General features: G+C 44.9%; 3 protein-coding genes, 1 long non-coding RNA gene and 1 other non-coding gene across 14 annotated transcripts; 3 read left to right on the forward strand and 2 right to left on the reverse strand.

The window, feature by feature from the left end:
- Window positions 1–788: 788 nt before the first annotated feature.
- On the reverse strand, window positions 789–70606 carry CCDC158 (coiled-coil domain containing 158). 3 transcript variants are annotated; one of them, XM_053587985.1, is made up of 25 exons: window positions 70562–70606; window positions 61952–62091; window positions 53787–54004; window positions 50033–50142; window positions 49599–49926; window positions 49076–49152; window positions 48679–48789; window positions 47582–47700; window positions 41518–41633; window positions 39155–39352; window positions 36950–37432; window positions 32044–32233; window positions 29562–29714; window positions 26491–26603; window positions 24702–24860; window positions 23252–23344; window positions 22931–23038; window positions 22570–22692; window positions 12594–12754; window positions 11029–11088; window positions 9906–9965; window positions 6722–6789; window positions 5315–5473; window positions 2799–2906; window positions 789–996 (listed from the first exon to the last, which is right to left on the reverse strand). In XM_053587985.1, exons 2-25 carry the CDS (start codon window positions 62016–62018, stop codon window positions 920–922), a joined length of 3459 nt encoding a protein of 1152 aa, XP_053443960.1. In that variant the 5' UTR covers window positions 62019–62091; window positions 70562–70606; the 3' UTR covers window positions 789–919. The 3 variants fall into 3 exon arrangements, with proteins under 3 accessions (XP_053443960.1, XP_053444041.1, XP_053444115.1); XM_053588066.1 differs by lacking the exon at window positions 22931–23038 and having other exon boundaries at window positions 811–996; window positions 2799–2898; XM_053588140.1 differs by lacking the exon at window positions 22931–23038 and having other exon boundaries at window positions 811–996.
- LOC128593160 (small nucleolar RNA SNORD50) lies at window positions 60704–60774 on the forward strand. The gene has a single exon (XR_008382271.1). It is a non-coding gene; the product is annotated as a small nucleolar RNA SNORD50 (small nucleolar RNA).
- A 21786-nt stretch (window positions 70607–92392) lies between the features above and the next one.
- On the forward strand, window positions 92393–421733 carry SHROOM3 (shroom family member 3). Of its 8 annotated transcripts, none has more exons than XM_053588265.1 (11): window positions 92393–93144; window positions 201372–201526; window positions 368350–368481; window positions 389372–389503; window positions 396598–399739; window positions 403128–403201; window positions 408778–409644; window positions 410639–411151; window positions 413540–413690; window positions 417849–418121; window positions 420757–421733. In XM_053588265.1, the coding sequence occupies exons 1-11, from the start codon at window positions 92980–92982 to the stop codon at window positions 421123–421125; spliced, it is 5973 nt and encodes a 1990-aa protein (XP_053444240.1). In that variant the 5' UTR covers window positions 92393–92979; the 3' UTR covers window positions 421126–421733. The 8 variants fall into 8 exon arrangements, with proteins under 8 accessions (XP_053444240.1, XP_053444324.1, XP_053444477.1 ...); XM_053588349.1 differs by having other exon boundaries at window positions 410642–411151; XM_053588734.1 differs by lacking the exons at window positions 92393–93144; window positions 201372–201526 and adding exons at window positions 295226–295389; window positions 303053–303266.
- Window positions 421734–433709: 11976 nt separating this feature from the next.
- LOC128584128 (uncharacterized) lies at window positions 433710–435169 on the forward strand. Its single transcript, XR_008379641.1, has 3 exons — window positions 433710–433903; window positions 434401–434529; window positions 435019–435169. It is a non-coding gene; the product is annotated as an uncharacterized LOC128584128 (long non-coding RNA).
- Window positions 435170–491814: 56645 nt separating this feature from the next.
- Window positions 491815–494313, reverse strand: SOWAHB (sosondowah ankyrin repeat domain family member B). Its single transcript, XM_053589138.1, has one exon. The coding sequence runs from the start codon at window positions 494302–494304 to the stop codon at window positions 491971–491973; it is 2334 nt and encodes a 777-aa protein (XP_053445113.1). The 5' UTR covers window positions 494305–494313; the 3' UTR covers window positions 491815–491970.
- Between the last annotated feature and the right edge of the window lie 24013 nt (window positions 494314–518326).

Here is a 518326-nt window from a genome sequence, read left to right on the forward strand (position 1 = left end):
GTCACATATTGTGTACTGATGTTAAATAATATTTTTGAAACAAAAAAATAAAATAAAATTGGATGCGCTGAGAGGGTTAACCTGGTGTTGAAAGCAGAAACACGAGGCTTTTCTTGTGCGAAGGCATCTGCCCTGCTTGGTTTATCGTCTGCGTGGTGAGGGTCCCAATCGCTGCTAACAGACAATGGGAGCAGCCGCGGCTCCAGAAGCCCCTTCCCTGCTCATGGAATAGCAGCGGGTCTTCTCGGCAGAGGGCAGCTCTCCCTGCCCAGATTCAGTGGCCAGGCCTCTTTTTGCCCTGTGGCTCTACCATTCATGCAAAACAAGAAATTTTTCCTCAAGTTTTAACTGGGGCCCCGATACTTGGTTATCTGACTACTTGTACTGATATTGACAGAACAAACAGTGAGTTCAGGGTCACAGAAGCAGTCCCTGTCAGTATGCTGGAGTTTGTCCTTCTGTTTGGGGCCTTATACCGCATCTTCACTTCCATGTCAAAGCAGTGTTTCCCCTAGATGTTTTTTTTAAGCTAAAAAAAAAAAAAAAGATTCTACTGTCTTGGGACCACTAACAATTAGAAAAAACAAGCAATTATTCCAATAGAATTAGCACAAATTATACCTTTTAATTACCTTATAAAGTAATAGTAATACCTCATACATAATAACTTATACTATATGCATACTTTATAGATATTAAGTATTATAATGTATGAATAGTTCCAAATCTAGCTAGTAGATGTTTGAAGTTTTACCGTAAGCGCACTCGAGAATAATTTATTTCAAAATAGAGTTTACAGGATAGGGTATCTTTTATTAAATTTTCACATAAAAAGAAAAAAGTACACAGGGCACTAATTATAAGTAACACCACAATTAATTGGGCATCATCTCTCTGTAAAGAATAGGCAAGCAATGAATCATTTTAGTAACATTTTTTCCTGGTCTTTCACTTTCTGTATCCTCTTTTCTTGATTTCTGATCATTGAAGACATTGCTGAAAATGTTGACAAAACAAAGTTAGAATAGAAAAATCTACTCAGGATTTAAATGCTGTTATGTGCTTCTTAAAAGATGAGTTAGTATAGAAAAGATATATTCTGTGATCAAGAGAAGTTGTGATGTAGCATATTTTTTAAAAAGTTGGTGTTATGGAACAGATCTGAAGGTGAGTCTATACTCTTTCAGTTGTTTTAAATGAACGTAATCATTATAAAATGATTAGTATACATTAATTAAAGATAATTTAGACACCTCAAAAGGGTACACAGAAGGCTACTTTCTTATTTTTCTTCATAAACAATGCTTATAGTAAATACTTTTGTATGCAGACTTCTGTGCATTTGTATAATCATGTCTTATAGAATAATTTGCTAGATGTGGAATTTCTTGGTCAATGGTATGTGCATTTTATGTTTTGCTAATACTCCCCAAATCCTCCCTGAAAATATTTGTTTCCAAATTTCTAAGAGACATTCCTTATAGACATTGCACCTAATGAAAAGGTCTTTTAAAATTTATTAGACAAATACAACATGTCTTCCATGTATATTATTACAAGGTGGCATAAATCAGATAAACTCAGAAATATAAACTAAAGTGTGAATGAAAATAGGGCCAGTAAGATAAGGCATTGTCCTTTAAAAAGAAAACTCACAGTAAACTTACAATGAAATGTTTTACTGATGTTTATATATAGTATACCTCAGCGATCTGGAGTTACCAAAGGGCTTTGGAATTTCCTTAACAACAATTTACTAACCTTAGTGTCTTAAAGCCTATGTGGATTTAGGAGGCAGGAGCCGCAGGGACCAAGTCCCAGCCCCGCTTTCCCTTGTGTGATTTAGCGCTGACTGACGCTGGTGCTCTGAGCTTCCGCTTGCTCATTTCCAGTGACGCAATGACACTCCCCCCTTCTCAGTGTTGTGAGGCCACATGAAGAAAATGTAAGTGAAGGTCTGAGTACAGGGCCTGGCATGGAGTCGGGAGGTGCTCACTAAATGCGAATAGTAACTGTTATTATTAATAAGGTTAAATTTATTTTATAAATATGTGTCCATAGAAAAATATTTATTTCTTTCACCTAGCAATTTATATCCTCTAGGGCTAGAAAGACAGAATAAGAGAAGAGATGTGCTCCAAATCTCTTTTCTCTCCGACGAAGTCTCCCGGATTCATAAGGTTACATCACAAAAGCATGAAATATGATAACCAGCCCATATCCCTGGTACTTAGAACTTATGGCCAACAAGCTGCCCAGCACCTTAATAGACTATAATAGTTTTTTTATTCAAAGGGCTTTAGTATTTTTAGCAGTGGCTTCTATTTTTACTTTGTGACTCATTGGATGGCAGAGTCTCCTACAGTGCTATGCTAACTTAAAGCCTGTGCATGGCTAAATACTATTCTTCTGCTTTCTGGCTACTGACTGCAATACCGTCTTGGCTACCATCATGCACACGCTTATCTGCAGACCTCACAGGGCAAGAAAGACAGCGTGTGAGAGAGGCCCACGTGAAAAGCCACTCAGAACATGTGTCCTCCTGGGGGCTAGTCAGCAGGACCGTCAATCCTGTTAGGTAGGTGAAAGGGCAGAGCAGGGCCAGAGTGACCTGCCCACAGTCACATTAACTGATTAATCCAGGAACTAGTCGTAGACTAAGACGTCATGTTTTAACAAAGCTTTCTTTATTGCTCATTCAGCGTCCTCTGGGTGGGCTGCAGAGAGGAGGCTTAACCTGAAGGGAAGGTGGCTATTCCTACGAGCGGGAAAGACTTCTCCAGAAGTGCACACTGTACCTTGGTTTTTCATCTGTAAATCTTCTACCAGAGTTTGCAAGCTTTCCAGTCTGTTCTGAAGCTTCCTGCATGTTTTTCCTGTTGTTTCTATTGGCGGAGACTGTGAATCTATTAGAAAATTGCTTAGATGTGATATTAAAAGTCTATTCGATATGTCTTTTTAGAAGCTTGTGATTGTAAGTGTAGACTATACAGCTTTTCCTTTAAAATAAAAGAACCAGAAAAACCCATACTACACGGATTCTAAAAGAGCTATAATATTTAAACCTTAAAACACTATTTTTTTTTTTTTTTTTTGAGACAGAGTCTCTGTCATCCTGGGTAGAGTGCCTGGCATTAGAGCTCACAGAAACCTCAAACTCTTGGACTCAAGTGATCCTCTTGCCTCAGCCCCCTTCCATGGTAGCTGGGACTGCAGGCGCCCACCACAACGTCTGGCTATTTTTAGAGACACGATTTCGCTTTTGCTCAGGCTGGTCTCCAACTCCTGATCTCAGGCAATCCACCCACCTCGGCCTCCCCAGTGCTGGGATTATAGGCATGAGCCCCTGCACCCAGCCCTTAAAACACTATTTTATCTAAATATTGAAATACTAGCTTATTTGATTTTGTTTCAAACCAATCAGATTTACTATTATTTAACTACATTGTACTAAGTGGTACATGGACCAGAAGACTACAGATAATGGAACCATTTCTGAATGTGCGTGAGGCCAGTGCCCACGTTAGTCGCTGCTAGTTGCTGTTAGGAGTACAGGAGTGAGCCATCATGCCTGGCTAATACTTTACATTTTAAAAATACTAAATGGGGCAGCGTCTGTGGCTCAGCAGGTAAGGCGCCGGCCCCATATACCAAGGGTGGCGGGTTCAAACCCGGCCCCGGCTGAACTGCAACCAAAAAATAGCCAGGCGTTGTGGCGGGCGCCTGTAGTCCCAGCTACTCGGGAGGCTGAGGCAAGAGAATCGCGTAAGCCCAGGAGTTGGAGGTTGCTGTGAGCTGTGTGAGGCCACGGCACTCTACCGAGGGCCATAAAGTAAGACTCTCTCTCTACAAAAAAAAAAAAAAAAAAAAAATACTAAATGGATAGGTTGGAAACATATAAGATGAAGGAGGACACAAGTACAGAAAGAAAAATAGCAAAAAAGAAAGTGGACTAATGTGTGTGATTAGGTACTTTGTCAGCATCTAGGAATGAGGAAGGCACAGTATGCTTTTATAAGAAGCATCTGTCCTATAAAACGTGGATTCAATCAAAAGGCTGCATTCAAGGACCCAGAAATCCACATGTGGCCCTACGCTGCAGGTTCCCCACCAGAAAAGACTGAGAACTGACTCGATTGTGGTGCGCTGGGCCTCGTGTCTCTGTCATGACAGGGAGTGGCGTCACAGAGCACTGGGGCTGTCAGGCCATTCTCGTACACAAGGAGAAACATTTCTGTTTAAATCAACATATACAAATTGGATACCCACTTTTGTTTTTCTTTTTTTTTTGAGACAGAGTCTCATCAAGCTGTCGCCCTGGGTACAGTGCCGTGGCATCATAGCTCACAGCAACCTCAAACTCCTGGGCTCAAGAGATTCTCTTGCCTTAGCCTCCCAAGTAGCTGGGACTACAGGTACCCACGACAACACCTGGCCATTTTTTTTATTGCAGTTGTCATTGTTACATTAGTTGGCCCAGGCCGGGTTTGAACCTGCCAGCCTCGGTGTATGTGGCTGGCGCCCCACCCACTGAGCTATGGGCGCTGTCTTGACACCCACTTGTTTACCAGGTCTGCCCTTACTTGAAATCAAACTAGTTTCCTTGTCTTATCAAATAACAAGTGAACATAAAATTTAAAAAATGGAAAAATGTTGGGCGGCACCTGTAGCTCAGGGGATAGAGCGCCAGTCCCATATACCAAGGGTAGCAGGTTCAAACCTGGCCCCGGCCAAACTGCAACAACAAAAAAATAGCTGGGCGTTGTGATGGGCATCTGTAGTCCCAGCTACTCGGGAGGCTGAGGCAAGAGAATCGCCTAAGCCCAGGAGTTAGAGGTTGCTGTGAGCTGTACGCCACAGCACTCTACCAAGGGTAATAAAGTGAGACTCTGTCTCTAAAAAAATTAAAAAATAAAATAAAATAAATGAGAAAATGTTGACGGGTTTGTATAGTAGATGCCTGTGCTCACAGAGATTGAAGGAGGCCTGTAAGTTTAAAGAATATCAGTAAGAAAGAAAAGTCACTCACAGGATTGAAACATTCAAAACCTTATAATAAAATAGAGGCAAAATCTATTATCCATGTCAGAGAAAAGGAGACAATACTTACATATAATACTCACATAAATTTACTAAATTTGCACATGTGTACACAATAGCTGTTCTATTTAAATAAGACTTAAGGAACACACTGTCAACAAGGGCTTGCATATAAAAACAGCACACAAAGTCTTATCAGTTCCGAGTAAAAAGAACTTTCGGTTCAGCAGAGTGAGAAACGAATTAATCCCGAGAGATATCAGATTATCCTTACCTTTGACAGATTCAGAGGAATGAGCAGGTTTGCCGCACCTGTACTGTGACGCGGAGCCCACCGACTCCTCCACTGAGCTGGTGAGCAGCGAGTGCACTGGGGATTTCTTAGGAGAGGAGCTGAACGAACGGCAGGGCGAGTTCTTCACGGATGGACTTGCTGAAAGTTTGCAGTGACAAAAGTAGAAGGACAAAATTAATTAATAATAGTACACTGCACCTCTTAAAAAAGTCAAACTTCCGTAAGAAAATGTTCCCAATGATAGGAGAAAGGAGGATATTCTGGTAAATGTCCCAGGTTTGGGCTAAAATTGAAAAGGCCTGTGCCTTAGGAAGGAGGAGAACAGGAAGGAGACCTGCCCTTGTGGCTCTGAGGTCTAGCTGCAGGGACGGCAGGGGCGGGCATCGGGCGGCAGTGACACAGTCGCATCTGTGCATCTAAACAAACTAAGCACAGACAAGGCAACGTGCTGCAGTGTGACTTTGTGACGGCTGTGACGTCACTAGTCAGTAGGAATTTTTCAACTCCGCTGTAAATCAGGGGACCACTACTGTGTATGTGGCCCACCACTGACCAAAAGGTTATCAAGTGGCACGTGACCTTCAGAGAAGAGACACTTCTTCTCTAAAAGAAGAAAAAACCTGGAAACACATCTTTCTCTCATCTCTTTTCACATTACCTCAATTCTTCCTACTTACATTATTTATTCTCCAGATTTATAGCTACATTTTTGTTGAATATTATTTTCAGTTTCATTCTTTCCCATTTATTTTGTTGTCTTCCATTACGTTAGATCCTTCCAAATCAAGTATATTCTCTAGAATTATTTTTTCCTTCTTATTTAAAAAATCCTTTCTGTGTAATTTTCTCTGTGACTATCATTTCAGTCGTGCCTCTTTTATTTTTCATTTTAAAAGTCTTTATTATATTTTAATTTTTCTTTTCTATTTCTAGTCTGAGTTATCCCAGTTTGTTTTTCAACAGATTCTGTTGTCTTTCAATCTCTTCCTTCAAAAGCTTGTTTTTATAGAGATCGTCTTGTCTATAATTCCTTAGAAATTACATAAAGAACCATCTGTCTTGATTCCTCTCTTTTTCTTTCATCCACTCAGTAAACACATACTGAGCGCCTCTGTGCCAATGAAGTTCTAGGGACCTGGGATCTATCAGGAAACCCAACAGTTACAGATCTGCCCTTGTGCAACTTCTGTACCCTCCTCACGTGGAAGCTGCCTGACGTTTGCAAGGAATAGTTGAAGGGTGGATATAGCAGAATGGGTGAAAAAAGGACAACTAGGAACTAAGACCCGAGAGTTCCTGGGGACTTAGAGGCTGACTCTCCTGGAAACGGGGCACCCCTGCAGGGTTGTACGCAGCCTCATTTCTGTGCTTCTGTTGGAAACTCACCTGTGGGTGGGAATGTGAAGCAGCTGGACGGATCTTCCATGTCTCCCGTGTGTAGCGTGACAGGGTCTCTGGAAGCAACAGAATGGCAAAGTGAGATCCACATCACAAATGCAGCTACAGACGGATTCACAGACGGAAGGGAACTAACACGGGCAAACTTGATGGCTTTCATATGATCAGATAGTATCAGCCATCACAGAGCCTCTGGGTAACTCCACTCTGCACTAGTGAGAGTTGGGCACAAACCAAGTAACATGTTACTATATAACGAGAATAGTTTTGTCTTCATAAGCTCCCTGGAAGGGAGCCAGCTCCCTTCTCTCCAATATCTCACAGATTGAGAACTCAGTTGTCTTTTACTAAGCCAGTCGTGAAATTGTAATGTCAAGATGGCAATGACAACCCTGAACTGCAGAAATTCTAAAATAAAATAATTTAGGAGGACGACTCAAAGTTGCATTATCTTTTGGCTTACAGTATCTATGAACATTTAGCAAAATGAAAATATTATAAGGAACAATCATGATTAGAACATTCATTTTTGTGTAATAATAGTTATAAAACCCAAATCACTTTTCTCATTGATACTAAGAGACGTAATCTTTGTAACTCATTGAAAAATACAGAACCAAAGAAACAACCACAAAAATCCTCTTAGCAATAGTAGTATCAGTTTATAAAACTGTAACCCGCACTTAGATCACTGAATTGGTGGGAACCACATTGTGGCCTCTGAGGTGGGTGCCGGGGTAAGAATGTCACAGCAGCAGCCATCAAGCTGGCTCCCTTCCAGGGGGCTTATGAAGGCAAAACTGTTCTCGTTATAATAGTAAGATGTTACTTGGTTAGCACTCCACTCTCACCGGTGCAGAGTGGACCTACCCAGAAGCTCTGTGATAGCTGATGTTATCTCATTAAATGCATGCATGGATATGAGGACCCAGTGGTCTTTTATTAAGCCGGTCACGAAATTGTAAAATTGTGAAACAATGCCTTTTCAATGACTGGTCCCTTCCCAAGTAGCCAGAGAGAGTACACAGTTATGGTCACAGCATGGGAGCCAGCTAGACCTGAGTTCAAATGTGGCGTGTCTCTGCTGTATGAGCTTGGCAAGTTGCTTAAGCAATCTGAGTCTTCATTTCTAACCTATACTATAGAGAGGAAAATAGTGCCTCCCTCATAGATTATATTATTATTATTATTTGAAGACAGTTTTACTTTGTTGCTGTGGCTAGAGTGCAGTGGTGTCATCATAGCTCACTGCAACCTCCAACACTCAGGCTCAAGCAATTTTTTTGCCTCAGCCTCTGAGTAGCTGGGACTACAGGTGTGTGCCATCACACTTGGCTAATCTTTTTCTATTTTTTTTTAATTGAGACAGAGTCTCACTTTGTTGCCCTCAGCAGAGTGCGATGATGTCATAGCTCACAGTAACATCAAACTTCTGGGCTCAAGCGATTCTCTTGTCTCAGCCTCCTTAGGCCTGGGCTGGGTTCGAATCCACCAGCCCCGGTGCATGTGGCCAGCACCATAACCACTGAGCTATGGGCACAGAGCCAATTTTTTTTTCAATTTTTAGTAGGGATGGGGGTTTTGCTCTTCTTCAGGCTGGTCTCAAACTCCTGAGCTCAAGTGATCCTCCCACCTCGGCCTCCCAGAGTGCTGGGATTACAGCCACCGTGAGACAGGGTCTCACTCTGTTCCCTGGGCTATAATGCAGTGGCATTATAATAGCTCATTGCAGCTTTGAATTCCTGTGCTCAATCAATTGATCCTCTTGCCTCAGCCTCCTGAGTAGCTAAACTATAGACACGCACCACTGTGGCCAGCTAATTTTTTTATTTTTTTGTAAGTTTCACTACATTGCCCAGGCTGGTCTTGAAATTCTGGCCTCAAGTGATCTTCTGGCTCTGGCTTCCCAAAGTGCTGGGATTACAGGCATGAGCCACTGTGTCCAACCAACCAGATTTTGTTAGTCTAAATGAGATAAGTCTAAGACAACCAGAAAATACTAATAATAAAAATATACAGGAGTTAGCTATAGTCAACAATAGGTATGAAATAGTGCCATGCACCCAGATGAGAAAGAAATCAAAACACCTTTTTTTAGGCTGAGAGAAAGATATACAGTTCCCTTCTGTATCAGTGGGCACAGCATTCATGGATTTGACCAACGGCAAATCAAAAATATTAGAGAAAAAACAAAAGGATGGCTTCATCTGCATGGAACATGCGCAGACTTTTTTGTCTTTTTTTTCCTAACCAGTACAGTTTAACAGCTACTTACATTATATTAGGTATTATAAGTAATCTAGAAATGATTTAATAAGTACACAGGAAGATGTGAGTTGGTTATATGCAAATATTACAGCATTTTATAGAAGAGATTTGAGCATTCATGGGTTTTGGTGTTCACCAGGAATCCTGGAACCAATTCCCCATGGACACGGAGGGGGCGATTGTATTCAGAAAAATTCAAGTTCTCCGTATTCTGATCAAGTAGCAGAGACAGTAAGAAAATATTTATAATACTATCTTAATTCACTCCCTAAACAAGTATCTACTGAATGGCTACCAGGTGGCAGGCATTACGCTTAGTGTTGAAGATACAGCAATGAATAAGCCCTCATCTAATTAGATTTTAACAGCAAAATGTACTTTCATATTAAGAATTAAGAGGGGGCTCAGCGCCTGTAGCTCAAGCGGCTAAGGCGCCAGCCACATACACCAGAGCTGGCGGGTTCGAATCCAGCCCGGGCCCACCAAACAACAATGACAACTACAAACAAAAAATAGCCGGGCATTGTGGTGGTGCCTGTAGTCCCAGGTACTTGGGAGACTGAAGCAAGAGAATCGCTTAAGTCCAGGAGTTGGAGGTTGCTGTGAGCTGTGATGCCATAGAACTCTACCCAGGGTGACAGCTTGAGACTGTCTCAAAAAAAAAAAAAGAAAGAAAGAAAGAAAGAAAGAAAGAGGGCTCAGATATCTCTATTTTTATAGGTGGTGAAAATAGAAAAGATAAAAATAAGTTTGTCCAGGCATTCAGTCAATAAATAGCATTGAAGATTACAAGCGACTTGCAGACAGGGCCCATACCTGGCCTGTTCATTCTTATACTCTCAGCGCCCAGCACAATGATAGAGGCACGTTTTTAAAACTGGGGGCTGATGTGACCATTTCTTACCTACTGAGAGTTTCGCTTGATTTGCTGCATTCGGTGGAATCCCTTAATGAGTTGTTGCTTCTGTTGGTAGAAGGATAAGAGAAATCAAAGCCTACATAATGTTATTTTCTTACCAAAGTAACAAAGGTTTTGAGAGAAATAATTTATTTTCTTTGTTTTGTTTTTGTTTCCTTTTAAAAATTCCAAAAATTTTATTTTTCTCTTGGGTGAAATTATATCATCTGAGAGCCAGAAGGATAGATCATAAATATAAACTAAATGATAAAACAAAATTGTTCCTCTGAACATTCCTTTCAGATACATACAGATTTAACAGAGTGAGACTGGGGCTCTGGCTCCCCCAGCTGAAGGAAACAGTAAGGAGAAAATCTTGAAGACAAAGAGAAATGAACTCTCGGGAATGAGAAGTCGCCTGGCTTGCTGAGAGCATACACTGGAGTAAAGGCAGAGTGGTGACAAGTTTCAGAGACTCTTCTGCTATCACATGCTTAACACAGCAGGCAGGGAGCACCTGCTGAAGATGTCTAAGCAATGGCCACAGTGTTTTATAAGAAAAACAAATTAATATTAGCCTTTTTTCCTTTTTGGCTAAAGTTAATGTTTGGAAGTTGTCTTTGATCAGTGTCTTATTTAGGGTTATGGATTTCATTTCTTTATGCTTATTGAATGATTTTATTTAAAAATCCAGCTATTCAATTATTGATGAAAATAAAATTGTTTTCAATAAGGTTCTTATAATTCTACATTGAGCCTTGTTACCACTTCCTTCTGGACCACCTTTTCTCACAAGTTATATAAGTCACTGTAAATATCTGTATATACAGAAAGTCATCCATTTTTGGTCTGGGATGCATACCATATAAAAATAGCTTCATATGGGTAAACATCAGAAAGATTCAAAATTGAAATATGTCTATTAAGTTGACTTCTAGAAAATGAATTACTTTAGTACATTTCATTAAAATCCTTTTTAGAGTTAGTTACACAATAGACCAGCTTCCTTCCATGAGTCAAAATGCCCATTAAGTGCCTTGTAAATTGTCACAACAGACTTCCTGAATTATAGGCCACATATAAAATTCTTGGACAATTAATATCATTCAGAATTTGGGATTCTTTTTACCTACGGCACATGTCTGATCTCAGGCTTGATTCAGTAATGCAATCTCTTACTCCATCATCTCTGTGGAGACAAAAAACTCTCAATTATATAAAGAACAACTTCCAGATTCCAAGTCTTTCTAGAATAATAAATTGTTTACATGTATTTAAGTCTTTAAGTCACAACTGTGTATTTTAACCTTCTAAGCAAATTTTGCAAAGGGCTGTCTCTGGAGTTCATTAACTCAGAAATGTGAACTCTTAGAAAAGAGTCAGGCTAAGTTTAGGCTTTAGCGCCAAGGTCGTTTGTAGGATTATAGCAAATTAACCTAAACTCTTCCGAGGCAGAGACCAAATATATTTGCATTGGATGCAGTCCAATCCAGGCTTGGCCATGGAGTGGCTGGAATGCTGGAACCTGGTCAGGGAGGCCCAGCCGCCCCTTGCAGGGAGCAGTGCTGAGGGCAGGGTCTCAAGCTCCCACTCGCTGTGCCTCTGTGCTTCCCAGGACGCTCCTCCATCAGATGAACTCACTGAAACGGGGTGTCATTCTTGCTCAGGCTGGTCTTGAACTCCTGATCTCAAGTGAACCCCCGCCCCGGCCCCTCACCTCCCAGAATGTTGGGATTACAGGCATGAGCCAGTGCCCCCAAACTAGAGATTGTTTATAGAAACAGGTACTATTTCAGAAAATATTACTGTTAGATACAGTATTTGTCTGGCATTTGTCATATAAGCACAAAATGAATATTACGGCTATGGGTTATAATATTGAAAACAGAAATACCTTAAGCTAATCTAAGTGACAATAAATTATAATGCACTATTTAAAAACATATGAGAGAGAGGTGGGTGGGGGGTCATGGTGTATGACACACCTTTTGGGGGCAGGACACAATTATAAGAGGGACTTTACATAACAAATGCAATCATTATAACCTGGGTCTTTGTACCCTCAATGAATCCCCAACAATTAAAAAAAAAGCTGCAAAAATAAATAAAATAAATAGAAATATATGAGAATCTCATTTATTTTTGCAGCTGTGTACAAGGAAGGGCTGGTGAGCTGGCTGAATCCTTTCTAACTCTGGCCTTTGATTACTTTGATGGAGGTCGCTGGCATCAACGTGGGGAGAGCCCAGACCTGTCCTATCAGCTCACACTTCGACTGGTCAGTAGTTCTCAGGGTTCTAGTTTCAGCTCCACCATTGAACTGTGTGGCTATGGAAAAGTCAACCTTTTGTATTTTTCTCATTTATAAAATGGGATAAAACCTACCCTGCCTTATCTCAAATGGTGGTTGTGACATTTAGGTAAAAGTACAGAAGCAAAATGGGTTGGAAATTATAAGTTACTACACAAATGTAACTTGTAATTACATGTAAGTTATATAATTACAACCTGGCACTGACTACTGCCTGAACAGAATGACCGTATTATTTTTTCTTGATGTCAAGCTGTTTTATTTTTGCTTAACTCCTCTATTTTCATAGTGCTTTCCCTGGTAACTCCAGATATTCGTTCAAGTTATTTAAACCTCATCCTCCCAGATAGTAACACACGGGCCCGGGGCGCACACAGCCTTACACGGCCACACACAGGCCTCCCAGGGACGGGCTGCTGGCGTCTTCCTCCGCCTTGCCGCGCGGCACAGCCGGCTCCTCGTTGATCACGCTTCTCAGCTCCTGGAGCAGCTGTTTCAAGTCTCTCGTGGGATCCTCCTTCAGGGGATTCACTTTCCCAGAGTGCTGAGTTAAAACAATTTATACAACAAAGATGCTTATTTTTCAGATTCATATGCTATCCTATTACACAGTTCAACATGCAGCGCCTGTGGCTCAAAGGGGTAGGGAACCGGCCCCATATGCCAGAGGTGGCGGGTTCAAACCCAGCCCTGGCCAGAAATTGCAAAAAAAAGTAAACGGAAAGACAGATGAGCAAGAAGAGGGACAGAAATTCACCCATCACCTTGTTACACAGGGATAAACGATAATAACCAATCAATAATCAACAGTGCACATCTAACTGATATATATCCCTGTTATACACACAAGTACACGGATACACGTGTGTACATATTTGGGATCAACTTACACACATTTAATTTTAAACTTTTTTATTTTAAAATTTTGACAACATTGTATGACCACCCTTACCATGTCATTAACTAACATCAATTACATCAGGGCAAGATAATCTCAGTGCTTTGTTTATAGCTAAACTAATTTTATAAAGCTATAGACCTTGAGAAATACACTCTTTAGAGAAAAGTTAATATACCCTCCATATATTACTGATAAGGAAAGAGAGATCCAATATTTTTAAACTGTGTTAGTTGACATTTGAGAAAGATTTTTAGATTGATAGTATTCTCCAAGGCATATTTATTCAATAAGAAGCACAGACATTCCCAATAGGCACAGCCAGAGGGGAAACAGAATTGACAGTCAGAAGTTGGCCTGGTTGGGCAGGTGGACTTGGTGGGCCCCCAAGCTATACTCTCGCCCAAGACACATCCACCCTGCTGTAGCTACACCTGTCGCACAGGCTGGCTGCTGAGGGGAAATACTGCACATTTCTGGTTATTTGGGCTTTCCTTTCCTAGGGGCCATGCTAACAAAGAGCTGACATTACTGGCCTCTTCCCATCCCCACTGAGAGGTCACAGAGAGCGTCCAGCTGAAGGCATCAAGAGTTCTGACTAGGCTCAGCGCCTGTGGCTCAAGCGGCTAAGGCGCCAGCCACATACACCTGAGCTGGCGGGTTCGAATCCAGCCGGGGCCCGCCAAACAACAATGACGGCTGCAACCAAAAAATAGCTGGGCGTTGTGGTGGGTGCCGGTAATCCCAGCTACTTGGGAGGCTGAGGCAGGAGAGTCACTTGAACCCAGGTGTTAGAGGTTGCTGTGAGCTATGATGCCATGGCACTCTACCCAGGGCGACAACTTGAGGCTCTGTCTCAAAAAAAAAAAAAAAAAGAGTTCTGACTAAGTGTGAAGTGCAAAGGGTCTTTCCAGTTTACTGATGGTCACTGTACGAGTCCATGTAAAGTTTAATAAATTAGACTTCATTAAATTATCAGATTTGACTCCATTCATTTAAAAAAAACAAAGATGAGAATCAGTGCCTTAATCATGAATAAAAACATTTGTCTCTCAGAGGATGACCCAGTTGTACCAAATACTGGCTTTATTCTTGTCTTAGTCCTGGTCACATAATATATAATGTGGAATAAAACCTGGTAAACTAGATAAATAAAACCTTATCCTACTTCAATCTTCAGTCACCTTAGTTCTAACATGGACTTTGTATCTTCTTATCTTCTGCCCACTAGAAAGTGCATTTAATAAGCTTTGGCAGGCTCGGCGTCCGTAGCACAATGGTTACGGTGCTGGTTATGGCACCGGCCATATGTACCAAGGCTGGTGGGTTCAAGCCCAGCCTGGACCAGCTAAACAATGACAACCACAACAAGAAAATAGCTGGGTGTTGTGGCAGGCGCCTGTAGTCCCAGCTACTTGGGAGGCTGAGGCAAGAGAATCGCTTAAGCCCAAGAGTTGGAGGTTGCTGTGAACTGTGATGCCACAGCATTCAACCTAGGGTGACATAATGAGACTCTGTCTCAAAAAAAAAAAAAAAAAAAAACAAGAAAGAAAGAAAGAATAAGCTTTGGCAATTATTGTCAAAATGTGTAAGCCCTTGACATTCATCATAAATGATCCAACTTCTCCCCCACCCCCCCCCGCATCATCATGGAACTCAGGTTCTCTGAGAGTGACCAGTGCTTTATAAGACAAAGTTTTTAAAAAACAGGCACTTCTATTCACTTAGCAATTAATTATAACCAGTCCAATGACACTGTTTTGTAGCCTTCATCCTAACATTTGTCTTCTAAACTTATGACATGTATGTTGCTCTTTCAGTTAAAATGCAAGCACTGCAGAGGAAGGACTCGGTTTGATCATGATGGGTTTATCCTGTAACTTGTATTTTTGGTTGTTCATTATTACAAGGGAAATGCTTCTTTGTGGTTTAATGTCTTCATCTTTAAAAATGAGGGAAATGACTCTTACTTTGCAAAGATGGTTAAAAAAATGAGAATTATTTAATGTGTGCATATTAAGTTTTCAAGAACACTCTCCCCTTAGTATAAAAACATAATGCATATGGTATGCTTCAGACTTACTGACCCAGGGCTGCCAGAAGGGGATTATGACAAAGAATAACGTGTTAGTGCCAGGGTAGAGCCACCCAAACGAAGCTGGTCAGGGTTAATCTTGTGTTCTATCTACAATGCTCCCCTTGATGTAAGTAGGAGTATTTTCTGTCTGTTTCCTTTTTCTTTCTTTTTGTAAGCTTCAGAGAAAAAAATTACATGGACACTGCCAAACTTTTTTCCCAAATAATTTTTCAACTATTCCAAATAGTTTTTCAACTTCTTGTAAGGTGGGATAAGTTTGACATTTTACCTTTTTCTGTGGAACTTACTATACAGGTAGGAAATAATTTCACTTTCTACACTGACATTCAAATAAGGGCAATGCACTGTCTCTAGAATGAACCTACCATTACCTGCAAGAAGATAATTCTTTCTCTCTTCAGTTTTCCTGAGAGGGTTAGTACAAGTGAACCACAGGAGGAATATCAGGGAAAACATAAGATGGATTCAGCAGTGGTCAAAGTTTTTAGAGGCTCTGATTAAATATTTACACGATGAGCAAAATAAACAGCCAAGAGTATAAACAGGAGCAAAAATGCAGAAACTGAAAATTACATTTCCACCAATTTTATAACTATCACTTGAAGTATGACTTTGCTATAACTATGTGCTCAAAGAAAGCATTAGTTCTAGTATTTAAAAAGTATAATTTCTATGCAAACTACATTATTATTTTCAACTAAAGGAAAGGTAAATGTGACATAACTCTAGCAAATGTTAACCATTTAGCAAATAAACATTTGTTAAGTCATACGTATATCCCTGTCTACCTGTCCTCACCTGCTCCACGTCAAGGATTTTTTGCTACATGCACAGATATGAGAACTATCTCCAGGTATTTTTCATTCAAATTTTTGGTAAACCTGAAACTGCTCTTAAAAAATTAAGTCTGATCAGCGTAAACTAATTCTTTTTTTTTGCAGTTTTGGCCAGGGCTGGGCTTGAACCCGCCAGTCCCAGTATATGGGGCTGGTTCCCTATTCCTTGAGCCACAGGCACCACCCGTAACCTAATTCTTTGTACCCTCAACAAATCCCAAACAATAAAAAAAAAAGTCTGTTGATTTTAAAAAAGAAACTGTGAATTAGGAAGGAAAACCAGAAAGTTATCAATTTGCACGTTTATTAGAAGGGTATGGTAACAAGGGTGCCCATTACACTGCACCTGTCCCATCACCATTTGATAATTTTGAATGTAAAATTGGTGGTTCATTTTCACTTTTATATGTGGTTATTATTTGTTTACAAATAAGTTTGAACATTTTTCATGTTTATTGGCTATTTGTAACCACATCTTTAGGACACATTTCTTTTTTCTTTTTTTTTTTTGAGACAGAGCCTCAAGCTGTCGCCCTGGGTAGAGTGCCGTTGCATCACAGCTCACAGCAACCTCCAACTCCTGGGCTCAAGCGACTCTTCTGCCTCTGCCTCCCAAGTAGCTGGGACTATAGGCGCCTGCCACAACGCCTGGCTATTTTTTGGTTGTAGCCATCATTGTTGTTTGGCAGGTCCAGCTGGATTTGAACCCGGCAGCTCAAATGTATGTAGCTGGCGCCTTAGCCACTTGAGCCACAGGCGCCAAGCCTGGGACACGTTTCTTTTAGAGTATATGCCAACTTCATTTGGATATATAAAAACTCTATATGTTGTAAATATTATATTGTAGATATTAGTCCTTTATCTATTGGAAATATTTTTCTGGTTATAGTTTCCTTTTAGTTTTGTTTATGGTAGTTTTGTAATGTAAGCAGTTTTATTTAGTCAAAATTAACAATCTTTCCTTTTAATGTTTGCATACCTTGGAATCATTTTGTTAATTCATTTTTAATACTTTACATTTATTGCTTTAATTCATATGGAATGCATATTGATTTATAACATCAGCAAAATACACTTTTTAAAATTAGAAAATAGCTGAGAAATAAACAATTCTAAAATATTGTCTAGATGACTGTTATTAGGTTGGCAAAGAACTAACTGAACATAAGCTCTTCCTGAAGTTACTTGAGCCCAGAAAGGATCTTGCTCTCCCTCACCCTGATCCTTAGGATAAATAGTAATATTATTATTGTTATTGTTTTTATTATCAGACAGAGACTCACTCTTTTGCTCCAGGCTAGAGTACCTTGTTGTCAGTCTAGCTCACAGCAACCTCAAACTCTTGGTCTCAAGTGATCCTCCTGCCTCGGCCTTCTGAGTAGCTGGGACGACAGGCACCCATCACAACACCCAGCTAGCTTTATACCTGGCTAGTTTTTCTATTTTTGGTAAAGATGAAGTCTCACTCTTGCATAGCTGGTCCTGAACTCCTGAGCTCAGAGGATCCCCCCACCTCAGCCTCTAGGAGTGCTGGGATTACAGATATGAGCCACTGCACCGGGCCCATTAAGGCTATTTCTAAGGGATACATATTTGCAACATAAAACTATTACAAGCTTTTGGTTTCAGGGGAAGAATATAAGCTCATACCCTAAGTTGTTAAACTTAAGGTTTATTTTGTGATTCAGTGAATTTCCTCTTACCCTTTGACTCAAATCATTTTATGTTAGATTTGTTTCCAAAATTACTCTCATATCTCTAATGTATCTCCATCTTCTCCAAATGCTTCTCTAATGGCCTTGAGTCTTATGAGTTATGATGTAAGCTAAGTAATGCCTACGGAGAGTGTGTACTTCCCAGCCGGTTCTATCTCCCTTCTCTAAAGATAGAAGATAAATGAAAAAGCTAAAAACAACAGCTCGATCTCATTCCGTTTGAATCAGACTATTTTATTTTGAGAATGTCTGCCCATATCCATCTCTTAGACTTGCATTCCTTTTAGAAAATTGTAATAGATGGAATATAAATATACTATTTAGGTAGTATATTAGAAATAGATGAGTAGGAAATAGAACAAATGTTATGAAGTGTTGCTAAAAATCTTGGTGACATGATGGATCCTTCATAGGTAAAGATCAAGCATAGCAAGTATCAATTATACAACCAAAAAAATGATACACCCTGACAATATTTTATTTTTATATGCTAAAATAGCCTTTATTTGAAATACTAACCTAAAATACTTCTACATCAAATTATTGATCATACATGTGTGAATGTGTATATACATGTATGTATACACACAGATATAGTACATACATGTTCTAGGTGTTTGACTTTTGATCAAATCACTTAATATAACTTTTCTGGTTGTCTGATTTTTTTTTTTTTTTTTTTTTTGAGACAGAGTCTCAAGCTGTTGCCCTGGGTAGAGTGCCATGGCATCACAGCTCACAGCAACCTTCAAGTCTTGGGCCCAAGTGATCCTCTTCCCTCATTTTTCCTATTTTTAGTAGAGACGGAGTCTCACTTTTGCTCAGGCTGGTCTCAAACTCGTGAGCTCAGGCTACCCACCCGCCTAGGTCTCCCAGAATGCTGGGATTACAGGCGTGATCCACCTTGCCCGGCTGGTTGTCTGATTTTTTCTTATCTATACCATAAGGAGAATCACCAGAAGAATTTTAAATGCCTTCTAAGCTTTAAAACTGTAAGATCCTCATTCACAAAGACCTAATTAAACATAGTATCAGTTCATGTACATTATAAATGCATCTCTGCACACAGCACTCAGCAGTGTGGAGAAGCAGGGCAGTGGTTAGGACAGAGGTTCAAGACTCAGGCTGTATGGGGTAAGTCTTGACTCAAGTACATTTTTGCCATGTGAGCCATTTGTAAGTCACTTAGCTTCTCTGGGCTTTGATTCTCTACCTGTAAAATAGACACAATAGGAGCTCTTATGTCAAGTTGGGTAGTTGTGAGGAATAAACTAGATAATCTACAAAAGTACTTTGCATGGTGCGTGGCACAGGAGCGCTGAGTCTTAGCTATTCCTAGAATCACAGAATAAGGGCATTAAATAATAAATGAAGATAAGTAAAGGGGCAATGTAGAAAAAGCAATTAGTGCTAGCCCACTTATAAACATACTTGGCATTTACTACTGTTCTATCCTAAGATGACACTAAGGGAATTAGGAAGGATAAAGTGGAAAAGGCAGAGGCAGCAAAACTTTGGGAGCTGGAGAGCAAATGGATACTTCATAACTGACGTAGCAGAAGAAAGTAAGTTAGAACATAAAGAACCTGCATGGAAATGACCACAAGAAGCAGGCTGCTCTGTGTCAGAGCATCCAGAAAGCCCAACACATTCTGAAGGGCCAGGGTTAGGGCCAGGGCAGCAAAATGGGTGGCCTGGTTAACAAAGCCTAGAGGAGAAGCTGTTGGAATTCCAGGCTCTCTCCTCACACACTCAGATGATTACTCTCATTTTTTACTCTTAAATGAATTCAGAGGCTTGACCCCTGGGTAAGAGTATTGGCTCAGTAAGAGTGAAGCTGCAGACTAAGAATGTGAGTCTCGAGTGAGGCCGCACAGATGGACAGTTGCCTCTCAGAATTCTGCTGAAGGATTCACACCCACATACCTCTGCAGGGGAAATAACTGGCCCAAGAATCAAGACCTGTGAATATTTTTTGGGTCCCTCAATAAAAAGTAATACCTAACCATCTACCAGTTGGCAAACCCTGACCGTCTTTCCCGGAGCTTTCAGCTGGACTTCAGGGCCTCAGCCTCAAATCTGAATGGACAGGCAAGAACCACTAAGCCCTAAAGGAAAGTCTCTGACTTAAAAGAAGCCAACAAAACAGAAACAAATGAATTCTAAGAAAAATTAATAATTCAGGCAACAGAAAAAATTATTTAAAAACTGAAGTTAATATCCTTAAACAGAAACAAGAAAATACAGCATCCATGAAAGAATAGAAAGGCATATAACAAAAACACTTTTAAAAAGGGGGTTCCTGGCAATTTTTTTTAAATAATCAGAAAATTTAATAGTTCTTTGTGAGATAGAACTGAAAAAATTTCCCAAAAGATGGGAATTAAAAATGAGGAGATGGGGGCGGTGCCTGTGGCTCAAAGGAGTAGGGCGCCTGCCCCATATACCAGAGGGGGTGGGTTCAAACCCAGCCAAAAACTGCAAAAAAAAATCAGGAGATGGAATATGGAAGTCAAAATTAAGGAAAGGCAAACAGATGATAGAGGCTTGAAAGTCAAAATGCCTTAAAAACAACAAAATTCTGAGCCTTGATCAAATGTAAATGAGGAATAACAACATTCAGACATGCAAGGTGTTAAAACTTAGAATGAAATATGCACTTTCAAGGGAAGTCACCACATCACCTCACCACCAAGAGAAAGAAACCAGAAATGGCAGGTAAGCCTAAAAAACAGGAAAAAAGATGAAGGGAATTCCCTAGATTTGGGCAGAAGGAAAATCCAAGAAGGCAGCCATTCCCCCAGCCCGGACAGCAGCCGATGCTGGCCAGACAGGGGAGGACAGGCTTTAGGACACGGTGGCAAATGAGGGGACCCTAAAATTCATTAGCTTCAAAATTCATTAGAAAAGGACTGTGACGGCTTTTTTTTTCCAGAGAATTTTGAGGGATAATCAGGTCTAGGGATCCAGAAACTAAGCAAAGAAAAAAGCAAAACAATTATGAATTCTGTGGGTAAACAGGAAATACAAACACAGTTCACTGCACAGTTCAGCTAAGGAACAGTATTTACACAGTCACAGTAATCTGAACAGTCAATGTGATTTAATCAAAATTTACAATGTGACTACATGTGAAAAAGAAATGTGTGTGTGTGGGCATGTACATGTGCAAAGTTAAAACAAAGATAAATTGTTATATTCCCCAATAGAAGTTTGTAGATAATATATAGAACTGAATAAACAAGGAATAAAAACACAAGAATCTTTTTCTAGTAATGGCAGATCAATCCTTCTGTTCAGAATTCATTAGTAGTTAGTAAAGTCTCATTTCTTTTTTTTTTTTTGCAGTTTTTGGCCAGGGCTGGGTTTGAATCCACCACCTCCGGCATATGGGGCCGGCGCCCTACTCCTTTGAGCCATAGGCACCGCCCTAAAGTCTCATTTCTTTGTAGTTGAACACTTGTTGTAAGGGATTTGTGATACTATAAATACGTATCTTCAGAGAAGGCAAAGCTTTAATTTTATATTGAATGTGTTTTTTTCCTGATCTTTAGAAATATGAAAGATTAAACTAAAAATAGCCTAGCATTATGACGGGCGCCTATAATCCCAGCTACTTGGGAGGCTGAGGCAACAGAATCGCTCAAGCCCTAGAGTTTGAGGTTGCTGTGAGCTGTGACTCCATGGCACTCTACCAAGGGTGTTGGAGTGAGACTGTCTCAACAAACAAACAAAAAAAAGGGCTGAGCGCGGTGGTTCACGCCTCTAATCCCAGCATTCTGGGAGACTGAAGCCTATGGATTGCCTGAGCTCACGAGTTCGAGACCAGCCTGAGCCAGAGCGAGACCTCTTCTCTAAAAACAGCCGGGCATTGTGGTGGGTTCCTGTAGTCCCAGCTACTTGGGAGGTTAAGGCAAGAGAATAGATTAAGCCCAAGAGTTTAAGGTTGCTGTGAGCTGTGACACCATAGCACTCTACTGAGGGCGACAAAATGAGACTCTGTCTCAAAAAAAAAAAAAGAAAAGAAAGGATTAAACTAAAAAATTTCCGAAGTTTCTAACGTTTTAATTAAAGGGCACGAAAATGTTTTATGTTTAACATCTGTGATTATAAATAAGTTCACAAAGAAACCATATATAGCAAATATTTTCATCTGGTAGAGTATTAAATATACCACCAATTTGCCTAAGGCATTTGAAGTAATATTTACCTTAGCCATGTCAGCATTTGCTTTGTAATCTGAAAATGCTTGTGATGGAAAAAACCTCAAAATTAGATATAAGCCTATTAAAAAATTTAGTAATTATTGGTAACATTGGTCCCATTAAATACCTCATTTTTTGTTTTCCCTGGAGGAAATACCCAATAGTAAAAAAAGCATTTTCATTTAGCTGGACTCCATTAGATTTGCAGGAAAATGTATAAATCTAAAATTTAGTCATTGAAAATGCCATAACTGGCCTGGCGTGGTGGCTCACGCCTGTAATCCTAGCACTTAGGGAGGCTGAAGCAAGTGGATTGCTTGAGCTCATGAGTTCAAGACCAGCCTAAGCAAGAGTGAGACCCCGACTCTACTAAAAATAGAAAAACTGAGGCAAGAGGATCGCTTGAGCCCAAGGTGGAGGTTGCTGTGAGCTATGACACCACAGCACTCTACCCAAGGCAACAGCTTGTGACTGTCTCAAAAAAAAAGAAAGAAAGAAAAGAAAATGCCATAACTACAGATATGCTATTTTTAGTGCAATTCTCTCCTTTATAAAATTACTTACATATTATGTCACTGTGTCATGCATCATGAGATTGGATACGTACATGAGACAGGAAGCTGGCTGTGGACTGGGAAGATGGCACATTCGAGTGAGAACGGGTCACAGATGCCTGCTGGAGCAGGCGTGGCTTCATCGGATTTGAGGCGTAGCCAGGGCCCTGAAGCTCCTGAAAGTCAATACAGGGTGAACAAGACAGTAGCCAGCTAACAACTACAAAGAACTGTGAGATCAAAATGTATTTGATTTCAGAGGCAAAATCCATTATTGAGACTTTACATCTACAACTTTAAAGTATGCTTCTGAAAACAGGCATGTATTTCAGTGGAAAATCACTATTTTTAAAGAACTTGTTCTGTTACATAGATTACATCCCTTTGGCTACTCCCCGACCAAGCCGGACATACTCGCACTCTGGCTTTGTGTGCTCTCTCGACTGCTGTGCGTGGAAAACTCTTCCTTTGGGTATCCCCAAGGCAGGTACTTGTGAAATTTGTTTGTGTTTCACTTGCTTGCTGTAAACCAAGGATAAAGCGTGGTGCTTCAATTTGTTACCATATATGAAAAGGACAGGTAGAGTATGTAACAATGTTTGTATAGAGCTTATCATTGCTAGTCATCAGACTATGTCTAAATACAACTGAATGTATCTCAGTTATATGAAAAAAATATATAAGCACATCTAACGAAGGCATGATTTTTACTTAAACTATTTACGATGACCTTACTTTCACATCCAAGGTGTGCTGAAGTTTCAGACGCACAGATTCTTGCTCCTGACGCTGTATTATATCTTGACATTCTGCAAACTGCAAAGACGCCTATAATCAAGCAACCATAAGTGGTTTACCCTGCATTCTTTGTGCACTTCATCAACCTACAACGGCAGAGCTGCCAGACCATCAAGGGAACTCCCCCCACACTGCAGTCACCCACCCATCTGTTTTACTAGGTACACTGTGAGCCACTGGACATCATGTCTCCGTTTCTGTACCCTTGGTGCACACACAGAATTTAGTGTGTGGAGGGCACTCAAAAGAATGAGCTAAGGGTAGAATGAGCAAACAGCGCTAGCACAGTGTACAAATTTATATAAAAATAACTGCAACTGAAATTAATTAAGTCAATATAGCATATTTTAAGAAACCAAGGTGGCAGGTGTGGAAACTCATTGCTTATCTAACCGTGAAGGCTCTGATTTCTTAGTGATCAAGGACAGGTTTTGTACAATTTGAGGCTTCCAGAGTTTTAGGTGACAGGAAGAGATACTTCTCTTGACAAATACATTGTCATGGATTCTTCTTATTCTTTAAGGTGTACTTTCTACCTTCACTTTCTGGACTCCATCCAAACTGCCAGACTTTAGCTTTACTTTATCATTTTATTGACATTATTAAGTGACCATATTCTACCTAGAGCCCAAGTCATTTTTTGGCAGCAAATTAGGTACTTGGGAAAGGATTTTTACTTATTCAGGCCACTAAAGATATCAGGAGCATCTTACATCTTTGTGACTTTGACTGTATTAGCCTTAAAAACATGATTTGGTAAAAAGTATGCATTGTGGCTATGTTTTTAAAACTCAGAAGCGCTTTCTCTCTCTCTCTTTTTTTTTTAATTGTTGGGGATTCATTAAGGGTACAAGAAACCAGGTTACACTGATTGCATTTGTTAGGTAAAGTCCCTCTTACAATTGTGCCTTGCCCCCAAAAGGTGTGTCATGCACCGAGACTCTACCCCCCCTTCCCTCTCTCTGCTCTTCCTTCCCCTCATCCCCCTTCTTACTTCTCTCTCTCTGCTCTCTCCTTCCTCTACCCCCCACTGTGTCATTAATTGTCCTCCTATCAAAATTGAATAATCGGATTCATGCTTCTCCATTCTTGTGATGCTTTACTAAGAATAATGTGTTCCACTTCCATTCAGGTTAATACAAAGTCTTTTTTTTCTTTTATTAAATCATAACTGTGTATAATGATGCATTTATGGGGTTCAGTGTACTGACTTAATATACAACCGAAGTGCTTTCTCTATAGGGTATAGTTTTTCTTTGTGCTAGGTAATTGGGGTCTAATAAAAACTGGCAAATTCGGTTCCTACCAACACAGAGCTTTTATGCCGAGAAATTCTATTTAATTAATAACTACTTAGTGGATAGTTACATATTTACTTAATAACTACCTTATCCAAAGCAACTTCCATATTAGTAACCTTTTCTTTTAAACGGCGTTCCTGAGATCTCAGGACCTCTAGTTCCCCAGCCATCTTGTTCTTTTCTGTTACAACAATACTCAATTCCTGGCCGAGTTTATTCTTTTCCTCTTTCAGAAAATGTTTCTCCTACAATTACAAAGAAGAAAAATATCAGAAATAATCTGCTAGTGTAGATCCTGAGAGGCACTGGAAACATAATTAAAGTATGCTGAACCACGTAAGTTTAAATCTGTGCCATTTAATTGCTTCTGAGTTGGGTTTGGGAGCTGCTAAAAGTATATTATTACATATTCTCTCTTATTGTCATTACTACTAGTATTATTACTTCTTTCCAGACTTAATAAATCTTTGATGATATCTAAAAAATATGAAGTAACTATATTAGAATAAAAAGACAGTATTTTGGTGAATTGGAATTGGGTAATCATATACCAAATTTTATTGAAATTTATTCTAAATGACAAAAATGATTTTAAAAAGACACATTATTTGAAATTTTTATGGATTTTAATTTTGTTTCAAGATTGAATTCCATTTCACAAACCTCCTATGACATAAGAACCCATGAGACAGGTCTTGGCCTCAAGTCGCAGTGATGAGAAGGGGTTTACTGACATCTTAGAGTCTCTTTGATATTAAACAAAAGTTCATTAAAATCAGTTCATTTCTTTAAAAGGGCACCATAGACTAGGTAGACAAAAATAATACATGTATAGTCACCAAGCTAAAATGCACACATTAGCCTGTTGAGTCTGTATTCCCCTTTTTCTTCTTTTCTCTTAGAGGCAGGATCTCACTCTGTCACCCAGGCTGGAGCGCAGTGGTGTGATCATAATTTACTGTAGCCTTGAACTCCTGCACTCAGAGATCCTCCTGCCTCAGCCTTCTGAAGAGCTGGGACTTTGGATGCACCCCACCATGCCTGGCCATTAAAAAAATTTTTTTAGAGATTAGGCCTTGCTATGTTGCCCAGACTAGTCTTGAACTACTGGCTTCAAGCAATCCTCCCATCTCTACCTCCTGAGTAGCTGAGATTACAGGAGCAAGCCACCATGTCTGGCTATATTTCTTTAAATATTTTTTTCTTTTTTGAGACAGAGTCTCACTATGACGCCCTCGGTACAGTACCATGGTGTCACAGCTCACAGCAACCTCAAACTCCTGGGCTCAAACAATTCTCTTGTCTCAGCCTCCCAAGTAGCTGGGACTACAGGTGCCCACCACAACACCTGGGTATTCTTTAGTTGTAGTTGTTGTTTGGCAGGCCCGGGCCAGGTTCGAACCTGCCAGTCCTGGGGTATGTGGTCAGCGCCCTAGCCGCTGAGCCATAGGTGCTGAGCCTGTGTTACTGTTTTTTATAAGTTCTTGTTTTTTATGTGTGACTGCTGAAATTCACTAGTGTGGTGCTCCTAATCCCACTGTTCTCATAAATCCTGAGTTTTTTATACAATTTTGCGCAGCACATTAATTTCCAGAAACATATACAACACATTAGAATGGACCTCACTGTACTTTGTTATAATCATCCTCTGCCTCTACCAGGAAGGTTCTTTTGCCTGCCTCCTGAGTCTAAAGTCCTCACTATCTTTTAAGATCCTGCTCATATGTTCTTTCAGGATCTTTTCCCTCATTCTCTCTCTGTGAAAGATAGGCTTCTCTCTTTCCCCTGCACTCTGCCTCTCTGCTATCCCACCTTCTGCCCTGCAGTGTGTAAGCAAGTTAATGTGTGGGTCCCACCCCGAGGACAGGAACTCACCTTATTTGCATTTGTCATCGCCTCTTCCAAAAACTGTATCTTGCTCTGAAGGGCGTCTATCTGACCTCTTTTGGCTGTGATTTGCTTCTGCATCCCCATTGCCACTTTCATAGCTGGGGGGAGAAAAAGGAGGCAAACTGTTTCTAAAGTCTCCCAAGTTTGAAAGGCTGCTGCTGTATTCTGATGGTTAAACTTTACAAGAAGGTGACAAGTAAGATCCTCCAAGACAGCTGGGCCATTTCAAGGAAAAGATCACAGACCAGTCTTCACTTTTTATAATTTTGGGATATAATAATTTTTTGGTACTATTAGAGATTTTGAGCTGGAAAAGACATATATATGATGATGTTCTGTGAGTTTTTTTGTTACTGAATTTTTTTTTTTTTTTTTGCAGTTTTTGGCCTGGGCTGAGTTTGAACCCACCACCTCTGGCATATGGGGCTGGTGCCCTACTCCTTTGAGCCACAGGGACCGCCCTACTGAAATTAATTTCATTGGCAATTATAAGTTATCATCATTGACAGTGTACAAACTCATACATATCCTTACACCCACAGGAAGTACATATATAAATATGTAGTCATACAATGAATGATGTATATTACATTATTATTAAAATGAATTTTCCAGAAAATTTAAATTTCACATTTAAAATGCTACTTATATGTACTATATCTTTCTTAAGAGTCCGGTGAAACCATTCAATTTTCATTCTCATGCTATTGTCATGTGCCTGGAACTCACGACTGTCTCAGTAGTCAAACTGCTAGGATGAGCATATATGTGATTATTGCTGGAAAACTGATGATGACAGGATGAGAATGTTCTAGATGGGTCAAAGGCACTGAATACTTAAGAAATGGCAGGCCGGGCGGCACCTGTGGCTCAGTCGGTAAGGCGCCGGCCCCATATACCGAGGGTGACGGGTTCAAACCCGGCCCCAGCCAAACTGCAACAAAAAAATAGCTGGGCGTTGTGGCAGGCGCCTGTGGTCCCAGCTATTCGGGAGGCTGAGGCAAAGAGAATTGCTTAGGCCCAGGAGTTGGAGGTTGCTGTGAGCTGTGTGAGGCCACGGCACTCTACTGAGGGCCATAAAGTGAGACTCTGTCTCTACAAAAAAAAAAAAAGAAAAAAAGAAATGGCAGGCCACTGAAAAGGTATATGAAGCTAATATTTACTTGGAAATTCAAAATCAGAAGACCCTATATATTTTTTCTTTTTGTAAAAATCAGGTCCAGGCAACACTTGAACTCACCAGCCATGGGTTGCAGGGCCAGCACTCTAACCACTGGACTATAGTGCCCAGCTTATTATTTTTTTTTATTATTATTTAATCTGCTGAGGAACTAAGTTTGAAAATGCCACTGCTTTGAGTCAGGTCTGGCTATAGCTTAGACTTGAAAAAAGAAAATGTGCCATTCATTAATATACCATTCTTTCTTTATTAGAAAGAAAGGTCTGACTTCTCACAACAAGATAGAGTTCTTAAATCTAAACCATCAAAAATAGAGCTAGTACAGACACAGTACATTTATTAAGAGATCAAAAGTTTGCTCAACACTTTGAAGAATTCTGGTCTAAGTTGTTTACAGTTGGCTTTGAAAAGTAATTTTCTCAAATAAATCTCTTTAATTTTAAGCTGATTTTTTTTCAATAAAAATAAGAATTTGACCACTTATTTGGAAGTTTTAGCAGCCATGGCTGCTCCTTTGACAAAACAGCCCTCCTCTGTGGGGGAAGGTTGTCCTCTTCCACCAAGCACACAGCTTCCGGGAGGCACAGAGGCACACAGGGAGCAGTGAGGGAGGATGGCCCACCTAGGCAGCCAGATCAGCCCCATCAACCCAGGTGATCAGCAAGGCAACAGATGTCATAGCTAGATTGCCCTCATATCTCAAAACAAGAATTTGAATGGGAATGCAAGGATTCCCCAGGTAACTTGATGACTGCAGCAACCCGGGGTGCTGTGGAGATGCCTGCAGGGCACTGAGACAGGGATGCCGTCTGGGGGAGGGGCTTCCAGAGTGACCTTTGTCCAGTGTTAGACAGCAACGGCCAAGCCACCAACAACCACGCCAAGGAGAATTGGCCTGTCATCCCTGTGCAAGGACTATGGCAACCTTCTCTGTGTTGTTCCAATTTTAGTGTTCCACTTTAGTGCTCCCAAAGTGAGCATAAAAAAAATCTTTTGACATTAAAAAACTGAGAAAAGGAACACCATATACTTTAATTAGATAAATATTAACTCTCCTAATCAGCAAATTTGATCATGCCAACAGTGATGTGAAAAATGTGAAATGACAGATGACTTCTTCTCCCTCTGTGTTAGTTGAACGGACGGGAGAAAGGAGGCGGGTCTAGGTGGTGACGAGGCACCCCTCACTGAGCAGTCCAATTCCCAGGGTTCCTATTTTTGTCACCAAGAAGGAATCGAGACCTGCCGATCAGCCACAGATCTATAACTTATAAAGATAATCTACATGTTGAGAAATGAGGAGTTGAACAAAAATTGGTAATTCACACTTATAGCTTTAAAAATTATTGACATTTTTAGATACTGAGATCTGCTAGAAACACTGAAATAGCTATAGGATAAAGGAAAGACTGAGATGCTTTACAGATTAAATTAAGAACCCGGTAATATCCCTTAAAAAAGCTGAATTACTGGGCAGTGCCTGTGGCTCAGTGAGTAGGGCGCCGGCCCCATATGCCGAGGGTGGCGGGTTCGAACCCAGCCCCGGCCAAACTGCAACAAAAAAATAGCCGGGCGTTGTGGCGGGCTCCTGTAGTCCCAGCTGCTTGGGAGGCTGAGGCAAGAGAATCGCGTAAACCCAAGAGTTAGAGGTTCCTGTGAGCCATGTGATGCCACGGCACTCTACCCGAGGGCGGTACAGTGAGACTCTGTCTCTACAAAAGAAAAAAAAAGCTGAATTACTGCCACGTCACACCCTTCATCTACCTCTATGTTCTCACATCCGCGAGTGTGAAGAGGCCTGGGAGGTTTGTGTTTTAATAAACTAGACCAATGGAATTAAAACAAAAGAAAAAAATTTAAACCTAATGGAACATACCGTGACCGTCAGACCCCTCCATGGACTTCAGTGTGTTTCTGGTCTGTTCCAACTCAGACTGCGCAGATTTCAGTTGCATCTTAAGCTTATTTGTAGTAGTTTCCATTTCTTCACTTTTGTTTCGAAAATTCCTTTTTAAGACTTCATAGTCCTCTGCATAGTGTGATAATCAGTGACAGTTACTTTTTTCTCTCCCATTAATATAAGTGATTTTATTTGCAATTAATAATCACAGAATTTTAGAGCTGGAAGAGAGCTCGTTTAGTTATATCTTCATTTGTTACAAAAACGAGACATCCACACACAGACCATCTGCCGCTTTCTTTGTCATCTGTTTGGGCGGATCCTCCTCCTGTGCCCAACAGCACACATGGTTGTCCCCTAGCTATTGTCATTAGTCATAGCTATTTCATACTAAACTCTCCTGTGGGATGAATTTATCTATTATAGTAGACTTCACCACCAAGTACAGGGGCATGAATCTCCAGGACACTGTGTCTTCCCCGACTTTGTATGTTCAGTACCTATCACAACCCCTGGCACAAACTCATCATTCCATACATCAGAACACACACACACGTTCACCATATGTTTATTTACATCTGCCTATTCATACATGATTAGGTTTACATATTAAAAAAAATCCATCTACCCAGACATCCATCTACCCAGGCATCTCCACGTAGATGTCTGTCCCAGCGCCACCGGAAACCAACTGCCTCACATTGACCACATCTCCCCCACACCCCGTCTCAAACTTGCCCCCTTCTGCGCCCCTCTCTTGTTGTGTCACCACCCTCCCACTACTACAAACTAAAAACGTGAAACTTTATGTAACTCTCCAGTTACTAAGTCCTGTTGCTTCAACCCCCAAAACATTCTTCATTCTTTCCTCTCTTTCCATTCTCACTGCAATTGCCTGAGTTCCCAAGTCCTCATCATATTTTCCTGGGACTACCGCGAAATCCTCTGTCTCTTTAGCCTCCATCGAATTAACCCACTAGCATGATCATTCTAAAATCTGACACAGCAGTGGCACCCATAGCTCAGCGGTTATGGCGTCGGCCGCGTACACCAAGGTTGGAACCTAGCGTGGGCCTGCCAAACGACGACAATTACAACGAATGAATAGCCGGGTGTTGTGGCAGGCGCCTGTGGTCTCAGCTACTTGGGAAGCTGAGGCAGGAGAATCGCTTAAGCCCAAGAGTTTGAGGTTATTGTGAGCTGTAATACCACGGCACTCTACCCAGGGTGACAGCTTGAGACTCTGTCTCAAAAACGAATAAATAAAATCTGACATAGCAATCCCCTACTTAACATCCTTTGCTGGCTCCCCCTGTCTACAACCTGTTTCTCAGCCCTCTTCCTTTGTACTTTGGCTCCAGTGAATATTCCAGGTCGCATTACACTACTTCACGCCTTTGGGCTTTTGCCCATCATGGTCTCTCTGCCTGGAATGTCCATCTACCTCTTCTTCACCTGCCCAATTCCTTTCTCTCTTTCCAACCCAGTGTAGATGTTACTTCCTACAAGAAGCGAATTCTGCATCCTCTGTGCTATCTCTGAACCCAACATATGTTGGCTGTAGCTCCTCCACTGGTCTGTCGCCCATTTCTATGTTGGTCTGTTTTCCTACCAGACGGTGAGCTTCACTGTGGGGTTTCTGAGAGGCAGGGACAGGGCAGGCAGGGAGAGCAATACTTGATGCTGTACACACCAATCATGAACTGGAGTGTTTCACTGTTTACTGTCAGGCCTTGTATTTTTCCTTTCAATTCATTTGCATAAGTCTGCTTACATGTTACTTCATTATTACACCTTTAATCAAGTTATTGACTCAAAGGACTCAAGGTTTCCACTTCCATGAAAACAAAACTGTGCAAACAGTATGATTGATGCTGAACACCTGCTGCCCTCCTGAGCCTGGAATCTGGACCTCAACCTTCTCTTAGAAACTCAGGACAAGGCTCGGCGCCCGTAGCTCAGTGGTCACGGCACCAGCCACATATACCGAGGCTGCAGGGTTCTAACCCAGCCCAGGCCAGCTAAATAACAATGACAACTGTCACAAAAGAAAAATAGCCAGGTGTTGTGGCAGGTGCCTGTAGTCCCAGCTACTCGGGAGGCTGAGACAAGAGAATCGTTTAAGCCCAAGAGTTAGAGGTTGCTGTGAGCTGTGATGCCACAGCACTCTACCAAGGGCAACATAATGAAACTCTGTCTTAAAAAAAAGAAAAGAAACTCAGGACAGAATTTCCTGGACTCTGAGAGTTGCCTAAAGGTTAGTGAATATAAGACACAGAGGCTCTTCCTGGAGAACTATGAGGATTTTAGGCCATGAATAATTCCACAGGGGCGGCCTAACTGTCCGCATTTATAATGTAATGAGACGCCTTTCTCTGGCAATCATGCTAAGGTCTGTTCTGGACTTCACTGATAAGCACTCCTATTTTTTAATAGGGTTTGAACCGAAGCAACATACCTGAAAGACTGTTCAATTCATTCCTGCTAGTCTTCACCTCGTTTAATAATTGATCTCTCTCTTGTTTGATGTCCTTCACTGCTCGGAGCCGCTCAGAGCCGGCGTTCACCAGCTTCACCTTTTCCAGCTCCAGGTCACTTACTCTGGCTTCAAGCTCCCGGATCTTTGCGTCTTTTTTATCTTTCAAAATCTAAATATGTTGGTAAATGCAAAGGACAGAGACAAAAGTACAAAATGTACAAATGCACAGCCACAATTGATACCACGTTAGCATTCTTCTATATTTAGTCTTTTTTCCTTTTTCCTTTGCTGATTTTGCCTATGTCCTTTCACTGTAATAAATGCAGCCCGAGTAAGACCCGGTGCTGAATCCTGTAAGTCCAGGGGATCATCAAACCCTGCCACGGGTGGTAGGAAAGGCCTCTCTGATGAGGTACATGTGAGCAGAGGCCTCGAGGAAACTGAGAAGCAAGCTGAGTGGGCAGCGGGGGAAAAGCTGTAGGTGCAGGTGAGGTGTGGGGAAGAGCCAGCTGCCAGGAGGGAGTGACCTGGGGGAGGAGGGCAGAGAAGGAACAGGGAAGGATCATGGCCGCCATGTGGCAGGAAGGCACTGGGCAGTCTGAGCACAGGTGACATTGTGTTTCACAGACATAACTCCAGCTCTAAGGTGAGGAACAAACAGTGTGTGTGTGGGGGGTGGGGGGGGAGTCAAAGTCTGTAAGTCATTACCAAAGTTCTGAGACAGACAAAAATCAAGAAACATAAAGTCTACACAGATGGAAACAAAGTAAGCCTTCCCAGCAACACCCATCAGCCGAGCAAGATGAAACTTGCAGAGGTGAATCACAAAGGATGCTATGGGCTGTGTTTTTTGGAAGTGAAATAATGGACCATAACACTGTTTCAAAACTTTCACAGTGACCCTCGGAGACCAGTGAGAAAGCAACTGGAAGAGCAAACGAGAAAGAGAGCAGCTCAGACAGGAGCGGTGTGTAGTGGTGGGTCTGGTGCTGGAATGGAGTGGGGAATATGAATATGAATTTAGCAACTTAAATTTGCTATTTCCAACTAACTGCCAGAAATGCCCAGCTTGGAATGCTTCTGTAAACTCTGCTCAAAACGCTCTTACTTTCTTCACACAGGACGTTTCCTCCGGACTCCTTCCTGCCCCTCTGTTAGGGGCACTGCCATGGTGCCAGTCTAAGTTTGAGCCCGCCAAGTGGGCTGTATCATTCCCTTTCTCTCACCCCTTCCCCCCAACCCCACCCAGGATGCTGACCGGCTCCTGCCCAATCTCCAGGTCTGGACTGCCTTCACGGCTCACATGGGCCACCACCCTTGCCTCGGCTGTGCTGGGAGGCCTCCTAGGAGGAGCCCTGCTCTTCCCAGGGCCAAGGTCTGCACTGCCCGGCACAGCAGCCACAGTGACTACTGAGCACTTGAGATGTGCCTGAGCCAAGGTGACATGCGCTGTTTGTGTAAAATACACAGTAGATTTCAAATATTTTATATAAAAAAATTCTTAGATATTTCAATAATTTATAATATTGATGATAATATAAAAATCACCATATTTTGGATATACAGTTAAATAAAATATGTTATTAAAATTAAATCACTTTTTAAAACGTGTCCACTAGAAAATTTAAAATTAAATATATGGCTCACATTATAATATTTCTAGTGGACAGAACTGGCCAACTAAATAACCATTGGAAATAAATTTATTTTCTTTTATCAACAAATTGTCTCCCCAAATTGAGGCCTATTCTTCTGGTTAGTGCAATCCAACTGAGAAAATGGCAGCTTAACATAGAGACCAGGGCTATGTTTGAATTGTAAAGACATGACAAGCTCTTAGCTGTTCAAAAACAGACCGGCGGGGCACTACAGGCTGACCACCTGTGATGGGGCTGAGCAGTAAAGGCCCTTCCCTGAGCTATCTGATCCCTGCCACTCCTGGCAACTGTCACATGAAATCCAGCTGGCCTCGCGGGGGAGGGACAGGCAGGCTCTCCTCAGGCCAGCCCGAGGCATCACCACAAGTACTGGCCCTGTCCAACCTCCCGGAGTGCAAGGAAGGACGCTTAGTCTGTCTTACAGAGAGTATCCATGCTGAGGACCCTCCGTTACTGGGGGCAGCAGCGTTCCCTGCCTCCCTGCCACCTGTGGGCAGCACCCAGCCTAGGGTGAGAGGTCACCTCTCGGGGCTACGATTTCTCTTGTTTTTTCCTCATGGGAATGTGAGGGGAAGCAGATGGGGCATTAAAGATCAACCTTCTCACTTATATTCTTTGTGTCTCAGTGAAACTGTTATGGGCAAGATGAGTTGATTAGGCTCTCTCCCTGAAGGCGCACAGGTGCCTATTATCCTAAGTGACCGTGGTCAAGAACATGACGCCATTCTCAGGCAGTCAGGTGGCTGCAGACCTCCCCCATGTGCACTTCCTGCGTTAGCTCACCTGCCGCCACCTGACCACAGCACAGTCACCCGTCAAAGCTACCCGGTTCTTCAGCACATCGGTTTTTCTCCATTCTGTCCAAATCTGGTGTGAACTTCCCTGGCCTCAACCTTCTGTACCCCATTTTCTCTTCTAGGAAATCCTTCCCTGAAGATGCTCCAGCTCTGTACTTTGAAACTGAAAATCCGTTTCTCTCTCTGCAATCCATTTTTGCACCCTGATGCCACATTAAACTTTCCATGTTGCCTTTTTGTCACCACCCATATCTCCACCCATAGAACTTTTCACAGCTCCCACATTATCTCTAAACTACATACTGAGATGCTTCCCCTTGCTCGGAATGCCTTCTTTCCTCCTTTTTGCCTCGTTTTTGCCCATTCCAAGTTCCCACATGGCCTTCAGGGCCCACTCTAGGTACAGTGACAAATGCCCCTTGCAGATCTTGGCCCACGCTCTCCGGGCCAGCAGGATCAGTGTCTCCTGGGAACTTGTTCAGGCCCCATTCTGAATCAGAGACTCTGTGGATGGCCCAGCCACCAATCAGCTTGTGTTTAACAAGCCGTCTGGTGACTCTGGCTCTCAAGGGGAACCCCGCGCTGTAAGATCTCCTCACACTGCCTAGGACCACATCCCAAAGGAATGCCACTGTCTGGCAAATTCTTTAGTCTCTCTGTGCCTCAGCTTCCTCATCTGTGTTCTGGGATAATAGTGCCTCCCTCATAAGGTTTTTGTGAGGATTAAACTGGTTTAATTTTTAGTGTATAAGAATAGGATTCTCGGGCGGCGCCTGTGGCTCAGTCGATAGGGCGCCGGCCCCATATACCGAGGGTGACGGGTTCAAGCCCGGCCCCGGCCAAACTGCAACCAAAAAAATAGCCGGGCGTTGTGGCGGGCGCCTGTAGTCCCAGCTGCTCGGGAGGCTGAGGCAAGAGAATCGCTTAAGCCCAGGAGTTGGAGATTGCTGTGAGCTGTGTGAGGCCACGGCACTCTACCGAGGGCCATAAAGTGAGACTCTGTCTCTACAAAAAAAAAAAAAAAAAAGAATAGGATTCTCCCATTTGTACCCTTAGCAACGCTAGTAACCCGTCCGCTCAGGCCAGGGGCGCAGTCGGCCTTTCTCCTCTGCTGTGCTCTGCCCCACATGACACCTATTCTAAAGTTCTTATTTTAGGCTTGACCACTGAGAATCCTTCATATGTCCCTTTCATGGCCATTTAAAAATACAAGATCAAGTGAGAATTTAAAAGAAAATTCTAATTTTCATGTAATTGACATTTATTTCCATAAGATCATCATCTATTGCTGTTCTTGGATCTAGAATGAGGAGACTGAGGCATTAAAGCTTGTGTGACTGTGTCCTGCTATTCACCAAGTCAGGGATACAGGTGACATAAAACTTTAGAAATCGATTTTTTAAAAACTCCATTTAATCATTTAAGATTTTAATAAATATTTACTCAGCACCTTCTTGGTACAAGGTACTAAGGCACGGGGCTGGGGGTAAACAGATTCATAAGACATGAACTTGGATGAGTAAGTCCGTGATGTTATAGAGAAAAAGAGACATGGCCTCAGAAACACACACAGCCTGCAATACAGAATGCAATCCAGGTTCTCACAGGTACCAAGTGTGATAAAGTTAGGAAGGAGAACAGAATGAGGGAAAGAAACTAGTATTTACTAAACACCTTACACAGGCCAAGAACTAGGCTAAGTCCTTGATTTAAGCCTCACAGTAGCCCAATGAGGTTGGTGGGGTTTGTTCTCTTTGCTTTCTGTTTTCCTCTGCTTAGCAGGTGTGGAAACCAGGATTCAGCAAAAAGCCCAGTGTTTCTCAGTCATAGATTGGTGGGAGATCAGGCTCAAAATTTGGTCTGTCTTAAGAGGGAGAAAATACTTCACCCTGTAGGCTCAGGGAGGACTTCACGGAGCAGCTGGATTTTGCAAAAATTCTTTCTTTTGTACCTGTGATTTTTCTTTTTTTTTTTTTTGAGACAGAGCCTCAAGCTGTCACCCTGAGTAGAGTGCTGTGGCATCACAGTTCACAGCAACCTCCAACTCCTGGGCTCAAACGATTCTCCTGCCTCAGCCTCCCAAGTAGCTGGGACTACAGGCACCTGCCACAACACCTGGCTATTTTTTGGTTGTAGCCGCCATTGTTTTTTGGCAGGACCAGGCTGGATTCGAACTCGCCAGCTCAGGTGTATGTGGCTGGCATACACTTGAGCCACAGGTGCCGCGCCCTGTACCTGTGATTTTGAACCACTTTGGGGCCATCTATTCCTATTGGATTGGATAAAAGTGTGTATCCCTTGTCATGGAAAAAACACATGTGCACACAAATACTTTCAGAAGCTCCACAGATACCAAGAACCCCTTTTCTAGTAAATTGGCCCTTGGTGAGAAAGGATCCTTCAGAAACTACCCCCAGATGCTTTACAGACCTTAAACTCCTGCAGCTCCAGCCTCCTGTCATTGATCTCCTTCTCCAGCTGGGCTTTCTCCACCTGCATAGCGCCGGCGGTGCGCCCATGCTGGCCCACCAGCTGCGTCATGTTCTCAATCTGCTGCCGCAGGATCTCAATCACCTTGTCCTTCTCCGTCATCTGCAGCTTGAGGGCCTCGCACTCGGTCTGCACGTTCCGCAGGTGGTCCCCCTCATTCTTCAGGTGCTGCAGCTCCTGCAGCTTCAGGTCCACTCGGGAGCGCAGCTTGGTGATCTCAGCATTGGTGGCCTCGATGGCCCTCTCCTTCTCCTGCAGGGAGGCCGTCAGGTCTGACACGGTCCGCTCTGAGCTCTCCAGGGTCATCTTCTTGGCTGTCAGCTCTTCCACCACTTTGCGCAGCATCTCTTTGGTGGATTCAAGCTGAGCAGTCAAGGAGGACACTTTTTCCAGACTTTCGTTCTTTCCCTGAATTGCTGCCATCTGTTTGTCAAAGACAAGAGAATTACGTGGATTTGGGAGGACAGACATAGGCAACCTCAGGAGATACAAGTTCACTCAAAAGAATGACATGGATAATGTCTAGTCAGATTCACACAAATCATTTTGCTGTCAGAACTCCAGCCCTCATAACATGTGTAAAACGATGTGTGCTAATCAGACTGCAGCGCAGCGCTCAATGAAACAGTGCTCCACATAATGGTTCTCCAGGACGGGGGGCTTGGGAAGCTTCCTCTGAAGACCTTTTCTGTACCCCTTTAGATTAAGGTAACCTCAGCAATAATAGGGGAGAAGGGTAGTAAGACTGACAGTAACTACCTTTAATTTTTTTTTTGCAGTTTTTGGCCGGGGCCGGGTTTGAACCCACCACCTCCATATATGGGGCCGGTGCCCTACTCAAAGTTTGAGACACAGGCACCTCCCAACAGTAACTACCTTTATTATTTCCCTCCAATCTTCTCCTTAATTTAAATGAACAATGGGTTTCGTTCCACACACTTTTACATTCTCTGGTTCTCATTTGGAAAGATGAAGATTCTAGCTTCCAGTTTCTCCTTGCGCCTCTCTGCCTGCCCAGGCAGAGAATACACTACGGACTCTGCCTGAGTCTAAGCCGAGACTGGTCCCTTGGTTTGCTGTCACATTTTGGGAAGCTTACACTTTCATGGGCTGCTTTCTATAATGTGCCTACGACAGTCATAGCATCAGAACTGTGTCTTCTTCCCAGCACTGACGTGACGCCGTTAAGAAAGCAGTCCATGGCTCAGCGCCTATAGCTCAAGCGGCTAAGGCACCAGCCACATACACCAGAGCTGGCAGGTTCTAATCCAGCCCTGGGCCTACCAAAGAACAATGACAACTACAACCAAAAAATAGCCAGGCGTTGTGGCGGGCACCTGTAATCCCTAGCTACTTGGGAGGCTGAGGCAAGAGAATCGCTTAAGCCCAAGAGTCTGACTTTGCTGTGAGCTGTGATGCGACAGCTCTCTACTCAGCACAGCAGCTTGAGATTTTGAGGAAGGAAGGGAGGGAAGGGAGGGAAGGAAGGGAAGGAAGGAAGGAAGGAAGGAAGGGAGGGAGGGAGGGAGGGAGGGAGGAAGGGAAAGCAGTCCACTTGCCCCTGGGGCAGGGGTGGGGTGGGGTTCAGGAGTGCACTCCTTAGTCCCAATAAATGGGGATGGGTGGGGGGATTTTATGTAGATTAGCCTAAGCGAGGAATGCTTTTTTTCTTTTCTGCTATTAAATAATTAAGACAAAACTCTTACTTGATTTATGTAAAGTCTCTTTCAGGGGAAAAAGACAAAACAAAAACAAATCTTTTAAAAACCCTCAGCCCTGTTGCTCCTCTTATTTCCTGATAGTTTGATGCTTTTCTGAAGCAGAAATAAACATTTATTAGGTTAACAATTTCTACATGAAAATTAAAGACAATTGGATGGGAGTTTAGTTTTTCAACATTGTACAAAGGAGATAACACATTTAGTTTAATGAGTGGTCAAAAATATACCAACAAACACCCGGTTTGGATGATTGTTCACAGGATCCACAGCTCTGTTTTAGAGCTATTTTAGACCCATATATGTTAAAAGAGAGAAGAAAAAAGAGAGAGGGGTAAAGGAAGGGAGAGAGGGAGGGAGGCTCTATGCCAACAGAGACAAACTGCACTGCCCCCGGGAGAGCACGGGCGACGCTGGTGGCCCCGACCTGCCGCTCCATCTGGCCCTGGCACTCGCTCTTCATGGCCTTGAGCAGGGCTTCCAGGCGCTGCAGCTCCATGTTGCGGTCATCCAGCTCCCGCCGCAGGTGGTCGATGGTGATGCTGTTGCCCGTGTCTCGGTCCCACAGACGCTTGTTCTGTTCCTTCTCCAAGCTCAGCTCTTTCTCTCGCTTGTGCAGGTCAGCCTGAAAGAAGCAAGGGATGCCATCAAATAAGTAAGATAGAACGCTGATTGTCTTTATATCATCTTTGGAGTTTTTATGTGATTTGAGAAACCTTTGATTTTGAAATCTGATTCCTTTACAATGGCTTGTTTAAGATTATTTCCTAGAAAAGTAAGTCAACATTTTTTACTTTACATTTTTAAAATGTAAAGACTATGTAGAAAGTAATCTCAAGGGACTAGACCTCAAATAATAGACAAAAAAATAAAAACGTAATAGATTTCAAGTCATCCTGTTTTGTTTTGTTTTCCGAGACAGAGCCTCAAGCTGTCGCCCTGGGTAGAGTGTCGTAGCATCACAGCTCATAGCAACCTCCAACTCCTGGGCTCAAGTGATTCTCCTGCCTCTGCCTCCCAAGTAGCTGGGACCACAGGTGCCCACCACAACACCTGGCTATTTTTTTTTGGTTGCAGCCGTCATTATTGTTTGGCGGGCCCCGGCTGGATTTGAACCCGCCAGCTCAGGCATATGTGGCTGGCCTTAGCCACTTGAGCCACAGGCACCAAGCCACAAGTCATCCTGTTTATTAAGTCTTTGATTTTCTAACAAAAACATTATGCTTCATATCATGTGTGCTCCTATAATAAAGAAATGCTTAAAAGCTTAACGAAATAACGACAGTTGTCAGCATGCTGCTTCAGGAATAGCAGAATAGCTGCAGGCGCTGGGCCTGGAGTAGTACAGGGGCTATGAATAGAATAGAACCACTCTCTTAAGTCAATTTAAAAAAGTACAGCAGAACCTCTGTAAGGTGACCGGCCCGGGGAATGTAACAACCTGGTCAACATGTGAAGGTGGTCAATACCAGGAACGAGACCTGCTGCACTGATACCGTACCGGTCAATTGAAGGAGGTCGTCAGGGTAGGGAGGTGGTCAGCTATGGAAGTTCTACTGTATTTACTATGACCAAAAACTCTGCAGTTGAGTAGGAGAAACAAAGATACCCTGACCTTTAGTGGTTTATCACTCAAGAGAAAGCTAACCACACATAACTACAGGTGGTTTTCCATTAAGAGACACGTAAGAAATAGGAGGGCCCACTGAGCAGATGAAAACGCTTCTGAAAAGCATTTGAGTAGGACTTTGGAAACAGCTTGGAGATGCAGAGATTAGACAGACAGCAGGGATGGGGCACAGGGTCCGTGCTGAGAGCAGGGACTGGAAAGGTGAGCAGCGGCTAGAGGGTGACAGTCTCCAAAGGGAGGGAGTCTGACTATGTAGAAAGTTAATTTTTGAGTTGAATGAAGAGTGACACCACCAGAGCTACACTACAGCAAGGTGAATATGGCAGCACTCCAGATGAAGGAGGGAAGACGGGGAAACTGGGACCAGAACACCAGCCACAAAACTGCCGTGCTCCAGAGGGGGGCAGCCAGGAGCTCGAACAAGGTCTGGTGGTGAACAAAAGAATGAAAAGGGAGGACAGGTTTGAGAATCTGTCCGACCACGTGCTCTCTAAGATTTTCAAAGTGGATACGAGAACATTGGGTAACACGCAAATAGGAAGGGAAGTGAGGAATTATGCCAAGGGTGAGGGCTTCTCCACACAGCTCAGCAAGCCCAGGACGGCCTGCAGAGGACACTGCCCCACGGCCAGCACCACGCTCCAGAGTGGGTTTGGGAGGCAAGGAAACTTACTCTACCTCACTGATATCACCCAAAGAGGCCCCAGAAGTGTCTTAGACTTCTCAGCCTGCAGTTCCTCTAACAGAGGACAGGGGCTGCTACACTGTTAGCACAATCCTGTTGTCTTTTTCTTTGTTTTTTTAATTTCACCTAAATTTCCATTCAAAATTTCTACACACATAATTTGTTATGGGTTTTGAAAATTATCTGGCTTTAAAAAAAACCATGATATTCAATTTGGTAGAATACAGCATCTAACTGAAAAATGATGGCTGTTTGAAGATGTCCTTCACCTAACGCCATTAACAGTTCTGCTTTAAAAAAAAAAAATAGATTATATTTTATTTGTAAAACTTGAATAATATCTAGGATGTTCTACTATGAGTATGCGCAAATATTTTGTAAATTTGTAATTTTATAAAGGAAAATAGTTTTGTGAAATATTTTGGTAAAAAGCTTCCAGAGTTAATTTCATTCATATTTTAGAGCATAATCTTACCAGCAACTTTTGAAGTTGGTCATCCAAATTTCCAGACTCTTGACTGAACTGATCACGTTCTGTCCGTGCCTCAGTTAGCTCTGAGTGGGCGAGGACTAACTGCTTTTCTAGCTCTTCTATCTAAAAGTACAAAGTGAACCGCTCAGTGTCTAAGTCAGTGGCTGGTATAAAATAAAGATGGTCTTTGGAAAACAAATGGCATTATTTGGGGGCAAATAAAAAGTTGGCACTGTATTGTTTTTGCAAAGTTTTCTAAAATAAAGATCTATGTTGAATTTAGTGAGGGAAATTAGCCAAAATAAAATAGTTGGTACTGCTGGATTTGGATGCTGGCTATAATACATCTCTTTCTTAATTCATATCATTTAAGATTTAACTTCTTTATTTAAGATTTAAGGTAAGTTCTGTAATGTGCCATTTAAAGAAGCCTGATGTGGCAAAAAAGCATGTTGCAGAGCCTACAGACCTGAACAGTATTGTACTTAGAAGAGCTATTTGGTTTCAAAATATTAAAGATTCAGTAATAAAAGGCATCAAATATAAAAGAATAAATGGAAATACATGCAAGTTATTACCTGTTATCATTATTTGATTGTCACTACTTTAGATAAACTTTAATAAGGAAATATTAAACTAATGAGAACATGTTTATAGCTATACAGTGATAGTATCACGTCACCCACTTTCCAGCAGTAAAAAATTTTTTGTATCTACATAAATGCTATATATTCCTTCTTATTTTTAAGGCTTCCAAATTTACTATGTTAAGAATAAAACTTGGTTCAGATGATGCACTGTGATTAAATCTTCTTAATTAGAGAACATACACACTGAGACGAACTTTTCCTTCATGACTTTCTAGTTTATTTTTACTTGAACTAAGTTAAGATCATTTATTAATTCAACACACATTTAATAATCGTATTACATACACACATACAATCTAAGCATCCATCTCTTTAATAAATAAGCATGCATACACAGAAGTTAGATACATCTACACACACGTATGGCAAGAAAGAACTGAGGACTATCAGCCTCACATTTAGATACTATACCCTAGTATCATAGCCTACCGAGATCAGAGTAGCGGTTTTAATATTTATATTGGCTATATTTCTAAATTGACTTTGTATTTGATTATGTGTTACATATAAAAAGTATTTGACAAGAATTAGGAACTCATAAAATATTACATTACTGATTGGGATGTGTTCCTAATAATAATCTTATAAAGAAGTAGTTTCACTCTTGGGTGCCTTTGGGGGCATATATAGAAAAAAAGCCCCATAAAAGTTCAACCTTTGGACCAACCTTGGCAATGGAGCAAGACCATGTCTCTATTTAAAAAAATGTTCTTTTGGCTCAGCACCTACAGTTCAGTAGCTAGGGTGCCAGCCATATACACCAGAGCTGGAGGGTTCGAATCCAGCCTGGCCCTGCCAAACGACAATGACAACTACAACCAAAAAATAGCCGGGCATTGTGGTAGATAACTGTAGTCCCAGCTACTTGGGAGGCTGAGGCAAGAGAATCGCTTAAGCCCACAAGTTTGAGGTTGCTGTGAGCTGTGATGCCACAGCACTCTACCCAGGGCAACAGCTTGAGGTTCTGTCTCAAAAAAAAAAAAAAAAAAAATTCTGTTTTTAATTAGCTGGGCTTGGCGTGGTGGCTCACGCCTGTAATTCTAGCACTCTAGGAGGCCAAGGCAGGTGGACAGGTTGACTTCACCAGTTCAAGACCAGCCTTAGCAAAAAGTGGGATCCCATCTCTACTAAAAAATAGAAAAATTGAAGCAAGAAGATTTCCTAAACCTAAGAGTTGGAGGTTGCTATGAGCTAGGATGCCATAGCACTCTACCCAGGGGAAAGCTTGAGACTCTGTCTCAAAAAAAAAAGAAATTAGCTGAGTGTGGTGGTGCACACCTGTAGCCTCAGCTACTTGGGAAGCTAAGGTGGGAGGATCACTTGAGCTAGAAGTTCAAGGTTGTAGTAAATTATGATCACACCCTTGCACTCCAGCCTGGACAAAAGAGCAAGACCTGTCTCTTTATTTAAAAAAAAAAAAAATTCAACCTCCATAGCACAGGTAACTTCCTAATAAAAAATGAATTTAAAATATCAGTTGATGTTCTCTCTTCAGTTTTATCATTATCAGGAAAGGCTAAGTCATCACATATGTGGTAAAGACACTAAATACTTTCACTGTCACACAGCTGTCACCCGTGCCTGGCAAGGAACGGGAGAGAATGGAGTCAGAGAGGGAGTATGACCAGCAGAGGGCCAAACACCTCGGTTCCCATCCAGCGTCTGTCATATAACCTCTCTGAGTTTCAGCCGTTTTATCTACAATTTGAAAAGACAATTCTATATGACCTTTCACGGTCCTTTCCAGTCTGTTTCTGATACTTTTTTACAGAAGAAGAGCAAGCAGTATTTATAAAACTGAAATTCTGTATTTTCCACCTGTCTTTTGAGCTATAAATTTAAGAAGAACACTTTCAATTTGCATTAATCATATCATCAGACAAATATTTTTCTACTCTCTGCCTGGCATAAACCCTTTCTATACTTCAGCAAAGAAAATATTTGTATACGTGCTTTAAAAGATTAAGATTTTCTATTTTATATCTATTTTCACTTTAAAAATTTGGGGGGTGAACATTTTATCACATTAAAGTTGATGGTAAAATCTAGAAGACCAAAATTTAAATTTGTTTAAAATTTCTCAGCAGTTCCTCCAGACCCCTGCAGGGACATTTCTTTTGTAGTTGTCAGTACTGACTCAGCTGCTATAGCTTTGCTTTTACCTTTCACTTTTTAGAGTAAAAAAAAAATTTGTATTAATTATTCAATCAAAAAGATGAATGGAGAGTGAAAGGGAAAACCACTGAAGTAGCAGCTGAGCTGATACAAACAGCTGTAAAAACACTGTGAAGAAAAGCCTTTTAAAATGTCCAGAGTAAATAATGACATCTGAGATATATTAAAGATTTTTTTCTTTTTCTTTTCTTTTTGGATAGCAGCACTGGTTTTCCCTTTCACCACCTATGAATCCATTATTCTGGGTCACTGGACAAATGAGTACTGCAATTTCATTGTAATCTCATGTGGATTTTAAAGAGATTTCCAATCATATCAAATCATATGGCTTTTTTGTGGTATTCTTTTTTGTTTCTTCCGTGCTCAGCAAGACACAGACACGGGTAATAGGAGGCTGCGGGTCAGCGTGGAGGTGCGTCGGCAGGGCTGTGCAAAGTGGTTTGCACAGAACCTTCCCGCACAGAACACAGCTCCAGCCAGTGCTACTAAATCGTTTCTTTCTTTTTTGGGTGGTGGTGGTGGGGGGGTGTCAGTTTTTGGCCAGGGCCGGGTTTGAACCCGCCACCTCTGGTATATGGGGCCGGCGCCCTACTCCTTGAGCCACAGGCGCCGCCCTAAATCGTTACTTTTTAAGTAGAAATTCAGTCCTGCTTTCAAACTAGGAAAAAATAAACTTATATTAAGATCATGAGATATTTTTGTTGTCAAAAAGCGAAAGTTAAGAGTAAAGCCAAATCTACAGAGCCAATAGTGACAGCTTCTACTGGTCCAAATTCGTAAAGGGGAATTCTGGAGGTTCTCCTAAAATGGAAAAAAAGAATAGAAAACAACATTACAGTAAAACACTTTTGTAAGCCACTAAAGCTACATCTAAAATTTTCTGTGAAATATAATTTCTATTCTCACCAAAATGTTCATAATCTGAAGAGCAACATTACCCTCCTAACGAGTTTCCTCTTAATTTATGCTTTCTAGTCAGGTAAGTTTTGTTCAGACCTGTCATGTCACCAATTTTTAAAACACTGAACACTTTTCTTATGAAGGAATTTGACCTCAGGAGAAAACGCTAATATTCCCCTCATAAAACGCGTTGAGGTGTAATACCAACACACCCTTGTAAATTTCTTTACATACCAATCTCACTTCTAATCACAGTTTTTATGCATTCTTATCTTTGATTTTTTTTCCCTTATTTTTATTTGGACAGTATATATGAAAATTGCACAAAAACAGAGCAAAAAAGTAGATTTGAAGGCTTTAATCGGCTTTCTCAATGTAAAGTTAAGATATGTGTAAATGAAAGAAATTATGCAGAAAAATTGTTTTAATATTTAAATTCTATATTTAATTCACAATAAAGCATTTCTATTAATATCATTTTTTGTGATCCCAAAATGAAATCCTTTTGTTTAACGTGCTGATCCTCCAGCTCAGTTATACCATTTATGCGGGGCCGTTCCAGCTGAAGTGTGCCTGACTCTGCATTACCACAGCAGGGTGGTCACCTACTGATGTGACCCTGACTAAACAGACAGCAGGCACCATCTGCTAAGGGCCAGCTCCATGTGGGTCCACAATGCTGTATTGTAAGCCTCAGTGATCTAGGTTAAAACTAACTAAGCTGATGTGCCCTCCTTATTTCTATTAACTGTTTACCATTTAACACTCAAAATTCTTGGCAATGAACTGTTTACATTACAGCAAAATAAAACAATTCTAATAATTTATGTATCTATATGACCCCAAAACATTCAGATGAAAAGTTTAAAGTCATTCAAATGGATCTTATGCTTCTACGATGCCTAAGATAAGTTTATAAAACTCAGAAACTGTTTTCATAGTCTTTGTATGGATATTTCAGTATTTGTTAAAAGCTTCCACTGTGCCCACTTTAGAGTTGACCATGTTACATATTGGACTAAATGAAAGTTAGCAAATAACGAGTGAGGCTTAGGAAGGGATAATTTTTCCAGACAACGCTATTATGGAAAGCTATAGCAATTACTACTGACGAGAGAAAACACAGGTGAGATGAGATCTACTCAATACTTTGTGGCTTTTCAAGGGGTTTAATTCGTCAATAAACAATGGTAATTTAATCTTTTCAATGACTTGGGCAACACCCCTGACTGTCCGTTACTACACTGGACTGTGCTCTAACTGCTCTCCCAGCCTCCTCCTCACAGGCGGGTTTCAGCTCTCCTTCTGCCAAGCGCCCACCTCCACTAGACCCAAGCAGCGAAGCAGCCGGCCCCCCGTGATGGACTGAAATTACGACCATCCTGCTGTTGTTTGCAGGGTGAGGTCATGAGTGGACATTCCTGCTATCAATCATTAGGGGGAAAGCTCGTCCTGAGAAAAGAAACTAAAACACAAAAAGTGGGCCTCAGAGAGGCAGAAAAGAACAAATGTTTCTCTCTTTTTGTTTCCTTTAAGCATTCTAAGGAAACTTAAGAGTTGCTTGGACCTGGTAGTGGTTGAATGACTTTGCCATAAGGATTCAGGCTAAGGGCTAAGCAAGAAGGTTTAGACAGGAGGCAGTGTTTTCAAAGCGCTCCCCACCCTGGAATCAGGAAATCAACTTGTGGAGCTTCTACAACAGCCAGCATCACACGCAACACAGGCAAATGGGTGTTCTGTGAAACTTGCATGTGTATTTTGGATGTAAGGTGACCTATATTTCTTACTGTGACTGGTGATTGAAAAATGTTTGGAAAATATTGCTGTAGAGGACCCAGATGTGTTACTGAGATCATACAGTTTCATGTCACTCTTTACTGCTTACACTTTAGTCAAGTGATGTTTAAATTGTCCCTCCCTATCTTAACTGTGCCACGGGGGTACAGGTGGAACTGTATCCCGTGCCTGAAGCTCCCTCCCATGGCCAGCACCAGAGTGACAGCGGTAGTTAGACCAAGGGGTTGCCAAAGGGCAAGGCTCTGGAAGCATCAGTCCTACAGGATTTAATTCTTCCCATACAGGTCTTTATTTTAAATTTATTTTTTTAGTACTTTAACTACGAAAAAATGTTTTCTTAAGAATTAGTTAACTTGAGCATACAATGGAAATAAAGCTTGCTTTTCTATAATTTAACATATAAAATAATTTAGCGTCCTCCTACGCTAGCTAAAAACTGCTTTTAATTTGAAATTGCTTTGATTCCTCACTTTCAAACCAATTGTTAAAACTCAGAAACTGATTCTGTACACTACAGTCTCTGGGCAGAGCAGCAGCGTCTGGACTTGCCTTGTCTTCATGCGTCCTCTTGGCTTCCCTTAGCTCAGAACGCAGCTGAGAGACGGTGGACTCCAGATCACTGAGCTGACGCATATACATGGAATTCTGGTTTCTTGCTTGCTCTCTAAAAAGGGAAATAAAAGCAAATTGTAATCTAAAAACTAGTCATTTTATACAGCCCTATTTGGCAAATAGTCTTTTATTTTCCAAAACTGATCCTTAAAATCTTCAGTTCAAAATGTTATTAAAATGTCAAAGCTGGGTGGTGGGTATATAGGAGTTCATTAGACTATTTTCCTCTACTTTTATATATGATTTAAAATGTCCATAGAAAAAGTTTAAGCACATGAGCTAAAATTATAAAATTATTTACATGCGGCTCAGCGCCAGCCACATACAATGAGGCTGGCAGGTTCGAGCCCAGCCTGGGCCAGCTTAAACAACAATGACAACTGCAACAAAAAAACAGCTGGGCGTTGTGGCGGGCTCCTATAGACCCAGCTATTTGGGAGGCTGAGGCAAAAGAATCACGTAAGCCCAAGAGCTGGAGGTTGCTGTGAGCTGTGACACCATGGCACTCTACCCAGGGTGACATAGTGAGACTCTGTCTCAAAAATAAAACAAATGAGGGGGCGCCTGTGGCTCAAGGAGTCAGGTGCCAGCCCCATATACCAGAGGTGGCAGGTTCAAACCCATACCCTGCCAAAAAGTGCAAAAAAATAAAATAATAAATAAACAAATAAATAAATAAAATTATTTACATGCATATACATACATTTTATTTACATATCTTCACATACACACACCCACAGAGAGAGCACATGTGTGTTGTTTTATCCTATCAGCTGAAGTATGGACAATACTCAAAACGGCCAATCCCCGGAGGCACCTTCTCTTGTATTAACGCTTCTCGTGTGATCCGTAATGTTATGTACATGTTAAGTAAACTCTTCTGTTCAACTAAACGTTGGAAACGTTTTATTTTCTTAGAGAGCCTTACTAATCAATTTCTATGATATCTTAGAACAGAAAATTAATCACAATGGTATCTGTAAAAGGAAGAGAGACGGCTGTGTGCTACAAACCACCAGGACACACATACTGAATGATTTCCAGCTGACTCTGGATGCTGTTGGCTTGGCTGCGAGCACTGCTAGCTTTCTCAGTAAGTCCTGCTATTTCAATTTCATGTTCACTTATCAGCTGCTCGATCCTATAAAAAGAATGTGGCGATTGTTATTAGACACAGAATATTTTGCTTCACTGTGAATTATTCCAAACATTAATGATTTTCAACATGCTCAAATTTAGTACTTTGCTTTGGCTTTGTACAGATTTAAATGTAAGAAAAAAACAATTTTTAACATGAGTTTGCCACAAACCTATGGGGAAAAAAGTTCTGTGTTTCAGGGCTTTTTCGATTTTGAAATTGCAGGTGAAAGACTGTAAAACTGTGGTAAGTTTCACTGTGACTCTCTGTGTCTCAGCCAGAGACCCACCTGTCTTGATGCTGTTGAAGAAGCAGTTCTATTTTGTTCTGTGATTCCGATTTCAGTACTTCAAGCTGATCCTCTACCTGGGTTTTTTAAAAAGACATTGATTTAGGTACTGATAAATATAAAGCTTTAAAGATGTGGTAATTTTCAACTAAAGGAATGTTTCAGAAAAATGAAAATAGAAATAATACTAAAATCAGATACATTCTATTGCTGTATTTTGTTAGATCTTTTACACAGGCTATATACTCTCATAAAGTTATACATGGAAATCAAGCAGAGAGATCACTATGGAAATAACTTCTGTTATTTCAGAGAAAAAATAAGAACTTGGCTTACTTTAAAAATTTTTAAAGTCATATGCTTAGCACTGTTCTCTTAATGCATTTAAAAAAATTATGGGTACAAAATGGTTGTATATCTTTATAGGGTACATGAGATATTTTGATACATCAAATCGGGGTAATTGGGGTATCCATTTACTGCATTTTTAACATAAAATTGAAGTAGTGTTCTCACCACTTACTGGAAATATCCTCCCTTTAAGATAAGAAATCTCTGTGTCTAAGTCTCTTAGGATTTTACTAATAGCTGAGGCCAAGTTGCGGAAGTGCATAGTAGATATGCTGTCGTGTTCATAGATTTTCTTGCCTGAGCCTTCTTCAAAGTCGGCCAGGATGGAGCGAATCTCCTGGAGCACGCCCTCGTGACTCAGCATCATTTTTCGCAGCTGCTCTATCTGTGAGTTGCTGTCTTTCAGCATGTCCTCCTTAAGGGATTTGGCAACTTCCAGTTCATGAACTGTATTTTGAAGCTGATTTCTCAGATCCTCCTGGGACTGACTTTCCCTTCGTCTATGAAATAAATGAAAGAAATAATAGTGAGAAAACTCGTATTCACACAAGTATTTTTTACTACAAAGAGGGAAATTCTGAAATGATCTCCAGGAAGGAGTCCAACCTGATGTCAGCCATGGCGTCCCTCTCCATCTGCATCTCCTGGAGTTTGGTCTGCAGATCGATGACCGACTGCCGCAGGTAAAACTTCTGTTTCTCATGCAATTCATTGCTCTGGGGTTGGGGTGGGGGGGAAGCCACGGAAATTAATCTTCATGACAGCAATATATTTCCTCGTAGCTAATAATTTCCAAAACACTATATATTATTAATGTATTTTTATAGGGACTTCCTTCCCTTGCCACTTTATGTCAGAGACCAATCACATCATTTCTCACCTAGAATACTGGAATCCCTTAAATAGCCTCCATAACTCAAGCTTGGTCCCTTTTAATCCATATTCTATAACCAAAACACTGCTTCTAACATATCTGTGTTTTAGCTCAACATAAAGATGGGAATCAATTTTGTTCCTGAAAACAGGAGAACTGGTTAAAATTTTGTATACATAAAAGTCAACCCACTTAATATACCTAGCAGCAGATACCACAAATCCAAAAATCAAGATGTTCTACTATAGAGAAATTTGCAAAAATTCCTAAAATCAGGTGCTGAAGGATATCCCAGCATAGTAACTGACGCCCTATCTAATCATCCCAAGGCAGGGCCATGAAGCTCTGCCTGTGTCCAGAGCTTGCTTTCCCTCAGCTTTAGCACTGCCTGATCCCTGAGTACAGACAGAAAAACTAAAAACACTGTTCACCTGAAGAAAGATTTTAAAATAACAAACAGACCAAGACAAATAAATAAGGAAACACCCAGAAGAAAAGCTCCAGAGGAAACAAAGATAGACATACAAGGAATGGATGAACCAGTCCAAAAACATGCATTTGCAGAGAAATTCAAGAGACATTATTACCAGAGAGCAAGAGCAGGGTGCTGTGCCAAGGAAGGGGACAGGCGAGACTGAAGACAGAGCTGCAAACTCAGAAGTTCAATCAGCAGAAATGCCACAAGGCAAGACATGTCCCCCAAAGACAGAAAAAGGAGATGCATGAAATTATGAAAGAAAAAGTAAGAGATTCAGAGGTCTCAACCCTAGGAGATATTCTGTGACTAACAGGAGCTTCAGAAAGAAACAACTGAAAAGACAGAAGAAACTGTCAAAGAAAAAACACAACTGAAATGCTCAAAGCTGAAAGGTACAAATCCACAGACCAAAGGGTCTGCTGAGTCCCTGACACAGAGAATGAAAAACAAAAACCCACATTTGAGCACATCATGTGGAAGGTTAGGGACAAAGAACGACCCTGAGGATGAAGTTCAATGAAGTAAACTCCCATCTGCAAAGGAACAAGAATCAGATAGACATCTCCTCAGCAGCGATAGCAAAAGCAAGGGCACGGCACCGTCAAAGGATCGAGAGAAAATGATCTTCAGCTTTACCCATCCATCATCAGTCAGGTGGGAGAGTAAAACGAGGTCGTTCTCAGACGTGCAAAGGTTCAGACAACGTATCTCCCATACGTTCCTTCTTATAACTTTACTAAGGACATGTTTCAACTAAATGAAGAAGGAGATAAAAAAAGAAGCAGGAAATGGATCCTGGAAACTATGGGTCCAACCAGGAAAGCCGTGGCAGGAGTCCCCAGAAACAGTTCCGTGAGGGCCCTGAGGAGAAGCTCGTCTAGACTGGGCAGAAGGTCAGAAGACACACAGAGAGTCCTGGGTCCAAGGAGCATACAAAAAAATCTATATAACAGGGTTTTTTTTCCTAATGAGGATATGATACAAGCATACAGTGTGAGAAAAAAAAGGGAAACAGCAGCCTACACAAGAGAGGAAATGTACTAGGTACTACCTGACCACGCAGTCGACGCGTAGGCGTATGTAGTTACTGTGACTCCGCCCCTTACAGTCCAGGTCAATGACTTCAGTCTTCTGAATTTACGATTGTCAATGGTGAAAATGGAAACAGATGTCATCAATATACATGAAGTACTACTGGATGGACTTGGTGATGAAGTGGAGGTCAAGAGGACAGAGGGAGGGGTGTCAGGAAGGAGTCAGGTTCCTCTGCCTTGTGTGGTTACGTAAAGGTGTTACTAAGCATGCTAGAGAAAACACTGTAGGAAGGCAGGTGTGGGGCACAGCTCGCGGATGCAGCTGTCAATGTAGAGTTGACAGAGTCTACAGCACATGTTGAGAAGAAATGAGCAGGCCCGGGGTATACCAACTGGCTTGAAGCTCAGATACAGGCCTGCACTAGAAATGTGAATTGGACCTTCTCTGGCATATATCCGGCAACAGACGCCATGGGCATCACCACGACTGTCTCTGAAGGGTTTTACTGGAACAAGAGAACAAGAGACTAAAGAAGAATGAACTAGAGGAAAAATCTACAGAGTGTGTTTCCATGAGATCCGGGCAAAGAGCACTTCAAGAGAGAAAGAACAGTCATCTGTGTCTGTATTGCTGGAAAGCCGGCGAGGGATGTGAAGCTCAGCTGGCTTCAGCCTCGCCACTCACCCCACGACAGCACAGATCTCACCATCACCGTCACTTCTATCCTGAACATCTCAGCACAGGAGTGTACATGTGTGCAAGGTCCTGTCCTTTCTCCTCATATACCCCGTACCTAGCATGCCTGTCACTCAGAAGGTACAGGGCAGATGTTACTACAAGTTCCCAAACAGCAAGGTGTGCATTCACTGAGTCGGGACTTATTTACGGGGAGCCAATAAAGCATCACATGCTCAGCCAGGGGCGCACACAGAACATAAAGTAAGACGCTGTTTCTCTTCCTCACTGGTCCTCTGTGCCTCCTTGTCTCTAGATATCTCCATTAGTGTTTTTATCACAAGTTGCTGTCACTGTTTCTATGACCAGCTCCCCACAAGACGGTGAACTTCTATGGCCCCATCTTGTTCATCTTGTGCCCGGTGTATACAATTTTAGGATTTTTCCCCTAAAAAGTGCTCACCCATCTATGAGATGGAAGAACATGTTAATGAGTAAAATAAGGTGTGCTAAATAACGCAATAGACATGCACAAATGGCCTTAACTGTGCAGAGAACACACCTAACGCCGTCCAGAGAAGGAATCATGAGAGCCTGCCGGGCACACAGGCAGAGAAGAGGCAGGGCCTGGGTCAGGCATGGAGGTCTAGAATAGCCTGGGACAGCGGGGAAGAGCAAGGGGCTCGATACTGCTGGCAAAGAGGGTGCAGAGGGAGAATAAGCAGCACATAAGGCCAAAGTGCCCCAGGGCGAGGTTAGGTCACAAAGAGCTTTGTATCTGATGGTGAGAAGTTTGACTTGTAGGCTATGGACTCCTGGGACCCAATATGCAAACAAAAAGTCAGCTTGATGCTATCTGAAATCCACTTGAGACTTTCAGCAAACAACTTCTATATGGGGCTTGCTTAGCTATCACGTAAACAGATACATCTAAAAACCTTTCTTGTACCATGGCTTCATAAAGAGAAATCAGGTATCCTGACATCAGGGCAGCAGGTCCACACCAATTAGTCATTACAACTGCAGAAAAATGTCCTGAAGTATAATTTGGAGCTATTAAAGTTTGATTATATATCACAAAACCAAGGAATTATGAATAATTATTAACAAAAAGAAAAGAGATATGTAGACTTTTCATTAGCCGAATTGTTAATAATGAAGGCACAGGTCAGATAAGCAAGTTTAACCAAAAAACCTCCGGTTAGCTTTCTCTCCCAGGAAGTCCAGGCCCCGCTACCCGGCATGCGCCTCCCTGTTCTAGGATGGCGTCAGGTGCTAGAAAGGGGAGGGCAACTCACTTCGTTTAGTCTTCTTTGCAAATCTTTGACTTGATGTGAATATTCCTCCAGAACACGTTCGATGTGATCCTTTCCAGGGTAAGGGATGATTTTTCTGTGAGAATCAAGCTCCACTTCATATTTAGGAAAAAAAGGAATTTGTGTCAAAGTCCCAGCTGAAGATGTGTTTTCGATTATTGTACCACGAACAGATGACACAAAAAAAGGACCTGAAGAACCTAAATATGAAAGATTCATCCATTAATTCACTTTTTCATAAAATAATTTTGTTGTGATAAACATTATGCTAGGTGAGTTCCTTACCGAGCCTGGGAGGAGCTTGAGGTTTCATGGGGAAAACAGACAAAGGACAGGATGGTGAGGGCTCTGAGAGGGACACAGTCCACAGGAGGCGCGGGGCCGGGGGTGGAGGGGAGGGGCAGAGGGTGCCTGAAGTTGAATGGGGCTTCAAGTATCTATGAGGAAAGTTCACCTGTCTGGAGGGCAAGAAAGAAAGAAGGACATTCCAGGCAGTCGGAGCACTGGAATCACAGGTGAGGAGGTCTCAGATATCATGGGATATTCTGGGAAGGAAGAAAGTAGTGGCCAGGGTTGGACGCGGTGGCTCATGTCTATAATCCCAGCACTCTGGAAGGCTGAGGCAGGTGGATTGCATGAGCTCACAGGTTCAAGACCAGCCTGAGCAAGAACCAGACCCTGTCTCTAAAAAATAAAAATAGCCGGGCATTGTGGCGGGTGCCTGTAGTCTCAGCTACTTGGGAGGCTGAGGCAAGAGAATCTCTTGAGCCCAAGAATTTGAGGTTGCTGTGAGCTGTGACGCCATGGCACCCTACTGAGGGTGACAAAGTGAGACTCTGTCTCAAAAAAAAAAAATAAAGAAAGAAAAGAAAGTAGTGGTCAGATATGAGAATGAAAATGTAGCACAAATCGGGAAGGGCCTTGTGGTCATGCCAAGTTCGGATTTCATCCGGACGTAGAAGAGTAACATACCCGGGTGTGTATTTCAGAAAGGCTTCTCTGGCTTTGGTGTGAAGGCTGGACGACACGAGGGTTAGCCTGAAGGAGGGTTAGGGTTTCAATGACACAGGCAAGAGATGGCAAGAATCTGCCTTCCATGAAGCAAGAGGCAGTGGTGACAGAAATAAGGACTTGGTTTGAGAAATGTATGTGGTAACTAGACAGAGGGACACATCACCAATGGCCCTTGGAGGTCACATGCCGTGGCTCATGCCTGAATTCCAGTGCTTTGGGTGGCTGAGCTGGGAGAACTGCTTGAGGCCAAGAGTTCAAGGCTGCCATTGTATTCCAGCCTGGGTGACAGAACAAGACCTCATCTCTTAAAACAAAACAAACAAACAAAAGAGTGGCTCATGGTTTGGATTTTGGCTTCAGAAACATCCATGTAATAATGTTTGATCTACAAATACTGTACATGGACTTAAAAGTACAGAAAATTTTGCTTCAGAGACTGGGACCTGGGATCATATGACTTTAAGTGGATCCCTGGAGTCAGTGGCTTCCTCCAGGAACAGTGTATAGAGTGAAACAGAAGACGATCAAGAATACCCATATTAAAAAAGGAAGACAGGGGGCAGGGCACAGTGGCTCACACCTGTAATCCTAGCACTCTGGGTGACCAAGGCAGGTGGATCGCCTGAGCTCACAGGTTTGAGATCAGCCTGAGCCAGAGCAAGACTTCATCTCTAAAAATTGCCGGGCATTGTGGTGGGCACCTGTAGTCCCAGCTACTTGGGAGGCTGAGGCAAGAGAATCACTTGAACCCAAGAGTTGGAGGTCGTTGTGAGCTATGATGCTACGGCCCTCTACCAAGGGCGACACAATGAGACTCTATCTAAATAAATTAATTAAATTAAATAAAAAAGAAGACAGGGTCAGGTGCAGTGGCTCACAACTGTAATCCCAGCACTCTGGGAGGCCCAGTCGGGACAATCCCTTGAGCTCAGGAGTTCAAGACCAGCCTGAGCAAAAGTGAGACCTCATATCTACTAAAAATAAAAAAATTAACCAGGTGTCATGGAGGGACTTTTAGTCCCAGCTAATTGCGAGGCTAAGGCAGGAGGATCACTGGAAGCCAGGAGTTGGAGGTTGCTATGAGCTAGGCTGATGCCATGGCACTCTAGCCTGCTCAACAGAATGAGATTCTGTCTAAAAAAAATAAATTAAAAGGAAGACAAAGGAAATGAAACTCAGTTAAGATTCACAGGAGATTCACAAAGATTTTTGAGAATTATGTTTAAGAATAGTGGTGACATAGATTGAAGGACAGAGATAGTGTAAGATGAAGGGGGGGAAGGAGGGGAGGGGAGCGGAGGGGAAGGGGAGAAGACCAAATTTCAAGCAGGCTGAGCCAGAAACATGCCACCTTTCATCCAAAAGGAAGAATGATTTGAAGTCAAACTCAAGACTCCTGAGGACAGAACCAAGCTCCATGGAGAATTAGTCCCAACTTTGAGTCCCCACCAAGCAATGGTCAGCCTGTGCCCAGCTAGCTCTCAGAATTACCATGGACCATGTGTTCCTGCTTTCCCCTCTTCTACCAGCAACGTTGATCATGGTTGTCCTATACCCGTCCTGCCATTGTATGTTAGGTACGCCAGCTCTTCAGATTGAGAGGGACTCCGCTTGAGGAGCTGTGCTTAAGAATTACAGCTGGGGAGCTTCATATATACTCGAATCTAATTTAGAAGCAGCAGCTTTGGCCTTTAGCTGATTCTAAAATAGACGAGACTATAAGGAGCCTTCTTGGGAGGGAGTGAGTTGAATATATTTTGCATATGAGACAAATGTAAATAATTTGTGACCACAGGGCAAACTGTGGTGGTTTTAAGGTACATCTAAAAATTCTTTGATATTCTTCCCTTGAAGAGGTGGATGTTAATCTTCCTCCTCTGTATAAGAAAGGGGACATCAGAGTACATGTGCAAATGCAGTGTGTGTGTGTCTGTGTAACATTTGCTTAATTCTGCAAAAAGAGCCTCTGGAAGAATAAACAGAAACTCATGAGAACAGTTATGTACCAGGGTACAGGGACCGGGGCAAGCGTGGAAAGCACAGAGACAGCAGCAGACTATACTGAGCACACCTCTAGAAAGCTTTTATATCTCTGAGCCATACACACGTTACACCTATGTAAATAGTAAAATTAAATAGAAATTTAATAGAAACAAGTAATCCTACATGAATAAGTAAATTGGAAACATAACCAACCAGGAAATTATTCCTTCCAATAACTTTAGAACATAGTAGCCCTAACTGTCCAGCCAGTTAGAAAACTTTGCTTAGTAGATAAGTTGTCAATGGTGGTAATATTATCACACTTGATCTTAGCCAAAAGGCCGAGAAGCGATGTGGTAATATTATCATTCTGAAATCATTTCATATGTATTATAAAAAAACAGAAAACAAATATATTGACGTTCTGGAAATCAGGGTTTTCACTGCGGGGAGACACAGTATGGGATGGGGCAGGCAGGGAAGAACTCCATGGCACTGAACCTGAATTTGAGCTCAGTGCTCACAGCTTACAGTTTAGATACCAGAGCACCTCAGGTGCACACCAGACCTGGTTCCTCACAAAAGGACCAGGGCTTCTCAGCAGACAGCTGATTCCAGGGCTGAGGGAACAGACAAAATACAAAGTAAGTCTGCAATATTTGATGTCCAAAAAACAACAGAGTCATGTGCTTTAAAGACACAGGAGCCAGCTAACCGGGTGAGTCACACTTGATACCACCAAGCTTCAGAAACAAGAGATAGCAATGCCCTGTAGCAGTTTAAATGACAAGCACGCTGTGTATCCATAATGATACAGGAAAGCTTTTTTTCTTGTAGAATGCCAGGTAATAACTATGATAAAATTAGAAAACCATCATGTAATAATTGATGGAGGCAAGGCTCTTCAGTTGATGTCAAAATCACTGGATGAGAGGTTACTTTGTACCAGGACACTTACAAGGTTTCCAAGGGCACCCACAGACTGCTTGGGTCTGTGGGGAAAGGGAAAATGTCACTTTCAGTCAGTGGGATTGTGGCATCATGTCCTCCCTGAGGTCTGCTGTAAAAAGTACATGCCATTCATGTGAAACTTGTGTCAGATGAGTTTAATACGAAAACATGAGAAACAAGAAAAATACTAGTATGAGGGACATGAAATTATAATACAACTGGTCTGAACTCTTCAAATAAAGCCAATGCTGAGAGAGAGAATGGCTATAAATTTAGAGAGTAGCAACAAAACACAACTTGTGGTCTTTGACTGGATCCCAGATAAAAAAAAACAAAACCAAATACTAAGACTTTTTGGAAGATGACTGAAGAAATTTAAATGTGAACACAATAGATGACCTGCATAGGGCGGCGCCTGTGGCTCAGCGGGTAGGGTGCCGGTCCCATATGCCGGAGGTGGCGGGTTCAAACCCAGCCCCGGCCAAATTAAAAAAAAAAAATATATAGATGACCTGCATTCACAGAGGCGGTTGCAGAGACGATGTGTGCTTGTGCAGAAAATCATCCTGTTCTTAGGAGATGCACATTCAGGTTTTGAGGCAAGAGGCATGATGTTTGCAACCTATTTTCAGATAGGTCAAGATTAAATATATGTCGCAGTAATAGAGAGATGAAGCAAAGTGGGCTAAAATGTTGACATCTGGTGGATCCGGCTGAGGAGCCACGGTCCTCACTGTCCTGTGCTTTCAGTTTTTCTACAACTGTGAAAATTTTCAAAATAAAAACCTGGGGGCAGGGGCTTCACAGGATTTAATAAAGAGGAGAAAGTGATTTAACTGGAATATGGGCCCAAAAGCCACAAGGTGGCCGCTTATGCAGTGAATGGGCAGTCGAGACATGCGGGCAGTGAATACAGACTCTTGTCTCAGAAGGCACAGCTCTGAAGCCGGACGATGGAGGCACAGGCTGAGGAAAGGCTTTGTTCTTTCTTTTGGTCTCTGTGTTGCACGCATTTGTGAGTGTTTTAGGTTGGGAGAGATGTGACCTGCTTTACTGATGGAAGAGCACAAACGGAAAGGAAGGCGTGAGCCTGAGTGGGGCCATTTCTGCAGCCAGGTCTCCAGGATGCAGAAGTGGTGACAGCGGGGGTGGGAATGAAGCTCAGGAGGGCAGGAAGAGGGGCCTTCTCCATGGAGCCACGAGGGAAGGAGGCACTGATGGTAAAAGGCTGTGAGTCTGAGGGGCAGGACACAGGGTGGGAGAGGACAACCTAAGAGCCCGACTTCCTGTAGGCGGGGTGCCTGACCTGCCGCCGGCCTGCTGATTTTCTGAGGACATTTTTGCTTATCTGTGGTGTCAGCTGTCATAAAAACTAAGCACAGACCTTTTTTTTTTTCGTACAGCTTTCCTTAGTGTTTGTGTATTTAGTGTGTGGCCCAAGACAGATCTTCTTCTTCTAATGTGGCAGAGGAGAAAAAAGGTTTGACACCCCTGCATGTGGTGCTTAGGAAATGATGTTCACCACGTTGGAGAAAGAAGGTGGTGGGGGTAGAGAATTGAGAATGGGACTATTTTACAATAAGCGTTATGGAAAATTGAAAAGCACAGGTTAATATTTCTCAGCAGTGTCCAGCTGACATAAGATACTATAACTTTGAAGTAGTGAATTGGTGGAAAATCCACATTTGCATATTTTCTCCAGCAAAATCTTGTAGCAGCCTGGTATAAAAATGGAGAAGGCAGTCAGCCTGATAAGGATTTAGGTTTTCCTTCAAAAGTGTAACAGAAGAATGAAGGGAAAAGGGAGTTGAGAAGTGATTGGCCAAAGTAATATTAGAAAGTGATATAAAACAAAGTGCAGATGGAAAGAAGTTGTTAAGTTAGGGGGAAATGACAGAATCTGGAAAAGTCAACCTGTGCTGTAAATCAGGGTCACCTGCAGAGCTGCAGCTAGCAATGCCTGAGTCCCACCCCAGACTCATCGATCAGAATCTGCAGGTATGCATCTAAGCCATTTAAATGTTTAAAATCACGAAAAGTGTTTCTGACATCAGAACATACTTGGGAATCATGACCCTCCTGAGGAAGAAAAAACAGAGGATTTCTAGGAATGAGAGAGGGAGCAAGCTGGAAGATAAGAGGTTGGATTTCAAAAGTCCAACAGTTATTTTATTTTATTTTTTTGGAGGCAGGGTCTCACTCTGTCCTCCAGACTAGAGTGCTGGCTTCATCACCTTAGTTTACTGTAACCTCAAGCCCCTGGGCTCAAGGGGATCCTCCTGCCTCAACTTTCCAGGTAGCTGGGATTACAGATGTGCACCATCATAGCTGGCTAATTTTTTTCGTTTTTCCTTTTTTTTTTTTGCAGTTTTTGACCAGGGCCAGGTTTGAACCCACCACCTCCGGTATATGGGGCTGGCGCCCTACTCCTTTGAGGCACAGGTGCCGCCCTCCCCCCCCCCCTTTTTTTTTGGTAGAAATGTGGTCTCACTCTTGCTCAAGCTTGTCTCAAACTCCTGGCCTCAAACTTGGCCTTTGTAGTACGTGCCAGGATTACAGACACGAGCCACCAGGGCCAACCAGAAGTCCAACAGTGTTTGATAATAAGATCTAAAAGAGTGAGCAGCTGGAGCATAGGGCAAGATGGTAAGAATTTAAGAGGTCAAGAAGCTGTGAGTGTCCGATCTGAGCCGGGTGTTCCATGTTGCAGGATGATGGTGGCCTGAGAAGGGAGGGGCCCTGAACTAAGCATCCCGCAGGAGCAGAAGGCAGAGCTTTGTGGGAGGGGAGCAAGTAGGTTGGAGGTGACAATAGCACTTTAGGGTAATAGGAGCATCCTGAGAAGCGGAACTTGTATGCAGTGATGGTGCTGAAATAAAGGTTTTTAAGCACAGCAGTAAAAACAACAGACCCACAAGTGAGAATAAACTCTGGGTGCACTGGGTGAGTTCTGTCTGTGATGATCCTATCCCAAACCTGAATTTCTGTTGGAAAAAACATACAGGGATGTGGCTCCTGTGATAGACTATTAAAAAGAAGAAGAAGAAAGCAAAGAATGAGTTAGATAAGAGAGCCAAAACAGGGGACACAGTCAGGGACGGGCCGCTCACTGCCTGATTGTTCCTGAGCCTTTCTCTGCCACTACCCTTCTCTGTCGAGTGTTATAAAGAACTACTTTCCCAGCTCCCTTCCCAATTTGCTTCCTGGCATTTTTGCAGTGGGATGTGCTGGAGGAAGAGCACAGGCAGAGGAGGGAGGCAGAGGAGGAGAGAAACCATGGTCTTGCCAGCCTGGCAGCCCCTGGGCAGTTCCAGCCCTGGCTGTCCCCCCAGACCTGCGGTGGCAGCAGTAGTGACCTGCAAGCTGACCTCTGGCTTGTGGCTAGCAGGGAGGTCAGTCACAATTTAACACAGGTCAGCCCCTGTGTTAAATTCCACCCATTTATTCCAGCTGTGTTTTCCTGCCTTGACTGAAATGATCTGGCTTAGAAGTGATAGGGGCTGAACCAGAACATAAGCAATGAGAATGGAGAGGAAAAATGGATTTGAGAGACGTTTCTGAGGGTAGAAAGAGCAGGGTTTGGTGCCCGGCTGGCTGTGGGAGCAGGGGAGGAAAAGAAGTAAAACTGATGGGAATTCTGACATGTGCTAGGGCGGAAGTGCCTCAATACGGAAACTCTTTTTAAACCACAAAGGTAATGTAAACATCTGCTAAAAAAACAGATATGCTAGTTTTAAAAAATGGAGTAATTTTTTCCACAAAAAGTAGAACTATAAACAATATGGTGGCGCCTGTGGCTCAGTCGGTAAGGCACTGGCCCCATATACCGAGGGTGGAGGGTTCAAACCCAGCCCCGGCTGAACTGCAACCAAAAAATAGCCGGGCGTTGTGGCAGGCGCCTGTAGTACCAGCTACTCGGGAGGCCGAGGCAGGAGAATCGCTTAAGCCCAGGAGTTGGAGGTTGCTGTGAGCTGTGTGAGGCCACGGCACTCTACTGAGGGCCATAAAGTGAGACTCTGTCTCTATAAAAAAAAGAAACAAACAAAAAAACAAACAATATGGTAGACACTGATGACCAGGGCCTGTATCCCACACAATTAAAAACAAACATATTATACTTCAAAACAAATGCGAGAATAAATATTATAAAGTTGCTAAATTCTAATTTTTTCTCGTTTTGTCTTATAGAGGGCACGCACCTCCGCTGGGTGCGACGCCACCTCCTGATAAGAGGTCTTCACTTGCTTCACTAGGTTTTGGTTCCATGTTAAGTGCTGCTGCCTCTTCTTACGGATCTTGAGATACAAATGCTTCCCTGTATGGTTCTTTGGGTTCTTGTCTGCAAAAGACAAAGATTCAAACTTCATTGATAAAGTACTGGGTGAAAAAAGTTCACAGAAGAACAGGAACAGACTTTGTTAATATTTGGAATTTAATAGTATTTTTACTCTAGAAAAATGTTTATACAGAAATACTTTAATATACATAAAATAAATAAGTAAATAGAATCTTACTTTGAAAATTGTTGATTCTATTGGCCAAGTGAGTTATTAAAGACAACCTGAAAATCAAAGACTAATATTTAAATTATTACGGTAGGCTCGGGCGCCTATAGCACAGTGGTTATGATGCCAGCCACATACGCCAAGGTTGGCGGTTTGAACCTAGCCCGGGCCCGCTAAACAACAATGACAACTGCAACAAAAAATAGCCAGGCATTGTGGCAGGTGCCTGTAGTCCCAGCTACTTGGGAGGCTGAGGCAAGAGAATCACTTAAGCCCAAGAGTTTGAGGTTGCCATGCGCTATGATGCCACAGGACTCTACCGAGGGCGACATAATGAAATTCTGTCTCAAAATAATAATTATAATAAATAAATAAATTATTATGGTAATCAGTGCTCTCATTTGGGGCAATTCTTCTCAAGTCTCTCATAAAGTTACCCTGTTGTCCCCGCCGTGGGAGCTGTGTGCACCGCGCACCATCTGTGGCCGAGGCGCAGGTGGCTGCCAGGCTGAGGTGCACTGAGCTGTCCAGTCAAAGGTTACTGGTGTTGGGCTGTGATCTGGGTCCCAGGACCATGAAGATCACCAATACCTGCCTAATGGGGTCCAGCCCCAGACTCTACCTATTATATTAAAAAAACTCCCACAGAATCCTGGTAGAGAAGAAATTATAGAAAATGGAGAGCAATAACATGTTCATCTAAAAGACGGCAATACAGTTAAGACTGAGGGAGCCGCCCTAAGAGTTACATACACACCTGTCACATTAATGATCACTCAGACCACTTTTAGAAGAGGAAAATGCTCTTTCCTGTAGATTACATAATAGGGAGAACAACTGGCTTTGAAGACATCATGACTATGTAAGTTCCCTAAAAGAATTACTGAAAATGGCTCGGTGCCTGTAGCTCAAGCAGCTAAGGCCTCAGCCACATACACCAGAGCTGGTGGGTTTGAATCCAGCCCAGGTCTGCCAAACAATAATGACAACTGCAACCAGGGCATTGTGGCAGGCGCCTGTAGTCTCATCCTACTCTGGAGTCTGAGGCAAGACAATCACTTAAGCCCAGGAGTTGGAGGTTGCTGTGAGCTATGATGTCACAGCACTCTATCCAGGGTGACGCTTGAGGCTCTGTCTCAAAAAATAAAAAAAAAGAAAGGAAATGAAAGCTGATGTTACACATCCAAGACATGGCCCAGTAATCTGTAATGCTGAAGCTAAAATTCTGCAATATATTTCTCATGGAAATACTGAGAATGGCAAATTCTTACACTATTCCATGAGAACTCTGAAAAATCATTTCTAGTAATGGAGCTTGTAAAAATTATTTACAAGAATATTCCTTAACATTGACCCAAACACAATCTCTTGCTTCATTTGAAAAATGGCTGTTGTAAATGTAACAGATACAGTCAAAGGGTATCATTTAAAACTGACAAAAAGCAAAAAGTTGAATAAGAAAAAAAGGGTTTTAAGATGTATTAGAAAAAGTGTTAATATAAAAGTAACCACTAGAGAAAATATATAAACCTTTTTAAATGACAAAGTAAGTTTTAAAAGTTAAAAAAAGGAAATAAACAGTGAATATGATATAATGCATTGGATAATCCCAAAAATAATACAATGCGAAAAATAATATGACAGTTTATGTTGATGAATATGAAGAGATTTAACTTGGCTACTGAAAGAAAAGATTTTCAAAATTGGCTCATCAAAAACAATTCTATTCTGTGTATGCTTAAAACACAAAGATTCAAAAAGACTAAAAATAAAGAGATGGACAAAAATTTGCCAGCAAACAAAAACAATCAGAAGGCACGGGAAAATCCTGATCCCAGACCAAGTATTCCTTAAGTGCAAGAGCATTAAGTAAGACGAAGGGCTTTGTATGTGAAAAGCCACATTCCCCAGCAAAGACAGAGCAATCCACTGAGAGAAAACATAAATTACAGAGACGTAGTAAGACCCAGAAACACAGTGATAATGAGCCACCCTGACAAGACAGTATGAGGCAGACTGAGTGAACAAAAAATAAATAATTGCTAAGGTAGGCCTTTGGCTACCTACCCTAAACACTGGGCTTTAGTAACAGAGAATATATTTTCCTTTCAAGTGTTTATGGAACTCTCACGCTCATACTATAGGATACAAAAAAAACCAGTCGGTTCCAAAAGCAGCAATGCTACAAACAACACCCTCTGGTCACAGAGTAATAACCAGAATTTAACAGTGACATGCCAACACTAAAAAAGACTTTCCACCTGCAAATGAAAAGGCCTTCTTAACAACTCTTGTGTGACAAGGGAAATAATAACTTCTTCTAAACAACTCTTGTATATGTATAATAAGGGAAATATAAACACAAATTAAAGAATTTCTGAAAAATGGCTAGGTGTGGTAGTTCATGCCTATAAGCCTAGCATTCTGGGAGACCAACGAGGGAGGACCCCTTGAGCTCAGGAGTTCAAGACCAGCCTGAGTAAGAGGGAGACCCTATATCTAATAAAAATAGAAAAATTAGCCAGGTGTTGTGGTAGGTGCCTGTAGTCCCAGCTACGTGGGAGGCTGAGGTAGGAGGATCATTGAGCCCAGGAGTTTGAGGTTGCTGGGAGTTGGGCTGAGGCCATAGCATTCTAGCCCAGGTGACAAAGCGAGACTTTGTCTCAAAAAAAAAAAAAAAATTCTGAAAAACAGTAATGAAAACACTATCAGAACCTGAGATATATTAAAAGTAGTGAAAAGAAGTAAATTCCTAGCCCTAAACACCAATATCAATAAAAATGAAAGAATGGAAATAAATGAGTTAAATGTCTAATATAAAAAGATGAAAAGGGAACTCTTGTACACTGTTGGTGGGAATGTAAATTAAAACAGCCACTATGGAAAACAGTATTGAGATTTTTTAAAAACTAAAAATAGAGTGGGGTGGCACCTGTGGCTCAGTGGGTAAGGTGCCGGCCCCATATACCGAGGGTGGCAGGTTCGAACCTGGCCCCGGCCAAACTGCAACAAAAAATAGCCGGGCATTGTGGTGGGTGCCTGTAGTTCCAGCTAGTTGGGAGGCTCAAGCAAGAAAATTGCCTAAGCCCAGGTTGCTGTGAGCTGTGACACCACAGCACTCTACCAAGGGTGATAAAGTGAGACTCTGTCTCTAAAAAAAATAGATTAAATAAATAAAAATAGAACTACGATGTGATCCAGCAATCTCACTACTGGGTATTTATCTAAAGGAAAATACCTCAATGTATCAAAGGGACACCTGCACCACCACTCTTCACAATGGCCGAGATACAGAGTCAATCCGAATGCCCGTGAGAGGAGGAATGGACAAAGAAGATGTGGCCGATATACACAACAAAATACTATCTGGACACAAAAAGGAACGAAATCGTGTCGTTTGCAGCAACATGGATGGAACCGGAGGTCACTATGTTGAGTGAAATCAGGCAGGCCCAGAAAGACAAAGATTACACGTTCTCGCTCATATGTGAGGGCTCAAAGAGCAGGTCACCAGGAGGCAGAGAGCAGAATGACAAGAGGCTGGAGACTGGGGAGGGTGTGCGGGGAGTGAGGAGACTGGGGAGGCTGGTGTGATGGAAGGAGCCGGTTCCAGGGTTTGATAGCTGAGGAGGGAGAGCGCAGTTAACAATGTGTTCTTTCTCAAAAGAGCTAGATCTGAAATGTACACGACACGCAGAAATGACAAATGCGTGGGCAAAGGATACCCTAAATTCTCTCACTACATGTTCTACTCATATAACAAAATCTCAGTTACCCATAAATATATAGACATACACATTTTTAATATATCAAAATATTTTTGAAATATTATTCTTATTTTCTAGCATGAAGCGTATGAAGTTACTAAGAATTTCTGGAAAAATAAATCATAAAATCATTAAAACTTTGCACTTGGTTAATTTGGTCATAATTCTAACATAAACTTAAGATGTGCTTTTTTTTTTGAGACAGAGTCTCAAGCTGTCTCCCTGGGTAGAGCGCTGTGACATTACAGCTCACAGCAACCTCAAACTCTTGGGCTCAAGTGATTCTCTTGCCTCAGCCTCCCAAGTAGCTGGGACTACAGGCACCTGCCTATTTTTGGCTATGGTTGTCATTGTTGTTTATCGGTGGGCCAGGGCTGGATTCAAACCCACTATTTCCAGGTGTGTGTGGCTGACGCCTTAGCCGATTGAGCTACAGGCGCTGAGCCAAGATGTGCTTATTTTAAATCTGTAAGTAAAATACAAGGGTGGGAGATCTTAACCTCTTCTGGTACACTCAAGATCTGTTATGTACAATCCTGGCTGCTTCACATTGAAATTAAAAAAGGTAAAAACAATTTTAAAAGGTAAACTAAAGGAAAGCACATGTAGAAAAATAAAAAAGAAGTGGGGTGCGATGGCTCATGCCTGTAATCCTAGCACTCTGGAAGCTAAGGCAGGCGGCTTGCCTGAGCTCACAGGTTCGAGACCAGCCTGAGCACCATCTAGACCCCATCTCTAAAAAAACAGCTGGGCATTGTGGCGGCCACCTGTAGTCCCATATACTTGGAAGGCTGAGGCAAGAGTCTGAGGTTGCTGTGAGCTACGATGCCACAGCACTCTACCAACGGTGACAAAGTGAGACTGTCTCAAAAAGAAAAAAAAAGAAGAAAAAAAATCCTGGTTCTCTAAAAAAATGAAGTGGATGCAGGTGAGGACCCATAAAGTCATGGGAAGAGGAAGATTTCACATATCACACCACTTATAGTTTCACATTAATTTATGATTGTAAGCATACAGTGTTAAAATTTTTTTTTAAAGCCTGTGAGCTAATTAGAGTTATTTATTAAGAAGAATTCCTTGTTATTTCACTCACATTTTTTCTTTTGATTACTGTGGTGCCATCCGTCAAAACTACAATTAAAGATAAATTCTACCTTAGTACGATTCACGCTATCATTTCTTAGGAAATAAGAAGAAAGTAGGGAGACATTCTACAAAGAATTACAACAAATGGAATGTTAGTCAAGATTGCTAGGCAATTGACAGGTTCCACCCAGAAGAGAGTGCCACTGGCAGGGAACTCCCTTCTTAGTCAAACAAGTGTTACCATGACTGTTTTTTGTATAATTTTCCCTACACACTAAGATGATGCGTTTGGGGATTCTTCAGGATGATAAACGACACTAAGAAAATTTAAGTTACTGAGCAATATTATCAGAAATGGCAGACGTATGAAAAGGACTAAGGAAGGGGAGGACAGGCAGAGGCCCGGCCAGGGCCGGGCAATCATCACTAATCCAAACTAAAACAGAACACAAGGCAAGCAGGATGGAAACCAGAAGTTGGAGGAGAAAGGACAGTTTGGGTTTAGAATATTCTGATGAGGAAACCATGCTTATTTAATATAAGTTGAAGAATGCAATAAACTCACCAATTCAGTACGACTGAACATAACGAACCATCGGAAAGTAGCAGTCCTTCAGAGCGGGATTTCTTTCTTAGACAAGTATTAGTTTAAAGAAGACACAGCTTTATTTACTAAAATAAGAGTTTTAAAATAACCATTTATTTGCAAAAAAGATGCTTAGTACCTCTACTTGCCAAAGCTGGTAGTTATTTTATGTGCCTCAGAGTAGTGAATCTGCATTTTAGAAATATCTGTAATTCAGATTATTTTGAATTGACCGTATCCTGAATTTGATCAATCCTCCACTTAAATTGAAATGTTATTTTCTGGTATAAAGCACATGAAGTTATTAAGAATTTCTGGGGCGGCGCCTGTGGCTCAGTGAGTAGGGCACCGGCCCCATATGCCAAGGGTGGCGGGTTCAAACCCAGCCCCAGCCAAACTGCAACCAAAAAATAGCCGGGTGTTGTGGTGGGCGCTTGTAGTCCCAGCTGCTTGGGAGGCTGAGGCAAGAGAATAGTGTAAGCCCAAGAGTTAGAGGTTGCTGTGAGCCGTGTGACCTCCTGGCACTCTACCTGAGGGCGGTACAGTGAGACTCTGTCTCTACAAAAAAAAAAAAAAGAATTTCTGGAAAAAAAAATCATAAAATTGCTAAAACTTTGCACTAGTTTGATTTGGTCACGATTACAACATGAACTTAAGATGTGCTTGTTTTAAATCTCTAAGTAAAATACAGAGGTGAGATCTTAATCTCTTCTGGTATACCCAAGATCTATTATGAACAATTCTACCCGATTTAAAATTATTAACAGGTTTGTACTGAAAAGGAGCCTTAAATTTCTGACAAGTAAGAGCTCTGTAAATATTCTACTCCAGTTGTTTGATTAGAATGTTGTCAAAAAGGCCTCAGAAACCACATACCACATACCACATACAGGGGACTTTTGGAGGCAAGCAGTTCATAGGCCTTATTTTTTGTTATGTAGTTTAGGTAAAGGGCTTAAAAGTTTCTCCAGGGTTCTCACCCCTTCTCGGTGGGTTCCAAACGGCCATGTGCACATGGGCTTTCACTAGTGTGGACAGTCACCTTGAGTTCTTTCCTATGGCTGCTACTTCAAGTGGGCCTCTGCCATGATGATCACGGAATGAATGCCTGTCTGCACAGCAAGATGATTTAGACCAGGGGTCCTCAAACTACGGCCCGCGGGCCACATGCGGCAGTGTGAATTGTATTTGTTCCCGTTTTGTTTTTTGCTTCAAAATAAGATATATGCAGTGTACATAGCAATTTGTTCATAGTTTTTTGTTTTTTTTAAACTATCGTCCGGCCCTCCAACAGTCTGAGGGGCAGTGAATTGGCCCCGTTTAAAAAGTTTGAGGACGCCTGATTTAGACTCTCAGCACTATTTCAATTGGGTATAGATTACGTACAATGTATGTTCTATTCAGATTCCTGGATTCATCAACTCATGACTCAGGTCCCTAGCAGGATGCCCCATCCTATCCTACACAGAAACTTGAGAGGGAATTTTATAGAACTGACCGATACTGCACCAGAACCAGCCTTCAGGTATGTTTTCGTTGGGAACTTCTGAGGTCCCCAGTGACTGATCCAAATTAATATGTTTGGCTGGCACAGCCTCAGAAGATAACAAGAACAGTTCTGCTAAACATCACTTTCCTGCCTGAGTTACCGCCAAGGCTCATTAACGTGACATCACTCTCAGTGTTGCTTTCTCAATCAGATTCCTTCTCTCCAGATGTTGTCATCAGTGACTAGGGTTCAAATCCTACTCTGTCATCTACTAGCTACGTCATGAGAACATTATTTAATCTCTGTAAGTCTGTAAGACAAAGAAATACACCCCCAAAGAATAAGAGTTAACAGAATACTCATGTGCTGGCCTTGCCTCACTGTGTATGTATAAAGGATCACATAACAGGACAGCAGTAACAGGATAATAGGATTATCTTTAGAGTTTGGGCAGTAGATACTAATCCACTTTTCCTAAACAAATTATTTATCTGGAAAGAAGACCTAAGTTTTCTGTAGATCCACCAACAGAAAAGAAATTTTCTACTCAGCACTGACCAGACCCAGACCTACAATAACGGGAGACAGAACTGAGCTATTTAAGATCATACTTCACCCAAACATAACCATCTAGCAGGGACGCAGCACAGAAGCAGCACGGAACTCAGAATCCAGAAACATGATTTTGTCATCTATTAGCTGGGGGAGCATGAGCAAACATTTTCAAATCACCGAACCTCAATTTCTACTTTTAATAACTAAAATTACAGTCATTTTAGTTATTTAGTTATGAGCCAGGCACAGTGGCTCATACCTGTAATCCCAGCACTTGGGAGGCCGAGGCAGGTGGATTGCTTGAGCTCAGGAGCTCAAGACCAGCCTGAGCAAGAGTGGGACCCTGTCTCTAAAAAATAGCTGGGGGTTGTGGCAGGCACCTGTAATCCCAGCTACTTGGGAGGCTGAGGCAAGAGAATCACTTAAGCCAAAGACTTTGAAGTTGCTGTGAGCTGTGATGCCATGGCACTGTACCAAGGGTGACATAGTGAGACTCTGTCTCCAAAAAAAAAAAAATTACAGTCATGTTTTTCAATCCGTTTTTAAGCAGTGGAAACATTTCTTGGTTACTCTTCTGAGCCCCAACGAAACACCCTCTTCTCTGCCCCGGAGACACTTCTATGGAACACCAATAACAAGGACTCCATTGAAAATAGCCTGAAAACTACAAAGAGAAAGCCCTGGTAGCTTTTATATTTTAAATATCCCAGCCTAGATAGTCATCAAGTTCAAGGATCAGGTTTTCCAAAATAAATTAGATCTAACAAATTAGATTGTCAGTTGTATGTGTTCACAATTCTTTAACTAGAAATAAAACATACCTTAATTTCTGGATTTCCTTATTTTCACTTATTCTATTAATACCTAAAAAACAAAATGTTGAAAATCTGCTTATTAATATATATATCATTGAAATTTATTATTTTCAACAAATTCAATTCACCAGTTTATTTTCATCACTTAAGATCTTGACAACACCTAACACACACACACATATATAGCAGCAGAACTATTAAATTATTTTTCCTTTCATATGAAAGTACATTTTAATTAATAACCTATAGCACTTGTCTAGGCCGTGTTTTTTACTAGAATTCAGTCCGATTCTAATTTTGTTGGCACCAATCTTATTGGCATTATCAAATAATGTACCAAGTAAGCCTCTGGGCACATATGACACCCACACAGATATTTTCAGACCTGACTGTTCTCCAGGCACACTCCAAACTGACTTCGACAGCCCAGGCAAACACCTTCTGATGATTTAAACTGATTTTCCCTTCCTGGAGAAGCTTTTGACCAGGCAACAGCTCTTATGCTTAGTTTAAGAATTCACTGGGTAACATTTTAAACAGGTGTACTGAAAATGACAATTAACCAGGATTTTCGAATCTCAATGTATCTATGTAGGGAGTTGTCACATGTTAAAAACATGAATGAATATGTTCTATATGAATTAGGACTAATGAACAGAAGCAGATTCTAGTTCCAGGTAGAGATGGACTTTCTAACTAGAGCACCCCGAGTACACACGTGGTGGGCTTCCTTGGGAGGTGTTCGAGTTAAGGGTGAAGGAGCACCTGTTGGGATGGCAATCACTACTGGTAAGCTTTCTTGGGTAAAGTGTTGGACTAGAAAATCTCCAAAATCTTGTCCAAGTTGGACATTCCATGATTTCCGGCAGACAACATTCAGCAAAAAGCTAACTAAAAATATGATGACTTCTCACAGGTGGTTTGCTGTTTCAGTCCACAGCAAAGCCAGATGGGAACAATTCCACGGCTTCCAGCAAGTTTCATGCTATTTGGTTAAAATGTGTTTGATCTGGATAAATTTTAACAAATTTCTTTTCCTTTAACATTTCTGCATATATGTGCACAGTTTTATTAAATGCATCTTATTCCAAATCTGGACTCTTCATCTTCCCACCAAACCTGCCTTCCCTAGCATTCTCAGACCTCATACACTCGAACTCCACATCAATCACCACATTCCCCTGAGTCTGTATCTTTGAATTCAGTAAAGAAGACTTAAGTTTGGTCATAAGTTATAAGGAAGGGTGAAACTATGAAATCTAGTTTATTCTATCCCCGCTGTACTGTCATGCCTTCATCACCTTGCCAGACCTTCTACAAAATGCCTCAAAATGACATTTCCAGCTTTTGTTTCTTAAAATCAGTAGAAGTTTCCTTTGAAACCATCTTGCTGTATCTTGCTCAAAGACTAAGGTTTGCACTCAGGCTACAACTCCAAGCTCCTCACCCTGTGGCCTTCCCAGCTCTACCTCCTGCCTGTCCCTGACACACACTGTCTCAGTGACATGCTCTCGGTGTGCTAAGCTCTTTTAGGACTCTATTTTCGTTTGTACCATTCTTTTTGTTATCCCTTTCCTTCCTAGAAAAAACCTCTGTAGCTCAGTTTTTAGGGATGTGGAGGAAGAGGTTCAATAGGATATTGCTAGTAAAAATGTACTGATCCGATCTTGAACATCAACATGCTAGTAAGAGAAAGGAAACTGCCCGACGCCTGTGAAAAAATAACACAGGAGATTATACTTGGAGGACATGCTCCCTGTACTCCTCCACATCAAAGATAGTAAGATTAAATAATTCATGCATATAAAACACTCAGCACAGGGCCTGGCACACAGCAAGCATTCAGTAACTATTAATTGCTGTTGATATTGGTAGTTTACAAAGTGTTGCTTCTATGAATAGTGTTTCTATAAATACTAGAGTTGTCTAAAATCAAAACCAATCAAGTTTTTACCCTCATGAATTTATATTACAATGGTGAATGAGAAACACTAAGAAAAAACTCAAAAATATTGTTTTGGAGAGTGGTTAAGAGCAATAAAGAAAATGATGCTGGGTAGTGATAGACAGACGGATGGCGCTGAGGTTACTCTAGTTAGGTAGGTCAGGGAAGGCCTTCCTGAGGTGACGCTGGACTGAATGACAAAAAGGAGTCAGTCCTAAGGAGTCCTGAGGTAACTTCTCAAAAAGAAATGCCACGGCTCGGCACCCATACCACAGTGGTTACAGCACCAACCACATACACTGAGGCTGGCGGGTTCAAACCCGGCTTGGGCCAGCTAAACAACTGCAACAAAAAAACAGCCAGGCGTTGTGGTGGGCACCTGTAGTCCCAGCTACTTGGGAGACTGAGGCAAGACAATCGCTTAAGCCCAAGAGTTGACGGTTGCTGTGGGCTGTGATGCCACAGCGCTCTACAGAGGGCAACATAATAAGACTCTGGCTCAAAAAACAAAAATAAAATATAATAAAGGTGAAGCATGCTACTGATTGCACAACTCTTAAGTGTGTTGAAAAAAATCACTGGATTATACACTTAAAATAGGCAAATTTTATGGTATGTGCTTTTTTATACCTCAAAAAGCACTTTTTAGAAGAAATGAGATTGTGAAAGTGAGAAGTGTAAATTACCTGCCTGGGTTCCAGAAGTGAATTAAACCTCAATATTGGTCTGTCTTATAACCCCAAAGACTCCAAAGCATCGTTAGCCCAGATGAGTAGACGTTGCTTTCAGCATTATTTTAACACCCTATTGTATAGAAACACTTCTGCAATCTCTGTTTTCCCAGGCAGGCTCTCCATCCCCAGGTGTCTGAAACTCATACTTGATATACAGGTAATGGGCATCCAATAACGACTTGCTACGCCTTACTCATTTACCTTTACTCTCTCCTTATCGCATTTAGCCAGAGCAAATATACAGTGATGTATTAATAGAAATACTTTATATTCTTGAAAAAAAATTAAATGCTAGACTATGTTTTTCCTATGCACCATTTAATTTATGTTCTTACCAAATTCCCCATTCAAAGCCTTTTAGGAAAATATATAGTGGTCTCCACTACTGTACTACTGTCCCAGTTGGAGAGTTTAACGTACTCATCAATACAGGATGCTGTGTGGTTTATGAGCATGGCCGTAAGTATTTGTTTCCCACAGTTACAAATTACCACAACCTTGGTGGCTTAAAATAATAGCAATTTTTTTCTCTCATGGTTCGGGGGGCATGAGAAACCTAAAATCCATGGATTATAACTTATATTTTGGCCATGCATGGTGGCTCACGCCTGTAATCCTAGCAATCTGAGAGGCTGAGGTGGATTGGATGAGCTCATGAGATCAAAACCAGCCTGAGCCAGAGCAAGACCTCATCTCTAAAAAAATAGCCGAGCATTGTGGCAGGCACCTGTAGTCCCAGCTATTTGGGAGGCTGAGGCAAGAGAATTGTTGAGCCCAAGAGTTTTAAGTTGCTGTGAGCTGTGACTCCACAGCTCTTTACCCAGGGCGACAAAGTGAGACTATGTCTCAAAAAAAAAAAAAGAACCCCATATTTCTGGGTGGTCATTATTCAGCCTATTATTTGAGATCACCTACTTTGGGAACAAGTGGATCACAAGAGGCCCTTTTAATAAATGATAGAGTTGTAAAGTGGGTCACTCTAACACAACAACAATACTGAGTCCTCACTGTAAATGCACATTAGTAAAGGCCTTGCATACCTAGCAAACAAATTGCTGTTCTCAGTTTACTTTGGGAGTATAATAATATTTCTATGGCATGAAAGCCATTTCACCCACAACACAAACAGATGGTACAGAGGTGGGAGGACCAAACCTCACCCAACACTTCCCCACTGCCCCACCGGTGACCTCATACACGGAGAAACCGTCCTGCCTCGCTAGTCTGTGGGATATGTGGAAGCCCTGCCCCATCCCCAACCACATCTGCCGCAGAGAAAAGTAGCAAAAAGCCGCTGTCAGGAGGGGTGGCTCAAGCCTGATATCGTAGCGCTCTGGGAGGAAAGAGGCAGGGGCAGGTGGATTGCTTAAACTCAGGAGTTCAAGACCAGCCTGAACAAGACCGACACCCCCAAATAGAAAAACCTAGCTAGGCATGGTGCACACGCCTATAGTGCACACGCCTCCAGCTACTCATGGAGGCTGAAGCAGGAGGATCCCCTGAGCCCAGGACTTTGAGGTTGCTGTGAGCTATTACGCTACTGCGCTCTACCCAGGGCGAGAGTGAGACTGTCTTAAAAACAAACCCTGAGAAACAGACGACCTCACCTCTCTTCTAGTTCCCTGTAACCCTGGAGCGCAGCATGATCCACCAACAGAAAGCTGGCCCTACCCGAGGGACTCAAACCAACAAAGCTGGGAGCGGAGCGGGGCAGAGTCGTGGGGACGAGGGTGGAGACCGAGGAACTCACGAGGTTTCTGCCGATGCTGATCACGAGGGAAACGCGGACGCCTCATGTCGACCCGGCACTAAACCAAGGGGGCCCCGCACGCCGGTTAGTATCAGACGGTCTCAGTAAGGCCGACAGGCTGGTGACTGTCCCAGGCAGACCCTTCCCTTTCGCGCCTGGTCTTCCCCATGTCCCACTCGCTCCCGCCAGCAGCCTCTCGGGACCGCCCCGCAGGGAGCCCCACAATTAAGTAACTTCGCGCACTTCCCCGTGGTCTTCGAGTTTTACCGCCACCGTCCCGGAGGCTCCGCCATCCCCGAAAACGGGAGCGGCGCGTTCCGGTACATAAACAATTTATCGCACATCTACTAGGTGCCAAACACAAGGCCCTGGAAGGTTCCAGAAACGAGCAGGACCCGGCCCCCCCACCCCTCCACCCCCCACCCCGGCCCTGTACCTGCGACCGACACCTAATCCTAAAACACCCGCCGCATCTCCGCGGGGCGCCGGCGGGCTGGGCGGCCGCACCTGCGTCTGCGGCGGCGGGGACCGGGCGGCTCCCCACTGTCCGCCCCGAGGCCCCGCGGCGCGGTGGCGGCTGCTCCTGGTCCGTGGCGGCGCCGGATGCCGCCCCGCCCCCACCCCCGTCCCGCGGCGCTCGGGCTCTGGCGGCTCCCGCGGGGCGCGTCGGGGTGGGCGACGGTTGGGAGGCTCCGAGGGTGGGCGCGGGAGAAGCGGAGCGAGGGCAGGAGGCGCGCTCGGCCGCTCCGGCACCCCCGACTCGCCCGCTGACGCCGTCGCCCGGAACAACCGAGCGCCCCGGGCCCCGCCGCCCGGCCCGGCCTCGGGGCTGCCAGCCCCACCCGGAGGCTCCCCGGCACCCGCTCGTCACACGCTCGGCTGCTTCCCCTGCGGGCTCCCTCCTGCCCCTGCAGAGCCCCCCAGGCCACTCGCAGCTGTCCCCAAAGTGACCTTCCCAGACACGCTGACCCGCATACATCCATTTTGGTTTGTTTGTTTTTTGAGACAGTCTCACTATGTCGCCCTGGGTAGAGTGCTTTGGCGTCACAGCTCACAGCAACCTCCAACTCCTGGGCTTAAGCGAGTCTCTTGCCTCAGCCTCCCGAGTAGCTGGGACTACAGGTGCCTGCCAGAATGCCTGGCTATTTTTTGTTGCAGTTGTCGTTGTGGTTTAGCTGGCCAGGGCCGGGTTCCAACTTGCCAGGCTGTGTGTGTGGCTGGCGCCAAGCCTACACACCCCATCTCTTACCTGTGCCCCAAGAGTCAAGCCCCACTGCGCGTCGCCCGTGCGGCCCTCACCCCGCCTCGGGGACACCCCCGTACCCCCTGCATTCCCCTCGGAGCCCCTGAGGTAGCAGGGCTCACCCCTACAGTAGCTCTGCCGGCGCTGATGGGAGTTTTCAAGGTTCCAGGGTGTTCTTAGGACAGCTGACCCTTCTTCCCCCGGTGCCCTCCGCCCAGCTCCAGTTCCCTGGGTCTTCTCTAATGCAGAATTTATCAGATTTGAGGTTACACTCCGCCTTCCAGGTGCTGCCCAAATTATGGATGGAAAGGAAGGAATCCGGACAGGCTGGAATCTGATACATGCTAACACATTATGTGGAAACTACAGCAAACAACCTTCTATGTATAAATTTATTAAAATATTAACCAATCCAGCTGGGCGCCTGTGGCACAGTGGTTAAGGCACCAGCCACATACACTGAGGGTGGCGGTGATGCAGGACAAGGCAGCAGCATGACCTGCTGCCTTAGCCCTGGAGGTGTTGATGCTCCAGTGGATGGAGGAACTAGCCTGCTGCAAGGGCAGGACACCTGAGGGGGAAAGGCTGGCGCCATGCCGTCTTCTCCAAGTGGACTTCTGAGGGGATGGAGCCTTGCTGTCTCCTCCACGTGGACTTCTGACTGGTCAGTTTCATGGATGGCTTGCTGTCCTCCACAGGCACTTCTGACTGGTGGTCCAAGACCTGAGGTTTCATTGGACAGCTGACTGTAACTGACAGGACTCATGCCCTAGCAGAACAACGCCCCTGCCACTATATAAACCCCTGAGCAGAGCGCCCAAAGGCGGACCTGGAAGAAAGAGCAGGGGAGTTTGTACCCCTCCTGGGTTCTCTCTGCCAGGAGGTTTGAATTTTGTAGTTGTTGTAATTTTTGGTTTCTGTAAATAAATACTAATTTACCACTGATCTTGTGGTCTGTCAATTTATTCTTCAAATCCCCGAGACCAAGAACCTGAAATTCCGGTATCAGCGGCTTTGAACCCAGCCAGCCAGCTAAACAATAATGGCAGCTGCAACAAAAAAATAGCTGGGCATTGTGGCAGACACCTGTAGTCTCAGCTACTTGGGAGGCTGAGGCAAGAGAATCACTTAAGCCCAAGAGTTTGAGGTTGCTATGAGCTGTGACGCCACAGCGCTCTACCGAGGGCCACATAGTGAGACTCTGTCTCAAAAATAAATTAATTAATAAACAAATTTTATGTTATATAATGTAGGTACTGTTACACCAGAGAGAATCGGGATCCCCAATGACCATATGAGAGAGCCAGACACCAATGCAAATCACACGAGGGCATTTATTCAGGCTCGAGCCAGGGCTTTCGGCTTCCCCCAGACACAGCTGGGGCCTAGAGCCCTGTGTTCTTCACCCGCGGGGGTTTTTATGCAGTGGTTATGGGGTGAGGGGTGTGGGAAACAAAACGTGGCCTTTGGGTTGGTTATCTCTTATGCTGACACTAGAATTTAAGGCTGATAGGGTCCCACCAATCTCAATGGCTGGGCGGGCAGGGGGTTTCTGATGCACTCCAGGAGATAGGGACGCATCCCGGGAGATAGGGAGCGGTGTGGTTTACTAAGAAACGAAACAAAGGATTTTCAGGTTGCTTTTAAAATGGAGGACAAAAGCCTGAAATGATGAAAAGCCCAAAATGGCATCACTGGGTCCTTCAGTACAAGTTTTAATAGAACTAGTACTGCCATTGAAGATTGCTTTTTATCATACATATAATTGAAATCAATGCATTAATGGACTGGGATTACCTATGCACTTGATTTTAGCCAAAAGGCGGAGAAGTAATGGGATTACCTACAGAATCAAGCATTTTAAAGGAAATGAAAATGTCTATATTAAATAGAAAGGTAAATGGTCTAGGTTCTGTGGTCAGACAAAAAGCAATTTTTGATTATTTTGTTTTAATCTCTTTTTCCTAGCAAAGCATGAGTGTGGGTCCTAGGGCATGAAAATACTTTTTTTAAGTAATAAGTGATTTCCATAGGTGTCTCATTTTGTGTTTGTACCCTCACACAAAAAAGAGTTTTTTGTTTTTTGTTTTTGAGTCTTATTATTTCAGATTGACATGAGGGTACAAATGTTCAGTTACATTGTTTTTGTTTCTAAGGTAAAGTTCAAGTTGTAGCTGAACCCTTTACCCAGAGGGTGTGGTGTGTACCCTAACATTGTGCACAGTAGGTCAGAACTTCTGGATCACCCTCCTTCCTATCCTTTCCCCCTTATCCCCTTTTAAATTCTTTAATGAAAAGACTGTGTGAATGAAAGTAGGATAAAATGATTTAAATCACATATGTATGAAAAGTGTGTCTGATTTTATTATAAAGTTCATTACATTTTGAAGTGTCTTACAATAATATTACTTTACAATATTTTAAAAATATTGAATTAGGGCTGGGTGTGGTGGCTCACACCTGTAATCCTAGCACTTTGGGGAGCAAAGGCAGGTGGATAACTTGAGCTCAGGAGTTGGAAATGAGCCTGAGCAAGAGTGAGACCCCATCTCTACTAAAAATAGAGAAGCTAGCGGAGCATTGTGACTGGTGTCTTTAGTCCCAGCTACTTGGGAGGCTGAAATAGGAGGATCACTTAAGCCCAAGCGTTTGAGGTTGCTGTGAGTAATGATAACACTGCAGCACTCTACCAATAGTGACAGAGAGAGACTCTTGTCTCAAAAAAAATAATAAAATAAAACATTGAATTAAAAATAGCTGCTTAGGCTCGGCTCCCGTAGCTCAGTAGTTAGGACGTTGGTCACATACACTGAGGCTGGGGGATTTGAACCCAGCCTGGACCTGCTAAAAACAATGACAACTGCAGCAACAACAAAAACAGCCAGGCACTGTGGGGGTACCTGTAGTCCCAGCTACTTGGGAGGCTGAGGCAAGAGAATCGCTTAAGTCCAAGAGTTTGAGGTTGCTATGAGCTGTGATGCCACAGCATTCTGCTAAGGGCGACATAGTGAGACTCCATTTCAAAAAAAAAATAAATAAATAAATAGCTGCTTAGCCTTTAAAAGAAATAATTTAAAGATGGGAAGAAAGGGGTCCAGAGTTCCTTTACCATTCATTCATTCCACAAATATTTATAGAGAACCTGGCAGATACCCATATAAGTTTTGAAAATAAAGCAGGGAACAAAATAAGGTTCCTGTCCTTGTGGAGCTTACATTCTTATGGAGGAAGATGAATAATGCACAGACAGACAAGTTCAAATATGTCAGTGGGGCTAAGTGTGATGGAGATAGAGTTAAGAGGTTAGGGAGTGGGGGTGCAATTTCATAGCATGTTCTGAGAAGGTCTTACGGATAAAGTGACATTCAGCAGAGACTCGTAGGACTGGAGGAAGGGATCCGTGTGAATATCATGGGGCAGAGCTTTCTAGACATGTGTTGGTGTGTTTGAGAATCAATCAAGGGCCACTGAGGCTTGAGCAAAGTAGATGAACATGTGCAGGTTGGGTGGGGTGGGGTGGGGGCGGTTCTGGTCATCCAGGGCCCAATTTCACACCAAGGTCCAAGATGATTTACATCATCTCCCTTCATTGGTTCCTACTCTGCCCCATTACAATGTGCTGGGCACTTAGGGAGATACAAAGGAGCTATAATTTTTGCCTTTAAGGGACCAGCATGTCCTCTCCAATGCTGCCTTTCTGAATGGCAGCTGGCCTATTGTGTGCATTCAGTGAAGAAGACTGACTTAATCAATTTAAGCATGGAACCCAGGCCTGGTCTGAGTTTTGGCAGCTAGCTTGGGCAAGCCAGTTAATCTTTTGGAGCATTATTATTTTCATCTGCAAAATGTTAGATGTAGTAATTACCTAAAAAGGCTTTTCTAACTGGAGGAAAAAAAAAACACTGTGATTCTACAAAATTGAACCATATAATTTTAACTTAGTACAAAAACTTTTATTAAAATAGTAGCAGAAAAAACCTTCAGACAGCATATACATTAATGTATTTGTAGGGTCACTTAAAATGTAATTCACAATTTGGTTAGTTAAAAAAACAACTGTGTTCACCCAACACAATCAGTTTTGTAAAAGAATGGTAGTTAGGAAAAAACACATTTTAATTAAATTAAAAGGACGCTGTAGATTAAAAATCTACACTAGTATACAGTGTAGATTTTTTTTTTTTGTAGAGACAGAGTTTACTTTATGGCCCTCGGTAGAGTGCCATGGCATCACACAGCTCACAGCAACCTCCAACTCCTGAGCTTAAGCGATTCTCTTGCCTCAGCCTCCCGAGTAGCTGGGACTACAGGCGCCTGCCACAATGCCCAGCTATTTTTTTGTTGCAGTTTGGCCGGGGCCGGGTTTGAACCCGCCACCCTCGGTATATGGGGCCGGCGCCTTACCAACTGAGCCACAGGCACCACCCCTTAAAAACTTTCTTTTGCTAAAGATCTTCAAAATGAAATGCAATGAGAAACCAGAGTTTCGAGTAGCCTGGATTTTTGAAATATAGCACACGTTTTTCTTTCCTAACCGTGGCTTGAAATTTTCCATTTTACATCTTATTTGGTAGCCCTGTTTCCCCAGTCCCTGATATCGACCTGAACACAGCAAAGTGACTCAGTATGTATGTAGGTCACTATGAAAGATTTGAGACTGACTGTTAGGGTCCCTTATTTCACTTCTAGGAGACAGCGTCCTTTCTGATTCCCCTGGGCAATTTGCAGCTTGCTTGGCTTATTGGTTTGCTTGGAAGGCTTCATTTGTTTCCATCTGCATGGATTTTATGTTTCTTGATTTTTGCATATCTCAGAACTTTCATGATGACCCATGTATTATGGAGGGGATAAATGCCAAATCATCTCCTATAATTTTTGCAAGTAGATAAGACATAAAATATTGAAGACCATTTAGTTAATTCTGAAATTCTTCTCTGAATATATTTAATTGGAAAACATGAATTCATTCAGCAAATATTTATTGAGCACCAATTATGTATCAGGAATACCAGTGAACAAAAGAGACCACAATCCTGGCCTCATGGAGGTTATGCTCTAGCAGAGGAAGACAGAATTAACGTGTCAGAAAAGGTAGAAAGTGCAGCGGGGGTGAATGAGGCAGGCAAGAAGAAGGGGGAGGTGTAAGGACGTATGGAAATGGAAATGGAGTAAGGAAGGACCCCTCTAGGCTGCGGCATCTGAGCAAAACCTTGAGAGAGACAGGGAGCAGCCATGAGGCTCTCAGATAAAGAGATTCCCAGGAGGGACCGTGATTAGATTTCTAGGGATGGATTAAGATGAGTAATTTCTAATTTGGAGCTCCTTTTTTTTTTTCTTCTTTGCAGTTTTTGGCCGGGGCTGGGTTTGAACCCACCACCTCCGGCATATGAGGCTGGCACCCTACTCCTGTGAGCCACAGGTGCTGCTGTGGAGCTACTTTTGAAACTAGTTTTAAAAGAAGACTTTCATGTATCACCATAAATGCAGAGATGTCCTGCAGAGCAGCTTGAAGTTTCAAAAATCAACTTTACTGAGATATATTCACTTCCAATAAAAGTTATTCATTTTAAGTACTTTTTTTTTTTTTGAGACAGAGTCTCACTCTGTCACCCTGGGTAGAGTGCTGTGGCATCAGAACTCACAGCAACCTCAGACTCTTGCTCTCAAGTGATCCTCTTGCCTTAGCCTCCTGAGTAGCTGGACTACAGCACCCATCACAGTGCCAGGGGGTCTCCTCCTGCTCAGGCTGGTCCTGAGCTCAGGCAATTCACCACCTCCCCTCCCAGAGTGCTACGATTAGAGGCATGAGCCCTGGTGCAGGCCCTAAATGTACTTTTAAAATGATGGCTTATGCCAAATGCAAGCACTTAGTCACCAACACTCCAATCAAGATTTCTGTCTTTCCAGAAGTCCCCTCGTGTTCCTTTGCAGTTAATCTCTCTCCCAACACTGATAGGAGCTTTTAAAAATATGAGGCGGGATTTTTTTTTATTGATGATAAACATTTTCTTTTACAGATGCATGAAAAAAGGGCTAGAAAATAAAGGCAAAAATGGCTCAGCGCCTGTAGCTCAGCAGTTAGGGCACTAGCCATATACACCGGATTTGGCAGGTTGGAACCCAGCCTGGGCCTGCCAAACAATAATGACAACTACAACCAAAAAAAAAAAAAAAAAAAAAATAGCTGGGCATTGTGGTGGGCACCTGGGAGGCTGAGGCAAGAGATTCGTTTAAGACCAAGAGTTTGAGGTTGCTGTGAGCTGTGACACTACAGCACTCTACCGAGGGCAACATAGTGAGACTCTGTCTCAAAAAAAATAAATAAATAGGGTGGTACCTGTGGCTCAAGGAGTAGGGTGCCAGTCCCATATGCCGGAGGTGGTGGGTTCAAACCTAGCCCCGGCCAAAATAAAAAATAAATAAATAAATAAATAAATAAACAAATAAATGCAAATTGCCTGTTCTACAGTAGGCCTTTTTTCTGTTGTTGGGGACATTCACCATTATTACTAGCATATTTTGAAGCCAACTCTTTCTTCCAAAGGAAAAAAACTTAACCTTTGTCATAACTCTTTTGTTTAGGATCTTAATCTTGTTGCTTTTGTTAAGCCATATTCTTGTTATTTATTTTTTTACAGAGACAGAGTCTCATTTTATTGCCCTCGGTAGAGTGCCGTGGCATCACAGCTTGCAGCAACCTCCAGCTCTTGGGCTTAGGCGATTCTCTTGCCTCAGCCTCCTGAGTAGCTGGGACTGTAGGTGCCCACCACAACGCCCTGCTATTTTTTTTTGTTGTTGTTGTTGCAGTTTGGCTGGGGCCGGGTTTGAACCCGCCACCCTCGGTATAAGGGGCCAGTGCCCTACTCACTGAGCCACAGGCGCCACCCATCAAGCCATATTTGTATTAAGATCTTTGACTTCTCATCTGGGAAGTAAACAATATAAAATTATGCATATATTTCTATCACCCCTTTAAAACAATAACCTACTACAATAATTCTTGTAACAGTTACGCCTTCTTCCAGAGATCTCATATTAAATATATGCTGTAAGGGATGAATAATGAACTGATTATAGCGTCATACTTTACGTTTCTTTACCTTTTACGAGTACTTTTAAAAGTATTTTAAAACTGGGCGGCGCCTGTGGCTCAGTGAGTAGGGCGCCGGCCCCATATGCCAAGGGTGGCGGGTTCAAACCCAGCCCCGGCCAAATTGCAACAAAAAAATAGCCGGGCATTGTGGCAGGCGCCTGTAGTCCCAGCTGCTCGGGAGGCTGAGGCAAGAGAATCATATAAGCCCAAGAGTTAGAGGTTGCTGTGAGCTGTGTGATGCCACGGCACTCTACCTGAGGGCGGTATGTGAGACTCTGTCTCTACAAAAAAAAAAAAAAATATTTTAAAACTGGCCAGGTGTGATGGCTCACACCCGTAATCCTAGCTCTCTGGGAGGCCAAGGTGGGCAAATTGCCTGAGCTTACAGGTTCGAGACCAGCCTGAGCAGGAGTGAGAGCCCATCTTTAAAAATAGCCGGGCACTGTGGCAGGTGCCTTTAGTTCCAGCTACTCAGGAGGCTGAGACAAGAGAATCACTTGAGCCCAAGAGTTTGAGGTTGCTGTGAGCTGTGACGCTATGGCACTCTACTGAGGGTTTCAAAGTGAGACTCTGTCATACATATATATATATATATATAACTTTTTTATTGTGGAAAATTAAACATAAAATTTATCTTTTTGACCATTTTTAATCATACAGTTCAGTGGCATTCACATGGTCACACCATCGTGCAACTATTACCATTGCCATCTCCAGAACTTTTTCTTTTTCTCAAACAGAAACTCTTTACTCATTGAACACTAACTCCCCATTCGCCTTTCTCTTGACCCTGGAACCACTCTACTTTCTGTTTCTATGAATTGACTGCTGTGGGCATCCCATTTGAGTAGAGTATCTGTCCTTTTCCGTGTGGCTTATTCATCTATGTTATAGCATATGTCAGAATTTCCTTCCTTTTTAAGGCTGAATAATATTTCATTGTGTGTTTATACTGCATTTGGGTTATCTATTCATCTGTGCGTGGAGTCCATGAGTTGTTTTTTTTTGTTGTTGTTGTTGTTGTTGGGGATTCATTGAGGGTACAATAAGCCAGGTTACACTGATTGCAATTGTTAGGTAAAGTCTCTCTTGAGTCTATGAGTTTTTAAAAAAACTAACTTTATTGAAGTATAATTTTCATTCAGTAAACTGCATTCACTTAAAGCATACCATTTGATGAGGTATTTTTAACTTTTTATTTTTGTTTCAGGTTAATGTGATGAGTTTTGACAGATAACAAACATCTGTGAAAATGCTGCCTCAGTCAAGATAGGGAACAGCATGATAATTTCTGAAAGGCTGGACTGACCATGCTTTGATGGTGTTGTGACGGCTCTTTTGACAGCTGGTGAAGCAGACGCTGGGGACTGCACATCCAGCACCCATCTTCCCTGCCTCCTTTCTCACAGAATCCCACTTTTAAAAATTTTTTTTTGAGACAGAGCCTCAAGCTGTCGCCCCAGGTAGAGTGCTGTGGCATCATAGCTCATAGCAACCTCCAACTCCTGGGCTCAAACGATTCTCCTGCCTCCGCCTCCCAAGTAGCTGGAACTACAGGCGCCCACCACAATGCCCAGCTATTTTTTGGTTGCAGCCATCACTGTTGTTTGGCGGGCCTGGGCTGGATTAGAACCCACCAGCTCAGGTGTATGTGGCTGGCGCCTTAGCCACTTGAGCGACAGGCGCCAAGCCAGAACCCCACTTTTGTTTGTGTTTTCAGTGCAACATTCTACAGATTCCTGCACTCCAGGGTAAGTTCTTCCAGGTAGATCTTGATTAGTTTAAATTAATTTTTGTGGGCTCGGCGCCCGTAGCTCAGCGGGTAGGGCACCAGCCACATACACTGAGGCAGGTGAGTTCGAACACAGCCCGGGCCTGCCGAACAACAATGACAACTGCAACCAAAAAGTAGCCGGGCATTGTAGAGGGCACCTGGAGTGCCAGCTACTTGGGGGGCTGAGGCAAGAGAATCGCTTACACCCAAGAGTTTGAGGTTGCTGTGAGCTGTGACACCACAGCACTCCATCAAGGGTGACATAGTAAGACTCAGTCTCAAAAAAATAAAAATTAATTTTTGTGCTTTCATTTCTCCTCTAAGTGAGTTTTTTCAAAGGAGGTTGTAATCCACTTCTTGCCATGCAGAAATGAGGGAAGGTCTGCGGAGAAAGCTTTCCTCAATCTTTTTATTTTTTTTTATTTTTATTTTTTTGTAGAGACAGTCTCACTGTACGGCACTCTTGGCGTCACACGGCTCACAGCAACCTCTAACTCTTGGGCTTACGCGATTCTCTTGCCTCAGCCTCCTGAGCAGCTGGGACTACAGGCGCCCGCCACAACGCCCGGCTATTTTTTTCTGTTGCAGTTTGGCCGGAGCTGGGTTTGAACCCGCCACCCTCGGCATATGGGGCCGGCGCCCTACTCACTGATCCACAGGCGCCGCCCCAGCTTTCCTCAATCTTAAAGGGATACATGAAGACATGAGTCTTTGGGCCTCTGAAAGGCCATCTAGAGAGGTTGTACACAGATTTATGTAAGGTTGATTTTGTCTGTTTAGAGTTGTTCTTACGTATTATTTCTAAGAAACACTAAATAACCTTCTAAAACTATATAATTTAACAATTTATTTTCTACAGTTATTTCAACAATTATTTACATAAAACAGAAAAGCCACTAGGTGTCGCTCTGATTTTATTTTCATAGATAAGCTAGTGACATTTTCGATCTTTTAAATATTCAAGTCAGAAGCATTAAAAAAAATTCCAGTAAATTTAAATTCATATTTAAAACGTTAGCAAAAATAAAGAAAAAAACGTTAGGGAATACTCTGAAAGATTAAAATCAACAAATGAGAATTTTGGAGAGAACCAAAGAGTGATGTTTGATTTTTTTTTTTTTTTGAGACAGTTTGAAGCTGTTGCCCTGGGTAGAATGCCCTGGCACTACAGCTCCAACTCTTGGGCTCAGGAGATCCTCTTGCCTCAGTTTTTCTATTTTTAGTAGAGATAGGGGTCTCACTCTTGCTCAGGCTGGTCTCAATTGTAAGCTCAAGCAATCCACCAGCCTTGGCCTCCCACAGTGCTAGGATTACAGGCATGGGCCACTGCACCTGGCCTGATGTGTGATTTTTAAAAAGTAAATGGTATTTTAAAAAAATGTTTGGTGGTGGGTAGTGCCTGTGGCTCAAAAGAGTAGGGTGCTGGCCCCATATGCTGGAGGTGATGGGTTCAAACTCAGCCCCGGCCAGAAACTGAAAAAAAAAAAAATGTTTGGTGGGAAAAAAATGTTTGGTGTAGGAATGCTATAGAAGTGGCAGAGTCAGTATGATGGAAGTATTTTCCTATTCTAGGGCCACATGCATAGTAACAGACCAATATGAACTCACTAACAGTGGAAATGTTTTATATCAAAACAGAAAGTAAAGTTACAAGCTTCCTTGGACCTAATTTGAAGGGAAGAATTTGATTAGGAAAGTGGGAGTAATTCTGAGTCGAGGCAGAAGGAAGGAGGGAAGTAGCAGAATGAGAGAAGGCCAGGTGTGAAGCTTCATTTGTCACACTGTGCTGAGCTTCCCTAAACTTCCTCCCAAATGAGGAAGAATTGCAAAGGGTTTCATTGTGCATAGCTCACAATTCTTTCAGTTGCAAGTAGCAGGAACCCACCTCTGGCTGGTTTAAGGAAAAAATAAACAGGTTTACACGGGCTTATAAAACTGGTAATTGTAGGAGTGGGACGGCTTCAGACACAGCTGTATCTGCTTAAGGTAGTGTTCTCAAAGTCTGGTCTGGGGACATTGGGGTGGGATTCTCAAGGCCAAAGCCATTTTCGTAATAATTCTAAGATTTTTTTAGTCTTTCTACTTGTTCTCTCACAAATGTATAGTGGCATTTTCCAGTGGCTATATGACATGTGATAGTAAACAGATTGAACACAGTAGCAGATAATAAAAGCAGTTGTTTCTAATCTAAACCAGATTAGTTTTCTACTAATCTGGCCATTAAAGAGATTTGCAAATATGTAAAACAATGCCATAATTCTCCATAATATTTTTTGAAAAAATACACTTTTCATGTTTATATGGATGGAGCTGGAACATATTCTTCTTAGTAAAGTATCTCAAGAATGGAAGAAAAAGTCTCCAATATACTCAGCCCTAGTATGAAACCAATTTATAGCTTTCATATAAAAGCTATAACCCAATTATAGCCCAAAAATATGGGGAAAGGGGAGAGGAAGGGAGGGGGAGGATGGATGGAGGGAGGGTAATTTGTGGGACCACACCTATGGTGCATCTTACAAGGGTATATGCGAAATTTACTAAACGTAGAATGTAAATGTCTTAGCACAATAACTAAGAGGGTGCTGTGAAGGCTATGTTAACCAGTTTGATGAAAATATTTCAGATTGTGTATAAAAAGAGCACATTGTACCCCATGATTGCATTAATGTATATAGCTATGATTTAATAAAAAAAATAAAAAACATATACTTTTAATTAAAATATTAACATGTTATTTTAACAGGTAAGAGATATACCATTATTTTAAGATGAAATAATGTTTTTTAAATGTTCTTTTCTGTTTTAATTGTCTTTTTCTTTCTTTCTTTTTTTTTTTTTGAGATAGAGTCTCAAGCTGATGCCTTGGGTAGAGTGCTATGGTGTCATAGCTCACAGCAACCTCCAACTCTTGGGCTCAAGCAAGCCTCTTGCCTCAATTTTACTATTTTTTAATAGAGATAAGGTCTTGCTCTTGCTCAGGCTGGTCTTGAACTTGCGAGCTCAAGCAATCCACCCACCTCGGCCTCCCAGAGTGCTCGGATTACAAGAGTGAGCCACCATGCCCTGCCTTTAATTTTCTAATATAGGAAATATTGACAGATACAATAAATAAACAAAATTTCTTTGGAGTCCTCAGTACCTTTTAAGAATGTAAAGTGTTCCTGAAATCAAAAACTTTGAGAACTGCTGGCTAAAGAAAGGTACTGTTGGGCCCAAGGCTCGAATGGTATCATCAGAACACTGATGATCAGAACTCCGCATATTGTAAATTGCTTTTGCCAGGGCTGGCTTCTTTTTTAGGCATGTGATGGCCAAGATGACTTCCAGCAACTCCAGGATTTTATCTGTGAACTTAGAAACCCTCAGGAGAGAATGTCCCTTTTTCACAGCTGTATTAAAATCTCTAGTAGAACACTGGCCACGTGTGAGTCAAATGGCCATGCATGAACCAATCCTTCCAGCCAGGGAGCATTTGGTCTGGACTATATGTCCACTCAGGAGCTGGGCCAGGGTCAGCTCACAATCACCGCAGGATAGAGGAAGGGGAAAAGAGTGGTTCCCCAGAGAGATGCTGAGCAGGCAAAAAAAGTCCTTCACCAAAATGCCTAAAGCCTATGCTAAGAGTGAGAAAGACACCTGCCCTGTTCCCAGTTAGATTTCTGCCCTTTCCACTGTGGGCACTTTGGGACACTAGCATTGTCTGTCTCTCCTTGTTGTCCAGGAGAGAGAGTCCGATTTCACTCTCTTTTGAAAAGTTTGGGTCCAAATCACACACCACAACCGAAGTTCTCCTTGGGAATTAGCAAAGCTGTCCCAGAGAAAGTTGTCTTTTTACCGTAAGCTACGCAAAAGACCTGCCTTGAGCTGAGATTCCGTCCCTAGATGTCTGACGATTTTAATTTCATGCCTGTTGATGCTGTTTACAGGATGACTCTGGCCAGATTGCTTAACCTTCTGGTGACCTCTGCGTCCTCACCTATAAAAACAGTGGGGGTGGGTGGCCTTACCCTTCTTGGAGTCTGAGCAGTGGAAGACAGAGGGAAAACGTTATCCCAGCCCTGGTCTATCAGATGCCATACTAAATATCCACGAAATGAAGTTTCACATACTTTGTTCAGAGTACATGTTAATTTTCATTGAATATTTGTTGCTTAAATGTATTTGGTGATAAGACAGAGGTTTCATCAGTCTACAAGTGCAGAGTCCATGTTCTTCACTGTGTACCGTTTTTTAATTTCCTTTGCCTTTTTTTCCACTTCATTACTTTGATATATTTTTACTTATTATTTTTTAAATTGACAAATAAACGCTGTATGTATTTATGATATGCAACGTGATGTTTTGATCTTTGCATACACTCTGGAATGGCTAAATGGAGTCCACTAATACATCCCTTACCTCTCGTCCTTACCATTTTTGTGGTGAAAGCACTAAACCTCTACTCTTAGCCATTTTCAAGTATGCAATACATTACTTATTAGCTATAGTCACCATGTTGTACAAGAGATCTCTTGAACTTATTCCTTCTGTCTAGTTAAAATTCTTTTTTTTTTGTTGCAGTTTGGCCGGGGCGGGGTTTGAACCTGCCACCCTCGGCATATGGGGCCGGCGCCCTACTCACTGAGCCACAGGCGCCGCCCTAGTTAAAATTCTATTTAGCTTCATTCCTTTTTATTTATTTATTTATTTATTTATTTTTGAGGTTTTTGTCTGGGGCTGGGTTTGAACCTGCCACCTTCGGCATATGGGGCTGGCGCCCTACTCCTTTGAGCCACAGATGCCGCCCTAGCTTCATTACTTTTTTTTTTTTTTTTTTTTTGTAGAGACAGAGTCTCACTTTATGGCCCTTGGTAGAGTACCGTGGCCTCACACAGCTCACAGCAACCTCCAGCTCCTGGGCTTAAGCAATTCTCTTGCCTCAGCCTCCCGAGTAGCTGGGACTACAGGCACCTGCCACAGCACCCGGGTATTTTTTTGTTGCAGTTTGGCCGGGGCTGGGTTTGAACCCGCCACCCTCGGCATATGGGGCCGGCACCCTACTCACTGAGCCACAGGCGCCGCCCCGCTTCATTACTTTTTAATAGTAAATGTGGACTGTATAAAAATCCCATCTTTTAAAAAACTGTTTGGAGCAGTTCATAAGAGCTTCAAAAAAAATTTCTTGATAAAAATGCTTATTTACATAGGAATTTTATTTAAAAATGCCTATGTACTTTGGTTTTTTTTTTTTTTTGTAGAGACAGAGTTTCACTTTATTGCCCTCGGTAAAGTGCCATGGCATCACACAGCTCACAGCAACCTCCAACTCCTGGGCTTAAGCGATTCTCCTGCCTCAGCCTCCCGAGTAGCTGGTACTACAGGCACCCGCCACAGCACCCGGCTTTTTTTTTGTTGCAGTTTGGCCGGGGCTGGGTTTGAACCCGCCACCCTTGGCATATGGGGCCGGCGCCCTGCTCACTGAGCCACAGGCGTCGCCCATACCTATGTACTTTGAATAATGGTGTGAAAGAAAAACCAAAGTTCTTCTTTTATTCTTATTTTATAAATTAAGCTGCAGAAGAAAACTGCGATGAAAAAAATCGCATAAATTACCCTTAAGAATCAGCCAGTCTTTGCTACTTACTTTCCTTTGGTGCACCTTAAGTTTTCACTAAAATATTATCATTACATAAAAACGACATTTTATTTATTTATTTATTTATTTATCTTTGAGCCCTCAGGTGAAGCTGCCACTGGAAACCAAATAACACGTGTCTGTGTTGTACATTAAATATCTCATAGTCTTCATTGTATATTATGCCTCCTTCTTTATATCAACTTTACATTAATTATAAGTACAAACACCAAAATCAAATTGTCATCAAACCCTACAGTCTTTTTTTTTTTTTTTTTTTTTTTGTAGAGACAGAGTCTCACTTTATGGCCCTCAGTAGAGTGCCGTGGCCTCACACAGCTCACAGCAACCTCCAACTCCTGGGCTTAAGCGATTCTCTTGCCTCAGCCTCCCGAGCAGCTGGGACTACAGGCGCCCGCCACAACGCCCGGCTAAGTCGTTTTTAACTTTAGTTTTCAACATAATCCCCCTAATCCAGGTATCCTCAAACTTTTTAAACAGGGGGCCAATTCACTGTCCCTCAGACCGTTGGAGGGCCGGACTATAGTTTAAAAAAAAAACCTATGAACAAATTCCTATGTACACTGCACATATCTTATTTTGGAGTAAAAAACAAAACGGGAACAAATACAATTCACACCGCTTCATGTGGCCCCTGGGCCGCAGTTTGAGGATGCTTTCGCCTAATCTATCATTTCAAACAAAAAAAGTTTTAGGAAACATATTCTTCAGAAATAATTTTAATCTGTCCCAATAACTTAATAGCTGTGGCTTCTGGGTAAAAGAGAACAGTTACCTTCTACTGTTTGCATTTCAAAGAAAAATTAGTAATATTAAATTTTGTATACCATTATTACAAAATCCCATGGATAACCTGGAAACAGAGCAACCTTCTACTCCAGGGGCTGAGTACTGGAGGGTTTACAGATTCCTTTTCATTTGAAGAGCAGGCAACAAATAATGTTGAAGTAGGTAACAGTTAAAATATGGAAAGAAGGAAGGCTGGCTCTGTGTTGGTGTTGAGTCAAACAAGCAGAGATTTGATGGGAGAATCTATCTCAAGATGAGAAGCTGCTCATATATCCTACTTGGTAGTAGTTTTTTCTAATTAAAAAAAAAAGCTCTTGTGCTCCTACCTTGACACTTTCCTGTTTACCTAAAGGGTTTAGATGCTGCTTCCCAAACTTGGCAGCACAGCAGAATTGCCTGGAGGGATTTTAAAAACACCAATGCCTGGTCTCACTCTCTAAAATTCTGCTTTAATTGGTTTGAGGCGGGGCTATGCTCAAAACTGTTTTCTACCCATTGGTAGTTAGCCATCTGTATGGTATTTTTAACTTTCTACGTGTTATCAACGGTGAGACTGTTTTGATTGTCAGGTCTTTGTGGTGAGCTGAAATCTGCAGAGCGGTGCTTACTGTGCGAAGGGTTGCAATGCCTCGCTTTGCCTTAATCCATCTCCCTCTCACTTGCTTCCTCTTTCTCTGGGAGGAGACCAGTGGCTGGGGCTGCAGCAGTGGTGGCGGATCATCTCTGAGAACACCAAAGAAAAGATTTGAGCTGCCTCCTTGATATTTTTTCCAGAAAGTGAGGGGTTTTCTTTTTTAACTATGCTTTTTGAATTTTCTCTACATCCTACAAAAAAACTTTTTTTTCCCTTCAAGAAACAAAGTATGGACTGAAAAAAAAGAAAAAGTTTCAGTCCAGCTTTTCTGTCTCTTAGGGACCAGTTAGAAAATTCTGAAGCAGAAGCATAGTAAGTGCTTTCTTTCTTTAAAGCTACTTCCGGGAGGGCAGAGCCTATTGTAATGGTAAATTTCACTCTGGGAGGAAGAAAGGGTTGATAATCAATCAAAAATGAGGTATGCCTTTGAGTTTTGGCAGTTTTCCTCCTGTAGTGTAAGATGCTTTCAAATATCTCTGTAAAATCGGCAGAGGAGGTTTTAGTGAGCGTATGTATGAAATAAAAGCAATCTTCAGAGTGACACTGGAGGAGATTTCTACTGAGGGAGTGACAGAGTGGAGAAAATAGACCACTGGGGGCTGCAGCCAGGACCTGGAATTCCTAGAGGAGGATTTCCATTCAGAAATGCTGAACTGAGAACGCCTTCTGGTTCAGCATCTTGGAGCTCGGCTTGGAAGAACATTTTATGTATGTGAGAGTTCATTTCTCTCTGGGCTAAGTGGATCTCCGGGAACCGACCGGTGCTGTCTGAATGTGTCGCAGGCATTTTTAATTTAACTGGCCGAGACCATGTGTTTGGCACCATGAGGACTGTGGAGAACTTTAAGGAGCCGGGTGCTGCCCTGGACCCTAACAGGACCCCTGAGGGGAGGTTCGTCTATCTGGAAGTGCTCCTGGAGGGAGGGGCTCCCTGGGGCTTCACCCTGAAAGGTGGCCTGGAGCGCGGGGAGCCGTTAATCATCTCTAAGGTATGTTTCTTTTTCTAGTATGGTCTTTTCTCAACTTTTAAACTTTTGTCAGATTTGTCAAAAATTCACCGCAATGCTGAGGGCTGCCTGAATTTTACTTGATTCGCTCTTTTGTGGGGTTCTGACTCTCTGGAGGTATTTTGGATAGCTGGGTGTCGGAAAGAGAAATGTGTCCAGCTCATTTATTCTGTGAAATCCCAGAAAAAATGTGCTCCTTTAATAGCTAATCTCCTCTTTTTGTGAATGAGTTAGTGTACAGTTACCACATGAGCTTTTCAGGTACAAATCAGATTAAAGATTAATAACATGATTAAGATGGCGGTACATGATGATGTATAGAAAAATATCAAAAATATCTATTCTGTCTCCCTTTAATGGAAAATATTTGGCGCTTAAAAATATTTTAACTTTGTTTATAATCCTGGGTAATTGCACAAATGTCATTTATTGCTTTATTACACACTCAGAGAGGGGGATTAAATCAGCTTTCAGGATAATTCAAGAGCAAAACACCATTTCTGCCTCTCTTAATTATCTGTGTATTTGAATTCCTTTTTAAATCTTGGTCATCGTGCGACATGCTTTAATTCTTCATTTCTCTTTTGGTGTGGGTAGTTACACCCATGGAATGAATCCTTTTTGTGCATTCAGATTTACATGTCTCTTTTTTCTCTTAAACTACAGAGATTAACATTACTTGTTATAATATTTCTTTAAAATTTTTGGAATAGTAACAGCCTAATGCAACATAATACAGGGCTTTTCACACGTGTGCATTCCTCAAGAAACATTTGTGATTGAAGGGGGAAAATTTTTTTAGTTTATCGGTAGGAAAAAGATAATATGCATTGCATTTGAGCTCTGCTATTGATCAAGGTTATTTTTTCATAGCTCCCAAAATAACCCGAAAAGGTTATTTTTCAGATCACTGAAGTGATTCTTACTGTGGGAACTGAGTTTCACAGCAGTAAGCCAAGGAATATGTAGATGTCACTATAAACTGTGTGACTTTTCCTTACCTTTTTTTTAAGACAGAGTCTTACCCTGTCACCCCTGGTAGACTACTCTGGCATCCTAGCTCATAGCAACCTCAAATTCTTGTGCTCAAGCAATTCTCTTGCCTCATCCTCCCAAGTAGGTGGGACTATATAGGTGCCCCCCACAACACCTGGCTATTTTTTGAGACGGGATTCTCACTCTGGCTCAGGCTGGTCTTGAACCTGTGAGCTCAGACAGTCCACCTGCCTCAGCCTCCCAGAGTGTTGGGATTACAGACATGAGCCACTGTGCCTGGCCTCCTTCACTTTCTTAAGGAAAACAAAGAAATGTGTATATTATGTGTATCAGCTAGGAGGGCTTCCAGCTATAAAAGCCCAAAAATCTGATTCACAGTGCCTCCAACTACATTGTTTGGGGTTTTTTTTAGTTTTGTTTTGTTTGCATGGCTTAAGTGATCCTCCTGCCTTGGCCTCCCACCACACCCTTGATAATGATTTCTCTGCAGCCAGGGTTTCATTATTGCCCAGGCTGGTCTCAAACTCCTGGTCTAAAGTGGTCCTTCTGCTTTAGCCTCCCAAAGTACTGGGATTACAGGTGTGAGCCATCACATCCAACCTGGGGTTTGTTCTTTATATAACAAGTCTGGAGACGAATTGTCTAGGCCGGGAGTAGCAGCTCTGGGATGTCATTGAGGGCCCGCTTCTCTCTCCACTCTGCAGTGCCGGTGTTGCTTTTGTCCTCATGGCTGCAGGATGGATGCCTTCCTTCCAGCACCGCAGCTCCATTCCGCACAGGTTTTTGGCTTTCTGCTTCAGCTTTTTGTTTCCCCATCAGACTTTTGCTTACATGAGAACTGTGTCCCATGACTAACTTTAGGCTAATCACTGGCGAAGGGTTTGAGATGAGCATGACTAGTTTAAACTGATTAAGATTATTCTCACGGCTCGGCGCCCATAGCTCAGTGGTTAGAGGGCCGGCCACATACACCAAGGCTGGCGGGTTTGAACCTGGCTGGGGCCTGCTAAAAACAACAATGACAACTGCAACAACAACAACAAAAAAAATAGCCCAGTGTTGTGGCAGGCACCTGTCATCCCAGCTACTTGGGAGGCTGAGGCAAGAGAATCTCTAAGCCCAAGAGTTTGAGGTTGCCGTGAGCTGTGACACCACAGCACTCTACCAAGGGCGACACCCTGAGACTCTGCCTCAAAAAAAAAAAAAAAAGAAAAGAAAGATTATTCTCATGAGTTCTGCTGTAAGGACCTCCTCTTACTGAAGTCAAGGAATCTTTGATCACTATTTGAACAAATTTGGTTCTTTTTGTAGGAAGAAAGGGAATGGGTGCTTCGTACACAACTGAGAATGTCTACAATACACAGAAATACCATCTCTACTATGTCTGCATTCATTTTAAAATTCTGGTTGTTTTCTTAATTTGCCTGTCCTTTGAATGATAAAATACTACGTGTTTATACATCAGAATATTGTTTTATGTCAGAAATGTCTAAGCCTGCCTCTAAAAAGCTAGGCTTTCTAAGCCTTCCATGTATCTGAAGATGGGGTATGCAGCTAACTACTTTTTTTTTTTTTTTTTTTGGCCGGGGCTGGGTTTGAACCCGCCACCTCCGGAATATGGGACCGGTGCCCTACCCGCTGAGCCACAGGCGCCGCCCGCAGCTAACTACTTTTGTGGGGTGCACAGGGACTAGTCGCACCCGTGGATTTGACATACACCTGCTCAGCAGAAACCGTCTTGGCAAATGAATGTTCTTGTGTCTCTTGTTTTCTCTCTGTGTGGGAAGAAAGTTGTATTACATCTAAAATTCAGTTAACTGAGCATCTGCCATGTGTGAGGTGAGAAGGATTTTGTGGGGAGAAGCAGAGACCCGGCAGGAGTCCAGCCCATCTGGCCTTAGGGAGATTGCGTTTCTCAGCGGGATGCCGGATGCAAACCATGTTAGAAGACAGCTTGGATAAAGGTGACGGAGAGAGAGGAGAGAGGAAGAAAGATGGGTGGAACACTGAGGGGAGAGACTAGTGACTTGAAGGACAGCAGGAGGGGAGGCTTCCTTGCTAGGACAGGCAAAAGATGTTAAAGGAAAAAGCAAGAAAGGTAAGGAGAGAAACTCAGAAAGGTCAGAAAAACAAGCTGATCTGAGTTACTACTTGGAAGGAGAGAAAACACGACTTCATAATGAATCAAACAAACCGGACAAAGGTCTGAGGGAACTGCCTAAAAATCATTTTCAAGTGGAACTCAGGGACTGTGGCTGACTGAAAAACTGGCGCAATAAGCCTTGTCTTATTATAGAAATGGGCTGGTGGGGGGGGTTGTGTGGCTGAGGATGGTGTGTCTACCAGTGCAGGAGCCCTAGGGGAGCTAGAAGGTTGGTAAGGTACAGAATCTGGGCGGTTGGCCATAGAGCACCAGAGAGAAGGCGATCTCTACAGGCTCATTGGAGAGTTCCGCCCCAAATGAGTAATTTCCTAACCATGGATTGTTTATATTTCCAAAGTTCCTCAAATTGCGGTAAAGCAGTTCATTTCACTTTAAAATGGCAGGCTGACTGGAATGTTCTAGGTGATTTTCATTATAAAGAGAACACAGGGATTAGATCACATCACCAAAGCTAGAAGGACCCAATGGAAGAATCCATTTTAAAATCTGAGTAGTGTCGGCGAACAGGATGCCTGGAGATGTCTGTTGGAGGCGTCTCTCGCTTCACAGAGCTGATACCCATAGTAGACAAGGAGTGGGGGGCTGGGGGGGAGGCTGCAAATGGGATAGCATTAGGGAGTCGAGCCTTGGTGGAAAGGCTTAGAGGAGGCTGGGATTTGGTTGACTGGAATAGGATGGTGGTGTTCCAGGAGGAGAGGAAGTTTCAAAGGAGGGAGGCTGAAGGCACGGAACCAGCAGGGTTTGTAAGGAGATGGTATGAGGAGCGTCCAGCTGGAGCAAGGACCCCGCCAGAAGAGTGGATACCAGGAAGATGAGCAGGGACAGAGGAATGCTTTGGCCAGCACATTGCTGAGTGTTGATGATGCAAGAGGTGAAAGAGACCAGTGCCGGGGCTGACCTTTAAATTCTGAAGCCTGAGTTTGAAAAGATAGAAGAACATCTCTACAAGTGAAGATAGCATGGCCACGCTGACCGAGAACAGGAAGTGGCCTCTCATGTGATGGGTCTTCAACTGCTGAGAGGGGTCATTTGAGCAGTAGTCATACCTATTTTGTGGGACTGAAAGGCTTTCTTCTAATAGATTTTATATATATTTTTTTAAATTTTTAATTGTTTTTAGAGACAGAGTTTTGCCCTTGCTCAGGCTGGTGTTGAACTCCTGAGCTCAAGCAGTCCCCTGGCTTTGGCGTCCCAGAATGTTGGGATTAAAGGCGTGAGCCACCATGCCCTGCCTTTCTCATAGATTTTAAAACATATAACATAAGATGAATGCCGTATGTCATCTAGATATAGCTCTGGAATCTAGGTAGAACTGAATGTCCAGTGGCAATAGTGATTGGATGGCATAGTGTGTTAGGGACATGGATTCTGGAACCACAATGTCTGGGTTCAAATCCTGACTGCATCACTTACTAGCTGTGAGAGCTTCAGCAAGTTACTCCAAGTCTATATCCTTGTTTCCCATGTAAAAGACTGGAATAAGAGCATTACCTTCCTCGAGAAGTTGTAGAAATCAAGTGGGTTAATAGGTATCATCTGGTGGACTGAGCCTGGCTCACAGGGGACTCTAAGCAGGTGCCCACGGTTGTTTAGTGCTGCTGCTGTTGTTACTTGATGTAGGAAGCCCGGAGCAGGTGCATTCCCACTGCAGGTGGAGCTGCTTTTCTCAGCGACAATACAGACTCAGTGAGTCAGAATGAAATCATGCTGCCAGCTTCCTGGACTATTGAATTACCTGAGCATCCACTTACAATCACAATTTTTTTTTTTTAAAGTTACCCTTTCTTTTTGAAGTCTGAAGATTACAGAGGGTTTTTCCTCAACCCCACCTTTCCTTTTTAAGGACTGTAAATCCCAAAGAAAGCAATACAAAATGATTCCTTCTATTGTCAGCCCTTTGTAAATCCTTTTCCCCCATTCATTCTCCTGCTTCATTTTTCTTCGAAGAAAAATGATACTTCATTCATTATATTGTCATCCATAACCTGGCAGTTCCCAGCTGCTTTGATGAACGCGTACATGCCTTTCCTATGTATGACTCAGTGTGTACTGACCCTTCTCTTCCCCTACAAAGGTGGTGGTGGTGGGGCAGCCTTCCTCGCCAGAATAGTAGACATTTCGTTAGCAGTCTCTGAGCTGATGTACCCCTTTTTCGTTGTCCTACAAAGGTCTTGTATATGCATAATCAGCCCCCAAATTTCCCATTAGTCTCGTCCTTGGTGCTGCCTTAATTATATGGACTTTCATCAATGCTCAGATACCCTGCAGTGGGCAAAATTATGGCCAAGGTCCTCAAAGACACCCATGTTCTAATCCCTGGAGGCTCTCAATATATAAGGCTATATGACGAAGGGGAATTAAGGTTGCAAATAGATTTCAGGCTACAAAGCAGCTGATTTTCAAACAGGGAGATTACCCGGGACTGTCCTGGTAGGCCCAGTGTAATCACAAGGGCCTTAAAAGTGATGGAGAGAGGCCGAGTTAGAGGTCAGAGTAATGCAAGGTGTGAAGGACCCAGTTTGCTGTTGCTGGTTTTGGAGACAGAGGAAGAGAACCGTGCACGGGGGTGGGGGTGGGGTGGGGAGGGGGGGCTCCAGAAGCAGGAGAGGGCAAGGAAATACTTCGCCCCTAAAGACTCCAGGAAGGAGCACAGCCTTACTAACACCTGGATTTTAGCCCAGTGAAACCTATGTTAGACTTCTGACCTACAGAACTGTAAAGTCACTTGTATTGCTTTACCCCATAAGTTCATGGTAATTTGTTATAGCAGCAGTGGGAAACTAATACGTGCCCCACGCCTGGAAGTCTGTCTGGCATCTGCATATCAAGGGACTCTGCCTCTTAAACTTCCCACTGCTCTGTTTTGCCTTTTGCTTATTCATTCAATGAAAGTTACTGAGCACTACTCTGTGCCAGGCACTGTGCTAGATCCTGGAAATGTAAGGTAAGTAAGACATAGCCATGCTCAACAAATATTTGTGTACCCTGGGACTGGGATAGACATGGTAGAGATGAGAAGAAAATAGTCCCTGCCCTAAAAAGCCTCACAAACCTCTGAGAAGGCAATCAATATAAATAAAATGTTGTGGTTCAATGTAATAAGTATTTAATACAGGAGTGTAGAAGAAAGACAACCTAACTCAATTTGGGTGAACTCAGAAAAACTTCCAAGAGTAAAAGAAATAGAGCTTGAATCAATAGGAGTTTGCTAGACAGGCAAGATGGAGGCAGATGTTCCAGAGCTTGGGAGCAACATGGCACTTGAAATGTGGCTAGTGCAAATGAGGGAAAGAATTTTAAACTTTATTTCATTTTAGTTTCCTTTAATTGAAATGGAAATAGCTGGGCGGTGCCTGTGGCTCAGTGAGGAGGGCACCAGCCCCATATACCGAGGGTGGTGGGTTCAAAGCCAGCCCTGGCCAAACTGCAACAAAAAAATAACCGGGCTTTGTGGCAGGCGCCTGTAGTCCCAGCTACTCGGGAGGCTGAGGCAAGAGAATCGCCTAAGCCCAGGAGTTGGAGGTTGCTGTGAGCTGTGTGATGCCACGGCACTGTACTGAGGGCGACAGAGTAAGACTGTCTCTCAAAAAAAAAAAAAAAGGAAATAGCCACATTTGGCTGTTGGCTACCATATTGGACAGAGCACATAGGACCCAATTGAACCCTGGAAAGAAAGGAGATTGCCTTCCATTCTGCTCCTTTCTACTTCTTACTGGCTGGAAAGCATATGTAGGGGCAAGTGACACTTGACCATGTAGACACGGAATTCCGTCCAGGACAGAAGTAAAAAAGTAGATAGAACTTGGGACCCTGACACTACAGAGCCGTCATTCAGTTTTGGCTCATGCTCAGACAGTTACGTGAGAGAAATATAAATTCCTATATTGTTTAAGCTATTATTATTTTGGATCTGTGCACAGAAGACAAACCTAACTCCTAATAACAAATCTCCTCTGGAAGCACGAAAAGCAACAACCATAATCTTTGTTAAGATTTTTTTTTAACTGCTTCTGGAAGCTAAGGACTCTTCCTTTCCCTCTTTCCCTCCCTTCCTTCATTTTCATTATTCATGGTGCTTAAACTGTACATAACAGTTAGGAAAATAAAAATGTGTTAATGAATAAAGACAAAAATAAATATTAAAAAGGATTTTCTTAGGCGGTGCCTGTAGCTCAGTGGGTAGGGCGCTGGCCACATACACCGAGGCTGGTGGGCTTGAATCCAGCCCCAGCCAGCTAAACAACAATGACAACTACAACAAAAAAAATAGCTGGGCATTGTGGCGGGCACCTGTAGTCCCAGCTACTTGGGAGTCTGAGGCAAGAGAATCACTTAAGCCCAAGAGTTTGAGGTTGCTGTGAGCTGTGACACCAGGGCACTCTACTTGGGGTGACATAGTGAGACTCTGTCTCAAAAATAAATAAATAAAAATAAAAAGCATTTTCTTAAAAATCTTTGCTAGGAAGCTGTTTAGGGCAGTGTATAAATAGGATACTAGGAAACTCCATTCAAGAAAATAAAGCAAGTTGGTTAAGCCTGACTCTCAATTCAGTGGTTTTACAAATGTCTGTTGAATTTAATTAGATTGGGGGGAAAAAAGGGGAAACTCATGTTTTTGTTTTACCTAAATTTTAGTTAAAAAGTGTTATGTGTTTCTAGACACAAGCTAAATTTATAACCCCATCAGTGTTGGAAATCATCTTTATTTAAGCAGCATGCTGATGTGCCTGTGCCAGACAGATCTTAGAAAGTAAGGCTCTGCTTTCTTTTAAAGCCAATAGGCTTTGCCAAGGCTTTGCCTCCTGCGCAGGGAACACAATTTAATTTAAGAAGTATTCGTCTTGTTTTAGTTAGCCCACAGTATGATTGGAGATGCATAATGAGAGACTTTCTATCAATTTCTGCAAAAACAAAACCTCAAAGGACATTCTGGATCTTAACAAATCTGTGGCAAGATTCTCCCACATCTCTTCCTTTGATGAAGTTCCAAACTGGGAGCATCTTGTCCAACGAGCCGCCAAACTCTCATCCTCCCCTGGGGCCCCCTCGATCTGTCGCCGGCATCCATCCATCTCTTGCGATCTGACACCCCACCATTTCTCAGCAAAACAAAATGGGGTGAAGATTCTCTGCTAAATCTGAATGCTATTTTTGCCCCTCAAATCACTTTTCCAGTTACACTGGCGCACTGTCTGTACATCCCTGTGTAAGTGGAAGTGGCGATTCTTCCTGACTGGGGGAGATGCTTTCCTGTCTTAGACGGATGTGCAAAGCGCTCTGTCCTGGGCCCTGCACCCTGAATTTGATCTTATCTTACGTTGCTCTTTCATGCCTCAATTGTTTTATCTTCCTCAATTTTTTTTTTTTTTTTGTAGAGACAGAGTTTCACTTTATGGCCCTCGATAGAGTGCCGTGGCCTCACACAGCTCACAGCAACCTCCAACTCCTGGGCTTAAGCGATTCTCTTGCCTCAGCCTCCCGAGTAGCTGGGACTACAGGCGCCCGCCACAACGCCCGGCTATTTTTTGATTGCAGTTTGTCCGGGGCAGGGTTTGAACCCACCACTGTCGGTATATGGGGCCGGCGCCTTACCAACTGAGCCACAGGCACCGCCCTTCCTCATTTTTTTTTATTGTTGGGGATTCATTGAGGTTACACAGAAGCAGGTGAAATTGATTGCTTTTGTTAGATAAGGACCCTATCCCTTGAACCCCCCCATTTTCCTCATTTTAAACTGCATTTTTTCTTAGAGATTTATGAGATTTTGTCTAAATTTTATTTCATTTATTTTCTTCTTTTTTGAGACGGAGCTTTTCTTACTCTGTGGCCCAGGCTGGGGTGCCATGATGTCAGCCTAGCTCACAGCAACCTCAAACTCCTGGGCTCAAGCGATCCTCCTGCCTCAGCCTCTTGAGTAGCTGGGACTACAGGTGCTCACTATCATGCCCCCTTAATTTTTTTTTTTTCTATTTTTAATAGAGATGGGGACTCACTCTTGCTCAGGCTGATCTGGAACTCCTGAGCTCAAGCAACCTTCCCACCTAGGCTTCCCAAGGATTACAGGCGTGAGCCATTGCACCCTAAATCTTCATTTTAAAACACTCTTCGGGGGTGGCGCCTGTGGCTCAAGGAGTAGGGCGCCGGTCCCATATGCCAGAGGTGGTGGGTTCAGCCCCGGCCAAAAAAAAAAAAACACACACACACAAAAAAACACTCTTCGGTATGTTTGTATTAATTTATTTGTAATTTCTATGTCATATATATTTTTTCATTTTAGTCAAATGAAAAAATGCACAGCACAACACACTTCCCAGACAATATAGGGCTTGGAGTAGAAATAAACAAGTTTCATTGCTGCCAGAGTCTTTACTGGCTATGTGACCATCACAAGTGACTTAGCTTTCCTGCACCTCCGTTTCCTCATCTTTAAAAACGCGACAGACTTACCTAATGGAGTTGTTTTAAGTGTCCATTGGATGAAGCTGTGCAGTGGTGCTTTGAAATGACAGAACACAATGCAGATGTTAGTTATGATATGAGGCATTACATTCTAATAGAGACTGTCCATCAGTCTGTTTGTATATGATGATTTTAGGGGCTGGTAAGCATTACTAAGGAATAAAACTCAATCTGCTCGGTTTCAGAGTGGTAGTGTCCATGAGACAGCGTTCACATTATATAGGGTGATTAGAGAAAGGTTTTCTAAGGAAATAACATTTGAGCCAAGACCTGATGAAAAAGAAATAAGAATCCAGGCTAGGTGCAGTGGCTCACACCTGTGATCCTTGCCCTTTGGGAGGCTGAGGTGGGTGGATTGCTCGAGGCCAAGAGTTTGAGACCAGCCTGAGCAACATAGTAAGACCCCATCTCTATAAAAGATAGAAAAATTAGCCAGGTGTGGTGGTGTGCACTCGTAGCTACTTGGGAGGCTGAGGTAGGAGGATTACTTGAGCCCAGGAGGTTGCAGTGAGCTATGAGGATGCCACTATACTCTAGCCTGGGCAGTAAAGCAAGACCCTGTCTCAGTCAGATTGCAAGGGGATTTGTAAGTTGGGCTGAGGCAGCAAAGTCTTGGAATGTTCCAGAAACAAAAAGAAGTTATTAAAACATAGTAAGCAGGGCGGCGCCTGTGGCTCAGTGAGTAGGGCGCCGGCCCCATATGCTGAGGGTGGCGGGTTCAAACCCAGTCCCGGCCAAACTGCAACAACAAAAAAAAATAGCTGGGCATTGTGGCGGGCGCCTGTAGTCCCAGCTGCTTGGGAGGCTGAGGCAAGAGAATCGCGTGAGCCCAAGAGTTAGAGGTTGCTGTGAGCCATGTGACGCCACGGCACTCTACCCGAGGGCGGTACAGTGAGACTCTGTCTCTACAAAAAAAAAAAAAAAAATATTTTAATAAAAAAAAAAAACATAGTAAGCAAGGGAGAGAGTAGTTGAGTTGAAAATGGAAGGGTAGGCAGAGGTCAGATTATACAGGGCCTCAGGTTGTGGAAGCAGAGGTCAGATTATACAGGGCCTCAGGTTGAGGAAAGGACCTTGACAGGATGTAAATGCGGGGAACGAGAGAATATGGCACTATGAGTCTTTTCCTACTCTGGGGTGAGACAGATCTGTTGCAGGTACTTAAACCCTGGAGAATTTTAGTACTGACTCTTAAAGTTACCTTCTTTCTGTCCCTTAGGTATGTCTCTAAGGCACTTCCTGGGTCTACAACTAGGGAGTGATTACAGTGCCTTTTGGGCAGTGCCTTCCAAAAGACAATTGTCGAAGTCGTTGTAACTTATGAAATGATATACAAATAGTAAATATATATTTTTTTGATGAGTTGAGAGAGAGTTTTCCCGCTCTGCCTTGTAACTGTTGGTCTCTTGGGTTCTTTTCACTCCGGGCTGGGGAGATTTGCTGGGTTGCTTTTGTCACAGTGCTGTGACTGACTTTCCTGAGCCCCTGCTTATTCCGGTCAGCCACACAGAGCTCTGGGAGGTCCTATGTGATGTCCAGCTCACAGATGGGGACACTGGACGCTTACTGCAGGTCATGAAACTAGTTAGGGTCCAATCTAGGACCTCTTAAACCTTAGGCCTGAACAATTCCTTTAAAAGTAAAAACTGTATCTCCATTTTGTAGTTCCCAAGACCCCTTCTATCTATGCTGCCCCACGTCACAATAAAAAACCGACAGAAAAAGTTAGATATGAACCGTGTGAAACAGCAGGCAGCCCAGTGCTGTCTGTGCAGTGGGCTGTGTGGTAAAACAGGCACATTTGGTTCCCCCAGTGTGGCATCAGCAGCGGGAGTTAAGCTCTGGCGTCTTCCTGGACCCAACTTCCTGCTGCTTTTTACCTTTTGCCAGATTCTAAACTGATTCTAACTGTGGCCTCAGTTTATCATCTGATTGGGAGGGATATATCTCCTCACATGAATGGGATATGACAAAGCCTCCACCTGGGCCTAGAGCCCCAGGAGCAACACTAACACAGTTTAAAGCCAACGGCGGAATCCAGTTACTCTAGGGAGCCAGCCTGGGCTGTAAGCAGACAGAGCGCCGATCACGCCTGCTGTCATGGCAAAGAGCAGGGGCTGAATCCAGTTAGTCCAGGGAGCCAGCCTGGGCTGTAAGCAGACAGAGCGCCAATCACGCCTCCTGTTATGGCAGAGAGACCTGGCCAAGACCACAGTAGGTGGCCCCTTTTGAAGGAGTGCTAGTTGTGCTGACTGACACCCCGTTCTGTTTGGCCCTTTCCGGCCCTCGCCTCGTTCAGAAGATGCTGCCTGTGCTCCGCTTGTGCGGTTCCCTCTGCGGCCTCGCTGACTGTTTCCACGCTCAGCCTGCCTGCTCTGCTGCCGTGACTCTCGTCAGCATTCACCTCCCCTGCACGGTGTGTTTTCTGGCTCTCCTGATAGTCCCTCACGTGGCATGAACCTGGACCAACGTCGCAGCTGCAGTCCTCAAAGCCGTCGTTGTCAGTGAGGCTCCAGCTCAGCTGGCCTCATCTCTGGCGCATTCTCGGTTCCAGGAAACCTGGTACAGACAGATCCGAGCATTCTAAAGATCTCAAAATTTAAAAATAGCTCTGACATGAATTTGGAATCGAAACATGAGCAATTTAAGTGGAAATAAGCATTCTTTAGGCTGGTGAGACAAAGTGCCTAGCTCTTTGGGTATTAAATTATATCCTGAGACACATTTGCTACAAGGTAGGAAGAAAGAGTGAATTTCTAGAGCTAATTTTCTCTTGTCCTTTGAAAAATTAAAAATTGTTAATGGAGGAAGTTGTGTGGGTATAATTTAAGCTTTTATCATCCTGTGTGTTCCCTCCAAGAAGTTCACAGTTTTTAGGCCTTGTCTCATGGAAACTGAGAATGAGCTGCTGGAATTCAGACCCAGGATTTGGCTGGATTCCAGACACAGATACACATGTTGGGTGTTGAGATAGATAATTAAAAGAATAGGAGAGTAAGTAAACTTGTGGGAATGAGAAGGCCCAAAATAGCTGACACATCTATGCCTTCTTTTTTGTTTTTGTTTGTTTTTCATACTTTTGAGTATTTGCTAATGAGTAACAGGTCAAAAACAAGGCAGCCATTGACTTATGTATAGGATGAGAGGAAGGTTGAAAGAATTTGCCTTCATCTTATTCTTTAATATTTTGCATTTGTAGTTACAGGGCCGTGCTTTTGGCTCAAAGTCTACAATTAAGTAAATTGTTGACATTCTCTTGAAAGAGTTACGATCACAGTTTCCCTTACATATGTAAGTCAATGAATTTGACCTTGAAGAAGTACAGTGGGTATAGACCCCTTCTAATAGGTCAATACATTTTGAAAATTTCCAAACTTGGGGACTTTAAGGTACTACTGTCACCTCGCTTCTTTACCAGAGCGAAGAAAATAAAGAGGGAGGATTCCGTAGTAGAAAGAAGGAAATAAAATATGTAATAACATTATTTATATTGACTCAGGCTCTGTTGTAGGTCAGTGTACTATGTTAGGTTCCTTTATTATTTCATAGAATGAGATTTGTTTTTACGTATCAGGAAAGAGGTTTTTCATAAATGACGGAACCAGGATTCACAGCTAAGTCATTTCATTCATTCACTGCCACTTTAGTCAACACATTGTGTGTCGAGTGCCTAAACTCTGACATCACTGAGAAACAACAGGGGGTGGGTCCCTGTACCCCAAGAGGGTGTTGCCTCTTTTTCTCTTCATGCAACTATAGCCGACGCTGTCGCTGTCACCTCTGAATTCCCTTACCCCTCACTTCTGTGCGCATCATTTGGACTTCCAGCTGTCAACATCTGCAATTCTTTGCTAGAAAGGCTTTGCCACCAGAATTAATGATGCCAGGAGCAACCCTCCACCTATGACTGATGGAGTCCATGTATTAAAAGCCCAGTCCTCTCAGCCCTTGGATGGGACGACTCTGAGGTCTGTATTTTCCACTGGCTCCGGGAGTTTCTCTGACAGAATTCGGTTCCAGCGGTCACAGTTGCACCTGGCTTGATGAGGCGTCTACATCAACTGTCTCTTCTTTTACACCTCATTTGCCCACTTCCCGGTCAGCTTCTTCACTTTCCAGATAAACTACTTGCATTCGAAGATGTGTTTGAGGATCTGCTTCTGCAGAAACCCAAGCCAAGACAACCACCATTTAGAGAATACTAACTCTTTCATCCTTCACCCTCTCCACAGGACAGGCTTGCTTTCTCTTTTTCTCCATTGAATTGATCGATAAGCTTCATTCTGCTTTTATCATCACGTCATTTCTCTGAATGAATCGAGCACCAGGAGATTTTCTTCCTCCCCTCTCAGAGTGGGATCCAGTCTCTCTTGTTCTGTAGGTTGATGGTTAAGGAAAATGTGACCCCCCTGAACAGAAAAGACAGAAAATTATTCATCTGGGACTCTCTGAAAATAGTCAGTTTTCTAGAATTTTTTTTATATCACTCTTTTTCTAATCCAATTCATACTAAAACATAGCACAAAAAGAAAAGTGGACATATGTTGTGTTTGTGTCCAGAATATTTCATAGTGGCAGTGGTATGAAGTTTTGGACCTAAGCAGGCAGTAGAATGTAGCATCAATTCTAAACCACCCTAACCCTGAAATAGCAGAGTAACTTTTTAGCATTAAAATGCAATTTCCTAGCATAACTTGTACCACTGCCAAGTTCAATACAAGAAGCTTCTTTTCTTTGGGTCTATTTCCCCACAATGTGAATATTCTTTGGCTCACTATGTTGTCTATTCCCAATTTCCTTGTTTTTTGCTTGAGTTCACTGAAGACTGACAAACAGTAGCTTCATGTGACAGCTATTAGTCTGCTTTTAACCTCAACTTGATCTTGAATGGATAGAATAATGAATAGATGTTGTGTCATATAATTTGTGCTGTCAGTTATGTGAAATTGGTAGTTCAAGGCAAACTATTCTTCTAGTTCTTTTTTTTCTTTCTTTTTTTTTTTTTGTAGAGACAGAGTCTCACTTTATGGCCCTCGGTAGAGTGCTGTGGCCTCACACAGCTCACAGCAACCTCCAACTCCTGGGCTTAAGCGATTCTCTTGCCTCAGCCTCCTGAGCAACCGGGACTACAGGCGCCCGCCACAACGCCCGGCTATTTTTTGGTTGCAGTTCAGCCGGGGCCGGGTTTGAACCCGCCACCCTCGGTCTATGGGGCCGGCGCCTTACCGACTGAGCCACAGGTGCCGCCCAGTTCTTTTTTTTTTCTAAATTCATATTTGAATATAATAATGTAAGAGGCTCTGTTCCTTCTTTCAGTCAAAGCACCTTTGGAGCAGTTTGAACTCTGAATAACACAGCATAAGCGCTATTAAAAAGAAGAAGATAAGGGAGGCGCCTGTGGCTCAGTGAGCAGGGCACCGGCCCCATATGCCGAGGGTGGCGGGTTCAAACCCAGCCCCGGCCAAACTGCAACAAACAAATAGCCGGGCGTTGTGGCAGGAGCCTGTAGTCCCAGCTACTCGGGAGGCTGAGGCAGGAGAATCGCGTAAGCCCAGGAGTTGGAGGTTGCTGTGAGCTGTGTGAGGCCATGGTACTCTACCGAGGGCAATAAAGTGAAACTCTGTCTCTACAAAAAAAAAAAAAAAAAAAAGAAGAAGATAAGTGTTCGATTATGTTTACGGGAACTAACAAGGGTTTTTAAAAGCTGTGTTTGCGTGAGTGTGTGGGCACAGGGAGGAGTATTTCATCGTAATGAGGGAAGTCTTGACAATTAATGTTCACTTAACTCCATTGACGGCTGAACACACTCACGCCTGCTCTAGCTTCGGGGGGCTTTGCAATAGGAAGCAAGAGATTCAGAAACTAGTACAGAAGAAAATCATCTCCCCTCCTTCAATCTTTCAAGCAGGGAAAAAGATGCATTTTTCTTAATGGAAATTCTTCAGGTTGTATTATTTATACTGCTGTCTCATGGAGATTAAAAGTTCACCTTTTCAAAAAAAGGTTGCGTGCCTGTAGCTCAGTGGTTAGGGCAACGGCCACATGCTCCGGGGCTGGTGGGTTTGAACCCTGCCCGGGCCTGGTAAACAAACAAAAAAAATAACCAGGTATTGTGGTGGGTGCCTGTAGTCCCAGCTACTAGGGAGGCTGAGGCAAGAGAATTGCTCGAGCCTGAGTTTGAGGTTGCTGTGAGCTATGATGCCACAGCACTCTACCAAGAGTGACCAAGTAAAAAAATAAAAGTTCACCTTTTCATACATTGCAGGTGGGAATGTAAAATGGTGCAGCCACTTTGGAAAAACACATGGCAGTTTCTTAAAATGTTAGATGGAGTTACCCTATCACCCAACAGTTCTATTCCTAAGTATATACACAGGAGAAATAAAGACACATATTTATATTCAAATATTCATAGCCTCATTATTCACAATAGCCACAAAGCAGGAAAAATCCAAATGCCCATCAACTGGATATAGACGTATAATGAAATACTATAATATTTGGCAATAAAAAGTGAGTGCTGGTGCATGTTATAACGCGGATGAACTTCAAATAGAAGAATGCTCTGTGAAAGAGACCAGACCCAAAAGAATGCTTATTACGGAACTCCATATGTATGAGATGACCAGAAAAGGTGAATCTAGAGAGACAGAAAGTAGATTAATGACCGCCCAGGGCTAGGGACAGGAATAGAGAGTGACCATAAATGGATACAAAGTTTCTTTTGGAAGCGATGGAAACGTTCTGAAATTAAATGGTTGCACAACTCTGTAACTATATTTTAAAAATCAATAAATTACAAAAAGTGTATGTTATTCGACTAATAAAAATTAGAAAAGGTAAAAGAAGAAAGATAGGCAATACAAAGTAGATTATCACCTACCGTGGTAAGCATTCAGCATTGATTAACTAAAATTATTCTTGATTTTAGAGGAAAAATTTTTAGTCTTTGGTCATTGGATATGAGGTTAGCTTTGGATTTTTCATATATGACTTTTATTATGTCACATTTTAAAAGAATCTATAAAAGTATCAAAATGAAATATAGATAAATATTTTTATCATTTGGGAGAAGGAAACATAATAACTGAAGCCAAAATTTTTTAGGAAGGAAGAGGGGTGATAGGTTTGACTATTAAAAAATTGAAAACATATACATGGCAAAAATTCTAAAAACTAAAATGATATAAGATTTTTAATACTGTGTAAAAAGAGCACTTTACATATAAATAAGGAGAGGAAGAGGACCCAAAAGAAGGTCTAAAAAACATCACTAGTCCTCTAACCAGTCACCAGTGTGAGCTAAAATAAAATCTTAAGGCTCCCCCCTTAGCAGCTGACTGACTGGACCCCCTCTTGTCCCAGAGCATCCCTAAAACCGAGTTCCTAGCCCTGAGAAAGGAGACCAGACACACCTCAACATGCCCTTCCCCTTCTTAGTAAAGTCCTCTGTGACTCACTGACAGGCCTAAGGCGATGCAGGACCTACCTGTGGGTCCTCAATACACCTAACAAACCACCTGGGGCTGTCTGATACTGCGTCTCTAATTACCAGAACCTTTATCTTATGCATTCCTTTTTACGGACTCCTGGTCTTTTAGACAGAGCCTCATTCTTCCAGTCAATTGTCAGCTAAGGAATCTTTAAATCCACCTTTAACCTGTAAACTCCCTGCTTCCGGATGTCCCACCGTTTGGGGCCAAACCAATGCCTGTTTTCCACGTATTGATTTATGATCTCACCTGCAATCCCTGTTGCCCTGAACTGTATAAAACCAAACTGTAAACCCACCATCTTGGGTCCACGTGCTGAAGGCTTCTTGGGTGTGGGTCCGGTTCATGGTCCCCAAAATTGGCTCAGAATAAACGTTAAATTATTTTACAGAGTCTGGCTTCTTTTCCTTCGACAAATGAATCAAAAAACATGATTTATACCATTCAACAGATGAACGGCAAACCCTGTGCTTCATGAAAGAAAGTGGGTACAACAGAGTACACACTGAATTGCTCCATTTATACGGATTTTTAGAAGAGGCAGAGTAACAGTTGAAGAAATCAGAACTACGGTTGCCGCTGTGGTTGGGAACACAAGGAATCTTCTGGGGTGATGGGAATGTTCTGTATCTTTTTTTTTTTTTTGTAGAGACAGAGTCTCACTGTACCGCCCTCGGGTAGAGTTGCCGTGGCGTCACACAGCTCACAGCAACCTCTAACTCTTGGGCTTACGCGATTCTCCTTCCTCAGCCTCCCAAGCAGCTGGGACTACAGGCACCTGCCACAACGCCTGGCTATTTTTTGGTTGCAGTTTGGCTGGGGCTGGGTTTGAACCCGCCACCCTTGGCAAATGGGGCCCGCGCCCTCCTCACTGAGCCACAGGCACCGCCCGGGAATGTTCTGTATCTTAACAGTGGTATGTGCTGTTTTGATATATGCGTTTGTGAAAATTCATTGAATTGTTTCTCTGAGATCTGTGCATTTTGCTGAGTGTAAGTTATATCTTAAATAAAGCATGAGGCAGAAAGAAATTGGCCAATGGAGGCATGGAACAAAACACAAAGTTTACAGATGGATCTGCTATTTGGATAAGAATTTACTATATGACCCAGTTATAACCTAAGAATATGGGGAATGGGGAGAGGGAGGGGAGGGAGGGGGAGGATGGGCGGAGGGAGGGTGATAGGTGGGATTACACCTGCGGTACATCTTACAAGGGTACATGTGAAACTTAGTAAATGTAGAATATAAATGTCTTAACACAATAACTAAGGAAATGCCAGGAAGGCTATATTAACCAGTGTGATGAAAATGTGTTAAACTGTTTATAAAACCAACGTATGGTGCCCCATGATCGCATTCATGTACACAGCTATGATTTAATATTAATTAAAAAAAAGAATTTACTGTATGATGAAAGAATTATTTTTTAGTGTTTATTTTTTATTTATTTATTTTTGTTTTGCAATTTTGGCCAGGGCTGGGCTTAAACCCACCACCCCCGATATATGGGGCCGGCACCCTACTCCTTGAACCACAGGCGCCACCCATGTTTAGTGTTGTTCTTAAGAAACAGTGTCTGTCCAGGCTAGAATGCAGTGGGCACTATCATAGTGCCCTGCGGCCTTGAATGCCTGGGCTCAGGTGATCCTCCTGCCTCAGTGTCTCGAGTAGCTGGAATGACAGGCATATTTTGCTGAGTCCAGCAAAAATTGTAAAAGGAATTTTTAAAATATTAATACTAGGACCAGGAAAGATAAAAGCTTGATCCAGTTCATTCTTAATATCAAAATAAGGACAGATAAATAAAAGATTTAGATATAAAGAGATACACTTCTGCATTGTTTGAATACTCAGCAAACATGCTTTGAAAATTTTCCTGTGGTAAAATATACACAGTGTAAAGTTTACCATTTTAACCTCCTTTAAGTCTGCGTACAGCCCCGTGGTTTTCAGCACAGCGCACTGCTGTACAAGTATCACCACCATCCATCTCCAGAACTTTTTGTCTTCCCAAACTGAAGTTCTGCACCTGTTAAACACCAGCTCCCTGTTCTCTCTAACCCCCAACCCCTAGGCCCTGACAACACCATTCTTCCTTCCGGCTTTCTAAATTTGCCTATTCCAGGTGCCTCCTGTAAGTGCAATCACACGGTTTTTGTATTTTTGTGACTGTCTTATTTCACTTAGCAGAGTGTTTTTAAGGTTCACCCATGTAGTATGTGTCAGAATTTCGTTCCTTTTTAAGGCTGCATAACATGTTGTTGTATATATATGCCACCTGTTTTGTTTTGTTTTGTTTTTTTAGACAGAGTCTCACTATCCTGCCCTTGGTAGAGTGCCGTGGCGTCACAGCTCACAGCAGTCTCAAACTCCTGGGCCCAAGAGATTCTCCTGCCTCAGCCCCACAAGTAGCCGGGACCAAGGCCACCCGCCACAACACCCAGCTACTTTTTTTTGGTTGCAGTTGTCATTGTTTAGCTGGTCCGGGGCGGGTTTGAACCCACCAGCCTGGGTGTTTGTGGCTGGTGCCCTACCCGCTGATCGCCAGGAGAGAGCTATTCTTTATGTGTTCTGGAGATTAGTCCAGTGTCCGATACATAATTTGCAAATATTTTCTCACATTGTGTGGTTGCCTTACTACTTTGTTGATAGTGTACTTTGAGGCACAAGAGTTTTCAATTTTGATGAGCACGTTATTCTTTCTTTTATTGTCTGTGGTTTTGATATCAGATTACCTGTAGATTCAAATCAAATGTTGTGAAACTTTTCCTTATTTTTTTTCTAGGAGTTTCATAGTTTTAGCTCTTCCATTTTGGCCTGTGGTATAGTTTAAGTAAATTTTTGCCTGGGATGTAAGGTGAAGGTCCATCTTCATTGTTTCCTGTGTAGATATCCAGTTTTCCCAGCACTGTGTATTGAGAGACTGTCCTTTCCCTGTCTAGTCTTGGCACCCTGTGCAAAATCATTCGACCGTGTATAGCAAGGGTTGGTTTCTGGACTCTCTCTACTCCATTGGTCTACGTGTCTGTCTGGGATTTTGTTTGTTTGTTTATTTTGAGATGCAGTCTTACTCTGTCACCTGGTTAGAGTGCCAGGGCATCATCATAGCTCAGAGCAACCTCAAACTCTTGGGTTCAAGTGATCTTTTTGCCTCAGTTTCCCTATTTTTAGTAGAGGTGGGGTCTCACTCTTGCTCAGGCTGATCTCCAACTCCTGAGCTCAAGCAATCCACTTGCCCTGGCCTCCCAGAGTACTAGCATTACAGGGGTGAGCCACCACGTCCAGCTTGTTTGTCTTGTTTTGTTTTTTATAGGGCCTTGCTCTGTTGTCCAGGCCAGAGTATAGTGACTGCATCATAGCTCACTGCCGCTGCAAACTCTGGGGCTCCAGTGATCCTTCTTCCTCAGCCTCCCATGTAACTGGGAATACCAGTGTGCACCACCACTCCCAGCCAAGTTTTCTTGTTTTTTGTAGATAAGGTCTCACTCTGTTGCCCACACTGGTCTTGAACACTGGGGTCTCAAGTGATTGTTTCTCCTTGGCTTCTCAGAGTATCGGGATGCAGGTGTGAGCCACCCATCCAGTCTATATCTCTCTATTTATATCGACATGACACAGTTTTGATTACTGATACCTAAAACTTTGTCTTTCTTTTTAACTAGGTTTTTTGTTTGTTTGTTTTTTGGCTATTTGTGGTCCCTTGAGCTTCCATATGAATTTCAGGATGGATTTTCTATTTCTACAATAAATGTCATTGAGATTTTGATAGAGATTGCATGGACTCTATATATTATTTTGGTTATTAATGACATTCTAACAATATTAGGTCTTCTAATCCACAAACGGGGAATATTTTTCAATTTATTTGTGTTTTCTTTACTTCTTTCCAAAGGTGTTTTACAGTTTTCATGTATATGTCTTTTGCCTTTGGTTAAGTTTATTCCTAAGTATTTTATTCTTTTTGATGCTATTGCAAATTGAATTGTTTTCTTTCTTTCTTTTTTTTTTTTTAATTTGAGACAAAGTCTCATTATGTCGCCCTTGGTAGAGTGCTGTGGTATCACAGCTCACAACAACCTCAAACTCTTGTTGCCTCAGCATCCTGAGTAGCTGGGACTACATCTACCCGCCACACATCTGGCTGTTTTTTGTTGCAGTTGTCATTGTTGTTTAGTGGGCCTGGGCTGGGCTCGAACCTGCCAGCCTCAGTATGTGTGGCCAGTACCCTACCCACCCAGCTATGGGCGCCAAGCTGGAATTGTTTCCTTAATTTCCTTTTTGGATGTTCATGATTAGTGCACAGACATGCAACCAACGTTTGTGTGTTGAGTGTACTCTGTGACTTTGCTGAATTTGTTAGTTCTAACAGCTTTTATTTTCAGTGGAACCTTCGGGGTTTTCTACATGTAAGATCACGTCATCTCTAAATACAGATAATCTTACTACTTCTCGTTTGGGTACCTTTATTCTTTTTCTTGCCAATTGCACTGATTAGATTCTAACCACTAGAATTTCTAATTTTATAGGAATGGTGAAAATGGGCATCCTTATCCTTGATTTTAGAGGAAAAATTTTTAGTCTTTAGTCACTGGATATGAGGTTAGCTTTAGATTTTTCATATATGACTTTTATTATGTCACATTTTAAAAGAATCTATACAAGTATCAAAATGAAATATAGATAAGTATTTTTATCATTTGGGAGAAGGAAACATAATAACTGAAGCCAAAACTTTTTAGGGAAGGAAGAGGGGTGATAGGTTTGACTATTAAAAAATTGAAAACATATACATGGCAAAAATTCTAAAAGCTAAAATGATATAGTCAATGGGGATAAGATTATTTTGTGTGTGTGTGTGGTTTTTGGCCGGGGCTAGGTTTGAACCCGCCACCTCCGGCACATGGGACCGGCGCCCTACTCCTTGTGCCACAGGCGCCGCCCAGGGGATAAGATTTTTAATACTGGCTTGGTGCCTGTGGCTCTAGGGCTAAGGTGCCAGCCACATACACCTGAGCTGGCGAGTTTGACTCCAGCCTGGGCCGCCAAACAACAATGACAGCTGCAACCAAAAAAAAAAAAAAATAGCTGGGCGTTGTGGTGGGCGCCTGTAGTCCCAGCTACTTGGGAGGCAGAGGCAGGAGAATTGCTTAAGCCCAGGAGTTTGAGGTTGCTGTGAGCTGTGATGCCACGACACTCTACCCAGGGCAACAGCTTGAGGTTCTGTCTCAAAAAAAAAAAAAAAAGATTTTTAATACTGTGTAAAAAGAGCACTTTATAAATAAGGGAAAAGCTAAATTAGCAAAGGACACGCTCAATCACAGAAAAGATAACAAGGGGTCAAAAATATTTAGGAAAGGAGTTTATCCTCCTCAATACATAAAAATTAAAATTAGCATTTTTTTAACCTGTAAGACTGACATAAGGAAGTGCGATAACACGTACTTGATGGTAGTAATTTTGTACATTTTCTGTGGGAACACAAATTGGTTCAGACAAACGTGCATGCCCAGCAATTACAGTTGTCCCTCAGTACCTATGGGGTTTGGTTCCAGGATCGCCCGCCACTGCCAATACCAAAATCCATGGATGGTCAATCAAGTCCTTTATATAAAGTGATGTGGTATTCACACATAACCTCCTACACATCCTCCGGTTTGCTAGTTTAAATCATCTCTAGATTACTTGTACTGAATACAATGCCTGCCCATCATTTTATTCACGTGGATTCAACATAGTACTTGTTATGTGGCAAATTCAAGTTTTCTTTTTTTGGAACTTCATGGAATTTTTTTTCTGAATAATTCGATTTTTGGCTGGTTGAATCCAGGGCTGCATTACCCGTGGATATGGAGGGCCACCTGTGTATACCTCTGGGTTTGTCTTAAAGAAGTAATCATGCGGGTGGCGCCTGTGGCTCAGTGAGCAGGGCGCCGGTCCCGTATACGGAGGGTGGCGGGTTCAAACCCAGCCCCGGCTGAACTGCAACCAAAAAATAGCCAGGCGTTGTGGCGGGCGCCTGTAGTCCCAGCTGCTCAGGAGGCTGAGGCAGGAGAATCGTGGAAGCCCAAGAACTAGAGGTTGCTGTGAGTCCTGTGACATCATGGCACTCTACTGAAGGCAGTAAAGTGACTCTGTCTCTACAAAAAAAAAAAAAAAAGAAGAAGTAATCATGTATCATGGATGTACAAGGACATTCACAGACATATCTAAGAGTGAACAGTTGGAAAAGAATCTATCATTAAGGTTCAGTGCCTGTGGCTCAGTGGCTAGGGCACCAGCCACATACACCCGAGTTGGCAGGTTCCAATCCGGCCTGGGCCTGCCAAACGATAATGACAACTACAACCAAAAAATAACTGGGCGTTGTGGCAGGCACCTGTTGTCCCAGGTACGTGGGGGGCTGAGGCAAGTACTTGGGGCTTAAGCCCAAGAGTTTGAGGTTGCTGTGAGCTGTGACGCCATGGTACTCTACTGAGGGCGACATTAGCGTCTGTGTCAAAAAAAAAAACAAAACTAAAAATTTAAAAAAAATCTGTCATTAACCATATCAATCAACTGTGGGGCCAGTGGAGATGATGATTCAGGTAACTAATAGGTGCGAGTAGAGATACCCACATATGTACAGATGTGGAAAGATGTCATGCATTTATATTCATGTATTTTTGAGTGACAGACGCAGATTGATTCCTAGTAAAATCAAAGTTTTATTTACTTAACCTACGTAAATACATATTTTTGGCAAAATTTGGGAGGATGGATATACGAAAGTATTAAAAGTGATTAGAAGTATTAAGTATTAAAACTGTCTGAGAATTGGGATTTAAAGTAAGTTTTACATTTTCCTCTTTTTTATGTCTTTTTCTGAAGTCTCTGCCATGAACATATAATCTTTTTGGAATTAAAAAGTACTGATTACTTTTTTTTATTGTGGTAAAATTTATAATGTGTAATGCTGACCACTTTAACCATTTTCCAGTGTCCGGGGTACAGTTCAGCCGCTGTCAGGGCACCCCTGTGCAACCAGCACCACTATCCATTTCTAGAACTTTTTCGTCTTCCTAAACTGAAACTCTGAACTCGGTAAGCGATAACGTCCTATCCACCCCTCCTCTAGCAATAACTTTAAAATGAAGACAATTCTACATTCAATCATATTTATCCATTTTCCTCTTCCTAACTACCCATATACTTAAAAAAAAAAGTTTTATTGAGACATGTAATTCAAATGTTATACAATTCTCCCATCACACATGTACTTTAGACATACCCTGTTACCCTCTTAGTCCTTTTTTTGTATTGGAAGCGTTTTACCAGTCATGGAGTACAACATGAGAGGCGAATGCTCTTGACGTTATTGGAGACAAATTACAGGAATAATTATGAGTGAATTTCACCTGCAGGAGCCCTATGTCCTGTGTTTGGAAAGCTCTCTCTGTGCCTTCAAAAACTGTGCAAAACTGGTTTTAGGTCCAGCTCCCTGTGAAAGCGAGCAGGAATCTATTAATAGGTCAACAGCTGGGGGCGAGTGGGGGGTTGGACGGGGCCTAGAGCAGCTGCGGTTCCCTTGGTGGTTTAATATTGGCTTTTCTTTTCTTCTCTCATTCCTGCCGCCGCCATAGAATCAAGGAAGAATAGGGTTGTTTTCTCCTACACATTTGATTATAATAACAGGCCAAGGTCTCTTTGAACATAACCAGTAAAGAAAAGAAGCATCCGTGGCCATCCAACTGGGTAAAATAGTAACATAATCTCTGATGTACTCTTTGAATCCTATTAATTATAACTGTGTAGAATTGTACAGTAAGAATGCTTTGGGGAGTTTTTAACGCTAGGTTTTTCAAAGACCACATTCCTCATTAGACCTTCCCCATTAGGACATGCTTGAATGACGCTACACAGCCGAATAGTTGGGATTTTTTCCCCCTCTTGTCATAGTCTGAAGACAAAGGATTCTTCCGCTTGCCAAAGTCCCAGGGACCCTAGGTTGAGCTGCTGTGACAGCGTTTCGGCAGGGAGCTTTTTATTCAGCCTTGGATTTGCCGTCAGGCCTCATTCACTAAACAGGATCAAGTTGGAGCAGTACGTGGAGGGAAAAACTCAATGGAGGAAAAGCTCGCATGGCCGGACGTGGAGCCGTGGGTCTGCTCTTCTCTTTCACCAGTGCTGAGTCATGATGAGTCCAGGCCACGGCTCAGAAAACCCCCAAATCCCGGTTCTAACTGCACCCTGGTGTTGTCCGTGCTTTTGCTAAAGCGATGTTCTAACAGGGGGGCAAATGCTGGTGTTATGGTGGCTTCCTTGTGTTCTCTGAGGAGCAGTGAGAAGACACAAAGGGCCTGGGAGCCGCGTTGGCACCAGAGTCCCTCCTGGCATCCTTAACTCTTGTGAGTCCTCAGTCCTTCCCAGCCTCGGTCTCCTCGTCTGCAGAGGATGGATAACCTATCTGCTCCTTCTCACTCACAAGGCTCTTGCGGAGATCAAATTTGAATTTACAAGTGGTAGGTATGCGATTGCTTCTGGGTTGCATGTGTATGGACTTTAGCCTACTACCAGAAGAAACAACTTCTTAATATATTTACTCAAGGAAAAGTGTTGAGGGCTATATAAGTTTAAAAGTGACTTTAACTTAGCTGTGAGATACAAAATGCACTCTCTCTCTTTTTGCCTCCAGTTGGGTGAAACTAGCGTATTTGTGAACAGACACTCCCACCTGCGTCCTTCTCTCCTGCGTGTAATATGGAGCAGCACCCTGAGGAAGGGCCCAGCTCTGAGCCAGAGGCACAAACACGCCAAAGAGACCCAAAGACAAAGACTCTCTCACCCTTGTCTTGTGAACTTCACGTATCTTATTAGGGAAGGTTTTTAAAGCCATGTCAAGTTTTTACATCATAGGGTATAAATTAGTTTACTAAGGCTGGCATGGCAGAGAGGCACAGACAGTGGCCTAAACTACAGAAATGTCTCTCAGGTTACGGACACTGGATGCCCAAGATCAAGGTACCTTGGTTTCTGCAGAGGCCTTTCCGCTTGGTTTGCGGAGGGCTGCCTTGTCACTGCGTCCTCACGTGGCCTTTCCTCTGTGCTCAGACATCCCTGGTGTCTCTCTGTACCAGGTGACAAAAGAGATTGGGTCTGTAGGATTGTTTTTAAGTGGAATTTGTGTGTAAGTCGGAACAGGTACATTTACCCATATTATTTGTAATAGCCTCCATTCATAAGTGCTAGTAGATTGTCAGTCAGATGTTTGTAACTCGGGGACTTACTGAACTAGCCTCCATTTCTAAGTGTGAATTGTACGTAAGTTGGATGTTTGTAACTCAGGGACTGCCTATATATACAAACTTCCTCTTATAAGGGGAGAAGAGAGAATAGTCAGGTTGAATTAGGGCCTATTGTAAAGGCCTCATTTTAACTTAATTACTTCTTAAAAGCTCCTATCTCCGAATGCAGGCACTTCTGAGGTAGTAGGGGGTAGGGCTTCAATGCATGGTGGGGAGAAATGCAGTTCAGCTCATAATAGCGTATAAATGCTCTCTTTGCTCCGTAGACAATGCAGAGTTACCCAAGGGACTAGAATTGACTTCAGTATCTCATTCAGGAGTCAAAAGCAATCATGATTCCTCATGTGCCATTTACATCAGTCATATGAAAGATGTCCAATTCTTCCAGAGAAACTCAGACTTTCAGGGAAAAATCAGAGACATTTGGTAATAACTTTTGGCTTTATGCACTAAGAGTTTAGGAACTGGGATTTGGGGGTGTGTCAGATAGGAAAACAGAATCCACAGGGAATAAGCGTAAAGCTATCACTACTGTCTGCCCGTCAGGTGTGATTTAGCATGATATCATAAATGAGGGGGACCTGTGCTGTTCTGTGGGATATTGGGGTGATCAAGATCTCTGGGGACTAAAAAAGGAGCAGAGCAGGAGAGTGGACGTAGCTCTGAGATAAGGAGGTCACATACTGTTGTCCCTGTCAGGTGAAAGCAGAAGGCTGCGGGCAAACTTGAGCCTTGTTTGAAGGGGAAAAGACTGTAAGATCCACAGCTGGGTACCAGATACTCGCATGGACTTGCTTAAGTTATCACATCAGGAACAGCATTGCCTGATTACGTTTATAATCTATACTCATTATCCGTATCTTTTTGCACAGGTCCAACAGACAAGTAGTATGTAAATGTCAGGAATCCTTTTTTGTTCTAGAGATATGTCACTTTGGCACCAAGCAGGGCTGGAGTGCAGTGGTTCAACCTTAGCTCACTGCAACCTCAGACTCCTGGGCTTAAGTCATCTTCCTGCTCAGCCTCCTGAATAGCTGGGACTATAGATACACACCACAGTGCCTGACTAATTTTTCTTATTTTTTTAAAATATGTGTTCTCACTATGTTGCCCAGGCTGGCCTCAAACTCTTGGTGTCCTCCTACTTTGGCCTCCCAAAGCGCTGAGATTATAGGCCTAAGCCACCATGGTTGGCCCACACCTACATCTTTTAAGTCTTTGGTGATGTCATCAATCTTGACAACTCTTCCAGGGATGTGATATTGCTTTGATTTATTATCAGGATAGGGCAGGGAAAGTTTCAAGGACTTCCACTTGGCCCTCCTACAGAATTAGCTCTTTCTCTACGTCCATTGTGGAGATTAGTTTCAAAACATCTGTGCATTGACTGTACATTAAAGATCACCATGGGGTGGGTCCTGTAAGCTAGACTTGAGCCCACAGTTCCTTCATCACCTGAGCACCCTAAGTCCTCTCTTTGATGACTGATCTCTGGTGCTTGTTTTGGATCTGGGAATTAGCATCCATTCAGAATCAGTATCTAAATTCTTCAAAGATCTATAGAATCTTTAATTTCCCTCAATAAAAAGGTCAAGACGTCACTTGTATCTTATTACCAAAATTGACCCACATCAATTTTTAATCCAAAGAGCTTGTATATGTGTGTGTGTGTGTGCATACCCATCTTATTCCAGAAATGATCAAAGTGTCCACTTGTCTAAGGAGTTGTAGGAGCCGAGGAGGTGCACCGCCAGACCTTCCTTCAAAAGACATGTTGCAAGGGAAATAATTGTCAGACAGCTTCCAGCTGTTACACCTGGGCCCAGCTGCAGTGCTCCTGGCAAAGCCATGGTCACCCCAGGCTGCTACCAGCCAGGCTGCGCGTGGTGGGACGTGAAAGCCAGGCCGTACTGCCTAATGCCTCTGATGACAGGCAGTCTTTGCCGCAGGGTTCCCTGGCACCCTTCTCAGAATCGCATGTCAGGCTGAAGTTCCTTCTCCTCGGCCCTCCTTCCTGCCTTCTGCCCTTCACAGGTGCCAGATCTGCATCATGGTCAGAAATCACTCTACTCCTGACACAAAAATCAATGAATCATGGAAAAAAAAGAAACCCTGCGCTCGGCACCCATGGCTTACGTGGCTAAGGCGCCAGCCACATACACCTGAGCTAGGTTCGAATCCAGCCCGGGCCGCCAAACAACAATGAAGGCTGCAACCAAAAAATATCCTGGCATTGTGGCAGGTGCCTGGAGTCCTACCTACTTGGGAGATGGAGGCAGGAGAATCGCTGAGCCCAGGAGTTGGAGGTTGCTGTGAGCTGTGATGCCAGGGCAACAGCTTGAGGCTCTGTCTCAAAAAAAAAAAGAAAAAAAGCCTGAAATCTATTAAATATTAGATTGTTGACAAATATAAGATTGCCAGGCTTTGCGGTGCATAATTGCACTTTTTCTTGGTAACTGAATATTTATTGGAAGACTAACTATGCCACACATAAAAGGCCTGATAGAGTTGGGTGTTCCCCTAGGAAAGCATCTGTGCTGTAAGTAGAAAAGTATTACTTTTGAATAAAAAATTTTAAAGTGGATCCAGAGAAGAGGTTAAATTCCTGAGATTCGGAGCAGAAGCTGAGGCCCTGGAGAGCATAGATGTTTGTCAGCGTCTGCTCTCTTTATGTACGTTACCCTCTCACCCTCTCTGCTGCCTACTTTATATCATAAAGTGTTTATGTATCAAAAATGGTAAATGTAGCGTGGTTGTGTCACTCTCCAAAAGCTTCTTGAAAAATATTTTTTTCTTCTGCAAGGATCAGCTAAAACTCAGTTTGGCATTGTTTGCCCTTTGTTGCCTAGGCGTGTGGGTCAGGCTCTTGCCTGACCCCCGTGAGGCAGTGATGGACAGTTCTGTAGAGGGCATTCTCACGGCCTCGTCAGACAGACTGAATGCAAAACCGTTTTCCCTCTCCCACAGAATTTGCTCCTTCATTTTCATCCTCTTTTACATTCTCCTTTAGTTTGCTCTGTGAAGTTTCAAAACATGGTACCATTTATTGTTATTAGTGAGATAGAAGTTTTAACCCAAATCTCATGGCTTCTGCCTTGTAGACCGACTTCTTCTGGGAACTAAGTCACTGCCAGCTCTGTGATACTCTGTACCTAATATAGAAGTAGGAGCCCTGCTGTTTCCTGGATCCTTTAGCCTTTCATTCAATAATAATAATGCATTTAATCATGGAAAAATCTCATTCACCTTGTAATAGTACCAGTGAGTGTAAGCGCCAAACCAGTAGAAACTTTGCAAAAAATAATCGAACTAAACAAAACTACCAGCACCATGACAACAACCAAATCCTAATTACCAAAAAGGAACCCTTTCTTTATGAGTTTAATGTTACGCTTCAGAAACAGTAACACACAAGGAAGGAATAAGCCTAAATTTGCAGCTGAAGGTGCAACGATAATACAGGCTTATGAAAAAGTAAACTGCGAATAAGAGAATGTTTCGCTTCTCTGCCAAGGGAGTAAGAGGACATTAATCCTTGTTGCCTTTGCGCTGTGCACCGACTCGTGCTGGATAGATAGCTGGATCTGTTTTTTTGGCCTCCCCAGGCCCCAGAGATGTAAGCTTGTCATCTCCATTTTATCAGTGAATAAACTGAGGGCTGGGCTCGGTGGCTCATACCTGTAATCCCAGCACTCTGGGAGGCGGGTGGATTGCCTGAGCTGAGGATTTCGAGACCAGCCTGAGCAGGAGACCCCGGGTGTTGTCGCGGGTGACTGTCATCCCACCTACTGGGGAGGCTGAGGCAAGAGAGGATTGCTCAAGCCCAGAAGTTTGAGGTTGCTGTGAGCTATGACGCCATGGCACTCTACCCAGGACACAGAGTGAAACTCTGTCTCCAAAAAAAAAAAAAGGTAAATTGAGGCTTAAATATATTAAATACAGGATATTCATGGTCCCTCTGGAATTCAAACTCAGACTTTAAATTATGGATAAGGAGTGATCGTGCAACCACAAATGAGTAACAAATACTGGCAAGAGGGACTAACCCAAGGTGGCTAGATAAGATCTAGTCCGGAGCAGTGAAGACCAAGGCTCCTGGTGGCCACTGCCCACACCAGCCAGGCTCTGAGAGCCCTAACAAGGGAAGTCATTGGAATTGTCGCTGGCAATCTTCAAGGAATTAAGTGTGGAGAAAGGGAAAGATAAATAGTTCCAACTTTTTTTTTTTTTTTTGCAGTTTTGGCCGGGGCCAGGCTTGAACCCACCACCCCCGGTATATGGGGCCAGCGCCCTATTCCTTGAGCCACAGGCACTGCCCCAGTAGTCCCAACTTTCATAGACCTGTTATAGCTTGAATTACTCTGATTGGCTTTGAGATGTGCTGAACCCCCAGTGGCACAAGTTTGAGGACGTTAATACCAGAACTCAGAGAGATGACTGGTTATAAGGCCAACAGCTGGCATTTGAAGTGGGAATGAGGAGGGCAGGTTGATGTGGGCTGACTTTATTATTTTAGGAGGTGGGACATAGGAAAACATAGACAGCAGCTGACATCTGAACTAGTGTAAGGGGCACAAAGCAGGGAGCAGTCCAGGGGAGGCCGACTCCCCTAACAGCTTAGAAGACAGGATCCCATCCCCAGGAGAGTGCCGTTGGCTACAAGGTAGAGAGATAAGGCCTCATTTAAAGGGCTGGATTAAGTTTTGCCTGTTGTGTTGGCCAAGATTTGGCAAGAGTGGGGGAGGGGGACATCCTGCATACAGGGGACGTCCCTCCATATTGCTAGTTGAAATGTCAATTGATACCACGTCTATAGGGGGAGTATTTTGTCAGCACCTGTTACAGTAAAATTACAGATTTCATATTCTCTTTAACCCAGCAATACCACTTTTAGATTTTGAATTTTTAGACATCCTCACGTACACTGGGGTGTATGTGCAAAGGTATTCACTGCAGCATTCTTAGAAAGAGCAAACAAATTGCAGAATTTCTAGTCTCTTGCCTAGGAATGGTTTTTGTACAGTTTTTATAATTCCCTCTTATGGCTTTCAGTAGCTATCACTTAGCTATTATTTTTATAATAAATGTATGTATTTATAAGTTTATAAATAAAGTTTTATAAATAAACTTTATTTGTTGGTTTATTTTTGAGACAGAGTCTCACTCTGTTGCCAGGGCTAAAGTGCCATAGCATCAGCCTAGCTCACAGCAACCTCAAACTCTTGGTCTTAAGCAATCCTCTTGCCTCAGCCTCCTGGGTAGCTGGGACTATGGGACTACAGGTGTGCACCACTATACCCTGCTGGTTTTTCTTTTCTTTTTTTTTTTTTTTTGTAGTAAAGACAGAGTCTCACTCTTGCTCAGTCTGGTCTCAAACTCCTGAGCGCAAGCAATTTGCCTGCCTTCATGTCCTCCTGGAGTGCTAGGATTATGGTATGAGGCACCCCACGCCCTGTCTTGGGTTTACTTTTTTTTTTGAGATAGAGTCTCACTTTGTCACCCTTGGTAGAATGCTGTGGTATCACAGTTCACGGCAACCTCAAACTCTTAGGCTTAAGCTATCATCTTGCCTCAGCCTCCCAAGTAGCTGGGACTACAGGCACCCTCTACAGTGCACGGCTATTTTTTGAGACGGGGTCTCACTCTAACTCAGGCTGGTCTCAAACCTGTGAGCTCAGAGCAATCCACCCGCCTTGGCCTCCCAGAGTTCTAGGATTACAGGCATGAGCTGCCATGCCCGGCTTGGGTTTACTTTTAAATTATTAGGTTAATTCATAATTATTAGGATAATTAAAGCCAAAACAAATTTCTTCACGTATAAATATAAATATTCACACATTAGTTGAAGCAAGATTATGTTTTTAAAGCTATTTCTAACTTAACGTGGTAGTGTTTGTTGTGGTGATTCAATGTAGAGCTGTAACCAGAAGAAGCATTTCCATATTTAATAAAGGAAGTTTTGGTTGTGACTATACGTCCTGGCGAAGCTCTGTTGAATGAGCTGGATGTTGGAAGACGGGGAGCCAGTGAGGGATTACTGATTGAGGGGTACATAATAAACCGTTAGGGGCAAGGCCATCTCACATCCCTCAACTTAAATTACCAATTGTCTCCCTTTCCTCTTTTTGTTTGCCCCTGATGTCTTAATGTATTACTCTACACAGGTGAGAGGACTGGGGCTGGGGAAAATTCCAGTGGGTTAAGGAATAGGCCTGGGTTTAACATGAAGAGGCAAGATAATGAATAGTTCAAGAGATGGAGCTCTATAGGAAGAAAGATTGAGATTTAAGATAAAACATGTTATGAATGGGTCAGGTTAAGTTCTACCTGGTAAAATTCTGACAAGATCTCCTTATTTAAAGTTTTACCCTTCACTGATACATATAGGTTAGAGAAACTTTTCTACTAAAGCTGACAGGCAACTCTTAACGAGTAGTATGTGCTCACACGTAGAGCTGTGCGCGTCTTCCTTCATTTCCTCTTTACAGCAGCTCTGTGGAGGGGCCTGTTGCAATCCCCGCATCGTGGTTAAGGAAGGGACTGAGGGTCCGGCCGCAGACTCGCAGCTGCACAGGCTGCTGTGTCTCCCTGCCCACCTCTGACCTCTCGCGGGTCTCTGTGACAATCCAGTTGTGGCTTGTGAGAGCACTTTGAAAACCACAAAAAAGTATTTCATGCTTGAAAGCCAGTTCTCCGGAGACAGAAAATGTTGTTTATACTGTTTTGTAGAACGATCTTTTAAATACAGGACTTGGAAAGCAAGCTACTGAGGAAGCTAAAATAAAATTAATTGCAAATTAGAGGGACACTTTTGGATGACAAGGTAAGTACTAGGAATATATAATGACAAAAAGAAAAATTGATGTGTAATCAAAATATAAAACAAATGGTGATTTTAAAAGTGGTCTTTTTCGCTGGGGTGAAGAGTTTTTCACAGAGCTGAAAGCTGCGGTTGAAATGCCAGTCTCTGGAACATTAAAGGATAATGCCAGTCTCTGGCTATTAAAGGATAATTACACGGCCTAATAGATTGTTCCTTCCTCCAGCGGCTAATGAAGCCCTTGGAAAATGTATCCCCATTCATGAAGTGTGTACATATGTGTGATGTGAGGGGGGCGTGTATAAAATAGTCCAATTGCTTATAATACTCAACTTCACTTTTTGTTAAGAAACCTCACTTTCATACCAAAACAGAACAGGTAAATTTCTTGATCAGAAAAAAGCACCTCTGAATTACTCAATCTGCTATGTACATCTTTTCTTTGTGGAATCACACAGCTCTGAAGATAGCTGTCTCTTACAGGAACTAGTTCTTTCTTTAAGGCCATGTGCTTTCTCGAATATAGCAAATCTAAAAGTGGGGACAGTCGGAATGTCACCTGACATGGGAGAAATCAGCCCTAATATCTGCGGAGCCCTAATATCTGCGGAGCCTACACAGGAATGCGTTAAAAGCGGGGTCTGACCTCTGACAATAAGAAAAATGTGCCCAGCGCGATGGCTCACACCTGTAGTCCTAACACTCTGGAAGGCCGATGTGGGTGGATCGCCTTAGCTCACAGGTTCGAGACTAGCCTGAGCCAGAGCAAGACCTAGTCTCTAAAAATAGCTGGGCATTGTGGCAGGCGCCTGTAGTCCCAGCTACTTGGAAGGCTGAGAATCGCTTGAGCCCAAGAGTTTGAGGTTGCTGTGAGTTATGGTGCCATGGCACTCTACCAAAGATGAAAATGTGAGACTCAAGAAAGAAAGAAAAGAGAGAGAGAGAAAGAAAAATGTGTCATCATAAACACCATTTACTGAACACTTACTGTTCCCAGGCCCTGTCCATCTGAAGAAACATCTAAAGGCATCAGGGATCCAGTGAGCATCTTTTTTCTAGCCAGATGTACGGGCAGCCCTCAGTTTCTGTGGGCATCAGAGTTACCTGGGAAGACTTGAGGGTGTATCATGTCGGACAGTATCTTTCAAGCTTTATCCCAGGGCACACTTGAACCTGTAGTTAAACTTCTGTGGCACACTTAAATTATGTTGACCAAAAGAAAAAGAGTAAAAGAACACTGTGCTTTGAACTTTTTGAAAATAATTTAATTAATGGTCTTTGAAGTTTTCATGGCGTGCCTCAAATCCCTCTGGGCACACTGGTTGACAACCTCTGATGTAGGCATCTGAAGTCAGACTGCCTGGCTGTCTGGGTTTGCGCTCTGTTTCTGCTATTTGTTACTTTTCTGTCCAAGGGCATTACTTAGCCACAGTAAATCTCAGTGCTTCTCTTCACAAGAATAAAGGAAGGGGTGTACAAAAATAGACCTAACTTATTAAGTGTGTTGTAAAGATTGACTGATATAAGCTTGGCACAATTTTAGTTATATGGTAACTATGCAATAAATAATGAGCTAATGTATTGTTAATATCATTGTCCTCGTTCCTACCTTGAGTGAGCCATTAATTAATCAAAGTGTGTCACAGACCTCATGTGGATTGGGGCAAAACAAACAGAAACCTTTGCACCAAAACGTTTATTGCAGCCCGATTCATAATTGCTAAGTCATGGAAGAAGCCCAAATGCCCATCGACCCATGAATGGATCAATAAATTGTGGTATAGGTACACCATGGAATATTATGCAACATTAAAAAAAGAAGAAGACTTTACCTCTTTCATGTTTACATGGATGGAGGTGGAACATATTCTTCTTAGCAAAGTATCTCAAGAATGGAAGAAAAAGTATCCAAGGTACTCAGCCCTACTGTGAAACCGATTTATAAACACCCACACTTTCATTTGAAAGCTGTAACCCAACTATAGCCCAAGATGAAGGGGAAAGAGGAGGGGGAGGGGAGGAGAGGGGGGAACATGGGTAGAGGGAGGGTAATTGGTGAGACCACACCTCTGGTGCATTTTACAGGGGTACAAGTTAAATCTACTAAGTGTAGAATATAAATGTCTTAACACAGTAACTAAGAAAATGTGGTGAAGGCTATGTTAACCAGTTTGATGGAAGTATTTCTAATTGTATATAAAACCAGTACATTGTAGCCCATGATTGCATTAATGTACACAGCTATGATATAATAAAAAAAATCCAAAAAAACAAACAAAACCCAAAAAACAGATTGAGAAATACAACTTTGTGCAATAATTTAAACCTCTTTAATCAAAACCGTATAGGAGTTGTTATTAGATATTAAAATGTACTGACTTTTCATTCTTTGCTAACTCATACAATAATATTTACTATTAAATACATTCACGTATTGTTTGAGCTCAAAGAGAGATTTGATTTGGGACACGCCTTTAAGAACCACAACATTGGCTTGGAGATGAGAGGGTGTCAAGAGGAAGAGGCAGTGAGGGCCTGTGAGAGGAGCCTTCTGAGATCTCAAAACATTCTGTTTCTTGACCTGAGTGATAGTTCCATGATAATTAATTGTTATACGTTTATATTACACGTACTTTTGGTGAATGCGTTGCAGTCACAATAAGGAAGTCTTTTTTTTTTTAACAACAACAACAATGGCTCAGCACCTGTAGCTCAGCGGCTAGGGCACCCCGAGCTGGTGGGTTCGAACCTGGCCTGGGCCTGCCAAACAATGACAACTGCAACAACAAAATAGCTGGGTGTTGTGGTGGGTGCCTATAGTCCCAGCTACTTGGGAGTCTGAGGCAAGAGAATTACTTAAGCCCAAGAGTTTGAGGTTGCTGTGAGCTATGACAACACAGCATTCTACTGAGGGTGACATAGTGAGACTCTGTCTCAAAAACAACAACAACGAATACGCCACTGTCAAAGAAAATAAAAACATATCCTTCAGGGCGGTGCCTGTGGCTCAGTGAGTAGGGCGCCGGCCCGATATGCCAAGGGTGGTGGGTTCAGGCCCAGCCCCAGCCAAACTGCAACCAAAAAATGGCCGGGCGTTGTGGCGGGCGCCTGTAGTCCCAGCTGCTCGGGAGGCTGAGGCAAGAGAATCGCGTAAGCCCAAGAGTTAAGAGGTTGCTGTGAGCCATGTGACGCCACGGCACTCTACCCGAGGGCGGTACAGTGAGACTCTGTCTCTACAAAAAGAAAATTAAAAAAAAAAAAAAAAAACATATCCCTCAGAATGGGAGAAAATATTTGCAAATTACACATCTGATAAGGGTCTAGTGTCTAGAATAATAGAGAATTATTACAACTTAACAATGGAAAGACAAGTAACCCCATTTTTTTTTGAGACAGTCTCATGATGTCACCCTCCATAGAGTGCTATGGTATCACAGCTCACAGCAACCTCAAACTCTCGGACTCAAGTGATTCTCTTGCCTCAGCCTCCCAAGTAGCTGGGACTATAGGCACCTGCCACAATGCCCAGCTATTTTTTTGTTGTTTGCTTAGCAGGCTCAGGATGGGTTCGAACCCACCAGCCCCAGTGCATGTGGCCAGTGCCCTAACTGCTGAGCTACAGGCACTGAGCCAATAAACCCATTTTTAAAAAAGCAAAGGGTTTGAATAAACCCTCTCCAAAAAGATATACAAATGATCAGTCAACATACGAAAAGATGCTCTACGTCATCAGTCACCTGAGAAATGCAACTCAAAACCACAGTGAAGGCTTGGCACCCGTAGCACAGTGGTTAGGGTGCCAGCCACATACACTGAGGCTGGTGGGTTTGAACCCAGCTTGGGCCAGCTAAACAATAATGACAAATGCAACAAAAAGAAAAATAGCCAGGCGTTGTGGACACCTGTAGTCCCAGCTACTTGGGAGGCTGAGGCAAGAGAATTGTTTAAGCCCAAGAGTTAGAGGTTGCTGTGAGCTGTGACACACGGCACTCTACCAAGGGTGACACAATGAGACTCCGTCTCAAAAAACAAAACAAACAAACAAACAAAAAAACAAAGCACAATGAAGTACCACTTCACACCCTCTAGGCTGACTATAATCAAAAAGTCAGACAATAAAAAGTGTTGGCCCAAATGTGATGAAATTTGAACCCTCAACAGGACATGACAGTAGGTAATTCACTGTGGCTTGTCAGGAATGGTGAAGGATCTGAGAAGTGGCCTTGCCAGCGAGCGTCCAGCTAACCCACCACAGTTTCATGGCTGATGAGAGAAGACACGAGAGTCCCGGCCGAGAGACCAAAGACTTTTACACTCTGTATTGTACATAGTGAATTTCTGCCTTCTTGGTGGAAGAGTTAACTAGTTACAGCATTTTTAGAAATATGATCAAATTAGTACTTAAAAGTGTGATAAGATTATGGTAGAATAAACTATTTAAAGAGCTCCCGGATGGAGGAATAAGTTGCCGTGAGTGAGAAAACAGTGGTACATTCTCCTCGTGTTTTCTACAATATTCAAAGGGATCCATGTGATCAATTAACAGAAAATAATCCTGTTTCTTAAAAGTCTTGTTCTAGGTATCACATGAAACAATGCTGCTTGTAATTACAATTGTACTTTATTTTACCTAAACCTGAGAAATTGCGTGGACGTACAACACAGTCTCAGAGCAGGCATGTCAGCGGATGTCTCTGCAAGTCAGGCAGGGTGCTGAGTTCCAGCAGACAGGGGAGGGATTTTGAGAGGGAGACTTTGTTGGGGGCCACGGACAGTGAATCTGGAGGTAGCATTTTTTTTTAGAGTGATTTGAAACCCTTTGTTTTGAAGGAATTAGTTACCTAATTAGGTTAGAGAATCCTGAGTGTTTCGTACACAGGGAGAGATGATCTCTTTTTGCTTTTCCTAGACCCCCAAAGCCATTTGCTTCAGTTATATGACCCCCACTAAGGCTTAAGTTCTGGCCTGCGATCTGTTTTCTCTAGTCTCCTAAACGCTGATCCATCCGTTATTAAGAGACTTGGCCTTAGAGTGTCAGATTACTGCATTTCTTGTAAACCAGCTTAGTGGCAACAAAATCCAATTTATCTCTAGACAGGGTTTTTTTAGCTGAGCCCTTCTATTTTTCTGTTTCTTGGTTAAACAAGAAATGGAAATGAGTCTGCGGAGCATTTGGTTATCATTTTACTTACCGCCGAAAGATCTGGGCCTGCAACCTTTTGTCCTTTCTTAGACATTTGCTGTGTGCAATTTTATCTTATTTTATTTTATTTTTGTCTACTAAGACATCTTCCCTTTTTCTGAAGCAGAAATAGCAGATGACTAAGAATTAGAATGTATACCCTCTTCTTTCATCTCTTAACCCCCCACATATAACTTATTACATTCAGATAACACTTTGGGGAATGTGCTGTGGATCTCCCCGACGTGACTGCTAGTGAGCTGGGTGGGTAAGTCTGGGCTCCTGTGAGTTTAGAGAAATAAGTATTAGAGGATTGAACACATAACAGAAGGTCCATGATATATAACTTAGCTAGTTTTTATGGTTGAAATGAGACAGAGAGACTGGGAACAACATTTCCTAAACTAACTAGGGTTTCATTTAACTTCATATGTGGTCAGAGGAAAGGATAGCCCCACTTAGGGAAACTCAAGGCCATTGTCCTTTGCTTCAAGACTACATATAACATAATCCTCTTTCTGTTTTTGCCTGAATTGCCTGGATGATCAAAGCCATTCTTAATGTTCTGTTACAGTGACTGGATTGATTTTTAAATTCTTAATAATTGTCATAAATTTTCTTTCTATTTTATTACAGATATGTATATATAGTCTGTGTGGTTGATATGTGTGTGTGCATATTGTAACATACAGGGTGTGTGCATGTGTGTGTAATGTATATTTCTTTGTTACAGAGTCATCTGTAATTGCTTTAGGGATAAAGTCGGATATAACTGAGGATGATGTGTGCAGGATGCTTTTTGTTCCTGTCCATGACCATCATTAGCATTTTATTTTATGTCAAGGGAACAGGGAACATTGGAGCTCATTATAAACAGGGAGTACAGAAAGTAAAACATAGGTCTTGAGTGAGCTGATTACAATTGAGCAGAAGCAGCCCGTGACTTTCTCTTCTCTCTAATACCAGGGATTTTACTTGGATTGCAAAACTATGGTTGAGATGTGGTAACTTGGAGACTCAACATCTGTTAGTGGAAAGTAAGAGGACTCCGATTACGATCTAAGCCTTGGAGCCGGGTGGGCCCGACATTTGAGAAAACAGACAGGCCCAGCCCTTTTGGCTCCCTCTGTCCAACCTACACCTCTCACCCAACTCCCGCCACCTCCCTTCCCTCCGTAGGACCCAGGTTCTCAGGCTGCCCCTCCAGGCTTATTATCTAAAAAAGCACTACCCTTGTGGAACTTTTCTGCTCTCCCACCAAAATGTAATTGTCCTAACATTCCGTCTGTTAGGAGATGGGATCCGAGGTGACACACGTTCACAGTAAATGATGGGTAACAGGAGCACAGTGCCTTCCCTGGACACCGTCCCCACCTTTCCATGCCGTTTCCAAGCCTGATGTTCTTGGGATTCAGAAGTTGAGGTGTTGTTTAGGGGTCCACCCCTCCTGCTCCCCTTCCCTGAGGGCTCACCTCTCTGCCTCTTACTGATAACTGGCTGCCTGCAAATGGCTTGGCCTCCAGGAGTTATTCCCTGTAAGTGGGAGGATTCAGAAACCTTTTTAGCTAAAGCTGGTGAGAAGAATTGGTAAGCAGATAAGTCCCCAACTGAGGTTTTTTTTTTGTTGTTGTTGTTGTTTTCTCTCTCTCTTACTAAATATAAAGAGAAAAATTGATAAGACATTTATGAGAGAAGAGCTGTTTTTTGTTGTTGATGTTTGGAACATTTTGTTTCTGAAATGATTATTTGGGGATACAGCCATTCATGGTTTTCTCATGAACTTTTCCCCTCTGAATGTATAAGGTCCATTCATTTCCCTCTTTATAGAGACTTTGATGCCTTGGCATAAAAGAGGAACCAGTATTGATTATTCGAGACACCCCGGCAGTATGGATGTGGGCAGGTTAAGTTAGCTTCGGCCAGGTGGTCCCTTCATATCAGACTATAATAGGCAAGATCTTTACATAATGTTGGCTCGGCTGGGACTCACACTTTGCTCTGCAGTCCCTGAAAAGACTTTATGAAAATAAAGAGAAGAAAGAACAATGTGCTCAGGGACTCTGATTGTGCTGATTGCTTGTATAGGGTGGGAGCAGGATGGGTGTTTCATTATTTATTATGCCTGGTCTGTCTGAAGTGTGTCATAATACAAATAGTTTGGGGGACGTAGTCCTACCATCACATGATTCGTTTCGCATAGATCCTAATATGGTCACAGTTTGGTCATTTCCATTTTTTCCTGCTTTCCTACTTACACACAAGTGGAATTCTACCCTTTTTGTTTTTCCTTTTTGAATCTTGAATAGGACTAGCTCCCCCTCCCTTTGAGATACAGAAGAAAATGTATATGTATGGCCCTTTGCTGGAAGATCAGCAGCTTCCCTCTCCGTGGGCTGGACAGAGGGAAGACAGCACAGCTTGCTTGGGAAGCATATATTTGCATTGCTAACTATGCTTATTTCAAAGCATAGAAAGTTGTATGTTTAATTGGCAGTTTAAAAAGGCCAGAGAAGGGTGGCGCCTGTGGCTCAAGGAGTAGGGCGCCGGTCCATATGCCAGAGGTGGCGGGTTCAAACCCAGCCCCGGCCAAAAACCACAAAAAAAATAAAATAAAAAGGCCAGAGAAGACGGTGGATGGCAGTTAGTAAGGTTTGAAAAGGATGTTTAAAATATACAGAAAAGATTATTTGCCTCTAAACAAGATCAACAATTTATAACCATATGATGGATTAAATTTTTTTTGTAAATATTTGAATGAGATGGTGTCAAAGCAGGGAAGTTAATCATGAGCTTTACCTTGTAGAGCTTCATGAGTGCTGGTAGGACCTGTTGTGAATAAACCATATAGACTGGCTGACCACCCACTATTTGTATCCTATTCCATTGGCACATATTCAATAATTTTTGTAGAATATTAAAAAAAAATAACTGATTTTTGCGGTGGCTCATGCCTGTAATCCCAGCACTTTGGAGGCTGAGGCAGGTGAATTGCCTGAGCTCACAGATTTGAGACCAGCTTGAGCCAGAGTGAGACCCCATCTCCAAAAAATAGTGGGCATTGTGGCAGGTGCCTGTCACAGTTACTTGGGAGGCAAGAGGATCACTTGAACCCAAGAGTTTGAGGTTGCTGTGAGCTAAGACACCACTGCACTCTACTACGGGTGACCAAGTGAGACTCTGTCTCAAAAAAAAAAAAAAAAAAGAACTGGTTTGGTGGAAGGAGAGAGTTCCAGGAAAGAAAGCTGCATACTAGTGTCTTAGCAACAGCCAGGACCACTCTGTGTGGCCATGTAGGTTGTGCTCTGCATGACCGCTGGGGACACAGTTCACAGACAGCCAAAGGGAAAGACACCCTGGTCGTTGTGCAGTGTCTCAGCCCCAGTGGTCATCATTTATTTGGCACTCTGGAGATGTTTCCAGAATTATCACTTGTGAAGGACAAAGGTCTACTGTGTGTTGTATATATTTCCCTATTAGCTCTGTAGCTTGTGCTGAATAACAGCTTACTAAGTATCTATTCGGTGAGGAGAGAAAGCAGCTTTACTGATATATAACTCACATATCATAACGTTCACCCGTTTAAAGAGTCGTGATTCTTAGTAGACGCGTATTCATGGAGTAGCACAAAGATGACCAGCATCGATTTTAAAATGTTTCATCATCCCCCACCCCAAACACATACACATTTGCAGTCCCCCCTTCTCGTCCCTTCCCCAGCTCCTGGAAGCCACAGTCTCCCTTCGGTCCCCGGGGTTTGGTGTGCTCTGGACATTTCATATGAATGGGACTACACAACGTGTGGCCTTCAGTGCCTGGCTTCTTCCACTTGACATGGATTTTCTTCAAGGCTTGTCCATGTCCAAGTTGCCTGTATCAGTACTTCTCTTCCTCGTATTGCCAAATTCTATTGCGTTGTGTGGCTGTGCATGTCGTGTTTACCCATTCCTCAGCAGACGCACATCTGAGCTGCTCTCCCTTCGGGGCTGTCATGAATAGTGCTCCATGGGCATTCACATACATGTGGTTTGCAGGGATGTAATGTCTTCTATTCGCTTGGGTATATACCTAGGAGTGGAATTGCTAGGGAGAAAGGCAACTTTAATTTTGGAAACCTCCACATTTTAACTCTGACATTTAAAATCGTCTTAGTAATAGCGTATGTCTAGCTTGGCTGGTTCTTCTGGATCCTGCACACCCTTCCACCTCCCATCCTCACCCATGTTGTGAACCAGCAGGTGAACCACAGACAATTGAATTGTACTAAATGTTTAGTCTCTTTGAACAGGGTCATACTTACATTGAATTCGCTCTGATTGATTATTTTGTACGGCACTTGGAACACAGGCAGTATTCACTAAGCACTGGAACTACAGACTGGAAACAGAGGTTCCCTGTTTTCATCAGTCAACTCTCAATGGGTGGATGGAGCCAATTTCAGACTATTCTTGGGCCCCTGCTTCTTAGTTCCTTGCCATCCCTCTTTCTTTCGGCCTTTTTGCATCTCATTAGTGCCACTTACTGAGCTGAGAGAACACAGATAATTCAGCCAAAGTATTTTTATAGTCTTTAGGTGAAAGGAACTTCTAATATGTGTGTCATCTTGGTTTTAATGTCCCTTGTATATTGTGTTGTTTGTCCCAAACCTTTGAAGAAGTTGTGGTTTGCTCCTTCAAACTTAATCTTAGCTTCCAGCGTTGTGCTGTTAGAGTTATTATTAAGGGTGACAAAAAAGAACTCAAGTATTAGAACACAATTGTTGAAGTGTATAAATTGTAACATATATATATATATATTTAAAACAGGGGTCATTAAGTGAGGATAAGGACCATCAGAAAGATTTATTAAAATAGATCATATTTTGGGAGGCACCTGTGGCTCAAAGGAGTAGGGCGCCAGCCCCATATGCCGGAGGTGGCGGGTTCAAACCCAGCCCCGTTCAAAAACTGCAAAAAAACAAACAAACAAAAAACCGTATTTTTATAATAATAACTTTATGTAAAAGTGCTGTGGTTATGACTTTGCAAAGTGAACACTATCTTAGAATTGAGGTCCTGGGATTAATGGACTTGTCAAGTCTGATTTTTAATGAGCCAAAGCTATTTAAACTGTGAAGACATTAACAGTTTTCTTAGCAGCATGTATCCTTGAGTAAGAGATTATAAAGAGCAGACAGTGAGATGGATGCTGTTCTACTCTTCAGGGGAACATTGTTTCATTGTGGAGGAATAAAATATGGACTCCCCTTTAAGCAGAGAAGTTTGCATTTCTGTTGGCCAGATTTCTTAAGAACGTGATAAAGCATTAGTCTCACTGTATCCAGCATTCCCTATTTAATTCTTCTTGGACTCTTTTCCAGAGAGTGAAATTGGTTGATTCATAGGCTGGCCTGAAGTTTTGAATAGGGAGCTTTGGGAAAATGTTTAAGAAGTGTTCCAGCAAGCCATCAAGACCATTGACAGGTGGCCAAGCCCAGGAAAACAGTGTTAGCAAGAACAGCAGCTTATGTCCAGCATTGCCCCAAGCACAACCTGCTCACATGGCTCTTCCTGTGATCCTATGAGGTCAGTTTGGTTTTGTCCTTAGTGAGATGTGGAAACTGAGGCACAAATACATTAAGGTCCTTGCTCAAGGTCACAGCCACCATAGAACCTGGGTGATCTAGTTCCAGAGTCAGTAAGGAACTCTTAAGTCTGCAGCCTACCAGACACCTGGATGTTCTCTGACGCCCCATGGTGTGCAGCCAGGGCCCCAGGGGAAGCTATGTCCCTGCCAGCACTTTGCCAAAATGAACCAGTTGAACTGAAGCTCTGTCTTGGCCTTTCACTGTTCGGATAATTTCCGAAGGCAAAAGAATCATTAGTTGTGTGGAGTCTTTTTTCTAAACAGAAAACGAATGCTCTGGTATACGGCACTGTCCTTTATTATGGCTGGTTTGTCAAAACTGGCAGAAGAAGTCAAGTAAAGAAAAGTAAAAAATAAATTTTTTTTTGAGACAGAGTCTCATTTTGTTGCCCTCAGCAGAGTGCCATGGCATCATAGCTCACAGCAACCTCAAACTCTTGGGCTCAAGCAATTCTCTTGCCTCAGGCTCCTGAGTAACTGGGACTACAGGTGCCTGACTCAGCGCCTGGCTAGTTTTTCTATTTTGTTAATAGAGCCAGGGTCTTGCTCTTGCTCAGGCTGGTCTCGAGCTCTTGAGCTGGAGCAATCCACCCAGCGTGGCCTCCCAGAGGGCTGGGATTATAGGTGTGAGCTACTGTACCCCACCAAGAAAAGCCAAATCTTGTAGATGAAAAGGTCACAAGACCAGGACAAAGTGAAAAGGTAATTCATGTGTCCATTTCATCCTGGCATGAACTTTAATCTCTGTCACTTAAAATTTATAGAAACAATTTAACTGTGGCATAATGAAACAAAGACCCACCAGGTCTTTTCATTTCTGCTTTTTGAAGTTGCACATATGTCAGAGGAAGATAAACAAATACTGTTAACAGCTTCTGGAAGCGTGATGTGCTTTAAAAGAGTGAGTCGGGCGGCACCTGTGGCTCAAGGGGTAGGGCGCCGGTCCCATATGCCGGAGGTGGCGGGTTCAAACCCAGCCCCGGCCAAAAACCAAAAAAAAAATAATAATAATAAAAAAATTAAAGGAGTGAGTCAAGACACGAGACAGGGTTTATGGCCTCAGAGCAAGCAAAGGTTTTCTTTCTTCTTTTTCTTTTTTTTCTGAGACAGAGTCTCACTCCATCACCCTGGATAGAGTGCTGTGGTGTCACAGCTCACAGCGACCTCAGACGTTTGGGTTTAAGCGATTCTCTTGCCTCAGCCTCCCAAATAATGGGACTACAGGTGCCTGCCACAATGTCCAGCTACTTTTTTGTTGTAATTGTCATTGTTGTTTGGCAGGCATGGACTGGGTTTGAACCCACCAGCTGCGGTGTATGTGGTTGGTGCCCTCGCTGCTGAACTACAGGTGCCAAGCCAGGGTTTATGGCTTCAGAGGAAGCAAAGGTTTTCTTGATGACAGATGGGGACTTGGGGGAAGGAAGTCTTTCTTAAAGATGATGCTAAACTTGGGAGTCTCTTTAGTCAAGTAGGGAAAGCAAAGGCTGTGTTCCTAAAATGGACATCTAGTGGCAGATCAGAGGTGCATTTGGCCAATTTCAGCAATCGAAATCAGCTCATCGTGGGCAGGCAGATAACAAGAACTACAGCAAAAACAATCTTTCCACTCACTGACTCTTCATGTATGTGTTCTGTATTGTTAGTCACCTTGCCACTTCCATTTGATGGATGGAGAGACTCCAGGGGAGTTCAGTCCCCAGCCAGATAATACATAAGCTACTCCTCAACCATCGCAGCCCAACGTGGCTGACCTTAGGGATTGGAATATGGCTTGGAAATATCTTCTGGGGTTAATGGAGGAATTTGTGAAAGTGTTTTGAGTAGAAACTTAGCAAAGTGGTATCTGGGCAGGAGGGCAGACTGTCTCGGCAGCCTTGGCACTATAATCTGGCCGTGAGGTGGTCAGAGTATGATGCCTGGTTCAAACCCAAAGTAGAGGAGAGATGGAAGGCTCCCTGAGAAGTCTTGAGAGATAGACATGGGCTGGGTGTGGGACTGGGAAGGTGAACCCGAGGTCCCCAGAGTAGTGGTATTTATTCTACCATTGGTGCCACGAACAGAAATAGAGAAACCAGGAGATATAGCATGTTGGAAAGACTTCTCAGCCCGTGACGGTGTGTTGGGGTTGTGGTGGTGGCAGGGCGCTGCCCTGCAAGGTATACCAGTCAGTGGGAAAGGTGGCAGCTCTTTCCTCAAGGTCAGAGCCCTCGTCTCATTACACTTCATCTCCAGATACTTGCTTTCCTAGAATCGCTTTCAGGCGACCCAGTTCTGGGCCATTCGCCACAGGTGGATATCCAGTGAAGAGATTTTTCTCTGATGAAGAGGCTAGACAGAAAAAGCTCTCTCCAAATTGAATTTCAGGTGCAAAGATATCATGACACCATGCAGGGGCTTCTGTAGCTGTCTTGCAGTCTTTAGGAGCAGACTAAGAAAATGGGAGGGAAACTGACTCAGAGATTATGGAACTCACAAAACAACACCAGGACCATCTTTTTCTACACTTGTATGAAAAAAAACAATCCCCCATTGTTCAGCCATTTTTTGTGAGACAGAGTCTCACTTTGTTGCCCTGGGTAGAGTGCTATGGCATCACAGCTCACAGCAGCCTCAAACTCTTGGGCTTATGTGGTTCTCTTGCCTCAGCCGCCCAAGTAGCTGGGACTACAGGTGCCCGCCACGATGCCCAGCTATTCTTGTTGTTGTTGTTATTGGTGCAGTTGTCATTGTTGTTTAGCTGGCCGGGCTGGGTTTGAACCCTCCAGCCTCGGTGCATGTGGCCAATACCATAACCACGGGCGCCGAGCCTGTCCAGCCATTTTTAGATGGGATTCTGTTATTTGCAGCCAAAGCACCCAACATAATGTAGATCTTATGGAGATCCCAGATGACCTTGATCCAAGCCTTGCTGTATGTTGCTTTTGGGGCATTAACTTTGGAAAAATACCATATGAGAGATGGTCATCAGGACTGGTCACTGAAGACTCCAAAATAGCAGGAGTTCCAGAAATGGGGGTAGTGATGAGAATGTACTTTCGATACTATTTCTAGAAAATGAGGGCTTTTTAACAAAAGTCTCTCTCTAAAGGCCAAGCAGCCTGGCCCAGGTCTCGGCCCAGTTTACTGCGGTATCGCCATGTGCTCTTAGGCAACGGCAAAGCGTTCCCATAGCCCCTGGATACACACAAGGCAAAGGAAGCATTTACTCTTTCAAAACTGCTGCTCTTTTCACTTGCTTCCTCCCACCTTCCTTGCATTTGCTGTCTGCTGGCAGGAACATGCATAGCCCAGTGACGGATGAGTGCTAGCGAGAATTAGCCCGCTTTGTGGGGCTTTTGAATCAGACTGGGCATGCTTCTCTGAAGGTCTGAGTGACGGTCAGGTTGATTGAAAAGTAATTGCAGAATTTCAAAATGAGATTCAAAAGGTATATCACAAATTAAATTTCACAACAGCCAACTTTCTTTACGAATTTTTACTAATTTTATTCCTTTAGAGTTGACAAAATTTAGAATTTAGTACCAACTTCACCATCTGCTTTCTGAAGTTTTGCATAATATATATGCATTTCATGATCAAAAATTTTTGTGAGAGAGGTAGGGAAGGAAAAACCTATAAAGAAAGTGCTACATAGATTCTAGCACTGGTTCTGTACTAACAGCTGCCACCAGGGAAAATCGTTTAATCTTTCTGAACTTCCATAGTTGTTGATGAGGTGGTTTGAGTAAATCATGCGTAAGATCCTGTCCACATGAAGTTAAGAGTTTTGACAGTCAGATGCAGATTTCTGTATCCTGCGTGGTGTTGGAGTGGGGTGGGGGTCTTCTCTCTGCAGACAGAAGAGCAGAAAGATCAGCCTCTTGCTAGAAATGTGATCTCAACAAAATTTGGGTTTGAGGGTAGGATTCTTGTTGGAGGTGCCAGACAAAGACAGGATGTCTAGTGAATGTCAGGACTTGTATTTTATTTTTATTTTATTTTATTTTATTTTATTTTTTAAATTTTATTATTTAGGTTTTTTTTTGTTGTTGTTGTTGTTGTTTTTGTTTTTTGAAGTTTTTGGCAGGGGCTGGGTTTGAACCCACCACCTCTGGCATATGGGGCCAACGCCCTACTCCTTTGAGCCACAGGCACCACCCCTTAGGCAATTGTTTTGCCTCAGCCTCCCAAGTATTTGGGACTACAGGGACTCGCCATAATGCCTGGCTATTTTTAGAGATGGGGTCTCACTCTGGCTCAGGTTGGTCTTGAACCTGTAAGCTCAGGCAATCCACCCCCCTTGGCCTCACAAATGCTAGAATTACAGGTGTGAGCCACTGCGCCTGGCTTTGTATTTGATTTTTAGTATAAGTATGTGCCAAATATTGCATGGAGTATACTTACATTAGAAACAGTTACTATTTATATGAAATTCTGATTTAACTGGGAGTCTTGTATTTGTATTTGCTAAATCCAACAACCTCATTATGGGTGGAATATTAATGGCAACGGTAGTTACCTGACATTGCTCAAGAGAGGGCAGAAAAGAAGCTGCAGAAGTTTCTGTAGGTCTTGGAAGGCGGCGGAGCAGGTGCTGTGGCAGGCGGGGAAGGAGAGCCTGGCTGGGTGGGGGCCTCCCTCCTTCCTCATCCTTTACTCTTTAAATATCTTTTCTACCCTCCTTTCCTTTATAACACTTAACTGGCTTTAACGTAAAGTGAAAATACTAATTTTTTATCATAGGCTGTAGTTTTGGCCTCCTCTTTGTGGTCCTTGTTTCTAATCTTGGAGAGCATGGGTTGGCACTTACTTATTTTCTCCTTCTCCAAGCTCAAGGCCCCTCCCCCCATTAAATTGATCTGTGCTGGTGTGTGCCCCGGATTGATTTTCTTCCCGCCTCTGTAGACTGTTTCTCAATAGAAAAATGATTGCCAAATTTCTCAAATTCTTTTCTAAACTTTGGGCCCTTTTAGGTTGTATTTAATGCCCGTCCCTCAGGTGTCTGCACACTCTTTGCCCACATAGTGCATAGAAGGGCCCTGGTGGGTGTTTAGCCGGGTATGTGGCTGCCTGGAGCACGTCAGAGGCAGAATCACAGCCTGCACTGGGAGTTTGCTCCTGTTTGTCAAACAAGATCACTTAACGCCTCTGCGCTTTCCCATGAAGGGAGAGGACTGTGGAGCTGGAGGAAGGGAGGCCACCCCTCTCACATGGCAGGTGTCTTAGGGCACCGGGCCATTTATTAAAAGCAGTGAGAGAGGGCGGCGCCTGTGGCTCAGGGAGTAGGGCGCCGGCCCCATATACCAAGGGTGGCGGGTTCAAGCCCAGCCCCGGTCAAACTGCAACCAAAAAATAGCCGGGTGTTGTGGCGGGCGCCTGTAGTCCCAGCTGCTCGGGAGGCTGAGGCAAGAGAATCGCGTAAGCCCAAGAGTTAGAGGTTGCTGTGAGCCGTGTGACGCCACGGCACTCTACCCGAGGGCGGTACGGGTACAAAAAAAAAAAAAAAAAACAACAGTGAGAGAACAAATGGAAAGAACAGAACATACTGATACCGATGCCCACGTGGCGTGAGAAATTGCCCAGGTTGGCGTCTAATGAGAAGGGGATGTCCCTCCAGGTACTGGCAAGCCGAGAGCGGGGCCAGGATGCGCAGTGGGGGGCGTGCCACGGGCCGTCCCTGTGTGGTTGCCTTTGTTGCCTAACATGGGAAACGTGGAATTTGGCAAAAAGAGGGTCATTGGTCAAGGCCAGTTCTAAAGGGGCTGATGAAGTTTGTCGTCTACACAGTCTGATTCGAAGGGTGAAAGGTGCTTTTGTAAAAAAACTCTTTCCCACCTGACTTGAAATTCCTTCCACAAGAACCACAGTGAATGCACAGCATTCATGCAGCCCAGCTTTCCTCTGTGTTAGCGCTAGGGATGCTGGGCGGAGAAAGAGGCCACTGTCCAGCTTGCACTGTGCAATCGATGGTTGGCAGAGTGAGCAGGTGGCTGGAATGTGGCCACTTAGGCCACGAGGAGCGTGTTGGGGGTGGGGGATGCTGGGGTTTTCAGCGCAGAGAGAACCATAGATGTCGGTAAGGTCATGGGTTTGGATTTGCTACGAGCTGCTGTTGGTGCTGTGGTCCCCTTGACTGGGCTGGCGTCCCCAACTCTGAGATGCTGTGAGCACTGGCTGCTAAGGTCACAGCGCACTTTCTCATGGAAAATTGCCTTCTGCCAAAAAGAATGGAAAAAGCCTAGCGGTTACATACCGTTCCCTGGGGTTGGCCTGTTGCCAATGACTGATTGATAAGAGAATCTGGCCTCTCGCTGCAGAGTGTGCAGTTACCCCGCTCCGTATGTTAGTTACATTTCAGAGAGCCCAGCGATCAGGCTGAGAGCGGCCCTCAGCTGGAGCCACGTCTGAGCCCCCGTGACACCCCAACTCCCTCATTCCCTTATGTGTTTCCCGAGAATTTCCCTCAGTAAATCACTCATGTGCATCTCTGCCTGACCCCATTTCTGGGAAGCCCCATCTGATAGCAGAGGAGCAGGAATTTGAAATAGCTCTGGCATCGTGGGCTCGTTTTTTCTGATGTGGGGGAGAGAGCAGACCAGGAGGGTGAGAGGGTTGGTGAATGTCTGTCGCGGGGCGTGTGGGTGGCGTGGGGACCGGGAGCAGGGTTTGATGTCAGCTGAGGTGAGACCCATCTATAACGTGCACTCAGCAGCCTGCGCGTAGATAGCACAAGGAGATAGTTCTGACAGATGGAGCCGTAGGGAGTTAAGGTACCAGGGAGGATGAGAAGGACTTGAAGGTAGAAAGGGATGATGAGTTTGGGAGAAAATGGAGGTGTCCCCAAAGATACCAGTAAGATCAAAAGATGCGCATGCTGAGCGCAACCTGTGTGGCAGGATTAGGAGGCTGGGAGGGTGTGTCTGGAGTCTGGAGTGGGACGGGGTAAGATCTGAGGCTCCAGTATTCCTGCTAACGACAGGTCTAGGACATGCCTTGGGCTCAGGTCACATCAAGGCAGTGGGCAAAGACAAATGATTGGGGCACTAGATGTCCTTGTGAGACCCTTTTCCTTGGTGAGATAGAACCCAAACCACTTAGTAACAGCTATAATATTATCCCCACCCTATTGAACCCCCCTCCACCGTGTATTTCTTCTTGCCATCCTACCCAGCCATTGAAGAATGCAGAGCTCCATGACCCTGCATGAGAAGCAGGTGGATGTGGAGTGAACACACCCCTTCCCTTCTGCCTGAAGGGCCTCTTTCCCTTCTTTATTCAGTTGCTTTTTCTCATCCTTTGAGTTTAGCTTAGATTTCTCCCCAGAGTATTTCAGAATCCCTCCCGCCATTGTATACTCTCAAAGCACCCAGTTCCCCTTATGACTCTCATAAAGCTATAATTCAACAAACAAAAAAATTAAGTACTTGTTGTTTAAAGTCTGTCTCACAAATGAAATGTAACCTCTGTAAGAACAGGGACTGTCACGGTGTCCCTTGCTGCTGGCATAATGCCTGCAGAAAGAATGCATTCAGTGATTTAAATACTATGATGTGTAATTTAAAAAAGGAAAAAAGAATGTGTTTGATAACTATTTGTGGAACAAATAAATAAATGTATGTTGAACTGAGCGGCCATTTCTATTCCTAGGCCTGTCTCTTCCTAGCTGTGGGATCTTACATACCACCCGTCAGCTCGCTAAACAAACTACATATTTTCTTTTTTTTTTGAGACAGAGTCTCAAGCTGTCACCCTGGGTAGAGTGCTGTGACATCACAGCTCACAGCAATCTCAAACTCTTGAGCTTAAGCAGTTCTCTTGCCTCAGCCTCCCAAGTAGCTGGGACCACAGGTGCCCGCCACAACACCCGGCTATTTTTCTTTTTTGTTGTTGTAGTTGCCATTGTTGTTTAGCTGGCCCGGGACGAGTTTGAACCCACCAGCCTCAGTGTCTGTGGCTGGCGCCCTAACCAATGAGCTATGGGCACTGCCCTAAAATACACTTTTTTCTAACTTTCACATTGCATAATTTCTGATTTTAGAGCATGTCAGCCATATACCTTAACATCTCTTAATCCTTATAGTACATCCAGGCTGAGAGTGTTTTTTGCGAAATCCTAAAAGCATCTTATTCCTAGAGAAACTGTTTTTCTTTTGTATTTCAGTCATCTTTTGCTAAGTGAAGACTCATTTCTTCATTTAATGGCTTAAATCAATAATATACTCTCTAAAGTAAGCAGACAAAAGGAAATAAAAAAAATCAGAGTGAAATCAATGAAATAGAAAAATAAAAACAGGAAGATAAAAGTATACAGGCAGGGACTGTGCATTTTCAAGGCAGAGGGTCCTATAGCAGGGCACACCTGCCCTGTTAAAGAAATTGGGAACATGGCTGTGAATGGCTGGAGCAGAGCCAGCTGGGAGGACAGAAATAGATGGCGAGACAGTGCTGAGTCCTTGGCCAATGCTAGGACTGTGGCTTTTCCTCCAAGGAGGATGGGGAAACAGCAGGACGGCTCTGAGCAGGGAAGCGGTGTGATTTGAAGTCTTCAGCCCGCTCCTTCCTCGTGAATTCTTCCTCGTGAATTCTTCCTCGTGAATTCTTCCTCGTGAATCAATGAAATAGAAAAATAAAAACAGGAAGATAAAAGTATACAGGCAGGGACTGTGCATTTTCAAGGCAGAGGGTCCTATAGCAGGGCACACCTGCCCTGTTAAAGAAATTGGGAACATGGCTGTGAATGGCTGGAGCAGAGCCAGCTGGGAGGACAGAAATAGATGGCGAGACAGTGCTGAGTCCTTGGCCAATGCTAGGACTGTGGCTTTTCCTCCAAGGAGGATGGGGAAACAGCAGGACGGCTCTGAGCAGGGAAGCGGTGTGATTTGAAGTCTTCAGCCCGCTCCTTCCTCGTGAATTCTTCTCTTGCCTGTAGTCATACAGGGTTACATTTTCCTGGGTCAGGAGATAGAAAAATATGATTGTGTGTGATCAGAGATAGGCTGCTGCTTTGGGCGCTATTTTTTTTTTCATGTTTATAGATGGACAGTTTGCACTTTCAGCCCCAAGGAGTACACAGATGGGGTGACTGCTTGTCCTAACTGCAATGTCCACACCGCACACATACTCTCCTAGAGCTGGGCTGAGATCAGATGGACAGACAGCTCCAGGGAGAAGGATGAGAAGGACAGAGGGAGAGACTGGACGAATGGATGGATGGACTGACAGACAATTGGGTAGGAGACAGAGAGGAAGGGGAGGGGGGGAAAAACAAGGGGAGCCTTGTTTAGGCTGCACACACAGAGCACTGGTGAACTTTTTTCTTTCAGTCACACACAGAGAGGTCAGAAGGGGCGCTGTGGAATTACTGCTATCTTTTTTTTTTTTTTGGTTTTTGGCCGGGGCTAGGTTTGAACCCGCCACCTCCGGCATATGGAACCGGTGCCCTACTCCTTGAGTACAGGCACCGCCCGGAATTACTGCTGTCTTAATTCTACCCCCTTAGCCATAAAATACATTCCACTTTAACAGCATAGAAACTGCGTTTCTGTTATCTCCCAAAGACAGGAGAAAACGAGGGAGAACGGGCACCGTGGTGCCACCCATAGACAGAGGCTGTCTGCTGAGGATGACGGCAGCTAACAACGCTGAACTCCACCCTGGTGTGGGACACTTTCTTGCCTGAATCTTTTCTTCTATGTTCTGGTTTTATGCAAACACAAATTACATTCTTGTTGACTTCACTGTAACCCACAAAACTGAGGAAGGGGAGATGTGAGTCCTGTAGACACGTCCCAGCAGTAAGCAGTCAGCACAGGCACGTTCAAAGCTTTGAAATCATACATTGAGCAAGCTTAAGAGATCAGCCAGTTCTCCTCATTGTGCAAATAGAAGAATTTCTCGTCTGACTTCTGCGTGTACTAACTGTGGGAAGCCACGTGCTGTCACGGAAGTGACACAGGCACATGTTGCTTGGGTGGTAAGTGCGGCTCTGCCACGTCCTGGCTGCTGTGGCCTTGGGCGCAGGACATTATCTCTTTGAGACTTACCTCTCTCTTTAGTCCCTCTTTGTGAGCTGGTTATGAGGATCATGTCCTGTAAAATGTAAAGCCCTGGCACAGCATCAATCATTTACTCAGTGAATAGTCCCTTGGGACTAGCTCCCTTTTGTCGCCAGTGATGACACAGAATAAAAACCATCTCAGCAGGTACGTGATATAATGATAGGAATTTAAAATGGCAACAGTGGTGAACATATCTCAAGCGGTCATTCAGTATGCTAAAAGTTCCCAGTATAATTCAGGGAAACAAACTTTTTTTTTTTGAGACAGAGTCTCAAGCTGTTGCCCTTGGTAGAGTGCTGTGGCATCACAGCTCACAGCAAACTCAGACTCTTGGGCTTAAGTAGTTCCCTTGCCTCAGCCTCCCAAGTAGCTGGGACTACAGTTGTGCAGCACAACACCCGGCTATTTTTTGTTGCAGATGTCATGGTTGTTTTAGCAGGCCCAGGCTGGGTTCGAACCCGCTGTGGCTGGTGCTGTAACCACTGTGCTACAGGCGCTGAGCCTGGAAACAAGCTTTTTTATATAAAGCATTGTAAAGTTAGCTTAAAAATAACTAAGAACAGCATGTGGTTCCTGCTCTCAAAGGAAGGATGGAGACACACCACAGGGCTTCTCCCTGGACGGCAGTGTCCCTTAGTCACTGTCTCCCCCGATCAGTATGCTGGGGGAGAAAACGCTTTCCTTTTGTGTCTGGGACCTGCGGACATGCAGAAGAGGCTCCTCAGAGAGGGGTTCAGGGAAGCCTTGATGAAGAAAATGACTCTGTCAAATGACAGAGTCGTTTTCTTTCGGAGTCTTTTAGAAGGGTCTAGAAAAAGAGATTGGAGGACATTCTTAAGCACAAATACAGGGTGTATTTAGATTTAATCAACTCTTCTATAAATGAGCATAGAGCAAGCTTAAAATAACAGCAGCAGGCTTGGCGCCCGTAGCTCAGTGGTCTCAGACGTTCATTCTTTTGCTTGTTGTACAACTCTGTGAGGTTGAGAGTATTGTTATTATTTTGTTATCATTATTTCCCTTTTACAAATGAGGGAACAGGGAGGTTTTGTATATCACCCAAAGGCCTCACAGCTGGTGTGTGGGAGAGCCAAGCTTGGACTCAGGTCATTTGAGTCCGGATCCATCCATGATTGGCTTTGCCCTTCTCGCTCCGCCCCGGGCTCCGAGAAGCAGAGCCGTGTGGGCCCTATCACTGGGCTCCTGCCCTCTGCTTTCCAGCTGGAATAATGGAAGGGAACAAGAGAAGGCCCAAGTCTGCCAAGGCTGCGTCCCCATTAAGGGCCACGGCTCCTGATGCTCCCTCTCCTGCAGCGCCTACACAGATCCCCCTGTGTCCCAGACCGTCCTCCCTCCTTGTCCTCTCCCTGTGTCCCAGACCGTCCTCCCTCCTTGTCCTCTCCCTGTGTCCCCAGACCATCCTCCCTCCTTGTCCTCTCCCTGTGTCCCAGACCGTCCTCCCTCCTTGTCCTCTCCCTGTGTCCCAGACCGTCCTCCCTCCTTGTCCTCTCCCTGTGTCCCAGACCGTCCTCCCTCCTTGTCCTCTCCCTGTGTCCCCAGACCGTCCTCCCTCCTTGTCCTCTCCCTGTGTCCCAGACCGTCGTCCCTCCTTGTCCTCTCCCTGTGTCCCCAGACCGTCGTCCCTCCTTGTCCTCTCCCTGTGTCCCCAGACCGTTGTCCCTCCTTGTCCTGGGGCAGCTAACACCTGCCTCGGTGTCCCTACCTCAGTGAAGAATGGAATTTGGGGGTCATAGGATAATCTTATATTCAGCTTTAGTAGATACTAATATATAGTTTTGCAAAGTGGTTACACCAATTTATACTCCTCCTAGCAGTATGTGAGAGTTCCAGTTACCCCACACTAGCCTTCCTAGTGGGTGGATAGTGGTATCTGGTTTGTGCTTTTAATTGGCATTTCTTTGATGACTGAGGAAGGTGGATACACCTGAAAAGGTGTTCATTGGCCATTTGGAATCTTCTCAGGTGAAGTGTCTATGTTTAAGTTGGATTGTCCGTCTTGGTTTGTGAAAATTACATATTATCGGTGAAGTTCTTTGTCAGAGATATGTATTGCAAATATCTTCTGTCACTCTGAAATTTGCCTTTGATTCTCTTAATCATATATCTTTTGATGACAGATGTTCTTAATTTTAGTGTACCCTAGTTTATAAATTATCTTTATGTTACTTCTTGTAAAATAGTAAGAAATACACATACTCTCGGTCTCTGCCTCCAGTCCCTGGTTTGGAGTTCCTGAAACCCTTGTAAGGGGTAAAGGAGAATCTTATGTTCTAATATTCGGTCTGTGACTCAAGTTCTGGGCACAGAGCTCCTAAATACCTAGGAATTTCCTGGGTGGCAGGAGTGTCTTGTGCTCTGATGAGATGACTCCTGGGGGACTCCAGATGCAGGCTGATCACCAGAAAGACCAAGTCATTATAAGCTTGGAGCTCTCAGTCCCACTTCCACCTCCTCCCCTTCCCCAGGGAGGAAGAAGGGCTAGGAATGGAGTTCAGAGAGCTTCTGTGTTTGTAATCACATCTGTGTGCCAGGAGGGTGTTACACCCCAACTCCGAGGGGACAGACCTTGCCCTGTATATCTCTTCATTTGGCTGTTCATCTGCACGCTTTATTATTAAACTGGCTATTTAAGTAAGGTGTTTCCCTGATGATACTATTTGAATGTTTGTCCCCTCCACATCTCATGTTAAAACTTAACCCTCAGTGTGGCAGTATCGAGAGCTGGGGCCTTTGAGAGGCGACTGGGTCATGGCGGCTCTACCCTCATGAATGGATTAGTTCTGTGATGGATTGATGGGTTACCATGAAGCACAACTGGGGGCTTTGAAGAGGAAAAAGAAAAGCACCACATGACGCCCTGTGTCCCCTGGAGAGTGCAAGGTGGCCCTTTGACCTGGGACTCCTCAGCCCCCATAACTGTAATAAATACATTTCTTTTCTTTGTAAATTGCCCAGTGTCAGGTATTCTGTTATAAGCGACAGAAAACGGACACCTGAGTTCTGTGAGCATCTCTAGCAAACTAATCAAGCCTGTGCTCGCGACTGGCATCTGAAGTGGGGCACAGTCTTGTGGGACTGAACCCTTCACCTGTGGGATCTGAAGTCATCTCCGGGTACACAGTGTCAGAACGGCATTGAATTAGAGGACACCAGCTGGTGTCCACTGGAGAATCTGCGAGAATTTCTTGGTATCTCGGGAAAAGTTCTCACGTCAGAAGTGGTGTGAGTGGCTCTGTGACAGTTGAAAATAGGAAAAACAATTTGGTTTTTCCCTATATGCTTACACTACTTTTTATGTTCTTTTTGTTGTTTTTAGAGAGACAGTGTCACTTTGTCGCCCTCGGTAGAGGGCCATGGAGTCACAGCTCACAGCAACCTCAGATTCTTGGGCTTGGGCGATTCTCTTGCCTCAGCCTCCCAAGTACCTGGGACTACAGGCGCCCGTCACAACGCCCGGCTATTTTTTGTTGCAGTTTGGTCGGGCCAAATTTGAATCTGCCACCCTTGGTATATGGGGCTGGTGCCCTATCCACTGAGCCACAGGCATCATCCAACTTTTTATGTTCTTAAAAAAAAACAAAACACATTTGCTATTGCAGTGTCACAAGGATGTTTGTCCTGTGGTTTATTCTAAAAGCTTTATGGTTTTTATGTTTCACATTTGGATCTGAAATTAATTTTTGTGCATGGCGTGAGGGTAGAGGCTTGATACTTTTTTTCTCATATGATAATCCAGGGTACCTAGGACTTTAATAAAAAGTTCATCGTTGAGATACTTTACTAAGAAGAATAAGTTCCAGCTCCATCCATATAAACATGAAAGAGGTAAAGTCTCCATCTTTCTTTAAGGCTGAATAATATTCCATGGTGTACATATACCACAGTTTATTAATCCATTCGTGGATCGATGGGCACTTGGGCTTTTTCCATGACTTAGCAATTATGAATTGGGCTGCAATAAACATTCTGGTGCAAATGTCTTTGTTATAATGTGATTTTTGGTCTTCTGGGTATATACCTAGTAGAGGTATACTCCACAGATTGAATGGCAGGTCTATTTTTAGATCTCTAAGTGTTCTCCAAACATCTTTCCAAAAGGAATGTATTAAGTTGCATTCCCACCAGCAGTGTAGAAGAGTTCCCTTTTCTCCACATCCATGCCAACATCTCTGGTCTTGGGACTTTGTGATATGGGCTAATCTTACTAGAGTTAGATGGTATCTCAGCCCTACTATGAAACTAATTTATGGCTTTCATATGAAAGCTATAACCCGGTTATAACCTAAGAATCTGGGGAATGGGGAGAGGGAGGGGAGGGAGGGGGAAGGATGGGCGGAGGGAGAGTGATTGGTGGGATTACACCTGCGGTGCATCTTACAAGGGTACATGTGAATCTACATAGTAAATGTAGAATATAATTGTCTTAACACAATAACTAAGAAAATGCCAGGAAGGCCATATTAACCAGTGTGATGAAAATGTGTCAAACTGTTTATAAAACCAGTGTATGGTGCCCCATGATTGCATTCATGTACACAGCTATGATTTAAAATTAATAAAAAAAAAAAAGTTAAATAGCCGGGTGTTTTGGCAGGCGCCTGTAGTCCCAGCTGCTCAGGAGGCTGAGGCAAGAGAATCACGTAAGCCCAGGAGTTAGAGGTTGCTGTGAGCTGTGTGATGCCACGGCACTCTGCGGTACAGTCAGACTCTGTCTCTACAAAAAAAAAAAAAAAAAAAAAAAATTAAAAAAAAAAAAGTTCATCCTCTCATCAGTTCACTGCTTCGTCACTCTTTCCACAAATCAGGGGACTGTATATGTGTGGTTCTTTTTTTGGATTCTAGCTTCGGACCCATTGGTCAGCTTCACTATCCTTGTGCCAATATTGTACAACCTTTATTATTGCAGCTTTATAAAGAGTGTTGATACCTGGACGTGAAAGCTTCTAGCCTTGCCCTTCTCTAAAGACTCCCACAGGTATTCTCTGTCCTTTGCATTTTTACGTGTATTTTAGAAATAATTTTGCCAATTATTTCATAAAGAATGTGCTTGGAGTTTGATTAAGATTGTGATGAATCTATAGATAAGTTCATGGAAAATTAACACCTTAACGTAGAGTCTTTCATTCTACGAATGTTAGGTATCGCTCCATTTATTTAGGTCTTCTTGAATTTTGTGATATTTCTTTGTTATATTTTGTAGTTTTATCAGCATAGAGCTCTTATACATGTTTCACTAGATTTATTCCAAGGTGTTTGATTTGCTGTAGTAAATAAGCATTATTCTTAGAATATTGTTTTCTATTTGTTGCTATTATATAGACTTATTATTAATTTTGGTTTATTGACCCTTTGTTTCATGATCTTGTAAATTCACTAAAGTATAATATCCTTTGTCTCGTGATCTTGTAAATTCTCTAAAGTATAATAATATTTGTTGATGGATTTTTGTAAACCTGAGATTTTGTTTGAAACCATGAATAGGTATTATGCATCCTTGAAGATACTCATTTCAGCTTTGAGTAATTGTAGGGCCTGGTACTACAGCCCTCTCCCAGCGTGCAGCTCTGCCCCACACTCCACAAAAAAAACACCCTCCACAAACAAAAACTGGATGAACAAGGACCTGAAGAGGATATCAGTAAAATGGGCGGGGAAGGCAGATGTAAAAGAGATGTTGACGCTCTGTAGTATAAATATTTCGTGCAGTTACAAATGTGTTGAAACAAGAGAAAAAGAGTTGCTACCTCCTTTTAGCAAGCACAAAAAACCCACCTCATTCCTTTGTTTACTATTTGTATTGTAGAAACGATGAACTATTTCCTAGATATAAAATTTAATATCGATTGGGTTTTTTTTTTTTTTCAAATCACACACCCAGCATTACCCCCTCCCCACTGTGTCATACCCCTCTCAGGAGGGTGCTCGTCCCCGTCACTCTCTCCTGACTGGGAGGACTTAGCCTGGCACCTTCTCACAGCACCACTGTGTGCTGGAGGGCGGTAAGCTGGTGTGCAGCTGTCCCTAACGTGGTCTGGGTGTCCCTGTGCAGTGACGGTGGGGAGAATCAAGTGAAGACTCTAAGTGGAAATGGGATTTTACTATTGAAAGATGCAGAGCTGGTTATTTCTGATCCAAGGTGCAAGTGGACCCTGTTGGACACACACCTGTGGGTTTCCAAATGCCTTGATATGAATACGCATTCAAACAGTTTGATACTATACAATTTCTTCATTCTTTCAACGCTGGGCTTGACTTCAGTGAGCCCTGCTGCCCTCTTGTGGACGTGAGGGAATGTGCAGAGTGTGCTTTGAGTTCCAAGACTGCTTTGTGTGCGTGTCCCTCAGCCAAAGCCTCCCAACAAGCAGGAAAGGCCTCAAGTCACTGAGCCGGGCATAGTCTTGTCACGTATGAGCCCTGTGAACTTAAAATTCTTCTCTGCTAAACAGCAACCATAACAGTACCCACCTTACTAAGGCTCTTGAGAAGATTTGAGGTTTAAGGAAATTCCCTCCCTTCCATTCCTCGTTTCTTAAGATTTTGTTTGAAACTATCAATTGTTAATGAATTTTATCAGATGCTTTTTCTGCATCTTTTAAGAGGTGCCCTCTTGTTTTGACTCAGCGCCACATTTTCTGGGCTAGTCTGCAGCCCCACATTCCACATCTGCATATACAGCTGGCCGTCCACATCCATGGGCTCCACGCTTGCACATTCAACAAACTGCAGATCAAAATATTCAGGGTGGGGGGACAACAATAAAACGCCTGACACAGTGGCTCACACCAGTAACGTCAGAACTCTGGGAGACCAAGGCAGAAAGATCACTTGAGACCAGGAGTTCCGGACAGCTGAGGCACCGTGGTGAGGACCTGGCCTCTACTTACAAAGTGGCACCTTGTTGCTCTTTCCTCACATGGTGGACAGTGAAAGGAAAAGGGGGGCGAGGGCACTCCCTTCCACTCCTTTACAAGAGCCTAATCCCGTTCATGAGGACGGTGTGCTCACGTCTCACTCATGGCCCAGAAGTCTCCACCTCTTAGTGTTATCACAGGTGCTATTAGGTTCCAGCAGAAGAATTTGGGGAACACACACATTCAAACCATAGCAGTGTGTTTTGCTCTTCTTTTGTTAAATTTATTCCTAAATATGTTCTTTGTGGTCCTGTTGTCAATGGAATTTTTTTAAATTTCATTTTCAAATTGTTCATGGCAAATGTATACAGCTTTTTCCTCCCAGAATACCAAGTCTTTTTACTAACAGAAGGATTGTGGGCTCGTTTTTTGTAGCATGGCTGACCTCCTGGGCTCTGGTGCAGAGAGTAGTGCAGCTGTACAGGCCCCAGGGCCCTGCTGAAGTGACCGTGCTCTCTCAGTCCTCGTGAGGACCAGAGGGCAGGGCAGGACCACAGCCCGTGGGAGCCATGCTCAGGTTTGTTGGCCCCTGATTGCCATCCCCATGACCGTGGACATTCTGTGTTCCTGGCTGGGGATTTTCATTTTCTAGACTGTTCAGCCAGTTGGTGCCACTCACCAACACCCTTTTCAACATGTCCTGGTTAGTTCTTGGGGTGGAAATGTATACAGCTGGACCAGCGGCTTTTGATAGATGTCCTGGCTCTTAGGCTCCTGAGACTGAACTTTGGGTCTTTGGGATGGATTTTGACTCCCACACTGGCATTTCCTGTTCAGCCAGATCCAGAAAGAGGGAGTGGGTTACTTTGTAAATTCTACATGTGAATGCCTCTCCTTTGGTGTTACAGTCTGTGTTTACTGGGGACTGCTGCCTATTTTATTTCTCTGGCCTGCTTCACTAATTTAATATTTACCTGCCTGATTCCTGAGATCATTTTATTTCTTGAGTCCTGATTTAAAGCATGCCAAAGGTTATTTTTATGTAACGGGTTAGTAAGGAGAATTAACAGGTACTTCTCAGCCTCTTTAAATACCCTGTTTGGAATTTTTGAGCATTTGCATTGTAAGTTTTTCTGTCTGGAATTTAACATATTCAAAAGTGAGCTAGGAGCCCTTATCTGATCATTTAGGTTATCTTAGGCCTGGAATTCTCAAATAGAGGGTGATAAGATACATGTTGCTCTCATCTTTGCCAAAATTCAGATTATTCTTAGCAAAGTTGAGCAGATCTGAATGCTTCCAATACTGGTGAGGAAGCGTTAAAACAGGTACTTTCAGTGCTATTGCTGGGAACATGACAGGGGGCAACAATAACAGAAGCCTCAATAAAGGGCGTAATCTTTTTTTTTTATTTTTAAATCACAGCTGTGTACATTAATGCAATTATGGGGTACAACGTGCTAGTTTTATATACAATTTGAAACACTTACATGAAACTGGTTAACATAGCTTTCACCGCATATTCTTAGTTATTGTGTAAAGACATTTATATTCTATACTTAGTAGATTTAACACATACCCTTATAAAATGCACCATAGGTGTGGTCCCACCAGTCACCTCCCTCCACCCATCCTCCCCCCTCTCCTCCCCTCCCCCTCCTCTTTCCCCTTCATCCTGGGCTGTAGTTGGGTTATAGGTTTTACATGGAAGTGTGGGCGTTTATAAATTGGTTTCATAGTAGGGCTAAGTACATTGGATACTTTTTCTTCTTAAACTTTACGTCTTTCCTTCTATAAACCTATCTTAAAAATACTAAAATTCAGACAAAGCTTTCAACATAAGACCTTGTCAGTATTACTTTATAGTATAAAAATATTGAAACACGGCTCAGCACCTATAGCTCAGGGGTCAGGGTGCTGGCCACATCACCGGGGCTGGTGGGTTTGAACTCAGCCCAGGCCAGCTAAACAACAATGACAACAACAACAAAAAATAGCCAGGCATTGTAGCTGGCACCTATAGTCCCAGCTACTTGGGAGGGCTGAGGCAAGAGAATCACTTAAGCCCAAGAATTTGAGGTTGCTATGAGCTGTGATGCCACAGCACTCTACTGAGGGTGACATAGTGAGACTCTGTCTAAAAAATATATATATACACACATATATGTATGTGTATATGTATATGTATTTATTACTGCATAGGAAAAGGGTGAAAGGAAATAGGCCAAGCTGTAATGTGTGCCCTCTGAAGCACGGGCTGAAGTCTGCGTGAGCAGGAAGGAAAGGAAGGAAAGCTATGCTTGTGCTGTGGGGACCTGAGTTCAAATTCTCTCTCTGCCTTTGAGCAAATTACTAACTTCTCTAAGCCCCAGTTTCCTTAAATGCAAGATGGGAGCAGTAATAGCGAGGGTCTTACAGGATGACTGAAAGGACCAGGTCAGACACATGCACAGTGCTATGACGGTGCCTGTCTGCAGAGGGCTCCGCAGTGTCAGCTCCATTGTCACTGGTCCCCTCGCCGTCATCATGACTGCACAGTCCCTGGGAAATGTTCTCACCAAATGAGACATGTGTGGAGTGGGACATACTGTTTTTCTGCTGTGTACATCAATGGCCTTTGATGTTGAGGACACGACCCTTCTGCGTGTGATGTGAGTGTGACTGTCCACAGAGGTGGTGTGGAGCCAGGGAAGGGACAAGGAGACTTCAGTTCCAGTCTGGGTCTCTGTTTCCTTGTCTGTGAAGTGGAGGGAGTTGGACTCGAGGGTTCTAGATCCTGGTTCTAAAATCCTGGCTTCTCAGTGCCACTATGAATTGAAACTTCCTTCTTCTAAGCAGGAGGTGGCAGCAGGAGGCCGTTTGCTAACAGCTGTAGGGTGAGCGGCATTCCCGGAGAGTCACCCTGGTAACACCTAGAGCATTCACAGGGCTTAAGATCACTGCTGTCCTTAGTGGTTTCTATGAGGCCAAGTTTTAATGTCCCTGAAATTATGCTTATCTCACGATGACCAGGATTTTTCTACACTTTCAATATGTCCACTGCAGGTTCGGAGCCACCTTGTGACACCTCCCCGCCTCCACCCTCTCCACCTCCCACCCCCCAACACACACACTTCCATCACTGCTACGGCTTCTTGGAGAAATACCTGCCGGGCTCGTACCTGTGCTAAGCTGAGCTCTGGTGGCGGGGTGGCAGCTACATGCATTACAAGGTGAAAACAACTTTCATATTCTGGTCTCCGAGGGGATTAGAGACATGGGGGCTTGGGGCTGCTCACCCGGGGAAAAGCTTTCAAATACAACACCCGTCTGTTGCCAGTCTCTTCAAATGAGCTCCAGTTACAAACAGTGGTAGATCTTGAAGATCTATGTGTTGGGACACTGTATCCTTGGTTGGGGCTGGTGACTCCCGACCAGGTAGGCTGGAAAAGGGTGAGGAGAAGGTGAAGACAGACCACGAAGGCAGAAGGGAAACTGGTGCAGAGACAGAGTCAGGTGCTGTCCTCAGAGTCTGAAGAAGGTGGCTCGAAAATCCCTAGGGGAAGAGACCAGGGGCCTCGTTGAGGTGCAGCTCAGGTGACCCTTGGGGGAATTTCAGGGCCTGAGGCCTAAATAGAAAGATCATTTTTCTCCAGGGACTTTGGGGACTTCCAGACAGATGTCAACCTAAGTGGCACAGTGAAAGTAGAAAGGAAGAGCTAAAAGGACAGGGTTGGGGTTCACAGGGAAGGATTGGCTTGTAGATGGGAAGGAAACTGATGCAAACCCCAGGAAGAGGCTGCCTGGGGGTCACACGGAGGCCACCCGACTCCAGCAACCTGAACCTGCCTGGCAGTCCCCACGTGGCATGCAGCTCAATCTGCGAGACTGGAGAGCAGAGGGGAGGGCAGGCTGTGAACACAGTCCTGATTTTCAGGGAACACCTTCTTCCTTCTCTCCTCTTCTGAGTGGTAACAGCAGGAAGGAATCCAGGAGAGCAGAGCAGGAAACTGGAGACCCTTTTCCCTGGAACGTGGGCCTCTTCACTCTGCTGGGCCTCCATGGGAAATTTAGAGGCAGTGTCCTCTGTAAGGTGTTTGGGGATCGAGGACAAAGAGGAAAATGCTTAGTTGTTGAATGTGGTGGCCTTTCTGATAGTCACTGCCTAAATTACCTCCGAATGAGTGGGGGTGGGGAGGGGCCTGCGGTGGACATGGAATTACACACTTGTCCTAGGACTTGGCTAGGCGCTCCCTTGGAGCAGAGTTAGTGGGAATTTGGTAAAGGCCTTGTGGCACAACAGAGTTTTTACTAACTGGGGAGCACTTTATGGAGGAGCTGGGGGGAAAAGGGTTAGTTAATATTTTGCTGAAATATTGGGAAGAAAGAGGGTGGGTTGTGTTATAACTGGTTTCCTTGGCAGTGTCATAAAAGCACACAAACCCTGGTTGTGTGCTTGGCCGAGCCCTGTGAAAGGTTCAGATGACCTCAGCGGGCCACCCACCCACTCAGCTGCCCTCTGGGAACCGGAGCCAGGGACATGCCACCCACCCCAGGCCTGCTGAGGCACCGAGTGGTCTCAGCTGCCCTCTGGGAACCGGAGCAGGGGACGGCTTTGTGTCAAAGCCTGGTCCTGGATTTCCCTGGACTTCGGTGGACGCTCCTGGACCTCTTCTGCTGTTAGGCCTTCTGTGGTTTCCTCACAGCTTCGCGTGTGTGCTGTGAACCCGGATGGGGAGAGGAGCCACCTAAGCAGGACAGCTGTTCAGGCTGATTGTGGGGAAAGGGGGATTTGGCCGCTGACTCTAATTCTGATTTTGGAGGGAAATGATACTTCTCTCTCCTTCACGTTTACAGGGAAAGGAGAAGTGGGCAATTGCTGAAGTAAAGCCTCTAAATTGGAAAAATGGTCTCCTAGTCATTAGCAAACGCCCACAGAGATAGAATCTCTGCCCTTCCCTGGTAGGCACTGAGAAAATTATGAGGCTAAAGGGGAAATTTGGAGACTTGGGACTTTGATTTTTTTTTTTTTATTTGGAGACAGAGTCTCAAGTTCTCACCCTGTGTAGAGTGCTGTGGCATCACAGCTCACGGCAACCTCCAACTCCTGGGCTTAAGCGATTCTCTTGCCTCAACCTCCCAAGTAGCTGCGACTACTGGCTCCCACCACAACGCCCAGCTATTTTTTGGTTGTAGTTGTCATTGTTGTTTGGCGGGTCCTGGCTGGATTCAAATCCACCACTCTGGTGTGTGTGGCTGGCACTTTAGCCTCTTGAGCTACAGGTGCTGAGCCAGGGGGATTTTGATTTTTCTTATCTGGGTCAGATGTTGGTCTTTAAGAAAGGATGACCCTGTGGTCTTCACCTCACTATCACTTTTGTTTTGCTGCTCCAGTCCCGGCGTGGGGGTAGCATCCAGAGCTTGTTGAGGACCAGTGACCCACATTAAAAGGGAAGGGAGGGAGGGGAGCAAGGCTAAAGGGAAGCAAGAAGCAACTTAAATGACTTGTGAAAAAAATTCTAAAAGCCATTTACACTGGCTGAGTATTTAAGTGAAAAATATGAAGCACAGTAACATTTTTTTAGCCACTTTGGGAAAGAGTTTGGAAGCTCCTCAAAAAGTTAAATGTAGAGTGACCATCCGGCCAGGAACCCCACTCTGGGATGCAAACCAGGGGAGCAGAAACACACGTCCAGGCAAAGGTGCATAGCGGCTTTATGTGTGAGAGCCAAAAAGCGGAGAAAACCTGAATGTCCCTTGAGTGATGATGGATAAAGTAAGCGCGGTGTGCCCACATAACCAAATGTTACTCGCGGCAAGGAAGAGAGAAGTACAGGTAGGTGCCACGACACGGGAGAACTGAAGACTCTATACTAAGTGAGAGAAGCCAGACTCAAAGGCCGCCCCCCCTCGCATGATTTCCTTTTATAGGAAACGCCCAGGACAGGCAAATCCATTGAGATAGAAGGTAGATTAGTGAGTGGCTGCCAGGAGCTTGGTGACTGGGGCAGCGGAGAGAGACTGGTAATGGGAGGGGCCTCTCACCCTCTCACGGGGTGATGAAGATGCTTTGCGGTCACGTGGGCATGACAGCTGCTCCGCTCCGGACACAGACTGGAAGCCGCTGATTGATACAATCGAATCGGGTGAATTTTATGGCATATGAATTTCATTTCATGAGATGTAAAATATTGCTCAATCAAATATGAAGCATGAAACTTTATTCAAGAAATAATATTAAACATTTAAAATATAATGCAGTTAAAATTAGAAGTGAAGCATGAGAAAAGAGAAAAAGACACTGGGGTCTGAGATAGAAGAGATGACGCTTTCTCAGGAAAGCAATGAGAGCAGAAGACGAGAAGCAGCTGACTCCGTGATTTCTGACATAATAGAAAATTCCCTGGGCTATGGTCTTCAAAATGGTGTCACCGATTATTATTGTCATTTGAATGGCTAATTAACAAGTTTGTCATTATTTCCAGGTTATGTAATTGCCCTTTGCCCTAAACTCTTCAGTGCTTGGTTTTTATTCTAGTTCAAACTATTTTTAACATTCTAGAATGTTATTCTAATGTAATGTGCTGGGGATATGAAATGTGTCTTGGTTTTCACTATCAGTCAGTGACCAGAGTTGGATTTACATCCAAAAACCATGTAAACTCAAGCTGAGACTTACCCGGGTACGGAGCATAGATTCCCCCATTGCCAAGTTTAATTTTACTATTACAGGCAAATGAGGAAGCCCAGTGGGTGATCTTTCTCCTGACCTAGTGTAGACTTATCATTCTTATCCAATTGCTACAATTGTATGAAGTAAATAATTAATTCGAGGTTCTTGGGCACAAACTGGTCTTGATCTATTCTTAAACTCCAGAGGGATAGAAAGCTCAGCTTGCTGACCTGGGAACTGGTGTGGAGCATGATTACAGGGTAAGCTGCTTCTATGCTCAGAAAGGATGATCCTTAATGTAACAAAGATAAGGAGAGAGGTTGAGCAAGAGGTTAGAGTAAAGTTATGGAAACCAGCAGTAGGCCAGGAAGGAAGGTGGCTTCTGGTTCTTAGAAGTCACTGGAGTCTTTTCTCCCCTTCACCCTTCATGGTCAGTCCGTCACCAACGGTATTGATTACTCCTGTTACTCAAATGTGTTTTCCTCTCTTCGTCTTTTCCCCCAACTCAATTCCTCATCCTCTCTAGCCTGGGCCATTGTACACATTTTCTAAACTCAGATGTTGCCTCCCTAAAATCTATCTTTTTACACTCCGAGAGTAATAATTCTTAAGACCAAATCATAACATGTCCCTTCCCATTAGTTCTCTGTGCTGTTATCGGCAGAGCTGCTTACAGCACAAAGGACTAGGGTTCCCTGGAAAGACCATCAGGTTTCACCCTACCTGAGCCCCCACCCAGGAACCTGGAGAAATCCTTGCACTGAATGGCCTGAGTCGGCTCTTGGATCACCCTACTTTGGTCGCAATATATGAAAATGGGAGTATGAATTAAAAAGAAGGGGGGTGACATTGCCCGTAGCTCAGTGGTTAGGGTGCTGGCCACATACACTGAAGCTGGCAGGTTTGAACCCAGCCCAGGCCTGCTAAACAACAATGACAACTGCAACAAAAAATAGCCAGTGTTGTGGCGGGCGCCTGTAGTCCCAGCTACTTGGGAGGCTGAGGAAAGAGAATTGCTTAAGCCCAGGAGTTTGAAGTTGCTGTGAGCTGTGATGCCACAGCACTCTACCGAGGGTGACAAAGTGAGACTCTGTCTCTAAAAATAAATAAATAAAAATAGGGGGAACCCCAAACCATCAGCTGATAGGTATTATGCAATAAACACATCACAGAAACACAAAGTCCCTGGGTACATTGCCGGGGCCAGTCCCCAGGGAAAGTCCAGCCAGTGGGTACACTTGAGCCAGGCCTCCAAATCTGGTTTTCTAAGTTTCTGACCCTGAGTCCTTTCTTGAATTACTGCTGTGGCTCCAATTGCAGCCCAAATCCCATGAACAAGAAATCTGTAAAAACATTTATAAGGAGATTTGGGAACTCCCGAGCTAGCAGTGCAAAGTCTCATTTTCAGCTAAACTCTCATCAGAGTTTATGGTCTCCCTTGAGGAAATCCTTTCCTACTCTTTGGAACTTCTATTCAGTTCCTTATCATTAAAACTGTCTTCAAACAGGCTTCCTGCCCCTGTGCTGCAAACTTGGTGACTTTCTCACCCCCAGTCTCACAATGGGATTAGATACTTAGTGCCTGAAGGCCCATTCCAAGGGTTGCAATCAGGTTTCTTCCAAGTGACAATGACCTGGTCCTCTCTGTTGTAACACCAGTCCGAGCTTTGGAAATTGGAAGATGCTGCCCCGGGCAGTGGTAGGAGAAGGTCCATGTGTTGCCCATCCTGGACCAGGATGTCTAGGAACTAACACGTCACCACAGTATCCTGGAAGTGGGCATTGCATGGGTTCGGCCAACTATCCGGACCCTTAAGGACGGAGAGTCCAGAAAGGCCCGCTTCCATGTTCCCGGGTACTGAATATTCCTTACCTGCACACCCAGCACGCTGTTCTCAGCTCTGCCGACCTAGGCTCTGAGTGGAGACATCTCAGAATTCCTGCTGGCCTAACTTGTAATTTTTCTGGTGAAAAAGTACTAAATAGATATGATTTAGGATTCTATTCATATAAGTGAAATTTAAAGAATTTCTCCTGGTTGAGTTGCTGACTTACTAGAGAATTCTTAGGGTCTTTTGGACATGAAGGCTTCAGTCAGTGGCTGCTCATCTGGAAGTTTCTTCAGCATCATGGCTTCTGTCCTGCTACTTCTCAGATCAATAGGGCCTCCCTCTGCTAGTGGAGAGAGAAAAAGACCAGATGTTTTCCCACTGGGACGCTGGGCCCGAGCTTGTCACCCTGTGACCTTGAGCCACTAATTGTGAAATGGGAAGGACAGAGTGGCTGTCTGCAGCCTCACTGGGCTGCTGGGGCTCCCGCAGACCGAGGGGGACACGTAGCAAGGGGCCACAAAGCTTTTTCTTTCCAAAGTAAATGCTATTAATTGAAATGATGGTTTATTGAAGTTATAGGGAAATGTCTACCCAAGTCTCATAAATTTCAAGGTCTTTATTTTGGTATTGTGTGTGCCTGTGTATGCATATTTCTAGTGAAGGGTGAGAGTTAGTCTCTTAAGAATTATATCAAATTATTTCTTTTTTTCTTTTTTTTTTGAGACAGAGTCTCACTCTGTCACCCTAGGTAGAGTGCTGTGGCATCACAGCTCACAGCAACCTCAAACTCCTGGGCTCAAGCAATCCCCTTGCCTCAGCCTCTCAAGTAGCTGGGACTACAAGGGCCAGCCACAATACCCGGCCACTTTTAGACATGGGGTCGCTCTTGCTCAGTTCTCAGATTCCTGAGCTCAAGCAACCACCTGCCTCGGCTTCCCAGAATGCTGGGGTTATAGGTGTGAGCCACCATACCCAGCCAAATCATCTCAACTTCTGATAAATCAGGAAAAACAGAGATACTTTTGGGAGGCTCGAACCTCCTTTAGGAGAGCCGGGACGGTGCTTACTCACTGTAGCGGCCTCCCGCCATCAGCAGCTGGCACATCCTATGCTGTGTTGGATGAGCACCTTTCCCCAGGGCTCTGAGAGACAGAGCCGAGAAGCAGAGATTTTCTTCAGAGCACAAGGACAGGCTTTTCTTTCATTTCCTTTTCCCTTCCACCTCTCTCCCTCCTTTCTTCCCTCCCTCCCTTCTTCCTGAATGATTATTTAACAATGTAAAAGAATGATTTGAAGCGATGAGAAATGACCCTTCACACATGAGGCTCTGTGGAGCTTGGCTAAAAGTCAATATATTTTTAAACGTGCTTCGTAACAGTACAGGACCAGGCATGAGCCTGTTTCTGTGTGCTCTCTCATTTGCCTAGAGAACATTGGAACTGGTACAGGTCAGGAAATCAAACCTTTGAGGGCCATAGTAAAATTCCTTTTATAGAAAGTAATGTAAACCTGATTAAGCAAAAAGAAGCTATTTCTTGGGTCGCTATGGGAAGGATGGGGACATAGAGGTTATAAATCCTAGAGATTACTTGGAACGAGGGTAAGAAAGAATGGAGCCAAGAGCCTCCATCTCCGACTGTGCCCCTGTCCGCTTGTTGTCCCCCTTCAGCCCAGAGGCTGGGTGCAGGCTGGGCTGGCGAAGGCTCAGGAAGCCGCGTGGCCTTGCCCTCAGAGGAGAACCCAGAGACACTCTCTAGTTGCTAATGTAGAGACCCCAGGGAAAGGTTTCTGGTTAGCCCTGCTTAGGTTACAGGCCCACCGGGGTGGCTGTGAAGCACTATGGTTGGTGGCACCCAAGGATCACTAACTGGGGAGGGGGGCAGTTCCCCAAAGGAGGAACATTTTTCCCAGAAGAAAGGAAAGCTCTGGATAAACAAGTGCATCTCTAGGGACCAGGGAGTAGTCATAAAACCGTGGGCTGAAAGACAGCGGTCGCTGACCAAGTAGCCCCAGTTGCTCCTGAGTGTCTATAAGGTACATTCAACTCCAGCAACTTAATGAATTGTGTGCACTTGGATAAATAGAAAAAAAGAGAAGAAGTAGACTAAATCAGAAGATAACAATAGAAACAGCACAATCAATTCAGCCTGAAACTGAGTATCTGTCCCTGAAGAGAGACTGGGGAGGACGTGAGTCTCGGCTGGTCTCATCCCCCCATAAGATAAAATAGGTATCTCTTTCTGCTGTGCGCCTACTATTTAAATAGACATATTTTCATAGAACTTGGCACTTAAATTCAAACCAATTCCTTTGTCTGGTGCTGACCAGAAAAGCGGAGGTCCATTCCAATGCTGGAGGGAAATGCCCTATGGTGGGCTTACAGAGAGGCAGGTGCCGGCCAGGCCTGGTGGCTCACCACCTGCAATCCTAGCACTCTGAGAGGCCAAGGCGGGTGAATTACTTGAGCTTACAAGTTTGACACCAGGCTGAGCAAAAGTGAGACCCTGTCTCTACTAAAAATAGAAAAACTGAGGCAAGAGGATCGCTTGAGCCCGAGTTTGAGGTTGCTGTGAGCTATGATGCTACAGCATTCTCTACCGAGGGTGACAGGAGACTCTGTCTCAAAAAACAACAACATTGGTGGTGCCTGTGGCTCAAAGGAGTAGGGCACCGGCCCCATATGCCGGAGGTGGCGGGTTCAAACCCAGCCCCGGCCAAAACCACAAAAAAAAAAAAAAAAAGACGTAGGTGCCAATGTGGGGCCTTCCTAGGAAATTCTGACTATATGTGGTTTTTTATCATATACACTGACTAATTCGAGGACATCAACTCCCGTAAGATGAAGTGCCTTTTACACATTTTGTATTTGGATCTGGGTACATTATTTGGAATGAAATCTCTTTACTGAATCTCTTTCCCACTTATGGGTGTTAGGTGGAAATGGAAGACGGTGACAGTGTTGCAACGTGGGAGTTTTTGTGTTGAGCTTCTTGTATTTTAATCATTTCTTATAATTACGCTTGATACTTTAATGGGTGTGTTTGATTATAGACATGCAAGGCTAGGTCCTTTTGGCCATCTTACTCAATTGCCCAGCTAATTCTTACCTCCCAAAAGATTATCCAGGGTGGAATCAAAGATGACAGGAACCTGTGACACCTCCCTTTCCAAGGAAGCCTTTGATCTTCAGATATCTCTGACCATGAAAATGATGTTCCTTATACGTTGAGTCCAAATTTGAATTCCTGTAATTTATACTCTTTGATATTACATCTGCTTCCAGGGTCAAACAGAAATCATTTACCCCTTTGCCTCTTGGTAGCATTTCAAGACTTTGAAGGAGCCAATTATGTCCCCACAAGTCTCCTTTTTATCTTTCCTTGCTTTATTTTCACCAACCACTCCTGACAATGACAATGATGATGATAACATCATCCTCATAATGATAGCCATCCCGCTGAACACCAGTGCTGGAAGATACTCCTCCGGCATCTTTCTTAGAATGATGTCCAGAAGTGGAAATAGCAGGTGCTATCTACTCATGAGCCACATTTTCTCACTTAGTAGTCTTGTATTAATGCCACCCAAATTCTACTAGCCACACGCTACCCTTCTAAACCAGGGTGTCCAAACTTTTTTTTCTCTGCCACATATTGAAAGAAGAATAATAAAAGTAAGCCGAGGTGGATGGATTGCTTGAGCTCAGGAGTTTAAGACCAGCCTGAGCAAGAGCAAGATCCTCTCTCTACTAACAATACAGGAAAAGAAAAACTTGCCAGGCATTGTGGTGGGCGGCGCCTGTAGTCCAGCTACTTGGGAGGCTGAGGCAAGAGGATCTCTTGAGCCCAATAGTTTGAGGTTGCTGTGAGCTAAGACACCACAGCATTCTACCCAGGGTGACAGACTGAGATTCTGTCTCAAAAAGAAAAAGAAAGAAAAACTATTAAGAGTAGTGTTGGGCCACACATTAAATATACAAGCACTAAAGAAAGCTGATTACCAAAAGAAGTTCTGTGCATACTTCTCATGACACCCCATATAAGCAAAAAAAGTCCTCACAAATTCAGCATGTGGCCTAGGGGCTGCAAGTTGGACACCCCCGTTCTAAACACTGAAGCAAAGGGGAGCTTGTGAACCTTCTTGCAAATGTGGTTATGCCCAGGCCAGTGTGTGGCCTTGACTCAGACCCAGTAGAGCAATCACTGTGGCTTTTTCTTAACATTTGGGCAGCTGGAACTAGGAGAATTCTTCCTGTGTGTGAAAATCAGTGGCTTCTGTTGTAATCAGAGGTCACTGTTTCCTCTTTGGGATCTGAGGAGGCTTTCTGTAGCTGCTGCTAAATCATATGGCTTCATTGCTATTTGGTTCTGTAATAAGAGCCTTTATTTTTTACGTCATTCGTGATCTAATCTCTAATATTCCCTTGTTTTAGGGGTTGATTAAAGTTGAGTTTCTTTCTTTTTTCTTGAGAGAGACCAAGTGCCGTGACGTCATCACAGCTCACAGCAACCTCAATCTCTTGGGCTCAGGTGATCCTCTTGCCTCTCGAGTATCTGGGAATACAGTTGCCTGTCCTGACTCCCAGCTAGTTTTTTTTTTTTTCTTTCTTTCTATTTTTTAGTAAAGACAGGGCCTCACTCTTGCTCAGGCTGGCCTCAAGCTCCTAAGCTCAAGCAATCCTCTTACTTTGGTCTCCCACAGTGCTAAGATTATAGGTATGAGCCACTGTGCCTGGCCTACAGTTGAGTTTCTCTTAAAAAACACTGACCTGGCTTGGTACCTATAGCTCAGTGGCTAGGGCGCCAGCCACATACACTGCAACTGGTGGGTTCAAATGCAGCCCGGGCCTGCCAAACCATCATGACAACTACAACCAAAAAAAAAGGATAGCCAGTTGCTGTGGAGGGCGCCTGTAGTCCCAGCTACTTGGAAGGCTGAGGCAAGAGAATCACTTACGCCCAGGGGTTGGAGGTTGCTGTGAGCTGTGAGGCCACAGCACTCTACCCAGGGTGACAGTTTGAGGGTCTGTCTCAAAAAAAAAAAAAAAAAAAAACTTTGAATATTTATCCTACATTATATGTGTATAAAGAATATTGTGTTAACGTTTTTGAGTGTGATAATGATATGATTATTAAGAGAATGTCTTAATTCTTAGAAGATATATACTAAGGTTTTAAGAGGTAAAATGTGTGCCTAAAGCTTTTAAATGATTTAGTAAAAAGAGATTGTGTGTATTTACATTAACAGATATATTATTTATAATATTTAATTATATTTAATAAATATTTATAATATTTATATTATACACTTATTTTCTTTTTTGTTTTCTTTTTGTTGTTGTTTTTGTTGAGACAGAGTCTCACCCGATGCCCTGAGCAGAGTACAGTAGCATCATAGCTCACTCAGACTTGGGCTGTGGACGTCCCACTGCCTCAGCCTCTGGAAGCTGCTAGAATTACAGGCACTAGCTATAGCGCTCAGCTGGGTTTTTCATTTTTTTATGAGTTGGGATCTCATTTTCACTTAGGCAAGTCTCAAACTCCTGAGCTCAAGCCATTCTCCCTCCTTAGCCTCCCACAGTGCTGGAATTACAGGCATGAGCCACCGCGCCCAGCTATACATTTATTTTCTATTCATAGATATATTACCTATATTTATTTATGTATTGTATCTATCTAAATAAGATTATTGTATCAGTTTCCTAGAGCTGCCAGAACAAATGATCACAAACCATGTTGCTTAAAAGAAGTATTCTGCCACAGTTTAGAGGTTAGAAATCTGAGTCAGAGTGGGAGCAGGGCCACCACCCTCCAAAGCCTGCAGGGAGGACATTCCCTGTCTCTCTGGCATCAAGTAGTCCAGCAGTCCTCATCGTCCCTTTGCTTGTAGTTGCCTCATTCTAATCTTCACCTCTATCTTCACATGAGACTCTCCTGGGTATTTCTGTCTAAATTTCCCTTTTTTAATAAGGGCTTCAGTCATTAGATTAGGGCCCACTCTAATTCGATATGACTTCATCTTAATTTGATTGTATCTACACAGACCTTATTTCACATTCCCAAATACTGGGCAGACATGAACTTGGAGGGACAATAGTCCACCCACTACAGTATATAAATATATTTTTTTCTTTTTGAGACAGTCTTGCTCTGTCACCCTGGGTTGAGTGCTATGGCATTATAGCTCACAGCAACCTTAAACTCCTGCGTTCAAGTGATCCCCTTGCCTCAGCCTCCCAAGTAGCTAGAATTACAGGCGCCTGCCGCAACACATGACTTCTTTTTCTATTTTTTTTTTTTTTAAGTAGAAATGGGGTCTCACTCTCGTTCAGGCTGGTCTCAAACTCCTGAGCTCAGGCGATCTACCCACCTTGGCCTCCCAGAGTGCTGGGATTACAGGTGTGAGCCACTGCATCTGGCCTAGTATATAAAGATTTTATTAATAGAGAGGGAAGAAAGGGGTGGGAAGGTGACATGCGCAATGTGGCAAAATGTTAATAAATGATGAATTTGGGTGAAAGATATGTGAGTCTTCCTTGTATCATTCTCTTAAGTTTTCTTTTCTTTTCTTTTTTTTGTAGTTTTTGGCCGGTGCTGGGTTTGAACCCGCCACCTCCAGCATATGGGGCCAGCACCCTAGTCCTTTGAGCCACAGGCGCCACCCCATTCTCATAAGTTTTCTAAATTCTAAAATGTTTCAAAATAATTTATTTTGGAGAAAATACTATGCAAAGAAAAAGATTATAAAGACATTGCCTTTGTTCTTGAGGCCATGTTGGTGTTATGGAGGACACAGTGGGGGCGATGCATCATGATGATTTTAGTGCAAGAACAGGGAGGTGGTGCCAACTCATCCTGGCAAAGTTAGGGAGGGTTTCTGTGAGAGGGGACACCCATAAGTCACATTTGAAAATGTCTGCTGCATCCTCCCTCTTGCCCGCTGTGCTCTCCCACCTTCCCCCTGTTTGACTCTTCAGAGCAGCATGGACTGTGGTCTGTAGGTGTCCTCCTGACCCCACAGTCTGCTCTGCCGGCCATGCCTTGGCGGGGTTGCCTCTCCTCCCTCGTGCACCTGCCTTGTGACCTAACGCAGGCTGCTAGCCCTTGCGCTTGCCGTCTGCACACCAGCCAGTCTGTAATCCCTCTCCTGTCCCAAGAGGCAAGCTACCAGAGAAGGAACTTGAAAATGTGACCCCCTAAAGACGGTGGGTCCCTTTTGAATATTACCAATTTGCAGCCACAGGAAGGTAATAAAAGAAGGTGGGAGAGGTGTCCATGGGGAAGTGCTGGGTACACTGCACACTGCGGGACAATAGCCTTCCCTGACTGCTCAGTCTCCTCCCTCAGGTTATTTTTAACTGCCACATTCTAAAGTAAATGTTTGCACTTTGGTAAGTGTCCTACTGGCTAGTTCTAAACTCTGGTCTGGGAGGTTACCAGAACAGCCGAGGAGTGGCATGCGAGTGAAATAGAATGGTCATTTTGCGGCCAGCCCTGAGATCCCTGTCAGAGCAAACAAGCCTGTGTGCATTGCTGGCATCACCTGTCACGAGCTGTCGGTGGAATCCGTGGAATGGATTGTTCCCTCGGAGTCACCCAATATCCCCGAACAATGGGCGCTGACAGGCAGTGTTCCAGCCACCTGGTCAGAAGCAGGGAGCTGTCCCATGCCTGCCTTCTCTCTCTTCTCCTCACCCCTTCTCTCTTTCTCTTTCTCTAAAGGGGAGGGGGCGGGGGAAAGGAAAAGAAAGATTCTTTGTGCAGAGGGCCCTAGGAGAGTAACATCACAGGCTAGAGGGGAGATTAACGTGCAATAAGGAGAATGAGGGGCACACTGGGGTTTTCACTTTGTAGAATTTGTTTTTATTTCTTTACTGGTTTTTCCTCCATGAATACCCTTCTAGAAAAAGGTGTGGAAGGTGGAGTAACTATCGGGAGGCTCTGCCTTATTATCATCCACTGAGATTCAGGAGCTGAGAAAGTCGCCTTCTCCAGATGTAACATTTCAGGGGTGTTTCTGGTTGTGTGTCCGGACAGCCCTGCTCCCACAGTGACAGAGGTTGATCCCCTGGGCACTGGGACACTGAGAAGGAGGGCTTTCAGTGCTGATTCGGTTTAGTGACTTCCTGGACATTTTTTCTTTGCCTTTTATGGTGTCACTTTCACACTAAGGCGGGACCCATGTTTCAGAGTTCATTTCTAGGAGGCCACCTCCTCCCACAACCCCTAAAGAGAAGACTTGTCTCTATTTGTTGTTGTTGTTATGACAGAGTCTCATTTTGTAACCCTCATTAGAGTGCCGTGGCGTCACTTAAACTCTTGGGCTCAAGCGATCCTCTTGCCTCAGCCTCCTGAGTAGCTGGGACTACAGGTGCCTGCCACAATGTCCAGTTATTTTTAGAGATGAGGTCTCCTCTGACTCAGGCTGGTCTGGAACTCATGACCTCAGGCGATCCACCCACCTCGGCCTCCCAGAGTGCTAGGATTACAGGAGTGAGCCACCAAGCCTGGTCCAAGACATGTCTTTAGTACTGGCCAGTTGGCCCGTGACCAGCCCCTCTGGCATATCTCATGAGGAATGCTGGGGCTTGTCTTTCCTGAGCCAACCCTTCGGCAGCCAGGTGGGCTGTCACTGCTGCCTTGGCTGCTCCCTGATGAAGCAATGGGAGTGGCTGTGGGGTGACAACCGCATGCTCACCACAGCATCTCCTAGGAAAATCGTCCTAAGTTCTTCCCTAATGATTAAAACTCCTTCCAGAGAGCATCAGGGGTGTTTCTTATTCTAAAATTCAGAGATAAAATTGAAAGAGTAACAGTGAATTAATTTACAGAAATATGTTGTGGGAATACATTTTTATAATCACAAATGTCAGCTAAGAAGTAATCCTATTCTCTATATTTGAATTAAATTAACCCATCAGCCCCAATTTCCACTTGGTAATATAAAACTATATATAATTTAAGATCAGTTCAATTCTTGTTTGCAATTCAGTCTTTCTTGAGTACATCCTTAGTCAATTCAGGGCTATTCTTTTAAAAAGAAGAATAGCCCTGAAATTTGGCACAATTTCCCCTTTACTGGACCCCCATTCTTTTTAAAATCTCTCCTCAAGGATGATCTTGGTTCCCAGGGTTAAGCATGATCTTGACTTCACAGGAGCGGGCAACCGTGAGGTCAGGTCCTGCTTGTGAGGTGACCGCTCCCAAGATGGCTTTGGCTTCTGGTGTCTGTCCTCACTGGCCGTCCACTGGTGATGTCCACAGTCTGACCTTGCTTTTTGGTGCCCAGATCCACGCCACCATAAGGCCACTGCTGGTCCTCGGTTTTTCTTTCAGCCAAACTCTTGCTGGGGCTCACGGGGGAGAATGTGGGGAAACCACGGGAGAAGTTCAGCTGCTCCTCTGTGCTGCCCTGATGCTCCAGGGAACGTGGGGGTGGCAGCGGGGTGTATATCAGGTGGCTGCTCTGGCTGGACCTGCCCGGTGGCCATTTCTTCTCTACTGTGGTCACTCCTGTCAGCCTAGGGCCCTCTGTGAGCACAGACCCCCAGCCCCCTCTAAGGTTTGCACCACCCCCATCCGCAGCACCTGGACTTTGAATCAGCCATGGGACTTACTCTCTCACTCCCTTTCCCAGTTCTCTTGCTTTTCTTCCAGTCCAGCAGAGATTTTTAAAAATCTCCTCTGTCTGGTTCGGGGAGGAGGCTTACACGATTTTGCATTCTTTTGAACCTCTTAGTTATGTCACAAGCCCTACCCCTTAGTGGTTTCACTGCAGCCCTAGGTCTGAACGTTGACTACGGTCATGGGTTTGAAACTTCCTTCTCAGTTCAACATAAGTGAACTCTGAAGTGAGTTGAATAATATGGCACACTCAAGCTTTGGGGTTTTTTAAATTAATTTTATTTCTGGCACAATTTCCCCTTTACTGGCGCTCCAGTTTTCTCGAGGTGGGCAGTAAGATGTGGGGGTCTAATGTTCACTTTTCTTCAGAGATTTTCATTTTTAACATTGAAAAAAGTCATCTGAAAATGTTGCTTGCAAGGCAAATGGGAAGGGATAAATACCTGCTTCTGTTGCTTTAGAAAAATGCTAGCGTGATAAGGAGCAGATTAAAGTGTGTTAGATAAACACTGGGTGAAGCTGGGTTGTGTAGTTTTAGGGTGTGGTGTTACCATTTGGTGTCCGTTTCCCATTTTCTGTGGAGAATCTGCTCCCTGAAGTGGCACCTGCAAGTCCAGGGCTTGTCCACCCAGGCCCAGGTCAGCTGCCATGGGGGCTGGCTCACGGCCGCAGCCTGTCTTTCCGTCTTCCAGTGCCCTGTTAATAGGAACACAGCGAGTTTCTGCAGGGCTCACCTGAGAGTAATTCCACTGAAACTAGAGTTTCCTTAAAAGTTGTGTGTCGTTTTTTACTTTTTTCTCAGCAGACATTGGATCTAATGTCCTAAGTAAAGAAGCAACAAACACTCAGAAGATGAAAAATATAACTTGGAGATAGAAAAGTCAGGGAAAAGGGTGGCGCCTGTGGCTCAAAGGAGTAGGGTGCCAGCCTCATATGCCGGAGATGGTGGGTTCGAACCCAGCCCTAGCCAAAAACTGTAAAAAAAAAAAAAAAAAGAAAAGAAAAGCCAGGGAAAGGTTTTGTCTCCGGTCCAGGGACAGACTGAAGAGAGGACCAGGTTAACCAGTGGCACTCAGAAGAGAATGCTGCCCATCTGTGTCCCCATCCTATGGCCAGGGACCAGAACACGGAAGGCTGGGGAGCTGATGTTTGGGAGAATATCCTCCTAACCAGCTTCTCGGTGGATTCATAGGTAAGAAAAGGAAAAATTACCAAGGACAAATTGCCCTGGGTGGGTTAAATTAGCCTGAAACAATGACTCACTTTCAAACGTAGTAATTACAGCTGTGCTGTTTGCTCAGCTCTGTCTTTTTTCCTACCTGGGACACCCTCCCACTCAGACTCCTATCCTAACAGGAGAATCTTTTTACAGTGTAGCTGATAAGATCACAGGATTTCCATTAAGACATCAGTCAAATGGTGACCCTGAAAACACTGACCGCTGAAAATGCAATCCATAATCCAGCAAAGTGAGCATTTACCCAATGTCCCAACACCAGCAACATAAGGGGAATCAGCTGTATTCACTCCTCCAACAAAAGGAAATAGAATTAATCCTCTGGAGATGTCTGTGACAATTTTACATCATCACTCAAATTGATGGTTCCCACAGTGTGAAGAGCACAGTCTTGTAGGCACAGCCTTGGGCTTAAATCTCACATCAGTCACTTTCTTAACTCTGGCAAGAAACTTAACCCTGCCAAGACCCGAGCCTCCCCTCCAGGGCACCTGAGTGGTCTCGGAGTGCCGGCTCCCTGGGCTTCTTGGGCCTGGAGGAGAAGCTGGAGACATCTCAGTTTCCTCATCTATCCCTCAGCGCTGTTTTTTTCTCACCGGGGTGTTGTAAGGATTAAATGCAGATCCCTGCAACGTGTTCTGTGCAGCACTCAGTAAGCTGTTACCAAATAACAGTGTGCTGTCTGCATAGTCCCCAGCCAGCCAGCCAAGTCAGCCAGATTTACCTCCTACTTCGTTGCACAAAGAGAATCCCGAAAGCCATGAGCAAGGCCATCAAACAAGTAGTTCCTCTTTAGGAAGGTCAGGCCATTCTAGATTTAACGTGACGAAGGCAGTTGGAGCGAACTCCTGCTCATCTGCCAACTTGCACTTGAAGACTTCCTCCTCTTGCAATAAGTGGCTGGAAAACAATGAAGCCTTCAGTGCCCCGTTCCACTGAAAATAAAACAATTTCCCCAAATTGGAGAGCCTGAAAATAACTAAGAAAATGCTATGAAAGCTATGTTAACTAGTGTGATGAAAATGTGTCAAACGATCTATGAACCAAGTGTATGGTGCCCCATGATCATATTAATGTACACAGCTATGATTTAATAAAAATAAACAAAAGAAAAAAAAATTGGAGAGCCTGCTTCAGTTCCTTTCCAATATACAGAAGCTCCCCCGGCCTTCTGAGATATATTCTGAGACCCCCCAATGGACACCTGAAACCTCAGATAGTACCAAATCCAATTGGTGCCCCCCCAAACTAATGCCCTTTCTATCTAACAGAGTGCTGACCACGCTGTGGCCATAAATTTTGCAGTTTGAGATGCAATGGGAAAACTACCACGAATTTCTTTTTCCTTCTTCACAATTTCATGGATAGATTTGTTTTTAGTGTAGATCTTAACAACTTCAGCATACAATTGTTTTTTATGTTGTTTAGCCAAGAACTTTCACCTTTTCCTTTAAAAGAAGCACTTTACAGCTTTTCTTTGGCCTATCTGAATTACCACACAGGGGTGCTTTAGGGCCATTACTCAATAAAGCCAGGGTTCTTTGAACACAAGTGCTGCACCACATCAGCAGTTGATCTGGTAAGTGAGACGGCTGCTAGGCACTAAGTGAATAATGGGCAGGTGGCATTATAGTGTGGATGTGATTGACAATGGGGTACCTAGCTGGATGGAGCTGGAAGGTGTGAGATTTCATCGGGCTGCTCAGAATCGCGCACACTGTAAAAATAATGGATCATTTATTCCTGGAATCTTCCATTTAATATATTCAGACCATAGTCAACAGTAGGTAACTGAGATCTCAAAATGCAAAATGGCAGATAGAGGGGAATTGGGCCAGGGTGATTGTCTTTCTTCACATAGCAGGTCTTGATGATGAGCCACCGTTCGGTTTTGTTTTACTTCTGGGCACCCTGGTAACGTCTACTTCCCCATTCTGTGCTTACTGTGGAATGCACAAGGGTCAGGAAGGAAGGAGGCAAGACTATGCAGAAAAGCAGAAGTGTTATTAAGCTTAAAATAACATTAAAAAAATAAAAACATAAGGGTGCGTTTATGATTTCCCAGAAAAACTCAATGGCAGATGCACTGGAATTAGGAACCATTGCTCTCATGCCTAGAAAGCCCGTTTTCAGGATGTTCCCTTTTGCTGCCAAGGGATCAGCTGCTCCAGCAGCTCAGGGCTGCTCGCTGCCAGAGAACAGAGGTGAAGAGCCCAGGATGGTGAGACATCACCTTGGACAGCACTGTCGTGGGAAAGCAGAGAGTGAGCTCATGACATGTGCAGGACGCTGAAAAGCAACATACCCTACAAATACTTGGTATTTAAAAAACAAAATAATAAGCATATAAAACATACCTTCTCTCCTAAACCAAATCAACTGTTTGGATATGAAAAATAACAACCAAATATCACATGCACTTAATTTTTTAAAAGGAGTTTGCACACAATGTGTAACCCTGTCAAGTAAGTAGAGATTGAAGGGGTCTTACTCCAGCTGAGTTTCGGTTTTGCCCCTGCAGACTGCACCACTGCTTCTGGGGCAGTGTCGTAGAGAACAGAGATGGGAATCTGGAAACTGTGTTTCCAGTGGCTGCTCTGCAGCTACTTAGCTCTAAGCAGGACCAAAATAAATCCTGATGCATCGCCCTGCACCTGTAAAGTTATTATTCATGAGGTTTAAGAGTCTACCTATGGCATGAAGTTCAGAGACCCCCAGGTCTAAGGAAGGAGCTTATACCTGGAAAGGCCTGACCCAGCACCAGGGGTGCAGGATGTGCACCATAAGAAGGCCTCCCAGGGTGTGCTGAGCACAGATCCTCACATTTCAGAGCCAGTTGGACCCTCAAGGTTATTCCACCTCTCGCATTTGCCTTTGTAGGGCTCCATTCAGGCCCATTGTATGTCAATCTCACAGATTAGACTCTCATAAGACAATCTTATTTTATGCATTTCCAGGCTCGTAGGAGCCCCCAAATTCACAGCACTACCACATGACAGATGAATTGTCTGACAATAAGATCATACTGTCGGCAAACAGGGATAGTTTGACATCCTCTTTTTTGGTTGGTTGCTCTTTATTTCTTTCTCTTGCCTCATTGCTCTGTCTAGGACTTCCAGTATTACGATGAATACAAGTGGTGACAGTGGGCATCCTTGTCATGTTCCAGTTCTGGGAGAGGGGATGCTTTCAACTTTACCCTATTTGGTATGATATTGTCTGTGGATTTATAGTATATGGTTTGAACCCGCCACCTCTGGTATATGGGGCTGGCGCCCTACTCCTTTGAGCCACAGGTGCTGCCCAGTTTGTTAGCTTTTTTATCATAAAAGGGTAGTGGATTTTTACCAGATGTTTTTTTCTGTATCTATTGAGATGGTTTTTGTTTTTAATTCTATTTATGTGGTACATCACATTTGTTGATTTTTGTATGTTGAATCATCCTTGCATCCTTGGGATGAAACCTACTTGAACATGGTGAATTATTTTTTTGATGTACCATTGGATTTGATTTGCTAATTTTTTTTTTTTTTGAGACAGAGTCTCCCTTTGTCTCTCTCAGTAGAGTGCTGTGGTGTCACAGCTCACAGCAACCTCAACTCTTGGGCTTAAGTGATGATTAGCTACTATTTTGCTGAGGATTTTTACATCTACGTTCATGAGGGATATTGGTCTGTAATTTTCTTTCTTATTTGTATCCTTTCCTGGCTTTAGTATCAGTGTGACATTGGCTTGATGGAACGAGTTGGGGAGGATTTTCTTTCTTCTCTGTTGTGGAACACTTTCAGGAGGATAGGGGTCAGTTCTTTGTAGGTTTGGTAGAATTCAGCTGTGAATCCATCTGGTTCTGGGCTTCTTGTTGTTGGCAGACTTTTTATTACTGATTCAATCTCACTACTCCATATGAGGTTGGACGATTAAGTTCATGAACTCATCCTAGAAAAAGTGACACATACCTCATTGCTGAGTATCACTAAGGTCTCCTTTGAAGCATTCCCCTTGGGAAACTATGCCCTGATGCCAGCACCTAGTCTACGCTTCAAAGCAATTTTGGAGCTCCTCTTCTGCAATAGCCATCAGACTCTTGTTGTATGAGGTCTGACAATTAAATGTGAGAACTCATCCCCTACAAAAAGTGCTTGGAAGGGTGGACTAGGTGGTGGCATCCGTGCAATGCTTCCCGAGGGTAGTACTTCTACGGTGACCATAACACTGTTCAGTAATGAGGTATGTAGCACTTTTTCTAGGATTAGTTCACAAAGTTAATTGGCCAACTTCATAGTGGTCTCCTCAGGATTTCTATTTCTTCCTGATTCAGGCTTGGGAGGTCATATTTTTTTCAAATATTTATCTATTTCCTCTACATTTTCGGGTTTTTGTACATAGAGGTGTTTGTAATAGTCTCACAAGAGCATTGTATTTCTGTGGTGTCACCTGTAGTATCTCCTTTTTCAGTTCTGATTGAACTTATTTAAATCTTTGCTCTTCTTGATTAATCTAACTAATGATCTGTCAATTTTGTCTATCTTTTCAAAGAACCAACTTTTTGTTTGTTTGATTGTTTATAATTTTTTGTTGTTAGTTTTAATGTTGTTTAGTTCTCTAATTTTTGTTGTTTCTTTTCTTCTGCTAGGTTTGGGTTTGGTTTGTTCTTGTTTTTCAAGGTTCTTGATGTGTGACAGTAGGCTGTAGTGATCTTTCTGTCTTTTTGATATAGGCAGTTAGTGCTATGAATTTCCCTCTTAGCACTGCTTTTGCTGCATCCCAGAGATTTTTGATGTTGCCATTGTCATTCATGTCAAAATTTTTTTTACTCTCCATCTTGATGTCATTATTGACCCAAAGTATGTTCAGCAGCAGGCCCTTTAACTTCCATATATTTGTATAGTTTTGAGACTTCCTCTTGGAATTGATTTCTAATTTTATGCAACTGTGATCTGAGAACATACAAGGTATGATTTTCATTTATGAAAAATTTGCTGGGCGGCGCCTGTGGCTCAGTCGGTAAGGCGCCGGCCCCATATACCGAGGGTGGCAGGTTCAAACCCGGCCCTGGCTGAACTGCAACCCAAAAATAGCCGGGCATTGTGGTGGGTGCCTGTAGTCCTAGCTACTCGGGAGGCTGAGGCAAGAGAATCGCTTAAGCCCAGGAGTTGGAGGTTGCTGTGAGCTGTGTGATGCCACGGCACTCTACTGAGGGCCATAAAGTGAGACTCTGTCTCTAAAAAAAAAAAAAAGAAAAAAAAAAAGAAAAATTTGCTGATATTTCTTTTGTGGCCTAACATATGGTCTATCTTAGAGAATGTGTTGTGAGCTGTGAGAAGAATATATATTCTAGGGTGGTTCCTGTGGCTCAAGGAGTAGGGTGCCAGCCCCATATACTGAGGTGGTGGGTTCAAATCCAGCTCCAGCCAAAAACTGGGGAAAAAAAAAAAAGAATGTATATTCTACAGGTTTCAGGTAGAGTGTTCTATAAATGTCTGCTAGGTCCTTTTATTGAAGACTCTTTTTTAAGCTCAGTGTTTCTTCATTGTTTTTCTGCATGGATGATCCGTGTAGTTCTTCAGTGGAGTTTTGAAGTCCTCTGTTATTAATATGTTGCTGTTTATTTCATTACTTAGGTCTTGTAGTATTTGTTTTATGAATCTGGGAGCTCCAGTGTTGAGTGCATAAATGTTTAGGATTGTTATATCTTCTTGTTGAACTGATCCTTTCATCACTATATAATAACCATTTTTGTCTTCATCTGTCTTATCTGACATAAGAATAGTTACTTTTGATCACTTTTGGTTTCCATTTGTGTGGAATTATTTTTCACCCCTTTACTTTGAGTCTGTGTTACTCTTTACAAGTTAAATGGTTTTCCTAGAGACAGCCTATATTTGGGGTTTTTAAGTGGGGCATTTAGACCACATAGATTCAATATTAATATCAATAAGTGAAGTTTTAGTCAGTATATTGATTGTTTGCTTTATATTCTCCCTTGTGTTAACTGTTTATAGGAGTTATGAGTTTTTACCCTCAAGTGTGTTTCAACTGGCATGTATCAATCATTTTCTTTGGTGTTTAGAGCTCTTTTGAGTATTTCCTACAGGACAGGTCTAATGGTGACAAATTCCCTTAGAATTTGCTTTCTGGGAAAGATTTTATTTCGCCTTTATTTATGAAGCCTAGTTTTGTAGGATACAAAATTCTTGCCTGATATTTATTCTGTTTAAGAAGAAAGATGAGACCCCAGTTCTATCTGGCTGATAAGGTTTCTGTTGAGATATCTGCTGATAGCCTGATGGGTTTTCCTTTGTAAGTTATTTGATGCTTTCATCTTATAGCTTGTAGGATTTTCTCTTTCACTTTGACTGTGGCCAGACTGATGATTTGGTGCCTTGGTGATGTCCTGTTTATGATAAATCTTCCAGGAGTTCACTGACCTTCTCTAAATCTCTAGCAAGGCCAGGGAGGTTTTCTTCCATTATTGCCACAAATAAATTTTCCATGCTTTTTGCTTTTTCCTCTTCTCAGGAATACCTATGATTCTTATGTTTGTGTATTTCACACAATCCTGTATTTTTCTGAGATTGTCTTGATTTCTTTTGATTCTATCTTATTAATTTGAAGGCCTTGTCTTCAAGCTCTGCTTGGTCTAGTCTGTAGTTCTATCATATTTTGAATTCCCTAAATGACTCTTTCACTTCCAGGAGATCTATTATGTTGTTGTTGTTGTTTTTAACTACTTCTACAGTGAATTTCTCATTCACATGAATTTTTTTTGTTTGTTTGTGTTGGCTTTAGACTTCCTCCTCGATCCCATTAAGCTTACTTGTGATCCACATTTTTAATTCCATATCTGACATTTCAGAAGTTTCCTTTTGCTTGAAATCTACTGCTGGGGAGCTAGTGTGATCCTTTGGAGGTACTGAAGGAGCTTCCTTCTCATCTGGAATCTCTTTTCTCAGTTTAAAACTAATGGCTTTATGGTACACCTGTTTCCTCTGCTAGGAACTCTGCTGTTTTGTGTAGGGAGGGATGCCCATTGGCTTGTGCTAGTAGATAACCACTGTGATGTTGGTGGAAATTTGGGTCATTTGGAATTCAGAACCCTGGGATGGTGTTCTGTTGACAGTGGTGATGGACTCGGTTTGGTAACCCCAATTCCAGAGCTGTTGGATGACATGTTTGTGTCCTGCTTCAGAGTAATGCTCAGCAGAAGTGGGTGGGTGCTCTGTGGGCTTGTAACACTGCTGCTCTCCTCCATCTCTCCTTTTCCCTGTGATTGTCACAGACTACACAGCAACTGGGGAATCTTTGTGTGGAGGGGCAGGCTGGTCCCCATGCTGCTGCTGAAAGCTCAGGCAGGAGCAAAGAAGATCCCTCTCCACTGTTGCAGTAGAACTAGGCAGCTGTGAGGACTTGCTGGCACCTGGCAGCGGTGAGAGCTTGAGATTCTCACTTTTTGAGTTCTGTTTCCCCGGGATGTAGCCCAATGTCTGCTGCAGAGCAATTGCTCAGTAAATGTTAATTGCTGTCATTGATGATTAAAGCATACAGAAAGATGTAGTCTGAATTGAATCGAGACTTATCTGAAGAAATAGTAAGTTAGCAAAAGAGTGGACTCCTGGTGGAAATGGGACTCCAAAAAGCAAGCATGTGTCATTGTCACCCAGCTCTTCAGGAGTGGTCAGCACCCTTAGCCCCCAGTTCCTCATCATGGTCATAAGAGAAATGCAATTTCTGATAGGTGTTCTGCCCCATGTCCTGGGCCTGCCTGCTGATAAATCTTTCCCTTTCCTCACGAGGCCAGTCCTGTAGGCTACATTTTTCGGTATCCCTAGTCAGCTGGCTTCTCACAGCATTTGGCTAATGCAGATGGATGATTGGAGGGTGGGAGGAAGGCAAAGCCAGGGTATTTCTTCTGATCTCTCATCTCAGACAGTGTCTGTGGCAGTGGTTTTGTCTCCTCCATGACACGAGGTCCCACCGGCTATGTCACACCTTCCCTGTGTTACATTCCTTCTGTCTTAAATAACTGGAATAATTTCTGTTTTCCTGGATTGACTCTAACTGATGCATGCACCATTCTAGCTTCCCATAACTTTTGTGAAACTAATCCAGCAACAGACTGTGCTGGGCACTGAGGTTACAAAAATGAGTAAAATGTTTTCCTTGCTCTGGAAGACCTTATAGTCTGAGAAGACAGATGTGGGTGGTGCCTGTGGCTCAGTGGGTAGGGTACCGGCCCCATATACCGAGTGTGGCGAGTTTGAACCTGGCCCCAGCCAAACTGCAACAAAAAAATAGTTGGGCGTTTTGATGGGTGCCTGTAGTCCCAGCTACTCGGGAGGCTGAGGCAAGAGAATCGCTTAAGCCCAGGAGTTGGAAGTTGCTGTGAGCTGTGACGCCATGACACTCCACTGAGGGTGATAAAGTAAGACTCTGTCTCTAAAAAAAGAGAGAGAGAGAGAGAAGACAGATGTATAAGCAAAGAATTTATGAGCAGTGAATCAGTACTGATGACTGTAGTTCACAGGGAGAGAGAGTAGTCAGGAGGAGTGTTTTAAAGACGTTGTTTGACAGAGTGTTAAGAGTACAAGCTCTGGACACTGCTTCAAATTCTGTCTCCAAGGCTTACAAGCTGTATGACAAGCGGGGTTTCTGTTTGTTGTGTTTTTTAACCTCATTTTGTCTCAGGGTCCTTATTGGTCAAATTTGAATAATAACAAATACATCCTAGTATTGTATAAAGGTTAAATGGTATAATAGATATAAAGTGTTGAACACAATGCCGAGCTCATAGCAAGGTCTTAAAAAATATTAGCTGGGCGGCACCTGTGGCTCAAAGGAGTAGGGCGGTGGGTTCAAACCCAGCCCCCGCCAAAAACAGCAAAAAAAAAACTTAGCCATTATCATGATGGTTGTTGCTTGAACAGTGGGGGAAGCACAGATGTCAAGCTCCTAATACGGTAGCTGACACACAGTAGGTGCTTGACAGATATTAGATGATTCAATAAATAAATCCACTATGTAAGTAAGTAAATGAATGAGTTTACTAAAATGTGTAAACTGAATGAATGAAGCACATGTAGAAAGAAGGATGTTTCAGGCACTGGGCCAAAGCGGGTCAGGTGAGCTGGGATACATGTGTCAGTCTCTTTTGAGTCTGACTTTTCTCCCTAAACTCACCTCTGGTTGCTGTGACCAAATACAAGGTCCTGGTCTTGAGGTTTAGCTATTTCCTTCCCCTTTCTAATAGTTCTTCTTTTAAGAATCAATAAAAAGCATTGCAGGAAGGCAGTCTTGTATGGGATGTTATGAGGAAAGTAGTGTAGGCAGATTTAACAAATAAAAATACAGGATACCCTGTTAAATTTGATTCCAGGTAAATAATAAATAAATCGTTTTAAATTCTATGCTGTGTACTCACAGCCCATGATCCATCAACTTTTTATTTCTGTCTTTATTTTTTATTTTTATTTTTTTTAGAGACAGAGTCTCACTTTGTCACCCTCAGTAGAGTGCTGTGACATCACAGCTCACAGCAACTTCGAACTCCTGGGCTCAAGTGATTCTCCTGCCTCCGCCTCCCAGGTAGCTGGGACTATAGGCACCTGCCACAACGCTCAGCTGTTTTTTGGTTGCAGCCGTCATTGTTGCTTGGTGGGCCTGGGCTGGATTGGAACACACCAGCTCAGGTGTATGTGACTGGCACCTTAGCCGCTTGAGCCACAGGTGCCAAGCCTTTTTTTGTCGTTGTTGCAGTTTGGCTGGGGCTGGGTTCAAACCCGCCTTCCTCAGTATATTGGGCCGGCGCCCTACTCACTTAGCCACAGGTGCTGCCCTTTATTTTTATTTTTTGAAACAAGGTCTCTGTCACCCAAGCTGGAGTGCAGTGGGGTGATCCTAGCTCACTTCAGCCTCCAACTCCTGGGCTCAAGTGATCCTCCTGTCTGAAACCTCCAAGAAACTGGAACCTCAGCACATGCATCCATTCCCCACTATTTTTTTATTTTTGTTTTTTGTAGAGACACAGTCTTGCTATGTTGCTCAGGCTGTTCTCGAACTCCTGCCCTCAAGCAATCCTCTCACCTCAGCCTCCCAAAGAACTGGGATTATAGGTGTGAGCTGTTGTGCCTGGCTTGCATTTTTTAAAAGGAGAAATTGGTCCTTAACAGGGCACATGCTTTCCTGTCCTTGTTTTGATTTCCTCCTTGGGGACTGAGGAAGAGATTTACTCTCTGGCTCAAGTTTTATATGATAACAGCTTTTTAGGTCCAGGTGAACGCCGTGTCCTTCCCAGCAAAGGCCCTAGTCTTGCTGGGTCTTTGTGGTTACTCTGTGATCTGAACACACACAGTCTTCTGGTTTCTATTCCTGTTGGGTCCTGGGGCTCTGTTACCTTGTGTTGCTACTTATCTTTTTTTTTTCATTTTTAGAGACAGAGTCTCAAGTTGTCACCCTCGGTAGAGTGCTGTAGTGTCATAGCTCACAGCAACCTCAAACTCTTTGGGCTCAAGTGATTCTCTTGCCTCAGCCTCCCAAGTAGCTGGGACTACAGGCGCCCACCACAATGCCCGGCTATTTTTTGGTTGTAATTGTCATTGGTGTTTGGAGGGCCCAGGCTGGATTCGAACCTGCCAGCTCTAGTGTATGTGGCTGGCACCTTAGTGGCTAGAGCTAAGTGCTCAGCTACATCTTTTTTTTTTTTTTAAACAGGCCTTTCATTTTCAACTAGACTGCAAGAGAGTAGAATCCATTAACTAAAGATTTTTGTAGCTTCTAGGCTCAGCACACGTGGGTGCTCAAAATAACAGTTTTTTATAATGGTACTGGTGAAGAAAAAAATTAATGTTTCCGTTGGATGCTGTCAGTACTGGGAGACATTCTGCCTAATGGACTTTGGAGTTAACCCCAGTGAGTCTGCATTCTAATCCCTCCCTTGTATTTGATTTTTAACTGTGGGCAAGTTATTCACATTCCTTCTTTGTAAAAGGAAGTACTCTCTCAGGATTATTATTTGGATGAAATGTATTAGCTTGAGACTGATTAGCACCTGGGAAATATTTCCAATTGGAAGTTAGGGTGATACTGGTGACAAAAATACTTAGGGGATTGCTCCTAATACACTGATCCTCATTTCATTTCAAACTTTGGCTCTAGGAAGTAGAAATCAGACCTAGTAAGACATTTTAAATTGGCTATTTTATTGAGCTGAGTTAATGTTTATAGAAAGGCTAGCCCAGGATAGAAACCAGTCCCTCACTGACAGTTCATGGTCGTTTCACAAATGACCCATCCTCGTAAAATAAGTGGAGGCCGGCCACGAGGCATGCTGCAGCTCCGTGGGGCTATTTGCTTGTCACCCCTCCCCACACCCATGTCCCCCATATAGAGGTTTTGAGTGAATGAAGTTAGTTTGGTCAAGAATGCCAGACAGAGAAAAGCAAATATGTGTGTCAGGAGGTCAGAGAAGAAGAGGTGAAGGGGGAAGGAGAAAGGCTGAGCTGATGGCTGGAAGATAAAGAGTGCGGGGTGGGGGGTGGGGGGGGGAGAGGCGCCCCAGCTCCCTCAGGCAGCTGAGCAAGGCCCAGGGTTACAACTCTTCTTAAAAGGTCTATGGAGCATGGATTACAAAATATTTGGGCCACCCAGTATGGAATTTTTGGAAATGGCACTCCTGAATAAGACCATTGACAAATGACTTTCCTTTCAATTCTTCCACGATGAGCAGGACCTTCTGTTTTTGCCTCCTTCATAGTAAGGGGAAGGAGTAAATTTGTTGAGGCATCTGAGTGCAGGACCACCTGCTGGAATTTTTATCATGCAAAATTGGTCTTGGATGTTGAGTTGGGAGATTGCCAGGAATCTCTGGAATCTGATTAACCCAAGTTGAGCACTTAGAGGTTTCATTTTGGGGTAGTGTCAAGGTGAAGAACTTTTAAATTTGTGGAATTGATTTCTTTACTTTGCAAATATTTGAATTTTGTAATAGGCATACATTCCCAGCTTGCTCTCAGCTAAATAGGGGGCTGGAAATCTGATAGTGGACCAAAGTTAGGTTTTGAGGGTAGATTTATTTGAGATTATAGCGTTAATCCTTCCATGCCCTCGTCGTATCTATAAAAGAAATACAGTTATCGTCATCCCATAGGTTTACATAGATTATAAAACAACTAGTCCTTGGACCCTTAGGAGACCCTCAAAGTTTAAATGTCTTTCTTTTCCTTCTCTTATTGCAACCTCTGCCCACCCAGCCATAGCCATTAATTGTGTATTTCCAAAATATTGTGTATCTGGTGGGAATAGCCTTTGCCAAATTTATAAATAATAAATAATACAGGCTACCTGAAGGAGGAGAGGGGGCGAGCTGCGTGGCACCTGGAGGTAAATGCTCTACACACATGGCCGTCAAGTGCAAAGAACATGTTGCAGGTGTGTCCTTGGACGATTCAGGGAGGCTGGGGTGGCTGAAGTGGAGGAGTCCAGAAAGGAGGCCAGGGAAGACATAGAGGGTAGGTTGTGTGATTGGGCAGGGCCTTGAAGGCCATTGCAAGGCCTTGAACTTTCACTCTGAGTGGGTCCAGAAGCCACTAGATGGGTCCAGGCTGAGGAGTGATAGTGTTCTGACTTAGCTTTGAAAGGATTCCTCTGGCTGCTGTGTTGAGCGCGTGCAGTGACAAGGGTGGGGAGTGAACAGGAGGGGGCAGGGGACAGAAGCAGGAGCACCAGTCAGGGTCCCACTGAGCAGCCTGGGCAGGGGAGTGTGGTAGGTCAGAGAAGGTCAGCAGCAGTGCAGTTGGTGAGAAGTAGTCAGATTGTGAACTTGTTTTATTAGAGACAGGGTCTTGCTCTGTCACCCCAGCTGGATTGCAGCCATGAGTGAAGACTCTGGAAGGCTCTGGAAGCTGGAAAAGGCCAGGAAACCAATTCTCCCGTAGAGCCCCAGAAGGGAAGACAGCCTCCCTGATGGCTTATTTTAGGCCAATGAGACCCATTTATTGGTAATAAATAAATTCTGGCCTCCAGAATTGTACGGTAATAAATCCGTGTTGCTTTAAGCCACTAAATCCACAGTGATTTGTCACAGCAGCTGAAGGAGACTAATGTGTGTACAGTGGTCACGCTGAGATCTGTGTCTGGCTCTAGACCTTGGTCACCAGCCTTGCAGCCCAGAGCATCTGTGACCCACAGGGACAGACGGAAGGATAGGTCTTGGCCAGAGGAAATAGGTCACTCTGCTTAGCAGCTTCCCCAGAGAGGCCCTGGGCCTCAAACGGCGAACAGATCCTGAGCACTGCAGGGAAGGCAGACTCTGCCCAAACCCAGCAATCACTGTGGAGCTAGGATGGGACATCTTTGAGAGCGAGCACGCCTGTCTGCCTGCCTGCCGTAACCACTGCTTCCTGTGTGGACTTGGATAGGTTAGGGGAGCAAGTTCTGAACCTTTGGGGTCCTGGTGGCTCTCTACTACCACCTTAATTCTTTAACACATGGCCTTTAACTTAGGCCCTGTGCTGAGTGCCAAGGACACCGAAACAAGCACGCTGTGTCTGGTCCCTCAGGGAGGTGGCAGTCTCAAGCACGCTGTTTCTGGTCCCTCAGGGAGGTGGCAGTCTAGTAGGGGCAGGGCCAGGTAAGCAGTTACCTTTCCGTAGGGTGGTGCTGTGACAGAGTGTAAGGACAGGCATGTCACCACTTTGGGCCGCAGGGATGGCTCCCTAGAGAACGGGATCACTGACCTGAGTCTCAAAAGATGGGTTTGGGGTCTGAGGGCAGGAGAGTGCGGCTTGCCACCAAGCGACACATGGATTCAATACGACTGAAGGGCAGAGAGTGGGGGCAATGAGGCAGGAGAGGCAAGGCAGGACCAGAAAGTGAAGAGCCTGGATGCCAAGCTCAGAATTTTGCATCTGGCAGTCCTGTGACTCACTTGTTTCAGGTAGGTCTCATGAGCCATGGAGGGCCAGTGGTGGGGCAGCCCCTGTGGGACAATGGGACTAGACTCCCATTGTTGGGGAGAGGGAGGGCAGGAGGGCAGCTGCAGAGAGCTGCTGCCAGGCCTCAGCTGCCCTGGGCTCCCCAGCAGGGCAGCTGCTTATAGTGCAGAAAGGACCTCACTGCGGTGTGTGAGGAAACGTCACTGAATACTGACTTATCATCTGTTTACTAAAATGAAAATAACAAAGTTCAATGATAGATGACAATTGTCTGACTCCTTTTCTGAATGTATTTATGTTCATTCGTTCTTTACAAGGTTTTTGTTTCTAGTCCTTATCTTAAACATTGTTATTGAAATAAAAAAAAAAAAAGAAAGAAAGAAAAAAGTTCAATGATAGGACTTTCTAAAAGCCTGGAACTTTCCATCTTTTCCAAGTTGGCTACCTTCTCTAGAACAAATCCTAGCTGCTATCCTGGGCCTGTCAGCTCCCTTGGCTGTGCAGGAGCCCCTCCTCTCCTGTGAGTGCTGGGCTCACCCTCCCTCTATTCCAGAATGAGTGACTCTCACTTTACTTTTTCAGGCCCTAATCTCGTCCTAATTCTCAGAACGTCTCTGAATGAATCCACGTGCCTTGTTCTCAGTCTACTATATATATATATATATATTTTTTTTTTTTTTTTTTTGAGACAGAGTCTCACTATGTCACCCTGAGTAGAGTGCTGTGATGTCACAGCTCACAGCAACCTCCAACTCTTGGGCTTAAGTGATTCTCCTGCCTCAGCCTCCCAAGCAGCTGGGACTATAGGCGCCCACTACCACACCTGGCTAGTTTTTGGTTGTAGTTGTCATTGTTGTTCAGCAGGCCCAGGCTGGGTTCAAACCCACCATCTCCGGTGTATGTGGCTGGCACCCTAGCCATTGAGCTACAGGTGCCAAGCCACAGTCTACTCTTTCTTTTTCTTCTTCTTTTTTAAAATTTCAAAATGTTAAGGGGGTGCAAATGTTTTTGTTATGTTGATGGCTTTCTTTTCTTTTCTTTTTTTTTTTGAGAGTCTCAAGCTGTCGCCTTGGGTAGAGTGCCGTGGCATAATGATTCACAGCAACCTCCAACTCTTAGGCTCAAGCTATCCTTTTGTGTCAGTTTTTCTATTTTAGTAGAGAATGGGGGTCTTGGGGTCTCGCTTTTTTTGCTCAGGCTGGTATAGATGGCTTTTACAATGCTTATATCAGGGGATTAGCAGGCCCATCCCCTGAATAGTGTGCATTGTACCTGTTAGGCAAGTTTTTGCCCCTCCCATCCACCCTCCCAACCTTCATTTCCAGGGACTTTCACTCCTCCCTGTTACACTCTGTCCTTGATGCCTGTGGTTCCCTATTCTTTTGTTTTCAGGGTATGCTTTTTCTGATGTCCATTCTTTGCAACCATTCTTCCTTTCATTAGTTATAGTTTCTGCAAAACAGTTCCTCTTTCTTGTCTCTCTACTTCTGTATTCTTTTTCATGATTAATAAACTTTCCCCAGAGTTGTACAATTGTACAACCATTTGTTGATAACAACCTTTCAGTTTATCCCAGCTCAATAAGAATATCCCCATTTCAAATCTCCTTTAAGATCACTCATTACATACGTAGTCTTTGGTCAAGGACAGACTGAATACACTACAGTGGCTCATAAGATTACAATATGGTATTTTCACTGTACCATTTCTCTGTTTAGATACATGTTTAGACCCACAAATACCACACTCCCCTGTGTTCGGCGGCCTAGGGGATGTGACACGCACTGTGTGGTACATGCTGTGTGCCTGCCCAGGCTTCTCACTAGCCTCCAGGACCTTACGTCCTCTCCGGTGGTACCCTGCTTCCCCGAAAATAAGACATCCTCTGAAAATAAGGCCTACTTACAGGAAAGATAAGACGTCCCCTGAAAATAAGACCTAGCGCATCTTTGGGAGCACACCTTAAAATAAGACACTATCTTATTTTCGGGGAAACAGGGTAGATTTCAATAGTCATCCCCAGCATTCCACACTGACTTCCAGTTTCTGTATTATGCTCCTGTGACTTCTGTAACAAAGAAAGTTTCCATTTTGCTTTTGCCATCAAGAAGCTGAGAGCTAGGCCAGGTGTGGTGGTTATACCTGCTATCCTAGCACTTGGGGAGGCTGAGGCAGGTGGATTGCTTGAGCTCAGGAGTTCAAGACCAGCTTGAGCAATAGGGACACCCTGTCTCTACTAAAAATGGAAAAACTAGCTGGGTATTGTGGCTGGTGCCTATAGTCTCAGCTACTCAAGAGGCTGAGAAAGGAGAATCACTTGAACCCAGGACTCTGAGGTTGCTGTGAGCTAGGCTGAGGCCATAGACTCTAGCCAGGAAGCCTGGATGACAGATTAAGACTCTGTCTACACAAAGAAAAAGAAGAAGAAGAAAAAAAAAGAAGCAGCAGCAGCTTAGAGCTGAATTGCACTATGCTATACTCTGGGTGGCTTTATTATCTACAAATAACTGGTACCAGAAAAAGTCTGTCTAAGGGAATCTACTTTGAAACGGGGACCAAAATATGATTTTAGATTATATAGAGTTAAAAAGCAAAACAAATGACTATGAAAAAAAATTGATTTAACTTTACTTTTTAAATAAATTTAAGTTACCATGTAGCCATGTACTGACTCTCAGAATGAGGAATCATGTTGACTTCTTTGGTCCTGCTTTCTTCATTGAGTTTTGTTTTCTTGTTTTTTTTTTTGAGACAGTTTCACTATGTTGCCTGGTAGAGTGCGGTGGAGTCACAGCTCACAGCAACCTCCAACTCTTGGGCTTAAGCAATTCTCTCGCCTCAGCCTCCCAAGTAGCTGGGACTACAGGTGCCCGCCAGAACGCCTGGCTATTTTTTGGTTGTAGTTGTCATTGTTGTTTGGCAGGCCTGGGCTGGATTTGAACCCATCAGCTCTGGTGTATGTGGCTGGTGCCCTAGCCCCTGAGCTACAGGTGCAGAGCCTTCATGGAGTTTTAAGATAGCTCAATATTTTTTTTTTTTTTTTTTTGGCCGGGGCTGGGTATGAACCCGCCACCTTCGGCATATGGGACCGGCGCTCTACCACTTTGAGCCACAGGCGCCGCCCAAGATAGCTCAATATTTTATTCTTGGCAGCACCTGTAGCTCAGTGGGTAGGGCGCCAGCCACATACACCCAGGCTAGCAGGTTCGAACCCAGCCTGGGCCAGCTAAACAACGACAACTTTAATAGCTGGGTGTTGTGGGGAGCACCTGTAGTCCCAGCTACTTGGGAGGCTGAGACAAGAGAATCACTTAAGCCCAAGAGCTGGAGGCTTCTGTGAGCTGTAATGCCCCAGTACTCTACCCAGGGTGACAGCTTGAGACTCTGTCTCAAAAAAAAAAAAAAAAAAAAAAAAAAATTTATTCTTGATGTTTTGTCTCTTTTGAATGATATTGACATTCACTATGCAATTGGTTTGCATTTTTCTTTGCTTGATGTATTGGTTATTTGCAGTCGATCCCACAGGTAACCGTGCTGGCAGGAGGGAGGAGCCAGCACAGACCACAGGGATGCAGCCAGTCTCTTCACTAGTGACTATTTCTAACTGGGAAGAACCCTGTAACTGTGGAGACTTGGAAGGTGGATATCCAGATAGATAATGAGAATCCTGGAAGGTGAAATGCATACTTTGTAGTTAATCTTGCCCTTGGCTTTTATTTTATTTCGTTTTTTTTTTTTTTGCGCTCAGATCCCTCCACTATGTCCTTTATTCTTTTGTATTTATTTATTTATTTATTTTAGAGACAGAGTCTCACTTTATTGCCCTTGGTAGAGTGCTGTGGCATCATAGCTCACAGCAACCTTCAACTCCTGGGCTTAGGCAATTCTCTTGCCTCAACCTCCTGAGTAGTTGGGACTACAGGCGCCCACCACAACACCCAGCTATTTTTTTGTTGCAGTTTGGCCGAGGCAGGGTTTGAACCCACCACCCTCGGCATATGGGGCCAGCGCCCTACCCACTGAGCCACAGGCGCTGCCCTATTCTTTTGTATTTTTAAGGCATTACTTCAAATCTTTTGTAAAAGGAAGTGGCATATAAATAAACGAATGGAAATAAATACTCATTAGCCCACCTTTTAATTACTCAAACTTGTTCTTTTCGGAATCAACCACCTTGGGGAAGATGGGGTCTGCAAATTTCTCTTAAGGCAGCCAGCGAAGTTGAGCGGCTGAAGCTGCTTTGTGGAGCTTGATATTTAATCCTGGTTTTGAGGTCAGTTCCTTCCTTCCAGTGAGCAGTAAATCAGGAAGTGGAGGCCTGTCTCTGCTTTCCGGGGCTGCAGCCCACATGGCTGGCGCTTAAGGCATCACAGGGCAACTGCCCTGGGACCCCTGTCTGAAATGAAAACTTCTCTCCAAAGGGAGACTGTCTCCTGTTTCATTTATAAATCAAGTTAACGCTGGTTCTTTGTCTTTAAGAAAATAACCTCTTTCCTCCTCTCAGCAAATTTCTTCCTCTTGGTAATGTGGTTCTTAACACATGTATTCTGAAGCAGTCAGAAAAGTATTAAACTTTAAAGATAAAAACTACAAAGCCTGCGCTTCGTGAAACAGCCGTCTGTGGAGCCCCTGTGCGCGTAGGGAGCTGCCCGCGTCTTCATCCTCGTGGTCCTCACCCCCACGCTGGTGGGCAGTCTTACTGTCCCCATGTTTAGCTAAGGAGATGGATGCTCAGAGAAGACAAATTTCCTGCCCAAGATCATGCAACACTGGAGGCAGGATTCATACCCATGTGGGTCTGACCCGGGAGCGCCCCGTCTTCATACACCCCACTGCCTTCACCTCTGTTCTGATGCTTCTCTTCCAGGTTATGAAAAGTGGAAAAGAGTAACACACCTCCTATCTCAAAAAAAAAGCATTATCTAATTTTAGTGCTGTTTTGCATATGTACTGCAATTTAAATATTGTGGAATTTTCTCTGATGGTCATGTCTTGTCACTATGCAGACCGGGGAAGATTATCCGTATTGTATATATCAGAGACCCACCCAGGGCTTACAGATAAAAAGGGCCCCAGTCAGGAGTAGAGCACAGGGCACCTGGCTCCTAACCCAGCATCCTTCTCCTACAATACACACCATTTCATGACCCAAATAAGGAGTTTATTAAGGGTTAGATGAGAGGCAGGTGGGGAAACTGGAGGCATCACAGCTGTGTCTGGGTGTCATTTAGTGTAACTCCCAGAATTGTTTCTCTGTTTTGTTTTAAAGTCCAGCAGTTAGCTCCCACATAAGGCTGATGTATTTTGTGGAACCTGAGAAGCAGATATAGGATCCTGGAAAGAACTTTCATTTATTTGACTTTGTTTCATTTTCCTTCTTTATGTTCACCAGGTTATGAATAATGACAACTCCCAGAGAATGAAAAACAGCTTTGCATGGCAGGTTCTTGATGCATTTTCCTTATCCATTTTATCTTTTTATATTTTCCTTAAAAAATGCTTTAATACATTTATTGCACTAAGGTAGAGTCCCCAAATCATCAACTGCACAAAATGGCATACAAGTTGTACGTTAACTGTGAGTGACTGAATTGTCTTTCTCTCCCCATACTCTTTGTCATCATCCAGGAACAAAAGTAATCAGGAAAGGAAAATAAATCATTCAAGAATTTAGACATAAAATGCAGGTGGGATTTGATTGGGGCCGACTTCTACAGTGGAGTTCGGACTGTAGTAATTAAGACTCCAGAGGGATGTGCGTGTCCAGCCGTGTGTGGCAAGGCCGTCTCCCTGCCCGGGGGCAGTGCTGTGTGCCAGCTGTTGCTTTCATGTGCAAGCTGTGAGTCTACTGACTCTCTTAACCTGTGTAATAGGTTCAGAGCTTCTAGGATCCCTGAAAGAAAAGGTTCAGAACACACAGAAAGACTGAGTGTCAGCTTTCTCTGCACTTGAAGGATTAGGCAGACAAGTGCAGTGTTACTTGAGGGGCAAAGATCTGGGGGGATTCTCAGAGGCAACCTGCTGGAGAATGTGGGCTTCGAAGATAGAGGCCCGAATTCCAGTCCCAGCTCTACGTTGCCACCTTGAGCACATTATTTTATTCTTCTGAGCCTCAGTATTCTCGTTTACATAAAAAGGCAATTATAATAAACTTCCAGGATTGTTGTGACAATTAAGATGATGCAATAAACTCACTGGACCACGAGAAGCCCTCAACAACTGGTGGCAACACTGCTGTGTGCCCCTGAGGGCAGTGGGATGCCACAGTGAATGAGGCAGGTGCAAGTCCCCATCCTCCTGGGACTGACTTTCTAGGAGGGGACAGATAATAAACAAGATCTGTAAAATATAGGTCATGAATTAGGTGCTGGAGAAAAAATAAAAATGGGAAGAAAGACAAGTAGTATTAGGGGAGGCTGACGTTTTGAATGGTCTCCTCCAGAAGCTGAGTGTGGGTGAAGTCCTGGAGGAGATGAGGGAGAAAGTCAAGGTTCCCAGGGGAAAGCATTCCAGGTGGAGGGGACAGCCTGGCAGTACAGGCCCGTGGGGTGGGGTGTGTCGGGCACGGGCCCGTGCCACTGAAGGCAAGGGCTGATATTGGGAGCTACAAGAGGCAGAGAGGGAAGGGGGATGAGCCGGCAGGACCATGAGTGCGTAGAAAGGACTTTGGTTTCTACTGTGAGTGGGATAGGGAGGGTCACCAGGAAGGCCATGGCCTGATCTAACCGGAGTAGTAGCAGACTCACGAGGTTTAGAATAGGGCTGGGAGGCGGAGTCACAGCATTCAGTCTGCAGGGCACAGACCATGGAGAAGTGGAGCATGGGACCAGTCTTCACCCCTCCTCATGTAGACGGGGCTCGAGGGGCTAAGACCAAGGAAGAGAGACAGGCCTGGCCTTGTGCCCCTGCAGGCCCTCATCCATCTGCCGGCACAGGCGCACCCAGCTCTCCTTTTTGTGCCTATGCCTGTATTTTGAATACATTCCTGTCTGAGCACATATTGCCCAGTATTATATTTATTTCTGTAAAGTTGGTTCCCCATACTTGTTCAATAAATGTTTATTGATCGTCTATTATGTGCCTATCACCTCTTAGGTATGATGTTAGGTGCTAAGTATTCCAGCAATGTACAAGATTGTAAAGAAATTCAAAACCAACCTTTACATGTCAGAAAAAAAAAAAAAGAGTCATCAAAGCAAAATCAACTTAATCCTATAGGTGTGGATACATTTAGAATTTATGCTCCAGGCCCTGCTGTGTGTACACACACCTTCTCCTTGGCTTGTTAGCTTAGGGATTTCCCACCCAAGTATACTTAATATGTTATCTGAAGTCATTTAGCCAGGTGACAGTCACATTCTTGGAATAAGTAAATTCTGTGCAGGTGAAATTGGACAAACAACGCCAGTGACCTCTCTCGTTGCTCCAGTATTGGTCCAAGGTTTAAAGTAAAAGCCTCATATTTTTCATGGAATCTTGGTGACAGACACTATCAGCAGGGCTTGGGGTTAGAAGAGTATAATTCTCTTTGATGAACAGTTCAAGTAAATTAAACTTTTTGTAAATATAAGTGTTTTGAAAGTCATAATGGCTTTGAGATACACCGTGAGACTTGATAAGGACGCTAGCTCTAAGCATGAAGTTGGCCTCAGCTCCGTGTGGTTACTGACATCCACAAGGGCAGCTCACTGGCTCGGTTTGTCATTTGCACCAGTAAATGGAGACCAGCTTGGATTAAGGCAATTCACAGCTTTGTTCTAGTCAATAGCTTCAACTACGCATGTATCTTGGCAACCAGGTTTATTACCTGAGTGGGCAGCAAATACCCAGTGACACTGGTGCTACCAAACAGAAGGGTGAGGAAGGGCCAGCAGCGGCAGAGGTGGAGGAGGGGCCCAGGCAGGTCCTAAGTCATTGCAAACTGATGCAGGAGCCTTAATATAGTTAACTGAAAGAGTTAATCTGGAGGGTCTACACTTCACCCCAACTGGCTCAGTTCAAGTCCTCACTTCGGCCTACTGGGACTCCGCTTTTTGGAGTGAGCCCCGGGGTGGGTCTGGCACTAAGCAAACTCCCGAGGGCTCCATCGATTGCCTGACTGCCTGGGGAGACTTGTTCATCTGCATCAGGTTAAGCACCCTTGGCTGGGCACAGTAGCTCACACCTGTAATCTCAGCGCTCTGGGAGGCTGAGGCAGGGGACTGCTTGAGCCCAGGAGTTTTTTTTTTTGTTTTTGTTTTTTTGCAGTTTTTGGCTGGGGCTGGGTTTGAACCCGCCACCTCCATATGGGGCTGGTGCCCTACCCCTTTGAGCTACAGGTGCCGCCCTGAGCCCAGGAGTTTGAGGTTGCCGTGAGCCAGGGAATTCTACACAAGGTAACAGAGTGAGACTCTGTCTTAAAAAAAAAAAAAAAAAAAATTAAACACTTTAAGAACAGAAAGAATCTAGCCTTGTTTTTCTGACTATGGGTTCTCTAACAGGTCTCAGTGAAGGTGATATTTATAAAACACAAAAATATGAAATGTATTAAATATACTAAAGGTGAACTCCAGGAAAGGAACTCCAGGAAAGGAGAGAATACTGTGGTTCCTTCATTGGTATTTCCCCAGCTCTCGGGCAAGGGCTGACAACAGGAGATGCTCAAAAAATATTTGTAGGATGAATGAAAGAATTGAGTGTGTTTGCCAAGTTTTTGACCCCAAGAAGTCTACAGCCTAGGAGAGCGGATAGGGCATGATCAGATATACCTGTGACCAGGGCAGTGGCTACAGCTCATCTCAGGACAGATAGGAAACATCCAGAGGAGAGGGAGAGAGAAATTCTGTTTGGGCTGATAAGAAGTTTTGTAATGAAGGAGGAATGTTTGGTGAAAGGGAAAAAAGGAAGAAAAAAGAATAAACTGGCCAGGTGCGGTGGCTCATGCCTGTAATCCTAGCACTCTGGGAGGCTGAGGTGGGTGGATTGCCTGAGCTCACTGAGTTTGAGACCAGCCTGAGCCAGAGCAAGACCTCCTCTCTAAAAACAGCCGGGTGTTATGGCAGGCGCCTGTAGTCCCAGCTACTCAGGAGGCTGAGGCAAGAGAATCAATCGCTTAAGCCCTAGAGCAGGCGTCCTCAAACTTTTTAAACAGGGGGCCAATTCACTGTCCCTTAGACCGCTGGAGGGCCGGACTATAGTTTAAAAAAAAAAACTATGAACAAATTCCTACGCACACCGCACATATCTTATTTTGAAGTAAAAAAACAAAACCAGAACAAATACAATCACACTGCCTCATGTGGCCCGCGGGCCACAGTTTGAGGACCCCTGCCCTAGAGTTTGAGGTTGCTGTGAGCTGCACTCCACAGCACTCTACCCAGGGTGACAGCTTGAGGCTCTGTCTCAAAAAGAAAAAGAAAAATTACGAGTTTCAGTTACCCAAAGTGTGCAAGAAAGCTGATAAAATCAAGATTCAAAAACAAACAAACAAACAAAATAAGAATACAGGGTAGGGGCTTATGAAAAGATCAATGTTGAAGAAAAGATCTAAAGATTTAATTATTTAATGAAAACCTCAGGACACCATGAATCATGGAGACAGTATGGAGCGATTTGAGAATCAAAACATGTAGCAGGTACTAGGATAAAACAAAAACAAAAAAAAGAAAACATGATGTAGGGGCCTAATTAATGTTTGCTAAATACATACCCTTTCGAAAAGTCATCCCACAGCCCCCACTTACTTCCATTTTTTAAATGATTATTTTAATCGATTTTTAATTTTTTTATTTTTTTTTTTTCGGCCGGGGCTGGGTTTGAACCCGTCACCTCCGGCATATGGGACCGGCGCCCTACTCCTTGAGCCACAGGTGCCGCCCTTAATCGATTTTTTAAAGTAAGCATTTTAAATTTAAAATTCAGTACAAAATGAAGAGATTAAATACAAAAGGTTATAAAAATATTTTATGAGAACAGTGCACAACAATGGAACTCTTGCTGGCAGTTTTCCTCACGGTGTTTGCCTTTGCATGAGTCAGTCATGAGGATGGGACATAAAGGATACAAATGTGCTCTCTTGACTTCCCTTTTTTAAAAGAAGTTGGTCATTTCCTAGGTCTCATTTCATTGAAATTGTTGGCAAATAATACAGAGGGGATTCAGTTCCACACACTGCAGCTTGAACAGGCCCTGTCTCCAGAGCCCGTGGCTGAGCTCTCCCCTCGCACCACGACCGCCTGGCAGTAGCTGCTCTGTAAACATTTGCTGAATGAAGGAACCAGCATTTTCTGAGGAGGGCCCTGTAGGCCGAGCCCTGGGCAGCCATGCCCAGCTAAGGAAAGGTGGAGTCGTGATCCCAGTCTGCAAGGAGCCCACAGTTCAAGCCGGGGATGTGTGGGCCAGAGGGTGGGGGCAGATAGAGTCATAAATCGCTTTGCTGAAAGACGGCCATAATGACCACAGCAGCACATTAGGGTAGCCTAAAAATAATAAATTATTTGTTATCACTTTACATTTATGTGCTGTTCTGTTCATTTGATTCTCTGAAAATAGGGGAAGGAGGGATTACTTCTTAAAAGACAGATTCCAGGGACAAGTGGGTAGGGTGGGTATTGATGAGGGTCTGAGAAAGCCTTGAAGGAACCTGGCCTCACAGCATGAGTAGTAATTATTGCTAACCATCATTGAATATGTACCAGCCCAGTGTAAGCACTTCACTTGCATTGGGCTTCTTGAATCCTTGCGACATCTCATGTGATAAGTACTTCCTATGTGAGGCATAGGAAGGTTATAGAACCAGCTCAAAGTCTCACAGCTGGCCAGGTACACTGGCTCCCATCTGTAAACCTAGCACCTTGGAAGGCTGAGGTGGGAGGTTGGCTTGAGGTCAGGGGTTTGAGACCAGCCTGAGCAAGAGCAAGACCCCATCTCTACTAAAAATAGAAAAAATTAGCCAAGGGTGGTGGCACGCTCCTGAAGTCCCAGCTACTCAGAAGGCTGAGGCAGGAGGATCACTGGAACCCAAGAGTTTGAGGTTGCGTGAGCTATGATGATGCCACAGCTGGCACTCTACCCAGGGCAGCAAAGTGAGAACATGTCTCAAAAAAAAAAAAGCCTCATAGCTAGTAAGTGACAGGGCTGTATAGTCTTGGCAAGTATAGCATTGTGAAGTTTTTATAGTTGGTTCAAGGGTGCAGCAGAGCATGGGGAGAAATTCAGAAGGAGGCTTGGTGCCCGTAGCACAGCGATTATGGCACTGGCCACATGCACCAAGGATGGCAGGTTCGAATCTGACCTGGGCCAGCTAAGCAACAATGATAACTTTAAAAAATAGCTGGGCATTGTGGCGGGTGCCTGTAGTCCCAGCTACTTGGGAGGCATAGGCAAGAGAATTGCTTAACCCCAAGAGTTGGAGATTGCTGTGAGCTGTGACACCATGGAACTCTAACGAGGGCGACATAGTGAGACTCTGTCTCAAAAAAAAAGAAATTCAGAAGGAAAACCTGGGCAGCTGATGTAAAAGCCTTAAAGTCAGTGTGCTCAGTGTGTGTGGAAGAAGCGTCTCTATGAGGGTGCAGGGAAGGCTGATAGATGGAAGGACCAGAGAGGCAGGGGGAGAGGACCAGGCGTATGGGATGGCTAAATACACCATGTGACATTATGTAGAATATTGTGCAGCAAGTGATCCAGATGTTATAGCAGAATATTTTATGAATGGAAGTATCTTCATGATATAGGATTTATGAAAACAACTGCTAGCTCTTTTGAGATTTTGCAGTAAGCCAGGAACTGTGCTGGCCAATTCATGTGGCTTACCTCATCAGTCTTCCTGCAGCTCTGTGAGGTGGTGATGTCATTAGTGCCACTTTATAGAAGAGGAGGCTGAGGCTTAGAGAGAATAAATAACTTCCTCTTACTTCGTTTATCCGTTTTGACTCCTCAAACTCTTTACTACCTCACTCTGTTGCCTAGGCTAGAGTGCCTGTCAGCCTAGCTCACTCCAACCTCTAACTCTTGGGTTCAGCAGATCCTCCTGCCTCAGCCTCCTGAGCAGCTGTGACTACAGGCACCTGCCACCATGGCCAGGTAATATTTTCTATTTTTAGTAGAGATGGAGTCTCATTCTTGCTTAGGCTGGTCTTGAATTCCTCCCAGAGTGCTGAGATTACAGAAGCAAGCCACCTTGCCTGGCCCAACCACCTCACTTCAATGCCTGTTAATTACCAAAACACATGTGAGGAGATGTGATCTCATTTTTACAAGAAGAAAAAATATATGAAATTCATAAGCCGGGCTTGGCGCCTGTGGCTCAAGAGGCTAAGCCTCCAGCCACATACATCTGAGCTGGCAGGTTTGAATCCAGCCCGGGCCCGCCAAACAACAACGACAACTGCAACAAAAAATAGCCAGGCATTGTGGCAGGCACCTGTAGTCCCAGCTATTTGGGAGGCTGAGGCAAGAGAATCGCTTGAGCCCAGGAGTTGGAGGTTGCTGTGAGCTGTGACACCACAGCACTCTACCCAGAGCAACAGCTTGAGGCTGTCTCAAAAAAAAAAAAAAAGAAAGAAATTCATAAATCAAACTGTAAACAGTGTTCATCTTTAGAGCATAATGTGGAGGAAGCAGTGTTAAGGCTCACTTTTCCTTTCCCTTCACATATTTCCTGTATTAATTTCATCCTTTATCACACATTAATAAATACATAGTGATTTAATAATAAATTGATAAATATTAATAAATAATAAAAGCATGAGTTTAGCATATATTATTTATTGCTTAAAATAAAACTTTTTTTAATTCATAAAATAAAACCTCTTTTGTATATATTAAAATTATATATATAGTTATTTGGCCTTTTTTATAGACATTAACACCTACTGAAGGTTTTTGAACATGTGCTCAATTCTGGACAGTATTTAATGAAAAAAAGAGAAATGGCTCAGGTTTTGTTTACTCACATTTTGTTTTTTTTTTCCCTTTCCTTCCCTTTTGTCCCACAGCTCATGGTTGCCTCCTAACACACTACATTATTTACTTGTTGATCACATTTGTTATTTGCTCTGCTCACCTGAGCACCGGAAGAGCAAAGGTCTTTGGTCCACTATAACAGCCCAGGCACTTGACAATTTCTAATGCCAAGTTATTGAATAACTTTATTAAATGAATAATGGTGTTTTTATTGACTATTTCTCAGAAGAATTCTAGGTCTATAGTAAAAGTTAGTGGAAGACACGAAGATAACCCTTACACCTGTACAGCCTCCCTCCCCCCACAACCAACGTTCCCCATCAGGCTGGGGACATTTGACACAACTCATACCTACCTTGACACACCATCGGCCCCCAAAGTCCGTAGGTGGCACTTGGGGTACAGTCTATGGGTTTTCACAGTGTAAATAACATGCGTCCACCGTGACTGCTACTGTGTCACGCGGAGAGCTTCCCCGCCCTGCAATCCTGCGCGCCCTTCTTCCTCCCTCCATGGTCCCCACCCACCCACCCCAGCCTTCGGCAACCGCAGATCTTTTTACGCCTCCCCAGTTTTGCCTGTTCTGGTCACACACCACCCGAAATCGGCTTTTCCAGACCGGCTTACTTCTCTCCTTTCTCTTACTAATGTGCGCCTGAGTTCTCCCATGCCAGTTCGGGGTTTGAGAGTTCCTTCGTTTCTTTTTAGTGCTGAGTAATATGCCCTGGTCTGAATGCACCGCTTTATCCGATGAATGGCAATTTTAGGCCAACACGTAAAAAGCACTCAACTTCTAAGGAATAAACAGTTGCTCTGAGCGGGCTTTGGGAGCTGAAGATGTCAGGGGTGGGGAGCTGTGGCCAGCGCGTGGGATGGCGGCCCGTGTGTGCAAACCCAGCAGGCCCATCCCCGGGCTGTGGGCAGGGTGCGGGCGAGGGGCAGCGCGGCCAGCCCTGCCCTCCCGCAGCTCGCCCTCCGCGTGCGCACTGGGGGAGCTGGGGACGGCCGACCGAGCCCCGGCCGGGCCCACGCTCACTGGGGGCTCTCTCGTCTCTCCGAGCAGGTCGAGGAAGGGGGCAAGGCGGACTCGGTGAGCTCCAAGCTGCGGGCTGGGGACGAGGTGGTGCACATCAACGAGGTGGCGCTGAGCAGCTCCAGAAGGGAGGCCGTGTCGCTGGTGAAAGGGGCCTACAGGACCCTGCGGCTGGTGGTGCGCAGGTAGGTGGCGCCCGCGGGTCCCTCTCCCTGCCCCCTCCGCCTCTGGGCGAAGAGCTCGGCCTGGGTAGCTTGTCTGTACGCCTCCACCTGTGGGTCCTTATGCTGTTTTGTTTTCCGTTTTTCTTGCCCATCCCGTGGGAGGTGAGGAGGAAGTGGGGTGAAAACGGTTCAGACTTGGCTGGTCTTTGGAAACACTCGGGGTCCCAGTAGGTCCTGGCTTGTCAGGAATGTACTTGCTAAATTTCTGGGCTGGATGAAAAGTGCCGCTCATCCCAGGTGTGATGTGCGCCCTGAGAGGCTTTCTCCCCTGGGATAGAGAAAACCCTTGGCTGGGAGCTTTAGGTGCCATCCGAGGGCCACCCCTCCACCACGGCTTCCATCATTACGAGCCAGGTCCGTCTTTCATCCTGTTTTTGGTCTCAATGAGTGGCGTTTCCTCTGTTGGAAAAGGCTTGTGACGTGATTGGTTTCAATGCCTTCCTTTAAGAAGCTTTGTACTTCCAAGAACCAACTCATGGTGCAGGGAATTAGTTATGGAGAGGGGAGGGAATTGAATTCTTTTTTAATTCTTTTTTTATTTTATTTATTTATTTATTTTGAGACAGAGACTCAAGCTTTCGCCCTGGGTAGAGTGCTGTGACTTCACAGCTCACAGCAACCTCTAGTTCCTGGGCTCAAGCCAGCCACTCTCCTGCCTCTGCCTCCCAAGTAGCTGGGACCACAGGTGCTCACTACAATGCCCGGCTATGTTTTTTTTTGTTGCAGCCGTCATTGTTGTTTGGCTGGCCTGGCTGGATTCGAACCCACCAGCTCAGGTGTATGTGGCTGGCGCCTTAGCCGCTTGAGCCACAGGTGCCGAGCCTTTAATTCTTACTATAAACCAAACACTGCTTGGGTGTTTTATATATGTTAGCTCATTTCATCTGCAGGAGAGCTCATGAGGTACTTGTAGTACTTCTTGTAGGCAAGAGGCTAAGCAAGTTACTGAAGGGGGCAGGGCTGATAAGTTGAAAAGCCAGAACAGGGTCTCAGCTTCCTGATCCTACTTCATCAGGCCCCTGCAGCATCCCCAGCTTGACCCACCAAGCCCTGGGCCCACACATTTTGTATATTTGGATATTTTGGATATTTCTTTATTAGCCATGTTTCAGCTGCCTCACGTGGTAAGTAATGTTACAGTATTTGAGAATTTAAGTTGACTGGGACATTAAGAGCCATCAGTCAAGCCCCACCATTTTCAAATTGTGGAAAGTAGGCTGATCTTCCATCATGGAGGCCATTTCCTCCCACACTCATTCATGTCTCAAACATTTCCTGAGTGAGCCCTTGCTCTGCTGCACAGCAGCTCTTCCCAGTCATGAAAACAGTCGTGAGTGTGGTCCCACTGATTCTCTGCAGCGTGCTGGGCTGTGTCCCATATCTCTTCAGGGCCATCAACTGGAAGTTGCTTCTCTGGAGTTGAGACATTGAGAGTGTCCAGAGCATAGGCACCCGAGTCAGATCAGACCTGGGTTCAAATTCCGGGACTGTCACATGCTAGCTGTGGGACCTTGGATAAATTACTCAACTTCATTTAAAGTTCAGTTTCCTCATTTTTAAATGAGGATTCAAATATCTACTTTATGTCAAAATATGGAAACAATTTAAGTATCCAGGGAGGACTGAATAGATAAAGAAAGTGTGTGCCTGTACACACACACACACACACACACAATGGAATATTATACTGCCTTAAAGAAGAAGGAAATCCTGCCGTGTGGATTTCCACATGGATGAAAATGGAGGACATTATGTTTAGTGAAATAAGCCAGGCATGGAAAGGTAAATACTGTATGATCTGACTTATACTCGGAGTATCACAAAGTCAAACACAAGAAGTGTAAAACAGTAGTTACAGGGGCTGGGGTGTGGGGGAAATGGGGAGATGTTGGTCAAAGGCTATATACTCTAGTTTTAGATGACTAAGTTCTGGGGACCTAATGTACGGCATAGTGACGATAGCTAATAATATTGCATTGGTTTACTTACAATTTGCTGTGAAAGTAGATCTTAAGTATTTTTATTTCACACGTACACACACAATGGTAATTGTGTGTTGGTTAATTTGATGGTATTAATCATTAAACAGTTTGTACATATATCAGATGATCACATTCTACACTTTGAATATATGTTATTTGTGTCAATTGTGCCTTAATAACCCAACCTATTTTCCAAGGTGATTGGAAAGATTAAATTAAATACTCTATGTGATAACAAGAGATGCTGCTGCTGTTATTTATATTGTTATTGGCCAACTCTAACAGGCTCACTTTTTGTGGTCGAGATTTGAAGAAAGTGTCCCATCATCTCAAATATGGTAGCTGATTTTCCAAGCAGATGGGGAGAAAGGCCCTGAACTATTAGGCTTGCTCCTTGTGTCCAAAAGAGTGTTAAAGATGGGCAGTGCCTGTGGCTCAAGGAGTAGGGCGCTGGTCCCATATGCCGGAGGTGGCAGGTTCAAACCTAGCCCCAGCCAAAAAAAAGAGTGTTAAAGATTTTGGACTCACCTTGCATTGAAACCCAAATCCCCGCTTGAGAACACTGGCACTTATCTGTTGCGTACTGACAGTGAATCCACACTCCTGATGTGTTCTGATGGGACTCTGGTGACAGACTGACCTCTGGAGTGGGGCTGCTCTGTTTCCTGCCAGGGAGAGTGGTCATGTCAGCTTCTAGCTGCTGGTGACGTGAAATTGGAATTACTTCTTTTGCTAGAACCTTTGGAAATAGACAATCCTAACTTTGAAATCTGGTCTTATTATTTGCAAATTATGTGACCTTGGGCCTTCCTAAACCTCAATTTCCTCATTTGTAGGATAGAAATAATCATTCGTGCCTCAAAAGGGCATTATGAAGATTTAATAAATTACGTTTTAGTACACAGTAGATGTGCACTATTTGATCATGGTTATTCTGGATTAGCTTGGAGAGAGGCCTGTGGTAATCCAGAGGACAGTTGTCTTATAACCAAATACTCTGGCTGCCTGGTTATTCAGAAGCCCTCCCTTTAATTTCCTTGGTGAATTTGTTGGTTTTCAAGGCAGCTGCCTGTCTCTTAAAATGCTGGGCTTTCAGGAAGTTGTCTATGTCCATAATTCTTGGAGCACTCTTGGTTGAAAAATGACCAGATACCCCAAAGTAAGGCAAACGTGAAACAAAGTTTATTGAGGAAGAAAAAGAGAGGTTTACAGAGTGAGGAAGTTCACAGAGCAGGGTGTATTGGCCACAGACAGTGAACGGCCTTGAAGAGAAGCAGGTAAAGAGGTTTTGGCCCTGGTTCTCTTTTATACTATCCCAGTCAGCCTGAGGCCACCTTGGAACCAGAGTCTTGCAGCACGTGCAGACCTCCCGTGAGCCTCTTTGAGAGTACACTGGGGATGTGGACCACATGATAATTAGCATTAAGGCTGTTCTAGGTCACCCTCAAGACTCTTATGCCCATTATCAGGCTAGAGAGTCTTCTACATCCTTTGCAGTTGGCTCGCTAAGTTCTGATTGGCGGATTTGAGGGTGGTCCTTCCTCCCCACGTGTGAGCAGCCACATGGGACAAAATTCAGGTGGGCGCCCCTCCCTTGTCCCTGTTTCCTGGGAAAACCAGATTCCGAGCTATCTACCTAACACATTTACCACTGTTAGGGCTGGTCCCCAACCTTAACAGGGCTAGAACTGGACATGACTGATGCGGAGCTTGTGGAATTTAGGAGGGTTAATTCACATCATCCAAACTCACCAGAAATGGAAGGCTATAAACCAGAGGCTAATGCATTGACACGTTTTAACAAAGACAACCAAGAGTGTCAGATATCCCAAATGGACCCCAAATTAGCACGTAGCTCTTTATCTCTAAGAAAGTTAAACAGAGAATTAAATTATCGTCAGGAGCTTGCACGGTGCCCTCAGACTCAGAGTGAAGAGCGTGGACCTGTGGGCACCAGTGTGTGCTAGCATCCGCCCTGACAGCCAGATGGCCTGTCTCCCCGTCGGGGACTCGCTGCCAGGCAGCCACACACTGACATTGCATCTGTGAGTAAGGGCCCTTCCCTTCCGGACCCCAGGTAACCTGCTGCCTGAGTACTCTCTCCAAGTTCTTTCCCAACCAGGCCAAATCCCCTCTGACTGACACATTCTTTCTTTAGTTATGCTAATGACATGGGTGAGGGTAGTGAGCAGTCCCCTCATTCTGCTTCTGGTGTGTGGGAAATAATTTGTCTCTAAAATGCCTTTTGAATGCGTCTTATCTCATCTATTATGTGTTAATGTTTATAACTGAGCTTCCAGGGCCTGAGCGAAAGGAGGCTGGCTTTGCTTCTCTCACATCCCTGTAGGTGCGGATTGTGAACTTGCCTCGGGAGACGGGGCTGACGTTCCTCCCTGCCTTTCAGAGACTCCTACTCTGCTCTGGCTCTATTGGGCGTTGCTTTTAGAAGGGCTGTCACTTTCCTAGTAAGCCTTACTACCTTCAGGCCTCCGCACGCACACCCATGTCATCATCCTGACGTTTTGTTTCCTTCAATTTATTCATGATGGAGTGACTTACGATATTTCTTTTAGTAGCTTTCTTTTTTCTTTTCTTTCTTTTTTTTTTTTTTTTTTGAGACAGAGCCTCAAGCTGTTGCCCTGGGTAGAGTGCTATGGCATCACAGCTCACAGCAACCTCCAACTCCTGGGCTCAAGCGATTCTCCTGCCTCCACCTCCCAAGTAGCTGGGATTACAGGCGCCCACCACAACGCCCGGCTATTTTTTGGTTGCAGCATCATTATTGTTTGGCAGCCCTGGGCTGGATTCGAACCTGCCAGCTCAGGTGTACGTGGCTGGTGCCTTAGCCGCTTGAGCCACAGGTGCTGAGCCAGCTTTCTTTTTTCTTAAGTAATCCTTATACTTTTAAAAAAGATTGGGGTGACTTCCTGGAAATATAATGAGGTAAAGGCTGTTTTTTGGAGGAATCATTTGTGTAATAAAAAATTATGTATCAACAGCCTTGGCTGCACCTGCCTCTTTTCCTCATAAAGTTGTTTTGGGTGGGTGAGGGCAATACCTCTGTCAGCCTTCTACCTCCATTGTAAAAATGTGAAGAGTAGTGGTGTTTAGTTTAGGTGGTTATCTTACTAGTGACCAAAAACAATCAAAAGTAGAAACACCTTCTTAAAAGGCTACAATGACAAGAGAACGCCAAGTCTCAAGTGAGTTGTGGGTCAAAGATTTTCAAAGATCTGCTGACCCATAAAGAAGGCAGAGTTTTGCCTGCTGGGAGGAGGGAGTGAAAGAGCAGGTGGGTGCTGCAGGGACCCAGCATGTGTCCCTGCTTGGTGCTCAGGGGGAAAGGCTTACAGCCAGTAGTGGATAAATGGAGAAGAAATGGTAGAATAAGAAGTGGTCAAAGAAAAAACCCTTCAAAAGGAAAATAAAAGTCTCCCAGTTGCAAGAAAACCTTTTGGAATGTAAGGTCAGGACAAAGGATGTTAATTAGGAAAGCAGATGTGGACACAAATTAAAAGTCAACACTCTGAATTCCCACTGAAATCAACACAGACTTTATTCTGCAAATATGCATAAAATACTTGTCAGCGGATCAGGCAATTGTTAGAAATGGTTAACAGATAGAGGAGAGGAACTTCAGGTTTAATTTAACATCTCTGAGAGTGATGCAAGGTGCTTTTATTATAGGAAATGCTCACTGCAGTTCATAGATACCAAAAACTTAAATTAAAACAATAGGCAGCTGGTGAGGTGTGATGACTCTTGCCTGTATCCTAGCACTCTGGGAGGCTAAGGTGGGAGGATCACTTGAGCTCAGGAGTTTGAGACCAGCCTGGCAAGAGTGAGAGACCCCATGAGCTATGATGCCATGGCACTCTACCCGGGGAGACAGAGTTAGACTGTATCTCAAAAAAATATATAAATAAATAAAATAGGCTACATTTCCCCTCCAGAACAGATTGTTGGGGTTAGTTGCTGGGTATTCAACTACACACACATTTTTACCCTGAGTTCGCACTGTCAGGATGCCATAACAACCACTGGGAGTTCTTAATCCCAATTCTGACTTTTCCCCATTTTCCTTGGCAAATCTGACCTCCCAACCTTCTGCGTCAAGGTACTATTTTCGCCAAATCCTATCCTACTCCCAAATTTGACATCAGTGAATTTTTAATTTGTTTGTTTCAGTTTGTAGTTGGCTTAAAAAACAAACAAACAGGCTTGGCGCCTGTAGCACAGTGGTTACTGTGCTGGCTGGTTACTGTGTTACACATGCACCCAGGCTGACGGGTTTGAATGTGGCCCAGGTCAGCTAAGCAACAATGACAACTGCAACAAAAAATACCTGGGTGTTGTGGCGGGCATCTGTAGTCCCAGCTACTTGGGAGGCTGAGGCAAGGGAATCACTTAAGCCCAAAAGTTTCACGTTGCTGTGAGCTGTGACGCTACAGCACTCTACCAAGGACGACATAGTGAGACTCTGTCTCAAAAAAAGAAAAAAAACCAACGAAACAAACAAACAAAAACTTCTGTATATATTTCCTGGTAAAGGTTTTGTACTTTTTTTTTTTTTTTTGGTTTTTGGCCGGGGCTGGGTTTGAACCCACTACCTCCAGCATATGGGACTGGCGCTCTGCTCCTTGAGCCACAGGCGCCACCTGGTTTTGTACTTTTTTTTTTTTTTACAAGGTTTAAGGAAGCCATACCAAAATGAAAGGAAGCGTGAAGGGCTGATATCTACCTCCAGACCTGAGACTGCCTGGGGTCTGATGGTGCAGATCTTTGCTCTGTGACCTTGGGCAAATCATTTAATCTGTCTGATGTTTACCCCCCAAGATTGTTGAGGATTAAATAAGAAATACATGGGTACAGTATTTAGCATGGTGATTAAAGTATGAATGCGTGGAAAATAAATTGCATATTTGTTAATTAAATTAGCAATCTTCAACCTTTTTGGCACCAGGGACTGATTTCATGGAAGACGGTTTTCCCGTGGATGGTGTCAGGGGAATGGTTTTAGAGGGATTCGAGCACGTCACCTTCATTGTGCACTTTATTTCTATTATTATTACATTGTAATAAATAATGAAATAATTATGCAGCTCACCGGAACACAGAATCGGTGGCAGCCGAGACCTTGCCAGGGTTCCTAGACCCCTCACATGCGCAGTTTTCAGTAGAGTCTGTGCTCCTGTGAGATTCTAACTCCTCCTAGATGTGGCAGGAGGCGGAGTTCAGCCCGGAGGGTGAGGGGAGTGATTGGGGGGAGCTGTAAATACAGATGAAGCTTTGCTAGCTTTCCTGCCGTTCACCTCCTGGGCCTGGCTCCTAACAGGCCATAGGGGTTGGGAACCACAGGATTAAATTATCTCTTTGAGAAGCTCCACTTAATCTCTAGAACACAGCATTCAAATAGGAGGGAAGGTCCCACTTAATGGGAAAACTGTGATGGGAAAGTCTCTTTCTGGGCATAGGAGAGATCATGTCTGATTCAGAGCAAAGGGTGGGGGGAAAGTGAGCCCATTTTCAAAGTAGAATCTTATTACTAAACCTCTTCACCATCTCTGCAAATCTGATGCTGCCTTTCCCCTCCCTATTAATCTATTGAATTGACATATTAAAAGGGAATATTTATTTTTTAATTAAACATATGTGTGAAATAGTAGATCACATTTGAGGGAGAGAAGGGAGATGGAAGAGGAAAGAGGGTTGAATAGGCTTGGCACCTGTAGCATAGTGGTTATGGCGCCAGCCACATACACTGAGGGTGGCGGGTTCAAACCCAGCCAGGGCCAGCTAAGCAACAATGACAACTGCAACAATAACAACAGAAAAATAGCCAGGTGTTGTGGGGTCTGTAGTCCTAGCTACTTAGGAGGCTGTGGAAAGAGAATCGCTTAAGCCTAAGAGGTGGAGGTTGCTGTGAGCTGTGACACCACAGCACTGTACTCAGGGTGACATAGTGAGACTCTGTCTAAAAAAAAAGGTCTCAGACAAAAAAACTCCAAAACAATAAAAACCAAATAAGTGTATTCTTAATTCATCTAGGAAAACGTTTTAATCAAAAAGGCAGTTTCCCACAGACCTTGAACATCTGTAGGAGTTCAAAGGAAAAGCCCTGCACTGAGGGTATCCAGCGGAGTTTCTGCATCAGCCTCTGGAAACAAAACTGTGTGGCATCGGCAGCTGCTCCCCCCTTTCCCTCCCCCACACACCCCGAAATGGTGATGAAATTAAGTTCTCCCAGACCCTTGGGCCCACACTCTTCTCAAATTAACCTGCCCACATTTCTGAGGGTTAGCAGAATAGTGTCTTTTTATAAATGGGTGGGATGACATGATTGGAATGGAATGGGGTGGCTGGCTCACACACTTGCTCCCTCCATGTCAGATTACTGCCGCCTTTTATTTCTGGATTGAGTTGCAAAACTGTAACTTGCCCAGGATTTGCAAGTGGATGATCTTGGAAGAAGTATCTTGTAATGAATAGTGCTTTTGAAGACCTCTTAATTTAAAGGATATAAAATTAACTTTATTAACTATAAATAAAAAGGATTGCACAATCAGTTCCTTTTCCATCTCATGGTTGCAGTTTACAAATGAAATAATTTCTTGGAATATTATTACAACACCCTGTTCACATCCTCCACACTGGTTTGCTGCCTTCCCCTCCCCACCACTCTCGGACTTCATTCCCCGCCCCCCCCAAAAAAAAGCATCCATATTTTACAGCAGCTTACTCTGATTAACCACCTGCTGTTCCTTTTTAACTATATCAAAGCAGTTTAAGGAAACAGTTTATTAAAAGCTTTCAAGGCAAATTGAGCTGAACTCCCTATTTTTTTTAAGAATTTTATTATTTTACTTTTATTTTATTTTTTTGCAGTGTTCGGCCGGGGCTGGGCTTGAACCCACCACCTCCGGCATATGGGGCTGGCACCCTACTCCTTTGAGCCACAGGCGCCTCCCTGAACTCCCTATTTTTAAAACTACAAAGTTTGAAGGGAGAGTTGGAACTTTTTTAGACCTAAAAACATCTTCTCTTATAAATTGACAACCTGCAAACCAGATTGTGTAGCACAAAAGCACCAGTGCTTGGGTCTGAAATCACAGGCTCGTAAAGAGGGTGCCCCAACACCTGGATTCAAGCCTCAGTTACGTGCGTTCTGGCCGTGGTACCCTGGCAGGAACCCATCTCTCTGAGACTAAGTTCATTCTTAAAATGGAGGAGAACAGTAATAATAGCTTCCATACGGAGTTGCTATAAGGATGAAACAAGATAATGTGTCTGAAAATGCTTCCTTGTCATAAAATATTAAGTCATTTCTCCATGAGGAGCTTCTGTCGTGCAGTCTCAAATCACGAAAACTTAACCTGACTGCCGTTTTCCCATAATTATTCTATTTGAAAGCACCGGTTTGACTCCTTTGTGCAAAGAGAACATACATGTTTTAAAGCTTCTGATTTTAACCTTTTTTCCTAAGAGGAAATCTAATTTTAAAGGACAGTAACAGGTCCTGGTTCAGAATGGGAATTTTGAAAAAAAGACCATATTCTCTGGAGAACCTAAGTTCAAAGAGTTCTGATTCTGCTGAGCTCGGGAAAGGGCAGCTCGGCTGTGGGGAGGGGCAGGTGTCTCTGCACTTCTCTGCATTTTTATCAGAAGGACTCACCAGGATGAACGGCCGTAGGGTGCACGCGGCCACAGCGTGAAAGCCCACCAGCACACCGTCACACTGTTCTGTGGACAGCAGGCAGTGCTGCCTCGGGGGAAACTGTGATGACAAAAGATGACCATTGAACAGGCAGGCGGCAGGAGTGCCGGCGAATAGAAAAAGTACAGTGGATTTTTTTACAGCCGATTACAACACTGTTCTTTAAGCTCGAAGCACTCACCTGTGTGGCCTCCTCTACCTCACCTGGACCAGAAGCCAAATGAGAAATATTTCTGTGCCACATACGCCTTTCAAGAACATAAAAAGGGGCCAGCTGCTGTGCTGTGTGTTTAAGTCCTATATGGAGGTGTGGGAAGCAGCGCGTCCACACAGGCGCTGACGTGGCAGCCAGTGGCAGGCTGCAAAGCTCTGTGACAGCCGTGTCGGGAGCCTCCCAGTCTTGAGCGCTACCTCTCACTGCCACACGCCCCAGCACTACGATGACCTTCTCCTTCCCGTTCCCACGGCCTTCCCACTGTCGCTTGTCCTGCTGTTCTGTTCTTCGACATTCTTAGTTTGGGCAAAGGGTTGACAACTACCTGGGATGTGAGGACATGCCCCACTATAGGCAGTTGCATCGCATCTTAGGATGGGGATCACTCCTCCCCAGAGGACACAGGTGTGACTGAGACCTGTGGTAACCTCCCCTCTACACATTTTTTCCACTTGAGCAAGTGGTTGAGAGCAGGGGAAGGAGGCAGCTGCAGTGGCCTTTGACCCTCAGGAACTTTTCCAAGAGGCTGGCACCGGGGGAATTTGCTCAGTATGCTTTGAGGAGGTATTTCAATCCTGCTGGGACCATTCTTAGAGCAGGTTTTGGCTTCCCTGGAGTTCTGGGCTTGAATGTCACTATATAGAAGTCCAGTATTTTATTTCCTGACCAGTTGTTCCTTCCCATGGAAAATTCCTGTAACATATTATTAGGTTTCCTGAAAGGCATGCAATAAGACTCCCTTACTGTAATGAGAAGAGGGACATTTTTCCCTGTAGCACATAATGGTAAGCGCTATTTTTATTCACTGGGTTACATATGCTCACTGGCTATGTGCTAAATATCAGCCCCACAGAAAGGAATGCCCTATTATTTCCCAAGGAAAGAGGGTTGATGATAAAAGACCTCATTTCATTCTTGGGATAACATGGCTTTAATTCAGAAAAATATATTCAATGTAGGAGTTGCCACTCTATACCTACCATTAAAAGAATGGTGCTCAAATATCTGTCTGAGCCTTTGGAATATGAAGTCTAAGTTCTGAGATCACATGGAAGTTATGGTGGAATTCTTTCCTTCAGTTCTAAATGTGGATGCATCACCTAGAAAAATACATTTGGATCATTGCAATTTAAAATAGGAGCCAAGGCCAGGCATGGTGGCTCACACCTATAATCCTAATAATACTCTGGGAGGCCAAGGCCAGTGGATTGCTTGAGCTCAGGAGTGGGAGACCAGCCTAAGCAAGAGTGAGAGACCCCATCTCTACTAAAAATAGAAAAACTAGCTGGGCGTTGTGGCAGGTGCCTCTAGTCCCAGCTACTTTGTAGGCTGAGGCAGGAGAATCATTTGAGCCCAAGAGTTTGAGGTTGCTGTGAGCTATGATGATGCCACAGCTTCTACCCAGGGCAAAAGAGTGAGACTCTGCATTTAAAAAAAAAAAAAGAAGAGGGCGGCACCTGTGGCTCAGTCAGTAAGGCGCCGGCCCCATGTACCAAGGGTGGCGGGTTCAAACCCGGCCCCGGCCAAACTACAACCAAAAAAAAAAAAAAAAAAAAAAATAGCCGGGCATTATGGCGGGCGCCTGTAGTCCCAGCTGTTCAGGAGGCTGAGGCAAGAGAATCGCTTAAGCCCAGGAGTTGGAGGTTGCTGTGAGCTGTGTGAGGCCATGGCACTCTACTGAGGGCCATAAAGTGAGACTCTGTCTCTACAAAAAAAAAAAAAAAAAAGAAGAAGAAAAGAAAAAAACAAATGAACCAAGCATCAGAAATTCTGTATCCTTGAAACACACTGGCTTAAGGCACTCCATCTTAAATTGGTCTACATGTTGGAATTACATAGGGAGTTTAAAAACAGCAACAAACTGATGCCTGGGTCCCACCCCCAGAGATTGATTTAATTGATCAATGTAATTGACACGGAGTATATCCTGGCCATGGGAACTTTAAGAAGCTCCCTGGATAATTCTAATGTTTAGCTGTCCTACAGAGTTTGAGAACTAGTGGTGGCGGGGGTTGGGTTATTTTGTTTGTTTCTTTTGTTTTTTAGACAGAATCTCACTCTGTTGCCCAGGCTAGAGTGCCATGGTGTCAGTCTATCTTCCAGCAACCTCAAACTCCTTGTCTCAAGTGATCCTCCTGCCTCAGCCTCCCGAGTAACTGAGACTACAGGTATCCACCATCATCCCCGGCCCATGAATACCAAGGGGAAACTATATTCATTTTTTTCATCAGTCCCTGATTTTTCAAAGTCACACTTGGGATGGCCTCAGCGTAAGCCCCTCATTTCTTGGGAGTGAGGGTAGAGAAATGGTCTCTGAAAAGCATCTTTAAATAGCACCTTCCATATACCCTTAATGGAAAATGAAATGTTTGAAGGTCCTGTCCCAGGTTCCATCTGATCTGAGATGAACCATGGGGTTCTTTTTCCTTTAACCCCATTACCTATGATAGTGGCCACCTCCGGCTCAACGCCTATAACTCAGTGGCTACGGTGCCAGCCACATACACCAGAGCTGGCAGGTTCGAACCCGGCCCAGGCCTGCCAAACAACAGTGACAACTATACAAAAAAAATAAATGGGCTTTGTGGTGGGTGCCTGTTGTCTCAGCTACTTGGGAGGCTGAGGCCAGAGAATCCCTTAAGCCCAAGAGTTAGAGGTTTCTGTGAACTGTGATGACACAGCACTCTATCCAGGGCCACATAGTGAGACTTTGTCTTAAAAAATAAATAAATAAATAAATAAATAAAGCGGCCACCTCCAATATGTATTTGTTACCACCTGTCTTCCCATGCTTCCGTTGTCTTGGGCGTCTTAGCGTGTGGCAGCTTTGAAAAACGTGGTTAGTTCGTAAACTCATAGCTCTAAGATCAGCCTCTTTGTGCCCTTGCTCTGTGCTGAAATGTTCCTTCACCTGCCTCCTTTATCCAGAGGCCCCAGCTGCCAGGGGGGCTTTGTACAGTTTGTCAGAGTGTCAGAAAAAGGCCCCTTTTCTGTTCCCCTCTCATCCTGTCAAACTCCCATCTGACGCTGCGTTTGCTGAGTGGTAGGATGTGTAAAACCATACCTGGGGGATGGTTGCCTGACTAGTGTGTTTGCTGTTTATGTAGGAAGGTTGTTGTGTTGTTTTCATGAAGACTGTGCTCTTAACGATTCTTTGGAATGTTTCTTGAAAGGTGTCTCTTGGGATTCAGCCATTGTTATGTATTGATTGTAAATAAGTAGGGCCCACAAACCTGGATGCCCAAAACAATCTTTTGTGGATTTATCTCAGAAGACATTTTTATAACCTTTTGTCCTTCACCCTCATGACTGACTTAAAGGATTAAATAATGAAAGAGAATCCTTGTTCAAACTAGTGGATGGGTGTTACCGAAGGATTTTCTTTTTTTTTTTTTTTGTAGAGACAGAGTCTCACTGTACCGCCCTCGGGTAGAGTGCTGTGGCGTCACACGGCTCACAGCAACCTCCAACTCTTGGGCTTATGCGATTCTTTTGCCTCAGCCTCCCGAGCAGCTGGGACTACAGGCACCCGCCACAACGCCCGGCTATTTTTTTGTTGCCGTTTGGCCGGGGCTGGGTTTGAACCTGCCACCCTCGGCATATGGGGCCGGCGCCCTACTCACTGAGCTACAGGCGCCGCCCAGGATTTTCTTTTTAAGTAAAAGTTTTTATTCCCCTCGACTTGCTCCCCCTCTCCCTTCAGGCATCTGTGCAAATTGCAGGCCCCTTCCTGCTGTGTCCCTAATCTTTATTTTTTTTAAGTATCTCTTTCACTCACACATTAGAATATAAGCTCTCTGGTGGCAGAGATTTTGTTCAGTGCGGTCTCCCCAGTGTTCAGAATGGCTCCTGGCACACAGTCCATGCTTTTCCACCTGCTATCGAGAGCCGTTGGCCAAGTTACTCAACTTCTACCATTGTTTCATCGCTTGTAAAATGTGGGTGATAACGCTGCCTCCCTCACTGGACTAGTAAGTTGTGTATGAATTTTGGCTGTTCTCCGTCATGTCATTAGATGGGTGAGTCCTTTTTTCTGGGCTGAGAGTTTATTGGTCCAGGCAGGCTGGTCTCATCCCCCGCTGTCTCTCTGGTCCCTCAGGAAGGTGGTCAGTATTCTCATCCCTGAACTGACCTCACTTTTCGCCTGTTTCCCCACCAAAAGAGGATCATATTTATAGGTAATTTTAGCTCTGTGAAATGAGATCCACCTAATTTCCTCTCGCCTTTGAGCCCCTGTGACTCTTCTTTGGAAAACAGTCTATCTTTGGGGGTGTGGTCCTGGGAACCCAGCTCTAGAGACACTCCCCATGGCATGCCCACCCTTCCCTGTCCCCTCGGCTGCCCTAGGCCTCATGGAGTAAGTAGCCTTTGCAGTCACCTTGTTACTTGTGGGTTTGGATTCATTTCCAATACCCCGCCCCCCAACCCCATGGCGGGGGGGAGGGCTGGGCAGTGGTCAGGAACACTGGCTTTGAATCTGACAGAACTTGCTTTGCAACCCTGCCCTTCCTGTGAGCTCTTGGCCAACTGACTTCAGATCTCACTTTTCTTTCTTCCCTCCCTCCTGCCCTCCCTCCCTTCCTTTCTTTCTTTTGACAGGGTCTCACTATTGTTGCCCTGGGTGGAGTGCTGGGGCATTATCACAACTCACAGCCCCCTTAAACTCTTGGGCTCAAGAGATCCTCTTGCCTCAGCCTCCTGAGTAGCTGGGACTATAGGTGCCCACCATAACGCCTGATTAGGTTTTCTATTTTTAGTAGAGACAGGATTTGTTTCTTGGTCAGGCTGGTCTTGAACTCTTGGACTCAGGTGATCCACCACCTCAGCCTCCCAGAGTGCTAGGCTCAAGGTGTACCCCTCCTCTCACTTGTCTTACCTGGAAAGTAAAGACAACCATTTTTATTTCTTATGGAGGTTGTGGCAATAAGGACAAGTATGAAGAGAAAAAACCCCTCAGTCCTGGGTTTGGTGCACTGTCATGAAAAATGACATTAATTGCATTAGTACTTTCAGTAACAGGTACTGAGCAGGTGCTGGTGTGGGTCCTCAGCAATCACAGGCCTACTGAGCCATTTCCACCCTTTACTAAGAGAAGTGGCTCTTCCCCACCAAGGGCTGTTTTATGGCACCAAAGCCCCAAAGATGTGGATAAAAGAGCAAGATCCAGCAGGGACTGGATGTCTCACTTGCCAGTGAAAATTAAACCAAAATTAGGCACAAATCAAATTTGTCTGGAAGAAAAATGTAATAGGAAGAGGTGGCTTGCTAACAACTGTGGATGTGGAAGAACTTAAGCGGGGTGGGGGAGGGAAGGGGTCACAGGCAAAGCTCCTCTCCTGAGGCCCAGGGGGGTCATCTAGAGAAACTGCTGCCTGCTTTGTGCAAAGTGACACACCCAGAAACGAAAGGACTCAGGCTCAGGTCACAGGTCTAGCAAACCTCAGAATGAGAAGAAGTCTGGTTTCCCAACCCCATGTCGGCTGCCTCAGGGTACACATTAGTCTTGAAAGCTCCAAAAGCCAGCTGTGCTTTTTTTCCTTTAATTTTATGGCTTTTTGTTTCTCACTGATAACAGGAAACTGATAATACTCTGTTTTCCCATCTTCCTCCTATCGTAGTTTTTTTTTTTTCTTCTCCAAGTGTGGATTTTAAACAACTTACATCAAAGCCAGCTGTGTTGCCTGTTTAACATGCAAATCCCTTGTACCTATTCCTAAATCAGACTCTCTGGGGAGGCCTGCTTTTTAACATACTTGCCAAGTAATTTTTTCTTTTTTCAGACAGAGTCTCACTCTATTGCTAAAGCTAGAGTGCAGTGTCCTTAACCTAGCTCATAGTAACCTGGGCTCAAGCAACCCTCTTGCTTCACCCTTCTGAGTAGCTGGGCCTACAGGTACCCATCAGGTTGCCTGTCTAGTTTTTCTATTTTTAGTAGAGTTGGGGTCTTGCTTTTTCTCAGGCTAGTCTTGAACTCCTGAGCTCAGGTGACCCACCCGCCTCAGCCTCCCTGAGTGCTGGGATTACAGGTGTGTGCCATTGCTAAATGATTCTGACACCTGCTGACGCTGGCAGCCTGCAACCCCGGGAGATGTGGACAGGCCCCTCTGGCTGGGTGGGGCCTACCCTCGGAGTCTTTCCTGTGTTGGCCCACATAAGACACAAAAGGATGGGATCAATGTCAATTTGAGTAACTCCGTGGCTATTTTTTAAACAAAAGTCTCCAGAATTGTGTCTTGTCTTGGCCTCGATGTGTAAGTAAAGTTCAAATTGCAAATTCACAATCTCAAATAAACTTTGGAGATGGTTCTTAGGTTCTTGGAACTCTTTTAGAACACGTTGTAGAACGTTTTAGAACACAACCCAAATGCACAGGAAGGTTTTTAAAAAAACAAACGAGGAACACCAATAATTTGCAGCCTCCCTTCTTTCCAAGGGCATAGCAGCCTGCAGCAGTTTCTAAAAATAGAGCTTTCTGGTACAGGTCACTGAGCAGGAATGGCTTCTGTGTCACTCTGTTTACACAGTTTCACATCTGACACCTTCGAAACAACAGAGCAGACCTGATGAGGCATGAGGACCCACGTCAGTCTGTGGGAATTCTTGGTAAAACATGTCGGGGAGCTATGCTGGGGAGCGTTGGGTGGCATCCCGGCAGGAGCCAGCCACGCTCGGATTCAAGGCACTTTCAACCTTTGCATCTTGTTTTTTCAGCGCCCTTCCATCACTGTCTCAAAGTTGGGCAGAGGTCAAAATCTCTGAGTCACCGCACAAGATACTAATGAATAGAAAAATGAGATTAGGTTGAGGAGTTTAAGATCCACGCAGTGTTTTGTTTTGTTTTGCTTTGTTTAATCTGCCTTGTAGTTCTCCTATATACAAATTTACGGATTTATAAGGCATCATGTAGCTGCAACTGAAAATTTAATTTGGGGACCTTTCAATAAAACGTTCAGAAAGGCTAGCTTCGATGTTCTCAGAGCAGCCTTGGAACGGGAAGAGGTCTTCGCTTTCTCTGTAATAATTCATGTACATCCTCGTGCCAGCCCCTGCATGGATAGACTGCGGGCATGGAAATTACAATTTGTTTGGAATTATCATTCTAAAATTAAGGCAATGAGGAAAAGGATGGGGTACTTGGCTGAGATGATTGAAGTGGACCAGTGGGATGTGGATTAAATAGGACCCAATTTAGACTACTTTTGATTTACAGATGAACCTAGTACCTTAAGTAATTTTAGTAAGCTCTCGGAATGCTTTGGGTGTGCTAAGCATTTTCAGTCTCTCATTTAATTCTCAAGCCCTGGAAATAGGTACTGTTACTACCCTATTGCATAGATAAGGAATCAGACTTTTGAGAGGGCAGGCTTGCCAAGGGCACACCTGTTTTGAGTGTGGATTTGAACTGCAGTCTATCTGACACAAAAGCCCAACTTTCACCAGGGTTTGTGTTCAGACAGCTGGTTCCCCGTGGTTGCTTAAACCCCTGCAGTGCAAGCCCCTTGCCTCTGCCCACCACCACAGCCTGGGCTCAGCCAGCGCTTGTATTTGCTGTGCTGTGAGAGAGTACACATACCGGGGCCTTCTGTTTTCCCAGCAGTGTTGATCCACATTCTCTAAATAAGTTAACCTTGGATCTTGTCTGGCCCATTTGACAGGAGCAGGTCCACATGCCAATAAAAACAGAAATGGGGAAAACAGCACTGCAAAGATAGACGCCTCAGAGGGCTTTCTGCTTTATCACGGCAGGCACTCGGCTGGTCGTGTTCCACTCCCAGGCCCCAAACTACAGGAAACCCAGCAGCCTGCTTCCAGTCTAGCTTGCTCTGTACTTTTATAAGTGGTTGAAATATCAGTCGAAATGTTGGAACATCCATTGTTTTGCAAGAGAATATTTGAGAGTTTCAATAATATTTATGAAGGATGTGAAGTTTAAGTACTAGACTTACCAGTGCTTACTCATAGGCCCAGAAATCTTTCTGGCCCTTTCAGGACAGACTCTACACAGGTCAAATTCCGCTTCTGAATGAGGTAAAGTTTGTCTTTCTGCTCAGTTACTCCCAGCACTCTACTGAAGCCCCCGGCTTCTCCCCATCTTCTTTCGGCTTCCCCAGTCTCTCCCCCACCACCCTCTGCACCACTCCGAGCTCTCCTCCCCAGGAAGTTTCTCATCCAAACTCGTCTTTCCACTTCTTACTCCCTTGGAACCTCGCTAGAGGATTTGTTCATCTTTGAAAACATGGCTAAGAATAAATAGTAAATGTCCTTTGAGAAGAATACATTCTTACACTAAGATAAAGCAGGAATAATAAAGGTATTATTCATATCTTCCAAGGTGATTTAGCAGGTTACCAGTATCTTCCCGTGAAGAAGTGAGCTCCAATGGTGTAATCTCAATAATAAACTGGATCTGCTGTCCATGTGTAGATAGGTGGATCGTGTCCTTAGAGACCTTTGAGTCAAGGGCAGAACGTGACCTCACAGGCTGCCATGGACACAACAGCCCACATGTTCCAGAGTGTCCTGAGAGCCCTGTGTGTAATGGACACCCCCTGCCCAGGGCTTCTCCCAGTGCTGTCAGCAGGGAGCCTCCGTGGCCAGTGATGGTGGGCCGTGGAGGGAGGGGACAGGGACACAGCAGGCACTCCAACAGTGTAAGTTAAGGGCTTATTTCACAATTTTGGACATCCTTTTACAGGGATATTGTGACAATTCAAATGTGAACATCCACATCTTGAATATACTGAAAAGAAAGTTGTCAGGGAACTCTGCCCATATACTCCAATGGGGCCTGGATCCGCCCCTTTGTAGATTGCCCGTAGGGAGACTTTTATCCTAAATTGGTTTTTCTCTGGCACCCAAATGATTATGAAATATTAACACAAACTTGAAACCCAATAAAATTGGGGCTTCATCATGCAGTTGCCCTCAGTGAGTACAATAACCATGCTGTGTAATGACTGAGATTTGTGGGGGTAAGTAGGTGGAATGGACACGTGAGTAACCTTGTCACCCCACAAACACATGTGATAGTAGATTACACGTAAGCTTGCCAGATTTAACAAAGCAAAATACGGGGACACTCAGTTAAGTTTGAATTTCAGATAAACAATGAATTGTTTTTAGTAAAAGTAAACCCCCAGTTTCATCTACAACCCTAGTCACATGACAATTTAGATGTACAGAAAAAAAAATATGGGTTGCATATTTTGTCTTCCTTGTAAACCTACTTTCTTAATAGCAGAAAAAGAGAAACAGAAGGATGACTTTTAGCCCTTGCTGAGTTAAACCCTGCTAACACCATCTCCTCATTTGAATAGCTTTAAAGGAGTTTGAGATCAGACCTGTTAAGAGGGACAAGCACTCCCTCTTAATCTAATTGATTAACTTGCTAAATGAACTCAAAACATTTTGTGAGTTTTTAAAAAAGGGAATTTGTAGCCTAAGGCGATGCTCCATCCCAAAGACAAAATGCTGCCTCGCTCAGACACAACCTTTTCTCTCCACTGCACGGCTCCTTTGCCAAAGTATCGTCTTGGAGGTCACGGCAGTGGTGAGTGCAGGCCTTCAGCACCCTGTCTGCTGGTCCCCTGACTCTGACCAAGTCTTCCCAGTCACCACTGGCCTTTGATGGTAACTCAGGCAGCTGGTGAACCTGTGGTCAGCCTTGGCCTGAGTGATGCCCCTGGGATCACCCACAACCTCCCACTTGCAGACTCAGCCTCCACTCAGCTGCCCTTGGCCTCAGACACCTTAGCACACACCAAGTTCTCATCTCAGCAACCTGGGCCCAAAGGGCTGACACGAGGATCACCTCACCCCGTCCCACGTCTGATGTCTAAGATTCTCCCCTCTGACTGGTCCACTAGAGACCTTGGGTCCTAGGGGAGAAAAATTGAGCTGGGCCCTCTCTAGGGACTTTCTCCTGGTGTCAAATGGAGCAATGGAGCCAAGATTCCCCGAGTGGGATGTTCCCCTCATTTATCTGACACACTTGTCCTGTCCTGCCTGGGGCCAGAACTTGGTTCTGGTGGCTGACTTGCCATCCTGCTCTCCCTCACTCCCGCAGTTCCTCTCCAGGTGGCCGGGCTTTCTCTTATTTCAGTTCTCTGTGCCTCCCTCCCCCACACTGTAGCCCCCTGTCTTAGGTGGGAGGGGCATCTTCTTTGCACTGTGAGAAAAATTTGGTGATTAGAATCCTCTAGCTTAACCCTGGATAGGTTACAGATGAAAGGTTCTTAGAATGTGGTCGTGGCGTTTGACCTTCAAAGAAATACAAGTTCCCAGGCCTTACTCTAAACCTCCTCAATCAGAAACTCTGGGGTTTGGCCTTGCAAGCCATGGTTTCCCAAGCCCTTCTCTCAGCTCTGATAAACTCTAGATTACCACAGCATTAAATGTAATATTTCAGCAGATCCTCTCTCTCCCTTTCTACCAACCCCTTTCTTACCATTATCAAACCTAAAGGAGTTTGAGACCACACCTGTTAAGAGAGAAAGGTACTCCCTCTTAATCTAATTGATTAACTTGCTAAATAACAACTCAAAACATTTTGTGAGTTTTTAAAAAAGGCAATTTGTAGCCTTAAGAGAAAGGAAATCCTGACCTATGTTACAACATGGACAAACCTTTTGGGCATGGTGCCCTAAGTGAAAAAAGACAAATACTGTATATGATTTCACTTGTGTGAGGCACTTCAACTAGTTACATTTGTAGAGACAGAAAATAGAATGGTAATTGCCAAGGGCTCAGGGGAATGGAGATTGGGATGTTATTGTTTAATGGATACAAAATTTCAGTTTTGCTGAAGAATTCTGGAAGTAGGACACACAATGGCATGAATGTCCGTAATGCCACCCAACCGTACACTTACAAATTTGTCAAGATTGTGAAGTTTGTTATGCATTATTTCATCACAATTAATTTCTTTTTTTTTTTTTTTTGAGACAAAGTCTCAAGCTATCACCCTGGGTAGAGTGCTGTGGCCTCACAGCTCACAGCAATCTCCAACTCTTGGGCTCAAGCTATCCTCTTGCTTCAACCTCCCAAGTAGCTGGGACTTCAGGCACCCGCTACAACACCTGGCTATTTTTTGGTTGTAGTTGTTATTATTGTTTGGCAGGCCTCAGCTGGATTCAAACCCACCAGCTCAGGTGTATGTGACTGGTGCCCTAGCCGCTGAGCTACAGGTGCTGAGCCGATTAATTAAAAAAAAAAAATAATAATTAAATAAAAGGAATTTGGTGATTAAAGGTAAAAATAAAGCTATGAGTTAAAACCAGTTTGAGTAACAGTTTAAGCAGTTGATTTGAAGAAGGGTCATATGGCTACCTCAGCTGAATATTTATGGAGGCTAATCCTGGGAGTCAGGGTTCAGAACTAAATATTGAAATAGATGCTCCTGCTAAAAATTGGATATTTCACCTGATGGGAATTGAATTTCTGATCTACCTAAAGTATAAGAAGCTGGTGAAATAGATTTGACTCTGGAATTCAAATAGGATACTTGGTCCCAAGGTGACTGTTGAGATAAAAGATAACATATACTTGGAATTTTTGCATATCTCCAGCTAGAAAGCCCTCACAAATGAATTCCTAGTGGCTTATATCTTTCTGCATAAAAAGTATTGGTGAGTCATCAGCTTCTCCCCATCTGCCATGACCACGAGCCCCTGAGGAGGGCCTGGCTATTTGTGATGTTCACTCGGTGACCGGGACATCCTCTCGTCCCTTTATCTGTTTCTCCAGTCATTTGGCATCAGGTGGATGGTCCCTGCCTGCCTAGAGGCAGCAGTAAGGGTGGAGTTGTATGGGTAGATGGTGGAGCTTTAGACCACCCCCTCCTCCTGCATTAAAACATTATTCTCTAATACAAACAATCATGTTTTCTCAATGTTGTTTTTCATTTTTCAGTTTTTAATTAATTAATTAATTTATTTATTTATTTTTTTTCTTTTTGGCCGGGGCAAGGTTTGAACCCGCCACCTCCGGCATATGGGACCGGCGCCCTACTGCTTGAGCCACAGGCGCCGCCCTAATTTATTTTTATTAATTTAATTTTTTTTTTTTTTTTGTAGAGACAGAGTCTCACTGTACCGCCCTCGGGTAGAGTGCTGTGGCGTCACACGGCTCACAGCAACCTCCAACTCTTGGGCTTACGCGATTCTCTTGCCTCAGCCTCCCGAGTAGCTGGGACTACAGCCGCCTGCCACAACGCCCGGCTATTTTTGTTGTTGTTGTTGCAGTTTGGCCGGGGCTGGGTTTGAACCCGCCACCCTCGGTATATGGGACCGGCACCCTACTCACTGAGCCACAGGCACCGCCCTATTTAATTTTTTTTTATTGTTGGGTAATCATTGAGGGTACAAAGAACCAGGTTACATTGATTGCATTTGTTAGGTAAAGTCCCTCTTATAGTTGTGTCCCGCCTCCAAAAGTTGTGTTGCACGCCGTGACCCCCCAAACCCCCTCCCTCCTTCCCGCTCTCTGCTCTCCCCTTCCCCCACCCCCCACCATGTACTAGGTCATTAATTTTCCTCATATCAGAATTGAGTACATAGGATTCTTGCTTCTCCATTCTAGTGATGCTTTCCTAAGAATAATGTGTTCCACTTCCATCTATGTTAATACAAATATGTAAAGTCTCCATCTTTTTTAATGGCTGAATAGTATTCCATGGTATACATATACCACAGCTTGTTAATCCATTCCTGGGTTGGTGGGTGTTTAGGCTGTTTCCACATTTTGGCGATTGTAAATTGAGCTGTGATGAACAGTCTAGTGCAAGTGTCCTTATGGAAAAAGGATTTTTTTTCTTCTGGGTAGATGCCCAGTAATGGGATTGCAGGATCAAATGGGAGGTCTTTAATCAATTTATTTCTTTCAAAATCAATCTTGTTGGGCTGGGCACAGTGGTTCACACCTGTAATCCTAGCACTCTGGAGGCCAAGGTGGGAGGATTGCTTGAGCTCAGGAATTCGAGGCCAGCCTGAGCAAGAGCAAGACCCTATCTCTACCAAAAATAGAAAAATTACCCGGGCATATTGGTGCATGCCAGTAGTCCCAGCTACTCAGGAGGCTGAGGCAGGAGGGCCTCTTGAACCTAGGAGTTTGAGGTTGCTGTGAGCTAGACTGACCCCACAACACTCTAGCCAGCGGGATAGAGTGAGACCGGATCTCAAAAAAACCCCCAAAATCCATCTTGTTAAAGGATGAATTAACGCATCTTTAGAAAACTGCTCCAGTCTAAGTAAAAACACCAAACTTGCTATGCAGAACATAGCTTCAAGACATGCTCCCTACAACTCCTTCACGACCTGGTTGCCACCAGTTAGCCCCTCTTACAGGGAATTCTGCAGCCACCACTGCTTCTCATCCCATTTCTATGCTGTGCACATTCCTGAGAAGGAGAAACATCTTTAAACATCTAATTCTGCCTCCTGTCTCAGAACTATATTTATTTTCATACAAGACAATGTTCTCCTGAGCCCTAGGAAATTAGGTAAACAAAGGTAAATAAGATCCATGCTAATAAATGATAATGATATCTCCTTCCCTAGACCCGCTGTGGCCATTAACTTGTTTAAAATAAAGTACCTAGGTAATAAACTTTAGCTCCCCCATTCTTGTAATATAAATTATGAAATTATGGTCAGATTCTACATCAAAAAACGTTCATTATACTCCTGGTTAAGAAAAAAAGTGTGTCACCTGGCTTATTGTACCCTCATTGAATCCCCAACAATAAAAAAAAAAGAAAAAAGAAAAAAAGTGTGTCGCATTCCTGTGAAAGAATTAAGAAAATGCATTAATTACTAATGTTATGGGGAGGCCAGGTAGTGCATTGGAATAGCCTTGCCTTTGAATCTAGATTTTTAAATTAGTGACGGTATGACTAGTTACATAATCCATGGCACACCCAGTTTCCTGTAGCTATATAGTTGGAAGAAATTTATCTAAATTTGTGTCTCTGGGGATTTTTGTGATGCTTAGCTGAGATATTCCATGCAGTGTGGTAAGTAAATACGTGGTATATGGTACCTGCCCAGGAAATAGTGGCTGTCAGAAATAACAGGTGTGTGAAAGCATTGATCCCAGAACCAGAGAAGCTCTTGGCTGAGTTTGTGGGCCCCACGGTGGGGCTGAGTTTACCCTCACTCCCTTTTCAGGGGTACCTTAATTTATGTTAACACAGTTTTACTTCTTTCAGACCTGACGGAACTCTGTCATCAATTTCTCATGATTAAAGGTTGAAGTAGGCAACAAAAAAAACAGGCAAAGCTAATTTATGATGAAGGTCCAAAGTGGGGCTGGGGAAGTCTGGAATAAGCTGGAAAGGTCTTGATGGAAACTTGCGTGGGTGCTAGAAACTTATGTGGGTGTTCCATATCACTTTTCCTCTTTCTATAGATTAAGACACTTTACACATTCTGTGTATGTTACACCTTAATAAAACTTCTAAAATGATTGGGACTAGGTGTACATAAGGATCACAAGGATCACCAAATCCACGATTAAAGTTCACCAATTTTCTTTTTTTTTTTTTGTAGAGACAGAGTCTCACGGTACCACCCTCAGGAAGAGTGCCGTGGCGTCACACGGCTCACAGCAACCTCTAACTCTTGGGCTTACGCGATTCTTCTGCCTCAGCCTCCCGAGCAGCTAGGACCACAGGCGCCCGCCACAACGCCCGGCCATTTTTTTGTTGCAGTTTGGCCGGGGCTGGGTTTGAACCCGCCACCCTCGGCATATGGGGCCGGCGCCTACTCACTGAGCCACAGGCGCTGCCCCACCAATTTTCTTGTTAAAAAGGCAACTTGGTGAATTTAATAAAGTCTTTTCATGCTAGAAGTTAAAAACTACATCTTACACAAGTATTTGGCCTATAGGTGTTTGTTTAATCCACATTTAAAATCCGTAAGTTATACATGGTCTGGATTTTGTTTTCTAGAGAAATCAGGCGACCTGGTGGCAGTGGTGGGGCTGTGCGTGCCCCTGTGAGAGGAGGCAGTCCCTCTCCTGTTCATCCTATGACCATCTGGCTGCTTGGCCCAGGTGGCATGAGTCCCCAGACTGCTAGCCCAATGCTGGCTAGCCAGGCATCTTCTTTTCTTTTTTTTTTTTTTGAGGCAGAGTCTTAATATGTCGCTCTTGGTAGAGTTCTGTGTTGTCACAGCTCACAGCAACCTCAAACTCTTTAGGCTTAAGTGATTCTCTTGCCTCAGCCTTCCAAGTAGCTGGGACTACAGGCGCCCACCACAACGCCCTGCTATTTTTTTTGTTGCAGTTGTCATGGTTGTTTAGCTGTCCTGGGCCGAGTTCAAACCCGCCTGCCTCGGTGTATGTGGCTGGCGCTGTAACCATTGTACTACGGGCGCTGAGCCTGTTAAGACCAAGTTCCACCACTGAGAGATCACAAGACACACATGCAAAAAAACAAAGTAGTGACTTTATTCAAGCATGCTCGGGCCATACCTCCAGCTTACTCTGCTTAGAGGAGGACGACCCCCGACAGAAATGATGGTGGGTTTTATACTCTTTGGCGTGATGCATTTTGGGTTGCAACAAAACATGGGGGAAATTTCCAGGGGGAAACCGGGACCAAGTTGGGGGTTGGTCGGAGCAGGGACTGAGGTAACTTAGGAGGTTTAGGATTGGCTGGCTCTATCCCCGACTGGCCTTACCTGGAGGCTGTGAGAACAAAGGCATGCATGTTGGATTTCTGGCTCTATCTGGAATTGACCCACCTGGAGGCTGTGAGACTCAGGAGGGCGGGCCCTCACTGGTTGTGGCTGGGGAACAAGGGCCAACTTTCACTCAGGGGGCCACTGCTGAGAATCTCTCGGCCCCTGGTGAAAGACGGACTCTGCCCTCCCTGCCTCACCCAGCTAACTAGCCTTTTACTTTCTCTCTCTCTTATATCCCCTATGTCTCCCACTGTCCTTAACATCTCTGGGTGGGAGTTACAACCCACTTGCAGTTAAACCCTCTCCTTCCAGCAATTAAAGAGTTACTACAAAGTTTGTTAAAAACTATTTTTTTTGGCTGCAAGAAAAACCTGTGGTTGCTACGTTACAGTCTTGAGATAAGGTGCTTCAGCAGAAGACCCAAGGTCAATTACTCATTTAGAACTAGAGGGAAAAAAATGGTCCTCTTTAGACTGCAGCCGCTCGCATTGCATTGCGTTCCCTACTCCACATTTCCCCCCCACCCTACCGCAGATTAGGATTTGGCGCTAGGCTGTTCAAGCCCAGGCATCTTCTTCACCTCTCGCCAGCTACTACTAAACTGGGAAAAGAGGTTGTTGTGTCTTACTGCTTTTGAACTCACCAGTGCATTTATGAAATGTTTGTTGAGTGAATGAAAACCCCCAAGTCACAGGGCGGTGCCTGTGGCTCAGGGAGAGGGCACTGGCTCCATATACTGAGGGTGGCGGGTTCAAACCCAGCCCCGGCCAAACTGCAACCAAAAAATAGCCGGGCGTTTTGGCGGGCGCCTGTAGTCCCAGCTACTCGGGAGGCTGAGGCAAGAGAATCGCCTAAACCCAAGAGCTGGAGGTTGCTGTGAGCTGTGACGCCGCCACAGCACTTTACCGAGGGCAACAAAGTAAGACTCTGTCTCTAAAAACAAAAACAAAAACAAAAACGGAAACCCCCAAGTCATGTGCTGCCTCCCTGTGTGTACGTATCTACTGTCGCATCTCTTTCCACAGCACCCCAGCCCCACTGTGATTCCGACTGGAGTCTTCTACTGTAGCATAAGGTGTGGGGTTAAGAAATTGAAAGGAAAAATGTCCTGCTTGCTGTCAGTTTCAATTATGATTTGAAGCAGTTTTTATTATACCAAATTATCATCAGGCTAATTGCTTGACAACCTCTCTGTTAGTGCTGCCTGGCCCATTCAACTGATCCCCTCTGCTGATAGCTGGCTCTGGGACATGGCATATCTTACTAAGGAGAATTCTGCTAGCCAGAAAAATACCCAAATCTCCCTAACATCACCCAAGCCATCCTTGTCTCATTTCTACATTGCAACAAGGCCCACACTGTTTAAGAACATAGAATTGAAAGTCAGGCTACTTGGCCTCAAAGCTTGTTACTAACCACTTGTTAGTTTTGTGACGTTGGGCAAATTTTTATTAATAATCTCTCTGCCTGAGGTTCTTCAGCTATGAAATGGTTATAATAATAGTACCTCACTAGGAGAGTGCTAGGGAGAGTCGAAACAAAATATATAAAGTACTTTGTCTCCCTCCTGATGCATCTGTCCTTATCACCCTGCTAAGTAATTAAGCATATACCGAAGTATATAAATGTGGCCGGACGTGGTGGCTCATGCCTATAACCCCAGCACTCTGGGAGGCCTAGGCAGGTAGATTGCCTGAGCTCAGGAGTTTGAGGTTGCTCTGAGCTCTGACATCACGGCACTCTACCCAGCCTGAGCAAAAGCAAGACCCGGCCTCTACTAAAAATAGAAAAATGTGGAGGGTGCCTGTAGTCCCAGCTACTGGGAGGCTGAGGCAAGAGGATCACCTAAGCCCAAGAGTTTGAGGTTGCTGTTAACTGCGACGTCACAGCAGTCTTCCTAGGGCAACAGAGTGAGAGTCTGTCTCAAAAAAACCAAACAACAACAACAAAAAAGAAGAAAAGAAGTGCATAAATGTAAGTGATATGTGCTGCTCCCTTGGTGCCTTATTCATTCTTTACATTATCGGTGCAATTTTCCCAGAGATTGAAGTGAACCATTACTAATGCTGTGATTTGTGTCTCACAATGCTCTTTCTCCAGAGTTTTTCACCTCTAGGCATAAATTGTGAGCTCAAATGTAATTCCTTTGCCTATTATTCTTAGCACTAAATGGTAAGTGGGCTTTCCCCATCTGTGGTGTTGGGGCTTTGAAGGGCTGACTGAGTTCAATGCCTTTAATTGCTACCCTCTGGCCACTGACATTCTTGTGAAGAGTAATACCCTGGTTTCCCCCAAAGAATTAGAGAAAGCAAAGAGGTAGAACAGAGGTGAGATATGATAAGTTCAGGCCAGCAAAACAGAAGCAGAATTAAATTGGAAATGTGCTGACTCTCATCACTAATGTCAGCAATGAAAAGCTATTATGGCTTTTGATCTCTGTGTGATAAATGGTTTGTGTCCTACGATTATTATATAGGAAAGGTATTGTATAATACTACTTTGGATTTAGCCACTATCTTTTTTTTTTGCAGTTTTTGGCTGGGGCTGGGTTTGAACCCGCCACCTCCAGCATATGGGGCTGGCGCCCTACTCCTTTGAGCCACAGGTGCCGCCCGATCTTTTTTTTTTTTTTAGACAGAGTCTCTGTCACCCTAGAGTGCCATGGTGTCATGCTAGCTCACAGCAACCTCAAACTCCTAGGTTTGAGTGATCTTCCCACCTCAGCCTCTGGAGTGCCCACCACAACACCTGGCTCATTTTTCTATTTTTAGTACAGACTGGGTCTCACTCTTGCTCAGGCTGGTCTCTAACTCCTAAGCTCAAGGGATGCTCCTGCCTTGGCCTTCCAGAGTACCAGAAGGACAGGTGAGAGCCATCACCCAGGGCTAATGACATCTTTTCACACCCTGAGAAGAGGAAGCCTATAGGCGTTATCTCGTCAACCTTTTTATTTTATTTTATTTTTATTTATTTATTTTTTTATATATTTTTTTTTTGCGCAGTTTTTGGCCAGGGCTGGCGGGCCAAAAACTCGACACCTCCGGCATATGGGACCAGTGCTCTACCCCTTTGAGCCACAGGCACCGCCCTCATCAACCTTTTAAAGTGAAGGTGTCATTAGATGGTACACTGAGCACTGTCTCAGCTGGGGGGTGTCCACTTCCCTCAGAGCATCCTCAGAGATCTGACTTCTTCAGACACACTTGGCGCTCTCCATGAAATTACATGGAAATGGACTAGAAGAGAGAAACTGAGCTTACTGAGCTCCTCTCCCGCCTCGCTGCCCAGATTTCCTCCCCCTGAAAACCGTATGCGAGAATTCACAGAGTTGAGCTAAACTAATTCTGAACCCCACAGAAGTTTACTTTCTCATCTTTCACAACATCCTCACCTGGGTCATGGTCACTGTCCTTGCACTGTGCCCTACTCTACAACAGCTCGGTGTGATTTCTACAGAGACAGGCAGGATGTCACTTCTACCCCAATCTTTTACATGACCTTATAAAGTTCAGTACATGTCAGCTATTGCTCGAGGTGCTTTGGACTCAGCCATGATCGCAAACATACATCCCTGTCCGTACGGACCTGACATTTTTGTGAGCCTAGCAATGAATGCTGACTACAAAATATACATGAAAGTTGAACAGTGTGTTAGAAGCCAGCAAGTGCTCTAGGAAGGGAAAGTGGACCTGAGGCTGAGAGGCTGTTTCTGTCTCCTCCATTCATAAAATTCCTTGAATTCCTCCAGGGAGTATTAAGGGCAAACTTCTAATTTTTAAAACCTACTCTGAAAGTTCTTTGAGCTTAGGGAGTACACCATAAAAATACAGGGCCTGGCAAGTAAGTGCCGGGCAGGCGTTCACACCTGCCTCACACAGGGCAGTCTGCCTTCTAGCTCCTACAGAACAGTGTAACTGCTATGGACAGACGGAAAGGAATTGAAAATGAGTAAAGAAACCATTCTCCTCATTATTTTGTGCAGCTTTCCCACCACAACCCCCCATCTCTGATCTGAGACAAGCACCTTTCAAGGGCATGTGCAAATCATTTCGGAAAAATACCAGTGGAAATCTGGTGTTCTGAAACCAAGGCTATTCATCTTGGTCTGCAGTTCATCAACAGAGTAACATGAAACTCTCCCACCTTCAGTTGTTTTTTAAAAGGCACTCAGAAGAGAACAGGATGTGCCTAAGTAGAGGAGCTATGAGCTTCTAGAGAAAAGTGGGGGAAAATCATACTTCAACAATTTGTGTAGTGTATTTTTTTTTTTTTTTTTTGTAGAGACAGAGTTTCACTGTACCACCCTCGGGTAGTGTGCCGTGGCGTCACACGGCTCACAGCAACCTCTCACTCTTGGGCTTACGTGATTCTCCTGCCTCAGCCTCCCGAGCAGCTGGGACTACAGGCGCCCGCCACAACGCCCGGCTATTTTTTTGTTGCAGTTTGGCCGGGGCTGGGTTTGAACCCGCCACCCTCGGCATATGGGGCCGGCGTCCTACTCACTGAGCCACAGGCACTGCCCAGTGTATTTTTTTTTTTTTAATCCTGTCTTCACTACAAGTATTAGGACTGGGAAGAAAAGTAGTGACGATCTGAACCACAGTCCTTCTCCAAGGACGAGGAATAGAGCCGGAGATGATAAATGACTGGTTCAAGGTCACTTAGCTGATCAGTGGGGGACAGAACAGGAAGGGAACCCAGGCCTCCTCCCTGTGGTCCCTGGTTGTTGGGTTCTGAGGCGCTGCTTCCAGATTAGAACTTCGGCACTTCCTCCAACCAGGGTGGCCTGACCTCTACAACTGATGGCCAAAGAAGCTGGCAGGTGGCAAAGGATAAGCTAAGATGTTTGTGAAAGCATTCCACGTGTCAGTAGAACTTGGAAGCAGAGAAAGCAGCAAATGGACAATGGGGCTGGGGCAGGGTACTAGCCGGGTGTGGACTGAGTGGGGAGCAGGGTGTTGATAGTCTTTCTTCAGTACAGGGGAGCTGATGGATGTTCTGGTGTGAAAAACTTCTGTGTGCCAGAGTAGCCTTCATGTACTGTGGAGGGCATCGCTGCCAGACTTCATGGTCCTTCTGCCTGAGCGGCCGCCTGAACACCTGACCACCCAAGGGTGATGGGGACACACTCTGTGCCATCTCATGTCAGGACAGGTGAAGGAAGGCAGGGGAGAATGATCATCTATCCTGCACCACTGTGGACAGGTGACATGCGAGCTCTTCCCACGCCAGGCACTGGGCGAAAGGCTTTCTTAAAACATCACTCTCAGTCCTCACATGGGGAGGAACCTATTTCAGAGGAAAGGAAACTGAGGCTTGAAAATGTCTAGTAATTTGCCTGGGATCACAAAGCTGGTAACTGTCAAAGCCTCCCTGGAAGAGGGTGGTGGTTGGAGGCAGGGCTCGGGGCTCAGGTTGCTCCGGCTTGCCTCCTCCTCTCCTGCTCCCTGCCTATGAACACTGACAAGTTACTTAACTTCTCCAAATCTCAGATTCCACATCTACAGAGCTGGAGTAATGGTTATGGGTTTACCTTATGGAGTTGCAGAGCTGGCTGGAGAAGGTGCCATGGTGGCTGCTGAAACAGTAGCTACTAGTTGGACAGTTATTAACATAGTTCAGTTACAGGTGGATTCACATGAAGCTGCTATTGTAGTGGACAAAAAAAACATCAAATATTGGCAATTTTATATGGTTCAATCTAATGCTACTAACAGGCATCCTTTCATTGTAAATATTACAATGGTTCCCTCATTCATATCATAATTTTGGAAAAACTGGTGTTTTAATCATTTCTACATAATTTTTATTTTTTTAGTTGCCTGCTTATGTTGGCTTCCCTGTAGCATCACACAGAGATTTGTTTTAATGTAACATAGCACTAGCCTGCTGAGGATGCTGTCACAGAGAACTGAGTGAAGAGTGGGCGTGGGTGAGCTCAGCTTGAGCAGGGCCACACAGTGGGGACATTCCTGGGGAGTGGAGAAGGAGCCTGTTCCTGCCTGGCTCCTTTAAACCACTGCAAACTTTCTCCTGCTTGAGGGAATGGCACTCCCCCTGAGATGGCTGGTTGTGATAAACAAATGTCAAACAAGACCATTTGTCATTCCGCACAATGGGGCTGAGATCTGGGCAGCAGCAGGAGGTTGTTAAATCTGACATATTCAAAATAAATGGCAGGGCCTGGCTGCTGCTGAACTCGCGGCTTGCTAGGAGTCTGTGATGGAAGGAAACGCACCTCAGCTGTGGTGTGTGGGGAGGTTGTGTGGTGTGAGAGGAAAGCATAAAACGGGGGTGAGAAAGCTGCGTTCCTAAAGGAGAGGGGACTCCTTGTGAAAGAACATAACTGCAATGCCAGGGACCTCTAGGAGGCTTCTCTTTCTCTGAAAGATGATTCTGGGCCCCACCCCTACGCATTCCTATTCCACATTTGCCTCAATCAGATTTCCTTAGATCTCACGTTATACATTATAAATAACTCTGAAATTCAAGTGGAACCTTCTGGAGAGACAGACTTTCCAGTTAATACAGGAATAATTAGTCTCATCTTTGAAATACCATGACATCTTTGAGGGTGCTTTTTAGGCTTTGCTGGTGTCTGGAATGGAGACCACTACACTGATAGAATATGATACCCTCTGTGATTTTATGTTGTAGAATTCTTGTTTGTGTGTGGGGGGGAGGTCTGGGGACATGCTTCCTTTTTCTTTCACACCTAAAAAAATAATCTGCAAGTGTTGTTAAGATTCTTCTGCAAGGAAGTTTACAGATTATCCTGGGTCCTAGGATTTGTTTTTCCTACCATGGCAGCCCAAATGGACATGCATTTGCTGACCCAGAAGCTCAGACGCACAGTCCAGCTTTCTTTCTGTGTGTTCCGCTCCTTTCCTCTCTGGCCGTGTCTACGGTGACTGGTAAGCTGACCCCTACCGTCTGGGGCAAATACCAACGTTGAATCCAGCTCGACTTCCCCACACCGCTGCAAGGATTGCAGTCTCCGGGACTCAGATGGCAGACTGAAATTCCTCTAGCGTTTGCAGTTTAGAGAACCCGTTGTGATCGCATGTGCAGGGTGCTGCTTTTCACCCCGCTGTGCTGGACTTTCAGATGGGGTGCGTTCTGCTATTGGTGTTCTGAAATGGGATTTGCAAGCAGCATCTTTATAGATTTCTGTGTCTGAGATGATTTGTACAATACTGAATTTCACCGTTAAAAACAACGGCTGCGGGTGGTGCCTGTGGCTCAAGGAGTAGGGCACCGGTCCCATATGCCGGAGGTGGCAGGTTCAAACCCAGCCCCGGCCAAAAAGCACAAAAAAAAAAAAAATAAAAACAACGGCTGCAGGAAGATCTTTCTTTTTATTTGCTTCTCCCAGTTTCTGGGAGAAAGTGTTGCTCGCAAAAGAAAAAAACATCGCTAATTAAAAATTGAACTTAGCTACAAAGAAGCCTGAGCGAAGACAGGTGAGGCTGGGAGGGCTGGACGCTGTGCGCCCCTTCCCTGCCCTTCCACGGTCATCCCGGCGGGGCGAGGTGTTTGGGAGTCCGAGGACCCGAGAGCGACCCTCGTCGCGAAGGGCAGGAGGGAGCTTTCCTCCCCGCAGCCGGCAGGCGGCTGCTGAGTGCGCGCAGGAAACCGGTTCTCAGGGTCCGGCCGGCGACGTCCCTGCCGCTGTCAGGCGGGACCGCGGCGATTGGCTGGAGCGGGGCGGTGACGCCTGCTGCTCAGGGCGGCCCAGGGTCCGCGCAGAGGTGGCTCCGAGCCGGGCACCTGCGCCTCGGCTCCGCGTCGCGGGCTGGCGCCTGGGGCTCTTTTCCGGCTGGGATCGAGCCTACACGCTGCCTCCCCCAGCCCCTGAGCCCCCTCGGGGACACAGAAGTGTCCGGCAGATAAGTGAGGACCATGGACATGCCTGGGCTTGACTCCCCTTAGGTAAGTCCATTTAAATCAATTCTCAATGACATTATTTCTCCGTTGATCTTGACAAAAATGCCCGTGTTGGGAGGGGAAAGTAAAGAGAGGAGGCGAGTTGTTCAGTTTAGGCCTTTATAATGAAATCACCAAGTCTGGGGTTGTTGGATACTGACAAAGTGATACAAAGGGATACAGAAGGTACAAACTCGGAACCGGGAGCGGGACAACTCGCCGTGGCCCTTGCAGGCAGTTGGCATCTGTGCGCTCTTCCTGTGATGGAAGTTGGAGTGTTGAGGAGAAACTTTCTCTTGAGGCTGATACACCTGTGGGTGTGTGCAATGACACCAGGTCAGGCCGAGTAGCTTGCCTCCCTCCACGCAGGCAACCCCAAGCCTTTATAGTCTAATTGTAATTGCAACTTATTTTTGAAGCTATCTTTAACTTTTTCTCCTGTGATGTGAAAGCAGCTTTTCCTTTTTAGGCTTGTTTAACATGACTGAATCAGTGAATTGTATTGGTTGGCTGCTCTGCTTAGCCTGTGTTTGAGAAAAGTTCACACTGTCCTAAATGTGAGCCCCTCAATTTCAGCAACAGTGGAGGTGCCTGGGAATGCTAAGCCACGGTTCTGATTAAGCCTAAACTCTGCTTTCACTGTACTTATAAATGGATTGGCAAACACTTCACACATCTGCCTATCTTCCCTCTTGGGATGCTGTCAGCACACTGGTCATCTAAGGATCTAGTAATAATCAAAGATTGTAAAGAAACTAGTGGTCATAGCCTGGCGTTGTGGCAGGCACCTGTAGTCCCAGCTACTTGGGAGGCTGAGACAAGAGAATCGCTTAAGCCCAAAGAGTGAGGTTGCTGTGAGCTGTGATGCCACAGCGCTCTACCGAGGGTGATATAGTGAGACTGTCTCAAAAAAAAAGAAAAGAAACCAGTGGTCTGTGACTGGCTAGTTCTTATTCCTGGCCTGTTTTGTTGTGACAGGAAGTAATTTTCCCTTGGATTTTTTTTTTCAATGAACACATTCTATATGGCAAAGGTTCTTATATAAACCCAAAGAGCTCCTGAAACAACTTTTCTCACCTCCTTAATTTAAAGGATATAAATACCTTGATGAAAGGAAAGCATTTACCCCAGCCTGAGCAAGAGCGAGACCCCATTTCTACTAAAAATAGAAAAAATTTCCTGGATGTGGTGGTGGGCACCTGTAGTCACAGCTCCTAGGGAGGCTAAGACAAGAGGATCACTTGAACCCAGGAGTTTGAAGTTGCTGTGAGCTAGGCTGATGCCACAGCACTCTAGCATGTGTGACAGTTAGACTCTGTCTCAAAAAAAAAAAAAAAAGGAGGGTTTACCAATTCCCAATGATTTTGTTCAAGTAGTAAATAGCAATTAGGGCAGACAGATAGAGGTGGTCACACAAAATCTGTGTTATTCCTACTGGAATATGTCTTTTTCTTCTAATGTTATAGCCTGTTGGAATTTTCCATCTTTCTCAGCTGTTAGCTAAAATGTGTTTATAAAACATTCCCTACAAGAAGGTCAATAGTCTAGTAATGTTAAATATAGATACTGAAAATAATTGCTTTGATGAATAGAGGCACCAGAAATTACCTTACCTGTCAGATGAAATGTGGTCGTCACACAAGTCTACAGCAATTATTGAAAATATAGTGTGTGTGCAGTCAGTGTGTGGTTGGTGATGATTTAAAAATACAGATCACTAGGTAGGCAGATAGGTAGATAGTAAGTGGATTTATAAATATTGAAGAAGTTAAAGAGAAATAGATACTGAATTTAGCATTGATTTATATTTCAAAATTCTACCTTCACTTGTAATTATAACCTACAAAATATGTTAATCAAAGGTAATTTTCCGGGTTAAGGATAAGTCATTTTTGTATGAGAAGGGATAAATACTCACCGTTTAAAAAAAATTGCTATTCATAAAAACCCTAAGTGTCCCAAAAAAGTATGGATAGGAAGAAAACTAGTTGAAAAACATCTTTATCTATAATTAAAAAGCAAGTCACAGAAATCCACATTTTAAGTTGAGTGTAGAAAGCCCTGTCCACATCTTCAGAGTACCAGGAGACCTCAAATATGTAATTTAATACAATTGGTAATAATTAAGATAGGTATTTCATTCCAAGAACAATAGTATAAGAGAGTTAGATCTGAGGGTGGGGAGATTAAGTGCCGTAAATTTATTTGCTTCCCCAGTGACCATTTGTAAAATATGGGCGAGGGTCCCTTCTGGTGCTGTGGACAGCACAGAGTGGGGCACCACAGGGCCACACAGCCTTTCCCTCCCAGGTACATGCTGTATGTCCACTGGCTCTGCTTGGAATGTGCCGCTCTGCAAATGGAAGGCTGCCCCACCCCCTTACCCCCGGTCAGACACTTCTCTCTCTGTCCCTCTTCCTCTCCCCCTGTCCTCCTTTCCTTCTCCTCCGCAGTTCGCCCTTGGCCCTTGACTTTTCCCAGTGGAGGTGGGGGCTGGTGGTGAGTTCCAGATCTGCACAGCTGGGTGAACAGCTCACTTGGATCAGAGGAGCAAGCTGACCGTTCCGTAGAAACAACCGGAAGAGGAGTTCCCTCCAGCCCTCTACAGATGGCTTCATGAAAATGTCACTAGTTAGTAGGAAAAAGTTGTCACTCTTTGTTAGACCAAACCTCTATAAGGCATATTTTTAAAAAAACAACAACAAAAAAATACTCCCAGTAATCTTAATGGTTCCATTTTGGAGAAAAATGGGAAGTTATGCCTGAGGACAGATGGCTGATTCTGGGAGGCAGGAACCTCAGCAGGCTCAAGTCACGTTGCCTCTTAGTGGGACTGGGTTCAACACCGGACAGCCGTGCACACACGTGGTAGTTGTCTGACCCCACTGAGGGAGAAGCTCTCACAAAGCTATGTGAACCAAAACTGAGAGGAGGGCTCTGATATTCCCTGGAGGGATCCAGGAGCCTGGACACTGGGCACTTACGAGGACTTTGCTTCTGAGCTCGAAGATTGGTTTTAAAGTGAAAACTTAGGATGGAATTAAATAAGCTCCACTTTCAGAGGCAGCCACTGTTTAGAAACACTTGCTTTTTCCCAAGTGCCAAAGCTCCTCTGTAAGCAAGAGAGCTACCTGCAGAGCCAACCCACCCGAACCTGTGGCTAGCATTCCCCATCAGCCCCGCGGGCAGAGTCTCGGCAATCAGAAGCCCAGGCCAGTCTCCAAGTCCCTACCTTATCTTTCCTCTTGCAGCACTGGAGGCCTCTCAGCAACATGATGTTTATGCAATGAATTCTCAGTGGCCTATTAGTCACGGCTCACCAATTCCTCCATCTGATGCCATGTAGGTCAGTATCATTACGCCACTTTGGAAGAGAAAGAAAAGGGATGAAACCGAATGGTTTTATGTCACATGGTTCTTCTTTTCTTTCAAAAGGAAAACCAGGAATTCCTAAACCTTCCCTCTGGCCCCACACCCTCCAGCAATTCTCCCTGGGCACTGAAAATGCTTCAGGCTGAAAATATGCTGGTTCTTTTAACCAAATCCCTCTGTGCCTGAATGAGACCTCACCGCAAGGTGAGGAGCAGGGCACGGGTTGTGGAGGTGCAGGTGTGTGCTCACCTGAACACCTCAGCACCCTGGTTTGCTGATCCAAGCTTGCCTGAAGGCTAAACTGAGAAGGACAGCACCCTCTCTCCTATGGCCTTTTCCTGGAAAGGGCTGATCGTTTCATTTATGACAAATTTCAGCCCTGGCCCCTTAGCCAGGGAGGCCAGTCTGAAGGTGGCTGGGCCTGCTGCGCTGCCCTGAAGGTATTTCAGGAATGTTAATGGCATGCGGGAGTGGAGAGCCTCAGAGCTCAGGCTCTGCCTGAGAGCTGTTCCTGCTGCCCATCTGTTGTGGCCAGGAAGTCTCATAGCAACAGCTTCTCAAGAATGGCACTGCTTTTTTTTTTTTTTTTTATAATTAAAATTAACTCACACGAAACCAGAAAACTGCTCCACTGCTCAAGAAGAATCAGGACAGGATTCAAATTTTTTTTCTTGTGAGCGATGAGCCTTTAAGGACGAAAAGCCTCCATATCCTTAATTTTTGTTCTTTAAATGAGCAATTTGTACTTGGTGCTGAGGTCTTAATGCCTGTCGCTCCCCCAATATTCCCCCCAGGTAGAATTCTTTTTTGGAAAAGAAGGCAGGTGATAACAAGTTTCCAAATCAGTGGAGAAAATAATTGGCAAAAGTATGGCTAACAAAAAAGCAGTTAAGAATTTTTAGATTTTTCTGGTATTTGGGGGACTCAAGGGTCCTGTCCAGACTGCTGCGTTCTCCCCCCCGTAATAACGTGAGCCTCATAGGCCTGGCTGTTCAGGGACGGACATGGACTTCAGACAGAGACCCCGCTTTCACTGTGGTGACATATGCATGTCCCTGTGACTCTCTTGAAGCAGTGCAACAGTAGGCCTCAGAAAAAGAGAGAGGGAAAGTAATATTTATATTTTTTTTTAATTGAGGAGGCAATTTATAAAAACTGAGGTTGTAGCTGGGTGCTGTAGCCCAGTGATTAGGGCGCCAGCCCTGCACACCAGTGGTGGCAGATTCTAATCTGGACCTGTTTAATAAAAGAAAAATAAATGAATAAATAAAAGACACTGTAAGGAGATAAACTCCAGGATGGTGCAGGGACGTCCCAGATGGAGACTCAGAAATTATATTCTAGTCCACATTCTTACCCTCACTGGGCTGCTTTAGGGAGGTACACAACCTCTCCGAGCATGATTCCTCATCTGCAAATTGGATTTCTGCATTGTCATGAAGGTTAAATATAATCGGGTAAGAGGAGCTTGGAACCCTGGAAATGATCCTCGAATCTGAATGGCAGCTGTAAAGGAGCATTATTTGCTGTCATTCTTACTCTGGTATTCTGGGAAAACATTTTCATGCCAATTTTTATATCTCCTTCATTTTTTTAGTTTGGCACATTTCCCTCCAGCTTTAGGAAAGTAATTTTCCCAGCAGAGTCACAGAACATTCCAAGTGACTTTGTATGTACGTAAACATACTTGTCTGTATGTCTTGAGTATTGTACACACCACGTTTGTACTTGGTATGCTTGACTGTTAGCGTATATTGCTAGTTATGAATTATTCAGATCTAATGTATGACCTCCGACTGTCAAAGGTTATGCCACCCCCCACCCCTCACCCCCGGAAAAGATATATACTTCGAGTTGGTTTCTGGAACACAGACTCCTAATGCAGTCTTTTTTTTCTATAAAAGACACAACCATTTGCCCTGTCTGTGCCCATTGCCTTACATAAAACATTTAACCAACAAAGTCTGGGCTCAGTGGCTTGCGCCTGTAATCCCAGCACTCTGGGAGGCCGAGGTGGGTGGATTGCTTGAGCTCAGGAGTTCAAGACCAGCTTTTACTGAAAATAGAAAAACTGAGGCAAGACAATCGCTTGAGCCCAAGAGCTTGAGGTTGCTTTGAGCTATGATGTCACAGCACTCTATTCAGGATGCCAGAATGAGACTGTGTCTCAAAAAAAAAAATTTTTTTTTTTAGCAACAAGTATTTATGAAGTGCTACTGTGTGCCAGCTCTGTTTCTAGATGATGGGTGTAGAACTATGAGCAAAAGTAGACAAAAATCCCGGCACGCATTCTACTCTGGGGACCCAGATAACCAAAAACTAAGTCAATTGTAATGTAGGTTAGGAAATAGTAACTGCTATGGAAAAACAAAGCAGAGAAGTATATTTTATGATGGCAGGGGAATAGTACAGTTTTCTAAAGGGGGGTGGGAAAGGGACCTTTTGAAGGAGAAGAGAGAATGAGTTTTGGGGTCACCTGAAGAGTACGTGCCAAGGCCCAGAGGGCAATATGTGTGGGGAAGAGCTGGGGGTCCTGGTGGAGCAGAGGGCAGCAGGGGAGGGGCCCCCGGGGCTTTGGGCAGCCAGAAGGCATTTGGACTTTACTCTGAATGAAGTCCCTGTAATCCCTACAGGGCTGGGATTAGATGAAATAATTTGTGTAAAGCCTTTCACATTGTGCCTAGCAGATACAAAATGTTCCACATTGTTAGCTGTTTCCTGTTCATTTATTATATCGGTACTTGGGTTTTTTTTTTCTTTTTTGAGACAGATTTTGCTCTGTCACCAAGGCTGGAGTGCAGTGGTGTCATCACAGCTCACAGCAACCTCGAATCTTGGGCTCAAATAATTCTCCTGCTGCAGCATCCTGAGTAGCTGGAACTACATGCATGCACCATCACATCAGCTAATATTTTTTTTGCAAAGATGGGGTCTCACTTTTGCCAGGCTTATCTTTTTTTTTTTTTTTTTGCAGTTTTTGGCCGGGGCTGGGTTTGAACCCGCCATCTCCGGCATATGGGGCTGGCGCCCTACTCCTTTGAGCCACAGGTGCCGCCCCTGCCAGGCTTATCTTGAACTCCTGGGATCAACAGATCTTCTACATTTGCCTCCCTCATTTACTGCCTGGAACTTAAAGCTAGAAAGATGTGAACACACACACCGAGCTTTGTTCTGATCAAAGCTAATCATTCCTTATGAGTATTAAACTCCCAGCCTTGGCCTCTTAAATATTCAATTCTATCAGCTAAGAAGGTCCCAACACTATATCTTCACACATACACAGGGAAAAACTTACTTTTTAAAAACTGGCCTGTTTAAGCTAATGCATTGTTTCTATTATGAAAGCGCCGAGTTCATACTCTCTAGGGACAGTTGTATTTTGAGACATTTGGTTCAAATTGCAGCTACAAAAGTTCTGTTGAATTCCACTGAATTCACATGATGTCATAACGTACTCATGTTCGAGTTCTGGTGTCAATTCCCTTCCGTAGGCCACAGGACTCGGGGGTGGGGGGGAGAAGCCTACTGCAGATACAGTGACAACAGGGCACCATCATGTTTTTCTTCTCCCCAGAGAGCGGGAACAAGATTACCTGTCGGGGAACTTCAAGAACCCTCCCTCAAAATGATCTTCCTGGACACCCCTTCGAATGTCTAGATTCTATTAACCTCTTCCTTTGAACCTGAAAGATTTTGGTCATGTCAAAGGATGACTGGCTCAGGACATTAGGACAAGGGAGGGGACCCTCTTCTGCAAGCATACCAAGACCACTGTTTTGAGTCGGGGTTATCCCTGCTGCCAAACCAAAGTGCGTGATGGTAACTAGGGATGTTCAGTCATTGAAGAGTCTGTCTAAAAATGAGCACCCTGGCTTGGCACCTGTAGCACAGTGGTTATGGCACTAGCCACATGCACCGAGGTTGGTAGGTTCGAGCCCAGCCCGGGCCAGCTAAACAACAGTGACAACTGCAACAAGAAAATAGCTGGGCATTGGGCGGCACCTGTGGCTCAGTCGGTAAGGCGCCGGCTCCATCCATATACCGAGGGTGGCGGGTTCAAACCCGACCCCAGCCGAACTGCAACAAAAAAATAGCCGGGTGTTGTGGCGGGCGCCTGTAGTCCCAGCTACTTGGGAGGCTGAGGCAAGAGAATTGCTTAAGCCCAGGAGTTGGAGGTTGCTGTGAGCTGTGTGAGGCCACGGCACTCTACCTGAGGGCCATAAAGTGAAACTCTGTCTCTAAAAAAAAAAAAAAGAAAGAAAGAAAGAAAGAAAATAGCTGGGCATTGTGGCAGGTGCCTATAGTCCCAGCTACTTGGGAGGCTGAGACAAGAGAATAGCTTAAGCCCAAGAGTTTGAGGTTGCTGTGAGCTGTGATGCCATAGCACTCTACCAAGGGCAACATAGTGAGATTCTGTCTCTAAATTAAATTAAATTAAATTAAATTAAAATAAAAAGTGCACCCTCATCACTGGAAATGCGCCAGGAGAAGCTGAGCAGGCAATGGTCAGATGGTTAACAAACACTGGATTGAGACCCTGACTTCTAAGATATCTTCCAGATTTGGGATTATGCTTCCTTCTAAGATCTGCTTATTAAAAATTAAATTCTCAGGCTGGGTGCAGTGGCTCATGCCTGTAATCCTAGGACTCTGGGAGGCTGAGTAGGGTTGAGCTCAGGAGTTTGAGACCAACCTGAGCAAGAGCGAGACCCCGTATCTACTAAAAATAGGAAAAAAGTTAAGGGGGCATGATGGTGGGCGCCTGCAGTCCCAGCTACTAGGGAGGCTGAGGCAGGAGGATCACCTGAGCCCAAGAGTTTGTGATGAGTTGAGATATGATGATGCTACAGCACTCTACCTGGGGTGTCAGAGTAAGACTGTCTCAAAAACCAACAAACAACAATCAAATTCTCTAGGAAAAGTCACCTTAAATTCTCTTTAACTGATACCCTAGTTTGGGAATTCTGAGGACACCGAGTAACTGATTGTTGAGGCTTCTATTTTGCTTAGGGGTGGTGGCCAGGGGGGTTCTCCTGCTGCAGTGGTCACCTGGTCTTGATGCCTGGAACTCCAGTCCCCCCCCCACACTGTAATGCTGTGTTCCTGCTTGCAGACTCCAAGGTTAGTGTGTTGTTGTGTGGCTACGGCCTGCTGCTAATCGCTTAATTCTGACCAGTGGGTACAGCGGACTGGAGCTCTTTGTTCTTTTGGACAAACACCTGTATAATACTTGATGTTCTAGGTGACTTTAAAAATCCTAACTCTCATAACAACCCAATGACAAAGCTGCAGTTTTTAATCTCAATTCAACATGTTAAATGAATGAGATATGGGTTAACACAAAGTCACATAGTGACAGGGTGGGGATATGAACCCAGGTATTCTGTTGGCAGGATCTGTCCTCTTAACTGCCACCCGGGATTTCTCCTCTGCAAGGTGCTTTGTCTAGCTCCATGCTTCACTTTTATTGGTTGCAGCTCTTCTGTTGATTTAGAGGGAAAATATGATATGACTTATCATTCTACTTTATTGCCATCTATGAGGGCAGAGAACATAGCCTTTTGCTAGCCTGTGCCCAGTGTAGTGTGTGTGCATTGTTGGGGTTCCCTGAGGCCCCCCACGTGGATCGGGGGTTGACAGGGGACATGATGCTGGGAAAATAACGAGACTTTACACCAACTTAATGTATGAAGCCTGGGTAGCTTGGAGAGACATACATTGACTAACACACCAAGTAGCAGACTGATGCAATGCAGTAACCTTTTGACTCCTCAGAAATCTTTTATTGATCTCAGCACAAAGCATACATGCAAAATGCCAAAATAGGATTAAAAGTATCCCAGGCCACCAGGTGCGGTGGCTCACGCCTATAATCCCAGCACTGTGAGAGGCTGAGGCAGGAGGATTGCTTGAGCTCAGAAGTTTGAGGCTTGTCTGAGTGAGAGTGAGACCTGACTCATGAAAAAAAAAGGAAAAACCCAGTTGGGCGCCGTGGTGAGTACCTATAATCCCAGCAGCTTCAGAGTCTGAGGCAGCAGGATGCCCACAGCCGGAGTCTGAGGTTGCAGTGAGCTACGATGCCATTGCCCTCTGCTCAGGGCACAGGGTAGAACCCTGTCTTGACAAAAAAAAAAAAAAAAAAAATAGAATCACAGGCCCCCAGGAAGCTTGGATAAAAGGCAAAGCCTGGATAATTGGGAACATAGGGTAGTGAGTTGTCAACAGTGGCCCATAACACACTTAGAAAGGGGGAGAGGAAAACAAGTTTGGTCTCTGCAGGGCAGACAAACCAGCTTCCCTAATCTAACTGCCTATCAGGAGTTCAAAGGGCTCAGCCCCACCCGCCTGCTCATTCTCCGCAGCGATGATCTTGGTGACTTTCCTCTGTCTGGGCACCTCTGGGCTCCTTTCATCTTTGGTGGTCTTGATGAGGAGCCCCCAGGGATGGCCCACCTTCATGCTTTACCCTGGATTGAGGGCCCACAGAGAGGTCGGCCTGTCTGTCTCCTACAGTGCACTCAGGTGCACAAGTATTTGTTAACCTGGTGAAAGAGTGAGGGTGTGATGTGAATGAAATAGAAATGCCTTTCTAGGATGGTGCAGTGGCTCTTGCCTGTTATCCTAGCACTCTGGGAGGCTGAGGTGGGAGGATCACTTGAACTCATGAATTTGAGACAAGCCTGAGCAAGAGTGAGACCCCGTCTCTACAAAAAATAGGAAAAATCAGCCAGGCATGTAGTGGGCACCTGTAGTCCCAGCTACTAGGGAGCTAAGGCAGGAGGATCACTTAGGCCCAGGAGTTTAAGGTTGCTGTGAGCTATGATAGCACCACTGCACTCTACCCAGGCAGCAGAATCTCCCTCTGTTCAAAAATGTAAAAACAAAACAAAACAAAGAAACAACTCCTCTCTAATCTGAAGAGTCACAGGAATATATGTCTTTGCAGGATGCCATTTATTCAAAAACTTTAACTTTGAATAGTTAAACAGATAAAGCTAGAGGTCAGGACCTCAAGGGACAATTATAGTATTTGAGCTAGTGTTTACAGTTTCATTTCCTGTAGGGTCCTCATTGGTATATTAAGTAATAAATCACATCACACTGGAAGTAGTGCCCCCCAAAGGGTGCTGATGTTAAGTCAATTGAAATGAGCAACTATCCAATTCAAAGACAAAGTGTATGGCTGCCTACTTCCTAGACAATTATAAAGGCTAATGGTTACTGAGCACCCACTATGTGTCAGGAAGTCTTCCAAAGGCTTTCTCTGCATTACCTTATTTAATCTACACAACTACCCAACAAGGCAAACACTTTGATTAAGCTAATACTTACCATGTGACAGTTGGGGAAGGAGCAAAAAAGGAAACCATTGGAACACCATGAATTGTGCTAAATCAGGGCTTTTGTGTATGATTTGGATTTAGTGATTTAACAAATGGACATTGAGGCCAAGTGCAGTGGCTCACGCCTGTAGTGTGTGGTGCATTGTTGGGGTTCCCTGAGGCCCCCCACCCGGCTTGGGGGTGGACAGGGGAGATGATGCTGGGGAAATAACAAGACTTTATACCAACTTAACGTATGAAGCCTGGGTAGCTTGGAGAGACATACATTGACTAACACACCAGGTGGCAGATTGATGCAATGCAGTAACCCAGCACGTGGGAGACGGTGGATCACTTGAGCTCACAGGTTCAAGACCAGCCTGAGCCAGAGACCCCCATCTCTAAAAATAGCCGGATGTCATTGTGGGCACCTGTAGTTCCAGCTACTAGGGAGGCTGAGGCAAGGGGATCACTTAAGCCCAGGAATTTGAGGTTGCTGTGCGCTATGACGCCATGGCATTCTACCAAGGGTGACAAAATGAGACTCTGTCTCAAATAAAAAACAAACAAACAAACAAAACAAGTGGACATTGAGACTCAAAGATTTGTTATGGGGTGAAGAAAGAAAGCCCAAGTCTGGCCAATGCCAGTGTCTGAGGGGAAATTTGGGTGTAACAAGTCCAAACCCACTTGGACCAGCTCAAATAAAAAGAGGCTTCATTCGGAAGGTTTTGAGGGAAGCTTATGATATACAATGATAGGAAGCAGGAACACCCCAAAGAGAACCTTAGTGGTTAAGAGCTCCAGAGTCAGAGGCCTGGCCGTGCATTTCAACCTTTGTGTTGCTGAATTTCTCACCTCGGATAAATGACTTAATGTCTCTGGACCTTGTTTACCCACCTAATAAGTAGAGAGTAATCAAAGTGTTTGCCTTGTTGGGTGGTTGTGTAGGTTAAATAAGGTAATGCAGAGAAAGCCTTTGGAAGACTTCCTGACACATAGTGGGCGCTCAGTAACCATTAACCTTTATAATTACCTAGGAAGTAGGCAGCCATTCACTTTGTCTTTGGATTGCATAGTTGCTCATTTCAATTGACTCTGAGCACCAGTTCCATTACCATCCTTCAGATTGGCTTCCTGGGAGACGTGGCGCCAGGGTTGATTTAATGGCACAGTTATGTCATCGAGGCTCCAGGTTTGTTTGTATTTCCACTGTGCCACCCTTAGCATGATGGCTCACTCCCCGTGGTGAGAAGACGGCTGCTGCAGCTCCAGGCCTTAAGTCCTCACAAGGCCTTGTCCAAAGAAGGGAAGTGGTCTCAGTTTTGCATATTTCATCACAAAGGAGGAATACTTTCAAAAACTCCTCTGAAAATTCTGTTTGGTCAGATCTCATTATGAAGGGTCGTGTCCTGTCCTCACACCTACACTAGTAACTGGCAGGGGGTTGGTCACCAGGACTGGTGTAGGTCAAACACAGTTCATCTCATGGGGTGATGAAAGATCCACTTTCCGGAGCATGTAGTCATCTGATGAGTCAGCATTATATCCATGAGAAAGAAGGGGATAGCCCTGAGCTGACAATCATGATGGCCTGTCTTAGATGAGCAGGTGTCTAAGCCCAGCAAATCAGACGGCTTCTTTGGGATTTTATATTTTCTTTTTTTTTTTTTTGTGGTTTTTGGCCGGGGCTGGGTTTGAACCCGCCACCTCCAGCATATGGGACCGGCGCCCTACTCCTTGAGCCACAGGCGCCGCCCAGGGATTTTATATTTTCATATACAGAGTGTAAGAGAAGGCAGAGTGTTCTTTCTTTTGAAGTTATAAATCTGGGATGAGGTAAACCTAAATTCTCTTCTCTGGTTATTTTCTGTGTATCCTGTTACCTCCACCCCCCCACCCCCCCAAATACACTGAACACCGTGGGCTTTAGATAAAAGTGAGTCCTTTTCCACCTGGATCTCTGTATAGTCATGCACCACAGAATGACAGTTCAGTGGACCGTGGACCACATGTGACACTAGTCCCTCGAGATGGTAGAGGGGCATGTGTAGAAACCCCATATGTGGCATTGCAGATCAGGTAGGGAAAATGTTTGATATGTACTAAAAGTGCTGCAATGCTTGGTTTTCCATATGAAAACATATATAAATAAAGATGTGTTTCTGCCTCCTGGGGTTGTGTAAGCACACTGTCATGCTCCACAGTGAAGCTGCTTAACGATGCACTTCTCAGAAATGTTCTCTGCTGTCAAGTGTTGCATGACTGTGCTTCTAGATTCACAGATGCAGATAGATGGATAGATGCCCCCAAATGTGTGCACATTTTAAGAGATCTTTCTGGAACATTCCCCAAAAGTGTATGAAGTGCGGGTAAAATGGGTGTGTGAAGCATGTCTAAGTACACTTGACCAGTTAATGGTACCTTTAATTCAACTTCAAAAAGTAAAGCACACATAACATCTCTTAAAATGTGTATTACTTTTGGGTACCCTCTGTTTATAGAGAAAAACACGTACACCCTCAAAGTATGGTACCTGGTAAGGTGGGGACAAGGGGAGCACCTGACAGTATTTTTTAGTCCCTGAGGCCATCTTCATCTCTAGCCTTCCTAAGAAATTCCCTTTTTTGCTTGAATTCCTTCCTTCCTTCCTTCCTTCCTTCCTTCCTTCCTTCCTTCCTTCCTTCCTTCCTTCCTTCCTTCCTTCCTTTCTTCCTCCCTCCCTTCCTCCCTCCCTCCCTTCTTTCCTCTCTTATTTCTCTTTTTTTTGGAGACCGGGTCTTGCTGTGTTGCCTGGTCTAGAGTATAGTGGCATCATCATAGCTCACTGCAGCTTCCAACTCCTGGGCTCAAAAGATCCTCCTGCCTCAGCCTCCTGAGTACCTGGGACTACAAGCACCTGCCATATCACCTGGCTAATTTTTTTTTTTGTTGTTGTTGTTGAGATGTGAGAGGTGGCAGTGTCTCACTGTTGCCCAGGCTGGTCTTGAACTCCTAGGCTCAAGCAATGCTCCCGCCTTGACCTCCCAAAGTGCTAGGATTACAGGTGTGAGTCGCTGTACCCAGTCCGTTTAAATTTCTTGGTGCGCTCAGTGTCAACATGTCATTTGCAATAACTGCAAAGACAGTACCAAAATCTTGTCTGATGCCTCTCTGTATAGCCAGGAAGAGCTGGTCCAGCCTCACCCCTTTAGCAGGGCCTTCATTTGAGAACACATTGTCCTAGAACAGATGGGAACAGGGAAACAATAACCTGTGTCTGATAAAAAACATGTGCTCTCTGCCCAGTCTTTCCTAAGGTGACTGCAGAAGAGGCCCCCTAATGGAAAAGTACATATTCCATAAGTAAAATGACCAGATTTCAGATATGCAGGTACCTTTGATGGAGAGTTTAAATCTGGTGACTCTTCTCCCTTTGGCCTGACTTAGAAAGAAGAGAATTGTGATTGGTGTCAGTAGGGAGTTAGTGACGGATTTGAGGAGGATTGAGTAAGAGAGTTGAGTGAGGTCATAAGCAAAATCAGCATGGCCATCAGGGCAGGCCGATTAGACTACAGAGGAAAATCCCACAGAAGATGGAAACACAAGACATCAAGTCTGTGGGTTAGGAAGTATATACAGCACTTTTTTTTGTTGCTGTTGTTTGTTTGTTTTGAGACAGAGTCTCACTGTGTCGCCCTGGGTACAGTGCTGTGGCATCACAACTCACAGCAACCTCAAACTCTTGGGCTCAAGCAATCCTCTTGCCTCAGCCTCCCTAGTAGCTGGACTATAGGTGCCCACCACAATGCCCAGCTATTTTTTGGTTGTAGTTGCTATTGTTTGACGGGCCCAGGCTGGATTCGAACCTGCCATCTCCAGTGTATGTGGCTGGCACCCTAGCTGTTGAGCTATAGGCTCTGAGCCAGCTCTTTGTTTTTTTAATAGTTGTTTATACTGTTTGTTATGAAAATGTTCAAACATCTGGGAAGGTAGGCAGGCTTGTAAATCTCTGTACACCCACCATTCCGCTGGACAGCCCTTGTTAAGTGGAACACGTGGTGGGGGTGTGGAGAGGGAGCAGGACCCAGTGAAGGACGAATGCTTAGTGACAGATGTTTGAGTGAACTTGGCAGGAGGGGACAGAAGTTGAAACCCAAGATGTTTGTTCTTCTTAATCATAGGTTAATGAAACAATCGCTAAATGAGGTCTGCCTTCTAGTTACTTGAGTAAGGATTATGTAATCAGAGGAAGCAGACTCACCAGGCTGATCTCCAAATGGGTGGGCGTAGGGGGCTGAAAGGCCCCCACTTTACACCATGACCAAGCCAAGACAGTGACAGGCAGCCCCTTTGGCATTTAGCATCTGTGTTACATGTGCTAAGGCTTTGTAGGCGGCCAAACCGAAAGACTGGGTCTGTGCTTTTTAGAGAATGCAGGGTCTGCTGGGGAAATGGACAGGAAAGTCTGTGCTATAAGGGAGTCTTCCTGGCAGCATACAAAATATGAACACCTCTTGTAGGAATGTGACTGTTTTGATTTTTGGAAGGATGAATAGCAGTTGGGTAGATGGATTTATTTTTTATTTATTTATTTTTTTTTGTAGAGACAGATTTCACTTTATTGCCCTCGGTAGAGTGCCGTGGCATCACACAGCTCACAGCAACCTCCAACTCCTTGGCTTAGGCGATTCTCCTGCCTCAGCCTCCCGAGTAGCTGGGACTACAGGCGCCCGCCACAACGCCCGGCTATTTTTTTGTTGCAGTTTGACCGGGGCTGGGTTTGAACCCGCCACCCTTGGCATATGGGGCCGGCGCCCTGCTCACTAAGGCACAGGCGCCACCCGGGTAGATGGATTTAGTGAGTCGAGGCATTCTAGCAAACCAAGCCACTGTGCAGAGGCGGAGAGGTGCTGGAAGAGGCCCTTTAGTGAGGGCTGCTGGGCTGATGGCCCTGGGGGCCTGCAGAGACAGAGGGAAGGTTGGGGTAGTGCTGGCCAGGCTGCACTCCAGGCTCTGCTCCCTGGTGCAGCACTTCCACCTGGAGAAAGAGGTGTCCTTTCGTGGTTTGACAAGGGTCCATATGGCTGAGGGTGGCCCTCTCCTCTGTTGGTCTGGTGTTCTGTGACTGAACACTGTGTTGTGAGGATGCTTGTGATTTTTGAACAGGTGGTGAGAGGTTTATAAAGAATTAAAATGCAGAATAGTAATTAAGTCAGACTTGTGTTTGAAAAAGACCGCACTGGCAGCCTCGGGGAGGTGATTTTGAAGATGGCACATCTGGGGAGAAGTAACTGGGGGGAGAAGAAACTGGAGTGAGAAGACACGCGGGTAGGCGTGCCGAGGGCTGGGCTGTGGCCGTGGAGGGAGGGAAGGCAGGGCCGCCTTTGGCCTCTGGAAGGTAGAGCAGGTGGGCTTGGTGACAGACAGGCTTCTGGGTGAGGGAGACCAAGGGGAGGAGGAGACTCCCCGGGTTTCAGCTTCCACAGTTCAGTGGAAGACCAGATAAACCTGGGAACTTTGATATGGTGTGTGGGAAGGTGTTAACTGTTGAATAATAGCAATAAAAAGTTCCTTATATAAGTGTTGTGGTTAAAGATTAAAAGGAAGGATTCACTGGCAGCTTTTGAGACAGAAGGAAAACACCATGGTCTTGAGTTGTGTCATTCCAGAGAAAGAGCAGGGGAAGGAGGAAGGGGATGGCAGGGTTGCGCCCTGTCCAGCACAGCAGTCCCCGCAGTGGACAATCTGGACATTCAGGATGGGACAGAGAGTAGTGCCTGGCACAGACAGCTTCCTCCTCGCCCTTATGTATTCTTTCTTTCAAGACTAAAAAGATACAAACCTAGAGTATTCCAAACCCTCTCCCACTCCACTCTTTGGTTGGGTTTTGTTTCTGGAAGTGGACACGGGGGCCGCATTCTTTCTGTCTCCCTGGGCCTGTCGGGGGTGGAGTTGAATGGTCCTGGGTTTGAGTTCCAAATTCATCACCTTCCATCACTTTGGGAAGAATACTTACCTCCATGAACCTGATCTGTAAAGTGGGGGGAAGCATGGCCTTGCTCACAGAGCTGTTTGAGGGTTAAGGGCTAATGGAAGCGAGGGTTTGGCATGGGGCATGGCAGGAGGCCTGCTGGTCACAGGGGCGGTGGCAGAAATGGTTGTTGTCGTTGCTGTTGTTATTAACGCCAGTTTTGGACACTGAGAAAGGATGTGATTTGCTTTCTCACTCCTGATTATCCCTCGGCCTGCACCTATTACACGGTGACTGTCTCACAGTGCCTTCTTTTTGGGTTGACCCACGGAGAATGAGGTCCAGTCACATGAGTCAGAGAGCAGGTCACACGCATTGCTCACTCCTTCCCGAGACGCCTTGAGGTCCTGTGCTGACAGTGCTCAGGACAGAGACACGTCCCAGTGGACTGCAGAACTCGGGGGGAAGGGGGCAGAACTGCTGACCATGCTCAGGACAGAGAAGTGTCCCGGTGGGCTGCAGAGCTCGGGGGGGAGGGAGCAGAGCTGCGGTGCTGTGGGTTTTCTCATGACCAACAGGTTCGCGTAGGATACGCCAGGCCCCTGAAGCTATACTCGACGCCATGCATTATGGTCGTAACTCATCTTAGTGTAATAATTAATGAGCATATTTATCGTTAACCATCCTGTGGCTTTAGCAGCTAATGGCATCTGAAGAAAATGTGCTTCAATCTTCTTATCGAAAAACAGCCTTGATAAGACACTTGGTGGGTACGGCTTGGGTCATCACTCTGGAATGTTCCTGATGGGCCTGCCAGTTTTCATTGCCCACAGGTGTGGTACGGAAATTTTTATAAATGCCCCCATTTTATGCTTTCACAAATTGAAAATGTTTTTATGCTGTGCTGTCACTGAACGTAAGGCAGTGTGCTTATCTCACCTGTACAAAAGGGAGTGGTGAGAACTCAGGAGTCAATACTGTTACACACCCACAATAAGCAATGCGTGTGAAAGCGTTGTACAGTTCTGATTGCCCCTAAATCCTCGTGAAGCACCAGGAGAATCAAGTGACGAGAGACTCGGAAAAATGGGAAGTCTGTATTTTTAGACTAGTCTAAAATTGAGTCTGCCTTTGAGAAGGAAGAAAATGTTTCAAAATGTTTGAAATTAGCCATCTATCATTTGTTTTGAAAGGGAAAGTAGAAAATTTGGTGACGGTTACAAATTTAAATCAATAGTTCTCAACTGGAAGTGATTCCCCCAGGGGACAGTTAGCAAGGTCTGGAGATCTTTTTGGCTGTAACGACTGTGTGTGGTGGGGAGAAGGGGTCATGCTGTTTGTACCTAGTGGGCAGAGGTCAGGGATGTTGCTGACATCCTACGTGTACAGGAGAGGCCCCATAAGAAAGAAATATCTGGGGCAGTGCCTGTGGCTCAGGGGGTAGTGAGCCGGCCCCATATACCAAGGGTGGCGGGTTCAAACCCAGCCTTGGCCTAACTGCAACCAAAAAATAGCCGGGCATTGTGGCGGGCGCCTGTAGTCCTAGCTACTTGGGAGGCTGAGGCAAAAGAATCACCTAAGTCCAAGAGCTAGAGGTTGCTGTGAGCTGTGACGCTATGGCACTCCACTGAGGGCGACAAAGTAAGACTCTGTTTAGAGGGTGACAAAGTGAGACTCTGTCTCTAAAAAAAAAACCAAAGGGTGGTGCCTGTGGCTCAAGGAGTAGGGTGCTGACCCCATATACCAGAGGTGTTGGGTTCGAACACAGTCCTGGCCAAAAACTGTAACCTAAATAAATAAATAAAAAGAAAAAGAAAGAAAGAAATATCTGGCCTCAAAGATCAGTCATGCTAAGGCTGAGAAACACTGAGTTAAATAATGGCTATTGGGAGCGCCCAGTAGTGGTCTGTTTCTTCAGAGAAATTAGCCTCCCCACGGCTGTATGAGAATTCAAATTACAGTAGGAGCTCCATGACTGATCACCTTCCCTGCACTGACCATGTCCTTAAGTTGATCTAATTTCACAGACCGGACATGCATGTATCAGTACAGTAGGCCTAGTTCCTTATGGTGGCCTCTGGATGTTGACCAGTTTATTATAGTTTCTTGGGAGTGGGGTGGTGGTGGTCAACTTACAGAGGTTCTGCTGTATTTTCCTCAGGCAGTATAGGGAAAAAATTCCTCTGCCCTCTGCTAGGTTGACTCTGGGCTATCATCTTCAAATCTAACTCCCAGGTTATCAGCCGATCTGCTCCCAAATATCATCATGACAGGTGCTTAAGAGATTGTGGGTGGAAAAAAACAACCACCAGATTCACTCAAGAGTTCACTTTTCAGCTGGTTGTTTTAGCAGCCTGTAGACACATGGCTGTTTTGTGGTGATGAAGTGAGTGGAAGAAAAAGATCGGGTGAGGAAATGCCTTCAAATTTCAACACTCTCCTTCAAGGAAAGGGAAAGTTGGCTTTTCAAATACTTGCCAGGTGTGAAGCCATCTAGGAGCAATTGCAGAATCTTCCTTTCAATCTTTCTTCTCCGTTTTCCTTAATTTATTCCACAAACTATTTATTGAATACTTCCACCCCAACTCCTGAGATAAGTGCTACTCATAATTCAAAAATCTCAAATTATTTTAAACATAGCAAAGAGAAAATCACAGAGTGCTATACTATGTAGGTATTCACCTTATCTCAAAAAATAAAAACAAAAAAGAAATATTGGTCAAAAGATTTCTCCCCTGGTTTCTGTATTTAAGTCTTATAAGGTATGAAATTAATCTACATTTTGCTGTGCATTTAACTGTCTTTGAAAACTGTAAAAGTCTATACAATCATAATAAATGCTATAGCCACATGCTAATTTTCTCTACTTTGTTTCCTGTAGAAAGCTTTTGCTTTATCTTTGAATGATTACCAAGATCTGGGGCTCACTAGTGGATATATGTTGGTACATGGTAGGCAAAATTAAATTTAATTACAATAAATAAACTTAATTGTTTTTTAAGTTGAATTCCTCTTAGCCTGTAGGAAAGCACATCCCTTTTCATTATGATAAATGTTAATGCATCTTCAGATACTTCGGTGAAACTTACTGTGCAAATAGGACATAAGAGTTAAGAAGGGCTCAGTGCCTGTAGCTCAGTGAGAAGGCACCGGCCACATACACCAAAGTTGCCGGGTTTGAGCCCGGCCCTGGTCTGCTAAACAACAATGACAACTGCAACCAAAAAAAAAAAAAAATAGCTGGGCATTGAGGTGGGCGCCTGTAGTCCCAGCTACTTGGGAGGCTGAGGCAAGAGAATCGCTTAAGCCCAAGAGTTCGAGGTTGCTGTGACGCCACGGCTCTCTACTGAGGGCAACATAGTGAGACTCTGTCTCAAAAAAAAAAGAGTTAAGAAGGTAGATGCTGCCTGGATTCAAGTCTGTGAAACTCTATGACTGCAACCTTGGATGGATCACTTCTGTCCTTATCTTCAAAATGAGAACAACCTGAATGAGAATTAACTGGAGTCCTCGGTACTTTCCTCAGAGGGTGACTGATGGTAAGGATTAAGCGAGCTGGTGCAGGGAATGAGCATATGGCGCTCAGCATGTGTTGGTTACCTCTGCTGTCATCATCATCACTGCTTTGTATTTTATTCTGTCCTGGTACTAAGCAGGCGGCTGATGGATGGAGCTTGCCCAAGTCCAATGTGGTATGAAGGCACGTAATTTTGATCACCTTGTGTTCCCTGAGACAGTTATTTTTAAAAAACATATACTTTGGAACTAACTGGAGATCCATTGATCTGTGACCAAACTTTTGACTTTCTGTGGGTGTGACGGTATGAAATAATGTAAACAGACTGGGATCTTGGATTCCCAGTGTCCAGTGCTTGTCCGTCTTCTGGCAGCAGAGGTCACGTACTAGATTAGGAGCCTCTGGTTGCCTTGGAAGTCAGTCTTTCCCTTAGCCTGTTGTGATACTTGAAGGGTGCTGGATGACTGTGCTGTAAGGGTGTGTATTTGCTATCTCTAAAGCAGGATAGGGTCAAAATACTGTACACAAATAAATGAATATGGTCTTATAGCTTTGGTTTTTCCATTTATTTTCTAGAAATGTATTGTTTGCCCTCCTAAGAGACATGATTGCTTTTGAGCTTATCTACGTTTAGTTTAGTATCTAAATTGCCTGTGTGTTATTCTGGTAAACAAAGGTGCTTAACCAAAATGATCTCTGGAAAGTCTGAATATCTTTGTTAAAATGAAAACCATCCCTTTAAAGAATGCCTTGAAAATATTAGAAATCAATTTTTTTCAAGGATTGATGTTGATAATTGTTAGACAGTGTCTGAAACTTTTGAAATCATAACCATCTAAAGTAGTGTAGGGAAGAGGAGAATAAGGGTGTATAAACCCTAAAATAATTTTTATAAGACAAAAGTGATCTCTCTTATTCAAATAAGAAGTCTGGGAATTATACTCCATTGATTTTAGATTGAATTTCTGATGCATAACCAATTACCTGAATATATAAAGCTAAGGGTTTGCTTATCTATCAAACCAAAAATGTGAACTTATTGATCTCTAGGGTACATTTTGTCTCTAAAACATCAGAAATCTAATATGAGGACAACTGATTGAATTCCCCAGAGGTCAAAGTGGTTGCACTTTTGATACAGCGATGAACAAAGCATTGCTCAGGAACATTAAACTGATTTGGATTTAAGTCAACTCAAACGTGAGCTCTAAAGGTAATGTGCCTGTGGTGATGAAAGCTCCAATGTGAAGGCACCTGTGGAAAGATTTGTAGGAAGATCAGTTGGCCCCGTGTCATGCTGACTTCAGTGGAGTGAGTGCAGCCCTGAAGTTAATGACCTTCACAGCATCATCAGAATGAACTTTAATTAAAAACATAAAGTGGAGAAATCAAGAGCCAGGATTTACCCAGGAAACAACTAAATGACATTTAGCCCAGGAGAGATGTTTTTTATTTATTTATTTTTGGTATGTATGTATGTGTGTGTGTGTGTATTTATTTTGAGACAGAGTCTCACTCTGTTGCCCTGGGTAGAGTGCTCTTGCATCATAGCTCACGGCAACATCAATCTCCTGGGTTCAAGCGATTCTCTTGTCTCAGCCTTCCGAGGAGCTAGGCGCCTGCCATGACATCCAGGTAATTTTTCTATTTTTAGTAAAGACAGTGTCTTGCTCTTGCTCAGGCTGGTCTCGAACTCCTAAGTTCAAGGAATCCACCTGCCTCAGCGCCCCAAAGTGCTAAGATTATAGGTGTGAGCCACATCACCCGGCCTCCAGAAGAGATATTTATAAGAAATATTTAGAAGCATCGTTTTATTACATGCTAGTGGGAAAGAATTGTTCTTGTTATGGACATTCAAGAAAAGTTAGAGCAATGCTGCCTGTGAGCTAGATTTGAATTTGGCAAGCACTGTAGCCTCGACACATCCCATTCTCCATCCCTCTGTACCCTCCGAGCTGGAGCAGGTAGAACTCACTCCTCCAACCTGGGCAAGCTGAAGTTATCTACTTACGATGTAATTAGCAAAAGGAGGAAGCAATAAAGAAACGGTCGTGCAGAATCGCCTAGGTTGTTGAGAGAATTGTGCAACGCAGGGAAGTGACAACAGAGGGGAGAAACCTGATGCTGAAAAGGGGGAAATGTTTTTTTCCATTGGCATAAATCTTGGGAAATAAGGAAAAGATGTGGGCTTTTAAACAGCTGAAAAAATCCTTGTTTTTTAAAACGTAACTTTAAATTCACTTAGCAGAAATTCGAAGGCCATTCTTTATCATTTCCTCTTTCCAGAATGTGTTAAAGGCACAATAGTATATATATTTTAAAAAACAAATATTTTTAAGTGTTAAGCTTACAAATGGCTTTGCTGCTTACCAGTGTGGCGCAAGTTAAGTGCTCTGAGTGTTGGTTTTCTTGTCTGTAAAATACTGCAGTGTTACTGGGAGTGTTAATTACACACACATACATCAAATTGCATAGATAGTATTGTTCTGGGTAGCTGGCAGGAGTCCAATCAACACCACACCGAAGGAACTTGCAGGGAGTGATGTTGATATGTTAAACTCTGAACTGTGCAAATCTTTTACCAAATCAAGCCTACTGGCCGCAATATCAAAATCTGTGAAAATAATAGGAAAACTGTCACATACGTATGCATGATATTTATATTCATATGTGTGTGTGCACACAAAACATTTGAGATTTGCATTGTGCTCACGAATATAAAACATTTTGGAAAAAAAGATGCCACTCACATACAGGTGATTGCTTGTCATTTCCTCCAGTTTTGTTGACTAAAAGCATCAGTTACAACATCTCATAATCTTACCCACTTCTGTTTTGTGGAATTAAAACGATTCAGTGCATGTTTTGCCGTCTTTCTGGGTCTTCGACATGAACAGGCTTAACTGGAAATAAACAAAGCCAGGAATCTTAAGCAAGAGTATAGAGACCTATTCACTCCCACTCCCTGAAGAATTTATCACCAGTAAGTTGTTCTCTAATGAGCACAGAACAAGAGCTTTGCATCTTCTCTTAATTAGTTTGACAGATATTCATTTAAATTTGAAAAGGTTCCCAGGCTTGGGATAGCAAAGGAAGGTCTTCAGTTTCTTTTGCATCATAATTCTGTTTTTGTTGGGGTGGCTCTGGGGAATGTCCCTATCTGAAGACAAATAAAACCCGGCTTGATCCAGGGACCTCTACATTTTCTATTTACAATTGGATAGGAACCACCAAGTTTTTGGTTTGAGCTATGGGTCCAACACAAAGCAGCGGGCTCTGCAAGAATGAGGGGTGGATTTTTTTCTCAGGGTTGATAATGGATAGAGTTCCGAGGCAGGACTTACACTGCCAGCTTACATCAGAGTAAGTCATTACCCAAGTGACACCAGTGACAGGAGGTACAAACCCAAGTTGATGAATTCACCAAACTGTGAATTGTCTTTACCCTCAGAAAAGCAACAGTTATTGGGTTACCACTGGTCCCCGGTTACCCCTGGAAATGAGTCATCGGGAGGCATACTTACTCCCCAACCCTTTGAACTAGTAATAACACTAACCTTTATCAGGCTTGTTAAGAAATCACAAGAGAGCGAATGGCTCACTCCACCTCATCATGCTTTAACCTCTAACTATGCAGGCTGTTCACTCCAAACAGTGCCCAGGCAGGGTGCACCTAGGGCTGAAACCCACACCACTCACACCCCCGCCCCACCGCCCTCACTGGTTGGGCCAGGCACCCACGGGCCTGACTGCATTGGCTGAAGGGGGCCTTGTCCTCCTGCACACAAAGCAAAGCCAGGCTGCCTATGTGCTGGCCAGCTGTGGACCTGACCCAGTGGAGCCCCTGTCAGGGAAGTGTCCAAACACAGGCAACCTGGAGAGAAAGGCACCACCTTGCCTGAGGGACCAAATATCAGCACGCAGCTCCTCTGACTAAGTTCCTTCCTCAGGTCAGTCTGGCCCAGCTTCCCCGCAGAGGGCCCGCCCCCACCTCCCACTCCGGCCAGTCTCACCATTGCCTTAGTGCAGATTCCTTTAACGTGTCCAGCTCACCTTAGTGAAGCCAGAACGTAACAGCCAAGGAAAGGGGCTGGTATTTTAGTTCTAATGTAAAGAAAAAGAGGCAGAACTTTTTTTTTTAAAAGGAACTCTATTTATTTATTTATTATGTTTTGGCCGGGGCTGGGTTTGAACCCACCACCTCTGGTACATGGGGCCAGTACCCTACCCCTTTGAGCCACAGGCAACCCCCAAGAGGCAGAACTTGAAAGTATCACCTGTTGTCCTCATCGCCCTGGTCATTAGACTACATTCTCTGGAGACCTGACTTGCTTTGTTGACCAGAGATGGTCTCACCCGGCACAGTGCCAGGTCAGAAGGCCTGGGGGGAAATTCCGTCTTTACCACTTAAAAAAATGCAATAACCCCGAGAAAATTTTTTCACCTCTTTGAGGATCCATTTTCTCCTCAATAAAACAAGAATAATAATGTGAGGATCAGGTGAGTTATTACGTGTAGAGTGCTTAACACTGGCTGTGGAAAGCAGTGGTTCTCAAACCCTGGGCTCCGGACTGGCAGCATTACCCAGGAACTTGTTATAAATGCCAGTTCGCAGGCCCCAAATAAAAAACTCAGGGATATGGGTGAAAATATTTGCAAATCACATGTCTGGTAAGGGATTAATATCCAGAATATATATATATATATATTCCGGACAAGAGACTTGAATAGTACAAATGCGCGTGAATACCAAAGAGGATGCCCGGCAAGCATTTGAAATGATGCTCTATGTCACTGCTCAGGGAAATGTCAATCAAGTTACCCCTCAGTCCCATTAGGATGGTTGCAATCAAAAATTGCACAAAATCACACGTGTTCCACATACAAGGAATTAGACCCCTGTACACTGCTGGTAGGAATGCAAAACGGTATGAAAAATAGAAAGGCCCTTCCTCAAAAAATTAAACATAGGATTACCTGTTGATCTAGAATTCCACTTCTAAGTATATACCAAGAGAACGGAAAGCAGAGTTTCGAAGAGAGATGTATGTGCTTGGGTTCAAAGTAGCATTATCCACTATAGCCACACAGCGGAAGCAACCTGAGTGTCCCCTGACGGACTAATGAGTAACAGCGTGTGGTAAGTGCACACGGTAGGGTATCACTCAGCCTTGAGGAATGAGATTATGACACACGCTTCAACACGGATGGACTGTGAGGACATTACACTTAGTGAAATAAGCCAGTTGGCGGCAGCGCCTGTGGCTCCAAGAGTAGGGTGCTGGCCCATTGTACCGGGGGTGGCAGGTTCAAGCCCGGCCCTGGCCAAAACTGCAAAAAAAGGAGAAAGAAGCTAGTTGTGCACAGAAAAATGCTGTATGATTCCGCTTACCTGAGGTGCTCAGAGTAGTCAAACTCACAGAGACAGAAAGTGGAACAGTGACTGCTAACGGAATGGGGGGCTGGAGAGTTAGTGCTCAGTGGGGTTTGCAAGATAGAAAGAGTTCTGTGGATGAAGAATGATAGTGTTCACCTAAACAGTGCTGATGTACTTGACACTACTGAACTGTAAACTTAGAATGGTTAGGAAGGGAAATCATTTTTTTTTCCTTTTTTTTTTTTTGAGACAGAGTCTCACTCTGTTGCCCTGGTTAGAGTGCTGTGGTGTCATCACAGCTCATAGCAACCTCAGGCTCCTGGGCTCTGTGATCCTCCTGCCTCAGCCTCCTGAGTAGCTGAGACTACAGGTGCCCGCCACAAGGCCCAGCTGATTTTTCTATTTTTAGCAGAGTCAGGGTCTCAGTCTTGCTCAGGCTGGTCCAGAACTCAAGCAATCTTCCCGCCTCCCAGAGTGCTAGGATTACAGGTGTGAGCCACTGCACCTGGCCTGCTGTCCACTTTTGTATGTTCCCCAAATAGCCATATACCTTTTTATACTCCTGTGGTAGTTCTTGTTTTGTTTGTACATGCATTTTTTTTTTTTTTCAGTGAGATACACCCCTGGGAATCCATTCCTAAATTTTCCATGTATTTGTCTGTGATTTAGGGTTTTATTTTAAAATGCTATTAGTGTTTCTTCTGTAGCCTCTCTCCAGATTTTAAGATTATCTCTCCATTCTGTGGACTGAGGGGTCCAGAGTCCAAGGTGGGTCTGGGATTCCACGTTCAACTTCTCTCTAAGGTTCTGCAGACCCAGCTGGGGTGGGGGCTGGGGGTGGGGCACTAAGACCCCACCTGTAGCTGGTGGGAGTTCCTGCTCTTGTTCAAGTTCAGTAGCTCTTGTTCAACTTGGTCAACAGCAATCTCAGTCTGTTTGTCTCCCACTGTGGGTGGTGTTGGGGAGGGACCAGCTTGTGGAATTATAAATTGACTTTTTTTTTTTTTTTGGAAACAGAGTCTCAAACTGTCGCCCTGGGTAGAGTGCCATGGCGTCACAGCTCACAGCAACCTCCAACTCCTGGGCTTAAGCCATACTCTTGCCTCAGCCTCCCAAGTAGCTGGGAGTAAGGGTGCCCGCCACAATGCCCAGCTATTTTTTGGTTGTAGTTGTCACTGTTGTTTGGCAGGCCCGGGCTGGATTTGAACCTGCCAGCTCCAGTGTATGTGGCTGGTGCCCTACCTGCTGAGCTTCAGGGCTTTTTCTGACTTTCTGCATTAAAAAAAAAAAAAAAAAAAAAAACAACTGTACAACAACATTTTAAAAAATGTACAAACCGTTGACCACCGTCATGATTTTAAAGTCACAATTTGACAGTGATCAGGGCTTTCACACTATTCCTCACCACCACCTGTCTACAGGACTTTAAAGTGACTTTTTTATAGGCATCTCTTGCCTCAGCTCCCAAATCTCAGCTGGCTTTGTGTTTGCTCTCTCTCTTCAAATCTGTGTTCCTCTTCTGATTATCTAACTTAGAGAGTTGGAAGGATTTTTTTTTTTTTTTTTTAATGCCCGCCTGTGAGATGAATTGGTCTCGGTGGAATTCACAGGATCTTGTTGTTTTGGTTATTTCTTATCAGGAACGCTGAGTTTTTTTCTAAGAGGGATGGCAGGAGTAACGGGGAGCTGGGAAGCACCTCTATTGTTCATTTAGTAAAAGAGAGGAAATGGTGGGTGCGGTAGAATCATTTCTGGACAGAAACACTCTGGGTGCTGGAGAGGCTGGTGCTGGGAAGGAACGAGACTCCCCAGATTGTACCTAGCAAACCTCCTGGCTGTACGTCAGCCTGGCTGTACTTCAGGGCAAACTCCACAGGGATTTTATATTTGCTTTCCATTGATAAGAACTGTTAAGGTCATACTGCCCTTGGGTTCCCATTAAGCCCAGCGTTGGAGGGAAGCTCTTTGGTTATTTTTTGTTTTGTTTTTGGCCAGGGCTGGGTTTGAACCTGCCACCCGGCACCCTACTCCTTTGAGCCCCAGGCGCCACCCAAGCTCTTTGGTATTTCCTTAGTGTGTGGGCCCACCAGGGGCTCTGCAGGAGACACAGGGGAATGCGCCCAGCCTCTAGGTCAGTCAACTAGGAGAGACTTCCCTTTGGGCACCCGTCTGCTGGCTCCAACTTCTGGAGTGTCTGGGGAGTATTACCTGAAGGGAGCTTACCTGCTTCACCAGCTCTCCAGCTGTGCAAGTGTGTTTGTGCAGCATAGGCTGAATCGGTTCCATGTTGAACATGATACATTTTCTTCTTGGAACGTTCTTGGAATGATTTATTAAACTTTCTACAGTGGGGAGAGGGTAATGGTGCAAATATCTAGTTATTTAGATAGAATGAATAACATCTGATAGCACAACAAAGTGACTATAATGAACAATAAATTAGGGTACGCTTTAAAATAAGTAAAAGAATGGAATTGGAATGTCCCTAACACAAAGAAATGATAAATGCCTGGGCTGATGGATGCCCCAATTACCCGGGCTTAATTAATGCATACTCTATGCCTGTATCAAAATATCACATGGACCCTATAAAAATATTCAACTATTATGTACTTGTAACAATTAAAAATAAATAATTAATAGCCGGGCATTATGGCAGGTGCCTGTAGTCCCAGCTACTTGGGAGGCTGAGGCAAGAGAATTGCTTAAGCCCAAGAGTTGGAGGTTGCTGTGAGCTGTGATGACACGGTACTCTACCGAGGGTGACATAATGAGACTCTGTCTCAAAAAATAAAATAATAATAATTAAAAGAACTTTCTATTGTGAAAAATAATTTGGTATAATAATACATTGTTTCAGGCGAGATTTAGTAACATGTTGCAAATACTTTAAGAAGTATATGTTGAATAGCCCTACTAAGTTAGAGCCTTTCCCATGTAATGTCAATCATCCTAGCATCTTGCAAGTGGATAGAACCAAATCAGTGGGGTTCTATGTACAAAGAAAACCACACACACAGAAGGAGAAGACACAGTAAGGAGTCAGCAGGGGTGTTGTGGGGCGGAGAGTCCAGCACCCCTCAAGTTTCCCCCTACGGGATCTATGACAGACGCTTGACCTGCTTGCCACCCCGACATAGTTCCCCACTTGATAAGTCAGCCCATTCCGTATTCTAATTGTTAGGAGTTGCAACAATGAGTTCTTAACTCTCTAGCTTAAATAACCACTGGTTAGCAGAATTAAAAAGTTGCAAGGAGTCAGGTTCCAACCTTACAGGAGAACTGTCTTGTCCCATTAACACCCCTTTGCTCTGATGCAAAGCCCTCACTCAGGTGGTCCTGGGAGCACAGTGTAGATGGGCAGGTTGGTCTGGAAGTTGGACTCAGGCAGGACATTGATGGAGTCTCCCACTCAAACCTAGATCGTCAACTTCCCTCTGGCTCCTGTTATAATGTTGACAGCAAGGAAGAGATGGCTCTATTGGGGTTGAAATAAAGAATGTGTCTGAGAGGAGAGTTGGGAGAAACAGGATCAAAACCAGAAGGTACCATGTTTGCTATCTCATGTCATCATGGAGCTGGAAGCTCCCAGTATTGTACAGACAGTGAAAAGCAGAATGTCTTCTAGGTTTGTAAAATTAAATGATGGCAGGACCAAGGAAGAAACTCACATGAATGAAATGCTTCAGACACAAATCTACACGGCCCTTTATCCAGGAACACAGTGGGGGGTAAGGACTGAGGCTAACTGGGGGACTCATGCCCTAAAGGAAAGCGCTCAGGGCCACGATCAGTCATTGTTATGAGGAAATGCAGACCTAGTGTTGGCAGAAATTGGGATTTTTATGTGAATGATCTCAAATGATTAAATGTTCAAATGGAAAGCACTGTGGGGACTAACTCTATGCCGCCAACCAAAACAAGCTTGAGGGCCAAATTTTGGGTTAAGATGCTGGCCTGGGATGGGGTTAGGAGAAGGGCTGTATCCTGAGTGAGAGCATGAAAAACAGGGCTGAGTGAGTCCAGACGGCTTTTTGAAGTTGGCCTTTGCCCTCCCCTCCTCCTTCTCCAGAAAAAAATTGAGCTAAGCTTTGCGCCACCGGAGAGACAGGCCTGTCACCCTCTGGGATCAGTGGCCTTATCAGGGCAGAGAGGAGGAAGCTAGCCCAGAAGGGGGTAAGGGCAGTGAGCACACAGTAAGCCAGGAACAGACTCGTACACAGAGCCACAGAGAAAGGTCAAGCACGTTCGGAGACATGCCTAAATCCCTGCCATTAGAAACTTTAACTTTTTTTTTCCTTTCTGAAAAACATCCCTTTACCAGGGGTCCTCAAACTATGGCCCGCGGGCCACATGCGGCGGTGTGATTGTATTTGTTCCCGGTTTGTTTTTTTTATTTCAAAATAAGATATGTGCGGTGTGCATAGGAATTTGTTCATAGTTTTTTTTTTTTTTTCAAACTATAGTCCGGCCCTCCAACGGTCTGAGGGACAGTGAACTGGCCCCCTGTTTAAAAAGTTTGAGGACCCCTGCGCAATGCATATTGTAAGTATGGCCTTCCCCAGAAAGCACAGTTGATGGAGTTGAAATCAGTGCTCTCCAGTGTTTGTTTGTTTTTTTTTTGTAGAGACGGAGTCTCACTTTATTGCCCTGGGTAGAGTGCTGTAGCGTTACAGCTCACAGCAACCTCCAACTCCTGGGCTTAGGCAATTCTCTTGCCTCAGCCTCCCAAGTAGCTGGGACTACAGGTGCCTGCCACAATGCCCGGCTATTTTTTGTTGCAGTTTGGCCGGGGCTGGGTTTGAACCCACCACTCTCTGTATATGGGGTTGGCACCCTACTCACTGAGCCCCAGGTGCCACCCAGTGCTGTCCAGTCTTGATGCACCTTGTTACCTGGCATTTCAACTGACAGCCTCTCCAGGGGACCAGACGGGAAAGGTGCCTTACGGGGACACTGGGGAATTTCAGTCCTGATTTGGGCTGGGAGGCAGTGCTCAGAGGACCTGCAGGAGGAAGCAACTCTGTGCCTCTCCCAATTTATCATGGTGTTTACAAGTCTGGTTTGAAGTTGAAAGTAAATCACCATCCTGCTGCCTCGGGGCTGTCTCCAACAAAGACTTTCAGAGGCAATTGAGCCTGAGCTCATCCCTAGAGTCATGTGCAGGAATGAAGGGAAAGCAGTCAGTGGGGCAGCACCAGCGAAGTACTTGATCTAGGAAAGGTGCCGGTGGCCGCGTCCTGAGAGTGGGAAACACCTCTCCTTCCGGTAGTTCCTATGGGAGTTGAACGGCATCTCCATATAAAATACGGCGCACTGGCTGGAATGTGGAGTGTTTTCTGTTTGGGGGTTTGTTTGGTCTGGTTACAGGGCCTCGCTCTGTCACCTGAGGTGCAGTGAGTGGCATCATCGTAGCCATCTGCAATTTCAAACTCCTTAGCCATCTTCCTGCCTCAGCCTCCCGAGTGGCTGGGACTACAGGCCCCACCACCATGCCCGGCTGATTTTTCTATCTTTCCTAGAGACAGGGTCTCGCTCTTGTTCAGGCTGGTCTCAAACTCCCAGGCTCACGCAATTCTTCCTCCTTGGCCTCCCAGAGTGCTGAGATTATAGGTGTAAACTGCTGTATCCCCCAGATTTGGAGTTTTGATCTGGTGATAGGATCAAAGAGCAGTCTAGTCTGTTGGTTTTAGATATGTGTAGAGAGTGTGAGTGGTGCATCAAGTAAGGAAGCCGAAGCCTTCACCTTGTTGCCATTCGAATGCTGTATAAATGTTTTAAACAACTGAACGTTTTTCTGTCCCAGCAAGTGACATTATGAAGACTGTGAGAATGACGATATATTTGCTACAAAGATGTTTTTTAAGGATTTACTTTGACTGCAGTCAGATGCTTTGGAAGTTTCAACCTTGTGTTTTTATGCTAATATGCATGAGTACTTCATTGCATCACAGAAATGTAACTTAACCATAGAAGGGGTTTTGGTTTGTTATTTAAAAATGTAATTCTCTAAGATTAGTATGAGGTGAATGTGTTCTCAGCTTTATAAGTTAGCCCACATTTATTCTATTTTTTTTAACCACAAATTGACAGAATATTAACTTGAATATGAAGTACCTGGGTAGTCTGGGATAAGCTAAAATTTTTAGCAATAAAATACGAACTGTTAGAATGACAATTTGAAACTAATAAACCTATGTTTGTATAATATACGTATGCATAATCCTCAAATCTTATCTCATAAACTGAGTTTAGGAACAAAAGGCAGGAAACACAAACATCATGAACATAAATTTCACATAAGCAGTTACTAGATCAAAGTTTTATGTAAGCAACGTTTCTCCATTTTGTTTTTTTTGATGCTCTATGATGTGCAGAACTATCCTGCTTACCAGAAATACAGAATGGGTATTCAGTTTTGTTTAATCTGTAAACTTTTTATTTGAAATTTTTTTCAAATAAATAATTTGTAAATTATACAAATAATTGATAAAAAAATAAACAAATAATTTGTTTACAGATTACAAATTTTTTCAAATAAAAAGTTTACAGATTAGGGCGGTAACTGTGGCTCAAGGGGTAGGATGCCGGTCCCATATGCCAGAGGTGACCGGTTCAAACCCAGCCCTGGCCAAAAACCAAAAAAAAGTTTACAGATTAAAAAAGCTGAGTCCCCATTCTGTATTTCTGGTAAGCAGGATAGCTCTGCACATTATAGAGCATAAAAAAAACAAAATTGAGAAACACTGGTTGCATAAACCTTTAATCTAGTAACTGCTTATGTGAAATTTATGTTCATGATATTCGTGTTTTCTGACTTTTGTTCCTAAACTCAGTTTACGAGATAAGATTTGAGGATTATGCATACGTATATTATACAAACATACTTTTTATTTGAAAATAATTTCAGGGCAGTACCTGTGGCTCAAAGGAGCAGGGCACTGGCCTTATATACCGGAGGTGGTGGGTTCAAACCCAGCCCCGGCCAAAAACTGCCAAAAAAAAAAAAAAAAAAGAAGAAGAAGAAACTAATTTCAAACTTACAGAAAGCTACAAGAACCACACACAGACTGCTTACTTACCTATTACTTTCCTGTTCACTCCATCATACTACCTATCTCTAATATTTCTTTTCTTTTTTTTTTTTTGCAGTTTTAGCTGGGGCCGGGCTTGAACCCGCCACCCCGGTATATGGGGCTGGCGCCCTCCTCTTTGAGCCACAGATGTCCTCTCTCTAATATTTCTTTAACCTCTTGAGGATAAGTTAGTTATAGTTGTAGTGGGGAACTAGTGGCCTCTGATTTCAAGTTGGGTTTTTTTTGTTTTTTTTTTTTTTTTGAGACAGAGTTGTCACTATGTCACTCTAGGTAGAGTGCTGTGGCGTCACAGCTCACAGCAACCTCAAGGTCTTGGGCTTAAGCGATTTTCTTGCCTCAGCCTCCCAAGTGGCTGGGACTACAGGCGCCCACCACAACGCCTGGCTATTTTTTGGTTGCAGATGTCATTGTTGTTTGTCAGGCCTGGGCTGGATTTGAACCTGCCAGCTCTGGTGTATGTGGCTGGCGCCCTAGTCGCTGAACTACAGGCGCTGAGTCTCAAGTTGTTCTTTTGAAAGCACTAAAGCAGGCAAGAAAAGCTTCATCTTTCTCTGTTGCTCCCCCTGTAGTAAAAGGATTTGTTCTGTAAAAGTTGGATTTGGTCAAAAGGCTGCACTTAAAGATTCAGAAAGCCACATGTGGCCCCAAGGGCACAAGTTCCAAGCCCTCAGTGGACGTAATAATGTCCTTTATAGCTGGCTTTTTTCTTCCAGTACAAGATCCAGGCCCAGGCCAGGTATGGTAGTTAGTTATCGTGTCTTTTCATTTAATCTGGAACACACAGCAGCCTTTCTTTAGTGAAATTGTCATTTTTGATGAATATAATTCTCCTTTGTGTCAACAGAGCACTGAGGACACTTATTCTGAGGTTCTGACCTCCATTGTGTTTGAATGAAAGCTGGTTTACTCTGTTGCATTCGCCTCCGGCCCAGGCAGTCACTGCGCTGAGTCCTGTGTCCTGGTGCCTGGACCTGGTACATGAGGCCTCTGTAGGGGCCAGTTTCGGGGGGAGCAGCTGGCCCATAGCAAGGGTTCGTTAAGGCAGTGACCAAATGTCCTCATGTCAAAGTGAAATTTGTGTATTTTTTTAAGTTTTAAAAATACAGAAAATCCCCATGGTCTTTGGTACGTATTTTCATGGGCATGTGACCCCAAGTGTAGAGAGCTGAGGAGGGCACACCACGTTCAGCGGAAACTTGTGGGCAGAGGGGGGCAAAGGGTGGGGGACCTGGGCCATCTGGATCCTTGAGTGCAGACTTTTGACTGAACCCAAGATTTAGAAAACATTTTTTTTTTTTCTTTTTGTAGAGATAGAGTCTCACTTTATCACCCTCGGGAGAGTGCTGTGGCGTCACAGCTCACAGCACCTCCAGCTCTTGGGCTTACGTGATTCTCTTGCCTCAGCCTCCTGAGTAGCTGGGACTACAGGCGCCCGCCACAACACCTGGCTATTTTTTTGTTGCAGTTTGGCCAGGGCTGGGTTTGAACCCACCACCCTTGGCATATGGGGCCGCCCTACCCACTGATCCACAGGCGCCGCCCTAAAAAAATTTTTTTAATGAAAGTGGATTTGTCCTGTGAAGTTTGGATTTGGTGGAGAGGCGACACTTGAGAATCTAGAGAACCACACGTGGCCTTAAGGCCACAGGTGCCCCGCCCTGTGGAATGAGATGGAAAGGATGGTTAGGACAGGCCAACAGGGCTTCAAGAAACGTCCCCGGTGGTGAGGGATGTCAAAACCCCTTTGCTATAATTGTGATGTCATTGATAGAAGTGATTTGGGAGGACCACGTGGGACTTTTTCATTCGTTCTGGGAAGAGGATGAGGACTCTCTTCTTGGACAGGTCTTGGGCTCTGCTGACGAAGGTGTCCAACAGGCAGCTAGACCTATAGAACAAAGCCGGGGGAGCCTCCAGAGCCGTGTTCCAGATCTGGGAACGGTCCACAGAGAGGGTGACCATTAACGATGCAGCTGAGATCCCCAAGGGACAGAGCAGGAGCGGCCAGGAGAAAGGGCTGGCACCTTGGTGCTTAGAGGAAGAACAAACAAAGTAAGAGGACATATGGAGAAGGAATAAGGACACACGGGTGTGGGAGGGAAGGGAAGAACGCTCTGGAGGGAAGAGTTAGCAATGGCAGGGTGAGGGGGTGCGATGTGGGCATGAGGTGAGGGGCACATGGGCACAGGGGCAGGTTCAACTGTAGGGACAATCTGGACTATGGTGCGCTGCAGAGCCTGACTGCAGGGGCTTTTAATGTCCGTGAAGAGCCAGGAACCAAAGGCCAAGAGAACAGGGCTCTCTGGGCATGTCCCACTCCAGACGTGGCAAGAAGATGGGGCTGTGGAGTCACAGGCTGCAGGGCCCTGTGACTGTCTCCCTGTGTAACCCTCAGTCTGTCATTCTCCACTCCTCAATGTTGCTTTAAAATCAGTCAACGGTCACTTCTACCTGAACACAGATGAAAAGATGGAGGGACGCTTTTCCCTGGGTCAGCTGGAAACAGCACGTTGTCAGCACCATTACGTGATCTGAAAGGGACCTGGATGACCCGGATTGAAACCCTCCCCTGTTCTGCCCTCCAAGGAGATTGTGACAACGTGAAGCACCTCCTTATAAAGGAGAGAACTTGGAAAAGTGAAGCTGGTTTTCGTGGGGACTTTGTAGATTTCTCCTTTGATTTTCCATTTCCATCTCCAAGAGCCACTTAATGCCAAGTATTTAGAAAAACATATGCCTCTCATTAGTCAAGAGCAGAGTCTCAGCACCGCAGGCAGCTTCACGTGGACAGCACCCATCCCAGGAAGCCACTTGCACCCCAGGCTCAGGTGACCGTCCGACGGTTCCAGGAACCCCTAAAGGACCTGCAGTCACCTGAGGACCTGGGGCTGGCGCTCCAGAGGGTCTTCAGAGAGACAGAACGGACACTGGTCAAGAGAGAACTCAAACAGCATGGAGAAGAGCTGCCAATGAGAATTATTTTATTTACCCTTCTAATCCCCAAACTACTACCTTTGCACCAAAGGAAACTTGAAGTATTGAGACTTGGAGGTTATTTATGTCTGCAGTGATTTGAAAGAAGCTTGTTTTTCTCTCCAGCATTCTTTCTTTTTTTCCCCTCACCTCAGCTGAGATACAGATCTCAGTTGCCTAAAGAGCACAGTTCTAGGTTTTTTTTAAAGTCTGACGTAATTCGAATTTTCTTCTTCTTTTTTGGAGACAGAGTTTTACTATGTTGCCCTCGGTAGAGTGCTGTGGCATCACAACTCACAGCAATCTCCAACTCCTGCGCTTAAGCAATTCTCTTGCCTCAGCCTCCCAAGTAGCTGGGACTACAGGTGCCTACCACAATGCCCAGCTAATTTTTTTTTTTTTTTTTTTTTTTTTTTTTTTTTTTGTAGAGACAGAGTCTCACTTTATGGCCCTCGGTAGAGTGCCGTGGCATCACACAGCTCACAGCAACCTCCAACTCCTGGGCTTAGGCGATTCTCTTGCCTCAGCCTCCCGAGTAGCTGGGACCACAGGCGCCCACCACAACGCCCAGCTATTTTTTGGTTGCAGTTTGGCCGGGGCTGGGTTTGAACCCGCCACCCTCGGTATATGGGGCCGGCGCCTTACCGACTGAGCCACAGGCGCCGCCCGTGCCCAGCTAATTTTTTATTGCAGTTGTCATTATTGTTTAGCTGGCCCAGGCTGGATTTGAACCTGCCAGCCTTGGTGTATGTGGCTGGTGCCGTAACCACTGTGCTATGTACCCGGAGCTTCTTCCATTCTTTAGATCCTGTTTAGTTTGGGGCAATTTGATGAGTTTTCATAGGGGCATTCCTATACTTGATGCCCAAATTATGCTTTTTTCCCCCCCAGGCACTTCTTTGTGAATTTGTCATTGAAAGGATAGCCTCAGGCCTCACCTATAATCCCCTTACTTTGGGAAGGGTGGGGAGGGAGGATGTGGCTTACTTGAGGCCAGGAGTTTGAGGCTGCAGTGAGCTATGATTGTGTCACTGTACCCCAGCCTGGGTGACAGCAAAACCCCACCTCTAGAAAATAATAGTCAAGTATGGCCTTATCAGAGTGAACTCATCTAGTACAATCCTGGTTTGCAGAACCGTAGTCCCTGTGTGCACGCCTACCCTCTTTTCCTGGAGCCAGGTCTTTTATTTAAATGTCAACAAAATGGCAGCTCTCAGCAAGGGAACATTCTTGATTCCCCAGGCAGGGAAGGAAGCCAGGCACTTGTACATTTGTTTTCAAACGAACCCGTTCTTATGTTGTAAATATTTAACCATTCACCATAGCATTCCTACTGAAGTTTCCATTTGGTTTTCTGTTAATTCCATTTCTTAGAGGCAGGTAAAGTTTCACTCTCTGGATCCCTCTTTAAGCAAATATAGATTATATTTGGGGCGGTTGGTTTGAGAAGGGACCAAAAAATAGAATCAGAAAGGCATATTTTTTCTTGGTTGAGAAAAAGAGGCCATGAGGGCCAAGTCCAGTGAAGAATAATGGACATCACAGTAAATCTTAACAGTGGCCATGAATATTTATTATTGTTCCCTGTGCATTCTTTGCTTAAATTGCTGGTGATAGTGACGAAAAGCAAAGGCTTTTTTCCTTCTTTTTGTGGTTTTCAAAGTCAGCTGGGAGGGACATTAGCTGTTAAAGGTTCTCTGACCTCCTAGTGAAAATGAGGACAGTCAGCTTCCCCACCCTGGAGCCATCCCGGTCCCCAGATGTCCGTCTCTCACCGGTATTGGCTCTCAGGAGCAGCTCTAGCAACGCCTTAGGCGGAAGGTTTTGATTTACAGCTCACCCCGTTTCTCTTTCAGTGTGTATTCCTTTATTTTAGGGGGAGGTGCTTCTGATACATTTTACGCTTTTGACTTAACTTGTGAGTCTTCTTTTTTTTTTTTTTTTTTTTGTAGAGACAGAGTCTCACTGTACTGCCCTCGGGTAGAGAGCCGTGGCGTCACACGGCTCACAGCAACTTCTAACTCTTGGGCTTACACGATTCTCTTGCCTCAGCCTCCCGAGCAGCTGGGACTACAGGCGCCCGCCACAATGCCCGGCTATTTTTTTGTTGCAGTTTGGCCGGGGCTGGGTTTGAACCCGCCACCCTCGGCATATGGGGCCAGCGCCCTACTCACTGAGCCACAGGTGCCGCCCAACTTGTGAGTCTTCTTTTAAGTTTAGGGTATTTTGCGCCAGGAGTTGTATTTTGGTCTTGTCTTTTCCTTTGTTTTCCTGTCCTTCCGTCCTTCTTTCCTGACAGGTATGGCTTGCTGCCCCGAGCCTGGGACAGTGAGGCAGGAAACCAACCACAGTCCAAAAGTCTAAGCTGATGTTTCATGTGCCACCTTTAAGAATGTCTGATGGCCTGTGTACTGCAAATGACTTTTGAGGTCAAAGACTATAGCCTGAGTCCAATTGGAAACATCTCCTTGTAGAGCCAGTCTGTCTGCCTGGCTCTTAGCAGTTCATAAAATTTGACTCCTAGCTAGAAAGTTAACAGGGGTGAGGGGGTGAAGGGGTTGGGGTGTAGGGGGGTGGGGCAAGGAAAGCTGTGCGCTTCCACTCAGAACCCTTCATTTACTACACAGCCCAAATGATGATGGACCTTTGAGAACAAAGGTCCACAAGAATGTTCTCTATTTGTCTCATCCGAGGTATTTCTTTTAAGATGACATTTTCAATAAAGTTGGGCTGTTCTGCAGAAGCCAATATTTTAAATGTTATTATTTCATTTTAAATTTCTAAATAAAGCACTTCCGCCCCTCATTAGTGGACAAACATGACACAGAACTATTTTCTTTTGGATTATTGTGCCTCAAATTCTTTTTCTTATTTAGCTTTGGTTTGTATGAAACACCGAAGTGTTTTTCAGCGGTGTGGGCTGAGTGTGGAATTGGAAGAACGCTCTTGGAATTTGAAATAAGAAATCTTGGGCAGCAGGGTTCAGCAACTGTATCCCTCTGCCCTCAGGTTGGCCATAACAGAGTGTTCTGCGTGTTCTATGGAAACACGCAATGGAGAGGGTTGAGGTCCAGTCTGGAGAGAAACTATTAGTTCTGTTTTGCTTTCAACCCTCAGCATGTTAGTATTTGTCCTTCTGGTTATGTGGATTTTCAATTTAGATTATTTCGATTTTCTAACCAAATATCTTTCAAATATCTACTTATGTTGTAGAGAGAGGGACATCCCTTGAAAGAGTTCCCTGGTATTTGTTTGACACATGAATAAAATGCTTATAAAAGCTTCACATTTCCCTTTTGTTTCTCATCGAAATGCCAAAGCCAGAGCCACTTGCAGACTTGCCCAGCATCTGGCGTTTCAGCTGCCCTCTGTCCTGTCTGGAGCCGCCCATCTGTGTCCCTGCCTTGTGCTGGCCGACAGAGGTTTTCTTCTGGATGCTGTGCCCGCTCTTGGTCTTGCGGCTTTGACACTGAAGCACTGTCTGGGAGAGGCAGTCGTCCCTGATAGCCGCCGGCTTCTCTCCGCTCCCGACTTCATTCCTGAGAAGTTTCTGGGTTTCCTGGGAGATGAGCAGGAGCAGGTTTGCTCCAGCCTGAGTCATTTCAGGAGGCCTTGAGCCCTGTTTTGTTATTCATGTTTCTCGTGTGGGTGAGGGGCATGAGAATTCCCAGCAGGGCAGCCAGAGCTATGCAGCGAAACTGGTGCCAGCGACTCTCCCCTCTGTTTGGAAAGAGTGGTTATCACGGTGTTTTTAAAGTTGGGCTGTTCTGCAGAAGCCAAACAAATTACAGAGAAGCGTCTGACATGAGTCAGCGTGTCAGCACGGGAACTAGTGGAGTCAGCGCATGTGCTGAGGATTTCAGGCTCGCCTTATTAACTTGGATTATTAAATCCGAATTGTATTTAACGATAATGAACATTGGAAAGAGTATTTGAATTCAAGCCAGATGAGACTGGCCGTGTTTGCAAAAATTGTTGACATGGTCTGCAATGGATTTCAATATTTTTCTGAGCTAAAAGGAAAAACAGCATACTATTGGTTCCCCCATTAACTGCGGTACAATGAGACTTGGTTATTATTAGAAGTGAAAAGGTTCCTATGTGAACCTTGTTTGGCAATTCAGGTCCCCTTGAATTGTGTAAGAACAGCAGAAATAATTCTACTGCCAGACTCCTGGTTCAGGCAGGATGCTGCTCCTGTATTAAACAAGATAAACTTTTCTGAATGTATTTATGTTCCTTCATTCTTTACAAGGATTTGTTTCTAATCCTTATCTTACACATTGTTATTGTTATTAAATTTTAAGTCTTTTTAATTTTGTGAAGGCCAAAAAAAAACAATGGAAACCTAATTAACACATGTATATATAAAAATAAAAATTAAAAAAAACCCCACAAGTTAACCAGCCACATCTTTGCTTCCTCAGGAGGCCAACGTAATTTTCAACTCCAGTAGCAGTATGCATACAATGTCAGCATCATCAGTCCTCAAGTGAATTCTAATACGTGATGTTAAACCTGGTTTACAATTTCCTAAGGGTAAACTATAGGCCTTAATTTTTTTGTTCTCAATTTTTAACTTACCAGCCCCCCCAATAGCTAAGCTACTTGGTTTTATACAGCTATGCCCAAATGAAGTACAAAGGACTATTCTTCTTCTGGGGATGTGCGACGAATCTTTCCATTCTCAACAGTGGTAATCAGCTCTTCTCAATCCCTCTCCTTCTCCCTGACTATTCCCTTCTCCTGTCTGCCCTCGCCCTCCATCTATTCTTTCTTGCGTTACTTAAATCCCTAATTGTACCAGTTCTTGTGAAGATAGAGTGAAGATGTGTCATAACCTGGGAGGCTTTCCCCTCCAGCCTCGTAAGGGAACACAGCCTCCTTCCTCTCCCGCTTCCCACTCCTGTCACTCAGAACCACCTTGAGCTCCTGAGCTGGCCACGCTTTCTCCCCCCTCCAGCCTCGGCACATGTTACTTCTCTAACTGGAATGCTCATGCCTAAAGGTGGTGAGTATTCTCCTAGCATCATATCTTTGTATTATACGCTTATCTCTCTCCCCCTTTAGACTCTAAGCAACTTTTGGGCAAAGACTGTGTTTTTTTCATTCAGCACGGCACCCCTAAGAGCCTAGCACAGTGCCTGGGATGGCGGAGCTGTTCGCTACTCTTTTGTTACAGGCTCGGTTGGGTCTGGTTGCCCCTCAGCTTGCTGTCCATGCAGGGGACTCTTTTGCCCTTTCAATGTTTGTTAAAGGGAATAGAGCAGAAGAGCAGAACGCACCCCCGGGGTGTTTCCTAACTCTGAGGGGTCAGCTCTCTATGAGTCTGAAGGCAGGGATATTGTTCTATAGATTTCAAACTGAAGCACACAGGAGTTGTGGTAAGGAAGTACATGCATCAGGCTGGCCCTAAACCATGCAGCATTCAATGCTGGGGAATCAAAACAAAGAAAAATCGTTCTAAGTGGTGAAAGTGATGGTGAGATTGTCCATCTCTAGGTGGAGTTATTTTAAATTTGCTTCTTATCTTCAGTGAGATTAGGAAAAGATTGCCTGCCACATTGATTCTACAGTGCCTGAATATTTTGTTGATATTTAAATAAGCTGAATTTCACAAGTGCTGTTTGCAGCTACACTTTCACTAAAAAGGCAACTTAAAACTGTTCTCTTAAAAATAATTCTTTCTAAATCAAAAGCATACCTCCCATTAAACAAATAAATATTAGAAATATTTCCATTATTATAAGGAACAAAAATCATAATAATAATTCTTTCTTAAACATACACACCCACTGTCTACCTCCTACACTGTTTACCATTCATCCCCAAGTTGTAGAAAAAAGAATACTTTCAGGTAATGGACTTGGCAGTTAAGAAATTGCTTGAATTGGGCGGCGCCTGTGGCTCAGTCGGTAAGGCGCCGGCCCCACATACCGAGGGTGGTGGGTTCAAACCCGGCCCCGGCTGAACTGCAACCAAAAAATAGCTGGGCATGGTGGCGGGCTCCTGTCGTCCCAGCTACTCGGGAGGCTGAGGCAAGAGAATCGCTTAAGCCCAGGAGTTGGAAGTTGCTGTGAGCTGTGTGATGCCATGGCACTCTACCCGAAGGGCATAAAGTGACACTCTGTCTCTACAAAAAAAAAAAAAAAAAAGAAATTGCTTGAATTAAGAAATATAATCTTGCCAGGCACAGTTGCTCATGCCTATAAATCCTACCACTCTGGGAGGCTGAGGCAGGCAGATCCCTTGAGCTCAGGAGACTAGCCTGAACAAGAGTGAGACCCCATCACTGCTAAAAATAGAAAAACTAGCCTGGCATTGTGGCAGTGCCATAGTTCCAGCTACTCTGGAGGCTGAGACAGAAGTATCACCTGAGCCCAAGAGTTTGAGATTGCTGTGAGCTATGACGCCACAGCACTCTACCCATGGTTACAGAGTGAGACTCTGTCTCAAAAATATATACAAAGTCTTAGTTGAGTGTGAGCAGAATCATTTAAAGTGGCTGCCATTCATTCAGAGTCAGGTACTTTATCTGCACCATGTCTGTCATCCCAGCTGTCCTGGTGTGCGGATGGCCTTGTCCCTCTCTACAGAGGAAGGAGGTTCAGACAGGTGAAACCCCTTAGCCAAGGTGGCCTAGTAGTAGCAGGTCTGGGAGTTGGTACTTGGTCTGTTGGCCCCAAACCCCTGCTCCCTGCAGTATATTTTCCCTTCACAATGAAAGCACCGTGGTCTCTGCAGGCCCTGGCCATCTGCTCTGGTCAGTTTAGATGCCATCCTTTGTGTGCCCCCGTGGTGGGGGTGGGTGCTGATAGGCCACCAGCAGCAGAGTCACCTCGAGATTCTCAAAGACGCGAGCACAGACAGTGTTTGCAGAGTTCAGAGGTTTTAATTCAAGCTGTTACGAGTATTCCCACAAGGCCCAAATGATTAGGAATTGCCAAACATATGACCTCATGAGTGTGTTTCCCAGAATTCTACAGCCATCCCGTGGGCCTGTGTGGCCCTGTTTGCCCCATTAAGATCACACCGTTTTGGCGGGGCACAGCTACTTACACCTGAATCCTAGCACTCTGGGAGGCCAAGGTAGGTGGATAGCTTGAGGTCACAAGTTTGAGACCAGCCTGAGCAAGAGTGAGACTCCCCCGATCTCTACTAAAAATGAAAAAAATGAGGCAAGAGGATCGCTCGACCCCAAGAGTTTGAGGTTGCTGTGAGCTATGATGACACAGCACTGTAGCAGGGACAACAGAGTAAAACTCTGTCTCAAAAGAAAAAAAAAGATCACACCACTTTAGGGGTTTGGTCTAGGATTTCCCTCTGCACATTTTTCTCAGACTTTCTCTAACTTCCAGTCTAATCCCAGGCAACCAATCCAGGAGCTCTGGAGAGCAGCCCGCAGAGGGAGATCACAGGCTCACGTGAAGCTTAAGAAATGACAAAACTTGGGGCCTGAGTCATACTTTTTGGAACTGTGGCTTTCTTTCTCAGAATGAGATGGCCCCAGCAGCCCTGTCTTCAGGAACTTGTGGCTGAATTAGTTCTCTAGTATTTAAGAAAACTAAGTTTCAGGCCTTGCAGCTATGGCAGTGAGATGTCCACCGGGTGGAGAGTCTGTCCGGCATTTGTTCTCTATTTTGTATTCTATACCTGATGGAGCTGGGGAGGATGACTATTAGAAGCTCTCTGGAAGTCACCTTCCTAGGACTATCCATGAAGCCTGTGATTATCATAGGTGTATTACATTCCTCTGTTTTGCAGAAGTCATCCATGAAGGTGGTTCAGAAGACGGGACATTGACCCCCAACTTACAGAAGCTATAAATGTTAGTCCCCAGTTTTTACTACAATCTAACACTGACAGCCTCCCTCTGCCAGAATCTCCTTTCCCGTGACTCTGCTTCCTTTTTCTGGATTGGAGCACCACACCGGCCTTTTGAAAACAAATCTTTTTATGATAGCTGCGCAGACGAGGTGTGTAGGAAAAGGCATTGAAAATATGGGTACAAGTTCCCCAAAGAAACATAGAATGGCTTTTAAAAATATTTTAGAAAAAGATGCCCACAAAAGAGAAAAATACAACCACGTTCAAGTGGAGGGAGGTGGGGATCGGAGAGCTCTCACCTCACAGGTGATGTTGGGATATACGGCACACCTCGTGGGTGACAGGCTCAACTACAACTGGGACTTTACCTAACAAACACAAACTATGTTACCTGATATCAACCTTACATCAACCTGAAATTTTAAAAAATACTTTAAAAAGTGAGATATTAAAAAAAATAGTGAAGTAATTCAGGAATAGATCCTAGATCTTAGGTTAAAATGACATTTGGCTACTTTTTTCACTATTAGCAAATTAGTTGATTAGTTTTCCCCTTATTTCTGAAATCCATGCTTTAAGGGGGAAATAGTAAGACTATTAAAAATCAAAAAAGTAAGGCTCATTGCTACACATTGTTGGTGTTCAGTGAGCAGCTGGGTCTCCCCTGAGATGCCTTTTTTTTTAAAGGCAGAATCTCACTCTATGACTCTGGATAGAGTGCTGTGGTATCATAGCTCACAGCAACCTCAAGCTCTTGGGCTCAAGTGATCCTCCTGTCTCAGCCTCCTGAGTAGCTGAGCCTACAGCACCTGCTACCATGCCTAGCTAGTTTTTCTATTTTTAGTAGAGACGGGGTCTCACTCTTGCTTAGGCTGGTCTCAAATGCCTAAGCTCACGGGATCCTCTTGTCTTGGCCTCCCAGAGTGCTAGGATTACAGGTGTGAGCCATCTTCCCCAGCTTTTCTGAGATTCTTAATACGAGGATGACCCAAGAGGGAACTGGGACCATGCTCAGTGAACCTTAGACCAGCTGATGCTCTCTTGGGAGGTGGACACTGTGGGACACAGACATCGGAATTCTCCTGATACATGTTTTTTACTTAATTCAAAAAAAATTTTTGAGTGACTCTTTGTGCCAGGCACAAAATATGCCAAAATCCCCGCCTTTGTTAAGATTATATTTGGTGGCTGGGCGCAGTGGCTCACGCCTGTAATCTCAGTACTCTGGGAGGCTGAGGTGGGTGGCTTGCCTAAGCTCATGGGTTCAAGACCAGCCTGAGCAAAAAAAAAAAATCAAGACCCCTGTCTCTACTAAAAATAGGAAAACTGAGCCAAGAGGATCTCTTGAGCCCAAGAGTTTGAGGTTGCTGTGAGCTATGCCGCCAGGGCGACAGCTTGAGACTCTGTCTCCATAAAATAAAAAGATTATATTTGGTGTAGAGTTACAGATAATAAATGTTAAATATCACTATTTGATAAACAATATTTGCAGATCAGTGCGTGGGGAGAAATGGAGGAAGGGCCCAGGAGTTCTGGAGAAGGGGGAGACGGGTTATAACTTTAAATAGGGAAGTGGGGTAAGCCCCAATTCGGAAGCAACCTTTGGAGGAGGTGAGCGTGGTAGCTATGGGGACACTAAGGAAAGGGAATAGTATTTGTAAAGGCCCTAAGGCTAGGAGTGTCCCTAAGGCTAGGCCCTATGTTTCAAAAAATGGAAGAAAGTCACAGTGGTTTCACCGTTTGTGGGAGAACAGCAGCAGATCAGATCAGAGGTACAGGGAGGGAGGGGAGCATCCAGCGGGCACGTGCAAACAGCTGGAAGGGATGGCTTTACTCTGAGAGAAATGAGGAAGCAGGGCAGGGCTGTGAGCAGAGGGCCGGCCTCATTTGACTTATAATTTAAAATAATCACTCTGCTGTGAAAAGGCTGGAGGTGGAGTCCACTGAGGAGGCTGCGGCTCTGACCTGGGACAGAGGTGCTGTGAGGGGGACCTGGGTCACTGCAGTGGAGAGGTGGAGACGTGGTGGGAGTCGGGATGGATTCAGAAGAGTGAGATAACAGTGTCCCTGGGGCAGGAGAAAGACAGGGGTGGAGGTTTCAACATTGAGTTCCAGGCGGGTGGAACCAGGATCCGCTGAGGCGGGGAGGCTGGCAAGGGGAACAGGAGAGCAGGGCTTTAAACATTTTCAGTTGGCTGTACTGTCAATGTCCGATGAAGATGTGGATAAGGCAGCTGGGTATGTGAATCTGGTGCTCAGGAGTGGGAACTGGGCTGGAGATAGGAGCTGTGGAGTCCTCAGAATATACTCCAACCGTGAAATACCCATGGGCAGTCTCTAAGCCCCGGTCGCCACGTCTCTAGAACCTGCAGCTAAAGACATTGGCTTCAGTCCTGTCCTCTGGGGGAGCTGACCCTGCTTTCTGTGTCTTTCAGCTGCACTAGGATGTCGCCCATCATAATCAGCTGCACCAATTAGTTTAACTGTGTTTTAGCTGCTGAACTCAACACATTTTCACATCACACAGAGAACTAGAAGTCATTTTACAGATAAAGAAGCTAGACTCCGAGAAGCTAGACAACTGGCAAGTTACTCTAAATGGTTTCAGCAGAGCCAGGAGTTATGTGCCTTCCAGCTCTGGGCTGTCTTTTTTCTTTTCTCTTCTTTTTTTTTTCCCCCCTTTTCTTTTTCCTTCCTTTCCTTTCTCTCCTTTGTTCCTTTTTTCTTTCCTTTCTTTCTCTCCCTCATCACCCAGGCTGAGTGTAGTGGTGTGCTTAGGGCTCACAGCAACCTCAAATGCCTGGGCTCCAGCAACCCTCCTGCCTCAGCCTCCAAGTAGCTGAGACTGCAAGTGCACACCATCATACCTGGCTAATTTTTTTATTTTAGCTGTAAAAATACCTTCATTAAGCCCCCAAATTTTCTGTGTAGGGAACCTGGGGCCAGTGGCATCATGCTTGTTTGTGGAATACTATAGTTTGTGCAGAAGCCTTCTCTGGTAACCATTTAGAATTTCTATTACTGTGAATGTGTACATGTTATTAATCAGGGAAGTAATCATCCCTGTTCTCTTTGATTAAAAGTCATAGTACCTTGAAAGGACACAGGTATTGTGAAGTGGGCGAGGCAGATCACGTGTACTCTCTGTTACTGGCCTCCTCGGTTTTCTTTTTTTTTAATTTTTTATTAAATCATAACTTTGTACATTGATGCATTTATGGGGTTCAGGGTACTGCTTCGATATACGATGTGAAATGCTTATATTGAACTAAGTAACATATCCATCACAATTATACTCATTTCTTAATAGTTTTGAAATGTACCATTGCATCATGCACATTAAGTGAGGTCCCCCCAAACACCCTTCGTCCTCCCAATACCTGGCTAATTTTTTTTGTAGAGATAGAGTCTTGCTATGTTGCGTAAGCTGGCCTCAAACTCCTGGCCTTAAGCAATTCTCCAACCTCAACCTGTGCACGTGCTGGGATTGCAGGTGTGAGCCACTGCCCCACCCCTCTTTAGTTCAGCACCTAAACCGTACTCTTCTTTACACCATCAGAGCACTTCTAGTTTCATTAGGAGGAGCAGGAAAGGTTAAGTCAAAGGACCTTTTGGCCACCAATTGTTTTCCTAGAAGCAAAACTCTAGGTAGAGGAGCTCTATCAGGCACTAATGTGCATCCCTTATGTAAAAAACTGCAGAGCAAAGCTTAGCAGACCTGCTTGCAAAGGAAGAGTTGGAGAGAGTTTTCTGACATGCTCAGGCCACGTTTTGGATAAATCAGCAATTGATTGCTAGATTAAAGGAAGATGGAACATAGAGGAATCATTCACTGGATTCAATAAGTCACAATAAAATATTTTTTTCCTGGTAGATTGGGAAACTTGAGCAGAAAAGAGAAGGGAGAGAAGGCAGACAACTCTGCCACCAGCCTGGGTGATTCTTTTTTTTTTACATTTCTTTTCTTTTTTTTTTCCTTAGTTTTTGGCTGGGGCTGGGTTTGAACCCGCCACCTCCAGCATATGGGGCTGGTGCCCTACTCCTTTGAGCCACAGGCGCCACCCAAGCTTGGGTGATTCTTGACAATGATTTGGAGGAGCCTGAAAAGGGCTAAAGGAATAGAATTGGAACATCATTTGTAGTTGACTGTCTTACAGTCAGACATTCTACTGAAATTTGCCCCTGGTCCCAGCACTTTCTCAGCTATTGTGAGTTATTTGGATTGGCTGTTGAGTTCCACTGGGCCATCGTGTATAATTTGCAAAGTGCAGTTACACTGGAGATAATGAACTCATTCAGCAGACGTGTATGGAGGTCCCACTGTGCGTCGGGCCTGGGACCTGCAGTGGTGCATGAGACAGGGAGGCAGGTGTTTCCACAGAGCACGCATTCACATGTGTACGTGCAGACAGTACACGAGTAGACAAATGACGGAGATATTAATCACTTCAAGTAGTCATAAGTGCTGTGAGGAAAACAGCAGGGTCTTGGGACAGAGAGAGATTGGGTGAGCTATTAATACTTACATGGGGGGTCAGAGAAGGTCAGGTGACTGACACCTACCTAATGAGCCAGCCACGTGGAGATGTGGGGCATTCCAGGTAGAGAGAAAAATCAGGAGCAGGGGCCTTGGCATGGGAACAATCATAGCACATTGGAAGAAATAAGAGAGCACCTGCTGTGACTGGGGCCGAGGGAGCAGGTGGGCTGAGACCATCTCATACAGTGACTCCCAGGCCACAGTAGGGGACAAAATTGCCTTCTAAGTATAGAGCGAGGCTGTTGGAGCATTTTAAAGCAAAGGAACAGTATTATGAAATTTGTTTCTTTGAAACAACACTGAGGTTCTTTTTTTGAGGAATAGAGCACACGATGGCAGAGTAAAAGCAGTGAGGGAGACCAGTTAGGAAACTCTGACACTAACCTAAGGAGATGATGGTGCTTGCAGGACGGGGGCAGTAGGGATGGCTGTGGTGACAAGACGGGGGACAGAGAGGATCAGCTCACTTGCAGCTGGTTGAAGAAAAGGCTGAAGGGAAGAAATAATGAAGGAGATGCTGGATTTTGTCTCAACAGTTGGGACAGTAATGAGTGAAGCTGGAGGAAACCAGAGCACAGCAAGTTTGGAGGGTAAAGGTGGGGATGGGGGGATGTGTTAGATGTACCAGTCAGATATCTGGGTAGGTCTCTGTGTATGAACCTTTGGAATCTAAGGGAGAGATGGAGCCAGAGAGATAAAGTTCAGAGTCATCCACGTATAATTAATAATTAAGGTCATAGGGCAGGAATCACTCACTTAGGAGAGAGTGTAGATAAAAAAGAGAAAAGACTCCAGCCTGGGGCACATTGTGGACTCAGCAGGGGCAAACCATGAGTTGGGGAAGGGAGGAAAACTCAGGAAGGTGTGGTGTGTGGCTGTTGGGAGAAGAGAGAATTTAATTTCCAGGAGGGAACAGGCAGCTGTGATGAAAGCTGCTGTGGGGAGTCCCCAGGGGAGGAACACGAATCTCCGGCCTTGGCAGGGGAGAGCCATTACTGGGGCTGGTGGGGAAGAGAGCTCAGCTGCAGTGGGCCGAAGAGAGTGGGAGATGGCGGAATGGAGACAAGTACCATCTATTCTCAAAGAGGTTTCTGTCACTCCTTTAATTAGGGACTTGGTAATGAGGTAGGACTGTAAGCAATATTGCTAGAAAAAAATTAAACTCAGGCTTTACAATGATGAATTGAACTAATACACATTCCTGGGAAATTTGATCTACTGTGTCTGCTTGTGGAGATTAAGTTCTTATGGAATCATTTGGATGTGTGTCCCTGCTGCCCAACCTTTCTGTGACACTAGTCTCTTGGGTCTGTCCTTGCAGCTCCTCCCCTCAGAAGAGAAGACAATAAAAAACCCCAGTGTTTGTAGAGCCCACTGCACGGTGCTGTTCAAAGGTGCACTGGCTCGTTGACGCTCACAGTTCCTTGGAGGTCGGGGCCTTTCTGATGAGGTCACACAGCCTCACCTCCCAAAATATGAGGTGATCAATGTTTAATTGAAATCCTGCAGCTCAGCGTGAACGTAAGCTGGAGAATGCCTGTGTCTCAGCAACAATGTTCACTGTCTCTTTCCTTTTCTTTACATCCAGATGCCAAAAATACCATGATTACATGGCAGTTTTCAGATTAAAACCCAGGTAGACTGGGAGCTCCAAGCCCCTAGTCTCATGAGATATGCTATCTTTTAACTCCAGGTAAGTACAAAGGAGATTCCAGAAAGGAAAAGCGGGTGACATTTGATCAAATCACTCTTGGTACAAAGTTACAATCTGGGAACCCCTTCTTATAAGTGTTTTTTTAAAAAATCCATATACCCTTGAAGCCCTTGCTGATAGAATGTGAGTTCTGTGCGTGACAATTCTTCCCCAACACCTATTTTTCACCTGCTAATAAATTGCTCCTCAAAAATCAAAGTGAAAATGTCACGTATATACATTCTCCTTTTGGAAAGCATTTTGTCATTTTTCTACCTGACAGCTAGGAAGACAGATGATTGGTTGATGAGTTGCTTTTATTATCTTTAAGACTTTACATCTTTTGTATTAACCTGGATGGAGTTGAAACACATTTTTCTTAGTAAAGTATCACAAGAATGGAAAAGCAAGGATCCAGTGTCCTCAATTCAAGTGTGAAGCCAGTGGACGAACTCATACACACCCACACAAGAGAAAAGCTCAATGCAAGAGGGGAGGGGAGAGAAGGAAAGGGGACCAGGGAGGAGGGAGGGGGAACTGGCGTGCTCCCACTTAGTGGGTACCACAACAGGGACGCTCCCGAACACAGGCAAACATTGTAACCTAATTGTCTGTACCTTCACATTAATCTGAAATTTAAAAACATATATATTGTTAATTTTATTTTGGTACAGTCAAAGTGAGAATAAAGGACATTTCTTGGGGAATATTAAGCTCATAGGAGGAGACCTGATCATCTCAGAAAAAGGCCCAGGAGCCACTGGTGCCCAGGAAGTGCCCTAGACTGGAATTATGTTGTTCTAATCTGGAAATGACCACACAGAACACAGCCAACGGTATGCAGTGTTTCATTACAGGTGACGCAGCTTTAATTGGCACATGGAGGACATGCCAGTGGAATTAGTCCTTGGTGTCTGCGCCAATCGTATCACTTTCAGCATTTCTCAATGTTTTGTTTCATCTTATAATTAAGGAACAACGACCATTTCCTAGTAGCTAATGAATGGCTAGAGGAGTCAGAAACCTCATTAGGTTTATAATTTATCAAATTCTAAGGTCTTCGTCTGCAGGGTTGCAAAAAGAGAAAGCACCCTCACATTTCAAACGATTAAAGACAGTCTTTAAGCATATTTCATATAGCTGGGTATTGTTCTTCAAAGGCTGAGTTTACTTTATTTTCTAAGCTTTAAAAAATAACTGTGTCCTATTATGTAAGCAAGAAAACACGTTTATGTGACTCAGAGGAAGAGGGACGTGTTGAAGTGTGTTCGTGCACACACATGCTCTCTAACACAATAAAAGTAGAATCGACAGGTCATGCTTTCTTTAAGGATCTTTTTTATTTTCTTTTTTAACTTTTTTACTTATCCTTTAATCCAGAAACAAGGACAACATATTTTAAAAGGATGTTAAATGTGAGTTGTGCAAAAGGCTACTCACTTTTTGTTTAAAGATATATCATTTTCTTTTTTTTTTATTAAATCATAGCTGTGTACATTGATATATACATGGGGCATCATTCACTAGATATCATTTTCTTAGTACAAAAAGCACAGCAGATATTTAAACTCTATAGTGAACGATATGATAGATTTATTTATGTAATATAATTGACATAGTGGAATTGTTTCCCAGCCTAAGAGTTTTTCTTATCTTTAAGGATCTTTTTGTGACAGTTCCACACCTTTCCTGCCAGCGGACTTGGCTATCCATTAATTTCTTCAATAGTATCATCCTGTTCACTCCACAAATGTCTCCTGAACACCTACCACGTGTCAGGCAGTATCGTAAAGGCCGAGATTACCGCAGGTGTGAGGGAAACTAAAACTCCTGTCCTCCTTAAGATGACATGCTAATCTTAAAATTTCTGCTTCCAAAATTACTCTGGAAGACTACGCTTAGATGTGTTCAAAGCCGGCGGGCCAGAGGTAGGAGGGGCCCCTCCCTGGACATCTTGGCGCCCCCGCCTCTGACTGCCCTCTCATCAGCATGCCCATTACCTAGTAGCACCGGCTTCCGATTACTAGGGGATCACTCCCTCATCACCCATATTTCAGGAATTATACTCTTCCCTTTAGTGAGAGAAAGTAGAATCTCTTCTCCTGGTTTGAGATCTGTTTTCCTCTGAATTTTGAGAACTGACATTAGCTGGTCTCCACATACACACACACACACATACACACGAACCATGGCTTCCAGCCCCTTGATGGAAAATATTCATCTCTGCAATGTATGCTGTGCCAGAACAGCCAGAATGATGGCCCAGGCTCTGGGACGCGGGAATCAGAGGACTTCTGTCCCACCCAAGTCAGGTCCCAAGGCCTCTGGAGGAGAACCATAGCCTTCCGCGCATGCTCGCCCTTGGACTTCCATCAGTCACTCCAGGGATCCCCTTGGACATATTCCCCTCCCCACCATATTCTCATGATTTCTTTGAAGCAAGCAACCTTAGGTGCTCAGAGAAACACCAGGGCCTCTCCATCATGGGGACACTGCAAGATATGAGACCCCCTGGGTCACTGGGGTGGGCAAAGCACCCAACAGAGCTCCCGGGAAGTTTCTGGCATTTGGCTGGTGCTGTAAGATCAATCCTGGGATTTTGGGATCAGAGATGCCCACTCTTGTCCTGTGTAGAGTCTGCGGACATTAGCCCTGGTACCTCATGTGACAGTTACCCTTCTGGTATTCCAACTGATTCTCTTTGTTGCAGACTGTTCCCAACCAAGAACTGGGACTCCTCAGTTCTCATGTTACCAAATCCAATTCTCCCAGATGGTTCCCACGGACTATTGTTAACATCCGAACACCTTGCTCTAAGTGTATTTCGTAAATGGGCAGATGTGTGATTGCTGCCCCCCCTTTACTTTATTGGAAGCTTGTTTTCTTCTGTAGAAATTCTGAAATGTTTGGATGTCCTTCATTGCTTTAAGTGCCATGTGGCAAATATTTTAAGAAATGCCCCACAATTTTGAAATCTTTTGGCAAACTCCATGATGCAAAGACATATACACACCCCTAACTTGTTTCCTAAATGCTCCAACCAGTAGGATCTCAAGGGGAAGCAAGTTAGTAACTAAAGGCCATTCTGCACACAAAGTGTAGCTAGAACGCAGAAGCAGCCTTTTATTCAGCTCGGAAATTACTGCTATTAGTAATTTAAAATCCCTTTCCCTAAGCTGTACAACAGATTGCCAAATAACATTTCGCTCAGTGTTGTTTTGCTGTAAGGTGGATGAGAAAGGAAAGAATCAGCTCCCAGCTGGGGCCACTGTCTGTGTGGGGTTTGCACGTTCTCCCCACGTCCAAGTGGGTCTCCTCTGAGTGCTCCAGTTTCCTCCCACATCCCAAACTTCGCACATTACATTAATTGCTGAGTCTACTTCATTCCAGTCTGATTAAAAGTGTGTGTGTGTGTGAGGGTGACCTGCAAGGGATGGTGTCCCAGTCAGCTCAAGAATTGACTCTGGCCACCCAGGACACTGACCTGGAATAAGCTGGTAAATTATTATCTTCCTTGTTTTTATTACTCTTTCTTAAATGTATGTTTAACTCACATTAATTTCAATGATTAATATTAGAAGTATTTTGGGTCTTTTTTTAGAAGTCTGATGCTGTTTTGTTGTAATGAGAACTGGTTGCATCACTTTGTTCTGGGTTTTTTTTTTTTTTTTTTTTGAGACAGAGTCTCAAGCTGTTGCCCTGGGTAGAGTGCCATGGCGTCATAGCTCACAACAACCTCCAACTCTTGGGCTCAAGCGATACTCTTGCCTCGGTTTTTCTATTTTTGGTAGAGATGGGGGTTTTGCTCTTGCTCAGGCTGGTCTCGAACTCCTGAGCTCAAGCAATCCACCTGCCTCAGCCTCCTGGCATACTAGGATTACAGGCATGACTCACCACACCTGGCTGGTTTCATCACTTTGCTCAGAGCTGTAGTTTCTGAGAACCTATTGATTATATTAAGTGGAGACTTACCATAATTACCCAAGAATTGTAGTCTTTGAATTCATTCCTGGATGAGAGAAAAGCTATTTCTATAATATTTATATTTTTATTTAAGTAACCATGGATTTTTCCAGAAAAAGAAAATACCACATTGCTTCTCTCTGTGGGTGTATTTTATCAAGGGAAGATGTATTTTATCAAGAGGTTGGACCAGAACTCTGTTTTTTTTTTGGCGGGGGCTGGGTTTGAACCCGCCACCTCCAGTATATGGGGCCAGCGCTCTACTCCTTTGAGCCACAGGCGCCACCCAGGACCAGAACTCTTCACCAAAGCTCTCTGATGTGATAGGCAAAGCCTCTGTGCTCTCCCACGGTTTTCCTGGGTCTAAAACAAGACATGAGGATTGAAGGCTGGGCTTCACCTGGTATGATGATCAGGAATGAAACCAGGGTAGCAAAAGTGAGCGTATCAGAAGAATTATTATGTTTAGGTGAAGGAAAGTCCTCAAAAAAGGAACATGACTCTGCACGACTCTGGCTCCTTTTCTCCCTTTTCCTGTGTGAAATTCAGTGTTCATTTCCAAGTTTTTGAGGAGAGGATGTGCTCAGGATCTTTGGAAGCTCATGAAAACCTCACGATCCCTGGTCCCAGTGGGCAATGACAGACTTACCAAAGGGGAAACAAAGTTTGGAGACAGGAAATCTACCTGAGTGACAGATAAGTGTGCTTTAAGCATAAATCCAGGGAATGTTGTGGGAATGTTTTTAGTCATAACTTAGATTGCTGGCCAGGTGCGGTAGCTTATGCCTGTATTCCTAGCACTCTGGGAGCCCACAGTGTGTGGATTGCTTAAGCTCAGGAGTTTGAGACCAGCCTGAGCAAGAACAAGACCCCATCTCTACTAAAAACAGAAAAACTAGCTGGGCATCATGGCAGGTGCCTGTAGTCCCAGCCACTTGGGAGGCTGAGGCAGGAGGATCACTTGAGCCTAAGAGTTCAAGGTTGCTGTGAGCTAGGCTGAGACCATAGCACTCTACCCTAGGTGACAGACCATAGCACTCTAGCCCAGGAGACTATCTCAAAAAAAAAAAAAAAAAAAAAAGATGGCTCAGTGCCTGTAGCACAGTGGTTATGCCATCAGCCACACATACTGAGGCTGGCAGGTTCAAACCCAGCCTGGGCCAGCTGAACAATAATGACAACTACAACAAAAAATAGCCGAGCATTGTGGCAGGTGCCTGTAGTCCCAGCTACTTGGGAGGCTGAGGCAAGAGAATCGCTTAAGACCAAGACTTTGAGGTTGCTGTAAGCTGTGATGCCACAGCACTCTACCAAGGGTGACAAAGTGAGACTTGGTCTCCAGAAAAAAAAAAGAACAAATATAAAACACTTTTTTAATTGCTTGCGCTGGGGAAACACCCTCGTCACTAGGCTTAGGGATTCTGAACCAAAGCCAAGGAAAGACTCCAGCCTGAGAAAGGGAGTGAGCAAGTGCCTCTCCTACAATACCTTTCCCCTCCCGGAGGTCAGGTCTGGCAGGATTTAATGACTCAATTCGCACAGTGAGTGGCGTCTGGATAGCTCAGGGGAAATAGGCAACACCACCCAACACACCGAGTTTAGAGGTTGGCAGAGTGACTCTGCACTGGACACCCAAGAAGTTGTCTTCTCAAGGTCAAAGAAAGCTTTTGCCAAACCTGTTAGATGGGTCAGCAGAGAGACTTCCATCTCTTCTTCTGTCTGTCCTTTTTTTTTTTTTTTTTTTGTAGAGACAGAGTCTCACTTTATTGCCCTCGGTAGAGTGCCGTGGCGTCACACAGCTCACAGCAACCTCCAACTCCTGGGCTTAGGCGATTCTCCTGCCTCAGCCTCCCGAGTAGCTGGGACTACAGGCGCCCGCCACAACGCCCGGCTATTTTTTTTTGTTGTTGTTGCAGTTTGGCCAGGGCTGGGTTTGAACCCGCCACCCTCGGCATATGGGGCCGGCGCCCTACTCACTGAGCCACAGGCACCGCCCCCCTTTTCTTTTTTCTAAGACAGGGTCTCAATCTGTCCCCCAGGCAATAGCTCACTATACCCTCAAACCCCTGGGCTCAAGAGATCCTCCCATCTCTGCCTCCCGAATAGTTGAGACACCATGATGGGCTAATTTTTACTCTTTTGGCTTTTTTTGAGACAAAGTCTCACTTTGTTGCCCTCAGTAGAGTGCTGTGGCGTCATAGATTACAGCAACCTCTAACTCTTGGGCTCAAACCATTCTCTTGCCTCAGACTCCTAAGTAGCTGGGACTACAGGCGCCTGCTACAATGTCCAGCTATTTTTAGAGGCAGGGTCTCTCTCTGGCTCAGGCAATCCCACCTCATCCTCCCAGAATGCTGGGATTCCAGGCATGAGCCACTGCACCTGGCCTATTGGCTAATTTTTAAAACTATTTTGTAGAGATGGAGTCTCACTGTGTTTCCCAGGCGGATTTGAACTCCTGGCCTCAAGCGATCCTCCTACTTTGGCCTCCTTAAGTAATGAGATTATAGGTGTTAGTCACTACCCCTGGCCATAATTTTTCAAATAACACTAAATACATAGAAAATCCAGAAATGACTTGTCTGATAGTACATATTTTATATTTACAGGAGATCTTATTGATAGATGGTTGGTTGGTTGGTGGTTAGTTATTGCCAATGCATAGGTTGCCCTTTTACTCTGGGCATAAGTGTTACATTCAGCAAATCAAAAATATTTTTAGTCAAATTTTTTCCAAAGGACCTACTTAAAGGTTAATTTTTTGACATGCAGTGGTACCAGGGCAAGTGGTCAGACAGCATGATTCATCCATGAGGACCACCACTTCCCCTTTTTTCCCCTGAGTCTTTATCTGCAAAACTCTAAAATGACCTTCAGAAAAAAAAAAAAATAATAATAATAATAATAAAATGGGCTTCAGGAGCAAGCAATGTAGCTATTTTTTTTAAAAGCAAATTCAAGAGCAAGACCAATGAAATGGTCCCTTCTAACCTTCATCTGCCTCCCCACGCCCCATAGTCTGGTCCTAAGGAATGATCCCCCCCAGGGGTCAGATCAAGACAGATGGTTTGTTACTGCTTCTGAGACTCTAAAGCAGGGGTGTTCAGCCTGTTTTCTTTTCTGCCATACTCGAAAAGAATAAGAGTTGTCTTGGACCACACATTAAATACACAAACTGATGAGCAGATAAAGGGTCTATACATACTTTTTGTGATATTCAACACCACAGATAAGCAAAAAGGGTCTTCATAAAATCAGCATGAGGCCTGTGGGCTCCAACTCTAAAAGTGACCAAGCCTCTTACAGAGGGAGGGAGGGACAGTCAGGAAGCCCCACTCACCTGTAAGCCCTGCCTGCGCTGATACTAGGATGGGCTTTGGGGGAAGAGAGACTCATCACTCCCACATACCTTTGTAAGGCAGCCAGAAATAACTGCTCACACCTTTGGCTGACACCCCTAAGCAGACTGGCTCTAGTTTACAAGGGGATGTTTAAAACAACTCCAAACAAATTCATAGCCCCTTAGTGCCTGAAAAATCCAAGTATCACTGCCTGGTGCCTACCCTTGAGGGAGGAACCCCTGGCGTCATGAAGCCCACCCTGAAAAAAAGTTTGTCTGCAAAGTACTCCTAGCCCTGTGCTTGTTCCCGGCCTGTTGGGCAGGCCCCAGCTGTCTTCCTCCTCGTCCTCGGCAGGGCTGATTACTGCAGCTCAGTGATGAGGCAGGGAGGCTGGGAGGTGTCCCCTGCGTGGGGGTTCTGTTGTTTTTGTAACCAGTGCCAGCTTTGAGTGGCTAGTGAGTAAGAGCCTCTTCCTCTTCCCTCTGGGCTGCCCTCCTCTCCCGGACCAGTCTTGTGTCCGGCCTGCTTCAGACATGGTGGTAAGCAAGGGCGGCTGCCTGGCTCAGATGCTCCCCAGACTTGGGACCCAAAACTCCAGAAGGCAACAAAATGTGTAAGTCTTTCCTGTTGACCAGGATTCTTGCCTGGGGTTTCTGGGGGTGAAGTGGCAAATGTGAGGACGGTTCTACAGCATCATTACCCTACTTCCTCCACCAGGTAAACGGAGAGGGCCTGCTTGGCACGAGAGAGCAAAGTGGATGTTGAATGAATCTTCCAGCCACCTTTGGGCTGATACTATTTGGCAGTCTTTTCTCTAAAGGAATCTTATTTCTGCAAACTTACTTAAAATTAGAAATAGCATCTGCTTGCTCACTCTTATGTTTGAACATTACAATATCAGAGTAATTATGGTTGTCTGCACTTTACTGGACATCCGTTTTGCTATTTTTCCTTCTGCTTATGGGAATCGTGTTGCTTTGGATTTGAGCTCTTCTGTTACATTGCTAACACGCCAGCAGCCGGATGGTTATTAATGCAGGCAGATATAAAGAGAAGTTTTCTTTTTGAGAGACTGCCACCATTCATCCTCAAAGAATTTATTTTGTATACCTTGTGTAGGGGAAAATAGTTCATTGGTATCATTGGGGAGTTTTTTGTTTGTTTTTTTTTAGATGTAATCTGCAAAGGTTTCTGCATCTTGAAACATAAAGATTGGTTTCTCATTTTGTACCATGATTTCCTTTCAAACTTGTCATTTAATTGATTCCAGCTTTGAGTGACGCTTGAAAAAATGCTCTCCTGCCTCAGAAGTGCGTCTCTGAACCAGGTGCTCCTGGCGCTCGCCTGCTGGCAGTGTTTGGTGGCAGCCAGCCACAGTGTTCTTATTTGTGCCAAATCCACACTAAATATGGGAGCCTGTGCTTGAGAAGATGAGCCATGCTAATTATTCTGACCTCCTCCTTGGAAGCAAAGTGCCAAAATCACAGAGGCAGAAAAGCCAGAAACAGTATGAGGCTTGGTATTGAGGACCATAAAATCAGAGTTTCACCTCATAATATTGCTTTGTTCTTGGGTATGTCCTTTCCAGCCATGAGCTCACCAGCCCTAGCTGTACCTCGGAGCTGGTTAGCATTATGGCCATTCTACAGATGGAGGACAGGAGACACAGCTGTGTACGCTGAAGTGTCCCAAAGCTGGGGGCATTAGTGGGTCCTGGGAGACAGCTCCCTGCCTTCTCTCTAGACCCTGGCTGCCTGAGATAATGCAGGCAGCTTAGGAGAGCTGGAGGCTCAGTCGAACTGCCAATTGTCATCTGAAAGCAACCTCTATTCGAATTACCACTGGTGGGCTGGATAGAACCCAGCAGTGGGCCACGCCCAAGGAGCTGCTTGGATATATATATAAATGGACAACAGGGAAGAAGGTTAAATATGAGGAAATTAGGAATCAAAGTCCTGGAATGCTGGGAATATGCTGGAATATCCCCTTTTTATGCAGGCCAGAATGCCTCTTTTAACTTTGGACTGAAATACGCATGTGGGAGATATTATCCACTACAGGGAATGGACAGAGTGTCCTCTGATAGGAAATGGTATTTGATGTGAAGCCAGTGCATAAATGTAAATCATTAATTCAGTAAGCCTTTACTGAGTAGCTCCCATGAGCCAAGTCCTATAACATTTCACCTTTATGTCCTCATCACCTGTCACTTGGTAGAGAGTGAGGATGGATAGATGAATACACGCCACCCAGGAGGTTTTATTTTAAGGACTCCCCACCTCTCACTGCTCTTCCTACCCTGGGATAGCCTACAATCTGCAGAGACACTTGTCTCACCCCTCCCAGAGCCACCCACTCACAGGAAGGAGAATTTCCTTAATGAAGACAAGTAAACACAGGCCTGTGTGCCCATAGGGAGGAAGGCTGTATGTACTTTTACCCAGATGGAATCAGGGAAAACCATGTGCCGAAGAAGGGCACACCCCAGCCGACTCACACCGGGAACATTTGCATGTCACAGGCTTCAGCCCAGCAAGTCAACAGACAGGTGTGTGATCTCAGGAGATTTGCCTCCCTGGTCTTCAGACCTCTGCCACCCTTCATTCACTATCTCCTGAGCGTCCTTCCCGAGATCCCGGCTTCACCTCGGACACGAGCAGCCAGGATCCAGGGAAGGCACACCAAACACTATTATTTATTGAATGCCCTCAATGCATTGGCCTCAAACCAAATGCAGAATTAGATTACTGTACCTGACCAGTTGGTTCACATTTTAAACAAATAAATAGGCAGGTGGAGGTGAACTAAATAGAAAGGAAGGTGGAAATACACTCCAGGGAGAGGCCCGTCCTGGGGAGAGGAAACCGGTTAGAGCCTATCGTTTTGAGAGCTTAAGTAGGGCAGGAGCTTAAAATATTTCAGGTCCAGCTCCATGTCTGTGATCAGCCAGAAGAAGGGAATATTTAATGGTTGGGGACTGGAAAGACCGAGCTGCACCTCATGGCCTTACTGCAGACTCATGCTCCTGTGATTAGTTCCATCTTTGGGCCACTATGGAGCCTTGTACATGCCTCTGACAAGCACATGGCCTGCCACGGCCAAGCAATTATTTGTTGACTTTGTGTCTTTTCTTATAGTCCGTGAGCTCACTGAGGGCAAGGACTTTGTCTTCTTTATCTCTGAATTCCTAAAGCTGTCAGCAAATGCTTGTTCAATCTACGGGCGACACCCCCTGCTCCCAAAGCTTTGTAACAGGGTAAGGGTGAGGACGGTGAGGTCTCAGGTGAGAGCAAGGGCCAGGATGTGAGCTGCTGGAGGAATTCACAACAGGTACCTGGATTGGAGTGGTCAGCCAGCTTTCTGACAAAGCCCACTGGGATTTTGAGAAGTGGGAGGTAGCCGGTGGTACAGGCTCCCAGATAGGAATGGTTCTTTGGCTCTTGGGGAGCAGCAAGCGGACCAGTGTGGCCAAAGCAGAGGGTTTGTGTTTTAAGTACCGAGTCCCATTTAAGAAAGGTAGGAGCAAGCTAACATGCGAAGGGACAGGTGAAGATACTCGGGATTGGAACTTCTGGCAAAGGGAAACCACGTAAGCCAACCTGTGGAGAGATAAAAGGAAAGCTCAGAAAAGCAGAATCTAGCTGCATGAGGTGCTGGGGACAAGAAGCCTGGGAGGGAATGAAAAGCAGCTGTCCAGGGAGATGTGATCAAATTCTGGTCTAGAGAGGGGGTGGTGGGAATGAATTTTAAGATTGTAGGTATTGGGCCCGGCTTGGTGGCTCACACCTGAAATCCTAGCACTCTGGGAGGCCAAGATGGATGGACTGCCTGAGTTCAGGAGTTCAAGACCAGCATGACAAGAGCAAGAACCTATCTCTCCTCAAAATAGCTGGGCATGTGGCAGGCACCTGTAGTCCCAGCTACTCGGGAGGTAAGAGGATTGCTTGAGTTTAGGAGTTTGAGGTTGCTGTGAACTCTGACATCACAGCACTCTACGCAGGGTGACAGAGTAAGACTCTGTCTCAAAAAAAAAAAAAGACAGGGCTCAGTACCTGTAACTCAGAGGCTGGGGCGCCAGCCACATACACTGGAGATGGCGGGTTCAAACCCAGCCCGGGGCCTGCCAAACAACAATAACTACTACAACCAAAAAATAGCCGGACATTGTGGTGGGCGCCTGTAGTCCCAGCTACTTGGGAGGCTGAGACAAGGGAATTGCTTAAGCCCCAGAGTTTGAGGTTGTTGTGAGCTGTGACGCCACAGCATTCTACTGAGGAGAGCGACATAGTGAGACTCTGTCACACACCCACACAAAAAGACAGATTACAGTGTATTGGTGGTGATGGTGCTGGTAGGAATTTGGGATAAATACATCATTTGTATCTAGAGAATTTTCTTTCCAAATGATTAAAATAATGATGGCTAAACTCATAACCGAGTATGCTCGTACATCACAGCTGCTCTTGCGTAGAGCAGCTCCATTTGCCCTCACACCAGCCCTTTCAAACACTATTATTAGCCCCACTCGGCAGGTAAATCAGCTGAGGCACAGAGAGACTCAGAGATTTGCCCAAGGTCAGACAGTTAGGATTCAAACCAGGATGAAAGGCTCCACAGGCGTGGTCTTAACCACAAATACTCACCTCCCCTGGTTCACGGGAACATTTATGGAATGATGAAAGAGACTCTAAAAGTGAGGTATGGTTTCATCATTTCCAAAGGAAACCAGAGAAGTATTTCCTGCTTCAGCTTATCTAACTTCATTATCAGCTGCCTACTGCAATTTAAGAGGATCAGTATACAGTAAAGAATATGGGGTTTTTTTTGCCTCTTAAACATTGATTTTTTTCTAATTTAAAAATTGATAATATTCATTTAAAAATAACATACAGAGAATGACTGTCCCACATAATCCTGATGAACCCCAAATCCTTCTCCGCTATTGGGTAGAAATTCCTCCAGCTTTTCTCTTTTATGGAGGCTGATGTGTTGTTATTATTTATGTTAATGGTAATCCTTTCCCCAAAGATGATCATACTGTTTTGTAGTGTGTTTTTTAATTTAATAAATAGGACATCTTTCTGTGTCAGGGCATGTACTTTTCTTAAGTTATATTTTATTTTTATTTGACATAATAGTTGTGTATTCAAGGGGTACAGCATGATGTTCTGATACATGTATGCGTTGGGTAACCACCAAATCAAGGTAGTGAGCAAGATGTACAGTTTTCTATTATTTCCTTTAACAGCTGTGCAGGGTTCACTTTCACCATTCCCCTCTCTAGATTCCCGTTCTTTTCCAATCCTCAGAACAACAGGTCTGAGCTGACCTACATTCATTCCTCAATGCCACGTTTGTTTCTTTTGTGTCTTGGACAGGACTCAAGGAGAAGCAAGTCCAAATGGGACTCAGTTTTCTGTTCTGTGAAAATAATAGAAGCTAGCATTTGTCTGGCACTTATTATGAGCAGCACCTGTCGCTGGCTCCATTTTACAGGTGAAGAAACTGAGGCCTAGAGAGGTTACTTACTTACTTGATCATGGTCATGCAGTTAGAAATTAGAAATTCAGAACCTGAACCCTGGTTCTTCGACTGCAAAGCCCATATATTCAGCACCACACTGTCTTTCTATCTCTTTTATAAGTCTTTTTCCTAAACAGATTAATAGGTAGTGGCTTCCAGAGCCGCATGCGGAGGTCACCTGTAGAGTGACAGTCAGAATGAGCCTCACCTCTTCTCTTTCTGGCATACTTCACAAATCGAGGAGCAGAAAGGGGGAGCTGTCTGGAGGAGAGCCTTCCTTTCTGTGCTTCTTTCTCCAGCCTCTCCCCACAGTTCACATTTAGCCTGGAATCTGACCTGCTGCCCCTCCTGGGATTCCAACCTCCTTCGTACCTCTGCTGCAGACGCAGACCATGAATGGAGAGTTGGCAAAGGTTGCTGGATGCTGTGGTCTTCTCTGCATCAAGTCTGGCAACGTGATGTCCACAGAGAGGCTGCAGGTATCCACCCAGCACTACTCACACGGAAGTTTCCAAAGAACCGACTTAAGTAGATGAGCACACATAAACAATCCCGGTAGAGATCCTTAAAAGGACTTTGGGTTTTGTTTTGTTTTGTTTTCTAAGTGAACTAGACTGGTTTAACATATAGCTTTCTTTTAATGGAATAAACTCTCCGTAGCTGTGTGCTAGGAAAGCCTATAAAAAGACAAACAAGATAAATCTCACAGCCCTAGATCCCTAAACCTGTTGATATTTGAATTATTGGTTGTAGAAAATTTTGCTGCATCAGATTATTTCTCCCTAAATGAGTTTGTTTTTTTTTTCTCTAAATACTCTCACTACTTTTGATACCAACTGTGTGGGCTTCATCTGTACCAAGCAATTCCCCAGTGTTCCAGTTACTAAATGATGTCCTGCAGTTCGATTCAATGGACACAATATACTTGGAGTTAACAGTAGATTTCACGAGTTAAGGATTCAGTCCCACAAGTCTGCCCCTGGTACAGATACCACTTGTGAGCCTCTGGAACTTGGCGTTCCCCAACCTAGCTCAGTAATTTGCTGGGAAACACTTTACTGGTCTTTGCTGGTTTCTGATAAAGGCTGTGACCGAGGAATAGCCAATCAGAAGAGGTGCACAGGCAAGGTATGGAAGTGGGGGAGTTGCTTGCCTTCTCTGGGTACAACACCTCCCATACCTCCTTGTGTTTATCTACCCAGAAGCTCTCTGACCCCATCATTTGGGGCTTTTATGAAGGTCCCATCACATCAGCAAGATTGATTCAATCATTATCTGTTGGTGACTGAAGTCCATCTCCAGCCCCTCGCCCCTCCCCAGATGTGTGGGTGGGGCTAAAGTTCCAGGGCTCCAATCACACAGTTGGTTCTTCTTGTAACCAGTCCCCTTCCTCCAAGAGACACCTCATTAGCATAATCTCAGGAAGATTGACACTTTTTCCTTCATCTCTGTCACTCAGGAAATTCTGAAAGTTTCAGAAACTCTGTGCCAGAATCTGGGGACGAACACCAACTATGTATAATTTTAGTAATATCACCACACAGACTGAACCTCCTCGATCTGAAACCTGCAGCACTTCGATGTTGTAAACTTTTTAAGTACCACCATGACTGCCATAAATGGAAAATTCCAAATGGGAGCACTTAACACAAACTTTTAAGAGTACTAAAAACAGGGGGCGGCGCCTGTGGCTCGGCTGGTAAGGCGCCAGCCCCATACACCCAGGTTGCCTGTTCTAACCCGGCCCCGGCCAAACTGCAACAAAAAAAATCGCAGGGTGTTGTGGTGGCACCTGTGGTCCCAGCTACTTGGGAGGCTGAGGCAAGAGAATCACATAAGCCCAAAAGCTGGAGGTTGCTGTGAGCTGTGATGCTACAGCACTCTACCGAGGGCAACAAAGTGAGACTCTGTCTCTAAAAAAAAAAAAAAAAAAGAGTACTAAAAACAGGTAGTATTGCATACATCACCTTCAACTATGCATATAAGACACATATGAAAAAATGAATTTCAAGTTTAGATTTGGGTCTCATCCCCAAGATACCTTATTACATATATGCAGATATTTTACGATCTGAAAACATCTGGAATCTAAAATACTTCTGCTCCCAGGCATTTCAGATAATGGGAACTCAACCTGTATCACCTTCCCTGAATAGACATGTTTGTAGAACTTGAGGGTTAGAAGGGAACTGAAGATTTATGAAGTTAGGTTTCTTGTCTGATACATTTGCAACAGTCCCCCAAAGTGGTCAACTAGCTTCCATATCAATGCCATCAGGGAAAGTGCACCTACTAAGTACAAAAGTGGACTATTTCAAATTTCCAGAGCATTTTGAATTACAACAGTGTTCTTATATTAACTCTGCATCTGCTTTCCTAAAACTGGATCTACCCTTTTGAGAATAGTTATAATTTCCTTGCCAAATCTTCCCTTTTCTGGTTAAAGTCTTTAATTCTTTTACTATTATTCCTGTGCTCTGGATTGTTAAGGCTCCTCTTTCTTGATTGTGTTCTAAATTGTCCATGTTGGCCAGGCGTGGTGGCTCACTCCTATAATCCCAGCACTCTGGAAGGCTGAGGCAGGTGGAGCGCCTGAGCTCACAGGTTCAAGACCAGCCTGAGCCAGAGCAAAACCCGGTCTCTAAAAAATAGCTGGGCATTGTGGTGGGTGCCTGTAGTCCCAGCTACTCAGGAAGCTGGGGCAAGAGAATTGCTTGAGCCCAAGAGTTTGAGGTTGCTGTCAGCTGTGAAGGCATGGCACTCTACTGAGGGCGACAAAGTGAAATATTTCTCAGGGTGAAACTATGTCTCAAAAAAAAAAAAAATTGTCCATGTTGTTCTCTGACTGTGACATCTTACAGAGAACACAGTGCTTAGGGAAGACTAGATAAGGACAATCACTTACCTTGTTGTTGGGGATCTACTTCTATAAGGTATGTTAAATTCAGGATGTCATCCAATTCTTCAAAAGGAAGGGAGACCAAAGAACTTTATTCTGGAAAGTTTATAAAGAAATAAACTGGTCAGTTTATTTTTTCTTCAAACAATGATACAGGAAAAAAGGAAACTATGGACCCAGATATTTCATTTGATAGGTTTTTAATTTGTTTTATTGGGAGGTTTTTGTTTGTTTTTTGAGGCAGGTCTCACTCTGTCCCTTGTGCTGGAGTGCAGTAGGGTCTTCATAGCTCACTGCAACCTCAAACCTCTGGGCTGAAGGACTACAGGTGCACACCACCATGCCTGGCTAGTTTCCTTAATTTTTTGTTTTTTTGTTGAGGTATGGCCTTACCCAGGCTGGTCTCAAACTCCTGGCCTCAGGTGATCCTTCCACTTTGACTTATACTGCCAGGATTACAGACGTGAGCTACTACACCAGCCTCGTTTGGTGTGTTGTAGCATCTTTCTTATGGACCATTTTTTGGTAATAATATGTATCTATGGCCCCATCTGTAAGATAGGAATTATGTAAAAATAACAACTCTTAATTTTTTATAAGTACCTAAGTACTCCATGCAGTACCAAATTTGGGGGCTTCCCAAACATAAGAGGTGGACTATCGTAGAGAATCCCTTTATGCCAGGGATTCTTGGAAATGGATGACAAGGCCAGTGAAGACCGGAGGATTTTTATAGCAGCCCCTCCCACACTGTACTGCTGCCCGCCTGGAGCTGCGTTTCCTGGAGTTTGTTCAGACCCCCTTAAAACAGCTCACCAGTTCTCTCCTCCAGCACAAGAGGTCCCGCTGCAGATCCAGCTTAGGTTTTATGACACTAGAAAGTAAAATAATGGGGTAGGTTTGTCTCAGAAACCTTTCTTCAGTTAGAAATTGTAACCAGGTACCTGTAATATTTGATTTTACCCTAGACTTCTCTGGAAAAATTACTTCCAGAATATACATGGTAACATGAGGTGGTGGATACAGGAAGGTGGAAAACATGTTAGATGACCTCGTATCATTTTTGAAAAAGCATATAATTAGGGGGTCTGTGTAGGAAAGTGTCACAGAAAATTATTACATATTAAGAAGCCAGGCATGTCAAGGAGCGGGTGAGGTGGCTCATGCTATAATCCTAGCAATCTTGGGAGGCGGAGGTGGATGGATTTTCTGAGCTCAAGAGTTTGAGCAAAGAGCGAAACCCTGGTCTCTACTAAAAGTAGAAAAACTAGCAGGGCATGATGGTGGGTGCCTGTAATCCCAGCTACCCTGGAGGCTGAGGGAAGGGGATGGGTTGAGCCCAAAAGTTTGAGGTTGCTGTGAGCTATGATGCCACAGCACTCTACCCAGGGTGACAAAATAAGACTCTATCTAAAAAAAAAAAAAAAAACACAGTCAAAATTAACTATGCCCCTCAGCCGCGGACTGACAAAGTTTTTAAGACAAGTGAGTTTTAAATAAAGGCTAACTGATTATGGCAGGGAATGTGTAGAGAAGAGGGTGTGTATGTAATCGTATAGTAATTATGTTGAAAACGTAATCTCATGCCACCAGCTAGCTGCTTAGTCATCTTTCTGATGGATGAATCCACTCCCATCAACCATCCACTTCTGATCTCAAAGACCCAATATTGGCTTTGTAAAATGTGTGATATAGTTTCTTCTTAGAAGTGCGATCTTTTCCTAGCCAATTAAAAAGTGCTGCTTTGAGGATGTTGGAACTCATGCTCAAAGGGATGAAAGGAAATTGAAACTTCTATTAAAAGGAGCTAATGATGCCTGGAGCAGTTAGGATTAAAATGGAGCAAAGTAACACTCTGGGAGGCTGAGGTGGGTAGCTGTCATGAGTTCAAGACCAGCCAGAGCCAGGGTTAGACCTCTTCTCTAAAAATAGCTGGACATTGTGGCAGGCACCTGTAGTCCCAGCTACTTCGTAGGCTGAGGCAAGAGAATCACTTGAGCCTAAGAGTTTGAGGTTGCTGTGAGCTGTGGCACCACGTCACTCTACAAAGGATGACAAAGTGAGACTCTGTCTAAAAAAAAAAAAAGAAAGACAATAGAATGAAGTCAGTTTTAAAAAGATTCCTCAAATCAAAGAGCTATTTCTCTCATCAGCTACCAGGAGAAAGCAAAAGGAATTTTAATGAAAAGTGGGGCAGTGGAATCCGTGTTTTGTCTAGATCCTGGGGCTTCCATTTAAACCAGTGGGAAGTTTTGAGCAAAATCATTTGAACTTTTTGGGAGACATGTGCTATATAAATTTGACATGTATCCTGGAAGGTTTTTCTCCCAAATTAAAGAAATAATCCAGAAACACATCAAAAGAATAAAAGTAATATAGATGGGACTGCTTTGCAATTGATTCCCCATCTGACACAAAATAATTCCTGGGTTAAAATCTAGCATGTAGGTGAACAGAAACACACACAATTGTCAGGTGGTTGCTGTGGCAGTAGTGTTATGTAAACCTGGGGTAGTCGTCCATTGCTTAACACAGCTTATTATAACCATCTGTGTTAATCTGCTTGGGCAGCCATAACAGAATACCACAGACCACGTGGCTTAAACAACAGACATGTATTTTCTCACCGTTCTGGAGGCTGTGAAGTCCGAGATCCAGGTCCCCACACGTTGGTTTCTGGTGAGGGCCTTCTTCCTGGCTGCCTTCTCCCTGTGTCCTCACGTGGCTGTTCCAGGATGGATGCCGTTGGGGAGAGCTGGAAGTGAGTTCTCTAGCGTCCCTTTCTGTAAGTACACTAGTCCTATCTGATCAGGACCTCACTTCTAAGACCTCATTTAACTTTAATTAACTCCCATCTCCACATACAGCCATAACGGGGATTAAGGCTTAAACACTCATCATGCATTTTAGAGGGACACCAATACTTAGTTCATACCACCGTCCAACAGGAAGGAAGACGTCATGGGACTCTGGGGCTTGACAAGGGGTGAGGCTTCCTGCCACACGTGCACAGCAATGGCTAATGCCTTTGCCAGTTAGTTGGGTTGGTACATTTGTATTTGTTTAAATTATAATGAATTAATTGTCCAAGTCAAAGAGCATAATCAGCAGAAGCCTCTTCATTACAAATTTGCTTGAACACCCTCAGACCGTGTTGGATGACCTCGTAGCCAGTGGAGAAATTCTCTACCATACGCCATCACCCTGCACATTGGTCATCTCTTCAGCAAATCAGAGCATTGGCCAAGGAAGCTTCCCAGCACCCAGCTTCACTGCCCCTGAACTTCAACCTGGCTGTTGTTTTAATGGTGGCCAAAACCATTATTTTAGAATTGAAAAAATTTTCTAGACAGCAGGTCATTTCTGTTCATGCTGGGACTCAAAGCTATCTTAAGGAGCTTAGGATGCCTCGTTTCAGCTTGGAAATCCTTGGATGAATTAAGTACTGAGTTGAATTACGGGGAAAGGACAATCACACTGCGTGGTGCACAGCCACGTCTGTCCTTGTGTGTTCAGCAGAGCAAACCCGCAGCACTGGCCGTCAGCTGGGCGTGTGGTGGTGTGAGCTGGATGTAGAGAAAGGCAAGCTGCTGGGACAAGAAGGATGGCTCTTCTCAAAAGTAGAAGACATCTGGGTTGATAAGAAGGCAGCTGAGGGAGGAGCTAAAGATAACCAGGAGAAACTGATCGTAAACTTGCCTCAAGGTTCAGACGGGGTCAGGCAGCTGAGTTATAGGCAGGGGTCACCGTGGTGGCTTTGCAGCTGTGTCCTGATTCTGATACCTCCGGGCAGCTCCCTCCCCAGCACTGGCCTCTGGACACTGGGAGGGTAGACGCACAGATCTGGGCTGACTTGCCCATAGCAGCCCATCTTACAAGTTACACATAGTTGGTGAGACTGTGAGTTCTCTGAGAAATAGGTCAGCCCTATGTCACAGCCTCCTGCCTTCACTGTGCTTATCAAATGGCCAGTAAAACTCACCTCAGAGTTAAAAGTTTTAATATTTACATTTCTCTATAATCCCAGGAGTTCAGATCTTCCTGGAGAAGGTGTTCTAGATTATGAAGTAAGAGATACATCTGAGTGTCTCTCTCCCTCTCTCTCTATGTATATATATGTATATATTTTAACCAGACAACATAGCTGGTGAGCTACTAAGTTTGCCCACGTGGTTCAGGCCTCTGATGACTGTTCAGGGGTGCAGGCCAGGAGCACATGTACCGTGTGTGTGTTGAGGGGAGGGTGTGGGAGGAGAGCCTCGCACCTCACACTCCCTTGACCCTGAGTAGGATGCTTTGCTGTATTTGAAGTATGACTTTAAAATAGAACTGAACTCCCTTAGGTCTGATGATGTAAAACGAGTTAAAGTTATACAGAATTGCTTAATAAACTTGAACCAGTATACCACACAATTTTGCTATTTCTATCAAGTATGATGGTCATTTCGGCCACTAGTAGCACTAAGCTGCCCAGATTAGGACCCCTACTTTGAGGTCTCCCACGCACCAGACCCTGTCTGCACTAGGATTTCTCTCCCTCAACACTGTTAACATTTTGGGCTGGCTATTTCCTCCTCGTAGGGGGCTGTCTGGACTTTGAAGGATGTTTAGGAGAATCCCTGGCCTCTCCCCATCAGATAGGAGAAGGGCTCCCCCAGTTATGGCACCCCAAGTATTTCCAGAAGGTGCAGAATGTCCCCAGGGAGCAAAACTGCCCCTGGCTAAGAACCACTATTCTAGACACAGGAGCCGTTGGAGACTGTGGAGTAGGAACAACTAGAGAGTCGCGTGCATTTCTTTACCCATTTATGGAGCCTTTGCTGTGTGCCATGAACTTGCTGGGTAATGGGAACATAGGGATGAGTAAGACATGATTTTTGCCTTAAGGAGAAGAGTAATGGAGGAAAACTCATAAAAAGATAAACTACCAACCAATATGGGAAATACAACAAAATAGGCGTGTAGAGGATGTGGGAGTGGGGCAGAGAGCCCCTGCCCCAGCGTGGCAGTAGAAGCTGGAGGTGTTGGGAACGCCTTTCCTGACTTGCCAAGTCTGAGCTGAGTCTTAAAAGGTAAGTAGGTACAGGAGGCGAGAACACTGAACCAGAGGCATCATAAGATCAGACATAGGTGGAAAAAAGCCCACAGCGTGCTGAGTCTTGGGAAGAAAATACTAAAAGTCTGGAGAGGTAGGTAGGCTGACTGTGTTTGCCATTCTCAGAGTGTGCACTTTATTCTAGGAGGTGGGGAGCCGTCGGAGGGTTTCCAGTGGAAGAGCAACGTGTTTTTGTATAAGCCGATACTTTAGTTGGTTTGCAGAGAACAGAGGTAAGGGACACCAGAGAGAGAAAGCAGGGAAACCACTTAGGAGGCCAGGGGACAATGAGGGCCAGAACTAGGGCACTGGAAAGAGGGGAGGAAAAGAGAGATTTGAGAACTATTATAGAGATAGAGCAGCATGACCCAGCGACTCTTTTGATATAATCAATGAGGAAGAGGAAATTGTCATGAGGTGCCACCCTCACTGTCTAGCATAAGGAAAATACCTAGTGAGGGTTGTATGATATTATCACGTTAAATTCTTATTCTCCCTGTTTTGCAAATGAGAAAATTTAAGCTCTGAGGAGAAAGTCAGTTGACCCCAAATCTCACAGCTAGTGAGTAGAGAAGCCGGGATTTGAGATCTATATTCCCACTCGTCATCCTATGTGGCTTTGGCTAAGTGTGGATTAAACTGACAAAAATGCATCATTTAGAAAGAAGTAGACTGAGTTACTGTTGGCTTTTGTGCTGGGTAGGTGCTCAGTATGTATTGAAGGGAAGAATGATTTTCATGAAAATTATACCAATATATTTACATATCATTTTCATGTATTTCCAATTGAAATGCACAAGGGGAAAAAATAAATAGCTTACTAAGTATTACATGCAAATATCACTCACCCAAGCTTCAGTTTTAGTCTCTTTTCAGCTTCCTGCAGCTACAAGTGATGTCTTGAGACCCCATAGTCCACTGTTGTGCTGGTTTGTTTAATCGCTCACCACGTCTCTGTAGACAGCACCCAAAACTGAAGTATAGCCAGTATGTGTTATTCTTTAGCAACACATTAAATTGTGGGTCAGTAACACAGGACCTTCACTTCTATTGTCATTTCTATCCAGAAATATTAAATGTGACCACAAACAAGAATGACTTTTGGGCAGGAAAAAGGGGAAGAAACTCAAAGCGGGAACTTACAGATGTTGCTAAGATAAACACAAAGAAATTCCTGTGTTACTTCTCCCTAGGATTGCTCTCTTAACCTTTCCTTCTCCACATCCAGACTTCAAAGCTCCTGAAGAAAACAAGATACAGAAGTGCAGGATTAGTTGCCCAATTTACTTATATTTTAAGAAAGTGTCCAAAAAGGCCAGTTAAGCCTGTCTGACAGCAGTGACAGGCCTCTTCGTCAGAAAATTCAAGAATGATTATAGCCTGTGACCTGTGACAGCTCTACAGGCCTGAAAGAACTGCCAGGGAACACGGCTGGTATTTGTCTACAGATCACCTTCCTTCTCCCTGCTGGGAGGGTAGTTCTGGACCTGCATGGGGGAAGGGTCACAGGCTCCAGTTACCGTAGCTCTCTCTGCTACCTGTGTACATGAGGGTTTGTCCCAGACCCAAAAATGGAGAGACAGTCCCAATCATGTGAGACCCATATAGGCCCCTCTGCAGGAAGCCAGTTCTTACCCTGTGGAATTGGGGACTCCTCTGTCTGGTGTCAGAGCCATGGGCAGACTGGGTGGGCTAGAGAGCCGTCCGGGAGTTCTTCATCCCCCTTCCTGCTGCTCGTGCCTGGGTTCCCACTACAAGTGACGTACACAGCCATTTGTAGCACTCACAACATCCAAAGCTGTGTGCTTTAACTTGACCTCAACCACCTGCTCATAGAATTATCTCCAGTGCAGTTGTGGTAGCACAGCCCTGCGCTATTCCCAAGGCAGGCCTCGATTCCCCAGGCCAACCAGAGTTTTGTAGAACGATTCTCCTTAGAAACTATTTCTGGCTGGTAGGTTATCAATAATACAGTTCACATTCCATCTAATTTAAGAGAAACAGATTTTTTTTTTCTTTAAAAAGTCTGCTCTAAAATTACAGGTAACCACTTAGTATTTCTCCCCTTCTTGCCTAGGCACTAGCTAGTCCTCCCAGTTAAACACCCTTAAACCATATTCTCTATTGAACCTTTAGATCTCAATTTTGAGATTACTTCTCTAGCCCAGTGTTTTCAACTTTTTTTTTATCTCATGGCACACTTGAACCTATAGTTAAACTTCTGTAGCACACTTAAATTATGTTAATCAAAAAAAGAGCAGAAGAATATACTTACTGTGCTTTAAACTTATTTTGAAAATAATTTAATTAATGATTTTTAAAATTTTTCATGATACTCCTAAAATCCTCTCCCTGCACAGCGGTTGAAAATCACTGCTCCAGGCTCTTTCTGACCTCACCCTGAGGTGCACAGCATCTGGCTAAAGCCCTCTGACCTTACTGCAATGGAACTGTCTTTAGAGTTTCACTAGCGGCAGAGGTGACTTGTGGTCACTGTGGTGTCTCCAATGAGGGATACAGTGTGGGCTGTCAGGAAACAGTGGGAAGTGCAAGGCATTGTAGGCTCCAGGCGTGAATTTGCACCTGTGTGGGAACCATTTTCAGAACCTGTGTGCTGAACCTCATTTTCCCTGTATGAAAAATAAAAATGGTAATGCTCACTTAAAAGAGTCGGGAAAAGTCTAATATAAAGGCCTTGTGCGGTGGCTCACGCCTGTAATCCCAGCACTCTGGGAGGTTGAGGCAGGTGGAGTGAGTGAACTCAGGAGTTGGTGACCAGCTGAGCAAGGGCCAGACCCTGTCTCTAAAAATAGCCGGGCATTGTGGTGGGCACCTGTAGGCCCAGCTACTCGGGAGGCTGAAGCAAGAGAATCGCTTGAGCCCAAGAGTTTGAGGTTGCTGTGGGCTGTGATGCTACAACACTCTACCGAGGGTGAGACTCTGCCTCTAATATAGTTCCTGGTACCTAGTAGGTGCTGAATAAATGTATTTATTCCTTTGATTACTGCACTAGGCTGAGCATTAGCAGTTCTTTTCAAAGCATTTATGCAGGGCCATTGATAGGAGGAGAGGTCTCACTCTATGTTTTAGCTTATGTCTTTTTAAAAAATAATTTTGGACATTGTCTGTGAGAGACAGAGTGGAAGAAACACAATGGTTGAAGTCAAAGGACCTGGTTGACTCATCTTGTGACCTTTCCTCCCAATAAGTAACATATATATTCACTTGTAGCTTTTCGTGAAGTTCAAAGCTATTTGCTTTAGCCTGTCCCTGAATATGCCTGCTTACTACTGAGAGGTCCAAGACCCCAAATAAAAGTTTATTCTGAAACATGAAACTAAAGGAGACGGAGTCCAGGCTCTGTGTGGGCACCACTGACCTTTATTTCCACCCGGGTGTGGGTGAGCTGAGCTTGAGAAGGAAGCCAGCATGTGGGTTCAGGTGGATGGGGAGTTAAGGAGTTGGAAGGGTAGAAGTTGGCACAGTTCCTTTTTCTTTCTTTTCTTTTTTTTTTTTTTTTTTGAGACAGAGTCTCACTTTGTCACCCCTGGGGGATAGTGCTGTGGCATCATAGTTCACAGCAACCTCTGACTCTTGGGCTCAAGCCATTCTCTTGCCTTAGGCTCCTGAGTAGCTGAGACTACAGGCTTAGGTCACAACACCCAACTATTTTTTTTTTTTTTTTGAGACAGAGTCTCACTATATCGCCCTGGGTAGAGTGCTGTGGCATCACAGCTCACAGCAACCTCAAATTCTTGGACTTAAGTAATTCTATTGCCTCAGCCTCCCAAGTTGCTGGGACTATAGGCACTCACCACAATGCCCAGCTATTTTGTTGTTGTTGTTGTTGCACTTGTCATTGTTGTTTAGCAGGCCCGGGCTGGGTTTGAACCCGCCAGCCTGGGTGTATATGGCTTCCCTACATACTGAGCTATGAGTGCCGCCCTACACCCAGCTATTTTTTAGAGACAGAGTCTGGCTCTAGCTCAGGCTGGTCTCAAACTGGTGTGCTCAGGTGATCCGCCCACCTAAGCCTGGATTACAAGTGTGAGCCCCTGTGCCCAGCACATTCCCTTTTTCCTGGATAGGGTAGTTCATGCATTTATTTCTTCCTGGGTGGGTCAGTTCTATTTGGGCAGGTCCCTGCATTTGAGTCTTATCAATTACTAGCTCTAAAAATGTTCAATAGAATATCAATTGCTCATTTAGAATCATTTTCTTTGGGTTCAAAGTGTGCTGTGCTCTCTTAAAGTAACCAAAAAGTAGGGGTGCTGCCACCCAGGGTCCCCTCGAAGTTGAGGTTCTGCTTCTGTGGTGCAACAGTGACATCCATTGGCCTGCTGTGCTAATTCTAGAAGAAACCTGTTTCTCAGCTCTGTGACTGTTGGGTTTCCTCATACAGAGATATGAAAAAAACAGTCTCCAGCCCCAACAAGAAAGGCAACCTCGCAGTCAGCCCCTGGTCCCCTGTGATTGGGCTGTTTCCGGACCCTTCCCAAAGATACATGTTCTAAGATCAGTGCCACCCGAGTCTTCCCTTCTGGTCCTGTGGAGACAATCCTGGATTTGGTCCCTGTGCAGATCAGGAGGCTGACTGGGCTGCAGGGAAACCATTGACTTGGGATCCAGGTGCGGAAAGTCACTTTGCCTCCAAACTTTCTCCACACTGATAAAGTGAAGGGGATAGCAATACCTGCTATTCAGTTACCAAAGGGCTTCTCTGCACATTTTATAATAAATTCCTGTAATCACATAATAAACGTTGTGATAGGAGAGCACAGAGCAGATCTGCCTGGTAACCACCAGACTGTGAGGGTGGGAAGCCGAGCCCCAGATTGTGAGTTTCAACCTCAAGCCTTGATGACGTGTTCACTACCCTCGTTGGAATTGACAAAGTCATTACAGACACCCCAGCTTCATTTCTGGAAGATCCCTGGGGAGAGATTCTGAAGATAGAAGATCAAAGGGAAGGTCATGTGACTAGAGGTGGGCCTGAGCAGTGAGTGAGCATCTTCAGGTGGAAAAGATACACAGTGCTGGCTTCCGTCTCCATGGAGAACAATAGGAGTGGCAAGACGAGAAGAATTTCATTTCAACTACTATGCGCCAGGTCCTCGCCAAGCATTGAGAATGGACGATAAACAGGACAACTTGCTCCAGACCTTCCAAGACCTCCTTGTCGAGGGAGGGATACGGATCAGGGATGGTGTGGTGTAGACTCATTGTGTGTTATGGCTGGCAGGCCTAACAGCAAGCATGCCTGCGTGGTGCTGTGTGGACACCCCTGCAACCCCCCAACCCCATGAGTGTGTGGGGGTGTGTGTGCGCATGCATACACGCACACGCATCCCGTAGGCTACAAGTAATATAGGCATCTTTCGAAGGAAAAACAAGGTAATAGTCTCAGTTCAACTCAAAACCAAAATATCAAACATTTCTCTGTATCAAAACCAAACAGAAGGCAAGGCTGACACGTTAGACATAAAATACAGAAACAAAACTGGGGCTGTAATTTCGCTCTGCATCATTTCATAGTAAATCTTTTTTTGGAAATAATTAGAGAATTTGTAAATCATTTGCAGATAATAATCCACCCTGACTAATTTGTGGATAGTGATCTAAATCCATCACTGACTTACCGGTAAAGCTTTTTGAATCATTATTATGATTAGACAAACCAAAAAAATAAATAAATAAATACCCTAATCTAAAAAAAGGATCATGCCAGGCACGGTGGCTCACGCCTGTAATCCCAGCGCTCCGGGAGGCTGAGTCAGGTGGATTGCTTGAGCTCAGGAGTTCAAGACCAGCCTGAACAAGATTGAAACCCCATTTCTACTAAAAATAGAAAACTTAGCTGAGTGTCATGGCAGTCACTTGTAGTCCCAGCTACTCAGGAAGCCGAGGCAGGAGAATGCCTGAACGCAGGGTAGATGTATGCTTTACTTTATAAGAAACGTTCATACTATTTTCCAGAAAATACAGTCCAGTTCCAGTTGGTCCACAACCTTTGCAACCTTTGTTATTGGCAGTTGTATTAGTTTCCTATTGCAAATAGAAATGTGTACAAGTATTGCTTTGTTACAAATTACCACAAATGTGGCATCTTTTATTTTTTTTTTTTCTGAGACAGTCTCACTCTGTCACCCTGGTAGAGCTCCAACAATCCACCTGCTGTGGCCTCCCCAGTGGTGGGATTACAGGTGTGAGCCACTGCTCCCGGTACAAATGTAGCATCTTAAAGCAGCACAGATACCAGCTCACAATCCTCTACGTCAGAAGTCGTGCACAGCTCAGGGTCTCCAGACTGGATCTAGGCATAGACTGAACGGGGCTCTTATCTGAAGGCTCTGGGGAGATCCACTTCTAAGCTCAATCAGGTTGTTGCTTGAATTCAGTTTCTTTTGTTTGCAAGATGTAGTCCCATTTCCTGCTGACTGTCACACTGGGTGACTCTCTGCTCCTAGAGGAGCCTGCACTTCTCACATGGATCCCTCCCCTGATTTTCAGGCCTACATGATGCTTTGAATCCACCTCATGCTTTGAATCCCTCTGCCTGTCTTTCCTGCTGTCGGCCAGAATATAAAAACTGTTCCCTTTAAAACAGCTCACCTAGTTGGGTCAGACCTACCTGGATAATCTCTGTATCTTAAGATCCATTGACTTGGGACTTTAATTGCATCTGTAATTTCCCTTTATGATAGTACCTAAATTAATGTTTATTCATGTAACCAGGGGACAGCAATCATGGGTCAGGCTATCTTTAGAATTCTGCCTTCCACAGCAGTCCATGGTGAAGCCTTAAAGCCAGTGTCACTTTTCATTATCTGCTTTCAAAGCTTAAGAATCTATATATACATATATATATACACGCACACACACACACATATAGGCATATATATCCATGTCTATATATATGTGTGTGTATATATATGTATATATGGATTCTTAAGCTTTGAAAGCAGATAATAAATATGTATGTGTGTATATGTATGTGTATATGTGTGTGTGTATACCTATGTGTGTGTGTGTATATATATATATTTATACACACACACATATATTTTCCTCCTAAAAAAACATGTCTACTGTGGTCTCAATAATTATTCCAGGTCTGGGCGGCGCCTGTGGCTCAAGGAGTAGGGCGCCGGTCCCATATGCCGGAGGTGGCAGGTTCAAACCTAGCCTCGGCCAAAAAAAAAAAAAAAAAACCCAAAAAAAATAATAAGAAGAATAATTATTCCAGGTCATTTATGTTCTATGCATCTGTATAATTCATCACATTTGAAAACATCCAAGTTCTTCATCTGTGTTGACTTTGATAGCTCCATTGAACATGATCAGGTTAGCCAATTAGCAATGTTGAGACTAAAAAACTTACACACAGGTTAAGGTGGTTTAATCACCTTGATTTTTGTCATTTCTTTGTTGACAACTAATATTTTAATTTGGTAACTAGAATAATAGAATTTAAGGTCAGAAATCCCCAAGATCTTTATAAGTGATATCAAAGAAATTAATCCACAGAGTTGGTTAAAAGTCATAGATGAGTTTGGGGCCATGTCTCTAGATTCCTGAGGTAGCATGCTAACTATGCTTTAATGACCACTTGCTTCTAAAGAAGTGTCTGATCTTGCAAGAGGAGTTTAAGTGTCTGATCTTGCAAGAGGAGTTTGACATGTGTTAATTTAAATCATCATATCAATCTCTGGCAATCTAGAAAACACATATTAAAAATCATGCATAATCTGGGAGTGGTGCTCACGCCTGTAATCCTAGCACTGTGGGACGCCGAGGCAAATGGATTGCTTGAGCTCACAAGTTCTGGACCAGCCTGAGACCCTGTCTCTAAACATAGCCGGGTGTTGTGGTGGGTGCCTATAGTCCCAGCTACTTGGAAGGCTGAGGCAAGAGGATTCCTTGTACCTAAGAGTTTGAGGTTGCTGTGAGCTATGATGCCACGGCAGGCTACTGAGGTTGACAAAGTGAGACTTTGTCTAAAAAAAAAAAAAAAAAAAAAAAATCAAGCATAAATTATAGTATCTTTAAATCCAAATCAAAATTTTTAAACCGGCTAAATCCATTCTAAGAAAAGTTAACTTTTGTCATCTTGAAACCAACTGGGGAAGGAAGGAGCCAGTGGGGTCTGACATGCTCCTTCTTAGATCTTAAGATCTTAGGAATCCTCAGCTGTGTGTTGGAGATCTCATTTGAGTTGGGGACCCTGCATTTCTCCCTAGTATAGAATAAAAGAATCATAGGCTTGGTGCCTGTAGCACAGTGGTTACAGCACCGGCCACATACGCCAAGGCTGGCGGCTTTGAACCTGGCCCAGGGCAGCTAAACAATGACAAGTGCAACAAAAAAAATAGCTAGGCGTTATGGTGGGCACCTGTAGTCCCAGCTACTTGGGAGACTGAGGCAAGAGAATTGCTTAAGTCCAAGAGTTGGAGGTTGCTGTGAGCGGTGATGTCATAGCACTCTACCGAGGGTGACAGAGTGAGACTTTGTCTCCAAATAAATAAATAAATGTAAAAGAGTCATAGACCTGACCTTTAAGTTACTCTCACGAGCTCCATCATTTTTCAACGTGAATTCTAGTTGGCTGGGAAGTCCCACAACTTGTGCAGTCCAGACTAAAGTCCAGGCCTCCTCACTGCTTTATATCAGAGATAATAACCAGCATCAAACCAGCCCAGTCTCTTCTGAAGTTATGCTTTGTTTGTGTTGTTTTTAAATTAGATTCACTTCTTTTTGTTTTTTAATTGGATTAATTTCTAATATTTAAAAACTGGAAATTTTTATGTAAAAATTTAAATGCTTTTTTTTTTGAGAAGTTGGGAGCTCAAGTAACAGTGGACCAACTCTCTACCGAGTAACAGCAGGGTTGAAGTGACCCTTTAGCCTGGACATGGGCACTTCAGTAGCCACAGTTCTACCTGGGTCACTTTCTCCATTTACTTTCTTGGTCTCTGTAAGAATTTTGAGTCATGACACCTTACCCCAAGCTGCAGTTTTAAGACACCTTGTCTGACTATTCAATTTCTTATCTGTCCCCTATACACCAAGCATGTTTGGCTCTCATTTCCTGGCAGTTGAAGATAATCAGCCAGATTTTCAAAGTGGTGAGTTACTTCCTGGCATTGTCTGGCCTCATTGAAACAACACCTTCTCTGGAGGCCCACAGTAGTGACCACATCAGAGCCCGTGGCCATTAGCATTTATATAATTTTTTTTTTTTTGCAGTTTTCTTTGGCCAGGGCTGGGTTTGAACCCACCACCTCCGGTATATGGGGCTGGCACCCTACACCTTGAGCCACAGGCGCCACCCTGCATTTATATAATTTTTAAAAATACACTTTTTCTTGCGCACTAGCTCACTCATCAGAAAATTCTGACTTGATGTCAAGAAAACATCTGATATTTGTGAAGTCAAAGAGTTTATTTAGAAAAGCCATTTTCTTATCTAAAGAAAGAACTTTATTCCTTTGGAGAACCCTGTGGATAGCTTTATTAAATGTGTGCCTGGGCTCAGTGCCTATGGCTCAAGCGGCTAAGGCGCCAGCCACATACACCTGAGCTGGCGGGTTCAAATCCAGCCCTGACCTGCCAAACAACAATGACGGCTGCAACCAAAAAATAGCCAGGCATTGTGATGGGCGCCTGTAGTCCCAGCTACTTGGGAGGCAGAGGCAGGAGAATCGCTTGAGCCCAGGAGTTGGAGGTTGCTATGAGCTGTGATGCCATGGCACTCTACCCAGGGCAACAGCTTGAGGCTCTGTCTCAAAAAAAAAAAAAGAAATGTGTGCCTACTGTGGCTAGCTGGTAGTTCTTCTCAAGATTTTGCAGCCAGAATCTGTAGTTGACTGAGAGTTGTGATTCTCAGCTGCACGTGAGAATGATCTGGGAACCTTATAAGAATAACAATGCCCGTGCTGCAATTAAAATGATGATGGTGGTGGTGAGGACAGTGGTGCCTGGGATCCATCCTCAGAAATTCTGTCTTTGGCCAGGTATGGTGGCTCACGCCTGTAATCCTAGCACTCTGGGAGGCTGAGGCAGGTGGATTACCCTGAGCTCAGAGGTTCGAGACCAACCTGAGCCAGAGTGAGACCCCCGTCGCTAAAAAAAAAAAAAGAAAAGAAAAGAAAGAAAAAAGAAATTCTGTCTTGCTTGGTTTGGGATTGGTCCTGGGCCTCTGATTTGTTTTTGTTTGTTTTGTTGCCATTGTTTTGTTTTTATGCACACAAACATTACATTTACGATCTTAAGCTATTTCAAGTGTATATAGTTCAGTGACATTAAGTCTATTCGAACTTTTTCATCTCACAAAAGTGAAACTATACACACTAAAAACTCCCCGAGTTTCCCTTCTGCAGCCTCTTTGGTCTTAAAGTTTTCTAGGTAATTTGCATGTGTGTCCAACCTTGAGAACCATTGACTTAGAGGGAAGGGTTCAAGGCTTTTACAGTTCTTGCCTGGGTTTCCACCACTGCCAATACCATCCACAAAAGGCTGGGCTGGTTCCATACAGCGGACCTCTGAGGGCCTTGAGTAGAAATTAGTCTCTGCCTTGAGCCTCAAATAGTAGAGCCCCTCAGCTTGGCCTGTGAAGTGCTTACTCACGCTGCCGCGTGGCTTGGCTGGACTGCCTGGGATTTTGATTTCCTTTCTCTGCGCCATTGATAGCTTGTGTTTGATTTCTTGACCCGCCCTCCATACCAGTTGCGGGTGGGGCACCTGGGAAGGTGCACCAGGAAGCTGTGGCATTCCCAGGACACCCTGAACCGAGGGCTTGGCTGCGTCAGAAGAACCAGCCGGAGGACGCAGGTGCTGTGACGGTCCAGAGCCGTGTGGCTTCCTGCCCCTGCAATGGGTTTGGCTACTTGTGGGTTTGGCTGCTTTTGCCACATCTCCAACGATTAGAAGGGTGTTTTGTGAGATGTGTGGCTATTTAAGCTTACTGACTTATTAACTCAATTCCTGGCACTTCTTATCAGTCTCATGGTCCCGACAGAATGGAGATGGTGCCCTTTTCTGGCATTTTCTGTGAGGAGCCTGCTTTATCTGTGGAGAGCAGTAATTTTGTTTTTCTGGGAAACACGTTCAAATTGACGGCACTAGGACCTTGCTTGCGTCTTTCTCTTGCAGCTCAAAATCCAAAACCTCTCCCTGCTCTTTGCTGATGCGTGTCTAATCTTTCTCTCTGCCATCAGGTGTGACATCCTGACCCCATGCCATACCTTCATTCTGTGATAAGCGCTGCCCTGGGAAATTCCACTATATCAGTGCTGACCTGCCTGACCCGGCACACTACAGAAACCTTTCAGCGCGTTGGAAAGTTCCAGCTGCGAACTTTTATCATAAACCCAAACAAGACCGGGTCGCTCTCAGGACTCTGTGGATTACCCAGGAAAGAGAGAATTTTATAAGGGCACTTTTGGACTGAAGTACTTATTTACTCTGTTTAAAAAACTAATTTTTTGTGCTGTAGGTCTAATGTTTCAGAAAAATCCAGTGATGCTTGCTGTCTCTTAAAGCTGGAGAGAGTTCTGGCCTCACTCGTTGCAGCAGGAGATTTGGAATTTTAATATTGGACTAGTCATGCTATCCAGATGCATTAGGTATTATGGTTTGCCTTAAGTGAGGTATGAGAAAGATCTTTCAACTCTTACATTTTTTGATTTTTTTTTTCCTGAGACAGAGTCTCACTATGTCACCCTAAGTAAAGTGCTGTGGCGTCATAGCTCACAGCAACCTCAAAGTCTTGGGCTTAAGCGATTCTCTTGCCTCAGCTTCCCAAGTAGCTGAGACTACAGGCACCCACCACACTGCCTGGCTGTTTTTTTGTTGCATTTGTCATTGTTGTTTAGCTAACCCAGGGTGGGTTTGAACCCACCAGCCTTGGTGTATGTGACTGGCACCATAACCACTGTGCTACTGGCGCCGAGCCATATTTTTTTATTTTTCTTTTTTTTTTTTGAGACAGAGTCTTACTTTGTCACCCTCGGTAGAGTGCTGTAGCATCGCAGCTCACAGTAACCTCCAATTCTTTGGCTTAAGCGATTCTCTTGCCTCAGCCTCCCGAGTAGCTGGGACTATAGGCACGGCCACAATGCCTGGCTATTTTTTTGTTGTAGTTGCCATTTCTGTTTTAGCTGGCTGGGGCTGGGTTCAAACCCGCCACCTTCGGTATATGCGGCCGGCACCCTACCCACTGAGCCACAGGCACCACCCATATTTTTTGATTTTTCAAAAGGAAATGCTGAGCAAGCAGGGACTCAGAGATATTTGCACATCCAAATTCATAGCAGCATTATTCATAATAGCCAAAAGGTGGAAGCACCCAAGCGTCCACCCGTGGAGAGCGAGAAGGGTATACAATGGCCTATTATTCAGCTTTAAAAAGGAGTAAAATCCGGTCCTGAGCTACAACGTGAGGGAACCTCCAGGACACTGTGCTAAGGGAAACAAGCTAGTCACCAAGGGACAGATACTGTGTGACCCCACTTAGGCGAGGCAGCCAGAATAGCCAAATTCACAGAAACAGAAAGTAGGGTGGCGGCCGGCAGGTACTGAGGAGGGGAACTGGAGGATGGTCCTTCAGTGCGGGTAGAGTCTCAGTTTCATGAAAGGCGTTCTGTGAATGGGTGGTGGTGATGATCGCCCAACGGTGTGAACGAGCTTAATGCCACCGAGCTGTTCACTCACAAGGGTTAAAATGGCACCCTTTACGTTGTATATGCTGTGCCACAGAAACCATGAAGCAAATCGGCGGCGTTATTAAAATTCTCATGCAAACCAAAATGAGTATTGGCACGCTGTTATATGAATTTTTTTTGGCAGCGCCTCTGGCTCAAGGAGTAGGGCGCTGGTCCCGTATGCTGGAGTGGCAGGTTCAAACCCAGCCCCGACCAAAAACCACACACACACAAAAAAAATCTATTTGAAAAAATAAAAACTATTTGAATTTTTTTCTTTGGTCAGATTTATATAGAGAAGAGTCTCAGTCACAGAGAATTGCTTTTATGTTGCCTGAGAAGTATGTTAAATATGGACCAGGCTGCTAAAAACGGGCCCGTATGTGACGTTTTGAGGAGGCTTTCCAATGGTTCCATATCCACGTGTCCGCCTGCCGGCTGGGCAGGCCCACACTGTGTCTCAGGGCTACCTGCCCTGAACTGAGATTGCCTTTTACATCAAAGCCACTGTCCGTCTAGTCTTCCCCGTTTTGGTGAATTAGGCAGCACAATCTTTGCAGCTGCCTAAGCCTGGAATCTGGGTGTGTTCCTTGACACCCTGTTCTTACCACCTACCCTATCCAGTTAAAATTAACAAGGCCTCTGTCCTCTCAAAGACTTTTATAGGAGCAATCAGAGCAGCATTCTTCACAATAGACAAAATATGGGGACAATCCAAATGTTTGTCAATGGTAAATGGATGAACAAACTGTGGATCTACACCGTGGGATATATTCAACAGTAAAAAGGGATGAACTGTTGAAACACACTGCAACATGGGTGAACCTCCAAACGTCACGCTAAGTGAAGGAAGCCAGACACAAGAGGTTATATAATTGCATTCATTTGAAATATTTAGAAAAGGCAAATCTGTAGAGATAAGAAGTAGATCGGTGATTGCCTGGGGCTGAGGACGGGACTGGAGATAGAGTGTGAGGAATCTTTCAGAGTGATAAAAATGTCCCAAAACTGGGTTATGGTGATGGTTGCAAAGCTCTGTAAATTTACTAAAGGTCATCAAATTGTACACTTCTTAAAAAAGGTTAGAATTTTATTTGGAAAATAACTTAGATATTTTATATTGAGTCTAATAGATTTATTATAGAAAGGAATGCATAGGCTATGACTATTTAAATCAATGAAGAGATTTTTAGAGCTGGACAGGATGGCATGTGCCTATAGTCCCAGCTATCCAGGAGGTTGAGACAGGAGGATCGTTTAGCCAAAGAGTTCAAGACCAGCCAGAGCAATGTAGTGAGACCTTGTCTCAAACAAATTAAAAAAAAAAAAAAAAAAAAGATTTTAAAGAACGTTTCAAAAAAGATGAACAAAACCTATTCACTCTACTTTCTCATTTTCTCCCCATGTTGTCTTACCCTAGTTTAGCCTATTGTCTGTTCATTCAACAAATATTTGAGCACCTACTATGTGCCAGGCACTGTTCTGGGTACTGAAGGTATAGTAAACACACTAAGCAAGGATTCCCTGGCCTTATGGAGTTTACATTCTGGGGATGGAGGGTCCACAGTCACTTTTAAGTGATACACCTGTGGTCATGCCCTGACTGGTTTCCCTGCCTCTGGTCTTGCTACCCTCCATCAGAGATGGCTACAACCAGAGTCATCCTTGAAAATGCACATTTGGCCAGGCACAGGGGCTCACACCTGTAATCGCAGTGCTTCAAGAGGCCCAGGTGGGAGAATTAATTGCTCGAGGCTAGGAGTTTAAGACCGGCCTGGACAATATACATCTCCATGAAAAATTAGCCAGGTGGGCTCAGCACCTGTGGCTCTTGCGGCTTAGGCGCCAGCCAGATACACCTGAGCTGGCGGGTTCAAATCCAGCCTGGGCCCGCCAAACAACAATGACGGCTGCAACCAAAAAATATGTAGACATTGTGGCATAATCCCTGTAATCCCAGCTACTTGGGAGGCTGAGGCAGAAGAATCGCTTGAGCCCAGGAGTTGGAGGTTGCTGTGAGCTGTAATGCCACGGCACTCTACCTAGGGTGACAACTCGAGGCTCTGTCTCAAAATGAAAAAAAGGAAAACAAGAAAAATTAGCCAGGTGTGATGGTACGCACCTGTAGTTCTGGCTACTGAGGAGGCTCAGGCAGGAGGGTGGCCTGAGCCCAGGAGTTCAGGGTCATGCTGGCTATAATCATGCCACTGATCACTTTCCAGCCTGAGTGAGAGAATAAGACTGTGTCTCTAAAGAAAAGAAAAGGAAAAAGAAAATGCGAATCTGATCCTATGCCTCTGCTTAAAAACTTTCAATAGCTTCCAGTTGCCTTTTGGACAAACTTGGACTCCTCATCAGGACCTGACTGGATCTGTGTCTGGGGCCTGCTGGGCCTCCGTGTCCAGGCTGTATCCACTCACTCAGCCACTTCCTCCCTCGTGCTTGCTCCTGGCCATGCTGGGATCATGCCTTTCCCAGACCTCGTGGCTACCTCTTCCTTCCATGCTCTTTGCTAACCTCTCATTCAGCCTCCAGACCTCTGTTTAGAATCCCTTCATCATTCCTCAGTTCCAGTTCAGGGGGCCTTTCTATCGTCCCCAGCCAGGCAGACAGATTCCATCACACAGTGTGCATGGAATTGTGAGTGTCCAATGAAACATGTTAATAAGACGGCGCCTGGCCCCTATAATCCCAGCACTCTGGGAGGCTGAGGTGGGAGGATCACTGGATCTTAGGAGTTCAAGCCTGAGCAAGAGTGAGAGACCTTATTTCTACCAAAAATAGAAAAATTAGCTAGGCATGGTGGTGCACACTTGTAGTCCCAGCTATGCAGGAGGCTGAGGCAGGAGGATTGCTTGAGCCCAGGAATGAGAGATTGCAGTGAGATATAAGGATGGCCCTACACCCTGGCCAGAAACAAAAAAACAAAAAAGATGTAATAGATGAAGGAACACCCAGAAATAAGCCTCTGGAGAAAGACAGGTTTAGCTGGCACGGGTGGATTATCTTTCATCTGAAATGCTTGCATTTGGGAACGTCTGTGGTGTGTCTACCAGCTAAGCACGCCCATTCTGAACATCCAATGTCCAAAACCCTCCAATGAGCACTTCCTTTGAGCATCATGTTGGTGCTCAGAAAGCTTCAGAATTTTCAGATGAGGGATACTTAACCCGTTGCACAAAGCCATGGTCTCCACAGTTATGGAAAGAGTGTTTTTCTGAGTAAAGACACAGTTATATATAATTTCCATGAAAGACATAGTGAGAAAATGAAGATGACTTATCTCCCTGAAAAAAAAAAATGAACATGGCAAGATTTTGAAGTGATGTGCATACAAAGTGCTGAGCTCATTTGGCTAAAAGAAAGTAGGGCACTACGTTTTCAGGGAGACATAAAGAAAAACAAACAGAAAATTGTATCCTTGTTGCTGGCATTGAAGTTATTACTTTAGCAGGTGTAAATCTGAAATGTTTTGACCAAATCCTTCTTACTGTAAATTAGTGTTACTTCAAAGTAGGGGCAAAAAGACAAAAAAGAAAAAAAAAGAGAGAGAGAGGAAGAAAATAGCCTGTCGCCGCTCCTCCCCAGCTCCTTTTGATAGAGGCACCAAGCTCAAACTGTGCGATAAGTTTCTTACTTTAAAATTTATCGACTCTGGGCAGCGCCCGTAGCTCAAGGAGTAGGGTGCTGGACCCATATACTGGAGGTGGTGGGTTCAAACCCAGCCCTGCCTAAAAAAAAACAAACCGTAAAATTTATTTACTCCACACACAAAAGAGCTACTTCTATTTCTTTATTTTTTAAGCATACATGAGTTTTGATTTGATGAGAAATTTTTTTTTTTTTTTTTGCAGTTTCTGGCTGGGGCCAGCACCCTACTCCTTTGAGCCACAGGCGCCACCCAAGAAAATATTCTTACATTAAGAGGATTCTGCCTCATTACCTCTTAAAAAAATACCCCCTCCATGGGTGGCACCTGTGGCTCAAGGAGTAGGGCGCCGGTCCCATATGCCGGAGGTGGTGGGTTCAAACCCAGCCCCGGCCAAAAAAAAAATGCCCCCTCTCTGCCCCCCACCAAAATAACTAAAGGAATTGTAAATCACACCTTCTGTTTGTCATCACTTTGATCAACAAACACTCATCTCAAAAAAAAAAAAAATCAAATTAGACCAGATTCAAAACAGAAGTCCTTTACCAAGATTAAATCAGTCACCATAAACAGGTTACCTTCCTTGCTAAATAAGAAAGAAAAAGTAGGATGAGGTGTAGGGAGGTAGAAAGAACAATGAGGGAAGAAAGCGAGTTGTGTTAAGCTTCTGTGTGGCTGCAGGCATTTCTGTGAAGCTCTGCCAGACTTTGGGCTGGAATCACAAACATAGTCTGTGTTTGGGGTCTTCAAAAGCTTCTTTTGCCATTTTCCATTATACATGTTTAATTTTCACAATATCTTAGTGGCCAGTGGTTTAGAAAAAGACATTTCTCCAAAGAAGTACAGCCATGGTCCTCCTCTCTGCTTCTGTAAACCCTTAGATCTTTCTTTTCCCCACCCTCCTTTTGTCCACATGGAGTAGGGATATTTAAGTGTAACTGCCAGGCAGTCTTGCTGAGAAGAAAGATGGGATGGGGTCGGGGATTGGGGGGGGGGGGAGGGGAGGCGGTTACAATGCAGCCAACAAAGTAATAGTGTATTTTCCTCTCCAGAATGAATTTGGCTATTTTCTTTTTCTTACTTTTGTTCCTTACTTTTTTTTTTGAGAGACAGTCTCATTATGTTACCCTTGGTAGAGGGCCATGGTGTCACAGCTCACAGTAACCTCAAAGTCTTGGGCTTAAGCGAACCTCTTGCCTCAGCCTCCCAAGTAGCTGGGACTACGGGTGCCTGCCACAATGCCCGGCCATTTTTGTTGTTGTTGTTGCATTCATCACTGTTTAATTACCAGGCCTGGGCCAGGCTTGAATCTGCCACCCTCAGTGCATGTGGCCGGCACCATAATCATTGTGTTAAGGGCGCCAAGCCTTTTTTTTTTTTTTTAATTGAAATAGAGTCTCAGTTTTGTCACCCTCAGTAGAGTGCTGTAACATCATAGCTCACAGCAGCCTCAAACTCTTGGGCTCAAGCAATTCTCTTGCCTCAGCCTCCCTAGTAGCTGGAACTACGGGTGCCCACCACAACGCCCAGCTATTTTTTTGTTGTTGTTGTTTAGCAGACCCAGGCTGGGTTTGAACCCACCAGCCCAGGAGCATGTGGCTGGTGCCCTAACCACTGAGCTACAGGCGCCAAACCTCTTTACCTTTTCTTTTTTTTTTTTATTGTTAAATCATAGCTGTGTACATTAGTGCAATCAAGGGGCACAATGTGCTGGTTTCATATACAATCTGAAATATTCTCATCAAACTGTTCAACGTAGCCTTTATGCTATTTTCTTAGTTATTGTATGTAGACATTTGTATTCTGCATTTAATAAGTTGCGCCTGTACCCATTCTAAGATGCACCGTAGGTGTGGCCCCACCCATTACCCTCCCTCCACCTTAACATCCCCCCTCCCTTACCCTCCCTTGGCCCTTTCCTCATAGTGTTGTGCTATAGTTGGGTTATAGCCTTCATGTGAAAGCTATAATTTAGCTTCATAGTAGGGCTGAGTACATTGGATACTTTTTCTTTCATTCCTGAGATACTTTGCTAAGAAGAATATGTTCTAGCTCCATCCATGTAAACATGAAAGAGGTAAAATCTCCATCTTTCTTTAAAGCTGCATAATATTCCATAATGCATAATAAAGCTGCATAATATTCGTGGGTCAATGGGTACTTGGGCTTCTTCCATGACTTAGCAATTATGAATTGGGCTGCAATAAACATTCTGGTACAGATGTCTTTGTTATATTGTGATTTTTGGTCTTCTGGGTATAAACCTAGTAAAGGAATTATAGGATCGAATGGCAGGTCTATTTTTAGGTCTCTAAGTATTCTCCAAACATCCTTCCAGAAGGAACGTATTAGTGTGCATTCCCACCAGCAGTGTAGGAGTGTGCCCTTTTCTCCACATCCACACCAACATCTCTGGTTTTGGGATTTTGTTATGTGGGCTACTCTTACTAGGGTTAGGTGATATCTCAAAGTAGTTTTGATTTGCACTTCTCTGATGATTAAGGATGATGAGGTTTTTTTCATGTGTTTGTAGATTGTGTGTCTGTGTTCTTTAGAGAAGTTTCTCTTCAAGTCCCTTGCCCACTCTGAGATGGGATCACGTGTTCTTTTCTTGCTAATACGTTTGAGTTCTCTGTGGATTCTGCTTATTAGACCTTTATTGGAGGTATAACCTGCAAATATTTTCTCCCATTCTGAGGGCTGTCTGCTTGCTTTACTTACTATGTTCTTGGCTGTGCAGAAGCTTTTTAGTTTGATCAGGTCCCAGTAGTGTATTTTTGATACTGCTTCAATTGCCTGGGGAGTCCTCCTCATAAAATATTCACCCAGGCCAATTCCTTCAAGAGTTTTCCCTGCACTTTCTTCGAGTATTTTTAGTTTCATGTCTTAAGTTTAAATCTTTTATCCAGTGAGAGTCTATCTTAGTTTATGGTGAAAGGTGTGGGTCCAGTTTCAATCTTCTTCAGGTTGCCAGCCAGTTCACCCAGCACCATTTGTTAAATAGGGAATCTTTTCCCCACTGAATGTTTTTAATTGGCTTGTCAAAGATCAAGTAACAGTAAGTAGTTGGATTCATCTCTTGGTTCTCTATTCTGTTCCAGACATCTACTTCTCTGTTTTTGTGCCAATACCATGCTGTTTTGATCACTGTCAATTTATAGTACAGTCTCAGGTCTAGTAGCGTGATTCCTCCTGCTGTGTTTTTATTGCTGAGTAATGTTTTGGCTATTCAAGGTTTTTTCTGATTCCATATAAAATGAAGTATTATTTTTTCTTTTTCTTTTTTTTTTTTTGTAGAGACTGAGTCTCACTTTATGGCCCTCGGTAGAGTGCCATGGCATCACACAGCTCACAGCAACCTCCAACTCCTGGGCTTAAGCGATTCTCTTGCCTCACCTTCCCGAGTAGCTGGGACTACAGGTGCCCGCCACAACGCCCAGCTATTTTTTTGGTTGCAGTTCAGCCGGGGCCGGGTTTGAACCCCCCACCCTCGGTATATGGGGCCGGCGCCTTACCAACTGAGCCACAGGCGCCGCCTATTATTTTTTCAAGATCTTTAAAATATGACAATGGAGCTTTAATAGGAATTGCATTAAAATTATATATTGCTTTGGGTAGTATAGACATTTTAACAATGTTGATTCTTCCCAACCCTGAGCATGGTATGTTTTTCCATTTGTTAACATTTTCAGCTATTTCTTTTCTTAAAGTTTCATAGTTCTCTTTGTAGAGATCTTTCACGTCCTTTGTTAGGTATACTCCCAAATATTTCATCTTCTTTGGCACTACTGTGAAAGGAATAGAATCCTTGACTGTTTTTTTGGCTTGGTTATTGTTGGTATATATAAAGGCTACAGATTTATGGGTGTTGATTTTGTAGCCTGAGACATTGCTGTATTCCTTGATCACTTCTAAAAGTTTTGTAGTAGAGTCCCTAGTGTTTTCCAGATATACAATCATATCATGTGCGAAGAGTGAAAGTTTGATCTCTTCTGACCCTATGTGGATACCCTTGATCGCTTTTTCTTCCCTAATTGCAATGGCTAAAACGTCCACTGCAATGTTAAAGAGCAATGGAGACAATGGGCAACCTTGCCTGGTTCCTGATCTAAGTGGAAATGATTTCAATTTAACTCCATTCAATACGATATTGGCTGTGGGTTTGCTATAGATGGCCTCTATTAGTTTAAGAAATGTCCCTTCTATGCCAATTTTCTTAAGTGTTCTGATCATGAAAGGATGCTGGATATTATCAAAAGCTTTTTCTGCATCAGTTGAAAGAATCATATGGTCCTTATTTTTTAATTTGTTTATGTGGTGAGTTACATTTATAGATTTACGTATATTGAACCAGCCTTGAGACCCTGGGATAAATCCCACTTGGTTGTGGTGTATAATTTTTTTGATGTGTTGTTGGATTCTGTTTGTTAGGATCTTATTGACTATTTTAGCATCATTATTCATTAGTGATATTGGTCTATAATTTTCTTTTCTTGTTGGGTCTTTCCCTGGTTTGGGGATCAAGGTGATGTTTGCTTCGTAGAATGTGTTGGGTAATATTCCTTCTTTTTCTATATTTTGGAAGAGGTTTAGTAATATAGGTACTAGTTCTTCTTTAAAGGTTTGGTAGAATTCTGATGTAAAGCCATCTGTTCCTGGGCTTTTCTTTTTAGGGAGATTTTGTATAGTTGATGTTATTTCAGAACTTGATATAGGCCTGTTCTACATTTCCACTTCATTCTGGCTAAGTCTTGGTAGGTGGCGTACTTCCAGGTATTGGTTGATTTCTTTCAGATTTTCATATTTCTGAGAGTAGAGTTTCTTGTAGTATTCGTTAAGGATTATTTGAATTTCTGAGGGTTCTGTTGTTATTTCATCGTTACTATTTCTGATTGATGAAATTAGAGATTTTACTCTTATTTTCCTGGTTAGGTTGGCCAAAGGTTTATCTATTTTATTGATCTTTTCAAAAAAACAACTTTTGGATTTATTGATCTGTTGTATAATTCTTGTGTTTTCAATTTCATTTAATTCTGCTCTGATTTTGGGTATTTCTTTTCTTCTGCTGGATTTGGGGTTGCAGTATTCTTCCTTCTCCAGTTGCTTGAGATGTCCCATCAAGTTATTAACTTCCTCTCTTTCCGTTTTCTTGAGGAAGGCTTGCAGTGCTATAAATTTCCCTCTTAGGACTGCCTTTGCAGTATCCCAGAGGTTCTGGTAATTCGTGTCTTGATTGTTGTTTTGTTCCAAAAATTTGGTGATTTCCTTCTTAATGTCATCTATAACCCATTTATCCTTCACCATAAGGTTGTTTAGCTTCTATGGTTTTGTATGGGTATGCAGGTTCCTGTTGTTACTGAGTTCAACTTTTATTCCATGATTGTCTGAGAAGATGCAAGGAATAATTCCTATTTTTTTAAATTTGCTGAGGTTAGATTTGTGGCCCAGGATGTGGTGAATTTTGGAGTATGTTCCGTGGGCTGATGAGAAGAATGTGTAATCAGTTTTGTTGGGATAAAGTGTTCTGTAGATGTCTGTTAAGTCTAGATGTTGAATGGTTAAGTTTAAATCTAAAATTTCGTTGCTTAGCTTCTTTTTGGAGGATCTATTCAGCACTGCTAAAGGGGTGTTAAAATCTCCCACTACTATGGAACTGGAGGAAATCAAGTTGCTCATCATGAGGTCTGTTAGAGTTTCTCTTATAAATTGAGGTGCATTCTGGTTGGGTGTATAAATATTAATAATTGAAATCTCATCATATTGAGTATTACCTTTAACAAATATGAAGTGTCCATCCTTGGGCGGCGCCTGTGGCTCAGTGAGTAGGGCGCCGGCCCCATATGCCGAGGGTGGCGGGTTCAAACCTCAGCCCCGGCCAAACTGCAACCAAAAAAATAGCCGGGCGTTGTGGCGGGCGCCTGTAGTCCCAGCTACTCCGGAGGCTGAGGCAAGAGAATCGCTTAAGCCCAGGAGTTGGAGGTTGCTGTGAGCCGTGTGACGCCACGGCACTCTACCCGAGGGCGGTACAGTGAGACTCTGTCTCTACAAAAAAAAAAAAAAAAATGAAGTGTCCGTCCTTACCCTTTCTTATTTCGGTTGGTTTAAAGCCTATTGCGTCTGTGAATAGGATTGCAATGCCTGCTTTTTTCTGCTTTCCATTTGCCTGGAGTATAGATGACCATCCTTTCACCTTGAGTCTATATTTGTCTTTTAATGTAAGATGCGATCTTGTATGCAGCAGATATCTGGCTTGAGTTTTTGTATCCAGTCAGCCAACCTGTGCCTCTTTAGAGGACAATTTAAACCATTCACATTAATTGAGAATATTGATAAGCCTTTTGAGAGTCCGGTGGACATTTTTAATCCTTTTGCAACTGTGGAAGCTGGAATTTGATCAAAATTTTCTGGGTGGGTTTACTTTTATGGTTGAGGATTACTCTGGTCTTTATGGAGGATTGGTCTGAGAATATCCTGGAGAGCTGGTTTAGTTATGGCAAATTTCTTCAACATGTGAATGTCATTGAAGTATTTAATTTCTCCATCATAAATGAAACTCAGTTTAGCTGGGTACAGGATCCTGGGTTGAAAGTTCTTTTGTTTTAGGAGATTAAAAGTCGATGACCATCCTCTTCTAGCTTGAAAGGTTTCAGCAGAGAGATCTGCAGTTATTCTAATATTCTTGCCCTTGTAGGTGATGGTATTCTTTCGTCTGGCTGCTTTCAAAATTTTCTCCTTTATATTAACTTTAGTGAAATTGATTATGATGTGTCTGGGGGATGTCTTATTTGGGTTGTGTCGTGCTGGAGTTCTGAAACTGCTATCTGAATTTCAGAATCTCTTGGCATGTCTGGAAAGTTCTCCTTCATAATCTCATGGAGAAGAGACTCTGTGCCTTATGAAGCCACTTCATCACTTTCGGGGATCCCTATAAGACGAATATTGATGTTCTTCTAATTATCCCAGAGCTCTCTGGGAGAGTGATCTGTTTTTGGCCTCCATTTCTCTTCCTCTTTGAGAGTTTGGGAGCGTTTGAAAGCTTTGTCTTCAATGTCAGAAATCCTTTCTTCTGCTTGCTCCATTCTGTTACTGAGGGATTCTACTGTGTTTCTCAGATCTTTGAGGGCTGCAACTTCTTTTATCAATGTGTCAAAATCTTTGGTCATTTGGTCCTTGAATTCGTTGAATTCTTGAGATATCTTTTGGGTTACTGCTTGGAATTCTAATTCGATCTTATTTGCTATCCAGATTCTGAATTCAATTTCTGACATCTCAGCTATTTATTTGTGTATGGGATCTTGTGCTGTGTCTGCCCCATTGATCCTTGTGGGAGTTGATCTACTCTGATTATTAATATTGCCAGAGTTTTTCTGTTGATTTCACCTTATGATTGTTTTTCACTGTTGCCTCTGGCCGGCCTCAGAATTGGGGAGGTGTCTCTTCAAGATTAGACCCCAGCGGGATCACTTTATTGTTGCTGGATCTTTTTTACCTTTTTTTTCTAGTTAAAAAAGTTTTAATTGTGGCTCGGCGCCCGTAGCACACTGGTTAGGGCTTCAGCTATATACGTTGAGGCTGACAAGTTCAAACCCAGCCCAGGCCTGCTAAACAACAATGACAACTGCAACAAAAAATAGCCAGGCGTTGTGGCAGGTGCCTGTAGTCCCAGCTACTTGGAGGGCTGAGGCAAGAGAATCACTTAAACAGAAGAGTTTAAGGTTGCTGTGAGCTGTGACACCATAAACACTCTACCAAGGGCAACATAGTAAGACTCTGTCCCAGCAACAACAACAACAACAAAATTTTTAATTGTAAAAAAGCACGTACCATAAAATTTACTATCTTTACCGTTTTAAGTGTATAGTTCAGTAGTTTTAAGTGTATTCACATTGTTGTACAATACATCTCCAAAACTTTAATGTCTTACAAAACCAAAACTCTATTAAATAATTCCCTTACCCCCATTTTACCATTGTTTTTAAATTAGAATAAAAAACTCGGTGCCTGTAGCACAAGCGGCTAGGGCACCAGCCACGTACACTGGAGCTGGTGGGTTTGAATCCAGCCCAGGCCTGCTAAACAATGACAACTACAACTTAAAAATGGCTGGGTGTCATGACGGACGCCTGTAGTTCCAGCTACTTGGGAGGCTGAGGCAAGAGAATTGCTTAAGCCCAAGAGTTTGAGGTTGCTATGAGCTGTGATGCCACGGCATTCTACCCAGGGCCATAGCTTGAGACTTTGTCTCAAGAAAAAAAGAAATTATAATAAAAAGTTGGCCTCTTCTATATATTGTCCTCATCAACTCATGTCAAGAAGTCAAAACTTTTAAGTGTTTTTTAAATAATGAGATAAGAGATACCCATTTTCCATAAACTGTGGTCCCTTACGTATATTTCTCTAGGTTATTTATTTTTCCTTCTCTCCTACACATTTTCAGATGGGTGAGGGAGAAAATGGTTTCTATCCTCAGACCTTTTGCAGCCTCTCTGACTCTCCCTATAACGTGGGGATCATGGGTGAGTTGTCTTCTGATTGCTTGGAAGCAAATCCATTCTCCTGCCCAGGAGCACATGTCAAGTTTCTAGAAGCTACTTTGCCCTTCCTACCCACTCTGCCTCCCCAGACCCTCCACTCCTCAGCGTCTCACAGCTCACACCAGCTGCCAGGGCCCCTCTTGAGCTGGCTCCATTTTCTGAAGTCTGGCAGTTAGTTATTAAGAAAATCAGGGAAGTAAATCATGGCTCAGACAGTCTCTTCTGAGGAAGCTTTTAAGTCCTGTCAAGTCTTTTCATTTCTGCACACAGGGAAGAGACCAGGGCTTCTCCAGACACAGATATGAGCACAGACCAGAGATAAATAACCCAGGATCAGGGCAGACAGCGGGGTGGGGGAGGGGGAGCTCAAAGTCAAGGTGCTTAGTACAGGCAAAAACACATCTGTCTTGCCAAGCGTGGGAATCTCATGCAGGATGAAAGCAGGGAAAAACAGACTTTTTTTTTTTTTGCAGTTTTTGGCCTGGGGCCAGGTTTGAACCCTCCACCCTCCACCTCTGGTATATGGAGCTGGTGCCCTACTCCTTGAGCCACAGGCACTGCCCGAAGATAGATCACTGTTTTTTGCTTTGTTTTGTTTTTTTGTAGTTTTTGGCCGGGGCTGGGTTTGAACCCGCCACCTCCGGCATATGGGGCTGGCACCCTAACTCTTCCAAAAAGCAGAATTCTTTTTTTTTTTTGGGCCGAAGCTGGGTTTGAACCCACCACCTCTGGCATATGGGGCTGGTGCCCTACTCCATTGAGCCACAGGCGCCACCTGAAAAGCAGAATTCTTAATTTGGCAGCTCTCATGCTGATAGGGGAAGGGTTCTCTGTTGCTTTTTTTTGGAGACAGGGTCTTGCTCTGTTTACCCAGCTGGAATGCAGTGGTGTCATAGCTCACTGTAGCCTCAAACTCCTGGGTTCCAATGATCCTCCTGCCTAGCCTCTCAAGTAGCTTGGGATACAGGCACATGCTACCACACCCAGCTAATTTTTCTATATTTTGTAGAGACAGGATCTTGTTCTTGCCCAGACTTGTCTCAAAATTCTGACCTTAAGCAATCCTCTGGCTTTAGCCTCCCAAATTGCTGGGATCACAAGGATGAGACACCAAACCCAGCCTCATTTTGATAATTAATGACATGGAATTACAACTAATATTTCTAAAAACAAATTTAAAGCAGTATTTGTTTTGTGAACTTAGTGTTTTCAAATTCCCAGTGGAACAATTATTGGGGATACATTCCCTACCATACATCGTATTAGACACAGGTACCCAGAAGAGTAAGAAAAATGAGGGTCAGGCGGTGCCTGTGGCTCAGTGAGTAGGGCGCTGGCCCCATATACCGAGGGTGGCAGGTTCAAACCTGGCACAGGCCAGCTAAAACAATGACAACTGCAACAAAAAAATAGCCGGGCATTGTGGCGGGTGCCTATAGTCCCAGTTACTTGGGAGGCTGAGGCATGAGAATCGCCTAAGCCCAGGAGTTGGAGGTTGCTGTGAGCAGTGTGACACCACGGCACTCTACCAAGGGTCATAAAGTGAGACTTTGTCTCTACAAAAAAAAGAAGAAAGAAAGTAACCTACAGTGCATATGGTCCTCCAGGCTTTGGAGTCAGGCTGACCTCTCTGGCTCCTCGGGCTGCCCGCCTACACTGTTGGGCCTTAAAAGCTGAGCTTCATTTTCTCTTCTGCAAAACAGGACTGAGAATAGCTGCCTGGAGATATTATTGTAAAAACTGAAATAAAGTACATAACGTCTGAGGCCTGGTGTCTGACTAAAATAAATGGTGGTTACTGCTGTTACTGACAGGCTGGGGCTCCGTTCTTTGTGGGAAAGTCCGTCTTCGTGTGGCCAGGACTTCTGGTCTCCCAGCAAGGAAGCAGGGCTCAGGACTGTATTATCTTCTTGCCTTCGGCCCACTCAAGTATACCTTGGACACCTCCCAAACATGCTGACTTTAAGAAGTTTAAAAATAAATTTTCTGTCCCATCTTATCTTCTGGTTCCTAGGCAAGATCACTAAAGTATGCGGAACAACACTGACTGGGAGTGACACTGACATCCGGCTTGGAGTAGAACAGTTTCCTGAACACCTACTGGGAGAGAGTTGGGCTTTAAAACAAATAAACTGGAAAGTAAAGAAAATCGTTCCTCTTGCATCGACGTGTGAATGTATAAAATAAAACTTGCGACTTGAGACAGATGAAAGAGGTTCTAGAAAATTTACAACTCTGAAGAGAGTTGTCATGGTGGTTGGTGGCTGGAGTCTTTTTTAACTGCACATTGTTTATAGGTTCTTAAGGAAAGGGAGAGGTGAATTGGCTTCTTTAAGTCAATAATTAAAGTGAGACTGCCAAAAAAGTAAACAGGAGGTACATTTAATTTCTCTGTTTTTCTTTTGAGAGCCAAAGACGCTCGTACATCAGACTAATGAAGTTGCCAACTGGTTAATGGAAAATTTTTATTTTCAAACATAAATATTGGGCGGCACTTGTGGCTCAACAGAGTAGGGCGACAGCCTCATATGCCTGAGGTGGCAGGTTCAAACCCAGCCCCGGCCAAAAACTACAAAAAATAAAAAAAAAAACATAAATATTAAGGTTTGCAAGTACAGTTAAGGTAGCTTTAAGAAAAAAACAACTTTAACCCATTTTGAGAAATTTGTAGACATTCAGTATTTTATTTCTGAACTTCAGTAGCAGTAAGTCATCAAAGTTAGTCATCTGCATTTCAAAATCCCAGTCAGTTCTACCCCAGCAGCAACTTTTCTAGTTGTTCTCTGTCGAAGCTACACTTGGGAGCACCTTGGGTTTTCTTAAAGCAGTGTATGGCGATGTTGATGACATTTAAATATTTAAAATATTTATATGTAGCCCAGACTTCATATGACAGAGTCCTAGAAAGAAAATCAAGTCAGTAGAATAGATGTCTTCATGTTTTCCCAGGCCCTAAAATTCCAATGCAATGCAAAGACAGGGGTGACACATCGAGCATTTTTTTAAAAATGTAATTTTTTTTTTGTTCAATAAAGTTTTATTTTTCCAAATATATGGTTGGTTGGACCCTGTTCATGCATCTTCACCAGCAGCTGGGGCATCTCCACCCTTGGTATTTCTGGTGTAAATTACTTGAGCTCTGTGCTTTGAAACCAGTTTGATAAGGCCTTTACTAAGGAGCTCCTGAAGGGCTGCCCTGGCCAGGGAACCTCGAATCTTCAGTCTCTCAGAGACCACAGCTGGAGTGATAAGCTTATAGTTGGGAACTTCCTTACAGAGTTTGTCATACATAGCTTTGTCAAACAAGACTAGGTTGTTGAGCTTGTCCCGAACTTTGCCTTTGGCCACTTCTTCTTTTTGGCCTTGCCTCCAGATTTGTTCACTGGGTCTTTGTCTTCTTGGCCGACTTTCCGGCATCTTTCTTCTTCTTGTCATCCTTGGGCTGCATTGCGAAGCTAGGAGAGGAGCTGCCACTACCGCAACCTGGCTAAGATGTCGGCAAAAAGGAGCCTGTAGTCCCAGCTGTAGCCTGTAGCCTGTAGTCCCAGAGCCTGTAGTCCCAGCTGCTCGGGAGGCTGAGGCAGGAGAATCGCGAAAGCCCAAGAGCTGAAGGTTGCTGTGAGTCCTGTGACATCATGGCACTCTACCGAGGGCGGTAAAGTGAGACTCTGTCTCTACAAAAAAAAAAAAAAGTAATTTTTGTTTTGTGTTGTTAGGAAGAAATCACAAGGACATGTGAGAATATGCCTCACAAAAAAATCACCATCTTTAGGTCTTAATGCTGCTTGGACATTATTTATTACAGCGCTCACTTGCCTGGACAGAAACAGCGTCCACACCTCCGTTGGGCGCAGACTGAGTTCTTTTTTTTTTTTTCTGGCTGGGGCTGGGTTTGAACCCGCCACCTCTGGCATATGGGGCTGGCACCCTACTCCTTTGAGCCACAGGCACCGCCCGTTCTTTTTTTTTTTTTAGAGACAGAGTCTCATTTTATCACCCTTGGTAGAGTGGTGTGGCGTCACAGCTCACAGCAACCTCCAGTTCCTGGGCTAAGGCGATTCTCTTGTCTCAGCCTCCTGAGTAGCTGGGACTGCAGGCGCCCGCCACAACACCGGCTATTTTTGTTTTAATTGCAGTTTGGCTGGGGCCAGGTTCGAACCCTCCACCCTCGGTATATGGGGCCGGCGCCCCACCCACTGAGCCACAGGCGCCGCCCTCAGACTGAGTTCTGAATGCCATCCTGCTCAGCCCGTGCCCACTGCACATACCAGCTCCTTTCTTGCCCTGTGACAAGGACGTACCAGTCATTGAATGCACTCCAGTTGAACCCGTGCTGTTAAGGACCTGTCACTAGTGGTGTTTTACCTTTCAGGATTCTGGGCGGTCTGTGCTCATTGCCACCTAGATCAATGTCTTTTTCAAAGAGTCAAATGCCCTTCACAGACCAAGAGCACTTCACCTTCTTCCGGAAGTTGCCGCCTCTAATATGAGGTGGCAGCTGTTAGGAGTTCACATCAACCCTGTTCAGAGCTTCAAGGTTGAAAAGGAAAAACACTTTCTCCAGCACAAACCAACCACAATCAGTTTGAAGCCCGCGAGGTTTTGTTTGAACTGCAGCTTGAACTGTGCCTTCCACAAGTGAATTTCCAAAGTGGATTTTCTTCTCTGAAATTTTGCTTGGTGACCAAAATTTAAATAAATACCATAAGTTGAAGACTTAACCATATTTCTCCGCTAAAATTAACATTCCTTCCCAAACATATGAATGCGATGTTAAGTGCTGGCTAACTGAGGAGCTAACACCGATTAGCATGCCTCCAGCCAGGCCCAGGCTTCACGTGAGTCTCACATCCCCTCTCCAGCAACTCTGTGGATTTGGATTCAATGTTTAGGTCCCATCTTATAGATGGGAAAACTGCTTCCTGGCGTAGGTGTGTGGGCAGCGCAAGGTCACGTGGAGAGTGCTGCAGCCAGGATTCAGTTTCCCTATTCTGCTTTCAGAGACTGCTCTCCCGACTGTGCTGCAGTGCTGGCCCCCCTGGGATAGAAGTCCACTTTGGGGGCAGGATCAAGGAGCCCAGCACCTTTAATTTGTTTAGTCTGTCCTCCACCTATGATGTGAACTCCTAACATGTCTAACTTCTTAGACATGCAGATGGGATCTTGACACTGCTGTAAAGGGTTTAGAGATTTCTCTTTGTCTAGGGGAGAGGCAAAGTCCATGTCCTGAACTCCTACCTCTCGGTCCACATCGTCCACATCCATGCCCCTTGCCCACACCCCATGGTGTTACTGCAGTTCTACAACTGGCCCCTGCTGTGTGGCATCTTCAAACTTTGTGCCCTGAACTAGTCCCTGCCAGCCCTCCCCCTCACCCAGTAAGCTCATGCTCATCATTCAAGATGCTCTCAGGCAGCTCCTAATGAGTAGGGCACTGGCCCCATTATGCCAGAGGTGGCGGGTTCAAACCCAGCCCCAGCCAAAACTGCAAAAAAAAAAAAAAAAGATGCTCTCAAACACCTCCTTCCCTGATGTAAGTATAAATATCCTCTCTTCTATTTGCTACCAACACGTAGAACTTTTCTTTTTTGAGACAGAGTCTCAACTCTGTTGCTTCTGGGCACTGCAACCTCAGGCTCCTGGGCTCAAGTGATCCTCCTGCCTCAGCCTCCTGAGTAGCTGGGACTACAGGAGCCTACTACAATGACTGGCTAATTTTTCTATTTTTAGTGGTGATGGGGTCTCACTCTTGCTGGGGCTGATCTCAAACTCTTGAGCTCTAGGGGTCCTCCCTCCTCAGCCTCCCAGAGTGCTGGGATTACAGGCATGAATGACCAAACCCGGCCAGCATATAGAACTATTAATCAAAATGCTCATAGCTATCATTTTTGAGCTCTCATGTGCCAGGCGCTGTTTGATTACTTTGCAAGTTTGCCGAGTACAAATCTTGAACCAACAGATAAGATTATGGGAAAAATGTACTTTTTTTTTTTTAAACTAGCCCTAATTTTATTTTGAGACCTCGGTCAGCTGGGAGACAGAAACTTACTGTCAGCCAGTTCAGAAACTCCGCTAGCTCTTGGGTTGCAGCTGATTGTGACAGGCTGAGGCAGAGTCCAGGCGTGTGCCTGCCTGTGGACCAGGGCCCACATACTCCTAAATCCCCACAACTCTCTGAAGCTTCCATCTTGCCCCACCTAGCACTTCTCATTCCCCCTCACTGTCCTTCTGACTCTCCTTGCCCTTCCTTTTTAGTCCTGGAAAGTTGTCATGTCTACTTGGGAGAAAACTCACACTGGTTGAGTATTCTTCTAAATCTTAGGCCTCATGCCCGCGTTCCTTTGTTCAGTGAGCTCTCTTGTTCTGCCTTGGTCCATGAGTGGCTCCAGCTGAGAGGAAAGACAGGGGCTACTGGGAAATTGAACGGCGTAAGGACAGTTAATAGCTCACTATTAGCCCTGCCCCAAGCTCACACACTCATGATTACCCATACAGTCTTCATGAAAACCTTCTGTGGGAGGTGTTATTAGTCTTATCTTACAGAGGAAAAAGTGAAGCTTAATGAGATCAACTGACCTTGCCCTCAGCGGGCAAGATCTTGCATTCAGTCCATGGCCTTGACCACCACACTCCTCTTATCCGTAGCACATGGGCGGTGGCTGAAACCATTGCCTTGGCTATCTGGGTTCTCTACACTATGAGCTGCTGGAAGTAGGGCTGGGGCCGCATCCGTTGTGATGTATCCCTCATGCCTGGCACGAAGGTTCTCTGTGGGTAGTGGTTGAACTGAAGTGGGTCAAGGTAAAGAAAGAAAGAAGAGGAGGAAAAAAATGGTGAATAAAAAAAATTATCTTAAAGCTATTCTGAAATTTCCTGAATTATATTCTGTCAAAAATATATAAGTGATATTAAAATTTTGATGGAAATCCCTTAATAATGTCTAGCACTAGACTCCTCACGTTATGCCGTCACATTATCCTAGGAATAGAAATTAATTCTTGTGACCAGAAAGGCTGTAACGTGATTGGTGACACCATAATAACAATCTAGGATTGTGGCTCTGCGCTTGTGGCTCAAGCGGCTAAGGCACCAGCCACATACACCAGAGCTGGCAGGTTCAAATCCAGCCTGGGCCTGCCAAACAACAATGACAATTACAACCAAAAAATAGCTGGGCGTTGTGGCGGGTGCCTGTAGTCCTAGCTACTTGGGAGGCTGAGGCAAGAGAATTGCTTAAGCCCAAGAGTTGGAGGTTGCTGTGAGCTGTGATACCACAGTACTCTACTCAGGGTGAAAAAGTGAGACTCTGTCTCAAAAAAAAAAAAATCGAGGATTGAGTGTGTGTGTGTGAGCAGTGACCACTGCAGTCCCTGGTCACTGTGGTCCTGGTCAATTTGGATATACTTTCTAGACATTGTCATCCAAGATGCTAGTGTTCTAAAAATATGTTACATTGTGGAATTTCATACCTTTCTATTAAAATTTTGTCTGGAAGCTCTTCTTTCATAAACACATTACATAACAAACACCATATTCATTGGATGTGCATACAGGTGAAGGGTAGAGGTTTTAGGCTGTGACATGCCCAAGATGTAATCAACAGTAGTTTTGTGGAATTTTTTTTTTTTTTTATTTCTTCATAATCATTTGTATACATTTGGGTCTTTTTCTCTTTTTCTTTTTTTTTAGAGCGAGAGTGTTTTACTTTGTTGCCCTCGGTAGAGTGCTGTCATAGCTCACAGCAACCTCCAGATTTTGGGCTTAGGTGATTCTCTTGCCTCAGCCTCCTGAGTAGCTGGGACTAAAGATGCCTGCCACAACCCCGGCTATTTTTTGTTACAGTTTGGCCAGGGCTGGTTTTGAACCTGCCACCCTCGGTATATATGGGGCCAGTGCCCTCTCACTGAGCCACAGGCGCTGCCCTTGTTTTTCTGAGACGGAGTGTCTGTCGCCCTGGCTAGAGTGCTGTGGCATCATCTTAGCTTACAGAAACCTCAAACTCCTGGGTTCCAGTGATCGTCTTGCCTCAGCCTCCCAAGTAGCTGGGATTACAAGCTCCTTCCACAATGCCTGGCTGGTTTTTTTTTCTTTCTGTTTTTAGTAGAGACGGGGTCTCACTCTTGTTCAGGCTGGTCTCAAACTCCTGAGCTCAGGTGACTCACCCACCTGTCTCCCAGAGTGCTAGGATTACAGGCGTGAGCCACCACACGAAGCCTACAAATGGAGCTTTAAAACAAGAGTCTTTAACAAAAATAAAACAAAACAAGTGTCTTTATTTGATGTTGTAGTGTGCACTACAGCACAGCATAAGTGATAAAGTTAATCATTTCCCCTCTCCAGCTCTCCAGGTAACTGACACGGCCAGCCTGGTGTGTGTTCTTCCTCGTTCACACATGTGTGTTCCAGCGTCTGTTGACATTTACGGCAGTTTGCTTTTCTTCTCATATTCTCTTACTGACCTCTCACCTGCCTTTGATCCGCAGCTAGTATCCCTCATTCTTGCCCTTTCCCTTCTTCTTTCCTTTTCTTTCTTCCCATTCTCTCTTTTTCATTTTCCACCCTTTTCTATTTCTCTGCATGTTAGCCTTGGAGTACTCAGGCTTTCAAGAAAGTGAATTCATCATCAAGAAGTGAGAGTTCATGTGGCGGGTGCCTGGAGTCCTGGCTACTCGGGAGGCTGAGGCAAGAGGATCACTTGGGCCCAAGAATGTGAGGTTGCTGTGAACTGTGATGCCATGGCACTTTACTAAGGGTGACATAGTGAGATTCTGTCTCAAAAAAAAAAAAAAAGAAGAAGAAGTGAGAATTCAGTCTGAGTTTCCAGTCTGAACTTTATTCTTGTGTGTGTTATACCTCAGCCAAGAAGGTTGAGGGAAAGGAGTAATTAGAAAGTAAAATATTCAGTTAATTAAAATTCATTTGACAGAAATACTTTAGAACCCAGGATGCTTTTTCAAATTATGAAAAACTTTATTACATACCAATTCAAAGAGTAAATTATACTTATTTAAAAATAAACTTCAAGCCCTATAGAAGTGTCTAATGGAAAGGTAAATTTTTATTTTATTTAATTTTTTATTTTTGCAGTTTTGGCCGGGGCCGGGCTTGAACCTGCCACCCCCTGTATATGGGGCCAGCGCCCTACTCCTTGAGCCACAGGCGCTGCCCAGTAAATTTTTATTTATCCCCATAATTCCTCTCCCTGGAATCCCACTCTCCAGGGATAGTTTAGTTTTTCCTTCCAGATGTTTTTCTGGACATTTATAAAACATACAAGGACTATTGTATGTACTGTGTATGTGACAGCAAATGGGAAGCTTCACCACTGGGTGATACTGCCATCCCTCCACGTCAGCATTTCTTTTTAAATGCTGCATGACACTCTTCACAATTAATTTAACTATTTTTTACACATTGAAAGCAACACTTAGGTTGCTTTCAATTTCCGGGATGCATTTTTAATCTTTCAACCAGGATGTCCCTAAAAGAATGCTATAACTTCGTAGTTCCTTTTTTTTTTTTTTTTTTTGTGGTTTTTGGCTGGGGTTGGGTTTGAACCCGCCACCTCCGGCATATGGGACCGGAGCCCTACTCCTTGAGCCACAGGGGCCGCCCAACTTCGTAGTTCCTTAATGATTCGGGTCTGCTGGCCTGAGTGACTGTAATGTAAACGGTGACCCCTATAACATCGGAGTATCCTTTGTCTACCACACTTCCAGGACAGCAAACACTTGCTGACCATCCTCACTCTCTGAAGCATCCTCCTTGGGTATCATTTGGCTCTTTCCCTCGCTCTGTTCTCCCCTAACCTTTTGTTTCTGTCTAAACCAGTGGTTTTTAATCTTTTTTACCTCATGGCACACTTGAACCTATAGTTAAACTTCCGCAGCACATTTAAAATTATGTCTGTCAAAAAAAAAAAAAAGTAAAAAAAGTACCATGGCCTTGACCTAGCTCACAGCAACCTCAACCTCAGCAACCTCAGACTCAGTGATCCTCCTGTCTGGAACTACAGGCGCCCAGTATAATGCCTGGCGAATTTTTTCATTTTTAAGAGAGATAGGGTCTGCTCTTATTCAGGCTGGTCTCAAACTCCTGAGCTCAAGCAATTTACCTGCCTCTGCCTTCCAGAGTGCTAGGATTATAGGCCTAAGCCACTGCGCCCGGCCAAAGGTGTCAGTGTTAAAAAGAAGAGCATAGATGAAGTAGGGAATTTATTTAATGGCTGTGGCAAATAAGAATCGATATTGTTATCATTATTTGGTAAAGGCTCTCATGTTTTAAATAATATTTTTCACACCAAAACATGCTTTAAGCTATAAATGTAATGATATGTGAATTGTATCTCCATTAGCATGTTAAAACAAGATATCATGACTTTAAACAAAAGATTACGTGTGCAAATTGCAGCACGCCCTAAGAGCAAGATGTGTACTATTTCCTTCCTATTTGTTATTTACTCACAAAATATTTTTAGCAAAAACTTTATTTTTTCACTGATATATTTAATTTCAATAAAGAGGAACGTGCCTTGGATTTCCAAGTGGTGCATCAAACTGGAAAGCAGTCTTGATACTGGAACTAAAGGGCAGTGTGACTTTTGCAGAGAACGTCTTCAGTAGTGGCTTGGCGTTTGTACATATACACTTGACATGTGTCACTATTTCCACGTCACTTATTGGTTATGCTTTGTGTAGGAAGGCACAGGCCATTTTGCAGAAGTAGAACTGAGACGCCTGTTGAGGGAACTTCCCTCAGATCACTGGCATAATTTTGTATTGCTGCTGAGATTTCTTCATTTAACATCTCACCTCTGATCAGTTGCTTTCTTTCCTTCTAAACCCATCTGACAATGCCTCTAAATTGCAGATGTAAGTCGAAAATACTTTTCTAGAACTTACGGTACAGGGGAAGTCCAGGGACTTCAGGTCATAGTGATGAATTTCACTATATAGTACAGGCTGTGTGGGAGGTAAGATTTGGCCCGAAGTGTGTTTTTAATCACCAGTTTCAACTGATGTTTCACACAGGGATGGAGGGATCTATTCCACCCTCATGAGATTTCACCTGACCCTGAGCACATAGAAAACAAGATAAAGAAGCAGCAGGAAAGGAGGTCTTATCTTTTCTGCCCACAATGCTCCTGGCTGAGTTCTCCACTTAATACTTCTTATTTCTCCAACATGCCGTGGCAGCAGCAGTGGCTTTCTAAACTGTAAGGGCTGAGCGGCACCTGTGGCTCAGTGAGCAGGATGCCGGCCCCATATACCAAGGGTGGAGGATTTGAACCCGCAGGCCAAACTGCAACAAAAATAGCCGGGCGTTGTGGCAGGCACCTGTAGTCCCAGCTACTGGGGAGGCTGAGGCAAGAGAATCAGCAAAGCCCAAGAGCTGGATGTTGCTGTGAGCTATGACACAGTGAGACTCCGTCTCTAAAAAAATAAATAAACTGTAAGGGCTGACCACTTCTTAAAGCTTAAGTTCTGGACAGCACCTCCCTCTCCCTAACACTAGGTTCCCACAGGACACAGGACAGACAACATGAAGCGCTCGCTTCCTATGCCTAGCAACAATGTTTGTCGTGCCTGGTGACTGCATGATAGGTGTGTATGTGTTTGAACATGCTTGTGACGCCATCTATAAAACAGAATACAATTTTAAGGGGGGGTACTATAATAACTTTATTTGATGGAGGGAGTCAGCTCCATGAAGATTTCTGTAAGAACGATTTCAAGGGCTGCCATAGCCAATGCTCTTGCCTTAGGCCAGGCTATACCTGACAACCGGCACAGCCAAGTAAAGGGAAGTGGTACCCAGAGTACCACCACTGAGGTTTCTAGTTCTGGCCTCGAGAGGCATTCTCTTATCTCTATTTATTGCCTTAAATATAGAACCTGGAAATGTAACAACAGGGTTGTTGCTTGAGTGAGGATAAAGCCAATTTAAATCGTTGCTTTTGTTTTAATCTCTAGAGATAATGTGTGAGAGCAATTAAGAGAGGTACTCTCCTTGGAGAAAATCTTACCTCCATTGAAAGAGGCTGAAGATCCTGTGAAAAAAGATAAAATTGAACACAGCACGGTCTAAGACTATTAACTAGGTGCATACATCATAAATGCAAAACAAATGCAAATGTATACATTGTCTGAAACCCTAAGTTGCAACGCTGCATAAAAACCTCAGGAAGGATCACAGTGGTAAGGACGGAAATGATCCCCTCTCCCACGTCTCGTCCCGGATGCTCCGGGAACGCGGGGCTGGAGGGGAGGCTGCTGTAGCGTTAGCCGGTCAGCACCTACCTGAATTCCCCGTTGACTTGCCCTGAAAAGAGGGTATACGGAGAAAAAGGATGGTTATTTTCTTTGTAATGTGAGCTTTTTTTTTTTTTTTAAGCTGTGAACTTTTTACCTTGCTTCATTCATGCTTCATTTGATCAATTACTAACTGTATAGCTCCGGAAAAGAGCGCGCGGGCGTCTTACAGATGTTTTGCTTGTGGATTCCTCTCCATTTTAAAACGGGGGTGCAGAGTAAATTAGATACCTTTGTAGCTGTGAGAGACAGTGAGACCCACGAGACGCGGGGGGCGTGTACGGGGTCCCCTTAGTGTCCCGAGGAGCGCTGGGCCGCGGCGGGGCGAGTGGGGCGCGACTCGTCCGCCCCCCAGCCGCTGGCAGACCTCAGGCGCCCTCCCTGCCATTGACATGCAAATCCGGCGGGGCGGCCAATCCCCGAGGCTTCCTGTGGGATTACCTGGTGGCGAGCGCGGCCCCGGGCGCTGCGCGGGGCGGGGCGGGCGACGGGCCCCGTGCGGAGGCGTGGTGACCGAGCGCCGCCACCCGCGCGTCCCCGCGTCGGATCGGGCCTCGCGCGGGATCGGCCGCCCGGAGCCGAGCGCCCCGGCCCCGCCCCGGCCCGGCGCGGCGGCTGGGGGCGCGGCCGAGCCGCCCATTGTTGAGCGCGGCGCGCCCGGCCGGCGATGCCCCGCGCCGCGTCCTCCGAGCGGCGGCGGCGGGGCTTGAACTTGGCGGCGGCGATGGTGAGTGCGCGGCGCGGGTCCGCTGGTCCGGCCGGCGGGGACCGCGAGGCCGCAGCTGCCGGGCAGGGGGCGGGCGGGCGCGCCCCCGAGCGTGTCTGTTTCCGTCTGGGCGGCGACGCCGGCTGCCCCGGGCTGGGGGACGCGTTCCCGGGGCCGGCTTTCCCAGTCGGCACCCCGCATGATGGGGTGGGGGTGGCGTGCTCCGAGGGGATCCCGACACTCCCAGGCCTTGGCTTTTTTTAAGGAGAGAGGCAGAAGCTGCCGCTCCAAGAGGAAAAAGACTATGGGCAGCAAGAAAACTTTTCGGAAGAAATCATCTGTGAAATATTTTAATTTTGATAAATTGCTGCCCACGAGGACCCCTACTGAGTTTACAACCCTTGCCTTTTTAAATTTCACTGGATTTTTTTCTGTAGGAAAGGCCCCGAACATGCTTTGAGGGGCACGCCTGCCCCCTACCTAACTTGCTCCGGATCTTTTTTAAAAAAGAAAAAAAATGTGTTCCATTGTCAGGCAGCAAAACTTAAACCATGAAAGAAATTATACCTGACCTTTGCTTTGTTTTGAGTTGCCAGGGGGGTAATGTTGTTTTGCTGGGCAGGCGTGGGGTTACACAGTTCCACCCAGGATCCTGTCCGGGCGGGGTATAACCCCCTTTTTCTCTCTGGTGCATTGCGGCCTTGCCTTTTTTTCCCCGATGCTGCCCTAGACTCCCTAAATGTCAGTGTTGTTACCGTGCACCTGTGTGCAGGGGGTGCTCTTGGCCTGGGAGCAGATGGGTGTCCGCAGGCACATCTTCTCCTTGGAGAGGTTTGCTCTAGGTGTCAGGGTGCAACCAAAGTCCTAGCTGTTCTGGAGCTACATTTCTCTGTGCGTTTCCTGTTTGTAATTAGTTCATTTTTAAAGGTGAGTGAAATTACCATTTCCATTTAAAAGCACCTTGGTCAGATACATGGCTAGATCTTTCCTTAAGTAATGTCACCCGAAGTTGACTTACATTTTAATTAATTCTGGTGGTTATTTTTGTCTTCTAAAGTATCTTTTGCCTGATTGTACAATTATGTGATCACTGCAGAAAAGGTGGAAGATGCAGAGAAAGAAATAAACAGTTATCCATAACAACAACACATATGCTTTGATTACTGAGGTATACTTTTCCACAGAAGCCTAGTCATTTGAAAACTTTGCACCCACAGAGTTTTGTTTTTGGTTTTTTTCCTTTTTCACTGTTAACAAACCTGGTCTAGGAACTAAAACTAGGAATTGACAAAAAGATAAATTTACTTAAAACAATGTTGTAACCAAAAATAACTTATTCACATTGTTCATGGGTTGGAACAGAATTTATTATGTCAATTTCTCTTGAATCAACTTCCCACATCTGCTCCTGGCAAATGGTTTCTGTTTGCATAGGCTGTTTTGTAAATACATCTCTCTACCATTAAGGCAAAGTGTCCAAACACACTGTCCTTCCCTGTGCTTGCAGCTTGGCCCAGAGAGTTAATATTTTTATTGGTTTCTACATCAGAACTTCCTCACCATACATTTGATAAAACCCTGGAGAAGGTTACCAAGGGATGTTGTAGAGAATTCACTTCCCTGGAGATTTTAAGAATAGGATAAACATCCATCTGCCTAGGATGGCTTCAGTTCTGTACTGTCTGGATAAAGGAAGACTAGGTCACCTCTCAGAACCTCCAAATTGAGGAATTCTAAACAAATACCCATCTTCAATGACCTGGGACCAAAGGAAACAAAGATTGCCAAAATACCTGAGCCAAGCATGAGGCAAAGCCCTGTTTTGGTTTATTTGAAACAAAGATACTCCTTTGGTGAGAAAGAGTTTGAATTCTTTTCTAGAATGTACCAGTCTTTTTCTAGTGTGGATACAAAATCGACAATAATTTAATTGCTTTCTTGGAAATCATAGGTTGAATACAGTATATATTCTGTGACTTAAAGTAAATGAATTAAATTTCATTTAATTCATGGGAATTAAAAGTTTTGGCTCAATGGTGGGCACGCAGGATGTAATCAACCTCTGGCTGAGGATGATGAGCCTGAGCCCCTTCTCCACTTTTAACCCAATGTTCCTTTTGCCATCCTGTTGTATATGTTAAATCTAGTTGAACTGTTTAAACATCAACATTGTACTTCCTCTTGTTTTCCATTTGCCTGTAGACCACCCCACAGCACTGTAACGAAAACCAAGTGTTTCTGTAAGTTCTACAGGGGGATGCTGCCCTGGACTGCAGCAGTGTGGCAGAGGTTTTGCTGGTAACTTCCAGAAGGTCAGGATTTCATGGGTTGCTGCTTCCTCTGCCCTCCTGTTTGACAGAAGTATCCTGTAATTCTAACCACTGCGTGACCTCAATTGCAGTGACACCTTCCCCCCTTCCCATAGTATCACTTGAACAGGAACTGCCACTCTCGTTCTTTCCTGCAGGATCACTGACAGGGACTCACTTTCTAGGAAAGGTCATGTCCAAAAGAAAATTGGGAAGTCAGAGCCTCCTGACTGGGCAGTGCTCACTGTGCTTGATGAGCAGCGCCTCCTCTTCAGCCTCTCCTACCTCCCAAAGAAGAGCTGGGAGCAGGAACAGTGGTCATTTCATGTGATTCAGCAAACATTTACTATGTGGGAGGCATCCCAGGAACTGCTGATGGGCTCCCTGCCCTCAGGGAACTCATTGTGTAAGATGCAATATAAAAACCCGTCCCTGAGCTGGTGCTATTCTGAGGGAGTAGAGGACTGGGATTAGGAACTTAAGTTTGTTGTAAAGTTAAACATCCACCAGCCTGTTGCCCAACATTTCCACACCTACGTATTTACCCAAGATGGATGAAAACAAACATCCACAAAAATGACTCGTAGAGGTTGTTCGTAGCAACCTTATTTATAGTTGCCAAGAACTGGAAACAACCTTACATGTATCAGCAGAAAAATAGATGGACTGTGGCATATCCATACAATGGAATATTACGCAGCAATCAACAGGAATGAGCTCTTTTTTGTTTGTTTGTTTTCTTTTTCTTTTTGAGACAGAGTCTCAGTTGCCCTGGGGTTGAGTGATGTGGTGTCACAGCTCACAACAACCTCAGACTCCTCTTGTTTCAGCCTCTGGAGTAGCTAAGGACTACAAGTGTCCGCTACACCACCTGGTTAATTTTTCTATTTTTAGTGGAGACGGGGTCTCGCTTTGCTCGGGCTGGTCTCAAACTCTTGAACTCAGGCAGTCCACCTGCTTTGATCTCCCAGAGTGTTGGGATTTCTTTCTCTCTCTCTTTTTTTTTTTTTTGCAGTTTTTGGCCGCGGCTGGGTTTGAACCCGCCACCTCTGGTATATGGGGCTGGCGCCTTACTCCTTTGAGCCACAGGCGCCGCCCCAGAGTACTGGTATTATAGGTGTGAGCCACCTTGCCCAGCCAGGAATGAACTCTTGGTACTCACAAAACCCCAGATAATCTTTTTTTTTTTTTTTTTAATTTGGCCAGGGCTGGGTTTGAACCCGCCACCTCCGGCATATGGGTCCGGCGCCCTACATGCTGAGCCACAGGGGCCGCCCAACCCCAGATAATCTTAAAATCATAATGTTAACGGAATGAAAACAGACAAAATGATCCATAGCAATTCTGTTTATGAAGTGCTAGAACAGGTAGAACTGTTCTCTCACAGCATCAGTCATTGGCCTCTCAGGGTCTATGAGGAGGGACTTGCTGGAGTGACAGAATGTTTTTCTGCCTTGTTTCCAATGACGGTTACATAGGTGCACACGATTATCCAACCCCACTGAACCGAACACCTCTGCATTGTATCGCGTGCAAAGCATTATCTCAATTAGAAGAAGAATATAAATTTTAGATTAGAAAAGGGTACACAGCCCACCTCTGCCTCTAGGTACATATTACCAAAGGCAAATTATTAAATGCCTTTGAGCCACAAAAAATTGGACAATAACAGAACATTTCCTTCATAGGGTTGTTTTGAGTATTTAGCTTGGTAAGAACTCAGTAAATGTCAGTTTTTATTTCCATGCACTATGATAAATAACTGACTTTCGTATTGATAATAAGAGTATTTATGGTTTTTTGTGAAATGCACCTCATTTATTTAAGGCTGCCAGGGATCACGTAACATATTAACTGGTGTTAGCATTACATGTATCTTCATTTTAATGGGTCATTTTTTTGAGGTAATAGGGAATTTAAAGTTCTTGCTTACCCGATTGAAATACTCCTGGGGCATGGCTTTGCCAGCGAAGGTAAATCCCAAAGAAAGGGGCTCACACTAGGGAATTTTTTTTCTTTTCTTTTGTGAGGACTAATTTATTTATTTTTTATTTTATTTTTGAGACAGAATCTCTGTCATCCTTGGTAGAGTACCATGGAGTCATAGCTCACAGCAACCTCAAACTCCTGTCTTAAGCAATTCTCTTGCCTCAGCCTCCCCAAGTAGCTGGGACTACAGGTGCCCATCACAATGCCTGGCTATTTTTAGAGATTGGGGTCTCGTTCTGGCTCAGGCTGGTCTCAAACCTGTGAGCTCAGGCAATCCCCCTGCCTCAGCCTCCCAAGTGCTGGGATTACAGGCATGAGCCACTGCGCCGGCCCTTTCGAGGACTAATTTAAATATAGTAGTCAAATGCTCACAGCATCTTCTGAGAATCCAGTGAAAGGTTTTCATGTTTTATCTTCCCAAAGATGTCAGTAGACAAACTCTTGTGATCTCTGTTCAAATTAATACTGTGGGGTTATTTTTTTTAAGGGAAAATTATATTACTTGAATTTTAAATAAAATACATTGGATGAAGTGGAAAATACAATAATTTTCTTTTCTTTTCTTTTCTTTTTTTGGTTGTAGCCATCATTGTTGTTTGGCCCGGGCTGGATTCGAACCTGCCAGCTCAGGTGTATGTGGCTGGCACCTTGGCCGCTTGAGCCACAGGCACTGAGCCTAATTTTTTTTTTTTGCAGTTTTTGGCTGGGACTGGGTTTGAACCCACCACCTCCGGCATATGGGGCCGGCGCCCTACCCATTTGAGCCACAGCCGCTGCCCCTACAATAATTTTCTTAATCTATTAAGTTTCAATTATTGAAGTTCAACAAAGCATTTGGGAAAATGTTACCTACTTGGCCAACTCCAAAAGAGGGATTTTATTGGGTTGGCTTAATTCATTCAGTAAACATTGATCGAACATTGGCTGGGAATGTATTGGCCTCTAGGAATTCAGTGATGAATCAGACAGTGCACACTCAGGGTTCGTGGACACTCGAGCTGCACGTGTGATGGTGTCCATATTTCTCAGAATTTTTTCAGAGAGCTCTGAGGCTAATCTCCCTTTATCTTGTTTGTTTGTGTTTTGTTCTTTGTTTTTAAAGCTGCCTACTCAGAGTGGAGGCTTAAAATGCTGGTTCTTTTCCATTGGTGATGTTTTCTTAGACATTTGTGTTTCTTGCTAAGATTTTCTCTTGTTATTTCTTACTAAAAATAACAAGATGGTCTTATATGAAGGCAGTTGGGTGTGGCAGAAAGGTCATCGTCGACTATGGACACAGAACGACCTAGGTTTGAATAATCTGAGCTCCGTCTTCTAGTAAGTGATAGGGGAGTCCTTTCAGGCCTTTTCCTTATTTGCAGAAAGGTGATAATAATAACACCTTGAGAGAAGTATTAATACTTATCAGGTCAAGGCTGTTAGAAGGATTAAATGACAACATACATGTAAAAGTAACTAGCCTGGCTGGGGGGTGTTAATTACTAAGTTTATCGAGCACTTACTGAGAGTCCTCACTGTCTGCAGCTTCTCACTGACTGGCTCCCTGAGGAAGGCACTATTACTTTCCCCTTTTGAAGGTAAGGAAACCAAAATACATAAGAAATCGAACAGCTTGGGGAGGAAATGAAGGTGCCATGGTTAGAACCCAGGACCATCCTGCATCTTTATTAATTATCCTTGTCTTTTAAGTAAAATTATTTTAACACCAGTCTGTGGTATTAGTGTCAATGCTATGGCCACATGAAAATGAGCACTGTTGGGGGTGGGGGAGAAATAGTTGATTTGCTGTATCCCTACATGGTAACGGGTCCACTACCTTGTTGCTGGCTGGCAGGGAGGGGTGGGGAGAAGACTTGTAAGAAAGACACTAATGAGCATATTAAGTTCTTCTCTCACCCCCTTAAAAACCCACCTGTCAGGTGTCCCTCTCTGACACTCCCCTCCACCCCTTACCCCCAGTGGCCAAGTGCGGTGGCTCACACCTGTAATCTTAGCACTTTTGGGAGGCCCATGTGGGAAGATAACTTGAGGCCAGAACTTCCAGACCAGCCTGAGCAAGACCCCATCTCTACTAAAAATAGAAAACTTAGTAGGGCATTGTGACAGGTGACTGTAGTCCCAACTACTTGGGAGGCTGAGGTGGGAGGGTCACTTGAGCCCAGGAGTTTGAGTTTGCTGTGAGCTATGATGCTACCGCACTCTAGCCCCTGGTGACAGAATGGCAACCTGTTCCCCTCACCCCCAAAAGAAGAAGAAGTAAGTAGATTAACTTGTGAACAAAATGTTTGGAAAACCAAGTCTGCCTGTTAGGATTTGACCTGGACTTCGTGAGGTCCCTGTAGGGATTGATGTAGATGCAATCTTTTCTTGGTCTCTGAAAGAAAGGCAAGGGGAAGGCGCCTTAGAGGTCGTTCTGCTAAGAGGAAAAGTCTACTGTTGACCCAGGGCATCTTGTATACCCCATTTCCATCAGCGTTTCCTCAACTGCTAGATTCTGGAGAGCCTTGAGCCAAAACCTTAACTAAAAATAAGTCCTAAGTGCAGGGTGAGAACCTCAGGGATTTTTTTTTTTTTTTTTTTTGAGACAGAGTCTCACTTTGTCGCCCTCAAACTCTTGGGCTTAAGCGATTCTCTTGCCTCAGCCTCCCAAGTAGCTGAGACTACAGGCGCCCGCCACAACGCCTGGCTATTTTTTGGTTGTAGTTTGGCAGGCTCAGGCTGGATTCGAACGTGCCAGCTCTGGTGCCCTAGCCGCTGAGCTACAACCCCAGGGATTGAATGAAGGGGTTAGTGTGACTTAAAAGTCAAACTGGCAGGTTTATTAAAATAATGCATAGGTGCCCGTGGGGGGATGAAGTTAAATGAGAACAGCATGTGGACACTAGGCCCTGTTTAAATAGGAGCCTTCTCACTTAATTCGCCCTTCCCTGAGTCCCGGTGTTGTGCTCTGGATTACTCTCTCTCCTTAAGCCTCTCCTTTACAGGGCAGGGTTAGCTAGAGAGCCACTTCCTCAGCCACCCGAGTGATGCCAGGCCGGTCTATTTCCAGATCCACCTGGGAAGCGCTTCAGCCTGCAGAGGTGGTACCTCTGGAGACACCAGGCTGAGAAACCCCTTTGTGAAGCGTTGCTGTGTGTGAAGGAATGCCACTGTGTGCCCATTCTGTTCATCCGATCAGCCATATCATTTCAGGGCAGATTGTTGGCAGGTGAAAGTGTCAGGGCTCTGCTCCCTGAGTGGGAGAAGCTCTCAGCTCCCTGATTGTCCCTGGCACCCTGGAGGCCTGTTCAGGCCATTCTGCTGTGCACAGACTCCACTGTGGTCTTGTGGCCTAACTCCTAATAGATGTGCATGGCTGAAGTCAGGAGAATTGCAGGACTGTCCCTTAGGTCCTTCACAGCTTCTTCCCCATCACTCCCAGCCCCTGGCCCTCTAACATAAGCCTTTTGTGTTGGTTGCTGTGGTTACCTCCTTACCACCAGCAGCTGGAATGTGGCCCTGAGAGGAGGCTGCCTCCCCACCGGGCCAGGGTTGGCTGGGGAGGCCGCTGATTCGCAGCTGGATTTGTGAAAAGGGTTGTGGTCCAGTGCTGCCTCTTTGTCATGCGTTCTGTGCCTTTCCCAGGCTCTGCGTGTCAGGGTTGCTTTGGCACGGGAGATATGGGGCTGGTGGACAGCTCCTGTGCTCTGCTGGCCTGGTCTGACTGTTCATGATCGGCCCAACTCCTGCCTGGGGCCCAGTCCATCCACGGACACACAGCCACACTTAATTCCTAGACAGAAGGGACTGCCCTTTTCAGTCACTTAAAAGTGGTTAAGGTTTTTGTCGGGGAGGAATTGGTATTAAAAGCAGGTTTTCACATCCAGACTAGAAGACCAGGCGGGTACTGGACGTGAGGTTCAAGATGAGAACAAAACTAGTTGAGAGCTGGTCTTGAAGTATGTCTTGAGCTGTTTGGTGGCTTCTTAAATTTCTTCTGGTTTGGGGTCCAGTTGGTACCAGAGTTGAGACAGAACTTGGAGTACAGGTGGATATTAAGCAGCCCAGTGGTGAGGGTGACAGAGGTACAGTAGCGACCAGTAGGAGCCACCAAATCAACACTGCTGAGGAGTATCATTCTGGAAAATTGTTGTGTTCTTCCTGGGACAAGGCAAATCTGTTTCTAGAGATCTACAGTTCTGTATTTGACTAAGCCCTTACCTGATGTAATTGTGGTCAGTGGCAGTTAAGGGTACACTTTGGAGCCTTACAATGTGTTGGAGCCTAGCTTACCACTTCATTTGTGATTTTGACTAAGTTATTTAAATTATCTGTGCCTCAGTTTCCTTTTCTGTGAAACAGACATTTCATAGAGTTGCTATGAAGATTAAATTTGTTGTATAAAAATACTTTGTAAACTGTACAACCCAACATCAGTGCCAATTGTAATATTCTTATTTTATTTATTTATTTTTGAGACAGAATCTCATTCTGTTGCCCAGGCTAGAGTGTCATGGTATCAGCTCTTGGCACCCTCAAACTCGTAGGCTCGAGCTTCCTGAGTAGCTGGGACGATAGGTACCTGCCACTACATCCTGCTCCTTTTTTCTGTTTTTAGTAGAGATGGGGTCTTACTCTTGCTCAGGCTGGTCTCAAACTCCTGAGCTCCAGTAATCCTCCCACCTCGGCCTTCCAAAGTGCTAGGATTACAGGCGGGAGCCACTGCACCTGGCCCCAGTTGTAATATTTTTTCTTTTTCTTTTTTTGCAGTTTTTGGCTGGGGCTGGGTTTGAACCCGCCATCTCCAGTATATGGGGCTGGTGCCCTACTCCTTTGAGCCACAGGCACAGCCCTGTAATATTTTTTCAAATCATGTTTTAAGAATGCCACGCTAGGCTTGGCGCCCATAGCACAGTGGTTTCGGTGCCAGCCACATACACCAGTTGGCGGGTTCAAACCCGGCCCAGGCCAGCTAACCAACAATGACAACTGCAACAAAAAATAGCCAGGCGTTGTGGTGGGTGCCTGTAGTCACAGCTGCTTGGGAGGCTGAGGCAAGAGAATTGTTTAAGCCCAAGGGTTTGAAGTTGCTGTGAGCTGTGACGCCACGGCATTCTACCAAAGGCGACGTAGTGAGACTTTGTCTCAAATAAATAAATAAGTAAATAAAATAAAAATAAAAGACAATGACAAAAAAAAAAACCAACGTTAAAAAAAAAAAAAAAGAGGACGGTGCCTGTGGCTCAGTCGGTAAGGCGCCGGCCCCATATACCGAGGGTGGCGTGTTCAAACCCGGCCCCGGCTGAACTGCAACCAAAAAATAGCTGGGCGTTTTGGCGGGCGCCTGTAGTCCCAGCTACTCGGGAAGCTGAGGCAAGAGAATCGCTTAAGCCCAGGAGTTGGAGGTTGCTGTGAGCTGTGTGATGCCACAGCACTCTACCGAGGGCCATAAAGTGAGACTCTGTCTCTACAAAAAAAAAAAAAAAAAAAAAAGAATGCCACGCTAAACCAAAGACATAGATTTTATCAGTCCTACTTTGTAATATATTTGTCAGGAGTCCAGAATTTCCCTGGAGAGGACGCGATAGCGTTGGAATGAGTAGGGGCATAGAGGATGAAGAAAAAAATCTATTATACTGTCCCGTAATAACCAAAGGAAAGGCAAAATGATGGGGCTAAGTGGGAATTCAGCCCAAGGGACCATAGTGACAAGCATCTTGCTTACATCTCCTGTGACCTGAGACCGTGACTTGTTTACAGGTGCTGTATTTGGTACCTTGCCTTCCACATAAATCGTACTTCCAAAGAATATAAGTATCAGCTGGAGAAATCTGGGGAACCAGAGTCCAGACCTTCTTTGGGTGATAGCAAAGGTTGAAACATTTGAGTTTGAGATTTGCAGGCATTTAAATAGCATAGAATGTCTATTATCTACCCCCAAAAGCAGAATGAATCTTGGATCTTGTGGACACAAATGCAGTTGGCACAAGCTTTTAAAAAAGTGCATGTGAGCTTGTTTTTAAGACCCCATAATCCTCTTGGGTGAAGTCAGGATTAGGCCCTCCTCACAAACAAGGCGGTGAGTTCATTTTTGCTAAGATTTCTCAGCTGATGCCAAATTTAGCAAGGGATCTATTTTCTCCCAATGAATGACAATCGCCATTTACATTTTTAATATTCATCCTCTTCTCTAGGCTGGCCTAGGGCTAGAGCAACTTATTTGCATGTAGATGGGAGAGAGAAACATTGGTCCCTACAGATGACATTTGAAACTGAGGGACCTTCCTGAGTCCTCGGAGTCCCTCTGTGTTGTCCAGCTTCCAGGAAGGGAGGGTCTCTCACCGCAGAGCCTGGGATGGGAAGGACTCAGGCGGAAGAAAACCGGGCCCCAACACGTTATGTTTTTTAAACAGCCGTGAAGGTACATTCACTGACATGCCGTCCCTGCCTGGTGTCTAGACTCCTGGTGGTGAGAGGCAGCCTGCAGATGACAACTCTAGCTTAATTCTGTTATCCTTGACCTTGAAGAACAATTTCTTTACCAGTCCCTGGGTCCTCTGTGCTCGTCTATTCCTAAGGACCCCAAGTAATGCCCTTGATTTCTATTTCCTACCTGCAAAGAAACCTCCTTTTTGGAGTTAAGTACTATTTGTGTCCCTTCCCAAATGCTTTGGACATTTAGAGTTACCCTTTTTAAGGAATTAAAGAACTCATCACAATGCCACCATCCCATCAGACTCCTGTGGTGACTTCCCACACCTCTCTCAGTTAGACCGAGGCGATTGAATGATAATCAATGGTTATTATGGTGGTTATTACGCTGCAAGGCAGGGGAAACTCTGTCCCCTTTTGCAGACGAGGTCCTAAGGCTCAGAAAGAATAGTGGCCAAGAAGGGACAGAGCTTGGACTGCAGCCCAGGTGGGTCTGGCTCCAGGTGGGGTCTTGTCAACAAACCTGGAAGTCAGAACCTTTCCCTCCACACAGATTCCGACGTGGAGCACGTGCAGAAGTGCCGCCGCTTGTTGGTGCAGGCACTCAGGTTATGTCTGCTCCCTCACGAGTTGCCATTTGTGCCCTTTTTCCACCTTGGTTCACTGACCATTAAAGATAAAAGGGCCAGTCAGCTCATCAGTGCCAGCCTCCTCATTTTATATACAAGAATATTCTGGTGAGTTGCCCACAGCCATGCAGAGGGCCTGGTGCAGGGGTCCTGGCTGTGGGGCCAGTCCTGTTTCCGATTAAAATAGAGCGTGTGTACATGGACGTTTGGGGGCTTCTCCTTAACCGTGCACAGGCCTGTTTCTAATGCTTTCTGGAAATAAGGGAGAATGGATTACCAAATCTCTTTTCCTGTTTTTCTTTTCTTTTTTTTTTTTTTTTTAAACATTGGGCTAGTGAATGTAATCGTTTCCTGTTTTTCTTCTATCATGTTGCTGCTTGTTTCTTCTTCTTTTTTTTTTTTTGTTGTTGTTGCAGTTTTGTTTTTTTTTTCTGGGACCAGGTTTGAACCTGCCACCTCCAGTATATGGGGCTGGTGCCCTACTCCCTTGAGCCACAGGCGCCACCCTCGTTTCTTCTTTCTTGCTCCTGACCACAAGTAGATCCTTTCCTGAGTGCTTTTAGGAATGGATTCTGCACCACGTAGCATGGTCTAGGACAGGTGTGTCAGAGGAATTTGGACTGAGATGTGCTCTATTGGGTCCCTACCTTCCCCCTCTGTAAGAACCCTGGGATGCAGATTGCTAGCCCTTTGCCGTGTCTGCCCAGGGTCTGGGCACTGGTTGAGTTACATCCCCTTCGCCCCTCTCTCCTTGTCCCAGCAGATCAACAGCACACTGATGTGGTCCAGGCAGAATGTCAGCAACAGAGCACCACCCTGGGAAGACAGCCAACTCCATGGGGAGTTGGTAGACAGTGACAGGGAACCCACCTGGAGGCTCTGATGTCCACTCAGAGTGTACTTATCACAAATACTGGATACCATCTCTGGGAGGAGAACCATGATGGGCCAAGGAAGAAAAGAGAAACCCAAATAAGATCAAGACTATTGCGTCATGGTTAAGAGCGCAGTATTTGTCATCAGCCGTGACTAGATTCAAATTAGTTTTTCACCTGAGCTTGGACAACTTCCTCCGAGTCTTGGTTTCCTCATCTGTAAAGTAGGGTTGTAATAGCTTAAAGGTGGTTGTCTTTGAGATTGGTTGTGAAGATTGTAAGAGGCTAAGCAGGTAATAGCCTAGTATCCAGCCTGACTCAGAGCCTTCCAGAAATAATTGTAACTTGGGGACTGCTGCTTTGATACCTGCACTCCCTGAGACGTAGGACTGTGTGAGAGACTGAGAGAAAGCAGAAGGTGGCCAGCTGCCTGCTGTCTTCTGGTCTCCTAGAGTCTCTTTGCCCACGCTTACCATGGTTTGTAAGTATATATTTATTCCGTCAACTTTGCCTGTATTCCCATTAATTTATAATTTCACAGAGGGAGGGATCTTGTCTGGTTTTGACACTATTGTAAGTCCAATGCCTAATCCAGTGGGTGGCCCACGGTTGGGCCCTGATGATTGTTGATTGAATGAGTGGATGATTGGGCTGGGTGTAGAAGTGGCCACTTTCTTGGTCTCAGCATGAAACATCTATCTTAATATGCTTTGCATCATTTCAGCAATGTGACTGGTGTTAGAAAGTTCTTCTAAGGGCAGGAATGTGGTCTGAGTATCACTGGTGGGGGCCCATCAGTTCTGTAGATCTAGGGACAATTGGGCCCCAGAGAGAGGGGTCCCTCTGAATTTCAATAACTTTCTACTTTCTTTTTCTGAAGCTTTCCCTTTAAAGAAACTTTTGGTATTAAACGTTTGCCACCGATGTCAGTGGACTTTTAGGATTGTAGAAGCCAAAGACAGTACAAAACAAGAGAGTGTAACTATTAGGGACCCTAATGTGCCTAGTGTGCCCGCTTGGAAGGCCTGACCTCAAGCCAGTAACTGTCTGTCTAGGAGGCTGTCTCTCCATCTGTTAAATGAGGGTAAATAATACTTGCTTTACTTGCCCTTTAGGATTACTGAGGGCCAGATAGAACAACGTGTGGGAAAGAGCTTTACAAGCTGTGACATCTGACAGTAGAGTAAGGAATTATGGCTCCCTGCAGAGATTTGCACAGTTGCTTGGGGACTCTAGCCTGTTACCATCGGCTAATGAGACAGAGAGGATAGGGAAAGAAAGGCCTAGACTAAATTTTCTCAGGAGGAATTCAGCTTCCTCTGCTGATCCTGGTTTCCCAGAAACCTCCCTCCAGCGAGGACGAGAGCAGTGTGCAGCCTTCCCGTCACTGCGTGTGCTGTCAGGATAGGCACACCCACTTCTATTTCCTAGGAAATATATATATATATATTTTTTTAGAGACAGAGTCTCACTTTATCGCCTTCAGTAGAGTGCCGTGGCGTCACACAGCTCACAGCAACCTCCAACTCCTGGGCTTAGGTGATTCTCCTGCCTCAACCTCCTGAGTTGTTGGGACCACAGGCACCTGCCACAGTGCCCAGCTATTTTTTTTGTTGCAGTTTGGCCAGGGCCGGGTTTGAACCCGCCACCCTCGGTATATGGGGCTGAGGCACTGAGGCACATGCGCCACCCACCTAGGAAAGATTTTTATCTTTAAAAATATAGAGAAATTTGACTCCTAGACTCAATCTAGTTAGGGAAAAAAACAAGACTAATTTGCTTTTTCTCTGATAATTAAAACAATAAATGTTAACTGTAAATAATTTGTATACTGAAAAAGAAGAAGAATCTCACGCACAATCCTATCTCCCAGTAGTAGCATTTTGGTATATTTTCTGGTCTTTGTTTTCACAACTATCTTTCGGTCACTTACAATAACAGAAGGACAATGTGGGGGAAATGACAGGTATGTGTGGTCTGGAAGGTGGCTAACTCCCTAAGAGAAGAAGTCACTCAAGTCCAGTGGTTGGAGGAGGAACTCACGAGGTGTGCACTGGAGGGGGCGGGGCCTTCAGCTACGTCTTACTACTTTGTAATTTTCTTTTTCTGTAAAATGAAGATCATAATTGCCTCAAATGATAAGAAGACTAACTGAATTACTGTTTTTATTATATATTTTTATTTTTTTGAGACAGTCTCATTTTGTTGCCCTGGGTAGAGTGCTGTGGGCTCACAGCTCACAGCAACCTCAAACTCTTGGGCTTAAGCAGTTCTCTTATCTCAGCCTCCCAAGTAATGGGGACTATAGGTGCCCACCACCACGCCTGGCTATTTTTTTGTTGTAGTTGTCATTGTTGTTTGGCAAGCCTAGGCCAGGTTCAAACCCACCAGCTCTGGTTTATGTGGCCGGCGCCCTAACTATTGAGCTATGGACGCCAAGGCTTACTGTTTTTATTTTTAATATATACATTTTTGAGACAGAGTCTAATTTTCTTTTTCTTTTTCTTTTTTTGAGACAGAGTTTTACTTCGTCGTCCTCGGTAGAGTGCCATGGTGTCACAGCTCACAGCAACCTCCAACTCTTGGGCTTAAGTGATTCTCTTGCCTCAGCCTACCTAGTAGCTAGGACTGCAGGCGCCCTCCACAATACCCGGCTATTTTTAGACATGAGGTCTTGCTCTGGCTCAGGCTGGTCTCGAACTTATGAGCTCAGGCAATCCTTGGCCTCCCAGAGTATTAGGATTATAGGCGTGAGCTACCACAGCCGGCCAATAGAGTCTCATTTTGTTGCCCTGGGTAGAGTGCTGTGACATCATAGCTCACAGCAACCTCAAAATCTTAGGCTTAAGAGATCCTCTTGCCTCAGCCTGCCAAGTAACTGGGACTACAGGTCCTCACCACAATACCTGGCTATTTTTTAGAGATGGTGTCTCACTTCTCCTCAGGTTGGTCTTAAACTCCTGAGCTCTGGCAATCCACCCGCCTTCATCTCCCAGAGTGCTGGGATTATAGGCATGAGCCACCACACCCAGGCTGAATTACTGTTTTTAAAGTATGGTATTTGGTACAGCCATGCCCAGTAAATGTAAGTTTCCGTTCAATTAGTAAGAGATTAACATTTGTTGCCAGGCGCTGTTCTGTCCATTCATTCAGGCCTCATGACTGCCCTTTGATGTAGTTTCCACTGTTACACCTTTTTATAGAGGGGCAAACTGAGGCACGAGAGGTTTAGTGAACTGTTCAAAGTCAAACACCTACGAGGTGGCAGAGCCAGAATAGGAACCCGAGCAGCTGGCTCCAGAATCCACATTGTCTGTGTACATTTTATAGCCTGCCAGTTAGCAGAGCAATTTTAAGATCTTGGCTCTGGGTGTTTGTAGCTAGGAACACAGTTCTGTGCCCTTGTGAGTGCCCTTGGTCTCCTTATGCACGTACCCTGAGCCAGCCATGTCAGGGGTGGTGGGGCTGAAGTCGCAAATAAACCTGAAGCAGATTAATATTTATCAGGTACGTTGAAGATTTGCCTAGTCATTTGGCTTTTCCCTGTATCTGCTCTTTCCCTTCTTTGTGCAGGGTTGACACAGAGGTCATCAGCTAAGACCTAGAGATAGTTAAGCTTATTGTTTCAGAAGAACCAGAAGTGTGCTGAGTGCCATTGGCATACACAGTACTCCTGGATCTGTCTGGGAAGTTTCCGGGGAAATCAAGTGAGAAAAAGCCAGGAGGTGCCCACGGACACGGGATTTTTGTTTTTGTTTTTTTGAGACAGGGTTTTGCTTTTCACCTCAGCTGAGTGCAGTGACGTCATCATAGCTCACAGCAACCCCAACCTCTTGGGCTCAAGTAATCCTTGTGCCTCAGCCTCCCAGGTAGCTGGAACAAAAAGCATGTGCCACTCTGCCTGGTTAATTTCTCAACTTTTTATGGACCCCAAGCTGGTCTCAAGTGATCCTCCCGCCTTGACCTGCCAAACTGCTAGGATTCCAGGTGTGAGTCCCCATGCTCAGCCGTACCGTGGGTTTGAGACCTGCATAGCTGACGGGTTGCATGTGGCCCTCCCATAATAACCTAAGCTGCTAGACTGGGGTGGGTGAGCAGAAAGACAGAAGCCACGTTTGTACAAGTAGATTGCAGGCTTCTGTCAAAAGTGCTAGATTGGATACAGGGCTGAGGGGGTGAAGAGGGAGCTTCCTAGATGATAACTAATGATTTAAAAGGGAAAAAAAGGGAGCATTAAAGGGACAGTGACCCAAAAGGTGAAGTCTTAAATGCTTAGGTAGCAAAAGGTCAGTAACAGGAACAAAGGGCCTTAAAAAGGAGGCCATTCACTGAATGTCTGTGCAGCCTTTGCTAAGTGGGCAGTCACCAGAAAATGAAGAGCACCTATTTTTGGCTGAGAACAGACATCCAAAGATATCAGTTCTTAAAAATCTTCATCCAGACACTGAAGAAGGCCTGGGGAAAGAGGATGACAGGGTAGAGATGTGATAATAAGGCCAGTTTCATGCAAGAAGGACATGGAGCAAAATCAAAAGAAAACAAACTCAGAAAACCAAGAGCAGGGTGGCGCCTGTGGCTCAGTGAGTAGGGTGCCGGTCCCATATACTGGAGGTGGCGGGTTCAAACCTGGCCCCAGCCAAAAACTGCAAAAAAAAAAAAAAGAAGAAGAAGAAAACCAAGAGCATGGGTTTTAGTAAGGCAAATTATCATGAAAAGAAGTACACACACATACACAGTATAGATCCAAAGGAATTTCTCCAGAGGACAAACTTAGCCCTGTAAAATGTACCCTGTCACTTAATCACAAAAAGCATTCTGATCATTTCCAACCATGAGAGAATGCGATGGCAGAGCTGGGCCAGCTGTTTGTCAGAGGGCTGGGCTGTCTCCCAACACTGGTCCTGCCGGTCCTGAGAAAGCTTGCCACTGATGAGCTCCACCAAAAATTAGGGCTGAATTCCACTTGACGAAATGGCGAAATGGACTCAGACCCTTACCTAGAGAATGACAAGACCCCACAACCCCCAGATGTGTACCGTGAGTGTGGAGATGCCTGTAAGGGTTCAGGGATGCAGAGCTCTGTTCTGGGTGCTCTTGTACAGTTACTCCCTTTACAGCTCCTTGATTCTCCAACCAACATGTCCTGTGTGCTCCCCACAACCCCCCACTGTGCTGGGCCCTTACGTGTAGAGCAGTTTGAAAAAGCAATGCTGAAGAAAAGCCAGATGTGACGGGGCGAAGTGGCTCACCCCTGTAATCCCAGCATCCTCGGGGGCCAAGGCGGGAGGATCCCTTGAACTCAGGAATTGGAGACCAGCCTGAGCAAGAGTTGAGACCCTGTGTCTACTAAAAATAGAAAAATTAGCTGGGCATCATGGCAGGTGCCTGTAGTCCCAGCTACTCGGGAGGCTGAGGCAGGAGGATCCCTCAAACCCAAGAGTTTGAGGTTGCTATGAGCTATGACGCTATGGCACTCTATCAAGGGAACAGACTGAGACTTTGTCACACATACAAAAAAAGAAAAGCCAGATGTGGACCTGACCTGGCTGAGCCCACCTCCAAGATGAGGCAGGCCAGACTCAGGTGAGCTGCACAGCGACAGTGTGAGGAGGGGAAAGACCAGGTGCCAAGAAAGGACATTGGCATTAGACAAGGTGAGGTGAGGACTGGAAGACTGAGTCAGCCAAGTCGGGCACTGGGAAAATGGATATTCCTGGCGGAGAGAAGAGCATGTGGAAAGCAGAGAGTTTGAGGGCCCTGGGGAGGGTGGGAGGTTAGGGCACAGGGGCAGGGGGAGGCTGGGGATGGGCGGGAGCTGCTGCACCACTCGTCACTCGAAGCCTCGGCAGGTCAAGGCCAGGAATTTGGATGTTATCCACAGTCCACAGGGCAGGGAATGACATTCCATTTACATTTTCTAGAAGGTTGTGCTGGCTGCAGGGTAGACTCTGGATTAGAGGGGATGGAAGTGGCTGGGGGTGGGGGGAGTGGGCAGCAAGAAAGCTGATCCCTGCTGGTTGAAACCCAGCAGAAAAGGATGAAATGGCTGAGTCTAATCCGCAAAACCCAGCACGCCCCTGGGGTTCCTCCACCCCACCGTCCACTTAAAAGGACAAAACCGAAAAATTTAAACTCAGCAGAAACCAGGAACTGGAGGGACGTCGGCTCCCCGTCCACAGGCTCATCTCCTACATCCCTCCTCCAGTTCCCCCAGGCTGGCCCCCTAGAGCCGCAAGGAACAGAATGATCTGGACCTTTTCTTCTTGTATTGGCTAGAACTCTGTTCAGACAGAAAGCAGTCAGTGGACTCCATTCAAATACCAAATAGTAAAGCAGCCAACATGTATTCAGGAGTTCCAAATATCAGGTGGTAAGAGAGAAAAAATACAAAGTACTCACCATAGGAAGTAGAAATATGTCCGTGGTCATCCTGGCTTGCTTTCTTTTTCTTTTCTTTTTTTTTTTTTTGCAGTTTGGCCAGGTCCAGGTTCGAACCCGCCACCCCCAGTATATGGGGCTGGTGCCCTACCCACTGAACCATAGGCGCTGCCTTTTTTTTTTTTTTGAGACAGCATCTCACTTAGTCATCCTTGGTAGAGTGCCATGCCGTCTTAGCTCACAGCAACCTCAAACTCTTGGGTTCAAGTAATCCTCTTGCCTCAGCCTCCCAAGCAGCTGGGACTTCAGGCACCTGCCACAATGCCTGGCCGTTTTTAGAGACAAGATCTCACTCAGGCACAGGCTGGTCTCCAACCTGTGAGCTCAGGCAATCCAGCCGCCATGGCCTCCCAAGTGTTGGGATTATAGGCGTGAGCCACCATGCCTGGGCCTCCTGGCTTTCTTGTTTTTTAACTATCTGGGGGAGGAAGGATGAGACTTCACTAACTCTTCTTAGCCCCCATTAACCCTTCTTGGGTCAGCTTTGATTCCTAGTTTATTACTCCTAATTGTGATACCAAGTTGGAGAACAGCGAAAAACAGCACCAAGAAATATCTCATTTATTTATTTATTTTCTTTTTTTATTAAATCATAACTGTGTACATTTGTGGGGTACAGTGTGCTAATTTGATATACAATGTGGAATGCTTACATCAAACTGATAAACATAACCATCACCTCAAATATCTCGTTTAGTTTTGCCGACAAGTTAACTTGTCGATTAAAAGGAAATAGGAGGGGAAAAAAGGTTACAGATTTGTTAAACATATAGCAGTATAGTTGACCCTTGAACCATGTGAGGGCTGCTAGCTCCCCACATAGTCAGAAAATCCACATCTACTGACTCCCCTAGAATTTATCTATTAATGGCCTATTGACTGCAAGGCTTATTGATGACATGGTCAGCTAAGACATATTTTGTATATTGTATGTGTTATATATTGTGTTCTTACAATAAATTAAGCTAGAGCAAAGAAAAAAAATTGCGTGGGGGATAGTCTTGCTTTATCACCCTGGGTAGAGTTCTGTGGCATCACAGCAGCCCGAAACTCCTGGGTTCAAGCAATCCTCTTGCCTCAGCCTCCCAAGTAGCTGGGACCACAGGTGCCCACTGCAGCGCCCAGCTATTTTTAGAGATGGGGGTCTCTCTCTTGCTCAGGCTGGTCTTGAACTTCTGAACTCAAGCAATCCATCTGCCTTGATGAGAAAAGAAAATATGATTAAGAAAATCATAAGGAAGAGAGAATATGTTTACTATTCATTAAGCAGAAGGAGGTCATTCTGAGGGCCTCGTCCTCCTCCTCTTCACATGGAGTAGGCTGGGGGTTGGTCTTACCGTCAGGTGGCAGAGGCAGAAGAGGAGGCGGAGGAGATGACGGCAGGGGAGGCCTGCACCCTCTGTGTAACTTTGGGGGGAAAATCTGAGCAAAAGTGGACCTGTATAGTTTAAACCTGTGCTAGTCAAGGGTCGCCTGCCTTCTATTCATTCAACAAGTATCTATCGAGCAACTCTCTGTGCTAGGCACCCAGCTGGGCCTGCTTATCTGTGAGTGAACTCCACTCTGACCAGCGTGCCGCCCACCATCAGTGTTCTCTGCCAAATCTGGGTTCATAATTCTAAATCCTACTAAACTTGCGACACGTACTGGACATTTTTTGAAACTGCTCAACCAAAGAAGGAGAGTGGGGGTTGTCAGTTGCACATGAGTATCATTCTACATAGGTTGACCCAAGATGCACAACCTCTCTCTCTCTCTGTGAGAGGCAGCCCGCGTGGGAACCTGCCGTGGGTGGGAGAGTGTGCGTGGACGGGCGTCTGTGAGAGGCAGCCCGCGTGGGAAGCTGCCGTGGGTGGGAGAGTGTGCGTGGACGGGGTCTGTGTGAGGCAGCCCGCGTGGGAACCTGCCGTGGGTGAGAGAGTGTGCGTGGACGGGCGTCTGTGTGAGGCAGCCCGCATGGGAAGCTGCCGTGGGTGGGAGAGTGTGCGTGGACGGGGGTCTGTGAGAGGCAGCCCGCGTGGGAACCTGCCATGGGTGGGAGAGTGTGCGTGGACGGGGGTCTGTGAGAGGCAGCCCGCGTGGGAACCTGCCATGGGTGGGAGAGTGTGCGTGGACGGGCGTCTGTGAGAGGCAGCCCGCGTGGGAAGCTGCCGTGGGTGGGAGAGTGTGCGTGGACGGGGGTCTGTGAGAGGCAGCCCGCGTGGGAACCTGCCGTGGGTGGGAGAGTGTGCGTGGACGGGCGTCTGTGAGAGGCAGCCCGCATGGGAAGCTGCCGTGGGTGGGAGAGTGTGCATGGACGGGGGTCTGTGAGAGGCAGCCCGCGTGGGAACCTGCCGTGGGTGGGAGAGTGTGCGTGGATGGGGGTCTGTGTGAGGCAGCCCACGTGGGAACCTGCCGTGGGTGGGAGAGTGTGCGTGGACGGGCGTCTGTGAGAGGCAGCCCGCGTGGGAAGCTGCCGTGGGTGGGAGAGTGTGTGTGGACGGGGTCCGTGTGAGGCAGCCCGCGTGGGAAGCTGCCGTGGGTGGGAGAGTGTGCGTGGACGTGGGTCTGTGAGAGGCAGCCCGCGTGGGAAGCTGCCGTGGGTGGGAGAGTGTGCGTGGACGGAGGTCTGTGAGAGGCAGCCCGCGTGGGAAGCTGCCGTGGGTGGGAGAGTGTGCGTGGACGGGCGTCTGTGTGAGGCAGCCCGCGTGGGAACCTGCTGTGGGTGGGAGAGTGTGCGTGGACGGGTGTCTGTGAGAGGCAGCCCGCGTGGGAAGCTGCCGTGGGTGGGAGAGTGTGCGTGGACGGGGGTCTGTGAGAGGCAGCCCGCGTGGGAACCTGCCGTGGGTGGGAGAGTGTGCGTGGACGGGCGTCTGTGTGAGGCAGCCCGCGTGGGAACCTGCCGTGGGTGGGAAGAGTGTGCGTGGATGGGGGTCTGTGTGAGGCAGCCCGCGTGGGAAGCTGCCGTGGGTGGGAGAGTGTGCGTGGACGGGGGTCTGTGAGAGGCAGCCCGCGTGGGAACCTGCCGTGGGTGGGAGAGTGTGTGGACGGGTGTCTGTGAGAGGCAGCCCGCGTGGGAACCTGCCGTGGGTGGGAGAGTGTGCGTGGACGGGGTCTGTGAGAGGCAGCCCGCGTGGGAACCTGCCGTGGGTGGGAGAGTGTGCATTCTCTAAACAGCCTGAGCTCAACGCACCAATAAAATGTTCGCTGGACAGATACAGCAGGGAGAAAAGAGGGCAAAGTGACAAGTCCAGGGTGAGGTCATTTGGGATGACAGGCCTCTTTACCACCTAGATTCACTGTGGGATTGGTTTTTGTTAGAACATACGAGTTTAAAAATGTTTGTTGTCCAGATTATTCCACAGAGAGTTTGAGGCAGAAAAGGTGTGCTCTGGGTGGTCGATTCCCTGACAGTCTCTTGCTCGAGTGATGTCTGATTTCTAGTTCTTTGGTGTCTCTCAGTGCCCTGGGCCTCTGCGTGGCGTCTGGAGCCGGTGTCCAGGGCAAGCGGGGTGATTGCAGGGAGGCTATGCTGTGACTTAGCCTGAGGCTTTCAATCAACAGCCATCAAAACAGGTGTCATGGTTTCTCATGCTCAGTTCAGAGCCTCAGCTGGTTCTCTGGAGGTGGCAAGAGGCGGGACAACATGGCTTAGGGAAGTAGTGCTGGGTTCCTTGTCTCTGCTTTTCTAGGGTTGCAAGGAATCGTGTCTTGAAACTCCATAAAAAGATGAGATGATCTCACGCTCCTAATGCTGCTGTGACTTCCTACTTCACCTGTTCTCCCAGCCAGCCCTTCACTGTGGCCCCCTGCCCCCTGCCCCCAGGACGTTGTTGTCTCTAGGTGTCACGGGAAAGAAAAGGAACTTAGCCTCTGTAGTCTCCTCAGACGTTGTGCAGAAAGGACGGAGCCAAAAACTTTTTTTTTTCCTTTTTAGAGACAGAGTCTTACTTTGTCACCTTTGGCAGAGTGTCATGGCGTCACAGCTCACAGCAACCTCCAGCTCTTGGGCTTAGGCGATTCTCTTGCCTCAGCCTCCCAAGTACCTGGGACTATAGATGCCCACCACAATGCCCGGCTATTTTTTTGTTGCAGTTTGGCCAGGGCCAGGTTTAAACCCACCACCCTCGGTATATGGGGCCAGTGCCCTACTCATTAGCCACAGGCACCACCTGAGCCAAAAACTTTGATCGAAGCAAAAAATAGGGAAGTTGTTAAAGCTGTAGAAGCTTTTCCAGGGGCTCAGGGCTGTCTTGGTTGGTTTCTCTGGTAGAGAGTGTGAGATATTGGTTGGTTTCCCTGATAGCATGAGCTCTGGGTTGGTTTCCCTAGTAGAGAGCATGAGATCTTGGTCGTTTCCCTGGTAGAGAGGGTGAGATCTTGGTCAGTTTCCCTGATAGCATGAGATCTGGGTTGGTTTCCCTGGTATTGAGCGTGAGATCTTGGTTGGTTTCACTAGTAGAGAGTGTGAGATCTTGGTTGGTTTCCCTGATAGCATGAGATCTTGTTCGGTTTCCCTGGTATAGAGCATGAGATCCTGTTCGGTTTCCCTGGTAGAGAGCGTGAGATCTTGGTCTGTTTCCCTGTAGAGAGTGTGAGGGTCTGGAGAAGACTGGCAGGAAGAGCCCTCCCAGCTGCTGTCAGAGTGGCTGCATCAGCAGGAGGTCTTGGAGGCTGTTTGCATTCACAGATCCTCCCATGCAGATACTGATGGTGAGGTGCTGTGAGTTCACTTTCTGTCACTGTGTCCCTCTGCCTCCATCTCACAGATGAAGATCTGAGATGCAGAGAGGACACAGGCTCAGGGCTGGTCAGTGGGGAGAGCCAGGACTCAGGCTTCAGAACCCCCTTCGGCCGGGCGCACTGCCTCTTGTTTCCATTTACCAGGTTATGGGTGAGGCGCCTAAGACCCAGATTTGCCCAGTGCATCCAGTTCTTAAGTGACGTGGCCTCACCTAAGTCTTCCAACTTCATGTCTAGAATTACACTGAATATATTTGAAGCCAGGAATCTTAAATTCACCAAGAAAACTAATGAACAAAAGCAGATGATGGTGCATGATACATCCAAGGTAAAGATGCAAACTTTAGCTTAGAAATGGAAACACCTGTTGGCCTCCTGGCTATCTCCCCCAGGCCTGATAATAAAAAGAAATCCTTTTATTTGCCTTAGGACTTAAGAAAGCAAACTCTTTCACTTCCGTTCTCTGTTCCAGGAAATATAAGGCCAGATGGCAGAGGCTTATTCTTAACAGCTGTTCAGTAATCTGGTCCCCTCCAGCCACAATCTGTGCAGACGGGGCCGCCCTCATTTCTGCCTTCTCCAGAGTCCTGCTCGTTAGCCCACCGGCCCCATCTCAGATGCTTAGACAGATCCTCAGAAACAGACATTGAGAACACAACACATGTCCCCACAAGCAGGGCGGATGACAAACTTCAAAGCCTGAAGTAGGGACAGTTTGATACAGAGTCCCCAAGAGTAAAGTAAGGGTGTGTGGACATTCAGGACATGAGCCTTTCTAAGGAAGAAATACAGCTGTTCCCATGGCAGAACGCATTGGCGATGCAGGGCTTAAAATTTTTCTCTGACTCCCTGGGAGTGTGAAGGGAGAGAATTATGGGAATGGGGTTAGGGACTGGGGGTGGGAGGGTGGATTTAAAAGGGCGCACAAAAGGCTTGCCTCCCAGTGCAGTGGAATCTAAATAATCTAAAATAGTTTGAGCCCAAAAGTTGGCATGTGCTCCCCAGCTGCCACCCACTGAACGGAGAGCGAGGGTGGTTACGGTGGAGACTGCGCTCCGTGAAGGGAACCTGAGATGCCGGGGAGCAGTGACTTGGTTTCAGAGAACCACCTAGTTTGGCAGTTTGCTTCAGAGAGTCCAGTTTTCTGTTCACTTACCAACACTGAATTAGAGGAATTTATCTTCATAGTAATTAATGTGTCTTTCTTCTCTCTTGCTTAGAAAATCTGGGTTTTGCCTGGGTTTTCTGAGATTGGGCAATATACTTTATTGGTTTAGAGCAACACAGATAGGGCAGGAAAAAGCCCCTCGGGAAGAGGCTGTGCCTCTCAGGGCAGAGAACTTGGGTAGGTGCAGGCTCAGAACCCTGCACGCAGCTCTGCTGCTCTGGTCTGGCACCAGGCTTTGCTTTCAAAGCTTTTTTCTTTGTTGTTGTTAGATCACTTGTGCTCCTGCCCGTGAACACCCTCATGCTCAGCTTCTTCTTTCTGTTTTTGACAGAGATGTGTGTGCAGACGTGGGCCGTGCTGAGACTGGTACCTCTGAGACAGTCAGCCCAGAGCCGCTCGCCTCTGGCCCCCAGCACAGGAAGGCCGCGTGGGCAGCAGGGGTTAAACTTCGGCTGAAGCACAGGTAAGAGGCAGAAGAGAGGCTCTGGAGGAGGGAAACAGGTGGGGGACAGCAGAGAGGCGGCACAGGGAGGCGGGACAGAAGCTGGGCGTGCAGAAGATGATCTCAGTGGCGCTCTTCACACTAGATTCTGAAGAACTCTGAAGTGTTTGGAAGTAATTCCCGGGTCCCTTAAATCATTCAATTTAAATGTTTTGAAATTTTTGTAGTAACATTTAGCTTAAAACAGAAATACATACTGTCGTACACATTTTTTTGTTAAAAATAAAGCTACAAACACATGCTAGTTGAAGCCTCCACGGGGTCAGGATCATCCGTGTCCAGTCGTCCACTTTCATCTTCTCCTCCAGGGGCAGTAACGTGCTTGGAGCTGTCATCTGCGATAGCAATGCTTTTTTCTGGAATACTCCTGAAGGACCTGTCTGAGACTGTTTTCTACTTAAGCCTTTTTTTTTTTTTTACTAAGTAGGAGTACACTAAAATAATAACAGCACAGTATATTAAAAATACAAACCAGTAAAAAAAAAAATTAAAAAAAATATATATAAACCAGTAACAGTTATTTATCATCATCGAGTATGACGTACTGTGCATAATTGTGCGTCTTAAACTTTTACACGACTGGCAGTCAGTTTTGCTTACACCAGCGTGCCTCACCACACACGGGGGAGTGAGAAGTTACGCTACACAACGCCACGTTGCGCGGCCGTGACTTTGCTAGGCAATCGGAGTGTCTTGGCCCCACCGGAGCTTTATGGGAACCACCGTGGCTTACGCAGTCCATCGTCACGGAGCCCGTGACTGTACATTGTCAGCCTGTGTTAGCAGCTCCTGCCTCTTTCCTTTACCCGGAGGCCTCTGCAAGCCAAGTGTTACTGATGTAGGACTGATCCAGGGCCCTGGAGATCTTACCATTCAATTACATTCAGATCCTAAATGCTGTTTGTTTTGTTTTCTACTTTTTGTTTTGCAGTTATTTTAGGTTCATGGAATATTGTAAAATTAGTGCAGGGATTCCTGTATATCTATCTCCTAGCTTTCTCTAATGTTTCCATCTTTGATAACCGTGGTACAAATATAAAAACTAAGAAATCAGCACTAGTATCTTACTATTAACTGCAGACTTTAAAACTTTATAAGCTACAGACTTTATTCAGATTTCACCCATTTCCCGCCCTCCCCCCCTCCATGACCTTTTCTGTTCTGGAGTTAAATTGTGTTAAATTGTCCTTTGGCCCCTCTAATCTGCATTATTTCCTTAGTCTTTCCTTGGCTTTTATGACTTTGACTTTTTTTTTTTTTTGAGGCAGTCTCACTATGTCACCCTGGGTAGAGGGCTGTGGCGTCACAGCTCACAGCAACCTCTAACTCTCAGGCTTAAGAGATTCTCTGGCCTCGGCCTCCCCAGTAGCTGGGACTACCGGCGCCTGCCACAACGCCCAGCTGTTTTTTGGTTGCAGTTGTCATTGTTGTTTAGCTGGCCCGGGGCCAGGTTTGAACCCACCAGCCTCAGTGTATGTGGCCGGCGCCCTACTTATTGAGCTACGGGCGCCGCCTGACCTTGATATTTGTAATGAGAGCTGGCCAGTTATTTTGCAGAATGCCTTCTGTTTGGGTGTGTGTGATTTTTTCATGTTTGCATTGAGGTTATGCATTTTTGGCAGGAATACCACAGGAGTCACGTTGCATTTCTTATTGTGTCGTATCAGAGGTTACACGATGTTGTATATTTGGCTACGGGTGATATTAGCCTTGATCACTTGGTTACGGCCAAGTCTGCCAAGATTTTCTACTGTAACTTTCCTATTTGTCTCTTTGTAATTAAAATACCTTTGGGAGATCACTCTGAGGCTACTCAAATATCCAGTTTCTCCTCATACTGTCTTGACTGATTGTCACATTTGTCTGTCTGTCTATATTGTGACAATATCACCATTCTAAATTAGATTCTCTGTCCTCTTCATTCCTTCTACATTTATTACCTCTTAATTCTTCTGTAAGGAAGAATTGTTCCTTCTCCCCCATTTATTTATTTATTCATTAATTTTTTTTGAGACAGAGTCTCACTATGTTGCCCTGGGTAAAGTGCTGTGGCGTCACAGCTCACAGCAACCTCCAACTCTTGGGTTTAAGCGATTCTCTTGCCTCAGCTTCCCACATAGCTGGGACTACAGGCGCCCGCCACAACGCCCGGCTATTTTTTGTTGCAGCTGTCATTGTTGTTTAGCAGGCCCGGGCCAGTTTCAAATCCACCATCCTGTAACCACTGCGCTACAGGCACTGAGCCCTTCATATTTATTTTATTCTGTGGGTATTGCAGTTATTCAGCACTACTGTTACTTACCTTGTTATAGAAATTGTTCTGGTTTTGGCCATTGGGTGTTATTTCACGCTGACTGTGGTCTCAATCCTGTCTGGAACTGTGGAAAGGAGTGAGGTGGTGACGTCTTGTTCTCACACGGAGAGATAGCTGACAGGATGTGCTGTCATCGTCTTAGGAGTCTGAACAGTGTTGAAGTGGGAGGTGGGTGCAGGGCGTTGAGCAAGTCTAATTAACGACTCAGCACCGAGGCCTTGGCTCTGATGTTGGAATTGGAAGGTGCTGTGGTCCACCCATGAACCGGTCCAGGTCCAGGGTCATCTCATGATCCGGTCCAAGTTCAGTGGGTCACAGGTATGTGCACCTCCTCCTTCATGGAGAGAAGAACTAGAAAGGATGTTCTCACTGATAAGACAAGGGAAAGAACAGAAGGGAGCAGTGCCACCCCTGTGTGCACAGGGACTAGCCAAACAACCGCATTACAAGGAGGGAAGGGTTAGCGGCCCAGGGCGTAGCATTCTCACAGGTCCACACCCAGCTGGGCTGACTTCTCTCTGCTCTAACTTACTCCGGCAAAACCTTCTCCTTAAAATCTGCCAAGCCTTGCGCTGGGGTAGTTCAATGAGTTAGTTGGCAAAGGAGACAAAGAGTTGTAGCTGAGAAGGGGAAGATTTTCCAAGCCAGCACTTTCCTCTGTACACTCCACTCCTTCCTCACCTCCTCCCACTGGTCTCCGCCACCAGTGTAAAAACAGATCTAGTTATTAGGCATTTGCCCCTCTGTGGTGATAAGTTGTGTGTGGTATAAAGTCACTCAAAATGAACAGAACCGTAGGAGCAGCTCAGGGTCTGACTTCTGATTCATTTTCAACTGAGTAGCGAGGCCAGCTGTGCTGACACTTTCCCTTGGCAGTGAGTCCTGCCGGTGCTGGTGCTGCTGACTTAGTGTCCTCAGGACAAGGTGCCTGGGAAGCCACCTCCAGACACTGTTGCAGGACCTCTGCCTCAGGGGCCTCCCGACCTGTGGGAAGCTTAAAGCAGCCAGTGCACAGCGGCGTCTTTGCATCTGGAGTAGGGCACAGGCTTAGCAGCGAAGGTCGTCTCAGGAGCCTTCCTGATTTCCGTTTATGCGTTCTCTCATCAGATCCTTTCTCCTGCTTTCCTCCTCCTCCTGCCCACAGAATAGAAGTCTGACGTTCCTGAGCTGTGTGCTATTGCCCGAGGTGTGGTCCTTCTCAGGGCAAACCAGGAAGGGTCGCCTTCTCTCTTGCCTCCTACAGAGCAGAAATTGAATTTTAATTGGCCAGTTCACAGAGGTGACTGTCTTTGCAAGTTCCTCCCACTTGGCTCTGAGCTCCGCAAGTTCAGGGTTGTTCAGGCTGTCTGCACATGGAATTGCCCTCCCACCTGGGAGGAGGAGAATGAGCGGCAGCAGGGCAAAGTGCCATTTGTCCCACTCCTGAATGTAACATCCACTTAGCCAGAGGGTTGCTCTCCAGAGTGTTTCCCGGTGCTGCTAGGTAAGTGCAGGACGATGTTAGAATGAGGTTCAGAACCTTTCACTGCAGGATTCTTCTCTGATGAGCCTTTAACAGGTGTCTTCTTGATGTCTTGATGTATCTGTTCATAAAGAAAAATACCAACCGCATGTTGAATTTAAGCCTGTGTTCTAAATTGTCACGAAAATTTTCATAATTTGAGTATCTCACGTGGTTCAGTATATTATTAATATTTCCGTTTGGGAGTTTTCAATTTCTTATATGGAAGTACAGTTGCCTGATTTCTTATGATGTGCATATACAGAGTGGCCTTTTGACCTGTTCAAATTAGAAAATACTTTTTATTGTGTAGTTGGTGGTTTTGCTTTCCCATTTCCCTGGGGAATCTCAGAATAATGAGTTCTGTTTTTTACTGAGAAGGGCTGTGTCCCCACGTACTAGTAACCAAGTTCTTCTCTTTTCTCCCTGCTGACTTTTATTTTAGTTTATTTCATTGTACCTTGACTGATTCCTGCTCTGATGCTCTTCCTTTCTTTGTGCAGATCTAAGTTTCTCAGCTGTGTCATCGTCCTTCTCTCTAAAGAATATTTCTTTTTTTTAATTAATTAATTAATTTTAATTTTCTTTCTTTTTTTTTTTTTTGCAGTTTTTGGACAGGGCCAGGTTTGAACCTGCCACCTCCGGCTTATGGGGCCGGCGCCCTACTCCTTTGAGCCACAGGCGCCGCCTAAAGAACATTTCTTGCAAGGCACATCTACTGGCAGGAAATCCTTCCATTTTTATTTGTTTGAGAACGTTTTTATTTCTCTTTCACTTTTGAAGAATAATTTCCCAGGACGCAGCATCTATCTGGTGGCTCTCCCCCCAGTGCTTTAAATATTTTACTCAGCTCTCTTCTTGCTCGCATGATTCTTGAGGAGAAATCGGATGTAATTCTTGCTTTCTCCTGTTGATAAAACCCCTCAGCCCCCACCCGCCTTCTTTCTGGCTCCTTTTCTTTATCTTTGATGTTCTTTCTGTGGTTTGATACGCCTAGGTGTAGTGTTTCCGGCATTTATCCTGCATGGTGTTCTCTGAGCTTCCTGGAGGTGTGGTTTGGTGTCTGACGTTAATTGGGGGGATTTTCAGTCACTGTTTCAAGTATTTCTTGGGCTTTTTTTTCTTTCCATTCTGGAATTCTCATCACGTGTATGATGCCTCTCTCGTAGCTACCTCTCAGCTCTTGGATATTCTGTTCTGGAATATTTTTAGTTTTTTTTTTTTTTTTTTTCCTCTTTGCTTTTTGATAGGGGAGGTTTTTGTTGAGATTTCTCAAGCTCAGATATTCTTTCCTCAGTCCTGTCCAGAATACAGGCATGGGGGCCCCGGGGTCTTTGGGAAATCAAGTCTGTTAAAAAAAAAAATGAAGGAATAGAAAAGGAACCTGTGGGGATATTCTCAGTTATACAGAAAAGGTATAGTCTTCTCACTGGGCTTGTAAACATAGAAAGAAGTATTGTTTGACATTGCCAATTAATTGTACTTATTTAACTCCATCACAGTTGAAGGTTTAAATGCTTCATTTTATTTTCCCTTATTTAAAATAATTTGGATTTGGCATTTATCCTTACATAATCTTTTTATTTTTTATTTTTTTTTATTGTTAAATCATAGCTGTGTACATTAGTGCAATCAAGGGGTACAATGTGCGGGTTTCATATACAATCTGAAATATTCTCATCAAAATGTTCAACGTAGCCTTCATGGCATTTTCTTAGTTACTGTATGTAGACATTTGTATTCTGCATTTAGTAAGTTTCGCCTGTACCCATTCTAAGATGCACCGTAGGTATGGCCCCACCCATGACCCTCCCTCCACCCAAACCTCCCGCCTCCCTTCCCCTCCCTTGGCCCTTTCCCCATAGTCTTGTGCTGTAGTTGGGTTATAGCCTTCATATCCTTACATAATCTTGATTTGAAATTTTTGTTCACTGTCTTGCTTAATCCCAATGCTTGTTTGTAGGGATACTTTTACTTAAAAGAAACATGACATGGAGACCACGGTAGATGCAGCGGCACGGTAATGTTCTACATCTGCTTCTCAAGCTGACGTGAAGAGAGAGAGATTTTTTTTTTTTTTGAGACAGAGTCTCACTATGTTGCCCTTGGTAGAGTGTCGTGGCATCACAGCTCACAGCAACCTCAAACTCTTGGGCTTAAGCGATTCTCTTGCCTCAGCCTCCCGATATTTGGGACTACAGATGCCTGCCACAACACTGGCTATTTTTTTTTTCTGCAATTGTCATTGTTGTTTGTTTTTGTAGAGACAGAGTTTCACTCTATTGCCCTTAGTGGAGTGCCATGGCGTCAGCTTACAGCAACTGCCAACTCCTGGGCTTAGGTGATTCTCTTGCCTCAGCCTCCCAGTAGCTGGGACTACAGGCGCCCGCCACAACACCCGGCTATTTTTTTTGTTGTACTTTGGCCGGGGCTGGGTTTGAACCTGCCACCCTCAGTACATGGGGCCGGTGCCCTACCCGCTGAGCCACAGGCGCCGCCCTGTCATTGTTGTTTACTTGGTCCAGGCCGGATTCAAACCAGCCTGCCTTGGTGTATGTGGCCAGTGCCCCACCCACTGAGCTACGGACGCTGAGCCTGACCTAAATATTATTATGGGTGTACATTTTATCATTATACCATGTTAAAGGTAAAAAAGAAAATATAAACTGCTTATATTATAAAATACACTCATACATAGAGAGAGATTACAGGGCTGGTTTGTCAAGTTTTATTTGGCATTCTTTCACCTGAAAGTGAATAAGAGAGACCATTCTTCTGAGTTTTATTATATATTCCCCCAGTGTCAGGTCCCATGTGAGAGCGGTGGTTAAACTTCTCCCTGTTATAAACTTCATTGTGGGGACGTTGGGAGGTGGAAATCAAGAGCTGCAGACGCTCCGCCTTTTCACTGTTCTTTTTATTCAGGTTCTAGTTATATTTGTAAACTTGACTTTAACAAGCAATATCTTTTCTGTATGACTTGAAAACAAAGACTCTTCTTTTTTGCCATTTTTTAAGGTTTTTCACCAGAATTAATCCTTTCTGCTCTTGCCTTTGTTTTCTTGTTATTAATTTCTTTTTTGTAGCCTTTTTCTTTAAATAAAGAAGCAGACAGTGAAATAGGGTAGAGAAAAAAAGCACAACACAATGCGTCAGACTTACTCTTCAGTGAGTCCTGGTGTGGTGGCTCACGCCTGTGGTCCCAGTGCTCTGGGAGGCTGAGGTAGGGGACTGCCTGAGTTCACAGGTTCAAGACCAGCCTGAGCCAGAGCAAGACCTCATCTCTAAAAATAGCCGGGGGCGGCGCCTGTGGCTCAGTGAGTAGGGCGCCGACCCCATATGCCGAGGGTGGCGGGTTCAAACCCAGCCCCGGCCAAACTGCAACAAAAATAAAATAGCCGGGCGTTGTGGCGGGTGCCTGTAGTCCCAGCTGCTCGGAAGGCTGAGGCAAGAGAATCGCGTAAGCCCAAGAGTTAGAGGTTGCTGTGAGCCGTGTGATGCCACAGCACTCTACCGAGGGCGGTACAGTGAGACTGTGTCTCTACAAAAAAAAAATAATAATAATAAAAATAGCCAGGCATTGTGGCAGGTGCCTGTAGTCCCTGCTACTCCAGAGGCTGAGGCAAGAAAATCGCTTAAGCCGAAGAGTTTGAGGTTGGTGTGAGCTGTGACATCACAGGATTCTGCTGAGGGCAACAAAGTGAGACTCTGTCTCAAAAAAAGAAAAGGAATTCGGTGTTAGAGGTTTAAGAGATGGTTTAAGTTTGTTAGGTGGACTGGTGTTTGGAAGAAAGCATTGCCCAAAGGTAAAGGTTCTTCCTCAAAAAGGGTTACAAAAAAACCACAAGCCTTTCTTCATTTGTTTTGACAAATGCAGTTTAATGTATTCTTTGGTATTGTATGACAGTTAATTAGCCCAGTGTTGAAGTATTTTGGTTGGTATTTGGACTTTAAACTCTCAAAAGGTAATCTTCTGTGGGTTTGTATGTGTGGTAGCAGGGAGGGCCTTCTCCCATCCCTCAGCCTTGCAGGCCCCTGGGTGGAGGGGAAGAAGCTGTATACTTTTTACTGTGTCTTATTGAGCTCCTCCTAATTTTTCTTCCAACAGGAGTCTCACACAAAGTCCCCTAGGCATCTTCTCCCTAAAAAAGTAGTAATAATTTGGGGCCACAACAATCTTTCTAGCTTTCTGCAGCTACATGAGCCTCTCTGAGATGTCGAGAGTTTGTTTGGGGGTGTCTGCCTGTGTCTGTGTGTGAATGTTAACAGTAAACCAGCATGAAAGTGAGTCCTTTCACCTAAATTCTAGCAACATATTCTATGGTGCAGAGAGGTAGTAGAAAAGAAAATTCTAAAATCATAGTTACCTGTTATCTAAAGAAATTGGTAGATTGTATCCCTGTAATAGTATCTGTTATCTAAAGAAATTGGTAGATTGTACCCCTGTAATATTTTGAAATAAAAGAATGATACATTTTTTTGCAGTTTTTGGCCAGGGCCGGGTTTGAAGCCACCACCTTCGGTAAATGGGGCTGGCACCCTACTACTTTGAACCACAGGCGCCACCCTAAGAAAATGAAATACATGAAAAGCAATTAGTTGATAAAGTTAAAAAATAGAAAAAGAAATTGGTAGGAACCAGTCCCTCTTTTCTTCAACAAATAAAATGCTTAGGGCTCTGCGCCTGTTGCTCAAGCAACTAAGGTGCCAGCCACATACACCAGAGCTGACAGGTTCGAATCCAGCCGGGGCCTGCCAAACAACAATGACAACTAGAACCAAAAAATAGTTGGGCATTGTGGTGGGCGCCTGTAGTCCCAGCTACTTGGGAGGCTGAAGCAAGAGAATCGCTTAAGCCCAAGAGTTTGAGGTTGCTGTGAGCTGTGATGCTACAGCACTCTACCCAGTGTGACAGCTTGAGGCTCTGTCTCAAAAAACAAAAAATAAAATAAAATGCTTGGTTCCAACATGAGAGCTGAGAAACAGAAATTATTTGTCGATAATTAGAGTTTGTGCTGTTCTATGTGTGCTGAGCTGTGTATTGTCCTTGAGCTTCTGTGAAAGGCAAAGATAGATGCTATTCCCTGTCGGAGGTATTATGCAGTTTACATACAATCCTGCCTGATTCATATGCAAATGTTGACATGTAGGAAGGACAGGTGAATATTCTGATTCCTCTGTGTCAGAGTTGAGCTGGAGGGTAAAAAGAGAAGAATATTGAAAAAAAATTTCAATCTCATCACCCCTGGTGACTAAGTGAAAAACACCCACTTCATTGTTAGCTTGTCTTATAGTAATGTTTTGTTGCAGTAATCAACAAAATTTAATCTTCAAAATAGGTTTTGGAATGGAAGGTGGGAGTAGATAAACAAGGGACAGAGGGACAGGTGTGAAGGAATAAGGTAAAGTGTGAAAGAAAAGGGTCTTTATTTTCTTTTATTTTTGAGACAGTCTCACTATGTTGCCCTCAGTAGAGTACTGTGACATTATAGCTCACAGCAGCCTCAAACTCTTGGGCTTAAGCGATCCTCTTGCCTCAGCCAAGTGTGGCAGGCGCCTGTAGTCCCAAGTAGCTGGGACTTACAGGCGCCTGCCACAACACCCAGCTAGTTTTTTTGTTGTTGCAGTTGTCATTGTTTAGCAGGCCCAGGCTGGGTTCAAACCTGCCAGCCTCCGTGTATGTGGCTGGCGCCCGACCCACTGAGCTACAGGTGCTGCCCCCAAGACGAGATTTTATTATATGTTATGGTAGCTAATGTTTGCATGACAAACCACTGGAAAAGATTCATAAGAAATCAGCTACTGTCTATGGCCATACCACCCTGAACACGCCCGATCTCGTCTGATCTCAGAAGAAATCAACTACTGTGGTTAGCTTTAGGGGCAAGAGAAAGGGGTGTGAAGGCGGAATACCATCATACCATAAGTAAATATAGGGAAAATATTAAGATTTTATGAATTTTATAAATTTTGGTGATGAATACATGGGTATTTGTATTAATCTGGATACATTTATATATGTTTGAAATATTTCCTAATTCTAAAATAGATGAGGAAAAACAGAGGGAAAACAGCAGTGGCACCCCAAAAGAAGCTTTAAAACCCATGGTTTATCCCCAGCTGAGCACATGGTGTCAGTAAGTACATCATGAAGACCCCCCGTCCAAGTCCTTGAAATGTCCATTTAGTAGACCTCACTTACAGAATACAGCGATGCATGGTATTTTGTTTCTTTTTTCTTCAGTTTTTGGAGGGCATAGTGGGGTGGGCTGGAGACTTGTTAGGGTTCACTTCTGTTACGGTATCTGACAGGTAGATGTGTTAGTAAGTGGATTAAGAAATATAATAACATTTATTTTGTGGTGCTGCTGATAGTCTGGGTGTATCTTGTGTCCTTACACATTTGACTTACATCCAGCTGATGCGTGTAAAGTTGTTACAGTGTGACTGTCCCCAGAAGAGCCCATGCAAAGTCTCAGTCATTCACAGTTCATCAGAGAACATCAACAAAAAAATTAGGTCTTAGATTTTTTTATTTTCAACAAGTTATGTTGTCACCTTCTCCATTTATCTAAAACTTACCACACCTTTGAGGTCATCTGAAGTCCCCCTCTACGACCCAGCCTCTTGCTAACTTCAGACCCCATTCACGTGAGCTTTTGTGCTTGTGTCAAAAATGCCTCCAAAGCCTACATGGCCCAATATGATCTAAGTCTCATCCCACCTGCTCTTCACGCACAGACTCTGGTTACTCTGTGGTGTTCTTTGAAAACCCCAAGCTCGTCCTTCCGTGCCTCCTTGCCTGGTTGACTGTTGCAAAGGCACTCCGTCAAAGAGGCTGTCCCTGACCTACACGGGGGCTTCCGTCACACCCGCACGTTACCCAAGGCCCTTAGAACCGCTGTGTGTGAACATGCCTTGTCTTTCCGTCTGCTCACTTGCTCACTGCCTGTTGCGCTGCCGTCCACCTCACTGTGGTGCTCCTTGCTCAGAATGAAGAGCACAGGCTCTGAAGATGACGCCCGAGTTTAATATCACTGTGCTACTTGCTGCCTTTTGATGGTGGACACATTGTTTTTCCCTGTTATATACCTCATTTTCTCATTAATAGTCCTATAAGATAAATAATCTAAAGATGAAGTGAGGAAATACTCAGCACATGCCTAGACTGCTGCTTGGCACTCGCGGGGGCGGGGGGGGGGTATTCATTTTGACTAAATGAATAATACTCTTGACTTTTTAAAATAGCATCTTTTGCATCTGAGCCTCTCCTCAAGATTATAAACTCCTTGAGGCCTTCCATGACCTTGTGGAGCTCCAAGTACAACTTAGCAAGGGGGAAGGCACCTACTAGGCGGTCAGTGAATCCTGGTTGAAATACCTGAACTACTTGTGGTAGATTTCTCAGAAACACGTTTTGCATTCCCCAGTCTCTCTGTGTTAGGGCAAACTCATCCAAGAAGGACATCGTGTCACTTGCTAATACCAGTTTCATCAGCCTACCCATCCCACACAGCTAGGCTTCCTTGTTTGTGGTTAGGAATGCAACAAAAGGGCTTTGTCTGAATTACACCCACACACCAAACTTAGTTTGCTGAATTTTAAAATTAAATATCCCTCTGACTCTTATTGATATGTTCATGATGTAATGTGCTTTAGGAAAATATTTCCTTATCATCTTAAAGATCAAAGTGGTGCCAAAATGTAAAAAGCACGTTGTACTCTTTAGGAATGCTTTTGAAATTTTTTGCATCATTGGAAAAGTCAGTGAACAGCTGTATGACTTTTTGGTTATCTCAAGATACAATGAACTATATTTTAAAAAGGGGAGGCTTTTTTTTAAATACTTTGCAGGCTAGGCAAGGCGGCTCACATCTATAATCCTACCAGTCTGGGAGGCTAAGGTAGGTGGATTGCTTGAGGTTAGGAGTTCGAGACCAGTTTGAGCAAAACCAAGACCTTCATCTCTACTAAGAATAGGAAAAGAATAGAAAAACTAGCTGGACGTTGTGGCCGGCGCCTGTAGTTCCAGCTACTCAAGAGGCTGAGGCAAGAGAATCACTTGAGCCCAGTGAGTTTGAGGTTGCTGTGAGCTATGATGATGCCATGGTATATCTACCAGGGTGACAGAATAAGACTGTCTCAAAAAAATAAAATAAAATACTTTGCTTTTCAATAGGTAATGCGTCCACATGGTATAAAATTTGAAAGCTACAAAATATAGTGAAAAGACATTTTCTTCCCCAGAGACCATCATTGTTACTAATTTCTTAATTAATCTTTTCAGAAATACTCTTTACGTTAACATGTATATGACCATGTGTGTCCCCCCCCCACATACATTATCATTGAACAGTGTGTTTTGGCTAAATTTCCATATCAATATGTATAGAGCTACTCCATTTATTTATTTATGTTATTTACTTACTTTTTTTTTTTTTTTATAGATAGTACCACCCACACTGAAGGGCAGAGCATCGCTCACTGCAGCTTCAAACCCCAGGGCTAATGCAAGCCTGCTGCCCCAGCCTACCCAGTAGGGACTACAGGTGTGCATCACCACGCCTCACTGATTTTTCTTATTATCTATAGAGACAGGGTCTGACTATGTTACCCACCCAGGCTGGTCTGTCTCAAATTCCTGGACTCAGGTGACCCTTCCTCCTTGGCCTCTCCGAGTGCTGAGATTGCCGGTGTGAGCCATGGCCTCTGGCTTGCCATTCTGTCTAATGGGTGCACATTATATGGCTGTGCCTCATTGATGTGACTAGTCTGCTAGTGATGGTCATTTAGGTTGCGTTTTAAGCCTTTGATAGATAGGTCATTTTTTAGATTTTGGCTGGATGTTGCCAAACTGCTTTTCATCCAGGTTGGGCTAATTGACACTCCCATCAGCAAGGGCTGAAAGTTGGTGGGCTATTTTTGGTCATCCTTTTTCATTGCTCTTTTTCTTTATTTCATCACTTACCTCCTGTATGTACAATGGGGAAAAATCTCATGAAACAAAGATTTATCTTTGAAGCCTTCTCCTGACATATGTTCTGCATTTATAAGGAAGTTGTCTTAAGACCTTCTGATCTGCTTGTTCATCTCAGAATCATCTTTTCCTTAAGCGATCAGGCCAGTGCTGAAACCCAGTACCCTCCGCAGCACAAATAGTTGCTCTCCAGTCTGCTCTGGAGAGAAAGCTCCTAGTATTGGGTTTCCTGTCTTGCCATTACTGAAGCACTTTCTTTTTCTTTATCTTTCCCGTAGAAGTTATTTCATTTGGACTTCCGTGCAGAATGTATGCTCCTTCAGGGCAGAGACAGTATCTTAGTCATTAATTCTTTTCAATGTCCCTTTAAAACAGCTTTTAAATGTTTTAAAACATAAGTTTTCCATTCTCCTGGCCCCTGGCCCTCATTTACTATGACCCCAGACCCCCAGCACACTGCATTAGCCCCTCCCAGGCGTCATCCTGAAAATAGAGGAGCTGGTGCTAAGGCCCCTCAGCTGTCGCTCCCAGACTTGCCAGCATCCTCTGTCTCACTGGTTGGCGTCCCTCCTGTGTGAGATCATGCCCTCCACAGGAGCTCTAGAATCCCATCCCTTCCTGCTTCCTCATGAATCTTTAAGCAGTGTCAGCGTCCTGTGTCTTTAACTGGGCCTGTGTGCACGCTCTGCCTCATGGGAACAGGGACAAAACCTCTTCCCTCCTGAGCTCCCTCTGGCCTTCTAGCTACCGCCCTCTTTCTCCCCTTTAGAAGCAAGTTTCTGCAAGAATGATCTGCCTGCGCTGGCTTTCCTTCATCCTTCATTTGTCTTTCACCCATCATCAGGCCTCTGCCCCTGTCCCGCTTCTGCAAAGACCTGCTAGTTGCCAGTCGGGTGGACACGTCTACCCTCAGCAGCCACCTCTGGATACAGCTGAGCACCTGGCCTCCCTCCTCCACTCCTCCTGGGACCCTGGGACTCTACACTCCCCTGGCTTTCCTCCTACTTCTCTGAAAGTGCCTCTTGGACATTTTCTCAGACTGTCCCCTAAGTTGTGCTACTTTTGGAGACTCATCCTTAAACTACTTCCTGTGTCTCTCTGTGCGTTCTCCCCAAGAAGTTTCCCTTCTGTGAAAGGCCGTGGGTCTTGTAAGTCCTGAGTGTCTGCTGGAGCCCCTGCTGCCCACCACACATCTGCACGGAAACCCCTGGCACCTCACCTTAGCAGACCCCAGAGCCAGCCGGTCCTGCCCACCTGCCGTTCTCCTTCCTGTCCTCCTCCCCTGTCCTTCTTTCCACCTAATCTTTCTTTACCTAGGCTCCTGATACAGGCAGTCCCTGGGTTACAAATGAGATAGGTTCTGTAGGTTTATTCTTAAGAGGAACTTGTATGTAAGTCAGCACAGGGACATTCACCTATTAACCTACAGTAGCCTCCATTTGCAAGTGTGAGTCAGAGTCGAATGTTTGTAATTACAAACATTCTGCAGTAGCCCCCGTTGCTAAGTGTGGGTCGTGCACGAGATGGATGTGTGTAACTTGGGGACTGCCTGCACTACCATTCTAGTTCGAGCTAGAAACAGAAAGCCCAGCCTTCCTCCTTGCCTCTACTCTTTTTCATCACCTAGGTCCATCCAAGCGGTCACTGGGATGGGGGATCCTGTTGCCTCATCTCTTCAAGTTCACTGCCACTGCCATAGTGCCGGGCCCTCATTGTTTCTTACCCTGGTGATAAAACAGCCTCTTGGCAGATTTATTCCCCTTGTTACTTCCTGAAACTCAAATTCGAGCATGCTGACCCTAGCCCAGGTTCCTGCGCCTCCATTGCCAGGGGACACTGGTGAGGCTTCTAGAGCTCGGCCCCTTTGGAGCCTTCCCCCTCACCTGCTCTTTCCCACACTCATCATCTCCTCCCGGCTGCTTTGCGTTGCTCACACCATGCTCTGGCACATTCCCATGCCTTCGTCGTGCTATTATTTTATTTTATTTTAGTCATTTTGTCACCCTTGGGAGAGTGCTGTGGCGTCACAGCTCACAGCAACCTCCAGCTCTTGGGCTTAGGCGATTCTCTTGCCTAACCCTCCCGAGTACCTGGGACTACAGGCGCCCGCCACAACGCCCAGCTATTTTTTTTGTTGTTGCAGTTTGGCCGGGGCCGGGCTTGAACCTCTCCCTCCCTCCCATCTAGAGAAATCTTTCCCCGCCTGCTGCTCTGCGTCCACTGAGCATCTTGGACAGGTCTCCACTCTGGAACCCGTCACAGCGTATTATAGTGGTTTCCTGGCTGTCTCTTCTTTGCTGTGAATTATCTGAGTCAAACAACACTTTCTTCCTCTTTGTATTCTCAGTGCTGGCATCATAGCTGCCCATAAATACCCCCAAAATGAATAGGAAGGAAACTGAAAAGCAGTCTAAATAGCAAACTTTTTTTTTTAATTTCAGGATATTACAGGGGTACAAATGTTTTGGTTACATAAATCGCTTTGACTTTCAGCCAAAGTTGTAAGTATGCCCGTCACCCAGATGGATAGCTTACATTTAATAGGAAGTTTTGTACTGTCTTTAAAGCACAAAGCCTATAATCTAGCACTCTGGGAGGCCGAGGCAGGTGGATTGCCTGAGCTCAGGAGTTTGAGACCAACCTGAGCAAGAGTGAGACTCTGTTTCTACTAAAAAAATAGAAAAATTAACTAGCCCAGTGTTACAGTGGGCACCTGTAGTCCCAGCTACTCTGGAGGCTGAAGTAAGAGGATCGCTTGAGCCCAAGTGTTTGAGGTTGCTGTGAGCTGTGACACCATGGCACTTTACCCCAGGTGACAGATTAAGACCCTGTCACAAAAAAAAGAAAAGAAAAAGAAGAATATTTTCTTCACTTGACCTAGATGAAGGAACTCCATTCTTTTTCTCTTAAGTGTTCTGTTTATACTAACTTTCAGCAAGGTGTCTGATCATTTATGAAGGAGATAAGCCCACTGGTAGGAAGTCAGGGTAGCTGTGAACTGAAATAAGATCTGAAGCCCTCCCCTCACCAGCTGACTGAACGGACCCCTCTGGGTCAAGAGGATCCCTAAAACGGAGTTGCTAGCCTTGGGAAGACAGACTGGTCTCATCACGCCCCTCCTTGTCCCAGATACCCTTTGTAACTGGTCAACAGGCCTGAGGCCACGCAAGATAAACCTGCAGGTCCTCAATTTACATAACAAATCACTGGAGTCTGGGTACTGGCCAGTGGCTTAGCTCTGATTTAAAACAATTCTAGCCTTTTAGACAAAGCTTCATTTCTTTAACCCATTACAAATCAGAGTCTTTAGACCCACCCATAGCCTGTGGGCCTCCTCGCCTCCTAGGAGATGCCCCACCTTTGGGGGCCAAACCCAAGTCACCTTCCACCTGTTGACTTTTACTACTTTAGGTGCAGTCCCTGTCCTCCTGAACCTGCCCTGCTCAAGGCTTCCTGGGCACAGCTCCAGGCCATGGTCTTCAGATTTGGCTCAGAATAAAGACTGAAGTGTTTCACAGAGTCTGGCTTCTTTTCCCTTGATGAAGCTGTATTGCTCTTCAGGGCACCTCCCGTCTCCTTAGGACTTCAAACAAGAAGGCTTCTCCGGAATCCCTGAAATTATTGGTAAACGTCATCTCAGACCTCATCTCCTTGGCAGGAAGGAGGGTCTTCTTTCCGTGGAGTGTGTGGAATTTATCAGGGTCTGTTTCCTTTGGGTGGGAAAAGCTTCTCAGCACCAGTCTTTTTCACAAAGCATGGACAGATGACATTGGGCGAAGCCAGTGAAGAGCCATCCTGCTGTCTCAGTGGTGCTGGGCTGAGGATACTAGTCACCCGTGCCCATGGGCTTCTCCAGGCTGACACCCAGGCCTGGGGCTGACATCCTACCACTGAGGGGTCCCACCAGCTCCTTCAGTAGAGCCAGAACCCGTGGTGGGATGATGGCAGTTTGTTCTCTCTCTCGTAATGTATTTGGAGCCCATAATGAATTGCATGTGAAGTGCCTCTGCTGCCTCTTGCAGAGGGGGCTTTTTCTACTGAGGGCTCTGCTTTTGCTGTACGATTAACCAGTAGCATTTGTGAGTACCTGACGTCATATGCGGCTGGGTGTAAACTCTGGCTCCAGACTTACTGGCTGTTTGACTCAGGATCGCCCCTGCAGGGCGTAGAGCTCTGGGAAGGATTCTAGCCACTGGATGGAATAGGCTGATAAACCAGGAAGCCCAGTCAGGCAGGAACTGAAACCCAAGGGAAGTAGCCCAGCTTGGAGGAACTGGCTGAAGGTGCAGCAGTTTGGCTTCTGGGAAGTTTGATACCCAAGGTCCATGTGGGAATAGAGGGAAGAATGCTGAACCTGCTAAGATGCTGAGCCCTTCGCTGTTGGGATCCCTGATTGCCCCTCTGAGAAAAGGGTTGGTGCAGTTTGAGGCAGTGTGGAATCTAGCGCTCCACAGCCTGCTGTGAGGGCGAGAGGCTCAAGGGAAGCCACGCAGCCTGACCCGCTGACCCCTGCAGTTGACCTGTCTCCTCGGCCAAGGCTGTGCTGCTGCTTCTGTGAGTTCTGTGGTTTCCAGGCAGGCCAGGTCTATTTCCTTTCCCCCTGTTTCAGGTCATAGCCACTGCCGGGGCAGCTCTCTGCCTCCCCAGATGGCTAAGGTCTCACAGGCCATGACACTGAGTTTCAGGCCAGCATGTGCTGGACGTGCTGACTCTCCACCCGGGAGCTCTGAGCTGGGCGACTCCATCACCACTGACTGCTCCTGGCCATCCCGTCTCCCAACATTCATCCTCGGCTTCCTTCACCCCTTTGCTGTCCTTTTTTTTTTTTTTCTTTTTTGAGACAGAGTCTTACTTTGTCGCCCTCAGCAGAGTGCCGTGACGTCACAGCTCACAGCAACCTCCCTCCAACTTTTGGGCTTAGGCGATTCTCTTGCCTCAGCCACCTGAGCAGCTGGGACTACAGGTGCCCGCCACAGTGCCCGGCTATTTTTTTGTTGCAGTTTGGCCAGGGCGAGGTTCGAACTCGCTACCCTCGGCACATGGGGCCGGCGCCCTACTCACTGAGCCACAGGCACTGCCCTGTCCTTTTTCTTTTTTTGAGGCAGAGTCTCACTTTATCGCCATCGGTAGAGTGCAGTGGCATCACAGCTCACAGCAACCTCCAACTCCTGGACGTAAGTGATTCTCTTGCCTCAGCCTCCCTAGTAGCTGGGACTACAGGCGCCCACCACAACACCCAGCTATTTTTTGTTGCAGGTTGGTCAAGGCCGGGTTCGAACCCGCCACCCTCAATATATGGGGCTGGCGCCATACCCACTGAGCCACAGGCACTGCCCTGTCCTTCTTTTTTTTTTTGAGACAGAGCCTCAATCTGTGGCCCTGGTTAGAGTGCCATGGCATCATAGCTCATAGCAACCTCCAACTCCTGGGCTCAAGTGACTCTCCTGCCTCAGCCTCCCAAGTAGCTGGGCCTACAGGCGCCTGCCTCAACGGCCGGCTATTTTTTGGTTGCAGCCATCATCGTTGTTTGGCGGGCCTGGGCTGGATTCGAACCCACAGCTCAGGTGTATGTGGCTGGCACCTTAGCCACTTGAGCCACAGGCACCAGGCCCGCCCTGCCCTTCTTTTTAAAGATCCCTGATAGGCTTGTCTCCCCAGTCTATCAAGTCACAAAAAATGAATGATGATAACAATATTTAACATTTATTGAGTGCTTGCTGTTTCCCAGGTGCATTAGCTCATTTTTGGTCTTACAAAAACCTTGTGAGTATAGATGAAGTGGTATCCAAATCTGGTGGTATCCAGTTTGAAAACTGCAGTGGAAGCCAGTTTTAACTTATCTCAGAGCTGATTCCTTCTAGCCTCTCTCCATCTCAAGAGAGATCTAAATTCTTTTCCCTTTTCTGGCCTGTCCAGTGCCAACTAGGAAGAGGCTGAAGCACAATATGTGATTTAAAGCCTTCAGTTGAGGACAGCTGCCCCGAAGACTGAGATCTAAGTAACCTTGGATATGAGCTCCATTTGGCCTATTTAGCAAGGTTTTTAAAAGGCAGAAAAAGAGACACAGGGAGTGGGCTGATGCAGGAATTCTTGTTGGTTTACAGGAAGCACACTGATTAGCGATTGGTGTGGGTTATAGTGTCTGGTGGGGGCATTATTAGGTTAATTTATAACTACTGGTGGTGCTAGCAAGCAGTGTCCAGAGATGAACACATGGCTCAAAGAGGGGTGTAGGACATGATAGCTGCCTCATTTTACTGTCTCTCTGGGCCTAACAGTTTAAAAGGACTTGGATTCCTTACATTCAGGTTCTTTCCCCCCCCCCTTTTTTTTTTAAGAGACAGAGTCTCACCCTGCCGTGGCGTCACAGCTCATAGCAACCTCAGACTAACTCTTGGGCTCAGAGATCCCTTGCCTCATCCTCCCAAGTAGCTGGGACTATAGGCACCCACCACAATGCCTGGCTAATTTTTTTATTTTTAGTAGAGATGGAGGGGGGTCTCGCTTTTACTCAGGCTGGTCTCAAACTCCTGAGCTCAAGCAGTCTACCTGCCTCAGCCTCCCAGAGTGCTGGGATTACAGGTGTGAGCCACCACACCTGGCCAGGTTCTTGCCTTTTCTCCCAAGTAACCCAGTGATTAGTTCACCTGACTGTGCACCTGTCCCTTGCTTCATACAAGACCATTTCCTGTCACCATAATGTTTCTTTACAGACTTGAAATGTATGTATTTTTTTGAAATCATCTTTTTTAAGAAACTCTTAAAAGTGCCTCTCTTGGTGTCTTTTTTTTTTTTTTTTTTGCAGTTTTTGGCCGGGGCTGGTTTTGAACCCACCACCTCTGGTATATGGGGCTGGTGCCCTCCTCCTTGAGCCATAGGCATCACCCATGTCTCTTGTGTATTTTAAAAGTTATTTCAGATTAAAATGAGATTAATCGAACCTCTTTGCATAATCTCTTCCCTTTTTAGATGAGCAAAGGTTTAGAGAGGGGCAGGAACCCGAGTCTCTTGACATTTGGTGTAATATTATTCTGATATACTTAATACGTGAATTTTATTGGCTTTGGGGGAATTATTTTTCTTTTTTTTTATCATAAAAGTTTATTTTTTTCACATTAAAGGTATAAATAGGTTTTTAGCCACAACAAGGCCAAGTACAATGAGTTGGAATAACTTACAGCTATTATTTTTACCATATCAAAGTAAATTCCTGGACCCTATAAAAGTGTTTCTAAACTACAGAAAAATTCCCCTCCAGTCTTACAGCATGAAATGCTTGCTAGATAACCTCAGCCTTTTGCTTAAAATAAAGCACAGCCACTGTCTGATGCTGACCTTCTATAGCAGCACAGTCCTTCTTACCAAATTCAGTCTAGTACTGGGCTGGAGGACACCCACGTTTTCCTCTTGACAAGGTTAATTCTTTGTGTTCTGAGGGCAGGATGTTTAGTAGTTGACATCACTGACTTGCAAAATGAGAAACTATTTTGGAGAGCATTTTGTTCTCTAGACTGCATTAGCAAGCCTTAGAGCCTCATGCACACTGAAGCAGCTGCTAATCGTTATGTAGTTCTTACCAAGAAATTGAAATAATCGTATCACCTATCCAGCATCGGGGTCTGGCAGAAGACTTCAGAAGTCCCAGAAAATTTTTTACCACATATTCACACAAAGTCATTTGGAAAGTGAGAGGGAATTGATGCTCCTTTTTTCTATATATGGATAGATAGAGGCCAAACTCGATGTTAATAAAGAAGAAAATGTTAACATGTAGGAAGTCTAGATGAAGGTTATGTGGGAATTCTTTATGCTAATTTTGCACCTTTTCTATGTAAGTCTGAAATTATATCACATAAGGAGTAAGGTTTAAAAAAATTAAGCAAAGAATGGCCTTGATTATTCAGAGAAGCAGTAAAATCTTTCCAGTATTTACTTCGTTGCTTGTCAATCTCTGAGGAAGCGGCATTCTCTGCTTCCAAACTCACAAGTCCTGTCTGTGAGGAGACACCGAGTGTGCCGCCGCTGATGCTGGGCCATTCCCTCCCCTGTGTCTCCCCAGGCGCAGCGAGCCTGCAGGCCAGCCCCCCTCCTGGCACACAACCAAATCTGGGGCGAGCCAACCCGATGCCAGCATGATGCAGATATCTCAGGGCACGGTGGGCCCTCCTTGGCACCAGAGCTGCCACTCCAGGTAAGTGGCCATAGCTGAGATTGAGGACTTTATTTCTCATGTCATGTTCCCAGAAAAAAAAAGCGTTCTTTTCTGTTTTTAGACATTTTCTCACTTTCAACCACTACCTTCCTCGTGTTCTTAAAATGCCTAACATATGTGTGTACGAGTCATCTTCATATCTGAGGCTAGATCAGCTTGAGGGCCAGGATTATTCTGAGCACTGGCTGGCCATTTGGGATATTTACAGAGTCCATCAGTTCCCACTCAGACACTTCTCCATTACACGTGGGAACACTATGTTAGGAAGCCGGACATTCCTCTCCCTTTAAGCCTACGTGTCCTTTCTGCTATAGTGAAATGGCATCTTTTTTATCTGGATGATTTTATTCATGTCTTTAAACTCCCCACCTGGTTTTTCTTCCTCTAATAGGACATCTTTATCCAGCTTAGCTCCAACAACAAAACAACTAACGCCTGTAATCCCAGCACTCTGGCGGGCCAAGGCCGATGGATTGCTTGAACTCATGAGTTGAAGACCAGCCTGAGCAAGAGCAAGACTCTGTCTCTATTAAAAATAGAAAAATTATTTGGGCATGCTGGCGGGTGCCTGTAGTCCCAGCCACTTGGGAGGCTGAGGCACGAGTATCACTTGAGCCCAGGAGTTTGAGGTTGCTGTGATGATGACATGGCACTCTACCCAGGGCGACAGAGTGAGACCATGTCTCAAAACAAACAAAAAAACAACTAACAGACTGAGGCCTGCTCAGTGCATATATCCTGGGTAACCTTTCATATACTTGTTTAACACAGATACGGCATTATTAATACCGTTTTATAGAATAAGAAATTGAAACTAGAGAAGATTAATTTGTCCAGGCTTAAACAACAGATTGGTACCCAGTCAAGACAAATGCAAACCAGGTTTCAAAGCTGTTGTGTGTAACCACTGGGTTATATTTCTGCTTTTCTAGTTGCTGTCATATCTGTCAAGGTTTGGTCGGGAGGAAGCAGAGCCGTCTTGAGTGTCATGGGAAAGGGTTTTATTGCAGCAGTCAGACCTCAAACATGTGAGAACTGGAGAGAGGGGAGCCAGACTGGACCACCTAGACGTATGAACAAAGGAGCAAAGGCAGGACTCCCCCACACTGAAAGGCTTGATGCACACGGACCTGTTCCCCATCCCAGGGAGTCAGACTTTATAGCTTTCACTTTGGGGAAATGCTTGGATAGGGTGAATGGTAGGAAGATGGGAAGGTCAAGAGAATAAGTTTCATTTAGCCCTTACCAGCACATGAAGTGTACATGCTGGCGAGTGTGTGTGGGTGTGCATGTTGAGTGTGTATACAAGTGTGTATATAAATGCGTATGTGAGTGTTTGTGTGTGTGTTAGTGTACATGAGTGTATGTGAATGTATGAGTATGTGAGAATGTGTACGTTGGGTTGGCGGGAGGGTAAGGGAGGGCAGCTTCTGGAAGGATTACTTAACTAACAGATGGTGGCTCTGCCTTGGCAAGGCCAGGACTCAATCAGATCCCTTAATGCTCATGTCCGGTCAAGACAAGGCCAAATCTTAGACCTCTGAGTGGTGGATGGTGGCTCACGAAATTGAACAGAGCAAACCTTTCTCACCTGTTGGGGTAGGCTTCAGGCCATAGTAGAGACAATCTCCTGGTTACCCTCTTGGTTACAGATAGGCCTTTCCCTTGCCCACATCCCTTCCAATTAACCTGAGAGAATGTATTGCTCCTTCTGGGCCAGCTGTGCTCAGGTGACGTTTCCGAGCAGGGCCCCCTCAGCACCCCCGTGAAGGCAGACTGCTTTTGCTTTCTAAGCACGGGGGAGTTGAAGGCCTTTGGAGGTAAGATGGGGGAGCCTGATAATTTGAAGGAAGAATAGCACATTTTAAGTCAGACTTAGTTAAATCTCCAATTTACTACCTGCTGCAAGAGCTTAAGCAAATCATTTAACCTCTTTGATCTTGGCTTCCTTTTCTATAAAATGAAATTAATATTACCTATTATGGGATTATTGTGAAGATTAAATAAAATAACATCTGTGTAGTTTCTGGTATACAGTAAGCACTCAGTAAATGAGAACAAATAATAATCAGACTGAAGGCTTAGGTATGTCTTGAAATCTGGTAATGAACTTGAAGGTTAATGGCATAAACCAGCACGCATACCACGCACCCCTCAACAGTGGGATCCTTTGGCGCTCCTAACCCTCTTAGGAAGCCCTGAAACCGAAGTCACACTGTGACCTAAAATCCGTGCTGGCCCTATGCTGAGAATGACTGCCCACAGTAACTGCGGGGCGGGGGGTGGGGGGGGTGGGGGGGGTGGCTGGCGCAGTGGGCCCTAGAAGTGCCGTATTCTGAAGGCTGCTTCCCGGCCTTCTTTCTCCCCATCCTGTCCCCCAGAGGGGTTCAGGCAGGTGGATCTGCTCAACGCTGTGTCTTCCACTCTGTTCCTTCAATTTAGGCTTTAAAATAGTTTCTCCTGACACAAAGACTTGGTGCAAAAGCTCCATGTGGGGACAAAAAGCAGAAGGAAAGCTCAGATTACCCAAGATACTGCCGACACACGTACTCTCTTCTGCCCCAGCACAGATCACCCTGTGACCTGTTCATTCCATGCCTTAGGTGTGCACCCGGGCAGAGGGCTTCACCTTGACTCTGGGGTCTGATCTTGGCAGCTGCAGAGGGAGAAGGGCCCAGGTGTGTTTCTAAAGGGCACAGTGGCATCTAAGGTCTAGAGTGCCAAATCCGTTGGTTGGTATCCCTCTGCCAGGCTTACTGTAGTTCCAGAAACCAATCTTGGCCCTAAAGCAATAGATCTGTTTCTAATGAAGAAGGTGAGGAGAGGGCAGTGAGGGCAAGCAGTGAGATGAGGGGACAGGAGTACAGAGAGCCTGAAGACATGGTCATTTAACTGTCTGCAAGCCAGGTTGGATTTGGAAGGTCTCTGAAATTTTATTTCAGCTGCTTCCTGCCAGACCCTTGTCACTGTCTTTGCTGCACTACAGAAACCTCACACAATGGTTCTGAAGTATTGTTGTACCTTAGAAGAATCCTTGAAAAGTCATGTAGCCTACCCCATAAGTGGCCGAAATAACTACAAAATACTGAAGTACCAGTGCTGAGTGATTCCTCCATTCAAGTGTGTGAGTACCCATTGTGTCTTGGAAGACTTCTGGATGTTGGGAGTACAGTGGTAAACAAGACAGAAAAAAATCTCCACCTTATGACACTTGCTTTCCAAAGTGTATTCCATGAAATAATCATCCATTGAATGCTCCTTGGAAAAAAGTTTCCAGGGTTAGGTAAATTTAGAAAACATTGCTTATTTTATTTCCCTTTGAGACAGCACATAAACAATAAAGTCTCAGAAGTCTTACAGTAAATAAAGTTGTTTAACTTATTAAGCCCAGTATTTTCCAAACATACTTAATCATCTCAGGAATTAATATTCTGTGGGTACACTTTAGAAATGTTTTCATATACGTTTTATGTTCTGCACTATGTTATAAGTACTATTTAAAAATCCTTTTATTTATTTATTTTTTTGTAGAGACAGTCTCACTTACCACCCTCAGTAGAGTGCCATGACGTCACACAGCTCACAGCAACCCCCAGGTCTTGGGCTTACGCAATTCTCTTGCCTCAGCCTCCCGAGCAGCTGGGACTACAGGCGCCCGCCACAACGCCTGGCTATTTTTTTGTTGCAGTTTGGCTGGGGATGGGTTTGAACCCGCCACCCTCGGTATATGGGGCCGGCACCCTACTCACTGAGCCACAGGTGCCGCCCTTAAAAATACTTTTAAATACACAAAGTAATGGTGTAAGAATACATGTTAACATTTTATATGTGCTTCAGTTCTTTAACACGGTGACGCCACACTAGAAGAAAAAAGTTTTTTCTTTGGGGCTTAGGTTAAGATATCAAGAGACATGTGAGTTATATACGCTTCATGGGGGCCCATGCTCAAAACTAGCATAAGTTGAATGCAGCTCACATGGCAGTTAATGTGTTAAAACTGTAGATGCAATGGAAGACTCTTCCATGTAAACAAAGGGGTGTGCTGTGCTGTCCAGCAGTGCTGAGTGTGATGAAGAAAATAAAGCAGAGTAACAGGGACTCAGAAAAGAAAAGAAGAGTTGCTATCTAGTTAGTTCCAGGAATTATCTCTGAAGCAGACTTGAATAAAGGAAGGGAGTGAGCCAGGTAAAGAGCATTCCAGGTGGTGGAAGAACAAGCACTAAGGCCGGGAGATACCCTGTTTCCCCGAAAAGGGGAAGCAGGGTGTTCCATTCAATAAGTAAGTAGACTTGCTCCAACAGAGAAAAATCAGATTTTTTAGGTGAGTTGCTATGAATGGAATTCCAGCACAAGTTTTGATGCAGAGTAGAGCACTTCCATGCTCTTGACGTTCTCTGGCGATATCGCAGCCATAAAGCATTATCACTTACTTGACCCATAGGACACCACCTTTACCTTCATGAGATCTAGAAATGTAATAACAGCTCCATGAGTTTTAATAGTGCTTTAATGCCAATTCATTTAAAAATGGAAAATCTTACAGTGAGTCACAAATGTGTGAAATGCTGGGATAGTTGTTTGACTCTTAAACCACTTACTCTTTCCAATATAGTCTCCCCTCCCCTGCACACACACTATATATGGGGAGGAAACTTTTAGAGTAGTTTTAGGTTCATGGCAAAACTGAACACAAAGTCCAGAGACTCCCCACATACTCCCTGTCCCGCAGACATGCACAGCCTCCTCCTGTTATCAACACCCCCCACCAGGGTGTACGTTGATGACAGGTGATAAACCAGCACTGACACCCCGTAACCCCCCAAGTCCATTGCTTCCATCAGGGTTCACTGTTGCTGTACATTCTGTGGGTTTGACAAATTTGTAATGGCACATGTCCACCATGATAGCGTCACTGAATAGTTTCACTGCCCTAAACATCTGCTCTGCCTTATCCCTCCCTCCCCCAAGCCCTGGCAGCCGCTGATCTTTACACTGTCTCCCCGGTTTTATCTCTTCCAGAATGTCGTGTAGTTGGAATCATACAGTATGTGATCTTTTCAGATTGGCTTCTATGTATCTAAGTTTCCTCCCTGTCTTTTCATGGCTTGATAGTTTCTTTTTAGTGCTGAATAATATTCTGTTGTTTGCATTTACCACAGTTTATCTGTTCACCTACTGCTGGACATCGTGGCTGCTTCCATCTTTTGACAACTGTGAATGAAGCTTCTATAAAACATTCATGTAGGCGGCGCCTGTGGCTCAGTGAGTAGGGCGCCGGCCCCACATGCCGAGGGTGGCGGGTTCAAACCCAGCCCTGGCCAAACTGCAACAAAATAAAATAGCTGGGCGTTGTGGCGGGTGCCTGTAGTCCCAGCAGCTCCGGAGGCTGAGGCAAGAGAATCGCGTAAGCCCAAGAGTTAGAGGTTGCTGTGAGCCGTGTGACGCCACGGCACTCTACCGAGGGTGGTACAGTGAGACTCTGTCTCTACAAAAAAAAAAAAAATTCATGTATAGGTTTTTGTGTAGATACAAGTTTTTAGCTCCTTGGGTTAAATAACAAGGAATGTGATCCTGGGATCATATTGCAAGGGTGTGTTTGGTTTTGTAAGAAACTGCTAAAATGTCTTTTAAAGGTGGCTGTACAATTTTGCATTACCACCTGCAGTGAATGAGAGTTCCTGTTGCTCCACATCCTCACCAGCGTTTGGTGTTGTCAGTGTGCTAGATTTGGGGCATTCTGATAGGAATGTAGTTGTATCTTGTTTTAATTTGCAATTCACAAACAACTTATGACTTTTTTTTTTTTTTTTTTTGCAGTTTTGGCTGGGGCTGGGCTTGAACCCACCACCCCAGTATATGGAACCGGCGCCCTGCTCCTTGAGCCACAGGCGCCACCCAACTTAAGTCATTTTCACGTGCTTATTTGCTGTCTGCTTTATTGCTTGTCTGCTTTAGTGAGGGGTCTGTTAATGTCTTTGGCTTATTTTTTAATTAGGTTGTTTGTTCCTTAGTGTTGAGTTCGTTTTGTTTTTGTTTTTGCAGTTTTTGGCCAGGGCTGGGTTTGAACCTGCCACCTCCGGCATATGGGGCCGGCGCTCTACTCCTTTGAGCTACAGGCTCTGCCTTTAGTGTTGAGTTTTACGAGTTCCTTTTTGAAGTATATTTTGAGTTTACAATTGAAGCAAATTTTAAATAATTTTGTTTTGAGGCAACTTTCTGGGGTATGCAGTGCCAGGATTGAGAAAGGCTTTCCCCTTTCTCTCGCCAGGCTTTGAAAACCACCTGGAAGAACTTGCAAATGAGAAGGTCTTACCCTCCTAAATGTACACAGAGCCTTTGCTCGGGCTTGGGAGTCACCCATAAGTGATGCAATCCTGGCACCCAAGAGCCTCCTGTCATTAAGACTTCTTACTACGCTTTCTTCTTCCCCCGTTCCAATTTCTCTCTCTGTATTTCTCTCATTTAGCTTCATGTTTAGCTCTCTGACCATAAATGAACTGTCTCTAGGACAACTGAGAGTCCAGGAAGGTTGCCAGGGTGTAGCCTTCAATTCCATAAAAAGGGAAGATAGAAACGGAAAGCATACACGTGTGTACACACAGTCTCCCTCACCCGTTCAGCGGTCTGTTCTCTTATTAAGCATTTCGCCTTTTCCTGCAGACATCCCCAGCAGATGCAATTTCATTTGAAGTCATTCGTCCTCCTCTTCTGCTATTCCTTCCTCTCCCACCTCTTGTTTCTTGGCACAGGCAGAATGTCATTTCCAGCATGTAGCAAATCACCTCAACGTGCTGCCTGGACCCAAAGGCCACGCGGCTTCCTCTGTGCTCCTGCTCCCCCTTCCTCTGCTTGCAGGCCTGTGATTAATTAGAGGCTCATAGGTTAAAGTATCGGGCAGATATCCTAGTGACGACATGCAGGGAGGCTGAACAAGGCCCAAATACGGCTTTATACCCACCCTTCCAAAGACCAAACATCTTGTACCAGAGCATTTATAAGCTCGGTCTGTGCCTATAAACCTGCTGAATGGTAATGGCTCAGTGGGGCTGACGCTTTGTCTCCCTTCCTTCCAGCTCCTCCACGAGTGACCTCTCCAGTTACGACCATGCTTACCTGAGGCGGAGCCCTGACCAGTGCAGCTCCCAGGGGAGCATGGAGAGCCTGGAGCCCAGTGGGGCATACCCCCCCTGCCATCTCCTTTCCCAGGCCAAGTCCACTAGCAGCATTGACCAGCTCAGCCACTTCCATAGCAAGAGAGACTCTGCTTACAGCTCTTTCTCCACCAGTTCTAGCATCCTAGAGTACCCACCCCCTGGTGTCTCCAGCCGGGAACGCTCGGGCTCCATGGACACTACTTCTGCTCGAGGTGGCCTCCTAGAGGGGATGAGGCAGGCAGACATCCGCTATGTCAAGACAGTCTATGACACCCAGAGGGGAGTTTCAGCAGAATATGAGGTGAACTCTTCGGCCCTGTTTCTTACAGGTAGGGAGGCCCGAGCATCAGCAGGTGGTCAGGGCTACGATAGATGGTATCATGCTCCTCGGGGCAAGGGAGCGCCGCCACCGTCCTGGAGCAAGCAGTGCCCACGTTCTTTGGATTCTGCCACTGACAACCTGCCTCCTAAAGTTGGCGCACCCTTGCCTCCAGCTCGGAGTGACAGTTACGCAGCCTTTCGACACCGCGAGCGGCCCAGCTCCTGGTCTAGCCTCGATCAGAAACGCTTCTGCCGGCCTCAGACAAACCCTTCAGGCTCCCTAAAATGTCCTCTGACAGAGGAACAGCTGCACACAGTGCCAGAGAAGAGCCCCGAGAGCAGCCCCCCAGCGAAGCCCAAACATGGCTACCCCCAGCAGGCCCCCCCTGGCCAGCCTCTGCTGCCCACTGGCATCTACCCTGTCCCTTCTGTGGAGCCACACTTCGCCCAGGTGCCTCAGCCCTCCATGACTAGTAACGGGTCGCTCTACCCTGCGCTGGCCAAAGAGAGTGGCTATATAGCACCCCCAGGGGCTGGCAACAAGGTGGCTGCCTTTGATGAGAACGGGAACCACAGCCTACCTAGCAGGCCAGGGGTTGCCTTCTACCAGCCCCCAGAACATGACTCCCTGTCCCCAGAGGAGAGGAAACCAGGAACTACAGCCAAGTGTGTCCCCTCCAAAGTCCCTTTTTCTTCAGTGCCTGTAAACGAGGAGGAAACCTCCCTGAAGAGACATCTCACACTTCCCCAAGGCAACAGCCTACATCCCAGCGAGAGAGAACGCACCTCTAGCAGCAAACCATGCCCCAATCACCACAGCCTCAGATCCCCACAGGCCTGGCAAATGGGCAAAGACAAGAGATTGTCCAGGCTCTCAGAGCCCTGGGAGGGGGACTTCCAGGAACACCACAACACCAACCTCCCTCGGAGGCTGGAGAGAGAAGGCCTGTGCCAGAGCCTGTCCAGCAACTTCGGCAAGACCAAGTCAGCCTTCTCTTCTCTCCAGAACATTCCCGAGAGTCTAAGAAGGCAAAATGGCCTGGAGCTGGGAGGGGGAGCCCAGGATTCCCAGGGGGACAGGCCCACCAGTGCAGTCACTGCCAATGCGGACGACTCTGGAAGGAAAACCTTTCCTGACCGCAGGAGCCATCTGGATGGGCTGGTGTCCTATCCGGCACCCGAGGGACAAGCCAGTACCTGGACTTCTTTGCACAGTTCAGACCCAAGGTACGAAGAGCTGCCCAGCCCCCTGCCCCAGCAGTCGCCGGGCCTGGGCTGGCGGGGCCTCAGCTCAGGCAGCGCCCCGCACGGGAGGCCGCACTGCTCCGTGCTGGAGAAGGTGTCCAAGATCGAGCAGCGAGAGCAGGGGAGCCAGAGACCCCTGGGTGTGGGCAGCTCCGGTTACGACCATAAATACAGGCCCAGCAGGACAGGCCCAACTTCCAAAACTTCCGGGAACGACTTCAAGGATATGAAAGCCGCTACCCAGTTCCCCGAGTCCGCCGAACCCCTGTACAATGGGGAGCCCAGGTCGGAAGAGGCAACCTGGCAGCCCTGCGGCCAGCAGCACAGGAAGGCTGCCAATGGCGGCCCTGGCGCTCTGCTCAGGGGCGGCGAGCCCCAGAGGCCTGACAGTCGCCTGCTCCGTAGCCAGAGCACCTTTCAGCTCTTCCGCGAGGCCGAGCAGGAGGTCGAGTGGCCGGATGACAGCCCCGCCACGCCCGAGTCGCCCCTGCTAGATGCCCCCTTCAGCCGCGCCTACCGGAACAGCATCAAGGACGCGCAGTCCCGCGTTTTGGGGGCCACCTCCTTTCGTCGCCGCGACCTGGAGCTCGGGGCACCCGTGGCGTCCAGGCCCTGGCGGCCACGGCCCTCCTCGGCCCACGTGGGGCTGCGGAGCCCCGATGCGCCCGCCGCGTCGTCCCCGCACACCCCGCGGGAGCGGCACAGCGTCACCCCCGCCGAGGGCGACCTGGCCAGGCCTGCGCCGCCAGGGCCGCGCAGAGGGGCGCGCCGGCGCCTGACCCCCGAGCAAAAGAAGCGCTCGTACTCGGAGCCCGAGAAGATGAACGAGGTGGGGGTCTCCGAGGAGGCAGAGCCGGAGCCGCGCCCCGCCGAGAACAGCGTGGCCGACCAGCGCCGCGCCTTCGAGCGCGAAGGCAAGACCTGCTCCGCGCTCAGCCTGTCGGGGCCCGAGCTGAAGCAGTTCCAGCAGAGCGCCCTGGCCGACTACGTCCACCGCAAGACCGGCAAGCGGCCCGCCTCCGCCGCCGGCTACGGCCCCTGGGAGCCCGGACTGCGGGAGCGCGCCCAGAGCACCTACCTCCACCCCGGCCCCGCAGCGCCCGAGGGCCCCGGCCTGGCCTCCGCCTCCAGCCTGAGCTCCCTGCGGGAGCCCATCCTGCAGCCCCGCAGGGACGCCGCCCTCCTGCCCGCCATCGCGGTCACAGACAGTCGATGGGCTCCCCGAGATCGCAGCAGCTCTTTCGCCGGAGCTCGCCTCGTGGAACGACGGCGCAGGGACCCCCAACCCTCCAGGGAGATGCTCAACGGAGCTAATGAACCGAGGAGTGCTCCGAGGGTGGAAAGGACCCCTAGGGAGCCATGCTCCTGGGGGGCAGCGGCCAGGAGGGCCGGGAAGTCCATGTCGGCTGAGGACCTGTTGGAGCGCTCGGACGTCCTGGCAGTCCCTGTCCACGTGAGGTCCAGGTCATCGCCCACCGCAGACAAAAAGCACCAGGTATGTGTGCGGTTCGCCGGTTTTGGCCTAGACCGACTTTTAACTCCCCTCTTATATATTTACTATATTTACATTTAAATCACATAAGCTTTTTAATATGAATTTCTAATTAATTGCAGTAGATACTTGAAACCGATATTCTAAAGTAGGTGCCTATTATTTTCGTATTTCATTGGTCACAGAGATATTAGATATCAGAACCCAAAACGTGAGGGAGGATTGGGATTCAATAGGCTTTTAAGTTTACACTGTTAAATATGTTAAGAACTGGTGTATTGGCCCCACTTGGTGTCTCATGCCTATAGTCCCAGCACTCTGGGAGGCCAAGGCGGGTGGATAGCCTGAGCTCAGAGGTTGGAGACCATCCTGAGCTGGAATGAGCCAGAGGTATAAGGTATACCCATCTCAACCAAAAAAAGCCGGGCGTTGTGGCAGGTGCCTGTAATCCCACCTACTTGAGAGGCTAAAGGCAAGAGAATTGCTAAAGGAAGAAAAGAAAATGGCTTGGTACCTGTGGCTCAAGCAAGGCGTCAGCCACATATACTTGAGCTGGCAGGTTCGAATCCAGCCCAGGCCCGTCAAACAACAATGATGGCTGCAACCAAAAAAAAAAAAAACAAAACTTAGAACTAAAATGACTGAAAGCAAAATTAAAAAAAAAAAAAAAAACTGGTGTATTTTACCTTGAGATAATTAACAAAAGTAAACTAAAGGTTTAAGAAGTTATTATAATTCTATGCCTAGTAATTCTCCCACAGCCACTGCTTTTTCCTGTATCACTGTAAGTGCTTGGACTTCTTACCAGTTTGTAGAAAGTCGTTTTTATCACTTAATACATGTCTTAGAAAATACACCTGGAATTTGTTGTCTTTGGTCATCTTCCAGGTTGGAAAGTTACTTTCCTTCTGTCCAGATGGTATTTTGATTGACAGAGTTAGAGAATCCCCTCAGTAGTGTGACTGGCTCTCACTTCCTCTATTTTATTCACACCCACATAAATATCAGTTTAAGGTTGACATTTCAGGGGCTAAATCATGTGAATACAGAAGTTAGATTTATTCTTAAATTGAAATGCAAAAGATGTAGTAGAATGTGAAAGTATACTTACACCTCACTGCCTTGAGCTCAAACAGGGCATAAGCTTTTCCAATTAATTACTGGCAAAGCGGCACATTCGTGTCAGCAGAGGGAAAGGTGGTGGGGGCTCAGCACCAGCAGCGCAGTGGTCATGGCGTCAGCCATATACACGGAGGCTAGCAGGTTCAAACCCAGCCCCAGCCAGCTAGATAACAATGACAACTGCAACAAAAAGTAGTCAGGCATTGTGGCAGGCACCTGTAGTCTCAGCTCCTTGGGAGGCTGAGGCAAGAGAATCACTTAAGTCCAAGAGTTTAAGGTTGCTGTGAGCTGTGACGCCACAGCACTCTACCCAGCACGGCATAGTGAGACTCTGTCTCAAAAAGAAGAAGAAGAAAGTTGGTGGGGAAAAACTTTAGAGGAAGCATACGTTTCATGGAGAGAGGAATTTCCATTCCCTACAGTGATATTTGAGTAAGTTGTAACACATGGAACTCATTTTTCTCTAGCTATTCAAGTCTGATTATATCCATACCATTCAGCTTACTAAGATTGCATGGAAAGACCTCGGACTTTGAAGAGACTATGGCTAGAATCCTGGCTTCTCCATTTACTTAACTGTGGGCAAGACACATAACCTTGCTGAGTCTCAAGGTTGGGGTTACATAACCCCCACAATTGTCATGAAGATTAAATTGCAAAAGAAATGTCAAATGCCTCATATTCCAGGCACATAACTCATGGGTTGCGTGGGTTGCGAGGTGCTCAGCCCAGGGCCTGGTGCGCAGTAGAGACTGGGGAGGGATGGCTGCAATTATCAGTAATGTTCAGGGATTTATCTCTTCTGCTTTCTTTTTTTTTTTTTATAGAGACAGAGTCTCACTGTACCGCCCTCGGGTAGAGTTGCCATGGCGTCACACGGCTCACAGCAACCTCTACCGCTTGGGCTTACGCGATTCTCTTGCTCAGCCTCCCCAGCAGCCTCTCCTGCTTTCTATCACCCTTGACTCTTTGTATTGCTTATTTACCTCTACCACTGTCTGAGCCAAAAACCTTTAAAACAGAGGACGGGAGTGAAAAGCAGTTAGCTGATGTAAATTACTGCAGTTAAGTATAGGGATTTTATATAGGGGTTTATTTTTGTTTTCCCCCCATCTCATATGGTAAGTAATTACTCTTAAGTAATTGAGAGTTCATTATGTTACCATCAATAGCAACATCTTCTTTTTCCTCATGATCCTGATCACATGGGCTAAAACTGACGGATAAGCCGGGCATGGTGGCACATGTCTGTAGTCCCAGCTACTTGGGAGGCTGAGCTGGAAGGATCACTTGAGGCCAGCCAGCCTGGGTGACATGGTGAGACCCGTCCTCCCCCTAAAAAAAAAGAAGTAAAATTTTTTTAAGTTGTATTAAAAAATAAATTGAGCTGTGACCCTTTTAGGACACCAATACATATCCTTGTTAAAACAAAAACAAAAACTACTCCTGAGAACTCCCCAGAGTTGTTATCGCATATGAGGGATTTTCTTTTTTTAGAAGAAAGAAGGAAATTCATTACTTTGCTGGCAAAGGAGGAAAAATGACAGACTGTTCATGTCAAAATACTGATTTTTTTCCTGAACATAAGCAGAGACACGGAGCTTTTATTTATTTTTTTTAATTTCAGATTAATATGAAGGTACAGATGATTAGGTTACCATGTTTGCATTTGTCAGTAAGGTCCCTGAGCAGAGAACTTTTACAGAAGACGACCTGTTGTCATTCGCCTCCAGTTAATGTCCCATCTCCACTGAAGATAAACCTGTGGCCTCTGCCCACCTGGGAGGACATGTGGGTGAAATTTTCTCAGAGATAATTTATTGCACCCTGATTATAAAACAGATTCATAATTTTTTTTTAAATTCAGAACATCTGAGAAATTCAATAAATAATCCTTTTCTTGTCACCTATATTTCTCTGTTGCTATTTCAAAAGCTTGGCCCATTGAATTCGGTATTGTCATCATATTTTGAGTATGTCATCTGTTTTGAACTTCGGAGATCATTGTTGTGAGACTTAGGAAACACCCTTGTTAGGGGAGACAGCGGGGAAGGCAGACTGAGGTTCAAGTGCTGACTCTGCCCCTTTCTTTTCACCTTGGGCCTGTCTCCTCATGGGTGCAGTGGGGGGGTGAGATTGGCCTTCATGTACCTGACAATAGCAGGTGCCCAGTAGATAAGTGTCGCTTCTCCTTTTTTACCCCCACTCCTTTGGTAAATGTAAACGCCTCTTTATTGGTAATAATGCTGTGCCTTTCTTTTGTTTCAAGGATGTTCTTTTCCGGGAAGACAGCGGCTTTAGCCTTATGGAGGGTCCATGTCCCATGACTGGCCCTGGACCTTGGTACGTATCTGTGTTTATGACGCCCTCTGCCAGGAAAGGCTGCTAGAGTTCCTCCTTCTGTTCCTTTCCAGAAGAAACCGAAATGTGACGTTGTACAGTGTCATGTGCCTTTTTGATTTGTGTAGGCCCTGGAGAACTTTATATTTTTTATTTATAAATGACTTTCTCTAAGAACAATACTTGTGCAGAATTTCCTGTTGAGGGGATGGTTAACTGCTGACAAGTTTGACAGCAAAGAAATTAATGGAGATGCTCTTCTGAAGCGTGCCCTGTGGCCTTTGGGGGCCTCTCTGGGTACAGAGGATCAGGCCTGGTGACTGCTGTGCCAGGAAGGATAGGCATTTCATCAGCAGCTTCACAAAGCAAGACAAACTCACAGGAAGCATCTAAGGTGAAAAAAAATCTCAAAATCATAGTTTTATGCACGTAGGTATAGAAAGTACCAGGGAAGTAATTTTTTAAATTTTGCTTTCATGCTCAGTGACTGTAGCACAGTGCTTACGGCGCCAGCCACATACACCCAAGTTGGCGGGTTCAAACCCAGCCCCAGCCAGCTAAACAACAATGATAACTGCAACAACAACAAAAAACAGCCAGGTATTATGGCGGGCACCTGTAGTCCCACCTACTTGGGAGACTGAGGCAAGAGAATTGCTTGAGCCCAAGAGTTTGAGGTTGCTGAGAGCTATGACGCCATGGCACTCTACCAAGGGCGACATAGTGAGATTTTTGTCTCAAAAAAAAAAAAATTTTTTTTTTGCTTTCAGCCAGGTTCACAGCTGTGATCCCAGCACTCTGGGAGGCTGAGGTAGGTAGATGGCTTGAGCTCAAGAGTTTGAGACAAGCCTGAGCCAGAGCAACACCCTGTTTCTACTAAAAATAGAAAAACTAGCTGGATGTTATTATGACACCTATAGTCCCAGTTAACTTGGGAGGGTGAGGCAGGAGGATCACTTGAACCCAAGAATTTGAAGTAGCTATGAACAATGACCCCAGGGCATTCTACCCAGGGTGGCAGAGTAAGACTCTGCCTCTAAAAAAAAAAAAAAAGTTTTGGCTTCAAAATCATATCTCCTAAGTGGTAAAAGGTAGGAACAATTTTCTAGAATTTAAATTTTGAACTATTCACGTGGGGCTTAATAAGTAGAAATTTTCAGAGAAAGTTTTCCCTAAACCACATGTCTTTTGTGTAGTTTTAATGTAGCATCATAGCGCTATCTACCATAATCTGTTATTACCGATGACAGTAATAACAGAGGCCTCCCTACTGTTTTCCAGGCTTTTCATGCTAATTCCTTAATTTTTCTTATATTTCATTCAATCGTTGTCTCTTCTTGCGCATTCTCCTTGGTAACTCAATCTAACGCTGTGGGGTGGAAGCAGCCAGTGTGGTCAGGAAGTGGGTATCAAGTTACTTGCCTTGCAACCACAGTGGCCTTCCACAGTTCTGAGCTGAAAGGGAAAAAGCATTCAAGGTGAGCCTGAGGACTTTGGTTAGTGTGGGCGCTTTTAACTAAAAGCTAGAGGCAGTGAATACTAACAGTGAACTGGAGCAGCTGTCTGCAACCTTTTTGGCACCAGGAACCAATTTCATGGAACACCATTTTCCTTCAGACCAGTGGATGGGGAAGATGGTTTTTACACGTGTCTGCAAGCAGTTGATGTATTACGGTTTCTGTGTAGTCAAACCTCTCTGCTAATGATAATCTGTATTTGCAGCTGTTCCCCAGCACTGGCGTCACCATCTCGAATCTTCAGGCATTAGATTCTCTTAAGGAACTCGCAACCTAGATTCCTCAGGTGCAGCATTATACAGCAGGGCACCTGTGAGAATGTAAGGCCATTGCCATTGTGACTGGAGGCAGAACTCAGGCGGTGATGCAAGCAGTGGGAGCGGCTGTAAATACAAAGGAAGCTTCACTCCCTCATTTGTCACTTGCCTCCTGCTGTGCAGCCCAGTTCCTAATAGACCATGGACCAGGACTGGTCTGTGGCTCAAGGGTTAGGGACCACAGAAGTGGAGCATTGCTAAAAGTTAGAGGTGAGACTGACCCACAAAGATAAAATAACCCTATTGTGGCTCAAGCAGCTAAGGTGCCAGCCACATACACCTGAGCTGGTGGGTTCGAATCCAGCCCAGGCCCGCCAAACAACAATGATGGCTGCAACCAAAAAATAGCCGGGCTTTGTGGCAGGCACCTGTAGTCCCAGCTACTTGGGAGGCGGAGGCAGGAGAATCGCTTGAACCCAGGAGTTGGAGGTTGCTGTGAGCTGTGATGCCACGGCACTCTACCCAGGGTGACAGCTTGAGGCTCGGTCTCCAAAAAATAAAAACCTATTGAAAAATGGGCAAAGGACTTGAACAGACATTTCTCCAAAGATGGTAGACAAATAGCCAAGCATATGAAAAGATGGTGAGCATCACTAATCTTCAGAGACATGCAAATCAAAACCATGGTGAGGTGTCCCCTCACACCCTTTAGGATGGCTGCTCTCAGTCCCCCCCACTGAAACAAACTGGGAAGTAACCGTGTTGGCAAGGATGTGGTGAAACTGGAATTCTTGTGCACTGTTAGTGGAAATATAAAAATGGTGCAGTTGTATGGAAAACAGCCTGGAGGTCCCTTGAAATGTTAAAAATAGAACTACCCATATGACCCAGTGATGCCACTTGTGAAAACACATCCGATAGAACTGAGAGCAGGGCCTTGACGAGGGCCTTGCCCCGGTGTGTGCGGCAGCACTGGTCACTGTGCATAGGAGCCAAGAGGCAGGGCAGGCAGACAGGTAGACAAAATGTGTGTATGTCCACAGAACATTACTCGGGCCTGAAAGGGCAGGCAGGAAACCGTCACGTGCCACAACACATTCTGCTAAGTGAAAAAAGCCAGTCACAGAAAGACATACCCTGTACGTTCCACTTGTATGAGCTGCGTAGATTCACAGGGACAGGGATGGCGACCCTCACAGGTGCGAGGAGGAGAAGTGGAGTCCTGTTTAGTGGATAGAGTTTCAGATTTGCAAGGTACCGAAGTTCTGGAGAACTTTTTCACAGTAGCGTGAGTATATGTAACAATCCTGAAATATACAATTAAAAATGGATAAAATTTTATGTTGTGTTTTTTTTTTTTCTTTTTTGAGACAGAGTCTCACTATGTCACCCTTGTTAGAGTGCTATGGCATCACAGCTCACAGCAACCTCAAACTCTTGGTCTTAAGCGATTCTCTTGTGTCGCCTCCTAAGTAGCTGGGACTACAGGTGACCACTACAGGGCTTGGCTATTTTTTGTTGTTACTATCATTGCTTATCAGGCTTAGGCCGGGTTCAAACCCGCCAGCCCCAGTGCATGTGACCAGTGCCCTAACCAATGAGCTACTGGTGCCTAATGTGTTTTTTTTTTTAAAGGTGAGAGTTATTGCTGTTTTTTTTTTTTTTAAGGTGAGAGATTTGCTCTCAAAATCCCCCCCCCCCTTTTTTTTTTGAGACAGAGTCTCACTCAGTTGCCCTGGGTTGAGTGCTGTGGTGTTATAGCTCTCAGCAACCTCAAACTCTTGGGCTCAAGAGATCCTCTTGCTTTAGCTTCCCAAGTAGCTGGGAAGACGCCCGCCACAATGCCCAGCTGTTTTTAGTAGAGACAGGGTCTTGCTCTTGCTTAGGCTGATCTCAAACTCCTGAGCTCAGGTAATCCACCTGCCTCAGCCTCCCAGAGTTCTAGGATTGTACGTGTTTGCCACCAGACCTGGCCCTCAAAATCCATTTTTGAATATTAGGGTTCCTAGATTATACATTAGCAGACTCAGTATGAGCTGCTTATGCCCTATTACAAAAAGGGCTTGAACAAAATATTTTTTTATCCTAAACCTTCCTGAAAAACACAGAACAATCACCAAGGAGAAGCATTCTCAACCAAATGAGGCCTTTAACTCAAATATGATCTTCAAGTAATGTGCACAACTTTAGTGTAGTTCAGGTAAACTAAGATCAAACATGAACTCAAAATATCCTATCAAAGTTGATTGGACTGGATCTCTTAAGAATAAATGTTATTTTACTGTAGGTTTTAGTGATGTTTCCCCCCTTTAAAAAAGCCTCCAGATATTAGCATATAAATAAAGTAAAAGTGTCCAAATCAGTCATTAAAATGTCAGATTCCACTTGGCTCCATGTCCTATTAGAAAATGCTGAGTTTAAAAATACCTCATGCCCTACAGTCGGAAGAGCAGCTGAGTAGAAGAAACAGTGTTTGTTCAAGACAGTTCCTAAGAGAGTCCTGCAAGGTGCAGGGGCCGAGAATGAGTCATACGGGAAGGAAGAGCATCCCCCAGGGAATGTCCTTCCTCAGGGTCTGGTATCCCCATCCCAGAAGCGCCCAGATGGGTGTGGAGAGGCTCCCAGCGCTGCTGTCACCTGCAGCTGTCACCAGGGAGCGTGGTCCTCTGCTGGCTTCCTTTCCCACGTGCTGCCTTGTGATTCCCTGGCACTTAGATGACTTCGTGGCAGGTCCCGCATCGTTGCTCTGATGTGAGACTGGACACAGCCCCCTCAGGGAGTCAGCTCTGTGGAGTGCCAAGTGCCACCTGCTCTCCAGGCTCACATGCACAGCCAGTCGGGGAGCGGCGGAGCGGGGTGCTGGCTGGAGACCGTCTCACCCTCACCCTCGCAGTGGAGCAGCGTGGCAGGCTCTGTTTCCTTTGTGTGTTCTCCATTTTTCCCTTCATAACACAATTCACAGAAGTATTGCCCATGGTTGGCCATTTCTTTGGAGCCCAGGGGACAGGTGTTTATTTATTTATTTATTTATTTATTTTAAACATTTTGTTCTATATATTTTATTTATTTATTTTGTTTTGTTTTGTTTTGCAGTTTTGGGCCAGGGCAGGGTTTGAACCCACCACCTCTGGTATATGGGGCCGGTGCCCTACTCACTGAGCCACAGGCACCGCCCCGGGACAGGTGTTTAAATCACCGTGCACCATATTTGCTTAGTACTATTGGTCTCTGCCTGCAGAGGTAACTGCTTATTAGCTCCTTAGGTGAGTTCTCCTCTTTAGTTTTCATCTAATGAAATAAAAACACCAGGCGTTGGAGAGAAAGTTGTAAATAAAACCTTCAAATTCAGCAGCCCACTCAAATGTTTTCCAAATGGGACCTTCCCCGCGGATCGCACTGACTGAGGAGGAGGCAGCCTTCTCTTTTCTTAGAGCTGGAAGCTGTTTCCCAAAGTAGTCCCTAAAGGGGCTGAAGGAACAGACCCCTTGTTTCCTTTTATATCCTGAAACCTGTCCTCTGAGACTGCCTGCCTGGCTGGTGTGTGCAGGAGCCGGCTGTGCAAGAGGCGTCAGGAAAGGAGCCCGTTAGCCCGGGTGTCCGGGCGGCGTGTCCCCAGAGGACCTTTGGCCTGTCCAGTACTTCGTTTAACTTGGTTCCTTCTGTGAGCTGCTAGGAAGAAATTTGCAGCTTCAGCAGATGGGGGCAGGTTCTAACCCCTGAAATGCTTCTCTCATCTATGTGATGAACCCTGGTCTCATGGTCTCCCCTTTTCCAGAGCTATAACCCCCATGTCTGTCCTCTCCAGGTCACTCAGTTGTTCAGAAAGAAGCAGAGGAGAGACACCGCTGCTCCTACACCAGCCTCGCCCTCACTGGGGTTCCTCAGTTCCTAGTGATTGTCCCGGAACCCTGGACCATCAGAGGCCAGCCAGCAGGACAAGCTGCTCCAGACCGCTGCCAGCAGGGATACACGGGCATCACCCAGACAGCAGGGCCGAGCCACTGACTTCACTTGGCTCCCCCCTGCCTTCACCTGCTCCCCCCAGCTACTGCTCACAGGCCACTGCTGACCAAGGCGGAAGGGATGGTCAGGCGGGGCGACAGCCTCTTCGGCCCTGCTCCCCTGCTGGGACCCACAGAAGCAATGGTCACACCCTGGCCCAGCCTCCCAGCCCAGGAGGCTGTGAGGTCAGCAGCCCTGAGGACGGGGGGAAGAAGAGGGTCTTGCTGCCTCAGCGGCCTCTTGCTTCTCGGGTGAAGTGGGCCCCTGTGGTCAGAGAGGACAGCCCTCCTGCGGAGCCCTCGGCCTCCACGTTCACAAACCTGAAGCACTGTACACAGCGGCCGAGTCTCTCCAGTTCGTGCAGCACTTCGGACCCAGACACACCTATTGGGGCTCCCGGCGCTCCGGGGCGGATCTCCCTCCGGATATCGGAGTCAGTCCTGCGGGAGTCCCCACCACCTCGAGAAGATGATGACGACGAGGTGTTTGTGAGGGATGTGCACCCCACAGCCACCTCCAGCCCCACATTTGAGGCTCTTCCGCCACCTCCACCTCCTCCCCTGAGCCAGGAGACCCCAGCGGGGAGCTGGGACAGCTTTCCCCTGCCTCCTCCCCCAGCTGTGTGTGAGGTGCAGCTGGACGAGGAGGTCCAGGAGCCACAGCCAGCCAGGTGAGTCGGGGCAGGGACTTCTCTCTCCAGTAGGAAATCGTCTGCTCCAGGTGGCCCAGGGCCTCTGTAGGCCCCCAAAGGCCTCCTGGTATGGAGATGTTTTTTATACAAGCAGCTCATAAAACTGCTCATTTATTTGTTTGCCTCGGGGAGGTCGTTCCATTCGCACTTACTGGGTGCCAAGGTGTGGGGCAATGAAAAGGATGGCCAGGACCCAAGAGGTACGGTCATGGCTCTGGCCAGGCAGGTTCCAGGGTCCAAAGGAATCTCTCTTCCTTGTCCAAGTTCTGAATCAGTGAAGACATAAGATGAAAGAGGGAGGCATATACAAGAAAAATAATCACTTCTGTTACTGATAGAGCTGATACCGAAGAACATGGCTTTTATGATAACATAACTTATCAGGTCTGCCAATAGTGGGCCCCCACATTAAACAGGTTTACCTCCTCAGGCACAGTCCACACACACACACACACACGGCCTCGAGGCAGCCTCACTCAGAAGAAGCTGGGCTGCGAATGGTCAGCTTCTTTGTCCAAAGTCACTCCACATTCGTAAGGAAGAATTGAATAGGGCTAAAGATTGATAATGTTTAGGGAAAACCTCTTGGAAGCCAGAAGAATGGGGAAGAAGCATTTTCCAACACATAGCCCTAGGGCAAGTGATCTTACACACCAAACCTTGATAACACTGTCAGGGTAGCATTTTCCAAATGCTGTACGAGCAACTTCTTAGCACTAGCTTTTGTTCACCCAGTCCTAGACCTTTCAGAAAACTGGGATTTAATAGTGATCTTCACCGAAACTGATTTCCCATGGCTCCATACAACAGCCCCCTTGGGACCAGCTGGTGGGCTCAGGAGAAGCCCTATGGATGTCACAGTTTGCAGGGGAGGAGACCTCAGAAATGACAGTCTTGCCCCACTCCCTCTCATCCTCATCCCTCTGTTGGCCCTCCTTTTACTACTCTCTGGGTTTTTTTTGTGTGTCCCTAGCAGCCCCAGCAAATTTTCCAAGGTGACAATTGTGAGGGAAAGGCATGTGCCTGGTGCAGCCCACCTGGTAGGAGATCAGATGCTGGCTTCCAGACCTCAGACTTCCGTCAAGGTCTCAGAGGCCAGCGAGTCCAAGCCACCCTTCCTCGTGGGAGTTCAGCCTCAACCTGCCGGGCCTCTCAGCAAGCAGCCAAGCCTGGGACAGCTGGCTCCCGTCTGGACTCAAAGCCTCATCTACGATTCTGTCAGTGGAGGAACTCAGGGTTTAGAAAAGAAAGTCAGTTCTGATCCTCAGAAGAGTTCAGAAGACATCAGAACAGAGGCTCTGGCCAAGGAAATTGTCCACCAAGACAAATCTCTGGCAGACATTTTGGATCCAGACTCCAGAATGAAGACAACCATGGACCTGATGGAAGGATTGTTTCCCCGAGATGTGAACTTGCTGAGGGAAAACGGCATAAAGAGGAAGGCCATGCAGGGAGCTGTCAGCTTCCCAGGACGTGAGGGCAAGAGGTGAGTCCCTAGTAATGCCCCCAGAGAGACTTAACATCCGGGGAGATGACCAGGCTGGGCCTACCCACCCACAGATTGTGACCCAAAAGTGACATTCCCGCTCAGCCGTGGGGGTGACTCTGAGGAGTAGGATGTGGGACAGATACCCAGTAACAGTAATGGTAACCGTCGCCATAATAGCTGTTCACAGTCTGCATGTCAAGCGGCAAGCGGCTTCTTTATTATACACATTATCTCATTTAACTTTCACAAGATGCTTCCGAGGTAGCTACCTCCACTTTACACATGGGGAGACAGAAGCACATAAGGGTTAAGACCGTGATCAACCAAGGTCACAGAGCTAGAGGGCTCCTAGCTTTGACCCAGCCCGTGACTGTACCCATTCTCCAGCCGTTAACGCCAGGCCCTGTGGGGCAGGAGCAGGCAGGAGTGGTGAGCGAGGCCCAGGCCTCCCCCAGGGGCGGTGGACATGGCCTTCATAGGAGGGGAGCCTAGAGAAACAGGTTTTTTTACTACACTGACGTTTACCTTCTGAGGTGTCAAGGTGGTATCTGCCCAAATCCTGAAAATCAAGGAAGGTCTGGGTGGGGTGCGCTCTTCTAGGTGGCTGGGGCCGTGAGCCTCTGCTCCTGAAGCCCTAGTGCCACGCGTGGTGACCTGTAACACACGTCAGTGCCCAGCCACTGCCGGGAGGAACCGTGAGCAGACTATATTTTTCTTTCTTTTTATTTCTTCTGGGTTATCACAATACTTTTTCTCGCATGTTTCGTTTCCTAAAAGGACTCCTCTGGGAAAGATTGTGAGTGGTTTTTATTTTCTTTTTAATTTTCATTGAAAACTATGTGGATTGACAGACCGAGACTCAGCAGTTAGTGGCTTCCAGACCAAATAAAAACGGAGAACATGTGATCCACATTTGGGTTTGCGTTGTCGGAATTTCCAGCTGATCTCCCTAAATCACAGGAACACCATGTTTTGTTCTAGTGGGGAGAGAAAGGAAAGAGCCGTTCAGGACTCACAAGCTCTTTGTCACCTTGTCAGGCTCCCCTAATTCATCACGGTGCCCGTCCCCTTCCTTTTCAGATTTGGGAAACAAGAATTGAGGAGAGGTGGCTCACCAGGGTCACATGTGCACACAGCACCTGCACTATCCCAGGCACTGCCCCAGGTGCCCCTGGCCGAGACAGCTCTTGGGATGGGCCAGCCCGTTTACCCCAGGTGCTTGTACCACGGGCTTTCCATCCTCTGACCACCTGCTATAGGAAGATCAGTGATTTAGAAATGCTCCCTGTCTATAAAGGATTTCCTAGTATTACATCGAGGATGTGTGTTCCCAGTGCATGGGAAGTGAAATGGCCACACTGCTTTTGCCCTGGGCCTCCCGAGGATTTCAAAAGGGGGGCGTGTGCCCTCTTCTGGTGAAAGTGAGCATTGTCCTGCTCCATGTGGGCTTAGCCAGTGGGAAGCCGGGATTGTAATGCAGGGCCTATATCCGCAAACCAAAACAAAGCATGTATCAAAAGACCTTTTTCATGTTTTTTAATTTTCTGGATTAAATGTAATTATGTTGTTAAAAGGGATACTCATCAAGCAGCAAACTAGAAACAATATTTTGTGGGTTTTTATTCCATTGTAAAATGACAGGCTAGATGTTGAATAATATCATGAGTTAAGTAGTTAAGATTCCTCTCTAAGAGAACCGAGCCTACTCCCATACAGTCATCTATTCAATGGGCAGCGTCTGAATTAGTCTGAAAGGCAACTTGATTGCAACAAAACTGAGAACGTTCCATCACAGGGTTCTCAGTTCCTAGTTTCTTACCCAGTCTTGAGCCCCCTCCCCACTTTATAATCAGTGAGTAGATTTTGCATCTGTGTGCACTGTGGCCCAGCAAGCTCCAGGTTTCCCAGGCTTACGTGGGGTATCAGGCTATGTGAGAAAGAAAACTGATAAGTGTCCAAGCTACAGTCAGAAAAGTGATGGTGTCCAAGGGGGTGTAAGAAGCAACTGACTTAAACCCTGAGATTGTGCAGTACCTTGAGAATACCTTGACCGTGACTGAGTCATGGCTCCATGGTTCCTCTCCGTGGGCTGATAATCATTCTTAGGTTTATCACAAAAGAAAAAATATGCAGGGGGGTTACATGTTTTGCCTAGTGTCCACTGACAAGGCCACCACCTCACGCCACCCCAGGACTACCCTTGGTGGCTTTCTTCCCCACGTTTGCCTGGCTTCGAGAACTCAGTATTTAAGACTCACTCTTTGGTAAATATTTACTGATTCATACTAATTTCTGAGAAAGAAATGAAGTAGAATTTTATGCATTTCTGAGCAGATAGACATCTGTGGTAGAACGAAGCCTCTGATCTGTGTCTCTCTGGCCCAGGAGTGAAGAAAAGGAGGCGGCCAGCGCACTGGTCAGCTGCCCTGCCTACTACAGCGTGTCTGCCCCGAAGGCCGAGCTGCTGAACAAGATCAAGGAGATGCCGGCAGAGTTGAATGAGGAAGAGGAGCAGGCAGATGTCAACGAAAAAAAGGTAAAGAAAGAAAGAGGGCCCTTGCTCTGCTTCCTCCAGAGAGACAGTCACGGCTCTTACCACCAGCAGAGGAGAGGAAGGGATCAAAAATTCCCCAAACGGTAATTAGGTCCTGGACTTTCCCTGCACTGTAACCGACTTCCTCACAGCTCTCCCACAGCAGGTAAGCTACTGTCATTTTCATTTTCACAAATGACAAAAATGAAGTGTAGAGGGATTGAGTTATTTCCTAAAAGTTTCATAGCTGGGACTAGAACCTAAGTCCCAGCCTTCGAGTCCAGCACTAACACCGTTCTTAGCAGCTGGTCAGCCAGTGCCAGCAGTGTGTGTGATTTTCATTTTGTGTTTCATGGTCAAAAGGAAAACTCGAAAATCTAAATTTTGTTTAGGGAAAGAGGCCAATTGTGAAAGGACACTTCTAAGAAAAGGTAACATGAACCTTTATGTATTCCCTGACTCGCTTTTTAATATTTCACTGAATACCTTAAAAGTGAAGTATTAGAATTCAGTTGTTAGCCTTTAATACAGACATTTCAAATGTTAGACTTTTTTGGTTTTGTTTTTTTTAAAAAGCCTACAGCACCTGGTATTCCCAGGCAGTCTCCCATCCAAGTACTAACCAGGCCCGACCCTGCTTAACTTCCGAGAAAATGTTAGACATTTTTTAAATGGCCTTGCTGCTGCTATGGCCTTCCCACAAGCCAGGCTGTGGGAAGTTCATGGGGGGAAGTTCGTATCATTTCTGACAGCCCCAGAGGGGCTGCCTTCCCTACTCAAGGCTCTCCACACAGCTCAGGAGCTTGCTGCAAATGGAAAAGCTTGCCGGCTCCTTCTGAGCCCGGAATGCGAGTGGTTTTCAGGGTCCTATTTGATCTATTTCATTTATTCAGTAGAGTGTGTCCCATGCCCTCTGATTTACTTTCCGTGTGCCCCAGGGTTTCTTGCTTGTCTGCTGGGATGAACCCACAGGCTGTAGACCCGAGGTGCAGGGGGTGATGGGACAGGAGGGTTTGGAAGCACCTGTGAGGGGAATTCTCCCTTCCACTGCTCCTGTTCTGCAAGTTCACAGTCATCGAGATGCAGCCTTTGTGGGCAAGGACCCTCCCAGGCTGAGGTTTCCTCATTGAATACCTGCATCGCTGTGGGCCCCGGGGCATACCTGTCAGCAGTGCGGAGTACTTGGTTTAATAGTCCTCTAACTAGAAATTGGACCACTTTGCTCTTGGTGTGTCTAAATGCATCCTAAAGAGAGAGCTGTGTGCACACATTATGCGGCCCAGGTTGCCATGGCATCTTGAGCTGAACATACACAGGGGTTTGTTGGTTAGCTTTCTGCCTGCAGATGCGTCTGCTTTATGGTAGCAGTGTAGCAAATTGCCCATTGATTTCTCTTCCGTTTCTTAAATTTCGTAAGTGCCTTTCCATCATTTCATGATCACCCTTGCACTCTGAGCATTATGTGGCAAAAAGTATTTTAAGACTGAGAATACAAGGAGAAGAAGATGAGTCCAGATGCAGGCTGTGTGCTTTTCACCAGTGTTTTGATCTGTCTTCTTTATTTGCACAAACTCCCCCAACACCTGTATTGCCACTTTTTTTTTTACTTTCAGTTTTTGGCCAGGGCTGGGTTTAAACCTGCCACCTCCGGCATATGGGGCTGGTGCTTTACCCCTTTGAGCCACAGGTGCCGTCCTGTACTGCCATACTTTAAGCTCAAGTTAGCATGAGTGCTGGGGTCAGACAGGTAATGAAATCAGAAATTATGTTTATCTGGCCCCAAAGCTGCTTCTGTCAGCCGCTTCTAATCCTTGCTGCCCAGGCCCTGAGCTAAAATGGAGGTTCTCTAGGTATAACTAACCAGAGCTAGAGCTTGAGATTAAACCAATTTTAAACCAGAAGTATGAGGACAACAGTGTCATGGTGCCTTTATGTGGAGTAACAGGCTTCAGAAGACTAAAGCCTACACACAAGCAGGGTGCAAGGGCTTGTGGGAGAGGAAAGCCCCCTGCTGGATACAGCCATGTAAGCCGGGGCCTGACACCTCACATGTGCTCAGCAGACACCTGTCAAATGAAATTACAAGGTACGGAACTCCTAGGCTGGATTTTATTTAACTAAAGAAAAATACCAAGAGATACACTGTGGAAAGATGTGCAACCCAAACCCTCCCACATGAAAGCAGAGCCCATGGGTGGGAGTGGCTCTCTCTAGCCCTCGTACTTACCAGCAGAAGCCTGAATTCACGCTACTCCCGAGCTGCACTCACTGGGCTAGATAAAGACGCCAGGCAGCGGAAGCCATCTGTGTGTTTGGAGTGACACGATGGCAACACCATCAGCACAAGTTCTCTGTGTCGACAGCAGCACGGCCTTGTCATGTGTGTGTGTGGGGGAGGGGGGGCTGTGTGTGCCCCTGAGGGTGTCTCCTGAAATGAGTGGTGCGTGTTCTTCCTGTTGTTACCTCATCTGTGACAGCGCACACACAAACTCAAATGCATATAACGCTTTTGTGTTTTCCAAAGTGTGTGCGGCGGCCTTACTCCATTTCAGCCTCACTCCATTTTAATATATCAATTAAAAATCTGAAGCCTTAAGCCAGATGATCTGCATTTCAGCTGGGCCCTCCCAGTTTGCACAGTTAAACCGCCTCTGTCCGCCTCATTTTCTTCATCAGTCAAACAGTAATAATAGCAGAACCTATCCCACTGGGTTGTTGTAAGTAGTAATTGAATGGTTTAAATAGTGCCTGGCATGGAGAACAAGCTCGATAATTACATTAGTTTTAGGCAGGCTTTGTTATCCTTCCACTATGGATAACCAAGATGCATGTGGTGGCTCACACCTGTAATCCCAGCACGCTGGGAGGCCAAGGCAGGTGGATTGCCTGAGCTCAGCAGTTTGAGACCAACCTGAGCAAGAGCGAGAGCAACTTGCCCTAGCTGAACAGCAACAAAAAAATAGCCAGGTGTTGTGGCGGGCCCCTGTAGTCCCAGCTACTTGGGAGGCTGAGGCAAGAGAATCGCTTAAGCTCAGGAGTTGGAGGTTGCTGTGAGCCGTGTGAGGCCACGGCACTCTACTGAGGGCCATAAGGTGAGACTCTGTCAAATTCACTAAGACATTTACTTCAAGGAGTAAATACTATGTATATTAGGTATTTGTGTAACCCTGTTTTATAAGTATAAAAATTTCTAATTAAGATGTCAAATTACATAGTCTGGTAACTGCAGACAGTGAGGTGAGCTAGAAAGAACGAGGAGTTGACTTTCTGACAAAGGTCTCAGTGTCACTATTCATGATAGTCGTGTGAGGGTGGCCCCACAGTCAGGCTGACCTGAGTTCAAGGCAGCCCAACCAGCAGTACACACGCATGTTAGCCCAGCAGTCTTACTTCTCTCACTACTGCATGTGGATAAAATAGCGTCTCCTGCAAAGTGGATGGGAAGTCTAAGGCGGTCACTATCAAATTTGTCACAGTGTTTGGCAAGTGGCAGCTACAACTAACAGTCGACTCAGCTGTGAGGCTTGGGCAGGTCTCTCACTGCCTCTGACTCTTGAGTTCTCTATTTATGAAACAAAGAGTCCTGTTCAGCCGAGCTGCCTGCTTACCCACAGTGCTGTGAGGGTCAAATACGAGCAAGACTTTTTTTTTTTTTGTAGAGACAGAGTCTCACTTTATGGCCCTCGGTAGAGTGCTGTGGCATCACACAGCTCACAGCAACCTCCAACTCCTGGGCTCAAATGATTCTCCTGCCTCAGCCTCCCGAGTAGCTGGGACTACAGGTGCCCGCCACAACGCCCGGCTATTTTTTGGTTGCAATTCGGCTGGGGCCGGGTTTGAACCCGCCACCCTCGGTATATGGGGCCGGCACCTTACCGACTGAGCCACAGGTGCCGCCCAAGACTTTTAAAACTAAGAGTAGTTGAAAGCTGTGCATGGTGCGACACGGGTGGACAGCATTACGGAGCTGTGTGTCACCATGTACTGGCCCGTGGGCACTGAGCAGGGTCAGGGAAAGGAGAGATCTCATGGTCTGATGTTGGGGGGAGTCCACGTGGAAGAGGGGAGCATTCCACTGACCCTGGAGGGCAAGATAGGACATAGCGAGAAGAGAGTCTTCTTGCTTTTGGCTGACCTTGGCTGTGTCTCCTGTCGTTACAGGCCGAGCTCATCGAAAGCCTCACCCACAAGCTCGAGATCCTCCAGGAGGCCAAGGGGAGCCTGCTCATGGACATCAAGCTCAACAACGCCCTGGGGGAGGAGGTGGAGGCCTTGATCAGTGAACTCTGCAAACCCAACGAGCTCGACAAGTACAGGATGTTCGTAGGGGACTTGGACAAGGTGGTGAACCTGCTGCTGTCCCTCTCGGGGCGCCTGGCCCGGGTTGAGAACGTCCTTAGCAGCCTTGGAGAAGATGCCAGTAATGAAGAAAGGGTAGGTGGCCCCACAGTGCAGCTGCACATATCCCCCTCTGAGCCACGTGCACAGAGAAGTGGCCCTGGACACCATCTCTTCTCCCAAGAAGCCAAGGGGGGCAGTCTTTAGGGCAGGGAGAGAGGACAACATCTGGGTGACCGAGAGGAGGTGGTGATGCTTAAGGCTCAGGAATACTTTGGAAAGCATAAGCAGGGGTGCCAGCGGGGGTGTGAGCATCAAACGGGAAGAGGGCATCACAGCTATTAGATCAGGAGGGGCAGGAACAGTAGTGCGAGGCTCAGGCGTCTGGTGTGAGGGCCTTCCGCACTCCCCACTCTGCACTGCACCCCGTCCTAGGAGGAGGAGACACTTCACCAAGGGCTCCCTGGGTAGACACCGTGGGCTCACACACCCTGTGCACAGTCTGGGCAGAACCTCATAACAGACCTGGGAGTGCGGGAGCCAGGATGCCAGGAGTCCTGAGGGCAGACCTGGAGTTTCAGTCACTGCATCGAACTTACTTCCATATCCGCTGTGCGTTCTTTATGCCCCTCTGTTCAGCAGATACTGGCTGGGAGTCCACAGCATACCCCATAGTGGGTACATTGTGAGCAAAGCTCATCGATTCTGCCCTCATGGCATTGACTCCAGGGGGAGGAAGTAAACAGTAGATAGAAGGAATTCATATGTTTGCACTAGAAGGTAACTACTCTGGCCACACAGGGCTGCTTTGCTTTACAGATCCTTCTCTTAGCTATAACTACCCACATCTTTCTCATTAACTGCTGTCATGGATTTCCCAGTAATTTCTCTTGATATATTGCATAAAAGTTATCTTTTTTCAAATAAGTTTTAAAAGGATTTTTTAAAGTCTAGGTAATAAGCATGTAGGAACTGCCTCTTGGTGCTCAGACCTCTCTGCAGCTCCAACCTCAGTGAGTGTCCTGAGTGGTAGCTTACTCATCTAGAAATTGTCCAGTAATTCCTAAGTCAAAAGTGCTGCCCTCTCCTCCCCCTTGCTTTGTGGCAGATAGCCATGAGAACCTGTCATGTGCTGGGTGCTGTGTGACTGGGGACGAGCACTGCCTGAAACACAGGCCCCACCCTCGAAGGACTGGCAGCATCTGGGGAACTTGCCCAGAGGGAGTGGCTGAGCACAGACCCCCAATGGTGGACCCCCAGCCACAGAACGCTTCAGGGGTGGGGGCGGTCAGGAACGGCTTTACACGGTGGCACCGAAATAGAGAATTTCTTAATTCTAAGTGGACTAAGAGGGGAAGGGCTTTGGTATTTAGAAGGAATATTATGCATAAGGAAAGAGATGACAGGTTTAAAAATGGATTTGCATATGGTTTAATATGTCTAGACCATAGCTTGATTGGTTTTCAAAATAGTTGAATTGTTAGAAACACACGTATCAGAAAAGTGTGTAGCCAGGATGCTGACTAGAGTAGATGGCTCCATCAAAGGGATAGAAAAGTTCAAAGAAGGTAGAGGAGGGATTAAAGGAAACCAAGAAGGGATGGTGAAGGCTCCCCTTACTCCCTACCCAGGACCAGCGCCTCAGGGCGGCCATCGCTCCCTCCAGGCCTGACTCTGGCCTTTAGACTTCAGCCTATAGGTGGAAGAGCCACGGACTGGCTGCACGGTGCACCCTTCATTCTCATGCCGGGCAATGAGAATGATGTCAGAACAACAGTTGGGAGACTTATAGTAATGGTCTAGACTAGAAGCATTTTGACTATTGTCATGGGGGTAGAAAATGAGTCAGAGAATGAATTTGCATCAGCGGGAACATGTTAGATGAGGGAGGGTAGAGCAGCGGGTCTGCTGCAAGGTCCTATTGGGCCAGTAGGATGGCTGGTGCAGCCATCTCAGGTCCTGGCACAATTTCTAGTTAGAAGATGGGTCGTTCCAGAGTGTAATTATACCCAACATTTAACACACACACACACTCTTCAGCACAGATAAATAACTGGTCACCTGCAAAATACTACGTCAATAATAGTATTATCATGGCTGGGCTCTGTTAGGAAACGAAAAGTATAAATAGAAATGAGAGGCCAGGTGCAGGGGCTCATGCCTGTAATCCTAGCACTCTGGGAGGCAGAGGCCGGAGGATCACTTTGAGCTCAGGAGTTCGAGACCAGCCCAAGCAAGAGCAAAATCCCATCTTATGAAAAACAGAAAAACTCTAATTTGTACCAATAATCAATACATTGAATCCCCCCCCCCAAAAAAAAAATAATATTAATGAGAAAAACTAGCCAGGCACCTATATTCCCAGCTACTCGGGAGGCTGAGGCAGGAGGATTGCTGGAGGCCAGGAGTTTGAGGTTGCTCTGAGCTACAATGATGCCACGGCACTCTACCAAGGGCAACAAAGTGAGGCTGTGTATCAAAAAAATAAATGTCATTGGCCCAGCCAATTTAATGTAACCCCTCTCTATTGAAGCTACTCCTGCCTAGCTTTACAAGTTAGAGAACCATATAATATATGACATAAAGGTAATAAGTAATTTGTTCAAAAAGTCAATCGCCTTACTCTAGAAACCTTGGTATTTTGCAGGCCTGTAAGAGATTTCCTTGCAGGGAGTGTGGCTCTTTCCTCCCTCACGTGGCCCCTGCTGACCTGTCTGTCTTGTCTTGGCAGAGCTCCCTCAATGAGAAACGGAGGATCCTGGCTGGGCAGCACGAGGACGCCCGGGAGCTCAAGGAGAACCTGGACCGGAGGGAGCGCGTGGTGCTGGACATCCTGGCTACTTACCTGTCCACAGAACAGCTCCAGGATTACCAGCACTTCGTGAAGATGAAGTCTGCACTCCTCATCGAGCAGCGGAAGCTGGATGACAAGATCAAGCTGGGACAGGAGCAGGTCAAGTGTCTACTGGAGAGCCTGCCGTCCGATTTCATTCCTAAGGCGGGGGCCCTCGCCCTGCCCCCAGACCTTGCCAGCGAAGCCACACCTGGCGGGGGCTGTACTTTCAGCAGCACTTTGCCAACATTATCCTCTCCACTTTAACCTCTTCAGAAGTACCCAACCAAAAATCACCGTTTCTCTCAACACTATTGAATCTGAAAAATGTTTCAGTATGAACCACAATTTAAACTATATAGGTTTGGGGGGCTCTTCGGGGTAAAAGGAGAAGAATCCTCTCTGGAGGAAGCCTGGTTTTCCTTTCTGGCCCTCCATGATTAACTGAGAGCTGAATGCTGCTGGACAGTCCCTTTCTGTTAGTGCTCTGTAGCCGGAAGAGAGTTAATGAAACTCTGAGAACTGATTGGAGGGTGTTTGATGGTTTAGTTTTTAACAGACAGAGGAACATGGATCAGTGTGTGTCACCCTCAGGAATGTATCCACAGTGGCCTTGCCGGCGGCAATGTCTCCTGACCACAGGGTACAGGTACCGTTAATGAAGGGTCTGCAACATAAAGCCTTAAAGACACACACACACACACAGGAGAAAGTTGTAAAACTTTGAACATTTGTTATTTATATTTTTAAAAATGAAAACGATCACTATGTTTGTGTGCTAACCGCTTACTTGATTCTATTTTGTGGTGGACGTAGATGATTATGTTTTGAGCTTTGTATTTTGTGAAAACCTAAATGAAGAATTCCAAAGAGAACACCTTGTGTGGAGACTTGGTTTTGTTCTTAACACCTCTGACCCGTCTCATTTTCACAGATAGGAGCAGACATTCTACACATCCTACCCCACGTGTCAGACTGCATGGGGTTGGGGGTCCTGGCCTTCACGCTGCCAGCTCTCGCCACTTTGCCGGCGTCAGACAGGTGTGCACCCCTCCCAGGAGGAAGGCCTCATGCACCACGGTTATCACATCTTTTCCTGGTGCTGTAGGTCATCTCCACTGCAGCAGTGTGTGATAAAAGTTTTATTAGCAAGGACTCTCCTACCCATTGAATAAGTCAGAATCCAAACCAATCCCAGTTGACACCACTTCAGGATTGGGCTGAGGAACATTGTGCATGTTCAGTCTCAATCACTTTTCTAATTGATGCTGGCAAAGTAAGTGACCCCCCACCCCCACTCCGATAGCCAAGTAGCAGGTGCTGCTGCTCAGCGTGCCACAGGCATCTGAAAACCTAAGAGCCTCCTAGGCTGGTATCCGCATTTCCTTACGCTGGAATGTTACATGAAGTAAGTGGGGTGTCAAGTGAGACTCTGAAATCTAATTCTAAGATGTGTGATTTTTTTGTAATAGGATTTGATCTCTGTGCTTTATTTTTTTTACTTTTTTGAGATAGAGTCTCAAAAATTTGCCCCGGGTAAAGTGCCATAGCATCACAGCTCAAAGCAACCTCAAACTCCCGGGCTTCAGCAATCTTCTTGCCTCAGCCTCCTGAGTAGCTAGGACTACAGACCCACCACAATGCCTGGCTAGTTTTCCTTTTTTTTTTTTTTTCTTTTAATTGTTTGGGATGCGTTGAGTAGTTTTCCTATTTTTTATAGAGATGGGTTTCACTCTTGGCTCAGGCTGATCTTGAACTGCTGAGCTCAAACAATCCTCCCCCCTTAGCCTCCCAGAGTGCTGGGATTATGGGTGTGAGCCACTGTGGGCAGCCTGACCTCTGTGCTTTAAAGAAATCAACCCTTTTTTCAAAGTTTACTTCTAAATGCCTTTAGCTGGAAAAAGAAGCCCATGTATTTATCCTTTTCCTATCTCACATTCCTCTGCCACTATTAAAAATGAAATCATTTGCAGTAGAAACCTCCCTGCTCCTGACAATATTTTCTCATATTTTGTTGGTTAGGTTTGGAGACATCTATGATGTCGCTGAGAAGGAGTGTTCATAGTCACTGATGGTCCCTATGGGCGTGATCACTTTGGAGACACACTGCCCATCAGAAGTCAGGTGAGGTAATAGTTTAATACTCCCAGGGCGGATACTGCAGAAACTTGGAAGTGTTACAAAAGATCACTGTGCCTGAGGATCACTGTGACCCTCACTGTGACCCTCACGTCTGAGCCAAAACTAGGAAGCTCCACCTCCCAGGTCACTTGGGGAGTTCTGGGCATGCTGCTCCATGTTGTTTGACTCAGCCCTTTTTTTTTTTTTTTTTAATGTTTTTCAATCCTCTGGTGACTCAGTCTTGTCTTAATACTGTTTTGTTTCTTGTGGTGGCTGCTTAACTCCAAACAATGCAGGGAGGGTTCGTAGTGAAAGTGTCTGAGTTTCTATAAGAGGCACTGTCGAAACCAAATATTTTTTTCCTTTGCTCCAGGGGAACAGTGTGGTGTTGTTTTGCACAGCTGATTTCTGGGCTTGAAGATTAGTAAATCTGGGTCAATCCGTAGGAATCAGAGGCTGTCTTCAGAGATGAGGAATGAAGGCCTTAACTGAAGTCCTTTGAGGGGTGTGAAGGTGAAAGCCTGGAGCACCCCAGTTTTCCTATCACTCCATGATTAATAGCTGACCTAAAAATCACTGAGTTTAAAAGGTAAATATTAATACATGATTTGAACTCTACCTTTAAACTTGTGTATTAGTGAAGCATCTTTTATTAAGATACTGTTTTTTTCCTGGATCCCTAGGAAAATGTTGGCTTTTTATTCTCATATCATTCCAGATTTATTTCTCTTTCGTTTAATTGTCCAGGATTATTCCATTAGGTGAGAAGAGAATTATTGTTTTTTTTTAGAACAACAGTTTTGTTTTTTGTTTTGTTTTTGTAGAGACAGAGTCTCACTTTATTGCACTTGGTAGAGTGCCGTGGCGTCACACGGCTCACAGCAACCTCCAACTCTTGGGCTTAGGTGATTCTCTTGCCTCAGCCTCCTGAGTAGCTGGGACTACAGGCGCCTGCCACAACACCTGGCTATTTTTTTGTTGCAGTTTGGCCGGGGCCAGGTTCAAACCCGCCACCCTCGGTATATGGGACTGGCGCCCTACCCACTGAGCCACAGGCACCGCACAAATGTCAGTTTTATTCACCTTACTTTTGGAAAGGAAGAACATTTCCAGCAAGGTATAAAGTGATCAGGTGAATGTGAAGGTCCCATCTTATGTAAGTTGTTGGGGACAAAGTATTTACTGCTGCCCTAGCTCTTTGAGGTAAAGCACAGTATAAGATGATGGAGACCATTTGCATATCAGAAAGGGACACATAAACTTTTTTCTCATTGTTTCTCAATAAAACTTCATTTTTCTTACAGGAGCTCATTCAGACACTAAATCATGGTTTCACCAGGTGTGGTCAAGAGATTACGTCAGAATCATTGGAATGCTTGTTAAAAACACCAACTGCTGTAATACAACCCAGTAGGCTGGGAATCTGCCTTTTAACAAGTTCTCCAAATTATTCTGATGTACTGTATCATTTGAGAGCCCCTGACACAATCATTTGTACAGTTTCTATTGTTACATGAATTGATAGAATAATTCCAGAATTTTTAATTAAAATGTAAAGTATAAAATTGAAAATTTTACATAAAATGTTTCAGAAGTTTACAGTTCTTCATATTTACTCTCCCTAGCTACATTATTAGAAGTTTATTATCTCCACTGCTTTTCTATAATCTCCAAGATTGTGATAGTTTTTTTCCTTACTCTTCCTTAGATCTGTGTTTTGTGGGGGGTCTTTTATTGTTGTTGTTTGTTTTTTTGAGACAGAGTCATGCCGTTGCCCAGGCTGGAGTGCAGTAGCCTCATCACAGCTCACAGCAACCTCAAACTCAAAGGCTCAGGTGATTCTCCTGCCTCAGCCTCCTGCGTAGCTGAGACTACAGGCGCCTGCCACCATGCCTGTCTTTAGATCTGTTTAAAATTTAAAGAAGCTAACTGCTTATTCAGGTTAAATTACACTAATTATTTTTCCATAAAAGGAATCAGTTTATCACGCATTGTCAGTAATTGGAAGTTGTGCCCTAAATGAAATTACTCACAACTGACCTCAGTGGAGGCTTTGCTCAGATTGCTTCGTCACAAGTCCTGAGCTACACATGAGTTAGAGCCCCTCCTGCCTCGGATCTGACTGCTCAGCTAATGAAAGAGAGTGTATTAATTTCCTTTGACAAGTGAAAGGAACCATCACCCAACTTTAAAACCTTAAAATCAAAATGAAGCGAGAAAAAAGTTGAATGAAGAAACTTTTTAATTTATCCCTACCTCACTTATAAATTTCTGTCTAATCTTTAAGTGGAAGGTCAACTGCATTTCTTGCTAAAACATTAGTATTGCTATTGCTTCACACAATGGGCTGAACGGGGGAAATTTAAAGAATCATTAAATTCTGATAAACGAGTGACTGCAGGATATAAAGGAGTTGTATACGGTACTCCAGAACTAAGGGAGAGTCCCCAGGAGCAGACAAACTGGGAAAGCAGCCCCCCCTACCCCCCCAAGTCTGGGGTTCAGACCTTGATACCCTGCTGGCCCACAGAGCAGGGAAGTCGGCTGGTTAGCCCAGGCCAGAGCTGCCTGCGCCCCTGGGCAGGCAGGAGGCGACTCTCGGATTGCAGGCCGGTGCAGACGACAGCGGCTGTGCACAGGTAGTTGGGACCTACAGAAGAGTGGCTGCTCAGTGAGAACCCCCCAGGTCACAGCGATCTGCGCAGGACCTGCCAAGGGAACAGGGAGCCGGTGTTGGCAGAAGGCCCTCAGGGGACCGACGCGAGAAGGAATTTTTCAGGCGAGGGCTTGTTGTCGTGGACAGGTCCTAGAGACGGTTATCACCAGACTGAGTGTCCAGGGTCTGCACCGCCAACCTGCAGATGTGCTCACGCCCACATCACTGACCCGCCGGCGCCCTCTACTGATAAGACATGACACGGCGCTGAGTGTAAAGCAGAGACGCGGTAAGGGATTCGTGTATTATCACAGACATTCCATTGAAAGGGGATTTTGTAGCTGAGAGGCAATTAATTGATAACTGGAATGGACATATTTTTTGAGATTACTCTGCCATCATCTCCTGGTATCATGTAGAATTTTATAGTTGTTGATTCTGTAAGAACCATTTCTCAGACAACAAAGAAAAGTAGTGCCCACCAAATGGACAACTTACATCTCTGCAGGAACAGGTGTCAAAAAGAAAGTTTCTCCTTGTGTGTTCTTTAGATAGGCTCCATACACCTTTATTACTCAAAGTACCTCAGTCCATAGCTTTAGATGGAGGCCTATTTGAGAACATGTATAAATTTGTGTCTGTCAGCCCATTTCTCTACCTGTACATACCTCTGCGTCCCCACGTCTCTCTGCCTGTGCACACCTGTGTCCCCACGTCTCTCTGCCTGTGCACACCTCTGTGTCCCCACGTCTGCCTGTGCACACCTCTGTGTCCCCACGTCTCTCTGCCTGTGCACACCTCTGCATCCCCACGTCTGCCTGTGCACACCTGTGTCCCCACGTCTCTCTGCCTGTGCACACCTCTGTGTCCCCACCTCTGCCTGTGCACACCTCTGCGTCCCGTCTGCCTGTGCACACCTCTGCGTCCCCACGTCTCTCTGCCTGTGCACACATCTGTGTCCCCACCTCTGCCTGTGCACACCTCTGCGTCCCCACGTCTGCCTGTGCACACCTCTGCATCCCCACGTCTCTCTGCCTGTGCACACCTCTGCGTCCCCACGTCTCTGCCTGTGCACACCTCTGCGTCCCCACGTCTGCCTGTGCACACCTCTGCGTCCCCACGTCTCTCTGCCTGTGCACACCTCTGTGTCTCTCCCATCTCTCTGCCTCTGCATACCTCTGCGTCCCGTCTCTCTGCCTATGCACACCTCTGTGTCCCTACGTCTCTCTGCCTGTGCACACCTCTGTGTCCCCACGTCTGCCTGTGCACACCTCTGCATCCCCACGTCTCTCTGCCTGTGCACACCTCTGAGTCTCTCCCATCTCTCTGCCTGTGCACACTTCTGAGTCTCTGTCTCTCCCGTCTCTCTGCCTGTGCACACCTGTGTCTCTCCCGTCTGTCTGTCCACAACTCTGTGTCTCTCCTGTCTCTCTGCCTGTGCACACACCTGTTTCTCTGTCGCCCCGTCTCTCTGCCTGTGCACACCTCTGCATCTCTGTCTCCCCGTCTCTCTGCCTGTGCACACTTCTGCATCTCTGTCTCTCCCGTCTCTCTACCTGTGCACACCTCTGTGTCTGTCTCTCCCGTCTCTCTGCCTGTGCACACCTGTGTCTCTGTCTCCCCGTCTCTCTGCCTGTGCACACCTCTGTGTCTGTCTCTCCCGTCTCTCTACCTATGCACACCTCTGTCTCTGTCTCTCCCGTCTCTCTGCCTGTGCACACCTCTGCATCTCTGTCTCTCCCGTCTCTCTACCTGTGCACACCTGTGTCTCTCTGTCTCTCGTCTCTCTGCCTGTGCACACCTCTGTGTCTCCGTGTCTCTGGTGTGTCCCAGGTGTTCTCTGTGTTTTTCTGTTTCAACATCTACAACTGTCAATTGCCTGTCTTTTCATGTCCAAAATGATTCCAATTTACAGTGATTTGCAAAAGATAAAGTGAGAATGAGTCAAATACTAGAAGGGAATACCTCTGAGGAAGGTCAAGAAATGCTTTTCTTCTTAATTTGGAAGAAAATCTAAGAATTTTACCTCATTCAGGCTAAAAAAAAGGAAGTCTGTGATATTGTTTAAATAAGTCTAACAGTGAATGAATGAGAGCTGGTCCCCATCTTTAATCAGACAGAATGTAGGAATTGGCTTTGCTTGGTAGTGATAGCAATGAAGTTGACAAAATGGAACAGCTTAACAAGGATGGCTTGCCTGTGGGCATTGGGTTGAGAATTTTAAAGGACTACCTTCCTTCCTGAAGATTAAAAGAAAAAAAAAAAAGAAATAGAATATAAAGCCACATTGAATGAAATGGTTTGGGAGATTTATTAAAAGGTAGGAAGATAGTCTGATACCTCTTCCAAGTAGAGAGGCAGAAAATGAAATTAAGCTTAGGCTATAACAAACAAACAAAATTCTCCAAGTACAAGGTCAGCCTTAGTTTGATAATGTATCACTGGATGTGTTTTGATATCATTATTTAAAACTGAGGAAATGTTACCCAAATCAAGGAATAACTGCTTTAACCCGAGTTTGAAACCCTGACTAGGTACGCATTTCACATTCTCCTTGTGAAATGCAATGCAATGCATTTCACATTCTCCTTGTGAAATGCGTACCTTTTCATTTTGCTTCTTTTTAAAGTGTATTCCCTGAGAATGTGAAACCCCCACCTTTTCATTTTGCTTCTTTTTAAAGTGTATTCCCTGATCTTTTCTACAGATTTTACTGAAGACTTCTTGTTTTTAGACAACAAATTTTTAATTTGTAAGGACCAGACAGCTTCCTATCCATATAAAGTCTATACATTATAAGCTCTTAGGCAAAAGGTGCCCTCATTCTACTGCCCAGGGGTCAGTCCAGGTGGGAGAGAGAGAGCCCTGAACAGCACAGGTAAGGTGGCCCCTGCCCTCCTCCAGGGCTTACAGCCTTCCTCAAATACAGCAATGTGAACACACACTGAGGGCTCCTGTGACTGTGTCCAGAATACAAATTTGCATCCACCACCTGTTCGTCATTCACTTCACAAAGCTGGTCCATGCCGGGGACCATGAGCCCCTCACCCGGGGTTCTTGCCAGTAGTAGAGGCCCTCCCAGGCCCTGTGACTGTGTCCTTGTTGACAACAGGAGGACAGACCAGGGGCAGTCTGAGTTGAGCAGTCTGCCATGCTTCCGTCCCCCTCTCGCTGGGCCTCAGCCTCCCACCCCGGCCTAAGGGGGGAGCCACGTCTGCCCCAGCTTTGACCCTGTCCCTTCCCAGCTCCCTTACTCTCAGGATCTGGAAGATGAAAGGTAGGCAGCTCTTGAAGGCCCAGCCCTGTTTTTCTCCTGTGCTGGCTGCATCTCCAAGGTTCCATAGCCAGAGAGGCTTAGCACAAAGGGAACAGTCGTTTTTAATCAGGTCGCGGGCTAACAGCAAGCCTCCGCGGCAATGCACCTCTCCTGTCAGGAGGGAGAAGCGTGGGACACCAGAGCCTCTGGTGCTAGGCAGGCTGCGCTCTGCTGGGTCCATGCCACCCCACTGGCACCCACACGGCCCACAGGTCGCTGTGAAGCAGGAAAAGGCATCCTTTCCAGAGACCAAGGGAATCTGCCCTACAAGATAGATTCTGTCATCATCCCTTTGGCTTTTCTGTGAGGACAGCCCTTCACACTGAGAACGTCCCTCCAGCTCACCAGGGACTCCTGTGTGTCAAAGGCAGACTCCACTTTGCTCCTAGGGGCTTGGTGACAGCGCCCTCCAGGCCTCTCGGGTGAAAGAGGCCTAGGCCACTTCCTTCTGAGGCTCTGAAAATACTTTAAAAAGGAAGACATACCAGAACAGCTACAAAAATTTTAGCTGTGGTGTATTCTAAAAGACCACCTTGATATCAGTGATCGACCAGCGCAGGCACTAATGTAATGCACGCACTCAGGTGAGGCATGCATTAAGATAATGCACACACTCAGGTAACACGTGCACGTAGGTAACTCACGCACTAATGTAATGCGCAGCAACCCTTTAATACAGTTCCTCATGTGGTGGTGACCCCCAACCATAAAATTATTTTTGTTGCTACTTCATAATAATTTTGTGGTTGGGGATCACCACCACATGAGGAACTGTGTTAAAGGGTCGCGGCATTAGGAAGGTTGAGAACCACTGCATTAAGGTAATGCACACAGTAATGTAACACACACGCATGAGCTCTGCTGAGGGAAGGCCCAAAGGCCGCAGGTGAAGACCTGGATGAACACGAGGCCAGGATGAAATGGCCCTTGCACTCCTCTCCCACCCCGGAGTCGGACTCTGCCCCTGCAAACACACAGGGATGGGAGTGGGCGTGAAGGGGGCTGGGGGCAGGAAGACTAAGCCCATAGCAGAGGTAGTGATGTCTAAAAAGGAAGTCAACTTCAGAACCAAGTTTGTACTGGGTCCCTGTTTGGATACTTGCCCTTCTTCATGCTTTCTTACCCATCTGTAAGCCGAGGAATGTTGAAAGACGCTTTGTTCCCCCACAAAATTGAAAATGAGAGATTTAAAGAGGGAAGATGCCCTGGGCGTGGGAAGCAGGGACGCATTGCAAAATGCACCCTGAAGGCCTTTCTTCCTCCCTTTCTGCCTTCTTCTTTCCTTTCTTCCCTCCTCCCTGAGTTGGAATCAAAATGCTTTACAGTTGGCAAAGAACATCATTCATCCCTAACAAGTAGAGTTTTTACTGTTTGGTATTTGTTAATATCTTGGAATTCCGTTCCTCATTTCGCTTTCCTCACCCTTCAACATCAGAAAGGATGCTGCTGGTTGCATAAACTGGTTAGACTGCAAAAGCCACGTTGCTTTCTCCCTAAATGGGGCGTGGGGGAGCAGACGTTTTTGTATGCCTTACTATGAGCCCTGCTCAACTTAAAACGGAATCAGTTAGGCATTGCAAGACAGAAATCGTTTTGAAATGTTATTAATAATTACATGTGACACAACCACTTTATTTCTGACAAATGCCCTTCTGACTTACCATTGCTCATGCTCTCCCCTTTTGCTGCTAGAAAAGAAAAAAAGGGCCCCCTACCCCCCGTCTCCGGTCTCGCGTCTCTTCGCACCCTCCGCCATGACTCACGCGGAGGAAACCGTCGCGATCGCGTACGGCGTAGTCTCCGCCCTCAGCCGTGAGCTGCAGCGCGGGCTGCACAGTCGCCTGGCGTTGAACCTGCCCTGGCGGGATGAGCTCATCCCCGCGCCACCCCGGGGCCTTCTCCGATTGGCCGCTCTCGCAGACGCAGTTCCTCCTCCTCCACCCCGGGGCCTTCTCCGATTGGCCGCTCTCGCAGACGCAGTTCCTCCTCCTCCCCGCAGTCGCCAGTCACCCGCGGTGAGTCCTCGCCGCTCTCGCTATGCTCCTGCCCCCTCCCGTTGGAGCACTAGCGGGAGGTCATTGCAAGCATCCAGCTGAGCCTGCACTTCTCACAAAGGCCGCCCTTTCTCCTGGACGCCACCAGCTCGGCCGTGCCCTCCCCGCTGTGCTCCTCCGGCACAGTCAGCAAGTTCTCCCCCTTGCTTTGCCCAGGGGCTGGTTGCCCCTGGGGAGTCTGCGCCAGCCTGGTTGGAAACCCTGACTTCTCTTTGTTTCCGGTGTGCTGAGGAGCAGCCCCGGGTGGGGAGGCCTCCTGGAGTCTGAGAGCGCTCCGTTCCCGCTGCCCGCTGCCGGTTAGGAGTGGGGGTGCCGCCCGATGGGAAACCGTGGGGATTTCTAGGGTTTACTTTAAGAAACAGCAGCAGTTCAGGCTCCCTAGTCCGTAGGTCCTGTAATGAGTGTCAGTAAGTCTCTAGGAACGCATCCTGGGAGTTGCTTTCTAGTTAAAAAAAAAAAAATTAATTATCTAGATCCTGGCTTTTCGTGCCCTACTTCCTTCCTTTCTAAGAAAGGTGAAAGCATCTGGACTAAGTAAAATCTAAGTCCAGATTTCCTTTTGTAGCCCTCAAGAGGATGTCTCTCCCCTTCGGTGTAGTCCGTTCTCAGGTTCCCACCCTTTTCTCTTGTTTTTCCTTCTTTCTCCCTTGTTGCCTTTCCTGTCTGTCCAACCATCTTGCACAATGACTTCTTGGTCTTTTTTCCATTTTTGCCGCTTTTGAACCTAGTTCTATCCTCGACGCCATTTCTATCAGCTTCAGACAGGAGCCAGTAGGGAAGAAAACCTGGAACAAAACTGAAAAAAAGCAACTTGGTTTTGCACCAAACCTTTCAGAGGTCAAAGACATCTCAGGTCACTTCCTTTTTGCTAAGGCCCCCAGAATATTCTTTTTTAAAAAAAATTGAAAGGCCCCCAAGGTGGCTAATGCCTATAATCCTAGCACTGTGAGAGGCTGAGGCAGGAGGATCACTTCAGCTCAGAGTTAGAGACCAGCCTGAGCAAGAATGACACCCCATCTCTTCTAAAAATAGAAAAAGTAGGCTCTGTGCCTTTAGCTCAACAGCTAGGGCAACCACATACACTGGAGCTTGGAGCTGGTGGGTTTGAACCCGGCCAGGGCCTGCTGAACAACGATGACAACTGCAACAAAAAAATAGCCGGGCATCATAGCAGATACCTGTAGTCTGAGCTACTAGAGAGGCTGAGCCAAGAGAATCGCTTATGCCCAAGAGTTTGAGTTATGAGCTGTGATGCGCTGGTACTCTATTGAGGGTGACACAGTGAGACTGTTTCAAAAAAAAAAATAGAAAAACTAGCCGGTACTGTAGCCGGCACCTGTAGTTCCAGCTACCCAGGAAGCTGAGACAAGAGGATTGCTTGAACCCTAGGAGTTTGAGGTTGGTGTTAGCTGTGATGCCATAGCACTCAACCCAGGATGACAGAGTTTCAAAATAATAAGTAAAATAATTGATAAATGCCAAAAAGGTCACACAAATTACAGAATATTTTTATTTATTTATTTTTATTTTTTTGAGGCAGTCTCACGGTGTCACCCTCAGTAGAGTGCTGTGGCATCACAGCTCACAGCAACCTCAAACTCTTGGGCTTAAGCAATTCTCTTGCCTCAGCCTCCCAAGTAGCTGGGACTACAGGCGTCCACTACAATGCCCAGGTGTTTTTTTGTTGCAGTTGTTTAACTGGCCTGGGTGGTGTTTGAACCCGCCACCTTCAGGGAATGTGGCCGGCGCCATATTCACTATGCTACGGGCGACAAGCCAAATTGCAGAATATTGGGCGGCGCCTGTGGCTCAAGGAGTAGGGCGCTGGTCCCATATGCCGGAGGTGGCGGGTTCAAACCCACCCCTGGCCAAAAAAAAAAAAACCCACAAAAAAAAAAAAAATTGCAGAATATTTTAGATGCTTAAGCAGATTATTCTTTAACACACACACAACACTATGACTAGGATATTTACTAAAGATACTGTGTAAAGTCTAAATATGGAGGCTTCTAGTGAACTGGGGCCCCAGTCAAAACCTCTGATACCCATTATTTTGCTCTCTTATCTTGCTCTCAAATCAGCATGAGCAGCAGGACACAATATTTGATTTCTCCTGCTGCGGGCCCCTCCACTGCCTGGGCGGTCTGACATCTCAGCTGGGGCTCAGAGCTGAAAAATACAGGTTTCTGCCTCAGGCGTTCACTGGTGACTAGGCCAGGATCATTGTTCTTTTGAACCCATGGCTGGTTTTTCAACACCACACACAAGGGTGTTTTAAACTTAACTGATTTTTAGTTCTCAGTTTTGAATTAATAAAAGTGTTTTGGAATTAGCATCATTTGAAAGAACAGCAGAACACTGCCCGTGGTCAGAACTGGGTGGTAGGTACTAAATGGACCTTTGTGGTCTTCTCTCTACTAATGTATATGTTTGAATTTTCTGTAATAAAAAAAAATAAATAAGGTATGTTTGAATCTATGTGTACTCAATACTAGCATGAGGAATAAAATGTCCTGAATTTCCCTTTATAAATTGAAAAAACACCCTTGTATCCCTTCCTATTTCCTGTTTTTTTTTAAAAAATGTTGTTTTATTTTGTGGTTGTATGTGTCTGTGTGTTTGAGGTTTGTTTAGTACAATCTGAAACAGAAGCAGCTTATTAAATTATGATTTTTTCTTTTTTTTTTTTTTGAGACAGAGCCTCAAGCTGTCAGCCTGGGTAGAGTGCCGTAGCATCACAGCTCACAGCAACCTCCAACTCCTGGGCTCAAGGAATTCTCCTGCCTCAGCCTCCCAAGTAGCTGGGACTACAGGCGCCTGCCACAACGCAGCTGTTTTTTGGTTACAGCTGTCATTGTTTGGAGGGCCCAGGCTGGATTTGAACCCGCCAGCTCAGGTGTATGTGGCTGGCACCTTAGCTGCTTGAGCCATAGGCACTGAGCCTAAATTATGATTTTTTTTGCATTAAATATATTGTTTTAAAGCAGCACTGTGGTAGATAAACAGAACTTGGACTGTGACAGAACACATGTACTTATAAAATGTCAGACATAATAATAAAATGTGAACACTAAAGACATAAACTTGAACATAATTCCTAACACATAATCAAAGTGGACTGATAAGTCTTACTAGGGTTAGTGGTATGGTTGCACAGGCTGTACACTGCACCACAATGCCATAACTATGAGGGTGCCATTCACATTTTAGACGTCATAGATTTGTGTGTTTATTACAATAATTTTTGGTAGATGACCGTCAAGTGTCTTATTCTAATAAAATGACTGTACTACAAGTTTTCAGCAGATAAATGGAAATCTTGAAGAAGAGAGTAGTAGGTTGTTATATTAATAGCTCCAATGATCATGTTTCCTGTTGTCCACACTCTTTTGTAGTATGCTGCGGTATTGACTCTGAGCTTGGCTTCAGCTGTTGGAATGTCAGTGAATGTGACTGCGGGGGTGAGGGGAAACTTGCCTTTTCCCCAAAGAGTTCACTGAAAGATCCATTCAAAATTAAGGCAGGTTAGTAAGAGGATTTATGTACTGCATGCACGAGCAGAAATCAGAGTGATAAGCCTATTTTCCAGTGGAGTTTGGATATTTTTATGCACACTACTTGGTTGGGGGCGAGTTGAGGAGTATAGATAGGGCTGCGAGGGAGGATGAATGAATGGGGGGAAATAGACTGACTTGAGATAAAGAGAAGGAGAAGGGAAATCAATTGTCTCCTTGGATCTTCTGATGGGGTCAGTCCAGTTTATGCAGATAGAGGGAAAGCCTCTTCCAGCGTGTCTGTGTGTGTATGTATGTGAGTATGTATTTAGAGACAGAATCTTACTTGTTGCCTAAGCTAGAGTGCTGTGGCATCAGCCTAGCTCACAGCAACCTCAAACTCAAGGGCTCAAGCAGTCTTCCTGCCTCAGCCTCTTGAGTAGCTGAAACTATAGGTGCCTGCCACAATGCTGGGCTAATCTTTCTTTCTTTCTTAATTTTTTTTTTTGTTTTTTGTAGAGATAAGGTCTCTCTGTTGCTCAGGCTGGTCTCGAACTCCTGAGCTCAAGTGATCCACCTGTCTTGACCTGCCAGACTGCTAGAGTGCTAGGATTACAAGTGTGAGCCGCCATGACCCCAGCATCCTTTATTAGAAAATAAAGCAAATAATTTTCCAGCAACATCCCAGCAGACTTTCATTCATATCTCATTGGTCTGTATCACATAGTTGCAAAGGAGTATGAAAATAGAATATTTAGCTTTTCTAGCCTCTATACTAAAACATTGCAAGGGAATAGAAGTTTGGGAACCCTTATGTAGCCATTTTCTCTTAATAACACGAAAGAATACATGTAACATGGAGACTGTAAGCTACTAACCAATTTCCCAGCCTTATCTTAAAATTCCCTGGACACTGATACATTGGACAAATATTTATTGAGGATCTACTGCAAGTTAGATACTGAACTGTGCTCAGGAATACCACTCCAAGATACAGGACAGACTCAACGTCCTAGAACAGTGTATCTTTTTGGCACCAGGGACCAGTTTCATGGAAGACAATTTTTCCACGGGGGTTGGGAGGATCAGACAGGAGGCAGAACTCAGGCAATGATGCGAGTGATGGAGATGGCTATGAATGCAGGTGAAGTAATGAGGCTTCCCTGGGTCACCTGCCGCTCACCTCCTGCAGTTCCTAACAGCGTGGTCTGGCCCAGGTGTTGGGAACCACAGCCCTAGAGGACCAGGAATCCAGCCTCCCTACAGACCTGGAAAGAAGGCATGAAGACTGCCAACAATCTGTCATTTCAAGTTCCATTTTCATCTAAGTGGTTCTCAGCCTTCCTAATGCCGTGACCCTTTAATACAGTTCCTGTGGGTCGCGACCGCTGAAGTCTAGCTCCTCTTTTAACTTCTATTTCCATCCACATTCTCCTTGTATCCGTTAGTCTTTGCTTCAATAACCGCTAACCACTCTGAAACTTACTAGTTTAAAGCAATAACTTTGAATTATTGCTCACAAGTCTGCAGGGTTAGTGGCAGGTTCTTCTGATCTGGGCCAGCCCTGCCTGACCTTAGCTGGGCTTGCTCAGGTGTTTGCAGCCCACTGGTGGGTCTCAGATGGCCTCGCTCACATGGCTGGTAGGTGGTGCTGGCTGTCCTAACAGGGCCACATGACATTCATTGTCCAGTGGGCTCGCTCAGGCTTAGAGTGGGAAAGCCCCAATATGCAAGTCCAAATATGTAAGCCCCAACACGCAAGGCCCGGCACGTAAGCCCTTTTTCAAGCCTCTGCATGTCACATCTGGCCCCTTTTGGTTAAAACAAGCCACAAAGATTCCAGAGAAATGAAGTCCATCTCATGATAGATGGGGCTACGATGACACTGCAAGGGCGAGATGGCAGGGAAGGCAAGGATCTGTGATTGTTTTGCTGACAACACTTCTGTTCTACTACACGATACATCAACATTTGCTAAGTTGGATATCAATCTTTGAGGCCAAGCAAAATTAACCTCTATCAAACATGGGTAACAAACAAACATGGGCCGTTACAAAAAGATCCCAATGCTTCTTATAAATCAAAAGTAGCTCCTCATCAGGAAAAGAAAAAGCCTGAATTGTCCATCGCCAATTTGTAAGCCAGCGGCTGGCAAAATTTATGGGCTAACACCCATTTGTAAAAAATTTATTTTACATAATCCAGGACATGCACACACACATGTTTCATAAACTAATATCTATTAATAGAAATACTTTATTATAATAGAAAATATTTTATTATAATACAAAATATTAGCCGGGCATGGTGGCTCACGCCTATAATCCTAGCACTCTGGGAGGCCAAGGCAGGCAGATCACTTGAGCTCAGAAGTCTGAGGTTGCTGTGAGCTATGATGCCATAGCACTCTATCCAGGGCGACAGAGTGATACCAGCCTGAGCAAGAAGGAAATCCTGTCTCTACTAAAAATAGCCAGGTGTTGTGGCAAGCACCTGTGATCCCAGCTATTTGGGAGGCTGAGGCAAGAGGACCAATTGAGCTCAGGAGTTTGAGGTTGCTACGAGCTCCTATGCCATGGCACTCTACCCAGGGTGACAGTGAGACTCTGTATCAATAAAAAAAGAAAAAGAAAATATTAGAAAGCATCATATCTTTAAATTCAATTTTTTTACGTTAGTTATGACTCAACTGAATTAATTCACCCCCCACTAATGGGTCATGACCTGTAGTTTGAAAAGCACTGTCAGAAGCTGAGGCCAAGAACACTGTTTTTTCTAGAGAAAGGGAAAAAACAGGGGCAAAGAGCCTGGGTTTGGGGCTTGCAGGATGTAAAGACCAGCATGCTAGGAGTCTGCTGCATGGGAGACGAGGAGGGAAAAAAGCCCATAAATTTTACCAAACACTGGCTTACAAGTTGGCGATAGACAATTCAGGCTTTTTCTTTTCTTTCTTTCTTTCATTCTTTTTTTTTTTTTTTTGGTGGTTTTGGTGGCAGCAGCACTTGGCAGGAGAGAGGTGGGGTGAATGTCTGGCTAAGTTACCCAGGCTGGTCTTGAACTCTTGGGCTCAAGGGATCCTCCTACCACAACCTCTGGAGTAGCTGGGATCAGGCATGAGCCACTGTGCCTGGCTAGCTCAGGGCTTATTCTAATGAAAGCTCCCAGGAGAGACACATGACATGATCTGTTTTTCAAAATAGTTTCTCCTGACCTTATGCCCAGCCCAGGGATGATTCCAGAATGACCTAATTTTCTGTAAATTTAAAACAAGCCTGGAATGACTTTAAGACCCACCACAGAGGATTCTCTCACTTTCCCCCCTTTATTCAATCAAACTCAAACTCATTTTCGGGTCCTTTCCCTTCACAAGGGCCCCCGCCTTCTGCTGAGCTGCTCTGGACTTGAATCCTGCAGAGACATGGGACTGAAGTTTTCATGTGTTCCCTCTATCAGGTCCAGTACTTTTATTCTTCTGCCATGGAGAATTCATTTGCCCAGCATGCTGCCTTGCTGGCTGGAGTCTGCACACCAGGGGGTTTTCTTTTTTTTCTGATTTGCAACATGGACACTTGGAAGGGTATCCTTTAAATTTTGGCAACTGGCTCCTCACAGCTTGGAAGCAGGTCTCCCCGCCCGCTGGGGGTCTGTATCTCTGCTGGGACATCTGCAGTGCACGGTCTGAGTCCTCAGGTCACGCTGACTGAGAAGGAAGCTGGGAGAGGGGGTGCTTAGCAGGAGACAGGCAGATTTCCCAGGACCTGGGCCTCCTTCTTGGCGGGTCCCCAGGAGATGAATTCCAGCTGTTTTTCTTTTCTTAATCTTCTTTCTCTCTCCACCCCCCCTTTCCAGTTGGGCTCTCTCTCCCTCCTTCCTCTGGCCAGCCCCCAAGATTTCTGGTGGAAAAAAATCACTGTCAAAAAAGAATTCAGAGAATGGGAAGCTGGAAAGCAGAGGGAGCTCTCTCCTGGAGGCCCATTGCATGGGTGCTGTCACCTCTCATCTGGAGAAAGATGAAGGGGCCAGATGTGTGTCCCACAGCCCTCCAGCCCACACGGCCCCCTCCCTCCCACCAGATTTCTTAAATCTGCTTTGTGGTTCCTACTTTGAAGGCTTGTGGGTAAAGATACTGTTAGGGAAGGGAGGGAAGCAAGAGGGGAGAAAGTGGTTGAGCTGCATTGAAAAGTGCAGGAGTTAGTGAGAGGAGAAACTGGAATGGTTGCAGGCAGGGGCTCCAGGTGCACTGTGTTGATTGAGGTTGACTGTTTGAACCTCTCTGAGGTTCCATTTCCTCATCTGTAAAATGGGTACACTTGTACTTGCTTCCCAAGACTGAGAATTTTTTTTTTTTTTGAGACAGAGTCTCACTTTACCACCCTCGGTAGAGTGCTATGGCATCACAGCTCACAGCAACCTCCAGCTCTTGGGCTTAGGTGATTCTCTTGCCTCAGCCTCCCTAGTAGCTGGGGCTACAGTCGCCACAATGCCTGGCTATTTTTTAATTGTAGTATGGCTGGGGCCGGGTTGGAACCCACCATCCTTGGTATATGGGGCCAGTGCCCTACTCACTGAGCCACAGGCGCTGCCCAACGTTGAGAGTTAAATGGGACTCAACGCAATGATCGTCCACTCTGTAAGTGCTTCATAAACAGGATGTTATTCACATAAAGGGAGCATTGGAGTAGGAGCAGAAACTCCCAGAGAAAAGGAAAATGGGGGAACAGCTGTCAGTTTAATACTTTGTCTTTTAAAATCAGATTTGCCAGCTTTCCGGGGGTTCTCATATCTCTTCCCAGGTGTGAAGTACAAAAGCTGAGTAGGTATCTTTATCCCTATTTCACAGAAGAAGAAATTGAGGTCCAACATAGTACAGGACCCCACTGTGCGTGTGGCTGTTGCTGTCACACAGCTGGCAGGCGAAGGCAGCGCCCAGCCCAAAGGCCCAGCCCTCGGTGTCTCCGTGAGGGAAGACGAGGGAAACCAGGCTCCTGTGTGGAGACACTGCCCAGGCTGTAGGCAGATGGAAGAAGCCTCAGGATGGATGCTTTATGTGGGTGTATCCTCAAGCCTCAAGGCTTGGGAAGAAGGGGACAGCCTGGGGACGGTATTGTCTCCAAAAGTTAATGTCTGAAGATTGCAACTGTAGGGATAATAGGTTTCGAATGGGATGTAATTTAATCTAAAAACAAAGCAAATTAAATGATGGGAATATCACCCCAAGGACGATCCTTTGTAGAAACAAGAGATGGTTCCCAATAACATAAAATTAGGGGCTGCATTTTATAATCCCCAAAGCTCAGGGTCTCAGTTCTTCCTTTCAAGCACTAAAGACAAGGGCTTGGATTCCAACCGGGAAGCCCACATAACAAGTTCTGGATCCCAATCAGTGACTTTGCCAGTGAAAACCAAGGGGAGCAAATGGAGTGTGGGTTACTTGCTGAAAATAAACAGAAATAAGAAATCAGGCTCACATAAAAAGATGCCAGAATTATGCAAGCTCAGGTCTGGTCCCATATTTTCTTTGGAAGGTTTCTGAGCAACACTTTAAAAAACAAAATCTCACTCTGTTCTTCTCATGGATCCTTCTGAGTCTTTTTTGAATAAAATTAAAACTGGCTGCTTGACTATATTGCAAGTACCTTAAACTCATCATGTTTAAAAATAGGAAATAGAAGGCATCTTCGTGCTCACCCTCCCACAGCAGGAGCAGCTGCTTCCTTCCCGGCCAGTCACCCCCACCACAGGCCTGGGCCTGCTTCCCCGGCTCTTCCTCATGCCACGCCTCCCACGGGTCGCTAAGTTGTATCAGGTCTGCGTCCCAAACTTTTTTCAAATTCCTGCACTTCTCTGCATCTCTTCTTGCCCCATCTAGGTCAGGATTCCATCTTCACTCACCTGGATTGCTATGAATTACATAGCGATGTAGTATGTAGTATGCTAGTAATTCATAGCAATCCATCAAGGCGGCTGAGCAATCCACAGCCACAGCCTGCCGCAGCACCAAGCCACTCCACCAGACCCCTCGGCGCTGGGAGCCTGGCTGAGGAAAAGGCAGAGGAGGCAGGCAGAGCTTGTGTCAGGGAACCAGGAGATGAGGAGGGGGCAAGTTGCCCTGGTCCTGTGGCTTCACTCTGCAGCCCCTTACACACACCTCACTGCACTGTAATTGCCTTTTAAAAAAAAATTACAGTAAAATATACATAACAAAATTTATGATTTAACCATTTCTAAGTGTTCTAAGTGCACAGATCAGCGACATTAAGTACATTCATATTGTTGCTCAGTCACCAACAGCGCCCATTGCTGAGACATGTTTATCTCCCCACACTGAAACTCCAGACCCATTAACAATTCCCTCTTGTGCGCTCTCCTGGTAACCACCATTCTGTTAATACTTTCTGTTCCTGAGAATCTGACCACTCTCCAGGACCCTGAGTGGAATCACACATCCCCCCGTGGTCTGGGTATTTCACTCAGCGTGATGACTTCAGGGGTCATCTGTGTTGGACTGTGTGTCAGAATGTCCTTTTTAAAGGATAAACAATATTCCATTGCATGTATTATACAGAGGGTGTCAAAAATTTGTACACGTTTTAAGAATAGAAAAAACTGTATTAAAATTGTAATACTGAACATATCCTGATAATAAAAGATGAACACAAGCCATGTCGGGTACCTCTTGTAATCACAGAAGTCAAAGGTGACTTGAGTGTTACAAATTTAACCCATTTTTTTCTTTTCTTAAAATGTGCATACATTTTTTGGCACCTTCTGTATATACTATATTTTGTTTATCTGTTCATCCTTCCATGGAAATGTGAGCTGTTTCCACTTTTTAGTTATTATGAATAATGCTGCAACGAAATTGATTTATAGATAACTATTCAAGTCTCCGCTTTCATTTCTCTTGGGAATATACTCAGAAATAGAATTGCGGGATCATATGTTGTAATTGTTTTTTAACTTCTTGTCTACACAACCAGATTGTGAACTCTTGAGAGACAAAGACTATGTCTTTTTTAAAACCTTTTGAAAAGGTTTTACTGATACACATTTATCCATTTCTATGGAGTACATGTGATGTTTTGTTACATGCATAGAATGTGTAATGGTCCATCACCTCCTTAATCATTTCTGTTTGGGAACATTCCAGGTCCTCCCCTCTAGCTATTTTGAAATATACAATCCATCATTATTAACTATAGTTACCCTATTCTTCTATAGAACTTATCCTGTGTATTAACCCTTGCTTAACATACAGTGTGCACTCATAAACCAACCTCCTTCATACACACCGCCACCCTTCCCAGGCTCTGGTAACTATCATTCTACTCTCTTATCTCCAAAGAATGTGCCTTGACACAAATATTTGTTGAATAAATGATCATTAATCTTGGTAGAAAGGACTTTACAATGGACTGGAAGTTAAGATGGTAAAGGATAGGGAGGATGGGAAGGACTCTAGACCAGTGGTTCTCAACCTTCCTAGTGCTACGGCCCTTTAATACACTTCCAGTGGGTTGTGACCCACAGGTTGAGAACCGCTGCTTTAGACCCTCAGTAGGTTCAGATTCTGCTAAATTTATGAAGACTTGATGAAGATCTCAAATGGGCGAGAGGGCAGATGGGGCCCTCCATCGGAATGGAGAGGAATTATCACCTGTGGTCAAGCTCACAGGTTCGGGAGTCAGGCTGCCCTGGACTCCTGTCTTAGTTCCCTTTCTCCCTTTCACTGTGAAAGGGAGTGGCTCCTTACTTAACCTCTCCCTATAAAATGGGGGAAATAATGACATTTAGGTCAGAGCGTTATTGTGACGTTGACATGAGTTGATATCTAGAAAACACTTAGAATAGTGCCTGGCACCCAATATGCACTCAACTCACCAAAAGCTAACACAATTAACAAAAGCAGAAATGAGTAAGGATGAGATTTAGAGTAGGAGTTAATTTTGGAATATCTCAAAACAGTACAAATGTGGGGGCAGCGCCTTTGGCTCAGTGGGTAGGGCGCCAGCCCCATATACTGAGGGTGGCAGGTTCAAACCTGGCCTTGGCCAAACTGCAACAAAAAAGCCTGGCGTTGTGGTGGGCGCTTGTAGTCCCAGCTACTCGGGAGGCTGAGGCAGGAGAATCACCTTAGCCGAGGAGCTGGAGGTTGCTGCGAGCTGGGACGCCAAGACACTCTACCCAAGGCGATAAAGTGAGACTGTCTCTAAAAAAAAAAAGAAAAAGTACAAACGTGTTGGGACCGTGGGAGTCCACACTCCCACCCACAGAGTCCATTTGGTTGGGAAGGTAAGTTGACATTTTTTAAGCACCCACTTTATGTAGGACCTGGTTACTGTTAAGTATTAATACTATTTTTGTTACAGATTATTCCCATTTATTAACTATGGAAAATGAGGGGCAGAGATATTCAATTATTTGCCTAAGATGATACACTTACCAAGGGGCTGAGCCTAGTTTCAAAGGAGAATGGACAAGGGGTGAAGTAGTGAAAAACTATCCCAGTTGGATCCAGATCCAGGGTGGGGGGATTGGGACTTTTCAATGATTCCTATGGAGGAAAGGGAGAGCTGCCACCGCGGGACACATGCCCCGGCCTGCTATCCACCAGAGCTCCCCTGGAAACACGGGTATCCCTGCTCCATGCTGCCCTGACCCTCAGACACCCTCAGGGCAGACTGATAGTCGCACCCTAATCTTCATTCTCTCCTTTCTCCTCAGTAACTGGCCTGGGGTTTTGATTCGGCATGTGACTCTCTAGAATGAAGTCCCCATTTCTCAGTCTCCCTTGGGGTCTTGTGTCTCCACCGGGCTGTTCTGGTCATTGAGATGTTAGTTAAAGTGTGGCAGCTCCCAAGAAGTCTTCCTAAAAGGCAGAGGATGTGTGCTTTTTGTCCCTTTCTTTGTCACTTCTTGGTGTCTTCTGGACATGTGGCTGGGGTTCCAGCTGCTGTCTTAGAAACTGGAGGACAATGAGGGATTGTGGCAAGAGAGCTGGGAGGGGAGGGAAGGGACCCATGGGGGGGGGTGCCGCCCCCACCCTGTGGTGCTATTTCTGGTCTGCCTCATCTGCATCTGGAGCTCTCTCTCTCTCTCTCCTTTTTTTTTTGAGACGGAGTCCCACTCTGTCACCCTGGGTAGAGTGCCGTGGTATCACAGCTCCCAGCAACCTCAAACTCCTGGCCTCCAGCGATCCTCCTGCCTCAGGCTCCCAAGTAGCACCCTGCCACCACCCTGGTTAGTTTTTCTATTTTTAGTAGAGATAGGGTCTCGCTCTTGCTCAGACTGGTCTTGAACTCCTAAGCTTAAAGCAATCCACCCGCCTTGGCCTCACAAAGTGCTAAGATCACAGGTGTGAGCCACAGCACCCAGCCTATATCTGGAGTTCTTTAAGGGGGAGAGAAAGGAGCTCTATCTTGCTTCAGCCGCTGCTAATTTAGGGTTCTCTTCCATTTCTACATTAACTAAATGGGCACGCTTGTGCAACATGGAGAGAACTTGTCTCTACAAAAAGTGTTTTAAAATCAAAATAATATAGTCATTCATTCTTTCATTTAACAACACTTACTAGTATGTCAAAGTAAAAAAGTTAAAAGTTAAAAACAATAATTGTTAAGCAGAACTTGTTGCCCATCATACTTGCTAGATACCTGAGGAAGTAAAATGCAGAAACCTCAGCCCCTGGCACCTTAGGAAAGGCATAGGTTTGCTGAGAAGATAAAAATAATATCCAAAATGTTCTGAGATTTTCTTGCTAAAGGCTGTTCCAAAACAGGGCATATTTTTGCATATATAAATGTGAATGCTCCATTAAAATAAACAAAGTAGGGCAGCGCCTGAGGCTCAAGGAGTAGGGTGCCAGCCCCATATACTGGAGGTGGTGGATTCAAACCAGGCCCCAGGCAAAAACTGCAAAAAAAAAAAAAAAAAGAAAAAAGAAAAGAAAACTAATCAAATTAAAAAAATAAAATAAACAAAGGCTCGTCAACTGATCATCCTTGAGCAACGGACCTGCTCGAACTCACCTTTAATGCACCTCAGACTCACCGACAATTCTCAGCCATTTCAACATTTCTCACCTTTAATGCACCTCAGACTCACTGACAATTCTCAGCCATTTCAACATTTCTCATCCCTCCAACATCTGTGTTCCAGCAAGCCCACCCCCATGTCCCCCAGGTGAAGGACAGCCACCTAGGGCCGCAGGTCTCACTGCATCACATCAGGTGAGTGCGAGGAGGTTGACTGATTTCTAAAATTATCTGAAATTCACAAGAATAACTATCATTTATTTCAACCATACTGATCTGCCAGACACCTCATACTTATTATCTCATTAATTCTTATACTTGAGAGAGACGTCCTATTATTACATCCATTTTGCAGATTAAGGAATGGGAAGTGGAGAGTTCGCTATCCCGTCAAGGTCACAGAATAGTGGCAGAATCACTACTTTGTGTGTTATCACGTCCTACAGCCTATGTCTGAAGTCCATGCACTACCTTCTAACAACTTCTGCCACCTCTCACATCCTCTGTGTTGTATAATCCCTTCTGTAAATGACATGAGTTCCTTGGGAGAGGAACTGTATTTTCACCATCTTTGTAACACTATCAAAACATAGGACCTGACCCCCGGCAGGTGCTCAAATGTTTGCTAATAGTAAACTCACTGCACACTCATGTGTTCAACGAGGCACGAAGATTTCTCATCCTCCTGCTCCACTGTATCATTATTGGAGAGTATGTCCCTAAACGCAGCACTACCTCCCTCTTCATGTTAACTGAGTACTTTCTACAAGTCAAATACTGCTCAAACAGACACAAAGATAATGAAGACATAGTTCCTGTCCATCAGGGCATACAATTTAGGAGACATGATAGACATGTAAGCAAATAAATTGGCCACAAAGCTGATTGTGATAAAGAGTAATACGGGGGACTGAAATTTAGTTGTTGTTGTTGAGACAGTCTCACTCTGTTGCCTGGGCTAGAATGCAGTAGCATGATCAGAGCTCTCTTTAACCTCAAACTCCTGGGCCTAAGAGGTCCTCCCACCTCAGCCTTCTTGGTAGCTGGGATTACAGGTGTGCATCACCACACTTGACTGACTTTTCTATTTTTTTGTTGTTCAGGCTGGTTTCAAACTCCTGGCTTCAAGTTATCCTCCTGCCTCAAACTTCCAAAGTACTAAGATTATACCTGTGAGCTACGGTGTTGAGACAAATTTAGCACCACACTCAACTGATTTTTCTATTTTTTTGTTGTTCAGGCTGGCTTTGAACTCCTGGCTTCAAGTTATCCTCCTGCCTCAACTTTCCAAAGTACTAGGATTACACCTGTGAGCTACAGTGTCGAGACAAATTTAGCATTTCACGGAATTTGACAACATTGATTGGAAGATACATCATAGTTTAAGTATTACTAAGACAGAAAAATTGCTGCTAATTAAACTATTCACACCATTGATTTAAAGGTGCATTTTTATTTCAGAGATGTTAAAATGTTTTTTATTTTATTTTATTATTATTATTTGAAACAGAGTCTCGCTTTGTTGCCCTCAGTAGGGTGCTATGGTGTCATGGCTCACAGCAACCTCAAACTCCTAGGCTCAAGCGATTCTCTTGCCTCAGCCTCCTGAGCAGCTGGGACTACAGGTGCCTCCCACAATGCCTGGCCATTTTTAGAGATGGGGTCTCGCTCTTGCTCAGGCTGGTCTTGAATTCCTGAGCTCAAGTGATCCACCTGCCTCAGCCTCCCAGAGTGCTGGGATTACAGGTGTGAGCCTCCTCACCCAACCTAAAATGTTTGTAGAATATGCCCCTTGAATAAAGCCCTGATACACAGTACAGCATGGATGAATCTTGAAAACGTTATGTGAGTGAAAGAAGCCGGTCACAGCAGGTCACGTACAGTGTGATTCTGTTCACGTGAAGTAACCTGAACAGGGAAATGTGCAGAGACAGGAAACAGGTGAGTGCGGCCCAGGGCTGGGAGAGACGGGAGGGCTTGGCAGGGAATTTCTTTCTAGGGTGATTGAAATATTCTAGAATTGATTACGAGGATGTGAGTCACACCTCTGTGACTATACTAAAAACTATCGAATTGTTTACATTAAATGGGTGAGTTGTAAGATTTGTGAGTAATCTCTCAACACAGTCATCCCCCCTTACCTGTGTTTCCACTTCCTGAGGTTTCCATTATCCACAGTTCACCCACAATCCAAAAATAGGTGAGCACAGTTCAATAGGATATTTTGAGAGAGAGGGAGGGAGAGGCCGCCGTCCCTAACTATTATTACATTATACCGTTGTGTTTTATTATTAGTTTGTTAGCCTCTTACCATGCCTACTTTAGAAATTAAACTTTATCATAGATATGTGTGTATAGGAACAAACAGGTCAGTACTACCTAGCCACGGTTTCAGGCATCCCCTGGGGGGCTTGGAACGTATCCCCAGTGGATAAGGAGGGGCTACTGTACATCTGTAACCGAAATTCTACACCTCTCAGGATCAAGAAAAAGTAAGAATAATACAATGAGCGTGCAAGGGCTAGGAGAGAGTGTGTCAGGCAGGGCTAGGAGAGAGTGTGTCAGGCAGGGCGGGGTCTGCTTCTCGGAGTAGGAGGGGCACTGATAACGGGGCAGGCATTGAGGGGATCCTGGCAGAGCAGCTTGAGCAGAGTCCATGAGGCAAAGAATGAGGAGCAAGTGGAAGCTGCAGGAAAGCGGGGAGGAGTGGAGATGGGAGGGCTGGAGGGTCAGGTAGCCACATGGAGAAGGGCTGCTGTGCCAGGATACGGGCTGCTGCTTTTTAACTTGTATGTACACAGGAGCCTCGACAGTTCTCCCAAGTGCCAATCTATAAAACTTTGGCAACTCCATACACAGAGGAAATTTATTATTAAGCCTTCTTCTAGCCACAGGACACTGTTACTGACCCAAGAGGCAGTAAAATCTCCCTTGCAACTTGGAGCCAGATGAGAAAAAGTTTAGACAGGCAAAGGGCATTGCCACCGGAAGCTGGATGTCGAAACAGATGCTGGGAAAAGCTGGGGTCTCCGACAGCCAGCCAAGAGATTCCAAAGGTCACACCAGCAGAGCCAGGAAGCTGAGAGAAAATCGCACGAGAGGAATCAGGCTCACACTTCTCCAGAGGAGCTGAAAAGTGAACTGGATAGGGGTCTGTGTGCAGAGGAACGGAGGGAACACCAGCGGCATCCCCGGCTGAGCGGAGCCAGACCAGGAAGAAGGAACCCTTGGGCTCAAACTGCTGCAGTCTGGGGGCCAAAGCCTGAATTTATATCCCCTGAACTAACTGGCTTGAGGCTGGGGCTAAGGGGAGTGCAGGGCACGGGGAGGCGCAGGCCAGGACCGGAAAGGCAGGATTGCTGGGTAATTCCCCTGAGCCCTTGGGGAAGGGCGTTGGGCCCAGCCCTGGGCAGAGGGCAGGGGCAGCCTCTGCTTTTAGGAAGGGAACTGGAGGCAGTTCTGCTAAGGTAGCCATGTCCAGGAGCAGCATGGAGGAAAACGGGGCGGAGACAGCAGCTGGGACGCCCAACACGGTGTGCCCAGTCTCCCGGCAAGCCGCATCCATGATTATAAGCAAGGAAGATGGAGGGGCGAGATGGGGTCTGTGTGAGCTCACTTATCTCTTCAGTTTCCAGTACAGCTTTAAGGTTTTAAGTGAGCCTGGTCACTCAACTTAAACAGTCTTAACAGCAAAGTCCTGTTACCCTTTCCAGAAGTGCCACCCAAATTCCCAAGGTGTACAGAGTGCAGGGTAAGGCTGCAGCAGAGGGACAGCTCCTCTCATTGGAGTGACAGTGTTCAGGCCGCCCCACAAAGAGTGCAGGGGCAGGCAGGGGCTCTGAGCTCTTGGCAGTGTGCACCGGTGGAATTGAAGTGTTTGTTTGCCGGCAGCGTAGACCCGCCCACTCCTACAAAGGGTCGGAGGCCACTGCCTTGCAATTTGTGCCTGTTAGTCCTCTCTGCTTTTGGAGATTAAGTGCTGAGGGACGTCAGGCAGTCTGGCTTTTTCCAAACAAAATCTGAAACCCTCTCGTCTAGATCTAACCAGAAAGAGCAGTTACAGGAAGAGCCGCTTGGCCAACCCTGTAGATCTGATAAGACTCTTGTTTTCTTCTAAGGTCAGGGGAGGCCTGTGCCCTGTCCTATTCTGCCCCCTTGCTTAGCTCTGCTCCTCTCAGCCCACAGGCTATGACAGCTGGGCTCTGCTCCAGCTAAAGCCAGATGATAGAACTGAATGGAGCAGAGGAGCTTTAGTCTGGGAGGGCTGTGTGGGTTTTCAAGTAATGTGTCTAAAAAGTCCTATCAAAATGGAAGGCAGGGCTTAATGTGCCCCGGAATCCACGGGGCTCAGTCTAATTCCTCTCGTGCAGATTCACTTGCTCAGAGATTCCAATTCTGTACGGTCTGAGATCAGTGCAAAGATCTGTATGTTGAGAGGCACCCAGACCACACTTTGAGACATGCTGAAACAGAAGCTAAGTATGAGACACCACACAGCTCCTGAAAGTCACCTAGCTCATCTCCTGCAGAGGACACTGCTCCTGTGAGCTCCGCACACCGACCACATCCTGCTGTTCACCTGGACATTGTATCCCTCTCCCCAGCCTGCCTGCACTGTCTGCAGCATTTCTGGTGGACACCAGAAGACGCACCTGCCATCCTCTTCCCGGTCTCGGTGCCCTCCCCAGGTGTCACCCCCTCTGCTTCCACCTGTCGGCCCCCCCCCTTCAAGATTGAGTACCAGCTCTTCCGTGAAGCCTCCCTTTAACTTGTCACACAACAGTATCCTCTGCCCTTTAAACTCGGACACTTGGGTCATACTCAGCCTTGCTTGTGTGCGCTAAGCTGCGTGCACTTGTCTATTCTCTCTGCTATACTGAGCGTTGGGATGGCGCAGACCACACATTACGATATCTTCCATACCATCTGGTTTTGACATCCACAGCACAAGAGAAAAATATTCCCTCCAACTCTCCAGAGCTTGGAGATAAGAGAAATAAGGTTGCCTTTCCAGATTCCCTTCCACTGGTTTTGCCAACCTGGCACAAAAATCCATGGCCCAAAATCAGATATCAGCAGTTGTCATGTCACCAAGGTCGAGGCAATCCATGTAGTCCATCTCCCTGGACACTGTGGTCAGCTTGGGGTTGGGCACATAACCGAAGCCAGGCCAGTAGGATTTAGTTGTAGGAGTATTTACTGAACTACTGATAGAAAGAGATGCTCTCAGGCTGGGTGCAGTGGTTCTTTCCTATACCCCTGGCACTCTGGGAGGCTGAGGCAGATGGATTACTTGAGCTAAGGAGTTTGAGACCAGCCAGAGCAAGAGCAAGATCTCATCTCCAAAAATAGTTGGAGGGCACCTCTAGTCCCAGCTACTTATGAGGCTGAGATAAGAGGATCGCTTGAGCTCTCTCTCTCTCTCCCCCCCCAGTCTCTCTCAGTCCCTCCTCTGTCTCTCTGTCTCCCCGCCCCCTTTCCTCTCTCTGTCTTTTCTCCCCCCCCCCTCCTTTTCACTTCTCCTTGGTGCTGCAGCATCCCTCCCTCGTCAATAAAAACCTTTCATACAAAAAAAAAAAAAAAAAGAGGATCGCTTGAGCCCAGGAGTTTGGGGTTGCTGTGAGCTATGACACCATAGCACTCTGTAGAGGGTGACAAAGTGAGACCCTTTCTCAAATAAAATAAAATAAATAAATAAAATTAAAAAGAGATGCTCTCTTTCAGCTGGGCTTGTCCCTGGGAGATGTGTGCCTGGACCTGCAGGGCCTACTGTCTGGCAGGAGCCAATTGGGAAATAGAGCAGACATGGAGGGGGGCAAATCCAAGGTCTAGGTCGGTGACAGAGCTTGAACCCGTGGATCCACTTGTGCCAGAAACTTCACAAGTTCTGAGTTGTGTTTTCCATCCCTTATGATTAAAAGAACCTAATGACTGCCCTCCAGTCCCCAACACTTCAACCAGTATCAGGGGTCCTCAAACTTTTTAAACAGGGGGCCAGTTCACTGTCCCTCAGACCGTTGGAGGGCCAGACTATAGTTTGACAAAAAAAAAAACTATGAACAAATTCCTATGCACACTGCACATATCTTATTTTGAAGTAAAAAACAAAACGGGAACAAATACAATTCACACCGTCTCATGTGGCCCGTGGGCCGTCGTTTGAGGACCCCTCTACACACGTCAGGTGAATGCGCAAAGCTATCTTCCTACAACGTGTAATGGGAGAATTTGACTATAAACTTCAATAAAGAAAAGGTAGGCATTTCTAGGGCATTAGGACTAGAATGCCATGGTAATTTAGTACTTAAAAATGTAATGAATTGCATAGTGGCCTCAATAGTAGCCTATTGTGGGAACAGAAGGGAGATGGACCTCCCAGGTCATGGAGCCCAAAAAGTCAGAATTGGCAGCGCCCACCCCAGCTCAGATAAGGGGCAAATGCAGCCAGGTTCACAGACTCACATGCTTCATCAGGACCATCCCTGGTGCAGATCAGCCAACCACAGCCTTTTCTTATTCAAATTTCAATGTTCAATAAGCAACTTTATGCTGATAACTTCCCCTTAAGTTGGTGTCCAGGGAGAAAAGATGCTTATCCCATCAATGTCAAAGCTGCGTGAAACTTTGAGTTGTCATTGTGAGCAAAGAACCCAGCTTTCTGGTTCTAGACACCAGGCTCCACTAGCTTAGTTAATTCTAGCTTTTCCCTTGTGTTATTAGGACAAAACTGGATACCTGCCCCAGGAAACTGAGTCATATGGGGAGTCCTCTATACACAGGGTTACAGCGTCTATGGTTTAATTTAAGATTATTTCAGCATTTATGAAGTAATAATATATGTGGGTTTCTTAGGTTAAGCCAATGCCCTGGGACTACTCAAGAATGCACACTGTGGGTGGCGCCCGTAGCTCAGTGTGTGGGGTGCTGGCCATATACACTGAGGCTGGTGGGTTCGAACATGGCCTGGGCCTGCTAAAACAACAATGACAATTGCAACAAAAAAATAGCTGGGTGGTCTGGCAGGCACCCTTAGTTCCAGGTACTTGGGAGGCTGAGGCAAGAGAATCGCTTAAGCCCAAGAGTTGGAGGTTGCTGTGAGCTGTGATGCTACGGCACTCTACTGAGGGACGATAGCTGAAGACTCTTTCTCCAAAAAAAAAAAAGCATGCACACTTACAGCCCAGGTGTCTCGCAGACTATCAGAAAGCGCCCTGCTCCCAAGCCAGTCTCTGCATTGTCAGGAGTCAACCAACAGTTCCAAACAAGCACCCCCAATGTCAGAGATGGGTTTGAGGGGGCAAGTAGTGTTGTTTTACAAGCATTGTTGATATTAGATATGGGCTTTCTGGGTTGAGATTAAAAGTATTTCAGGGATATAAAATACTGTAAAAGTGCTTGCCCAGTTACATTACATGGCTCATACACTCCAGGGCAAGGATTTGAGCCCAGGCCTCCGTAACCCCAAACCCATGCTCTGGCCAGTGTGGTTGTGGAATCTCTGGCTACAGAATTTTCACCAGAATAGCAGATCTGGATTCTAAGAGCAAAGATTATACTCTGCTTTAATACATAGACTCAACCCTTTCCCAAATTTTCCAAGAGGTTTAACATTCATGCTTACTTCTACCCTTTTTTGTAGAGCTCCAGATTTCTCATGAAAAGCTACAGTAACTGAGTCTGCTAGGACAGCTGTCTGCATGACCTTTACTGTGTGTATATATGAGAAGGGGATCCCTGGTGCAGATCAGCCAACCACAGCCTTTTTTGGTTGTAGCTGTCATTGTTGTTTGGCAGGCCCTGGCTGGATTTGAACCCGCCAGCTCTGGTGTATGCGGCTGGTGCCTTAGCAGCTTGAGCTACAGGCACCGAGCCCCTATGTTCCATTTAAACAAACTACCAACAGACTTTTGAACTGTGTATAGGAACTTTCTAGCTATACGTAGTAATAGCTCATCATATTGACCAAGAACTTATATTACTCCCCAAATCTAAACCTCTCTTGCTACATATATATGTGTGTGTATATACACATATAGCATATATATGTAAAAATCGTATCTATATATATATATATATTTTTTTTTAAATAAAAATGGAGTCTCACTCTTGCTCAGGCTGGTCTCAAACTCTTGACCTTAAGAAGCTACCCTCCCACCTCAGTCTCCCAGAGTTCTGGACCGCAGGTGTGAGCCATCACATCTGACCTGCATGACCTTTAATGTTGATCCATTTGGGGATCCTTCCAGATCCCAAGGCACAGAGAAGACCCAACCTTAGATGGTTGTTTGGTTTTTTAAATTTTCCCACTGGATCGCGGTTGCTGGCAAATGATTTAGAAAACAAACAATACCATGCTTTCTAAAGGGCATTACAGAGGAAACAGATGTTCAAAGTCAGCTTGGGTTCGTGGAGATAATTTCTTGGCTCACCTTTGATGTTCAAAGTCAGCTTGGGTTTTGTGGAGATAATTTCTTGGCTCACCTCTCTGCCCGAGGCATTGCCACCCAGTGGGTGGTTGGTGGGGATTGAATCCCAACAAACCAACTGAGGACAAGAAACCTTCTGAGCAGGGCATCCTGAGGAGACAACCTCTGGTTCCACCACGCAGCAGGCTGGGCCTCAGGAGAAGCCAGCCTTTGCCATTGGGTAGTGACACTGGCTGCCCGTCTCTGCTGGCTGAGAGCCCCGAGCCTCCTGCCAGCTTTCAGCATGACGGATGGCAGCAGGCTGGCAGGCCCATGCACAGCGGTGACCTGAGGGTGTACAGAGCATGGTTCAAACTGGGGGAGACTCTGTAGGAAGAAAGAATTTGGACGGTCAAGACCAGTGTTGACCAGTGTCAGTGACATCCAGTGTTTCAGAACCTGGGATGAGAAACTCTGTTCCTAGTTGACTGGAAGCCGTAGAAGATAAGTTGCATGTCCCCCCCATTTGCCAAGTGACCCCGGGGCCCTCCCGTCTTCAACAGTCACTTGCAGCCAGCTGCCCTCTGACTGCTGAACACATACAATTTTCCCAGCAGGCCATGAGGTGAACCTTTGAACTCTTCTTTCCGAATTGTGAATAACATCCAGGGCTAGGAGGGTCACAGCAAAGGGAATTAGGTTTCATCAGGACTTTTTCTTTTTGAAGTTGATTCATTTCCTATGTTCAATTTATTTATTTATTTATTTATTTTTGAGACAGAGGCTCAAGCTGTCACCCAGAGTAGAGTGCTGTAATATCACAGTTCATAGCAACCTCCAACTCCGGGGCTCAAGCGATTTTCTTGCCTCAATCTCCCAAGAAGCTGGGACTACAGGCACCCACCACAACACCCGGCCATTTTTTGGTTGTAGCTGTCATTGTTATTTGGCAGGCCCGGGCTGGATTTGAACCCGCCAGCTCTGGTGTATGTGGCTAGCACCTTAGCTGCTTGAGCTAAAGGCACCAAGCTCCTATGTTCGATTTAAACAAACTACCAATAGACTTTTGAACTATGTATAGGAACTTTCAAGCTATATGTAGTACTAGCTCATCATATTGACCAAGAACTTATATTACTCCCCAAATCTTCAACTCTCTTTCATTTGAACTATTAGAATCAATAATGTCTGCGGTGGCTCATGCCTATAATCCTAGCACTTGGGAGGCCGAGGCGGGTGGATTGTCTGAGCTCACAGATTCGAGACCAGCCTGAGCAAAAATCCAGAACTCGTCTCTAAAAGTAGCCAGGTGTTGTGGTGGGCGCCTGTAGTCCCAGCTACTTGGGAGGCTGAGGCAAGAGAAACGCTTGAGCCTGAGTTTGAGGTTGCTGTGAGCTGTGACAACACAGCACTCTACCAAGGGCGACCAAATGAGACTCTGTCTCAAAACAAAACAAAACAAAAAAACCCCTATTATCCTGACATTACAGAAGAAGAAACCAAGACGCAGAGAAGTTGAGAAATTTGGCCAGATCACTACTACGTGATTTAGTACCGATTCACTCTCGTCTCTGACACGTCACACTCCATTTCTTGCTGTTTCCGTTTTCTGTGTCATTAAAGAATTTCTCAGTTTGAACTATGTTGTCAAGTGTGTTCTCATAAATGTGCTTAGTTGGTAGTGACGTCCCCTCTTTCATTTCTAATACTGGTACCTTGTGTTTGCTTCCCTTTTTCTTGTTCATTCCAACTAAAACTTAAAAATATAAAATAAACTGTCACGTAAACCAACTTTTGTTTTAATTGGCTTTTCTACTTTTGCCCACTTTTAATCTCATTGATTTCTGCTCTTTTTTATTTCCTACATTGTATGTGCTTTGAGCTTATTTTAATCTTTTCTTTTAGCTTCTTCTTTTTTTTTTTTTTGTAGAGACAGAGTCTCACTGTACCGCCCTCGGGTAGATGCCGTGGCGTCACACAGCTCACAGCAACCTCTAACTCTTGGGCTCATGCGATTCTCCTGCCTCAGCCTCCCGAGCAGCTGGGACTACAGGCGCCCGCCACAACGCCCGGCTATTTTTTGTTGCGGTTTGGCCGGGGCTGGGTTTGAACCCGCCACTCTTGGCATATGGGGCCGGCGCCCTACCCGCTGAGCCACAGGCGCCGCCCTTCTTTTAGCTTCTTGAGGCGGAATGCTTAGATATTGATTTTAGAACTTTCTTTGTTTATAAGATGATATAAGCTTTTTAAATCTCCCTAAACACTGTTTAACTGTGTCTTACAAATTCTGATGTTTTGTATTTTCATTAGCATTAAACTGAAAATATTTTCTAACTTCTTTGTAATTTCTTCTTTGATTAAATAAGTGTCCTATTTAATTTCCAAATAGTTGGAGACTTTACAAATGTATTAATATTTTTATCCTTTAATATTTTTACATGATCATCAGAAAACACACTCCTTTTAAGGTTATTGAGATTTATTTTACAACCTACCATACAGTCTCTCTGTAATCCACAAGTAATTGGAAAGAATATGTGTTCTCCCACCTTTTGATTTAGTGGTTTATGGATGTCAGTTAGGTCATATTGGTAGATAGTGTTTTTCAAATCTATATCCTTTTGGGTTATCAATCCAGTTATTTCATAATTTTTTATAAATTGTTAAGAGAGGAATATTAAAATCTCTAACTATAATTGTGTATAAGTCTGTTCTTTAGGCTCTGTCAGTTTTTCCTTCATAATATTATAAATCTCTTATAAATTGGATACACATTTAGGACCATTATTAATATATATTTATTGTGTCTGGATATCATGAAGTGACCCTTTTGTCATGAAATGTCCCTCTGTCATTTGTATTGGCCCTTGTGCTGAAGTTCATTTTCATACAGCTTTTTAAAATTACTATCTGCATGGTATATTTTATGTCATTCATTTTTTTGTTTGTTTGTTTTGAGACAGAGTCTAAAGCTGTCGCCCTGGGTAGAGTACCGTGGCATCACAGCTCACAGCAACCTCACACTCTTGAGCTTAAGCGATTCTCTTGCCTCAACCTCCCAAGCAGCCGGGACCATAGGCGCCTGCCACAACGCCCGGCTATTTTTTGGTTGCAGTTGTCCTTGCTGTTCAGCAGGCCCGGGCCTTGCTTGAACCCGCCAGCCTCGGCGTATGTGGCTGGTACCCTACTCACTGAGCTACGGGCGCTGAACCATGTCATTCTTTTATTTTTAAACTCTGTTGTTATAATTAGTGAGCTTCTTTTAGGCAAAAGTATAGCTTTTGTCCTTCTCTAGTCTGAGAATCTCTGCTTTTATTTGATGCATTTAGTCTATTTACATTTAATGCAATCGTCAATATGGTTGTTTATAACAACAATCTTGCTTTTTATTTTCTATTTGCCCCATCTCTTCCTTGTGCATTTTTTCTGTTTCCCACCGTACGCGTCTGTTTTGCTCTGCTATAAAGGAATGCCCGAGGCTGGGTCATTTATAAAGAAAAGACGTGTATTTGGTTCCCGGTTCTCCAGGCTGTACAAGAAGCACGGGAGGAGGCTTCAAGGAGCTTCCAATCAAGGCAGAAGGAGAAGTGGCAGGCATGTCACGTGGCTAGAGAGGGGCCAAGGGAGAGGAGGGGCCAGGCTCCTTCAAACAACCAGCTGTCAAGGGAACTAGTCCAGTGAGAACGCGTGCGTGATGGTGGGGAGGGCACTGACGGAGCCATTCCTGAGGGGTCTGTTCCCCATGACCCTAACAGCTCCTCTTGGCCCCACCTCCAACACTGGGAATTCAGTTTCAACATGAGGTTTGGAGGGGCCAAACATCCGAACCATAGCGCCTATTATATTTTCCTTTTTGTTTTGAGTCAGGGTCTTGCTCTGCCACCCAGGCTGCTGAGGTGCCGTGGCATGATCATAGCTCACTGTGACCTTGAATTCCTGGACAATCCTCCTGCTTTAGCTCTAGAGTAGCTAGGACTACTGCGGCACGTCACCACACCCGGCTAATTTATACACACACAAGTGTATTATTGAGATCAAATGCGTTAATATTATTTTGTTTTAAATACTTGATTATCTTTGAAGAAAATGTTAATAATGGGAAAAGTTTTACCCACATATGTACTGTTTCTAATGATCTTTATTCTTTGGTTAGGTCTGGTATTTTGTCCCTATAAAGTGAAAAACCTCATTTTCTACTTTTTATAATGTAGGTAGTACTTTCTAATAATTAGCTATTATTTGTTCTAATCATTAGTTACTATAACTCAGGTAATAATTACTTGCTAATAATTAGCTACTGTTTGTCTGAAAATGTCTTTATTTCATTTTTTTTTTTGAGACAGAGTCTCACTTTGTTGCCCTCTGTAGAGAGCTGTGGTGTCACGGCTCACAGCAACCTCAAACTCTTGGCCTTAAGCAATTCTCTTGACTTAGCCTCCTAAGCAGGTGGGACTACAGGCATCTGCCACAACACCCGGATATTTTTAGAGACGAGGTCTCAAACTCTTGAGCTCAGGCAATCCACCCACCTTGGCCTCCCAGAGTGCTAGGATTACAGCGTGAGCCACTGCACCTGGCCCTGTTAAAGCATTTTTCTGCGTTGTTTTATTTAATCTTCATGTAAATGGCACAAAAATCAAGGGTGTCCATTTTTTTTTTCTGCCACATATTGGAAGAAGAGTTGACTTGGGTCACACTTAAATACACAAACGCTAACAAGAGCTGATGAGCAAAAAAGACAGGGACGGGCGGCGCCTGTGGCTCAGTCGGTAAGGCACCGGCCCCATATACCGAGGGTGGCGGGTTCAAACCCGGCCCCGGCCAAACTGCAACCAAAAAATAGCCGGGCGTTGTGGTGGGCGCCTGTAGTCCCAGCTACTCGGGAGGCTGAGGCAAGAGAATCGCTTAAGCCCAGGAGTTGGAGGTTTCTGTGAGCTGTGTGAGGCCACGGCACTCTACTGAGGGCCATAAAGTGAGACTCTGTCTCTACAAAAAAAAAAAAAAAAAAAAGACAGGGACTGTGCATACTTTTATCAATAATCCAACACTACAGATAAGCAAAACAGGCCTCAAATAATCCACATGCAGCCTTCGGGCCACAGGTTGGACACCCCAACTTTTTTCTTTTTATAGACACAGTAATAGAGGGCAAGAAGTTTAAGAAACTTGCCTGGGGTCACACAGCTGGTAAGCCATGAACCAGGACACACATTTGTCTGATTCTTTTCTTCATTAAAAAGACTGTTTTACCACTTAATATTAAATTATAATTGTTACCAAGCAATGATTTCGCTGCCAGATGCACAGAGAAGCCAAAACTATGGCACCAGCTTTTGAGAAAAGAAAAAAATCTTTGAGAGTTGATCGTCAGGGAGAAAAGAAGTAAAGTTCAAATCTGTCTCCCCACCGGTAGGGTGGGAGACGAATCAAGCTTTTACGGCCTCCTTAACGAGCCCCGGGTAATGTCAGTGCAGCTGGTCTTACAGTGAGAAGCTAAAGTGCCTTCCGTTGCACACGCCCGGGCCATGTGAGCTCACAGCTAACAACTTAAGCAATGATTAATCGGTTTGAGCTGGTCCCATGGTTCCAATATTTTTGATGATGATAAAAGTAATGCATGCTTGTTGATTGTATCTTTGAAAATATAAAGAAGGCTCAGCGCCTGTAGTTCAGTGGTTAGGGCACCAGCCACATACACCGGAGCTGGTGGGTTAGAATGGAGCCTGGGCCTGCCAAACAACAATGACAACTACAACCAAAAAATAGCTGGGTGTTGTGGGGCAGGCGCCTGTAGTCTCAGCTACTTGGGAGGCTGAGGCAAGAAAATTGCTTAAGCCTAAGAGTTTGAGGTTGCTGTGAGCTGTGATGCTACAGCACTCTACAGAGGGTGACAGCTTGACCCTCTGTCTCAAAAAAAAAGAAAAAGAAAATATAAAGAAGTATAAAAAAATGTAAAGTACCTATATTTGCAAGGATAGCCACTATTAACATATGCTTTTGTTCAAATTATACCTGCATAAGTATTCTATATATATAATGTATATAATCAACAGAAATATATGTATATAAATTGAGTATATTTGTACATGAATTCTATCAAATGAATATACATGAATATTTTGTGTATGTGTGTATACAAGTGCATACATGTGTATCAGAATTCTTTTGTCTGTTTTACAAAATTAGAATCCCATAAAATCCTACCAGACATTTGTACAGACTGGTTGGTAACCGCCTTTTCACCTAACAATGCCTTTCAAGATTTTTCTATTAGATGTAAACATTCTTTGAGAACAACAGCTTTATAGTTTTTATTATGGAAAATTTCAATCATACCCCAAAGATCACAGAATCTCATAATGAACCCTCATGTACTCATTACTCAACTTAAAAATTATTAGTATTTTCCAATCTTTGAATATAATTTTTAATGGCTGCCTTGTATTTCAAGGCATAGATGTAGCATTTATAATTTAATCAATTATGTATTGACAAACGTTTGCATTGCAAAAAAGATCTTTGTGAATAAGTTGTTGCAAAAACATAAGATTATTTTCTTAGGATAAACTCCTGTAAATAGAATTACTTAATTAAAGAAGATGAACATTTCACAGTTTTTGATTTCTTGTTGCCAAAATACTCACTAGAAAGTTTGCAGCAACTTGCTTTATCTCCTTCTAGTAACAGTTTACGAGAGAGCTATTTTACCACACTCTCAAATAACCCAGTATTTTTCTCTAAGTGGGCACCTGACCTACTGGACAGGTTGATTGGCATGTTGGTATTCCCTTTGCTCCACTAGCTACCCCATTCCTCAAATTAGCTGCAAACAGAGAGATGGGCTCTGCTAGTAGTAAAATTCCCTCGGGGCTGAAAACCAAAATGAGACTAAAGAATGCATTCTGTGTCCTGCACACTTCCCATATCAAACTTCACATTTTACTTACCCCATGCACATGGTGCTGTGGTCTGGTACTTGTCCCCACTGAAGAAAGCAAGAATCCCTTATTTTGGCAGCAACAGGGGACAGCTGATCAGCCAGAGATCCTGGCAAAAGTGGCACCAGCCACCTGTCTGGGACTCGACGCAGTGCTGAGTCCCAGCAGATGCTCTGCTCAGATCCGCACACACCTTCCTGTTTTCTCGGCCTGTACCCAGACTCCACACACGAGCTCCAGAAGCTGGCTCCAAAACAGCTCACAAACACATTTAAACGGGCAAAGAGGCGTTCAGAGCACAGGTGGCCTGTGAGAGCGGATGGCCCTGAGAGAAGTGAGATGGCCTCAGACCACCTCACTCTCCCTCTCCTGGCCTGGACAGTCAAGAGGAAGATCTGTAAGGATGCCAGGAATGGTCCCAGCGCAGGAGACTGCTGCCTGGAGAGGAAAGGGGCAGGGAAGGAGACGGGAACCTGGCCTGACACATGGAACGGAACTTCAGTATGTAAACTTACATTCTCATTAAGGTAAGCTTCACAGCAACAGAAGTTTTGTCTTTTTTTGTAAATGGATTTATCCCAAAGGTAAGAAAAAAGTGCCTGATGAATTTTAGATACTCAACAAATATTTGAATTGAATAAATCTTCTGAATTGATTCATTGAATGAAAAGAAAGAATTAGGAAAACCATACACTCAACAATTTCTATGGGGGACAAGTTTCAAGACCCCCAGTGGGTGCCTGGAACTATGGACAGTATCGAATCCTATATATCCTCTGTTTTTTCCTACACCCACGTACCTATGATAAAGTTTAATTTATAAATCATACACAGTAAGAGACTAACTACCCAAACTGGTAATATAATAGAACAATTATAACGACAGGCCAACATCACTACTCTTGCACTTTGGGGCCAGTAAGTAAAATAAGGGTTCCTTGAATGGGCCGACTCCAGTGTGGTTGGTGTCTATAGCATGGACATACTGGATAGAGGATGATTCATGTCCCTGGTGGGATAGAGCCGGATGACATGCGATTTCAACATGCTACTCAGAACAGTGTGCAATTTGAAACTTGTTTATTTCTGGAATTTTCCACTTAGTATTTTCAGAGCACATTTTACCACAGGTAACTGAAACAGCAGAATGACATTGTGGATAAAAGGGAACTACTGCATGTCGCTGGACTAGAAGCTAAGCAGAGGTTCAAAGAAGAAGAATTTATATTATAGAAACTTCTTGGGCGGTGCCTGTGGCTCAGTGAGTAGGGTGCAGGCCCCAAATACCGCGGGTGGTGGGTTCAAACCTGGCCGCTGCCAAACTGCAACAAAAAATAGCCGGGCGCCTGTAGTCCCAGCTACTCGGGAGGCTGAGGCAAGGGAATCGCCTAAGCCCAGGAGTTGGAGGTTGCTGTGAGCTGTGTGAGGCCACGGCACTTTACTGAGGGCGATAAAGTGAGACTCTGTCTCTACAAAAAAAAGAAAGAAAAAAACTTCTCCTTCCTGGCCAGTTGCGGTGGCTCACGCCTGTAATCCTAACACTCTGGGAGGCTGAAGCAGGTGGATCACTTGAACTCAGTTGTTCAGGTGCAGTCTTAGCAAGGGCAAGATCCCGTCTCTAAAACTAGTTGGGCATTGTGGTGGGCTCCTGTAGTCCCAGCTACTTGGGAGGCTGAGACAAGAGGATCATTTTGCCCAAGAGTTTGGAGTTAATAGTGTGAGCTGTAATGCCATGGCACTCTACTGAGGGCAACAAAGTGAGACTTGGTCTCAAATAAATAAGTAAATAGATAAATATACAAATAAAAACTTTCTAGAGAAGCTGATATAAATTCAATAAAAACCTAATCAGGGGTCCTCAAACTTTTTAAACGGGGGTCCAGTTCACTGTTCCTCAGATCGTTGGAGGGCTGGACTATAGTTTGAAAAAAAAACAAACAACTATGAACAAATTCCTATGCACATTGCACTTATCTTATTTTGAAGTAAAAAAAACAAAACGGGAACAAATATAATCACACCACCTCATGTGGCCTGTGGACTGTAGTTTGAGGACCCCTGAAGTCCTTAGCAATGGTGTAGACAGCAAGTATCTTGGAGTTCAGAGAGAAAAGAAACTCTTCTGTCTTAGCTGACAAGGGAAGGCTAGTGAGCAGCTGGATCTAAGGCCAGGTCTTGAAGGGTGATGTTTCCTGGGGCTGCAGTAACAAACTGGGTAACTTAAAAGAACAGAAATGTATTTCCTTATCAGTCAGACAGTGATAATAACGTGCCTGGCTCCTCGAGTCAGTACAGAGATTAAAGGTGGCAGTGCATGAACAGAGCTTTGCGTATAGAAACTACTCAGTAAATGCCATTTCCTTACTTTAAGATGCTGATAGTGATGGAGAACGAATTTGTTGAGGGGGTGGAGATTACAAAACAGGAAACTGAAAGGATATTTACACAACCAAGCAAGAGGGTGTTTACATTAAAGAAGAAGAAATTATTTATGTTTTCCAAGGTCTGAGCTATATGTATTTCTGCCTAATTACAGTATCCAGAGTGGTGGTTGTCAGAGTGTGATTTGGGAATACCCAAAACCTGCTGAGGTGTCCTGGGAGGCCTTTTTCACTTTCATTTTCTCATGAGGGTGCTGTGGAGTTTTCTAGACACAACATGACCGACGTGACATGTGATGTTGCACCTGAACAAAAACTGAAGCAGATCCGAGAATCCAGCTGTCTTTTATTAGGCCAGACCTTAAGGGTATTTGCAACAATGTGAAATAATATTTTTAACATGAAATTTTTTTTGAAAATATTTATGCTTACATAGACAGGTATTATTGTTATAGTCAGTCCCCAGGTTATGAGCAAGACAGATTCTGTAGATTTGTTCTTAAGTTGAATTTGTACATAAGTTGGAATAGGTACATTTACTTATTGCCTGTAACAGCCTCTGTTTGTATGTGCAAGTCGCATATCAGTTGAATGTTTGTAACTCAGGGACTTACTGTAATAGCCTCAGTTTGTAAGTGTGAGTTGTATGTAAGTCAGGTGTTTATAACTCAAGGACTGCCTGTATTTTTAAATGAATGAATAAAAATCTTAAAGAATGCTTCATTTTAATTTCTAATACATTAAATATCAACTGAGATAACAAGCTCTTTGGAATTTTCTTTTTTTTTTTTTTTGTAGAGACAGAGTCTCACTTTATGGCCCTCGGTAGAGTGCCGTGGCCTCACACAGCTCACAGCAAGCAACCTCCAACTCCTGGGCTTAAGTGATTCTCTTACCTCAGCCTCCCGAGTAGCTGGGACTACAGGCGCCCACCACAACGCCCGGCTATTTTTTGGTTGCAGTTCGGTCGGGGCCGGGTTTGAACCCGCCACCCTCGGTATATGGGGCCGGCGCCTTACCGACTGAGCCACAGGCGCCGCCAGAGCTCTTTGGAATTTTCAACAATTTTTTTATTTTTTATTTTTTTGGCCGGGGCTGTGAACCCGCCACCTCTGGCATATGGGGCCGGCGCCCTACTCCTTTGAGCCACAGGCGCCACCCATCAACAATTTTTAATAGACTAAAAAGGTCGAGAAACCAAAAAGTTGGAAGATCTCCGGTCTAGAGAAGCACATGACATGCTGGGGCAGGACATCCCTGTAACACACCGAGTGATCAGATAGGAGAAGTGGGCTCTCAGGTTACATGCAGAGGGTATTACCTCATCAGAAGGATTTTTAGGAATTTTATGGGGAAAACAGTCCAAAATTAAAGCTTTTATGATATATCCATTTTCTTGGTGGTGGGGTTTGTATATATCCCCCACATCCATATGTTGAATTCCTGACCCCCAAGGTGAGAGTGTTAGGAGGGGAGCCCTTTGGGGATGTGTTTAGGTCACGAGGGCTCCACCCTCTTGCATGGGATTAGTGCCCTAATGGAACAGGCCCGTGGAGCTCCCCCGCTCCTTCCACGAGAGGACACAGCTAGAAGGCACTGTGTAGTCTGCCGCTGACCTCCTTGCTGCCTTTGTTAAAATCGTCCAGAAGGGTGGCCTTCAGAGCGTGCTCAGGCTCCTCTGATGACAACAGGCCTACAAGAGTCCATCAGAAAGACAGATTCCCAAAACTCTGCCTTGGAACTGTTCAGGTGTTTATTTAATAAGGCTCCACAAGCATCTGATCAGGGAAGTTTCGAAAACAGGTGCCTCTTGTAAGAAAGGCACTGGGAAACCGCTGGTGTAGAAAGACCAGTAATTTGCAAACTTCCATGAACATGCCAGTTACCTGGACCCCCTGCAGAGACTCTGGCTGGGCAGGTCTGGCTCAAGAATCAGGATTTTGTTCTCCCAGATGATTGATATATATGCTCAGCTTGGAGAACAGCCAAAAGGAGATGGTTTCCTTAGATTGCTTTGTTTCTGAGATTCCCTGCTATGAAAGAATGGAAAGAAATTTAAATGAAACATAAGTAGTGGAGTGAGAAGAATTTTGGAGCAGACTTGCCACCTCTGTTTCAGAGAAGGTAGAGCACAGAGGGTCTTCCGGGAGTGTAGGGGCCTTGCTGGGACACTCAGGGCCTGCAGCTGGGGAGGGGTGAGGCGTGGGGGCACACACAGGAAGCCTTTACTCTTCCCTGCTCCAGGCAGCCTCTTGTCTCCTTTCAGGGCTGGTCTAAGCTTTACTGAGTGTTACTAGCCTGACCCTGACGCTGGGCACGAACCACCAGCTCTCTCAACCACATGATGGCTGGTACAAACTTTGGTAAAGATAACAAATTACATCCTGGACATTCCCAGTCCCTGGAGCCTCCTAATTAATGTCATATCAGCCCGAAATCAAGATGCCAGTTTTCTGAGAGGTACTTGTCATTACTATCAGAATGTGGCACCACTTTCCAAGAAGGTCCAGTTACACCTGGCTTATTCTCGTTCCTAGAAAGAACTTAATCGATTTGTGCCAGCTTGAGCTACTGCAATCAGTAGGAGAAAATGTTCTCTGGTGACCTCTCAGAACTTGCAGGGAACCTCTCCTATTCTCAGTCCCTGCCTTTTGGGTCTGGACCCACAGGCTCTCAAAGACAAGCTTTATTTTTCTCCCTAACAATCGATCCACACCAATCAAGCTACATATTGGCCCATTTATTTTGTTTCTATCTCCGTCTACTAGAATGTAGATGCTTTCGTGAAGGTAGAGTTTTCATCTCTTTTGTTCGGTGGGCCTAAAAAGCATCTGGTTCTTCGTATGTGTCAAAGGAATGAATAAATGGGTTTTAGCTCTGACTAGCCGAGGGAGGGGTGAATAGTGCGGCTCACCGCTCCGTGAACCAGGGGACAGGAGAGGGTGGTAAGTTCTAAGGTCCAGAATTAGATAAGGAATATTATTTAAGGAAATGAGACACCATGAGCAAAGACAACATCTCGAAGTTTAACGCTGAGGGCCTAACCCTGGGGACACCACAAAGCATCAGACCAAAGGGGCCGATGGACAGTCACTGAGATTAGACCAGCCCTGGAGCCTTGAGGTTGGATCTCAAGCAGAGTGACACCTGAACCACCAAATTCTGCTTCTTGCTGGTTTTCCATTATAAAAGCAGGGCATTAAAAACTGCTATTTAAACACAATCGACATTGAGTGGCATAAAGTTATTATTAACATTTGATAACTTAGCATGGACAGGTCGAAGTGATAAAAGAATGACAGATAAGATAGAGTAGCCAGGTGCAGTGGCTCACACCTCTAATCCCAGCACTCTGGAGGCCAAGGCAGGTGGATTGCCTGAGTTCATGAGTTCAAGACTAGCCTGAGCCAGAGCAAGACCCTGTCTCTAAAAATAGCCGGGTGTTGTGGCGGGTGCCTGTAGTCCCAGCTACTCAGGAGGCCAAGGCAAGAGAATCACTTGGGTCCAGGAGTTTGAGGCTGCTGTGAACTGTGATGCCACAGTACTCTACCGAGGGCCACAAAGTAAGACTCATGTTTACCTTACTATTCTCGAGTAAGTTATAGCTATAATGTCCTGGTGCCCCTAAACATCTCTTTGTGTATTTCCTAAAAACAAGGATATTTTCTTATGTAACCACAATATAATAATCAAAATCAAGAAATTAACAATGATCCACTACTGTCTTCTAATCTAAAGACCTTATCCAAATTCTGCCAGTGGCCCTGCTAACGTCCTTCAGAGCAGCCCACAGAATGGGCCTCTGCTGTAGTCCTGGGGCCGCTGAGTCAGTGCCTGGCAGCCGGCCCACAGGTGTAAGGGTGCTGCAGCGGGTCCAGACAGCTGGGCCTGCCGGTCATCTCTGCTCCCCGTAGTGACAGCTCTGGGGGTGAATTTCCATGGTTGCCACAGGGGGCCTTATTTGCGACCAAATGGGAAAGGCCAAGAGAGCCCAGAGGTCCATCCTGAACAGAGCTGGACTTTTGTGCGAACCCGTTTAGCAGCTGCCTACCTCTCAACCTCCTGGTAGGCCAGAAACATAAACCTCTGTACATTTAAGCTACTGTAAGTCAGGTTTTCTGTTATTTGGGTCAAAAGTAGCCCTGACTAAGTCCTAGCTACAAATGGAAATGCCAGGTTTTTACACCTGTGGTGCAGATTCAAATTACTCTCAAGAAAAAATGTAACAAATTGACTACAAAATATACAAGTGCACCTGTTTCCCCTTAGCCCATCCAATATTTTATCGTTTCAATTTATTTTGATGATTTTAATAGACATAGCACCTTTCTTTACAAACTAGTCTTACAGGATCACAGAATTTTAGAGTTGGAAAAAATGTTAATTATTTCCTCATCTAAGTTCTCTCGCGCTACATATAATTTAAGAATCATGTTTACAAATAATAGAAGTAGACAGGAAGGGGGAAAGAGTGATATAAAAGCAGGTGGCAAAATCACCTGATGAAAGGTATTTAAGTGATCCCAAGCCAAATAGTGGAAGTGGATGTATTCATTAAAGTGTTCATTAAACATTTCTCTATAATATTCTTTTTTTTTTTTGTAGAAACAGAGTCTCACTCGGGAGGCTGAGGCAAGAGAATCGCGTAAGCCCAAGAATTAGAGGTTGCTGTGAGCTGTGTGACGCCACGGCACTCTACCGAGGGCCATAAAGTGAGACTCTGTCTCTACAAAAAAAAAAAAAAAGAAAGAAACAGAGTCTCACTTTACTGCCCTCGGTAGAGTGCTGTGGCATCACACGGCTCACAGCAACCTCCAGCTCCTGGGCTCAGGCGATTCTCTTGCCTCAGCCTCTTGAGTAGCTGGGACTACAAGCGCCCACCACAACGCCCGACTATTTTTTTTGTTGCAGTTTGGCCAGGGCTGGTTTGAACCCACGACCGTCGGTATATGGGGCCAGCACCCTACTCACTGAGCCATAGGCGCCGCCCTATAATATTCTTTATTGTCACAATCAGCAAACTTTTTTTTACAGGCAAGACATAGTAAAACCTTAATGAAATTTAGTTTAGTTTAGTTTTGTTTTTTTGAGACAGAGTCTCACTATGTTGCCCTCGGTGGAGTGCTGTGATGTCACACCAACCTCAAACTCTTGGGCTCAAGCGATTCTCTTGCTCAGCCTCCCATGTAGCTGGGACTATAGGCGCCTGCCACGATGCCCGGCTATAGTTAGAGACAGGGTCTTGCTCTGGCTCAGGCTGGTCTACAAACCTGTGAGCTCAGGCAATGCACCGCTTTGGCCTCCCAGAGTGCTGGGATTATAGGCGTGAGCCACCAAGCCCGGCCCTGCCTCAATCAATTTTATTGTAGGCTCTACCACTGGCAAAGCATGTGACCCTGAGCAAATGATTTGTCTCTTTCTTAATTTCTCTGTGAAATGGGAATGATGTAACAGTTACTGCTTCCCAAGGTAGTTATTAAGTGAATTACTGTGTGTTAACACTTAGAACACATTAGCTATTATTTATTATTAGTGTGGTTATGTCATAGAAATAGATGAAAATCATTAAATTATCCTAGCATGTCTTGGCCTTGGAGTGTCCACTGCACCTGTTAATAATCTTTGGCTCTTTTCTCCCACTGGTTGACTGCAGCCCCAGCCTGCATGCCCTTCCAGTGTTGGCAGGATGCTAGACCTCAAATCTGTGTACTTTGGGGGAACTTTGAACCTGAAATTGCAACAAAAGGAGGGTAGTTTATCCAAGAGGCTTTACTTATGTTGCCATGGAAATTGATCCTTTTTGCAACCTCTGTCCATACTTTCCAGTTCGGAGTCAATACTCCCTAGTAGATCATTAAAAGACTGGTGGAGCTCGGCGCCCATAGCACAGTGGTTATGGCACCAGCCACATACACCGAGGATGGTGAGTTCGAACCCGGCCTGGGCCAGCTAAACAACCGCAACAAAAAAATAGTCAGGCACTGTGGCTGGCGCCTGTAGTCCCAGCTACTTGGGAGGCTGAGAAAAGAGAATTGCTGGAGCCCAAGAGTTTGAGGTTGCTGTGAGCTGTGAGGCCACAGCACTCTACCAAGGGCAACATAGTGAGACTCTGTCTCAAAAAAATAAAAAATACAAGACACTGGTGAGTACCCTCAGAGGCATCCAAAACTCCTAAACGGAGGCCTGAAGCCTTCTGTTCTATCCCTTTGTGACTTACACAGGTCCTTTCTCTGAACTTGTGAAATGTTGCAACTCTGTTAACAAGTGGAACTATGTCTATACCTTAAACGGGGAAATGTTTGTGCCCCAAGTGCCTATATCTGCACGCAGCTGAGCTGCTGTTCATGCCTGAAGGCAACAGAAACACATTCCAGCTGTTCAAGAGCCCAGAAAATCTACCACGTTCATACTATTTCTGGAAAACTTATTCCAAGTCATACTCAGCGAAGGGAGAAATAAAATTAATAATGGAAAAGTTGTGGCACAAATAGTGCCAGGGATGAGCAATGAAAACAGTGAATTAAGACCAAGTGTCACACTTATGTGACAAAAGGTAACTGTGCTGTAATTATCTGGGATGTTTGTGCAATGATTTTCCGTTATAGAATGAAAAGGAGCAAGTAATCATGATTTTTGGAAACAGCTTTGTAATATAGATTTCTGGAGAAACTTTTCTACTTTGTAAAGGTGGTTCAGTTTTGTCTGTAGCCCACAATAAACTAATTAAACAAAATTTTTCTTAAAGTCAAATAAGTTCCAGGCTTATGTTTACTATGCTGGGGCTAATCATGGTTTAATTTTCAATAAAATATTAATATTTTTATCTGAAGGCTTCAGGTCAGATTAGCCATCTTTCCACACTGTTTCTAAAAATGATATAAACAAAAAAGAATAAGTTGCACCAAAAGTCCTCTGTTATTCCCACTCCCTGGGAAACCAAAAATCAGTCTGGCTAGGAAATCAATACTGAGTCCAGAAATCGTCATCTGTGTAACCTTAGACAGAGTACTCCCTGCCCTTCACCTCAAATCCTTGATTTATCCTCCATTCTACAGCAAAAGGAGACAGAGGAGCTGCCTCCCGTCTCTGTAGTTGGACTCTAGGGTAATGGAGAGGGTCCTCAGCAGTCAGCACTATCTACAGTGATAAACTGTGTGTACATCCAAAAATAATGAGACAAATTCACATACTCGGAAAGGTTAAAGAAGCAGGACTGACGTGAGATAGAATGTAGAGTTTATAGCCTCCCTAACAATGGCCATAGCAATTACACTCAAATTCGTGTAACTTTTTGTAGTTTCTTCAATGGGGATGTGTGTATGTGTGGTTATGGGTAGGGTGTGTATATAATTTGATTTTACAATTCTCTGAGGAATGAATTATTGTCTCCATTTTTTTTTTCTTCTAATGAGGAAACAGGAGCTCAGATAAACCAGGTGATTTGATCAAAAATGAACAGCATGTTGGGGGTGGCGCCTGTGGCTCAAAGGAGTAGGGCACCGGCCCCATATGCTGGAGGTGGCGGGTTCAAGCCCAGCCCCGGCCAGAAACTGCAAAAAAAAAAAAGAACAGCATGCTAGAAGGGAGAGGAGTGACAGCGGGAATGGCCGAGTGAGGGCCTCCGAAAAGCTGTTTCTCCATAAAAACAACGGGAACGCTGGCACAAACAAAATTCTAGAAATTAACCAAAGAGGAGTGTTTATTTACAAAAAGTAGAGGCCGAATCTCCGTAAGCACAAGGAACTTTGTGGCATTTCAATTTACCCTCCTCCTATTCCTTTTCCTCAGCTCAGCAGTAGCTTACAGGAAAACAGCCCCCATCCCGGTGAAAACCAGCAGTTTGGGAAGAACACCCTTCTTAGAGACCTGTCTTTATTTGAGTATCTGGCGGGTCCCAGAAAATTCTTTTCCAGGGCTTCCTCTTTATTTGACCTGACTCAGAACAGCCTTTTCCTCAGGGACATTGGTCAAAAGCGATCAATGGCAATTGTTTAATATCACAACTGCCGAGGCAGTGATAAGAGCTAAGACAAACAAGCTGACCAAAAAACTTAAAAGGAAAACCTTGGGAAAGATATTGTTGGGGGGCCTTGAAAGCCCCTAGAAATCTAGGACACAAATAGGGCTGTGCACAAGCCCAGTATATACCTAAATAAATCGTAAGGACACCTGTGTCCGTGGATTGGAAGATTTAATACCATTAAGATGGCAACACTCCCTAAATTGGTCAACAGAATTAACACAATCCCTCCCCAAATCCTCCAAATTTCTAACCTTTTTGCAGAAATGGACATGTTGATCATAAAATTCATGTGGAAGGAAAATTAGCCGAGCATAGTGCTGCACGCCTATAGTCCCAGCTACTCAGGAGGCTGAGGCACGAGGATTGCTCAAGCCCAAGAGTTTGAGGTTGCTGTGAATTATGATGACACCAGGATACTCTACCCAGGGCAACAGAGAATTTATTATTATTCTCAAAAATAAATGAATATAAAAAAAAAATTCATGTGGAAATACAAAAGACCCAGAGTAGCCAAAGCATTCTTAAAAAAAGAAGAGCAAAATTGGACTCGCACGTCTCAATTTCAAAAGTTAGCACACAGCCACAGTAATCAATTCAGTGGGATTCTAGCATAAGAATAAATATATAGATCAGTGAAATTGAATTGGGAGTTCAGAAATAAATTGTTAATGTTTATGGTTGGCGTGGCGCCAGCCACATACACCAGAGCTGGCGGGTTTGAATCCAGCCTGTGCCTGCCAAACAACAATGACAACTACAACCAGAAAATAACCGGGAGTTGTGGTGGGCGCCTGTAGTCCCAGCTACTCAGAAGGCTGAGGCAAGAGAATCACTTAAGCCCAAGAGTTTGACGTTGCTGTTAGGTATAATGCCACAGCACTTTACTGAGGGCGACAGAGTGAAACTCCATCTCAAAAAAAAAAGAAAAAAATGTTTATGGTCAGTTTATTCTAACAAGGTTACTAAGAATTCAATAGGAAAACAATAATTTTTTTCAACAAAAGGCACTGGGATAACCTAATGTCCATATGAAAAGAATGAAGCTGGAACCCTGCCTCACACTGCATACAAATTTTACAACAAACCAATCAAAGATTTAAATATAAGGTCTAAAACTATCAAATTCTTAGAAAAAACTTAGTAAATCTTCATGAGCATTGGTGGCTTAAATATAATTCCCAAAGCATAGGGACAAAGATACAGTGCACTTCATTTCACAGGGCAAAACTTTTGTGCTTCAAATGGCACTATCAACCCAACCCCGGAGTGGATGAATACACCATGGCCTACACAGACCATGGAATACTATGCAGACATAAAGAAAGAAGGAGGCCACATCTCTTGGATTTACCTGCAAGGATTTAGAGAATATCTTCCGGAGAAAAGTATCACAGCAACGGAAAAGCAAGTATCCAATGTACTCAATATTAACATGAAACTAGTAGATGAACAACTACTTCCCCATATGAGAGAGAAACACATTTAAATTCAAGAAGGGAAGGGGGTGACGGTGGTAAGCTCTCACCTGCCAGGTACAATGTAGGGGTGCATGGTACATCTGCATATGGGTGAAAGGCTCAGCTTCAACTTGGACTTTACTTAACAAACACAAATGATGTAACCTAATTGTATGTTCTCTTATATTAATCTGAAAAATGAAACAATACCATTAAGAAAGTCAATGGCCAGGGTGGCGCCTGTGGCTCAAGTAGGGCGCTGGTCCCATATGCTGGAGGTGGCAGGTTCAAACCCAGCCCTGGCCAAAAAAAAAAAAAAAGAAAGTCAATGGCCGGGTGGGGTGGCTCGCACCTGCAATCCTTGCACTTAGGAGACTGAGGCAGGAAGATCACTCAGCTCGGGAGTTAGAGACTAGCCTGAGCAAGAGTGAGATCCAGTCTCCACTAAAAAATTAGAAAAGCTAGCCAGGTGTCCTGGTAGGCACCTGTAGTCCAAGCTACTTGAGAGGCTGAGGCAGGAGGATCGCTTGAACTCAGGAGTTTGAGGTTACTGTGAGTCGTGACGCCACAGCACTCTAACCTGGGCAACAGGGTGAGACTCTGCTTCAGAAAGGAAAAGGAAAAGGAAAAAGAAAAGGAAAAGGAAAGGAAAGGAGGGAAAGAAGGAAAGAAAAAATAAAAGAAAGAAAGAAAAGAAAAGAAACATAGTTCAGCCATGGCTAGGGGATTAGAGAGATGTCTTGAAAGTTGGAAGCTCAGTCCCTTTCTGGTGTGGGTGACCCCGGGCAAGGCATTTTTCATCATCTGTAAAGTGAAAGAGTTGCATTATTAGGACATTCATCTTTTTCCCGTCTATAAATCACCAATTGTTCTAACTCCTCTATGATAGAACAGAAAAGTCCGTTATTTTCTAGGAACATCTACATGCGTCTGCATTCTGTTACATTTTTTTATTTATGACAAGTTGGAAAAACAAATATTGTAATAGCATATTGGAGTGAATTGTATTGCTAGGATCTGTAATGCAACAAATAATAATAATGATACATGTATAAAGAGTTAAAATTATAGTAATGTTGTTGAGAAGATTTTATTGTAATGTCAATGGTAAGACATAAACTAAAGGTGGTGCCTGTGGCTCAGAGGGTAGGGTGCCAGCCCTATATACCGAGGGTGGTGGGTTCAAACTCGGCCCTCCCCCGGCTAAAAAGCAGTGGCATCTGCAACTAAAAATATTTGCTGGGCGTTGTGGTGGGTGCCTGCCCCAGCTACTCAGGAGGCTGAGGCAAGAGAATTGTTTAAACCCAAAAGTTGGAGGTTGCTATGAGCTGTGATGCCACAGCACTCTACCAAGGGCTATAAAGTGAGACTCTGTATCAAAAAAAAAAAGATGTAAACTAAAATTTACAGTAATGGCATTAGCAGGAGAGAAATGATATATCATAGAGATATCACATAGACAGAGGGCCTTAGCGTCACAGCTCACACCAACTTCCAACTCCTGGGCTTAGGCAATTCTCTTGCCTCAGCCTCCCAAGTAGCTGGGACTACAGGTGCCCACCACAAGGCCTGACTATTTTTTGTTGTTTAGCTGACCTGGGCCAGGTTCAAACCTGCCACCATCGGTGTATGTAGCTGGCGCTGTAAACCACCGTGCTGTAGGCACCAAGCCCTTCAGTGAAACTTTTATGCAAGATACAGTTGAAGCACTTTAAAAAAACCTCTGGGAACCTCATCGAGTTAACAGAACAGGTGGTATAGACTGTATTGTACTGGCAAATGGATTTTTGGTTTTAAGTATGTGTAGCATCATTTGATTTGAGACTCAATTTTATTAAAACCTGTTACCTATGTATCACAATTGAGCTGGGAAGCAAGAAGGTGACTCCCACCTTAAAGATTTAGAGTATTATTGTTATCTTCTAAAAAGAGCCCAAGTGCTGTGCATAGCTAAGTCTGCAATTGTCCTGAACTGACCCACCACATCTCCACCCTCTTCCCTTGCAGGCAGATCACACACATCTTCAATCAGGGAGCCACTGACCGAATCTTCTCCCGTTGGCCCCAGCATACAGCCAAACTCCCAGCATGGTTTTTGTGGTCCTTTGAGATCCGGCCCAGTTACCTTTTCAGTTTGTACCACCCCACTCCTCATGCATTCTCCAGGTCTCAGGCATTCCTATAACTCACAACTTCTTTCTGTTTCTCAAGTCACGTTAACAGGCAGGGTTCCGTGGCTCATGCCTGTAATTCCGGAAGCAGTCAATTGTAGGGACCCGCCCAAACAGAACTGTCCCACCCAGGAAGGAATGAATGTCCCTCCCAGGAAAGAGTGAATGTACCAATCCCCACCCCTCCAACCCTTTAAATTCCATCCACCTTAATCCACACGCTCTTTTTTCAACTCAGCTTGCTCACACCTGTTGCAAATAAAGGCCACGTTGCCCACACAAAACCTGGACTCCAATTTCCTTTCATTCATGTCTTGGAATAATTTCTCATTTTTGTTTTTTGACCTCTCAATCCCAGCAGTCTGGGAGGCCAAGGTGGGTGGATTGCCTAAGCTCACAGGTTTGAGACCAGCCTGAGCCAGAGCAAGACCTGGTCTTTAGAAAATAGCTGGGTGTTGTGGTGGGTGCCTGTACTCCCAGCTACTCAGGAGGCTGTGGCAAGAGAATCGCTTAAGCCCGGGAGTCTGAGGTTGCTGTGAGCTATGACGCTACAGCACTCTACCAAAGGTGACAAAGTGAGACTCTGTCTCAATAAATAAATAAATAGTCACATAACATAAAATTCTTCACCATTTTAAACATTTTAAAGTGTATAATTCATAATGTTGTGCAACCATCAGGCTTATCTCATTCTAGAACATTTCCATCACCTTAAAAAGAAACTCTAAACCTGTTAGCAGCAACTTCCGACCCTTCCTTCAGCCTTCCCCTGCCGACCACTAGACTACTCTCTGTCTCTCTCCGTGACCTGCTCTGCACATTTCACGTGAACAGGTCCATGCGATGTGCAACCCTTCCTGTCTAATTTCCTCCACTACATCGTTCCCAAGTCCTCGTGTTGTGGGCTGCGTCCGTGCTTCACTCCTTTGTATGGTTGAATAACATGCATCCTACGGATGGACCACGTTTTGTTTATCTACTCATCAGTCGGTGGACATTTGGGCTATTTCTACTTCTTCTGGATATCATGAATAACGCAGCTATAAATGTTTCTGTACACATTTTTACGTCAATATATATTTTCAACTCTTTGGCTATATATATGGTGGGTCATAGAGTAACTCTGTATTTAACTGTTTGAGAAATTGTTCAACCATTTTCTCTCTAGGATGTTTTCACCCCTGGACTGTTTCGAATGTGCCACTCTTAGCCTGGAGCGTTCATCCTCTTAGTTCCCAGCTTCGTCTTCTCAGAAGCCTTTCCTGACCACTTCCTTCTAAAGAAGATGTGCTTAAAATCTGAGGCGGAGAATACTTCTCCAATTACCATGTTTTCTCCAGCTTGGTTTTCTCTTCCCACCAGTGCCCACCAGTCTGTGAGCTCTGCTGAGAGAGAACATGTGTGTATTCTTCCCTGGCGTAGAGCCCAGCGTCTGGGAGCCATGCGGAGAGAAGCTGCTGGATTTAACAGCGGCAGCAAATGTTCTACTGAAAGCCACAGAAGCCTCCGCTGTGTGTCTCTCCCACTGGTAAAAGTCTACGGGAATTGACTCATGGAGTTATTGAAGAGTGGCATTGGTGAATGGTGTGTGCATCTCACTAATATGCATCAGTTAATACTTTAGTGACTGAGTTTTTAAGCATTCAAGAATAAAATTTAGGAACCACATGTTATGCCAAGACTGAAATTACATTCAGATGTACAAATGTTTCAAAAAACAGTTCCTGCTCTTTGACCAAGTAATTTCACTTCTGAAATCCAAAGGAAATAATATAAATGCAGAAATGTTTTTAGACATGAAGATTCTGACTGAAGTATTATTTATAAGTAATTAAAAATTGGAAGCAATCTTCATCAATAAGAACTAGAAGAATGCCATAAACATAAAAAATAATGTTCCAGAATAACCTACAATAATGCAATAGAAGTGACACCATACTCTGTAACTTTTTTTTTTTTGAGACAGAGTCCCACCGTGTTGCCCTGGGTAGAGTGCCATGGAGTCACAGCTCACAGCAACCTCAAACTCTTGAGCTTAAGCGATTCTCTTGCCTCAGCTTCCCAAGTAGCTGGGACTTCAGGCGCCCACCATAACGCCCAGCGATTTTGTGTTCCAGTTGTCATTGTTGGTTAGCTGGCCCGGGTTGGGTTTGAACACGCCAACTTGGGTGTATGTGACTGGCGCCACTGTGCTGAGGGCGCCAAACCATGTGCAACTACTTAAAAGGGGGAGGAAACTTCAAAACCATGGTAAGAAATACAGGCATGCATTGCTTAACGACAGGAATACATTCCGAGAAATGCACCGTTAGGCAATTTTGTCAATTATGCAAATATCGTAGAGTGGCCGGGCACCCTGTCTCAGGCCTGTAATCACAGCACTCTCGGAGGCCGAGGCGGGTAGATTGCCTGAGCTCTGGAGTTCGAGATCAGACTGAGCAAGAGTGAGACCCCATCTCTACTAAAAATAGAAAAATTAGCCATGCATTGTGGGCAGGGCCTGTAGTCCCAGCTACTCAGGAAGCTGAGGCAGGAGGATCACTTGAGCCCAGGAATTTGAGGTTGCTGTGAGCTAGGCTGATGCCATGGCACTCTACTCAGGGTAACAGAGTGAGACGCTGTCTCAAAAGAAAAAAAAAATAATTGAGTGTACTTACACAAACCTAAATGGCATAGCCTACTTCACACATAGGCTGTATGTTACTCCTAGGTTATAAACCTGTACAACAAGTAACTATATTGAATACTGTAAGCAACTGTATTGTAATGGCAAGTATTTGTGCATCTGAACATGGAAAGGGTACAGTAAAAATACCGTATTATAATCTTATGAAACCACCATAACAGCCATCATTCACCAAATGTCGTTATGTGGCTCATGACTGTACATCAAATGCTAACCGTGTTATGGTATGGTAGGACAATGTATAATTTCCTACTTTTTTCTATTTTCTAAATTTTAAAAGTGATGTTATTACCTTTATAGTTTAAAAAAGTCTAATAAACATCGGAGCAAGTAACATGGAAACTTTAAGAAAGCCTATATGACTAAAAAGGATGTCTCTGATGGAGTTTTTGATTAAGACTTTCATTTGGAGAGTCTAGGAGCCCAGATTTATAGTGTAATGCTTCATGACATGCTAGAGGCAAACTGCCAGTTCATAAGATGCTTTAGCCCGCATCTACTGAAAAATTAACTTTTTCTAAGAGTCAAGACATACTGGTGCTCTTATGTGCAACGTTCCCTCCCGCTGTTACATGATGCCTGGGAAAACAGAGCAGAAGTCCATCCTCAGACTGCAGTGAGCAGATTAATTACCAGAGCCCCTGGATTAAATATGATTCCTCAGTCCAGGGCTCAGAGAGTCAGATTCCCTCACTCTGGGATGGGGTCCAGACATCTGCCATTTCACTGAGCGAGCAGAGTAATGGCGCAGTTGAGCCACAGACTACCCTGAGAAAACAGTGCTTTCCACTATCTTCTGGGTCTTGACACCTCTAATTCGGAAGTGGCCACTACAATGAGCTCTGCTATAAAAATCTGCAAAATTCACTGATCTACATAAAACCCAGCTACCCAAAGTTGGAGATTTCATACAGCACCTGGGCTAGAGGCCTTGGCTTCAGCCTAGCTCACTGCAACTCAAATTCCTGAGCTCAAGCAATCCTGTCTCAGCCTCCTAAATAGCTGGTACTACAGGTGCCCACCAGGACACCCAGCTAATTTTTCTATTTTTAGTAAGATAGGGTCCCACTTTGCTCAGACTGGTGTCAAACTCCTGACCTCATGTGATCCTCTAGCCTTGGCCTCCCAGATTGCTAGGATTACAGGTGTGAGCCACTGCAACCAGTCAAGTTTTTTAATTACTAAATTGTGGAGTGAGTTGTTACATGGCGATAGATAATAAATTACAATACTACATTTCTGGTATGTAGTAATAAAGTCCTTAAAAAATCTTAAGACAGTTTCACTAGCAATGAAAAGCTGTACAACTCCTTGTAAAAGTTGTCTGCGTACCCATTAAAATGAGAAATAAATTAAAATCATAAAACACAGTATTGGCAGGGTTCTCAGGAGATGTGCTTGATGGTGGCAATTTGCTTCCGTTTTTCTGAAGTATAAGCTGATAAATGTAACAAAGCTATAGAGCTACACCTGGAAAAATAGCCAAGAAACAAAAGAACCTCAAAATTATTTTTACAAACATACTTATATCAGTAGTATAGTATTTGTAATAGTGAGAAACGACTCAATGCCAAAGAATAAAGGTGCAGTTAGGGAAAGTACGGTATATTAATATTAATATAGTGGTATATCTTTAGGCTATTAAAAACATAAACCAGGGAAGTTATTTGAATATATGGAATATTCTGTTAAGGATGTAGTGGAAGATAAAATATGCATGCTGATTAAAATTATGCAACTCAAAATTAAAAGGGAATTTACAGAAATTGTTAAAACCTTATTCATTCAGTTTTATCTTCTGAGAGTACGTTTGGAGTTCTAAAAAAAAATCATTAAAAACAAAACTATGAAAAAAACACAAAACTATGGGGTGGTGCCTGTGGCTCAGTGGGTAGGGCGCCAGCCCCATACACTGAGGGTGGCACGTTTGAACCTGTCCCCAGCCAAAGTGCAAAAAAAAAAAAAAATAGCCGCGTGTTCTTGTGAGTGCCTGTAGTCCCAGCTACTCGGGAGGCTGACACAAGAGAATCACCTAAGTCCAGGAGTTGGAGGTTGCTGTGAGCTCTGATGCCACAGCACTCTACTGAGGGCGGTAAAGTGAGACTCTGTCTCTAAAACAAAACAAAACAAAACAAAACAAAACAAAACGAACAAACAAAAAAAACTGTGCCAGGCACGGTGGTTCACACCTGTAATCCCAGCACTGTGGGAGGCTGAGATAGGAGAATTGCTTGAGCTCACAGGTTCAAGACTTGTCTGAGCGAGAGTGAGACCCCCAAATCATTAAAAAGAAAAAAGAAACCCAGCCGGGCACTGCGGCAAGCACCTGTAATCCCACCTATAATCCTGAGGCAGCAGGTTGCCCACAGCCTGGAGTCTGAGGTTGCAGTGAGCTGTGATGCCATTGCACTCTGCTCAAGGCATAGGGTGGGACTCTGTCTCAACAAAATAAATAAATAAAATAAAACTAGCATCGATCTTCATCTTCTGATAATGTTTTAAGTAGAAGATCTCTACAATGAGGGAAAGAAAAGTATTTTAGTTTTCCATATCTCCTTTCCTGTCACCCCACTGAATGACAGAGGAGTTCTAAAATATTTTCCATAGCTATTAAGAGGAATGAAGATAAAAACCACCCAGTGATACTTGCACCATTGTAAGGTGTAATCACGCACAGGAAATGTTTCTCAATCCTATCCGGCCCACACCTGTCTCAGTGTTTCCACTGAGGTGCAAGTGAACAGAAGCTACAGGTGAGAGTGGGTTGGTCACAGCAGGGAATTCCCGTGTGTCTTCCCGCTGTGAGTGGGAGCACAGAACCAGTTTCTTAGAGGAGGAGCCAAAAAGTCATGCTCCCAGAACACTGGGAAGAAAGCTAGTCAAAAACAAAAGAAAGTGTATTGTTTTAAGTCAAAGAAATGCAAAGAATGATTTTTAAAATAATTTAAAACTTAGCACATTTAGGACCTAGCCCTTTAGACAGCAGAGCAGGGACGTGGCAGTGAAATTTGGTCTGATCTACAAATTATTCCTCAACTGCCCCACTTTCAGTCATCTGAAGACCTAAGCTTTCTTTATTTCGAACTAAATATATAATACCCATTTCAAATAGAGAAATGAGGCAGTGGCTCATGCCTGTAATCTTAGCACTCTGGGAGGCTGAGGCAGGAGGACTGCTTGAGCTCAGGAGTTTAAGGCCAGCCTGAGCAACAAGAAGACACCCACACACACTAAAAATAGAAAAAGTAGCCAGGTGTTTTGGTGGCCACCTATAATCCCGGCTACTTGGAAGGCTGAGATAAGAGGATCATTTGAGCCTGGGAATTTGAGGTTACTGTGAGCTATAATGACATCATGGCATTCTACCCCAAGGGTGACAAAGTGAGACTCTGTTTCAAATTAAAAAAAAGAAAAATGAGTCCAAGTGCAGTGGCTCAGGCCTGTCATCCCAGCACTTTAGGAGGCCAAGGTAGGAGGATTGTTTGATGCCAGGAGGTAAAGGTTACTGATGGGGATATGCACTCTAGCCTGAGTAATAAGGCAAGACCCTGCCTTTAAAAAAAAAAAAAGGCAGTGATATATTAAATAACAAAATATATTTGCAATTGCTGTGTACAGCATGGTTTTATGGGTTTTTTTAAAAATAGATTCTGGAAGGGTATACCCTAAACTATTAACATTATCAGTGATTAACTTGAGGTAGTGAAATTAGGGACAGTTTTGGTTTTCTTTAGCTTGTTAGTGATTTTTCTTTACAATAAGCATGTATTATTTATATGCCTTTAAAATTCTTCAAAATACAGGGTGGATATAAAGTCATGTGCAATTTAAAATAGTTTAACATACTAAATTACAGGTGAACTTTATGTCTCCTTGCTATAAAAATAGGTTGGGTGTGGTGTCCCATGCCCGTAATCCCATCACTCTGGGAGGCTGAGCTAAGAAGATCTCATGAGGTCAGGAGTTTGAGACCAGCCTGACTGAAAGTGAGACCCTGTCTCTACTAAAATTAGAAAAACTAACCAGGTGTGGTGGTGGGCACCTGTAGTCCCAGCTACTGGGGAGGCCGAGGCAGGAGGATTGTGAACCCAGGAGTCTGAGGTTGCTGTGAGCTAGGCTAATGCCATTGCACTCTGGCCTGGGCAACAGAGCCAGACACTGTCTCAAAATGAAGTAAAAACAGATGTAAAACTCACAAAACACAACCTTTTATTAACTGACTTTGGTGCTGAATGTCTAAAATGCAATGACTGATAAAAGCGAGGCATATAAGATGCTATATTGTTTTGTGAAACACACAAATTACTTTCTGTTTAGCTTCAGTGCTGAGTATATCACCGAGATTCTTTTCATTTTCTTAAAACCGTTCATTATGTAAAGTATGTGGAGAGATCCCTATTAGCTAGAATAATTTAGTAACCAAAACAATCCATCTCCCAAGCCTGCCAGTTCCAAGTGTTTACTGCGGGCCTTCTGACATCACACAGTGCTTCCTCACTCCTGCCTGTACTGACTGTTTTCTTTTAATACCAAATGCACATAACCTAAAGCCCCTTTCCGTCATCAGGCAGTATCTGTGTGCTGGGGCTTTAAGTTTCTAAGGGATAAGGATTTTCTTTTCTCAACTCAGAGAATGAATAAAGACATAAAGGAATTTTAAACCTGAGGAAATACCACACAAAGCTGTCCAAAACTGAATGAGTCAGAAGTGAACCACAGTTAACACAGAAAAGATTAACCAGGGCCAACTAGGAGCTGTGCCCCTGCCCAGAGTGCTGGGCTCGCCGGGAGACACTACTCCACCCACTCTCCTCGGCTTTCCCAGATGTCCTTGAGGGAGCTTTGAGCCAGGAAACGCCTGGACCCAAGAGGCCACAAGAAGGTGTGAGGCAACCGCATTTACGGATATCGGGTTATGGGCAGGTGACTCCTTATATGATCTCTGCCCTCACATGCTTGTCTGTGCCCTGTGTCTAGAGAATTAATTCTTTCCTTCTTAGGGAACCCCAGGCGGTTCCCAGGATTGGGAATGTTAGCGGTCAGAAAGGCAGCAGGCGGTTGCCTTTCTTTACTATAAATCTGGGAGTTTACTGCTTTGGGGGCTCAACTGTGGATAAAAGAGAAAAAAAAATCTGGAAGATATCTTAAATAAGGACAACAGATCTTCTGGTGTGAGAGCATAGATACAACCAATTCAACCCCCCCATGGTTTACGCACAGTATGCGTGTGTAATGCAGAGTATGGATAACACTGATGACTGAAACTTCAAATAATTCAAAAATTCTAATGAGCTGCAAGCAGCCTTGAATTTCAACTTTGTCAGTTCCTGATTGAATTCTACAACTAGCTAATAAGAACAAAGATCAGAAGAGAATATCCTTGTGAAAGATTATCCACATTGAATGCTCCACTCCCAAAAGAGATGTTTATGGCCCAAATTTGGAAAGTGGCCTTAGGACTCAGTTTTCCCAAGATTTCATGATGGGTGCCAGGAATCTTGCCTAAGAAATCAGGGCAATATTTTGTGATCTTTCCACAATACATAGAAAGATGGCTCCAAGGTAGGTGAATTGTATGTTACTATAAAACATTACTTAGTTCATATGCCCTGTAAGGGTGGAGAGTTAAGATCACTATGGTGAGACTATATGGCCTCATGGCTGGGCACAGAGGCTCACACCTGTAATCCTAGCATTCTGGGAGATTGAGGTGGGTGTCACTTGAGCTCTGGAATTTGAGAACGGCCTAAGCAAGAATGAGACTCTGTCTCTACTAAAATAGAAAAACTAGCTGAGCATTGTGGTGGGTGCCTGTGGTCCCAGCTATTTAGAAGGCTGAGGTAGGATTGGGGGATTGTTTGAGCCCAGGAGTTTGAGGTTGCTCTGATCTAGGCTGACACCATAGCACTTTAGCCTGGGTAACAGAGTGAGACTCTGTCCCCCCCGTCCCCCCCCCAAAAAAAAGGCTCGGTGCCTGTAGCTCAAGTTAATCTTTTCTGTGTTAACTGTGGTTCAAACATACACCAGAGCTGGTAGGTTTGAATCCAGCCCAGGCCTGCCAAACAACAATGACAACTATAACCAAAAAATAGTCGGGTGTTGTGGTGGGCACCTGTAGTCCCAGTTACTTGGGAGGCTAAGGCAAGAGAATTGCTTAAGCCCAGGAGTTGGGAGGTTGCTGTGAGCTGTCATGCCACGGCACCCTACCCAGGGCAACAGCTTGAGGCTCTGTCTCAAAAAAAAAATATATACACACACACACACATATATATAGCCTCAAGATAAAGTCAGCCTTCTGCACACCCCCATTTCCTGATACTCATTTAATATTGTGCATTCTAGCACAATGTTGTCCATCTTTAAGGTCTGAGGTTAATTTTATTCTATTTGTATGTTTTTCTCCTTCCCCTCTCGTTTCTGCAAAACTCAAGATTCACAGAGATTTCATATTTGGCATTTAACTTATTAAGGTAGAGGGCAGTGCCTGTGGCTCAAAGGGGTAGGGCGCCAGCCCCATATGCCGGAGGTGGTGGGTTCAAACCCAGCCTGGGCCAAAAACTGCAAGGAAAAAAAAAAAACTTATTAAGGTAGAAAACTAAGAACAGCCACTGGACATGCAAATGCTGTGAAGGCATGGTTATTTCTGTGGCCCTTCCCTGAAGGAGAGAAGCAAGGTGACTCTCCCTGTATCATCAGTGTTGGCAAAGCCATTGTTAGAGCAGAATAAATATCCATTTTGCTCACTTTATTTATTTATTTTTTTGAGACAGAGTCTCACCTTGGTCACCCTGGGTAGAGTGCCATGGGTTCACAGCTCACAGCAACCTCAAGCTCCTAGGCTTAAGCACCTGCCACAACGCCCAGCTATTTCTAGAGACAGAGGTCTCATTCTTGCTCAGGCTGTGCTCAAATCCATGAGCTCAGACAATCCACCCACCTTAGCCTCCCAGAGTGCTGGGGTTATGGGTGTAAACCACCATGCTCAGCCACATTTTGCTCACTTTTGAAGGTTTTAATTAGAAGCTCCAAATACTGTCCTGTGCTCAAAAATCCCTTATGAAATTTAGCAAGACTTTTAAAAGTCCCCAGTCCTCAAATTGCTAAGGAAATGGGACTATTTCTGGCCCAATTCCAGGGTCATAGAACGAAAGTGTCTTAGCCCAACTTGACCAACCCTGTCTGTTAGACAATGAGACTCACGATGGGATTGTGGTATGTCACTGGGTTCACTATTTTATGTTCCTTTAGCACTTCCTTAATTGACATTAAAGGATAAGAGTTCACTAGACAGTTAATTGTATTTGGGGACATAAATAGCAATAAGCTTCAAGCCCTGTAAGATTAATAATTTGGGTTTTAAAAAGAGTGATGATCCAGAAATACCTGTTAATAGTTGCTAGATTTGGGAGTGTTCACTGTTCTTAAGGAAGGTGAGAAGGGAGGGAGGAAGAAAGGGGCAGGAATTGAAGAATTAACAATTTTCAAAACAGTCGTGGCTTTGGCTCCAAAAGGCATCTAAAAAATATCTTTCTCCTTACTTGTCTTATTTTCTTGAGGGACAATTTATGTGCAGTATTCCTTTAAAAACGCACAACTAGCCAGGCATGGTGGCCCCTGCTCATGGTCCCAGCCACTTGGGAGGCTAAAACAAGAGGATCACTCAAGCTCAAGAATTTGAGGTTGCTGAAACACCATGTCACTCTACCCAGGGGGACAGAATGAGACTGTCTCAAAACACACAACACAGACACATGTCTTAAGAGTATCAAAGAGGGAGTGCCATCAGGTAGTGCAGACCAGATACAGGTGACCAAACCTCTGAGCAAGAGCTGGTGGTGACAGGAGCAAGCCCAGCAGCACCAGGGGCTCTGGCATGTGCCTGCCAGCCTCTCCTGGCCTTCCCCTTGAGCTGGCTTCTGGCTGGACACCATCCACCCATTTGAGCTCTTCCTGGGCAAAGCTGAGAGAAGCAGAGGAAGGCTCCTACCCACAGTTCTCCCCCACCCTGCACCTCCTGACCAACCTTGGGGCTTCCCATGTGGCTCCCTGGCGTGACCTTCCTCTTGGGAACTGACTAGCTCGTTTCCTGATGGATTAGCCGTATGATACCTCAAATTTCCTATTAATTCACAACATTTATACCAGCCCTGAATGACATTTTAGACAAATACTTAAGAGTGAATAAAAGAAGAACACATGACTGTGCACCTTTTTCCAGTATTCTCAAATTTAATATTTTTATATAGAGGTTTTTTTTTTCTGGTGGTGGGAAAGGACTGTGGCTGTTGGTGAGACCCACCGAAGTGAGGGCTTTACTGTGATGATGGAGCCTTGCACTTTGGGTTTCCTGGACCCCGGGATCCAGTGCAAGGCCAAGATATCATCAAATTTTTGTCCCAGCAAGGACACCCATATTCTTAGATGTGGTCTGCCTCACATCTCACGGGACACCACGAGCTCCGCCCGGTGGGAGTCCTGATGACTGGAGGGTGGCCTATTCCTGAACCCTGTTGATCCATGGGTGCCTTATGACGTGGTCCAGTTTGGGCGTCTCCCGGGGTCCAGGGTCAGAATCCCAGGGCTCCATAAGGAGTTCCACCCAAGGTCCCCAGCTCATGGCCAAAGTCTGTTGTGTTGACGTTGCGGCGGTTATCCAGAGTTTTCGGGCTTCAGGTTCCTGCGGAGAGCCCTCCCGACGGCCACGCTGCACAGCAGACACGTGTACTCTTTGACCAGATCTGCCGCAGGCCTGTACCTTGGCGCCACACTCTAGGATGTAGTCAAACAGCTCTCCTCCGCACCTTACTCCCGACCCCGCACACGGCGCCCCCAGTGTCCGGTGCCAGGGCGAGCGCGCCCTTTGGGTGATTCAAGGCCTTCATTATATCCGCCACACGGCCGGGCTCCACAGCTGCTCTTCTGGGGTGACCTTCACGGCCACCTGGGTCCCAGTGGAGATGTGCTGGGCCAACTTCACCTTGGTGAAGCTGCCCTGGCCAGTGGTCTCGAGGAGTTTACAACTGTCAGGACGGGTCTCATCAGCAGAGATGGTGGCGAGCGCCCGCCACGCGGTGACCTACTAACTACGCTAACTATACATCCTAACGAGGCATGCCCACTAACGACACGCGTCACCTACAAGCTTTGCTAACGGGCGACACTGACGAATGAGCTGGAGTTGCTCTGCTGACACCTGTGGATGACCTTCACAACCACCTCGGTGCCGGTGACTGTACCTGGTGCTGGATGATGACACCAGGAAGCGCCTCTCCCAATCTCTCGGCTCTGCTTACTTCCTTCTGTGTTGGTGTCATTGTCAGGTGGGCTTCAAAGTGACAAGATGGCACCAGCAGCCCCAGCAACTAACAGAAATAGAACTTCTCTTGCCTCGAGATTCCTAAAGCCCGCCCCTCGGTCACATGTCCACACCTTAGCCAATCACGGTGGCCAGAGAGGATGTCTGCTGATTGGCCAAAGTCAGGTCACAAGGCCTCTGTATCCGGGCAGCTCCAGAGTTGCTCGCTTGTTTCTTGGCTGCTGCAGAGTGACGCCTCGCAGAGCGGGTTTAGGGGCAGAACGCTCCCTGCCCTGCCTTTCATTTTCTGGGTGTAGTCGCGCCCACACCGCTGTCTTCTGTGGACACAGAATCTATGACAGCATGTCATCCCTCTCCCGCCACCTCCTTTCCAGGCCCCATTTCACCCAAATTGAAAAGGAGAAGGGCTTCCTGTTTAAAGGTGTAATCTGGAATTTGGTCCCAGTTTCGAGGTTGCCCTTTTGTCCTCCTGTAACCAGTTAGTCAACATTCACTGAGCACCTACATTGCCAGGGCCTCGCTAAATCAGCTCAGGGACCAACAAGGCCGATGACTTGATGCTCCTGACACTCTAGTGGGAGTGGACAGGCGTATCGGGAAGATGAACTTGGACGCAGAGGTCTCCATGGTCACGTGACAACAGCCTAGCAGGAGAGACAGAGAAAACAAAAGGCGAATACGAGCAAAGCTCATTAGCCCTACCTGGGTCATTAGTTTGTTGAACTCAGCACATTCTTCTCCAGTGATGCAATGTGGACACAGAGGCCCTGGCCGTGATGGCTTGTCCTCGGAGACCCAGCTCAGACATCACCTCCTCCGTGAGATCCTGCTGGATCCTCACCCCTCCCCCAGTCCCCTCTGGCGCCCCCTCAGAGATCAAACTTCAGTGATCTCTACAGCCTGTGCAGCTGCAAAAGGTTGCTGGGCCACATGCAGAAAGGGATTCAGAATGTGATGATGGACAAAGTCTGAATAAATGAAATGATCAAATCCTAAAAACAAACAATAAAAAGTAAAATATAGCCAGGCGTTGTGGTGGGCGCCTGTAGTCCCAGCTACTCAAGAGGCTGAGGCAAGAGAATCGCCTAAGCCCAGGAGTTGGAGGAGGTTGCTGTGAGCTGTGACGCCACCGCACTCTACCCAGGGCAACAGCTTGAGACTCTGTCTCAAACAAAAAAGAAAAAAGAAAAGAATTTACTGTGGTGGTGGTTGCATAACTCTGTGACTATACTAAAACCCATTGAACTGTACTTTCTTTTCCTTTTTTTTTCTGGATACAGAGTCTCATTCTGTCACTCTGGATAGAGTGCCATCGCATCATAGCTCACAGCAACCTCAAATTCTTGGGCTTAAGCAATCCTCTTGTCTCGGCCTCTCCAGTAGCTGGGACTATAAGTATGCACCACTATGTCCGGCTAGTTTTTCTAATTTTAGTAGAGATGGGGTCTTGCTCTTTCTCAGGCTGGTCTCAAACTTCTGAGCTCAAGCAGTCCACCTGCTTCAGCCTCCCAGAGTGCTAGGGTTACAGGTGTGAGCCACCGTACCCAGCTGACATGTACATTTTAAATAGATGAATTGTATAGCATGTGAATTATATCTCAAAAAAGGCATTTTAAAAATGTATAGAGGAATAAAAGCATCTGAAAGTCATGCCATGCTATGAGTAACACACTGAAATATTGAACTAAAAGCAATTGTATTAGCATAAAATAAGACGACAATATATTCAATATTTATAGTATATACATAAAATGTTAAAGTTCACTACTTTACAACTACATCTATGAAAAATGTATTGAGCTAAACTTACCAGTTTTTTTTTTTGTTTTTTTTTGGTTTTTGGCCAGGGCTAGGTTTGAACCCGCCACCTCTGGCATATGGGACCGGTGCCCTACTCCTTGAGCCACAGGAGCCGCCCGCTTATCAGTTTTTAATGTTTGCCTTTAATATGAAATTTCCATTTGTTAAATTACTTCATTATCTTCCACTATTTGCTAGCAAATAAGTATGAACACTAGAGACTTAAGAAAAATCTGAAAAGGAAACTTTAAAACTGGGCACATTCCATCTAGTACTTTGACATATTTTTTGGTGAAATTAAGACCTCAGAAAAACATCTCAATTTGCTCACCTGCCTTCCATCTCCAGGGATATTCTGCCAGAACTCTCTTCCTCACTCAGCCATTCAAAGCCCATCAAATTCTTTTTTTACCTTCTGATGTCCTCAATTCAGAAAAGCATCATCAGAATAAGAAATAGGTGTATCTGACTAAATGTTGTTTTTCAAACATAAACATAGAGCGTGTTATGATTTGTTAGTGTCCCTTCTCTGTGTTCTCAGGCGCTCTGTGCTGATCTACCCACTTACTGTGCTGGGATCATTCTCAGTGGCCTCCTCCTCACATCCCCTCCCTCTCAGTAAACTAAGCACTCTTGAAGCCACAAATCATGTCCTTATCATATAGTAAATGTTCCATAAATATCTGGTAAAGTTAAATGAATTTAAAAAATATTCTCTCATCTCCAGATGTTCAAAGCCTTAAAAAAATTGAACCGTATAATTTAAATATTATGTGGCAAAAACTGTCAGTGAGGTGTATAGGCAGCATGATAGAATGCTGATAAGGGGCTATCCATCTTCTATCTCGGAGGTGTTTGGCCTGGAATCTTCATACAGGGTGTGGCATTTGAGCTGTCCCTTGAGAAATGAAAGTAGATTTACTAGAAAAACAACAAAAAGGGTTTTCCAAGCTGTGCAGCAGAAGACAGAAGCTGATTAGCACCCCAGGGGGGTCCAATGCCAGTTCATGGCAGGGAGTAGCTGGCAGGGACCTGGCAGCCCTCCTAGCCTGGACTTTATGACATGAGCAGGAGGATGACAGGATTGCTCCTGTGTTTTACTCCGTTCTCTACTCCCTCTTCTGCCCTGACCCCTCCCCAACATAGCATGTTGGCCATGTAGGAGAGTTGACCAGAGGTGCGACATGTGGACAAAAGCCAGAGGGACGTAACAGATCCTCACGGGAACCGACCTGACTCTTAGGATGGTGTTCCAACGAGTGAGCAATCATCAGGCAAAACTGGGGCTACGTAAATCACAGGCTGAAGCAGAAGTCAAGAATGTGGTGGAGCCAACAAAGCTGGTTTCTTGGGAAAGACAGTTTCATTCACTGAAAGATTCCTGGCCTCCATGAAGCCCTCGCTGGTTTTCTCAGCCTGAAGGGATCTCTCTTTCCCTCCATGAAGCTTAATTCAAAGTGCTTATGACACTTTGAAAATTGTTGGTACCACCCTTTTCTCTTTTTGCCTCATTTCAGAAGCTTATTATTTAATATAAGGCAGCTTTAAAAGACACCTTGGGTGTAAGATAGAGTATAAACTTTATATCAATCAAGAATAAACATTGTGGTGGCGCCCGTAGCTCTGTGGGTAGGGTACCAGCCACATACACAGAAGCTAGTGGGTTTGAACCCATCCCAGGCCAGCTAAACAACAATGACAACTGCAACAACAACAACAAAATAGCCAGGCATTGTGGAGGCCTGTGGTCCCAATTACTTGGGAGGCTGAGGCAGGAGAATGGCTTGAGCCCAGGAGTTGGAGGTTGCTCTGAGCTGTGCCACCCAGGGCAACAGCTTGAGACTCTTCACTCAAAAAAACAAAAAAGAAGAAGAATAAATATTGCTAGATGTCCCACTTACCTTTACAAAATTCCACAGCACTACAGATTTTTTTCTTTTTGAGACAGAATTTCACTTTGTTGCCTTTGGTAAAGTGCTGTGGCATCACAGCTCACAGCAACCTTAAACTCTTGGACTTAAGCGATTCTCTTGCCTCAGCCTCCCAGGTAGATGGGACCACAGGCACCCGCCATAATGCCTGGCTATTTTTAGAGACAGAGCTTGTTCTGTCTCAGGCTGATCTCCAACCTGTGAGCAATCAACTCAGCTCAGCCTCCCAGAGTGCTGGGAATACAGGCATGAGCCCACACTACACATATTTGTTGAATAAACGGATGTGATAACAATATGGTAAAGTAAAAACATTCACAGGCTTTTAAAATAGACTTTTCATAATTTTTACCTTGAAAAATCACTAGTTTACTAGTGTTTTACTAGAATATCTGCATAGGTGTTTATCTTGTATTCTTTTAAATTTTCATCTCTCCAAACCATGCCCCTACTGTGGCTGTCTTTTCTCTTGATTTCCAAAGTTTTGTCCCTTGTATAGGTCTTTTTTGGGAAAAATAAACATGTTTAAATTTATTTTATTATTATTATTTTTAAAATATCCGGAGACTTTTTCTTTTTTTACAGTTTTTTTTTTTTGGCCAGGGTTGGGTTTGAACCTGCCACCTCTGGTATATGGGGCCGGCACTCTACTCCTTTGAGCCACAGGTGCCGCCCATAAATTTATTTATTATGCTTTTTCCTGGTATAACAGATATATTTATTTCAGCAAAATTACAAAGTAAAAGTCAAAAATGTTCCACACTCACTGAGACAATTTTATGAAGAAGAAAACTAACAGTAATCAGCATAAACACAGCAAATCACAAAGGTCTGTGGATCTTTTAACGAGGGGAAACAACCAGAAGAAACACAAAAATACTTTTAAAACACAGCATCATTGCTACAACACATGAAAACATTCCCACAAAAAATTAACAATCTCCACCTGAACATTTAATTTTTTAGCCCTCTTTGAACGTGCATTCTGAAACCTTGATGTTCTGCTGAAGTTTACAGACTAGCCCTTCTCTCGCTCCATGAGCCCACGATGGTCAAGCTCTTCATGAGCAATTAAAAGAAGCACTTCCCGTTACATATACAGTACTTTAAGGCTAGTATTTAATCTTAACTGGCAACAAGTTTAGTGCAAATAAAATTATATTGGCAGCTTAGTAAAGTCCTGGTGGGGTGGCATGCTGTGCCTAACCTTTATTGCTTCCCCAGAGGGGGGTCATTTCTCACTTTTCACCAGTTAACCTACTGGAAACTACAACTGACAATTCCATTGGTTACAGAGTGTTTCCATGAAAGATGGTTTCAGTCACTATCTGAATAAGCCACATGGTTTTTACATTGGGAAAGTTCCCTTTGGGTTAATATCAAAGAAGCAGGGTCTGAATGACAGTTATTTCTCTGAAGTCAAGATCAACCCAGTTGCTTCTCTGATTAGGCTAATCATTTCGCCTGTTAGTCACCATGGGTGGAATTCAGAAGACTTGGGAACAAAGCTGAGAAATTGCTTAAATCAAATCCTACTTTCCAGTAATAATTTTGTTTTACTGATCTGAATGCCCCCCCCCCAAAAAAAGCTGTCTGATTTCAAACCTGGTGCTTCTCACTCTCCGCCAAGATTTAGTTTCCAATTGAACAGAAGCCAGAGAGGATTTGTCTGCGCTTCATCAATTCCTCAAATTGCCTCTCTTTTTGTTGGGCATCTGTTTCCTCTCTAGCCAAGGCCTGGGATTGCTGCTTCAGAAAACAATGGGGCTTACTGTGCCCAGATCTGGGGGCCAGGGAAAAGGAAGAACCCCTCTGGTTCTTCCTCTAGGTTTCAACAGCTCAAGGACTTGAGCTTTCAAAATGCTTGGATGACCCCTGAGGTCCAGGATGTGCTGCGTCAGGTGCAGGGAGATAAAGACTGGGTAGCCTGGGCAGCGCCTGTGGCTCAGTCGGTAAGGCGCCGGCCCCATATACCGAGGGTGGCGGGTTCAAACCCGGCCCCGGCCAAACTGCAACCAAAAAAATAGCCGGGCGTTGTGGCGGGCGCCTGTAGTCCCAGCTGCTCGGGAGGCTGAGGTAAGAGAATCGCCTAAGCCCAGGAGTTGGAGGTTGCTGTGAGCTGTGTGAGGCCACGGCACTCTACTGAGGGCCATAAAGTGAGACTCTGTCTCTACAAAAAAAAAAAAAAAAAAAGACTGGGTAGCCTCTCAGTCGACCTCTCTCTGCACCGACCCCTCCGCAGCTGTTCTGTTCCCCTGAATTCTCTCACTGAGTAGCTCAAGGATGGCTCAAGGATGTAATGGCTACATGTTGAAGAGAGAGGCCCACCTCAGTCACTATACTCTTCTCTTCCCCTGGCACTGGAGAATTTCTCATACTGATTGGCCAATTTCCACTTGTTGTGCTGACTTTTGAGAAGGGCAGCGAGGGAAGTCTTTCGGGTTACATTTCTAGATATTTCCTGTCTCTTGGCCCTCCTGGTGGGGGAGGAGCTTCGGACTAAGGGATAGACTGGGAAAATGGGCTTTCCCCGAGGGGCTCCCAGCAGCTGCCACACTTCCCCAGAGGTATTACTGGTCAGATACTGCCATGGCTTTTTGCCACTGCTGTCACGGACATTGACCCGAGAAGCCAGTCTTTGTACTAGCAATTTGATGACTGCCTGGTGGCCGTGAATAGCTGCAAGGTGCAGCGGGGTGTACCCACAACTGGACCTCACATTTACGTCGAGAGCAATCCCTGCCTTCTGTGCCCCTGAGACCAAGTCCTGCAGGGCTCTAAGGTCACCGTGTTTGGCTATCCAGTGCAAGGCAGTGTACCCAGTCAAGAAGTCTCTGTGCAAAGCCAGCTGGGGATCCTCCCAGAATAAAGTCCACACTTGAACCCAAGAGCCACTGGCAAGCTTCACAATCCACTCATGTTCCCTGGCATCCAGGGGGACCAGAGATGACTTGTGCTCCGAATGTCTGTGGGGAACCAAGGCTGCAGGCGCCTCCCTACTGGGGGCCCGCCAGCCATGTGGCCAACCCCCCTGGGCCACGATAGCCCTAACCTCCCTGAGTTTTGGTGTCAAAGTCTCATCCGTCCTTGGACTGGGCACGGCTCCTGCCTTGGAGGGCTTCCTGGATCGCGGTGGACGCCGACTCCTTTCCAGCAAGGCTTCATCAAGGTACTCCTCATCAGAGGAGGACAGTTTGGCTCTCCCGGCCAGAGAGCTCCTTCTGAGGGACCTCTTTAGCCTAGGAGCTGGCCAGGGCAGCGCTTCCTGGGGGTGGCCGGCAAGGCCATTCGCTGCTGTTGTGACCTGCTGGGGGTTGCGACCATCCTGTCGGTTCCTGGGGCTCTGAGGAGTGTTCTCCTCCCCAGACACGGAAAGGCCCCAGGTCGGAGTCCTGCCCTTCCCCCAGTCTGGAGCTCCCAGCGCAGCCTGCAGCCCCTCCTCAGAGCCCCCGGGGGACTCCCTGGGCCCGCTGCTGCTCTCCTCACTGCCGTGGCTCTCCTGGTCCACGAAGTCCTCCAGATCTTGGAGGGATAGCTGACATCGAATGCTACGAAAGACAGTCGGTGGAGAGTTCCCTGGCCAGGATTCTGCGGACTCATCCGGAACAGGAAAGAGAGAGTGAGAGGAAGGAGGAAGGTCGGGAGGCTCTAAGTTTGGCTCCGCGACGCAGAAGCCCGGCTCAGTGGGCAGCTGGAAGAAGTTGTCCGGCAGCACCGACCAGACCCGGACGGGGCCTTGGCGCCGGGCCCCGGGCACCTGCGGGTGTCTGGCCACCCACTCCCGAGTGCGCTGTTGCTGCTGCAGGGCCGACCAGTGCAGGGGTCCGGGGGGCAACGTCTCGGGCAGGTCTACCCGGAAAGCAGGGCTAGGCGGCGGGGCCTGCGAGGCAGCCCAGCTCGCGGCAGCCTCGACTGTGGCGGGAGGCGACCGGGGCGTCGCGGGCCCAGCAGGTGCGCCTTCCTGGTGGTGCCCGGGGGCCCCGCGGTCATCCCCGGCAGGCAGAGGCCGCGCCGGCTTCTCTGCGGCGGTGGCGGGGTCGGGGAGCGCTCCCAGCTCCGCCGGTAGCCCCTGTAGCCGGTTCTGGAGACATTCCCAGCAGCAGCGGCCCTGCGCTGCCGCCGCGGCGCACCTCGCTCCGGCCTGGGCGGCTGCGGCTGCAGCTGCGGACACCGGCGCCCTCCGGCCCGGGCTCCCCCGCGGCCCGCCCGGCTTGCAGGCCGCCTCCCGGGCGCCGCTGGCTGGGAGTCTACCGCAGCCTGCGTCCGCAGCCCGCGCCGCGGCACCTGCTGGCTCCTCCTCCGGCTCCTTTTCGCACCGTCGCCGCGCGGGCTGCGGCTGGGGCGGGGAGCGGGGCGCAGCTCCATCCGCGGGGGCGGCGGCTGCGGGCGGCCTGCGGGGTCGCCGCAGCCCCTCCTCCCCCAAAAGGTCCCTGTACCTCCTCTTGAGCACCACGCACTTGGTGCCGTCGGGGTCCTGGCGCACTGCGGCGACCGAGTTGACGAAGCCCTTGAAGAGCTCTCGGCGCTGCTGGTGCAGGCTGGGGGATGCGTCGGGGTCCCGGAGAAAGCTCTTGAAGTGGCTCAGCAAAGCAGCGTTGGTCACTCGGCCCCCTGCCTGGCACAGAAAGTCCAGCAGTGCCTCCTGGCTCAGCTCTTGGGCCATTTTTGCCTTCTCGTCCTCTGCTCCCGGGGCGTCTGCGTCTCGCCCTCCCGGTCCTCTTCCCGGCCGGCAGGAACCCTGGCCGGGCGTGTGTCACCTGCGCCCGGGGTAGAACCAGTCGCCTCCATCAGCTGCGGAGGCCCACGTTGCCGGCTTCCCCAGGGCGCGCCAGTAGGGCCGTGGGTCCCCAGGGTGGCACCGGGCTGAGCCCCTGTGCGCAGTCTGGGTGGGAGAGCGCGTCCCCCGGGCCTCCCTGCGTGACGCCGGCCGCCCGCAGCCAGTCGCCGCGGCGAAAGTTCCCGGGAGAGGTCGGAGTCGGTTTCACCTGCGCCCAGGCGACGCCTCCTCCCGGTCTGTGAGGGCAGAGCCCGGCCCGCCTCCTCTGTCCCTCCACCCTCCCGGGTCTCCCCCACCCCGCGCCACCCATCCTGGATGAGTCAGGAGGCGGAGCGCCGCGGCAGGTGAGGTCCGGAGCGAACCGGAGCCGGCGGCGAACCGCTCGGCGGGACTCGCAGCAGCTTCCGGCCGGGACCTGGGAGGCAGGTAGGCGACAGGCCGGCTCTGCGGCTCCGCCACGCAGGAAACGCAAGCAAAGAAAGGTGCGTCCCTGTCCTCCCCGCGCGCCGCCGGAGTTGAGGCTGAGGTCGGTGGGGACGGGGTGCGGATTCACAGGCTCTGGGATCTCCCCCAGAGGGTCCTGTCTGCATCAACGCGGGAGGAGGTGGAGGAATTCCAGGTCCCGGGGCAGCACAGGGGGCCGCGAAGTTCACTGCGCATCCACACCAGGTCTTTCCCGAGGTGGATACACGGACGCGGCGGCTCGGAGGAGCCGGCGCCAAGGGGTCCACACACCCCCACGTGCGTCTGCGCTCAAAAGAGAAATCGCTCTGAAAGTTTCTGGGGCCATGGTTGGTTTGGGCCGTTTCCCTTCATAATTGTCTCACGTTAAGTTGCCGGGAAAAAAAATCACTGTTTAATAGCTTAAAGGCCCCGCAGCTAAAATGAACAGGAATTATATATTGCGGGGGAAAGTATTTGATTCCTAGAGTTATTTTGTTTTTACTTACTCTGAAATTTGTGAAGAGCAGAGACTTGCTCAGTCTGCTTTGTTTTGGGTTGGTGGCAAAGTCTTTTCTTTGGGAAGGTGAGGTTCCAGGCTGGCCTGACTTGACCCCACTGCTCCGCGGAGGGGCTGGGCACGGCCCCGCGACTCAGGCCATCTGCAGACTAGAGCTGTCTTTCATGGCCCTTTCCCCTCACATTTGAGATCCGCCTCGGTTTTATCTTCCCACAGTCTTCCTTTTCTGAGTGCCTCTCACTGTCAGTCCTGTTCACAGGCCCTTTTTGCATCGTACCTCTCTCCCTGTCTTAGCTCCCAGCCCCTCTCAAGCTTTTCCTCTGCTTGGCTTCCCCATTTCTTAGAGTTACCAGGCATCCTAGTTTATCCTCAGCCACCACTGATAGCAGATAGGTCTATTTCTCAGAATCCTCTCATGGTTACTGTGTTTTCATCATGAAGTCTCTATTTTATCTTTTCCTGTTACCTGCCTGTCTTTTTCTTCATACTCCTTTCATCATTCCCCTTTTCCTTCTTTCCTATACTAGTTCCGATGATTCATAATTCCCTATCTTTTTGCTGAGAGAATAAAGAAAGTGCCTATGTTGGGCCTAAAATCGTGTTTTAACATGGACCAATCTTAGTGACTGCCTCACAGGCCACTTTAACTGAGTAGCTTCATTTTAAGTCCCCAACAGTACCCTGGTACTTTTCCGTGAGTGATTGGAATCCTTGGCTTTAAATTATCTAGGTCAGAAAGAAGAACTTGAAACATTTTGTCTATTTTTGGCATTTTCTAGAATCCAAACTCAGTGCCGGGTTGAGAGGGTGATAATTGCTTCCACTGATGTCTTTCCGTAACATCAGGCCTTCAGGGTAGTTATTGAAGTAAAGGTTTTATATTAAGCTTCAGCTTTCTTTTTTATTTATTTCCTCTGTTGAGTCTTGGGTCTGGGTGAGATTGAGTGATAAGGCCGGAGGGAGTGCAGATGGATCACTCAGGGGGAGCATCTTTAGGGTGGCAACTGGAAAGAATCTTTCTTTGGTACTTTTCAAAGTATTTGGTTACAAAATAAGGGACTTGTTGCAAAAGGGGACCGTGATATAGACTGAGGTTTGGATTTGAAAAACTTAAAAAGACTAGAGAGAAAGGAAGGTGGGGGTTAGGGGATGAGAGGGATGTCACAAGGGTGTGATTGTGGAAACAATTAACACCCTCTCAACCCAGCACTGAGTTTGGATTCTAAAAATGCCAAAATCAAATTACCTTGAGCTGAAGGTAGAAATCAGTAGGCCTAGAGGAGACAGGAAGAAAATAATCTGCTTGCTTTAAATTTAGGGGTATTCAGGTGCTTTGGCATTCAGATCGTCTCTCTCCTTTCTTTCTTTTTTGAGACAGAGTCTCACTTCATTGCCCTCAGGAGAGTTCCATAGCTCATAGCTCACAGCAACCTCAAACTCTTGGGCTCAGGTGATACTCTTGTCTCAGCCTCCCGAGTAGGTGGGACTACAGGTGCCCACTGCAATGTCCAGCTATTTTTTTTTTTTTGCAGTTTTGGCCAGGGCCGGGCTTGAACCTGCCACCCTTGGTATATGGGGCTGGCACCCTACTCCTTGAGCCACAGGCACCACCCTGTAGTTGTTATTGTTGTTTAGCAGACCTGGGCTGGGTTCAAACCTGCCAGCCATGGTGTATGTAGCCCTCGCCCTAACCACTGAACTACAGGCACCGGGCGCCCTTCTTTCTTTTATCTCAGGGTCAAGGGATGGTTACCTGGAATGCTCCTTAGCTTATCTCGGGAGCATTTCCCTGTGCCCCTCATATATAGTTCATTATTTCCAAATATACTCATGAGATAACTACATTGGCACCATTGGAAACGGTTATGAAGCAGAAAGTGTGCTTGAGAACTCATCTTGTATCAGGAACAACAAGAGAAGCTCATGGACCTGCCTGTTAAGTGATTTGGTGCTGTGGAAGCTGAGGTGCATAAAGGAAGAACTCAGGCTCAGTGAGAGGGATCAGGCCACTTTTCTAGAAAGAGGGACCTCTGAGTAGAAAAAGTGAGGAAAACCTTTAAGGCAAAGTAAACATTGGTGCAAAAGCAAGAGCATTGGAGATCTGGCTTAGCAGGGATATTTGGGGAGCTAATGGCCAGTGGACCTGCTTGGCCAGCTTGGCCTTAAGGAAGAGGATGTGCGTGGACATTCTGGAAACTGCAGAAGTAGACGGGAGTCATAAGATGAAAAAGCCCCATTCCCAATTGGAATCATTACCAATATTAACAAGTAAAAAGAGCACATTGCAGAAAGTATTGAATTTAACCAAACCTGAGATAGCATTGATTGTATGACACATTTTGATTTCAGAGATTAGTTAAAACATGAGAAAAGTCCATCTTAAAATAGCATAAATACAGCATGTTTAATAAGATCCTACTTTTAGAAAAAAATGTATGTATATGTATTTGGGGGTAAGATTTAAGGACTATACCTGTAATCCTAACACTCTGGGAGACTAAGGCTGGTGGATTGCTTGAGCTCAGAAGTTCAAGACCAGCCAGAGCCAGAGCAAGGCCCATCTCTAAATAAAAATAGCCAGGCCTTGTGGTGGGTGCCTGTAGTCCTAGGAAGAGAATCACTTGAGCCCAAGAGTTTGAGGTTGCTGTGAGCTATGATGCCGCAGCTTTCTATGGAGGATGACAAAGTAAAAATCTGTCTCAAGAAAAAAAAAAAAAGATTTACAACTAGATAAGGGGTGACTTTACCTTTTTAATAGCCGTATAAACTATCTATTTTGCAATGAGTTTGTTGCTTTTTAGTTTGGAAAACACATGAAAGAAAAAAGTCACATAAATGAAACCAACGAAGAAAGAAACATCAGTTCTTTAGGCTGGAGGTGGGAGATGAGGCTGCCTGCAGGGGACAGTTTAGAAGCTCCTGTGATGATCCAAGAAAGGGGTGAAAAGAGTCTGAAGCCAGCAGTGGCTGAAAAAAATGAGACAGATTTGAGAGATATTTAGGAATTAATAGATGAATTTACATAGGATTTGGAGCCAGAGAATTCTGGAGCCGAGGAACCAGCTCAGCTTGCTTAATACACAAAACTGAGTGGCTGGCTGGTGGGTGGTTACCACAGACCCAGACAGAAGAGAGAGAAGGAGTCGTTTTTGGAAATGGGAAAGATGATAAATTCAATTTTGGACATACTAGGTTTAAGGGGCCTGCAGGCCATAAAGAGAACTATTTAGAAAGCAGTTGGTAATGTATAGACTTGAGGCTCCAGGGATATGTGACCTTAGCATCTATTAAATGGTCATTTAGCCCACAGGTGAGGATGAAACTGCCGAGAAAGGGAAGGGAAGCGGGGAGGGGGTGAGTCCACATTTACCAAAGAGAAAGGGGAGACTTAGAAGGAGCAGCTGCAGGAGGAGAAGAGTCCTCTGGAAGGTGTTGTCTCAGGAGCACGGCAGTCATCCAGAGCGGACGCCAAATCAGATGAGAAGTGAAACAGGACTACAGCCTGGGAGGTGGGTCGCTGGGCTGGCTCTGGAGCGGGTTTTAGCACAGTCATGGGGACCAAGGCCAGGTCATGGAGGGCTGAGGAGTGAGCCGGGAGGCACTGGGGTAAGAGAGACTTGACCACAAAGGGAAGGAGAAAAGAGAGGCTGAGATGAGGAAAATAACAGACTGTGTAATGTAAGATTTTTTTTTTGTAGTTGTTAGAAGAGATATGATCATGTCTACACGCCAGGAAGGATATGTTGAAGGCCTAGAGGAGAGAGTAAATAATTAATAAAATCTGGCTTGGGTAGGGCTGGAGTCCAGAGTTCAGCAGACGGATTCCCTGGGATGGGACAAGGGAGAGCCACTTTGCCCCTTAAGAACAGAGAGAAGAGGTGGCGCCTGTGGCTCAAGGAGTAGGGCGCTGGTCCCATATGCCAGAGGTGGTGGGTTCAAACCCAGCCCCGGCCAAAACACACACACACACACACACACAAAAAAAGAACAGAGAGAAGAAAAGTGGCTATTGTATTAATTAATGTTGGCTAAATTGCATAAAAAATAAACCCTAACTCTTAATGACTTAAGCACAAGGTTTGTTTTTCACTTACATCATATTTAGAAGTGTTTGACAGAGAGGCAGGCAGCTGTTTTCCAGGCAGTTATTTAAGGACGGGGGTTGAGGGAAGCTCTGCCAGCTTTAACACCCGTCCTCAGTACTGTCCCACCACCTGCCAGATGGGAAAGGTCTTGGTCATGTGCATGGAGGACGTTTATATACACCAGGCATGGATGTGGTAGACAGCAGTGATGCTCAAATTCCATTCCAAAAAATTTAATACCATGATAACACTTCACCGCAAGGAGAGACGAGAAACGTGTTGGGGCTGCATGTCCAGAAGAAGGAACGGTTTCTGCCACCGCTGTGGACAGACATTCTTCTCTTTCGCATAGGAGGAGGAAAGCTGAGAGATCTTACACGAAAAGAGCTCCATTCTCCCTGTGATGGACAAAAGGCTGCTACGCCCTGAAGTGAGCGCTTAGCAGAGATGAAGCAGGGAGAAGGTTTGGGTAATGTTTATGAGTCTTGGGATAAGGTTTAGGTAATGTTTGTGAGTCTTGGGATAAGGTTTGGGTAATTTTGGGTAATGTTTGTGAGTCTTGGCAGAGGCCTACAGGCCTACTGTTTGGTCAAAGAAACCAACTTACTGAAAGTTTATGGTGCTACCAGACCGGGATTTTCTCCAATAGGGCATAGTACTGTGGGGTGGGGGAGGTATAAATCGGGAGGGCGGGCTCTGGTCTGTGCCAAGGTTGAAGGTTGGCAAAGGGGGGCACAGAAATTAAGATGTACAGGAGAAGGAAGTGGCGTGGATGGACAGTGAAGGCAGCCAGCTCTGAAGACATCTGAGAGAGAGGGAGCGAAGTTTGAGATGGTCTTGGTGGGGTTGAAAGCCGGCACAATGTGTGCAAGTAGAAGGTTAGAACACTGTGAGCAGAATATCAAATATTCTTAAGTCTTGAGGCTTCAGGTTTCCCAAGTGGAATAGTGTGGGGATGATGACAAGGTGCAGGGTGTGGCCCTGGGGCTGAGCCCGAGTGTAATACTGCAGTGATTAGCAGGTGGGTCACATTCCAGACCATTCTTCCTCATCACATCTTCAGAACAAGTGTGGCAAGTGTCATTACTATCATGGATGAAATGTTTGTGTCCTCCCAAATTCGTACATTGAAATCATTATTGCCCCTGGCTAGAGTACTGTGATGTCAACCTAGCTCATAGTGACCTCAAACTCCTGGGTTCAAGCCATCCACCTGCCTCAGGCTCCTTAGTAGCTGAGACTACAGGTACTCGCCACAACACCTGGCCAATTTTTCTATTTTTAATAGAGACGGAGTCTTGTTCTTGCTAAGGCTGAGCTCAAGTAATCTACCCACCTCAGCCTCCCAGAGTGTTAGGATTACAGGCATGAGCCACTTCTCCTGGCCTATTCAACACTGTTTTAAGGCCTTTATGTGCACGAACCCATTTAATTCTTGCTATAACCTCATAGGGCAGTCCATGTCACTGCCCTTATTTTACTGACTCCTAACAGTCTATTTTGTTGTCTCTCTTCCCCATTAGAACCTCCCCAAGGGCATCAACACTTATTCATCTTCTGTCCCTAACACCTTCTGTGGCACTTCCGGGCTCTCTGGAAGGGAAAAAATAACTGAATAAGAGGTAGGCTGGTAATAGACTGAGGAGGGGTTTGAGTATCAGATCAAGACATTTGGATTTCATCTTCTGGATCATAGATGGCCGACAGAGTTTTAAAGCCAAGAAGCGATAGGATCGGCCCTCTTTCAAATATATCCTCTCTTTGGGAGAAATCACATCGAATGTTGCTTTAATTATCACCTCCGAATGTGTAGTTCCACCAGGCATTTCTCCTGGGCTCTAGGCTCACATTTCCAGCCTCTTGCTGGGTCTCTCTAGGCTCACATTCAGCATGTCCAGCCCAGCCCCAATTATCTTCCAGTTTCCCCAGAGTCGCTCTTCCTATATTAGAGAGCTCACAGGCGTTTAAATAGACCTTGTAAATAGACCTTGTAAATTTATCTGAAATGCTTCACTTGCCCCACCTGCCAACCTCATGTCCTGAACTTTTTTGCAAATCCATTCTCTTGGTCACTGCCCTATTTCAGGCTCTTGCATTGTTCCCCAGACCGTGACACCCCCTCCTTATCAATCGTCCTGCCTGTAGTCTTCCCTTTCCAACTCCAGTCCCTCCACTAACCTGCTACTCATCTTAACAGCCTAAAACCCAGATTAGGTTCTATCACTCACTTGTTAAAACAACAAACAGGGCAGAGCCTGTAGCTCAATGGGCAGGGCACTGGCCACATACACTGAGGCTGGCAGGTTCAAACCCTGCCCAGGTCAGCTAAAACAACAATGACAACAGCAACCAAAAAATAGTCAAGCGTTGTGGTGGGCGCCTGTAGTCCCAGCTACTTGGGAGGCTGAGGCAAGAGAATCACCTGAGCCTAAGAGTTTGAGGTTGCTGTGAGCTGTGATGCCACGGCTCTCTACCAAGGGTGACAGCTTGAGACTCTGTCTCAAGAAATAAATAAATAAATAAATAAATAAAATAAAACAACAAACAAACAAAGCCTCAAAACCACTTTGTAATGGTTCTTCGTTGCTCACAGGATCAAGGCCTCTGGATGTAGGTATGTCTTCATTCATTCAGGCTGCCATAACAAAACGCCACAAGCTGGGCAGCTTAGAAATAACAGACATTGGGGGCGGAGCAAGATGGCAGCCGAGTAACAGCTTCCTTGCATCTGGGCACCGTGAGTCTGGGGAGATAGGACTCCAGGCGTCTCTGGCTGGTGGGAACTGCCTATCATCACTCCTATGAGGATACAGGGAGTCAGCGAGAGACTTCTGGACCCCAAGAGGAGGACTAAAACAGTGGAAAACCGGCAAGTGGTCGCGTGTGTTCAACCCGTCTAAACCCGCCCACAACTGTAAGTTCAGTAGCAGCGAGACTGCAAACCAGAAAGGCCTTACCTGTGAACTGTTTTGATGTCCTTGGACTTGGCACTGAGTTGAACTGCCTTGGGGAAGGCCTGAGTGGGAGTGCGGAGAACTTTGGCCGTTGTCTAGGGCCCCAGTCTGAGCCGCTGAGCCAGACGGAGCTAATAGTGTTTGGCGGTGGGTCACACGGATCCATTGTCAGTGATCTGCCCCGGCAAGCTCCGCCCTCAGGGTCGCAGAGCTAGAAACGGGTGGGAGCTGGTAACCCAGCAACCAAGTAGCCTAAGGGTGGGGTCTGAGCCGCCTTGCAGCCCTAACCCTCAGGGGCAGAGTGAGACCGGTTTTGGCACACTGAGTAAGTGGATAGCCACTTCAGCAGTGATTCCAGCAAGAAAGCTGGGAAAGCTTCTGCTCAGCAAGTTTACAAGTTCAAAGTGCCTTTTAAGTGGGCTGAAGAGAGATTTAGGGTGTCTACCTGCTGGGGTTTGAGAAATCAGCAGCCTCCAGTCGTATCAGAACTGTGACTAACATCTCATACCCCAAAAGACCACGTGTTGCCCAGACAATATTCAACAACATATACAAACTGCTTTGTTTTTGGTTGTGTATTTTTTTTTTTCTTTTTTTTTTGTTTGGTTGGGTTTTTTTGTTTGTTTATTTTGACGTTGTTGATGTTCTTTTGTTTCTTAATTTCAATCTTTTCCATACAGATCCCTTTTCCTTTCTCAATTTTTCTAGTTTAATTATAATTTCCCATTGCTGCCTTTTTTAATAACTACAACTTCATTTTTGCTAGTGTTTCTACCGCTATCACTTGGTTTTTCACCCAATTTTATCGCCATAAAGTTTTCTGTTTGCTTGTTTTGGTTTGATTTATAGCATTTTTGTCTTTCCTCTCTACTTGGTGGAGGTGGGGTACTGTGTCTGACCAGGTTAGCAAAGAGCTGCTGACCTCAAGGGAACCACCCAACTGGGCACCCAACCCCCAGAAGGTGGGGTTTTTTAAGGTTGTGTCAAAGTACCCTACTGTACACCTATATTGCCCTGTCTCCCTCTTTCTGTGCCTCTCTTCTTTTTGTCAATATTCCTTATCCCTACCCCCTCTCCTTTCTCTATCTTTCTTTTTTTTCTTATCACTCGGTCCTCCTTTCTTTCATCCCTTTTTTGCTCTTCAACCTTCTCACCTTTCTGGTCCTGTAACCCTTAGTCCACAGGCACAAGAACTTAAAGAGCAAGAGGAAGTGAAAGGAAAATTAGGGCAAGGAAACAGATAAAAGAAATCACTCATGAGGAAGAATCAGCAGAAAACTCCAGGCAACATGAAGAACCAGTCCAGAACAACCCCGCCAAGGGACCATGAGGTAGCTACTGCAGAGGATTCCACCTATACAGAAATGTTAGGAATGACAGAAAGGGAATTTAGAATACACATGTTGAAAACAATGAAAGAAATGATGGAAACAATGAAGGAAACTGCTAATAAAGTGGAAAATAACCAAAAGGAAATCCAAAAACAGAATCAAATCAGAGATGAACGATATGAAGAATATAAAAAGGATATAGCAGAGCTGAAGGAAATGAAACAGTCAATCAGGGAACTTAAAGATGCAATGGAAAGTATCAGCAACAGGTTAGACCATGCAGAAGAAAGAATTTCAGAGGTAGAAGACAAAGTTTTTGAGATAACTCAGATAGTAAAAGAGGCAGAAAAGAAGAGAGAGAAAGCAGAACGTTCACTGTCAGAATTATGGGACTTTATGAAACGTTCCAACATACGAGTTATAGGAATTCCAGAAGGGGAAGAAGAATGCCCCAGAGGAATGGAAGCCATACTAGAGAATATTATAAAAGAAAATTTCCCAAACATCACCAAAGATTCTGACACACTGCTTTCAGAGGGCTATCGGACCCCAGGTCGCCTCAACTCTAACCGAGCTTCTCCAAGACACATTGTGATGAACCTGTCCAAAGTCAAGACAAAAGAAAAGATTCTACAAGCTGCCAGGAGTAAGCGCCAGTTGACCTACAGGGGCAAATCCATCAGAGTGACCTCAGACTTCTCTAATGAAACTTTCCAAGCAAGAAGACAATGGTCATCTACCTTTAATCTACTTAAACAGAACAATTTTCAGCCCAGAATTCTGTACCCTGCTAAGCTAAGCTTCATAATTGATGGAGAAATCAAATCATTTACGGATATACAAACATTGAGGAAATTCACCACAACAAGACCAGCTCTACAGGGAATACTTCAACCTGTTCTGCACACTGACCACCACAATGGATCAGCAGCAAAGTAAGAACTCAGAAATCAAAGGACAGAACCTAACCTCCACACTGATGCAAAAGATAAAACTAAGCAATGGACTCTCACCAAATAAGACGAATAGAATACTACCACACTTATCAATTATCTCCATAAATGTTAATGGCTTGAATTCCCCACTGAAGAGACATAGATTGGCTGACTGGATTAAAAAACACAAGCCATCCATTTGCTGTCTGCAAGAAACACACCTGGCTTCAAAAGACAAATTAAAGCTCCGAGTCAAGGGTTGGAAGACAATTTTTCAGGCAAATGGAATTCAGAAGAAAAGAGGAGTTGCAATCTTATTTTCAGATACATGTGGATTTAAAGCAACTAAAGTCAAAAAAGACAAAGATGGTCACTTTATATTGGTCAAGGGAAAACTACAACAAGAAGACATTTCAATTCTAAATATCTATGCACCAAATTTAAATGCTCCCAGATTCTTGAAACAGACCTTACTCAGTCTGAGCGATATGATATCTGATAATACCATCATAACAGGGGACTTTAACACACCTCTTACAGAGCTGGACAGATCCTCTAAACAGAAATTAAACAAAGATATAAGAGATTTAAATGAGACCCTAGAACAATTATGCTTGATAGACGCATATAGAACACTCCACCCCAAAGATAAAGAATATACATTCTTCTCATCACCCCATGGAACATTCTCCAAAATTGATCATATCCTGGGACACAAAACAAATATCAACAGAATCAAAAGAATTGAAATTTTACCTTGTATCTTTTCAGACCATAAGGCACTAAAGGTGGAACTCAACTCTAACAAAAATGCTCGACCCCATCCAAAGGCATGGAAATTAAACAATCTTCTGTTGAATAACAGATGGGTGCAGGAAGAAATCAAACAGGAAATCACTAACTTCCTTAAGCATAACAACAATGAAGACACAAGCTACCAAAACCTGTGGGATACTGCAAAAGCAGTTTTGAGAGGAAAATTCATCGCTTTTGATGCCTACATTCGAAAAACAGACAGAGAGCACATCAACAATCTCACAAGAGACCTTATGGAATTGGAAAAAGAAGAACAATCTAAGCCTAAACTCAGTAGAAGAAAAGAAATCTCCAAAATCAAATCAGAGATCAATGAAATTGAAAACAAAAGAATCATTCAGAATATTAATGAAACAAGGAGTTGGTTTTTTGAAAAAATAAATAAAATAGATAAACCATTGGCCAGACTAACTAGAAATAGAAAAGTAAAATCTCTAGTAACCTCAATCAGAAATGATAAAGGGGAAATAACAACTGATCCCACAGAGATACAAGAGATCATCTCTGAATACTACCAGAAACTGTATGCCCAGAAATTTGACAATGTGAAGGAAATGGATCAATATTTGGAATCACACCCTCTCTCTAGACTTGGCCAGGAAGAAATAGAGCTCCTCAACAGACCAATTTCAAGCACTGAGATCAAAGAAACAATAAAAAAGCTTCCAACTAAAAAATGCCCTGGTCCAGATGGCTTCACTCCAGAATTCTATCAAACCTTCAAGGAAGAGCTTATTCCTGTACTGCAGAAATTATTCCAAAAAATTGAGGAAGAAGGAATCTTCCCCAACACATTCTATGAAGCAAACATCACCCTGATACCAAAACCAGGAAAAGACCCAAACAAAAAGGAGAATTTCAGACCAATCTCACTCATGAATATAGATGGAAAAATTCTCAACAAAATCCTAGCCAATAGATTACAGCTTATCATCAAAAAAGTCATTCATCATGATCAAGCAGGCTTCATCCCAGGGATGCAAGGCTGGTTCAACATACGCAAGTCCATAAACGTTATCCACCATATTAACAGAGGCAAAAATAAAGATCACATGATCCTCTCAATAGATGCAGAAAAAGCATTTGATAAAATCCAGCATCCTTTTCTAATTAGAACACTGAAGAGTATAGGCATAGGTGGCACATTTCTAAAACTGATTGAAGCTATCTATGACAAACCCACAGCCAATATTTTACTGAATGGAGTAAAACTGAAAGCTTTTCCTCTTAGAACTGGAACCAGACAAGGTTGTCCTCTGTCACCTTTACTATTCAACGTAGTGCTGGAAGTTCTAGCCAATACAATTAGGCAAGACAAGGAAATAAAGGGAATCCAAATGGGAGCAGAGGAGGTCAAACTCTCCCTCTTTGCTGACGACATGATCTTATACTTAGAGAACCCCAAAGACTCAACCACAAGACTCCTAGAAGTCATCAAAAAATACAGTAATGTTTCAGGATATAAAATCAATGTCCACAAGTCAGTAGCCTTTGTATACACCAATAACAGTCAAGAGGAGAAGCTAATTAAGGACACAACTCCCTTCACCATAGTTTCAAAGAAAATGAAATACCTAGGAATATACCTAACGAAGGAGGGGAAGGACCTCTATAAAGAAAACTATGAACTCCTCAGAAAGGAAATAGCAGAGGATATTAACAAATGGAAGAACATACCATGCTCATGGATGGGAAGAATCAACATTGTTAAAATGTCTATACTTCCCAAAGCAATCTACCTATTCAATGCCATTCCTATCAAAGTACCTACATCGTACTTTCAAGATTTGGAAAAAATGATTCTGCGTTTTGTATGGAACCGGAAAAAACCCCGTATAGCTAAGGCAGTTCTTAGTAACAAAAATAAAGCTGGGGGCATCAGCATACCAGATTTTAGTCTGTACTACAAAGCCATAGTGCTCAAGACAGCATGGTACTGGCACAAAAACAGAGACATAGACACTTGGAATCGAATTGAACACCAAGAAATGAAACTAACATCTTACAACCACCTAATCTTCGATAAACCAAACAAGAACTTACCTTGGGGGAAAGACTCCCTATTCAATAAATGGTGTTGGGAGAATTGGATGTCTGCGTGTAAAAGACTGAAACTGGACCCACACCTTTCCCCACTCACAAAAATTGACTCAAGATGGATAAAGGACTTAAATTTAAGGCACGAAACAATAAAAATCCTCAAAGAAAGCATAGGAAAAACACTGGAAGATATTGGCCTGGGGGAAGACTTCATGAAGAAGACTGCCATGGCAATTGCAACAACAACAAAAATAAACAAATGGGACTTTATTAAACTGAAAAGCTTCTGTACAGCTAAGGTGACGATAACCAAAGCAAAGAGACAACCCACACAATGGGAAAGGATATTTGCATATTTTCAATCAGACAAAAGCTTGATAACCAGGATCTATAGAGAACTCAAATTAATCCACACGAAAAAAGCCAACAATCCCTTATATCAATGGGCAAGTGACATGAATAGAACTTTCTCTAAAGACGACAGACGAATGGCTAACAAACACATGAAAAAATGTTCATCATCTCTATATATTAGAGAAATGCAAATCAAAACATCCCTGAGATATCATCTAACCCCAGTGAGAATGGCCCACATCACAAAATCTCAAAACTGCAGATGCTGGCGTGGATGTGGAGAGAAGGGAACACTTTTACACTGCTGGTGGGACTGCAAACTAGTACAACCTTTCTGGAAGGAAGTATGGAGAAACCTCAAAGCACTCAACCTAGACCTCCCATTTGATCCTGCAATCCCATTACTGGGCATATACCCAGAAGGAAAAAAATCCTTTTATCATAAGGACACTTGTACTAGACTGTTTATTGCAGCTCAATTTACAATCGCCAAAATGTGGAAACAGCCTAAATGCCCACCAACCCAGGAATGGATTAACAAGCTGTGGTATATGTATACCATGGAATACTATTCAGCCATTAAAAAAAATGGAGACTTTACATCCTTCGTATTAACCTGGATGGAAGTGGAAGACATTATTCTTAGTAAAGCATCACAAGAATGGAGAAGCATGAATCCTATGTACTCAATCTTGATATGAGGACAATTAATGACAATTAAGGTTATGGGGGGGGAAGCAGAAAGAGAGAGGGAGGGAGGGGGGTGGGGCCTTAGTGTGTGTCACACTTTATGGGGGCAAGACATGATTGCAAGAGGGACTTTACCTAACAATTGCAATCAGTGTAACTGGCTTATTGTACCCTCAATGAATCCCCAACAATAAAAAAAAAAGAAAAAAAAAAAAAAGAAATAACAGACATTTCTTTTTTACCATTCTGGAGGCTTAGAAGTCCAAGGTCAAGATGTCAGCAGATTCAGTGATTGGTGAGGGCCTGCTTTCTGGTTCAGAGGTGGTGCCTTCTAGCTGTGTCCTAACATAGAACAAGGACAAGGCAGGTCATTTCTGGATTCTATTAAAAGGGTGCCAATCCCATTCATGAGGGCTCTGCCTCCAGGACCTTGTCGTCTCCTAATTCTATCCCATTGGCAACTAGGTTACAGCGTATGGATTTGGGGGGAAGACAAACATTCAGACCACAGCAGGCTACAACCTACCTCTCCTCCTGTTTACTCACTCAGTGGGTATGTACTGAGCACTCACCAGATGCTGGGCCCTGTGTTCATTGCATCTCCGCCCGGGGAGGAAGGTGGTGCACACTCCATAGGTCGACACGGGTATTCTCACGTCACAGACAGTGAGGGAGGTGTCCTAAGGGAAGACGCTGCCTCAGGAGTGGGCTGATGGTGGCACCGTGTTTGCTCACGTTCAGTATACTCTGTAACTTCATTGTCTTTAATCCGTGGTTTCTTTGTAAGAATTATTTTCCTCTTCACCTTCTTGGTGAAGGTTAATTTACTTTAAAGTAAATACTATAATCTATTAATCCACTCAACGTGCATGCAAATGACAGTAAAGTGAAATACTGGGCGGACGACAATAGGTACTTGCCACAGAACCTAAGGTGTAAGGACAGCACCACCCCATATGGGTAACTGTGGATGTGCAGGAGTTTGGGTTGGGGTAGTGACTGAGAGGTGCTACCTGCATTTAGGTAGTATGTGGAGCCTGGAGGTGTAGATATCCTGGAGTATATGAGACAGTCCCTTCAAAAAGGCCTTGTCCTGCCCCAAAAGCTAGTAGTGCTCTAGTTGATAGACCTAGTTCCATAATAGTAAACTCCTTAGTTTTTAGTTGGGAACGTGCCTATGGAAAATAAAGATTTCATGGCGTAGCCTGCCTTTGCAGCTAGATGTGGCCGTGTGATTAAATTCTGGCGAGTGGGATGTGAGCTGAAGTGGTATGTGCAACTTTTGACATGTGTCCCTGGAGAGAGGAGTTATGATCTTTACCTTTCTCCCCCCTACCCCCCCCACCCCCGCCTCCCCAGTTGGAATGCGGAGACGATGGCTGGTGTTGGTATCTGCATTTTGAAACGCTACAAAACTGCATTTTAAATCACAGCAATGTTAACCTGGGATTGATTTAAAAATTTCTTTAAACTATTCTCTGTGGATGGATAAAGAAATTTTCAATTTTTGTGAAAATCGCCCAAAATAAGTGTCCCATATGCACTCTTCTTGGCATAAACCCCTCTGTGAAAGTGCTAAAATAGGATCCTCAGCAGCTAACCATCTCATCGTGAATGGAAATCTGACAGTGGGAATTAGTGGAACGAGCCGGGAGGGATCTGGGTGTGCAGTGGTGGCAGCTGTACCAACTGGGCTGCCCGTGGTTACCTGCAATAGGAACAATCTTCAGTTTTAATGAGTCACTGCTATTTTGCATTCTTTTGCTCTTAGCTGTCCTGAATCCTAATGAACTGTGTGCTGTATGCCAGGCACCTTCTCAACTGACTTTTATTGTCAGTAACTCCTCCTGTAAATCACAGTGCATACAGGTCTGCCTGTGTACTGGCCACTCGTGATGCAAACTGGTGTCACAAGTGTCATTTATCGAACCCTTAGTATATAGCACGGACTACTCTGTGAGAGCAGTTTACATTAACTCTGTGATTTCCCACATCAAAACAACAAGGTGGGTACTCCTCATCTCACCCTTCTGTCTTCATTTGGAGATGGAAAAACTGAGGCGTGGAGAAATTAAATGACTTGCCCCGGTTCTCACAGATCGTATGCAGCATACACCCTGCCTCTAGAGCAGCTGGTAGCTGTCTGGTAGGTGTATCAACAAATTAATGAAACCAACAGCAAATTGATAACCATAAAGCTACACTAACTTATTTATGATTAATAAGCAAGAAGACTTGTAACCAGAACCCCAGCTACCTCAATGTAGTCGTGATGATGCTTGGTAAAATATTGGCCTTTTGAAACTTGGGGGAAATCCAACTTTCTGCATATGTGCATTTGCCAAGGATTTTTCTGGCAACCAGACTTTTTTTAGTAGCATGCTAAATTAGAATCTTTAGCATTCCTTAGGTATGTGCCAATTGTATGTAAATATAAAATTGTTTTTTTTGGCCAGGGCCAGGTTTGAACCTGCTGCCTCTGGTATACTCTGGTATATGGGACTGGCGCCCTACTCCTTTGAGCCACAGGCACTGCCCTATAAATGTAAAATTTTAATAACTTATCTGATAAGTTACTGATAAGTAACCCTGAGCTACATGTAAAAAGGGAGTATGGAATTACACCTCCTTCCTCACATGCAGTGAATGAAGATGAGCAGTTATTGACATTAATTTACAGTCTGTAAGGAGGGCTTATCAGACTATACCACGAGAATCAGTCTTATAAGATGCTGTTAGGAAATGAAGACTCTTGCATGAAAGAAATAGCCTTCTGTTTCTTTCGATTTGTGTGGTATGTGTGATATATAACATACTGGTTTGAGGTTTAGCACACTGAGTGTCTGAGATGATAAATCACATGGACACTGATTATGTTCCCACTGTTTGCATGACATCAAGAATTAAACGCTGAGTAAAAATGGTCCTTGTCCTCCAAAAACTCACAACCTCTAGGGCAGACAGTCGTGAGACAAGTGTAACTGCATGAGAATAAGCCGTGATAGAAGTGTGCTCCAAGGGAAGAGGAAGGAACAGTCATTATTGGTGCCTATAGAAGTTGGCGGGCAGCGCCTGTGGCTCAGTCGGTAAGGCGCCGGCCCCATATACTGAGGGTGGCCGGTTCAAACCTGGCCCCGGCCAAACTGCAAACCAAAAAATAGCCGGGCGTTGTGGCGGGCGCCTGTAGTCCCAGCTACTCGGGAGGCTGAGGCAAGAGAATCGCTTAAGCCCAGGAGTTGGAGGTTGCTGTGAGCTGTGTGACACCCCGGCACTCTACCGAGGGCCATAAAGTGAGACTCTGTCTCTACAAAAAAAAAAAAAGAAGTTGGGGAAGGCTTGAGCCATCATTAGGGCTCTGCCAAAAGGAGGAGAGAAAAACCAGCCGGAGAGAAAAGCATAACAAAAGTATGAAGGTGTAGAAGTGTAACAGGCTTAAGGAGTGCCAAGTAGCCCAGGGCGATTTATTTACAGGCATACCTCAGAGATGCTGCAGGTTGGATTTCAGACCACTGCAATAAAGCAAATAGAGCAGTAAAGCAAGTCACGTGAATTTTTTGTTTCCCAATGCATACAAAGGCTATTTACACTATACTGCAATCTATTAAGTGTGCAATAGCATTATGTCTAAAAAATGCACCTGGGCGGCGCCCGTGGCTCAGTGATCAGGGCGCCGGCCCCATATACCGAGGGTGGCGGGTTCAAACCCGGCCCCGGCCAAACTGCAACAAAAAAATAGCCGGGCGTTGTGGCAGGTGCCTGTAGTCCCAGCTACTTGGGAGGCTGAGGCAGGAGAATCGCCTAAGCCCAGGAGTTGGAGGTTGCTGTGAGCTGTGTGATGCCACGGCTCTCTACCGAGGGCAATAAAGTGAAACTCTGTCTCTACAAAAAAAATAAATAAAAAAAAAAAATGCACCTAAGTTAACTTAAATACACTCAGTGACTCATCATGTTTTTGCTAGTGGAGGAGTCTTACCTCAACATCGACGGCTGCTGACTGATTGGGTGGCAGTTGCTGAAGGCTGGGATGGTTTTGGCAATTTCTTAAAATAAGACAGTGGTGAAATTTGCTGCAACAATTGACTCTTCCTTTCTTAAAAGATTTCTCTGTAGCATGTGACGCTGTTTATGTTATTTTACCTACGGTAGAACTTCTTCCAAAACTGGAGTCAGTCATCTCAAACCCTGCCCCGCTTTATCAACTGAGTTCACCTAATACTCTACTACCTTTGTTGTCACTTCAGCAGTGTTTACAGCCTCTTCACCAGGAGTAGATTCCAGCTCAAGAAACCACTTTCTTTGCTCATTCATAAAAACAACTCATCCATTCAACTTTCACCCTGACCTGGTAGCAACTCAGTCACATTTCAGGCTGTACTTCTATTTCTCTTGCCATTTCCACCACACCTGCGCTCCCCTCCTCCAGTGAAGTCTTGAATTCCTCAGAGTCATCCATGAGGGTTAGAATCAACTTGTTCCAAACTCCTATAAATGCTGTTAGTTTGAGCTCTTGCGGATTGAAATGCTTTTGATGGCATCTAGAGTGGTTAATCCTTTCTAGAAGGTTTTCGGTTTACTTTGCCCAGATCTTCAGAGGAATCACTGTCTGTAGTAGCTGTAGCCTTACAAAATGTGTCTTAAATAATAAGACTTGATAGTCAAAATTCCTTTTTGATGTGTGGGCTGCAGGATGGGCGTTGCGTTAGCAGGCATGAAAACACACCAATCTCCTTGCACATCTCCATCCTGCTCTGGGGTGACCAGGGGCACTGTTAATAAGTGTATTTTTTGAGACAGAGCCTCAAGCTGTCACCCTGGGTAGAGTGCTGTGGCATCACAGCTCACAGCAACCTCCAACTCCTGGGCTCAGGCGAGTCTCTTGCCTCCGCCTCGCAAGTAACTGGGACGTCAGGCGCCCGCCCCAATGCCCAGCTATTTTTTGGTTGCAGCCGTCATTGTTGTTTGGCAGGCCTGGGCTGCTTTCAAACCCGCCAGCTCAGGTGTATGTGGCTGGTGCCTTAGCTGCTTGAGCCACAGGCACCGAGCCAAGCAGTAATATTTTGAAAGGAATCTTCTTTTTTCTAACAGTCTCCACAGTGAGTTTAAAATGTTCAGTAAACCATCTGTAAACGGACGAGCTGTCATCCACGCTTCGTTGTTTCATTTTCAGAGCACAGAGTAGATTTAGCATAATTCTCAAGGGCCCTAGGATTTTCAGGATGGTGAATGAGCACTGGGTTCAACTCAAAGTCACCAGATGCATTAGCCCCTAAGAGCCTGTTCTCCGAAGCTTTGAAGCCAGGCATGGACTTCTTTCTAGCTATGAAAGTTTTATTTTATACTCTTTTTTTTTTTTTTTTTTTTTGAGATAGAGCCTCAAGCTGTTGCCCTGGATATGCTGTGGTGTCACAAGTCACAGCAACCTCCAACTCCTGGGCTTAAGTCATCCTCTTGCCTCAGTCTCCCAAGTAGCTGGGACTACAGGCGCCCGCCACAACACCCGGCTATTTTGTGGTTGTAGTTGTCATTGTTGTTTGGTGGGCTCAGGCTGGATTCGAACCCGCCAGCTCTGGTGTACGTGGCTGGTGCCTTAGCCGCTTGAGCTACAGGTGCCGAGCCAGCTATGAAAGTTTTAGGTGGCAGCTTCTTCCAATGGAAGGCTCTTTAACGTCCATGGAGAGTCTGTTCAGTCTGGCCACTTTCATCTGTGAGCTTAGCAGATCTCCTGTCCCATGGTTCTTAGCAGTTCTCCAGCATTTCCCATTGGCAACTGCTTCTTCACCTTGAGTTTTTATGTTGTGGAGATGGTCATCAATTCATCTCTTCTAATTTTTTTTTTCAGCTTCCTCTCCGCTCCTGGCCATCATAGAATTGAAGAGTTAGGACCTTGCTCTGAACTAGGCTTCTGTCTAGACCACCAAAACTGTCTCCGTGTCAGCAATAGGCTGTTTTGCTTTCTCTCTCTCTCCCGATCCCTCATATCTTCCTGCGGTTCTCAAAACTCCTGGGCTCATGTGATCCTCCTCCCTCAGCCTCCCAAGCAGCTGGGACTGCAGGTGTGCACCACCATGTCTGGCTTGTTTGGTCTTGTTCCTGTGTTCACTGGAGTAGCATTTTTAATTTCCTTCAAGACCCTTTTGTTTTCATTCTCACATAAAGCATGATAAAACTTGGGTGACTATCCGGCACAAGAGGCCCAGCTCTTGACCTTCTCACTAAGCTTAATCATTTCTAGCTTTTGATTGAAATAAGAGATGCACAGCTCTTTGTTTTACTTGAACACTTATAGACCATTGTCGGGTTATTAATTGGTGTGATTTCAATATTTTGTCTCAGGGAACAGGGAGGCCAAAGGAGATAGATGGTGGGGAGCTGCTAGCTGGTGGAAAAGTCAGAACACAATTTTATCAATTAAGTTCACTGTCTTGTATAGGTGTGGCTTGTGGTACTCCAAAACAATTTTAGTAGTAACACCAAAGATCACGGATCACAGATGAACATAACAGATACAATAATCAAGAAAAAATTTGAAATATTGTGAGAATTACCAAAATAGGACATAGAAGCCGATGTGGTAGCTTGTACCTATGATGTCAGCTGGCTCTGGAGGCTGAGACAGGAGGATCATTTGAACCCAGGAGTTCAAGGCTGCAGTGAGCTATAATTGTACCACTGCACTCTAGCCTGGATGACAGAGTGAGACCCTGTCTTTAAAATATATTTAAAGGCTTGGCGCCTGTAGCTTAAGCAGCTTGGATGCCAGCCATATACACAAGTGCTGGCAGGTTCAAATCTAGCCTGGGCCTGCCAAACAGCAATGACAACTATAACCAAAAAATAGCCAGACATTGTGGTGGGTGCCTGTAGGCCCAGCTACTTGGGAGGCTGAGGCTGGGCTTAAGCCCAGGAGTTGGAGGTTGCTGTGAGCTGTGATGCCATGGTACTCTACCCAGCGTGACAGCTTGAGATTCTGTCTCAAATAATAATAATAATAATAAATTAGATAAAAAATATATAAATAAAGAGGCTGTGCATGGTGCCTCATGCTTGTAATCCTAGCACTCTGGCAGGCTGAGGCAGGTGGACTGCCAGAGTTTAGGAGTTCAAGACCAGCCTGAGCAAGAGTAACACCTCATCTCTACTGAAAATAGTAAAACTAGCCAGGTATGGTGGTGGGCACCTATAGTCCCAGCTACTCAGAAGGCTGAAGCAATAGAATTTGCTCAAGCCCAAGGGTTTGAAGTTGCTGTGAGCTATGATGTCACAGGATTCTACCCAGGGCAACAGAGTGAGACTCTGTCTCAAAAAAACAAACAAACCCAACAACGACAACAAAAATATATATAGAACAAAATGTAACACAGAGACACAGAGTGAGTCCAAGCTGTTGGAAAAATGGTGTCAGCAGACTTGGTTAAGGCATGGGTTCCCCAAACCTTCGATTAAAAAAAAATCCCAGTATCTGTGAAGTGCAATAAAGTAAAATGCAATAAAACTAGGTCTGCCTGAATTTAAATCATATGCTCATGCTTCTGTACTAACGTCATGTGCATTGGCAAATCACGCAGAAATAAATGAGACAAGGAAATTAAGAAAATACAATTGTAGAGATTTTACTTCCCTGGTGGCTTCTTCCACCATTTTTGGCTAATATCTCAAGTGCCGCGTAAGGACAGTCTGGTGTGTCTTGGTGTCGTCTGGGGATGTCATAACTGTGCAATGCATTAGTCACATGCTCTTGGGGGTGGTGGGATAAACAGACCCACTGCCCTGCCAGTCCTATGAAAGTACGGCACATACAATTAAGTATTGCACATAACACCGATATTGGCAATAGACGGTGGGTCTGCAAACTAAGGCGGCCCTTTTGGAAAGAAGTATAGAAAAGCTTCAAAGAGCTAAATGTGGACCTTCCATTTGATCCCTCCATCATTACTTAGGGATCTACCCACAAGAAAAAAACTCATTTTACCATAAGGACATTTGCACTTGAATGTTTATAGCAGCTCAGATGTGGGAAGAAGCAAGCACCCATCAATCCACATGTGTACTATGGAATACTACTCAGCCACTGAGAAAGATGGAGACTTTGTGTCTTTTGTATTTGCCTGGGTGAAGGTGAAGAACATTCTCCTTAGTAAAGTATCTTAAGAATGGGGGGGGGGGGAAGCATCCTGTGCACTCAATACTAATATGAAACTAGCAGATGAACAACTACAGGCCCACATGAGTGGAAAAACTAAATTCAAAAATAGGGGAGGAGAGGAAAGGGCTCAGTAAGCCCTGCCACCCCCAAGTACATGGCACACCTCCTGGGTGAAGGACTCACATACAACTTTGACTTTTCTTAACAAATGCAAACAATGTAACCTAATATCTGTAGCCTTATACTAATCTGACATTTAAAAAATAATAATAAATGGCTGTTTGCTGGTTTATGTATTACTATACTATACTTTTTTTACATTAGAGTGTACTCCTTCTACTTACAAAAAAAATTTGATTGTAAGACAGTCTCAGGCAGGTCCTTCAGAAGTTATTCTAGGAGAAGGCATTGTTATCACAGGAGATGACAGGTCCATCGTGTTATTGCCTGTGAAGACCTTCCTGTGAGACAAGATAGGGAGGCGAAAGTGATGTTAATCCTGACCCTGTGTACGTCTAGGCTAATGTGTAGGTGTGTTGTGGAGTTTTTATTTGTTTATTTTTGAAACAGAGATTCACTCTGTTGCCCCAGGTAGAGTGCAGTAGAGTCAACCAAGGTCACTACAGTTTCAAACTCCTGGGCTCAGGTGATCTTCCCGCCTCGGCCTTCTAGTAGCTGGACTACCGGCACGCTCTACCAGGCCCGGCTAATTTTTCTATTTTTAGTAGAGACGGGGGTCTTCCTCTTGCTCAATCTGGTCTTGAACACCTGAGTTCAAGTGATTCTCTGACCTCAGCTTCCCAGCCACTGGGTTGGGCCATGTGTGTGTTTTTGTCTTAGTTGTTAACAAACTAGTTCAAAAAATAACAAAAAACACCTTTTTTAAAACAATTGAAAAAAGCTTATAGAATAAGGATATAAAGAAAGAAAATATGTTTTTGTACAGCTGTAGTGATATGTTTGTGTTTTAATCTAAGAGTCAAAAAGTTTTTTAAAAATTAAAAGTTGGCTCAGCGCCCATAGCACAGTGGTTACAGCACCAGCCACATACACCGAGGCTGGCGGGTTTGAACCCAGCCCGGACCAGCTACACAATGAAAACCGCAGCATAAAAGAGCCTGGCCTTGTGGTGGGTGCCTTTAGTCCCAGCTACTTGGGAGGCTGAGGCAACAGAATCGCTTAAGCCCAAGAGTTTGATGCCACAGCACTCTACCAAGGGTGACATAGTGAGACTCTGTCTCAAAAAAAAAATAAGTTAAAAGTTTATAAAGTAAAAAAGTTACAGTAAGCTAAGTTTATTATTGAAGAAAGAAACTTTGTTACAAATTTAGTGTAGCCTAAGCACACAGTGTTTATAAAGTCCAAAAGGATACACAGTAACACCCTAGGCCTTCCCTCCCCACTCCCTGACTCACCCACCCAGAGCACCTTCCAGACCTGCAAGCCCTCCTGTCCGGGGAGCCGTCTTTCACCCCTTAGATCCTGTCTTCGCTGTACCTTTTCTAGGTGTAGGTACACAAATGCCGTTGCGTTGCCATCGTCTCCGGGCACATGCTGCATGGTTTGTAGCCCAGGTGTGTAGTAGGCTGTGCCATTTGG

This window comes from Nycticebus coucang, chromosome 1, assembly GCF_027406575.1.
Source record: "Nycticebus coucang isolate mNycCou1 chromosome 1, mNycCou1.pri, whole genome shotgun sequence".
In the NCBI taxonomy this organism is placed as follows: Eukaryota; Metazoa; Chordata; class Mammalia; order Primates; family Lorisidae; genus Nycticebus; species Nycticebus coucang.

Excerpts from the sequence above, each read along its gene's own strand:
- CCDC158 (XM_053587985.1), bottom strand. The coding sequence starts at position 62,018 with ATGGAACCAAAACCTAGTGAAGCAAGTGAAGACCTCTTATCAGGAGGT. Across the intron at positions 49,153-49,598 it reads TTAAAGGGAGGATATTTCCA|GTAGAGGATCAGCTTGAAGT; the intron begins GTAAGTGGTGAG and ends TAAAAAACCCAG. Across the intron at positions 48,790-49,075 it reads CTTCAACAGCATCAAGACAG|GATCGAGCAGCTGATAAGTG; the intron begins GTGGGTCTCTGG and ends TTCTTTTTATAG.
- SHROOM3 (XM_053588265.1), top strand. The coding sequence starts at position 92,980 with ATGAGGACTGTGGAGAACTTTAAGGAGCCGGGTGCTGCCCTGGACCCT. Across the intron at positions 201,527-368,349 it reads CTGCGGCTGGTGGTGCGCAG|AGATGTGTGTGCAGACGTGG; the intron begins GTAGGTGGCGCC and ends TGTTTTTGACAG. Across the intron at positions 411,152-413,539 it reads CCAGGACGTGAGGGCAAGAG|GAGTGAAGAAAAGGAGGCGG; the intron begins GTGAGTCCCTAG and ends TCTCTGGCCCAG.
- SOWAHB (XM_053589138.1), bottom strand. The coding sequence starts at position 494,304 with ATGGCCCAAGAGCTGAGCCAGGAGGCACTGCTGGACTTTCTGTGCCAG.